The sequence below is a fragment of the Ranitomeya imitator genome, chromosome 8, assembly GCF_032444005.1.
Source record: "Ranitomeya imitator isolate aRanImi1 chromosome 8, aRanImi1.pri, whole genome shotgun sequence".
In the NCBI taxonomy this organism is placed as follows: Eukaryota; Metazoa; Chordata; class Amphibia; order Anura; family Dendrobatidae; genus Ranitomeya; species Ranitomeya imitator.
In genome coordinates this window covers 122,736,067-123,312,782 of record NC_091289.1, presented here as the reverse complement: position 1 = coordinate 123,312,782, position 576,716 = coordinate 122,736,067, and the positions used below count along the sequence as shown (strand labels likewise).

At 45.2% G+C, this 576,716-nt stretch overlaps 1 protein-coding gene across 2 annotated transcripts; it reads left to right on the top strand.

Annotated features, from left to right (window-relative positions):
• Nucleotides 1-109,367: 109,367 nt before the first annotated feature.
• NR5A2 (nuclear receptor subfamily 5 group A member 2) lies at nt 109,368-366,231 on the top strand. 2 transcript variants are annotated; one of them, XM_069737334.1, is made up of 7 exons: nt 109,368-109,627; nt 249,188-249,306; nt 249,897-250,038; nt 254,611-255,257; nt 306,356-306,475; nt 319,933-320,080; nt 364,743-366,231. In XM_069737334.1, exons 1-7 carry the CDS (start codon nt 109,564-109,566, stop codon nt 364,988-364,990), a joined length of 1,488 nt encoding a protein of 495 aa, XP_069593435.1. In that variant the 5' UTR covers nt 109,368-109,563; the 3' UTR covers nt 364,991-366,231. The 2 variants fall into 2 exon arrangements, with proteins under 2 accessions (XP_069593435.1, XP_069593434.1); XM_069737333.1 differs by lacking the exon at nt 109,368-109,627 and adding an exon at nt 245,991-246,235 and having other exon boundaries at nt 364,743-366,227.
• Nucleotides 366,232-576,716: the final 210,485 nt, after the last annotated feature.

Genomic DNA, 576,716 nt, shown 5'->3' with positions numbered 1-576,716 from the left:
AGTGGAATCGGCTACGGCGTTGTTCAATGCAAATTCCGCCCAAGGTAGCAAAGATGCCCAGTCATCCTGCCTAGCAGAGACAAAATGTTGCAAGTATGTCACCAGAGTCTGGTTGGTTCTCTCTACCAACCCATTCGTCTCGGGATGATATGCAGAGGAGAGATTCAGCTCTATGCTGAGTAAACGGCAGAGCTCTCTCCAAAACCGAGACGCAAACTGGGGACCCCGGTCGCTGACAATTTTATCAGGCATTCCATGTAAACGGAAAATATGTTTTATGAAAAACACCGCCAAGGCCCGGCCCGTGCAGAAGGTAACCGTGGAAGCGGCACCAAATGCACCATCTTAGAAAAATGATCGGTGACTACCCAGATAATGGTGCAGCTATGAGACTTGGGAAAGCCCACCACGAAGTCCATCCTGACCATCTCCCAGGGCCTGTCTGCCACCGGCATGGGGTAAAGTGAACCAGCAGGCCGTTGCTGAGGAGACCGATTCTGGGCGGAGGAGACACACGCTTGAAATATAGTCCCCGACGTCACGGGCCATATGCGGCCACCAGTACGTCCTCGCCAAAAGCTCAGATGTCCTCTTGGTCCCAAAATGTCCACCCACTGTGGACGAGTGAGCCCAAGAGAGAACCTCTGGTCGCAAATTCGCTGGTACGAAAGTCTTGCCCGGGGGCACGGACTCTAGCGAAACCGGAGCCACAGTTCTCAGGCTCTCAGAAGGGACAATAAGCCGAGGCTCCTCCTCCTCAGATGACACTACGGAGCGGGAGAGAGCGTCAGAACGAATGTTCTTCTCCCCGGAGAGAAAATGGAGAGTAACATGGAACCGGGAGAAGAACAGGGACCATCTAGCCTGGCGAGAATTCAGCCGCTGGGCCGTCTGTATACTGTATATACCAAGTTCTTGTGGTCAGTGAACACTTGGAAGGGAAAGCGAGCTCCCTCCAAGAGGTTTCTCCACTCAGAAAAAGCCAACTTCATGGCTAGCAACTCCCTGTCCCCGATGGAATAATTCCTCTCTGCTGGTGTGAAGGTCTTGGAGAAGAAGAAGCAAGGATGCTTCCGACCTTGAGCATCCTTTTGGAAAAGGACTGCTCCAGCACCAACGGATGAGGCATCCACCTCCATGATAAATGGTTTATCTACATCGGGGCGATGCAGGATGGGAGCGCTAGCGAAGTGTGACTTAATCGAGAGAAAGGCTTTGGAGACCTCCTCTGACCACAACTTGGAATTTGCTCCCTTCTTGGTGAGGGCAACCAAGGGAGCCACCAAAGTTGAGAAGTGTGGAATGAACTGGCGAGAGTAATTAATGAACCCCATAAAGCACTGCACTGCTTTAAGAGAATGGGGTTCCTGCCAGTCCATCACAGCCTGTAGCTTGGCAGGATCCATAGCCAAACCCTGGGCAGAGATGATATAACCAAGGAAAGGCAAGGACTCCTGCTCAAACACACACTTCTCCAACTTGGCGTAGAGGGAGTTTGCCCGTAAGAGGTCGAAGACTTTGTGAACATCTCTCCGATGGGAGTCAATATCTGGAGAGTAGATGAGAATATCATCCAGATAGACTACGACCGAGTTGGTGAGCATATCCCGGAAGATGTCGTTCACAAAGTCTTGGAAAACAGCTGGGGCATTACAGAGCCCGAATGGCATCACCAGATATTCATAGTGCCCTTCCCTGGTGTTAAAAGCCGTCTTCCATTTATCCCCCTCACGGATGCGAATCAGGTTGTAGGCACCCCGCAGATCTAATTTTGTAAATACCCTTGCTCCCCGTAGCCTATCAAAAAGTTCAGATATCAGGGGTAATGGGTACTTGTTCTTAACGGTGATGGCGTTAAGACCCCTGTAGTCTATGCATGGACGTAAGTCTCCAGTCTTCTTCTGTACGAAGAACGCAGCCCCTGCAGGTGACACTGACTTCCTAATGAATCCACTAGCCAGATTCTCTTGGATGTACTGAGACATTGCCTCCATCTCCGGGAGAGATAACGGATAGACTCGACCCCAGGGAGGCTCAGCACCAGGCAAGAGGTCAATAGGACAGTCATACGGGCGGTGAGGTGGAAGAGTCTCCGCAGCCCTTTTGGAGAACACGTCTGCATAGGGCCAATAGTGCTTGGGGAGAGAGGAAAGATCTGCGGGTACCTGTGTTGTAGCAACCTGAACGCACTCCCTCTGACATCTACCCTCGCAGGATTTACTCCATCCCAAAATTCTCCCTGAGGACGACTCTATATGAGGAAAATGATAGCGCAGCCATGGTATCCCTAACAGGACCTCATCAATTCCCTCAGGAATGACTAATAGGGAGATAATCTCCTGATGTGATGGAGACACAGAAAGCGTGATAGGAATGGTTTGGTGGGTAATCTGTGAGGGTAGTGTCGACCCATTTACCACTCGAACGGTTACTGGTTTGGTGAGCATCACCAGGGGTATTGCGTGACGCTGGGCGAAAGCGGATGACATAAAATTACCCTCCGCTCCTGAATCCGCGCATAGCTCTACCATAAGAGTGGATGGGCCTATGGTAATTGTCCCCTTGAAGGACAACTTTGAGGCAAACGTCGCCGTGTCTAGTGTACCTCCTCCTACTGCCACTAGACGCTGACGTTTCCCCGACTGCTGAGGACACTTGGAGGCAAGATGTCATGACTGCCGGCAAGCATGACAAACATTATGTGACTCAGATGCCTGGACTGGAGATTCCAAAGGTTTGGCGAAGGTGGGAGCCAGCCAAAACCTCTGCCTACACTGGGCTCGCTCCAACCTTCGCTCGTGAAAACGAAGGTCTATGCGAGTTGATACAGCTATGAGCTCCTCCTGTGTGGCGGGAATCTCCCTAGTAGCCAAAGCTTCCTTCACATGGTCAGCCAGCCCCCTCCAAAATACGGGAACGAGGGTTTTGTCTGGCCATTCCAACTCAGACGCTAAGGTCCGGAAGTGAACAGCAAAATGGCTGACAATGGTTGAACCCTGAGTCAAAGCCAGCAGTTGGAGCGCTGTATCATGGGTGACTTGAGGTCCTACAAAGACCTGTTTCAGAGTGTCCAGAAACCGAGGAACACTCCGCACCACATGATCGTTACGCTCCCACAGTGGCGTAGCCCACTCCAACGCCCTGTCCGACAAGAGAGATATTATGAATCCCACCTTTGTGGGAAAACGTGCAGCCAGGAGCTCGAGGTGTATACTACACTGGCTCACGAAACCCCTACAGGACTTACTGTTCCCAGAGTATTTCTCAGGCAAAGGGAGGTGAGATAGAGTCGGAACAGGGGTGGCAGTGGTTAAAGCTGCTGTAGCCATGCTAGCAGCCTGAACAGCAATTGCGGTAACATCCACCGCCAACTGCACCTCCATCAGCTGGATGTACCCTTGCAATCACTGTTCATCCGCCTTTACTTAGCCAGATCCTGGTGTTAGTATAATGTTAGGGTTGGCGGATCGCACCGAATATATTTATTAAGTAAGATTGGTGCGTTCGCCACCCGGGATCCACCGTGCAGGAAAGAACCTGCTGCTAAGTAAATGGCGGCACTATATGGTGGTACAATGTGAATACACACACGGGTTTACTTCACCCTGTGTGAAGGAAGCGAACCCTGTTGCGTCACAGGGCCGCAGTACCGCACCAAGAGCGCAAGCAAGGAGTCTCAGAACTCAATCCCAAGACACAGGATTTGAGTTCATATAGAGCTCATGCGCTCGACACCGCAACTGGGGTGTCAGAGTGACAGAAATAATAATAATAAAGATGCACGAGAGTGCGTGCGGTGTCGCACTGGCGGACGCCACTAACCACCCAGGCTTGGGTCAGGAAAGTGCTGTGAAAGCGCACGGCGCCGCACTGGCGGTCACAGCAATAAGACACTGTATTGTGTGTTACGTGCTGATGGCTAAGTCGGGCGTAGATAGCAATCATCCACCTTCCACGAGCAGTCATACAATAGGGAGGGGATTTTAAAGAACGACTTTCACTCACAACACACACACACACGTTTACAAAAGTATACTAGCACATGGCCGTGTGGTCATGCGAAGCTTATATAGCTGCAGCACGTTCAGGACCTTTCAAAGAAGGACCAATGGAGTTGCAGCAGTACCTGAGCATGTGACCCTAGATCTCCACTGAGAGATCTTGCCCAGGGCATGCTCAGTGTGTGCAAAGCAGAACTTAGTCCTAGCACCTATAAGACCTTCCAAGAAGGACCAATGGAAGTTGCTGCAGTACCTGAGCATGTGACCCTAGATCTCCACTGAGAGATCTTGCCCTGGGCATGCTCAGTGTGTGCAAAGCAGGACTTAGTCCCAGAAAAGCCCGTTCGCTGCAGATCAGTGCAGGGTACAATAGCAGAGCCTGGAGAGGCAGTAGTAACCCTTTGCACCGTATCAGTCTCAGCGAGATGCTGGGAGCGACGTCTCCGCTGAGCAGGCTCCACTGCGGCCGATGCAGAATGGGAGACCGCAGCAGACATGGATCAAGATTCCCCCTGTGCAGCAGAGGAAACTCGACTCCTAACAATACTCTTCTGGATAATCCAACTGCTCTCTAGTAATCTTCAGAAGGGCCCAGACATGTACTGACCTAAGCAGGGGGACATGCCTGGCCCTGCAGGATCTGAGTCCCTGGCAGCGTAGTGTGTTACTGATGGTAGCCTTTCTTACAGTGGTCCCAGCTCTATGCAGGTCATTCACTAGGCCCCCCAGTGTGGTTCTGGGATTTTTGCTTCTTGTGATCATTTTAACTCCTTGGGGTGAGATCTTGCATGGAGCCCCAGATCGAGGCAGATTATCAGTGATCTTGTATGTCTTCCATTTTATTACTATTGCTCCCACAGTTGAATTTCATCACACCAAGCTGCTTGCCTATGGCAGATTCAGTCTTCCCAGCATGGTACAGGGCTACAATTTTGTTTCTGGTGTCATTCGACAGCTCTTTGGTCTTCACTAGGGTTGAGCGACTTTTACTTTTTTAAGGTCGAGTCGGTTTTTGCGAAACCTGACTTTCTCAAAAGTCGAGTCGAGTGAAATCGGCCGATTATCGCGAAAAGTCGGGTCGGGGATCGACCGAAACACGAAACCCAATGCAAGTCAGTGGGAAATATGTAATCCGTATGGCATCCGTACTGCGAGATTTTCTCGCAGGCTTGCAAAACCGACATACGGACATACAATGGATCCATGTGCTCAAAAAATCATAAAAACATATGTACTTTCTATATATATATATATTCAATTGCCGGCTTTTCTTTTCTCCTTCCTAAACCCGACATGATATGAGACACGGTTTACATACAGTAAACCATGTAATATTCCCATTTTTTATGCATATTACACACTACTAATGTTAGTAATGTGTATGTGCAAAATTTGGGCGCTGTAGCTATTAAATTTTAGGGTTAAGCCGCTGAAAAAATTGGCGTGGGCTCCCGCGCAATTTTCTCCGCCAGAGTGGTAAAGCCAGTGACTGAGGGCAGATATTAATAGCCTAGAGAGGGTCCATGGTTATTGGCCCTCCCTGGCTAAAAACATCTGCCCCCAGCCACCCCAGAAAAGTTGGAAGATGCGCCTGGAAGTCTGGAAGATGCGCCTATTCTGGCACTTGGCCACGCTCTTCCCACTCCCATGTAGTGGTGGGATATGGGGTAATGAAGGGTTAATGTCACCTTGCTATTGTAAGGTGACATTAAGCCAGATTAATAATGGAGAGGCGTCAATTATGACACCTATCCATTATAAATCCAATAGTATGAAATGGTTAAAAAAACACACACAATATTGCAAAGTATTTTAATGAAATAAACACACAGGTTGTTGTAATATTTTATTCCACTCTCAATCTACCTGAAGACCCTCGACCTGCAACAAAGTAAAAATAATAAACCAACAATATCTCATACCTTCCATCGATCTGTCCCACGATGTAAATCCATCTGAAGGGGTTAAAATGTTTTACAGGTAGGAGCTCTGCTATAATGCAGCTGTGCTCGTGCCTGTAAAACCCCGGGGAATGAAGGTAATGTAGGTCAATGACCTGTAGTTACCTTCAGTCGCGGTGATGCGCCCTCTGCTGGATGTCCTCATATGACCTCGAGCGTGGGAACTTTTCTGAATATTTTCCCAGCCTCGAGGTCATATGAGGACATCCAGCAGAGGGCGCATCACCGCGAATGAAGGTAACTACAGGTCGTTGACCTACTTTCCATTCATTCGCTGGGGATTTACTGGCATGAGCACAGCTGCATTAGCAGAGCTCCTGCCTGTAAAATAATTTAACCCCTTCAGATGGATTTACAGCGTGGGACGTGACAGATCATCGGAAGGTATGGGATATTGTTGGTTTATTATTTTTAATTTGTTACAGGTCGAGGGTCTTCAGGTGGATTGAGAGTGGAATAAAATATTACAACAACCTGTGTGTTTATTTCATTAAAATACTTTGCAATATTGTGTGTGTGTTTTTTTAACCATTTCATACTATTGGATTAATAATGGATAGTGTTGTGAATTCCGCTCTTGAGCTCCCTCCGGTGGTTGTAAGTGGCACTTTTGTGAGTTCTGCTCTTGGGCTCCATCTTGTGGTTTCAATTGGTATGGCTGCTCCTTGGAGTTAGCTGTCATCAGCTGCCTCCACTTATCGTCTCTTCTGCTCAGCTATTTAGGCCTGGCTCTTTCTTCAGCCAGTGCCACTTGTAAATGGTTCCTGGTTGGATTCACATCTCTTTGGATTTCCCTTTTATCCTGACCAGTTCTGCAAAGCTAAGCTTTTGCTTGCGCTTTTCTGTTCACAGATTGTGGACTTATCCGTTCAGTGCTTTCTATGTTTGTCCAGCGTTATCAGTATGAATTAATTCTGTCTTGCTGGAAGCTCTGGGAAGCAGATTTACCCTCCACACCTTTAGTCAGGTGTGGAGATTTTTTTGTAAACTCTGCGTGGATTTTAGTGTTTTATACTGACCCCACAGTATTCCATCCTGTCCTATCTATCAAGCTAGACTGGCCTCCTGTGCTCATCCTGGTTTCATTCTGTGTATGTCTTTTCCCTCTCCACTCACAGTCATTATTTGTGGGGCTAATCTATTCTTTGGGGATTTTCTCTGAGGCAAGATAGTTTTCCTGCTTCTGTCTTTAGGGGTAGTTAGCTCTTAGGCTGTGACGAGATGCCTAGGGAGTGTTAGGAGCATTCCACGGCTACTTCTAGTGTTGTGTTGAGCTTAGGGACTGCGGTCAGTACAGTTACCACTTCCTTCAGAGCTCATTCCATGGTGCTCCTCGACTACCGCATCATAACAGGATAGGTGTCATAATTGACGCCTCTCTGTTATGACCTGGTGATCAGGACAATAATGGACCTGGTGGTTAAGAGCACACGGAATGACCTGATAGTTACTGATAATAAAGGACGAGCTCTGGGACGTGGGAACTCTGCTGACCGCAATCCCTAATCCTATCACACACACTAGAAATAGCCGTGGATTGCTCCTAACGCTCCCTATGCAACTCGGCACAGCTTAAGGAACTAGCTAGCCCTGAAGATAGAAAAATAAAGCCTACCTTGCCTCAGAGAAATTCCCCAAAGGAAAAGGCAGCCCCCCACATATAATGACTGTGAGTAAAGATGAAAATACAAACACAGAGATGAAATAGATTTAGCAAAGTGAGACCCGACTTACTGAACAGACTGAGGATAGGAAAGGTTGCTTTGCGGTCAGCACAAAAACCTACAAAAAGACCACGCAGAGGGCGCAAAAAGACCCTCCGCACCGACTCACGGTGCGGAGGCGCTCCCTCTGCGTCCCAGAGCTTCCAGCAAGCAAGACAACAATAAAAATAGCAAGCTGGACAGAAAAATAGCAAACCAAAGAAAATACAAGCAGGAACTTAGCTTCTGCTGGGAAGACAGGTCACAAAAACGATCCAGGAGAGAACTAGACCAATACTGGAACATTGACAGGTGGCATGGAGCAAAGATCAAAGTGGAGTTAAATAGAGCAGCCAGCTAACGAATTAACCTCGTCACCAGTGGAAGGAAACTCAGAAACACCCACCAGAGGAAGTCCATGGACAGAACCAGCCGAAGTACCATTCATGACCACAGGAGGGAGCCCGACAACAGAATTCACAACAGTACCCCCCCTTGAGGAGGGGTCACCAAACCCTCACCAGAGCCCCCAGGCCGACCAGGATGAGCCAAATGAAAGGCACAAACCAGATCGGCAGCATGAACATCAGAGGTAAAAACCCAGGAATTATCTTCCTGACCATAACCCTTCCACTTGACCAGGTACTGGAGTTTCCGTCTTGAAATACGAGAATCCAAAATCTTCTCCACCACATACTCCAACTCCCCCTCAACCAACACCGGGGCAGGAGGATCAACGGATGGAACCACAGGCGCCACGTATCTCCACAATAACGACCTATGGAACACATTATGGATGGCAAAAGAAGCAGGAAGGGCCAAACGAAATGACACAGGATTGATAACCTCAGAAATCTTATACGGACCAATGAAACGAGGCTTAAACTTAGGAGAGGAAACCTTCATAGGAACATAACGGGACGACAACCAAACCAAATCCCCAACACGAAGTTGGGGACCCACACAGCGCCGGCGGTTAGTGAAACGTTGAGCCTTCTCCTGGGACAATGTCAAATTGTCCACCACATGAGTCCAAATCTGCTGCAACCTATCCACCACAGTATCTACACCAGGACAGTCCGAAGACTCAACCTGCCCTGAAGAGAAACGAGGATGGAAACCAGAATTGCAGAAAAACGGCGAAACCAAAGTAGCCGAGCTGGCCCGATTATTAAGGGCGAACTCAGCCAACGGCAAAAAGGACACCCAATCATCCTGATCAGCAGAAACAAAGCATCTCAGATATGTTTCCAAAGTTTGATTAGTTCGTTCGGTTTGGCCATTTGTCTGAGGATGGAAAGCCGAGGAAAAAGACAAATCAATGCCCATCCTAGCACAAAAGGATCGCCAAAACCTCGAAACAAACTGGGAACCTCTGTCAGAAACGATGTTCTCCGGGATACCATGTAAACGAACCATATGCTGGAAAAATAATGGCACCAAATCAGAGGAGGAAGGCAATTTAGACAAAGGTACCAAATGGACCATCTTAGAAAAGCGATCACAAACCACCCAAATGACCGACATCTTTTGAGAGACGGGGAGATCTGAAATAAAATCCATAGAAATATGCGTCCAGGGCCTCTTCGGGACCGGCAAGGGCAAAAGCAACCCACTGGCACGAGAACAGCAGGGCTTAGCCCTAGCACAAGCCCCACAGGACTGCACAAAAGAACGCACATCCCGTGACAAAGAAGGCCACCAAAAGGATCTAGCCACCAAATCTCTGGTACCAAAGATTCCAGGATGCCCAGCCAACACTGAACAATGAATCTCAGAGATAACTCTACTAGTCCATCTATCAGGGACAAACAGTTTCTCCGCTGGGCAACGGTCAGGTCTATCAGCCTGAAATTTTTGCAGCACCCGCCGCAAATCAGGGGAGATGGCAGACAAAATTACCCCCTCTTTGAGAATAACCGCCGGCTCAGGAACACCCAGAGAGTTAGGCACAAAACTCCTTGACAGGGCATCAGCCTTCACATTCTTAGAGCCCGGAAGGTATGAAACCACAAAATCAAAACGGGAGAAAAATAGCGACCATCGAGCCTGTCTTCAACCGTTTGGCAGACTCAAGATAAGTCAAATTCTTGTGATCTGTCAAGACCACCACGCGATGCTTGGCTCCTTCAAGCCAATGACGCCACTCCTCGAATGCCCACTTCATGGCTAACAACTCTCGATTACCAACATCATAATTACTCTCAGCAGGCGAAAACTTTCTAGAAAAGAAAGCACATGGCTTCATCACCGAGCCATCAGAACTTCCTTGCGACAAAACAGCCCCTGCTCCAAACTCAGAAGCATCAACTTCAACCTGAAACGGGAGCGAAACATCTGGCTGGCACAACACAGGGGCACAAGAAAAACGACGCTTCAACTCCTGAAAAGCCTCTACAGCTGCAGAAGACCAATTGACCACATCAGCACCCTTTTTGGTCAAATCAGTCAATGGTTTAGCAACACTAGAAAAATTAGTGATGAAGCGCCGATAAAAATTAGCAAAGCCCAGGAACTTTTGCAGGCTCTTCACAGCTGTCGGCTGAGTCCAATCGTAAATGGCCTGGACTTTAACAGGGTCCATCTCGATAGTAGAAGGGGAAAAAATGAACCCCAAAAATGAAACCTTCTGAACTCCAAAGAGACACTTTGACCCCTTCACAAACAAGGAATTCGCAAGAAGGACCTGGAACACCATTCTGACCTGCTTCACATGAGACTCCCAATCATCCGAAAAGACCAAAATATCATCCAAGTATACAATCAGGAATTTATCCAGGTACTCTCGGAAGATGTCATGCATAAAGGACTGAAATACTGATGGAGCATTGGAAAGCCCGAATGGCATAACCAGGTTCTCAAAATGGCCCTCGGGCGTATTAAATGCTGTTTTCCATTCATCGCCTTGTTTAATACGCACAAGATTATATGCCCCTCGAAGATCTATCTTGGTGAACCAACTAGCCCCTTTAATAGGAGCAAACAAATCAGACAGCAACGGCGAAGGATACTGAAATTTGACTGTAATTTTATTAAGAAGGCGGTAATCAATACAAGGTCTCAAAGAACCATCCTTCTTGGCCACAAAAAAGAACCCTGCTCCTAACGGTGATGACGACGGGCGAATATGGCCTTTCTCCAAGGATTCCTTTACATAACTCCGCATAACGGCGTGTTCTGGCACAGATAAATTGAACAATCGGCCCTTAGGAAACTTACTACCAGGAATCAAATTAATTGCACAATCGCAATCCCTATGAGGAGGTAGGGCACTGGCTTTGGGCTCATCAAATACATCCCGATAATCCGACAAAAACTCTGGAACTTCAGAAGGAGTGGAAGACGAAATAGACAAAAATGGAACATCACCATGTACCCCCTGGCAACCCCAGCTGGACACAGACATAGATTTCCAGTCCAATACTGGATTATGAACCTGTAGCCATGGCAACCCCAAAACGACCACATCAAGCAGATTATGCAACACCAGAAAGCGTATATCCTCATGATGTGCGGGAGCCATGCACATGGTCAATTGGGTCCAGTACTGAGGCTTATTCTTGGCCAAAGGCGTAGCATCAATTCCTCTCAATGGAGTAGGATACTGCAAGGGCTCCAAGAAAAACCCACAGCACCTAGCATACTCCAAGTCCATGAAATTCAGGGCAGCGCCTGAATCCACAAATGCCATAACAGAATAGGATGACAAAGAGCAAATCAGAGTAACGGACAATAGAAATTTAGACTGTACCGTACCAATGGTGGCAGACCTAGCGAACCGCTCAGTGCGCTTAGGACAATCGGAGATAACATGAGTGGAATCACCACAGTAAAAACATAGCCCATTCCGACGTCTGTGTTCTTGCCGTTCAGCTCTGGTCAAAGTCCTATCACATTGCATAGGCTCAGGCCCATGCTCAGATAGTACCGCCAAATGGTGCACAGCTTTACGCTCATGCAAGCGTCGATCGATCTGAATGGCCAAAGACATAGACTCATTCAGACCAGCAGGCATGGGAAATCCCACCATGACATCCTTAAGGGCTTCAGAGAGACCCATTCTGAAGATTGCTGCCAGGGCACATTCATTCCACTGAGTGAGCACAGACCACTTTCTAAACTTCTGACAATATATCTCCGCTTCATCCTGACCCTGACACAGAGCCAGCAAGATTTTCTCTGCCTGATCCACTGAATTAGGTTCGTCATAAAGCAATCCAAGCGCCAGGAAAAACGCATCAACATCACGCAATGCCGGATCTCCTGGCGCAAGGGAAAATGCCCAGTCTTGAGGGTCACCACGTAACAAAGAAATAATGATCTTTACTTGTTGAACAGGGTCACCTGAGGAGCGAGGTTTCAAGGCAAGAAACAATTTACAATTATTTTTGAAATTCAAGAACTTAGATCTATCACCAAAAAACAAATCAGGAATTGGAATCCTAGGTTCTGACATCGGATTCTGAACCACAAAATCTTGAATGCTTTGTACCCTTGTAGTGAGATTATCCATCCAAGAGGACAGACCTTGAATGTCCATGTTTACACCTGTGTCCTGAACCACCCAGAGGTAAAGGGGAAAAGAGAGACAAAGCACACTGCAAAGAAAAAAAAATGGTCTCAGAACTTCTCTTATCCCTCTATTGAGATGCATTAGTACTTTGGGCCACATGTACTGTTATGACCTGGTGGTCAGGACAATAATGGACCTGGTGGTTAAGAGCACACGGAATGACCTGATAGTTACTGATAATAAATGACGAGCTCTGGGACGTGGGAACTCTGCTGACCGCAATCCCTAATCCTATCACACACACTAGAAATAGCCGTGGATTGCTCCTAACGCTCCCTATGCAACTCAGCACAGCCTAAGGAACTAGCTAGCCCTGAAGATAGAAAAATAAAGCCTACCTTGCCTCAGAGAAATTCCCCAAAGGAAAAGGCAGCCCCCCACATATAATGACTGTGAGTAAAGATGAAAATACAAACACAGAGATGAAATAGATTTAGCAAAGTGAGGCCCGACTTACTGAACAGACTGAGGATAGGAAAGGTTGCTTTGTGGTCAGCACAAAAACCTACAAAAAGACCACGCAGAGGGCGCAAAAAGACCCTCCACACCGACTCACGGTGTGGAGGCGCTCCCTCTGCGTCCCAGAGCTTCCAGCAAGCAACAATAAAAATAGCAAGCTGGACAGAAAAATAGCAAACCAAAGAAAATACAAGCAGGAACTTAGCTTCTGCTGGGAAGACAGGTCACAAGAACGATCCAGGAGAGAACAATACTGGAACATTGACAGGTGGCATGGAGCAAAGATCTAAGTGGAGTTAAATAGAGCAGCCAGCTAACGAATTAACCTCGTCACCTGTGGAAGGAAACTCAGAAACACCCACCAGAGGAAGTCCATGGACAGAACCAGCCGAAGTACCATTCATGACCACAGGAGGGAGCCCGACAACTGAATTCACAACACCTCTCCATTATTAATCTGGCTTAATTTCACCTTACAATAGCAAGGTGACATTAACCCTTCATTACCCCGTATCCCACCACTACACGGGAGTGGGAAGAGAGTGGCCAAGTGCCAGAATAGGCGCATCTTCCAGATGTAAACAAGGAGTACGCAAGGAGCATAAAGGAAATCAAAAAGGGTAACAATGCTTTATTAAATTACATATATAAGTGCAACATGCAAATAATAACAATGCAATAGTACAAAAGATATATAGTGCTCAAGGATGGTTAAAACAAAGCATAAGTGGACATCTGTTGTGAATTCTGTGGTCAAGCTCCCTCCTGTGGTCATGAGTGGTACTTCGGCTGGTTCTGTCTATGAGCTTCCTCTGGTGGATGTGAGTGGGGCTGCGGCTTCTGAGTTTCCTTCCTCAGGTGACGAGGTTAAGTCGTTAGGTGCTGCTCTATTTAACTCCACCTAGTTCTTTGTTCCTGGCCTCCAGTCAATGTTCCAGTATTGGTCTTGCTCTCTCCTGGATCGTTCTTGTGGCCTGTCTGCCCTGCATAAGCTAAGTTTTGCTTGTGTTACTTTTGTTTGCTATATTTTCTGTCCAGCTTGCTATATTGGTTTTTCTTGCTTGCTGGAAGCTCTGAGACGCAGAGGGAGCACCTCCGTACCGTTAGTCAGTGCGGAGGGTCTTTTTGCCCCGTCTGCGTGGTTGTTTGTAGGTTTTTGTGCTGACCGCAAAGCTATCTTTCCTATCCTCGGTCTATTCAGTAAGTCGGGCCTCACTTTGCTAAAATCTATTTCATCTCTGTGTTTGTATTTTCATCTTAACTCAAAGTCATTATATGTGGGGGGCTGCCTTTTTCCTTTGTTAAATTTCTCTGTTCCAGTGTGCAAGCATATAGTTAGAATGTACTGCTATAGGTGCACGTGAATAATTGCACCAATATATTAACAGTGCCCAGTGGCATAAGGAAGAAAGAGGAATTTTTAATATATAAAGTAGCAGCACTTACCAATGCAAGGCACCAAGGCAGAGCACACCGGGTGGGATCCACCAACCCAACTCACCTATCCTTAAAATGTTCCTCATTTTATTCAAAAACGGTTAAAACATCATGGCCAGGAGAGTGAGGATGGAAGTGTGCAATAGCAGGTGCTGATGATGGCCGTTTCGCGCTAAAAACAGCGCTTATATGGGTCAATCCGTCCTCACTCTCCTGGCCATGAAGTTTTAACCATTTTTTAATAAAACATGGAATGTTTTAAGGATCGGTGAGTGCTATCCATTTTCTTTCTTCAATGGAGTTCATCATCATGTTTCTTCTGGAGGAGGACCCGGAATCTTAAGGTATAGCTCGCAATTGTTTACCATACCTGTGACACATACATGTAGACTCAGCAGTATTAGCGGTGCTGTCTTCTTTTTTCCTTGGAATTGTGGATAATACATATATTGGTTTACTTGAGAGGACATATTGGGAAAATATATTCTTATGTCCCATAAAAGTTCACCAGAAAACTATGAGGTCTTAGGACTCCTTCACAAGTCCGATTTTCTATACGAGTGGTATCTCGGATAGCACTTGTACCTATTATATGCTATTAGGCTTTGCGAATGTCAGATTTTTTCTTCAGACCGAGTGGTCTACCAATAATATCAGGGACATATCTAATTTTGATCTGAGGGTCGGATCAAAATCAGCAATGTAAGTCAATGGGTCCATGAAAAAATTGGATCACACTTGGATGACATTGGACCTCACTCTGATCAAACTCTGCTCAAAGTCTGATCAGAAAAATTGGTCTATTTTCCTTGTTTGTAGAGAAATTGAACGAGTGAATGAGCACTTTGAAAGAAGTTGGTAGTACACAGGCCTTATATTTTGAGCAATACAGTGACAGGTGTGTGTACACACATAGCAGTAAAACTCATTCCAGGTGGATTATGAGGCCACTTGAAACCAGTCCCCCACACCTCTAAGTATGTCACTTCTTTTAGGAATCCTCTAGTCATGAAGAGAAGCATTATGTCATTGGGCTCTATATCCTACCCCATCTATAAAACGTGTAACTCTTAAGAGGGGGACTTTCTCCTACTTCCAAAAGCCTCAGTTATTAGGACTCTTAAGGGAGTAAATTTTCAAAATGAAAGGTAAACATTGTTTTTACAGAAAAGAAGAATTGCCAGACTAAAAGAAATCTTGTTAAACATCATTAGTAGGTTTTATTTTATTTGCTATGATAAGGTTTATTGCTTTGAAGCACTGCCCAAACTAACCTAACCTTTTCACCTCTTAGCACTACTATGCTCCAGCCATAGTGTTCGGGACAATCTCATATCCTTATGTATATGTTATTCACATTTTCACAAAGTACTAGTGAGTATATGTAATTTTTTTGGTCAGACAGAAATTGCAGTTTGGATTAGCAGTGGATTTTTATATTTTAATTATTTGATTTTTTTTTACTAAACTGTTTTATTTGTTCCATATACTGATATACTGTGTAGAAGTTAACCATTGAATCATATATTTTTCTATTGCTGATATCCTTCATAACTTTTGTTGACTTATATATAAGCCAAAGTTACAGAGTAATTGTAGCCTCCAGATCTGGGTATGCAAAGACCCTGAAGCACCTGCATCCTCCAGGCAATCCCATTATTGCTAGGGAGTGAGGAAGAAGATCTATAATTATGACTATTATTTCATGAACAGTACACACAGCACTCACAGAGCGATGCGTTTACAGCAATTAGGAAGGAAGAGATGCTAATAAACCATCTTTTCCTTCTTTGTGGGTAATTTGGCTGTGGGTCTCCATCTAAAAGCTTCTTGATCTTTACAAAGCAACTGAATCAGCATAGACATTTTAAAATGTTCTTGCAGGGTCATATGCTGACCACAAGAATGTTTTAAAATATTTAGCAGTCTGTATTTAAAGGTGGAGAAGATAGCTAACACCTCATGTATTGTATTGCATGTTTTTATCCTCATGGACACCGCAGTTCATGTTACTCAGGGGTCACAGGGTTAACTGTAGGGCCGGCCCATAGTTGGACAAGAGGTTCCTCATAGCAGGCAAGTTGAGGCTCATAATCTGGAAGAGCTAAAGAAGGTCACAGAGTTTGCCAGACCTGGAGATGAGAGCGAAGAATATAGGGTCAGCCAGGATGGGGTACATTAGTAACGTAGTATCTACTGAGAGCTCCCTTACATTGTCCACGAGAGTGCACAATACATGGTATTAAGAAATGGGGTATGTAAACTTTTCATCAGGGTCATTTGGATGTTTTGGGTTGTCATTATGATTTAAAAAGAGAAAACACAGTAGTTTGACAATAAATGGCTTCACCCAACAACTAAACATGAGTGGAGAAAAAGTTTTAGTGTAATCATTCATGTTCTCTGAAAAAAAAAGCCAAGAAAGCAAAAATTCTGAGAGGGTATGTAAAATTTTAAGGCCAACTGTATCTAATGGAGAGCTAAAGCATGTGTTCTCCCATCCTGATCCTTTTGTTTGTCTCTTTTCATAGTTGGCATCTTTCTATAACAGCCGCAGATGGAGCTAAGCTCTGATCACTGCTTTTAACCATTTAGATGCCACTGTCAATCCCTGACTGCAGCATTTAAATGAAGAAGTTACCGTTGCACACGCACCATTGGCTCTTTGCAACCTGTAAGTTACTATGGTAATCAGGGGCCTGCTGAAGACTCCCATTGCTGTTATATTGGTGCTCATGTGAACTTACTCATAGGCAGAGGTTCATAGGAGACCGTGATTTTCACAATATTCATCAATACTATGGTATTTTAAGATATTGTGTAGCTGATCATACGATCTCAGGTTTAAGTCCCTTAAAGGAACAAAACAAATAATTAACACATTAAATGAAAAGATTTAAAAAATGAAAAAATGTAAGAATTTGAATCTCCTCTTTTACTTCCATTGAAAATCAAGAAATGAAAAAATAAAATATATTTTGTATCATCACATCTGTAAAAGTTTGTAAGTCAAAATATCAAGTTAATTAACCCGCTCAGTAAATGCTGAAATGAGAAAAAAAGAATCATAACACAAGAATTATGAGATGTTTTTTCACTTCAACACCTACTTAATAAAAATGCAATAAAAAATGATTAAAATGTTTTTTGTAGTCTGAGTTGGTATCAATAAAATCACCAGCTCGCTGTGCAAAAAATCTATCCTTAACAAAGTTTTATTGAAGGAAACATTAAATGTTATGAGCCTTGCAAAAAATTTGACAAAAAAAAAAAAATCTTCTTTTTTCACCAGCTTCTGAATTTTTTTCATCACTTAAAAAAATGAAATATATACAAGTTTGATAGTGCCGGAATTGTTCTCTGTTTAGAAATCATGTTACCGGGTCATTTTTACGTACTTTGCAATGTACACTGTAAAAACAAAACCCAAAAAACAATGGTTTGATTGCAGTTTTTGCCATTTTCTCACATTTGGCTTTTTTCCATTTTTTCACACATTATATTTAAAAATGGACAACATGTCCTGCAAAAAACAAACCCACATATAGCTATGCTGGTAGAAAGATGAAAATGCTATGGCTCTAGAACGAAGGCGAGAGAGAAAATGCAACAAAAAAAAAAATGAAAAATAGCTGTGGAGACAAGATGTTAATATTAATAGAGCAAGGACCACGCAAGTGTAACTGAGACCACCCCTCAATAGACCATCAAAAGTAAAATATGCTGTTGTAGTTTGTTATGACATATATGCATATGATAAAAGATTTAAAAAAAGCAGCGTGTATGAGATTTAGGTTAGTACATGTTACTTATAATAGTTGATACACCAAAATATTACAGTGAAATGTCAGGTTATTGTGTTGTGCAATCCTCACTATTGACCATGTGTGTGAACATTTCCTCCGTCTCTAGTTTTTGGTCTTTTCATATAAGCAGCTGGCACATTTCAGATGTTATCAGTAGATGCTTGCTTTTCCACTTGAAATAGTGTAAGTTTCCCAGCTGTGGAGAATGGCTTTCTGTCACATTAGTCAACACACTGTTGGTGCAGCTGTGCTGTTGAAGTTTTGTGAAAATTTGGCAAGACATGGATGACTGCGCGGTTGTCGACAAATTCAAGGAGGCTAAAGAATAAAAATGCAAAAATTATATTACATCTCGTGAAAATTGCAAATCTAATTTCAATAACTGCTTATCATCCACACAGATGAGTTTTCTATCACAACTTTGGTGGCATCACTTTTTAACTATATTAGTCAAATTTTTTCAGAAATAATTTTCTATTATTAACATGTACACAGCTCTGTCCTCTCTTACCTTTCCTCTTGGCTAATAACTTCCCGAGGTGCCATTATGCCATATATACTGTAATGTACATCTACAAGGAGTTTGTATGTTCTCCCCGTGTTTGCGTGGGTTTCCTCCGGGTCTCCGGTTTCCTCCCACATTCCAAAGACAAATTGATGGGGAATTTAGATTGTGAGCCCCATCGGGGACAAAGATGATAATGTGTACAAACTGTAAAGCGCTGCAGAATAGGTTGGTGCTATATAAATAAAAGATTATTATTATAATTATTATTATTATTGATCTGAGGTTCTTCAAAATTTGTCTGGACTAAATACAATAATTGCAGGTAGTGATGACTGAATAAATTTGAGTGGAATAGAATTGTACTCGAATTTTGCAAAAAGTCATATTCATCAAAATGTCGATTTTTTTATATCATTTGTATCAACACAGAGTCACCAAAATGGTGGCTCCTGGCCACCATTTTTCTGAGCCATAATGTGCCATCAAAAGGTTACAAAATAAAAAAATAATTATTCTACTCAGCTTTCTGCTCACTTCTTTAGTCCCTCCGTTACTCACCGCCACCCTTCTAATCCTCACCACATGCTCTGATCTCCTCCAGTTGCAATGGAGTCTTCTGGCCTCCCATACTGTGCCAGACTTCCAGGTGTCATGGCACCCCAGGAAGGTTCTGCGCATGCATGCAGAAGGTCACGGCGCCTGTTGTGACATAATGACGATGATGACATCAACCTCACCAGTACAGGACCATGCCAGACACCCATGACACCTGGTAGTCCATTCATAGTGTGACGGGATGGCAGATTCCAATGTAAGTGGCAGGGGATCAGAAGATGTGGCGAGGACCTTACAGATAGGTGAGCGAAGGGTGAGTATAACAATTTTCATATTTTTAAATATTACATTAATTATGCTGTAGTATCTGTAGAGACCCCCAGTGTATAACATTATAATATTAACCTCTTCCCGACTTTGGACGTATAGGTACATCCAAGGTTGCCTCCCCTCGTTTACAGCGGGCTCCGGCGATGAGCCCACAACTTTTCCGGCACATGTCCACCCGCAGCTGTTAACAAGTTAAATGCTGCTGTCAATCTCTGACAGTGGCATTTAATATGATCGTGCCGGAAGTGCGTCACAAACCCTGGCTGCAGCCTGCACTCATAGCAGGTGACCATTTAAGCCACACACAGCAGGGCTGCAACGCTGCTATGTGTAGCACAGGCAATCAAATGGTCGCAGCTTCTAGTCTCCCATGGAGACTATTGATGCTAGTAAAAATGTAAAAAAAATGTTTTTTAAAAAATACATACTTGCAAAAGTTTAAGCCACTCCCATTCGCCCCATTCAAAATAAAATAATTTAAAAAATACACATATTTGGTATTGCCAGGTTCAGAATCGACTGATCTATCAATGCATAAAAAGAATTAATCCGATTATAAACGGTGTAATAAAAGAAAAATCAAAATGCCAGAATTCAGTTCTTTGCGATAAAATGATAAAAATTAAAATGCAATAACGGGAGATCAAAGATGGTATCTAACACTAAAATAGTATGAATAAAAATGTCAGCTCGGCACATAAAAAATAATCCCTCAACCAGCCCCAGATTACAAAAAAAATGGAGGAAAACGGTGATTTAGTATTTTTTTTGCAAACTTTGGATTGTTTTTTCACCACTTAAATAAAAAAGAACCTAGACATGTTTGGTGTCTGTGAACTGGTAATGACCTGGAGAATCATAATGGCATGTCAGTTTTATAATTTAGTGAACATGGTAAGAAAATATTGTGGAATTGCACTTTTTTTGCAATTTCACCGTACTTTTAATTTTATTCCCATTTTCCAGTGCACTATATGGCAAAACCAATGGTGACGTTCCAAATTAAAACTCAACCTGCAAAAAACAGTCTCTCACATCTCCATATTGACTGAAAAATTAAAAAGTCATGGCTCTGAGAAGAAGGGGAGCAAAAAAAGGACACTCAAAAATGGAAAAACCCAAGGAGGTGAAGGGTGAATTATCGGTATCGGATAGTATCGGCCTATACCCGAAAAATATCGGATATCGCCGATACCGATATCCGATACCAATACAAGTCAATGGGACATCAAGTATCGGAATGTATCCTGATGGTTCCCAGGGTCTGAAGGAGAGGAAACTCTCCTTCAGGCCCTGGGATCCATAGTGAGGTGTAAAATAAAGAATTAAAATAAAAAATATTGATATGCTCACCTCTCCGGCGGCCCCTGGACATCACGCTGGTAACCGGCCGGCTTCTTTGTTTAAAATGAGCGCGTTTAGGACCTGCGAATGACGTCGCGGCTTCTGATTGGTCGCGTGCCGCTCATGTGACCGCCACGCGACCAATCAGAAGCCGTAACGTCATTCGCAGGTCCTTAATTCCTAGAATTAGGAGTTTAGTGAATGAGAATGACGTCGCGGCTTCTGATTGGTCGCGTGGCGGTCACATGAGCGGCACGCGACCAATCAGAAGCCGCGACGTCATTTGCAGGTCGTAAACGCGCTCATTTTAAACAAAGAAGCCGGCCGGTTGCCAGCGTGATGTCCAGGGGCCGCCAGAGAGGTGAGCATATCAATATTTTTTATTTTAATTCTTTATTTTACACATCCCTATTGATCCGATACCGATACCCGATACCACAAAAGTATCGGATCTCGGTATCGGAATTCCGATACCGCAAGTATCGGCCGATACCCGATACTTGCGGTATCGGAATGCTCAACACTAGTTATAAGGTATGGGAAGGTTTTAAATCAGGATGATTTCATCAGACTAGAGAAACAAGGATATCTGTGGGATTAAAAGAGAAAAACTTGCAATGCCAGCAACATTGCACTGGTTTTGTTTTAATGCTTTTCACTGTAAGGCAAAAATAACAAATTTGTATGTTTCTTTTTCAGATTTTGGGGGTAGACAAAGTTATCAAAAAAGGGAAATCCTAACATTTTTTATATTTTTTGCAGCATTCCAAATATGTAAAGTCTTAACGTATCTGACTTCTCCAACTCTTTTTTATTTTGCTGATTTCATTTTAAAATTAATGATTAATGACATTGGGAAAGATCATTTCAGCCCTGTCTTTGGCAGGCTTGGGGACAACTGATTGCATTGCAGAGCACATGGAATGACAAAAGAGGGGCCTTCTGCCCTGTCTAGAAAGGTAGTTCTACAATTGCTTTTTCATTAAACTGTTTTGTTCAGATCTTTTCTTTTTCGCAGAAATAGGGGCCATGCAAAGTCCTTGATACGTATTGACAAAGCAAGAATACAGAGTTTGAACCTTCCCTGATTGATAATAAAATACCAATATATATCAAAGTGTGATATTATTATTGTAATATATAGAACCAGAAACATACATTAGTTAGGACTGCTCTATATGGGTATACCTTGACGATTGGTGGAGCAGCTTAGTATACATTTTTTTGCAAAAAAACGTATCAACTAAATACCCTGTTTTTTCCATCTTTTGACTAGCCCTTGCTTATTACTGTGATTTTTTTTTTACAACAGAGTATTTTTGACCTCACTGTGCTCTTTTGTGTCTTCAAGTTTCTTGGTGGTGTGAGCATGTTCCTACAGACTTGTTCAATGTGCAAGTAGCCCATGTGTTTCTGGTTCTATAATTGTTCTCTTGTTTCTACAAGACTGGGGAGTCCACCACTCCTTTCTGGGTCATTTGCACTAAAGTTGTTCCATCTAGCAGGTCCACATGGATATTCCCTCTTTGAACCCTGCTTATACAGGTACTATACAGATGATCAGGTTTTTAAATACATCAGATAGGGATTATATACATTAGTTAGGACTGCTCTATATGGGTATACCTTGACGTTTGGTGGAGCAGCTTAGTATACTTTTTTTGCAAAAAAAAGTATCAACTAAATACCCTGTTTTTTTCCATCTTTGGACTAGCACTTGCTTATTACTGTGATTTTTTTACAACAGAGTATTTTTGACCTCACTGTGCTCCTTTGTGTCTTATTGTAATATATGTAAAATAAGCAAGTCTCTTGGTTTCTATATGTAATGATCATCATCACCCTATTGATTTATAGGAAAAGTTAAGTTCTGTGACGGAATCATTTTCATAGATTTCTGTGACTTTCTGTCCTTCTGTATGAGCTGTACAAGTGTCACTGTGGGAATGTTACATCTGGTAAGAAAGATAATGGTTCACAGATCTCTATTAGAGGGAAGTATATATAACTTTGTCTTTATGCCACTAATAATTAAACAGAATGGTGACCTACCCCTCACTAGTTCTGATCCTCCAGTTGTTGATTTCTAGCTAAATTAAACACTTGAGATAATAAAGTGATAACGTGAATTAGCCCTTTCAGACTGAAAACCGTGTATTACACGTACAAGTATATGACCCTTTTTTGTCCAATTAGGCAAAAAATGGTGATTGTAAATGCCAATTTGATCTAACTGAAATCTGTTTCATCTGACGGAAAATTCATCTGACGGAAAATTCATCTGACAGAAAATTCATCTGACATGCTTAAAATCTGTCTGTTAAATGCAATGAGTGCAGTGTATAAACAGATATCTGTAAGGGCTTGCACAGACAACTATTTCCAGTACAAGTGAGATTTGACAAAACTTCGGCTAGCATTCAGACCAATGTTAGTCTATGGGGCCATGCACATGTCCGATTATTATCCGTGGACAGACAATGCTGCTGCATGCCCAAGTTTAATCTGACATTATGATCGCACTCGTCCATGCAAGTCAGTGAGTTCATGGAAAACATCAGACTGCACACAGATCGCAGCCACGAACTGGCAGAATGCAGAAGATGCAAACATTTTTTTTTCCGTCTTCTACTGATCAAAGAGAATCAGATGACACTGTGCTCACACTCTGATCAAACTCTGATCAGAGTGTGATTAGCATAATTGACCCAATTCTTTTGGATGAGAGACTACACGCTCGTGTGACCCTATTATTAGTCAACTCCATTACAAGTAATAGGAAGGTTTTATTTTAGGATAATTGCAACTGATGTTGGAAATGAGATTATCTGTTGGTGTAAATGGCAGACAGTAGTGTGAAATGTTGTAAATAATTTTCTATTATATATGACTAGCTATTGAACCCATTCTAAGCCCAGGTGGCGATAATTTTTATTGCTACATTACTAATTTTAAGCCATTTTCTTAAGACACTGTGTCTGCGAATTCGCATATACAGTGTCTTCAATAAAATGTTGGCATTTATTGAAGTAATGTACTACAACAGTAATGGTGAACCTGTTAGAGACCAAGTGCCAAAAAAGGCAATATAACTTGAATACTGAGTTTTTAATTTAATAAAAACAACTCATACAGAAAGCTGACGGGGCAGCAGAGAGAACACAGGGCAGCAGAGCAGGCAGAGGCAACAAAGTGCAGCCACAGATAAGAGCTGGATATCCGACTGCAGATATAAAGGAATATGCTCCTCCATCCTGGTATGCATCCCCCATTCTGGTATATGTCCCCCCATCCTGGCAAATGCTCCCCCATTCTAGTATATTACCCCCATCCTGGTATATGCTCCCCATCCTTCTATATGCCACCCCATCCTTGTATATGATTTCATATTCTACTCCCCATCCTGGTATATGCACCCCATCCTGGTATATGTCCCCTATCACTGTATATGTCCCCAACCTGGTACTGTATATGTCCCCCATCATCATATATGTTCCCCATCATGGTATATGCACCCCATCCTGGTATATGTCCCCTATCATTATATATGTTCCCCATCATGGTATATGCGCTCCATCCTTGTATATATGCTCCATCCTAGTTTATGTCCTTCTGCCTGGGCTGCTGTTGTTCAATGCATAAAAAATAAATAAATTAAATGCTCCTCTTCATCTTTTCCCCACTCCTCTGCAGCGTGTTATTATCTTCTGAAGTTGGCAGCTGACTTCAGTGTCCAAGTGATGGGGTGCCTGATGTCACTGTCATGCACCCAGTCATGTGCAAGCCGACGTCAGCTGCTAGCATGTGATTGGCCGACAGCGTATATTGTGGCACATAGACCCTGCAAATTCATGCGCTGCAATGCACTGTGATGACATTTTGTTGAAGACACCGTGTCTGTGAATTCACACAGTGTCTTCAATGAAATGTTGCGCTAGTGCAGTGTGCGCTTGCGCAGGTGCCGAGGCTTCGGATATAAGGACACATCTCCGATTATACTATAGATAATAAATTTTGGGTGTTTTAACCCTTACGGTGTATAATCCTTGAATAAAATATATACTAAGACAGTTCTTATGGAATGCTTGGCTGTTTTTGATAAATATTAAAGGGGTTGTCCAGTCAAAATTGAAAGAATTCTAAGTTTAGCTTTATAGTAAAGGGCCTTCCATAAACCTGTGAATCATTTACAATTGGAGGAAGGCAGTGACTACTAGAAGAGAAGGTTAAAGTTCGTTTACATGGACTGACCATCAGCAATAAACAACCGCTGATTGGTAAATATTTACTGATCAGCGGTCATTTAATAGCCTTTTTACAGTGCCTTGCAAAAGTATTCGCCCCCCTGGAACTTTTCAACCTTTTCCCACATATCATGCTTCAAACATAAAGATACCAAATGTAAATTTTTGGTGAAGAATCAACAACAAGTGGAACACAATTGTGAAGTTGAAAGAAATGTATTGGCTATTTTAAATTTTTGTGGAAATTCAAAAACTGAAATGTGTGGCGTGCAATATTATTCGGCCCCTTTACTTTCAGTGCAGCAAATTCACTCCAGAAGTTCATTGTGGATCTCTGAATGATCCAATGTTGTCCTAAATGCCTAATGATGATAAATATAATCCACCTGTGTGTAATCAAGTCTCCGTATAAATGCACCTCCTCTCTGATAGTCGCAGGGTTCTGTTTGAAGCACAGAGAGCATCGTGAAGACCAAGGAACACAACAGGCAGGTCCGTGATACTGCTGTGGAAAAGTTTAAAGCCGGATTTGGATACAAAATGATTTCCAAAACTTTAAACATCCCAAGGAGCACTGTGCAAGAGATCATATTGAAATGGAAGGAGTATCATACCACTGCAAATCTACCAAGACCGGCCGTCCCTCTAAACTTTCATCTCAAAAGAGGAGAAGACTGATCAGAGATGCAGCCAAGAGACCCATGATCACTCTGGATGAACTGTAGAGATCTACAGCTGAGGTGGGACAGTCTGTCCATAGGACAACAATCAGTCGTACACTGCACAAATCTGGCCTTTATGGAAGAGTGGCAAGAAGAAAGCCATTTCTCAAAGATATCTATAAAAAGTGGTGTTTAAAGTTTGCAAAAAGCCACCTGGGAGACACACCAAACATGTGGAAGAAGGTGCTCTGGTCAGATGAAACCAAAATCGAACTTTTTGGCAACAATGCCAAATGATATGTTTGGCGTAAAGGGAACACAGCTCATCACCCTGAACACACCTTCCACACTGTCAAACATTGTGGTGGCAGCATCATGGTTTGGGCCTGCTTTTCTTCAGCTGGGACAGGGAAGATGGTTAAATTGATGGGAAGATGGATGGAGCCAAATACAGGACCATTCTTGAAGAAAACCTTTTGGAGTCTGCAAAAGACCTGAGACTGGGACAGAGATTTGTCTTCCAACAAGATAATGATCCCAAACATAAAGCAAAATCTTCAATGGAATGGTTCACAAATAAACATATCAAGGTGTTAGAATGGCCAAGTCAAAGTCCAGACCTCAATCCAATGTAGAATCTGTGGAAAGAGCTGAAAACTGCTGTTCACAAATGATCTCCATCAAACGTCACTGAGCTCGAGCTGCTTGCCAAGGAAGAATGGGCAAGAATTTCAGTTTCTCAATGTGCAAAACTGATAGAGACATACCCCAAGCATCTGGCAGCTGTAATCGCAGCAAAAGGTGGGGCAACAAAGTATTAAGTTAAAGTGGCCAAATAATATTGCACGCCCCACTTTTCAGTTTTTGAATTTCCACAAAAATTTAAAATAACCAATAAATTTCGTTCAACTTCACAATTGTGTTCCACTTGTTGTTAATTCTTCAAAAAAAATTTCATTTGGTATCTTTATGTTTGAAGCATGATATGTGGGAAAAGGTTGAAATGTTCCAGGGGGCTGAATACTTTCACAAGGCACTGTACATAGTCAGCCCACAGTAAACAATGCACACTGAGCGATCTGTAATAAATCGTTCAGTGAGCATAGGCTGTCAGAGTTCTCATCAGGGTAAGTTCTGTTTACATTGTAGTGCAGTGGGGTTGGTGCAGTGCAGCAGATAGGCAGGGACCACATAAAAATTCAAAGCAAAATTTTCAATGTCCAAAGCAACTTACAAATAGAAAGCAAGTGGTATCGTCCATATCACAGCCGGGGTGTCAAGGCAGTCCGCATCCGAGACCTATCGACGTGGGCGACTGCACCGCCGTGTCACGCTGAGGGGCGCCAGGCGTTCACTTTTCTGGCTCTGTGTTACCTCACACAAGCCGGCTGTTGTAAAGCCACCTGCAGCTAGCAAACAAACACTGACACACCCAAACCTTTGCTGCAGGGTTTTTCAATGGAATCTGTGGCTATGGGCCACTTGTAAGACCTAGCTGGAGGGAGCGAACTGCACCACTACCATCCTGTAGTTCACTCCAAAAATAAAAGCCCATGCTGGGTTTTCTTAAAACTGCCTTGAACAAAAAGCTTGTCCAAGACCAAACTTACTTTTAGTCTGCACTGCAACCACAGCTATCTCCGTGACTGCAATGCACACCAGTGGCTTTTATATGCTTCCATTCACATCCTGCGGGATACATATCGACCCTCGCATATGATCCCCTCATTGTCTCACATATCCCCCGGTGTTCAAACTTGTGGGGTTGAACATTGGCCACCATACAGGGTGCCAGCAACAGGGCATCCATATTTCCTTGCCCGATGTTTACTGAAAAACTGAAGTTTTGTAGGGACAGGAACCATCTGGTGACCCAAGTATTCCTTTCCTTTGCATTTCTCATCAAGACCAGGGGTGAATGGTCCGTTACTAAATGAAACTGATGCCCGAGCAAATAATAGCGTAGGGATTCCAAGGCCCACTTAATCGAAAAGCACTCTTTCTCCACTATGTTATAATTTTTCTCGTCCGGGGTCAGTTTCCTGCTCAAGTAGGTGATCGGATGTTCATCCCCTGTCATTTCTTGTAACAGTAACTCTCCTAGGTCTAACTCTGAGGCATCTCTTTGCACGATAAACGTTTTTGTGAAGTTGGGGATGATGAGGACCAGCTGTTCACACAACTTTGACTTCAGGAACTGGAATGCTTCCTCTGCTTGAGTATTCCACCAGACCATAACCGACTTCTTACCCTTTAACAGGTTGGTTAGGGATGCCAATCTCTCAGCAACATTGGGTATAAACCGGTGGTAGTAGCCAATGTTGCCAAGGAATGCCCTCACCTGTTTTGTGCTTAAAGGTTTGGGCCAGTTTTGGATGACCTCAATCTTATTTATTTGGTGTTTGATAACCCCACAGCCAATCACGTATCCTAAGTACCAGGCATCCGTGAGTCCTATCACACATTTTCTTGGGTTCGCTGTTAACCCCGCGATTCTGAGAGAATCCAGCACTGCTTGTACCAGGGACAGGTGGGTTTTTCAGCTGGTACTAAAGATGACTATGAAATCTAAATATGCCGACGCGTAGTTCTGATGATGCTCTAACACTATGTCCATCAGCCTCTGGAATGTGGCCAGAGCCCCATGTAATCCAAACGGCATGACAACATATAAATGCGGTCTTTTATTTTGCTGATTCTGTGGGACCTGCCAGTAGCTTTTGGGTCGAGCGTGGTGAAGTACCAGGCCTCCTCCAATCTCTCAATTAGCTCATCCCCCTGGTGGACTGGACAGAGGTCAAACTTTGATACCACATTCAATTTCCTGAAGTCATTACTAAAGTGTAATGACTCATCAGGCTTCAGAATTAGGGCAATGGGGCTAGCCCACTCCGGCATTCCTCGATGACTCATAACTGGAGCATTTGCTTCACTTCAGCCACAATGGCTTGCCTCCGTGCCTGTGGCACTCGATACGGTTTCATCCATACCCTTACCCGAGGTTCAATGACAATGTCGTGCTGGACCACCGATATCCGACCTGGCAGTTCTGAGATTACGTCCATATTCTGTTGCACCAAAACTCGAGCCTCTCATCGCTGATGTTTTGTGAGAGCGTCATTTATCTTAACCTCACAGAGGGCTCACCTCACAGAGGGCTCCCTGTTGGTATGACTGGGGTCCCCTCTGTGACGAAACATTCCCGGTCCTTCCATGCTTTTATAAGGTTCAAATGGTATAGTTGTTCTGTTTTTTTCTTTCTAGGCTGGATCACTCTATGATTCACTTCTCCCTCCTTTCCCCGAATCTCATATGGCCCTAGCCACTTGGCCATGAGTTTACTCTCTGTGGTGGGTACTAGTACCAACTCCAGGTCCCCTTCTTTATTGGTCATGACTGTGGCTCTTTTATTACATGTGTGGCTCTGTGCAGCTTGGGGATCCATTAGATGCGCCTTCACTCTTGGCCTGACTGCTGTAATCCGGTCCTGCATGCTTGCTACATGCTCAATTACGTTCCGATGCGGAGTTGGCTCCTGTTCTCACGTCACCTTAGCTACGTCCAGCAACCCCCTTGGATGCCTGCCATACAATAGCTCAGAAGGAGAGAAACTCGTGGAAGCCTGTGGTACCTCGCGGATAGCGAACATCAGATAGGGCAATAACATGTCCCAATCCCTCCCGTCCTTGGAGACCTGTTATGATGAGGTAATTCAGTACCACAATGGACATAGAAGTCAGAGCACATACAGTGATCTGACAATAACCCAAAAACATAGAACGAGCTCTGAGACGTGGGAACTCTGCTGACCGCAATCCCTAATCCTCTCCAACCACACTAGAGGCAGCCGTGGATTGCGCCTAACGCTCCCTATGCAACTCGGCACAGCCTGAGAAACTAGCTAGCCTGAAGATAGAAAATAAGCCTACCTTGCCTCAGAGAAATACCCCAAAGGAAAAGGCAGCCCCCACATATAATGACTGTGAGTAAGATGAAAAGACAAACGTAGAGATGAAATAGATTTAGCAAAGTGAGGCCCGACTTACTAAACAGAGCGAGGATAGGAAAGGTAACTTTGCGGTCAACACAAAACCCTACAAACAACCACGCAAAGGGGGCAAAAAAACCCTCCGTACCGAACTAACGGCACGGAGGTACACGCTCTGCGTCCCAGAGCTTCCAGCAAGCAAGAAAAAACAAATAGACAAGCTGGACAGAAAAAAAACAGCAAACAAAATAGCAAAGCGGAATTTAGCTATGCAGAGCAGCAGGCCACAGGAACGATCCAGGAGGAAACAGGTCCAATACTAGAACATTGACTGGAGGCCAGGATCAAAGCACTAGGTGGAGTTAAATAGAGCAGCACCTAACGACTTCACCACATCACCTGAGGAAGGAAACTCAGAAGCCGCAGTACCACTTTCCTCCACCAACGGAAGCTCACAGAGAGAATCAGCCGAAGTACCACTTGTGACCACAGGAGGGAGCTCTGCCACAGAATTCACAACAGTACCCCCCCCTTGAGGAGGGGTCACCGAACCCTCACCAGAGCCCCCAGGACGACCAGGATGAGCCATATGAAAGGCACGAACAAGATCGGGAGCATGGACATCAGAGGCAAAGACCCAGGAATTATCTTCCTGAGCATAACCCTTCCACTTAACCAGATACTGGAGTTTCCGTCTTGAAAGACGAGAATCCAAAATCTTCTCCACAATATACTCCAACTCCCCCTCCACCAAAACCGGGGCAGGAGGATCAACAGATGGAACCATAGGTGCCACGTACCTCCGCAACAATGACCTATGGAATACGTTATGTATGGAAAAAGAATCTGGAAGGGTCAGACGAAAAGACACAGGATTAAGAACCTCAGAAATCCCATACGGACCAATGAAACGAGGTTTAAACTTAGGAGAGGAAACCTTCATAGGAATATGATGAGAAGATAACCAAACCAAATCCCCAACACGAAGTCGGGGACCCACACAGCGTCTGCGATTAGCGAAACGTTGAACCTTCTCCTGAGACAAGGTCAAATTGTCCACTACATGAGTCCAAATCTGCTGCAACCTGTCCACCACAGTATCCACACCAGGACAGTCCGAAGACTCAACCTGCCCTGAAGAGAAACGAGGATGGAACCCAGAGTTGCAGAAAAACGGCGAAACCAAGGTAGCCGAGCTGGCCCGATTATTAAGGGCGAACTCAGCCAAAGGCAAAAAGGACACCCAGTCATCCTGATCAGCAGAAACAAAGCATCTCAGATATGTTTCCAAGGTCTGATTGGTTCGTTCGGTCTGGCCATTAGTCTGAGGATGGAAAGCCGAGGAAAAAGACAAGTCAATGCCCATCCTACCACAAAAGGCTCACCAAAACCTCGAAACAAACTGGGAACCTCTGTCAGAAACGATATTCTCTGGAATGCCTCGTAAACGAACCACATGCTGGAAAAACAATGGCACCAAATCAGAGGAGGAAGGTAATTTAGACAAGGGTACCAAATGGACCATCTTAGAGAAGCGATCACAGACCACCCAAATGACTGACATCTTTTGAGAGATGGGAAGATCTGAAATAAAATCCATAGACATATGTGTCCAAGGCCTCTTCGGGACCAGCAAGGGCAAAAGCAACCCACTGGCACGAGAACAGCAGGGCTTAGCCCGAGCACAAATCCCACAGGACTGCACAAAAGAACGCACATCCCGCGACAGAGATGGCCACCAAAAGGATCTAGCCACCAACTCTCTGGTACCAAAGATTCCAGGATGACCAGCCAACACCGAACAATGAACCTCAGAGATAACTTTATTCGTCCACCTATCAGGGACAAACAGTTTCTCCGCTGGGCAACGATCAGGTTTGCTAGCCTGAAATTTTTGCAGCACCCGCCGCAAATCAGGGGAGATGGCAGACACAATTACTCCCTCTTTGAGGATACCCACCGGCTCAGATAAACCCGGAGAGTCGGGCACAAAACTCCTAGACAGAGCATCCGCCTTCACATTTTTAGAGCCCGGAAGGTACGAAATCACAAAGTCAAAACGGGCAAAAAACAGCGACCAACGAGCCTGTCTAGGATTCAACCGCTTGGCAGACTCGAGATAAGTCAAGTTCTTATGATCAGTCAAGACCACCACGCGATGCTTAGCTCCTTCAAGCCAATGACGCCACTCCTCGAATGCCCACTTCATGGCCAGCAAGTCTCGATTGCCCACATCATAATTTCGCTCAGCAGGCGAAAACTTCCTGGAAAAGAAGGCGCATGGTTTCATCACCGAGCAATCAGAACTTCTTTGTGACAAAACAGCCCCTGCTCCAATCTCAGAAGCATCAACCTCGACCTGGAATGGAAGCGAAACATCTGGTTGACACAACACAGGGGCAGAAGAAAAACGACGCTTCATCTCTTGAAAAGCTTCCACAGCAGCAGAAGACCAATTGACCACATCAGCACCCTTCTTGGTCAAATCGGTCAATGGTTTAGCAATACTAGAAAAATTGCAGATGAAGCGACGATAAAAATTAGCAAAGCCCAGGAACTTTTGCAGACTTTTCAGAGATGTCGGCTGAGTCCAATCATGGATGGCTTGGACCTTAACAGGGTCCATCTCGATAGTAGAAGGGGAAAAGATGAACCCCAAAAATGAAACCTTCTGAACACCAAAGAGACACTTTGATCCCTTCACAAACAAAGAATTAGCACGCAGGACCTGAAACACCGTTCTGACCTGCTTCACATGAGACTCCCAATCATCCGAGAAGATCAAAATGTCATCCAAGTACACAATCAGGAATTTATCCAGGTACTCTTGGAAGATGTCATGCATAAAGGACTGAAACACTGATGGAGCATTGGCAAGTCCGAATGGCATTACTAGATACTCAAAATGACCCTCGGGCGTATTAAATGCAGTTTTCCATTCATCGCCTCGCTTAATACGCACAAGATTATACGCACCACGAAGATCTATCTTGGTGAACCAACTGGCCCCCTTAATCCGAGCAAACAAATCAGATAACAACGGCAAGGGGAACTGAAATTTAACCGTGATCTTATTTAGAAGGCGGTAATCTATACAAGGTCTCAGCGAACCATCCTTCTTGGCTACAAAAAAGAACCCTGCTCCTAATGGCGATGATGATGGGCGAATATGCCCCTTCTCCAAGGACTCCTTCACATAACTCCGCATAGCGGCGTGCTCAGGCACAGACAAACTAAACAGTCGACCTTTTGGGAATTTACTACCATGAATCAAATCGATAGCACAATCACAATCCCTATGCGGAGGTAGGGCATCGGACTTGGGCTCATCAAATACATCCCGGTAATCAGACAAGAACTCTGGAACCTCAGAAGGGGTGGATGACAAAATAGTCAGAAATGGGACATCACCATGTACCCCCTTACAACCCCAGCTGGACACAGACATGGATTTCCAATCTAATACTGGATTATGGACTTGTAGCCATGGCAACCCCAACACGACCACATCATGCAGATTATGCAACACCAGAAAGCGAATAACCTCTTGATGTGCAGGAGCCATGCACATGGTCAGCTGGGTCCAGTACTGAGGCTTATTCTTGGCCAAAGGCGTAGCATCAATTCCTCTCAATGGAATAGGACACTGCAAGGGCTCCAAGAAAAACCCACAACGCCTAGCATACTCAAAGTCCATCAAATTCAGGGCAGCGCCTGAATCCACAAATGCCATGACAGAATACGATGACAAAGAGCAGATCAAGGTAACGGACAAAAGAAATTTTGACTGTACCGTACCAATGGTGGCAGACCTAGCGAACCGCTTAGTGCGCTTAGGACAATCAGAGATAGCATGAGTGGAATCACCACAGTAGAAACACAGCCCATTCAGACGTCTGTGTTCTTGCCGTTCAAGTCTGGTCAAAGTCCTATTGCACTGCATAGGCTCAGGTTTAAGCTCAGGTAATACCGCCAAATGGTGCACAGATTTACGCTCACGCAAGCATCGACCGATCTGAATAGCCAAAGACATAGACTCATTCAAACCAGCAGGCATAGGAAATCCCACCATGACATCCTTAAGGGCTTCAGAGAGACCCTTTCTGAAAATAGCTGCGAGCGCACCTTCATTCCATTGAGTGAGTACGGACCACTTTCTAAATTTCTGACAATATACCTCTATATCATCCTGAGCCTGACACAGAGCCAGCAAATTCTTCTCTGCCTGATCCACTGAATTAGGTTCATCGTACAGCAATCCGAGCGCCAGGAAAAACGCATCGATATTACTTAATGCAGGATCTCCTGGCGCAAGAGAAAATGCCCAGTCCTGAGGGTCGCCACGTAGAAAAGAAATAATGATCAAAACTTGTTGAACTGGGTCACCAGAGCAGCGAGGTTTCAAGGCCAGAAATAGTTTACAATTATTTTTGAAACTCAGAAATTTAGTTCTATCTCCAAAAAACAAATCAGGAATAGGAATTCTTGGTTCTAACATAGATTTCTGATCAATAGTTTCTTGAATCTTTTGTACTCTTGCCGAGACCTGATCCACACATGAAGACAGACCTTTAATGTCCATCGCTACACCTGTGTACTGAACCACCCAAATGTCTAGGGGGAAAAAAAAGGCAAAACACAGTGCAGAGAAAAAAAAATGGTCTCAGAACTTTTTTTTTCCCTCTATTGAGAATCATTAGTACTTTTGGCCTCCAGTACTGTTATGATGAGGTATTTCAGTACCACAATGGACATAGAAGTCAGAGCACATACAGTGATCTGACAATAACCCAAAAACATAGAACGAGCTCTGAGACGTGGGAACTCTGCTGACCGCAATCCCTAATCCTCTCCAACCACACTAGAGGCAGCCGTGGATTGCGCCTAACGCTCCCTATGCAACTCGGCACAGCCTGAGAAACTAGCTAGCCTGAAGATAGAAAATAAGCCTACCTTGCCTCAGAGAAATACCCCAAAGGAAAAGTCAGCCCCCATATATAATGACTGTGAGTAAGATGAAAAGACAAACGTAGAGATGAAATAGATTTAGCAAAGTGAGGCCCGACTTACTAAACAGAGCGAGGATAGGAAAGGTAACTTTGCGGTCAACACAAAACCCTACAAACAACCACGCAAAGGGGGCAAAAAGACCCTCCGTACCGAACTAACAGCACGGAGGTACACCCTCTGCGTCCCAGAGCTTCCAGCAAGCAAGAAAAAACAAATAGACAAGCTGGACAGAAAAAAAACAGCAAACAAAATAGCAAAGCGGAACTTAGCTATGCAGAGCAGCAGGCCACAGGAATGATCCAGGAGGAAACAGGTCCAATACTAGAACATTGACTGGAGGCCAGGATCAAAGCACTAGGTGGAGTTAAATAGAGCAGCACCTAACGACTTCACCACATCACTTGAGGAAGGAAACTCAGAAGCCGCAGTACCACTTTCCTCCACCAACGGAAGCTCACAGAGAGAATCAGCCGAAGTACCACTTGTGACCACAGGAGGGAGCTCTGCCACAGAATTCACAACAGAGACCACCTTTTTTTGAGCATGGACTTGAGGGTCTTATTAAACCTTTCTACCAACCCGTCGGTTTGTGGGTGGTACATCGACGTGTGTAGCTTACATAGCTCCCTGGTCACCATGGACATAAAAGGAGTCACCTGGTCTGTATGGATCTCCTTTGGTAGCCCAAGGCGACAAAACATTGCAAACAGCTTGCGGGCGATTAGCTTTGCCGAGGTGTGACAAAGGGGTATAGCCTCTGGGCAGCGCATGGTGTAGTCCACGATGACCAGAATATGTTGATAACCATGGGTGGATTTCAGTACAGGCCCCACCAGATCCATTGCTATCCGCTCAAAGGGTACCTCAATAATGGGAAGAGGCATCAATGGACAAAAGGACTTTGCAATGGCTGTGGTAAGTTGGCACTCAGGACATGACTAGCAATTCTTTTGTATTTCAGCATAAATCCCAGGCCAAAAGAACCGCTGCATAATGCTGTGTTTTGTTTTCTTTACCCCTAAGTGTCCACCCAGCATGTGTGTGTGCGTCATCTCTAACATGGCCTGACAGTACAACTAGGGCAGCACTAGCTGTTCAACCACTTAATCTCTGATTTTTTCAATTCTATATAACAATTCTTGGTTGACAGCCATAAGGGAAAAACCATTCCGGCACCTGGGTGCTGAGCCACCCCATTTATTTCCACGACCCTTTCTCATGCTGGGACCAGAGTAGGATCCTGTAGCTGAGCTGTCCAAAATGTTCCAGGGGACACTTCCAGCTCTGGGATCGACGGAGTCTCCTTGACCTCTCCTGCCAATATCTCTAGGGGAACCTATTGGGGTTACACTCCGTCCTTAGGTTGGTGACCCCTGCGGCAGGTATCCCAAACTCAGGTTCTTCGGGTTCCTAGCCTGGAATAACCTTTTCCCTGGGAGGGTTAACTATGTTCTCCCACAAAGAACAAAACAGGGGCAAGACTTTTCCCAACACAGTCCCATAAGGAAGGGTCCTCACCACTCCCACCACATGTTTTATCTCCCAACACGGAGGGGAAAAGTAACCTCCGCAGTCAGGTATTCTCAGAGGTCCCCATGTATACACATCACCGCCACCTTACGACCATTGGGGTTGTCCCCATCAACTAGTAACCCATGGACCAGAGTCACTAAGCTGCCTGAGTCCAAGAGAGACTCCAACTTGTACCTGTTGATGAGTACCTGACACAGTTGGGGTTCGCTGCATGCAGTGCCTGTAGATGCAATGCAGACTGGCTGGGCATATATAGAGACCCTGCGCATAAACCCGCAGTCCATAGGTTCAGCCATCTGGGGGCAGTTGTCAGCCATATGTCCAGGCCATAGGCATCGCCAGCACCTTTATTTGGGGGAAACTGGTCTCCTGCCATTCTCACTCCAGGGTGCCCCCTCAGTATGGATTTGGGGCTGAAAGTACCCAGCAAGGAAACGTGACTCTTTACCCGGCTCCTGGGCTTGTAGAGTCCGACGTGACAGCCACAATGGGGCAGAGTCCAGTATAAAGTCCTGAGTGGCTGTGTACTGCTCAATCAGCCCAATCACCTGGTCTAGAGTGCCCGGGTCCCCTTGCCTTACCCAATGCTGTATGGCTGCTGGCAGAACTCTAACCAGCCGGTCGACCACCACCTTCTCCACCAACTGGGCCGGTGTCAAGGTCTCAGGTTGGAGCCACCTTCTCAAAAGCTGCAGTAAATCATACACCTGAGACCGGGTGGGCTGGGCTCCACAAAAGTCCATGAAGTCCATGAAAACACCTGTTTGGCTCTCACATAGGTATTAACCCCATTTTAGCTTTGCGTAGTCCTGGGCGTCCTCTTGACCGAGGTCAAAGTAGGCCTTTAGTGCGTCACTCCTCAGGAATGGAGCCACTACTTTGATCCACTGGGAAGTTGGCAGGTTCTCCCGCTCTGCAGTGTGCTCATGGACAGTGGGGAAAGCTTACAAGTCATCTTCCGGACTCAGCCTCCAGGCCTCACGACGTTATGGTGTCAATGCTGGAGGTGCCTCATGCAGGGCTGCAATCTGCTGCAGAAGCAGGTTATTGGTCTGTTATTGTTGTTGCTGTGTGAGGACCAGCTGCCTCTGGATTTCTTCCATCTTGACTGCAGGCCTGGGTTGCAGTGTGGCAGGCCTAATGACAGACATGCAGCTGTCTCAGTTCACACTGCCCGCATTCTCCAGCCATGTGCAGTGCAGCGGGGTTGGGGCAGTGCAACATATTGTCAGGGACCACAAAAAAGTTCAAAGCTAAAGATTTTAATGTCCAAAGCAGCTCACAAATGGAAAGCAAATGGTATCATCTTGATCACAGCCAGATCAAGATATTTCATATCTGAGACCACTTGCGGTGGGCAACTGCATCGCTGTGAGGGGCGCCAGGCGTTTGCTTCCCTTGGCTCTGTGTTACCTCACACAAGCCGGCTGTTTACAAACAAGCACTGACACACCCAACCCTTTGCTGCAGGGTTTTTAAATGGAATTTGTGGCTATGGGCCACTTGTAAGACCCGGCTGGAGGGTCCACCCGCATCTGCTAACTAGTTAAATGCCGCTGTCAAACTCTAACAGCGGCATTGAATGCAAGCGTGCCGTAAACCCCGCCCATTGGTGCCCGTGTTACATGAATGCAGGTAGCCGATGGCATGGCATGACAACCAGAGGTCTCCAGCAGACCACTATAGTTGTCACTGCCGGATTGCTATGACCGCCATCCAGTCGTCAGCACTCATAGCAAGTGAGCAATTCTGCTACAACGGGGGAAATAAGTATTTGATCCCTTGCTGCTTTTGTTAGTTTGCCCACTGACATGAACAGTCTATTATTTTAAAGGTAGGTTAATTTTAACATTGAGAGATAGAATATCAAAAATAAAATCCAGAAAATCACAGTGTATAAATTATAGAAATGTATTTGCATTTTGCAGAGAGAAATAAGTATTTGATCACTCTGTAAAACAAGACAGCACAGCAGTCAAACATTTTTTGCAGTTGATAATGAGGTTTGCACACATGTCATTAGGAATTTTGGTCCACTCCTCTTTGTAGATAATCTCTAAATCATTAAGATTTTGAGGCTATCGCTTGGCAACTCGGCGCTTCAACTCCCTCCATAAGTTTTCTATGGTATTAAGATCTGGAGACTGGCTAGGACACTTCATGACCTTAATATGCTTATTTTTGAGCCACTCCTTTGTTGCCTTGGCTGTATGTTTTGGGTCATTGTCTTGCTGGAAGACCCAGCCACGACCCATTTTTAATGTCCTGGCGGAGGGTAGGAGGTTGTCACTCAGGATTTTATGGTGCATGGCTCCATCCATTTTCCCATTGATGTGGTGAAGTAGTCCTGTGCCCTTTCAGAAAAGCAACCCTAAAACATAATGTTTCCACCTCCATGATTGACAGTGGGGACGGTGTTCTTTGGGTCATAGGCAGCATATCTCTTCCTCCAAACACGGCAGGTTGAGTTAATGCCAAAGACCTCAATTTTTTTCTTGTCTGACCACAGCACTTTTTCCCAATCACTCACAGAATCATCCTGGTGTTAATTGGCAAACTTCATACGGGCCTGCACATGTGCCTTCTTGAGCAGAGGGACCTTGCGGCCACTGCAGGATTTGAAACCTTTACGGTATAATGTGTTAGCAATGGTTTTCTTGATGACTGTGGTCCCAGCTGCCTTGAGATCATTAACAAGTTTGCCCCGTGTAGTTTTAGGCTGTTCTATCACCTTCCTCATAATCAAGAATACCCCACAAGGTAAGATTTTGCATGGTACCCCAGACCGATGTCGATTGACAATCATTTTGTATGCCTTCCATTTTCTCACTATTGTACCAACAGTTGTCTCCTTCTCACCCAGCATCTTACTTATGGTTTTGTAGCCCATTCCAGCTTTGTGCAGGTCTATGATCTTGTCCCTGTCAATCTTGTAAAGCTCTTTGGTCTTGCCCATGCTGTAGACGTTGGAGTCTGTCTGATTAATTGAGTCTGTGGACAGGAGTCTTTTATAAAGGTGACTATGTAAGACAGCTGTCTTTAATGCAGGTAACAAATTGATTATTCAATCTTCATTTCGAGAGGAAAAAAGGGAAATATGCGGAATTACATGGACCCGTAGAAGCGCAGATCGCTCCACACTCCCCGCACCCTCACCGCTATCTGCCGAGCCTCATGTAATGTCTGTAACCGGATTGTTGGTACATTAAAGACATCAGTTTCACGCAAGCTGGCGATCAAAAGATTGTATGTGCATCAAAATTGTATAATTAAAAACATCAGCTCGGCGTGCAAAAAATAAGCCCTCACCCAACCCAAGTTCACGAAAAATGGAGACGTTATGGGTATCGGAAAATGGAGCAATTTTTTTTTTAACAAACTTTGGAATTTTGTTTCACCACTCAGATAAAAAAAGAACCTAGACATGTTTGATGTCTATGAACTCGTAATGACCTGAAGAATCATTATAACAGGTCAGTTTAGCATTTCGTGAACATAGTAAAAAGCAAAACAAAAAACAATGATGGAATTGCACTTTTTTGCAATTTCACCTCACTTGGAATTTTTTTCCTGTTTTACAGTACACGATATGTTAAAACCAATGAGGTCGTTCAAAAATAAAACTTGTCCTGCAAAAAACAAGTCCCCACATGGCCATATTGACAGAAAAATAAAAAAGTTATGGCTATGGGAATAAGGGGAGCAAAAAACGAAAATACCTCCAGGGTTAAGAGGTTAATCACCACAGTCCTCATTTAATTGCAATGTGAGACCTTGGCACATTGACTCAATAAGGTTGGTCTAGAAACAAAATAGTGCAATAGGATCTTAACTTGGAAAAAAAATCTAATTATTTGGAGAATTGCTCACCTGGCAGGGTTGTATGACTACAACCACATATTATAAGGATGAAATTGAACAAGCCATAACCCTAACAGGCTAATTAAGATCTGAAACCTCAGTCAAAGTTATCTGAGCACTCAAATCTCCAAGGGTGCCCAAATATTTGCATCGGCCCATTTTCCTTTTTGTAGTTTTAAAAATGTAAAAATTTACTATATACAGGTGCAGCTCACAAAATTTGAATATCATCAAAACAATAATTTATTTCAGTTCTTCTATACCAAAAGTGAAACTCATATATTATATAGAGTCATTGCAGAATGATCTTTTTCATGTGAATATTTTTGTTAATGTTGATAATTATGGCTTACAGCCAATGAAAACCCAAAAGTCATTATCTCAGTAAATTAGAATGCTTTATAACACCAGCTTGAAAAAATTATTTTAAAATCCGAATATTGGCCTACTGAAATGTATGTTCAGTAAATGCACTCAATACTTGGTCGGGGCTCCTTTGGCATCAATTACTGCATCAATGCGGCATGGCATGGAGGTGATCAGTCTCATTTTGTGAGATGCACCCGTTTATATATATATATATGTTTGTATATATATATATATATATATATATATACATACATATATATATATACAAGGTGGGCCATATATATGGATACACCTAAGTAAAATGGGAATGGTTGGTGATATCAACTTCCTGTTTGTGGCACATTAGTATTTGGCAGGGGGAAAACTTTTCAACATGAGTGGTGACCATGGTGGCAATTTTAAAGTCGGACATTTTGTATCCATCTTTATTTTTTCCAATGGAAAGAGGACACATCAAACTTATTGAGAATTTCACAAGAAAAACATTCTGCAAATTCAGCGAGCCGATCTGGGTCATCCTCGTTGAGATCCTGCAGCAGCTGGATTTTGTAAGGGTGCTATTTGTGAGTAGCTAATATCCCCCGAATGAATGTTCGACTGATGCCAGATCGGCATGCTGAATTTGCAGAATGGGCAAAACAAAAATTGGAACAGGACCCTCAGTTTACACAGAACATTATGTTCAATAACGAGGCAAACTTTTTTGGGTGGGCCATTTGTATAGATACACCTAAATCAAATGAGAATGGTGACAGTTTTTTTACGTAGGGTGTCTTGCATTGAAATTTGCTGCAATGACCCGGGTACCTCGTTCACCAGACATCAACACAATTTCTATCCGCTCCTCACGTATTAACCTCTGTGACATGTGAATGGCTGTAAACAGAGAGAAACTTGTAAATAACTCAAGGAAGAATAAAGTTACGTTAAAACTAAGCACACTGCTGTTTTTGTTGTGAAATTCTCAATAAGTTTGATGTGTCACTTGACCATCTTCCAGTTGGAAAAAATAAAGTTGGATCCAAAATGGCTGACTTCAAAATGACCACCTTGATCACCACCCATCTTGAAAAGTTTTCCAACTCCCATACACTAATGTGCCACAAACAGGGAGTTGATATCACCAATAATTTTCATTTTATTTAGGTGTATCCACATACATGGCCCATCGTGTATATATACCGTATATATATATATATATATATATATATATATATATATACAGTACACCCCAAAAGTTTGGTCACACCTTCTCATTTAAAGATTTATCTATCTTTTCATGACTATGAAAATTGTACATTCACACTAAATGCATCAAACTATGAATTAACACATGTGGAATTATATACTTAACAAAAAAGTGTGCAACAACTGAAAATATGTCTTATACTCTAGGTTCTTCAAAGTAGCCACCTTTTGCTTTGATGACTGCTTTGCACCCTCTTGGCATTCTCTTGATGAGCTTCAAGAGGTAGTCACCAGCAATGGTCTTGCAACAATCTTGAAGGAGTTCCCAGAGATGCTTAGAATTTGTTGGCCCTTTTGCCTTCACTCTGCGGTCCAGCTCACCCCAAACCATCTCGATTGGGTTCAGGTCTGGTGACTGTGGCGGCCAGGTCATCTGGCGTAGCACCCTATCACTCTCCTTCTTGGTCAAATAGCCCTAACACAGCCGGGAGGTATGTTTGGGGTCATTGTCCTGTTGAAAAATAAATGATGGTCCAACTAAACGCAAACCGGAAGGAATAGCATGCCGCTGCAAGATGCTGTGGTAGCCATGCTGATTCAGTATGCCTTCAATTTTGAATAAATCCCCAACAGTGTCACCAGCAAAGCACCACCACACCATCACACCTCCTCCTCCATGCTTCACGGTGGGAATCAGGCTTGTAGGGTCCATCCGTTCACCTGTTCTGCATCGTACAAAGACACGGTGGTTGGAACCAAAGATCTCAAATTTGGACTCATCAGACCAAAGCACAGATTTCCACTGGTCTAATGTCCATTTCTTGTGTTCTTTAGCCCAAACAAGTCTCTTCTGCTTGTTGCCTGTCCTTAGCAGTGGTTTCCTAGCAGCTTTTTTTACCATGAAGGCCTGCTGCACAAAGTCTCCTCTTAACAGTTGTTGTAGAGATGTGTCTGCTGCTAGAACTCAGTGTGGCATTGACCTGGTCTCTAATCTGAGCTGCTGTTAACCTGCAATTTCTGAGGCTGGTGACTCGGATAAACTTATCCTCAGAAGCATCGGTGGCTCTTGGTCCTCATGTGAGCCAGTTTCTTTGTAACGCTTGATGGTTTTTGTCACTGCACTTGGGGACACTTTCAAAGTTTTCCCAATTTTTCGGACTGACTGACCTTCATTTCTTAAAGTAATGATGGCCACTCATTTCTCTTTACTTAGCTGCTTTTTCTTGCTGTAATACAAATTCTAACAGTCTATTCAGTAGGACTATCAGCTGTGTATCCACCAGACTTCTGCACAACACAACTGATGGTCCCAACTCCATTTATAAGGCAAGAAATCCCACTTATTAAACCTGACAGGGCACATCTGTGAAGTGAAAACCATTCCTGGTGACTACCTCTTGAAGCTCATGAAGAGTATGCCAAGAGTGAGCAAAGCAGTCATCATACAGTATATATATAGTCTAAAATAGAAAGGAAATGTGCCATCTTTAACTTTCAGCATTTTAGAGATAATTTCATCTTCAACTTGCTTAGGCTAGTTTCACATTTGCGTTAGAATCCGCAGCGTTTAATCCGCAACCGCAAATGAAGGAAAAACCGCATGGAAACGCGTATAAACACAGCGTTTTTTAGACGCATACGGTAACACATGTGGTTTAAAAAACGCTGCGTTTTCATGCTTTTGCATGCGTTTTGCATGTGTTTGCATTTTTTTGGTCCGCATGGTGGAAAATTTTACAGGAGAAAAATCTAGATAACCAGACACCGCCAATGGGACTACAGAGGGCGTGTATTATGGGATAGCTACAGTATATATAGACCCTATGACTGCTGAAATGTTAACAGACTGCTACTGTATCCTGTGTCATGATGGATCTTCGCATGGAGAGCTTTTATTTCAACCTGGATTTAAGCATCGAGCTGTTTCTTGCCTGTGCGTTTGCTTGGGAGCAACAAAGAAATCGAGAAAACAGAGAAGGCACGGCGTCGGCGTTTTTGGAGACACCTCATTATCAAACTCCGGGAGAGCCGTGGAGCCTATCACACGCTATATGGTGAGCTTAATGCCAACCCGGACAAATTCCCGGAATATTCCAGGATGTCGCAAGACTCATTTCGGGATTTGCTTTGTCGTGTCCAAGGAGCCATCCGGAGACAGGACACCCAGCACCGTAGAGCGATTCCTGCAGAGGAACGTCTACTGGTTACATTAATGTACGTAATAATTCTAAACAAATGCCAATCATAATTATTGTTGGTCTGACATGTATTCTTTGTATTTTCCTTTTTGTCTTTAGAACAACACCATAAATAGAATTGATTGTAATTTATTTTTTATTTATTTTATTACAGATTTCTGGCAACTGGAGAGAGCTTATCATCCCTCCACTTCCAGTACCGGCTTAGAATTTCTACCCTATCTGGTACAGTTGCAGACACCTGCTGGGTTTTGTGGAATGTTCTCCGGGATGAATTTATACCCATACCCACTGAGGACATGTGAATGGGAATAGCAGAGAAATTCTGGAGTGTGTGTGATGGGTGCGGTGGATGGAAAGCACATACGCATTATCAAACTTGCCAGAATTGGATTGGAGTACTTCAACTACAAAAAATATTTTTCTGTCGTGCTCATGGCAATAGCAGATGCGGACCGTTGCTTCATCGCCGTGGACATTGGAGCTTTTGGCCATGGCAACGATTCCCAGACTTTCAAGAACTCAGATATGGGCCGACGTGTCTATGGCAAAAATTTTAATTTTCCACGGCCACGACCTCTCCCCAACACACAAGGCACAACGATGCCATTTGTTATGGTTGGGGATGAGGCCTTTCAGATGTATGAAAACCTACTGAAGCCATATTCCAGTCAGGACTTGAACCACACTAAAAGGATCTTTAACTACAGACTGACCAGGGCCCGAAGAACAGTAGAGTGTACCTTTGGGATTATAGTCTCAAAATGGTGCATTCTTGCAACAGCCATTAATCTAAAAATGGAGACAGTCGATGAGGTGGTCAAAGCCTGTGTGGTTCTCCACAATTACATTATGGCTAGGGAGCGACCCAACATTGAACTGGATGAACAAGTTGCAAACCCATGGCCCGATTACCAGCATCACCCGCTGCGGTCAACTGTTGAAGTTGGCCACATGCAGGACCAATTTGCTGCCTTTTTTATTCTGATATTGGACGTGTGGCATGGCAGGACAATATTGTATAAAATGTCTTGTTGGGTTTGGGTCTGTACCAGTTATATTTTAAATGTTACTAATATTTGTTGTCAATAAACTATGTGTTTTGTTATCTTGACCGTCTCCTATGTATTTCCTCTAAAAACCACTTAGGTTGTTAATGGTAAGGTTGTTTACGTCATTGCGTCCTGATTCTGTTCTGCAGTATCTATTGGACGCAGACTGAAGAGACGATAGCTGTTTACAAAACAGATCTATACTCATCAAGTCAGGTGTCAGAAATAATGAATTCATGATGCACATGACAGCCTCATGAATTCACTATTTCTGACACATGTCCAGGTGAGTATAGATATGCCTTGTATGACCTCTATCATCCCTTCACTTTGTGTGAAATAGATTACGTACACAGAAGAGAAAATGGAGCTTATACAAGGCAGTTCTCTAATCACCAGGTCAGGTGTCATAACTAATGAGTTTTTGGACACATGACCTGTTGAGTATAGTTCTGCATAGTATTACCGCCATTTTCTCTTCAGTCTGCAACACAAAGTCACAGAGTAAGCAGAAGGAAGCGATTATGGAGAAAATACAAGTATTATTTTTTGGGGCCACCTCATATCTCTATACCAAACACACACAAAGCTGCAGTGTTGTACTTACTAACTACTGGAGCTATGAGGTGGCAAAAAAATAAAGTGTGCGGTGCAGTGTTTAATTCGGCGCACGGTGTGTGTTACCGGCGGCGAAATACACAATTAACCAAACATTATTGGGGGCAAAAAACATTATTATTTATTTTTACACAAAAAAAATTAACTGCGCCTGCTTGGGGTAGAGTGCCGGAAATGGGGGGTATGTAGCTGTGAAGCTTGACTAACTGTGGACAACGCAGAGGTGGCAGGAGAAGGGGCAATTAAATTACTGGGGTCTGGCAGTTCGGGGATGGGACTTGATGCATGAGAGGCCAGAGACACATTAGAATGGTTAGACAAACCAGACATTACAGACACATTGGGAGGTGAGGGGGGAGGGATAGTGATAGTCCTCTGTTTCTTTTTTCCTTTCCCTTTTTGGGATCGGTGCTGCGGTACGGGGAGCATCGTTGGGCTCATTTCTAGTGGCCTGGCCGAGGTGGCCGACCTGTCAGGGTCCATGTGCCGCAGCATGGTTGCGATGGTGGGGAAGGCCATGCCAGGGTCCCTGTGCCGCTGCTGCTGCATGGTTGTGGTGGTGGGGAAGGCCATGCCAGGGTCCGGCTTCTGCTGCATGGTGGTGGTGGGGAAGGCCATGCCAGGGTCCGGTTGCTGCTGTTGCTGCTGCTGCATGGTGGTGTCAGTGGAGGAGGTCCAAGCAGGAGCAGCAGTTGTCATGGTGGTGGCGGTGGGCTGTCCAACAGCACTCGGCATGGTGGTGGTGCTGTAGTGGTGTCCGGCAGTGCTTGGAATGGAGGTGGCCATGCAGTGGTATGCAGCAGAGCTCAGCATTGAGGTCAAGCGTGACAGTGTAGGCACAAGTGGATATGCCGCCACTGTCTGCTGAAAATACCGACTAAGCAGCATTGCAGGCCTGCATGACACTAAGCTGGAGATCAGGAGTAAGGTGATCCGACATGCCATGTTCAATTTGATTAAAAAATGATGTGCTGGCCTCTGGAGGTCGGCTTTCACTTGGTCAAGGCTTTTGGTGACCTCCTGGATACGTGTATTCATATGGCTAATGGCAGTATCCAGTCGGTCACTCATCGCCTTGAGTCCATCACGAAAGACCGAGCTCAAGTGCAAAAACTCAGGCATGAGTGACCTGCCGAGACCCTCTGCTGCTGCCGGGAAGAGCCAAAAACAAAAGAGGTAGAGGCAGAGGACTGGGACAAGGGGACACCTGATGGACCAGCTTCCTGGTCTCCAGTCTGTGTTGCAGGCCCACTTGCTGCAGCGCTGCTGGAAGGCTTGAACAGCTCCGTGGCTGTTTAATTAAGGACCGCTCCAGAACCAGGGTCAAGAGTGCTGCTCCATGTGCTGTGAAAAAATAAGAAAATAACACATTACTACCAAACATTTACAAAAGTTAAGCGCCAACTCCTATGGAATAGAAACATACAGATTACGGCAATACAACACAACCTAATACACCAAATAAATACTTACATTCTCTGGGCAAGGACCGTTCTCAAAAATGCCAGAATGTGGTGTTATTTATATTTTCAGATCCTTGCTCCAGGACCACTATGAACCCGGCTCTCTTGACAAAGGTCCTTGTTGAAGCGATCCTTCATCAAACGCCAATGTGTTTTGACTTTGAGCACTGTTGAAAAAACAAAAAAGAATGGTTAGACAGTGGACCTTTGGCTTTGATCACACAACTGTGTGTGATGAGAGAAACTCCTGAGAGTTTCTCTCATCACACACAGTTGTGTGATCACGGCCAAGGTCACTGCTGCATCACACTGCATTGCAATACTTGCAAAATGCATTTTGGACCTGAGTCGGGGCATTGTCCCAGCCATCCCACATCGCTTTGGCCACCTCATTCCATAGCCGCCGGATTGTCATGTTGTCCGAGTGCTGCGGAACCTGGGTGTCCCACAACGGGACTCGCTCATGGACCAGGGAGATAAGGAGGTAATTTTCAATGAGGTCCTCATCCCGTTCTGGAACCTAACAAAATAAATAAACACATTAATGTTGGATACATTAACATAAGGAAAAGAAAGAAGACAGAGACAGAAAACTGCCACGAATATTGAAAGTCAAGAAACAAAAGGAGTCAAGAAGAAAAAGCGAAAGAAAGAGGAAAGTAAAGAAATGAACATCCAAGAGTAAAGTGAAGATACAATAAACAGTCAGCCACGTATACGTACACGCTGCCGCCTTGCCAACCGTGACCCCGCTGCTCCTGACCAGCCTCTGCCACAGTAGAAGAAGTGCTCTAAAAAAAGAAAAAAAAATTGTCATAAGTGTAGATGTGACAGTGAATACTTACCAATATGAGGAGGTGAGTACTCACTTCACTGACATGATTAGCTTCTGCAGGCCCAGGCCGTTGCTCCTCCTCAGAAGATGACATTCTGATGCACGCAAAAAGAAAAAAATGGCAGAAATTAGGACATGTAGAGACATAAAATAGAAAATAAAGACACTGGCTAGGATAAACTCACATTGTTCAGAGTGTAGATTCCTTCCTGTGTCTGGTCTGCTGCGTCTGCTCTTGTTCCCAGTCTGCTGAGTAGTGACCTGCAAATGTCCACTCCCATCCTTTATCAGTTTGTATGTGGGGGGTGGCTAATCAGTGTCTAGACATGTTTTCCTGTGGTGCAACGCATGCGTTCACAAACGCAAGCAAATGCATGTGCTTGCGGCCGCACGCGTTCACATAGACAGCAATGCGTTTTTTTGCCGCATTCCTTCCACTAGCAACCGCATACATTTCTAGGTGGCAAATTGACGCCTCTAAAATTACTACATGTAGCGTTTACCATGCCAAACCGCAGACGACGAAGCGACGCATGCGTCGTCGAACGCGGCAAAATGCAACCGATCGCAGACACATGTGTCCCTTATGTTAAATATAGAAATACACGACGCATGCGGATAATTGCGGAAGAAATGCTGCATACACAACCGCAAATGTGAAACCAGCCTGTTCACAATAACAGTAATTTTGACCAGAGCTGCCCAAACTTTTACATACTGTTGAACCAACTTTCTTGTATTTTGTTTTTTTTTTACAATTAAATCCAACCCTCATTTTTATGCAGCATAGTTTTCTTTATACATTTTTCTTTGTTATCAGAAAACTTTACAACTTTTTTTACATTTTTCCTTTAGATTTACCTCTTTATACCTGGTTGTGGAATAAAGAGTGGAATCGTTAAACATTTAGAACACCTGCAAAGAGTTTGTACGTTCTTCCTGTTTTTGCAGGGGTTTCTTCCTGGTGCTTCAGTTTCTTCATATACTCCAAAGACATGCAGATGGGGACTTTAGATTGTGAGCCTCAATAGGAACAGTGATGAGGATGTCTGTAAAGTGCTGTGGAATTAGTGGTGCTAAATAAGTGAGTAAAATAAATAAATTAAAATATGACCTGCTCTGCAGTACACGGCGGCAGCTGCTACACATTGAATAGAGCTGCACTTTATAGCTCCTTTCAAAGCTTTTAGATGTAGAAGCCATTGGAGCATATAACAGCTGATGAGTACAAGTGACAGATGTTAGTCCTCCACCCATTGCATATTCATATTCATATTCATATCTATCTTAATGCTAGGTCATCGATAGGATATGACTAGACAACCTCTTTAACTCATAACTATGAAAATATTGAATATAAACACTTATATTTATTATCACATGTTCATAATGTTAATAGTTTCCACTTACGATATATATTCCATATGTTCCAGAAAAAGATATTGAGAATGTACATCGAAAGCAAAAGTGAAATAAAAAAAATTATAAATTCTGTCAAATAAAATATAGATATACCAAAATAAAACAAAGATGTATCAAGAAAATGATGCTATAAATGTGTAGAAATTAACTTAAAATCCTATAAAAAAGTGAGCTCAAGAATTGTGTACAGATTTCCAGAAGTCAATGAATCACTATAACCCTCACTTCTAGTGGGTATCACATTCTGTCGTCTGTAACATTTTACAGGCTTGTTATAGAGTCAAATTGACATATCTTTCATTTTCTAAAAATTGTAGAGTATGTGTATTTTTTTCTCAATCTTTCAACATGTCAAAGAAAATAGAGTCAATGCGGTCAGGACACTGTGACATCCACTGATCACTAGAAATGAAAATACCATGGTTCCTTTCCAAGAACTTGGTCTTTTGGGCTATTATTTTGAAAATATTAGAAATTCAGAATTATGCTTTTGAGGGCAACATTAATGTCAATGCAGAGCCCAATAGTATGGTTTGGTGACAGAGAAATATCCAGATTATGAGCAGATGAGGCATAGTGGTAAAAAAAAAATGTTTCACATCAAAATAATTTTAAAAATCAATTTTGAATGTGGTCTGAAAAGTTTCATAAAAAATATTATACAAAGTTTATTTCAACTATATTTTATTTTAATATTATGTATTTAGATCAAATAAAAATGTATTATAATATTTTATTTAAATATTATATATCTAGCTAGGGTATCAATGTAATCTATTAATATGCGGTCTCACAGCAATCATTCGGACAACTGATGAATATATTATAGTTGAAACATGGAAAAAAAATAAAATTACAGTCAAAATAGAGTTTGTGAAAGACAAATACTTAGACATTATATTAATTCACTTTTGATATTTTTACACCTGAACATAAAACAGAGCTCTATAATTCAGAGTCATGAATGTAAAGTAGTTACTCTCAATATGCCCTTGGTTGACCAATTTTCAAATATATTAGCACATATTTTGGTATCAATGGGAATATTGCACAAGCAAAACCATTGGTTTAGAATTTCGCCTTTTTTTCTGGACAAAGGGACTGATAAGACATCTTTTATTTCAGTCATTAACTATTGACTCCTCTCCTCTACTTCAAAGAGTCAACATTCAGAACAAGAGAGAGGTCTCCTGGGTGCATTTGACTCTCTCGGGTTGCAGAACATTGTGTGGTCCCGCCAGGAGTGAAGTTACCAATCATCTTTCTTTTATAGTGTGTCCCCTGATTAAGGCTAAAGACGTTTCAATAGAAGATCTTTCATCACTTCTTCCAAAATGCTCCAGCTTAATAACCATACTACTATTCTTCCTCTCCTTTCAGTATGAGAGCTTGTGCTAGTATATTTGCTTTAATCAGTTTCCAATAAGAATTCCTTGAAAAGAAGTTCTGTTTATTCATTTCTATGAGATATTAGTGTTGGCTCATCAAAGCCAATTTTTGGTCACAGAGGTAGCAGTTACTCCACTGTTACAAGGACTGATCATAGGTCATGCAAAGCTTCTCCAGTTTTTCTAAATTTGGTGTTAAGAAAAAAGTAAAGAAAACTGTCAAAAAGGCAGATATGGTAGATAAGGAGCTTTCTTAATTCTATTACCATTCAATCATTGTATACAATCTGGCAAGAGCCAAGATTACCTACCGTAGTTACTTAACCTAAAGCGTGTTTGGACCCATATTTTCCCTTAAGACAAAAAAGGTGATTCCTAATGTGTTTGGTTTTGCGCTTGTTACATCTATCATCCTTCATTGTGTCTGATGTACAAGTTACCAAACAAATAAAATTCTTCCCAAAAACTGTGGAGAAGAAATATTTTATTAACTAAACAAGGGAAGGTTAGTCTTGACAAACAATACTATTCTTACATCTCGTCTAAACACTACTGCTCAATTATACAGCGCAAGTCTCAGAAAAATGTTACATAATTTTCATAGCCAAAAATATGTATGAGAAACCAAAGTAGATTTTAAAAACCTCACTTTTTCTAAAAATCCCCAAAACATTTCAAACATATGTTGACTACACAGAACACATCATAATAGAATAGAACATATAAGGTTAATACATATAATAATCTTTGATAATTAGAGTTGTTCTCAATGGTTAGAGGTTTTTAAAAAAAAGGTTCAGACACATTTCACCTGGGATGGGTTCCATCAAGGAACCACATTGAGCCAAAAATCCTACGATATAAATGTTATTATTTGTCTGATCGTGCAGTCATAATATACAATGGTACGTGAAAACATAAAAAATAATGCTGTATATATTAAGATCTATAAGACTAAAAAGAAATAGAACAAAAACAAACAGAATGATGTCATATGATGATTCAGTTCAGTAGGCCCCTATGCTACAGAAGATACTTCAGTACTTTTGCATACTCCTTAACAAATTGCCTAAACTGATTTACACTGGAGCCAAGATAAAAGGTGAGTATATAGACTCCATCTATTGCAACTAATCCATTTACTAGGTCACATGTTGATAAATGGTCAGGTGTTAAGGTACCGTCACACTGAACGATATCGCTAGCGATCCGTGACGTTGCAGCATCCTGGCTAGCAATATCGTTGAGTTTGACAGGCAACAGCGATCAGGATCCTGCTGTGCCATTGTTGGTTGGAGCAGAAAGTCCAGAACTTTATTTCGTCGCTGGATCTCCCGCAGACATCGCTGAATCGGCGTGTGTGACGCCGATTCAGCGATGTCTTCACTGGTAACCAGGATAAACATCGGATTACTAAGCGCAGGGCCGCGCTTAGTAACCCGATGTTTACCCTGGTTACCAGGGTAAACGTAAAAAAAAAACACTACATTCCGGTGTCTGTCCCCTGGCGCTGTGCTTCTCTGCAATGTGTAAGCGCCGGCCGGAAAGCAGAGCACAGCGGTGACATCACCGCTGTGCTTTCCGGCTGGCGCTCACAGTCAGTGCAGAGAAGCACACGACAGACACTGGAATGTAAGTATGTAGTGGTTTTTTTTTTTTTTTTTTACGTTTACTCTGGTAACCAGGGTAAACATTGGGTTACTAAGCGCGGCCCTGCGCTTAGTAACCCGATGTTTACCCTGGTTACTAGGGGACTTCGCATAGTTGGTCGCTGGAGAGCTGTCTGTGTGACAGCTCTCCAGCGACCACACAACGATGCTGCAGCGATCGGGATCGTTGTCTAGATCGCTGCAGCATCGCTAAATGTGATGGTACCTTTATGTAAAAGGTGGAAGCAACCAATATCTTACTAGTACAACGTTATAAAGGAAACACAGGAGTAAATACCAGGTATATATATATATATACTAATTATTACCAATAGCATGTATACCCTATGTATAATATCACTGCTATACCCAGTACCACCTGTGTCGAAAAATGTAATGAAACCACTACATAGACAGAAGAAACATATACCAAATATGGATAAGACCAAAAGATACAAAAGATAACAGGGAATATTAAAGGATATTATTTTATTATTGTGCAATAGCAGCCAAGACAAACAGTAAATAATAGATAAAGATTAAAATGCAGATATATATAACCATACATACATACATATATATGTATATAATATATGTGTATTCGTATTAATTTTATGGGCACATAAAAAACCTCAATATATGAATCAAATGGGTAGGTCACAAAAATAATAGTATAAAATTATGGATACCCAGAAATAAAATAGTAAGTAATATATATAAAAAATATATTAAAAGGTGTAGATGTTAAAAAAAAAAAAAATATATATATATATATATATATATATATATATATATATATATATATATATATATCCTTCTCTGGTCTAACTGGCTACAAAGTGTTAGGTGTAAACATATATAGAAAAAGTCATGTAAAAAGTGCAATGTGCTGGTAAACAATATAGTGTGACAGTTCACATAGGGCAAATGTTGTAAGGGAAAAGTGCAATGTGCTAGTTATAGTGTGCCAGTAATGAGGAGGTATGCCAGATACACCGAGCACTATCCAACCAGGATGAGGGGTGCACTTCCTCATACATTTGGCGGTCCTGGTGATATTCCCCCAGTCTTTGATAGTAAGTAGTAATTGTCCATTCATATATTTGTCACTATCCTGGTTGGATAGTGCTCGGTGTATCTGGCATACCTCCTCATTACTGGCACACTATAACTAGCACATTGCACTTTTCCCTTACAACATTTGCCCTATGTGAACTGTCACACTATATTGTTTACCAGCACATTGCACTTTTTACATGACTTTTTCTATATATGTTTACACCTAACACTGTGTAGCCAGTTAGACCAGAGAAGGATATATATATATATATATATTTTTTTTTTAACATCTACACCTTTTAATATATTTTTTATATATATTACTTACTATTTTATTTCTGGGTATCCATAATTTTATACTATTATTTTTGTGACCTACCCATTTGATTCATATATTGAGGTTTTTTATGTGCCCACAAAATTAATACGAATACACATATATTATATACATATATATATATGTATGTATGGTTATATATATCTACATTTTAATCTTTATCTATTATTTACTGTTTGTCTTGGCTGCTATTGCACAATAATAAAATAATATCCTTTAATATTCCCTGTTATCTTTTGTATCTTTTGGTCTTATCCATATTTGGTATATGTTTCTTCTTACTAGTACAAGTAAAAGCCACTCTTTCATAGATAGAGATTTTAGGCAGTAATCTTAAGCAGGCTAAGGCCAATTTCACACATCAGTTTTTTGCAGTCAGTCACAATCCTTTGCCTCGACGGATCGACGGATCCATCGCAGATTGTGAAAAACTGATGCGACAGATTTGTTTTTTCGATAGATCCGACTAGCGGATCTAGCTAATTGGATCCTAAATAAATTGGAGCATGCCCAGTTAAAAAAAAACTGAATCCATCACCAGATTCCATAATTTGACGAATCTTGCGCCCATAGGATTCCATTCGAGCAAATGACGGACGGCGATAGATCCGTCGCTGTCCGATTTTTCGATATGCACAAAAAAGTTACTTTGTCCATTGTCTCCAGCCGCCGGACAAATAATTTTTGATGGATCTGATGAACGACAGATAAAACGTGAGGCCATCCGTCTATAAGAAAAAAGACGGATTCGGCGGCATCAGTCACCGGATTCGTTATTTTTTTAATTCAACGGATTGCGACTGATAGCAAAAAAACGATGTGTGAAAGGGGCCTTACACGTTGACATCCACAAAGAAAAGTTTTTAGAATACGCCTAGTTTAGCCATGTAGGCGCAGTGTGGACACTTGTTTCTGACCACTGAGAACAACTCTTATTGATTGACAAACTTTATTGTGCATTTTTTTATTATAGATATAAAAAAAATCATTATATTGTGATATTTCCTGTGTAGACAGCAAATGTTTTGTAATACTCTTTGGGATATTAGAAACAATTTTTCCATTAAAAGTGAAGTTTTAAAATACACTTTGTTTTTGTTTGTTTTTTTTCCATGGATATATTTGGCTATGAACATTATGTAATATTTCGCAGGGACTTGCTCAGTAAATACGATATGTAATGGCTTGTTATTAGATTGTACCAGGCACAAAAAGATGGTTATTTGGTGATTAAATTAATTGCTCATAGTCAAGAGATTGTAGCACGATTCTTACATTTCATATAAGGTGATGCTAAGCCTGACACAACCCATCATCATTCACCTTCTACTCAAACTTTTCATCGTGCAACATCTTCTTAACTTTGAGAGGGTCGTGCAAAGATAAGAAGAACATTGCAAGCAAGGTCACGTGGCATAAGAAGGAAATGTGAATGCTTCCAGTACATCTCTAGACATTATCTTAGATGTCAGTCACAGATACAACATAGCTCTGAAGATGAAGCGTTTTCTCCTAGGGCGGTGTACAGTAGGAATAATATGGCCTTTGCTTGCTTTCAATGGAATCTAAAGAACTGATAAAGTTTCCATTGCAGGTGCGCTTTTAGGCTATGTTCGCATGTCCAGCAATCATGTGTTAGAACGAATCCAGCAGTAAACAGTTGACAAAAAAGGTTGTGACAGTCTATGGATAACGAATTGGTTTAATATCCTTCTGTTTTCATCTATTTGCAAGGATTAAAGATCCTTTTCAAATGAAAGAAAAACAGATGGCTTTTTAAAGAATCCGGTTTCCATAGATTTCAATGTTAAAAAAAACAGATCCAGCTGAAATCATTTTTTTTTAAAAAACGGACAAAAAAGTTGTAACTGCACATCTTTTTTGTCAACAGATTACTGCTGGATCTGTTCTAACAGAGGATTATTGGACATGGGAACACAGCTTTAGACTGTATATTTTCTTTTGAGTTAATTACTGGTCAGTTCTTTCTACATGACATTACAGCTGTGATGAGAATCACTGGATTACTTAAATGGGTGGAGGGTCTTTGTTGAAAGAAACGATTTCATCTAAATACATGAACAAACACAAATGAATAGTAAAACTTAAAAATGAAATGAATAGTAAAACTGTAAAATATATATATAAAGTGCACTATTCTTACAAAGTGACATCTATAAACGGCATTTTTCAGAACACATACGCGTAAATTTAGTAATATGACACATCCACTGTGAGGAGAGTTGACGATACATACAAAGGAAAGAATATACAGTATATACTTTCTGCATTCCTCCTTCACTTGTAATGTCTGGATTAAACACTTTTGGAAAAAGTAGGAGACATGAAGTGAATCCCTTACAAGGTTTCAAGGTGAAATATAGGAAAATGTCATCTGATCCAGCAATTCCAAAAATAAAATACAGTTTTTATTTAAAGTAGGATCCATTCAAGAGGATCTGTCACCGGTTTTCACATTACAAACTGCTTCCTTGAGTTAATTGAGCATTGCAATAAAATCTCATTTAGAGCTGAACTCTCACTTTACAACTTTCACAAAGGTTCATGCTGCCATTCCGGGATGGATTTTCAAATTAAAAACTCATCAGATCTATGAGATCTATTTATTAATGTATCAGTGTCGTCAGCTTGGCTTTATCACCAACAAATTTTCAACAAATTCTCCATGTAGAAAGGAGAAAAACCGAGGAGTACATAAGATAAAAAATGTCCAAAAATTGTTTTTATTAGAAAAATTCTCTTACAAAAATTGATTAACCAACGGGTTAAATCCATACAATGGGAAGCTCAATTAAAAACAAGCAACAACGGGCAAGAATAGAGACTGAACCCACTAAGTAGCATGCAAGGTATATAGATAGTATATAGGTATCCTCTCCCCTCTGTACCAGTCTGTCACTGTAAATTTGTTTACTGTAAATGATATCTATAACTGTATATGTAACCCCTTTCTCTTGTGCAGCACCATGGAATTAATGGCGCTATATAAATAAATAATAATAATAATAATATAGAAATATTATGATATAATTATGACATTCAATTTACCCTATGATAGATCACATAATTTATAATAATTGTAGTAAAATGCAAAACTTTGCTGCGGACATATATCAGTCCATGGACATGTGAAATATCAGCAAATACAATTATACAAGAAAAAAGGGGGAATGATCATAAACAATTTAGAACTGGAATCCAAGCTATGAAAAAATGTACAGAATCGCAAAAAAAAGTGCAAAGTGCTGAAGGTCAATAGTCTTCAATAGAACTATTGATCACTTTTTGAGGCAATAAGTGTCCATAGTTAAATGAACTTGAGACAAAAGTCATTAAATACATATGCAAACATTTCAAGACCTATTCCATAGCTCAGACCCAGTTAAATTTATATGAAATGAATATAACTTACATGTTATGTCAGAAAATGCACATATTGTGCCCGTGCCGCCACCCTGACAGCGCCGTTTCGCCTACCAGGCTTCTTCCATATCGGGGCCAAATGTGTGTCTGCTAAGAAAGCCTCACATTATATAGTCTCCAATTGCGTATAGACTAGGTCTCAGCTGTGTAATTACGCTGCATAATAGGATCCCGAAAGGCGCATGCATCACCCATATAACCACCCATGTGAAACAAAGTGACCTCCGGGCTACCGCATCTGGAACGCAAGCAAGGAATGCTCACGTCACCTTGTGAGCGGGATCGGAAGTCATCGGGAGGTTAAGGTGGAGGCATGCGCAGCATGGATCATTGAGAACAGCAAATATCGCTGACCGCGTGTAGCGATGTTGAGAAGTGGCGTGCCTATACTATTATGTGGTGGATGTGTAATATGCTAAGGTCATCGCATACAGCTACGATCAATATCAGTTCCAGCACAAATGTGTCGAATCGCCGGCACCGACCTGCCATATGTGGACAAAAAAGTCTATATCGTAGCATGGCTCATTGAAAACAACCAATATCGCTGACAGTGTATGGCGATGTTGAGAAGGGGCATGCCAATACTATTTAATAGTGGGTGTGTAATATGCTAAAATCAGCGTGTACCACTGTAATCAATGCAAGCCCCAGCACAAATCCAACTACTCGCCAACATTGATCAACCACATATAGACAAAGCATATGTCGCTAACAATATTTAATAATATTAAGGAAAGGGCGTGTATACAATAAATATATAAGATGCTAAACAGCTCATAATATCCATAATAGAAAAAACACAGATATAGATAGATCAAGTTTCCCACCCCATAGAACAGTGTGGAAAGGAAGAATATGAATGCCAGTCAGCCAACATACTATATGAACTAAATCAACTACCGAAAGACCACCTACAATCTAACGTGAAATTAATAAAAAAGGAAGTGAACAGCAGGTAAGTGCCACTGACCAAATGCAATGTGAGACAGGCCCTATCAAAAAGGCTCATTACTGGTGTTATAACCAGGATAAATTACAATACAAGTGATGTAATTATAAGCAATTCTGACAGTGTTAAAAAGAAACGCCAACAATGTGCCACCAGTGTAATATAAATTGCTGAAGAAAATTGACACTGATGAATGTCATAAAATTGCTAACACTGGGTCTACAGTGACCATATAAGTGACTATCACCAACAGACAATATTTTGTAGTACACATTGGAAAGCCATAATAAATCATTATGATTATAAGAGATACATGTCTACAGCCCATAATTCTGATAAGAAGCCACCGGCTGCATTCACTGGAAACTGTAAAATGATGATAATCAAAGTCAAAACAACCTGTAGAAGTGTCTTCAGCATTAAAAAGACATGGATGCTTTAACATTTTTTTAAGAGCAATTACCTATTTTTATGGAATGGCAACCTTGTGGTAGAACCCGTTGGCAGATCTGATTTAAAACATGATGCTGATTCCACTAATGATACTTATTAATATAACAGGCACGCCACTATGCACTTGTGGGTTCTAACTCATTACATGGTATGGTGTGCTCAAGAACACTATTTAACCTTTTTACCTTTTTGCACCAGAGCCTGTTTTCACCTTCGCGACAAGGCCAATTTTTACAACTCTGACCAGTATCAATTTATGTAGTAATAACTCTGGAACACTGCAATGTATTCCAGTAATTCTGAGAATGTTTTTTTCATGGAATATTGTACTTTATGATACTGGTAAAATTTGTTCAATATGACTTGCATTTATTTCTGAAAATATTGGAAATTTGGCATAAAATTAGAACATTTTGTAATTTTCAAACTTTTCATCTTTGCACCCTTATGCCAGAGAGCTATGTCATACACAATAGTTAATAAATAACATTTACCACATGCCAACGTTACATGAGTGCAATTTTGGAAACATCATTTTTTGCTAGCAAGTAAGAAGGGATAAAAGTTGACCAGTGATTTCTCATTTTTCCAACATTTTCAAAATGATTTTTTTTAGTGACCACATCACATTTGAAGTGACTTTGAGGGGTCTATATGACAGAAAATACCCAAAAGTGACACCATTCTAAAAACTGCACTCCTCAAACTGTTCAAAACCACATCCAAGAAGTTTATTAACCCTTCAGGTGCTTCAGAGGAGCTAAAGCACAGTGGAAGGAAAAAATTAAAGTTTTACTTTTACCCACAAAAATTTTACTTTAGCCCCAAATAGTTTATTTTCATAAGGGTAACAGGAGAGAATGCACCATAAAATTTGTTGTGCGATTTCTCCTGAGTACTCCAATATCCCATGTGTGGTGAAAAACTACTGTTTGGGTGCACAGGAGAACTCAGAATGGAAGGAGCGCCATTTGACTTTTAGAATGCAAATTCATCTAGGTGAGTAATGAGTATTTTTAACCCTCAAGTGAATCATACAATTGTACAACATTGGGCTGAGTAACTAAAATATGACCACTTTGCCACTAAAATGTTACTTTGACCCCAAGTTTTTAGTTTTCAAAAGGTGTAATAGGAGAAAACAAACAGAACAAATTATTATGCAATTTCTCTTGAGTACGTCAATATCAAAGGGAAGGAGCGCCACGTTACAGTACTGATTTTGCTGTTATGGTTTGCAGGTACCATGACCCACTGAGAGAGCCCCTGAGGTGCCAGAGCAGTAGAACCTCCCATAAATGACCCCCCTAGGACAAACTACACCTCTTAATTAATTAATCTATGGGTGCAGTGATCATATTGACACCACAGGTGTTTCACAAAATTTCATACCATTGGGCAGTGAAGAAAAAATAATTAAATTTTTGCCACAAAAAACTGTTTGAGCCCCAGATTTAACATTTTCCCAAGGATAAATGGGTAAAAATGACAACAAAATGTATCACACAATTTCTGCTGAATGTGGCAATACCCCACATGAGTATGTCCAGGTCTGCTTAGTCACACGGCGAGACTCAGAAGGGACAGAGGGCTATTTTATTCTTGTAGAAAAAATTATTGTAGTATAGATTGTTGACTCCATATACAGAACCCCTAAGTGCCAGAAGAGCAGAATCGCCCCTCAAGTGACCCCATTTTGGAAATGATACCTTTCTGTGAATTTATCTTCAGGTGTTAGTGACAATTTTGACTCTTTGGGTGTTTTACTGAAAAAAGCAGCAGCGGATGTTGCTAAGTGAAAACTGCTAATCTTCCAATGTAGTTCTCACTACATTGTAGTGCCCAGTAAATTATAGGGCCGATACATTGTGCCCAGCTCGTGCTTCTGGAGAGATGCACCCGTTAATTAGGCGGGCTCTCATCACTACAGAGACATGCCAAATATGTGAACGCTGGATGCTGTTTAGGCACACTGTGGGGCTCAGAAAGGAGGGGGTATTTGGATTTGGGTGGCTCAGAATTCATTAGATTACTTTTTTGGAGCGAGGAGCCATAGTGCTTTTCAAGAGACTTTGTGCTACTGGTAACGTGGAAGCCCCCTATATCTCCATTAACAGATGATGGACCTGAGTGGAGACTTGCTTTTTTTCGGGATTCAGTGGAAGCTTTTATTTGGAACATTTTACATAACATTTTGAAACACATTTATCCGGCGCTCTAATTTGAGCACTTACATTGGGGTTTCCACCTAAATCTCCAAGTTACATGATTCAGATGAAATCCCTGAGGGATCCATTCTCTGTAATGAGGGAGCAGAGTTACTCTGGACTCTGTCTGGCCTCTGTTCACTGGTGTGTTTCTTTTCAGAAGTGCACAAAAAGATGTCAGACTGCGCTTTTATGCAATCCTAAAAAGACGGACACCATCGGATCATAGGCCAGATGACGCCCTCAGTGCCTCCATCTGCCTCATTCTCCCAGTGGGGGTTCCATGTGAATCACATTTTTCAGCTACTTACATGGAAACCCCAGTGTAAGCACTCAGCGCAGAGCTCAGGATAAATGTGCACCGAGGCTTACTGCGATCTTTGGGAGGTATAATGAAAAAATGAACAGCGGGTGAAGAATTGGATTTATTTATTTTTTACGTTGATCCTCGTGCAGTATTAGTAACATGGCGACTTTATTCTTCGTGTCAGTTCAACTACAGCGATACCAGATTTATGTTTGTTTTATGTTTGGCTGCTGTCACACACAAAAAAACAAGTTTTTGCATTGCCATATTTTAAGAGCTATAATATCTTTTATATGTTTTGACACTTTTACTTAATAAAAACTAATTTTTAGAAAAAATTATTTTTACATCGCTTTATTCTGAGAGTTATAACTTTTTTATTTCTCTGCTGACGAAGCTGTATTGTGGTGTGTTTTTTCAATTAAAAGATGATGTTTTCAGCTATACCATTTTTAAGTACATTAGGTTTTTTTCACATTTTATTATACTTTTTTCCGATGGTATGATGAAAAATTTTTGCCACATTTTTTATTTTTACTTTTATTTTTACGGTGTTCATTGAAAGGGTTAACTATTGTGACAGTTTCATAGATCAGGTCATTCCAGATGTATTAATACCAAATATGTGCATTTTTTTGTTGTTTTTACATAAGTATACATGTTAATTAGTGTAATTTTTTTTATTTTTTTGTGATTATTTTTTTAAATACTTTTACTTAGCCCCTGTATGGATCTTCAACTTCATATGCCTGATTACTGGTCTCATGCATTGCAATACACATGTACTGCAATGCATGAGAACTGTCAGTTTTACTCAGCTGCTGGCTGAGTCTAATAGGACACCATACCTAGCTGACCCGCATGTCATCATGTGAACTACGGCTGCCATGAAAATGCTCAGCTCAACAGTGATCAGGTCAAGGGGGCACCAGAAAGGTAGGAGATGGAGCATTTATTTTCTAAAATAGGGACTTGTAGGATTGCTGCTTCCAACAGGTGGCGCTATAGAGTTCAAGTCCTCTTTCTTTGTAGGTAATTTACATATAAAAAGTGAAAGCTTGGTTCTAATATCAGATTTAAAAATTGATATGTGTCCTATATAAAAGCCAAATCTAGATCTTAAAAATATTATAAAAGCTATGTTGGAAAAATAAGACAATTTGTTGCAGCAATTTCTGTGACTGAAAATTTGTTTCATAAATCTTAATAGAGAGGTTGTTTCTGCACCATTCATGGAACAGGCACATATATTTGCAACATTTGAATATCTCTTTAGGTCCCTTTCTCTACTGTTTTTATAATTAGTGTCTACATTTATATACACATCACTGTATATTTTATACCACTTTTACATTATTGCATATTTTTTAAATTTTTATTTTTTTTATATTTTATATTTTTTGAATAGCAAAAAAAGATTAGTTCTTTCTAAATCATGTGTTTAATATTTTTAGCGCAAGATGAAATAAAATATATATCGGTCATGCTTTAAAAATTTATCAAGATCCCCAAATCTTAATAATCAACACCTGTTATTTGACATATCCGTAATTCGACTCATTTACCTTTTAGGGGAAAAAAAACTCTGTGATTTTTCACACACGGCAAAATAACATGTTTCAAGTCTCTAAACGAAATTAGCCATCCAGATAAACCTTCAAAGGAGCCGTACAACTCGTTAGTATAATATTTCTTTAAAATGTCAATAAGCAAGTCTGACTGGTGAATGGCAAATGGTAGGTGTTAGGAGGAGGGCAGGAGAATTCCCAGAGGTTCTCATCCAGCACGTTTCTGAATCAGAGCAACGTCTGTTATAAATTAATGAAACTGTGTCTGGCAACTCTCATTTTCATATTCTTTCAGGATGATGACAAGGGAATGCAAAACATAAATATCTGTTAAAAGTCAGACTTTAACAAGTGAGTTACATGGGATACGTTTTTATTGGACTCACTTAAAAAACAATAATGCATTTTTTTCAAACTGACATATGAAATTGCCTTCTTTATTTTTTTCTTTATTTCTTTGGTTGAAATCCTTCGGTAGTTTTGGAACGTCAAGTTGAACTCGTTTTAAGATTTATTTTATTTTTATGAGGAAAAGCCCAGCATGGTCTTAAAATAAAAATTCTTTGATTATTTAATCCTTATTCACTCTTATTTTGATCTCAGTTGATTGAAGAAAAATTTATACAGCTTTGTTTAGTATGCTCACATTGTAAAAATCAATGATATACTGAGCACGTGAGAATTTTAGTAAATTGGACATCTTGTCTTTTTGTTCACATCTTAGGTGCATTTGATTGTAATCTGCTGAAAGGTCCACAGTTTGCCATCAGTGCCTTAAACATTGATTGACAGCTATTACCCTCAACTGTCTAATTTGCATTTATGGTCAACTTGATGGATCACACAAGTTGTATCTTGTGAGATAATTCGCTACCAAACACTTGTGTTGCCTTGTAGCCTCAAAATGCCCAATATTATGGTTAATTGTTTTCAGCTTTGACTTTGTAGGAACGGCTGTACTAACTGATGTTAATTAATTGTAATTCATGGACAAATCCACAGCTGTAGATTAAATAATGTCTCAGAATTACTAACTACTGTTATTTGCAACCCTGCTGGCAAAACGAGCTTGGATAAGTTATATGCAGATAGGAAGGTCGGTATAAGGAGAGAATTTGACATTTATACTTAAAAAAAAAAAAATTTCCTAGAATTGGAAGATAAGTCTAAGCAATTGATAACACGGATAAAGCTGTTGGACCTTGAACAGATTCATAGAATAGAGGTTAGTGGAATCTCTATATGTGAGATGGTGGGAAATGTCGATTCCTAGGTATTTTGAAGGCAAGGTTAAAAATGTATATTGGTTCTGAAGTTCAGAGACTAAGAGTGATGAGGTATATTTTGGAAACCCTTCTTTGGATTACCAAGTTTAGAAAGCTTGTCCAGTGGTTAGCACTGTTGATTTGCTGGGGTCCTGGGTGCAAATCCCATTAGAACAACATTGGCAAGAAGTCTGTATCTTTTCCCCATGTTTACGTGGATTTCCTCCCACACTGCAGAGACATACTGATTGGGAACTTAGATGGGGAATAATGGGAACAGTGATGATCATGTCTTTAAGACATTGTGGAATATGATGGCGCTGTATAGGTAAAGCATAATAAATAAATAATAACTCCTGCTCCTCTGCCCTATTAGTAGAAGCAGTATAATCAGTTTGTTCTTGGCCAGCTTAAAACATCTTCAAGGTATATAGGATATATTGCCTTACATAAGTAAATAAAATCACTTTTATATAAAACATCTGAACTGCTTATCAGAATATACAATTTTAAGTTGCTGCAGAACCGAGAACTGTGCATTATTTTCCCAAGTCTCTTTGGAACACAGGGGATTTACGTAGATTGACACCCAATTCAAAGACTTGGATCAGCAAACGTATAAACTTCAGGTCTTGGACCACCCATTATCACTTGCTAAAACACAGTTCTGCATCACTTCATATCAACTCCTGCAGCTCACCACTTGCAAGGGGAAATAAGTTCAAGATGTGGGACTGACAATATCATGAGGGGCTCGCCCTCCTCCTCACCCTCACCTCTCATTCCTCTTCCACCTCAGAATCAAGTATGTTTACAACTACTTGGTAATTTTAAGTCTATGAAATCATTTGCCTGGTGTGAAAGGGGAAAGTATATAGAGCCAAAGTAAATGTGCACATTGCCAAGAAGGAAAAAAGAAAAGGATTTAGAATAGGAGAAGAGAATAAATTGGTGCATGCAGTGCATTATATATAAGACCCCAGTGATCTGGGCCTTTTAGTTGTGGTCTGGTGAACGTTGACTCCTGGGAGCTAAGCAATATTGTGCTGGTTTCCTAGAAAGGATTCCAAGGCAGCAATTTTATATAAAGACCTAAAGGAACTTCATGTACAGACAGGAAAAACGATAGACCAAGGCATCGCTGACAAAGCCCAACGTGAAATGGACTTATGTTGAAAACATTATGATGTTTCAAGTGTAATAGGAGGGAAAAATATTCACAACACAAACTGTAGAGGAGCAACAGATGTGGAAGACACATAGAAATCATGTCATATGTTAAGAAGATACAACATGAAATATAAAACGAAATCATAAATAATATATGTATAAATATAAGTAAAAATGGTTTAAATGTAAATCAGACATGTCAGGAACTTTTAATTTCCTGAATTTATATTGAAATTATCTATAGCTTTGAGGTTATATATAGTGTAAAATTGTTTTCCAAGACTGTTGAGAACTCTTAGAAAAGGCATTAATACACTATGCAAAAATAATAAAGCCAGACAAAATTCTTCTTTTTAGTGTCTTGATGTTTTCTCCCATTCCAGATAATGCAGACCTCTCCAACATTAGACTGGCATTTCAGCAGTCTGTGTAGTGTAAAAACCTGCCACCTTATTTTATTATTATACATTTTTATAGCGCCATTTATTCCATGGCGCTTTACATGTGAATACGGGGCAAATATAGACAAATACATTAAACATGAGCAGATAACAAGGCACACGAGTACATAAGGAGGGAAGACCCTGCCCGCGAGGGCTCACAGTCTGCAGGGGGTGGGTGAGGATACACTAGGAGAGGGAAGAGCTGGCTGTGCGGCTGTTCAGTAGGTTGAGGATCACTGCAGGCTGTAGGCTTGTCGGAAGAGATGAGTCTTCAGGTTCTTTTTGAAGGTTTCTATGGTAGGCGCGAGTCTGATGTGTTGGGGTAGAGAGTTCCAGAGTATGGGGGAAGCACGGGAGAAGTCTTGGATGCGGTTATGGGAAGAAGAGATGAGAGGGGAGTAGAGAAGGAGGTCTTGGGAGGATCGGAGGTTGCGTGTAGGTAGGTACCGGGAGACCATGTCACAGATGTATGGAGGAGACAGGTTGTGGATGGCTTTGTATGTCAGTGTGAGGGTTTTGAACTGGAGTCTCTGGGCGATAGGAAGCCAGTGAAGGGCTTGACACAGGAGAGAGGCTGGGGAATAGCGGGGGGACAGGTGGATTAGTCGGGCAGCAGAGTGTAGGATGGATTGGAGTGGTGCCAGAGTGCTAGAGGGGAGTCCAGAGAGTAGGAGGTTGCAGTAGTCGAGGCGGGAGATGATAAGGGCATGCACTAGCATTTTTGCAGTGTTGCGGTCAAGGAAAGCACGGATCCAGGAAATATTTTTTGAGTTTGAGATGACAGGAGGAGGCAAGGGCTTGGATATGTGGCTTGAAAGAGAGGGCAGAGTCGAGGATCACCCCGAGGCACCGGGCGTGTGGGACTGGGGATAGTGAGCAGCCACTGACATTGATGGATAGGTCTGGTGGAGGGGTAGAGTGAGATGGGGGAAAGATGATGAATTCTGTTTTGTCCATGTTCAGTTGTAGAAAGCGAGCAGAAAAGAAGGCTGAAATGGCAGACAGACAGTGCGGGATTTTGGTAAGCAAGGAGGAGAGGTCAGGTCCGGAGAGGTAGATCTGCGTGTCATCAGCGTAGAGATGGTACTGCAAACCGTGGGATTCTATGAGCTGTCCCAGGCCGAAAGTGTAGATGGAGAAGAGTAGGGGTCCTAGAACAGAGCCTTGAGGAACACCGACTAACAAGGGGCGAAGTGAGGAGGTGGTGTGGGGGAGGGAGACACTGAATGTTCGGTCTGTCAGATATGACGAGATCCAGGAAAGGGCCAAGTCTGTGATGCCAAGGGATGAGAGGATTTGTAGCAAAAGGGAGTGGTCTACAGTGTCAAAGGCAGAAGACAGGTCCAGGAGAAGGAGGACAGAGTAGTGTCACTTGCTCCTGGCAGTTAGTAGGTCATTGGTGACTTTAGTTAGGGCAGTTTCAGTTGAGTGATGGGAACGGAAGCCTGATTGTAACCGATCAAAGAGGGAGCAGGAGGAGAAGTGGGAGGACAGTTCAAGATGGACGTGTTGCTCCAGCAATTTGGAGGCATAAGGGAGAAGAGATATTGGGAGATAGCTAGACACAGAGGATGGGTCGAGGGAGGGCTTTTTGAGGATGGGTGTGATCTTGGCATGCTTGAAGGATGAGGGGAAGACACCTGTTGTGAGTGAGAGGTTGAAGAGGTGCGTTAGGGTTGGGATGAAGACCGTGGAAAGGTTAGGGATGAGGTGGGATGGGAGCGGGTCAAGCGTGCAGCTGGTGAGGTGTGAGCTTGACAGGAGGGTGGAGAGCTGATCTTCTGTCATGGTGGAGAAGCTGGTTTTTGAGGAGCAGGGTTGAGGAGCTAAGAGGGGTAGTGGGCGCTGTGGGCCAAAGCTTTCTCTGATCGTATCGATCTTCTGTTTAAAGAAAGAGGCGAAGTCATCAGCAGAAATGAGGGGGGAGGGAGGAGGTGCGGGGGGACGGAGAAGAGAATTGAAAGTGTTGAAAAGCTGTTTAGGGTTGTGGGACAGGGAGGATATGAGGGATGAGAAGTAAGTTTGTTTTGTGGCAGTGAGCGCAGACTTGAAGCTGGCGAGGGACTGCTTGTATGCAGTGAAGTGGTCGGCAGAGTGGGATCGCTTCCATCTCCGCTCAGCAATCCTGGAAGCCCGTCTCAATTCTTTGGTCAGGCTGGTCAGCCAGGGCTGCCTGTTAATTGTACGAGTTTTACTATGCATGAGTGGGGCGGCCGAATCGAGTGTTGCTGTTATTGTGGTGTTATAAAAAGTGGCAGCAGCATCTGTGTCATGAAGGGAAGCTATGTCTGTGAGAGGGAGAAGGGACTCAGAGAGTGATTGTAAGTTGAGATGTTTGAGATTTCTGCGAGGGTGAGTGAGTTTGTGGAGTGGGGGTTGCACACTAGGAGAGGAGAGGGACGAGAATGTCAGTAGGTTGTGGTCAGACAGGGGGAGGGGTGTGTTAGTGAGATTAGTAAGGGAGCAGAGGCGGGTGAAGATGAGGTCCAGCGTGTGGCCATCTTTGTGAGTGGCCTCAGAGGACCATTGAGTGAGGCCGAAGGAGGCAGTCAGTGATAAAAGTTTAGAGGCAGCTGAGGTGAAAGTGTCAATGGGGACATTGAAATCACCCATGATGATAGTGGGGATGTCAACAGAGAGGAAATGAAGTAGCCAGGTGGTGAAGTGGTCGAGAAAGGTGGAGATGGCTAGTTCTGGGGGGCGGTAGATGACAGCCAGCTGGAGGTTGGAGGGGGAATAGATGCGGACAGAGTGCACCTCAAACGAGGGAAGAGAAGCGGAGGGTGGTAGCGGGATTGGAGTGAAGGAGCAGGTGTCGGACAGGAGCAAGCCAACTCCTCCACTGCGTTTGTTGCTGGGGCGAGGGGTGTGAGAGAGGTGGAATCCGCCATAGGAGAGCGCAGCTGGAGAGGCCGAGTCAGAGGGGGTGAGCCAGGTTTCGGTGAGGCCGAGGAAGGAGAGTTTGTTGGTGATGAAGAGATCGTGGATAAATGGCAGTTTGTTGCAGATGGAGCGTGCGTTCCATAGTGCTCCAAGTAGGGGGAGCGGGGGAGTGGGGGCTGGATGAATGGGTATGAGGTTGTCGTGGTTGGGAAAACGTGCGGAGGATCGTGGCAGGGGGTTCGAAACGAGTGTGGGGATGAATTGGGGAGGGCCGGGATTTGGGGATATGTCACCAGCAATGAGGAGTAGCAGACAGATCATTAGAAGGTGGGAGCAGGATAGGACATGATGCGGCCGTGTGTGTATGGATAAAAAGTATTGTATGTGGAGGAACAGTTCTGAGGAGAAGGTGAGATGGCTGGGGAGTATTGAGGGAGAAATGACTATTTCCTTACTAGGTGGAGGGATTGCAGGAGATTGTAAGAAGGAAAGTAGTATGGGGGTGAAAGAGAAAAGAAACCGAAACATTGTAGTGGTTAGTAGTCTGTTACCTTCCAGTCAATTCCAGTCCAGACCTTCAATTCAGGGTGCCATTTCATATTCCACATCCTGCTCCCTTTTCTATTAAATCCTCCATTTTCAACTATTAACTCTTACTCACTTCTTCCAACCTTTCTCCTATCAAATCCACAATGTAGCTTTAGAGGCTATTAAGCATTTGTGAAACTGTAGACTGATGGCATCACACATGCTCATTATTAGTGAGACTAGTGCTGGCTATTGGAACTGAATTTTACTGGGTCATTGGCATATAAAGTCTGTAAAGAATGTCATCAGTGGGAGAAAAGGGCTCATTCAGACACAGCACTGGACTGTCATCTGGCAATTCAGGCAAATGCCGGAAGGGCCTGTCTGGTCATGGGCCACCTTGTCTGCTACATTGTTATCAGAATCTGCATCATCAAGATGCCGAGATCCACGGTGAGAATGGATAGAAGAGGAGCCAGATGCTGTGGATGAGGTGTATTGATTAAGTGAGCATAGGGATTTTTTTTTTTCATTTTTGGCAGGTTGTGGGGAACCATCACACTACATAGGGTGCTTTCAGTTGGACCATCATAGTATATAAGAGGCTATGGGTTAGACCACCATAATATATAGTGTACTGCTGGGTGTACAATCATGCTACATAGGGGGCTGTTGGGAGGACCATCATACTACACGAGAGACTGAGATGAACATCATACTAAATAGGGGACTGTTGAGGGTACCATCATGCTATATAGGAGCTGTGAGGTGTACCATCATATTATGCAAGGAACTGTGGGGTGTGCCATCATACTATATGGTGGGCTGTTAGGGTAACCATCATACTGCATTGGAGGATGTTGGATGGACCATCACACTATATGGGGGGCTGTGAGGTGGACCATATGGAGCTGTGGGAGGACCGTCATAAAGTTTTGGGGCAATGGGGATCTTCATAATGTACACCGGATCTATCATGCTGCGTGGGGTGGCTTTGGAGGACCATCTTACTGTGTAGGATGGTTGTGGTTGATATTATACTGTGTGGAATGGATTTGGTGGACATTACACTGTGTGGAGGCCTGTGGGGTTCATTAGACAATATTGAGGGCTGTGGTGATCATCATACTGTATGGGATGGTTATGGGGGATATCTGTTGTGAATTCTGTGGCTGAATTCACTCCTGTGGTCACAAGTGGTACTGCAGCTTCTGAGCTTCCTCCCTCAGGTGTTCTGGTGAGCTCGTTAACTGCTTCATTACTTAACTCCGCCTGATGCTGCTATCCTTGCTCCTTGTCAATGTTTCAGTGTTGGATCTGAGCTTCTCCTGATTGTTCCTGTGACCTGCTGCTCTATATAGCTAAGTGCTTTTTGCTTTTTTGTTGCTTTTTTTTTCTGTCCAGCTTGTCTTTTGTTTTGCTGGAAGCTCTGAGACGCAAAGGGTGTACCGCCGTGCCGTTAGTTCGGCACGGTGGGTTTTTTTTTGCCCCCTTTGCGTGGTTTTGCTTTAGGGTTTTTTGTAGACTGCAAAGTTCGCTTTACTGTCCTCGCTCTGTCCTAGAATATCGGGCCCCACTTTGCTGAATCTATTTCATCCCTACGTCTTGTCTTTTCATCTTACTCACAGTCATTATATGTGGCGGGCTGCCTTTTCCTTTGGGGAATTTCTCTGGGGCAAGTCAGGCCTATTTTTCTATCTTCAGGCTAGCTAGTTTCTTAGGCTGTGCCGAGTTGCCTAGGTAGTTGTTAGGCGCAATCCACAGCCGCTTTTAGTTGTGTTTAGGATAGGATCAGGTGTGCAGTCTACAGAGTTTCCACGTCTCAGAGCTCGTTCTTGTATTTTTGGGTATTTGTCAGATCACTGTGTGCGCTCTGATCGCTAAGCACACTGTGTTTCTGGATTGCCTTCATAACACCTGTCATTAGCAAACATAACAGTACAAAGAGCCAACTAATGATTCTCAATAGAAGGAAAGAAAAAGTTCTGATATCATTTTTTTTTTTTTCTGCTCTGTGTTCACTTTTTTTTTTTCCCCTAGACATTTGGGTGATTCTGGACACAGGTGTGGACATGGATATTCAGGGTCTGTGCTCTTCAATGGATAATCTCGTTATAAATGTACAAAAAATTCAAGATACTATTGATCAGAAATCTATGTTAGAACCAAGAATTCCTATTCCTGATTTGTTTTTTGGAGATAGAACTAAGTTTCTAAGTTTCAAAAATAATTGTAAGCTATTTCTGGCCTTGAAACCTCATTCTTCTGGTAATCCTATTCAACAGGTTTTGATTATTATTTCTTTTTTGCGCGGCGACCCTCAAGACTGGGCATTTTCTCTTGCGCCAGGAGACCCTGCATTGAGTAGTGTCGATGCGTTTTTCCTGGCGCTCGGATTGCTGTACGATGAGCCTAATTCAGTGGATCAGGCTGAGAAAAATTTGCTGGCTTTGTGCCAGGGTCAGGATGATATAGAAGTATATTGTCAGAAATTTAGGAAATGGTCAGTACTCACTCAGTGGAATGAATCTGCGCTGGCAGCTTTGTTCAGAAAGGGTCTCTCTGAGGCTCTTAAGGATGTCATGGTGGGATTTCCTATGCCTGCTGGTTTGAATGAGTCTTTGTCTTTGGCCATTCAGATCGGTCGACGCTTGCGCGAGCGTAAATCTGTGCACCATTTGGCGGTACTGCCTGAGGTTAAACCTGAGCCTATGCAGTGCGATAGGACTATGACTAGAGTTGAACGGCAGGAATACAGACGTCTGAATGGTCTGTGTTTCTACTGTGGTGATTCCACTCATGCTATTTCTGATTGTCCTAAGCGCACTAAGCGGTCCGCTAGGTCTGCCGTCATTGGTACTGTACAGTCCAAATTCCTTCTGTCCATTACCTTGATATGCTCTTTGTCGTCGTTTTCTGTCATGGCGTTTGTGGATTCGGGCGCTGCCCTGAATCTGATGGATTTGGATTATGCTAAACGTTGTGGGTTTTTCTTGGAGCCTTTGCGGTGTCCTATTCCATTGAGAGGAATTGATGCTACACCTTTGGCCAAGAATAAACCTCAATACTGGGCCCAGCTGACCATGTGCATGGCTCCTGCACATCAGGAAGTTATTCGCTTTCTGGTGTTGCATAATCTGCATGATGTGGTCGTGTTGGGGTTGCCATGGCTACAAACCCATAATCCAGTATTGGATTGGAATTCCATGTCGGTATCCAGCTGGGGTTGTCAGGGGGTACATGGTGATGTTCCATTTTTGTCGATTTCGTCATCCACCCCTTCTGAGGTCCCAGAGTTCTTGTCTGATTATCAGGATGTATTTGAAGAGCCCAAGTCCGATGCTCTACCTCCGCATAGGGATTGTGATTGTGCTATCAATTTGATTCCTGGTAGTAAATTCCCTAAAGGTCGATTATTTAATTTATCCGTGCCCGAACACGCCGCTATGCGCAGTTATGTGAAGGAATCCCTGGAGAAGGGACATATTCGCCCATCGTCATCACCACTGGGAGCAGGGTTCTTCTTTGTAGCCAAGAAGGATGGTTCGCTGAGACCGTGTATTGATTACCGCCTTCTTAATAAGATCACTGTTAAATTTCAGTATCCCTTGCCATTGTTATCTGACTTGTTTGCTCGGATTAAGGGGGCTAGTTGGTTCACTAAGATAGATCTTCGTGGTGCGTATAATCTGGTGAGAATCAGGCAAGGAGATGAATGGAAAACTGCATTCAATACGCCCGAGGGTCATTTTGAGTATCTAGTGATGCCGTTCGGACTTGCCAATGCTCCATCTGTGTTTCAGTCTTTTATGCATGACATCTTCCGTGAGTATCTGGATAAATTCCTGATTGTTTACTTGGATGACATTTTGATCTTCTCAGATGATTGGGAGTCTCATGTGAAGCAGGTCAGAATGGTTTTTCAGGTCCTGCTCTTTGTTTGTGAAGGGATCAAAGTGTCTCTTCGGTGTGCAGAAAGTTTCATTTTTGGGGTTCATCTTTACCCCTTCTACTATCGAGATGGATCCAGTTAAGGTCCAAGCCATCCAGGATTGGATTCAGCCGACATCTCTGAAAAGTCTGCAAAAATTCCTGGGCTTTGCTAATTTTTATCGTCGCTTCATCTGTAATTTTTCTAACAATGCCAAACCATTGACCGATTTGACCAAGAAGGGTGCTGATTTGGTTAATTGGTCTTCTGCTCCTGTGGAAGCTTTTCAGGAGTTGAAACGTCGTTTTTGTTCTGCCCCTGTGTTGTGTCAGCCAGATGTTTCTCTTCCGTTCCAGGTCGAGGTTGATGCTTCTGAGATTGGAGCAGGGGCGGTTTTGTCACAGAGAGGTTCTGATTGCTCAGTGATGAAACCATGTGCTTTCTTTTCCAGGAAGTTTTCGCCCGCTGAGCGTAATTATGATGTGGGCAATCGAGAGTTGCTGGCCATGAAGTGGGCATTCGAGGAGTGGCGTCATTGGCTTGAAGGAGCTAAGCATCGCGTGGTGGTATTGACTGATCATAAGAACTTGACTTATCTCGAGTCTGCCAAGCGCTTGAATCCTAGACAGGCCCGTTGGTCGTTATTTTTTGCCCGCTTCGACTTTGTGATTTCGTACCTTCCGGGCTCTAAAAATGTGAAGGCGGATGCTCTGTCTAGGAGTTTTGTGCCCGACTCTCCGGGTTTATCTGAGCCAGCGGGTATCCTCAAGGAAGGAGTCATTGTGTCTGCCATCTCCCCTGATTTGCGGCTGGTGCTGCAAAAATTTCAGGTGAATAAACCTGATCGTTGTCCAGCAGAGAAACTGTTCGTCCCTGATAGGTGGACTAATAAACTTATCTCTGAACTTCATTGTTCGGTGTTGGCTGGTCATCCTGGAATCTTTGGTACCAGAGAGTTAGTGGCTAGATCCTTCTGGTGGCCATCTCTGTCACGGGATGTACGTACTTTTGTGCAGTCCTGTGGGATTTGTGCTAGGGCTAAGCCCTGCTGTTCTCGTGCCAGTGGGTTGCTTTTGCCCTTGCCGGTCCCAAAGAGGCCTTGGACACATATTTCGATGGATTTCATTTCTGACCTTCCCGTTTCTCAAAAGATGTCAGTCATTTGGGTGGTCTGTGATCGCTTTTCTAAAATGGTCCATCTGGTGCCCTTGGCTAAATTGCCTTCCTCCTCTGATTTGGTACCTTTGTTCTTTCAGCATGTGGTTCGGTTGCATGGCATTCCTGAGAATATTGTTTCTGGCAGAGGTTCCCAGTTTGTTTCAAGGTTTTGGCGAGCCTTTTGTGGTAGGATGGGCATTGACCTATCCTTTTCCTCGGCTTTCCATCCTCAGACTAATGGCCAGACCGAACGAACCAATCAGACCTTGGAAACATATCTGAGATGTTTTGTTTCTGCAGACCAGGATGATTGGGTGTCCTTTTTGCCGTTGGCTGAGTTCGCCCTTAATAATCGGGCCAGCTCGGCTACCTTGGTTTCTCCATTTTTTTGCAATTCTGGGTTCCATCCTCGTTTCTCTTCAGGACAGGTTGAGTCTTCGGACTGTCCTGGTATGGATTCTGTGGTGGATAGGTTGCAGCAGATCTGGACTCAGGTAGTGGACAATTTGATCTTGTCCCAGGAGAAAGCTCAACTTTTCGCTAATCGCAGACGCCGTGTGGGTCCCCGACTTCGTGTTGGGGATCTGGTTTGGTTATCTTCTCGTCATATTCCTATGAAGGTTTCCTCTCCTAAATTTAAACCTCGTTTTATTGGTCCGTATAGGATTTCTGAGGTTCTCAATCCTGTGTCTTTTCGTTTGACCCTCCCAGACTCCTTTTCCATACATAATGTATTCCATAGGTCGTTGTTGCGGAGATACGTGGCACCTATGGTTCCATCTGTTGAGCCTCCTGCCCCAGTTTTGGTGGAGGGGGAATTGGAGTATATTGTGGAGAAGATTTTGGATTCTCGTGTTTCTAGACGGAAACTCCAGTATCTGGTTAAATGGAAGGGTTATGCTCAGGAAGATAATTCCTGGGTTTTTGCCTCTGATGTTCATGCTTCCGATCTTGTTCGTGCCTTTCATGCGGCTCATCCTGGTCGGCCTGGGGGCTCTGGTGAGGGTTCGGTGACACCTCCTCAAGGGGGGGGTACTGTTGTGAATTCTGTGGCTGAATTCACTCCTGTGGTCACAAGTGGTACTGCAGCTTCTGAGCTTCCTCCCTCAGGTGTTCTGGTGAGCTCGTTAACTGCTTCATTACTTAACTCCGCCTGATGCTGCTATCCTTGCTCCTTGTCAATGTTTCAGTGTTGGATCTGAGCTTCTCCTGATTGTTCCTGTGACCTGCTGCTCTGTATAGCTAAGTGCTTTTTGCTTTTTTGTTGCTTTTTTTTTCTGTCCAGCTTGTCTTTTGTTTTGCTGGAAGCTCTGAGACGCAAAGGGTGTACCGCCGTGCCGTTAGTTCGGCACGGTGGGTTTTTTTTGCCCCCTTTGCGTGGTTTTGCTTTAGGGTTTTTTGTAGACTGCAAAGTTCGCTTTACTGTCCTCGCTCTGTCCTAGAATATCGGGCCCCACTTTGCTGAATCTATTTCATCCCTACGTTTTGTCTTTTCATCTTACTCACAGTCATTATATGTGGGGGGCTGCCTTTTCCTTTGGGGAATTTCTCTGGGGCAAGTCAGGCCTATTTTTCTATCTTCAGGCTAGCTAGTTTCTTAGGCTGTGCCGAGTTGCCTAGGTAGTTGTTAGGCGCAATCCACAGCCGCTTTTAGTTGTGTTTAGGATAGGATCAGGTGTGCAGTCTACAGAGTTTCCACGTCTCAGAGCTCGTTCTTGTATTTTTGGGTATTTGTCAGATCACTGTGTGCGCTCTGATCGCTAAGCACACTGTGTTTCTGGATTGCCTTCATAACACCTGTCATTAGCAAACATAACAGATATCATACTGGATGGAGGCTGCGGCGTCCTCATACGGTATGGGGGCTTTAATGGACATCACACTTTATATAGGAGCCTGTCATGGATATCATACTGTGTGGGGGTCTGTGGTGCCTCTCATACTGTATATTAGGGGCTGTGGTGGATATCATACCTGTATGGGACGATGTGGTGACAATGCTACTGTGTGGGGTGCTGGAGGGCATCATACTTTGTGTAAGGTTTGTCGGGTAATCATACTGTGTTGGGTCACCATACTTTGTGGGGGTAAAATACTTTATGTAGGTCGCATAGTTCGTGAGACCACTTAGGGGCTTCAGTAAGGGCAAAATAACTGTCTAAGTGCTGCAATACATTTCCTTCTCCGTTTCTTAAAATGTTGGAAGATATGCTCTTCTTTGATTGTGACGTGAAATGACTTTTCCTATGAGGTTTCTGTTATTTCTATATGCGCCCCTGCTCAGGACCATTATTACAATAAAAAAGCATTGAGGGTCATTATTATAAGGAAGCACAATGGGGGGATTGTTATCATTATAGGGAAGCAAGGAATCATTACTATTATTAATAGAAAAAGCACAGGGGATATTTTTATTATTCTAAGAAGGCACATGGTCGTTATTATAAGAGGTCAAGGAGACCATTATTAAAGGAGGTACAGGGGAATTATAAGGTATCACAAGTAGTGGTTTGTGTAAAGGTGGTAGAATGTGATGAGGGTCCTGGAAAATCTGTAAAGTGAAGGTTGTCTGTGTGTTTCATTTTGCAGGAATAAGTTAAGGATGGAATAAAAGGTCATGGTAGTCTGTACCGAATGCAAAAGAAAAGGGAAAATTAATTACGACAATCAGCGTGAACGTCACAAGTGAGAATCTGCACAATATACAAGTGCTTCTCACTAAATTAGAATATCATCAAAAAGTTAATTTATTTCAGTTCTTCAATAAAAAAGTGAAACTCATATATTACAGTCATGGCCAAAAGTATTGACACCCCTGCAATTCTGTCAGATAATACTCAGTTTCTTCCTGAAAATGATTGCAAACACAAATTATTTGGTATTATTATCTTCATTTAATTTGTCTTAAATGAAAAAACACAAAAGAATTGTCCTAAAGCCAAATTGGATATAATTTCACAACAAACATAAAAAAGGGGGTGGACAAAAGTATTGGCACCCTTCAAAAAATCATGTGATGCTTCTCTAATTTGTGTAATTAAGAGCACCTGTAACTTACCTGTGGCACCTAACAGGTGTTGGCAATAACTAAATCACACTTGCAGCCAGTTGACATGGATTAAAGTTGACTCAACCTATGTTCTTGTGTGTACCACATTGAACATGGAGAAAAGAAAGAAGACCAAAGAACTGTCTGAGGACTTGAGAAACCAAATTGTGAGGAAGCATGAGCAATCTCAAGGCTACAAGTCCATCTCCAAAGACCTGAATGTTCCTGTGTCTACCGTGCGCAGTGTCATCAAGAAGTTTACAGCCCATGTCACTGTGGCTAACCTCCCTAGATGTGGATGGAAAAGAAAAATTGACAAGAGATTTCAATGCAACATTGTGCGGACGTTGGATAAAGAACCTCGACTAACATCCAAACAAGTTCAAGCTGCCCTGCAGTCCGAGGGTACAACAGTGTCAAACCGTACTATCCGTCTGCGTCTGAATGAAAAGGGTCTGTATGGTAGGAGACCCAGGAAGACCCCACTTCTTACCCCGAGACATAAAAAAGCCGGGCTGGAGTTTGCCAAAACTTACCTGAAAAAGCCTAAAACGTTTTGGAAGAATGTTCTCTGGTCAGATGAGACAAAAGTAGAGCTTTTTGGGCCAAGGCATAAACATAGAGTTTACAGGAGAAAAAAAGAGGCATTCAAAGAAAAGAACACGGTCCCTACCGTCAAACATGGCGGAGGTTCCCTGATATTTTGGGGTTGCTTTGCTGCCTCTGGCACTGGACTGCTTGACCGTGTGCATAGCATTATGAAATCTGAAGACTACCAACAAATTTTTCAGCATAATGTAGGGCCCAGTGTGAGAAAGCTGGGTCTCCCTCAGAGGTCATGGGTCTTCCAGCAGGACAATGACCCAAAACACACTTCAAAAAGCACTAGAAAATGGTTTGAGAGAAAGCACTGGAGACTTCCAAGGTGGCCAGCAATGAGTCCAGACATGAATCCCATAGAAAACCTGTGGAGAGATCTAAAATTGGCAGCTTGGAGAAGGCACCCTTCAAATATCAGGGACCTGGAGCAGTTTGCCAAAGAAGAATGGTCTAAAAGTCCAAAAGAGCATTGTAAGAAACTCATTGATGGTTACCGGAAGCGGTTGGTCGCAGTTATTTTGGCTAAAGGTTGTGCAACCAAGTATTAGGCTGAGGGTTCCAATACTTTTGTCTGGCCCACTTTTGGAGTTTTGTGTGAAATGATCAATGTATTGCTTTTTGCTTCATTCTCTTTTGTGTTTTTTCACTTAAGACAAATTAAATGAAGATAATAATACCAAATAATTTGTGTTGGCAAACATTTTCAGGAAGAAACTGAGTATTATCTGACAGAATTGCAGGGATGTCGATACTTTTGGCCATGACTGTACATAGAGTCATTACAAATAGAGTGATCTATTTCAAGCGTTTATTTCTATTAATGTTGATGATTATCGCTTACAGCCAATGTAAACCCAAAAGTCATTATCTCAGCAAATTAGAATAATTAACAAAACAACACTTGCAGAGGCTTCGTAAGCAATTAAAAAAGGTCCCTTTGTCTGTTTCTGTAGGCTCCACAATCATGGGGAAGACTGCTGACTTGACCGATGTCCAAAAGGCAGTCATTGACTAACTCCACAAGGAGGGTAAGCTACAAAAGGTCATTGCTAAAGAAGCTGGCTGTTCACAGAGTGCTGTATCCAAGCATATTAATGGAAAGTTGAGCGGAAGGAAAAAGTGTGGTAGAAAAGGTGCACAAGCAACCGGGATAACTGCAGCTTTGAAAGGATTGTTAATAGTGATGAGCGAATATACTCATTATTCGAGCTTTCCCGAGCATGCTCGGGTGTCCTCCAAGTATTTTTTAGTGCTCGGAGATTTAGTTTTCTTTGCCACAGCTGAATGTTTTACATCTGTTAGCCAGCTTAATTACATGTGGGGATTCCCTAGCAACCAGACAACCCCCACATGTACTTATGCTGGCTAACAGATGTAAATCATAGTAACGAGTATATTCGCTCATCACTAATTGTTAAGAAAAGGACATTCACAAACTTGGGGGAAATTCACGAGGAGTGGACTGCTGCTGGAGTCATTGCTTCAAGAGCCACCACACACAGATGTATCCAGGACATGGGCTACAAGTGTCGCATTCCTTGTGTCAAGCTACTTATGATCAATAGACAACGCCTGAAGCGTCTTACGTGGGCCAAGGAGAAAAAGAACTGGACTGTTGCTCAGTGGACCAAGATGTTGCTTTCAGATGAAAGTAAATTTTCAATTTAATTTGGAAATCAAGGTCCCAGAGTGTGGAAGAAGAGTGGAGAGGCCACAATCCAAGCTGCTTGAGGTCTAGTGTGAAGTTTCCACAATCAGTGATGGCTTGGGGAGCCATGTCATCTGCTTGTGTAGGTCCACTGTGTTTGATCGAGACCAGAGTCAATTCAGCCATCTTCCTGGAAATTTTAGTGGATGCTTTCCTGAAACGGAAAGTACTTGCAAGCAGCATAATACAAAGAATAGCAGGTTTACCCAGAATCCTTTGCAGTAGGTGGAGCTATGCAAATCATCTCTTTCCACCCCTGTCTAATCCACAGCGCTTGGAACCGCCAAGCGTGCAATGCTGCGGATTAGTTTCTAAATTTACACAGCCAACCAATTCCTACCTGTGGACACGTGTTTCGGGCTTTAGGCCCTCATCAGCACAGGGTTGGAATTGGTTGGCTGTATGGAGTGGGGCTCGGTGAGCAAGCGATACATACATGCTAGCCACCTTAGGGAGAGACCCAAGTTGGGCTAAATGTAGCGGGACAAAAGAGACCGAAAAGCCCTCTACTTAAAGGAAATACATAGTGGATGCTTTCCTGAAACGGAAAGTACTTGCAAGCAGCATAATACAAAGAATAGCAGGTTTACCCAGAATCTTTTGCAGTAGGCGGAGCTATGCAAATCATCTCTTTCCACCCCTGTCTAATCCACAGCGCTTGGAACCGCCAAGCGTGCAATGCTGCGGATTAGTTTCTAAATTTACACAGCCAACCAATTCCTACCTGTGGACACGTGTTTCGGGCTTTAGGCCCTCATCAGCACAGGGTTGGAATTGGTTGGCTGTATGGAGTGGGGCTCGGTGAGCAAGCGATACATACATGCTAGCCACCTTAGGGAGAGACCCAAGTTGGGCTAAATGTAGCGGGACAAAAGAGACCGAAAAGCCCTCTACTTAAAGGAAATACATAGTGGATGCTTTCCTGAAACGGAAAGTACTTGCAAGCAGCATAATACAAAGAATAGCAGGTTTACCCAGAATCCTTTGCAGTAGGCGGAGCTATGCAAATCCTACTATTGATTTATTTTGTTTGGGGCGAAAGGGGGGTGATTTAAACTTTTATATTTTTTTTTACTTTTGCCATGCTTCAATAGCCTCCATGGGAGGCTAGAAGCAGGCACAGCATGATCGGCTCTGCTACATAGCAGCGATCTGCTGATCGCTACTATGTAGCAGAAATGCAGGTGTGCTGTGAGCGCCGACCACAGGGTGGCGCTCACAGCCACCGGTCATCAGTAACCATAGAGGTCTCTAGGACCTCTATGGTTACCATCCTGACGCATCGCCGACCCCCGATCATGTGACGGGGGTCAGCGATGACGTCATTTCCGGCCGCCCGGCCGGAAGCGGTAGTTAGATGCCACTGTCTGCGTTTGACAGCGGCATTTAACTAGTTAATAGGTGCGGGCAGATCGCGATTCTGTCCGCGCCTATTACGGGCACATGTCAGCTGTTCAAAACAGCTGACATGTCCCGGCTTTGATGCGGGCTCACCGCGGAGCCCTGCATCAAAGCAGGGGATCTGACCTCGGACGTACTATCCCGTCCGAGGTCAGATAGGGGTTAAATAATTAAATTTTATTGCATGAAATAAGTATTTGACACAGTAGAAAAAGAGAACTGAATATTTGGTACAGAAACCTTGATTATGCGTTTTGATGATTCTCCGGTGCTGGCACAGAGAATTGGTGATCATGTGCAGTGGCATAACTTGAACAGCATGGGCCCTAAAGCAAAAGCTATAATAGGGCCCCAAATTATTGCAAGTCTTAAACAGCATTGGTCTTTTTCTATAGACAAAAAGGACTTTTGGGGCCCGTAGGCTTCAGTGCCCAGTTGCGATTGCAACCCTCATCTCCTGTAGTTACCCCCCAATCATGTTATCACAAGTGTGTGATTTGCATACATGTGGCCATGTGCTAACTAGATGTGCACGGCCTCGGTCAATACAAGTGAAATTAGCAAAGCCAAGTAGAATTAGTCGGAATATGGCTGGAGGTGTGAAAATCGCATTCTTGAGGTCACATGATGGCTGCTCCCAATGCCGGCACCGGAGAATCCTCACAGTGTGCTCTATGAGGATTCAGAAGTCTGAAGTTACATAGACTTTAACCACAACACCTTTAGCAATCAGTATGGTGGTATTATCAATATTGCATATGCTGGTAATATTTGGTTAAGGTTTGTTGGTTTTGTCTGTAATATTGCAACATTATTATTTTGATACTATAGATATTATAATTATGTAATCTCATATAGAAATATTATTGATATTATTGGAAATATTGGTCCTGTAGTAAATCTTGATTTCCTCTAGGCAGGGTCATATTAGTAATATATCCTCATCTGGTGCTTGGGGACGAAGACACCATGGGCCTGTGTGATTTCAATTGCAGGGCTGAATTTCATTCCCATTCCATCCCTGTTCAGACATCAGTTTTTCTCACACAAGTTAGATCCGTGCTTTTCACAGATAAAGCTCATACCTATGATTGTCTATGGGGCTGTTCACGTATCCATGTATTTTTGTTGACTGAGTCATCCACACAAGATCATAGAGACATGTCCGCTTTTAATCCAAGCCTCGGATCAGTCTGACCAATGCTATTCTATGGCTCTGTGAATAAATCAGACAGTACTGAGATGTCATTCATGTGCTGTCCATTTTTCATGGAATGTTACATATGAGAAAGTTGAAAATCCGGCATCATGTTTTTATTCATCTGAGAAAAACTGATGAAACTGTCATCAAACGATGATGGTAAACACTGATACAATGACCAAATGACAATGAAACTCTGATTACAAACACTGGTGAAACTGGGACAGCATTTTATAGATAAAAATCACTGACATCTGAACTAGGCCTAAAAGTAAGATAGTTTACAAATTAGTGATTGCTAGTTTTGTATCTCAAGGGAGAGGAGAAAAAAAGAGTTGGACAGCTATTAGAGAGTTTGATCAAAAATAAACCAGGTAATGCTGGAGAAATTTCTATTTTTTCTTCTGTTGCCTTCAATCTTTCTACAAAGCAAAGAGTTCTATTATTCGAATATTCTCATCTCAAACATTTAGGGCATATTTACAAGATATATCATAAATGTCTTAATGATGCAGGTCATACCTCTGTGGACATTCCATAATTGATGAGAATGCCCCTTTCGTTGCAACATGGGTTTTAATTGGAGCTGTTGACAAGAAATTTGTAGAGAATATACAAGTAGGAATTATATGCAACAACCATCATGCCATTACAGGTAATTACCGTACATGATATACTATGTAATTGGTTTAGAAGATGAATTAGAAGTCTCTCTAAATCTCAAATTTGTGAGCAGATTTGTTATTTGCATTTGATTTTTTTATATTTTCTTTGTTCTGTTTCACCTTTCAGAAGCTCTAAATTTTGATGCACTCTGGCAAGATGATTTTAACATGAACAGGTCCTATGTGTAGAAGATCTTAGCATCAAAATCCTTGCTGCTTACAAAGTATAATTGACATTGAAGTTCACAGCAGCTATTTATTACAGCAGGGAAAATGAAGATGCTTGCCTACTAGATTTGTTGGAATTTTTTCCAATTCAGAATCGACAGCATTCCTCCTGCACCTGTCTGTCCCATGAACTTTGTCCACAGACCTACTGTGGTTCAATAAAGGACTTCGTTTACACAGCTCATGGGTGAGTGCCGCATCTTTTTTGCTCTTATATTTTTTGCATTAAAAAAATGCATTCATGGAAAATCGATTTTCCCAAAATTTCAAGCATGTTTAAGACATAATTGCCCCTAAAAGATGTATCAGATTCTTGAGTCCCCGAGGACTGTTTTGAACCCCATTTTAGCTCTTTAATTCAAACACAGCTTTAGAAATGTCAAAGTGATTTAACCTATCAAGTTAGGCAAAAATGGATGGTAAGCGGTGGTAACCAGCAGCCTATTTAAAAACACATTTCACTAACAGAATTTATAGGCTGCTGAAATTGTAAAAATGATCCAAAAATTATCCCCTTTTTGGGCAAGTGCCTGCCTTGCTCATGTTTATACATACAGTGAGGAAAACAAGTATTTGACACACTGACAATTTTGCACGTTTTCCCACCTATAAAGAATGGAGAGGTCTGTAATTTTTATAGTAGGTAAACATCAACTGTGAGAGACAGAATCTAAAAATAAGAAACAGAAAATCACATTGTATGCTTTTTAAATAATTTAATTGCAATTTATTGCATGAAATTAGTTCTTCTTTACGAAGCCCTCCTACACTGTACTCATTACCTGTATTAACTGCACTTGTTTGAACATGTTAACTGCATAAAAGACACCTGTCCACACACTCAGTCAATCACGCTCCAACCTCTCCACCATAGCCAAGGCCAAAGAGCTCTCTAAGGACACCAGAGACAAAATTGTAGACCTGTACAAGGCTGGGATGGGCTACAGGACAATAGGTAAGCAGCTTGAGAAGGTAACAACTGTTGGCAAAAACCGACAATTGAATAATAGGCGGGGCCAAACTTAAGTTGCAAACCAGAGAAAAGTGAAAGAGTTAAAAACCTTATTAGACTCTCATTATCATCTAAATATTAGCGGGTGTACAGGTCCTTCTCAAAAAATTAGCATATAGTGTTAAATTTCATTATTTACCATAATGTAATGATTACAATTAAACTTTCATATATTATAGATTCATTATCCACCAACTGAAATTTGTCAGGTCTTTTATTGTTTTAATACTGATGATTTTGGCATACAACTCCTGATAACCCAAAAAACCTGTCTCAATAAATTAGCATATCAAGAAAAGGTTCTCTAAACGACCTATTACCCTAATCTTCTGAATCAACTAATTAACTCTAAACACATGCAAAAGATACCTGAGGCTTTTATAAACTCCCTGCCTGGTTCATTACTCAAAACCCCCATCATGGGTAAGACTAGCGACCTGACAGATGTCAAGAAGGCCATCATTGACACCCTCAAGCAAGAGGGTAAGACCCAGAAAGAAATTTCTCAACAAATAGGCTGTTCCCAGAGTGCTGTATCAAGGCACCTCAATGGTAAGTCTGTTGGAAGCAAACAATGTGGCAGAAAACGCAGTACAACGAGAAGAGGAGACCGGACCCTGAGGAAGATTGTGGAGAAGGACCGATTCCAGACCTTGGGGAACCTGAGGAAGCAGTGGACTGAGTCTGGTGTGGAAACATCCAGAGCCACCGTGCACAGGCGTGTGCAGGAAATGGGCTACAGGTGCCGCATTCCCCAGGTAAAGCCACTTTTGAACCATAAACAGCGGCAGAGGCGCCTGACCTGGGCTACAGAGAAGCAGCACTGGACTGTTGCTAAGTGGTCCCAAGTACTTTTTTCTGATGAAAGCAAATTTTGCATGTCATTTGGAAATCAAGGTGCCAGAGTCTGGAGGAAGACTGGGGAGAAGGAAATGCCAAAATGCCTGAAGTCCAGTGTCAAGTACCCACAGTCAGTGATGGTGTGGGGTGCCATGTCAGCTGCTGGTGTTGGTCCACTGTGTTTCATCAAGGGCAGGGTCAATGCAGCTAGCTATCAGGAGATTTTGGAGCACTTCATGCTTCCATCGGCTGAAATGCTTTATGGAGATGAAGATTTCATTTTTCAGCACGACCTGGCACCTGCTCACAGTGCCAAAACCACTGGTAAATGGTTTACTGACCATGGTATTACTGTGCTCAATTGGCCTGCCAACTCTCCTGACCTGAACCCCATAGAGAATCTGTGGGATATTGTGAAGAGAAAGTTGAGAGACGCAAGACCCAACACTCTGGATGAGCTTAAGGCCGCTATTGAAGCATCCTGGGCCTCCATAACATCTCAGCAGTGTCACAGGCTGATTGCCTCCATGCCACGCCGCATTGAAGCAGTCATTTCTGCCAAAGGATTCCCGACCAAGTATTGAGTGCATAACTGAACATTATTATTTGTTGGTTTTTTTGTTTGTTATTAAAAAACACTTTTATTTGATTGGATGGGTGAAATATGCTAATTTATTGAGACAGGTTTTTTGGGTTATCAGGAGTTGTATGCCAAAATCATCAGTATTAAAACAATAAAAGACCTGACAAATTTCAGTTGGTGGATAATGAATCTATAATATATGAAAGTTTAATTGTAATCATTACATTATGGTAAATAATGAAATTTAACACTATATGCTAATTTTTTGAGAAGGACCTGTATATCCAATATGCATTATCTAATGAAAAACAATCGTATTCCAATGAATACAATAAAAACTTAACCAGGAGATAAGTGCAGTCTATCACAGCCTACTGCTCCCTAAAGGAGTCCCTAACTTCCAGCGACAGTTGGCACCCTAATGTTAAACGCTATTTCACCCCTGCTCATTGTCAGCTATCCGTTATGTTGCTCAACCACCTCTACTATAAAGTGCAGAAAAAGGAAGTATTTATCTACAATAGATATTCACATTGCTCCCATCTGATAACTAGATTCCTAAATGGAGGTACTCTGATGCTCATAGATAAAACAGATATAAATCAGTGTGAGTAAGAGGAAATTATAGGGCAAGCAAAAAAACACTATCCTGTATATATACAATAATACTTAGCTTATGATCTTTTTCATGTGATTCATATCGACAATCCCTCATCAAGTTACACATCCCGACACATTCCCTCCCCCCCCCCGTAAATATGAGGTGGGATTCATGAGGGGAAATACTGGCGTTTCGTCAATGTGGTACCATTATCAGATGGGAGCAATGTGAATATCTGATTGTCTATTGAGATAAATACTACCTGTGCTGCACTTTATATTAGTGGTGGTTTAGGGATACATAGCCGATGACGATCAGGGCTGTCATACCGTTTATCATTAGGGTGCCAACCTCCGCTAGTAGGTAGGGACTCCTTAAGGGAGCAATAGGGTGTGATAGACTGTACTTGTTTCTTGGTTAAGGTTTTATTATATTTATTGGAATAAAATTGTTTTTCATTAGATAATGTGTATTGGATATACACCCGCTAATATTTAGACGATAATGACAGTCTATAAGGCTTTTAACTTAGTAATATTAAAAGTTATTTTTTAGAGGTCTATACTCTTCTCTGGTTTGCAAAACAACTGATGGCACAAATATTAGAAAATGGAAGAAACACAAGGTGACTGTCAATCTTCCTCGGTCTGGGGCTCCATGCAAGATCTCACCTCGTGGGGTAAGGATGATTCTGACAAAGGTCAGGAATCAGCCCAGAACTACATGGGAGGACCTGGTCAATGACCTGAAGAGAACTGGAACCAAAGTTTCAAACATTACCGTTAGTAACACACTACACCGTCATGGATTAAAATCCTACAGGGCACACAAGATTCCCCTGCTCAAAATAATAAACAATTTTTATCAAGCTGTTAAAAAATGATTCCATTATTTAGGGAGCAGAAAGAGGTTAGCTGTTTTAAAAGTGAAGACGCAAAAGCTTATTGACAAGCCTTGAAAAAATTATCTCTATTTTGGGAGCTGTTTCATGTTTGTGTATCCTCAAGAGAGTATGACTCCCATCAGCAGTACAATATAGCTATACAAACACTGAACAAGTGCAGAAGAAGTATGTGGGTGTCTATCACCAATGGCAGCAACAGCAGCATTGAATAGGATGGGACAGTCATGATCATGTCTGGTAGTGTAAGTCCAAGGAGGCAGCCCCTGCAGCAGAAGTACAGTATAGTACTATAACACACAAAGCGGGAAGATAGGAGATGTATGCCGGTGCTATTGCAGTGGCAAAAGTTGTATGGTATAAATGGTATGAAAATATGACAAGGCATGCAAAGAGATATCTAGCAATGTAAAGCTAATAAAAGCAGCCTCAGCAAGATCATAGTATAGATGACATGATGAAGAAAGAATATATGTCTGGTGGGCCATGGGCCACTGAACAGTGGTAGCAGGACAGTGTAGAAGACAATGGACATGTTGGCAGACAGATGGTACTGACGATCTAATCATTGGATTCAGCTGTAAGTGAATGTCAGTTGGCACTGATCCACGCCTGATTTATTATGACAAATGTAAGATTTTTCCATGTTTGGAGTGGATAACCTGGTCCGTGATGAATGTCTTTTCTTACACTACACTGGACATGAAAATATGTACATAACAAATGAAGCCAGTTATTGACATGTGTCCAATCTGCTGAGCCAGACGTCCATGAGAACAGAACTGAGGATATCTGCCAGAGAATGGACACAGTCTAGGTATGACTGAACCTGGTTGCTCAGTTGGTGAGTCTCTGTTGAAGTGCGTCAGATTGGAAATGAGGCAGATAAAACATCTGGTTCATCTTGCCCAATATACTATGTAGTAGCTGCTGCCTTGGCTACTTGTTATAGCTTTTGTTCTGGCAAGGGCTTGGCGGGAGCAAAGAGAGGTCTCTTTATTAGCCATGTCGTTAGTCATAAGCGCGTCGAATGCAAGGAACATAGCACTCCATAGGGAATTTGCACTCCATTTCGGAAACTAGAAAAAATTACCCCATTTTGCTTACTTTCAATATCTAATATATCATATGCTCAATAGTCATCCCTTAGCTTTAAGGCAACAATGAACAATGTTGTAGGAATTTTCGTGCATGACAATTCTCAGCTCTAGTTGACAGGGAGCTATCCGAGCTTCAGATTTGCCATTTGATTTACAGCAGTAATTCTGTCCCCGGTCCTTACAAACTGTAAAACCACTTGTCAGTGCTTTACCTGATATGAATGAAAATAATGAGGCCAGTGTGTAGAATTAAATATTTGTCCTGTTGCTGTTGGAGATGGAGTCAAGTAGGATATGGAGAAGATGTAGGAAACAAATATTTGTCACCTGGCAATGGAAACAAGCATAACCCCCAGTGAGAGACGCAGAGGATTCACTCTGTCCAAGTTGCAGTGGTGCATTGCTGCAGCTCAAAACTTTCACCCATTGGACTCTGAAACTCATGTATTGTCCCTGTCTATAGCTATTGTTCCATATGTTTACAGTGCAGCACACTTTGGAACTCAAAGTCAAATAAAAAGAGCTTCATATATTCTCCTGCACATGAGGACACAGAGTGGGCTTCTCTGTCTGTGAGAAATAATAGCAGCTGGGTAACTTTCAGACAGGGTGAGAACATGCCATCATTTACCAAAAAGCAGCCTACTCCACTAGTTAATATAGCAGCTACTGTACCATCTGCAGGCTGATTAGGTTAGAATTTAGGCTTCTTTCACACTTCTGTCATTTGGCCTCCGTCGCAATGCGTCGTTTTGGAAAAAAAACGCATCCTGCAAATGTGCCCGCAGGGTGCGTTTTTTCCCATAGACTTGTATTGCCGACGGATCGCGACATATGGCCATACGTTGCGTCCGTCGTGCACTGGATGCGTGGTGTTTTGGCTGACCGTCATCACGAACAAACGTTCAAGGGAACGTTTTTTCGTACGTCGGGTCCTGCATTTCCTACCGTGCATGCGCGGCCGGAACTCCGCCCCCTCCTCCCCGGGACTTTAGAATGGGCAGCGGATGCGTTGAAAAACTGCATCCACTGCCCACATTGTGCCGAATTTTCACAACGTCCATCGGTACGTCGCGCCGAAGCTTAGCGACGGCCGCGTACTGACGGAAATGTGAAAGAAGCCTTATTTGGCACAAAAGCAGATGACTGGGAGCTTACCTTTGTTTCCTCGACACACAATCAGGGGTAGGAGTATTTAAAGTACGACAAGCAGTTGGTGGATGACAATGATGGTGATGATAACACTGATCAAGTAGTACTGTTCTGAGGAGAAGAGGAAGAAGATCAACTTGAGGCTTCTCTCATTTTTGGTCTGCTTTTTTTTATCCCAAATAGCAGATAATGACACTTCATGTGCCATAGTTCCATTTCTATGTCAGCTGGGATATCCATGGCTTATTTTATGTGTAGAGTGACAAAATATTATCTGGTGGCAATGTGCAAAAGAACTCCTATACAGAAAATGCCTCCATGTATTCATAGATTGTAAGCTTGCGAGCAGGGCCCTCATTCCTCTTGGTATCTGTTTTGATCTATGTCTTTATTGTTATGTTATGTTTACTGTTTGTTATGCTGTAATGTCTATTGTCTGTACAAGTCCCCTCTAAAATGTAAAGTGCTGCAGATTATGTTGGTGCTTTAGAAATAAAATTATTATTATTATCATGTATGATTAGCCACTACCACAACCAGTGCTTCAGGCCTCGCTGAGTTTACTGCACCAACAGCACGTGTGGCATGGCATTGTAAGGAGGTGGCGGAGAACTCCATTGCTTCCCCTCTTTCCTATGTGCTGGTCCCGTGCACTTCACTGTGGTAATGTTATGTACCTGTATGTTATTCTATGTAATAGTGTGCTGTGTCTGCAATGTTCCTAAATGTGTTAGAGGCAAGAACAGCACAGGTTAACTTTGTGGGCTGGACTTGCAGCCTCAAGGGAGCAGGAAGCTCCTGCTTCCTGGTCAGAGCCCAGGCAGGACAGCTTAAGGCAGAGTGTGTGTCCCCATTTGGGGCACATGTGTATTCCCGTTTGAGACAGTAGGAGCCCACATCTGGGGCATAAGTGGATCCCCATCTGGGACAAAAGGAGCCCCTGTCTGGGGCATAAATGGATCCCCATCTGGGACCGAAGGAACCCCCAGCTGGGGGGAATACTGGCTGTCAGGACTGTCGGGCACCGAGATTGAATGTGTGCCTCGCCAGAGACTTTTAGCTCAAGACAGCTTACTGGGAACTTTGGACTCTGCTGCTGCAGCCGTTGCCATGATTAGGGACAGAACAGGAATTATACGTCTCTTGCTTATTTCTTAAAATACAAGTTGCCACTGTTGGGCCCTATACAGTGTGAAGTGTGGTTTATCCGGAAGACGTCGTCCCATTGTGGAGAACAGCTGCAGGACTGAGGTAACCCAGTGTGACTCAGGGCTGGGGTTAGGACTGACATTTTATGTGCAAGGTGCCAGGGTGTGGACTGACTCTGCTGTGGTGGACTCGACCGCGACTACCACCCCATGCCGCCTTGTTACAGCATCACCTGCTCCAAAACTGACTGCAGAAAAATCGGATTTTTCCCCAGACAACCATTAGCTACATATTGCCTCCATTGTGCATCACTGAAGCCAACAACATCATCCTCTGATGACATCACTCTCTTTGCACCCCTAGCTGTTTCGCAGGTCTTATCCACTGCAGAATCACCATCATCATGCTTACTTTGGCTGACAGTTGACGTGTGGAAAATGGGGTTAGTTCCTTGCACCTCAGTTGATTCCCATCAAGAGATTTGTCCTGGCTTAGAATGATGCTACTATCACTAGTGCCACTACCATCGTGGCTCGTAGGGCTAGCAACACAGTTTAGGTGTTTGAAATGTCACCTCCATCTCCTATGGCCTCTTGCCATCCAAGCATAAAGGCTGACTGTTCATGTCTTCCCATAAATCAAGAAAAGGAAGCAGTTATGTGGTAATATCTTCCTTAACCACTAGGGTGCAATGGGTTACGGGAATAAGGCTAGGTTCCCATTGCGTTAATGGGACCGCGCTAACGGACAGCGTTGCACGGTGAAATTAACGCCGTGCAACGCGTCCGTTAGCGCGCCCATTAACAACAATGGGGACGTGCATCACTAGCGCATGCCTATTTCGGCACGTGCTAGCGATGTGCCGGTGTTTTGTGGCGCGCCGCAGATGCTGCTTGCAGCGTCCGAGGTGCGCCCGCGGTCCGTTCCCCGCTCTCGCAGATCAGAGATCTGTGAGAGCGGGGACGTTTAACACGACCCCTTTACAACACATTGCGTGATATGATACATATTGCGTGATATGATATGATACATATTGCGTGATATGATACATATTCCATATTGACCTCAACTTTCTCTAATATGCTTGCCATTAATCAATTCACAGTCACACAGGCTCTGCAGCTCTTGCACCTGCCTATCACTTGAATCTGTGTATTATTATTCAATGACTGAGACTACCACAATCATTTTTTATGTCCTTCACTGTCCTTCACAGGCACGCTCTGGCATCCTTTTCTGAGGCTGTAAAATCTTAACCTGTCCCGTGCTTTCTCTGGACACATCTTTTGTAGTCCCTGTGATAACCCCCCTGATTTGCTATAATAGATCAGGTGATGTGATAGCTGCAGTGCATCATGGGATGATGGCACAACCATGCCTGACATCATGTGAGCCCACTTTCTGGCTGATGCAGTCTTCAGCAATGTGTAGAATTGAGCCACATATTTTTTCTTCTTTTTATCAAACTGTGTGGATCAAATCAAAATTTGTTAGAATTTAATAGAATGTGCAAAATTCAAAAAATTAAATTAGAGGTTGATTTGCAGCAGATTAATTCTATCATCTCTATTGTCTATCCATTCTTTTAATGCACAAATGCCCTCAATGTTACTCAGAACTTGTCTCCACTCAGACTCACACTAAGGTGTCCCAAGCAGAGGGTCCCTATCAGGGGCAGACACAGACAGCTTGAGGCCCTTGTGCAGGAAAAGTGTCTGGGCCCCCTCCTTTTAAGGTGACAATGAAGCTACATACACACACACATATATATATATATATATATATAAATATACATATATATATACAGCATGTATATGTATATATATATAGCCACACACACATACATGTATATATTACATAGTCTCCTTTATTATGTATATTGCCATCCCTTATTACACATTGCCCTCTCTTGTTATGTACAGCACCGTCCCTTACATGTTGGATCTTATAGAGCCCTGTTTTTTATGACATACCATTCTGTCATGTTAGATGTGTAATGCAGTGATGGCTGATGGAGCATGGGAAAGCTTCTTTTCTAAAGGATGAGCTGATGGATTGGTCGTCTGGTCACCGGCTCCTCCATCAGTAGTCAATTTATATCTAACAAGAGAGGGGACTATGTAATAAAAGAGGGCGCTGTGAATAACAAAAATAACAAGAATACACTATGTAAGAGACAGCACTATACATAACAGCAGAGGAAGCTATATAACAAGGGAGGGCATCATATATAGCTAGAGAGGATGGCATGTAATAAGGGACAGTGTTATACCTAACAAAATTATTGCCCATTCAGCACCTCCATCATTTCCTCCTCCCCCACCACCCCATCATTGTCTTCTCCCCCACCATCAATATCATTACCCATTCCACGACCTCCATCATTTCCTCCTCCCCTCATTCGCATCATTGACCTTTCCACCATCACCATCATTGTCTTTTCCCCACCACCCCATCATTACACATTCCACCACCTCCATCATTGCCTCTTCCCCACCACCCCATCATTGTCCTTTCCACTGCCATCATCATTGTCTTCCCCCCCCACCCCCATCATTACTCATTCCATGACCTCCATCATTTCCTCCTCCCTCACCATCCCCATCATTGCCCTTTTCACCACCACCATCATTGTCTTTCCCCCCACCACCCCATCATTGCCCATTACACCACCGCCCCATTATTGCCCATTCACCACCTCCATTATTTCTTCCTCCCGCACAACCCCCATTATTTCCCTTTCCACCACCCCATCATTGCTTTCTCCCCACCACCCCTATCATTGTCCTGTCCATCAACCCAATCATTGCCTTCTGCCCCATCACCCCCATCATTACCCTCTCTGTCAACCCAATCATTGCCTTCTGCCCCATCACCCCCATCATTGCCCTCTCCTCCACCTACACACACACAGATACCATTCACCTCTCTGCATACACACACAACTCATCTCTGCGCACGGTATCTTGAAGCCACACCATTGCTGACAGCTTCATGTCTCGCACAGCTGCGGCGCTGAATAATGATGTCATTCAGCTGCTGCTGTTTGAGATGGGAAGCGCGGGCAGGAAGCAGGATGGATCCATTATTCCCTGCAGCTCTGCTACGCTGCCATTTTCTCTTGCTCCCTGCCTGCCGCACATCAGGGTAATCTGGAAAGGGGCCCCCGAAGCCTCGAGGCCTGACAAACTGGCCAGATTGCCCTTATTATTAGCCTCCTTGCAAGGGTCCCCTGGAGCCTCCGGGCCCCGGGGCAGCCGCACTGGTTGAACAGGCGGTATGTCTGCCCATGGTCCCTATCTACCGATTCATTACCAATCTTTACAATCTATTGTTGTAATAAGAACAAGGGTTGCATTTATGAGACAATCGAATCAAGAAAAGCAACCTTCAGGAGATATTTCTTTGTCAAATATTCACTTTACTCTGAGGACCAGGAAACATTACTTGACTGAAGATATATTTTCCAGCATATTTCTAAATTTATATTTTGACGTTCTTTTATTCACCAGAAATTCTCCATGGTTTGTCATAGTAGGACAATTTCTTGGATCACAACATTGAACCATGTATGTGCTGCTTTATTCTCTGTGGTGTACCATGGTGCATATTCCACTGAGCCGTCAGATTCTCTAGGGCAATTAATGAGTGACTCAAGTCTTCCATGAACAATAAGTACTAATCTGAGAACAGTGGGCACAGAGATTTTTCATTACATATTTTTCATCACTGAAATTATCTCCATATACATAGATCCATTCACTCACTTATAATACATTTCTTACAGTATATTTAGCTCTTGCACTGTTGTCCATAGCAAATTCTGTGAGTGACCATTAGACAAGTAGAGGTAGATCCATCAGTTTTTGCTAGATTTCTGTTTTAAAACTACTTGAAATACCTTTTAGCCATTGACATAACTATAGTCCGATAGGCCACGATGCTAGATTTGGACGCCCCCCATCCAGGTATATACAGTATATTTAAATATAGATATATATATACAGTATGTGTGTGTGTCCTCCATTCTGGTATATATATATATATATATATATATATATATATATATGTCCCTCATCCTGGCCCCATCCTGATATATCTAATATATAAAGCTGAATGTGTGTGTGTGTGTGTGTGTGTGTGTGTGTGTGTGTGTGTGTGTGTGTGTGTGTGTGTGTGTGTGTGTGTGTGTGTGTGTATGTGTGTATGTCCGGGATTGGCATCTGCACCGTCGCAAAATTTTGCACAGTCACACGTCTGGACCCCGAGAGCGTCATAGGCTATGTTGTGAGGCGACATTTTAACCCCGCGCGTTCCAATTCACCAAACAATTTTGCCCCTATCTACATAATGGGGAAAAAAGTGAAAGGAAAAGTGTTGAAGGCGTCGCAGTTACAGCCACAACATTTTGCACAGTCACACGTCTGGACCCCGAGAGCATCATAGGCTATGTTGTGAGGTGAAAGTTTAACCCCGCGCTTTCCAATTCACCAAACAACTTTGCCCCTATCTACATAATGGGGAAAAGTGAAAGGAAAAGTGTTGGAGGCAAATTAACAGCTGCCAGATGTGAACAAAGGGGACTTAAAGAATGAGAGCGATGGCGCAAAAGAGTATATACCGTACAGTTGCTAAGGTGGGGCCCTGACATGGGATACTCACCACACACGGGAATATGAACACACACACAAAATGCGCCACACACTACCACGTGCTTGAACACATATTACCCTCAGCACACATTTCACCACACATACACCAACCTCGCCACATAAAAGTCGAAACACAAAAGTCGCCGCTCAAAACTCGCCACATGCAAAAACTAGGCTCATGCAAAACTCGCCACAAGTGCAAAACTCACCTCATGGAAAACTCGCCAAATGCAAAACTTGCACACGTGGAAAAATTGCCACATGCACAAAAGTTGCAACACATGCAAAAGTTGCCTCACACAAAACTTGCACATACTCAAAATGCACCACACATAAAACTCGCCACACGCAAAACTCACCATGCGCAAAACTTGCTGCACACAACTTACTACACTAACCTGTCACATGCAACTTGACACACAAAAAGTTGTTTTGGCGCAATAGTTGCACCCCCATTAGATATAATACGTAATTGTAGGTGGTGCCTGCTCGCTTTTTCTCTTTTGCACAAAAAGTTGCTACACGCATGTTGCCACACAAAACTCATCTCATAAAAGTCGCTATATGCATGTCAGCACACGCAACTCAACACACACAACTTGACAAACGAAACTCGCCCTAAAACACACACAAGTCTGTTATTATCCTTCAAAAATAAAAATCTGATTAATAAGCAGACAAACTACAAGAGCAACAAATGTACCATATAGGAAATACGGCAGCTGTCAGTCACATGACCTGTCTATTATGTGTATGTGTGAGCTAATATATACTGCCAGGGGGAGGGCTTCCTGTTGGCTGGGGATTTATCAGGCTGCCAATTTATCTTGCAAATACTGAGGTAAAAATACTGAGCAAATAACGTGTGAACGAGGTCTAATACAGGAGATGACACAGGTATATACTATATACAGGAGGAGATGACATACAGATATATACTATATACAGGAGAGATGACACACAGGTATATACTATATAGAGGAGGAGATGACATACAGGTACATACTATATACAGGAGGAGATGACATACAGGTATATACTATATACAGGAGGAGATGACACACAGGTATATACTATATACAGGAGCAGATGACCTACAGGTATATACTATATACAGGAGGAGATGACATACAGGTACATGCTATATATAGAAGATGACATGCAGGTATATACTATATACAGGAGGAGATGACACACAGATATATACTATATACAGGGGATATGACACACAGGTATATACTATATACAGGAGGAGATGACATACAGAGCAAAAAAAGGGGAGAAGCCAGCGCAGCCTAAGGTTAAGACGCAATACATAAAGTGCAAATGCACATATTAATTTCTAACTGTATTTTCAAAATGAGACATTTAGCAAACAATTGATCAATTCTTTGAGCCACCCCGCCTCTTCACGGCAATCTCATATTGGGGCAGTCCTACACTACGTTTTTTATATTCGCTGTGCCATAAAGGCCTCCTAAATTAACTAAATGCAAGACCACATTAAAAACATGCTGTACCTGGAGCATATACTGAGTCACCCCCATGGCGCCAGAGTAGGCAAGCGAGGATAAAGGTTGACCAGGTCCAGACAGACATTTTGGATCCAACCTCCACACTGCCCATCCAGAGCCACAGATGAAGAGTGAAACAGGCTGAGGCACAGGTGCATAATTAAACAAAGCCTGAGGCAGGGCAGGGCTGCTGTGTGTGAATAGCAGCCTATCAATCACTGAGACACAGAAAGAATGGCGCACATAACCAGGCGCGGCGCACGGCAACAGTGGTGGTCAGCCACTTACCAATAACAGAGCAAAAAAAGGGGAGAAGCCAGCGCAGACATACAGGTATATACTATATATAGGAGGAGATGACATGCAGGTATATACTATATACAGGGGAGATGACATACAGGTATATACTATATACAGGGGAGATGACACACAGCAGGTACATACTATATACAGGGGAGATGACATACAGGTATATACTATATACAGGAGATGACATACAGGTGTATATTATATATAAGGGAGATGACAAACATGTATATACTGAGGTGAAAATGAGAGGTGTGAGGTGAAAATGAAAAGGTGTGAGTGCAAAATGAGAGGAGTGAGGGAAAATAGTGGAGTGATCAGAAAATGACAGATGTGAGGTCGAAATGACAAGTGTTAGGGGGGAATGAGAGGAGTGAGGGAGAAAATGAGAGATGTGAGGGGGAAAATGAAAGATGTGATTGGGAAAATGAGAGGCGTGATGGGAAAATAAGAGAAGTGAGGTGCTCTAACTAACCACAGATATTTACTATGCCCAGGCAACGCCGAGCTCTTCAGCTAGTATATATATATTTCCTCTATCCTGGTCTGCTCCCCCATCATGCGGCATCCTCTTCTGAAGTTGGCAGCTGACTTATCGTGCAAGCAAAGGAGGCGCATGATGTCACTGCCATGCACCCCAGTCATGAGCGCACTGACGTCAGCTGCTGGCCTCTGATTGGTCAGCAGCGTGTATTGCCGCTCATGGACCCAACGGTTCTCTGTGCTGAAAAAACACTTCAGCTCAATGCACATCCAAAGATGCACATCCAGTTGAAATTTGTGCTAGCGTCAGTGGACCCCCACTGGCACGAGCCTGGTCGTGGTCACATCCTCTCCAACTGCAATTGTTACACCTCTGCTGTTAGCATTTTTAAGACTTTTTGAAAAGTGGGTGGAGCAAATTCATCATATTTTACTGTGCAAAGTATGACAAAGATGTATGCCAGCTGGTGGCTGTTGTACATTTCTGGAGGTGATGCACAGCAGATAAAATGTGTGTAAAATACATTGCGATGCACCATACTACTTAAAATTTGCTGTATCTCACTCCATTAAAGGATGGTCTTAATGATTTGAGGTCATAGTGTCATATTGAATAATAGTGTAAACTTAGACTAAAAGTAGATGGTCTTAACCCACTAACGGTCCAGATATATACATCATGAAGCTAGACAGGGTGAGCGGATTGGACTCAGAAGCTGAACCCACCTCCCCAAAATAAGGCAGGTGCTGACTGTGTTACGTAGTTAGCATCTACCTCCAATAGCAATGAGTGCCAATTACTGCTCTTGACTCCCTAAATGTCGCTGTCAACCACTGACAAGGGCATTTAAGAGCTGTGATCCGGCCTGTTCTGCTTGGGTGCCCATCGGCTCCTCCGCAACGTAATGACAGAGTTTTGATGAGTTTCTATGGCCGCAGGGGGCCTGGTGTTGACCCGATCCTGCCATCTTTGCCCTCTTGGAAAGCTCAGCCAAAGGTCATGCTTCACAAGAGACCATGATTTTTACTATACTGTACACTACAATAATATTGCCGCATTGTAGAATATAATAAAAATGATCAAATTATTGCAGATTCAAATCCTGTAAGGGGACAAGTTGAAAAAAACTACAAAAAATCTAAATTTAAATCACCCTGTTTTTCCAAATTAAAAATAATAAAATCTGAAAAATGTAAAAAATAATACATATTTGGCATTGCTACATCCATAAAAGTTCATTATATTCAAACATAAGATCGGTTAACCCATATGGTAAAAGTAATTAAATAAAAATCAAAATTCCAAAATTGCCAGGGTGGGAAAGATATTCATTAAAAAATGCAATAAAAAATTATCAAAACTTTTTATGCACCCCAAAAAGGTATCAATAAAAATGGCAGCTCGCCACACTAAAAACAAGCCCTCAAGCAACTTTTCTTTAATGAAAAAAAATAACAAGTTATGGGTCTTGGAAAATTGCAACACAAACAATTTTTTTTAACGAAGTTTAGAATTTATTTTAAGCCATTAAAATAGTAAAAAAATTGTATTTACAGGTTTGGTGTCGCCATCAACCACAGCCATAGTGAGCTGATGAATCATGTTCCCAAGACATTTTTACTGAACAGGTAACGTCACAAAAATAAAACTTAAAAAAAATGACAGAATTGCAATTTCTCCTTCGCCTCATTGGGGGACACAGGACTGTGGGTGTATGCTTCTGCCGCCAGGAGGCTGACACTAAGTAAACTTGAAAAAAAAGTTAGCTCCTCCTCCATCGTATACACCCTGACACTGGCTACCAGAGACTCCAGTTTATGCTTAGTGTCTCAAGGAGGCACATCTCTGGGTCCTGGATCTTTGGACCCGATTTTCAACATCTTTGGATTGAAGGGGCGACAGACCTTTTTGAGGGTCCGATCTCCCCAAACCATCAACGGGCAAGTACGTGCGATTTTTCTCCACGTATCCTTTCCCGCTACGTGGGATCCTTCACCGGACTTGGCCCTGACCAACCTGAGGTAGCTAGACTCCAGGCTGTACAGGTGCCCGTAGATGTTCCCCCCTGATTTCTACACCCCTGCTCGGCGGTATTAGCTGGGGTGGTGGACGGTCCCTCTCCTTATCCTGGGGATAATGGAGATAGGGTTCCTGCACCGTCATTTTTTTTCCCCTTCGCTGAGTGCAGTGTGACAAGGGGGGCTCCTGGCATTACCTGCTGCTGCGTCCTCCGGGAGTGCAGTGCCTTTTTGGCTTAGCTGAGGCCGGCGCCATTTCCTTCTCGGGCGGTGTGAGCTGGGCCGGCGCTGCAGCATGATCCGGCGCTGCGGCGTTAGGACAGCGGCACTGCAGTGTGATCCGGCGCTGCGGCGTTAGGACAGCGGCGCTGCAGCGTGATCTGGCGCTGCGGAGTTAGGACAGCAGCACCGCAGTGTTAGGAGCGGCGCTGCGGCAGTATGATGCGGCGCCGCTGTCCCCCCAGAGGCTTCGGCCCTGCCTGGCTTCCTGCGGGCATGGGGCAGCTTCCTGGAGCCCGGGACTTCCGTCCAGCAGACCGCGCTGTGAAGCCCCGCCCCCTCCGGCGCGTCACTTCCGGTTCCGGCTTCTCCTCTCTCTGAGGGGGAAAAATTGAGGCCCCGGCTTCGGGCCTGCTCCAGGCCGCAGCATTAATTGGCGGTCCCTCCCCCCTAAGGCCAGCTGTGCATATAAGACAGCGCATTTGGGCTCCGCATCGTGCTTTCATGATCCATCACTGTACTCGTGGGGACACAGGACTGGGGTAAGTGCTTCTCCCTCCATCTGGCTGAAGCATTCTTTTTGTCCCAGTCTCTGGCCCTGGGTATAGCTTTACGGATCATTATGTCTAGAAGGGTTAAGACTCACACTGTTCTTTTTACCAGTTGTGTAACTTGTCGTGCCCCTTTTCCGCACACCCAAAGTAATCGCCTCTGCGAGGCTTGTGACTCTGAACGCGCCCAGGAGCCCCCCCCCCCTGCCAGTTCTCCAGTAGTCTCTCCGGCTCCGGTCCCTCAAGCAGATGCTGGGGCAGCTCCGCCGGAATGGGTCGCGTCCTTGTCGCAATCCATGGCATCCCTTACTGAAGCGATCAAATCTCTGCAGACCCCGGCAGTCAGGGCCGGTAGTCCACCTGTCTCGGAGAGGGCCTCGGGGTCTCAGGAGTCTTCGGCCTGCAGGGGCCGCGCTCACACTAGGCAGACGCATGGAAAGCGGATTCGCAAAGCGTCGTACAGGCACTCAGGTGCTTCCGCATCCTGGAGTTCCGTATCTCGTTCTCCTTCCCCTACAGAAAGCGGGGAAGTTGAGACTGACTACGAGTCAGAAGGGTCTCTTAATTTTGAGAATCCTGGGTTTCAGGAGTCTGTAGATAGCCTAATTGAGGCTGTCAATCAGTCTTTGGGGATAGAGGACGAGCTCGCCTCATCCTCTGATCATAAGGTCTCATTTAAGCGGGCTAAATGGGCCCATAGGGTCTTTTCCTCTCACCCTGAGTTTGAGGACCTGATTCGACGCAACCGGGAGCACCCGGACAAGCGCTTTTCAGGGCAAAGAGCTCTGAAGGCTAGGTATCCCTTTGCTTCGGAACTTTGTAGTAAATGGGCAGAAAATCCTTCTGTAGATCCTCCAGTGTCCCGTTTAGCCTCTAACACGTTGCTATCTCTCCCTAATGGCTCATCGATTAAGGATCCTACGGATCGTCTTATAGAGAGCTTGGCTCGTTCCGTCTTTGAGGCCTCAAGTTCGGCACTTTTTCCTTCCTTTGCAGCAACTTGGGTTGCCAGGGCTATGATATCTTGGTCAGAGTCGTTATCAAAGGCTCTCCAAGAAGGTAATTTGTCAGCAGAATTGGCAGACATGTCATCTCAGGTAGCAATGGCTGGTAGCTATCTGATTAACGCATCCCTAGATGCAGCAGATTGTGCTTCTTCGGCTGCGTCTAATGCTATTGCCATCAGAAGGGCCCTTTGGTTAAGGTCCTGGCGGGCTGATTCTACCTCTAAAAAATCACTTACATCCCTACCGTATCAGGGTGGTCGTTTGTTCGGAGAGAAGCTGGATCAGCTCATTTCTGACTCCACAGGAGGGAAGAGTAAGTTTCTTCCTCAGCAGAGGTCTAGACAGCCTTTTCGTCGCCAATTTCAGGCCCGTTTTAGAACCTTTCGCAATGTTAGATGGGCCCCAGCATCAGGCTCTCTTGCGCAGGGTCGACCCAATCAGGACCGAGACGGTCGGATCCCTTATACGGCCAGCCAGGGGGGAAGAATGCGTCCCCAGTCTACTAGATCCAGAGGATCTAGGACTCAAAGATTTTCGGCTAAGTGACTGGAGGCTTCCTCTGGGTGTCTCCAACAGAGTAGGCGGACGTCTACTTTTATTTCAGGTAATCCACGACCGGTGGGTTGGAGAGCTCGTATCATCAGGGTACAAAATAGAGCTGGTTCAGCTGCCTCCTCCCCGGTTCTTTCCATCCCGTCTTCCCAGGTCCGAGTCTCTTCGCCAAAGCCTGTTCAATTCCGTAGAGTCCCTTCGTATCAGCGGTGTCATTTCTCCTGTTCCAAGGGAGGAAAGGTTTCAGGGCTTTTATTCCAATCTTTTTGTAGTGCCCAAAAAGGACAGAGCAGTGAGGCCTATCCTAGATCTCAAACTCTTAAACAGGTTTGTCCGCGTTCGTCACTTTCGAATGGAGTCTCTCCGGTCAGTCATCGCCTCTCTGGAAAAGGGAGAGTTTTTGGCCTCAGTAGACGTTCAGGATGCTTATCTACATATTCCCATCTTTCCGCCTCATCAAAGATTTCTCCGGTTTGCCGTAAACAGTCTACACTTCCAATTCACGGCATTACCCTTCGGGCTGGCCTCCGCTCCCAGGGTATTCACAAAAGTCATGTCCACTGTGGTGTCCATTCTGCACTCCCGAAGTATAGTTATCTTGCTATACCTAGACGATCTGCTGATCAAGGGACCGACTTTTCAATCTTGCAGGGAAAATGTCGGCATCACTCTGGACACCCTTTCTCGTCTAGGTTGGCTGGTAAATTTAAGGAAGTCATCCCTACAGCCGTCACGGAAGATCTCATTTTTAGGCATGATCTTCGACACCTCTCAGGCCCTATTAATCCTTCCCCAGGACAAGGTCCTAGCCCTTTGGCGGGAAGTGAGGAATCTTCAACAACCGTACCCTCATACGATTCGGTCTGGCATGAGGGTGTTATGAAAGATGGTTGCAACTATAGAGGCGGTTCCGTTTGCGCAGCTTCATCTTCGACCCCTCCAACAAGCAATCCTATCAGTATGGAACAGAAATCCTCTCTCTCTCAACCGCAGATTTCGGTTGTCTCTCCAGGTCAGGCAGGCCCTCTCTTGGTGGCTAAACAGCTCATCTCTACTCAGGCGGAAGCCCTTTCCCCCAACCAATTGGCTAGTGGTTTCCACAGATGCCAGTCTCCTGGGTTGGAGAGCGGTTTTTTTCCATCACACAGCTCAGGGACGCTGGTCTCCTCGGGAATCAGATCTCCCCATCAATATTTCAGAGATTCGAGCAGTTCGACTAGCCTTGTTACATTTCCACCATCTTCTGGCAGGTCGCCCTGTCCGAATTCAATCGGACAACGCCACAGCGGTAGCCTACATAAATCACCAGGGGGGCACCCGCAGCAAGGCAGCCATGCAGAAGGTAAAACAAATTCTTCTCTGGGCGGAGAGAAATCACTCTGTGATCTCAGCGGTCCACATTCCGGGCGAAGAAAACTGGGCGGCAGATTTCCTAAGCCGTCAGGGTCTAGCCTCCGGGGAATGGTTTCTCCATCCCGAGGTAGTTTTGCAGATATGCAATTTTTGGGGGACTCAGGACGTGGATCTAATGGCGTCCAAAACGAATGCCAAGGTGCCCAGTTTTGTCTCTCGGTACCGAGACCCCCAGGCAATCGCCGTGGATGCGCTGGTACTGTCTTGGAACCAGTTTCATCTCTCTTATCTGTTCCCTCCTCTGGCTCTGCTCCCGAGAGTAATCAAGAAGATCAAATCAGAGAGAGTACCGGCCATCCTGATCGCTCCGGATTGGCCATAACGGACCTGGTATGCAGACCTGGTACAACTTCTCGCCGGGGTTCCTTGGCGGCTCCCCGATCGGCCGGATCTTCAATCTCAAGGGCCGATCTACCACCAGAACTCAGAGGTCCTACGTTTGATGGCCTGGCCGTTGAATCTTGGGTTTTAACTCAGGCAGGATTTTCTCAAGAAGTGGCTGATACCATGATCAGTGCACGTAAGTCCGTCTCGGCCAGGATTTATTATCACACTTGGAAGGTGTTCCTTTCCTGGTGTAGAGAGCGCGGGCTGCCTCCTCCGCGTTTTTCCGTTCCAAACATTCTAGCCTTCCTTCAAGCAGGCCTGGATTCTGGGCTTGCTCCAAGTACCCTTAAAAGGCAGATTTCAGCTTTATCAGTCCTTTTTCAGCGCAAGATTGCTACTAGTGTCAGGTCAGGACCTTTTTCCAGGGAGTCGCTCATAAGGTCCCTCCTTATAAGACTCCTTTGGAAGCTTGGGACCTTAATCTGGTCTTAAGGGCTTTACAGGACGCTCCTTTTGAACCTCTTCAAGATGTTTCTTTGATGTTTCTTTCTTGGAAAGTCGTATTTTTATTGGCCATAACGTCCATAAGACGGGTATCAGAGCTGGCATCCCTTTCTTGTCGTCCCCCTTTTTTGCGTTTTCATCAGGACAAGGTAGTGCTCAGACCAGCACCGTCCTTTTTGCCGAAGGTTGTTTCATCATTTCACATCAATGAAGATATTGTTCTGCCCTCTTTTTGTCCGGCAGCTACGCACCGTGTAGAAAAAGCTCTCCATACGTTGGATCTGGTGAGGGCTCTGAGAAGGTACGTCTCCCGAACGGCTCCTTTTCGCCAGACAGATGCTCTGTTTGTCCTTCCGGAGGGTCGCAGGAAGGGATGCGCGGCTTCAAAATCTACCCTGGCCAGGTGGATAAGGGCGACCATTCTGGAGGCTTATCGCACCATGGGCATGACGGTTCCGGCCGGGATCAAGGCTCATTCGACTAGAGTGGTGGGGGCTTCCTGGGCCATTCGGCACCAGGCCTCAGCAGAACAGGTTTGCAAGGCTGTGACCTGGTCTAGTCTGCATACGTTTGTCAAACATTATAATGTCCACTCCCAGATCTCTGCGGATGCAAGTCTGGGTAGAAGGATTCTTCAAGCGGCAGTAGCGCATTTATAGACAACCATTATCTGGATGTCTTTTACTGGTGAGTTATTTTTCCCACCCAGGGACTGCTTTAGGACATCCCACAGTCCTGTGTCCCCCAATGAGGCGAAGGAGAAATAGGGATTTTTGTGTTACTCACCGTAAAATCCTTTTCTCTGAGACGCTCATTGGGGGACACAGCTCCCTCCCTGGTAGCCTTATGGCTGCTTTTATTATATCTGATTACTTTAGTCAGTAGGATCTTTTCTAGACATAAGTTTTCTGTATTTATGCTGTTATATTGCTTGTTGTGTTTTGTTCTCCTACTGCTTTTTGCACCAAACTGGAGTCTCTGGTAGCCAGTGTCAGGGTGTATACGATGGAGGAGGAGCTAACTTTTTTTTTCAAGTTTACTTAGTGTCAGCCTCCTGGCGGCAGAAGCATACACCCACAGTCCTGTGTCCCCCAATGAGCGTCTCGGAGAAAAGGATTTTACGGTAAGTAACACAAAAATCCCTATTTTTCTCCCATTGCACTTGGAATTTTTTTTTTCCATTTTACTGTATGCAATATGGAAAATTGAATTCTGTTTTTCAAAACTACAACCTTCAATAAACAAGCCTTCATACATTCATATCAACACTAAAATATAAAAATTGCTGCTTTGAAAAAAGGGAAGAAAAAACTTAAAGAGCAAAAATTAAAATGGGCTACAGGTTATTCTAAAGTAACAAACAGTACTCACCTTCCCCGGGTCCACCAGCAAGTCTTACTGCTACTCCTGTTGTCTGGCTTTGGCGCTGATATCACGTTGACAGCAATGACGGACACAGACTGGATAAGGACCCAGTGTAGGAATAGTATTTAAGCACTTTGCAGTCCAAAAGTGCATTGTAATGCACAATTCCACCTGCTTTGGAGGTACAAGTGGCCCCCTTACCTCTCGGGCCTCTGCGCATCTGCACAAGTTACGCAAATGATATGTCCGCCACTGGTTGACAGCACATCATCAAATCAGTGAGCTTAGCGGCTCAGAGCAGCGCTGCCTATGTCAATGGAACATCCTGCTCAGAGCCACTAAGCACTGCTGATATGACGTTAGCGCTACAGACAGACATCGGGAACAGTGGCAAGACTTGAGGAAGGTCAGTACAGCAATTTGTTTCTTTAGAATAACCTGCAACCAGAGATGAAAAGGGAGCAATTAGTAATGGGAACAATTCCTTTAAGGGGTTAAAATGCATCAAATTGTTGCCAGCATTATCAAGTCACAGAACTTTTCTCATTGATGTCCAATTGTTTAAACAGTTTTCTCTATGTTACAAAACAATGTATATTCACTAATGGTCTGATAGTGTTGTTAGCTGAGTCCTCATCATCAATGGACTGAATAGAGCAATACCGGTGATATCAGCAAACTAAGTTTTAAGGTGCCTAAACACATTGCATGGCTCTCAGCCAAGCCTTTCTCTGTTTTCAATGGAGATAGGAGTAAAAGGGCCTGCCACACACACCCCAGTCTGAGTTTCAGTTCAAACTGGGAGGATTGGGATGTTCCCATACACACTGGATAGTTGACAGGTCCACCCAAAGTGGGTTCAGCCTACTTTAATGTAATGTGCATAAATACATTAGAGGATTTAACAATTGATGATAAATCATAGAATAGGTAATCAAAATGAGATCGATTGGGATCCAAATCCACGAATCAGCTGAAATCTGCCCCTACAAGCGGTGCTGCTTATCTCACACTCACAAGAATGATTATAATAGATGAATGTGGATAAAATTTGCGCCGCTGCGACAAATGATGGATCCAGATATAGTTATAAGATGTTCGGGTGGTTTATTCAACGCGTTTCGAAGCTCATGGCTTCTTCTTCAGGAAGTTTCCACAGAAAGATATCTTATAACTATATCTGGATCCATCATTTGTCGCAGCAGCGCGGTTTTTATCCACATTCATCTAATATAACGGTTCTGAGAGGTCGCAGCGCCGACCTGTGGATCTGCAGCAGCTGACAACTACACGCTTTTACTGTGTACCACCAGGTGAGCAGTTCTCTCATAATTGATTGGAAACAATCCTGGGGATAAGACCCTATTTGCGCTTTTTTTTGTCTCCTACCTTTCTATACTCACTAGAATGAGAAATGGGAAATAACAATCAGTCCTCTGCCTGTACAGAATCCACAGGGCTGCTGTGTTGTGCCTTATACACGGCTTACTTCTGCCAGAGCAGATATCAGTGGGGTGCTCTGTTTCGGATATTGATAACCATGTGTCATTGATGCCCTATGCCCTTTGGATAAGTAATCCATTTTTAAGCACTGGACAAACTCTTTAAGGGCTCATGGCCATTGGTATGGAGCCTATATGGAAATAAACAGGGCCTGTACAACTGCTTTAGTACAATAGTACAAAGATATACAAAAACAACACACTCCTGAAAAAACCCAGTTGGACTCAATATGTTACAGATGACTTTGGAGGATACGATACAGTGATGCTAGTGAAAAGATATTAATATGCGATTTATATAAGATTAGAATTGTCCAAAAATTGGATATCAGAAGGCTCGGCACTGCCATCTGCAGGTTTTTAACATTGTGTATATAAACTACTGAATCAGGTCATTTCTTTCATGCCGTGAATGTCGTGAAGCGGGTAACAGAAGCTAAAAAAAGACAGAATATGTGCACAGCAAGTTGTTTTTACATTGTTGTGTATTTGTTTAGTTGTTTTGGTGATTTTTAGCACTTCCAGGCAAAATCTGTCTGAAAGGACGACATGTGTACATACGCTAAGGCTAGGGTCACATTGCGTTAGCTATGCGCTAAACGAACTGCTCTAACGCAATGTCCCAAAAGGGATCGCGTTTGCCGATCATGGTAGCGCTAGCGAGGAATGGACCGTGAACGCTGCAAGCAGCCTTCGCGGTCCGTCACTCAAATGACGGCACATCGCTAGTGCACGCCCAATGTGGGCGCTGCGCTAGCGATGCGTTCGCCATTACAATCAATGGCGGCGTTAACGGACTACATTACACCGCGTTATGCTGCGGTGTAACTTAGTCCGTTAAACGTACCACCATAACGCAGTGTGACCCTAGCCTAACAGAAGACTAAATGTCAGAACTTACCTTACATTAGACATATCATTGACTATTTTTGCAAGACTGACCAGATCTGTAAGAAGTGTATTTCTAAAAGTGCATTTAGACTTGCCGAATGTTAAAGGGGTTGCCCAGTAAAAGGCCTCCTTCACCCATCTAAGTGATTCCTGTACTGGAAAAAAAGGTTCTGGTGTAATCCATGGTCCATGTCCGTGTGCCATCCGTGTGTCATAAGTGTGCTGTCCGTGTGTCCGTATTCTGTCAGTGTCACATGTATGGAATAGAACGCAGCATAGAATTTGAATAGTTTTATGTATTAAAGATGTTAAAAATAGAGATGAGGATGATGATAGATATAAATAAGTAAATAAATAAAAATGGATTGGGTTCCCTCGTAATTTTCATAACCAGCAGAGGGAAAGCCCATGGCTGAGGGCTGATGTTTGTCGTGGCACAAATGGATTATCGGAGGACAGGTGAGGAATACTGTGATTTTTTATTTTTATTTTGAAAATAATAGATGGATAAAAGATAGTTGTGGAGTTTTTATTTCAAATAAAGGAGTCTGTATTTATTTCAATTAAAGGACTTTTTTCTGTGTGTATCTTTATTACATTTGACTATGGGGTTAGTAATGGTGGTGTCTTACAGAAACCTCTCCGTTACTAACCTGCGGGCTTGACGTGAGTGGGCATAAAACAGCTGACATCAACCACACAACTATTACCCCACTTGCCACCACACCAGGGCAAGTGGGAACAGCAAGGCAAAGCACCAGAATTGTCGCATCTTATGGATGTGCCATTTCTGAGGCGTCTGAGAGCTGATGTTCTTAGTATAGGAGGGAGACAATATCCATGGTCCCTTTCTAGGCTATTAATATCAGCCCACAGCTGCCTTGTTTAGCCTTTGCTGGTTAGTAATTATTATAGAAGGGAATCAACATAATTTTTTGGGGGGTCTCCACAATAATAACCAGTAATGTCTAAGCAAACAGCTGTGAGTTGATATTAATAGCCTAGGAACCTTAATGGTTATTGGCCCCTTCCCAAAATATTAACATTCGCTCCCAGCTGTGGGCTTTTCCTCTGCTGGTTATGAAAATTACGGGGGACTCCTGCTCTTTTTTTTCATTTATTTATTTATTTAATACACACTACACAGTGGCTGCTGACTTCAACTGTCACCAGACTCGCCTGGTCTCGCTGATGGCAGGGAGACCAGGAGACAATGATGACAATAGGATTCAGCACCCGGTGCCTGGGAGCAGTGAGAACTGTACTGCTTTATAAAAGGTGCTGGTATGTGTCATACTGATGACACACGGATGTGCGTACTACTATTGAACACAATGGGCATGCATATGTCTGTATTTGCTGTACTTAAATGTGTGAAGGGGGCCTCAGGTTGCAAGTCTGCAGTGACTCCAGACTTGTGAATCCTTGCATCCCACGCACTGTGTGCTGTGAGGATTCTCTGCTACTTGCACCAGGAGCTGCAGGTGTGTGACCACAAATAAACAATTTGTTTACATGCGATCGCGTGCCAACTAGACGTGCACAGCCTCGCTCAATGCATGCTGTGAGGATTCACCAATTTCCAGTCACATAGAGTGACTGAAAACTTGTCGTCTAAGGCTGGACAACCGCTTTAAAGGTCCAACAATCAGATAAATGTTTGTCATTTGGTGGTGATTTATTAGCCGATAATCAGCCAGTGTGAGTGCACCCTAAGACTCAACCTGCTTTGTAATGTTAGTGTCCATTGAGTAGACTGACGTATGTATCCACCTTTATAACTCGGCTGCCTCCCTTCTACCTTTCTGCTTGAAAGTTAATCATTTGTTTGCCTCTATCTACCAGAACTTCTTATCTTCTCTCCTGTCACTTTACAACCTGAGTTCTGTTATCACATTGCAGGTGGAACATGTGACCCGAATCAGCCAATAGAGTGCTATAATCTCACTCATTACATCCCATCTCCAAATGGGACGGATGGTTTACAACAGGTCAGTAATGCTCAGAAGAGTACAGAGTCCAGGCCGAGAAATACCTGTTACTTTCTGCACTAGGAATCAGATTCGGAAAGTCTATAGTAACTTTCGCTGGGATATGCCAGAGTCCATCTGATTCCAAGGCCACCACAATACAGTTTTACAAGCAGTTCATTAAGAAAATCGATGCAGTATTCAAGGAAGTGGACAATTTATGTTTGGAGTTGATCATGGCTGGAAGACATGAAAGAGTCATCATACAAGAGCCTATGAAACACGGATATAACGCGCCGGGTAAGTGAGCGCACTTTCTTATGCTGACCCACAGGGGGCAGGAGGCAGTCCTAGGTTTTTATGGTACAGCTGAGAGGCAGATGTCACTCAAGGCTTTGGGATCCTACATTAGTAGGACCATACTATAAGTAAATCTTAGCATGGAGTTTTTTAGGAAGGCATTGGGAAATATTTTGTTTTATTTCCACTGAATGCACTTATTGTGTAATGAGGGGGACCTGAAATTGGGGCGTAATTACTTATATAACTGGAAAATGCAAGCATAGAGGGAATTGATTCAGCTGCCTATGACTTACAGAGCCTGGTGTGCAACAACCAGGGATTACAAGATGTTTAACAGAATAGTTACAAAGGATTATGGAAGAATAAAGGAGGTCTCGGGGTGAAATCGTCTGGACCGGTGGGAGGAGTTGAGAAAAGCAATAGGAGGAGTATGAAAAATAGGTGATGTCATATGAGGTAATGAGAGAGCTTGAAATTGTTTCACAATTTTATTCAGATTCAAGACAGATGTTTTCTCAGTTCTCATTCTGTCACGTTCAATGAGGTAACAGAGGCATCAGCGACGTTACTGGAAGTGATCATCTACCCACCCCCATTACACAGCGGTACTCTCCTAACAGATGGAAATGGGGTGTACCGTAGAGGATGCAGATGACATGTATATATAAAGTCTGCTTCTACTGAGCTTCTTATATAGTCCCTGTACCCAGCGTAATTTACATTCCCAGCATAAAAGATATGTGCATGCATATAAAGCATTAAATATATATATATATATTCATACATATATATGTATGCTTTGGAGCGCTGGTACAGACTTGTGCAGTAAAGTAAATGTTTAGAAGTGTTAAGTGTTGCAGTCTGGACTGTGTCACTTTGGGTCACTTTAGGTGTTTCCATTCATTTGCGCTGTGTTAATTAAGTAATGACGCCAGACTTGTTTTATACTGCTCTGAAATGTCATTTAAGTGTGAATTTGAAAGCAAGGTCACACCTCAGAAATTGCTACCACCATGTGATTAAAGTGATGGCATTGTAGAGCAGACGCAGTCCAGAAGAGGAAGCTTATATGTTAACCCCATATAAATGGCATTTTCTGTTGATTTTCTGGTGAAAGAATGAATGAGCTGCCAGTCCGGCCTGCTGCTTTCTTACAGGGCCACTCTGGATTGTGCAATAGCACCCACTGAGCTCCGTCATTCCATCCAAACTAATTTGAGTTTAGCAAACGCTTTCCAAGAAATCTACCACTTAGATGGTAATGTGACATGTAGTGCATGCCTCCTGTTAGCCCCCTTACTCCTGTAGCTCATGGGCTTTAATGCAGGTGCTACTGCTCTTTCTAGAACAACATAATTAGAAGTTCTCGACAGATCTGACTGTTAAGTTGCCTGTCAGAAGACATCCGCTTCAATTTAAATGTTAACCCTGTGAAAACTCACCAAAAGACCACTAGACCATTTAACTCTATGGGTCCGTATAAAATACTGGACCACAGTCGGATGACATCAGAAGGTGGATAAGCTTTCTTTTTCTCCACTTTCCAAAAAAATCGGATCACATTCTGATCAAATTCGGATCAAACTCTGATCAGAGTGTGATTAGCATAATTGGACCGATTTTCTCGGATGAGAGTAAAACAGTTGTGTGACTCTAGCCTTAAGAAGATTATCCCTTTTATCCAGACCAGATTTCCTGCAACAGATACTGTTGTGTAACTAGAGTCCAATGGGCCCCGATGCAACATTTGGACCAGTCCCCTCCATCCTGGTGTAAAAATATACTGTATATTATTATTATTATTATTATTTATTTATTCAGCACAATTAATTCCATGGTGCTGTACATGAGAAAGGGGTTACGTACAGAGTTCTAGATATCATTTACAGTAAACAAATTTACAATGACAGACTGGTACAGAAGGGAGACGACCCTGTCTTTGCGGCCCTATATTCTACCTCTCCATCCTGGTAAATGTCCCCATTCTGGTGCTGTTCTTTAATGAATAGAAAAAAATAAACAATTATGCGCACCTTCCATCCACTCCCCCGATGCACTGCATCCTCTTCTAAAGCCGGCAGCTGACTTTAGCATGCAAGCAATGGGAGCTCATGATGTCACTGCCATGCACCCCCAGTCAAGTGCACGCCAACATCAGCTGTTGGGCCCTAATTAACTGGCAGCGTGTATTGCCAAGCACGGATCCAACAGGTATCTGCGCTGCAATACACTTCACCTGAATATGCGTCCGAGGTCACACATCCAGTTGAAGTTTGCACTAGCATTGGTGGGGCCTTCACTTGCATGGGCCCGGTCGTGGTCGCTACCCCTGCAACCACAGTTGTTACGCCCTTACACGCTGGTAATCTTCTATGAGCAGAAATGCTATTTCTACAAGTCAACTTTTCACTGCAATTTTGAATAGTCATTTCAAAGCGGTTTTGATGATTATTAAACTAAACCTCATCTCTAGCTATTCCCTCCATTATTGGTGTATAAATAGCTAACTTGTGAAACTTGATAAAATCACTAAATCATAGAAAGGGTAATACAGTGTTCTAGTAATCTCTCTCCAGACTTACTGGCAAAGTCCAGGAGAAAGAAAAAAGCATGGAATAGTAGCGGCAAGTTTGGAGCGACATTATTTACCGGGCAACTATGATGCTCGGAAGGTTTTCAGTATGAACTTTGCATCTACTAAGATACCAGCCAAAGCTTTGAGTCCATTTTTCACCTTTGGTGCCTGGTGGTAATGGATTTACTTCCATTCTTTATTAGAACTTGAAATTCTCTTGACTATAATGTCTTCTGTGTAAGCAATTTTGTACTTTTCTGGCTAAAGGTATCTATGGTGTTTTACTCATGTATTTCATTACTAGAATACTTGTATTTATGTATTATGCAAGCTCGTAAGTCCACCTCATATGACAAGGTTCTTGATCTCAGTGTACATAATAAAGTTCAGAACAGATGTGCAACTTCATGATTTAGGCCTCATTGCAAAATCTATACTAGCCCCCAGCAACCATTTCTTGCTGTATGTGTTCTTCATATTGGGTAGATGGAGTCTTCTGCCACCCTCAATCTCCAGAACCTCCAGAACCTCGGTATAATGATCACCTCTTCATTCCCTACTGTAAACCACCTGGTTACAAAGCAACATTTATAATTGGTTCCTTGAATAATTTGCTCTTTCATTCCTAGACTTAAGTGCCCCATACCCATAAAACTAAAATCAGCTGCATCTATCCATGCGGGTTCAGCCAACAATGTGTATGGGATCGCCGACTCACTGATTGTCTAGAGAGATATCAATTGGCATGTACAATTTCGGATTGCCAATCACTTTGTTCTCCTAGAGAAAAGCCGTGGATAGAAATGTCAGTCAGCAGCTTTTTCAAAAAGAACGCAGGAGTGCTCAGCCAAACAAGCGCTCCTGTGTATGGGAAAGTCAGTTGAGATAGCTGGCGGCCAAGCGATCTGCTGAAATATAGTTTAGCTAAGAGCTGTCTAATGTGTATTGGGACCTAAGGGGACCATGCACAATTGATAGCTGTCGACTGAACAATGGTCCAACCAATCATTGTCAGCAGCTATCTTTCCCAACTCTCACATAAACAGGAGACGGCTTATCTTGCAGAGAACAAAACAATCGACAGCCCAAAATTGGTCATGTTGGTTGCTTATCATCAGAGGAGTACCAGGAGGTCGCCATACATTGTCAGACTATGGCTACGTTCACATTTGCGCTGTGCTTTTCAGCATCGGCGACGCAACGCACAACGTAAATGTAAACGCATGCACAACGCAGTGTTTTGTGACGCATGCGTCCACTTTTGCATGATTTTTGGCGCAGAAAAAACTGCATCATGCAGCATCCTCTGCGCCCTGACGCATGCGCCACAGTGATGCATGCGTCACAAAACGTAAGTGCAACGCATGTCCATGCACCCCCCATGTTAAATATAGGGGCGCATGACGCATGCATCGCCGCGGCTGCCCCCGACGCAACGCTAATGTGAACATAGCCTAACTTGCCGATATCGTCAGGTTCACCCACCTTTAGTCAGGTTCACCCACCATGTATGGGGTATTCATGAAATGTCTTAATGAAAATAATGAATAAAGTCATGTGTGTCTGTATTCTCATAATATCCAGCCTGTTTCCATACAATACCAGGTCTCATCATCTGCAGCGTATCCCCAAATGCACCATCAGTCATTTCTAATACAAACTTGTGTCTTGAATATTCATCCTATAAACAATTTCCCTTTTCTACCTTCACGACATGTGTATGCATTTTATAGGGTGCTCATATATGGTTCTAAGTTGTAGTTTGTAAATCCAGTCATTCCACCTCTGCTTTATTCGTAATTTCAGTCTCTGTCCCTTTGCACGCATGCACTAGCTCACTAGATACTCCAAAATTGCTGACCACTTGAGAAATGTGACATCTGGAACGACACTGTAATTTTCCATTGGCAATCTATATCTGATAGAAAAAAGAAGTATGGAAATTATAAGCATTCTCTAGATTAATTGTTTTGTTTTTTTAACTAATTGGTTATACATTAATTCTATATATATTAAAGTAATTAACTAAAACACAAATTAATTAATTCTGAGATTTTCTGTACAAATTTTAGAAGAATGAGAGCTCAATATCTGGTACCAAAGGTTCAGACAGGATTAAAAATCCATGGTTCTTTTGGCACATCTGTCCATGGATGGTGTCTGGTATCTAAAATTAATCACAAAGCAACTTTATAAACCTCTAGGCTATGTGCACACGTTGTGGATTAGCCTCTGGAATTTTTTGTGTGGATTCTGCATCTCTTGGAAGAAAACGCAGGTGCGGATTTGATGTGTTTTTTATGCTGATTTTGTGCGGATTTTGTTCAGATTTCTTGCATTTTTATCACTGCGGATTTCTATAATAGAATGGGTACAAAAACGCTGCAGATCCGCACAAAAGAAGTGACATGCTACTTCTTTTAATCCGCAGTGAATTTTCCACACCATTAGAACAGTATTTTTTTTTTCATTGATTTACATTGTACTGTAAATTACTTGCGGATCTGCAGCGTTTCTGCACGGTAAAAAACGCTGCGGATCCGCAGGAAATCCGCAACGTGTGCACATAGCCTCAGGCTGTGTGCACACGTTGCGGTTTGTTCGCGGTTTTTTTTGCGGTTTTTCCCGATAAAAACGCTATAAAACCGCAAAAAAAAACGCATACAATAAGCATCCCATCATTTAGAATGAATTCCTCATGTTTTGTGCACATGATGCGTTTTTTTCCGCGAAAAAAATGCATCGCGGCAAAAAACGCAGCATGTTCATTAATTTTCCGTTTTTTTTGCGGATTTCCCACTCCAAAATGCATTGGGAAGTGTCCGGGAAAAACCGCGGCAAAAACGCATCAAAACCGCGGCAAAAACGCGTCAAAACCGCGGCAAAAACGCATGCGGTTTTCTTGCAGATTTCTTGCAGAAAATATTCGGAATTCTCAGGAATTTTCTGCAAGAAATCCTGAACGTGTGCACATAGCCTCACAGTTTTGTGTCTATAGCTCCTATGCAATAGCATAGCAGACTACACTATTTTCAGATATGGGATGCTGAAAAAAACTAATTTATTAAACCGGTGCTATATTAGCTTGTAGGTGGCATTCGCTTATGGCATACGTCATGAGTATACATTCAATGGATACATTATGATCTTTCAATAGCTTTTAATTATGTATCAGTAAAACAGATGCCATTTTATCCTATAGGGAACTGTGTCTGCAACAGATCTATCAGCTATAATGGAATCCTTTAAATGGATATATCATGAAAAAAATCACAATGTCTCCATTGTATGCATACTTCGGGAGCTCATGGCTACTGCTGAAGACCCCCATGACATTATGAAACTCAAGTATAGCCCCTAAAGGGGAGTAATAAAAATATATAAAAATGTGAAAATCAAAATTTTAGTCGAGTGTAGAAAAATGCTACTAAGTAAGAATGATGTTAAAAGAAAAGAAGTGTTAATAGTCTGCGTTGTTAATTAACAACATGCAAAGTGAATGGACAAGAAAAAACTAAATAAAATCAATATTCGGTGTGACCACCGTTTGCCTTCAAAACATCATCATCTAGGTACACTTGCACAAAGTTTTTGAAAGAACTCAGCAGAGAAATTGGTCAAAACATCATGGAGAACTAACCACAGCTCTTCTGTGGGTGTAGGCTGGAGTATATCCTTCTATCCCTTCATGCAATCCCAGACACAATTGATAATCTTTAGATCCAAGCTTTGCGAGGGCTATATCATCATTTTGAGGGTTCCTTGTCACTGAAGATTCTTTTTAATGACAGTGGCTGTATGTTTAGGGCCATTGTCCTGTTGCAAAATAAATGTGGAGCCTCCTCGAAACAGTAGATGTATATTGTTAGGTCCTACCTGTTGATAACAGTTCTGAGCTGATGGCACTGCTGGACGTATTCCAGTTTTCAAGGGAACAAAACATAAAATGTCCTTCATCTGCTGTACTAAGTTTCCTTGGCTGACCACTGGGATTATGGTTCTCAAAGTTGTTCATTTCTTGGTGCTTTTTCAGAGAGCTTGAATAGCACATCTTGAAACCTCAATTTGCTTTAAATATTTTGCCTGGGTAAGGCCTTGATCAGTGAGTGTAACTACCTTGTGTCTTGTTGATGTCCTCTGTCTTGCCATGGTATATGATCTGTGAAATGAATTTCCATTCCACAGCCTCACCTTTGTAGCAGAGTTTGGCAGTTCTTCACCCAGTTTTAACCGTCACACACAGCTGTTTCTATTTCATTTAAAAACTGTGTTTTAACTTACCGTATATACTTGAGTATAAGCCGACCCGAGCATAAGCCGAGGCACCTAATTTTGCCTTGAAAAACTGGTAAAACTTATTGACTCGAGTATAAGCCAGGTATGCTTTGTCCACTCATCCCTATCCTGGTATGCATGGCTCCTCATCCCTGTCTTTGTATGCATGGCTCCCCGTCCTTGTCCTTGTATGCATGGCTCCCCATCCCTGTATGCATTGCTCTTTATCCCTGTCCCTGTATGCATGGGTCCTTATCTCCTATCCTTGTATGCATGGCTCCTGATACAGTATCCTTGTATGCATGGTTCCCATAGAAAAACACATCCTACTTACCTTCACTGCGCGCTCTCGCTACATCTCGCTCCGGCGCTGGCAGCTCTTCCAGCCAAGCGATCACGTGTCCCCGCTCATTAAGGTAATGTACGGGACTGGAGAGGGGTGAATATTCATTACCTTAATGAGCGGGGAACACGTGATCGATCGTCCGGAAGACTGGCACCAGAAGGAGATGCAGTGTGGGCGCGCAGGGAAGGTATGTAAGATGTGTACTGGAAGCCAACGGCTGCAGCTGTAACTGTGCACGCTATAAGAGAAATTCACTGCCAGTGCAGTTAATATTAATTTCTCTTTAGCAGCAGGCACAGTTGCAGCCACAGTCGCTGGCTTCTGCCTCGTGTGATCCGCTACTCCGCCGCTCCCCCTCCCCCGCCGTCTTTCTGGAACAAAGCAGAGGGGGCGTTTTCAGCACAAAAAAATGTGTTGAAAAACTCGGCTTATACACAAGTATATACAGTATATATGAAAATGATTATTATCACCTGTGTGGTATAATTGACTACTCATACACCTAACTGCAACCCTTCAAAATCCCTGACTTTGTGCAATTGGAAATAGACCTAATTCTGTTTTGAAGGTATATATATACATATTTATATATGTATACATACATACTTTGTATTCACTTTGCGCGCTTTATCAATTAACAAGATATAATGTTAATAATGAACAATAGAAATATCAATCAAACCAATTTTTGTGTGAACACCTTTTGCTTAGAAAGTTTATTTACAAACTTTAAATCACCTCATCACCACTTTCCTGACACTTATTATTTTTATTCTTAGATTTAAGAACTAACATATTTTGTATGCTTGTGGGAATAATTGTCTAAGCTATTAAAATATCAAAACATCTATTCCATAAAAAAAATCAGAACAGCTGATATTTTAATCACTTCACCTCCCCAAAAAATGAGAATAAAAATAAATTAGACTGACATATGGACCTCAGAATTCAACCAATATACACTACAGCTCACTCCCCAGAAAGAAAAAGTCCTCATAAAATTCCATCAATAAAGAATCTCATAATATGATAACTGAAACAATTTTTTTTTTTTGCAAGTTTTATACTTTTTAAGAAATGAAACAATAAAACTATATAAATTTGGAATAACCCATAACCAAACTGACCAAAAGTTACCAGGTCACTTTTACCACAAAGTGAAGACAGAAGTGAGACACAAATAAAACAAGCAGGTGGGAAGGTGTATATAAATGATAGGCCCCACCATGAAGCACCATGCCGTGTGACTTAATTTGAATAGTCATTCTGTGCTGACAGAGTCCCTTTAAAACAGAAGCGAGTTATACTTCTGACTAATAGATTCTGCTTTTAGAAGCAATATTCTCTAGTCAGTTGAGAAAGGCATAAATTGGGGTTTTTTCCAACTGTCAGTCTGTGTCGGGACGTGGTTGTTACGTGTTACGGAACCACTCAGCACCCAGAATATGTTGTGCAGTTATATGTATGTATAATAGGTTCCATGTGAGATGCATGTCCCTAATGCATCAGCCCACAGGCTGCGCCCCTGGGCAGAGGGGACACGATATTCCCCTTTTGTCCGCCCCTCACCTTTGTAATTCCCACAGTAAATATCGTCAGGCTCCGGCCACCTGTGGCTATTGTAATGTATGTCTGGCCTGCCGCTTTTCTATTGGCCTGCCCTCTGTATCTGTGTGATATATTCTGTGTCTTATGAGTAAAGTGTTGTCAGACTGGAAATAGATGGAGGAGACAATAACGCTGGACTGTGGCCAGGTAAGGAGGAAGTGTTTTGGGTTTTTTATTGAAAGTGGCAAGCCACAATATGTACACAGATTTGGCAGCATTATGGGACACACAGGGCAGGAAGGAGACACATGGTGCATGATCATGGGGCAGGATGGAGACACATGGGGCAGGATAGAGACACAATGGCCAGGATCATGGGGCAGGATGGAAATGATGGAGACACATGGGGCAGGATCAAGGGACACATAGGGCAGAATCATGGGACTCATGGAGCAGGATCATGAGACAGATGAGGCAGAATCATGGGACAGATGGGGCAGGATCATAGGACAGATGGGGCATGATCATGGGAAGATAGGGCAGTATCATGGGACAGATGGGGCAGGATCATGGGATAGATGAGGCAGAATCATGGGACAAATCATTGGATAGATGAGGCAGAATCAAGGGACTCATGGGGCAGAATGGACGAGGGTAAGGCAGGTTCATGGGGCAGGACGGAGACACATGGGGCAGGATCATGGGACAGATGGGGCAGGATCATGGGACAGATAGGGCAGGATCATGGGACAGATGGGCAGGATCATGGGATTGATAGGGCAGGATCATGGGACAGATGGGGCAGGATCATGGGACAGATAGGGCAGGATCATGGGACAGATGGGCAGGATCATGGGATTGATAGGGCAGGATCATGGGACAGATAGGGCAGGATCATGGGATAGATGAGGCAGAATCATGGGACACACAAGGCAGAATGGAGAAAGGAAATGTATGGCTGGAGCCAGGAGTGAGACACAAGGGGGCCAGGATGTGGGACATTATTACTGCAGGGGCTAATTAAGAGATATTATTACTGAAGTGATGTATTTTATTTTTTAGGATACTGTTTTCATTGGGGAGGTTGCTGGTACTGTGCTGGGCGACATTACGTTGCCTTTTTTCTTCATTTGATGTAGTGTAGAAGTTGGGAAAAAATTAAGTATTGTGCTCTGCAAGCGGTGGTCTAGATAACTGTTTTATTTTCTGCAGAGATGAGCCCTGGTTGGAAGAAGTGATGGCGGTGTGTAGTGGATGAAAAAGAAAAGCAAAGATGAAGGACTTCAACTTGAGAGGTCGTCATTGGTGAGTGTATGGCCTGCACACTTACACTATGCACTGTATATTATATACAGCGCTCTTGTGTATAATGTCACCTCTGATGCCTGTATTACCTGTACACCATACATTATATGCAGAGCTCCTGTGTATAATGTCACTGATGATCGCCGTATTACCTGTACACTGACACTATATACAGAACTCCTATGTATAATGTCACTGGTGATCACTGTATTACCTGTACACTATACAATATATACAGAGCTCCAGTGTATAATGTCACTGGTGAGTCGCTGTATTACCTGTACACTGACACTATATACAGAGCCCCTGTGTATAATGTCACTAGTGATCACTGTATTACCTGTAAACTGACACTATATACAGAGATCCAGTGTATAATGTCACTAGTGATCACTGTATTACCTGTACACTGACACTGTATAGCATGTACCAAGCTACTGTGTATCATGGCACTTATGGTAATATTAGTTTTGTGTTCTTTTATTAATGATCAGTATTGTAGTATTCAGTCACTATGTGGTGGTAATATGTGGTCTGGTCATGGTGTGGCAGTATTTGTCCCTTGTATGTTGTATTATTCGGTCACTATGTGGTGGTAATATGTGGTCCAGCCATGGTGTGACGCTATTTGTCCCTTGTATGTGGTATAATTGGTCATTTTAAAAATTGAAAAATAAATAAAAATATACCTAAAAAAAGTACTGGATAATTTAACAAATGTTTAATAGGTTAAAGTAGAGTTGGGCCTTTCCAAAAGAGTCTGCCTTGTATGGTGGCGGGTTAAAAAATCTTTTGACCAAAACAAAAGCTGATGGCTATGTATGTGATCTGGTGATGGGAACTGTTAATACTGGTGATGAGCGAATGTGCTCGCCACTGATCGTTACTCGCCCGAGTATCACTATGCTCGGTGTGCTCGGCGAGCACCGAGCATTTCCGGGATTATTCGGTGGTAACTGGTGTCTCCACCCAGCGTTTTTGGTGGATTTTAGAGACCCAATCACGGTGCAGGGATTGTCTGCCAGGCCATCCTTGTTGTGGTCATGCAGTGATTGGCTTGGCTGTACAGCATCATCCCAAGTATAAGAGACCTGGTGCCACCCTGCTCGCCGCATTCTGTTCCTGTTTCAGCGAGAGTAGGGAGAGCTGGTGCAGAAATAGGGTCAGAATTATTGTTTTTAGAGGTAGTGTAGGTCTGCAACTCTTACATCCAGAACTCCACAGAAACCAACAGTCCTTTTTAGGGCTAATTCGAGGGTTCCGATATTGCAGCGCTAGGTAGGCAGGGCACAGCATATCCACATTAGTGCAAGGCCTGCAGGCACTTTATGTGCGTCCATTGCTCCCACTGCATCCCTCCCAAACCTCCATAACTGTCTGCTGCTGCAGCTTCTTCACTATACACCTAGTTGGATTTTTTCTTTTTTTCAAAAAATTTATCCTAAAAAAACAAAAATATACAGTCTGTTCTGTCAGACTGAGGCCTGTTGAGAAATCAAAGTTTGACAGGCATACGTACAGTAGTATAGTTGTGTGTGCTAGCCTTGTGACACTTTTTTTGTGTGTTTTAAATTCACCGAAAAAGACCTCATATATCTGCCTGCTCCAACTTTGTGCATTGTAGGCTGGTGGACCCCTTTTTTTGCTGTCTGATACTCTAATTCCATACAGCACTATTTTGCATATAAAAAAAGACCACATATTTGCCAGTGTGGTATTTCCGTGACAGCCCTCATATAGCTGCATGGTCCAAGTTTGGTCACTGTAGGCCGGTGTACCTCTTTTTTGCTGTCTGATGCTCTACTTCTAAACAGCACTATTTAGCATTAAAAAAGGCCGCATATTTGCCAGTGTGGTATTTCCGTGACAGCCCTCATAAATCTGGGTGGTCAAAGTTGGGTCATTGTAGGCCGGTGTACTTCTTTTTTTGCTGTCTGATACTCTAATTCTATACAGCACTATTTAGCATAAAAAAGGCAACATATTTGCCAGTGTGGTATTTCCGTGACAGCCCTCATATATCTGCGTGCTCCAAGTTTGCTCATTGTAGGCCGGTGTACCTCTTTTTTTGCTGTCTGATACTGTAATTCTATACAGCACAATTTAGCATATAAAAAAGGTCACATATTTGCCAGTGTGGTATTTCTGTGACAGCCCTCGTATATCTGCGTGCTCTAAGTATGGTCATTGTAGGCCAGTGTACCTCTTTTTTGCTGTCTGATACTGTAATACTATAAAGCACTATTTAGCATAAATTTACTTCACAAAAAAAGCCCTCAAAAATTGAATACAGTCTGTTCTATCAGGCTTAGGCCTGCCTGGTGTTTGGGTTGGAAAAATCGTAGATTTGCAGGCATACTGATCAGATATTATTTCGCTACTAATAAATATATTTGTGTTGAGGATTTGAAATAGTGCAGTAGTCCATTTAAAATGGGCAAGGCAAGGGGCAAGGGACGGGGAAGTGGACGTGATGATGATGGTGCATGCAGAGGATGAGGCCGTGGCCAAGGTGAAAGTGGGCAACAACAAAGACCCACATCTTCTCGTTCGACCTTCCTGTCCCAGTTTCTAGGGGACCACAGCACACGACTATTGAAGCCAGACCAGTGTGAAACGGTTGTTGGTTGGATAGCTGATAATGCTTCCAGTCACTTAGTCACCACCACCAACACCATGTCTTCCACATGGTCAAGTCTGAGTAGCCATGAGTGTGGCTCGGATATTCCTCACCCGGATCCTCCTTCCTCCCACCATGCCGAGTGCCCTGAGACAACTGATCCCACACTTGGACACACTGAAGAGCTGTTCAGTTTTCCATTTCAAGATTCCATGCCCTCTGCCGGTCAACTTCAAGTGAGGACAGATGATATCGCATGTAGAGCTGCCCAAAGCTTTGACCAGCCCCGGTCACATGAAGGTGATGGTGGGAAAGTGTCACAAGAGGTGGACGATGATGAGACACAATTGCCAGAAAGTCCGGAGGAGGAGCAAAGCAGGGTGCGGATGTGGAAGACGAGGTGTTGGATGAGATAGTGAGTGACCCAACCTGGCAGGAGGACATGCATAACGAGGACAGCAGCACACAGGGGGAAAAAGGCATATCCCCCCCAACAGGCAGGAAGAAGCAGTGTGGTGGCCACAGACAGAAGGTGTGCATCCGTTCCCCGTAACACCAACATGAGTGAAGTTGCCATTCCACCTGTGAGATCTTCCCGAGTCTGGTTATTTTTTAAAGACTCTGCCGATAACCCCAAACAGGCCATTTGCAGCACCTGTCATGCATACATCAGCAGGGGTAGTAAAACAACCAGCCTGACCACCACCAGCATGATCAGGCACATGGCAGCAAAGCACCCGACTTTGTGGGCCAAACCCAAGGCTCCAGGACCACTGCGTGCAGATCACACCACTGCTTCTTCCACTGCTTTGCGGAGAAGCGAATCCCCAGTACACCGTGCATGTGAAGATGCCTCTACCCCTGCACCTGTTGTGGCCCACACTCAAGCAGCACCATCATCAAGCCCGTCCACGTCCTTGTCCCAGCACAGCCTTCAATTGTCTATAACCCAGTCTTTGGAACACAAGCGGAAATACCCCGCCAACGCTCCACAGGCCACAGTCCTAAATTCTAATATTTCTCTTCTGCTTGCCCTAGAAATGCTGCGTTTTAGGCTAGTTGAGACGGAAGCTTTCTGCAACCTGATGGCGGCAGCCATCCCAACGTACTCGGTCTCCAGTCGCCACTATTTCTCCCGGTGTGCCATACCGGCATTACACCAGCATGTGTCCCACAACATTACCCGTGCCCTCAACAATGCTGTTACAGGGAAAGTCTACCTAACCACGGACACATGGACAAGTGCTTGTGGGCAGGGACGGTACATCTCACTGATGGCACACTGGGATAACATAGTGGAAGGCGGGTCCCAGTCGGACCTTGGGATGGAACACATCCTCCCCACGCCGAGGATTGTTGGCCCTACGTCAATCAGGGTTGCCCCCACAGTCTACATCTCCTGCACCTCCTCCTCTTTATCCTCCATCTCTGAAATCAACACATCAGTCCGAAGCTGGAAGCACTGCAGCACTGCCTCAGCCAAGCGGCAACAGGCTGCGCTGAAGCTAATCTGCATAGGTGACAAACCGCACAATGCAGAAGAGTTGTGGACAGTGCTGAAAAAGGAGTCAGATGTTTAGATGACACTGCTGAACCTGCAGCCAGGCATGGTCATGTGTGACAATGGCCGTAACATGGTAGCGACTCTGAGGCAAGGTGAGCTCACACACGTACCTTGATTTGCCCATGTGCTTAACCTCATGGTTCAATGTTTTCTGAAAAGCTACCCGGAGCAGCTGGATCTGCTAGTGAAAGTACTCTGTCTGTCTGCCCATTTTAGAAAGTCAGCTACAGTTTCAGCCGCCCTTGCCGTGCTTCAGCAGAGTTTGCAGTTTCCAGTTCACTGACTGGTGTATGATGTCCCCACGTGCTGGAACTCTACTCTGCTTATGTTGGAAAGGCTTTGTGAGCAGAAGAGGGCAGTTGTTGGCTACCAACATCAACAAGGCTGTCGATATTCAGTTCAGACTCCACACATAAGACCTCAGGAGTGGACATGGATGTCCGACATAGGAACCATCCTCCAAAACTTTGAGGACTGCACCAAGATGGTGAGCGGTCATGACGCCATAATTAGCGTCACCGTCCCGCTTCTCAGCATTCTGAAAACCAGCATGAGGACATGGAGCAAGGAACCATACAGGAGGATTACACTCAGCCCAGCCTCATGTGTTCTCATCGTGGATTGGTAGTCAATGAGGAGGAAGAGGAAGAACAGGAGCTACTTTTGCGCTATAGACGGTACAACAAACACAGCTGTCATACCGTCTGTTCAGTGGGGATGGCCTGAGGACAGGGAGGAGGAGGATGAGGATGAGGAGGACAGCATGGTCACTCGTCCTGTTGGTGTAGACACAGAACTCCTGCCTGTTGGCAGTCTGGCACGCATGGCTGACTTTATGTTGCACTGTGTTTCACGTGACTCTCGCATTATAAAAATTTTGCGTGACACTCATTACTGGTTGGTGACACTTCTAGACCCACGGTACAAGGAGAACTTTCAATCTCTTCTACCAGAGCCAGAGAGGTGTACTAAAATGTTGCAGTACCAGAGGGCCCTTGTAGTGGAATTACTTAGAAAATTCCCATGTGAGAACGTTGGCAGCAAACGTCAGAGTTTGTTGTACAAAAAAGGAGTCAAAGCAAGAAAGACAGAAGTACAATCCAAGTTCTGGGACAGTTTTCTCAGACCCTCCCATGGTGATGCCACAGAGGCAATGGGTGCTTTCACAAGAAGTGCAATGTTTGTGAAGATGGTGAGGGAGTACCTTGCAGATCGTACAAACGTCCTCAGTGATTCCTCTGTGCCTTTTAAATATTGGGTATCCAAGCTAGACACGTGGCATGAACTGGCTCTCTACACCTTGGAGGTCCTGGCCTGCCCTGCTGCTAGCGTTTTGTCAGAGAGGGTTTTATTGCCGCTGATGGAATTATCACAGATAAGCGCATCGCCTGTCAACTGAAAATGCTGACAGGCTGACTCTTATAAAAATGAGCAAGGGCTGGATTGGGAAAGACTTCTGTACACCACCAAGTGAAACCAGTGAAACATAACCTCAAATACATTCTCTCTTTTGGGGAGGTGTATTCTCATGCACTTCTTCACAACCACACATGGGTATAGGCTTCCACATTTGGTCTCTTTGTTGCTATCCTTCTCCTGATCCTCATCCTCATCATCCACAACCACTAGATGACCGGGGCGAACTTGCTCTGTACTGTTATAGGCCGGTGAATTTTTGGGCACGGGGCTGTGATGTCACTGGTTTATTTAGTAAAAAAAGGAACCCACATTGGGGAATTGGGCATTACATTACATTGGGCCTACTTCTTAACTCTGTCTCCTGCGGTGTGTCCTTCACCGGCCACTAGATCAACAGGGTGAACATGCTCTGTACGGTGCATTTTGGGCAAGGGGGCTGTGATGGCACTAATCTATTTTTAAAAAAGGTACCCCCATTGGGGAATTGTTTGGCTGCTCATGCACTGCATTACAAGTCTCAGTGACCCATACCACTGCATTGGGCTTACTTCTTAACTCTCCTGCAATGTCTCTTGTTTAACTGCCACTAGAGCACCAGGGTGAAAGTGCTATGTACTGTTATAGGCCAGTAAATTTTGGGCAAGGGGCCTGCGATGGCACTAGTCTATTTTTAAAAAAGGTACCCCTCATTGGTGAAACCACATGCTTGTGGGTAAGACTTGATAACATTTGTGTACCTTAAAGAGCTCCCTTAAAAAGCTCATATTTGTGTTGCCTTGTTGCTCACATTGGACACACTGCACTTCATATAAATTTGATAAAGCAATGCTGTTAGTTTGGCTCAGTAGTTCATTAAAAATAGAGCTTTGTCCACTATATTAGTTTCTCTCCTTGAGAGCCATAACTTTGGCTGCCTCAAATGTACAAATGGCAAATATACAAATGGTGGTTTGTAACCAAGATTAAAATACTGTATAACCAAAGCATTCAGACAATCACATAGCTGCATTTCTTGTAAAACATTTACAGATGTGAAAGACAATGCTCATAGTGACACAATCTTGATAAATGTTTGTTTATTCACTTCACAAACAGTTCTAAGCCTCTATTTGTTTGCTGTTTGTCATTGTAAAACATGAAGGTGTACTGAAACTATGCCTGTGGTGGTTTTATCTAAATCCTTGTGGCTTTTATTTTCTAGGGGTTTATGGCCCCTCGTCTGATGACTCCATGATATCTCAGTTTCATCCAACATTGAAAAGTGGCCACTTTAAGGTCTGGGTGAAACTAGAGTTACTACATAGTGTAAATCACTATATAAGACCATAGAAACATGACTAAGACAGGTGCCAAAACTGGGGTACCTGTACATGTACAGTGTGCTGATAACTGCATAATTGGGGATGCCCATGAAGTGTAGGTAGTCTCCCAGGGGTTCTCTGTCTTTGTGTTGCTTTTCTGATATTCCAGACGGATGATGTTTAAAAGCCTCTTGGTGATGATCTAAGTATACTGTATGTAGTTAATCTTCATATATACTTAATCACTATATTTATTTAATCCTTATATGTACTTATTAACCTGTGTATGTTAACATATACAAAAGTGTGCGCACTCACACAATTCAATCATACTATTCCTTGAATTTTGTAGTTTGCAATAAAATTGCCTTGTATTGCAAGTATTAGCCTTTGTTAAAGCCGTATCTAAACCTTAGTGCTAAAAACATGTCAAATAAAATTGCAAAATTCTCCTGTAAATAATTGTGCAAAGAGGGAACCATCATACTATTAAAAAATATGAGTGGATTTTCATGGGCCCATCCAGTATGTGGGTTCCAAGGCCTAATGGGGTGCATATGACTGACTATGCAGCAGGGCTGGCCTTGCTGCCAATGTGTAAAACAAAGGAGTACGGGAGTACAAAATGCATATTGTGAAGTGAATTTTCAGGGGCCCATCCAGTATGTGGGTTCCAAGACCTAATGGGGTGCATATGACTGACTATGCAGCAGGGCTGGCCTTGCTGCCAATGTGTAAAACAAAGGAGTACGGAAGTACAAAATGCATATTGTGAAGCGGATTTTCAGGGGCCCATCCAGTATGTGGGTTCAAAGGCTTATTGGGGTGCATATGAATTGGTAGCAGGGCAGGCCTTGAATTCAATGCAACACTTTTTCAGGAGTCCCCCTTGGACATCTTATGACAGGGGTATTGTGGTGCGTCGTAATTCTTGGCAGCCCATCCACTCACAGTATAGGCTACAACAGCTTAGGAGACCCACTGTTTCATAATGGCCCTTTAAGAAGATTAATGCACCAGTAAAAATAGGCTCTGTGACTTTAAGAGTCCCTCTTTCATAAATGAAACAAGATTGGTCTGCTTATGTGTCACACACCACATGGCCAGCTAGGGGTGTTAAATGTTACAAGACATTTCCCAGTGAATGCATTTGTAGTGGTTGAAAGCAATGTTAAAGTTGAAAAACGCTTCAAAAATGCTGCGTCTGAACTAAGTGGGGGAGGAAATTTTCGGTCTGGGGTTAAATATTTGGCCTTACAGGCAAGTCATTAACCTGCAAAGGATGTACCTTGACATATGTCCCAGCAAAACCCGTTTTGGTTTCGTTTTCATAAGTTTTTTGTGGCTCCGGGAAAAATTACATGAATCTCGGAAAAAATTGATTAAAGCTGTGAACTAGGAGTCAGGAATGCTTCCAGGGGAGATCCCCATGATGTACCTGTGTCATTTGAGCAGTGTTTCCATCATTTTCAGACGTTTTTATACCTTAAAAGGACCCCCGGGGGAGATCACGGTAAAAATACTCGAGTCTCCCATAGACATTACATTGGGCTTGTTGTTCTGGCCGAGTACCCGAGTATTCCAATCTGCTCGACCCGAGCAACGAGCACCTGAGCATTTTAGTGCTCGCTCATCACAAGTTAATACGTGATTGGTGAGGACGTGGTGCAGAAGTGGAGTTTTTCCAAGAGTGGGTGGTGTGATTGTGGAAGGTTCGAGGGATTGAGTCAGGGCTGTGTTCGATCCTGAGTGGAGTCTCATGGGGGCCCAAAATTGTTGCCAGTATGGGGCCCTGAATCTCCTGGTGACAGCCCTGATTGCAATCATCATATTATGTGGCACTGTGTACTTACAACTGCTCATTTTGCCTTTCTACCCAGTTAATGGGATTGTTCAGTCCACTCTGTTTGACTGCAGACTCGCTTCCATACACTTGAAATGAGTGAGTCCCTGCCTCGTCCAGTGACGCGGCTGGCAAGTGGATGTGACGGACTAGAGGGAACCATCTCGCTCCATAGAAGTGTATGGAAGCAAGGCTGTTCGCACTGGCTGGGAGTATGTATAACAAATACATAACCTCTGGTCCCGAGTCAGAAACCAAGTGCGTGTGCTGGGGGGAATCATAAGTCTGTGGTCAGTGACTGCAGACTTATCGATTTGGACCGGACAACCCCTTTAATTCTTCTTTTTTCTATTAGGTCTATGACATTGTATGGTTAAAAACAGACTAGCTGAATCCTTCAAAGCTCTATGTAGAAACAGGAAGTCAATTTTCCCTGCATGAGTCATGAGTCACTGCAAAAGTCTCTGTTTAGGGAAAAGAAAGAAGAGCAGCTGGGTGAGGAGTTAAAGAGGAGAATGATTTTTGCAGGGAAAAGAGACTTCCTGTTTCTACATACAGCAGAGAAAAAGAAAAGAATTAACTGAGTAGAAAGACAAAATTAGCAACTGTAAGTATGCAGTGTTATATAATATAATGACTGCAATATACAGTGCCTTACGAAAGTATTCGGCTCCCTGGAACTTTTCAACCTTTCCCCATATATCATGCTTCAAACATAAAGATACCAAACGTAAATTTTTGGTGAAGAATCAACAACAAGTGGAACACAATTGTGAAGTTGAACAAAATTTTTTGGTTATTTTAAATTTTTAGGGAAATTCAAAAAGTGGGGCATGGAATATTATTTGGCCCCTTTAGGACGGCGTCACCCTAGCGTATTGCATCCGATTCGATATGCTAATGACCCTCGGCTCCTGCTCTGCTGTGAGCGGAAGCCAAATGTCATGTGTCTGTGCACCGAGCCTCTCTCAGAGAGCGGATCGGAGCACAGCTGCAAAGGAGGCGGAGAAACTAATTTCTCCATCTCCTCCATTGCCGGGGTCCGCGTTAAGCGCACAGCACTTGGATGATTCCAAGTGATGTGCGCTGTCTCACTCGCACCCATAGGCTTATATGGGTGCGAGTGAGCCGAGAGTCGGCCGAGTGTCCGTGACAATCGCAGCATGCTGCGATTGTCTCGGACCGAGGAAAACGGCCGACAAAAAATCGGCAGCTGGGAGCTGCCCCATAGTGTAACATTGGTCCGAGTGCAATGCTATTTTTTATCGCATTACACTCGTCCATTAAAGCCACCAGTGTGACGCCGGCCTTTACTTTCAGTGCAGCAAACTCAGAATGCTGTAGATAAGTCCCTGATACCGGTGGCTGCAGCTTATAGGCGAATTTTGGGGTGACGGATTCCCTTTAAAATTGATGGGAAGATGGATGGAGCCAAATACAGGACCATTCTTGAAGAAAACCTGTTGGAGTCTGCAAAAAAGATTTGTCTTCCAACAAGACAATGATCCCAAACATAAAGCAAAATCTACAATGGAATGGTTCACAAATAAAGTATCCAGGTATTAGAATGGCCAAGTCAAAGTCCAGACCTCAATCCAATCGAGAGTCTGTGGAAAGAGCTGAAAACTGCTGTTCACAAACGATCTCCTTTAATATAATTGTTCTGTTTGTATTATTTTGAGCAGCACTTGTCCTGTTCACAAAATACGATGCCTTTTTAAGCCGGCTTCACACTCAGCGTATGAAAATACGGTCCGTATATTACGGAAAGTTCCCACGATCTATGAACATCCAGCAGAGGGCGCCTCACCGCAAATGAAGCTAAATATAGCTCATTGATCTATATTTAGACTCATTCCCCGGGGTTTTGCAGCGAGGAGTAGCATTGCATTAGCAAAGCTCTTTGCTGCAAAATGTTTTAACCCCTTCAGAAGGATTTACATCGTTGGACGTTACAGATCTGCGGAGGGTAAGTATATTGTTGGTTTATTATGTTTTTTCTTTCACAGAACGAGGGTCTTCAGTGACTGGATTGGGCGTAGAATAAAATACTCCAACAACCATTGTTTTTATTTCATTAAAATAATTTTAAATAATGTGTTTGTGTTTTATTTAACCCTTTACTACAATTGGATTAATAATGGATAGGTGTCATAATTGACGCCTCTCCATTATTAATTAGGCTTAATGTCACCTTACAATAGCAAGGTGGCATTAACCCTTCATTACCCCATATCCCACCGCTAGACGGGAATGGGAAGAGAGTGGCCAAGTGCCAGAATAGGCGCATCTTCCAGATGTGCCTTTTCTGGGGTGGCTGGGGGCAGATATTTTTAGCCAGGGGGGGCCAATAACCATGGACCCTCTCCAGGCTATTAATATCTGCCCTCAGTCACTGGCTTTACTACTCTGGCGGAGAAAATTGCGCGGGAGCCCACGCCAATTTTTTCCGCCATTTAACCCTTTATTTTAAGAGCTAGAACGGCCAAATTTTGCAGATACACACTACTGACATTAGTAGTGTGGAATCTGCAAAAAAAATGGAGAGAAGACATGGTTTACTGTATGTAAACCATGTCTCAAATCATGTCGGGTTTTAGGAAGGAGAAAGAAAAAGCCGGTAATTGAATTACCGGCTTTCAAGCTGTATAGCGCTGGAAAAAATATTAATATATATACATATATGTGTCTCACTGACATATATATACAGGTAGTCCTCGACTTACGCCGTTGATCCGTTCTTACGCAGCGTTGTAAACCAAATTTCGATGTAAGTCGGACCATACATTCATACAGTACTGTACCATAATAACAGTACATTATTGCAAACACAGCCTATCCAAACACCTATCCTAACACATAATTAGGGTGTTATGGCATGCAGGAGACTCGTTTTCCTCGTGTAACCGGGTACAGTGTACAGTACTGGACTCTATTCTTCCAATGCTGCACGTAGTTGCATGTAGTTCGACTTACGATGCAACCGTGTAAGTCGGAATGAGGTGTCGTATAAAGCGTTGTAACCACGAAACGATGTAACTCGAGACCGTTGTAACCCGAGGACTAACTGTATATATATACCTATTCTATGTGTACACATTTATTCTACCTATTCTACTGTAAGCTGTCAGTATGATTTTACTGTACACCGCACTGAATTGCCGGCTTTTCTCTCTAACAGCGCTGCGTATTTCTCGCAAGTCACACTGCTTGTCCGTGTGTAATCCGTATTTTTCACGCTTCCATAGACTTTCATTGGCGTATTTCTTGCGCAGTACGGTGACAAACGCAGCATGCTGCGATTTTGTACGGCCGTAGAAAGCGGTATAATACTGATCAGTAAAATACGGCAGATAGGAGCAGGGGCATAGAGAATAATTGTGCCGTATTTTTTGCGAGTTTTACGGACGTAGTTTCTGCGCTCTTACGTCCGTAAAACTCGCAAGTGTGAAGCCGGCCTTAAGCAGGCTTGCTTATTTGACAGGTGATTAGCCACAGATTTAGAAGGGCAGATAATCATGAAACAAGCTTTCCCAGGATCACTTGTAGTGTAAGGCTATGTTTCCATGATGAGCTTTTGGTGAGTTTTTGATGTTCCAAAATTTCTGCACCATTTAAGTAAATCAGGTTACTTGCATTTTTTCATTGCGTTTTTTTCCATGTGTTTTATCACGGTTTTGAATGAGCATTTTTACCTGTGGATTTTCCGCATCTAATGCAAATCTATGGGGAAAATCCAGACATAAAACTCAGGGTACCCGCTAGAGAAATTAACATGGTGCGGATGGGAAACACGCACTGCAGGTCAGTTTATGCTGAGTGAAAAAAAACACAGTGGGCAGGAGGTTTCTATAAATCTCACTCACTTTCAAGGAACACATTCAGTAAACACAATCAGTAAACGCTGCAGGTTGGACGCTACATGCTTCTGCAGCGTCCAACCCACAGCGTCCAGATGTTACAGCATAGTGGATGGGATTCATGCCCACTATGCATCCAGAGACGCTCGCTGCTCACCCGCGAAGACGGACATGCAGCGCATTTCTCCAGGCCGCAGCAGGTCTATTTATCTTGCAGAGATGCTAGTCACCCCAAGATAAATTTCCAGTCCAATGTATTGAACGCGGTGAATCTGCACGGTTCAGTGAACACATGCGAATTCACCTGTGTTTTATAGCCGACAGTGCTTCGGACACATCGAACATGTGCTGTGTCTAGAGCACTGCTACTTCCGGATCATGTGCACCTACCCTCGGGCGCCATGCTTTTAACACAGCCAAGATATGCTGCGTCAAAACTCATCGTGGGAACACAGCCTTACACTCCCAATTCCTCCATTGCATTAGCTGAACAATGTGTACAATGCCCTGATGTCAATTCCAACTGCAATGCTCGGATCCTTACATCTGACATCCTAGACTTCAGCAATATGCAGGAAGAAATTAATATATTCATGCTTCAGGGAGAAGAAGTCACAGTGCAACCATGGTAGTTGCATAATACATAGGACCTGCCACAAACAGGAAAGCTGGCTACAAGTCTCACAGGACTTCAAGGATTACAGTAAAATACATTTACACTTATAACCATGTTCTATCCCTTCCCATGCGTATACTCAAACTACAAACCTCTTTTGGTCTTGCCACGCTAGTTTACAGGATTTGGAGGCTTAATAATCATGAAACTGACAGTGACTATTATGCAATCATATCTATAAGGTGTCAATATTATGAAAAAGGTGGTGTGTTAAAAAGCATCTTTCAACTACAAAGTTATATAACTTACTAATACTTCTATTATGATAGATGATCACAGTCCCCTTCATATATTCTTCTGATGATATTCACGGAATGTCAAATAAATGCTGCAATGTGCCATGAACACTACAGATGTATAGTTAGTTTGCATATACCCTTAGAGAAAGAAAATAGAAAAAAAATTGAATCAAAAAATGGAGTCAAGACACACTGTTATGAGGGGGGGGGGGAGCTGCTGCTGACACTGATATAGGGGTAATATCCCCCATCCTGGTATACAGTACCGACCAAAAGTTTGGACACACCTTCTCATTTAAATGCATGAGAATGCCAAGAGTGTGCAAAGCAGCCATCAAAGCAAAAGGTGGCTACTTTGAAGAACCTAGAATATAAGATATATTTTCAGTTGTTTCACACTTTTTTGTTAAGTATATAATTCCACATGTGTTAATTCATAGTTTTGATGCCTTCAGTGTGAACGTACAATTTTCATAGTCATGAAAATACAGAAAAATCTTTAAACGAGAAGGTGTGTCCAAACTCTTGGTCTGTACTGTATATATGCCCCCCATCCTGATATATATGTCCCCATCTAAGTATACATGGCTCCCCATCCAGCTATATATGGCCCCTGTTTCTGGTATGCATGTCCCCCCATCCTCATCCTAGTATATATGGTCACCCATCCTGGTATATACGGTCCCTCATACAGGTATACATGGTCCTCATCCTCATACACATGGCCACCATCCCCATCCTGGTATACATAAACACGTTCCCTAGCCTGACCATTCCCGTCCTGATATACATGGCCATCATCCCCATCCTGGTATATATGGCCACCATCCCCATTCTGGTATCCATGGTCACCATCCCATCCTCATATACATAGCCCCCATCCACCATTCTAGTATACTTGGCCATCATCCACCATCCTGATATACATGGCCATCATCCCCATCTTGGTATACATGGCCCCCATCCTGGTACACATGGCCCCATCACACAGCACACATAAAAAAATAAACAATTCGACTTACCTTCCCTCTGTTCCCTTGCAGCGGTGTCCTGTTCTGATTTCAGAATGTAACTGCACATGACGTCACTGCCATGTGCCCTCACACACTGTGGGCAGCTGACCGGAATATTCACTGCTCTCCAAACCCGGGACTACAGGCTTGTGGAGCAGTGAATATTAATTTTTTTTAATAGCTGGCACAGTGTTAGCTGCAACTGCCAGCTTTCTGCAGCAACAAGGCTATCACGTGTGCCTGCTATTAAAGAGAATGATTATTCACTGCATTCCACTCCCATGGGCATCTTATAGTCTGAAAAATACGGTATGTCCCCACCGGGCCACTGAGCATACCCCTAAAGGCAATGTTAAAGCCCATTCATGCCCATTCTTCTGGCATTTTCTGCTATGAAGGTTCTCAATACTTTTCAACAGTAGTCAGTGGGAAGGCTATAAAGTTGAACCCACTGATTTTGACACACGCACACTGCAACTAAGGGCTCATTCAGATGTCCGTGAAACTCAGTCCGAACACGAACCACAATCCATGGACTCGCCACTAGTGTTGAGCGATACCTTCCGATATCGGAAAGTATCGGTATCGGTTTGGATCGGCCGATATTCAAAAAATATCGGATATCGCCGATACCGATACCCGATCCCAATGCAAGTCAATGGGACCAAAATATCGGAATTAAAATAAACCCTTTCTTTCCTTGTAGGTTCATTCTACCTGAAGGAAAACAACTAAGAATAATGTAGGATGTATGGGGGAGGTGGCGGAGACATTAAAGGCAATGAGGATTAGTCCAATCAAATAGAATAGCATGTTTTTTTTTTTTTTTTAAAGAAGTTCGGATTGAAAAAGATATTGAGTATGTAAATTTTTTTTATTTTGTCAGATATTGATGTTTCACTATTCCACGCCCTTCCCCTTCTTTTTTTTCTTTTTTTTTTTTTTCTTTTCCCACACTTTCATCTTCATCATCATCAGCATCCTTGACATCAACTTCTTCACCTTATTCATCTTCTTCTTCATCTTCTACCTATTTTTTTTTTTATTACATTCTTCATATTCATTTTCTTCAACTATTATTATTCTTCCTATTCTACATATTCTTTTTATTCCACTGTTATTATTCTTCCTATTCTACTTCTTCATCATATTCTCATTTGTGACAGGCATTCCCGTAGTTGTTATCTATAAAAGTTGGAAGATTACACCTTCCGTTCTGCCAGTCACAAAAGTTACATTTGTCCGCGTTCAGTTTGGCCTGCAGCATCAGGCTTTATCCAGGGGCACCACGAGGAGGAACGGACTCACCCCCATACACTGCTTAGTCTTCTTCTGCATATAATTTAGATAATATCTTTTGCTCTGATATTAAGTCTTATGCTTAATGTTCTTCTGCTCTTTGTTCTGCAGCCTCTTGTTCTTCTGCTTCTCGGTCTTCCATGTTGTCGTCTCCAGGGTCTTCGTCTCCAGTGTCGTCATCTCCGCCGTCGTCGTCTCAGCCGTCGTCGTCTCCGCCGTCGTCGTCGTCGTCGTCATCGGGGTGGTCTTCCGGGTCGTCGTCATCGGGGTGGTCTTCCGGGTTGTCGACGTTAGGGTCTTCAACTTGGAAATGTAGCAGAAGGTACAAGAAGGCTGAGAAAATGCCAAGAACCAGCTGATGGAACTGGAACTCGGATGGCTACCCGAAGGTTCAAGAGCCTATGGAACTACCGAGGACCAGCTGACGTTACTGGAACCCGGTTACTAAGCAGGAGGTACCCGTGCTAAAAAGCACTACCAAGGACCGCCTGACGTTGGCGGAACTCGGATACCCAGAAGGAGGCACCTAAGCCAAAGGCTCTGCCCGGAACCAGATGACGTTACTGGAACCAGGATGGGGAGCAGAAGGTACAAGAGCAAAAGACACTGCCGAGAACCAGCTGACGGTACTGGAACCCGGATGGGTAGCCGAATGTCCAAGAGCCAATGGAACTACCAAGGACCAGCTGACGTTACTGGAACCCGGTTACTAAGCAGGAGGTACCCGTGCCTGAAAGCACTACCAAGGACCACCTGACATTGGTGGAACTTGGATACCCAGAAGGAGGCACCTAAGCCAAAGGCTCTGCCCGGAACCAGCTGACGGTACTGGAACCAGGATGGGGAGCAGAAGGTACAAGAGCAAAAGACACTGCCGAGAACCAGCTGACGGTGCTGGAACCAGGTGGTGGACCCGAAGGCCCACAGGAGAGGAGAGAACAGCTAGGCCGCGAGGCAGCCGCAGTTACCGAACCCCAACAGTCCTACAGGGGGAGCTGGGCCTACTGGCACTACAGAACCAGCCTTGACTACCAGTTCACGCAGCCCACATAGGAAGCTCCTAAACTGGAGGCACCCTGGAGTTGGCTAACTCGACCGCCCCACGACGGGGCAAGCATAGGCGTCTCAGTGAAGTTGACACAACCCGGAAACAGCTGACGGTGCTGAAACCAGGCTTGGCACGAGGGAGTACCTGTGACAAGAACACTGCCGAGAACCAGCTGGCGGTGCTGGAACCCGGATGCGTTGCCCCAGTGTGCAAGAGCCAATGGCACGACCGAGGACCAGCTGACGGTGCTGGAACCCGGTTACTAAGCTGTAGGTGCCCGCGCTTAAAAGCACTACCAAGGACCGCCTGGCGTTGGCGGAACTCGGATACCCAGGAGGAGGCACCTTAGCCAAAGGCTCGGCCCGGAACCAGCTGACGGTGCTGGAACCAGGTGGTGGACCCGAAGGCCCACAGGAGAGGAGAGAACAGCTAGGCCGCGAGGCAGCCGCAGTTACCGAACCCCAACAGTCCTACAGGGGGAGCTGGGCCTACTGGCACTACAGAACCAGCCTTGACTACCAGTTCACGCAGCCCACATAGGAAGCTCCTAAACTGGAGGCACCCTGGAGTTGGCTAACTCGACCGCCCCACGACGGGGCAAGCATAGGCGTCTCAGTGAAGTTGACACAACCCGGAAACAGCTGACGGTGCTGAAACCAGGCTTGGCACGAGGGAGTACCTGTGACAAGAACACTGCCGAGAACCAGCTGGCGGTGCTGGAACCCGGATGCGTTGCCCCAGTGTGCAAGAGCCAATGGCACGACCGAGGACCAGCTGATGGTGCTGGAACCCGGTTACTAAGCTGTAGGTGCCCGCGCTTAAAAGCACTACCAAGGACCGCCTGGCGTTGGCGGAACTCGGATACCCAGGAGGAGGCACCTAAGCCAAAGGCTCGGCCCGGAACCAGCTGACGGTGCTGGAACCAGGTGGTGGACCCGAAGGCCCACAGGAGAGGAGAGAACAGCTAGGCCGCGAGGCAGCCGCAGTTACCGAACCCCAACAGTCGTACAGGGGGAGCTGGGCCTACTGGCACTACAGAACCAGCCTTGACTACCAGTTCACGCAGCCCACATAGGAAGCTCCTAAACTGGAGGCACCCTGGAGTTGGCTAACCCGACCGCAACACGACGGGGCAAGCATAGGCGTCTCAGTGAACTTGACACAACCCGGAAACAGCTGACGGTGCTGAAACCAGGCTTGGCACGAGGGAGTACCTGTGACAAGAACACTGCCGAGAACCAGCTGGCGGTGCTGGAACCCAGATGCGTTGCCCCAGTGTGCAAGAGCCAATGGCACCGAGGACCAGCTGTCAGTGCTGGAACCCGGTTACTAAGCTGTAGGTGCCCGCGCTTAAAAGCACTACCAAGGACCGCCTGGCGTTGGCGGAACTCGGATACCCAGGAGGAGGCACCTAAGCCAAAGGCTCGGCCCGGAACCAGCTGACGGTGCTGGAACCAGGTGGTGGACCCGAAGGCCCACAGGAGAGGAGAGAACAGCTAGGCCGCGAGGCAGCCGCAGTTACCGAACCCCAACAGTCCTACAGGGGGAGCTGGGCCTACTGGCACTACAGAACCAGCCTTGACTACCAGTTCACGCAGCCCACATAGGAAGCTCCTAAACTGGAGGCACCCTGGAGTTGGCTAACTCGACCGCCCCACGACGGGGCAAGCATAGGCGTCTCAGTGAAGTTGACACAACCCGGAAACAGCTGACGGTGCTGAAACCAGGCTTGGCACGAGGGAGTACCTGTGACAAGAACACTGCCGAGAACCAGCTGGCGGTGCTGGAACCCGGATGCGTTGCCCCAGTGTGCAAGAGCCAATGGCACGACCGAGGACCAGCTGACGGTGCTGGAACCCGGTTACTAAGCTGTAGGTGCCCGCGCTTAAAAGCACTACCAAGGACCGCCTGGCGTTGGCGGAACTCGGATACCCAGGAGGAGGCACCTTAGCCAAAGGCTCGGCCCGGAACCAGCTGACGGTGCTGGAACCAGGTGGTGGACCCGAAGGCCCACAGGAGAGGAGAGAACAGCTAGGCCGCGAGGCAGCCGCAGTTACCGAACCCCAACAGTCCTACAGGGGGAGCTGGGCCTACTGGCACTACAGAACCAGCCTTGACTACCAGTTCACGCAGCCCACATAGGAAGCTCCTAAACTGGAGGCACCCTGGAGTTGGCTAACTCGACCGCCCCACGACGGGGCAAGCATAGGCGTCTCAGTGAAGTTGACACAACCCGGAAACAGCTGACGGTGCTGAAACCAGGCTTGGCACGAGGGAGTACCTGTGACAAGAACACTGCCGAGAACCAGCTGGCGGTGCTGGAACCCGGATGCGTTGCCCCAGTGTGCAAGAGCCAATGGCACGACCGAGGACCAGCTGACGGTGCTGGAACCCGGTTACTAAGCTGTAGGTGCCCGCGCTTAAAAGCACTACCAAGGACCGCCTGGCGTTGGCGGAACTCGGATACCCAGGAGGAGGCACCTTAGCCAAAGGCTCGGCCCGGAACCAGCTGACGGTGCTGGAACCAGGTGGTGGACCCCAAGGCCCACAGGAGAGGAGAGAACAGCTAGGCCGCGAGGCAGCCGCAGTTACCGAACCCCAACAGTCCTACAGGGGGAGCTGGGCCTACTGGCACTACAGAACCAGCCTTGACTACCAGTTCACGCAGCCCACATAGGAAGCTCCTAAACTGGAGGCACCCTGGAGTTGGCTAACTCGACCGCCCCACGACGGGGCAAGCATAGGCGTCTCAGTGAAGTTGACACAACCCGGAAACAGCTGACGGTGCTGAAACCAGGCTTGGCACGAGGGAGTACCTGTGACAAGAACACTGCCGAGAACCAGCTGGCGGTGCTGGAACCCGGATGCGTTGCCCCAGTGTGCAAGAGCCAATGGCACGACCGAGGACCAGCTGACGGTGCTGGAACCCGGTTACTAAGCTGTAGGTGCCCGCGCTTAAAAGCACTACCAAGGACCGCCTGGCGTTGGCGGAACTCGGATACCCAGGAGGAGGCACCTTAGCCAAAGGCTCGGCCCGGAACCAGCTGACGGTGCTGGAACCAGGTGGTGGACCCGAAGGCCCACAGGAGAGGAGAGAACAGCTAGGCCGCGAGGCAGCCGCAGTTACCGAACCCCAACAGTCCTACAGGGGGAGCTGGGCCTACTGGCACTACAGAACCAGCCTTGACTACCAGTTCACGCAGCCCACATAGGAAGCTCCTAAACTGGAGGCACCCTGGAGTTGGCTAACTCGACCGCCCCACGACGGGGCAAGCATAGGCGTCTCAGTGAAGTTGACACAACCCGGAAACAGCTGACGGTGCTGAAACCAGGCTTGGCACGAGGGAGTACCTGTGACAAGAACACTGCCGAGAACCAGCTGGCGGTGCTGGAACCCGGATGCGTTGCCCCAGTGTGCAAGAGCCAATGGCACGACCGAGGACCAGCTGACGGTGCTGGAACCCGGTTACTAAGCTGTAGGTGCCCGCGCTTAAAAGCACTACCAAGGACCGCCTGGCGTTGGCGGAACTCGGATACCCAGGAGGAGGCACCTTAGCCAAAGGCTCGGCCCGGAACCAGCTGACGGTGCTGGAACCAGGTGGTGGACCCCAAGGCCCACAGGAGAGGAGAGAACAGCTAGGCCGCGAGGCAGCCGCAGTTACCGAACCCCAACAGTCCTACAGGGGGAGCTGGGCCTACTGGCACTACAGAACCAGCCTTGACTACCAGTTCACGCAGCCCACATAGGAAGCTCCTAAACTGGAGGCACCCTGGAGTTGGCTAACTCGACCGCCCCACGACGGGGCAAGCATAGGCGTCTCAGTGAAGTTGACACAACCCGGAAACAGCTGACGGTGCTGAAACCAGGCTTGGCACGAGGGAGTACCTGTGACAAGAACACTGCCGAGAACCAGCTGGCGGTGCTGGAACCCGGATGCGTTGCCCCAGTGTGCAAGAGCCAATGGCACGACCGAGGACCAGCTGACGGTGCTGGAACCCGGTTACTAAGCTGTAGGTGCCCGCGCTTAAAAGCACTACCAAGGACCGCCTGGCGTTGGCGGAACTCGGATACCCAGGAGGAGGCACCTTAGCCAAAGGCTCGGCCCGGAACCAGCTGACGGTGCTGGAACCAGGTGGTGGACCCGAAGGCCCACAGGAGAGGAGAGAACAGCTAGGCCGCGAGGCAGCCGCAGTTACCGAACCCCAACAGTCCTACAGGGGGAGCTGGGCCTACTGGCACTACAGAACCAGCCTTGACTACCAGTTCACGCAGCCCACATAGGAAGCTCCTAAACTGGAGGCACCCTGGAGTTGGCTAACTCGACCGCCCCACGACGGGGCAAGCATAGGCGTCTCAGTGAAGTTGACACAACCCGGAAACAGCTGACGGTGCTGAAACCAGGCTTGGCACGAGGGAGTACCTGTGACAAGAACACTGCCGAGAACCAGCTGGCGGTGCTGGAACCCGGATGCGTTGCCCCAGTGTGCAAGAGCCAATGGCACGACCGAGGACCAGCTGACGGTGCTGGAACCCGGTTACTAAGCTGTAGGTGCCCGCGCTTAAAAGCACTACCAAGGACCGCCTGGCGTTGGCGGAACTCGGATACCCAGGAGGAGGCACCTTAGCCAAAGGCTCGGCCCGGAACCAGCTGACGGTGCTGGAACCAGGTGGTGGACCCCAAGGCCCACAGGAGAGGAGAGAACAGCTAGGCCGCGAGGCAGCCGCAGTTACCGAACCCCAACAGTCCTACAGGGGGAGCTGGGCCTACTGGCACTACAGAACCAGCCTTGACTACCAGTTCACGCAGCCCACATAGGAAGCTCCTAAACTGGAGGCACCCTGGAGTTGGCTAACTCGACCGCCCCACGACGGGGCAAGCATAGGCGTCTCAGTGAAGTTGACACAACCCGGAAACAGCTGACGGTGCTGAAACCAGGCTTGGCACGAGGGAGTACCTGTGACAAGAACACTGCCGAGAACCAGCTGGCGGTGCTGGAACCCGGATGCGTTGCCTTGCCTATTAAAGATTGTCTTCCTAGAGCCCCAACTAGCGGTGTTGGAGCAAAGGGTAAGCAGGGGGAGATGAGTGTAGGCCGAAGCCTGCACTGGAGGCAGCTTTGTGTCTGCGTTGCGTTTGCAGGACACTTTGCCGGCTACACACTGGGGGAACAGCTGGCGTTGCTGAACCCCACTAACACAATGGCGTGTGTTTTTATCTGTGCAGCTAGCACTTGCGGGCAAAAACTTGCGATGTTAGAGCCCGTGTTGAAGCAGGAGGAGGAGGAGAGGAGCAGAGTGTAGGCCGAAGCCTAGTTGAACCAATTTCAAAGGAAACCTTTAACCCCCCCCTCAGGTGTTACAAAGTACAAGAGACACACCTTGTGCAGTATTAATGCTGCACAAGTGAAAGGTTGCTCTATTTCATTCTACTTGCACACGCTGAATGAAAGACATACACAATTTACCCCATTCTACAGTAAAACTGTAGTGGATGCGTGACTTGGTTTTTTGATGAGACGCAGCACAGGTGTCCAAAATAACGCCTTGGTGCTTGGCGCAGCTTCCTGAGCGTTGTTATTTGCTGTACAGGAGTCTGCGCTCTTGTGTTATCCCTTGGCAATGCCCTGTTAGCGCTGCCCATCTTATGACCTCATTTCATGTTGGCCGGTGCGGTTAACGATGGCCATAAATCCCAGACCCACAGTGGCTTTTCCTAAAGTCACACTGCGGTGCTGGGATTCGTGGCCTTGAGCAGTAAATATTTTGGCCGCTCACACACGTCCTTACACCTGCTTCAGACTGGGCGGCCTCTGCTGATCCCTTCTCGCATGCCGCGGCCATGAGGCTGCACAGTCTGAAGAAGGCGGAAGGAGATGAGTTAAGACAGGCGAAGATATGCACTGCTCGTGCCCATCAATCACACCCTCGCAGTCAAAATAATTAAGACAACGAGGAGCATTTTATTCAGGCAGGGCGGACGAACAGGCGCAAGTAGCCAACCAATGATGTCAGAAGACGGGAAGCGCTACCAAGGGGGGTGCTGCGTATCATTAGAAAGGAAAGTCACACCTCAGGGACAGTGGAATGGTCTCAAAGAGACACATTTTGTACGTGTTGAGTTCCACGTGGGCAAGGAGAAAACGTCAGCCACCTTGTACAAATGCAGCAGTACTGCTGTACAAGGTGGCTGTTATACATAGAAACACCTGGGGGGGTGGGGGGCAGGCTCCCTTCAATTTCAGTTCATGTTCCTGCGTGGCGTTTGCAGGTCACGTTGCAAGCTACACAGCAGGGGAACAGCTGGCGTTGCTGAACCCCACTGACACATTGACTGGTGTTTTTCTCTGTGCAGATTGCATGTCCGGGCAAAAACTAGCGGTGTTAGAGCCCAGGGTCAGCAGGAGGAGGAGGAGAGGAGCAAAGTGTAGGCCGAAGCCTGCACTGGTGGCAGCTTTTGGTCGGTTGTGCCAGCGTGGCTTGTGCTGGACACGATGCCGGCTACACAGCGGGGGAACAGCTGGCGGTGCTGAACCACACTAACACATTGGCTGGTGTTTTTCTCTGTGCAGCTAGCATGTCCGGGCAGAAACTGGCGTTGTTTGAGCCCAGGGTCAGCAGGAGGAGGAGAGGAGCAAAGTGTAGGCCGAAGCCTGCACTGGTGGCAGCTTTTGTTCTGTTGTGCCAGCGTGGCTTGTGCTGGACACGTTGCCGACTACACAGCAGGGGAACAGCTGGCGGTGCTGAACCCCACTAACACATTGGCTGGTGTTTTTCTCTGTGCAGCTAGCATTTCCGGGCAAAAACTAGCGGTGTTTGAGCCCAGGGTCAGCAGGAGGAGTAGAGGAGCAGAGTGTAGGCCGAAGCCTAGTTGAACCAATTTCAAAGGTTACCTTTAACCCCCCCCTCAGGTGTTGCAAGGTACAAGAGCCACACCTTGAACAGCATTAATGATGCACAAGTCAAAGGTTGCTCTATTTAATTTTGCTCCTTGCACACGCTGAATTAAACACGTACACTATTTAGCCCATTATACTGTCAAACAGTTGTGGAGGCGTGACTTGTCTTTTTAACGAGACGCAGCACAGGTGTCAAAATTTGCACCTAGGTACTGGGCGCAGATTCCTGAGCGTTGTTATTTGCTGTACAGGAGTCTGCGCTCTTGTGTTATCCCTTGGCAATACCCTGTTAGTGCAGGCCGTCTCATGACCTCATTTCATGTTGGCCGGTGCGGTTAACGATGGCCATAAATCCCAGACCCACAGTGGCTTTTCCTAAAGTCACACTGCGGTGCTGGGATTCGTGGCCTTGTGCAGTAAATATGTTCGCCGCTCACACATGTCCTTACACCTGCTTCAGACTGGGCGGCCTCAGCTGATCCCTTATCGCATGCCGCGGCCATGAGGCCGCACAGTCAGAAGAAGGCGGAAGGAGGGGAGTGAAAACAGGGGAACATATGCACTGCTCGTGCCCATCAATCACACCCTCGCAGTCAAAATATATGAGACAACGGGGGGCGTTGTGTCGGGCAGGGGGGACGCACAGGCACAGCCAGCCAACCAATGATGTCAGGAGACGGGCAGCGCTAACAATGGGGGTGCTGCGTGTCATTACAAAGGAAAGTCACACCTCAGGGACATTGTAATGGTCTCTAATGAGACACATTTTTTACGTGTTGAGTTCCACGTGGGCAAGGAGAAAAAGTCAGCCACCTCGTACAAATGCAGCAGTACTGCTGTACAAGGTGGCTGATATACATAGAAACACCTGTGGGTGGGGGGCAGGCTCCCTTCAATTTCAGTTCATGTGCCTGCGTGGCGTTTGCAGGTCACGTTGCAAGCTGCACAGCAGGGGAACAGCTGGCGGTGCTGAACCCCACTAACACATTGGCTGGTGTTTTTCTCTGTGCAGCTAGCATGTCCGGGCAGAAACTGGCGTTGTTTGAGCCCAGGGTCAGCAGGAGGAGGAGAGGAGCAAAGTGTAGGCCGAAGCCTGCACTGGTGGCAGCTTTTGTTCTGTTGTGCCAGCGTGGCTTGTGCTGGACACGTTGCCGACTACACAGCAGGGGAACAGCTGGCGGTGCTGAACCCCACTAACACATTGGCTGGTGTTTTTCTCTGTGCAGCTAGCATTTCCGGGCAAAAACTAGCGGTGTTTGAGCCCAGGGTCAGCAGGAGGAGTAGAGGAGCAGAGTGTTGGCCAAAGCCTAGTTGAACCAATTTCAAAGGTTACCTTTAACCCCCCCCTCAGGTGTTGCAAGGTACAAGAGCCACACCTTGAACAGCATTATTGATGCACAAGTCAAAGGTTGCTCTATTTAATTTTGCTCCTTGCACACGCTGAATTAAACACGTACACTATTTAGCCCATTATACTGTCAAACAGTAGTGGAGGCGTGACTACTAGTCTTTTTAAGGAGACGCAGCACAGGTGTACAAATTTACACCTAGGTGCTGTGCGCAGATTCCTTACCGTTGTTATTTCCAGTACAGGAAACTGCGCTCTTGTGTTATCCCTTGGCAATACCCTGTTAGTGCAGGCCGTCTCATGACCTCATTTCATGTTGGCCGGTGCGGTTAACGATGGCCATAAATCCCAGACCCACAGTGGCTTTTCCTAAAGTCACACTGCGGTGCTGGGATTCGTGGCCTTGTGCAGTAAATATGTTCGCCGCTCACACATGTCCTTACACCTGCTTCAGACTGGGCGGCCTCAGCTGATCCCTTATCGCATGCCGCGGCCATGAGGCCGCACAGTCAGAAGAAGGCGGAAGGAGGGGAGTGAAAACAGGGGAACATATGCACTGCTCGTGCCCATCAATCACACCCTCGCAGTCAAAATATATGAGACAACGGGGGGCGTTGTGTCGGGCAGGGGGGACGCACAGGCACAGCCAGCCAACCAATGATGTCAGGAGACGGGCAGCGCTAACAATGGGGGTGCTGCGTGTCATTAAAAAGGAAAGTCACACCTCAGGGACATTGTAATGGTCTGTAATGAGACACATTTTGTACTTGTTGAGTTCCACGTGTGCAAGGAGAAAAAGTCAGCCACCTTGTCCAAATGCAGCAGTACTGCTGTACAAGGTGGCTGTTATACATAGAAACACCTGGGGGGGTGGGGGGCAGGCTCCCTTCAATTTCAGTTCATGTGCCTGCGTGGCGTTTGCAGGTCACGTTGCAAGCTACACAGCAGGGGAACAGCTGGCGTTGCTGAACCCCACTGACACATTGACTGGTGTTTTTCTCTGTGCAGATTGCATGTCCGGGCAAAAACTAGCGGTGTTAGAGCCCAGGGTCAGCAGGAGGAGGAGGAGAGGAGCAAAGTGTAGGCCGAAGCCTGCACTGGTGGCAGCTTTTGGTCGGTTGTGCCAGCGTGGCTTGTGCTGGACACGATGCCGGCTACACAGCGGGGGAACAGCTGGCGGTGCTGAACCACACTAACACATTGGCTGGTGTTTTTCTCTGTGCAGCTAGCATGTCCGGGCAGAAACTGGCGTTGTTTGAGCCCAGGGTCAGCAGGAGGAGGAGAGGAGCAAAGTGTAGGCCGAAGCCTGCACTGGTGGCAGCTTTTGGTCGGTTGTGCCAGCGTGGCTTGTGCTGGACACGTTGCCGACTACACAGCAGGGGAACAGCTGGCGGTGCTGAACCCCACTAACACATTGGCTGGTGTTTTTCTCTGTGCAGCTAGCATTTCCGGGCAAAAACTAGCGGTGTTTGAGCCCAGGGTCAGCAGGAGGAGGAGAGGAGCAGAGTGTAGGCCGAAGCCTAGTTGAACCAATTTCAAAGGTTACCTTTAACCCCCCCTCAGGTGTTGCAAGGTACAAGAGCCACACCTTGAACAGCATTAATGATGCACAAGTCAAAGGTTGCTCTATTTAATTTTGCTCCTTGCACACGCTGAATTAAACACGTACACTATTTAGCCCATTATACTGTCAAACAGTTGTGGAGGCGTGACTTGTCTTTTTAACGAGACGCAGCACAGGTGTCAAAATTTGCACCTAGGTACTGGGCGCAGATTCCTGAGCGTTGTTATTTGCTGTACAGGAGTCTGCGCTATTGTGATCCCTTGGCCATGCGCTGTGAGCGCTTCCTGTCTTCTGACCTCATTTCATGTCGGCCGTTGCGGTTAGCGATGGACATGAATCCCAGACCCACAGTGTGTTTTTAAAAAATCACACTGCGGTGCTGGGATTCGTGCCCTGGTGCACTAAATAGGTTTGCCGCTCACACATGTCCTTACACCTGCTTCAGACTGGGCGGCCTCATCTGATCCCTTATCGCCTGCCGCGGCCATGAGGACACCCAGTCTGAAGAAGGCGGAAGGAGATGAGTGAACACAGGCAAACATATGCACTGCACATGCCCATCAATCACACCCTCGCTGTCCAAAAAAATAAGACACCGAGGGCCGTTGTTTCGAGCAGGGGAGATGCACAGGCGCAGCCAGCTAACCAATGATGTCAAAAGACGGGCAGCGCTAACAAGGGTGGTGCTGCGTGTCATTACAAAGGAAAGTCACACCTCAGGGACATTGTAATGGTCTCTAATGAGACACATTTTGTACGTGTTGAGTTCCACGTGGGCAAGGAGAAAAAGTCAGCCACCTCGTACAAATGCAGCAGTACTGCTGTACAAGGTGGCTGATATACATAGAAACACCTGTGGGTGGGGGGCAGGCTCCCTTCAATTTCAGTTCATGTGCCTGCGTGGCGTTTGCAGGTCACGTTGCAAGCTACACAGCAGGGGAACAGCTGGCGTTGCTGAACCCCACTGACACATTGACTGGTGTTTTTCTCTGTGCAGCTAGCATGTCCGGGCAGAAACTGGCGTTGTTTGAGCCCAGGGTCAGCAGGAGGAGGAGAGGAGCAAAGTGTAGGCCGAAGCCTGCACTGGTGGCAGCTTTTGGTCGGTTGTGCCAGCGTGGCTTGTGCTGGACACGTTGCCGACTACACAGCAGGGGAACAGCTGGCGGTGCTGAACCCCACTAACACATTGGCTGGTGTTTTTCTCTGTGCAGCTAGCATTTCCGGGCAAAAACTAGCGGTGTTTGAGCCCAGGGTCAGCAGGAGGAGGAGAGGAGCAGAGTGTAGGCCGAAGCCTAGTTGAACCAATTTCAAAGGTTACCTTTAACCCCCCCCTCAGGTGTTGCAAGGTACAAGAGCCACACCTTGAACAGCATTAATGATGCACAAGTCAAAGGTTGCTCTATTTAATTTTGCTCCTTGCACACGCTGAATTAAACACGTACACTATTTAGCCCATTATACTGTCAAACAGTTGTGGAGGCGTGACTTGTCTTTTTAACGAGACGCAGCACAGGTGTCAAAATTTGCACCTAGGTACTGGGCGCAGATTCCTGAGCGTTGTTATTTGCTGTACAGGAGTCTGCGCTATTGTGATCCCTTGGCCATGCGCTGTGAGCGCTTCCTGTCTTCTGACCTCATTTCATGTCGGCCGTTGCGGTTAGCGATGGACATGAATCCCAGACCCACAGTGTGTTTTTAAAAAATCACACTGCGGTGCTGGGATTCGTGCCCTGGTGCACTAAATAGGTTTGCCGCTCACACATGTCCTTACACCTGCTTCAGACTGGGCGGCCTCATCTGATCCCTTATCGCCTGCCGCGGCCATGAGGACACCCAGTCTGAAGAAGGCGGAAGGAGATGAGTGAACACAGGCAAACATATGCACTGCACATGCCCATCAATCACACCCTCGCTGTCCAAAAAAATAAGACACCGAGGGCCGTTGTTTCGAGCAGGGGAGATGCACAGGCGCAGCCAGCTAACCAATGATGTCAAAAGACGGGCAGCGCTAACAAGGGTGGTGCTGCGTGTCATTACAAAGGAAAGTCACACCTCAGGGACATTGTAATGGTCTCTAATGAGACACATTTTGTACGTGTTGAGTTCCACGTGGGCAAGGAGAAAAAGTCAGCCACCTCGTACAAATGCAGCAGTACTGCTGTACAAGGTGGCTGATATACATAGAAACACCTGTGGGTGGGGGGCAGGCTCCCTTCAATTTCAGTTCATGTGCCTGCGTGGCGTTTGCAGGTCACGTTGCAAGCTACACAGCAGGGGAACAGCTGGCGTTGCTGAACCCCACTGACACATTGACTGGTGTTTTTCTCTGTGCAGATTGCATGTCCGGGCAAAAACTAGCGGTGTTAGAGCCCAGGGTCAGCAGGAGGAGGAGGAGAGGAGCAAAGTGTAGGCCGAAGCCTGCACTGGTGGCAGCTTTTGGTCGGTTGTGCCAGCGTGGCTTGTGCTGGACACGATGCCGGCTACACAGCGGGGGAACAGCAGGCGGTGCTGAACCCCACTAACACATTGGCTGGTGTTTTTCTCTGTGCAGCTAGCATGTCCGGGCAGAAACTGGCGTTGTTTGAGCCCAGGGTCAGCAGGAGGAGGAGAGGAGCAAAGTGTAGGCCGAAGCCTGCACTGGTGGCAGCTTTTGGTCGGTTGTGCCAGCGTGACTTGTGCTGGACACGATGCCGGCTACACAGCGGGGGAACAGCAGGCGGTGCTGAACCCCACTAACACATTGGCTGGTGTTTTTCTCTGTGCAGCTAGCATGTCCGGGCAGAAACTGGCGTTGTTTGAGCCCAGGGTCAGCAGGAGGAGGAGAGGAGCAAAGTGTAGGCCGAAGCCTGCACTGGTGGCAGCTTTTGGTCGGTTGTGCCAGCGTGGCTTGTGCTGGACACGTTGCCGACTACACAGCAGGGGAACAGCTGGCGGTGCTGAACCCCACTAACACATTGGCTGGTGTTTTTCTCTGTGCAGCTAGCATTTCCGGGCAAAAACTAGCGGTGTTTGAGCCCAGGGTCAGCAGGAGGAGGAGAGGAGCAGAGTGTAGGCCGAAGCCTAGTTGAACCAATTTCAAAGGTTACCTTTAACCCCCCCCTCAGGTGTTGCAAGGTACAAGAGCCACACCTTGAACAGCATTAATGATGCACAAGTCAAAGGTTGCTCTATTTAATTTTGCTCCTTGCACACGCTGAATTAAACACGTACACTATTTAGCCCATTATACTGTCAAACAGTTGTGGAGGCGTGACTTGTCTTTTTAACGAGACGCAGCACAGGTGTCAAAATTTGCACCTAGGTACTGGGCGCAGATTCATGAGCGTTGTTATTTGCTGTACAGGAGTCTGCGCTATTGTGATCCCTTGGCCATGCGCTGTGAGCGCTTCCTGTCTTCTGACCTCATTTCATGTCGGCCGTTGCGGTTAGCGATGGACATGAATCCCAGACCCACAGTGTGTTTTCACAAAAATCACACTGCGTGGCTGGGATTTGTGGCCTTGTGCAGTAAATAGGTTTGCCGCTTACACATGTCCTTACACCTGCTCCAGACTGGGCGGCCTCAGCTGATCCCTTATCGCCTACCACGGCCAGGAGGCCGCACAGTCTGAAGAAGGCGGAAGGAGATGAGTTAAGACAGGCGAACATATGCACTGCTCGTGCCCATAAACCACACCCTCGCTGACAAAATAAATATGACAACGAGGGGCGTTGTTTCTAGCAGGGCGGATGCACAGGCGCAGCCAGCTAACCATGATGACAAAAGACGGGAAACGCTACCAAGGGGGGTGCTGCGTATCATTACAAAGGAAAGTCACACCTCAGGGACAGTGGAATGGTCTCAATGAGACACATTTTGTACGTGTTGAGTTCCACGTGGGCAAGGAGAAAAAGTCAGCCACCTTGTACAAATGCAGCAGTACTGCTGTACTAGGTGGCTGTTATACATAGAAACACCTGGGGGGGTGGGGCCAGGTTCCCTTTTAATTTCAGTTCCTGTGCCTGCATGGCGTTTGCAGGTCACGTTGCCGGCTACACAGCAGGGGAACAGCTGGCGTTGCTGAACCCCACTAACACATTGGCTGGTGTTTTTCTCTGTGCAGCTAGCACTTCCGGGCAAAAACTAGCGGTGTTTGAGCCCAGGGTCAGCAGGAGGAGGAGAGGAGCAGAGTGTAGGCCGAAGCCTGCACTGGTGGCAGCTTTTGTTCTGTTGTGCCAGCGTGGCTTGTGCTGGACACGTTGCCGACTACACAGCAGGGGAACAGCTGGCGGTGCTGAACCCCACTGACACATCACCTAGTGTTTTTTTCTGTGTAGACAACACTTCCAGGTGGCAACTGACAGTGTTGAAACCCAGGGAATCAAAGAGGAGCAGAGTGTAGGCCGAAGCCTGCAGTGGAGCAAGTTGAAAGGGAACCTTTAACCCCCCCCCCCAGGCATTTGTTGCTGAAAGAGCCATCTTGTACAGCAGTAATACTGCACATGGAAAATGGTGGCTCCGAAAATTATGCTCCTTGCAAACGCTGAAGTACACACTCATATAATGTGTCCCCTCACACCGTCAAACCATCCCGGAAGTGGGACTTTCCTTTGTAATGTGACACAGCACAGCCGTCATTCCAACCCCCTTGGTGCCGGGCACCACCTCCTCAACGTTGTTTGGTTCTGTCACGGAGCCCGCACTGTAATGTTATCCCTTGGCCATGCACAGTTAGCGGTGCCCGTCTTCTGACATCATGTAGGTGTCAGGCTGGCAGTGCCTGTGCGTCCAAGCTGCCCGAGATCCAACCTTGCAGTGTCATCTAATGTAGTCCCACTGCGGGCCAGGGATCCATGGGCATGCGCAGTGCATATCATCGCCTCTCACTCACCTCCTTCCTGCTTCTTCAGACTGTGCGGCGTTAGGGATCAGCTGACGCCGCCTAGTCTGAAGAAGCGTGAAGAAGGGGAGTGAGAGGCTAGTATATGCACTGCGCATGGCCATGGATACCAGGCCCACTGTGGGATCACATTAGACGACACTGCGAGGTGTGATTTCGGGCAGCGTGGACGCACAGGCGCAGCCAGGACGACAACAAATGATGTCAGAGGACGGGCAGCGCAAACTGTGCATGGCCAAGGGATAACATAACAGCGCAGGGTCCATGACGGAATCAAACAACGCTAAGGAGGCAGCGCACGGTGCCAAGGGGGTAGCAATGACGGCTGTGCTGCGTCACATTACAAAGGAAAGTCCCACCTCCAGGACGGTTGGACGGTGTGAGGGGACACATTACATGAGTGTGTAGTTCAGCGTTTGCAAGGAGCATAATTTCAAGAGCGACCTTTCCCTTGTGCAGTATTAGTGCTGCACATGGTGGCTCTTTCAGTAACAAACGCCTAGGGGGGGGGGGGGACAGGTCCCCTTACATTTTAGTTGTGCCAGCGTGGCGGTCGCATGACACGTTGCCGGATACACAGCTGGGGATCAGCTGACGTTACTGAACCCCAATAACAGAGGAGCGACTGTTGACTGTGCACACAGCACTTCCAGGCACCAACTGGCGGTGTTAGAGCCCAGGGACAGCAGGAGGAGCAGATTGGAGGTATTGCCGCACACACAGCTGGGGATCAGCTGACGTTACTGAACCCCAATAACAGAGGAGCGACTGTTGACTGTGCACACAGCACTTCCAGGCACCAACTGGCGGTGTTAGAGCCCAGGGACAGCAGGAGGAGCAGAGGAACAGAGTGTAGGCCGAAGCCTGATTGGAGCAAGTTGAAAGGAAACCTTTAACCCCCCCCCCCAAGACGTTTGTAGCTGAAAGAGCCATGTTGTGCAGCACTAAGGATGCAAAAGGAAAAGGTTGCTCTTTTAATTATGCTCCTTGCAAACACCGAAGTAAACACTAAAAATGTGTCCCTTTATACCGTTAAACCGTTCCGGAGGTGCGAATTTCCTTCGTAATGGGACACAGCACAGCTGTCATTCCTATCCCCTTGATGCCGTGCGCTGCCTCCTCAGCGTTGTTTTAAGCTGCCACGGAGCCTGCGCTGTTCTGTTAGCCCTTGGCCATGCCCAATTAGCGCTGCCTGTCTTCTGACATAATTTGGTGTCAGGCTGTCAGTGCCTGTGCGTCCACGCTGCTCCAGATCCCACCTCGCAGTCTCATCTAACGTAATCCCACTGCGGGCCTTGGAACCATGGGCATGCACAGTGCATAACCTCGACTCTCACTCCCCTCCTTCCCTCTTCTTCAGACTGTGCGGTGTCACGGCCGTGGCATGCTAGGGATCAGCTGACGGCGCACAGTCTAAAGAAGGCGGAGGGAAATGAGCGAGAGCCCGAGGGGAAGATATGCACTGCGCATGCCCATGGATCCCAGGCCCGCAGTGTGACTCAATCAGAAGACACTGCGAGGCGGGATCTCGGGCACCGCGGCCGCACAGGCGCAGCCAGCCTGACACCAAATTATGTCAGAAGACAGGCAGCGCAAATAGGGCATGCCCAAGGGATAACAGAACAGCGCAGGCTCCGTGACAGCTTAAAACAACGCTGAGGAGGCAGCGCATGGCACCAAGGGGGTAGGAATGACGGCTGTGCTGCGTCACATTACGAAGGAAAGTCCCAGCTCCGGGACGGTATAACGGTATCAGTGAACACATTTTATAAGTGTTAAGTTCTGCGTGTGCAAAGAGCTAAAAAAAAAGAGCTACCTTTTCCTTGTGCAGCATTACTGCTGCACAAGATGGCTCTTTCAGTAACAAACGACGGGGGGGGGGGGGGGGGGACAGGTTCCCTTACATTTAGGTTGTTGTGCCAGCGTGGCGGTCGCAGGACACATTGCCGGCTACACAGCTGGGGATCAGCTGACGTTACTGAAACCCAATAACACTGGGTCGTATGTTTTTACTGTGCAGCCTGCACTTCTGAGCCGCAACTGGCGGTGTTGGAGCCCAGGAATAGCAGTTCAGGTGGTAGAAAGATGAACACAGCAGGAGACCTGGATGACACCCAATTACTTAATCAGGCAGAGGAGTGGCAAATTCCTGCGAGATCCAGGCCTGGTTCATTTTCAGGAAAGTAAGCCGGTCAACGTTATCGGAGGATAGTCGCATGCGACGGTCTGTTAGTACACCACCTGCGGCACTAAAGACACGTTCCGATAAGACACTAGCCGCAGGGCAAGCCAGCACCTCCAATGCATACTGGCTTAGCTCTGGCCATGTATCCAGCTTAGAGACCCAAAACTTGAACGGGGAAGAGCCGTCTGGGAGTACAGTAAGAGGGCAAGCCATGTAGTCTGTCACCATCTGACGGAACCGTTGCCTCCTGCTGACTGGAGCCGCCGGTGATGGTGTAGACATTTGGGGCGGGCACACAAAAGTGTGCCAGAGTTGTGCCATACTGGGCTTGCCTTGGGCAGAGGCACTGCTTCTGCTCCCTCTTTGGGCAGAGCCTCCCCCACTGCCTCGACGCACTGAGCTGCTTTGTAAAGCACTAGCAGCACTCCTCTCAGTTGGACAGGAGAAGATGATGGAATTCACCAGTGTGTCGTGGTACTCCCGCAATTTACGCTCCCGGGTCAACGCAGGGATGAGGTTTTGGACGTTGTCCCGGTAGCGAGGATCGAGGAGGGTGAACACCCAATAATCAGGCATGTTGAGAATGTGGTCGATGCGGCGGTCGTTTCTCAGGCACTGCAGCATGAAATCCACCATGTGCTGCAGAGTGCCAACCGGCCCAGAAACGCTGTCCCCTGCTTGAGACATGATCTCTGCCCGCTCGTCATCACCCCACCCTCGCTGTACACACTGACCACTGGACAATTGTGTCGCTCCCTCCTCTGGACGGAGCTCTTCCTCCTCCATTGACTCCTCCTCATCCTCCTCACAAATTGGCCCCTGCGTACCCCTTTGTGAGGAACCACGTGGCGCTGACTCTCCAGAAGCTGATGGAAAAGGTGACTCCTCATCCTCCACCTCTTCCACCACATCATCCCTTAACCCTTGCAAAGTTTGCTGAAGCAGGCAGATAAGGGGGACAGTCATGCTGACTAGTGCATCATCTGCACTTGCCATCCGCGTGGAATAATCAAAAGGACGCAAAACCTGGCAGACGTCCTTCATAGTGGCCCACTCTGTGGTTGTGAAGTCTGATCGGCGCTGACTGCGACTTCTTTGCGCCTGATGCAGCTGGTACTCCATAACTGCTTGCTGCTGCTCACACAACCGCTCCAACATATGTAACGTGGAATTCCACCGGGTAGGTAGGTCACATATGATGCGGTGTTCCGGAAGGCGGAATCGGCGCTGCAGAGCAGCAATGCGGGATCTGGCCAAGCTGGAACGCCGCAAGTGAGCACACTCTAGGCGGACCTTGTGCAGCAGGGCATCAAGATCCGGATAGTCCCTCAGAAAACTCTGCACAACCAAATTGAGCACATGTGCCAGACATGGGATGTGAGTGAGGTTGCCAAGGGCCAAAGCTGCCACCAGATTTCGGCCATTGTCACACACTACCATGCCTGGCTGGAGATTCGCTGGCAGTAACCACACATCGCTCTCCTGCTTTATAGCATTCCAGAGCTCCTGCGCTGTGTGGCTTCGATGCCCCAATGAAACTAGTTTCAAGACGGCCTGCTGACGTTTGGCCACGGCTGTGCTCATGTCGGTCATAGGTAAACGTTCACGGGTCCATGTGGGGGTGGACTGTGACGGATCCTGCAGAGAGGAATCAGAGGAACTGGTGTAAGAGGAGGAGTCGATGCGTACAGACTGGATTCCTGCAATCCTTGGAGTGGGCAGGACACGTCCTGCGCCACTCGCACGATCTGTACCTGGCTCAACAACATTAACCCAATGGGCAGTGAGGGAAACATATCGCCCCTGTCCATGCTGACTGGTCCACGCATCGGTGGTGAGGTGGACCTTGCTACTGACGGCGTTCAGTAGCGCATGTTTTATGTTTGCCTCAACATGCCTGTGCAGGGCAGGGACAGCCTGCCTGCTGAAGTAAAAGCGGCTGGGCACCTTGTACTGTGGGACTGCCAATGCCATCAAGTCACGGAAGCTGTCAGTCTCCACCAGCCTGAACGAGAGCATTTCCAGGGACAACAGTTTGGCAATGCCTGCATTCAGAGCCTGTGCTCGGGGGTGGTTGGCCGAGAATGCCCGCCTTTTCTCCCATGCCTGTACTACCGATGGCTGTAGAGTAGACTGGGAGTGTGAGGATGATTGGGAAGGTGGTGCTGTGGGTGGAATTACACAAGGTCTCTGGGAGGAAGCCAAACCAGCTGTGCGTGAGCTGGAGGAAGAGGCAACACGAGCTGAAGAGGTGGTAGCTGCCGCTGTTGGTTGGCCTACATCTTCAGTGTGTTTCTGTAACTCCACCGCGTGCCTGGTCCGCACATGTTTCCACATATTTGTGGTATTGAGGTTGCTGACATTTTTCCCTCTTTTTACTTTATGATGACACAGCTTGCATTTGACAAAACAAATGTCATCTGCAACTGTGTCAAAAAAGGACCAGGCACTGCAAGTCTTGGGAGCGCCCTTTTTGGCTTTGGAAAGAGACAGGCTCCTAACGGGTGCCAAAGTGGAGGCTACAGGCTCCGCAGTCTTCCCCCTCCCTCTCCCTCTTTGGCCCGTAAGAGGAAGCTCTTCCTCTGAGCTGCTCCCACCACCTTCCTGTTCCTCACGCCACGATGGGTCAAGGACCTCATCATCTCCACTACCCTCTGCCACCAACTGCTCCTCCTGGGTAGTCTCAGCAGCACAGTACGCACGAGAAAGCGGCACCTGAGTTTCATCATCAGATGCGTACTGCGCTGTGGTCACCGGAGGCACTGGCCCACCTGCCTCTTCAGAGTCAGAGAGAAAAAGGTGTTGGGCATCACTGCACACTGCCTCTTCTTCCATTTCTCCAATGCTGCTTGGCTGGCCCCCTGTTTCCAAGCCAAGAGATTCAGAGAACAGAAGTAGAGACGGCTCCTGTCCTGGGCTCTCTGACTGCCTGGCCAATTTGGCAGGTGGTGAAGAGACAGATGGCTGCTCTCCAGTGCTCTGTGCCTGAGAGGATGTGGCACTAACTGAAGTCGATGCCGAGGCGTTAGCTGCCATCCACCCGACAACGGCTTCAATTTGGTCTTCACGCAGCAGCGGTGCACGGCGCTCTCCGACAAAGCTGCGCATGAAGGACTGTTCCCTGCTGAAACTGAGTGACGACGAGTCACCGGCGCCCGCAGCAGGCACAGAATCACCACGTCCTCTCCCTGCTCCTCTCCCTGCTCCGCGCCCACGCCCACGTGCCTTACTCCCTGCCCTCTTCATCTTGGTTGACAGATAAAGATAAGCAGAAAAGTACTAAGGCCTTAGTGTGCTTATTCCTGTAATGCTCCTCCTAACAGGTGTAAGAAACACTAATGTTGTAAATTGTGGACTAAACTTTATTATTTTGCAAATGTGGCCTACACAAGTGTAAGTTGTGTTTGGTGAACTTAACCTTTTTTTTGGTGCAGATCGGGCTACAGAGCTAGTTTAAATCACACGGAGACCGTGCAGACAGCCGTAAACGGCGCTGCAAGGCCAAGAAACCCTCCTCTCGGTTATCCTATATAGTGTTTTTCCACTATTTAGCTGGATACGAGTGGAAAGACACTAATAGGAATTTTTTTTTTCAAATTTTAAACTGGCTGCACTATTTGAAAAAAAGGAAATTGTTTTTCAAGGTATGAGGCAGTAACGCACCCTGAGCTGAATCCAACCGGCTATGGCTGCACACAGACTACAGGGCGAGCTGCGCTCACACAGAGACCGTGCAGACAGCCGTAAACGGCGCTGCAAGGCCAAAAAACCCTCCTCTAGGTTATCCTATATAGTGTTTTTCCACTATTTAGCTGGATACGAGTGGAAAGACACTAATAGGAATTTTTTTTTTCAAATTTTAAACAGGCTGCACTATTTGAAAAAAAGGAAAATTTTTCTCAAGGTATGAGCCAGTAACGAACCCTGAGCTGAATCCAACCGGCTATGGCTGCACACAGACTACAGGGCGAGCTGGGCTCACACGGAGACCGTGCAGACAGCCGTAAACGGCGCTGCAAGGCCAAAAAACCCTCCTCTCGGTTATCCTATATAGTGTTTTTCCACTATTTAGCTGGATACGAGTGGAAAGACACTAATAGGAATTTTTTTTTTCAGATTTTAAACAGGCTGCACTATTTGAAAAAAAATGGAAATTTTTCTCAAGGTATGAGCCAGTAACGAACCCTGAGCTGAATCCAACCGGCTATGGCTGCACACAGACTACAGGGCGAGCTGGGCTCACACGGAGACCGTGCAGACAGCCGTAAACGGCGCTGCAAGGCCAAAAAACCCTCCTCTAGGTTATCCTATATAGTGTTTTTCCACTATTTAGCTGGATACGAGTGGAAAGACACTAATAGGAATTTTTTTTTTCAAATTTTAAACAGGCTGCACTATTTGAAAAAAAGGAAAATTTTTCTCAAGGTATGAGCCAGTAACGAACCCTGAGCTGAATCCAACCGGCTATGGCTGCACACAGACTACAGGGCGAGCTGGGCTCACACGGAGACCGTGCAGACAGCCGTAAACGGCGCTGCAAGGCCAAAAAACCCTCCTCTAGGTTATCCTATATAGTGTTTTTCCACTATTTAGCTGGATACGAGTGGAAAGACACTAATAGGAATTTTTTTTTTCAAATTTTAAACAGGCTGCACTATTTGAAAAAAAGGAAAATTTTTCTCAAGGTATGAGCCAGTAACGAACCCTGAGCTGAATCCAACCGGCTATGACTGCACACAGACTACAGGGCGAGCTGGGCTCACACGGAGACCGTGCAGACAGCCGTAAACGGCGCTGCAAGGCCCAAAAACCCCCCTCTAGGTTATCCTATGTAGTGTTTTTCCACAATAGAGCTGGAGACTGGTGGAAAAACACTAATAGGAAATTTGAGAAAAAATGTGCAGCAGGCTGCACTAAGAGCAAAAAAGAACAACTGTGTGAGGCAGTGTGAACCCCCCCTGAGCTGAATACAACCGGGTATATGGCTGCACACAGACTACAGAGTGAGCTGCACACACACACACACACAGAGACCTTGCAGAACGCTGTTAAAACAGCGCTGCAAGGCAAGAGCAAGGTGAACAGTGAAGAACACACAGCGTTTTGCTAAATTAGCCTTTGGAAAGGAAAATAAAGCAATTAGCTAGCTCGACTGGCCCTCAGTTAGAACACAGCGTCCTGTCCCTAACTGAAATCACAGCAGAGTGAGCGCAAAATGGCGGCAGCGCTTTTTTATAGTGCAGAGTGACATCATTTCAGCAGCCAATCCCAGCCTTGCCAGTACTTACATGCCCACCATGCTAAACAGGATGTGCCCACACTTTCATTCATTCCTCATTGGCTGCTGCGTTCAATTTGAATTCTGGGAACTTCCGATTCCGGTATCCGATACGCGGGAAGTATCGGAATTCAGTATCGGAATTCCGATACCGCAAATATCGGCCGATACCCGATACTTGCGGTATCGGAATGCTCAACACTACTCGCCACAGATTTGCGAACTCAGCACGAGGCTTAAGGTACCGTCACATTAAGCGACGCTGCAGCTTAGTAACCCGATATTTACCCTGGTTACCAGTGAACACATCGCTGGATCGGCGTCACACACGCCGATTCAGCGATGACAGCGGGTGATCAGCAACCAAAAAAGGTCCTGATCATTCCCCAGCGACCAACAATCTCCCAGCAGGGGCCTGATCGTTGGTCGCTGTCACACATAAAGATTTCGTTAACGATATCGTTGCTACGTCACAAAAAGCGACGATATCGTTAAAGAAATCGTTATGTGTGATGGTACCTTAAGACTTTCCTGAAGGGGCTTCGTTAGTGGTCTTGTTGTTGTTCTAGTCATATTTTTTCTTACAGCTTAGAGCAGTGTACATGTTATTTCTTACTGCTTGGTTTCTGAACCCTGAAGTGATTAAAAATAGTTACAAAATTCTGAGCATGTGCACAGCAATGTGGCTTTTACATTGATGTGCACTATGTTCATTTTTTGCAGGTTTGTGGCACTTATTTAGGTAGGATCTAGGCGTAAGTTGCTTAAACACTGCGTGTATACTGTATATCCTTATTGTGGTCTCCAGACTTTTCCCCAAAGAGTAGATATCAGGGGGGGGGGGGGGGGGGGATTAAATGAAGTGCTGGACTTTAACATGCCTAAACTTTGTGCTCACAAGAGCTAAGCACAGTTCAGACCCTTATTTCGGGTCTTTCTTGGTGTGTTTTCTCATACACTATTTCTGGTCATAAACAAGCATGCTGTTTTTTTATTTTCCTGTACACATAATTCTTGTCAACACTACCCAGCACTGTCTAACAATCATCTCTGAAGCTCTTTCTTTTATATGTGTAGGCAACCTGGATGTATCAAAGGGCAACTGTGTATCTGTGTATTTAAAAGCCTCATTATCACTTGAGCTAATACATGTGATAGTGTTTACTACCAGTCATTCTATTATATTTGAAATGTTTAACACTGATTTTTATCTGTCTGGATTTAATAGACTTCTTAGATAAGCTTGGCTTGTGATAACCTTTTCTTATTCATGACTAGTTTAGACTGGACAATGCTATGGCAGAAACCAAAGCACTTTAGCAATACATCCCAAAACTCACACTTAAGGTACCGTCACACAGTGCAATTTTGATCGCTACGACGGTACGATTCGTGACGTTCGAGCGATATAGTTACGAGATCGCAGTGTCTGACACGCTCCTGCGATCAGGGACCCCGCTGAGAATCGTACGTCGTAGCAGATCGTTTGAAACTTTCTTTCGTCGTCTAGTGTCCCGCTGTGGCGGCATGATCGCATGGTGTAACATATATCGTATACGATGTGCGCATAGTAACCAACGGCTTCTACATCGCACATACGTCATGAAATTATCGCTCCAGCGTCGTAGATTGCAAAGTGTGACAGCAGTCTACGACGCTGGAGCGATATTGTTACGACGCTGGAGCGTCACGGATCGTACCGTCGTAGCGATGAAAATTGCAGTGTGTGACGGTACCCTTAGGCTACGTTCACATTAGCGTTACGCTAATGTGCGTCGCTGTTGCGTCGGCAACGCAGCGGCGACGCGCCCCTATGTTTAACATAGGGGACGCGTGCGTTGTTTTGGTGGCGTTTTTCGCCACGTGCGTCGTTTCCGACGCTAGCGTCGGACGCAAGAAAACGCTACATGTAGCATTTTCTGTGCGTCCGATTTTCGTCAAAAACGACGCACGCGTCGCAAAACGTGCGCGTTTTTGCGCACATTTGCGCGCATTTTTCCGTGCGTCGCCGACGCAACGGCGACGCGACGCTAATGTGAACGTAGACTTAAAGGGGCTTTCCCCTACTTATAGTCAGTTTACACTGGCTATCTTGTGGAATTAAATAACCTCAGATTGGATACATATTTGCTGATCAATAGCCATTTAACAGTTTGTTTAGACAGGCAGACATGATCTCCCATACACACTGGACGATCAGTAATAGATCGTTCCATACGCCCTAGACCATTGTTCTTGGAGCACATGTCCTGTTTACAGAAGACAAGGCGTTACGGAAAACTCCAATTTTTTTTAAGCTGACCAAAAGATCATTCATGTTGCAGGTTTACCGGGAAACAAGTGTTTCTAGGAAGGCTCATTCCTAAAAAACCATGCAGTGCAAATGCACCCGTTGCGGATTTTGATGCGGATCAGCAGCGTCTTTAGATGCGTGGAATTGCATCAAATCCGCAGTGTAGTGCACAACCAATGTTAGTCAATGGGAAATCCAGAATTGGTGTGCACATGCTGAGGAAAAATCCACGCGGATTTGCAGCATTTTGTTTCACACAACATGTCAATTCTTTTTGTGGATCTGCAGCGTTTCTGCACCCATTGACTTTCATTGAGTTAGTCAAATCTGCAACAAAACCGCAGGTGTAAAAAGATCTGTGGATTTGCAGCGGATGTGCGTGCGAAAAACGCTGCAGATAGGGAGGAGGAAGAGTGTGTGGGCAGAGACTATGTGTACGGAGAGGTGCGTGTCTGTCTGCGGGTGTCTGTGTGTATGTGTGTGTGTGTGTGTGTGTGTGTGTGTGTGTGTGTGTGTGTGTGTGTGTGTGTGTGTGTGTGTGTGTGCGGGTCTGTGTGTAGGCAGGCATCATCCCATCCGGCTATGTCTGCTGCCACATAGAACAGTGACAGCATTAGCCGATGATGGGACAGTAGTAGTCCCATCATCCGGCTACTGTGTTGAAAAATAAAAACACATATACAGTTATATGAAAAAGTTTGGGCACACCTATTAATCTTAAGCTTAATGTTTTATAAAAAATGTTTTTTTTTGCAACAGCTATTTCAGTTTCATATATCTAATAACTGTTGGACACAGTAATGTTTGTTCCTTGAAATGAGGTTTATTGTACTAACAGAAAATGTGCAATCTGCCTTCAAACAAAATTTGACAGGTGCATAAGTATGGGCACCCTTATCATTTTCTTGTTTTAAATACTCCTACCTACTTTTTACTGACTTACTAAAGCACTTTTTTTGGTTTTCTAACCTCATTGAGCTTTGAACTTCATAGCCAGGTGTATGCAATCATGAGAAAAGCTACTTAAAGTGGCCACTTGCAAGTTGTTCTCCTGTTTGAATCTCCTCTGAAGAGTGACATCATGGGCTCCTCAAAACAACTGTCTAATGATCTGAAAACAAAGATTATTCAACATAGTTGTTCAGGGGAAGGATACAAAAAGCTGTCTCAGAGATTTAACCTGTCAATTTCCACTGTGAGGAACATCGTAAGGAAATGGAAGAACACAGGTACAGTTCTTGTTAAGGCCAGAAGTGGCAGGCCAAGAAAAACATCAGAAAGGTAGAGAAGAAGAATGGTGAGATCAGTCAAGAACAATCCTCAGACCACCTCCAGAGAGCTGCAGCATCAACTTGCTGCAGATGGTGTCACTGTGCATCGGTCAACTATACAACACACTTTGCACAAGGAGAAGCTGTATGGGAGAGTGATGCGAAAGAAGCCGTTTCTGCAAGCACACAAACAGAGTTGGCTGAGGTATGCAAAAGCACATTTGGAGAAGCCAATTTCTTTTTGGAAGAAGGTCCTGTGGACTGATGAAACCAAGATTGAGTTGTTTGGTTCTACAAAAAGGCATTATGCATGGCGGCCAAAAAACACAGCATTCCAAGAAAAACACTTGCTACCCACAGTAAAATTTGGTGGAGGTTCCATCATGCTTTGGGGCTGTGTGGCCAATGCCGGCATCGGGAATCTTGTTAAAGTTGAGGGACGCATGGATTCCTCTCAGTATCAGCAGATTCTTGACAATAATGTTCATGAATCAGTGACAAAGTTGAAGTTACGCAGGGGATGGATCTTTCATCAAGACAATGATCCAAAACACCGCTCCAAATCTACTCAGGCATTCATGCAGAGGAACAATTACACTGGCCATCCCAGTCCCCAGACCTGAATATCATTGAACATCTGTTTGATCATTTGAAGAGGGCTGTCCATGCTCAGCGACCATCAAACTTAACTGAACTGGAATTGTTTTGTAAAGAGGAATGGTCAAAAATACCTTCATCCAGGATCCAGGAACTCATTAAAAGCTACAGGAAGCGACTAGAGGCTGTTATTTTTGCAAAAGGAGGATCTACTAAATATTAATGTCATTTTTCTCATGGGGTGCCCATACTTATGCACCTGTCAAATTTTGTTTGAATGCAGATTGCACATTTTCTGTTAGTACAATAAACCTAATTTCAAGGCAGAAACATTACTGTGTCCAACAGTTATTAGATATATGAAACTGAAATAGCTGTTGCAAAAAAAACAATTTTTATAAAACATTAAGCTTAAGATTAATAGGGGTGACAAAACTTTTTCATATAACTGTACACATACAGTACAGATACTTACCAAACAGCTAATCCCCAATGCCCTTGATCTCCTGCAAAAAAAAAAAAAATCAATCAACAGTATACTCCCTGTTCCGGTGTAATGCATTTAATAACAAATGCTCCACGATGTCCCGTGTAGAGCTGTCACATCGGGAGATGTGACCATTCTACAGGGGCTCCAGTGATATATTGACCGGAGGTTATCCTCCCACAGTGTACCACTCCACTGCCTAGAGGTCACCGGAGTTCATACTGTCACTTGCAGCACCGCTGCGTAAGAAAATTCTCGCGCAGAGGTAGTGTTGTAAAGTGAGAGCACAAACTCCGGTGAAGTACACTACGGGAGTATTATATCCGGTCAGTGTGTCACCGGAGGCCCTGTGGAGAGGTCACATCTCTCTACACGGGAGATCGTCATGGAACACACATTATTAAATGGATTACATAGGAACAGGGAGTATTTGTGTTGGTTTATTGTTTTAATTCTATTACAGGAGATCGAGGGCGTCGCATGGATTAGCTGGATAATACATATGGGAAACTGTGTTTAGCGTTTTATTTCAATAAAAGACTTTATTTTGGCTGTGTCTTTATTTAACGTATAACAACTATAGGATTAGTACTGAATAGGCGTTTTATTGACACCTCTCCATTACTAAGCCAGCTTGATGTCACCTTAAAATACAAAGGTGACATCAACCCACAGGCTATGTGCACACGTTGAGGATTAGCCTCTGAAATTTTTTGTGGGGTTTCTGCATCTCTTGGCAGAAATTGCAGGTGCATATTTGATGCGTTTTTTTTGCCGATTTTGTGCTGATTTGCTGTGGATTTACTGCAGATTTTGTGCGAATTTCATGTGCTTAACCCCTGCGGATTTCTATAATGGAATGGGTAAAAAAACACTGCATATCCGCACAAAAGAAGTGACATGCTCCTTCTTTTAATCCGCAGCGTTTCCGTGCAGAATTTTCCGCACCATTAGCACAGCATTTTTTTTCATTGATTTACATTGTACTGTAAGTCACTTGCGGCTCTGCAGCGTTTCTGTACGGTATAAAACGCTGTGGATCCGCAGTAAATCCGCAACGTGTGCACATACCCTTACCCCACTTGCCACCACTACACGGCAAGTCAGAAGAGAGAGGTTAAGTGCCAGAAATTTAGAATCTTAGAGATGCACCATTTCTGGGGCGGCTGATAGCTGGTGTTTGTAGCCGGGGGGGGCGGGGGGGGGCAATATCCATGGCCCCTTCCTACGCTATTAATATCAGCCCACAGGTGTCTGCATAGCCTTTTCTGGTTACTAATTATAAGGGGAGTCCAAGTCATTTTGGGGGGGCTCCCTTATTTTAATAGCCAGTAAAGGCTAAATATACGGCTGTGAGCTGACATTAACAGCCTGGGAAGCGCCATGGGTATTACCCCATTCCCAGGCAGTAAACATCTGCCACCAGTCGCTGGCTTTCCCTCTCTGGTTTTGAAAATTGTGCTGGAGCCCACATCATTTTTTTTTAAATTAAACATATATTGTGTTTAAGGCCGAGGTCACACTGGCGAGAAACTCGCACGTGTCTCACACCTCAGTACCCTATTATTTTATTTTGTTCCGTAAGTCTGTTTTTCATATCTGTATGCATCGGTATGTCCATTTTATTAAGTCCTTCTACTATCCCTATGTTTGTTTTGTATATGTATATGGCATCCAATTTACACATGAACAATTAATTAATTTAATCATTAATAAATGACAAATACAGTGTTAGGACTGGCGGAACGCACCAAGTATAAAATGAAATAATATTGGTGTGTTCGCAGTCCGGGGTCCACCGTGTAGGTGAAAAACCTGCTGCTAGTAAATTGCAGCACTATATGGCGGTGGAAGCGAACCCTGTAAAGCCACAGGTCCGCAATACCGCACTAATGAGTGCAAGCAAGGAGTCAGCGAACTCAATTCCAAGACTCAGGGTCGAAGTCCGTACAGACTACTTGCGCACCACACCGCAACTGGGTGTGTTAGGTATAGTAAGAGCACCGAAGTGCGAACTGTGCCGTGCTGGCAGACACCACTAAGTACCCGGACGTGGGTTAGGAAGCGCAGAACTGGCGCATGGCGCCGCACTGGCGGTCACAGCAATAGACACTGATTCGTGTGTAACACATTGAGTGATTAGTCGGGCGCTAGGTAGCAGCCATACTCCTTACGCGAACAGTCATACAATAGGGTAGGGGTATTTAATGAACGACTTGCACTCACAACAAACACACGTATACAAATGTACACTAGCGCATGGCCGTGCTTATATAGCTGCAATACGTTCAGGACCTTCCAATAAAGGACCAATGTGCAGCTGCCACAGCAGTTAGCCCTTTCAGGACCCTCCAGGAGGACCAATGGGAACCACTGCAGCATATGAGCATGTGACCCTCGATCTCCAACGGGAGATCTCACCCTGGGCATGCTCAGAAGGGAAAAAGCAGGACTTAGTCCCAAAAGCGTCTGCTCGCTGCTGCCCAGCACTGGCTTTAATGGCAAAAGCTGGAAAAGCAACAGCAAGCCTAAGCACAGAGTGAGACTGAGCCAGACGCAAGGACCGACGTCTCCGCTGAGCAGGTTCCACTGCAGCAGGAGAAGAATGGGAGACCGCAGCAGAAACGGCCCGAGATTCCCCCTGTGCAGAAGCAGGAACTCGACCCCTAACATTACCCCCCCTCCTAGGGCCCCCCTCCTTGGACCTCGCTACACTCGAAGGCAGCAATGAGCTGCGGAGCCCAAATGTGCTCAGCAGGCTTCCAAGACCTGTCCTCAGGACCACAGCCCTTCCAGTCTACCAGATACAATTTTTTGCCACATACCACCTTGTACCCCAGAATGGCATTCACCTCGTAATCGTCCGTAGACGAACCCGATGTCCCAGCAGATGACTCGGAAAACCGGGACATGTATACGGGCTTCAAAAGGGACACATGAAAGATGTCGGTGATACCTAAGCGAGGTGGAAGGGCTAAACAGTAGACCACAGGATTAACCTGTTCGAGGACCTTAAAAGGACCCAAGTAGCGAGGTGCAAACTTAGTGGACTCAACTCGCAGCCTGATGTTACGGGCGGAGAGCCACACTAAGTTGCCAGGAGCAAAGGTCGGAGCGGGGCGCCGATGTGCATCGGCGGAGGGCCTCATTCTCTCCTTGGAAGCCCGAATGGCATCCTGAGTGCGATCCCAAATGTCCTGTGCCTCCACAGCCCAGTCTGACACCCTGGAATCGGCGGAAGACACGGGCATGGGCACAGGTACCCGCGGATGCTGACCATAGTTAAGGAGGAATGGAGTCTGTCCAGTGGAGTTGGCTACAGCATTGTTCAGAGCAAACTCCGCCCACGATAGCAAAGATGCCCAGTCATCTTTCCTAGCAGAGATAAAATGTTGCAGATATGTGACCAAGGTCTGGTTGGCTCTCTCTACCAACCCACTCGTCTCGGGATGATAGGCAGAAGAGAGATTTAACTCAATACTGAGAAGATGACAAAGCTCTCTCCAGAACCGAGACGCAAACTGGGGACCCCGATCACTGTCAATTTTGTCCGGCATACCGTGAAGGCGGAAGATATGTTTAATAAACAACACTGCCAAGGCCCATGCAGAAGGTAGCCGAGGAAGCGGCACCAAATGCACCATTTTAGAAAAATGGTCGGTGATCACCCAAATGGCGGTACAGCCACGTGACTTGGGCAAACCCACCACAAAGTCCAGCCCGACCATCTCCCAGGGCCTGTCTGCCACCGGTAGAGGATATAACAATCCAGCTGGCTGTTGTCGGAGAGACTAATTTTTGGCACAGGAGACGCATGCCCGAACATAGTCTCCGACGTCACAAACCATATGTGGCCACCAGTACATTCTCGCCAGCAACTCAGATGTCCTCTTTTCCCCAAAGTGTCCACCCACTCTGGACAAATGAGCCCAGGAGAGAACCTCCAGTCGCAAATTGATGGGAACTAAAGTCTTACCCGGAGGCACAGACTCTAGCGAAACTGGGGCTACGGTTCTCAGACTCTCTGAAGGGACAATAAGCCGAGGCTCCTCTTCCTCCTCCTCAGTTGACACAAGGGAGTGAGAGAGAGCGTCCTCCTGGACCAGACCATCTCCCAGTGGCTTATTATAAATCCTTCTCCTCTGTTCTCCTCCCACATTTATTAAAAATGTGTAATGATATACAGAGTGGTGACTGTTTCCCCACTCAAGCGCTAGAAGCAAGAATTTCACTAATATATAAAGAAGGTAAAGACCAAATATTATGCAGTAGCTACAGGCCGATCTCGCTATTAAACGTTGACCTGAAGCTGCTAGCCAGTATGTGGGCTCACAGAATAGGCGAGTTTTTGCCGACACTAATCTCCTTGAGCCAAACAGGCTTTGTGGGGGGAAGGGAGGGGAAGGACAACACACATAAAATATTGCATCTTATGCACTATGCAAAAATGAATAAACTCCCTTTAGTTCTCCTGGGGACAGATGCAGAGAAGGCCTTCGACAGAGTGGACTGGACCTACCTTGAGGAGACGAGAGGCTTTGGCTTCCCGATCCAAATGATCTCTGCTATCATGAGGATGTATAGAGACCCAACAGCACGTATAAGAATTAATGGCTCGGTAACAGATAGGTTCTTCATTAAAAATGGGACACGACAGGGGTGCCCACTGTCTCCCTTGTTGTTCGTGCTAACAATGGAACCATTACTATCTGCTATACAACAGTGCCAAGAAAAAGAAGGCATCAAAATTGGGGAAACACATCACAAAACAGCGGCCTTTGCTGATGACCTATTGATCACGATGACCAGGCCTCTCAGAAGCTTCCCAGCTCTTTTGAAGATATTAGATATCTTCGGAGATATGTCAAATTTCAAAGTAAACATGTCTAAGTCGGAGGCATTAGATCTAAATATCCCCCAAAATATCCTTAAAAAAGCGAAAAACCTTTACCCATTTGCATGGCCCAAACATTATATTACCTATTTGGGAATCAAAATAGGTAGAACAGATAAAGAGCTTTTGGAGTCCAACTACTTTTCACTGCTTAAACAAACAACTGCAACCATTCGATCCTGGAGAGACCGTGTCCTCTCTTGGACAGGAAGGAAAAACCTAATAAAAAGTCTGATACTACCCAAATTCACGTATATATTTCAAACACTACCCATACACGCCCCAACCACCTACCTAACTAAAGTTAACTCCTTATTCTCTAAATACATCTGGAAGAGTACAAAACCCCGCATAGCTTTCCGCACGCTGACATTACCTAGAGGTATGGGGGGCATGGGGGCCCCTGATGTAATATTATGAAATATTATTATGCAGCAATGCTGTCAAGATCAGTAAACCTAATCAGACAAACACAGGGAAGCCTAGCAATAGCCATAGAGAAAGAGACCTCACCTTTCCCTCTCAGACCATACTTGCTTACTCGCGGGGGTGCCCACATCTCCCCTCTCACCCTAATCCACTCACCCGTACACTAATAAAAATATGGTCAAAAATGCATAATATTTTTACACCCCCTTTGTCACCGCTATTAACCCTCTCTGATATTGTAACCCCTACAATTGGGAACCAAGCTAAAAATATCCCAATAGACCAGTTAATGGCTGAGGGATCGCTACTATCTCTGGCAGAACTACGTGAAAAACCAGGTTTGGCAAATTTCAACTTTTTACAATACTCATCTCTTAAAGATACATTGAAAAGAACACAATACTACTCAGACATTGCACGTAATCCTACCCCATTCGAAACTTTATGCGCCAAAACTTCTAGACTCAACAAGGTTCTCTCCACAATCTATCAAACACTATTGACAGATGATCTAAGCCCCAAGAGATCCTACGTTTTAAGGTGGGAAAAAGATCTAGGGTATACTTTCACGCAAGCACAAGTGTCCCACATCTGCAAATACTCTCATGGTCCTACAAGCTGTGTTAAAACCCAGGAAAACTCTTATAAGATAATGTCCAGATGGTATATCACTCAAACGCAGCTCCGGGCCTGGCGAGTGAGCCCACACGCTAATTGCTGGAGATGCGAATCAGGGGAAGGCAACTACTTACACCTTTGGTGGTCATGCCCGGGAATTCGTGGTTTCTTGATAATGACAGAACAATTGATAAAAGACGTTACAGGTAAAAAGATACAATTAACGCCAGAATTGGCGCTTCTGAACTTCCCTGCGTGGCCCAAATATGTGTGGCTCTCCATCTTAGCCCAAAACATTCTGGCTGCAGCTAAATTGTTAATTCCCACATACTGGAAATCCACGAACATCCCGACATATCATCAAATGCTGAAGAAAATAGACCAACTATATTGCATGGCTGAATTGGTGGCCTTGGTAAACCATTCACAAACTAAATTTAAAGTAATTTGGCTCCCTTGGATCTCGTTTAGGTCGTCCGCCAAACTAGACGCTGTTGAAGATTAATCAATTTGGAAAATATACCCATGATGCCATCCCCCACCCCCACCCCCTCCCCCACTCAACTCCCCTCTTCAACCTCCCGCCTTTGCCTTCTCCCTTCGTCCCTCCTCCTACCTCCTACTTTCCTCTATCTCTCTATCTTTCTTATTTCTTTGTTATATTAAACTTTAAGGAGTTTCTGTATTCTCCGTGTTACTTGACAGACTTTATTATGTTTTTTCTCACCATTTTTATCCAGTTAATGGCTCTATTGGAGAAGGAGTCCTATTTCCTATTTAAGCGTTAAAAAGAGTCTATGTTATTTTAGTCACTCGTTGTACTACAATTGTTTTTGACTCCTTGTCTGTCCATATTACTTTTCAATAAAAAGATCATTGAAAAGAAAAAAGAAAAGAGAGAGAGCGTCAGCATGAATGTTCTTCTCCCCGGCGAGATAATGGAGGGTGAAGTGGAACCGGGAGAAGAACAAGGACCATCTGGCCTGATGAGAATTCAGCCGCTGGGCTGTACGCAAAAAGACCAAATTTTTGTGGTCCGTGAAGACTTGGAAGGGAAACCGAGCACCTTCCAAAAGATGTCTCTACTCCGAAAAGGCCAACTTCATTGCTAGCAACTCCCTATCCCCGATGGAGTAATTTCTCTCCGCTGGTGTGAAGGTCTTTGAGAAGAAGAAGCATGGATGCTTCCGATCTTGAGCATCCTTTTGATAGAGGACTGCTCCAGCACCAACGGATGAGGCATCCACCTCCATTAGGAATGGCTTATCCACATCGGGATGATGTAAGATGGGAGCGCTAGCAAAATGAGACTTTATAGAAGTGAAGGCCTTGGAGACCTCTTCCGACCACAATTTGGGATTCGATCCCTTCTTGGGGAGGGATACCAAGGGAGCTACCAAAGTTGTGAAGTGGGGAATGAACTGGCGATAGTAATTTATGAACCCCATAAAGCACTGCACCGCTTTAAGAGAATGGGGTTCTTGCCAGTCCATCACAGCCTGTAGTTTGGCAGGATCCATAGCCAATCCCTGGGCGGAGATGATATAACCCAGGAAAGGTAAAGACTCCTGCTCAAACACACACTTCTCCAACTTTGCATAAAGGGAATTCGCCCGTAAGAGTTCAAAGAATCTGCCAACATCTCTCCGGTGGGAGTCAATATCTGGAGAGAAGATGAGAATATCATCCAGATAGACTACGACCAAGGTGGAAAGCATATCCCGGAAGATATCGTTGACAAAGTCCTGAAAAATGGCTGGGGCATTACAGAGCCCGAAGGGCATCACCAGATACTCATAGTGCCCATTCCTGGTATTAAAAGCTGGTTTCCATTCGTCCCCCTCACGGATGCAAATCAGGTTGTAGGCACCCCGCAGATCTATTTTGGTGAATACCTTTGCTCCCCTTAGCCTGTCAAAGAGCTCAGAAATCAAGGGCAATGGGTACTTATTTTTAATGGTGATGGCATTAAGACCCCTGTAATCAATGCAAGGATGTAATTCCCCGTTCTTCTTCTGTACGAAGAAGAATCCCGCCCCTGCAGGAGACACTGACTTCCTAATGAACTCTCTTGCCAAATTCTCCTGAATGTATTGAGACATAGCCTCCGTCTCAGGGAGAGAGAGGGGATATACCCTTCCCCGAGGAGGTTCCGCTCCAGGCAAGAGATCAATAGGACAGTCATAGGGGCGATGAAGCGGTAGAGTCTCTGCTGCCTTTTTAGAGAATACGTTTGCATAACCCCAGTAGCACTTGGGAAGAGAAGAAAGGTCTGCGGGTATCTCGGTAGTAGAAACCTGTACACACTCACTCACACACCTGCCCATACAAGACTCACTCCAACCCAATATTCTCTCTGAGGACCACTCAATATGTGGGGAGTGGAAACAGAGCCAAGGTATTCCCAGTAAAATCTCATCCATTCCCTCGGGAAGGACAAGAAGGGAAATAATGTCCTGGTGGGAAGGGGACATAAACAACGAGAATGGAACAGTCTGGTGTGTGATTTGCTGTGGAACTGTCGACCCATTCACAACTCTAACAGTTACAGGTTTAGCGAGCATAACAAGTGGTATAGCGTGGCGCAGAGCAAAAGCAGAGGACATGAAATTTCCCTCTGCTCCTGAATCCACACAAAGCTCGACTGTTAGAGTGGATGAGTCAAACAGGATTGTCCCTTTAAAGGACAGTTTGGAGGAAAATGCCGCTGTGTCTAGTGAACCTCCCCCTATGGTTACTAGACGCGATCGTTTTCCTGACCGCCGTGGGCATTTATTGGTGTAATGTCCTAGTTGGTGACAATTTTTACAAACCATGGGTACTCGAGCGACCTGAGACTTAGGTCCCGCTCGAGAAACCTCCATGGCCTCATGGGAGTCGGACGCCTGAACGAAAGATTCAAGAGGTCTGGCGAAGGTGGGAGCCAGTCTAAACCTCTGCCTACACTGGGTCCGCTCTAACCTCCGTTCGTGAAAATGGAGGTCGATGCGGGTAGATAGAGAAATAAGCTCCTCCAGTGTGGCGGGTATCTCCCTGGTGGCCAAGGCGTCCTTCACGTGGTCTGCTAGTCCCTTCCAGAACACCAGAATTAGAACTTTATCCGACCACTCTAACTCTGAAGCTAGAGTCCGGAACTGGACGGCAAACTGGCTGACCACGGACGAGCCCTGAGTAATTGTCAATAACTGGAGCGTGGTATCGTGGGTAATACGGGGTCCCAAAAAGACCTGCTTCAGAGCGTACAGAAAGAGAGGAGCACTCTGTACCACACGATCATCACGCTCCCAAAGTGGCGTTGCCCCTTCCAACGCCCTGTCCGACAAGAGAGATAAAATAAATCCCACTTTCCCTGTTCCGTAGGGAAACGCGCCACCAGGAGCTCGAGGTGTATGGAGCACTGGCTTACGAATCCGCGACATTGTTTACTGTCACCAGCAAACTTGTCAGGAAGCGGGAGACGGGATATAGTCGGAGCAGGGGAGGCAGCGGACAAACTGCCTGCGGCTACACTTGCAGCCTGAACAGCGACAGCAGTGACATTCACAGCTGAGGTTGAACGCTCTAGAGCCGCCAACCTTCCCTCCAGCTGCTGGATGTACCACTGTAAACGCTAATCGTCCGCCATTTACTAGCCAGACCCTGGCGCTAGTGTTCTGTTAGGACTGGCGGAACGCACCAAGTATAAGATGAAATAATATTGGTGTGTTCGCAGTCCGGGGTCCACCGTGCAGGTGAAAAACCTGCTGCTAGTAAATGGCAGTGCTATATGGCGGTGGAAGCAAACCCTGTAAAGCCGCAGGTCCGCAATACCGCACTAATGAGTGCAAGCAAGGAGTCAGCGAACTCAATCCCAAGACTCAGGATTGAAGTCCGTACAGACTACTTGCGCACCACACCGCAACTGGGTGTGTTAGGTATATTAAGAGCACCGAAGTGCAAAGAATGCCGTGCTGGCAGACACCACTAAGTACCCGGACGTGGGTTAGGAAGCGCACTACTGGCACATGGCGCCGCACTGGCGGTCACAGCAATAGACGCTGATTCGTGTGTAGCACGTTGAGTGATTAGTCGGGCGCTAGGTAGCAGCCATACTCCTTACGCGAACAGTCATACAATAGGGTAGGGGTATTTAATGAACGACTTGCACTCACAACAAACACACGTATACAAATGTACACTAGCGCATGGCCGTGCGGTCATGCAAAGCTTATATAGCTGCAGTACATTCAGGACCTTCCAATAAAGGACCAGTGGGCAGCTGCCACAGCAGTTAGCCCTTTCAGGACCCTCCAGGAGGACCAATGGGAACCACTGCAGCATCTAAGCATGTGACCCTCGATCTCCAATGGGAGATCTCACCCTGGGCATGCTCAGAAGGGAAAAAGCAGGACTTAGTCCCAAAAGCGTCCGCTCGCTGCTGCCCAGCACTTGCTTTAATGGCAAAAGCTGGAAAAGCAACAGCAAGCCTAAGCACAGAGTGAGACTGAGCCAGACGCAAGGACCGACGTCTCCGCTGAGCTGGTTCCGCTGCGGGAGAAATGACCCGAGATTCCCCCTGTGCAGAAGCGGGAACTCGACCCCTAACATACAGATTCTTATCTTAATGTATTGCATCTGTGAAAAACATATTACATATGGATAGTAAACCATATCTGATGCGCTTTTTGCCCACCCATCTATTTGTATAATTACCGTGTAATGTTTTAGTTTCCTGTTCTGTTCAGATGTCGCTGTATCTCAGAATTCCAAGCGGAGGAAGTTCACCGACCGCCATATTGGGACACCCAACTGATGGGTGTCTCAATATGGAAACTGCTGCTAGTACCAACCTATTGCACGGTACCACCAGCGGAAAACGGTCGCACCACACACACACTGTATATGCTGTACGCACCCCACACACACTCACAGACTCATACTCACACACACACTCACACACACATTCACACTCACACACTCACATACTCACACACACACACTCACACACTCACATATTCACACTCATACTCACACACACATTCACACACACACTCACACACTCACATACTCACACACACACTCACACTCACACACTTACACTCACACACACACTCATACACTCACGCACTCACACACTCATGCACTCACATACTCACACACACACTCACTCATACACACACTCACACACACACACACACTCACACACACACTCACACTCACACACTCACTCACACATTCACACTTACATTCACAGTCTCACACTCACAATGACACACTCACACTCACATTCACACTCACACTCATACTCTCACATTCACACTCACACACATTCATGTTCACACACTCACTCACACACTCTCACACTCACACTCTCATTCACACACTCACACACTCGCTCACACACTCACACTCACACTCACACTCACACACTCACACTCACACACTCACACTCACACACTCGCAATCACACAGCCTTTTGCGCGGTACCAGCAGCGGAACACTGTCATGAACACGCCGCTGCCGGGATCAGCTGAATGATTCACTGACTGCCGCTATCTTTGTACAGGTGGAGCACATGCACAGTTTTAATGTGACTGCTGCTATCTGTCTGCACAAAGATGGCGGCAGTTTGATTTACTGCCCCTGCGTGAATTACGCGCAGGTGCAGTGAATCATTCGGCTGATCCCGGCTGCAGAGGCGCGACGAGTCTACAGGCAGAGGAAGCCGGTCACAAAATGTATCCTCTGCTATCTGCTGCTGTAATGTCAGCATTGTATTTTGCTTTCTCCCCTGCCCATGAGCTGTGGTATGTTCGGTACATGGTCAGACACAGACAATTTTTAAAATGAACTTTTGTTCATGGGAAAACCCCTTTAAAAAGCAAATATCAACGTCAACATGGCTCCTCCTAAAAAGTACGCCAATGACAATGAATGAAAGGAAAGCAGCAAAGGCACAACATCAAAGACAACAAAGGGCAAATGAGACTCTTGAACAGCAACAGCATCACTGAGACAAAAACAATGCATATAAGCATGGGCGTCAAGCACATGAGTCTCCTGATGCAAAAGTCATTAGATTATCACAGGATGACATTAATCAACAACAGCGCTGCATGCCTGCCCCCATCGTGACATTACTGCCCTCCCGATGCAATAGCATTGGGCCTCCATCTAGTAAGATTATAATTGGCAAGTGTGATCCGGAACATGAATTAAGCAAGTGTGGAGCGCCCCCAGACACAGGGCCACGGGTTACTCGGTACTGGTCCTCTCTGTCTCAGTTCTAGGATTGTCACGGTGGCTGGACCCGGTCCGTGACCCTGCTAAGGGGTGTCCAATAAAAGGGGTGATGAAGGTCGGCTAAGGTTTCGTGACGCCACCAGTGGTATTCGGTCAGGGTGACCGATGCTGCTTGGGGTCCACTGGGGTGATGTGATGGCAGCTAGATGGTATACCTTCCCACAGGTGAAGTGTGTCCCCAGGGCTTCCCAGTAGTGTAGGTGGTGATGGTGTGAGGCGCAGTTAATAACGAGGACACAGGGTTGCAGTCTCTTTACCTTTTACTGAAGACTCCGGGATCCTCAATCCAGAGCACTGCTAACTGGGCTGTCTGAGACCGGCCGGTCCAAAGGCACATCCAGAGTTCCCTTTGCAGGTGGAAATCAGTGCCTACCACTAGCGCCTGTGTGTTGTAGTTCTTCCCTGCTGAGCATTCGGGATATTCCTCACAACTCTCGTGTTCGTTCTTTCTCTCTCTCTCTCTCTCCGTCCCCCAAGTTTATTTGGATAGGACGCACCCGTTTAATGGGAAGGCTCGGAGCTATTCTGGGACCCTAGAGATGCCCCTCTCCACGCTTGCCCCCTATGTCTTCTTAGGTGATGTATGATAGACAGCCAACCTATAATCAACTGTCCTGCGGTATTTGAAGTATTGCTTGGAGTCAGTTACTTCCTTGGTGTTCCGGTCACTGGCTACGCGCCTCAGTAGGATGTTGCCGTTCTCGGGGCACGACTCCTACTGGCTCTCCTTTGCGCTTTGATCTCGTTTCTCACTTTTCCACAATATCCTTCTCTTCGTGTCCTTTCTTAGGATGCCGCCGCAAGGTACTGCAGGCGCGGTTCCATCACTTTCTACTCTTTCTGCTAGGCCCCTGTCAGGAACCCACCCCTGACAGGTCCTCCCTGGAGCTCTCCCAGGCTGCGTTCTGTTCTAACTTCCTATCCGACCCCTAGTTTTACCAGTGTGAGGAGTGGCCTAATACATAGTGCCTTTTGCTCCCCCTAGTGGCCAGAGTGTGAAGTGTAATGTGTGCTTGTGATACCTGGTCAGGTGAACTCCTTTAGTGCAATCAGACATAACATCACTCCCCTTAGTGGCAGAGCGACATTACTGCAACGACCAGGACTCTGGGGCGCTGCAAGTGCATGATGCAATTATTTACACGCAGATTATCAGTTCGTATGTAAAAAAGCATTCATGTGAACTACTACAGTGACTTGCATTTGTCCTTGCGCTGTCCATATGCTACCCAATTTGCACATGGATGTTTACTACGCTCATATGAACGAGCCCTTGCTGAGTTCAGATGCTCGATGGATCGAGGGTGATTTAAGGAAACAAAGATCTGTAGTCAACTCCCATACCAGTGCTTATCCTGTACTCACTACTCATTCTTTTTCACAGAAATTGTGAGATTTTTACACAGTAGATAAAAACTGGCTGTCTTATCTGACTTGAGATATAGAAATAATACATTATTAACCCTGCTGTTTTGTTCGCATTTACTATACACTTGTAGTGCTCCGGGTCACTATGACCCGGCTTATTAAACCTTGATTTTAGACACTCTAACTCCATTTTTTTAATACTTTTTGCTTACTAGACTGTTTGTGAACATGTTTGGAAGTAAAAAAAAAAAAAGAAAAATGAACTAGAAATCTTTTTTTTTGTTTTTATTCTGAAAAAACAGATCAATGAGCAAAACGAAAATAGAAAACTACACATATTTTGTAATAAAAAAAAACCTTTGTAAGTAAACAATAATAATAAAGTCTGAGAAAAAAAACAGCTTCAAAAACAATAAGAGCTTCTATACTACATGAAAGCATACCAGTGCTCAATATCCAGCAATCTATCATGCTAAGTGTAGAGCAGTGTATCACACAGTAATAACACTAATTACATGTAATAAAATAAAATAAAAGTATTCCTTTACAATATACAATCTATCAATAGAATTGATTAGTAAAAGCATAACAAGCAACATACCTGTAGAAAACAAAGATACTGCCTGGAACAGAGATATCCTGGAACAGAGGTATGTACACAGCTGCTCTCCAAAGAAACTGAAAGGTAACATGTCTGGGCTAGCATATGTGTACTGAAAAGAGCAGAGAAGATAAGAACCCTTCTGAAAACAAGCAGATAAGCCAGCAAGACAGACTTACTTAGCAAAAAAAAATTATTTGCAAGACATTATAGCTCAGCTTTACAAAAAAAAAGTCTTAGACAGCACGTTCTGAGCAGTCCGTTCTGCGCATAATATACACGTGTAGTGCACACCTAGTGATCTCTCTGGATGCACTCTACATTTTAGAATAGACTGCGCACCAAAAATAATCAATATAAAGCCATTTTTATAGTGCGCAGATCTCAATGCATACCCCCGGTAGAGCGCGTGTACGACCCCATTGAAATAATTTAGGAAATAAATCAATTGATATACAATAGTAGATGCAATAAATAGACCCAACTGAGGTTATAACTCCTTTATTTCACTGAAAATATGGCCTCACAGCTGTAAAAAACGATGTCGGGTCACTATGACCTGAACACAACAATGTAACTTTTTGCGTGTAGCAAAAAGTAAACAAAAAAAAAAAAAATACTCATAGGTAGGTCCCCCCAAATGAGGAAAAGTCAAGGAGTCTCAAGTTTTATAGACTTACAGAAAAAAATCTACAGTGCCGCAAAAAGTCTGTTCGGGTCACTATGACCCGAACAGAACATAAGGGTTAAACCAGCACTTAATGCTTTAAAGTAAAGCTAGGTTCACATCTTATGCTTCTCTTCACTGTCTACTCCTGTACAGTACCCTACCTGATAATTTTTTCTTCTGCTGTCTAGATCAATATAGCCGATTGTGTGGTTTTACATCATAAGCTAGATCTAGCAGAGCTCAACTCTCCTCCACAACTATAGTGCAGAGCTGTTTTTGTTACCTGCTGCTTACAGATTAGTTTTGTGAAACTGCAAATGCTGTTTTATTGATGCATATGGCAGAAGATTATCTTCTTTCAAGTGCATCAACAGAGCAGTATTTACACTTTCACATCACTGGACTTTTAGTACCAGGAAACAAATATAGCTCAACTAACCTCAACCCCTGTATGCCGCCCCCTCCATCAGTATATCCTCTCAGTCCCTGTATGTAAAGCCCCATTTTACAGTATATCCTCTCAACCCATCTAGATAGGTCCGAATCCTGCAGTACGTAGCTTCTTTCTGCCCCTTCTTGCAGTATATCCCTTATCAGCCCCTGTATACAGTAGAAGCTTGTTCTACACACAGTACAGCTATGCTGCCAGAATGCCAGCTGAGAGAGACTGCCCTGCACGATTGATCATAACCTGGACCTACTATAGCTTTAACTTCTTTAACTTGGAGAAGTGCCTTGGCATTACAAATTCCTCTATAATCATTATTAGGAGGGGGTTCAGTGAAAGACATTTGGGATGCTCCAAAATCACTGGTTTTAAAAAATTGTTCAATAAAAAATTACTTTTATATACTACCCTATTTAGGTTTCACTTCTTTTGTTACTGGTAACACCATAGCCTGGTCTATAGTTACCTGTATATTCTATTTAGCTGGAAGTGTTGACCATATATATGGTTTTTGTATCAATTTTAGGACTTCGTTTTGTGATAAATGAAGAGTAAATAGAGCTTGGAGGGGCATCCTTAAGTGGGGTGACGTGCAAAATGGGGTAGCTTTAAAAATATGTGTACATTATTATAAGACTGTATTATGATTTTGGGAATAATCCTTAATGAGGGCTGTATTCACTAATATTGTCTTCCCATGTTAAAGAATATAACGTATAAATTACAGTGCCTTGCGAAAGTATTCGGCTTCCTCGAACTTTTCAACCTTCTCCCACATATCAAGCTTCAAACATAAAGATACCAAATGCAAATTTTTGGTGCAGAATCAACAAGTGGAACACAATTGTGAAGTTGAACGAAATTTATTGGTTACTTTACATTTTTGTGGAAATTGAAAAACTGAAAAGTGGGGCGTGCAAAATTATTCGGCCCCTTTAACTTACTTTGTTGCGCCACCTTTTGCTGCGATTACAGCTGCAAGTCGCTTGGGGTATGTCTCTATCAGTTTCGTACATCGAGAGACTGAAATTCTTGCCCATTCTTCCTTGGCAAACAGCTCGAGTTCAGTGAGGTTTGATGGAGATAAACAGCAGTTTTCAGCTCTTTCCACAGATTCTCGATTGGATTGAGATCTGGACTTTGACTTGGCCATTCTAACACCTGGATATGTTTATTTGTGAACCATTCCATTGTAGATTTTGCTTTATGTTTGGGATCATTGTCTTGTTGGAAGATAAATCTCCATCCCAGTGTCAGGTCTTTTGCAGACTCAAACAGGTTTTCTTCAAGAATGGTCCTGTATTTGGCTGCATCCATATTCCCATCTTCCCATGCTGAAGAAAAGCAGGCCCAAACCATGATGCTGCCGCCACCATGTTTGACAGTGGGGATGGTGTGTTCAGGGTGATGAGCTGTGTTGCCTTTACGCCAAACATATTGTTTGGCATTGTTGCCAAAAAGTTCAATTTTGGTTTCATCTGACCAGAGCACCTTCTTCCACATGTTTGTTGTGTCTCCCAGGTGGCTTCTTTCAAACTTTAAATGACACTTCTTATGGATATCTTTGAGAAATGGCTTTCTTCTTGTAACTCTTCCATAAAGGCCTGATTTGTGCAGTGTACGACTGATTGTTGTCCTATGGACAGACTGTCCCACCTCTGCTGTAGATCTCTGCAGTTCATCCAGAGTGATCATGGGCCTCTTGGCTGCATCTCTGATCAGTCTTCTCCTTGTTTGAGATGAAAGTTTAGAGGGACGGCCGGGTCTTGGTAGATTTGCAGTGGTATGATACTCCTTCCATTTCAATATGATCGCTTGCACAGTACTCCTTGGGATGTTTAAAGTTTTGGAAATCATTTTGCATCCAAATCCAGCTTTAAACTTCTCCACAACAGTATCATGGACCTCCCTGTTGTGTCTTCCTTGGTTTTCATGATGATCTCTGTGCTTCAAACAGAACCCTGAGACTATCACATAGCAGGTGCATTTATGCGGAGACTTGATTACACACAGGTGGATTATAGTTATCATCATTAGGCATTTAGAACAACATTGGATCATTCAGAGATCCACAATGAACTTCTGGAGTGAGTATGCAGCATTGAAAGTAAAGGGGCCGAATAATATTGCACGCCCCACTTTTCAGGTTTTGAATTTCCACCAAAAATTAAAATAACCAATAAATGTCATTCAACTTTACAATTGTGTTCCACTTGTTGTTGATTCTTCACCAAAAATTTGCATTTGGTATATTTATGTTTGAAGCATGATATGTGGGAAACAGTTGAAAAGTTCCAGGGAGCCGTATACTTTTTCAAGGCACTGTAGTTGATCACTTTGGTCAATGTCTTTTCCACTTTTCCAGTAGTCGCATACATACTATTTAATTGTACAGTATGACCTGTGCAGTAAAATAAGTAGCATGAGTTTCCATCAGTTAAGAAGAGAAATAATAAATCACTCGCACTATCCTACCAGGTTTCTACATTTCTTAAGAAGCCTTTGCAAATGGGTATTGTTTGGTTATTTTTCTAACATTCATGTCTAGGTTTACATACTGATTCACCAACTAATCTATGCCGTTTCTGGCTAACACTGCTTGAAAAATTGCACATTTTTTACGTAAACCATAGATATGCAAACAATTAGTTACTTTTACCAGCTATAAGTCAGTCTCATTCAGCTTTGCCAACTAATGGAGCTAAGACCAGACGGGACATGGCAGAATGCTACCAAAAAAATTATTTACACCACAGAAGTCCGCCCCTGCTGCATTTATGCAAAACTAACAAAGGCCATATTGTCTTTGTAAACAGTATGGGTCCATAGACAAGGAATGAATGCACAGAAGCTATATTCACACTTCTGGTTTATGCATGCAATTCATTTCATAACTTTAAAGGGGCTGACCAGAGAAAACTAGATATCACTAGTGCTGGGTGAGCATGCTTGAATACTATGTCCAAGACTTCTCTCATGATGCGCCAGCTCTCTGGAATGCACTTCCCCAGACTATCAAACTGATACCTAGCCCCGACCTATTCAAGCGCGCTTTAAAAACCTATCTCTTCAAACAACCCTACCACATCAACTACTCAGTAAACTAACTTTGTCCTGTTCCCTCCTTCCAAATATTATCTGCATGTGAATCTGCACCCTACTATTCATCTGTCTCCACACCCTCCATGCACACGATAACTGCACTTGATACTTGACTATTGCACTTAAACACACGGGCTGATGATCGGATCATGCAGCTTCAAATGAAAATCCCTATTTATTATAATTGCCAGACCTGAAATAACAAGCACTTTTCACCTATTGTGTCCCCCCCATTTCCTCGTAGATTGTAAGCTTGCAAGCAGGGACCTCACCGCTAATGTCACTGTTTAAATTGTCTTAACTTTTACTGAATTTATTGTCTGTACATGTCCCCGCTTAATTATAAAGTGCTGCGAAATATGTTGGCGCTATATAAATAAAAATTATTATTATTATTATATGTTCAAGTCATCTTGACTGAATGTCTCATGGCTGTTTGACAGCTGCAACACATGTAAGAAATGCCTGTTTGTTAGCCAGTCCCTGCATGTGTTACGGAGTCGTAAAGCCACAAGACATTCAGCCACTGCGAATTGACATAGTATTCAAGCACGCTGAAGATACTTTATTAGCATTCGAGCATGTTCGCTCATCACTAGTTATCACCTATCCAGGTTAGGTGATAGCTTGTTGATCTATGAAGGTTGAATGGCTGTGAGCCGCACAGGTCTGCAGAACAGTGCACTTTTATTTCCCTTAGGATATGTTCCCATCATGAGCTTTTGGTGAGTTTTTGATGTTGCAGCATTTCTGTGCCAGTATGTAAATTAGGTTATTTTTTATTTTTCCATCAACATAGTCGTTTGAGGGAGAGATTTTTGGGGGGATAAGTTGTACTTTTGAATGACACCATTCATTCTACCACATAATGTACTGGAAAACATGAAAAAAAAATTGTGCGTTGAAATTGCAAAAAAATTCAATTTTACAATTTTTTTTCACATACGATGTTTACTTAGGGCGAGACATACGGCCGTGTCTCGCAGGTTAAAACCCTCCTCTGGCACCGGCACTAGGTATATACTCACCCTTGGACGCGCCCTGCTTCTTTCCGGCAGCATTCCTTCCTAAGAATCAGCGCTTGCAGGACCTTGCGGTGACGTCGCAGCTTGTAATTGGTCGCGCGAGCGGTCACATGGGCGGTCGCGTGACCAATCACAAGCCGCGACGTCACCGCAAGGTCCTGCAAGCACTGATTCGAAGGAAGAAAGGCTGCCGGTTAGTACCAGGGCGCGTCAGAGGGTAAGTATAGCGATATTTTTTATTTTAATTCTTTATTTTACACTTAAATATGGATTCCGATACCGATTTCCGATATTGCAAACATATCGGAACTCGGGATCGGAATTCCGATACCAGATTCAGAAGATCGCCGACTTCATGGCCAACCCCACACAGGGGTCGGGTCGGGTTTGATGAAACCCGACTTTGCCAAAAGTCGGCGACTTCTGAAAATGGCCGACCCGTTTCGCTCAACCCTAATAAAGACACATGCTGATGGTGTATGGTGCAATTCATCTGCAGAAGCACACTAAAAAATGCATGTGCATTTTTTACCTGCAGATTTTCTGCATCTTATGTAAGTCTATAGAAAAATGTTCACAGAAAACTCAGTGCACCTGCAAGAGAAATTGATATATTGCGTATTTGAAGCAGGTAAGTTTGTACTGAGTAAAAAAGAAGCACAGTGGGTGTGAGATTTCTACAAATCCCATCCACTTTGCTGGAACTGTAAGGCTACCTTCCCGCAATGAACTTGAAGGGGGGCACAGGGCTAGTTTGCTGTGGGCCGGACCTGAGTTCTGGTTGCCCTGAAACCCTTCTTATAAACAGAAATCTGTGTGGAGTGTGTTCCTTAGGCCAGGATCACACATGCGCAAATACGGCTGAGTCTTGCATGTTAATACCCGGCACTGCAGCCTGCACTCCGGAGCAGAGCATGCAGCTCCATGTATTGCTATGCGGCCAAACGCTCTGCTCCTGAGTGCAGGCGGCAGTGCCGGGTATTAACATACGAGACTCGGACGTATTTCTCGCATGTGTGATCCCGGTCTTACTCACTTTTGCTTCAAGAGCCCTTATTACCTCCCCGTCCATAGGACCGGATCCAGCTACAAAAAAGACAGAAGACCTTGGGTCCGTGTTAACAGGTCAGACTTTACTGTGCAATTCATTTATACATGGCTGCAGTGTACAGATTAAGAAAAGTCTCTTTTTAGTGATGTTTCCTTGGTTTTGTACTCCATCAGTCTTTGTCCTCGTCCTGAGACCCACCATCCTCACCCCACTCCGCCACCTGGGTGACATCTTCCTCATCAGGGAGACAGAGGCATGACTCTCTATGCCTCTTCTGAACCTTAGGCCCAAGAGTGTCCCAGCATCCAGACATGGCAGGAGATGTGCCCTCATTCTTCTAGGAAGATTGCACTGACTGAACTCTTTCTTCTCTGCTTCACCTTCACTGCATTAGAACCTACTAACTCTGCTATGTTTTTCCTTGCTCTTTACTCTACTCAGAACTTGCACTTACTGAGTCTTTGACTTTAACTAACTGAAACCTGGAAAACACTTTCTACAAAAAACTGGTCCAACCGCTTCCAAATTGTGGGCTAATCCCAACCCTATTAAGTATCTAATACCTAGTGTATTAGAAACTGTATCCCTATCTACTGTATGGTTCCCATAGTGGACCGACCTACCGCATTCCAAGGGATGACCTCAGGCATAGCCTATAGGAGAACCAAACACACAACACCGCCCGTAGAGATAACATGACTTTTATCACACACATAACATTAATATATAAAACTTCACACAACATCCTAACAACCTCATTATTGCCGTCTTCATCATCCCAGCCTTTCCCGTAGAAACTTTTGGTGAGAATCTGATGCTGCATATTTTTACTGCAACAAAATTGTAGCATCTTACAGTTCTAAAAAAAAATGGATGATATTCATAGAAATCCCATGCTCACTTTGCTTCTTTTTTACCCTAAGTAAACTGACCTGCGGAGCCTGACTCAAATCCGCAACATGTTAGTGTCTCTTGCGATAACACTGAGTATTCTGTGCATGTATGCTTTTAGTGGGTTTCTATTGTGGATTTGAATCAAAAACATATACAACCCCTGGCAAAAATTATGGAATCACCGGCCTTGGAGGATGTTCATTCAGTTGTTTAATTTTGTAGAAAAAAAGCAGATCACCGACATGGCACAAAACTAAAGTCATTTCAAATGGCAACTTTCTGGCTTTAAGAAACACTAAAAGAAATCAAGAACAAAAAATGTGGTAGTCAGTAATGATTACCTTTTTTAACCAAGCATAGGGAAAACATTATGGAATCATTCAATTCTGAGATAAAAATCACGCAATGTTGCAAAAGATGTTGGTTGTTCACAGTCAGCTGTGTCTAAAATCTGGACCAAATACAAACAACATGGGAAGGTTGTTAAAGGCAAACATACTGGTAGACCAAGGAAGAAATCAAAGCGTCAAGACCGGAAACTTAAAGCAATATGTCTCCAAAACAAGAAATGCACAACAAAACAAATGAGGAACAAATGGGTGGAAACTGAAGTCAACGTCTGTGACTGAAATTGAAGAAACCGCCTAAAGGAAATGGGATTTACATACAGAAAAGCTAAACGAAAGCCATCATTAACACCTAGACAGAAAAAACAAGGTTACAATGGGCTAAGAAAAAGCAATCGTGGACTATGGATGACTGGATGAAAGTCATATTCAGTGATGAATCGCGAATCTGCATTGAGCAAGGTGATGATGCTGGAACTTTTGTTTGGTGCCGTTCCAATGAGATTTATAATGATGACTGCCTGAAGAGAACATGCAAATTTCCAGTCATTGATGATATGGGGCTGCATGTCAGGTAAAGGCACTGGGAGATGGCTGTCATTACATCTTCAATATATGCACAAGTTTATGTTGATATTTTGGACACTTTTCTTATCCCATCTATTAAAAGGATGTTTGGGGATGAAATCATTTTTCAATATGATAATGCATCATGCCATAGAGCAAAAACTGTGCAAACATTCCTTGAAAAAAGACCCATAAGGTCAATGCCATGGCCTGCAAATAGTCCAGATCTCAATTCAATTGAAAATCTTTGGTGGAAGTTGAAGAAAATGGTCCATGACAAGGCTCCAACCTGCAAAGCTGATCTGGCAACAGCAATCAGAGAAAGTTGGAGCCAGATTGATGAAGAGTACTGTTTGACACTCATTAAGTCCATGCCTCAGAGACTGCAAGCTGTTATAAAAGCCAGAGGTGGTGCAACAAAATACTAGTTATGTTTGGAGTGTTTTTTTGTTTGTTTTTCATGATTCCAATATTTTTTTTCCTCAGAATTGAGTGATTCCGTAATTTTTCCCCTATGCTTGGTTAAAAAAAAGTAACCATTACTGATTACCACATTATTTGTTCTTGATTTCTTTTAGTGTTCCTTAAAGCCAGAAAGTTGCCATTTGAAATGACTTTAGTTTTGTGCCAAGTCTGTGATTTGCTTTTTTTCTATAAAATTAAACAACTGAGTGAACATCCTCCAAGGCCGGTGATTCCATAATTTTTGCCAGGGGCTGTATAATCTGTACCTAAGAATATCGATAAAATTTTGTCAAAGCCAAATACCAAGAAGTATCAAATACAAAGCATATTTATTTAAAGCATGACACACCAAAAAGAGACAATAATTTGAGTAAAAAATGCAATAAAAATGCATGTAAAAAAGCGCACTCAAAAACGGTATGAAAAAATGAAAGTAACATAATTTACTTAAATTCTGCAACACCAAAAACTCACCAAAAGCTCATTGTGGGAACATAGCATAAGGCGCTGCTTTTCTGACACAGTAAAAATACGCAGTGCCAAAAACTCACAAAAATCTCATCATGGGCACACAGCCTTAGATTGGAGAGGCAGTGCACATCCTTGACCATTGCTTCAATAATTCTTTATGGGGCTCAAGAGTAGGGATGAGAGGACCCAGGTTTTGGTACTCGAACCGAACTTTATTCCAAAGATCGGTTTGTGTACCAGAGTTGAACCAGAACCTGAACCCCATAGAACAGAGGTCCCCAACTCCAGTCCTCAAGGCCCACCAACAGGTCATGTTTTCAGGATTTCCTTTGCATTGCACAGGTGATGCAATTATTACCTGGGCAAAACTAAGGAAATCCTGAAAACATGACATGTTGGTGGGCCTTGAGGACTGGAGTTGGGGACCTCTGCCATAGAAGACGATCAGGACTCGAACTTTTGAGCAGTAAAATTCTCTCTCTCTCTTTTTCTCCTCTTCCCCCTGAACTCCAAACACTGCAAAGGCCTCCCAGGAAAAGCACCGGACGCTAACTCTCTGGTATGAGCCTCCACCTTTTAAGTTTGGGTTCGCTCATCTCTACTCAAAAGAGCTACACTCGGCTTTTTCCTGCAGCTAATAGAGTAAGAATTGAGCAGTGGTCGGGTATCTGACCTGCCACTCCATTATGTACCGGGGATAAAAATTCCAAACCCCCACCGATCAACCCACCTATTCTGTGGATAAGCAAACACTGGACAACCCTTAGAAAATGATTAAGGGCATTCATTCCATTGATGTTCCCAACTTTCTTTACAGCATCTGCTATATAATTGTCTAAGGGTCACTTCCATCTCTCTGTCTGTCCTTCTGTCTGTCACGGAAATCCCAAGTCGCTGATTGGTCGCGGCAAAACGGCCACGACCAATCAGCGAGGGGCACAGTCCGGCGGCAAAATGGCCGCTCCTTACTCCCCGCTGTCAGTGCCCGCTCCATAATCCCCTCCAGTCAGCGCTCACAAAGGGTTAATGGCAGCGTTAACAGACCGCGTTATGCCGCAGTGTAAAGCACTCTGTTAACGCTGCTATTAACCCTGTGTGACCAACTTTTTACTATTGATGCTGCTTATGCAGCATCAATAGTAAAAAGATCTAATGTTAAAAAAAATATAAAAATTAAAAAATCATCATATACTCACCTTCCGACGCTTTTCCTGCTCCTCGCGACGCTCCGGTGACCGATCCATGCATTGCGGTCTCGCGAGATGATGACATAGCGGTCTCGCGAGACCGCTACGTCATCATCTCGCGAGACCGCAATGCACTCTTGGGACCCGAGCGTCGTGAGAAGCATCAGTAAACACCTCGGCTGGATCCGGGGGCCGACAGAGGGTGAGTATATAACTATTTTTTATTTTAATTCTATTTTTAACAGGAATATGGTGCCCAGATTGCTATATACTACGTGGGCTGTGTTAGATACTGCGTGGGCTGTGCTATATACTACATCGCTGTGCTGTATACTATGTGGGCTGTGCTATATGCTACGTGGCTGGGCAGTATATTATGTGGCTGGGCAATATACGACATCGCTGTGCTCTATACTACGTGGCCTGGTTTATATACTGCATGGGCAGTGTTATATACTACGTGGCTGTGTTATATACTACGTAGCTGTGGAATATACTACGTGGCTGTGCAATATATTACGTGGCTGGGCAATATACTACATGTCTATGCTATATACTACGTGTCTGTGCTATAAACTACGTGTCTGTGCTATATACTACGTGTCTGTGCTATATACTACATCGCTGTGCTACATACTATGTGGCCTGTGTTATATACTGCATGAGTTGTGTTATATACTACGTCTCTGTGCTATATACTACGTGGCTGTGCAATATACTACATGGCTGTGCAATATATTACGTGGCTGTGCTATATACTATGTGGCTGTGGTGTATATTATGTGGCTGGGCAATATACTACATCGCTGTGCGATATACTACGTGGCTGTGCTATATATACTATGTGGCTGTGCAATATATTACGTGGCTGGGCAATATACTACGTGTCTGTGCTATATACTACGTGTCTGTGCTATATATTACATGGCTAGGCAATATACTACGTGGCTGAGCAATGCACTACGTGGCTTGGCAATATACTACATGTCTGAGCAATATATTACGTGGCTGGGCAATATACTATGTGTCTGTAATATATACTACGTGTCTTTGCTATATACTACGTGGCTGGACAATATGCTACGTGGATGTGCAATATACTACATGGCTGAGCAATATACTACGTGGTTGAGCAATATACTACGTGGTTGAGCAATATACTACGTGGCTGTACAATATACTGCGTGTCTGTGCTATATACTATGTGGCTGGGCAATATACTACGTGGCTGTGCAATATACTACGTGGCTGAGCATTATACTACGTGGCTGAGCACTATACTACGTGGCTGGGCAATATACTACATGGCTGTGCAATATACTACGTGGCTGAGCAATATACTATGTGGCTGAGCAATATACTACGTGGCTGAGCAATATACTACGTGTCTGTGCCATATACTAGGTGGCTGGGCAAAATACTTTGTGGCTGTGCAATATACTATGTGGCTGAGCAATATACTACGTGGCTGAGCAATATACTACGTGGCTGTGCAATATACTACGTGGCTGTGCAATATACTACGTGTCTGTGCTATATGCTACGTGGCTGAGCAATATACTACGTGGCTGAGCAAAATACTATGTGGCTGGGCAATATGCTACGTGGCAATTTGAACCACGCTTCGCTAATTGCTCGCGGCCGGCCGAATCCTGTGTGTAATTTGTATTATTCTGAAAACTTTGTAAATAAACTACACACAGATTCTAGAATACCCGATGCGTTAGAATTGGGCCACCATCTAGTACAGTATAAATGATAAGTAGATTTATGAAAATGGTCTAAATGATGAACAGTTTCTGTTGCCAATAGCAACCAATCACAGCACAACTAACAATATGTCTAAGGCGTCTGGAAATGAAAGCTGGGCTCTGATAGGTTGCTATGGACAACACAAACTTTTCTTCTTTTTTAGTTTAAACAATTTTAACCCCTTCCCGATCCATGACGCCACGTAGGCGTCATGAAAGTCGGTGCCAATCCGACCCATGACGCCTATGCGGCGTCATGGAAAGATCGCGTCCCTGCAGGCCGGGTGAAAGGGTTAACTCCCATTTCACCCGATCTGCAGGGATAGGGGGAGTGGTAGTTTAGCCCAGGGGGGGTGGCTTCACCCCCTCGTGGCAACGATCGCTTTGATTGGCTGTTGAAAGTGAAACTGCCAATCAGAGCGATTTGTAATATTTCACCTATTATAACGGGTGAAATATTACAATCCAGCCATGGCCGATGCTGAAATATCATCGGCCATGGCTGGAAATACTAATGTGCCCCCACCCCACCCCACCGATCGCCCCCGCAGCCCCCCGATCTGGCCGGTACACTGCTCCGGCTCCCCTCCGTCCAGTGCTCCGCTCCCCCCCGTGCTCTTGTCCGCTCCCCCCGTGCTCCAATCACCCCCCCGTGCTCCAATCACCCCCCCTGCACTCCGATCCACCCCCCCGGTGCTCCGTTCCACCCCCCCGTGCTCCATTCCAGCCCCCCCGTGCTCCATTCCAGCCCCCCCGTGCTCCGTTCCACCCCTCCCGCGCTCCGATTCCCCCCCCCGTGCTCCGATCCCCCCCCCCCCCCCGTGGTCCCCCCCTACCCCATCATACTTACCGATCCAGCCGGGGTCCCGTCCGTCTTCTCCCTGGGCGCCGCCATCTTCCAAAATGGCGGGCGCATGCGCAGTGCGCCCGCCGAATCTGCCGGCCGGCAGATTCGTTCCAAAGTGCATTTTGATCACTGAGATATAATCTATCTCAGTGATCAAAATAAAAAAAATAATAAATGACCCCCCCACTTTGTCACCCCCATAGGTAGGGACAATAAAAAAATAAAGACATTTTTTTTTTCCACTAATGTTAGAATAGGGTTAGGGTTAGGGGTAGGGTTAGGGGTAGGGTTAGGGGTAGGGTTAGGGGTAGGGTTAGGGCTAGGGGTAGGGTTAGGGGTAGGGTTAGGGGTAGGGTTAGGGTTAGGGCTAGGGGTAGGGTTAGGGTTAGGGCTAGGGTTAGGGTTTCGGTATGTGCACACGTATTCTGGTCCTCTGCGGATTTTTCCGCTGCAGATTTATGGCGGATTTACCGCGTTTTTTTCTGCGCATTTCACTGCGGTTTTACAACTGCGATTTTCTATTGGAGCAGTTGTAAAACCGCTGCGGAATCCGCACAAAAGAAGTGACATGCTGCGGAATGTAAACCGCTGCGTTTCCGTGCAGTTTTTCCGCAGCATGTGTACAGCGATTTTTGTTTCCCATAGGTTTACATTGAACTGTAAACTCATGGGAAACTGCTGCGGATCCGCAGCGTTTTCCGCAGCGTGTGCACATACCTTTAGAATTAGGCTATGTGCACACGGTGCGGATTTGGCTGCGGATTCGCAGCAGTGTTCCATCAGGTTTACAGTACCATGTAAACATATGAAAAACCAAATCCGCTGTGCCCATGGTGCGGAAAATACCGCGCGGAAACGCTGTGTTGTATTTTCCGCAGCATGTCAATTCTTTGTGCGGATTCCGCAGCGTTTTACACCTGTTCCTCAATAGGAATCCGCAGGTGAAATCCGCACAAAAAACACTGGAAATCCGCGGAAAATCCGCAGGTAAAACGCAGTGCCTTTTACCCGCGGATTTTTCAAAAATGGTGCGGAAATATCTCACACGAATCCGCAACGTGGGCACATAGCCTTAGGGTTAGGGTTGGAATTAGGGTTGTGGTTAGGGTTAGGGGTGTGTTGGGGTTAGGGTTGTGGTTAGGGGTGTGTTGCGGTTAGGGTTGTGATTAGGGTTATGGCTACAGTTGGGATTAGAGTTAGGGGTGTGTGGGGGTTAGTGTTGGAGGTAGAATTGAGGGGTTACCACTGTTTAGGCACATCAGGGGTCTCCAAACGCAACATGGCGCCACCATTGATTCCAGCCAATCTCGTATTCAAAAAGCCAAATGGTGCTCCCTCACTTCCGAGCCCCGACGTGTGCCCAAACAGTGGTTTACCCCCACATATGGGGTACCAGCATACTCAGGACAAACTGCGCAACAATTACTGGGGTCCAATTTCTCCTGTTACCCTTGTGAATCTAAAAAAATGCTTGCTAAAACATAATTTTTGAGGAAAGAAAAATGATTTTTTATTTTCACGGCTCTGCGTTGTAAACGTCTGTGAAGCACTTGGGGGTTCAAAGTGCTCACCACATATCTAGATAAGTTCCTTGGGGGGTCTAGTTTCTAAAATGGGGTCACTTGTGGGGGTTTCTACTGTTTAGGCACACCAGGGGCTCTGCAAACGCAACGTGACACCCGTAGACCATTCCATCAAAGTCTGCATTTCAAAAGTCACTACTTCCCTTCTGAGCCCCGACGTGTGCCCAAACAGTGGTTTACCCCCACTCATGGGGTATCAGCGTATTCAGGAGAAACTGGACAACAACTTTTGGGGTCCAATTTCTCCTGTAACCCTTGGGAAAAAAAAAAATTCTATGCTAAATAATTATTTTTGAGGAAAGAAAACGTATTTATTATTTTCACGGCTCTGCATTATAAACTTCTATGAAGCGCTTGGGGGTTCAAAGTGCTCACCACACATCTAGATAAGTTCCTTTCGGGGTCTAGTTTCCAAAATGGGGTCACTTGTGGGGGGTTTCTACTGTTAAGCCACATCAGGGGCTCTGCAAACGCAACGTGACGCCCACAGAGCATTCCATCAAAGTCTGCATTTCAAAACGTCACTACTTCACTTCCGAGCCTCGGCATGTGCCCAAACAGTGGTTTACCCCCACATATGGGGTATCAGCGTACTCAGGAGAAACTGGACAACAACTTTTGGGGTCCAATTTCTTCTGTAACCCTTGGGAAAATAAAAAATTCTGGGCTAAATAATTATTTTTGAGGAAAGAAAACGTATTTATTATTTTCACGGCTCTGCATTATAAACTTCTATGAAGCACTTGGGGGTTCAAAGTGCTCACCACACATCTAGATAAGTTCCTTTGGGGGTCTAGTTTCCAAAATGGGGTCACTTGTGGGGGGTTTCTACTGTTAAGCCACATCAGAGGCTCTGCAAACGCAACGTGACGCCCACACAGCATTCCATCAAAGTCTGCATTTCAAAACGTCACTACTTCACTTCCGAGCCCCGGCATGTGCCCAAACAGTGATTTACCCCCACATATGGGGTATCACCGTACTCAGGAGAAACTGGACAACAACTTTTGAGGTCAAATTTCTCCTGTTACCCTTGGGAAAATAAAAAATTGCAGGCTAAAAGATCATTTTTGAGAAAATAATTTTTTTTTATAATTTTCATGGCTCTGCGTTATAAACTTCTGTGAAGCACTTGGGGGTTCAAAGTCCTCACCACACATCTAGATTAGTTCCTTTGGGGGTCTAGTTTCCAAAATGGTGTCATTTCTGGGGGATCTCCAATGTTTAGGCACACAGGGGCTCTCCAAACGTGACATGGTGTCCGCTAATGATTGGAGCTAATTTTCCATTTAAAAAGCCAAATGGCGTGCCATCCCTTCCGAGCCCTGCCGTGCGCCCAAACAGTGGTTTACCCCCACATATGGGGTATCAGCATACTCAGGACAAACTGGACAACAATATTTGGGGTCCAATTTCTCCTATTATCCTTGGCAAAATAGGAAATTCCAGGCTAAAAAATCATTTTTGAGGAAAGAAAAATTATTTTTTATTTTCATGGCTCTGCGTTATAAACTTCTGTGAAGCACCTGGGGGTTTAAAGTGCTCAATATGCATCTAGATAAGTTCCTTGGGGGGTCTAGTTTCCAAAATGGGGTCACTTGTGGGGGAGCTCCAATGTTTAGGCACACAGGGGCTCTCCAAACGCGACATGGTGTCCGCTAACAATTGGAGCTAATTTTCCATTCAAAAAGTCAAATGGCGCGCCTTCCCTTCCGAGCCCTGCCGAGTGCCCAAACAGTGGTTTACCCCCACATATGAGGTATCGGCGTACTCGGGAGAAATTGCCCAACAAATTTTAGGATCCATTTTATCCTACTGCCCATGTAAAAATGAAAAAATTGAGGCGAAAATAATTTTTTTGTGAAACAAAAGTACTTTTTCATTTTTACAGATCAATTTGTGAAGCACCTGAGGGTTTAAAGTGCTCACTAGGCATCTAAATAAGTTCCTTGGGGGGGTCTAGTTTCCAAAATGGGGTCACTTGTGGGGGAGCGCCAATGTTTAGGCACACAGGAGCTATCCAAACGCGACATGGTGTCCGCTAACGATGGAAATAATTTTTCATTCAAAAAGTCAAATGGCGCTCCTTCCCTTCCGAGCCTTACCATGTGCCCAAACAGTGGTTTACCCCCACATGTGAGGTATTGGTGTACTCAGGAGAAATTGCCCAACACATTTTAGGATCCATTTTATCCTGTTGCCCATGTGAAAATGAAAAAATTGAGGCTAAAAGAATTTTTTTGTGAAAAAAAAGTACTTTTTCATTTTTACGGATCAATTTGTGAAGCACCTGGGGGTTCAAAGTGCTCACTATGCATCTAGATAAGTTCCTTGGGATGTCTAGTTTCCAAAATGGGGTCACTTGTGGGGGAGCTCCAATTTTTAGGCACACGGGGGCTTTCCAAACGTGACATGGTGTCCGCTAAAGAGTGGAGCCAATTTTTGATTCAAAAAGTCAAATGGCGCTCCTTCCCTTCCAAGCCCTGCCGTGCACCCAAACAGTGGTTTACCCCCACATATGAGGTATCAGCGTACTCAGGACAAATTGGACAACAACTTTCGTGGTTCAGTTTCTCCTTTTACCATTGGGAAAATAAAAAAATTGTTGCTAAAAGATAATTTTTGTGACTAAAACGTTAAATGTAAATTTTTTCCTTCCATGTTGCTTCTGCTGCTGTGAAGCACCTGAAGGGTTAATAAACTTCTTGAATGTGGTTTTGAGTACCTTGAGGGGTGCAGTTTTTAGAATGGTGTCACTTTTGGGTATTTTCAGCCATATAGACCCCTCAAACTGACTTCAAATGTGAGGTGGTCCCTAAAAAAATGGTTTTGTAAATTTCGTTGTAAAAATGACAAATCGCTGGTCAAATTTTAACCCTTATAACTTCCTAACAAAAAAAAATTTTGTTTACAAAAATGTGCTGATGTAAAGTATACATGTGGGAAATGTTATTTATTAACTATTTTGTGTCACATATCTCTCTGGTTTAACAGAATAAAAATTCAAAATGTGAAAATTGCAAAATTTTCAAAATTTTCGCCAAATTTCCGTTTTTATCACAAATAAACGCAGAATTTATTGACCTAAATTTACCACTAACATGAAGCCCAATATGTCACGAAAAAACAATCTCAGAACCGCTAGGATCCGTTGAAGCGTTCCTGAGTTATTACCTCATAAAGGGACACTGGTCAGAATTGCAAAAAACGGCAAGGTCTTTAAGGTCAAAATAGGCTGGGTCATGAAGAGGTTAATAGCTGAGTCCTAAAATGTTAAAAGCAGAAAACAAAAAGTGGACTTAAAAAGACTCTTTTCCCAATAATGCAGCAGGTGCCAATCATCCGACAAAAGAGCAAAATACTCGTTTGTCAGGTGAAATCACTTTTAAAATTGCTTAAAAATGATCATTCTCGGCAGCACATCATCCCATGTAAATAATATGTGCTGCTGAGAATAATGACAACCTATGGACATGCGTTTGCTTTGTGCACATATGGAGCGCAGTTAGTCGGTCTATTTAAGCAACTGGCGATCTGCAAACATGTAGCTGATCGCCAGTTATTTTCGGCCACAGGTCATGAAGGATAAACCAAGCTATACTAGTCTATCTGCAAACATGCAAAGTCATTTTAATAAGTTTTATATGATCCGTGATCCCCTTCACATAAATGCATGGAAAAAAGACTATTGAAATAATTGGGATAATAAAGGTTTCAATCGATCACTTTAATACTTGAAATGAAAAGGAATCTGCCATCAAATTCATTCTGCCCAAACCACAGGCAGCATGAGACTATGTGCACACGTTGCGGATTGGTATGCGGATTTGTTCGCACTGTTTTTGCAAAATCCGCAGGTAAACCGCACTGCGGATTACCTGCGGTTTTGCCACGGATTTACCACGTTTTCTGTGCGGATTCCATCTGCGGTTTTACACCTGCAGATTCCTATTGAGGAGCAGGTGTAAACCGCTGCGGAATCCGCACAAAGAATTGACATGCTACGGAAAAAACACCTCTGCGTTTCTGCGCGTTTTTTTCCGCAGGATGTGCATTGCGGATTTTGTTTTCCATAGGTTTACATTGTACTGTACAACGCATGGAAAACAGCAGCAGATCCGCAACGTCAAATCCGCTGCGAATCCGCGGCAAAATCCGCAACGTGTGCACATAGCCTGAATCTGACACTGACGACTAGTGTTGAGCGATACCTTCCGATATCGGAAAGTATCGGTATCGGATAGGATCGGCCGATATTCAAAAAATATCGGATATCGCCGATACCGATACCCGATCCCAATGCAAGTCAATGGGACCAAAATATCGGAATTAAAATAAACTCTTGCCTTGTAGGTTCATTCTACATGAAGGAAAACAACTAAGAATAATGCCGGATGTATTTGGGGAGGTGGCGGAGACATTAAAGTCATAGAGGTTTATCCCAATCAAATAGAATAGCATGTTTTTTTTTTTTTTTAAGACGTTCGGAGTGACAAAGATATTGACTATGTAAATTTTTTTTCTATTTTGTCAGATATTGATGTTTCACTATTCCACGCCCTTCCCCTTCTTTTTTTTCTTTTTTTTTTTCTTTTCCCACACTTTCATCTTCATCATCATCAGCATCTTTGACATCAACTTCTTCTTCACCTTATTCATCTTCTTCTTCATCCTTTACCTTTTTTTTTTTTTTTTGATTACATTCTTCATATTCATTTTATTCAACTATTATTATTCTTCCTATTCTACATATTCTTTTTATTCCACTGTTATTATTCTTCCTATTCTACTTCTTCATCATATTCTCATTTGTGACAGGCATTCCCGTAGTTGTTATCTATAAAAGTTGGAAGATTACACCTTCCGTTCTGCCAGTCACAAAAGTTACATTTGTCCGCGTTCAGTTTGGCCTGCAGCATCAGGCTTTATCCAGGGGCACCACGAGGAGGAACGGACTCACCCCCATACACTGCTTAGTCTTCTTCTGCATATAATTTAGATAATATCTTTTGCTCTGATATTAAGTCTTATGCTTAATGTTCTTCTGCTCTTTGTTCTGCAGCCTCTTGTTCTTCTGCTTCTCGGTCTTCCATGTCGTCGTCTCCAGGGTCGTCGTCTCCAGGGTCGTCGTCTCCAGTGTCGTCATCTCCGCCGTCGTCGTCTCAGCCGTCGTCGTCTCCGCCGTCGTCGTCTCCGCCGTCGTCATCGGGGTGGTCTTCCGGGTCGTCGTCGTCGTCATCGGGGTGGTCTTCCGGGTCGTCGACTTTAGGGTCTTCAACTTGGAAATGTAGCAGAAGGTACAAGAAGGCTGAGAAAATGCCAAGAACCTGATGATGGAACTGGAACTCGGATGGCTACCCGAAGGTTCAAGAGCCTATGGAACTACCGAGAACCAGCTGACGTTACTGGAACCCGGTTACTAAGCAGGAGGTACCCGTGCTAAAAAGCACTACCAAGGACCGCCTGACGTTGGCGGAACTCGGATACCCAGAAGGAGGCACCTAAGCCAAAGGCTCTGCCCGGAACCAGCTGACGGTACTGGAACCAGGATGGGGAGCAGAAGGTACAAGAGCAAAAGACACTGCCGAGAACCAGCTGACGGTACTGGAACCCGGATGGGTAGCCGAAGGTCCAAGAGCCAATGGAACTACCGAGGACCAGCTGACGTTACTGGAACCCGGTTACTAAGCAGGAGGTACCCGTGCCCGAAAGCACTACCAAGGACCACCTGACGTTGGTGGAACTTGGATACCCAGAAGGAGGCACCTAAGCCAAAGGCTCTGCCCGGAACCAGCTGACGGTACTGGAACCAGGATGGGGAGCAGAAGGTACAAGAGCAAAAGACACTGCCGAGAACCAGCTGACGGTGCTGGAACCAGGTGGTGGACCTGAAGGTCCACAGGAGAGGAGAGAAAAGCTAGGCCACGAGGCAGCCGCAGTTACCGAACCCCAACAGTCTTACAGGGGGAGCTGGGCCTACTGGCACTACAGAACCAGCCTTGACTACCAGTTCATGCAGCCCACATAGGAAGCTCCTAAACTGGAGGCACCCTGGAGTTGGCTAACCCGACCGCAACACGACGGGGCAAGCATAGGCGTCTCAGCGAGTTTGACACAACCCGGAAACAGCTGACGGTGCTGAAACCAGGTTTGGCACGAGGGAGTACCTGTGACAAAAACACTGCGAGAACCAGCTGGCGGTGCTGGAACCCAGATGCGTTGCCCCAGTGTGCAAGAGCCAATGGCACGACCGAGGACCAGCTGGCGGTGCTGGAACCTGGTTACTAAGCTGTAGGTGCCCGCGCTTAAAAGCACTACCAAGGACCGCCTGACGTTGGCGGAACTCGGATACCCAGGAGGAGGCACCTAAGCCAAAGGCTCGGCCCGGAACCAGCTGACGGTGCTGGAACCAGGTGGTGGACCCCAAGGCCCACAGGAGAGGAGAGAACAGCTAGGCCGCGAGGCAGCCGCAGTTACCGAACGCCAACAGTCCTACAGGGGGAGCTGGGCCTACTGGCACTACAGAACCAGCCTTGACTACCAGTTCACGCAGCCCACATAGGAAGCTCCTAAACTGGAGGCACCCTGGAGTTGGCTAACCCGACCGCACCACAACGGGGCAAGCATAGGCGTCTCAGCGAGTTTGACACAACCCGGAAACAGCTGACGGTGCTGAAACCAGGCTTGGCACGAGGGAGTACCTGTGTCAAGAACACTGCCGAAAACCAGCTGGCGGTGCTGGAACCCAGATGCGTTGCCCCAGTGTGCAAGAGCCAATGGCACGACCGAGGACCAGCTGGCGGTGCTGGAACCCGGTTACTAAGCTGTAGGTGCCCGCGCTTAAAAGCACTACCAAGGACCGCCTGACGTTGGCGGAACTCGGATACCCAGGAGGAGGCACCTAAGCCAAAGGCTCGGCCCGGAACCAGCTGACGGTGCTGGAACCAGGTGGTGGAGCCCAAGGCCCACAGGAGAGGAGAGAACAGCTAGGCCGCGAGGCAGCCGCAGTTACCGAACCCCAACAGTCCTACAGGGGGAGCTGGGCCTACTGGCACTACAGAACCAGCCTTGACTACCAGTTCACGCAGCCCACATAGGAAGCTCCTAAACTGGAGGCACCCTGGAGTTGGCTAACCCGACCGCACCACAACGGGGCAAGCATAGGCGTCTCAGCGAGTTTGACACAACCCGGAAACAGCTGACGGTGCTGAAACCAGGCTTGGCACGAGGGAGTACCTGTGTCAAGAACACTGCCGAGAACCAGCTGGCGGGGCTGGAACCCAGATGCGTTGCCCCAGTGTGCAAGAGCCAATGGCACGACCGAGGACCAGCTGGCGGTGCTGGAACCCGGTTACTAAGCTGTAGGTGCCCGCGCTTAAAAGCACTACCAAGGACCGCCTGACGTTGGCGGAACTCGGATACCCAGGAGGAGGTACCTAAGCCAAAGGCTCGGCCTGGAACCAGCTGACGGTGCTGGAACCAGGTGGTGGACCCCAAGGCCCACAGGAGAGGAGAGAACAGCTAGGCCGCGAGGCAGCCGCAGTTACCGAACCCCAACAGTCCTACAGGGGGAGCTGGGCCTACTGGCACTACAGAACCAGCCTTGACTACCAGTTCATGCAGCCCACATAGGAAGCTCCTAAACTGGAGGCACCCTGGAGTTGGCTAACCCGACCGCACCACGACGGGGCAAGCATAGGCGTCTCAGCGAGTTTGACACAACCCGGAAACAGCTGACGGTGCTGAAACCAGGTTTGGCACGAGGGAGTACCTGTGACAAAAACACTACCGAGAACCAGCTGGCGGTGCTGGAACCCAGATGCGTTGCCTATTAAAGATTGTCTTCCTAGAGCCCCAACTAGCGGTGCTGGAGCAAAGGGTAAGCAGGGGGAGCAGAGTGTAGGCCGAAGCCTGCACTGGAGGCAGCGTTGTGTCAGCGTTGCGTTTGCAGGACACTTTGCTGGCTACACAGTGTGGGAACAGCTGGCGTTGCTGAACCCCACTAACACAATGGCGGGTGTTTTTCTCTGTGCAGCTAGCACTTGCGGGCAAAAACTTGCGATGTTAGAGCCCGTGGTGAAGCAGGAGGAGGAGGAGAGGAGCAGAGTGTAGGCCGAAGCCTAGTTGAACCAATTTCAAAGGAAACCTTTAACCCCCCCTCAGGTGTTACAAACTACAAGAGACACACCTTGTGCAGTATTAATGCTGCACAAGTGAAAGGTTGCTCTATTAATTTGTCTACTTGCACACGCTGAATGAAAGACGTACACAATTTAGCCCATTCTACAGTCAAACTGTAGTGGATGCGTGACTTGGCTTTTTAAGGAGACGCAGCACAGGTGTCCCAAATAACGCCTTGGTACTTGGCGCAGCTTCCTGAGCGTTGTTATTTGCTGTACAGGAGTCTGCGCTCTTGTGTTATCCCTTGGCAATGCCCTGTTAGAGCTGCCCGTCTTATGACCTCATTTCATGTTGGCCGGTGCCGTTAACGATGGCCATAAATCCCAGACCCACAGTGCCTTTTCATAAAGTCACACTGCGGTGCTGGGATTCGTGGCCTTGAGCAGTAAATATTTTGGCCGCTCACACACGTCCTTACACCTGCTTCAGACTGGGCGGCCTCTGCTGATCCCTTCTCGCATGCCGCGGCCATGAGGCTGCACAGTCTGAAGAAGGCGGAAGGAGATGAGTTAAGACAGGCGAAGATATGCACTGCTCGTGCCCATCAATCACACCCTCGCAGTCAAAATATATGAGACAACGAGGGGCGTTGTGTCGGGCAGGGCGGACGCACAGGCACAGCCAGCCAACCAATGATGTCAGAAGACGGGCAGCGCTAACAATGGGGGTGCTGCGTGTCATTAGAAAGGAAAGTCACACCTCAGGGACAGTGGAATGGTCTCTAATGAGACACATTTTGTACGTGTTGAGTTCCACGTGGGCAAGGAGAAAAAGTCAGCCACCTTGTACAAATGCAGCAGTACTGCTGTACAAGGTGGCTGTTATACATAGAAACACCTGGGGGGGTGGGGCCAGGTTCCCTTTAATTTCAGTTCATGTGCCTGCGTGGCGTTTGCAGGTCACGTTGCCGGCTACACAGCAGGGGAACAGCTGGCGGTGCTGAACCCCACTGACACATTGGCTGGTGTTTTTCTCTGTGCAGCTAGCACTTCCGGGCAGAAACTGGAGGTGTTTGAGCCCAGGGTCAGCAGGAGGAGGAGAGGAGCAGAGTGTAGGCCGAAGCCTGCACTGGTGGCAGCTTTTGGTCAGTTGTGCCAGCGTGGCTTGTGCTGGACACGATGCCGGCTACACAGCGGGGGAACAGCTGGCGGTGCTGAACCCCACTGACACAATGGTGGGTGTTTTTCTCTGTGCAGCTAGCATGTCCGGGCAGAAACTGGCGGTGTTTGAGCCCAGGGTCAGCAGGAGGAGGAGAGGAGCAGAGTGTAGGCCGAAGCCTGCACTGGTGGCAGCTTTTGGTCGGTTGTGCCAGCGTGGCTTGTGCTGGACACGATGTCGGCTACACAGCAGGGGAACAGCTGGCGGTGCTGAACCCCACTAACACATTGGCTGGTGTTTTTCTCTGTGCAGCTAGCACTTCCAGGCTACAACTGGCGGTGTTATAGCCCAGGGTCAGCAGGAGGAGGAGAGGAGCAGAGTGTAGGCCGAAGCCTAGTTGAACCGATTTCAAAGGTAACCTTTAACCCCCCTCAGGTATTGCAAGGCACAAGAGCCACACCTTGAACTGCATTAATGATGCACAAGTCAAAGGTTGCTCTCTTAATTTTGCTCCTTGCACACGCTGAATAAAACACGTACACTATTTAGCCCATTATACTGTCAAACAGTAGTGGAGGCGTGACTTGTCTTTTTAAGGAGACGCAGCACAGGTGTACAAATTTACACCTAGGTGCTGGGCGCAGATTCCTTACCGTTGTTATTTGCAGTACAGGAAACTGCGCTCTTGTGTTATCCCTTGGCAATACCCTGTTAGTGCAGGCCGTCTCATGACCTCATTTCATGTTGGCCGGTGCGGTTAACGATGGCCATAAATCCCAGACCCACAGTGCCTTTTCCTAAAGTCACACTGCGGTGCTGGGATTCGTGGCCTTGTGCAGTAAATATGTCCGCCGCTCACACATGTCCTTACACCTGCTTCAGACTGGGCGGCATCAGCTGATCCCTTATCGCATGCCGCGGCCATGAGGCCGCACAGTCAGAAGAAGGCGGAAGGAGGGGAGTGAAGACAGGGGAACATATGCACTGCTCGTGCCCATCAATCACACCCTCGCAGTCAAAATATATGAGACAACGAGGGGCGTTGTGTTGGGCAGGGCGGACGCACAGGCACAGCCAGCCAACCAATGATGTCAGAAGACGGGCAGCGCTAACAATGGGGGTGCTGCGTGTCATTAGAAAGGAAAGTCACACCTCAGGGACAGTGGAATGGTCTCTAATGAGACACATTTTGTACGTGTTGAGTTCCACGTGGGCAAGGAGAAAAAGTCAGCCACCTTGTACAAATTCAGCAGTACTGCTGTGCAAGGTGGCTGTTATACATAGAAACACCTGGGGGGGTGGGGCCAGGTTCCCTTTAATTTCAGTTCATGTGCCTGCGTGACGTTTGCAGGTCACGTTGCCGGCTACACAGCAGGGGAACAGCTGGCGGTGCTGAACCCCACTGACACATTGGCTGGTGTTTTTCTCTGTGCAGCTAGCACTTCCGGGCAGAAACTGAAGGTGTTTGAGCCCAGGGTCAGCAGGAGGAGGAGAGGAGCAGAGTGTAGGCCGAAGCCTGCACTGGTGGCAGCTTTTGGTCAGTTGTGCCAGCGTGGCTTGTGCTGGACACGATGCCGGCTACACAGCGGGGGAACAGCTGGCGGTACTGAACCCCACTGACACAATGGTGGGTGTTTTTCTCTGTGCAGCTAGCATGTCCGGGCAGAAACTGGCGGTGTTTGAGCCCAGGGTCAGCAGGAGGAGGAGAGGAGCAGAGTGTAGGCCGAAGCCTGCACTGGTGGCAGCGTTTGGTCAGTTGTGCCAGCGTGGCTTGTGCTGGACACGATGTCGGCTACACAGCAGGGGAACAGCTGGCGGTGCTGAACCCCACTAACACATTGGCTGGTGTTTTTCTCTGTGCAGCTAGCACTTCCAGGCTACTACTGGCGGTGTTATAGCCCAGGGTCAGCAGGAGGAGGAGAGGAGCAGAGTGTAGGCCGAAGCCTAGTTGAACCAATTTCAAAGGTAACCTTTAACCCCCCCTCAGGTGTTGCAAGGTACAAGAGCCACACCTTGAACTGCATTAATGATGCACAAGTCAAAGGTTGCTCTCTTAATTTTGCTCCTTGCACACGCTGAATAAAACACGTACACTATTTAGCCCATTATACTGTCAAACAGTAGTGGAGGCGTGACTTGTCTTTTTAAGGAGACGCAGCACAGGTGTACAAATTTACACCTAGGTGCTGGGCGCAGATTCCTTACCGTTGTTATTTGCAGTACAGGAAACTGCGCTCTTGTGTTATCCCTTGGCAATACCCTGTTAGTGCAGGCCGTCTCATGATCTCATTTCATGTTGGCCGGTGCGGTTAACGATGGCCATAAATCCCAGACCCACAGTGACTTTTCCTAAAGTCACACTGCGGTGCTGGGATTCGTGGTCTTGTGCAGTAAATATGTCCGCCGCTCACACATGTCCTTACACCTGCTTCAGACTGGGCGGCCTCAGCTGAGCCCTTATCGCATGCCGCGTCCATGAGGCCGCACAGTCAGAAGAAGGCGGAAGGAGGGGAGTGAAGACAGGGGAACATATGCACTGCTCGTGCCCATCAATCACACCCTCGCAGTCAAAATATATGAGACAACGAGGGGCGTTGTGTCGGGCAGGGCGGACGCACAGGCACAGCCAGCCAACCAATGATGTCAGAAGACGGGCAGCGCTAACAATGAGGGTGCTGCGTGTCATTAGAAAGGAAAGTCACACCTCAGGGACAGTGGAATGGTCTCTAATGAGACACATTTTGTAATTGTTGAGTTCCACGTGGGCAAGGAGAAAAAGTCAGCCACCTTGTACAAATGCAGCAGTACTGCTGTACAAGGTGGCTGTTATACATAGAAACACCTGGGGGGGTGGGGCCAGGTTCCCTTTAATTTCAGTTCATGTGCCTGCGTGGCGTTTGCAGGTCACGTTGCCGGCTACACAGCAGGGGAACAGCTGGCGTTGCTGAACCCCACTAACACATTGGCTGGTGTTTTTCTCTGTGCAGCTAGCACTTCCAGGAAGAAACTGGAGGTGTTTGAGCCCAGGGTCAGCAGGAGGAGGACAGGAGCAGAGTGTAGGCCGAAGCCTGCACTGGTGGCAGCTTTTGTTCTGTTGTGCCAGCGTGGCTTGTGCTGGACACGTTGCCGACTACACAGCAGGGGAACAGCTGGCGGTGCTGAACCCCACTGACACATTGACTGGTGTTTTTCTCTGTGCAGATCGCATGTCAGGGCAAAAACTGGCGGTGTTAGAGCCCAGGGTCAGCAGGAGTAGGAGAGGAGCAGAGTGTAGGCCGATGCCTAGTTGAACCAATTTCAAAGGTTACCTTTAACCCCCCCTCAGGTGTTGCAAGGTACAAGAGCCACACCTTGTGCAGCATTAATGCTGCACAAGTAAAAGGTTGCTCTATTTAATTTGCTCCTTGCACACGCTGAATAAAACACGTACACTATTTAGCCCACTATACTGTCAAACAGTAGTGGAGGTGTGACTTGTCTTTTTAAGGAGATGCAGCACAGGTGTCAAAATTTACACCTAGCTGCTGGGCGCAGATTCCTGAGCGTTGTTATTTGCTGTACAGGAGTCTGCGCTATTGTGATCCCTTGGTCATGCGCTGTGAGCGCTTCCTGTCTTCTGACCTCATTTCATGTCGGCCGTTGCGGTTAGCGATGGACATGAATCCCAGACCCACAGTGTGTTTTCAAAAAATCACACTGCGTGGCTGGGATTCGTGGCCTTGTGCAGTAAATATGTTTGACACTCACACATGTCCTTACACCAGCTTCAGACTGGGCGACCTCATCTGATCCCTTATCGCCTGCCGCGGCCATGAGGACACCCAGTCTGAAGAAGGCGGAAGGAGATGAGTGAACATAGGCAAACATATGCACTGCACATGCCCATCAATCACACCCTCGCTGTCCAAAAAAATAAGACACCGAGGGGCGTTGTTTCGAGCAGGGCAGACGCACAGGCGCAGCCAGCTAACCAATGATGTCAAAAGACGGGCAGCGCTAACAAGGGTGGTGCTGCGTATCATTAGAAAGGAAAGTCACACCTCAGGGACAGTGGAATGGTCTCAATGAGACACATTTTGTACGTGTTGAGTTCCACGTGGGCAAGGAGAAAAAGTCAGCCACCTTGTACAAATGCAGCAGTACTGCTGTACAAGGTGGCTGTTATACATAGAAACACCTGGGGGTGGGGGGCAGGCTCCCTTCAATTTCAGTTCATGTGCCTGCGTGGCGTTTGCAGGTCACGTTGCAAGCTACACAGCAGGGGAACAGCTGGCGTTGCTGAACCCCACTGACACATTGACTGGTGTTTTTCTCTGTGCAGCTCGCATGTCCGGGCAAAAACTGGCGGTGTTAGAGCCCAGGGTCAGCAGGAGGAGGAGAGGAGCAATATGTAGGCCGAAGCCTGCACTGGTGGCAGCTTTTGGTCGGTTGTGCCAGCGTGGCTTGTGCTGGACACGATGCAAGCTACACAGCAGGGGAACAGCTGGCGTTGCTGAACCCCACTGACACATTGACTGGTGTTTTTCTCTGTGCAGCTCGCATGTCCGGGCAAAAACTGGCGGTGTTAGAGCCCAGGGTCAGCAGGAGGAGGAGAGGAGCAATGTGTAGGCCGAAGCCTGCACTGTTGGCAGCTTTTGGTCGGTTGTGCCAGCGTGGCTTGTGCTGGACACGATGCAAGCTACACAGCAGGGGAACAGCTGGCGTTGCTGAACCCCACTGACACATTGACTGGTGTTTTTCTCTGTGCAGATCGCATGTCCGGGCAAAAACTGGCGGTGTTAGAGCCCAGGGTCAGCAGGAGGAGGAGAGGAGCAGAGTGTAGGCCGAAGCCTAGTTGAACCAATTTCAAAGGTAACCTTTAACCCCCCCTCAGGTGTTGCAAGGTACAAGAGCCACACCTTGTGCAGCATTAATGCTGCACAAGTAAAAGGTTGCTCTACTTAGTTTGCTCCTTGCACACGCTGAATAAAACACGTACACTATTTAGCCCATTATACTGTCAAACAGTTGTGGAGGCGTGACTTGTCTTTTTAAGGAGACGCAGCACAGGTGTCAAAATTTGCACCTAGGTACTGGGCGCAGATTCCTGAGCGTTGTTATTTGCTGTACAGGAGTCTGCGCTATTGTGATCCCTTGGCCATGCGCTGTGAGCGCTTCCTGTCTTCTGACCTCATTTCATGTCGGCCGTTGCGGTTAGCGATGGACATGAATCCCAGACCCACAGTGTGTTTTCAAAAAATCACACTGCGTGGCTGGGATTCGTGGCCTTGTGCAGTAAATATGTTTGACACTCACACATGTCCTTACACCAGCTTCAGACTGGGCGACCTCATCTGATCCCTTATCGCCTGCCGCGGCCATGAGGACACCCAGTCTGAAGAAGGCGGAAGGAGATGAGTGAACACAGGCAAACATATGCACTGCACATGCCCATCAATCACACCCTCGCTGTCCAAAAAAATAAGACACCGAGGGGCGTTGTTTCGAGCAGGGCAGACGCACAGGCGCAGCCAGCTAACCAATGATGTCAAAAGACGGGCAGCGCTAACAAGGGTGGTGCTGCGTATCATTAGAAAGGAAAGTCACACCTCAGGGACAGTGGAATGGTCTCAATGAGACACATTTTGTACGTGTTGAGTTCCACGTGGGCAAGGAGAAAAAGTCAGCCACCTTGTACAAATGCAGCAGTACTGCTGTACTAGGTGGCTGTTATACATAGAAACACCTGGGGGGGTGGGGCCAGGTTCCCTTTAATTTCAGTTCATGTGCCTGCGTGGCGTTTGCAGGTCACGTTGCCGGCTACACAGCAGGGGAACAGCTGGCGGTGCTGAACCCCACTAACACATTGGCTGGTGTTTTTCTCTGTGCAGCTCGCATGTCCGGGCAAAAACTGGCGGTGTTAGAGCCCAGGGTCAGCAGGAGGAGGAGAGGAGCAGAGTGTAGGCCGAAGCCTGCACTGGTGGCAGCTTTTGTTCTGTTGTGCCAGCGTGGCTTGTGCTGGACACGTTGCCGACTACACAGCAGGGGAACAGCTGGCGGTGCTGAACCCCACTGACACATCACCTAGTGTTTTTTCTGTGTAGACAACATTTCCAGGTGGCAACTGACAGTGTTGAAACCCAGGGAATCAAAGAGGAGCAGAGTGTAGGCCGAAGCCTGCAGTGGAGCAAGTTGAAAGGGAACCTTTAACCCCCCCCCCCCCCAGGCATTTGTTGCTGAAAGAGCCATCTTGTACAGCAGTAATACTGCACATGGAAAATGGTGGCTCCGAAAATTATGCTCCTTGCAAACGCTGAAGTACACACTCATATAATGTGTCCCCTCACACCGTCAAACCATCCCGGAAGTGGGACTTTCCTTTGTAATGTGACACAGCACAGCCATCATTCCAACCCCCTTGGTGCCGGGCGCCACCTCCTCAACGTTGTTTGGTTCTGTCACGGAGCCCGCGCTGTAATGTTATCCCTTGGCCATGCACAGTTAGCGGTGCCCGTCTTCTGACATCATGTAGGTGTCAGGCTGGCAGTGCCTGTGCGTCCAAGCTGCCCTAGATCCAACCTTGCAGTGTCATCTAATGTAGTCCCACTGCGGGCCAGGGATCCATGGGCATGCGCAGTGCATATCATCGCCTCTCACTCACCTCCTTCCTGCTTCTTCAGACTGTGCGGCGTCACGGCCGTGGCATGCTATTAGGGATCAGCTGACGCCGCCTAGTCTGAAGAAGCGTAAAGAAGGGGAGTGAGAGGCTGGTATATGCACTGCGCATGGCCATGGATACCAGGCCCACTGTGGGATCACATTAGACGACACTGCGAGGTGTGATTTCGGGCAGCGTGGACGCACAGGCGCAGCCAGGACGACAACAAATGATGTCAGAGGACGGGCAGCACAAACTGTGCATGGCCAAGGGATAACATAACAGCGCAGGGTCCATGACGGAATCAAACAACGCTAAGGAGGCAGCGCACGGTGCCAAGGGGGTAGCAATGACGGCTGTGCTGCGTCACATTACAAAGGAAAGTCCCACCTCCGGGACGGTTGGACGGTGTGAGGGGACACATTACATGAGTGTGTAGTTCAGCGTTTGCAAGGAGCATAATTTCAAGAGCGACCTTTCCCTTGTGCAGTATTAGTGCTGCACATGGTGGCTCTTTCAGTAACAAACGCCTTGGGGGGGGGGGGACAGGTCCCCTTACATTTTAGTTGTGCCAGCGTGGCGGTCGCATGACACGTTGCCGGATACACAGCTGGGGATCAGCTGACGTTACTGAACCCCAATAACAGAGGAGCGACTGTTGACTGTGCACACAGCACTTCCAGGCACCAACTGGCGGTGTTAGAGCCCAGGGACAGCAGGAGGAGCAGATTGGAGGTATTGCCGCACACACAGCTGGGGATCAGCTGACGTTACTGAACCCCAATAACAGAGGAGCGACTGTTGACTGTGCACACAGCACTTCCAGGCACCAACTGGCGGTGTTAGAGCCCAGGGACAGCAGGAGGAGCAGAGGAACAGAGTGTAGGCCGAAGCCTGATTGGAGCAAGTTGAAAGGGAACCTTTAACCCCCCCCAAGACGTTTGTAGCTGAAAGAGCCATCTTGTACAGCACTAACGATGCAAAAGGAAAAGGTGGTTCTTTTAATTATGCTCCTTGCAAACACCGAAGTAAACACTAAAAATGTGTCCCCTTATACCGTTAAACCGTCCCGGAGGTGCGAATTTCCTTCGTAATGGGACACAGCACAGCTGACATTCCTATCCCCTTGGTGCCGTGCGCTGCCTCCTCAGCGTTGTTTTAAGCTGTCACGGAGCCTGCGCTGTTCTGTTAGCCCTTGGCCATGCCCAATTAGCGCTGCCTGTCTTCTGACATAATTTGGTGTCAGGCTGTTACTGCCTGTGCGTCCACGCTGCTCCAGATCCCACCTCGCAGTCTCGTCCAACGTAATCCCACTGCGGGCCTTGGAACCATGGACATGCACAGTGCATATCCTCGACTCTCACTCCCCTCCTTCCCTCTTCTTCAGACTGTGCGGTGTCACGGCCGTGGCATGCTATTAGGGATCAGCTGACGGCGCACAGTCTAAAGAAGGCGGAGGGAAATGAGCGAGAGCCCGAGGGGAAGATATGCACTGCGCATGGCCATGGATCCCAGGCCCGCAGTGTGACTCAATCAGAAGACACAGCGAGGCGGGATCTCGGGCAGCGCGGCCGCACAGGCGCAGCCAGCCTGACACCAAATTATGTCAGAAGACAGGCAGCGCAAATAGGGCATGCCCAAGGGATAACAGAACAGCGCAGGCTCCGTGACAGCTTAAAACAACGCTGAGGAGGCAGCGCATGGCACCAAGGGGGTAGGAATGACGGCTGTGCTGCGTCACATTGCGAAGGAAAGTCCCAGCTCCGGGACAGTATAACGGTATCAGTGAACACATTTTATAAGTGTTAAGTTCTGCGTGTGCAAGGAGCTAAAAAAAAAGAGCTACCTTTTCCTTGTGCAGCATTACTGCTGCACAAGATGGCTCTTTCAGTAACAAACGACGGGGGGGGGGACAGGTTCCCTTACATTTAGGTTGTTGTGCCAGCGTGGCGGTCGCAGGACACATTGCCGGCTACACAGCTGGGAATCAGCTGACGTTACTGAAACCCAATAACACTGGGTCGTATGTTTTTACTGTGCAGCCTGCACTTCTGAGCCGCAACTGGCGGTGTTGGAGCCCAGGAATAGCAGTTCAGGTGGTAGAAAGATGAACACAGCAGGAGACCTGGATGACACCCAATTACTTAATCAGGCAGAGGAGTGGCAAATTCCTGCGAGATCCAGGCCTGGTTCATTTTCAGGAAAGTAAGCCGGTCAACGTTATCGGAGGATAGTCGCATGCGACGGTCTGTTAGTACACCACCTGCGGCACTAAAGACACGTTCCGATAAGACACTAGCCGCAGGGCAAGCCAGCACCTCCACTGCATACTGGCTTAGCTCTGGCCATGTATCCAGCTTAGAGACCCAAAACTTGAACGGGGAAGAGCCGTCTGGGAGTACAGTAAGAGGGCAAGCCATGTAGTCTGTCACCATCTGACGGAACCGTTGCCTCCTGCTGACTGGAGCCGCCGGTGATGGTGTAGACATTTGGGGCGGGCACACAAAAGTGTGCCAGAGTTGTGCCATACTGGGCTTGCCTTGGGCAGAGGCACTGCTTCTGCTTCCTCTTTGGGCAGAGCCTCCCCCGCTGCCTCGACGCACTGAGCTGCTTTGTAAAGCACTAGCAGCACTCCTCTCAGTTGGACAGGAGAAGATGATGGAATTCACCAGTGTGTCGTGGTACTCCCGCAATTTACGCTCCCGGGTCAACGCAGGGATGAGGTTTTGGACGTTGTCCCGGTAGCGAGGATCGAGGAGGGTGAACACCCAATAATCAGGCATGTTGAGAATGTGGTCGATGCGGCGGTCGTTTCTCAGGCACTGCAGCATGAAATCCACCATGTGCTGCAGAGTGCCAACTGGCCCAGAAACGCTGTCCCCTGCTTGAGACATGATCTCTGCCCGCTCGTCATCACCCCACCCTCGCTGTACACACTGACCACTGGACAATTGTGTCGCTCCCTCCTCTGGACGGAGCTCTTCCTTCTCCATTGACTCCTCCTCATCCTCCTCACAAATTGGCCCCTGCGTACCCCTTTGTGAGGAACCACGTGGCGCTGACTCTCCAGAAGCTGATGGAAAAGGTGACTCCTCATCCTCCACCTCTTCCACAACATCATCCCTTAACCCTTGCAAAGTTTGCTGAAGCAGGCAGATAAGGGGGACAGTCATGCTGACTAGTGCATCATCTGCACTTGCCATCCGCGTGGAATAATCAAAAGGACGCAAAACCTGGCAGACGTCCTTCATAGTGGCCCACTCTGTGGTTGTGAAGTCTGATCGGCGCTGACTGCGACTTCTTTGCGCCTGATGCAGCTGGTACTCCATAACTGCTTGCTGCTGCTCACACAACCGCTCCAACATATGTAACGTGGAATTCCACCGGGTAGGTAGGTCACATATGATACGGTGTTCCGGAAGGCGGAATCGGCGCTGCAGAGCAGCAATGCGGGATCTGGCCAAGCTGGAACGCCGCAAGTGAGCACACTCTAGGCGGACCTTGTGCAGCAGGGCATCAAGATCCGGATAGTCCCTCAGAAAACTCTGCACAACCAAATTGAGCACATGTGCCAGACATGGGATGTGAGTGAGGTTGCCAAGGGCCAAAGCTGCCACCAGATTTCGGCCATTGTCACACACTACCATGCCTGGCTGGAGATTCGCTGGCAGTAACCACACATCGCTCTCCTGCTTGATGGCATTCCAGAGCTCCTGCGCTGTGTGGCTTCGATGCCCCAATGAAACTAGTTTCAAGACGGCCTGCTGACGTTTGGCCACGGCTGTGCTCATGTCGGTCATAGGTAAACGTTCACGGGTCCATGTGGAGGTGGACTGTGACGGATCCTGCAGAGAGGAATCTGAGGAACTGGTGTAAGAGGAGGAGTCGATGCGTACAGACTGGATTCCTGCAATCCTTGGAGTGGGCAGGACACGTCCTGCGCCACTCGCACGATCTGTACCTGGCTCAACAACATTAACCCAATGGGCAGTGAGGGAAACATATCGCCCCTGTCCATGCTGACTGGTCCACGCATCGGTGGTGAGGTGGACCTTGCTACTGACGGCGTTCAGTAGCGCATGTTTTATGTTTGCCTCAACATGCCTGTGCAGGGCAGGGACAGCCTGCCTGCTGAAGTAAAAGCGGCTGGGCACCTTGTACTGTGGGACTGCCAATGCCATCAAGTCACGGAAGCTGTCAGTCTCCACCAGCCTGGATGAGAGCATTTCCAGGGACAACAGTTTGGCAATGCCTGCATTCAGAGCCTGTGCTCGGGGGTGGTTGGCCGAGAATGCCCGCCTTTTCTCCCATGCCTGTACTACCGATGGCTGTAGAGTAGACTGGGAGTGTGAGGATGACAACAGTGGAGGAAGAGGCAACACGAGATGAAGAGGTGGTAGCTGCCGCTGTTGGTTGGCCTACGTCTTCACTGTGTTTCTGTAACTCCACCGCGTGCCTGGTCCGCACATGTTTCCACATATTTGTGGTATTGAGGTTGCTGACACTTTTACCTCTTTTTACTTTCTGATGACACAGCTTGCATTTGACAAAACAAATGTCATCTGCAACTGGGTCAAAAAAGGACCAGGCACTGCAAGTCTTGGGAGCGCCCTTTTTGGCTTTGGAAAGAGACAGGCTCCTAACGGGTGCCAAAGTGGAGGCTACAGGCTCCGCAGTCTTCCCCCTCCCTCTCCCTCTTTGGCCCGTAAGGGGAAGCTCTTCCTCAGAGCTGCTCCCACCACCTTCCTGTTCCTCACGCCACGATGGGTCAAGGACCTCATCATCTCCACTACCCTCTGCCACCAACTGCTCCTCCTGGGTAGTCTCGGCAGCACAGTACGCATCAGAAAGCGGCACCTGAGTTTCATCATCAGATGCGTACTGCGCTGTGGTCACCGGAGGCACTGGCCCACCTGCCTCTTCAGAGTCAGAGAGAAAAAGCTGTTGGGCATCACTGCACACTGCCTCTTCTTCCATTTCTCCAATGCTGCTTGGCTGGCCCCCTGTTTCCAAGCCAAGAGATTCAGAGAACAGAAGTAGAGACGGCTCCTGTCCTGGGCTCTCTGACTGCCTGGCCAATTTGGCAGGTGGTGAAGAGACAGATGGCTGCTCTCCAGTGCTCTGTGCCTGAGAGGATGTGGCACTAACTGAAGTCGATGCCGAGGCGTTAGCTGCCATCCACCCGACAACGGCTTCAATTTGGTCTTCCCGCAGCAGCGGTGCACGGCGCTCTCCGACAAAGCTGCGCATGAAGGACTGTTCCCTGCTGAAACTGAGTGACGACGAGTCACCGGCGCCCGCAGCAGGCACAGAATCACCACGTCCTCTCCCTGCTCCTCTCCCTGCTCCACGCCCACGCCCACGTGCCTTACTCCCTGCCCTCTTCATCTTGGTTGACAGATAAAGATAAGCAGAAAAGTACTAAGGCCTTAGCGTGCTTATTCCTGAAATGCTCCTTCTAACAGGTGTAAGAAACACTAATGTTGTAAAGTGTGGACTAAACTTTATTATTTTTCAAATGTGGCCTACACAAGTGTTAAGTTGTGTTTGGTGAACTTTACTTTTTTTTTTGTGCAGATCGGGCTACAGAGCTAGTTTAAATCACACGGAGACCGTGCAGACAGCCGTAAACGGCGCTGCAAGGCCAAAAAACCCTCCTCTAGGTTATCCTATGTAGTGTTTTTCCACTATTTAGCTGGAGACGGGTGGAAAGACACTAATAGGAATTTTTTTTTTTAAATTTTAAACAGGCTGCACTATTTGAAAAAAAGGAAATTGTTTTTCAAGGTATGAGGCAGTAACGCACCCTGAGCTGAATCCAACCGGCTATGGCTGCACACAGACTACAGGGCGAGCTGCGCTCACACAGAGACCGTGCAGACAGCCGTAAACGGCGCTGCAAGGCCAAAAAACCCTCCTCTAGGTTATCCTATGTAGTGTTTTTCCACTATTTAGCTGGAGACGGGTGGAAAGGCACTAATAGGAATTTTTTTTTTAAAATTTTAAACAGGCTGCACTATTTGAAAAAAAGGAAATTGTTTTTCAAGGTATGAGGCAGTAACGCACCCTGAGCTGAATCCAACCGGCTATAGCTGCACACAGACTACAGGGCGAGCTGCGCTCACACAGAGACCGTGCAGACAGCCGTAAACGGCGCTGCAAGGCCCAAAAACCCCCCTCTAGGTTATCCTATGTAGTGTTTTTCCACAATTTAGCTGGAGACGGGTGGAAAAACACTAATAGGGAATTTTTTAAAAAATTTTTAAACAGGCTGCACTATTTGAAAGAAAGGAAAATTTTTCTCAAGGTATGAGCCAGTAACGAACCCTGAGCTGAATCCAACCGGCTATGGCTGCACACAGACTACAGGGCGAGCTGGGCTCACACGGAGACCGTGCAGACAGCCGTCAACGGCGCTGCAAGGCCCAAAAAACCCCCTCTAGGTTATCCTATGTAGTGTTTTTCCACAATTTAGCTGGAGACGGGTGGAAAAACACTAATAGGAAATTTGAGAAAAAATGTGCAGCAGGCTGCACTATGAGCAAAAAAGGACAACTGTGTGAGGCAGTGTGAACCCCCCCTGAGCTGAATACAACCGGGTATATGGCTGCACACAGACTACAGAGTGAGCTGCACACACACACACACACAGAGACCTTGCAGAACGCTGTTAAAACAGCGCTGCAAGGCAAGAGCAAGGTGAACAGTGAAGAACACACAGCGTTTTGCTAAATTAGCCTTTGGAAAGGAAAATAAAGCAATTAGCTAGCTCAACTGGCCCTCAGTTAGAACACAGCGTCCTGTCCCTAACTGAAATCACAGCAGAGTGAGCGCAAAATGGCGGCAGCGTTTTTTATAGTGCAGAGTGACATCATTTCAGCAGCCAATCACAGCCTTGCCAGTACTTACATGCCCACCATGCTAAACAGGATGTGCCCACACTTTCATTCATTCCTCATTGGCTGCTGCGTTCTGTTTGAATTCTGGGAACTTCCGATTCCGGTATCCGATACGCGGGAAGTATCGGAATTCGGTATCGGAATTCCGATACCGCAAATATCGGCCGATACCCGATACTTGCGGTATCGGAATGCTCAACACTACTGACGACGTGATTGCATCCAGGAATGTTTTACTCTGTAACACTGCAGTGTTTTACAGTAGACACACTTTATAAAACTGGCCAGGACTACAGCCCCAATTCATCAAAGTGTATACGCTAGAAATTTGGAAGAAAACACTTTGGAAAGGCGGTACATTTTTAAGCAACGCAATGTTTTCTTATTGCTTTCAGTTTGCCAAAATTTGGGGCTGGACAGGGCATGGTGACACACTCAACTAATTTATGGCAAGTTGTGGCTTACCTTATGCCACAAATATTACTCCAATGATGTTAGTAAAATTTGTGGCGAGGCGTATGGAGGCACACACCACTTTTAAGATGCTCCCGATTAATGAACAGGTGTGTGCCTCCTAATGATCTCCTAAAATGCTTCAGACTGAACCACGCTCCCTCATCAAGACTGGGGAAAACAATGCCTGCCTTATTAACCCCTTCCCGACCTTTGACGCATACGCTGCGTCATGAAAGTCGGTGCCATTCCGACCCATGACGCAGCGTATGCGTCATGGCGGAATCGCGTTCCTGCAGGCCGGGAGAAAGGGTTAACTGTAATTTCACCCGGCGTGCAGGGAGTTGTACTTTAGCCCAGGGGGGTGGCTTCACCCCCCCCCCCCCTGTGGCTACGATCGCTCTGATTGGCTGTTGAAAGTGAAATCAGAGCGATTTGTAATATTTCACCTAAAAAACTCGTGAAATATTACAATCCAGCCATGGCCAATGCTGCGATATCATCGGCCATGGCTGGAAACACTAATGTGCCCCCACCCCACCCTACCGATCGCCCCCCCAGCACCCCGTTCTGTGGTCCGCTCCCCTGCGTCCTGTGCTCTGCTCCCCCGTCCTCCTGTCCGCTCCCCCCGTGCTCCAATCCCACCCCCCTGCACTCCGATTCACCCCCCCGCACTGCGATCCACCCCCCCGCACACCGATCCACCCCCCGCACACCGATCCGCCCGCACACCGATCCACCCCCCCATGCTCCGATCCCTCCCCCGCCGTGCTCCGACGCCCCCCCCGTGCCCTGATCTCCCCCCCTTATACTTACCTAGCCTCCCGGGGAACGTCCGTCTTCTTTCCTGGGCGCCGCCATCTTCCAAAATGGCGGGTGCATGCGCAGTGCGCCCGCCGAATCTGCCGGCCGGCAGATTCGTTCCAGAGTGAATTTTGATCACTGTGATAAAACCTCACAGTGATCAAAATAAAAAAAAGTAAATGACCCCCCCCCTTTGTCACCCCCATAGGTAGGGACAATAATAAAATAAAGATTTTTTTTTTTTCCCCACTAAGGTTGGAGTTAGAACTAGGGTTAGGGGTAGGGTTAGGGTTAGGGGTAGGGTTAGGGTTAGGGGTAGGGTTAGGGGTAGGGGTAGGGTTAGGGGTAGGGTTAGGGTAGGGTTAGGGTAGGGTTAGGGGTAGGGGTAGGGGTAGGGTTAGGGTTAGGAATGTGCACACGTATTCTGGTCCTCTGCGGATTTTTCCGCAGTGGATTTCATAAATCCGCAGTGCTAAACCGCTGCGGATTTATGGTGGATTTACCGCGGTTTTTCTGCGCATTTCACTGCGGTTTTACAACTGCGATTTTCTATTGGAGCAGTTGTAAAACCGCTGCGGAATCCGCAGAAAGAAGTGACATGCTGCGGAATGTAAACCGCTGCGTTTCCGTGCAGTTTTTCTGCAGCATATGTACAGCGATTTTTGTTTCCCATAGGTTTACATTGAACTGTAAACTCATGGGAAACTGCTGCGGATCCGCAGCGTTTTCCGCAGCGTGTGCACATACCTTTAGAATTAGGCTATGTGCACACGGTGCGGATTTGGCTGCGGATCCGCAGTGGATTGGCCGCTGCGGATCCGCAGCAGAGTTCCATCAGGTTTACAGTACCATGTAAACATATGGAAAACCAAATCCGCTGTGCCCATGGTGCGGAAAATATCACGCGGAAACGCTGCGCTGTATTTTCCACAGCATGTCAATTCTTTGTGCGGATTCTGCAGCGTTTAACACCTGTTCCTCAATAGGAATCCGCAGGTGAAATCCGCACAAAAAACACTGGCAATCCGCGGTAAATCCGCAGGTAAAACGCAGTGCCTTTTACCCACAGATTTTTCAAAAATGATGCTGAAAAATCTCACACGAATCCGCAACGTGGGCACATAGCCTTAGGGTTAGGGTTGGGTTGGAATTAGGGTTGTGGTTAGGGTTAGGGGTGTGTTGGGGTTAGGGTTGTGATTAGGGTTACGGCTACAGTTGGGATAAGGGTTAGGGGTGTGTTGGAGTTAGAATTGAGGGGTTTCCACTGTTTAGGCACATCAGGGGGTCTCCAAACGCAACATGGCGCCACCATTGATTCTAGCCAATCTTGTATTCAAAAAGTCAAATGGTGCTCCCTCACTTCCGAGCCCCGACGTGTGCCCAAACAGTGGTTTCCAATTTCTCCTGTTACCCTTGAGAAAAAATTGCTTGCTAAAACATCATTTTTGAGGAATGAAAAATGATTTTTTATTTTCACGGCTCTGCGTTGTAAACGTCTGTGAAGCATTTGGGGGTTCAAAGTGCTCACCACATATCTAGATAAGTTCCTTGGGGGGTCTAGTTTACAAAATGGGGTCACTTGTGGGGGGTTTCTACTGTTTAGGCACACCAGGGGCTCTGCAAACGCAACGTGATGTCCGCAGACCATTCCATCAAAGTCTGCATTTCAAAAGTCACTACTTCCCTTCTGAGCCCCGACGTGTGCCTAAACAGTGGTGTACCCCCACACATCGGGTATCAGCGTACTCAGGAGAAACTGGACAACAACTTTTGGGGTCCAATTTCTCCTGTAACCCTTGGGAAAATAAAAATTTCTGGGCTAAAAAATTATTTTTGAGGAAAGAAAACATATTTATTATTTTCACGGCTCTACGTTATAAACTTCTGTGAAGCACTTGGGGGTTGAAAGTGCTCACCACATATCTAGATTAGTTCCTTTCGGGGTCTAGTTTCCAAAATAGGGTCACTTGTGGGGGGTTTCTACTGTTTAGCCACATCAGGGGCTCTGCAAACGCAACGTGACGCCCGCAGAGCATTCCATCAAAGTCTGCATTTCAAAACGTCACTACTTCACTTCCGAGCCCCGGCATGTGCCCAAACAGTAGTTTACCCCCACATATGGGGTATCACCGTACTCAGGAGAAACTGGACAACAACTTTTGGGGTCAAATTTCTCCTGTTACCCTTGGGAAAATTTAAAAATTCTGGGCTAAAAAATTATTTTTGAGGAAAGAAAACGTATTTATTATTTTCACTGCTCTGTGTTATAAACTTCTGTGAAGCACTTGGGGGTTCAAAGTGCTCACCTCACATCTAGATAAGTTCCTTTCGGGGTCTAGTTTCCAAAATGGGGTCACTTGTGGGGGGTTTCTACTGTTTAGCCACATCAGGGGCTCTGCAAACGCAACGTGACGCCCGCAGAGCATTCCATCAAAGTCTGCATTTCAAAACGTCACTACTTCACTTCCGAGCCCCAGCATGTGCCCAAACAGTGCTTTACCCCCACATATGGGGTATCTGTGTACTCAGAACAAACTGGACAACAAAATTTGTGGTCCAATTTCTCCTATTACCGTAGGCAAAATAGGAAATTCCAGGCTAAAAAATCATTTTTGAGGAAAGAAAAATTATTTTTTATTTTCATGGCTCTGCGTTATAAACTTCTGTGAAGCACCTGGGGGTTTAAAGTGCTCAGTATGTATCTAGATAAGTTCCTTGGGGGGTCTAGTTTCCAAAATGGGGTCATTTGTGGGGGAGCTCCAATGCATAGGCACACAGGGGCTCTCCAAACGCGACATAGTGTCCGCTAACAATTGGAGCTAATTTTCCATTCAAAAAGTCAAAAGGCGCGCCTTCCCTTCCGAGCTCTGCCGTGTGCCTAAACAGTGGTTTACCCCCACATATGAGGTATCGGCGTACTCGGGAGAAATTGCCCAACAAATTTTAGGATCTATTTAATCCTATTGCCCATGAAAAAATGAAAAAATTGAGGCGAAAAGAAATTTTTTGTGAAAAAAAAGTACTTTTTCATTTTTACGGATCAATTTGTGAAGCACCTGAGGGTTTAAAGGGACTCTGTCACCTGAGCAGGGCAGGGACAAGCCAGTCAATCAGAGCAGGGCAGGGAGAAGCCAGTCAATCGGAGCTGGGCAAGGAGAAGCCAGTCAATCGGAGCAGGGCAGGGAGAAGCCAGTCAATCGGAGCAGGGCAATGAGAAGCCTGTCAATCGGAGCAGGGCAAGGAGAAGCCAGTCAATTGGAGCTGGGCAAGGAGAAGTGTTGTGAATTCTGTTGTCGAACTCCCTCCTGTGGTCGTGAATGGTACTTCGGTGAGTTCGGTCTATGGGCTCCCTCTGGTGGCTATGAGTGAAGCTGCTGCTTTTGAGGTTCCTTACACAGGTGACGTGGTTTATCCTTTGGTTGGCTGCTCTATTTAATTCCTCACAGATCGTTACTCCATGCCAGCTGTCAATGTTTTTGCATTAGTTCAGTTTGCTCCTGGATCTCTCTGGTGACCTGCCTTCTCTTGCAGAAGCTAAGTTCCTTATAGTCTTTATTTGTTCACTGTTTTCTTGTCCAGCTGGTTTTCATGATTTTGTCTTGCTAGCTGGAAGCTCTGGGATGCAGAGTGGCCCCTCCGCACCGTGAGTCGGTGAGGAGGTCTTTTTTGCACACTCTGCGTGGTCTTTTGTAGGGTTTTTGTTGTGAATTCTGTGGCAGAGCTCCCTCCTGTGGTCACAAGTGGTACTTTGGCTGATTCTCTCTGTGAGCTTCAGTTGGTGGAGGAAAGTGGTACTGCGGCTTCTGAGTTTCCTTCCTCAGGTGATGTGGTGAAGTCGTTAGGTGCTGCTCTATTTAACTCCACCTAGTGCTTTGATCCTGGCATCCAGTCAATGTTCTAGTATTGGACCTGTTTCCTCCTGGATCGTTCCTGTGGCCTGCTGCTCTGCATAGCTAAGTTCCGCTTTGCTATTTTGTTTGCTGTTTTTTTCTGTCCAGCTTGTCTATTTGTTTTTTCCTGCTTGCTGGAAGCTCTGGGACGCAGAGGGTGTACCTCCGTGCCGTTAGTTCGGTACGGAGGGTCTTTTTGCCCCCTTTGCGTGGTCTTTGTAGGGTTTTGTGTTGACCGCAAAGTTACCTTTCCTATCCTCGCTCTGTTCAGAAAGTCGGGCCTCACTTTGCTAAATCTATTTCATCTCTACGCTTGTCTTTTCATCTTAACTCACAGTCATTATATGTGGGGGCTGCCTTTTCCTTTGGGGTATTTCTCTGAGGCAAGGTAGGCTTATTTTCTATCTTCAGGCTAGCTAGTTTCTCAGGCTGTGCCGAGTTGCATAGGGAGTGTTAGGCGCAATCCACGGCTGCCTCTAGTGTGGTTGGAGAGGATTAGGGATTGCGGTCAGCAGAGTTCCCACGTCTCAGAGCTCGTTCTATGTTTTTGGGTTATTGTCAGATCACTGTATGTGCTCTGACCTCTATGTCCATTGTGCTACTGAATTACCTTATCATAACAGTACTGGAGGACCAAAGTACTAATGATTCTCAATAGAGGGAAAAAAGAAGTTCTGAGACCATTTTTTTTTTCTCTGCACTGTGTTTTGCCTTTTTTTTCCCCTAGACATTTGGGTGGTTCAGGACACAGGTGTAGCGATGGACATTAAAGGTCTGTCTTCATGTGTGGATCAGCTCACGGCAAGAGTACAAAATATTCAAGACTTTGTGGTTCAGAATTCTATGTTAGAACCGAGAATTCCTATTCCTGATTTGTTTTTTGGAGATAGAACTAAATTTCTGAGTTTCAAAAATAATTGTAAACTATTTCTGGCTTTGAAACCTCGCTCCTCTGGTGACCCAGTTCAACAAGTTAGGATCATTATTTCTTTTTTATGTGGCGACCCTCAGGACTGGGCATTTTCTCTTGCATCAGGAGATCCTGCATTAAGTAATATCGATGCGTTTTTCCTGGCGCTCGGATTGCTGTACGATGAACCTAATTCAGTGGATCAGGCAGAGAAAAATTTGCTGGCTCTGTGTCAGGGTCAGGATGAGATAGAGGTATATTGTCAGAAATTTAGAAAGTGGTCCGTACTCACTCAATGGAATGAAGGTGCGCTCGCAGCTATTTTCAGAAAGGGTCTCTCTGAAGCCCTTAAGGATGTCATGGTGGGATTTCCTATGCCTGCTGGTCTGAATGAGTCTATGTCTTTGGCCATTCAGATCGGTCGACGCTTGCGTGAGCGTAAATCTGTGCACCATTTGGCGGTATTATCTGAGCTTAAACCTGAGCCTATGCAGTGCGATAGGACTTTGACCAGACTTGAACGGCAAGAACACAGACGTCTGAATGGGCTGTGTTTCTACTGTGGTGATTCCACTCATGCTATCTCTGATTGTCCTAAACGCACTAAGCGGTTCGCTAGGTCTGCCACCATTGGTACGGTACAGTCAAAATTTCTTCTGTCCGTTACCTTGATCTGCTCTTTGTCATCGTATTCTGTCATGGCATTTGTGGATTCAGGCGCTGCCCTGAATTTGATGGACTTGGAGTATGCTAGGTGTTGTGGGTTTTTCTTGGAGCCCTTGCAGTGTCCTATTCCATTGAGAGGAATAGATGCTACGCCTTTGGCCAAGAATAAGCCTCAGTACTGGACCCAGCTGACCATGTGCATGGCTCCTGCACATCAGGAGGTTATTCGCTTTCTGGTGTTGCATAATCTGCATGATGTGGTCGTGTTGGGGTTGCCATGGCTACAAGTCCATAATCCAGTATTAGATTGGAAATCCATGTCTGTGTCCAGCTGGGGTTGTCAGGGGGTACATGGTGATGTCCCATTCCTGACTATTTCGTCATCCACCCCTTCTGAGGTTCCAGAGTTCTTGTCTGATTACCGGGATGTATTTGATGACCCAAGTCCGATACCCTACCTCCGCATAGGGATTGTGATTGTGCTATCGATTTGATTCCTGGTAGTAAATTCCCAAAAGGTCGACTGTTTAATTTATCTGTGCCTGAGCACGCCGCTATGCGGAGTTATGTGAAGGAGTCCTTGGAGAAGGGGCATATTCGCCCGTCATCGTCACCATTAGGAGCAGGGTTCTTTTTTGTAGCCAAGAAGGATGGTTCGCTGAGACCTTGTATAGATTACCGCCTTCTAAATAAGATCACGGTTAAATTTCAGTACCCCTTGCCATTGTTATCTGATTTGTTTGCTCGGATTAAGGGGGCTAGTTGGTTCACCAAGATAGATCTTCGTGGTGCGTATAATCTTGTGCGTATTAAGCGAGGCGATGAATGGAAAACTGCATTTAATACGCCCGAGGGCCATTTTGAGTATCTAGTAATGCCATTCGGACTTGCCAATGCTCCATCAGTGTTTCAGTCCTTTATGCATGACTTCTTCCGAGAGTACCTGGATAAATTCCTGATTGTGTACTTGGATGACATTTTGATCTTCTCGGATGATTGGGAGTCTCATGTGAAGCAGGTCAGAACGGTGTTTCAGGTCCTGCGTGCTAATTCTTTGTTTGTGAAGGGATCAAAGTGTCTCTTTGGTGTTCAGAAGGTTTCATTTTTGGGGTTCATCTTTTCCCCTTCTACTATCGAGATGGACCCTGTTAAGGTCCAAGCCATCCATGATTGGACTCAGCCGACATCTCTGAAAAGTCTGCAAAAGTTCCTGGGCTTTGCTAATTTTTATCGTTGCTTCATCTGCAATTTTTCTAGTATTGCTAAACCATTGACCGATTTGACCAAGAAGGGTGCTGATGTGGTCAATTGGTCTTCTGCTGCTGTGGAAGCTTTTCAAGAGTTGAAGCGTCGTTTTTCTTCTGCCCCTGTGTTGTGTCAACCAGATGTTTCGCTTCCATTCCAGGTCGAGGTTGATGCTTCTGAGATTGGAGCAGGGGCTGTTTTGTCGCAGAGAAGTTCTGATTGCTCGGTGATGAAACCATGCGCCTTCTTTTCCAGGAAGTTTTCGCCTGCTGCGCGAAATTATGATGTGGGCAATCGAGAGTTGCTGGCCATGAAGTGGGCATTCGAGGAGTGGCGTCATTGGCTTGAAGGAGCTAAGCATCGCATGGTGGTATTGACTGATCATAAGAACTTGACTTATCTCGAGTCTGCCAAGCGGTTGAATCCTAGACAGGCTCGTTGGTCGCTGTTTTTTGCCCGTTTTGACTTTGTGATTTCGTACCTTCCGGGCTCTAAAAATGTGAAGGCGGATGCTCTGTCTAGGAATTTTGTGCCCGACTCTCCGGGTTTATCTGAGCCGGCGGGTATCCTCAAAGAGGGAGTAATTGTGTCTGCCATCTCCCCTGATTTGCGGCGGGTGCTGCAAAAATTTCAGGCTAATAAACCTGATCGTTGCCCAGCGGAGAAATTGTTTGTCCCTGATAGGTGGACGAATAAAGTTATCTCTGAGGTTCATTGTTCGGTGTTGGCTGGTCATCCTGGAATCTTTGGTACCAGAGAGTTAGTGGCTAGATCCTTTTGGTGGCCATCTCTGTCGCGGGATGTGCGTTCTTTTGTGCAGTCCTGTGGGATTTGTGCTCGGGCTAAGCCCTGCTGTTCTCGTGCCAGTGGGTTGCTTTTGCCCTTGCCGGTCCCGAAGAGGCCTTGGACACATATCTCTATGGATTTTATTTCGGATCTCCCCGTCTCTCAAAAGATGTCAGTCATTTGGGTGGTCTGTGATCGCTTCTCTAAGATGGTCCATTTGGTACCCTTGTCTAAATTACCTTCCTCCTCTGATTTGGTGCCATTGTTCTTCCAGCATGTGGTTCGTTTACATGGCATTCCAGAGAATATCGTTTCTGACAGAGGTTCCCAGTTTGTTTCGAGGTTTTGGTGAGCCTTTTGTGGTAGGATGGGCATTGACTTGTCTTTTTCCTCGGCTTTCCATCCTCAGACTAATGGCCAGACCGAACGAACCAATCAGACCTTGGAAACATATCTGAGATGCTTTGTTTCTGCTGATCAGGATGACTGGGTGTCCTTTTTGCCTTTGGCTGAGTTCGCCCTTAATAATCGGGCCAGCTCGGCTACTTTGGTTTCGCCGTTTTTCTGCAACTCTGGGTTCCATCCTCGTTTCTCTTCAGGGCAGGTTGAGTCTTCGGACTGTCCTGGTGTGGATACTGTGGTGGACAGGTTGCAGCAGATTTGGACTCATGTAGTGGACAATTTGACCTTGTCCCAGGAGAAGGCTCAACGTTTCGCTAATCGCAGACGCTGTGTGGGTCCCCGACTTCGTGTTGGGGATTTGGTTTGGTTATCTTCTCGTCATATTCCTATGAAGGTTTCCTCTCCTAAGTTTAAACCTCGTTTCATCGGTCCGTATAGGATTTCTGAGGTTTTTAATCCTGTGTCTTTTCGTCTGACCCTTCCAGATCCTTTTTCCATACATAACGTATTCCATAGGTCATTGTTGCGGAGATACGTGGCACCTATGGTTCCATCTGTTGATCCTCCTGCCCCGGTTTTGGTGGAGGGGGAGTTGGAGTATATTGTGGAGAAGATTTTGGATTCTCGTGTTTCAAGACGGAAACTCCAGTATCTGGTTAAGTGGAAGGGCTATGCTCAGGAAGATAATTCCTGGGTCTTTGCCTCTGATGTCCATGCTCCCAATCTTGTTCGTGCCTTTCATATGGCTCATCCTGGTCGTCCTGGGGGCTCTGGTGAGGGTTCGGTGACCCCTCCTCAAGGTGGGGGTACTGTTGTGAATTCTGTGGCAGAGCTCCCTCCTGTGGTCACAAGTGGTACTTTGGCTGATTCTCTCTGTGAGCTTCAGTTGGTGGAGGAAAGTGGTACTGCGGCTTCTGAGTTTCCTTCCTCAGGTGATGTGGTGAAGTCGTTAGGTGCTGCTCTATTTAACTCCACCTAGTGCTTTGATCCTGGCCTCCAGTCAATGTTCTAGTATTAGACCTGTTTCCTCCTGGATCGTTCCTGTGGCCTGCTGCTCTGCATAGCTAAGTTCCGCTTTGCTATTTTGTTTGCTGTTTTTTTCTGTCCACCTTGTCTATTTGTTTTTTCCTGCTTGCTGGAAGCTTCTGGGACGCAGAGGGTGTACCTCCGTGCCGTTAGTTCGGTACGGAGGGTCTTTTTGCCCCCTTTGCGTGGTTTTTGTAGGGTTTTGTGTTGACCGCAAAGTTACCTTTCCTATCCTCGCTCTGTTCAGAAAGTCGGGCCTCACTTTGCTAAATCTATTTCATCTCTACGTTTGTCTTTTCATCTTAACTCACAGTCATTATATGTGGGGGCTGCCTTTTCCTTTGGGGTATTTCTCTGAGGCAAGGTAGGCTTATTTTCTATCTTCAGGCTAGCTAGTTTCTCAGGCTGTGCCGAGTTGCATAGGGAGTGTTAGGCGCAATCCACGGCTGCCTCTAGTGTGGTTGGAGAGGATTAGGGATTGCGGTCAGCAGAGTTCCCACGTCTCAGAGCTCGTTCTATGTTTTTGGGTTATTGTCAGGTCACTGTATGTGCTCTGACCTCTATGTCCATTGTGGTACTGAATTACCTTATCATAACAGGTTTTGTGCTGATCGCAAAGTTACCTTTCCTATCCTCTGTCTATTTAGTAAGTCTGGCCTCCCTTTGCTGAAACCTGTTTCATTTCTGCGTTTGTGACTTTCATCTTTACTCACAGTCAATATATGTGGGGGGCTTCCTTTACCTTTGGGGAATTTCTCTGAGGCAAGGTAGGCTTTATTTTCTATCTCTAGGGCTAGATAGCTCTTAGGCTGTGACGAGGCGCCTAGGTCTGGTCAGGAGCGCTCCACGGCTATTTCTAGTGTGTGTCATAGGATTAGGGCTTGCGGTCAGCAGAGCTCCCACATCCCAGAGCTCGTCCTGTATGAGGTTTAACTATCAGGTCATTCCGGGTGCTCCTAACCACCAGGTCATAACAGAGAAGCCAGTCAATCGGAGCAGGGCAGGGAGAAGCTAGTCAACTGGTGCAGGTAGGGAGAAGCCAGTCAATCAGAGCAGGGCAGGAAGAAGCCAGTTAACTGGAGCAGGACAAGGAGAAGCCAATCAACCAGAGCAAGACAGGGAGAAGCCAGTCAACTGAACAGGGCAGGGAGAAGCTAGTCAACTGGAGCAGGGCAGGGAGAAAGCCAGTCAACTGGAGCAGGGCAAGGAGAAGCCAGTCAACTGGAGCAGGGTAGGGAGAAGCCAGTCAACTGGAGCAGGGTAGGGAGAAGCCAGTTAACTGGATCAGGACAGGGAGAAAACAGTCAACTGGAGCAGGGTATGGAGAAGCCATTCAACTGGAGCAGGACAGGGAGAAGCCACTCAACTGGAGCAGGGTAGGGAGAAGCCAGTCAACTGGAGCAGGGTATGGAGAAGCCATTCAACTGGAGCAGGACAGGGAGAAACCAGTCGACAGGAGCAGGGCAGGGAGAAGCCAGTCAACTGAAGCAGCGTATGGAGAAGCCAGTAAACTGGAGCAGGGCAGAGAGAAGCCAGTCAACCAGAGAAGGGCAGGGAGACGCTAATCAGTGACTGCATCAAAATAGTCAGCTCTGTGGTTCAGGCAGCGTGAATCTGATGACAGGTTTCCTTTAAAGACATTTTTCCATTTGACATTCCATTAAATTAGTTTTTCTGCTTCAACTTTTTTTTTTTTTATCTAATGAATGGTGGCCTCACCAAAAATAACAAAATCATCTGTTACTTATCCTCCTCATGTAGACGGCAGAAGCCAATGAACCAAGTGATTGGTTGCAGCGCTGAAGTCTTGACGACACCACTATAGCCTATACGCAATTATGGGAACAGCAGCAGAGATATGTTGATCCTTCCACTTTGAAGTAAAGTCAGACCACATTTGCACAGAAAAAATGTAACATATTCCAATCCATGAGAGCTGCTACAATGCATCACTACCACTGATGTAATTTTTTATTATTATCATATATTTTGATTTATATTTATTATTCTGGAGTGACACATAGCATTTAGGTCTAGATTATTTTTCTTTCATACGCTGATGATTAAAACCACAATAGCCAGATGTTTGCTTGTAGATAATATGCATTTTATGTTGTGTTTCCAGAACACAACATGCCCTGAGTCAGGTATTTTTTTAGATGTTTTGCACCAAAAGAAACCTTAACTTTAGCAAACTCTGCTTCCAAAAACTGCAGTGTGACCTTTGCTGCAGTTTTCATGACTTTTGCAGTGTGTTTTTCAAGCAGACCAAACAATCTGCGAGCACAGAGGGCCTTAATGAACTTCTCCTGACCACAGTGTAAATATCACGCATCAGCTATTTTCACACAAGGCAAATTTGTTGCAAAAAATTCGACACCAGAAAATGTCAATGTTGTTTTCTGCAGTACGGATTTTGTGTACACATATTTTGCCAAACCCCATTCAGATGTATAGAATGTCCGCAAACGGTTCCATTCAGGGCTCATTCAGGTCAGATAATTACGGTATATGTAAATGTGCTGTCCTGGTGAAAATCGGAAATCTCACATTGATCCTGTATCAATAGGAAAAGAATCACAGCATACACATTTCTATTTCAGATTTAGGATGAGACTCATCTATTCAAATCTATGGTGACGGCAAAAATAGGATTCTTTACAGATCATACCTTTTGCATCCAAATGTTTCGGATACATTGCAATTATTAACTTAAGAACTGTCTTTGGCCATGTAAATAGTATTTACTGCTGATATGTAAAAACGGATGTAATAAACAGACATACTGATGACATACAGATGGGCACAGAAATTAGAATTCCACATCTGCGCTTTCTACGAAATGTGTTTGCAGAAAAATGTACAAAGATTTGCCTCGCAGTTATTAATATTTCCATGATTTTTGTGGAACTTCCTAGTATTCTTTAAAAAAAAATATTCTGGATAATGCATTTATTTGCACTTATTTTTCTCATAGTGCTTTTTATAAGCACTACAAAAGTGCATGAAAGTGTATGTACTGTGCAATATAACAATAAACTACATCAAAAGTGCCAAGAAAAATACTTACAAACACCTATAATACTTTTCAAATCTGGCATTTTATTCTAAGTTTCCACTATGAGCATTCAGTGTGTTTTTGATGTTGCAGACTTTCTGCACCAATTCGCTGAATGAATTGCATTTCTAATATGCATTTTTATCTTGCTTTTATTATGCTGCTTTTTTCTCAGTTTTGACATTTTGCTCCTGTTTAAAATAAATCTGCCTCATTCTGGATACCTCCTGCTACTTGGCTGTGACAAAACTTTCTTGGTAAAGTCAAATGTGGGTTTCATGTGTTTTTAGTACGTTTTATGTGCAGAAACATACTGAAAACCTATATACGTTTTTTACCTGTGAATTTTCCACATCTTTTTCAAGTCTAATGGGGACAGTCCACAAATAAAACATATATTTACCACAAAAAGTATTGATCTGTATAGATTTCATATGCGCACCATCGGTCAGTTTACGCTGTGTAAATAAAAAGCACAGTTGGCATGAGATTACTAAAAATCCTATACGCTTTGCTGAAACTGTAAGATGCCGGGTTTTTTTAAATAAAGCCCCAAATATTTATATGGGGAACTTACCCTTAAAATATATATTTTTTTATTGTATTTTAAAAAGCCTGAAAAGAGGACATTGTGAACAACTACAATACATTGTGTGGGTTTTTATTATTCATTCATTTTAATTCTTTCATTCATTCTGTGTGGCTGTATGTGTTGGATCCTGAAAATCAGCTAATGCAAATATAATTATCTATTACAGCACCATGTGAAAGGGTGAAAGGGGTATAATATATACACATATGTATGTATCATATATATATATATATATGTATATATATATATATATAGAGATATATATATATATATATATATATATATATATATATATATAACCCTTTCTCAAGTAAAGCTTCATGGAATAAGTGATGCTATAATAACTAATAATATATATTTGCATTAGCTGATTTTCGTGTGTGTGATATGTGTGTGTGTATGTATACCTGTATGTGTGTGTGTATATATATATGTATATATATATATATTCATATATTCATAAATTCTACTTTTTGTGCTGTTCTTCTTTTTTAATATATATATATATATATATATATATATATATATATATATATATATATATTATCATATCATATCATATATATATATATGATTCTGATAATAAAAATATTTATTGGACATAATATCCTACTACAGGCCAGTGTTGGGCAGGAATAGTATTCTGAGTTTAGTGTATACAATTATATATATACACTTGACATATGTTTGCATACTCCTATAAACCTGTCCATGAAACAGTAAAATGAAATACTTTATGATCTGTGTCCACGTTTGCAGTGGGCAAAATGTCATTTGAAATTCTTGCAGTATAGTAAAGTGGGCTTGGCTGCCTGTAAAGTAGAAGAATGGAGCTGGCTGCTTTGCAATGTGAAGTCAGTCCACCCAGGTTCTCTTGGGATTTTTAAATAAACTTACACATAGGTATTTCCATACAGCCCCTTCCTACAGCTTACCTAAACACAATGCACAACTATAAAACTAGAAGCTCCTTAGTGAAAAAAAATATATATATAATAATTTAAAAAAAAAATGTAAATTTACCTTGGGATTCTGAAACTGTGGATTTTGTAAAGATCTGTGGGTTTCTTTGTTTTGTTCTAACGAAATATATATTTATCAGTTCGAGTTGAAACGATGTGTAAGCTGTAAGCGCACAGAGATAGTCGAAAGATACAACTGGTGTGAAAACTCAGACTGGCTGACTCTTCAGCAAAGTAAATGTTAAGGGATTTGCAAACGAAATCCTTTTACGATAAGTGACAGAAGACGCAGCCTTTCCAGGACTCAACACAATGGAACGAGCTGATACTTTCTGCTTAATGAGGCTATTGTAGAAGATTCTGCTGATTTGCTGATTCCAAGTTGTCCAAAATCAGATCCAGTAAAACACATTCAACTAATATCCTTCCATCAATAGATCCATATGACTAACATCGAAAATGTACATTTTTTCTTATTAAATTGCATTATTTTGTATTAAAATGCATTGGATTTGTAACTAAACATTACCCAGAATTATAACTTTTTGGCAGTGCAGAAAAATCCATATTATAATATTGACAGATCGATCATTTGTATGAACACGCTACTGAGTCATTAGAACATTTGTCATTCACGTATCATTTATTTTTCATTTACATATAAAAGCTGAAATAATTATCCCAAGTAATAACGTATTTGATATAAAACCTAATCATAATTTGTGGGGTGGAGGTTTCGTTTGTCTTTTTTTGTCTTTGGAATGCTGCTGGATATAAATTGTGTGTTTGCACAACCTCTTGACTCCAGCAGTTACATGGCGATAAGGTTAATTTTTAATTCAGCTGCGATGTCGCATTGTGTAAAGAGAAGCTTTATTTACATAGAGGGGAATAAAAAACGCAGGAAAACTCCGAACTTGTACTTTTCGGATTGTGCAGAGATAGAAGAGCAGAGAAAGGGTGAAACTGCTACCGGGAGCTGGGAGGATCCGCACACAACACCCGGCACAGGGCTGACATGGCTGCACTCAACGTGCTATCATCATTACCTGTTCCTTCATGGGATCCACAGTTATGGATGTCATTCCTTATTATTTCTATAGTAGACAAACAGATAGCTAGATAGATAAACTATAGATAGATAGATAGATAGATAGACTATAGATAGATAGATGATAGATAGATAGATAGATAGATAGATAGATAGATAGATAGATAGATAGATAGATAGATAGATAAACTATAGATAGATAGATGATAGATAGATAGATAGATAGATAGATAGATAGATAGATAGATAGATAGATAGATAGATAATAGATAGATAATAGATAGATAGATAGATAATAGATAGATAGATAATAGATAGATAGATAGATAATAGATAGATAATAGATAGATAGATAGATAATAGATAGATAGATCGATAGATAAGAAGATTAAGCCACACAAGCTAAAAAAAAATAGTTGTGATCCCAGCCCAAAGTTTGCAACCCACCAAACTATAAAATACAGAATTAAAAAAAAAATCTGTCAGCACTCAATACCTGATTTCAGTAAATTAGATATTTTATTGACCAGTGTGCCAAGCTAGTCAAAGGCTTAGTTCAGCCAAAATGTTGTCACCTGTTCACATGGGCCCATAAAATATGTACTTTACTTTTTGGAATCAGGGATATGCTGCCAGATATTTTATGATTTGATAGCTAGCTAGATAGATGAATGAATAAAAGGAGGCTGCACTCCATAGAATAGAGCAAACAAGTTGAGTTGTATTAGCCCATCTGGCTGTGGCAACGTTTTGGTCCTATCACTGAACCTCTTTTTATTCTTATATTGGAATGGACAAATTGGGTAAATGTCCATGAATCTTTGTACTTATCACGTTGATTAGCACTTTTGTGCTGTTCTACTGCGTTGCTATTAGATAGTTAGATGATAGATTATAGATAGATAGATAGATAGATAGATGATAGATAGATAAAAGGACATATAGATGGATGATAGATAGGAGATATATATATATATATATATATATATATATATATATATATATATATATATATATATATAATACTCCATAGTTTTGGTGGTTGGTGTTTTCTATGTCTAGGAGATAGATAGATAGATAGATAGATACATAGATAGATAGATAGATAGATAGATAGATAGATAGATAGATAGATAGATAGATAGATAGATAGATAAATAGATAGATAGACAGATCGATCGATCTGGGGTCAGTAGTGACCCGGGTGCTGTATACAGGGTGGTGCTGCAGTCCTGCTCCTGGGGTCAGCTCTGGGGTATAGTGACCCGGGTGCTGTACACAGGGCGGTGCTGCAGTCCTGCTCCTGGGGTCAGCGCTGGGGTGTAGTGACCCGGGGTGCTGTACACAGGGCGGTGCTGCGGTCCTGCTCCTGGGGTCAGCGCTGGGGTGTAGTGACCCGGGTGCTGTACACAGGGCGGTGCTGCAGTCCTGCTCCTGGGGTCAGCGCTGGGGTGTAGTGACCCGGGGGCTGTAAACAGGGCGGTGCTGCACTCCTGCTCCTGGGGTCAGCGCTGGGGTGTAGTGACCTGGGGGCTGTAAACAGGGCGGTGCTGCACTCCTGCTCCTGGGGTCAGCGCTGGGGTGTAGTGACCCGGGGGCTGTACACAGGGCGGTGCTGCACTCCTGCTCCTGGGGTCAGCGCTGGGGTGTAGTGACCCGGGGGCTGTACACAGGGCGGTTCAGCACTCCTGCTCCTGGGGTCCGCGCTGGGGTGTAGTGACCCGAGTGCTGTATACAGGGCGGTGCTGCACTCCTGCTCCTGGGGTCAGCGCTGGGGTGTAGTGACCCGGGGGCTGTACACAGGGCGGTGCTGCACTCCTGCTCCTGGGGTCAGCGCTGGGGTGTAGTGACCCGGGGGCTGTACACAGGGCGGTGCTGCACTCCTGCTCCTGGGGTCAGCGCTGGGGTGTAGTGACCCGGGTGCTGTATACAGGTCGGTGCTGCGGTCCTGCTCCTGGGGTCAGCGCTGGGGTGTAGTGACCCGGGTGCTGTATACAGGGGGGTGCTGCACTCCTGCTCCTGGGGTCAGGGCTGGGGTGTAGTGACCCGGGTGCTGTATACAGGGCGGTGCTGCGGTCCTGCTCCTGGGGTCAGTGCTGCGGTGTAGTGACCCGGGGGCTGTATACAGGGAGGTGCTGCACTCCTGCTCCTGGGGTCAGCGCTGGGGTGTAGTGACCCGGGTGCTGTATACAGGGCGGTGCTGCACTCCTGCTCCTGGGGTCAGCGCTGGGGTGTAGTGACCCGGGGGCTGTACACAGGGCAGTGCTGCACTCCTGCTCCTGGGGTCAGCGCTGGGGTGTAGTGACCGGGGGGCTGTACACAGGGCGGTGCTGCAGTCCTGCTCCTGGGGTCAGCGCTGGGGTGTAGTGACCCGGGTGCTGTATACAGGGCGGTGCTGCGGTCCTGCTCCTGGGGTCAGCGCTGGGGTGTAGTGACCCGGGGGCTGTACACAGGGCGGTGCTGCAGTCCTGCTCCTGGGGTCAGCGCTGGGGTGTAGTGACCCGGGTGCTGTATACAGGGCGGTGCTGCGGTCCTGCTCCTGGGGTCAGCGCTGGGGTGTAGTGACCTGGGTGCTGTATACAGGGCGGTGCTGCACTCCTGCTCCTGGGGTCAGCGCTGGGGTGTAGTGACCCGGGGGCTGTACACAGGGCGGTGCTGCACTCCTGCTCCTGGGGTCAGCGCTGGGGTGTAGTGACCCGGGTGCTGTACACAGGGCGGTGTTGCAGTCCTGCTCCTGGGGTCAGCGCTGGGGTGTAGTGACCCGGGGGCTGTACACAGGGCGGTGCTGCACTCCTGCTCCTGGGGTCAGCGCTGGGGTGTAGTGACCCGGGGGCTGTACACAGGGCGGTGCTGCAGTCCTGCTCCTGGGGTCAGCGCTGGGGTGTAGTGACCCGGGTGCTGTATACAGGGCGGTGCTGCAGTCCTGCTCCTGGGGTCAGCGCTGGGGTGTAGTGACCCGGGTGCTGTATACAGGGCGGTGCTGCACTCCTGCTCCTGGGGTCAGCGCTGGGGTGTAGTGACCCGGGGGCTGTACACAGGGCGGTGCTGCAGTCCTGCTCCTGGGGTCAGTGCTGGGGTGCAGTGACCCGGGGGCTGTATACAGGTCGGTGCTGCACTCCTGCTCCTGGGGTCACTGCTGGGGTGTAGTGACCCGGGTGCTGTACACAGGGCGGTGCTGCAGTCCTGCTCCTGGGGTCAGCGCTGGGGAGTAGTGACCCGGGGGCTGTACACAGGACGGTGCTGAAGTCCTGCTCCTGGGGTCAGCGCTGGGGTGTAGTGACCCGGGGGCTGTACACAGGGCGGTGCTGCACTCCTGCTCCTGGGGTCAGCGCTGGGGTGTAGTGACCTGGGTGCTGTACACAGGGCGGTGCTGCAGTCCTGCTCCTGGGGTCAGCGCTGGGGTGTAGTGACCCGGGGGCTGTACACAGGGCGGTGCTGCACTCCTGCTCCTGGGGTCAGCGCTGGGGTGTAGTGACCCGGGGGCTGTACACAGGGCGGTGCTGCAGTCCTGCTCCTGAGGTCAGTGCTGGGGTGCAGTGACCCGGGGGCTGTATACAGGTCGGTGCTGCACTCCTGCTCCTGGGGTCACTGCTGGGGTGTAGTGACCCGGGTGCTGTACACAGGGCGGTGCTGCAGTCCTGCTCCTGGGGTCAGCGCTGGGGAGTAGTGACCCGGGGGCTGTACACAGGACGGTGCTGAAGTCCTGCTCCTGGGGTCAGCGCTGGGGTGTAGTGACCTGGGGGCTGTACACAGGGCGGTGCTGCAGTCCTGTGCAGCGCCCCAGAGTCCTGGTCGTTGCAGTAATGTTGCTCTGCCACTAAGGGGAGTGATGTTATGTCTGATTGCACTAAAGGAGTTCACCTGACTAGGTATCACAGTCACACATTACACTTCACACTCCGGCCACCAGGGGGAGCAAAAGGCACTATGTATTAGGCCACTCCTCACACTCTGTTAAACTGGGGGTTGGATAGGAAGTTAGAGAGAACGCAGCCTGGGAGAGCTCCAGGGAGGACCTGTCAGGGGTGGGTTCCTGGCAGGTACCTAGCAGAAAGGACAGAACATGACGGAGCAGCGCCTGCGCTACCCTGCGGCGGCATCCTAAGAAAGGACACGAAGCGAAGGATATTGTGGAGAAGTGAGAAACGAGATCACAGCACAAAGGAGAACCAGTAGGAGTCGTGCCCCGAGATCGGCAACATCCTACTGAGGCGTGTAGCCGGTGGCCGGAACGCCGAGGAAGTAACTGACTCCAAGCATTACTTCAAACAGCGGCAGGACAGTTGATTATAGGTTGGCTGTCTACCTTACATCACCTAAGCAGACATAGGGGGAAAACGTGGAGAGGGGCGTCTCTAGGGTCCCAGAATAGCTCCGAGCCTTCCCGTCAAACAGGTGCGTCCTAGCCAGATATACTTGGGGGACGGAGAGAGAAAGAACGAAAACGAAAGTTGTGAGGACTATCCCGAATGCTCAGCAGGGAAGAACTACAACACACAGGCGCTAGTTGGTAGGCACTGATTTCCACCTGCAAAGGGAACTCTGGATGTGACTTCGGACCGGCCGGTCTCAGCCAGCCCTGTTAACAGTGCTCTGGATTGCGGATCCCGAAGTCTTCAGTAAAAAGGTAAAGAGACTGCAACCCTGTGTCCTCGTTATTAACGGCACCTCACATCATCGCCACCTACACTACTGGGAAGACCTGGGGAAACACTTCACCTGTGTGAAGGTATTCCATCTGGCTGCCATTACATCACCCCAGTGGACCCCAAGCAGCGTCGGTCACCCTGACCGAACACCACAGGTGGCGTCACGAAACCTTGACAAACTTGCATCACCTTTCATTGGACGCCCCTTAGCAGGGTCACGGACCGGGTCCAGCCACCGTGACAGCCCCAGGACCGAGACAGAGAGGACCGGTACCGAGTACCCCACGGCCCTGCATCTGGAGGCGCTTCAACTTGGCGTCACGAACAGGATGTAGTTAAGCCTGAAGAATCAGGTCATGTGTGCCTTGGAACTGTGTTGGAATTGTGCTTGAACTGTGATTTATTGCAAAGACTGTGTATTTCTATTTGCCGCGAAGATTCCCGCCAAAACTGCCGCCAGTACAGCGCCACGAGGATTGCAGGAGAAGAAGAAGGGCGTAGAGTTGTGGACGTGAATGAACTGAGAAGCGCAAAGAGCAATGGCCGCCCAGTCTAAATATTTCTGTACCTTGAGGACGTGTCCGTCAGCAGCCGAGATCCACCTCCTGATCCTCAATGGCGTGCGGAGACAAAGAAAACGAAACCGCCCACGGAGGAGAGAGCAGGAAAAGGACGAGGGAGAAGTGAGCCACGTGGGAGACGTCATGGCCAGCCGACCGGGATTGGAGCGTGGGGTCGGAGCAGAGGACTCCCCCAGCTACCCAGAGAGATACCTCGGCCAGGCGACACCTGTGGGCCCCGACTTCCTGCAGGCCGGAGTGGACGAGCTCAGCGATCAACTCTGGCGGACGCAGCTGAGCACTGAGGCCGGGCGGAAGGAGACCATCATCGGGGGCCTCACCCGATGTCTGTCGGCGGCCTCGTCTGGTCCGGAGCAAGAAACAAGTTCCAGCGCTCCGAAGCCAGAAAGCAAGGCCCTGCCAGAAAGCGAGATACTGCAAACAGAGATAACAACGCCACAGTGCAAGGCCCCGCAGTCAGCGTTCCAAAGCCCGCCGTCGGCAGAGTCGGCTGACCCCGAGGACACCGTGGTGGCAGGTAAGGACGCCGACCCTGCCCCAGTGACAGAAGACCTTTTGGTAGGCCCCGTAGCAGCGCCACCTGCTGCCGTGACTAAGACTAACTCTGAACTGACAAATCCTAATACTACTACCACAATGGGCATTATTGCCGCTACTGAACCTACTACCAAAATTGACATTCGAACCCAGATTATACCTGAAAAACCAATTAGTGACGTTGATACCACATCGGATGAGAAGTCGAACACAGATCTTTCCAGGCCAGGAAGTGTTCGCTACCAACTGATGCCTTGCAACCTACCGTCGCGAGAATAAACCTCGAAACCCCCGACAAATGTAAATAGTTAACTGTTTGTTTCCTGCCTTTTGCTGCTTAAACCCGTAGGGGTTAGTGAGTCCGAGAACCATAGAGAGATGGTTTCTGTGAACTGAGAAGAAGAGAGGCAGTAGGCCCGGATGAGTAGCCAGGCGGTCCTGCATGTGTGTGAAGTCAGAAGAAATACAGAAAAAGTTAGATTTGTACTATAGCGTTTTATAGTCAGTCTTTAGTGGGTTCAGCTTATACGCCCTTAAAGGAGAAGTTAAATTATTGTTCAAAGATTTGCACTTAGTAGAATACCCGGCTGGGTAATAGAAACTATTTATAGTCAGTAGATTAGAATGCTATTTAACATATTTAAACATGCTTCTGTTTGCAACGTTCAAGTGACCTCACCTCCCATAAAGGGAAGCATTGTTATATTTACTTGTTTAAAGCATTCAAAATTTTGTATGTCTTTTTCTAACATGTATTGTTGTTCTTCTTTTCCCAGTACGGGAGTACTGGATTTAAACGGGGGGGAGTGCAGTGCCCCAGAGTCCTGGTCGTTGCAGTAATGTTGCTCTGCCACTAAGGGGAGTGATGTTTTGTCTGATTGCACTAAAGGAGTTCACCTGACCAGGTGTCACAGTCACACATTACACTTCACACTCCGGCCACCAGGGGGAGCAAAAGGCACTATGTATTAGGCCACTCCTCACACTCTAGTAAAACTGGGGGTTGGATAGGAAGTTAGAGAGAACGCAGCCTGGGAGAGCTCCAGGGAGGACCTGTCAGGGGTGGGTTCCTCGCAGGTACCTAGCAGAAAGGACAGAACGTGACGGAGCCGCGCCTGCACTACCTTGCGGCGGCATCCTAAGAAAGTACACGAAGCGAAGGATATTGTGGAGAAGTGAGAAACGAGATCACAGCACAAAGGAGAACCAGTAGGAGTCGTGCCCTGAGATCGGCAACGAGGAAGTAACTGACTCCAAGCATTACTTCAAACAGTGGCAAAACAGTTGATTATAGGTTGGCTGTCTACCTTACATCACCTAAGCAGACATAGGGGGAAAACGTGGAGAGGGGCGTCTCTAGGGTCCCAGAATAGCTCCGAGCCTTCCCGTCAAATGTGTGCGCCCTAGCCAGATATACTTGGGGGACGGAGAGAGAAAGAACGAATATGAAAGTTGTGAGGACTATCCCGAATGCTCAGCAGGGAAGAACTACAACACACAGGCGCTAGTGGTAGGCACTGATTTCCACCTGCAAAGGGAACTGTGGATGTGACTTCGGACCGGCCGGTCTCAGCCAGCCCTGTTGACAGTGCTCTGGATTGCGGAACCCGAAGTCTTCAGTAAAAAGGTAAAAAGACTGCAACCCTGCGTCCTCGTTATTAACGGCGCCTCACATCATCGCCACCTACACTACTGGAAAGACCTGGGGAAACACTTCACCTGTGTGACGGTATTCCATCTGGCTGCCATTACATCACCCCAGTGGACCCCAAGCAGCGTCGGTCACCCTGACCGAACAACATAGGTGGCGTCACGAAACCTTGACAAACTTGCATCACCTTTCATTGGACGCCCCTTAGCAGGGTCACGGACCGGGTCCAACCACCGTGACAACCCCAGGACCGAGACAGAGAGGGCCGGTACCGAGTACCCTGCGTCTGGGGGCGCTCCACCTGCTCCTGGGGTCAGCGCTGGGGTGTAGTGACCTGGGTGCTGTATACAGGGCGGTGCTGCACTCCTGCTCCTGGGGTCAGCGCTGGGGTGTAGTGACCCGGGGGCTGTACACAGGGTGGTGCTGCAGTCCTGCTCCTGGGGTCAGCGCTGGGGTGTAGTGACCCGGGTTCTGTACACAGGGCGGTGCTGCAGTCCTGCTCGTGGGGTCAGCGCTGGGGTGTAGTGACCCGGGTGCTGTACACAGGGCGGTGCTACGGTCCTGCTCCTGGGGTGTAGTGACCTGGGTGCTGTACACAGGGCGGTGCTGCGGTCCTGCTCCTGGGGTCAGTGCTGGGGTGTAGTGACCTGGGTGCTGTATTCAGGGCGGTGCTGCAGTCCTGCTCCTGGGGTCAGCGCTGGGGTGTAGAGACTCGGGTGCTGTACACAGGGTGGTGCTGCACTCCTGCTCCTGGGGTCAGCGCTGGGGTGTAGTGACCCGGGTGCTGTACACAGGGCGGTGCTGCGGTCCTGCTCCTGGGGTCAGCGCTGGGGTATAGTGACCCGGGTGCTGTACACAGGGCGGTGCTGCAGTCCTGCTCCTGGGGTCAGCGCTGGGGTGTAGTGACCCGGGGTGCTGTACACAGGGCGGTGCTGCAGTCCTGCTCCTGGGGTCAGCCCTGGGGTGTAGTGACCCGGGTGCTGTACACAGGGTGGTGCTGCAGTCCTGCTCCTGGGGTCAGCCCTGGGGTGTAGTGACCCGGGTGCTGTACACAGGGCGGTGCTGCGGTCCTGCTCCTGGGGTCAGTGCTGCGGTGTAGTGACCCGGGTGCTGTATACAGGGCGTTGCTGCAGTCCTGCTCCTGGGGTCAGCGCTGGGGTGTAGTGACCCGGGTGCTGTACACAGGGCGGTGGTGCACTCCTGCTCCTGGGGTCAGCGCTGGGGTATAGTGACCCGGGTGCTGTACACAGGGGGCGGTGCTGCAGTCCTGCTCCTGGGGTCAGCGCTGGGGTATAGTGACCCGGGTGCTGTACACAGGGCGGTGCTGCAGTCCTGCTCCTGGGGTCAGCGCTGGGGTGTAGTGACCTGGGTGCTGTACACAGGGCGGTTCTGCAGTCCTGCTCCTGGGGTCAGCGCTGGGGTGTAGTGACCCGGGGGCTGTACACAGGGCGGTGCTGCGGTCCTGCTCCTGGGGTCAGTGCTGCGGTGTAGTGACCCGGGTGCTGTACACAGGGCGGTGCTGCAGTCCTGCTCCTGGGGTCAGCGCTGGGGTGTAGTGACCCGGGGGCTGTACACAGGGCGGTGCTGCGGTCCTGCTCCTGGGGTCAGTGCTGCGGTGTAGTGACCCGGGTGCTGTACACAGGGCGGTGCTGCAGTCCTGCTCCTGGGGTCAGCGCTGGGGTATAGTGAGCCGGGTGCTGTACACAGGGCGGTGCTGCAGTCCTGCTCCTGGGGTCAGCGCTGGGGTATAGTGAGCCGGGTGCTGTACACAGGGCGGTGCTGCAGTCCTGCTCCTGGGGTGTAGTGACCCGGGGGCTGTATACAGGGCGGTGCTGCAGTCCTGCTCCTGGGGTCAGCGCTGGGGTGTAGTGACCCGGGGGCTGTATACAGGGAGGTGCTGCAGTCCTGCTCCTGGGGTCAGCGCTGGGGTATAGTGACCCGGGGGCTGTATACAGGGCGGTGCTGCAGTCCTGCTCCTGGGGTCAGCGCTGGGGTGTAGTGACCCGGGGGCTGTATACAGGGAGGTGCTGCAGTCCTGCTCCTGGGGTCAGCGCTGGGGTATAGTGACCCGGGGGCTGTATACAGGGCGGTGCTGCAGTCCTGCTCCTGGGGTCAGCGCTGGGGTATAGTGACCCGGGGGCTGTATACAGGGCGGTGCTGCAGTCCTGCTCCTGGGGTCAGCGCTGGGGTGTAGTGACCCGGGGGCTGTATACAGGGCGGTGCTGCAGTCCTGCTCCTGGGGTCAGCGCTGGGGTATAGTGACCCGGGGGCTGTATACAGGGCGGTGCTGCAGTCCTGCTCCTGGGGTCAGCGCTGGGGTGTAGTGACCCGGGTGCTGTACACAGGGCGGTGCTGCAGTCCTGCTCCTGGGGTCAGCGCTGGGGTGTAGTGACCCGGGGGCTGTATACAGGGCGGTGCTGCAGTCCTGCTCCTGGGGTCAGCGCTGGGGTATAGTGACCCGGGTGCTGTACACAGGGCGGTGCTGCAGTCCTGCTCCTGGGGTCAGCGCTGGGGTGTAGTGACCCGGGGGCTGTATACAGGGCGGTGCTGCAGTCCTGCTCCTGGGGTGTAGTGACCCGGGGGCTGTATACAGGGCGGTGCTGCAGTCCTGCTCCTGGGGTCAGCGCTGGGGTATAGTGACCGGGGTGCTGTACACAGGGCGGTGCTGCAGTCCTGCTCCTGGGGTCAGCGCTGGGGTGTAGTGACCCGGGGGCTGTATACAGGGCGGTGCTGCAGTCCTGCTCCTGGGGTCAGCGCTGGGGTGTAGTGACCCGGGTGCTGTATACAGGGAGGTGCTGCAGTCCTGCTCCTGGGGTCAGCGCTGGGGTGTAGTGACCCGGGGGCTGTACACAGGGCGGTGCTGCGGTCCTGCTCCTGGGGTCAGTGCTGCGGTGTAGTGACCCGGATGCTGTACACAGGGCGGTGCTGCAGTCCTGCTCCTGGGGTCAGCGCTGGGGTGTAGTGACCCGGGGGCTGTACACAGGGCGGTGCTGCGGTCCTGCTCCTGGGGTCAGTGCTGCGGTGTAGTGACCCGGGTGCTGTACACAGGGCGGTGCTGCAGTCCTGCTCCTGGGGTCAGCGCTGGGGTGTAGTGACCTGGGTGCTGTACACAGGGCGGTTCTGCAGTCCTGCTCCTGGGGTCAGCGCTGGGGTGTAGTGACCCGGGGGCTGTACACAGGGCGGTGCTGCGGTCCTGCTCCTGGGGTCAGTGCTGCGGTGTAGTGACCCGGGTGCTGTACACAGGGCGGTGCTGCAGTCCTGCTCCTGGGGTCAGCGCTGGGGTGTAGTGACCCGGGGGCTGTACACAGGGCGGTGCTGCGGTCCTGCTCCTGGGGTCAGTGCTGCGGTGTAGTGACCCGGGTGCTGTACACAGGGCGGTGCTGCAGTCCTGCTCCTGGGGTCAGCGCTGGGGTATAGTGAGCCGGGTGCTGTACACAGGGCGGTGCTGCAGTCCTGCTCCTGGGGTCAGCGCTGGGGTATAGTGAGCCGGGTGCTGTATACAGGGCGGTGCTGCAGTCCTGCTCCTGGGGTCAGCGCTGGGGTATAGTGAGCCGGGTGCTGTACACAGGGCGGTGCTGCAGTCCTGCTCCTGGGGTGTAGTGACCCGGGGGCTGTATACAGGGCGGTGCTGCAGTCCTGCTCCTGGGGTCAGCGCTGGGGTGTAGTGACCCGGGGGCTGTACACAGGGCGGTGCTGCACTCCTGCTCCTGGGGTCAGCGCTGCGGTGTAGTGACCTGGGTGCTGTACACAGGGCGGTTCTGCAGTCCTGCTCCTGGGGTCAGCGCTGGGGTGTAGTGACCCGGGTGCTGTATACAGGGCGGTGCTGCGGTCCTGCTCCTGGGGTCAGTGCTGCGGTGTAGTGACCCGGGTGCTGTACACAGGGCGGTGCTGCAGTCCTGCTCCTGGGGTCAGCGCTGGGGTGTAGTGACCCGGGGGCTGTACACAGAGCGGTGCTGCGGTCCTGCTCCTGGGGTCAGTGCTGCGGTGTAGTGACCCAGGTGCTGTACACAGGGCGGTGCTGCAGTCCTGCTCCTGGGGTCAGCGCTGGGGTATAGTGAGCCGGGTGCTGTACACAGGGCGGTGCTGCAGTCCTGCTCCTGGGGTCAGCGCTGGGGTATAGTGAGCCGGGTGCTGTATACAGGGCGGTGCTGCAGTCCTGCTCCTGGGGTCAGCGCTGGGGTATAGTGAGCCGGGTGCTGTACACAGGGCGGTGCTGCAGTCCTGCTCCTGGGGTGTAGTGACCCGGGGGCTGTATACAGGGCGGTGCTGCAGTCCTGCTCCTGGGGTCAGCGCTGGGGTGTAGTGACCCGGGGGCTGTATACAGGGAGGTGCTGCAGTCCTGCTCCTGGGGTCAGCGCTGGGGTATAGTGACCCGGGGGCTGTATACAGGGCGGTGCTGCAGTCCTGCTCCTGGGGTCAGCGCTGGGGTATAGTGACCCGGGGGCTGTATACAGGGCGGTGCTGCAGTCCTGCTCCTGGGGTCAGCGCTGGGGTATAGTGACCCGGGGGCTGTATACAGGGCGGTGCTGCAGTCCTGCTCCTGGGGTCAGCGCTGGGGTATAGTGACCCGGGTGCTGTACACAGGGCGGTGCTGCAGTCCTGCTCCTGGGGTCAGCGCTGGGGTGTAGTGACCCGGGGGCTGTATACAGGGCGGTGCTGCAGTCCTGCTCCTGGGGTCAGCGCTGGGGTGTAGTGACCCGGGGGCTGTATACAGGGCGGTGCTGCGGTCCTGCTCCTGGGGTCAGCGCTGGGGTATAGTGAGCCGGGTGCTGTATACAGGGCGGTGCTGCAGTCCTGCTCCTGGGGTGTAGTGACCCGGGGGCTGTATACAGGGCGGTGCTGCAGTCCTGCTCCTGGGGTGTAGTGACCCGGGTGCTGTATACAGGGCGGTGCTGCAGTCCTGCTCCTGGGGTCAGCGCTGGGGTATAGTGACCCGGGTGCTGTATACAGGGCGGTGCTGCGGTCCTGCTCCTGGGGTGTAGTGACCCGGGTGCTGTATACAGGGCGGTGCTGCAGTCCTGCTCCTGGGGTCAGCTCTGGGGTATAGTGACCCGGGTGCTGTATACAGGGCGGTGCTGCAGTCCTGCTCCTGGGGTCAGCGCTGCGGTGTAGTGACCCGGGTGCTGTATACAGGGCGGTGCTGCAGTCCTGCTCCTGGGGTCAGTGCTGGGGTGTAGTGACCCGGGTGCTGTATACAGGGCGGTGCTACAGTCCTGCTCCTGGGGTCAGCGCTGGGGTGTAGTGACCCGGGTGCTGTATACAGGGCGGTGCTGCGGTCCTGCTCCTGGGGTCAGCGCTGGGGTGTAGTGACCCCGGTGCTGTATACAGGGCGGTGCTGCGGTCCTGCTCCTGGGGTCAGGGCTGCGGTGTAGTGACCCGGGTGCTGTACACAGGGCGGTGCTGCAGTCCTGCTCCTGGGGTCAGCGCTGGGGTGTAGTGACCCGGGGGCTGTACACAGAGCGGTGCTGCGGTCCTGCTCCTGGGGTCAGTGCTGCGGTGTAGTGACCCGGGTGCTGTACACAGGGCGGTGCTGCAGTCCTGCTCCTGGGGTCAGCGCTGGGGTATAGTGAGCCGGGTGCTGTACACAGGGCGGTGCTGCAGTCCTGCTCCTGGGGTGTAGTGACCCGGGGGCTGTATACAGGGCGGTGCTGCAGTCCTGCTCCTGGGGTCAGCGCTGGGGTGTAGTGACCCGGGGGCTGTATACAGGGAGGTGCTGCAGTCCTGCTCCTGGGGTCAGCGCTGGGGTATAGTGACCCGGGGGCTGTATACAGGGCGGTGCTGCAGTCCTGCTCCTGGGGTCAGCGCTGGGGTGTAGTGACCCGGGGGCTGTATACAGGGAGGTGCTGCAGTCCTGCTCCTGGGGTCAGCGCTGGGGTATAGTGACCCGGGGGCTGTATACAGGGCGGTGCTGCAGTCCTGCTCCTGGGGTCAGCGCTGGGGTATAGTGACCCGGGTGCTGTACACAGGGCGGTGCTGCAGTCCTGCTCCTGGGGTCAGCGCTGGGGTGTAGTGACCCGGGGGCTGTATACAGGGCGGTGCTGCAGTCCTGCTCCTGGGGTCAGCGCTGGGGTGTAGTGACCCGGGGGCTGTATACAGGGCGGTGCTGCGGTCCTGCTCCTGGGGTCAGCGCTGGGGTATAGTGAGCCGGGTGCTGTATACAGGGCGGTGCTGCAGTCCTGCTCCTGGGGTGTAGTGACCCGGGGGCTGTATACAGGGCGGTGCTGCAGTCCTGCTCCTGGGGTGTAGTGACCCGGGTGCTGTATACAGGGCGGTGCTGCAGTCCTGCTCCTGGGGTCAGCGCTGGGGTATAGTGACCCGGGTGCTGTATACAGGGCGGTGCTGCGGTCCTGCTCCTGGGGTCAGCGCTGGGGTGTAGTGACCCGGGTGCTGTATACAGGGCGGTGCTGCGGTCCTGCTCCTGGGGTGTAGTGACCCGGGTGCTGTATACAGGGCGGTGCTGCGGTCCTGCTCCTGGGGTCAGCGCTGGGGTGTAGTGACCGGGGGGCTGTACACAGGGCGGTGCTGCGGTCCTGCTCCTGGGGTCAGCGCTGGGGTGTAGTGACCCGGGGGCTGTACACAGGGCGGTGCTGCAGTCCTGCTCCTGGGGTCAGCGCTGGGGTGTAGTGACCCGGGGGCTGTATACAGGGCGGTGCTGCAGTCCTGCTCCTGGGGTGTAGTGACCGGGGGGCTGTACACAGGGCGGTGCTGCGGTCCTGCTCCTGGGGTGTAGTGACCGGGGGGCTGTACACAGGGCGGTGCTGCACTCCTGCTCCTGGGGTCAGCGCTGGGGTGTAGTGACCCGGGGGCTGTACACAGGGCGGTGCTGCAGTCCTGCTCCTGGGGTCAGCGCTGGGGTGTAGTGACCCGGGGGCTGTACACAGGGCGGTGCTGCAGTCCTGCTCCTGGGGTCAGCGCTGGGGTGTAGTGACCCGGGTGCTGTATACAGGGCGGTGCTGCGGTCCTGCTCCTGGGGTGTAGTGACCCGGGTGCTGTATACAGGGCGGTGCTACAGTCCTGCTCATGGGGTCAGCGCTGGGGTGTAGTGACCCGGGTGCTGTATACAGGGCGGTGCTGCAGTCCTGCTCCTGGGGTCAGCGCTGGGGTGTAGTGACCCGGGTGCTGGATACAGGGCGGTGCTGCAGTCCTGCTCATGGGGTCAGCGCTGGGGTGTAGTGACCCGGGGGCTGTATACAGGGCGGTGCTGCGGTCCTGCTCCTGGGGTCAGCGCTGGGGTGTAGTGACCCGGGGGCTGTATACAGGGCGCAGCTCTGTGCATTAACCCTATGGATGATACAGAGGCCGTGGATCTCTCACGGACGGCGCTGATACCTGCAGACCCCTCTCTGTGGATCGTCCTTCTCTGGGAGTTATCGGGCGATCGTCCCCCCGGCACCATCTGCACTGATAGATCAGGCTGTTACCCCAATGTTCAGCTGTTTCGTTGTCGTTCCTGTTTCTGGTAGATGTGAGGGGCCCTGTTGCTCCCGGGGAATTGGTCCCCAGCTTTACCGTTCTCATCACACAGCATCCGTGCCCGGGACCATGAGCACTGCCCTGCTACATAACCGGGGAAAATCACGAGTCTGGCGGAGGCCGATCTCAGGTGATTCCAGATAGTAGCGCACTATATCTTTCTGTGAGTCTCAGGTGAATGCTCTGCATTGTTCTCTGTTATCAGCCACTTCAGATTAGCAGAAGAGAGCAGCGGCTCTCTGTGACCAGTATGTAGCCCGTATCCCCAGCGCTGGCCGCCTGCAGGGGGGCACATGTCTGCGGACGGACGCCATGGGGCTGACCGGCAGCGGGGTCTGGCAGTGCCGAGCGCAGCTCTTAGAGGAGCACGAATGTGCGGCTGCAGACAGATCCCCGGCAGCGGGAGCAGGGGGCGGGGCCGCGGTGACAGACGCCCCGCCCCCCGCGCCTCACACGGGTGACAGCACAGGCACAGCGCACAGTGGCCGGCGGCGCTGGAGGTGCGGGGAGGTCCGCACAGGTGACGGCGCCGGAGACCCGCACACATGGAGCAGCTGTAGACCCGCACATGTGCAGCCCCGGAGCTCACACCCTGACTGCGCCGCTCACCAGCACCGACCGCGGGACGGCCGCACTCTGCCATGCTGCCCAAAGTGGAGTCCGAAGCTCTGGGACTGTCCCGGGCACACGGAGAGCAGGGGCAGATGCCGGACAGCATGCAGGGTAAGTGCCGGGAGAAGCACCGTGCAAGTGTATATATGTGCAGTGCTGGTATATAGCACCGGGCGCATCCTGCTGCCCGTGTGTCTCCCTATATATACACATGTGCGGCGGATACCTGCGGGCACATAGTGTGTGTGCAGGGAGCTATGCCACGGTGTATGGGCACGTGTAATGGGGGGCATACAGATATTGGCGTGTATATGGGCATCACACCTGTGTGCGGGTATATAGGGGTATACAAGAAGATATGGCTGGGAATGTGCTCCAGGAAACATCTGTTGCGTTTCTGTAGATGTGTGTGATGTATGTGTATATCTCTAGAGAGAGAGTGTTTGCTTTTATATATATGTGTGTTGTGTGTAATTGTGTATGTGTGTATATATATATATATATAAATACATATTTGTGTACATATATATGTTCATTTCCATATATACATACAGTATATCTGAGTGTGTGTGTGTATATATATTTATATATATATATATGTGTATATATATATATATATATATATATATATATATACAGTGTATGTTATATGTGTATGCACTTGGGTGTATTACATATGTATGTATATATATATATATATATATATATATATATATATATATTATACACTATATATACACACACACACTGGTATATGTGTATTTCTATGTCTATGTACATGTGAGTGTCTCCTACAATGGCCACATGCCGCCAGTCCCCGCTGAGTATATAGGATATCCTACTATAGGATGGTGCTGACAGTATATAGCAGATATGAGCTCTCGGGTTACTTGGCAGACTACCCGCAATGTGCACATGGAGGGGAGGCAGGTTATGTAATAATCCTGCACATATATTATCCACAAGGCTTCAGGCTGTGACTGTGTATTAATAGTAGACTTTAATTTATTGATTTTTCTTTTCTGCCTTTTATGTGATAACACTTTAGCGCATTACTTTCTCCTGCTGTTAGCTATTCTTTTGATAAAAACTAATTGCAATGCAATCATATCATACACAATGTGGACTGTATGTACAAACACAGGTAGAACAATGATTAGATATTGAAAGATAGTAAGACATTGTAAGAGAACTTTGAATTGGCTATAAAGGTATTTCCATTTTGCTGTGTTGTGTAGTTTGTTTCTAATTGTGCTTTTGTTTTATTGTGTTGTTAATACGCTGATTAGCATTATCTCAGTGTAATCTGGAGTGTAGATCTGGTTGAGTTTTGGATTGTGAGATTTTTTATTGAGTTTGGGAAGGTTGGTACACCAGTTCTCATGATTTCTGTACTCTATATTTAGAATTTGTTACAATGCAGATAACCAGAAATGAAGGCAAAATAATAAATTGTTATTTCAGAATGTCCTAGTTATGCACAATACTGTTTTCATTTATTTTGCCAGCTATAAGATTTGCAATTCATGAAGTATAGATATATTGTGTGTACATATATTATTTACTCTGTATAAATGTATATGTATCCAATAAATATTTTCAAATCGCTTTCATTCACATTTCTTTACAAGTTATATTTATCACACAATTCATTACAATAATTAACATGTAGCACAATAGTAGCTTGTTGATGTGTTTTTAAAATTGCCTGCCTCCATATGAGATGATGAAAAGTTATCCAACTGGAGACAAGAAATACAGTATATATATATATATATATATATATATATATATATATATATATATATATATAGTATATATTCTGCACGTGCAAGAGCCATTGGTTGCTTTGATTGCTAAAATCCACTGATTCTCATTCTACAAATTTGTAATTATTTTGACTATGCATAAAGCTGCAAGGCATATGATGAAGGAACTTTTTTATATTAATTTCTCTTAATATACAAAAAAAAAATATGTGACACTGTCTGAGCTCCCAATTCTGAATGATTGCATAACTTTTCCAGTTTTCGGTCACATTTCAGAGCAGACATCAGTTTCTTTTCAGTGAATTTCTCAGCAGACATCTCTGAGGAATATACTAATAAGTCTATACTGAACAGAGATCAGGGCTTTTAAATGATTTTTTGTTACATCCAGCTCTGCTGAAAGTAAATGGACTATTAACATAGAACCCTTCAATGACATATTCTTTTCTTTTTAGAGAAGCTACAAATGGTTCGAAATTCTTTCCAACAAATGTAAAATGTTTGTCGTTAATGTAGCTTTAAAAGGTAGATCGTATTATGGATGTTAATTATAGATACTTAAATGGTGGGTATGTATATGTTTTTGACAAGTCATCCAAAGACATTGAATTAATTATTGTATTTTATCTGTTTAATGTTTTAGATCTGTTTATTCTTCTTATAATTATATGTGTATAAATATATATATAATTATATATTTGAACTATAAATACAGATAGTAGTTTATTAGAGCATACGTGGTAACAGTTGCAGATTCTCTGCTTATTTATTGATAGCTTGCAGACAATCTTCATACTTTTAAGAAGAAAAATCCACAATGAACAAACAATGGTGTATGTAGTATTTTGCAAAAATTTTAGTTGAATCAGAAATATTATCTGTACCTTTGGCCACGTGTGGAGTTAGATATAGCACAGAAACAGATAAGTATATTAGATATGGGAGGGCAGTAGGTAATAAGATGGAATATGTGAAAGATTTGGAGTTGGCTTTTGCAGGGTTATATCTGACTGCATGATTTTCTGATCATCACTTAGTACAGCATATCAAAGAGCAAGCCTAATGGGTGTGGTGTAACCTTCATGTCTCAGCCATCAGTAACATTTCAGTGGCCATCACTTACTGTATCTTACAAACTACTACAGACATGTCTGTGCCAGACAGAGCCACCATCTGAAGTCTGTCTGTACAGTAGCTTTAATGTAGTGATACAGTGTATACATTGTATGGACTGGGCTTGGATGTCATAATTAATGTTGTACAAGTACTGAGTTTGTGCCTCCTCTTCATTCAGTGTCGCAGTTTAAAATGATGGGCTACTCATACGACGACGACTTGGAGGAGCTGTGTCCAGTCTGCGGGGACAAGGTTTCTGGATATCATTATGGACTGCTAACCTGTGAAAGTTGTAAGGTGCGGAGTTGCTATTATTTTTCTATTTTATCAGTTATTACCAAATTAATTCTCTCTTTTCCGGTGACAGATTGCAATCCATTTATATATATATATATATATATATATATATATATGAGAAAGATGGATAGATAGATATGTGATAGATATGTAATAGATAGACAGATATAGATGCTAGATAACACGTATAGATGTATGATCTGGAATGTTTTAGGACATGTGGACTTTAGGTTCCTATAATGTGGAGAAAGGGTAAAAAACACTAAATTCTACATATATGTTGTGAATGCATAAAATCTGTTACAATTTATATAGAAATTCCCTGTTACAGAACTTTCTAAAAAAATGTATCAGATATTTTGAGTTTTACAAATACTTCTAGATACTTTATGACTATTTTTATCATGGGCTCATTGGGGGATGCTCGTAAGTTCTAAAATAACCTATGTAATGAAAGAAAGGCAGCTTGTTGAAATCTTCCATATTAACCCAAGGTGTACTGTTCTTTAGGAAATAATAGAAAAGGATCCGTCAGCCTTCATGTACCGTATATGTTTACTGATTATTCTGCCTTTCTCCATATTCTCTAGGGTTTTTTCAAGCGGACAGTTCAGAACAATAAAAGATACACGTGTATTGAAAATCAGACCTGTCAGATTGATAAGACCCAGAGGAAGCGATGTCCTTACTGCAGGTTTCAGAAGTGTTTGAGCGTAGGGATGAAATTAGAAGGTAAGATAATAATGGACGAGAACTGAAGAGGTATGTGCTGATGGAAAAAAAAATGATAACAAATATGTACATTGATAGAGAATGGATAGATTATTATTTAGTTTATCCATTTTTTTCTTAATTACAGAATACATATTTGTATGTATATATATATATATATATATATATATATCACATTATTAGGCGTCTCAATTGCAATCTTTGCAATTTATACTTTGACGTTAATTGCATCAATTGTATTTGTGATAATACTTTTCTCCAATATTTTACTTAAGCTTGCTGATTTTATCTGTGTGCAATAGTATATCAGATATTTCATGAGTTATCTTGAGTTAGACATAAACAACCTTATTTTGATCACACAAAATGACTAACTATATTCTCAATACTGAGAGACATCATAGAAATATTCCCATAAGAATTTTCCCAAATCACTAGAATGGCTGTGATCCCACAGCAAATCCTTGGCGAATAATTGTAACAAAAGTAAAGTCAATGGCATAAGTGATTGCATTACTTTTTTAAAACAATGGGACAAATTCAGATACTTATTAACTACAAGGCTCTGATGATGGTTGGATGATCACAATTTCTATGGCCATTCATGTAACTGTGCTTGTAGTGAAAGATACATATTAATGTATGGAATTGTTCTCACCAGCGTTACAATAGATAACGAGTTATATGTTCTTGTTATAAAAAGTCAATGATGTGGTTTATCTATGAAGATGGTGCAAATACAATCTTACCATGTCCGTCCAGCTCCAGTCTTGAGGTTTACAGCTACACTTGTGGATTATTGTAAAAACCAGACCCCGATCATTGTTTATAATGAAGTCGCATTCATTTAGCAGAATAACATGTTCTTCAATGATTCAGTAAATATTCTAAAAAGCAAATCTAAACAAAAGTTAAAATGTATCGAAAGAGAAGGGCAGAAAGCGTTTTGCCTTTTCTCATTTCCCTTTATCTTTCTATTTTTTGGATGCCGACAAACTGCTTGTTCTGTCTATTGTATCCCTTAAAACACATAAATTGGACCCAGCGATCATTTGTGAAGCATATGGAACACATTTAAGAATGGACGATGTTCACTATGAGATAATACACATATGTATTTCATAACGCAACACTATAGAAAAAGTCTAGGCGGCTGTGTGCAGTTGAATTTTTTTTTATAAGTGCCAAAAAAAATTTATATATCAATTAGAACTGCTGCAAAGGGACATTACAATATACACAATAGTAATAGGACTCATTTCATATTTTGTGCTTTCATTTGAGGAGCTGAAATTAGTAAAACCTCAATTTATTTTTAAGTATATCATTCCTAACAGTAAGTACACTTCTTAATATGTTATTTCACAAGTTTGTACATACAGTAAGTGCCATCTTTGATGACATACATTTATGTTATCAACTGGAGGTATTGCCCAAAAATCGTATGCTTGTATACCAGAGCGAATCGGCAGGTATAGAAGCTGTGCCCACAATTATCAGAAGGATGGAGGCTCTAAATGAAAAAGCTCCGACCTTGGCCATTTAACCCTTAATGCAAGGGTTAAAGATGTTTTACAAGTTTTAAATAAATCACTTTAGATAATTAAAAGCATATAAAGGCAAGATTACTTTTCTTTCTTTATTTTTCCAATTCTAAAAAAACAAATTACCCAAATTAATCATTGTTTACCTGTACTCTAAATTATGAAAAAATGCATGACGTGTTCCAGAATTAAAAAGTTTAGATCTTGTGCCGGAATGTAATCTGGTAATGTTTGATAGATTTCAGAGAAGAAAAATGAAAAATGTTTTATCTTGTCCTTAAAGCCCAAACTAGCTTTACCACCAAAGGGTTAAAGTGAAGCTCTGTGATTGAATAACATTGATTGTATAGATAACGGATGCACAGTGAGGTATATTTCTAGTAGATCATGGGATTTTATTTCGTAATTCTTAATCACGTCTGAAAAAAACAACATGATCAATAGGAAAGAGTCAATAAACAGTTTAGTTGATATTGACAAATCTCATCAGTCTTAGGCCTAATTCACATTATTGTATTTAAACTATATTTTACTTCTCTTTTTAGGCTTCTTTTACAAAATATTTTTTTCTGCCATCTTAAACTTTGCTAAACAAAAACGTAAAAACGCCAGTGACGCACATTGTATATGCTGTTTATATGCATTGATCTCATTTTTTTTGATTGGTTTCATTTTTTACATTCCTTTAATTTTACTTTTTCAAATCCTTTGGCAATGCTTTGTGTCACAACACAATACCACTTACACCAAAAAAACACTAAGAATGCTGCAAAAAACAACAACATGATATGTGTGAATTTAGCGAAAAGTCAAAACCAAGAGTAGTTATTAAAAGAAGCTAAAAATGGAAATATTTCTACTTTTCTTGTTTTATATTGAGATCTAATTCTAAATTAAAACAAGGCTGATTTAATAGGAAAATGTGAATGAGGCCTAAGTATGTGTGACTATTTAGTACTGAAAGCTGACATTTTGGATACTCATTTGTTAATGATCCAACTGCTGTAACTTAATCTTGCTGCCCTGGGTGTTCATAATGAATCAGGTCCCATGGGGTATCGAGGTGCTAATGTGACAAACAGAACCGCAGCTCAATTAGCACACTTGTGTACATTCAGAGGACAAACCATACAAAAAAATAGGCTACCCTACTTGCTTACAGTTTCCACGCAGCATTGGAAATATGAAAGAAACGTAAAGAGAAGAATCTGCAAATATTTGAAAACAGAGAAACAAAATATGTAAGATCTCTTTAATAATATAGCAATATTAGCCCAAGGTGATTTATTAGTACAATCAACGCTCGCGCATAAAGCAATTAGTTTTTTAATACACTGCAAAACATTAATATAAAAAAACGACCTAAAAAGTTAAGATATTCTACCTGTTAAAGTAGAAAGGGATGTAATACCACATCGCAGTCAATTTTCTTTAAAAGAAGTCCATTTACAATGCGTTCAGTGCACCTTGGCTGCCATTGTTCTCGGCAGCACGAGTCCTGTTTGTATAGGATGATGTGCTGCCGAGAATGATGATGTCTTATGCATCATTTCACCTTTCTTGCATATACGTTACCTGTTTACACTGTACGATTATCGAAACGGGGGTTCTTAGGAATACTTGTTCCGGACAATCATGCAGCATAAATGCACATTTATGAAGATTTCCTGCATTAAGCACACATCCTTATATCTCTGCCAGCCAACCACCATTAAACCCCCCTCATTATGTACTTTATCTCTTAATATTGGAGCCTGATAGCCTATAATAAATGTAGAAATTACACTCCAAATTGTGTAATCAACACGCAGACAAATGCAGTATATAATGAACGAAATTGAAAGAGGAATATTGTTTTTTCCAGTCCTAAACCTTTATACCATTGATGACGGCAGTTCATTTGGCAAGAGCAGGTTTAGAGAGAAAGGTCACTCGGGTCAACCAAACCACAAATACGTTTTCTGATTATCACTCTGCAACCGATCTGTTCATTTGGGACGTCAATTTTTTTTTCACTTAAAAATAAAAAAAGGACACTTTTATAGGTTTCCAGATGTGGAAAGTATAGTATATAGAAAGGCTGAAAAGAAAAATAAACGTAGCAGACAGGGAAATGTGAGAGCGTACTGCTTTTTCCTCTGGAACTTTTTCCAAAAAAAATAAAAAATCTTCTCTGTGTCTAATTATTGAAGGAATTTCGGAATTGTTTAAAAAAATAATATAAATTAAAAGAATACATTTCTCAATCATACACATATATATGGGTATGCGTGTCATAATAATACATATTCATATATTATCTGACTGTTTTTAAGCTTCTGTCTTCTGTAACTTCTTCTCCTTGTAATGGCACCACAGTGTGTACTTTACTAATAGCCCTATTAAACTTAAATTGCAGCCTATAAATTACTGAGATTCATTAATTGCAGAAGTCTTTATACAAGATGTGTATGTGAGATCTCCATGCATTTTTAATGGGGTTGTAATCACTCCTTTGCATAAGAGCCACTGGCCAAGGTAGACGCAGTCAGTGTCACTTGCTATCCCATTAAACTTGCACCACAATGAAACTTACCGCTGTGACAAACCCCATTAAAATCCCCCCCCTGGCTGCAGCTGAACCACATTTCTTCTTAATTATTCCTAAAACTGAAGACGTTGCTATTCAGAAGCTTTAGTGAAAATAAAATCAAATTTTCTTTTCTGCAAGCTGACATCATTAGGATTCCTGAAATAAGACAAGTGATCAACACAAAGGAGAACGTTATAGAAAATGCATGGATGCATGGATGGGGGGAAACTATTTAGTAACTATGTATCTATAGAGAATATACAAGTGACTCCTTTTACATAGGGAGTCATTATACCATGGGCAAGCAGCATTAATATTTTTTACTTTTTATGAATTGATCCTTTTGTTAGTCATTGCTTCTCTTGTTTTTGTTACCGATAAATTAAATATAATGCAAGTTTTAGGAAATTAGAACTTTCTGTTCAGCTTTGATGTTTGCCTTTCTTTATCCTACAGCAGTGAGAGCCGACCGAATGCGCGGAGGGAGAAATAAATTCGGGCCAATGTACAAACGGGACCGAGCTCTCAAACAACAGAAAAAAGCTTTAATCCGAGCCAATGGACTTAAACTGGAAGCTATGAGTCAGGTCATCCAAGCCATTCCCACAGATTTAACTATTTCTTCGGCTATCCAAAATATCCACTCGGCATCCAAGGGTCTACCTCTAAACCATGCCGCCCTTCCTCCTACAGACTATGACAGAAGCCCCTTTGTGACGTCACCTATCAGCATGGCCATGCCACCTCACGGCAGCCTGCAAGGTTACCAAGCCTATGGCCACTTCCCCAGCCGTGCTATCAAATCGGAGTACCCGGACCCTTATACGAGTTCTCCAGAGTCTATAATGGGATACTCTTATATGGACACTTATCAGTCCAGCTCCCCTTCCAATATCCCACATCTTATAGTCGAACTCTTGAAATGTGAGCCTGACGAGCCTCAAGTCCAAAGCAAGATCATGTCATACTTACAGCAGGAGCAGGCCAACAGGAGCAAACATGATAAACTCAACACATTTGGACTCATGTGCAAAATGGCCGATCAGACATTATTTTCCATTGTTGAGTGGGCGAGGAGTAGCATATTCTTCAGAGAATTAAAGGTAAGACTGGCTGATCTGGCCAGTAATCATCTACTCATCTAATAATTACTATTTGTAAATGGGAATAAAGAGTAAATGAACTATTGGAATTATCACTTAGTAACCAGCTGAGCAGTAACTTTCTATAGAGTTGACTTTGTATCTTTTACTTCAGTTAGCGGTTGAGTTTTCTTTAGTTATGGGGGTGACAGAAAGGGCGTATGCCGACATAAAATACATCAAAGAATTCAATTGAATCACATTCAGTAATTGCTATATTTGTGCATAGTACAGTCTTAAAAACTCGTCGGAGTTATTGAAAATACTCATGGCTGACCCAAAGGGTCAGGATTTTCCACGGTGGTGCTGAAAGGATGTTTAATTATTTAGGCTAACAAGTCATATATAATTAGGGATCTCAAAGTGTCTTAGAATTTTTTTTAAGGTATAAAAGCAGGAAATGTCTCTAACTGGCTTGATGAAAGCAATGTTCAGGTCTGTTCTTTCAATTACTCATCGCATACAGCAGACACAGCGGTGGGCCTATTGTAAAGGCAACTGAATGGTGCAACTTCCCAGCAGTTGTTAAAAAGCAGTAATCACTTTCCAGCTCCTGGTCATGTGCATTAAATGACTAAAGACTGTGAAAGGCACATCAACTTACGGTAGTTCAACTGGTGCTTAACCTGAAGTCCGCAGGATCATACATTGTGCCCCTCGGTCATCCGTACAGTGTCAGCTCCCTGCCGTCTCCCTTTCCCTACTGACCCCTGTACTGTTAATGGTTAATAATGAACATAGAGCTCTTCCAAGTTCCCGTCTAGAGGTAGATCCACACCGGAGAAAGAGCTAGGGGGCTATAATAATGGGAGCGCACAGATGCCGTGTCTGATCTCATTGGGAACATGATAGGAAGGGCATGTATTCATATGAGCCTTTTTGAGAAATTTTTAAATGTGTTTGATCATGTGCTTTATTAGTCATATCTGTCACTTACTATTCTTAATTGCTGTAAGTGAAAACGCCAAATGATAAAATGATACAATGTTACAAATATGATTATTGGAAACTAATATGGAGATATATAAATTTAAAGAAGGCCTCTATCATTATGGCCACGACTTCTGCACTACATATATTATCTTTTATCCTCAGAGTTATTCTAGCCTCGATAACACAATCTAGGGCTCTGTTCACACTCTGTTCACAGCATAGCCTCATTCTTCCCTATTTATCCAGTAAAAAATGGACACCTAACAAAAACCTGATAAACCCATTCTAAATCAAGATCTTTAAGTTGTGTTACAAAAAAGCACAGAAACTTAAATTGTAGTTAAAGAAACATTCTGGCAGAACTGATTCACTAGGTAAGACCGGGGTCAAACTTGCGTGTACAATAGAAACTCGCGCGAGTCTCTCGCATCACTACCCGACACTGCCGCTGGCACTCGGGACCGGAGTGTGCGGCTGCATGTATTTCTATGCACCATGTATTTCTATGCATCATGTATTTCTATGCACCATGTATTTCTATGCATCATGTATTTCTATGCATCATGTATTTCTATGCATCATGTATTTCTATGCATCATGTATTTCTATGCAGCCGCACACTCCGGTCCCGAGTACCGGCGGCAGTGCCCGGTATTGATGCGAGAGACTCACGCAAGTCTCTCACATTGCACACGCAAGTGTGACCCCGGCCTTATGCCCAGAATATGGTAGTGGTGTATAACAGTGACGTGCGCTGCCCCATGAGGCCATCAGTGGACAATGCATCAGGTTTACCTGGAGTATTCCTTTCAGATTAGTTTCATTTACAGTAAGGTCAAGTACATACAGACATATTTTCTATCAAAGTTCTGTCCGTGAAAAAAACAGACAGCACATGGACAGCACTTACACCAATGTTATTCAATGGGGTAGTGCAGATAAGTCAAGTTTTTCATGGACCGAATGTGAAAAAAAAATTGCAGCAAGGTTTCTCCCTAGTGTTGGACGAACTGAGGTCATTCAAGTTTATGGAAGAGCAAAAAAAAAAATAACAGATTCCATACAAAGCCACCTTATAGGGTCTGATTTTTACAGTTACCGTACATTGTTATTCTTTAACGCAGGAAACTATTTAGTCTCGTAAGTTTTTATTAACTGCTGCTGTGTAAAAACGGATCATAGACAGGTGAGAAATGAGAAAAAAGTCATCCAAGTTTTATTTAATGAAAATCAGATGATTTTTTTATATGCTTGTGTGAGCTTTGCCATTTAACTTTGCATATATAGAAAGGTTAGGCTATTGTGTATCAAGCAGGCCTCTGTCTTTTATATATTTGTCTACACATACGGTAGTGGTGTTGTGACTCACAAGCCTCTACGTTTCCTCCACAGAATATCAATAAAGGCACAGTTCACATAACCATTTTACCATTGACTAAACATTTGCTAAAACACAAAGAGTGATCATCACATAATATGATCGGAGGCATTTTTAAAGTAATTTTTTCAAGTAAAAGATACGTTCAAAATCATTGGGTGAGGTACCAGTTCAAAATGTCACTTAAATTTTTACAACATTTTGCCATGATTAAGCCATTATTTGTATTTTTTTTATTACAAAAGTTACAATTAATAAATGAAGCTAAAACTGTCTATGTGCTAAACATGCTCACTTTGGCTTAAAAAAAAATCTGTCAGAAATGGCAAAAAAAATGAAAATTTGATGCAAGTCCATCATAATTTTGGCACATACCAATAAAAAAAAACCTATTGCAAAACCTTGCATTATATCCCAAATAAATGAAGTAAAATCAATAACCCCCGATATCTATCAATGTGTAAAATAAACCCAATCTATCAAATAAAGCGGTCACCGATATGGACCTACATTCAGTTTTAGAATTACAACTATACATTATGAACACTTTGACGTCCAAAAGTTCATTCCTCTGCAGTCCATTCTTGTCGCTTTCAGAGACAGAAAAAGAAAATAGTTAAATTTATAAACCACAGAGAAGAATTTTTTGGGGGTGAAGAATAACTTGTGGACTGATATTCACTTGTTAAATGCTATTGGAACTATTGGGTTATTACTTTATTTATTTTGATGTTTTTCTTATTTTAATTAATATAGAAATAAATTTGGTGTTTTTTTTTAATCGTCCACCATCAGATTGTGACCCAGACAGACGTACATCCCCTATGACCCCTTTTGCGAGACATTCGTGTATGAAATGGGCGTTGTTTATTTGTCAATGGTACTGATGACAAAACAAGTGCGATATTGGTATACTGAGTATTGCTGAATATATTGCATGTTAGTTTATGGTGACAGGTTCACTTTAAGAATGGTAATCTGCTCCTAATTGCTTTATGAAAGTGCAATTGGATTGTAAACGGATTATGAGAAGCACATACTGTACCTTCAAGCCCTGGGAGTAAACCGTTCAACACTATTTAAAACCATTTTTTACTCTAAATACAGCCCAAATAGTGCGCAGATCTGGATTTGCCTCATAAACAGAGGAAATATAATGAATAAAGTGTTCTGCCCTGAGCTTGATTTTATATTTAGCACTTCCAGTAATATGAGCCAAGTAGGAACAAAAGGAGGGATAAATATAGAAGTGGGATAATAGATAGCCGTGAATATTCTTCAGATAGTGTTTCCATATCACAGGGAACGTTCAAAGGGGCAAGGGTTATTTTTAAGGATTTGTCAATTTAACAATGAGGCTTCAGTTTACGTTGCTGACTGCAAACATGACAGCGATGTATCCCTTCCATCGTCTGTGCACACAGGTATTGATATCACATGTAACAGGTCTGGAGGGGTGGACACGTTTTGTGGGTCACCAAAGTCATTCAGTCTTGGGCTTCTGGCCACCAGTTGCTCACCACGCAGTGCCCATTTGTAACACCTTATTTTTACTATTATAATATGTAATTTAACAATGAAAACATCTGATCTGTTATGTGCTTGTAAATTATGGATGACTAGGGATAACTGTTGGGCAGTTACACAGTAAGGCCACATCACATATAGACAATCTTACTACACTATAAGGTCCCATCACACATGGACAATCTTACTACACTATAAGGTCTCATCAACACATGGACAATCTTACCACACTATAAGGTCCCATCACACATGGACAATCTTACCACACTATAAGGTCTCATCAACACATGGACAATCTTACTACACTATAAGGTCCCATCACACATGGACAATCTTACTACACTATAAGGTCCCATCACACATGGACAATCTTACTACACTATAAGGCCCCATCACACATGGACAATCTTACTACACTATAAGGTCCCATCACACATGGACAATCTTACTACACTATAAGGTCCCATCACACATGGACAATCTTACTATACTATAAGGCCCCATCACACATGGACAATCGTACCACACTATAAGGTCTCATCAACACATGGACAATCTTACTACACTATAAGGTCCCATCACACATGGACAATCTTACTACACTATAAGGTCCCATCACACATGGACAATCTTACTACACTATAAGGTCCCATCACACATGGACAATCTTACTACACTATAAGGTCCCATCACACATGGACAATCTTACTATACTATAAGGCCCCATCACACATGGACAATCTTACTACACTATAAGGTCCCATCACACATGGACAATCTTACTACACTATAAGGTCCCATCACACATGGACAATCTTACTATACTATAAGGCCCCATCACACATGGACAATCTTACTACACTATAAGATCCCATCACATATGGACAATCTTACTACACTATAAGGTCCCATCACACATGGACAATCTTACTACACTATAAGGTCCCATCACACATGGACAATCTTACTACACTATAAGGTCCCATCACACATGGACAATCTTACTACACTATAAGGTCCCATCACACATTGACAATCTTACTACACTATAAGGTCCCATCACACATGGACAATCTTACTATACTATAAGGCCCCATCACACATGGACAATCTTACCACTCTATAAGATCCCATCACACATGGACAATCTTAGTACTCTATAAGGACCAATCACACATAGACAATCTTACACACAGATTTTTTTTTACCAAATTTAGGAGAATCTGTAACAAAAAAAATCATGATATACTGTACTCCATTACATGAGACGTCACTGAGTCACAATATCGAGTGTCAACAGGTCCATAGTGTGGACAGTTAGTGAAACCCATGAGTCCTGGCACAGAGCATTGCCCTATACCTTATCTCTAAGACTAGGTTCACAAGTCAAGTATTTGATGTTTATTTTATGTATAGATTTCCCATATAAAATTTGCAGTACTTTATAATATGATGTCAATAAGTTTTGACATAAGAGTAACTGAACTTTCATTATTTTTTTTTAACTATTTTGTCCAGAATGGAAAGTTATGTAACTCTGAAAATCACTATCAGGGGATTTCTCTTCATTCCTGTAAAAAAACATAAATGTAAGTTGCTTCCACACTCCTGCTTATCCCCAGTCTATATAACTGCCTACAGAAGAAGAAGTGAGTGACCCATTCCCCAGGCGTTTTGTGCCCTGAAAACACTCTATACTTTATAATAGAAGTCAATGGAAAAGCTCAAAAGAGGCTTCTTTTTGATTATTTTCTTAGCGTTCTTGCTTGTAAAAGCAGTTAGCAGTTTCTTTATTATAGAATTAAGTTAAAAAAAGTGTGGGAAACATCATAAAAAAGATGCGACACAAATTCTGGAAAGATACTAAAAACAAAGAAACATAAACACATTGTCTACAAAAAAAATGCCAGTGCAACAGGCCATAAAATACCCAGAATCCAACCTGTAACAGGGGTTAAAGCAAACTAGGCTTCATTATACCCCAGGTTTGTTATGACCTAGGCCAATTTATACTCCAGGGTAAAAATTAACCTAGGCCATTTCATACCCCCTCATGCCAGATTATACACCCCTTGATATCAGCAGCGTTGAGTGATTTACACAAGATTTGCTTAATTTTTCAACATCTTATTTGGGGGTTCAGGTTTGTCAGGTAAGTTATGTGAGACAATAACTGACTTAAATCTTAAAGTTCCAAACACATAATCTTTTATTGAACCAGAAAAACTTAAATCAGTAAAAATATTAGATTTCCATAAAGCTATAATGAGGCAAAGAATCCTGCCGCACTTCTCAGTAGTTATACAGAAAAAGCAGCTGTGTGTTCGAGTATGACAGAAAGAGATCTGCAGACTTTTCAACCAATCAGAGACAGGATGAGAAAATCAGTGAAGTGATAAGATCATGTTGCAATTGCTTTTTAAGGTAAAATCACTTATGTTATTGGACACCAGTGTAATCTCAGATGTAATGACTGTTATCCGTTACCAGTCACATTGTATTGTAAGATCAATCTTCATCATGTGACTAACAATACAAATACCTTCCCAACACGGGTAAGTCAGTTTTTAATAAATGGCAACTAAAATCTCTCATTTACAAGGGCTCATAAAGTAGAGGAGTATATTGTAGCCTGGAAGGATATAGTTTGGCTAGGCTATTTTACACCCCCAAGTATAGTTTGGCCTAGGATAGTTTATCCTTAGGGGTATACTCTGGCCTGGACCAAACTATACCCGGGTTTAATTTGGCCTGTTACATTGGCATTTCCTGAAGTGTCTTCCGTTGACAAACTCAGCTGGTTTGCCCAAGATGATATTTGTGCATATCCTTAGTGAGACACAAGTGCTGACCCATCACTGCCAGCATCTGTACTCCAAATGACCATACTGATCTCAATGAGGCTAAAGGCAGACATAGAGACTGGGGATAACGGAGGCTATGTAGCCACTTACATGCAATTTTTGTTTTTACACCGTTCTCCTGATAAAATGAATTGCAAAGTTTCATAGCTCTCCTTCCTGGACAAAACTATTTTAAAAAAGTTTATTTACTATGTATCCTCCAATTGCTTCCTGTTTTTACCAATGCAGTCAGGTTTTAGCAATGAGTTTAGTATTATGGACTGTAGACTGCACTGCAGTTATTTTGCAAAATATTGATGACTGTTAGGGTATGTATCCACGGTCAGGAAGTTCTGCGCTTTGGATGCAGCAGATACCCCGGTCCGCCCAAAGTGCAGCCCTCTGCTGTATGCGCGGTGATTCCGGATGTATTCATTGAACACTTGTGGAATCACCGCATCGTATTCATAGACCGTGTTATTTATCTTGCAGAGACAGAGCGTCTCCGACAGATAAATAGACATGCTGCGGTCGGTAAAGACGCGCCGCATGTCCGGATACGCAGGGTCGCCGGATGCGGCCCTGCACGCATAGTGGAGACGGGATTTCATAAAATCCCCTCCACTATGCTGTATCATCTGGACGCTGCAGATTGGACGCTGCGGCTGTACGCAGCATCCAATCCGCAGCAAATCCTGATGTAATCTGGACAGTGGAAACATACCCTTGGGTTATATTCACACAATGCATTTGTTCTACATTTTTTGCTGCAATTTTACCAAAGTCATGGAGAATTTGCTTCATTTTGGCAGGAAAGCATTGTTAGCACAATTTTGGAAAATTTTGCCAAAAAGTGCAACGTGATTTGCTTTCTATGAACATACCCTCTAACTTCCTTGACACAGAATCTTTTTTAGGAGCATTTTTTTCTGGCTTGTAAAAAGTATTATTATTATTTATTGTTACAGCGCCATTTATTCCATGGCGCTTTACATGTAATGAGGGGTATACATAAGTACCTAGGTATACATAAGTACCATGATTTTCTGTTTTGTTTTGTTGTTTTTTTAAATACACAAACGCATTTTATTCTTACAATGAAACCTACTGTAATTAAGCATAAAAGTAACGCCACGACTGGAACAGACTGCATTTGAAAAAATAAGAAGCCATGGACCCAGAAAATGTAAAAAATTCAACATAAAATGCCATGTTTGTGTTGCATTTCATATTCTTATATTGACTCACATCTAAAATTTAGTTGAAGCATTTTTGCCAGAAGAAACACAGAAAAAATGTAAGAAAACACAGCAAAAAATAATGTGACATTTTTCAAAAACAAAACAAAAAACACTGTGTGAAACCAAACTTAGTGCGCGCACATGGGTTATACACAGAATATTTGCTGCATATTAGACTATTGTACAGTAATACAGTATTACAAAATCGTGATTTTCAGAGATAAGATGAAATATATGGCAAATCATGTCAATAGGACTGAAAACAGATGAATGGATGAGTTCCAAGACTCTCCAGCTCAAAATCCGCTGCAAGTAAGCAAAATATGGAGCACACCAAGGCCAGGTTCTCACGTTGCATATTTGTTGGGGGATTTTGCGTGTGTCTGCAACAGCGTTTCTGCAACTAAAATCCACATGTATTTTCTGCACATCTAAATGCTCTTTAGGTGAATTTTGCTGTGGAATCACATCAAATATACCAGGCCAGAGGTTTAGCCTGCAGTTTTAAGTGATCCCATTATATAAATGGTTAAAATCCAAACCAAAAAGGTGCATTTCCACAACAGAAATTGACATGCTGCAGATTACAAAAATGCAGCAAAAGCCAATTTTCATTCGGATTCTGCAACAAAAAGAACACAGATGGCGATGAGATGGAGTTAAAACTCACCTATTTTGCTGGAACTATAGAAAATCCACAAGTAAAATTTGCACCAAATACGCAAACTAAACCACAGAAAAAACAAAACTCTGATCAGAGTTTGATCAAAGTGTGATCCGATTTTCTCGGATGTGGAGAATTAAAAAAAATTCTTCAAATTCACCATTCTGCTAGTCCGTGTCATCTGTGTGTAGATTTTTTTCCATGGACCCACTGACTTGAATGGAGGAGTGCGATTAGATAATCGGCTGCAATTCAGGTATGTTGCAATTTTTTTCCTCGGACTGACTCAGTCTGAGGAAAAAGTTGGATATATTCACTACCTCAGACAATAACATGGGGACGAGTGTTACCCGTCAAAATGTCCTATTTTTATGGTAGTGTGTACGAGCCTTTCGACCTGCAGACACTGAGCTACTTTATCACACATGTCCTGATAGAGCAGTGGGTTTTACCTCATGTTCAGTATTTGGCCAATATTTTACCTCAGTATGTGTAAGCCAAAGTCAGAAGAGGAACAATCAGAGTAAAAGTATAATAGAAACACGTCACCACTACTGTATTTATCAAGAAAAATGAACATTTTTAGTCCGCTCACCATCCTCGTCTCACTCCAGGAGTCCGTCCTGAAGGTGCAGTGGATTCTTCATCGCCGGGTCATATACATTTTTCTGGATTTTGTTACTGTATTTATCACCCACTCCTGGTTTTGGCTTACAAATACTGAGGTAAAATACTGACCAAATACTGAATGTGTGAATGTGACTTTAATTAGACATACTATTATTTTTATACATAATTAGTAGATTTACAAAAAAAAAATTATTCACTCATTTTGTTAATTGTCTTACATAAAGTAGTTGGCAGTATGGTGTATTAGAATCCAGGCTTAGAAACCAGAGCTGAAGTGTTTTCACATAGATGACATTGATTTTATGCATTAATAATTCATTAAACAATGGAAGCAATCTTAACAATTGTTGAAGCAAAAGCTTTGAACATGTGGTGCTTCCATTTTCCTGTGACATCTATTATTACATTGTAACACTGCTTGCCAGCACATAACACATTGTGTGCTGTATCCTGGTCCCATTTCTCAATGTAATAGTCTTAGGCCACGGTCACATGTTCAGTATTTGGTGAGTTTTTTACCTCAGCATTTGTAAGCCAACACCTCGAGTGGGTGATAAACACAGAAGTGGTGATTTGTTCCTATTATACTTTTCCTCGGATTGTTCCACTCCTGCTTTTGGCTTACAAATACTGAGGTAAAAAACTCACCAAATACTGCTAGTGTGCACGTGGCTTTAATGTCTGCAGTAGTGTCACTACAGGGTAACGCTGGACATTCTCACAAACGTGTCACGTAGACTGTATACCTGCTTATCATCCTCGCTCTTCCTGTGTATCAGCCTTTGTTATTGTCTTTTTTCTTTCTGCGCTGATGTACAGAAAGCTTTTCAGGAGCTTAAACTAGGGGACTGGAATGTACGACACATACTCACACATGCCATATTCACATTGGTCAGCCCATTGTGACTGTACATTAGCTTAAGTTGAATGATCCTGGGTTATATTTGTGTAAGGACTTGTTATACTTTTTATACATTGCATTTTTCCATGGCTTAAGTTGGGTCTGTTCATGCAATTTTTATTTTATTTATTGTATCTAGTGATAAGCGAATATACTCGTTGCTCGGGTTTTCCCGAGCACGCTCTGGTGATCTCCGAGTATTTGTTAGTGTTCGAAGATATAGTTGTCATCGCCTCAGCTGAATGATTTACAGCTATTAGCCAGCCTGATTACATGTGGGGATTCCCTAGCAACCAGGAAACCCCCACATGTACTCAGCCTGGCGAATAGCTGTAAATCATTCAGCTGCGGCGATGAAAACTAGATCCTCGAATAGTAGCAAATACTCGGAGATCACCCGAGAGTGCTCGGGAAAACCCGAGCAACAAGTATACTCGCTCATCACTAATTGTATCCCAAAACTGGTTGTGAATGGAAATAGCAACAGTCAAAGTTTTAGTTCATTTTGGTGATGACCTGATCACTGTGGGCATTATAAGTCTAGGGTTAAACCACTGTACAATTAGAGTTAGATCAGAGTGGGATCTGATTTTTCTCAAGAAAAATAGTTTCTCCCACTTTTCCATTATGTCTGTCCATGACAATTTGACCGCACTCGGATATAATCCGATTTTTTTCACAGACCCATAGACAAGAATGTGCGAGTACGTTCCGACTCTTGGAGGCAAATCACACTGACCAAAAATATGGCCATGTACATGAGCCCTAACCGTTGATAAGGATCATCCCATCATGTAACAGCCTACACAGTTCACATGTCTATTTTCTACATTTGCTGAGATATTGTGTCCACACCTGCTCGTACTAAGGCTTTTATTCTTTTCTTTTCTTGGTTAATGATGACTATTCATTTGGATAAGATTCTTTAAATAGCAAAATGTCACAAATAAGGGGCAAAAACTATAAAAACGCAATATTCTAATGTCAGCTAAGGCTATGCTTACTAGGCTATGCTTACTATTATGCTATGTGTTATTTTTGGTATTAACAGCAAGTAAAGTATAATCTACAGTATTATTATAGCTGTCAGAAAATCCACAATCAAAGCAGAAACCATATATACACCCTGTTATAAATCAGGATGATTGTCGGGATTCTTTATGATCTGTTAGAAAATGGATCACTCACTTCTGTCATGACTTCATTAAGACCTAATGGCAATGTCTACAGGCTCCAGTACTAAGAATCCTGCAGTTTGGCTTGAAAGTGAATTTAGTATTGATATTTTCAGGTTATTGAAGCCATTTCCCCTTATAAAAAATGGAATCCTATACAGTTGTCTTAGTTTTTTTTTTTTACTAATTATACCATATTCTGTTGAATGGAGACTGGTGTGAACAAAGCTTTTGGTTATTTTCTTAACCTTTTCTTCTCATTTTTTACTTCTTTCCGTGAAGTTAAAAAAGAAAATGTAAATATGAAGACTGCGGTGAACGTGTGCAGAATTTGTAGACACTGGGGCAGCTTCCTCCGTAACCTCACGCTGTGCTTCTTACTGTCTCCAGTCGTGCTCCTGAACTTTACATGCACAGGGATCACTTCCAGTTGTCCTTCGAAGTTTTTAGAGCTGTTTACTTTAATGAAGTGCTCCTTTATGTCACATGGCCAACAAAAACATACCTTTTTATAATCTGTCAGTTGCAGCCAGTGACAAATGACTTTTGCCCTTCATTTTACAATGCCTTAAGGTAGAACAGTGGATTATTCTCAGATACTTAATGCAGAATTGTATTGATCTTTTATGTTTTTTAGATTAATTTTAATAATTCTATACATCTTAAAGACAGTATATCCCAAGATACCTACAGCAAAGGTGTTATTTCAGACAAAATCAATAAGGATCTCTTCATATCCCTTTGCGCCATGCTGTTAATGTGTGTTTTATATTTTGATATGCTTCACAGATTTTGTTTTGTTTTGTTTTTTTTGTCTGCTGTTGCAGATGGATCTAAATATTCACTGTGGAAAATATGACAAAATATATATAGTCAATTTCTTTCCATTTAACCATTTATTTTGTAAAATAAAACATCCCATCCGTATGCATCGATATACAGAGCAGCAGATTGAGATGGATGCTTAATTAATCAGTATTAAGACATAAAGCTACATGAATGCTACAAGGATGCACGGGAATTCAGACATGAGAACCTTTTTGTATACTAAAGTAATTGCAAATATGAATGTACAGAAACAGACTTGTTTTTACTATATAAACCACCACAATAGTCCACCAACTCGATTAATTATGGCACTTCCAACACTATTTCTACCAATTGCGAACTTATATCAAAACTGCCGCATGAAGAGATCAACATTCATGTATTAAAACAAAGGTTTACTTTATTGACACACAATATTTTAAAATATCCACTGGCAGATAAGACATAAATAAGCAAAAAGTGTCCAAAGGAATGGAAAGAGTGGAGCTCAACTCAATGTATTTATATATCAATTGCTATTAATTACCATATATCACTATAACAGCCTAATAAGGGATGATATACCGTGAACTTGCTATTTATAGTCCTAATGGTGATAAATCACCTATCAGAAATTAACCATGCATATCAATCCACTTGTCCAAGAACCTATGAATGCGTGAACTGCCTATATAACAAGAGTATTCCCAGACTATAATAGTCCTGTACTAACACCGCTACTAAAATATAGCTATATCACATATGGCACTTACTCGCAGACCAACGTGTTCCCGGGAGACTGTGACCAAGAGCTATGAGCCCACCGAACCCTCCAGGTGCGCCCCGACGCGCGTTTCGCCCGTAAGCTTCTTCAAAGGTTTTCAAAGTAGCCACCTTTTGCTTTGATGACTGCTTTGCACACTCTTGGCATTTTCTTGATGAGCTTCAAGAGGTAGTCACCGGAAATGGTTTTCCAACAATCTAGATGGAGTTCCCAGAGATACTTAGCACTTGTTGGCCCTTTTGCCTTCACTCTGCGGTCCAGCTCACCCCAAACCATCTCGATTGGATTCAGATCTGGTGACTGTGGAGGCCAGGTCATCTGGCGTAGCACCCAATCACTCTCCTTCTTGGTCAAATAGCCCTTACACAGCCTGGAGGTGTGTTTGGGGTCATTGTCCTGTTGAAAAATAAATGATGGTCCAACTAAACGCAAACCAGATGGAATAGCATGCCGCTGCAAGATTCTGTGGTAGCCATGCTGGTTCAGTATGCCTTCCATTTTGAATAAATCCCCAACAGTGTCACCAGCAAAGCACCCCCACTCCATCACACCTCCTCCTCCATGCTTCACGGTGGGAACCAGGCATATAGAGTCCATCCGTTCACCTTTTCTGCGTCGCACAAAGACACGGTGGTTGGAACCAAAGATCTCAAATTTGGACTTATCCGACCAAAGCACAGATTTCCACTGGTCTAATGTCCATTCCTTGTGGAAACAATTCTCCTTGTCCTTGTCCAAACAAGTCTCTTCTGCTTGTTGCCTGTCCTTAGCAGTGGTTTCCTAGCAGCTATTTTACCACGAAGGCCTGCTGCGCAAAGTCTCCTCTTAACAGTTGTTGTAGTGATGTGTTTGCTGCTAGAACTCTGTGTGGCATTTACCTGGTCTCTAATCTGAGCTGCTGTAAACCTGCGATTTCTGAGGCTGGTGACTCAGATAAACTTATCCTCAGAAGCAGAGGTGACTCTTGGTCTTCCTTTCCTGGCGCGGTCCTCATGTGAGCCAGTTTCTTTGTAGTGCTTGATGGTTTTTGCAACTGCACTTGAGGACACTTTCAAAGTTTTCCCATTTTTTTCGGACTGACTGACCTTCATTTCTTTAAAGTAATGATGGCCACTCGTTTTTCTTTACTTAGCTGCTTTTTTCTTCCCATAACCCAAATTTTAACAGTCTATTCAGTAGGACTATCAGCTGTGTATCCACCAGTCTTCTGCTCAAAACAACTGATGGTCCCAACCCCTTTTATAAGGCAAGAAATCCCACTTATTAAACCTGACAGGGCACACCTGTGAAGTGAAAACCATTCCCGGTGACTACCTCTTGAAGCGCATCAAGAGAATGCCAAGAGTGTGCAAAGCAGTCATCAAAGCAAAAGGTGGCTACTTTGAAGAACCTAGAATATAAGACATATTTTCAGTTGTTTCACACTTTTTTTATTAAGTATATAATTCCACATGTGTTAATTCATAGTTTTGATGCCTTCAGTGTGAATGTACAATTTTCATAGTCATGAAAATACAGAAAAATCTTTAAATGAGAAGGTGTGTCCAAACTTTTGGTCTGTACTGTGCATTAAACTAGATTACATACAGCACATTTCTGTAATATCACACTGTTCATGGTAGTGTATCTAAAAAATATTACAGTATGAACTCCAGAAATGTATAGTATACATCAAATGTGAACATAGACTCTGTCCATGCTGTCTTAAGGCTGCAGTCACACTATCAGTATTTGGTCAGTATTTTACATCAGTATTTGTAAGCCAAAACCAGGAGTGGAACAAATAGAGGAAAAGTATAGTAGAAACATATGCACCACTTCTGCATTTATCACCCACTCCTGGTTTTGGCTTATAAATACTGATGTAAAATACTGACCAAATACTGCTAGTGTGACGGCAGCCTTACAAAGCTAGGACCCCATTACAGCAGTTTTTCACTGACTATGGTATATATTGATAAAACTGTACAAGTGCCCCATTACAGCTCTGTATCTATATGGATAACTCGCTTGTTTTAACCAAATCCTCATTAAATGTAGTTTTCGTGTTATTACTGTAAATGATTATACCAGGAGTATGTTAACATAGTCAATATTGAAAGTAGGATTTCCATTTATGCAGGAATACTGCTAGGATCAGCAACTATTGTCTTGTTTCAGCTGTACTAAGTACATCCTTATATTGACTTAATTTCACTCGCAGTGACATGTTTAAGTGGCCGGCCCCCCTAAGACTAAAGTGTATTAATGGGAGTGAAATGTCTAATGGCTCTGTCTTCCTTAACCAGAATGCTTGCTGAGAACAACCATTATGTGACATCATGTCCTGTTAATATAATGTGTTTGCCATATACTTTGTCTCAGTTTGTTGGAACACATAGACAGAAGCAGACAGATGGTAGCTAGATAGAGAGATAGAGAGAGAGATAGAAAGATAGATATGAGAGACAGACAGAGGGATAGATAGATAGATAGATAGATAGATAGATAGATAGATAGATAGATATGGGATAGATAGATAGATAGATAGATAGATAGATAGATAGATATGAGATAGATAGATAGATAGATAGATAGATATGAGATAGATAAAGATACTGTATATGAGAGAAAGGATAGATATGAGAGATTAGATAGATAGATGTCAGTGTGTTTTCTAGTCAGTGCTTGTGTGCTTATTTTTCTGTACTTGCATTTATTTTTGAAATAAATAAAAAATGGTGTGGAGTCCCCCTATAATTTTCATAACCAGCAGAGGGAAAACCCACAGCTGGGGGCTGATGTTAATATTCTGGGAAGGGGCCAATAGCCATAAAGGTTCCCAGGCTATTACTAGCTCACAGCTGTTTACTTAGCCTTTACTGGCTATCATACCCAAAAAATGACATGGGATCACCCCTATTATTACTAACCAGCAAAAAGTAAACTAGATAGATAGATAGATAGATAGATAGATAGATAGATAGATAGATAGATAGATAGAAAAAAGTAGGTGCAGCACCAGCAATAGAAAAAAAGTCCTCACAGGCACAACCAGTAATGGTAAATGAGAACATCGTCCAATCCAGGTGTAGAAATTTCAACTTTATTCTTCCATATGCTTTACATAGAATAGACTGCTACTGTTTTTGCAAGTGGGTTCCTTGGATCGACAGCAGACGTCCATACTTACTGAGTGCTGTCAGCCGTTTCTATTATGTCTCACAGGCACAACCAGTCCTCTAATATATACAAAAAATTGAGGCAGCTCTCTAACATAGAAAGATAGAAATATATTTAATAATCCATTGTGGCAATGGCGACGTTTTGGTCCAAATGAGGACCTTTCTCCTGCACTATGAGTTATTACATATTTTTCTGCATTGGAGTGCTGCCTCTAGTTTTTGAATAGATACAGTAAATAGATGAATTTAGATAGAACATTGGGACGATTTTCCTTGCTGGAATATAAAAAGACTATAATAAATGTTGGCAAATGCTGAAAAGGTGGTTACTTTAAAAGGAACAGTTTATTCTGACGATTATGTCACATGCTATTAATACAGATCTTGGCACTAGGTACAAGTCGTCTTTCAACCCTTGTAATTCAACAAAAACTTTGCAGCATTCATATCACTCTTCAAATCTTATCAGACCTCAAGATCAAAATAAACCTACCAATGCCTGTAATACACCAGTTGTCTAAAACATGCTTGAAGATGTCACATCTGTACGAAACATGCCTGACTACTTTTTTTTATCTTTTGGTGGGGTTAGAGATACATTGAGGTCTCATAGTTGCCAAATAACTCCCTACTTTTTCTACTCCTATTGAAATCTCGGCACTCAGAACATATGAAAGCTTATTGATTTCATGTATGTCATGCATTTTTCATTTCATTACAATTTAATGTAAAATGAGAGAATCGGCCCACTTAGATTAGGGACAGTAATTATTAACTCCTGCTTTTCTGCAATTAAATCTACACTGATGTAGTAGCACTGCTTGAGTCTATTCACATGTACTCGCCCAATCTTATTCTTGTCCTCTGTTCCTCATATCTTCTCACGTCTGTACCCCCTTTCAGTGGTCCCACTCATAACCCCTTATTCTACTCCTGTTTTTTTTTAACAATTAGTCAAAATGTGTTTATTAATTAATAATAATTGCATGGGTACTGTATATCATGTGCTTGTAGTCTCTTTCTTAAATAACATTGCGTACTTATACCCCTGATAATCACCAGCACTTAACACAGGAGACCTTTGTACTGTTTTAAAAACGTTCTTTTATCCTTGTGGAAGCCACGGTGTGAAGCCGTTTCCACGCCGGCTGCCGGTGCTGGAGCTGTCTTCTGCTATTAGAGGTTATCCTTCTGCATAGTCACAGCTCTGGAAGCTTAAAGCTGTCACAGGTTTCCCTGCTTCATTGCCTTTGAATTATCTCTGAGCCCTCCCCATGTTCTACATCCTCACTAGATGAACGGCAAGTAAGAGGACAAGGGCAGGGTCGTCCTCTGAAGGACTAGGGGATACCAGGTGAAGTGTTAATGGACCTGGAGCGTATCCACTCTCGTGATATATGGGGCCACATCTTAAAGCCGGCATTGCTTTTCAAAGATATATTATTTCATTTGAGCAGAGCCGTCCGAAAGTGGCTTGCGCTGCTGTCCTGATAGATGAGCCTGTGTCCGCAATCTGTTATGGAGTGTGAGTTTTTCTCTACTGCCCCTTCCTGCAACTCATAAAAATTGTGCTGAGTTCTCTAAGTTTTCACCGCCTTCCCTTTAACCCCTTGGGTCACAGGTGCGGAGAACAATATGTTTATATATTATCACAGCCTGATAATGTACAAGGCAGACTAAAAGCTCTCGCTGATGACCCTTTTATTGTATTGGAACTAGTGGTAGGCTGTGAACATGGAGGGAAGAGGGTTCTTTGCCTCTGATATCAGTTTATGTCAGATTTCTAAAATGCATGAGCACATTCTGATCCATTAATGTTCTATTCATACTAGCATTTGATACCATTGCCTTATAATCAGTGGACATAGATATTTGGGAGCAGTAATACTTCTGCTTGATTCGATTACTTTTAACGCCCTTAATTTATTATGTATTTTTCATGGAGCCAAGAAGTTCCTCAGCACTCTTTATGGAGTCTATACTGGCCAGTCCCAGCACCGAGTGGGCACACAATCTTAGGCACACAGATAATTACGCTATTCAGTGAGGAGTCATGAAGGCACATGGAGAAAAGTTTCACCTGTAAATGGAGTTGGTGGGAATCGATTCACATGACCTGGAGCATCAGCCACGTCGGTAATCTGTGGCTGATGGATGGGAGTCCTAAGAAATCTCCTTTTACCAAGTCGGCCTGGCACAACATTAGAGTTGTGGTATGACGCACTTGTGACGTCGCACTGGGCCGGCTAACCAAAAGAAAAAAAGTGGTCCAAAGCACTGTGTCCTGCTAATTGATTTGCACTAGCTCTAGTCATAAGTGTTTTAACCTATAGTGACTTTTTACTGTTGACTTTTACAGACCTATGGTGCCGGTGCCGTTCCCACTGTGTTGGCACTCACTCTCCCAGGGCTCGCGTCATATTGTTATGTCTTGTGAGTGCTGTGCCCAGGCTGCCCTGGCTTCACTCTCCCCATCCTTGGACTAACCAGTTATTAAGAGGAAGTGAGAGCTGCGGCTGGCCACTCACTTCTTCTTGATGTTTGATTTGTCTGAAGGTGGACAGAGTGAGGCCAGCGATGACTTGACACAGGGCTCACCATACATAGCAATTTGACGCGAGTCCCAGGAGAGTGAGTGCCGACACAGTGGGAACGGCGCTGGTACCATAGATGTGTAAGTGTTGCTATTTTACTGGTGCAAATGTGCTGATTGAGATGGGGCTGTCCAAGTAATGGACAACCCCTTTAAAGGAGTCTTTTACAATTTAGAAAAATCTAGGCAAGAGCAGATAAAAGGTTAATTAAAAAAATAATCTACTCTCATCTCTTCAATTTCTCATCACTCCCGCACCTTTACTCCGTTGATTCTTGAAGGTCTATGCTTACTTTCATTAGTGATCGCTTGCCATACACTCATGTGACTGCAGGAGCCAATCACAGGCCTCAGCGGTCATGTGCTGTACATGGCATCATGAGGTCAGTAATTGGCTGCAGCGGTAATGGGTAGCATGTGCAGCAGGTGATCATTGCAGGGAGTAAGCAGATAGAGCTGTTAGGATAGGTTTTTTTTTTTCATTTAACCATTTCTTACTTTTGATTACAATTTCCTAAATCCTGGAAAACGCTTAATTTCTTACATTGGACTTAGCATGTACAGTGCTAAAGTCTGTTAACACAAAATTCATCAGAAAATCGAAGTGAGTGTTGTAAGATATTAAATGTGGCAGCGACAGCTACATCAATATGTGTAATACTGCGGCACGTGAGATCTTTGTGTGTGTGAACGGTCATTTACGGCTCCTCTGGAAGCAGCTCGATACAGAGAGGTGTGGGGTTTGCTTTGGTATTTGACAGTCTGTGTGATGCAGAGTTGAGTTACTAGTGTTTCATGACTGGGATTCTTTCCTAGATGTGTTTGACGTTACTGGTGTAATGTCCTGTGGTCACACAATATGGGCATCAACATTAGAGGTATCACATTAAAGCTGCTGCCCACAAATATAGGTGGAATTTGGCCAACGTCGTGCACATCTCAGTTTCTTCTTGCAAGTTACAATAGTTATCTATCACTGAATATATTATTATCTTATGGATCCTGATGCACAAATTCACATCTTCCATTATTTCTGCTGTTTACTTCTATGTTAAACGGAAGCGGAATTCTCACATTTATGTCAAGCTTGGATTTTTGGGGGGCAGTGTTGGAAAGTGTCTGGCTTTCAGGCAACACTGAGCTTATGAAGTTCTCCAAGAGCACACAAACGTGGTTGGTTAGACAATAGACTATTCTGAATCACCCAAACTAATGGGGTCATATATCAACATAGTGCAGCTGTCACCTCATGGAGAATCGACTATGACAGATGAAATCAGGCTCATGTCCTATGTCTTTGTTGTATAACATGAGAGATAAGTGGCCATGTTCTAAGTATCACACGGGAGCAAATATTTGCTAAGCATTAATGAATGAATGATGTAAAGTAGCGGCTCATAACTTTCTTGTAATCCAAGTAACAAATTGTCTCATTAACCTTAACTACTTTATAAGGAGCTGTAATAAAACAACAATTGCATTTTGATGATAATTGCTGTGAGTGTCTTCTGGAGTTTGTAGCATGTCTAGAGTTCTATGAAAGGTTCTCCATCACACAGGAACGTCACAACAAGAGGTACTCAGTGTCAGGGTTTGAGTCACATGTGTCTACAAACAGTTAAAGGGAACTTGTCATGTAAAGTAACACTATAAGCTAAAGGTACCTTCACACATAACGATATTGTTAACGATATCGTTGCTTTTTGTGACGTAGCAACGATATCGTTAAGGAAATCGCTATGTGTGACAGCGACCAACGATCAGGCCCCTGCTGGGAGATCGTTGGTCGCTGAAGAAAGTCCAGAACTTTATTTCGTCGCTGGACTCCCTGCTGACATCGCTGGATCGGCGTGTGTGACACCGATCCAGCGATGTCTTCACTGGTAACCAGGGTAAACATCGGGTAACTAAGCGCAGGGACGCGCTTAGTAACCCGATGTTTACCCTGGTTACCATCCTAAAAGTAAAAAAAACAAACAGTACATACTTACCTACCGCTGTCTGTCCCCGGCGCTGTGCTCTGCACTCCTCCTGTACTGGCTGTGAGCGTCGGTCAGCCGGAAAGCAGAGCGGTGATGTCCCCGCTCTGCTTTCCGGCCGCTGTGCTCACACAGACAGTACAGGAGGAGTGCAGAGCACAGCGCTGGAGGACAGACAGCGGTAGGTAAGTATGTACTGTTTGTTTTTTTTACTTTTAGGATGGTAACCAGGGTAAACATCAGGTTACTAAGCGCGGCCCTGCGCTTAGTTACCCGATGTTTACCCTGGTTACCGGCACCGTTGGTCGCTGGAGAGCGGTCTGTGTGACAGCTCTCCAGCGACCAAACAGCGACGCTGCAGCGATCCGGATCGTTGTCGGTATCGCTGCAGCGTCGCTTAATGTGAAGGGGCCTTAAGTCTCTTTCCTGCTTAGAGTTAAAGGGGTTATCTAGGACTCTCATTTCTTTTTACTACAGGCTTATGAATTAGCAGGCAGGCAGTTACTAACAGCCTACCTGTTGTGCCCGGCACCGTTCTTCACTAGCACAGATTGTCACAGACCACTCCTCCGGCAATTCAACAGTTGTCGCTGATGTCGCATGGACAGAGCTGCGGCCTCTCCTCCTCTCTGTTGAAGAGGTATCACTGCCGACATCATGCTGCCTGACAGCCGGCTCCCCACTGCCTATCTGCGGAGGAGCCAGCTGGCAACAGAACAAACCGGAAGAAGAGCTGCTCTGTTGCCATTGAACAGCTGTATTGGCAGCAGGAGCGGTCAGGGATCGCTCTGAGCCGGCACCGTGTAGAGCAGGAAGGTAGTTGCCTGTATTAGCAATTACCTGCATGTTAGGTTTTAGGACCATAGTAAAAAAAATATATACTGTAATAGTCATCGATAACCCCCTTAAGTGGTAAAACAAGACAGACACAGTGGGCAAATTTATCAACATGTATCAGTTGTAAAGAAAAAAAATTGCGTCAGGAGTAGTGATGAGCGAATATACTCGTTACTCGAGATTTCCCGAGCATGCTCAGGTGTCCTCCGAGTATTTTTTAGTGCTTGGAGATTTAGTTTTTCTTGCAGCAGCTGAATGATTTACATCTGTTAGCCAGCTTGATTACATGTGGGGATTCCCTAGTAACCAGACAACCCCCACATGTACTCAGCCTGGCTAGTAGCTGTAAATCATTCAGCTGAGGCGATGAAAACTAAATCTCTGAGCAGTCATAAATACTCAGAGGACACCCGAGCATGCTCGGGAAAACCCGAGCAACGAGTATATTCGCTCATCACTAGTCAGGAGAGTTATTCATGTTTATAATAGATAGTAAACCCTTTTGGAGACTCTTAGGCTGTTTGTCTAAGCTTATTATGTTGAAAACTTCTCATTGGGATAGGTTATCAAGACCAAATCATTGGGGCCCAACACCCAACACTTCACCTATCAGCTGTTTTCTGCTTTGGAGGTGACCGGATATAAACTGTGAATAAGGCAGGATCAGCACGGCTCCTTTCATTATATAGTGGCCCAAGATGAGATCTGCCGAGCTGCTTCTATTTCCTAACAATATTTCCTGGGGGCAGAGTCATACAGTGGCATGTAAAAATGCTGGCACCCCTGGTCAAATTTACTGTTATTGTGAATAGTTAAGTAAGTTGAAGGTGAAATGATCTCTAAAAGGCTTAAAGTTAAAGCTGACACATTGCCTTTGTATTTTAGGCAAAATATATTGTCAATTTTTACATTTTACAAATTACAAAAAGGAAAATTAACCAATGCAAAAGTTTGGGCACGCTGCTTGGTTAGTACCTAGTAGCACCCTCTTTTGCAAGTATCACAGCTTGTAAACTCTTTTTGAAGCTGACCAGAGAATTTCAATTATTGTTTGTGGGATTTTCATCCATTCTTCCTTGTAAATGCTTCCAGTTCTGTGAGATTCCTGTGTCGTCTTGCATGCACTGCTAGTTTGAGGTCTAGTCACAGATTTTCAATAATGTTCAGAACAGGGGACTGTGAGGGCCATTGTAAAACCTTCAGCTTGCACCTTTTGAGGTAGTCTATTGTGGATTTTGACATGTGTTTGGGATCATTATTAATTTGTAGAAAACATCCTCTTTTCAACGTCAGCTTTTTTACAGATGGTGTTATGTTTGCATAAAGAATTTATTGAAATTTTATTGAATCCATTCTTCCCTCTACCCTTGAAATGTTCCCCTTGCCATTGGCTGCAACACAACCCCAAAGCATGGTTGATCCACCACCATGCTTAATGGTTGGCGTGATGTTCTTTTCCTGAAATTCTGTGCCCTTATTTCTCCACACCAAAAAAGAAAAAAGACTAAAGTAATAATGGTATGCACATCCTCATGGCAAAAATGTGAAAGACCTTTATTTCACCTTGAACACAATTAATTTAAAAACATTTAAAATGCAAGACGCAATCCAATAACCATCACCCCCATGAAGGCGAATTAAATGGACCTGTGAATAAGACCCATACATGCAAAGAAAACACAATTATGATAAACCATGCCCATGACAAATGTAATTTACACCATAACCATCATAAGTTATACCACGTCAATCATGGAATATTAATAAAGCAGAATGATATGTGGAGACAGAATATATATATATATATATATATATATATATTTATATATATATATATATATATATATATATATATGCACACACATGTATATCCCTAAACAGAACCAGACCTATATGGATCCATAGGATGACCAATATCTACCAAAAAGGGATATGTAATCCCAGGAACTAAACCTAAAAGTAGGCAAGATATGATGATAAAGATAAAACCTATATATCTAATTCTCCCAATGGAACCCAGGGAAGAAGGGGAGAAAAAGTTCCAAATAATAAAGCCTGGTATCTGAAGTAGGGTCCTATAAGGGTATGTGCACACGTCAGGATTTCTTGCAGAAATTTTCCTGGAAAAAAACGGACATTTCTGCCAGAAATCCGCATGCGTTTTTACCGCGATTTTACCGCGACTTTGATGCGTTTTTGACGCATTTTTGGTGCGTTTTTTGTGCGTTTTTTTCCCAAATGCATAGAATTGCGGGAAAAACGCAGAAAATCCGCAAAAATAATGAACATGCTCATTTTTTTACCGCGATGCATTTTTTTCGCGGAAAAAAACACATCCATGTGCACAAAACATGCAGAATGCATTCTAAATGATAGAATGCATAATGTATGCATTTTTAATGAGTTTTTATAGCGTTTCAGCACGAAAAAACGTGAAAAAAACGCGAAAAAACCTGTACATGTGCACATAGCCTAACAGGTGGGCACTATAAAAGCTTAGATAGCCATAAGGTCCCAAATAGTCACTACATAGTCACCATATCACCAGCTCTGCTCAGGCACAAGAAAAGGCCATGATTGAAACCACATGAATGAGATGTCCTGATGGGTTCTCTCCTCACCCCCCTTTTCTTCCATCAGGACATCTCATTCATGTGGTGCCCTTCTGTGGGTGTATATTACATTTGGTTATGGTATATATTACATTTGTCATGGGCATGTGTTCAATGTGAAATAAAGGTTTTTCAAATTTTACCATGAGGATGTGCATACCATTATTAGTTTACCCTTTTTTCTTTTACTTTTTTGGATCATTGTTGTATAGACTAGGTTCTAATGTTTCTGACAGTAGTGCGCTTTCTCATTATTTCACTTGTTTCTCCACACATGCCTTTGATCATTGTTTGCCAAAGATTTCTATTTTAACCTCATCGGTCCACAGGACTTGTTTCCAAAATGCATCGGGCTTGTTGAGTTGTTCTTTTGCATAGATCTGACATTGAATTTTATGTGTATTTATGAATGTTTAATTTCAGACTTATATCCTATTTAAGAGGAACACAGTTGGAGGGGTTTTCCAGGCACGCAGCTTATGAAAGCATCAAGGGTATCATAAATGGAAAAAACTTCAACTTCATAATTTACTTGTAGTTAAAATTATGATTTGTTCCTGAGCTGATGTGTCTCTGTTCTATATCTATTTGTTCCTGAGCTGTGAAATGTGAGGATGTGCCCTCCAGCTCATTATTTCCTGCTACAATCTGTTCAAAGCACAGAGTACAGAGATTTCCTGCCTGTGCTTTGAATGGTTCAGCCAGTAGCTTTGCAGTGAGCTCTGAACAGAGAAGTCATGAAGATCCTGGCTCGTGATCCTCTGCATGTTCCACAAGGAGAGAGATGATGGAGACTGTAACAGAACAAGTATTGAGATTAGCTTGTGGCTTTAGCCAGACGGGGCCCTGCTGGGTCTTCCAGACTGTTAGGTTCCGTTACAATAAATGACGACATTATATTACTGATTGTTCTCCTGCAGTACCCTGATCCTGTGTGGTACGGTACCAGTGTTGGCACATGTAACATTACTGATTGCAGGAGAGCACATACTAGGTGAAATGGGAGGAATGTTAGGAATGAGAAACTGCATGAAGCTATTATCCATCTTGAGACAGAACAGCAGTCTCAGGATGGTGCTTTAGAGGTGGAGTGAGCAGGCACTGAGGGTGGGAGTGTGAACTGTGGGACAGATACAGCTCTGCCTCTTGGAAAATATAGTTAGTGATACAGAGAGAGCTAGCTGGAAGCTCGGGATATAAACAATAACAAACCACAAGGATGGCTGCAGGAGGCTAATGAAATGCAAAAAAAATTAAAATGGTAACGGGATTCATTACAGGGTCAGATAGATTGTTTTCATTTTTGGGGGGCACAAAAAACCCTTTAAGCAAGGTCACGGCAGGTCACCTTGGGGGATAGAAATCTCCTCTCTTATGTGTAATGTTTGTTTATTTCCAAGATGTCATAGGCTGTAGCTGTGGCTATATACCTGTTGTTTACAGGACAAAATGGGTATCTCCCCATCCAAATGAAAGTACATGCTATCCATCTTGTACTGTATGCTTTCTGGGGAAGTCATGTATAAGAATGAAAAACATGAATGTCTTTACCCTCTGAATCAGTGATTATGCTCCTCCAATAACTTCTGCTAAACTCTCATATATAATGAATCAGTCACTAGTACTACACATAACTAAAGTACTGTAGGTCATAGCATCATCCCCGTTCATTTGCTTTTCAAGAAGTATGTTTATAGGACAAATGACTGTGCCATGATGTAAACACTGGCATAATCAAATCTGCTCCTAATACTTTAAATCTGGTTACCTTGAAGAATACTACCGTTGTTTCTCGCTTAAAGGTAATCTGGTAATGCTTTTGCTACCCTATCTGAGAGCAGTACAATGTAGGGGCAGAGGCCCTGTTTCCAGCAATGTATCACTTAGGCTAGTTTCACACTAGCATTCGGCAGGGCTGCGGACATCCTCCGTGAAGCCCCGCCCACTGTTGCGCCTCTTCATTCAGCTCCGCCTACTGCTGCATGCGTTCTGCGTAGCCTATCTTTAACATTGGGTATGCAGGCCAGGCGGATGTATGCGGATGCCTCCGCATGCGTCGTCTTGATGCTGCGCTGACCTGCATCAAAAGCAACATGTTAGGATTGTGTTCTGGTCGGCGCAGCTTCAAAACCACGCATTAGGAGGCATCCACATACATCCGCATGACCTGTGTACCCAATGTTAAAGATGGGCTACGCAGGACCCATGCAGCTATAGGTGGAGGTGAATGAAGAGGCGCAGCAGTGGGTGGGGCTTCACGGAGGAAATCCGCAGCTCTGCTGAACGCTAGTGTGAAACTAGCTTTACTTGGGCTGTTTGATGGCATTTTGATAAAATCAGTTTACTCTGCGGCAGATCTAGTAGTTCTCTGAATGCTGAGCATTGTAAACCCCACCCACAACTGTCAGCTTTCTGTGAACACTGTGCGTAGGCAGAAAGCTGCCAATCAGTGGTGGGGGTGAGGTTATACAAAGCAGGGCTGGCTCCAAGTTTTCATGGATCCCAAGCAAAATAGTCTCAGTGGGCCCCTTTAACACATGCCACAATTCATGATGCCCAGATGCAACAGAGAAATATAGGTATAGTACAATGCCAAAGATTTCACTTACTTCTTACATTGCATGAGTGATATCTATTGTAAATTCTACAATAGCTCAGACAGTATAGTGCTCCATACATTATTATGGACATCACATAGTGCTTCGTACAGAAAATGAGTCCCATATATTGCTTCATACAGAATAATGGACCCCATATAATGCTACATACAGTATAAGGAGACCCATATATTGCTCCATACAGTATTATGAGCACCACATAGTGCACCATACAGAATAATGAGCCCCATACATTGCACCATGCAGAATAATGGACTCCATATATTACTCCATGCAGAATAATGAGCCCCATATATTGCTCCATACAGTAGAATGAGCCACATATAATGCTCCATACAGTATAATGAGCCACATACAATGCTCCATACAGTATAATGGGCCCCATACAATGCTCTGTACAGTATAATGGGCCCCATACAATGCTCTATACAGTATAATGAGTCCCATATAATTCTCCATAGATAATAATGAGCCCCATATATTGCTCCATACAGTATAATGAGCCCCATATAATGCTCCAAACAGTATAATAAGCTCCAGATAATGATCCATACAGCATAATGAGCCCCATATATTGCTCCATACATAATTGGCCCCATATAATGCTCCATACAGTATATGATAGGCCCCATATATTGTTCCATACAGTATAATGGGCCCAATATAATGCTCCATACAGTATATAATGGGCCCCATATAATGCTCCATACAATATAATGGGTACCATATAATGCCCCATACAGTAATGGGCCTCATATAATGCTCCATACAGTATATGATGGTCCCCATATATTGCTCCACACATAATGGGCCCCATATAATGCTCCATGCATGGCTCTGTGCACTGTGACTAGTCCTCTAATGATCTCTCCGGATGATAAAACAGTGATTTTATCAAAACTACATCAAGCAGCCCTGTCAGTGACACATTGCTGGAATCAGGGTCACACCACTGCTCTGCTCTGGGATTAGGTGTTAAAAACCTGGTGATAACATAAAGAAAATGATGTCTGCTTTCTTCCATAAACAATGCCACGTCTGTCAGCAGGTTGTGTGTGGTACTGCGGCTCAAGCCCATTCTCTTCAATGGAGCAGACATGAATGGGGCAGAGCTGCTATACCGCATAACACTGGACACATGTGGCCTTGCTTCTCTAGTGTACAAGCACTGCCATTTGTTGCCTATAGATACTGTAGGATAATCCAAACACTAGGACCTAATTTGTAGCCACAATGGATCCTGTGGCCTAATTCTTTATGTTACCCCGATGGAGAATGCCTGGACATGAACAATCTATAGTATAATCTTCTCCTCTGCTTTTCTCTTGCTTTGTATATTCCTTATACTGATGCACAGAAACTAAAATATGCGCAAAAATTCAGTAAATGGTGTACACTTCTTACTAAAAATTTGGTACACTTGACTACCGCTGACTCTTCATCAAGACTGGCATGTAATCGTCTTGATAAATTCACCCGGTTTTGGCTTATAATTCATTACACAAACCCCCTCCCAATAAAATCAATGGACATTGTAAAAAGGAATATATATATGGGAAAAAAAAGTGTCTATCATCTCTATGTGTGATGTGTGTTTCGGGTTACAAGTGCTGCCACAGCAGCTTGTTATTGGCCCGGGTGGCCCGCGGTGTATACAGTGCTGTTCTCCGCTCCGTCCTGAGTTAATATTAATCATTCATTCTCGCTTCTGTGGTTGGGTGTAATTAGCTCTGTAAAAACACCCATTAGTTTCTTCATGGCTGTTCTTAATAAGAACCCTTAATTAAATTCTGACTTAGTGGGGGTCAGGTCAGTGTCACTGGGTGGCAGCAGGGGACTTCTCCATCTTCTCATTTCCGGTTGGGATATCCGAGATTTATTTGTAATATATTCTAGGGGATATTGCTTTATGGAAGCTGAGGTTAGTCACATATAACCAATTTATTTGTCTTGGTGGTCTCTTTTCGCTGTCCAACTAATCTGTCACAGGGTGCTTGCTGGTGAGTTAGTATATATATATTTCTTGTATTGATGTGGTCTCTGAAGGTTTGACAACAAGCTATGGATATAATTCACTCTATTTTAAATGGGTGTTATTATTTCATTAATGTATGCTAAAGCAGGTAAGCAAAAGGGAAGAAGGAAGGAAGACGTTCTCAGTATCGGCTCGAATTTCCTGCGGCTAGAAAAATTGCAAAAATTTGTACAGAATGAATCATCAATGGGTCATAGCTTCAGAAGAGGTGACTAATTAACGGAGATGTTTACATGAGGCCAGGACTTTTCCTAATTTATTAACAATGTTAAATGTGATCTTACACAATGTGGGACACTTAAAATGTGACTTTCACTAAAAGTAAAGGGGGAAATAGCTGCAAACTTCGGCATATATCTGTTTTGTGCAAACACTTGTACCTTTATGATTTGGCAACACTTTTTTTTAGCGGGAGATCTGATAAATCTATTATAATTTACACCAGAAATTAGGGTCTATTGTACCACAAATAAAGCCCAGCCCATAGCTGTCATGGATTTACAGGCAAACATGCAAGAAATGTATTAACAAGTCTGTGCCTCTTAGTGCATTTGTAGTATTTTGCTACAGTGCATTTTTCATTAAGGTTAGTGTAGAAATACAAATCTTATTTAAATGCATCCAATCCCAAAAGTTGACCAACTCGCTGTTAGGGCTAGCGGAACGCAACAAATAATAAGATAGGTAGAATAAGGTGCGTTCGCAGCCCGGGGTCCACCGTGCAGAGATGGAACCTGCTGGCAAGTAATGATGGACTATATGGCGGTACAGTGTGAATACACACGGGTTAACTTCACCCTCTGTGAAGGAAGCGAACCCTGTTAAGTCACAGGGCCGCGGTACCGCACACAAGAGCACAAGCAAGGAGTCTCCGAGCTCAGTCCAAAGACTTGGGATCTGAGTCTGTGTAGACTACTTGCGGTCGACACCGCAACTGGGGTGTCAGCGTAACCAAAATAATAACAAAGGAATGCACGAGAGTGCGTGCGGTGCTGCACTGGCGGACACCACTAACCACCCAGGCTTGGGTCAGGAAAGCGCTGTGAAAGCGCACGGCGCCGCACTGGCGGACACAGCAACTAGACGCTGTATTAGTGTGTAAAGTGCTGTTGGATAAGTAGGGCGCTAGATAGCATACATACAGCTTCCGCGAACAGTCATCCAATAGGGAGGGTTATTTAAAGAGCGACTTTCACTCACAACACACACACGTTTACAAATGTACACTAGCGCATGGCCGTGCGGCCATGCGAGCCTTAAATAGCTGCAGCACGTACAGGACCTTCCAATAAAGGACCAATGGAATTGATGCAGTACCAGAGCATGTGACCCTAGATCTCCACTGAGAGATCTTGCCCTGGGCATGCTCAGTGTGCAAAGCAAAACTTAGTCCTAATACCTGCAGGACCTTCCGTGAGAAGGACCAATGGAAGTCGCTGCAGTACCTGAGCATGTGACCCTAGATCTCCACTGAGAGATCTTGCCCTGGGCATGCTCAGTGTGTGCAAAGTAGGACTTAGCCCCAGAAGCGTCTGCTCGCCGCTGCCCAGCACTGGCTTTAATGGCAGAAGCTGGAAAAGCAGCAGTAACCCTATGCACAGAGTGAGACTGAGCAAGATGCTGGGACCGATGTCTGCGCTGAGCAGACTCCACTGTGGCTGGAGAAGAATGGGAGACTGCAGCAGAGATGGTTCGAGATTCCCCCTGTGCAGAGGTGGGAACTCGACACCTGACACTCGCTGGCGGTGCAACTGTTGCATTTGCATCCCTTCTTATACGAGTCTGTTGACAACATTTTCCCATATCATACTGTTCTGTGGTACATAAGATAAATGTATCCTAGATGTTTACTGATTATTCTGCTTTTATCCATATTGTTAGATCGATAGATAAACAAAACAATAAGCAGAATTTGAAAGGTTTAAATTAATCAAAATTGGTGCTTTTGAAAATAAAAACTGGGCTACTGTCACAAGATGTATGCTAATACGTGTCCATGTTTGGCCACCCGTGGATTGCAGCCTGTCAAGGGTTCTGCCCATACTGTATGTCACAATATCAAGTCCCTAACCAAACTCAAGAAAAAGTAAAGGTGTACACATGTTTAAAAAATTGCAAAAACAGCATCCAAAAAAACATTTATTGACCCTTGTATACTGTATATGTATACTGCAGTACAGTGCAAAAATAAAGTAAGTGAACCCTAATGTTTGCATAGCGCAGCATTTCCTCATCAGTATATGTTTTCCTAAAATCTGCATGTTCTAGACACCTCTAATCTGCTGTTTATATACCTAATAGACACCTAATATTTATCTGAATAATTGATTGAACAATGAGCCACGTATAATTAGTTCCTAGTCAGGCTGTTGGAGCCGTCTTCCAGCCTCCAAGCTGTTTTAATTTATTAGTAATATATATAAGGATAATGCATCTAGAGGTTAACGGCAAAGCTTTTTTAATTTATTCCATGGGGAAAATTAGGGATTTCAGTGGTGTGAACAAGGCAATCTCCATGTTCTCAAAGCATCTGATCATCTTAAATCCTCCATCTCATATCAACATTGTGTCCTGAGGGGCAAGATATCTTTATATTAACTGCTTTCATTTTAAGCAAGTTTTTGATCCATTTTAGTTAACACCATTACCACCAAATCTATACCTCAACATAACAGCAAGCTGAGGGGCTAATGTCATCCTTCTCTTTTGCTCTGACATTTTATAACATGAGCAGATAAGTCTTAAGGTGATATAGGTAATAGACAATTGTACTTACAGTAAAATCACATATTTTAGTCATGATTACTCAAGACCAGTGATTTATTTTCAACAGTCTTGATGAGGGAGTATTTTGGAGTCAAACAGTCCTGATTCACTAAGAGGTGCAGTCTCTTAAAGGAAACCTGTTAGCAGGTTTTTGCACTGTAAGGCTTCTTTTACACTTACCGTGTTTTTTGCGGCCCATTATTGTGGGCCGTATTGCCGCAATTTTCACAGTCTGCTGCAATAACGGGCCACAAAAAACTAGCAGATCGCTGTTTTTCTGGTTTCCAATAATAGGGAAATAATATTGGGAAAAAAAACTGCGTTCTGCAAAACCAGAAGTCACCGCATGTTCACCGATGTTCACGCATGTTCACCGATGTTCTTGCGGCCCCATTGATTTTCAATGGGGCCGTGTCCATAAGCCATGAAAAATATCGAGCAGGCTCAATATTTTTTCACAGCCGTAATTACGGCCCTCACAGCTATACGGCGTACGGTGCTCTGTGGAATTATTGCGGCACGTTTTTGCGGCCCCATAGAAATCTTTGGGGCCGCAAAAATGGGATGCGAAACCATGGTAAGTGTAAAAGAAGCCTTCGCTGAAGACAGGAGGAGACGGAGGTTGAAACACAGAATTCAGGGATGTGTCACCTGTCAAAGTGCTTAATGTTGTTTACTAACTGTGAAGGATTCATAACGAAGAGATTAACGTTGCAGCACACGTCCAGCAAATAAAGCCCCTCACTGTCTATGGAGTCAACACTCCCTGACAGAAGTTATGTCGCTTATCCATGTTATGTAAATAAAAGCTTATAACCTGACGGTAAATTCATCCATTGGTTATATAAATTATTCTTTTGAAATCTGAAACCCTCCAAAATGTGGTTTAGGTTAAGAACATAAATTGGCATCAATGCAGAAATATTGATCAGTTAATGAACACAGAATGGTCAGATTTTGGCAAGACAAATGTTTTGTCGCCTGGTCATATAATGCACCCAATCATAGTTTACATCCTCACCTGTGCTCAGTAAGTGATCGATTAATTAGTGTGTGTATAAAAAAAAAATCCAGCACCCCAGATTTTCACTTGAACTGCAACTTGAGCTCTGACAACATGCCAAAAATCCACCCTGTGACCAAAGCCTGGATTATCAAGTAGCTGAAGACCAGATCCACTGCAGAGGTGGCTGGTACCTTTAATGTGTCTCAACGTCAAGTACAAAGAATGAAAAGAAGATTTGAAGAGACTTGAGATTTGTTTGACAAGCCCAGGTCCGGCAGACCCCGCAAGACAACTGCTCAGGAGGAACGTTTGTTGGTTAGAAAATCCAAAGCAAGCCCCTCTTCCACTGCAGCAGAGCTCCAACAGACCTGGTCACCTCAAGTCCCTGTGTTAACTAGAACAGTTTGTAGGATCGTGTCTCGAAATGGCCTCCATGGTGGAATCAGTGCCCAGAAGCTAGCACTAAACAAAAGACAGATAAAAAAACGTTTGGCATTTGCAAAGTCCCACAGCTTGCTAAACAAATGGACGATGGAAAAGTGGCAGAAGGTGGATTTCTCTGAATCTTCAGTAGAATCACACCACAGCCACCACAAATACTGCAGGAGACCTACTGGAGCCCGTATGGATCCAAAATACACCAAGAAAACAGTTAAATTTTGTGGTGGAAAGATCATGGTCTAGGGTTAAATTCAGTATGGGGGTGTGCAAAGCATTTGCAAGGAGGAAGGCAATATCAATAGCCTAAAATATCAAGAAGTATTAGCTACCTCTAAATTCTGCAGCAGGATGGTGCTCCATCTCATACATCCATCTCTACAACAAAGTTCCTCCAGGCAAAAAAGATCAAGGTGCTCAAGGACTGGCCAGCCCAGTCACCAGACATGAACATCATTGAGCATATTTGGGGTAGGATGCAAGACGAAGCTTGGAAGACAAAACCAAAGAATCTAGATAAACTCTGGGAGGCACGTAAGACTCAATTCTTTGCTATTCCTGATGACTTTATTAATAAATTGTATGAATCATTGTTGAACCGCATGGATGCAGTCATTCAAGCTCATGGAAGTCACACAAAATATTAAATATGACTCTAATACCACCACAACTTCATTCATCAATGTTGTGCAAAATATATTTTTATTTTAAGTTAATTATTTGTTTGACTATCACATTACTTTCTATGGACGACAAAACTTTTGTCTTGCCAAAATCTGACCATTCTGTGTCCATTAACTGATCAATATTTCTGCATTGATGCCAATTTATTTTCTTAACCTAAACCACATTTCGGAAGGGTTTCAGCTTTCAAAATACATAACATGGATAAGCTACATAACTTCTGTCAGGGAGTGTAGTGTGGGTGGGATTAGCTGTTATGTGGGTGGGATTAGCTGTTATATGGGCGTGGTTAGCTGTGATGTGGGTGGGGTTAGCTTTCTCAGCTCTGCTTAATTCTAAATTGAAAAGATCTGATTGTGTCAAAACTGCTGCATCCAGTAATCTAAGTGATACATTGTTTTATTCAGCTTCTCTTTGCCTATCTCATGCTGCTCTCAGATGAGGTAGCAAAAGCTTGCTGACAGGTTCCCTTTAATGAATCAGGAGCATCTGGCAAGTGGTGTGTATCCACAAATCTTGCTCCAATTTTAAGCTGGTGTATAATTTATGGCATTAGAAATGCCACAACTAATCATTAATTAAACAAGCTGTGATATCTTGGCCTCATCCCACCCCAGATTTGTCCATTTTGATGGATCTGGGAGAAACTGGTGTGAAAATCCCAAAAGTTGCAACAATATGAATCAGGGACGTTGTATCTAAGGGGTAAAGTTTTACTTGTAGAGAGCACTAATTTGGAGAATGATGAAAACTATAAATTCTGGGCTGTTTCCCAAACTTGTTTCCCCCTCTCCTTGCCACGGCTGGGTCTATAGTCAACATCATCTTTCTTTGCCATCCTTGAAACTGGGTTCTACTATTCCATTTACCAACGCGCTATGCTGCTAAACCCCAATAGTGCCAAATCATCACTGACAGTATCAGACTTTGTAGGACACATACTATTGCCAGGTGAGTAGTAACACCCTGTTGCCTATTAAAGCTGGACTACACGTTGACTTTTTGTATACTTTTACAAAGTACATGTCTTGGCAAGAGAGGCACCAGCTCCTCTTGTTGACATTCTCTTTTCTTCTCCATCCAGCCTAGACTTCCTTGACAACTTCTAGTTGATGATGGCAGTCTGCTGCAAATGACATCTTTGAGCTCTTATTTCTGCAGCCTGCTAAATAAATCTAGACCCATGATAAGACCCCTAAAAAAATCAGACTTTCAAACAAGCCCCTGAATTTAAATCCTAAACTACAACCCTAAGTAAATTCAGATGCCTTCTTTACTTCAGACTTCAGATTACATTTCAGAACAAATATAGTGCCAGAATAAAATAGACATCAGAAGGATCCAACTTAAGTGATAAATACCTCCAGCTAGAGCCCCTAACGACAGACCCTAGACAGAACTCCCTTAACTGATACACATCCCTGACTATTACCAATAAATACAGCCCACTGACCTCTTAAACTAATACAGTCTCTAGACCATAAACTCTAAACTAATACAAATTCTTGAGCAGACCCATGTAGACCCCAGACCAGATCCTCTACACTTAGGCAGTAGTTCATACTCCTTTTCTTTGGAGCCTTCTAGCTGTTCTGTCCTCTTCTTCTAGGGCCTACAAAGAAGTAGTCATGTAATCAGGTCCTTTAACAATGACAAGACTCACACATAAGATCTTGTGTTGTGGACCATTGCACATACCAGATTTCTTCTGTTGCTTATGCTGAGAGCATGCACTAGTATGCATTATACTATGAATAATAGTTATTAAAAATAATAAGTAAATGTAAAATAGATCTTCAGGACGATTCTTTGGCAAAAGTGCAAGTTCTTTTTAAAGCTACTTCAATAACTTCCACCTTTTCTTCAATTACCAGGCTGCATAAGAAATGAATGCAAAAGTACATATCTTAATATTTATAATCGTTAATCACAATTCTATTCAGCAATTATAATATGTCCTGTAGCAATGCCTGAGGATATATGGTAAAAAAAAATCCATATGTGTCATAATTTAAAAAAAAAAAAGTCTTATAACTGTAAGATATGGAAGTGCTGTCGGTGGGGAGAACATGGGGTCAAAGGTCACAGTAATGAAGTTCTTCTTGCGGTTCTTATATAGGGACAGATCAATCTCCTTGCTTTAGGTTATTGATCTCACATTCATTGGTCTATCTTCTTTTAGATTGATTGGCGTGTGCAATATGGGGTGGATGAATTTCTGACCCCGAACATCATAAAAGAGAGAGTGGGTGACACGGTGTCCTGATCTATTGCCAGTCTATTATTGGCGCTTACTGCGATTCAGTTCGCTAGGCATGAAATAGGAAGCAGGAACGTATGGCCGAGGAATGGTGGGTCAGAAGACGTCCAGTGCAGATCTGACACTTCAGATGGGCAATTCCTCTCAGCTTGCTAATAGATCAATAATATAAACAAAGTAGCAGTGCCATTTCCCTTCTCAATTAGTTGTAATTAGGGGTAATGTGCTGATTTTTTTCTGTATCTTTAGTACACATGAAAAGTTTGCTGGCGAGTTCAAGGTGATGCTATGTTCCCTTTAAGAATATTTGGATTTTATTTCAGACGGATTTCCTTTGAGAGTTTATCATTTTCATCCTATGAGAAACAAATAAACATTTAATAGTCATCTACCTGAAAATAGAACAAAGTACGGAATAACATGTTTATAATATCAATGTAGTGGCAGACCCTGGGGGGCAGCAGCGGTCTCAAGTAGTCATTGAGCTGAAAATAAAGCCACTGTCAGGAGAAGACCCAGGCTGGCACTGGCCCACTGGGGAACAGGTAAATTCCCTGGTGGGCCCTCCACCCCTTATATGAGCAGTAGTTGGCACAATTGACAAAAGCATCATCTCTTCATTCATTTATCAAGCTACCCAGTTCAATATCATTTACATGCATACTTACATTTGTGAATGGGGTGATGTAATATTTGCTTGTAATAAGAGAGTGTGCCCCAACAGTCTATGTTACTGGTGGGCCCTTGGCATTCCAGTCGTACACTGCACAGACCTCATAGAAAGCTAAATGCCTGTAGTCTAGGTAGAGTCCTGCACCCATGTGCCTACACAGACTCACGGCGGTGGTCGCACACCTGCTAATACAGTCACTCAGATATCACAATACACACATATACGGCCACACTCTCCTGGGCTTTGCTAGAAGCAGCCGCTTCCTCCATCTTCTTCCCATTGTTACGCATGAACAAGTGTGTGATCTGAGGCAGAAAATGTGTTAGGATAAAAATTCTTTCGCCTCTGATCCCATAACACAGGAAGGAAATTTTGCTGTATACAGGAAGATTCTGCTACATCCCTTCAACACCAGAGCTGTAAACTGGTTACATCACTTGTGTGTTCTTACAGTGCTCCTGCTATATACTCATGTCGGCCACGGTCCCCAATGCCCAATGGGAACAACTATTATATTCAGCAAGCAATAGAAATATCTCAAATTCTATGAGTGCATCTTAGTAAGCAAGCATTCTCAACATTTTACATATTCTCCTCTTCCTCAGATTTCCACCGCTAAAGCTTAGTAACAAAACAGTACGTTCTTTTCAGATGTAGCTGTGCTTCCCAAAAAATAATAGGCAACTTGTGTCCCCAATATAGTACCACCCAGGGCCCTAAACCCTGTCCACCTCCCGTAATAAAGCTAGCCAAACTACGGTAGTTCCAAGATAAAGGTGAGTGCAAACAGTAGCCCCTCTAAACCCAAAACTTACCTTATGGTAGTGGCTCTTAAAGAGAACCTGTCACATGAAGAAGACATATCAACCTGCAGATATGGGGTAAATCTGCAGGCTAATAGCTTTGTGAACCTGCCCAGTATCGGACACTGAGACCACCGCTGCCATGAGGAAATGAACTTTATTCCCCCGTCAGTGTTTCGGTTCCAGTCATGGGGGCCGCGCCAGCTCGGGATCAGTCACCGATCTGTAGCTGCACTCCCGGCACGGACTGATAGCCGGCCCTAATGATGAGCTGTTGTATTATTGCAATATTGTGTCATCAGTGTTTTGAAACCGAGTTTCATCACAGTTTGGTCAGTTGTCAGATTTTACCATCAGTGATTTCCACGTATGGATAAATAAATAGAATGAATTGTAACGTTTTTTCTATCAATGTAAATCACAGATAGCACACGGATGACATTGAACGTACTATCCATGATTCTCAAGGACCCATAGATTTTTCAACCATGACGCCAGTAAAAAAAGAATATCATTGAATCATAGAATCATGTGAATGTGTATAATATCATAGGATGTGTCTCTGTGCATGCACACACAAGCTGCAGAAAAACCTGGTGATGTAAACAGCCCCAGAGATTATCATTGTTAGGCTGCAGTCACACTATCAGTATTTGGTCAGTATTTCTCATCAGTATTTGTAAGCCAAAACCAGGAGTGGATGATAAATACAGAAGTGGTGCATATGTTTCTATTATACTTTTCCTCTGTTTGTTCCACTCCTGGTTTTGGCTTACAAATACTGATATAAAATACTGACCAAATACTAATAGTGTGACTGCAGCCTTACTTGTTAAAATCACAGATACAATATGACCCGGTGATTAATTCTCATGCACCATTGGTAATCCTGTGCCTTCTCTGTGCGACCTCCCACCTGGTCCAGAAAACAGCAGAAAATATTTTCTGAATATTATGGGGTCTTAGGCAGATTCACATGTCTGATTGTCATGTACGTGTGTTATCCGCTTTGTTAACAAAGAGCACACAACACATTACAGCCTATTTTTTTTTTGGACAGTCTTTTTTTGGAACAATTTTACCCATTCAAGGTCTATAGGAAAAAACAGACACCAGGATTTTATTCATGTTTCATCTGCATTTGGTCCGTTCTTCACAGATTTGTTACTTGCAAAAGCTTGGGAAACATCTATCAGTTTTATTTTTTCAATTGAAAAAAATAGATGACACACGGATTATAATAATCGATATACACAACAAAAACAGATATAAATCAGATCCAGTACACTGATGAGAAATCATAATTGTACGCATTAACAGGCTGTACAAATCATACAAAAATTAGAAAAATGCTTCCTCATCAGGTTACATAATTTTAAAGAGAATCTGTAATAAAGATTTTATACCTCAATCTATTTCTTTGTGCATGGGGCTATTTTAAAGACATTTCCAGCAATATCTTTAGATTGACAGTCCATTGCTCCATTTTTGAGAAATCAGCATTTGAATTGATATGGAAGCGAGACTGAAGAGCATTTGATGTGTGGGAGCTCTTCAAGCCTCTGCCACTCCGGCTCTATTCCCTACAATGTTCTGCCTTTTCTTACTTGACTAACAACTCCTTTCCTTGAAGTAACAATTCTTTCAATTCTCTACTCCGTCCCCCCGCACCTCCTCCTTCCCCCCTCATTTCTGCTGATGACTTCGCCTCTTTCTTTAAACAGAAGATCGATACGATCAGAGAAAGCTTTGGCCCACAGCGCCCACTGCCCCTCTTAGCTGCTCCACCTTGCTCCTCCAAAACCAGCTTCTCCACCATGACAGAAGATCAGCTCTCCACCCTCCTGTCAAGATCACACCTCACCACCTGCACGCTTGACCCGCTCCCATCCCACCTCATCCCTAACCTTTCCACGGTCTTCATCCCAACCCTAACGCACCTCTTCAACCTCTCACTCACAACAGGTGTCTTTCCCTCATCCTTCAAGCATGCCAAGATCACACCCATCCTCAAAAAGCCCTCCCTCGACCCATCCTCTGTGTCTAGCTATCGCCCGATATCTCTTCTCCCTTATGCCTCCAAATTGCTGGAGCAACACGTCCATCTTGAACTGTCCTCCCACTTCTCCTCCTGCTCCCTCTTTGATCGGTTACAATCAGGCTTCCGTTCCCATCACTCAACTGAAACTGCCCTAACTAAAGTCACCAATGACCTACTAACTGCCAGGAGCAAGCGACACTACTCTGTCCTCCTTCTCCTGGACTTGTCTTCTGCCTTTGACACTGTAGACCACTCCCTTTTGCTACAAATCCTCTCATCCCTTGGCATCACAGACTTGGCCCTTTCCTGGATCTCGTCATATCTGACAGACCGAACATTCAGTGTCTCCCTCCCCCACACCACCTCCTCACTTCGCCCCTTGTCAGTCGGTGTTCCTCAAGGCTCTGTTCTAGGACCCCTACTCTTCTCCATCTACACTTTCGGCCTGGGACAGCTCATAGAATCCCACGGTATGCAGTACCATCTCTACGCTGACGACACGCAGATCTACCTCTCCGGACCTGACCTCTCCTCCTTGCTTACCAAAATCCCGCACTGTCTGTCTGCCATTTCAGCCTTCTTTTCTGCTCGCTTTCTACAACTGAACATGGACAAAACAGAATTCATCATCTTTCCCCCATCTCACTCTACCCCTCCACCAGACCTATCCATCAATGTCAATGGCTGCTCACTATCCCCAGTCCCACACGCCCGGTGCCTCGGGGTGATCCTCGACTCTGCCCTCTCTTTCAAGCCACATATCCAAGCCCTTGCCTCCTCCTGTCGTCTCAAACTCAAAAATATTTCCCGGATCCGTGCTTTCCTTGACCGCAACACTGCAAAAACGCTAGTGCATGCCCTTATCATCTCCCGCCTCGACTACTGCAACCTCCTACTCTCTGGACTCCCCTCTAGCACTCTGGCACCACTCCAATCCATCCTACACTCTGCTGCCCGACTAATCCACCTGTCCCCCCGCTATTCCCCAGCCTCTCCCCTGTGTCAAGCCCTTCACTGGCTTCCTATCGCCCAGAGACTCCAGTTCAAAACCCTCACACTGACATACAAAGCCATCCACAACCTGTCTCCTCCATACATCTGTGACATGGTCTCCCGGTACCTACCTACACGCGACCTCCGGTCCTCCCAAGACCTCCTTCTCTACTCCCCTCTCATCTCTTCTTCCCATAACCGCATCCAAGACTTCTCCCGTGCTTCCCCCATACTCTGGAACTCTCTACCCCAACACATCAGACTTGCGCCTACCATAGAAACCTTCAAAAAGAACCTGAAGACTCATCTCTTCCGACAAGCCTACAGCCTGCAGTGATCCTCAACCTACTGAACAGCCGCACAGCCAGCTCTTCCCTCTCCTAGTGTATCCTCACCCACCCCCTGCAGACTGTGAGCCCTCGCGGGCAGGGTCCTCCCTCCTTATGTACTCGTGTGCCTTGTTATCTGCTCATGTTTAATGTATTTGTCTATATTTGCCCCGTATTCACATGTAAAGCGCCATGGAATAAATGGCGCTATAAAAATGTATAATAATAAATAATAATAAAAGTAACAGAGCAAAAAGAACTATCAGCCAAGCAGGAGCAGGTGTTCATAAGTGGGAAATAGAGAGTGAAAGAGACTTGGGTAGTGCTTCTATAGTGTCTGCCAGCACCTCCGCATAGCTTCCCTCATCCCACCATGCGGGGATGCCGGCTTACTCACTGCCTTGGCTCCATCGTGGTCCTCGGCGTGCTGCTGCATCCTGGCCTGTGTGCATGCCACAGTTTTCAATAGCTGGGAGGCATTTTGTATCAAAGGCACCCTCCTCAATAGGGAAGTGCCTGAGAAACCCCTATAGTAAGTATTAGTGGTGTTGGTGTATGCAACTGTATGTAGCAGTCTCCCCCATCCCTAGTATATTCTAGGAAAGAGGAAAACAGAGCAGCTCAACAAGCAAAAATAAAGAGTCTGGGTGCAAAGAGCTCCCAAAGGCAAAGGCCAAACCTTGTATGTAGAAATCCAAAAAACAGGAGCAGCACACCGTGATCAGTGGAAAGAAGGAGCCTTTATTTAGCTCATGACAGTTCATTTGTCTGAACTGAAACATCGCTGTCATGAGCTAAATAAAGGCTCCTTTTTTCCACGATCACGGTGTGCTGCTCCTGTTTTTTTTATTTCTAGTATATTCTAAAGTTATTCCCGTCTCCCATTACTCCAGTATAGTTTGCCTGCATTCCTGTCACTGCTTCGGTGACATCCTATTCCTGAAACCACAACTGTGGTATCTATACCCGAACTTTGGTCACGGTGCGGCCAGTCCTGTGTTCTTTGTCCCTGGTCTTAGTGCGGCCAGCTCCAGAACTGTTCCTGTTATCTACAGGTCTGGACAAGAACCTATCTTCTACATCCACGTTGGCCGTACAGTCCGTCCGTCTCTGGTTCTGGCTACTCAGTGACCTTGATCACTTCTCTCCGCATCAGCGAACCCGACCCGTGGCATTGGCAGCTGCAGTACTGGCCCCTACCTAGGAATGGTACCTAGCTGCTACCTGCAGCCTAGTCTGTCTCCACCATCAGGAGCTCCAGTGAACAACAGGCAGCAGCTTAGCTACAGTCCTTTCTAGGCAGGTCCAGCCTTGTAACACAGTGGGTCCAAGAACCATGTACACCACCTGAGGTTGTGACAGCTTCCACATGCCTTATTTGCATTCCAACAAATGATTTCTCAGTAATAGAGGAATAGTTTGTGTCACGCTCGCCGGAGGCTCACATGGTTTATGGACCCACTGTGTTACGGGTCAGGCTTGCCAAGTGGGGGCGTAGCGTAGCTAAGCAGCTATCTGATTTTCACTGGAGCTCCTTATGGTGGAGTCAGGCTTGAGCTGCAGGTAGCCACCAGGTACCACTCATAGACTATAGGATTCAGGTACCGCCAGAACGGCTTCAGGGTCATGAATAAACTACACAGGACTACAGGGATAGTACAGGATAGGGAAATAACTAGAATAGACTAAGGATGGGGAACCTGGCAAGATACAGTTGTACACAAACCACCACTAATAACCTATAGGGGTTGCTCAGGCACCTCCCTATTGGGGAGGATACATTTTATACAAGATGCCTCTAAGTACTGGCTAGAGGCATCTTTGTAGGCACGCGCACTGCCCTTTTAAGAGAAGGGTAGCACGTGCACTAGGCGTGCATCGGAAGACACTGCTGTATGCAAGGGAGAAGGGAACGAAAGGCAAGGAAGCTGCCATGGCTAGGGTGTAGAGTATGTTGGTATCCCTGCATGGACAGAGCAGGGGAACCGTGCAGGGGATGCCCGACAATGGATGTTACAGACTGTATAGGTTAGCACTAGTGATGAGCGTGTATACTCGTTGCTCGAGTTTTCCCGAGCACGCTCGGGTGGTCTCCAAGTATTTCTAACTGCTTGGAGATTTAGTTTTCATCACCGCAGCTGAATGATTTACAGCTACTAGACAGTTTGAATACATGTGGGGATTCCCTAGCAACCAGGCAACCCCCACATGTACTCAGGCTTGCTAGCAGTCGTAGATCATGCAGCTGCATCAACAAAAACTAAATCTCTGAGCAGTTACAAATGCTCTGAGACCACCCGAACGTGTTCATGAAAACCCAAGCAACAAGTATACTTGCTCATCACTAGTTAGGACTCATACTCATCTGCGTTTAAAACAGACGATTGCAATCCGATAAAAAAATCGGATTGCACTCTGACTAATGTTAGTCATTAATTCTGTGTTCATCTGTGATTTTGTCTTCGCAACATGCTGCGAGTGACCGCGTATATTGGACGAGACTCACCAATGCAAATCAATGGGTGCGAGAGAAAAATCTTTTTTACGCACCTATCTCATAGGAAACCCAACATTTCTTCAGCCATTTACAGTAAAATCACTTTGTGAACCGTCAGAATAGAATAGATAGAATAGATGGATAGAATAAATGGATAGAGTAGCTAGATGGATAGAAAGATGTCATTGAGATATATAATTAGTGTGGTGCCTGTGTATCTCACTGTACATGTAGTTAGTTAATAATTAAATAAATTAGGGCAAAAATCTATCTATCTCTGTATAAAAGATTGTTTTCTTAGTTAGAAAACTTGCTTGAAATTACCAAGAATTACTGTATGTAAAAGCTGAGGTTAAAATCTCATTGCATACGCATGTCATCCAGATGCTAGGTGAGAAAAATCACATTGTACTTGCATAACACTCGTCCTACATTTTAGGAACAACATTGCATCGATTTTATTTACGCTGTTGAGTGTGAGATCAAAAGGTGTTGCTGGACTTGTCTTTGAAAGAGCTACATGTGTATGTAAATAATTTGAGGCAGATAAATTGCCTTTAAGCTGCTTATAAATCATTGTTTTCAGCTGCACATTATCCTGTGTAAACTGGATGTGTTGTCAAGAACAATCTGTTACTGATTGTTCTGTGCACATTGGAAGCACGGTCAGCCTGTGTAAACAGGCTACTAAGGGTAGTTTCACACTAGCGTTCAGCAGGGCTGCAGTAGGCAGCCTTTCTCCATTAAGCCGCGCCCACTGCCTCGCCTCTTCCTTCAGCTCCGCCTACGTCTGCATGCCCTATTTTTAACATTGGGTATGCAGGCCACGTTTGATGCAGGTCAGCGCAGCGTCAAAACGACGCATGCGGAGGCATCCGTATACATCCGCATGGCCTGCTTACCCAATATTAAAGATAGGGTACGCAGAACGCATGCAGATGTAGGGGGAGCAGAAAGAAGAGGCGTGGCAGTGGGCGGGGCTTAACGGAGAAAGAATGCTTTCATCCGCTGCCCTGCCGAACGCAAGTCTGAAACCAGCTTAAATGCCTGCTGATTGGCAAACATGTAGGATAGGGGACTTAGCAACATAATTTTTCACACAAACTACCACTAACAAACTATAGGGGTTGCTCAGGCACCTCCCTATTGGGGAGGGTGCCTTTTATATAAGATGCCTCCCAGCTATTTACTCCTATCTGGAGCTCTACTTATTCTGTGACTTGAACAACTCCTGATAGGTCCTTTCCTTCAATGGATGATACTCAGCGGATTTGGCAGCGTCAGACTGGAATCTGATACGATCCACCACGGCTTGCTGAAGGTAATTTCCTACCGAACAGGAGTAAAGATAAGCTGTCTCGATGATGCAGATACTTCCACAGGACACAGACACATTCAAAGTCAGTGTCGAAGTATCTCCACTCTCACCTCTATGGGCCCTAGGTTTTGGAGTTTTTCAGACCCCTCCGGACAACAACAATTGAAATGTTCCATGCTACCGCAGCCATAGCACACTACCTTGGCATGATCACGTTCCGGCTGCTGCATCGCCAGCCTATCACGATCGACCTGCATGGGTTTAGAATAGATACGTGTCTCTTGAAACTGGGAAACAAGTAGTCTCTAGACAGAGCCAAACGTGACATCTTTGCAGGTGTGTCAATGCTGCCCCTTTAAGAGCAGTGAAGCACGTGCACCAGGCTGGATGTCAGTACATTTTGGGCAGGAAAAGGAGGGGAAGGAGCACAAGGACGCGGCCAGGGCGTGGTGAGTATGTTGACACCCCCACATGGACAGAGCAAGGGAACCATGCAGGGGCGCCGACAATCGACGTTACAGACTGTCTAGGTAAAGGCATTGCTGCACTTGTCTTTGAAAGAGCTAGGTGTATATATAAATAGTCTGAGGTTGATAGATTGCCTTTAAGCCTGCTTATAAATAGAAATGAGTGAATATGTTTGGAAAATGATTGATGAATCCAAATTTGCCATATTCGTGCCGAATTTATCTTTGACGATCGTTTCAGAAAATATTCGCTCATCTGTATTCCCATTGGCTCCAAAGGCGTTCGGCTGTGTTCGGTGAATATCGCAAATACGGCGATTGTAATCCGAAACAAATATTGAAATATTCGCTCATCTCTACTTATAAATCATTGCTTTGTACAGCACATTGTCCTGTGTAAACTGGATGTGTTGTCAAGAACATTCTATTACTGATTGTTCTGTGCACATTCGAAGCACCGTCAGCCTTTGTAATCAGGCTACTAAATGACCACATATTGGCAAACACGTAGCTGATCGTTAAACACCTAAAGTCATACACGTTATCATGGAAAGAATTCTTCATATAGACTCCTTCATTCATTTGCAAATATCGCAACAAAATTCGACCATGTCCTATATTTCAACTAAATAAGAACACATTTGAAGCTAGATCATAGGCAGAAAATAAAGTGTTTGTTTCTGATTGGTAAGTGGAACAGGATGTTAAAACTATTACTTTATACCATCAGCCTGTAATTTCCCATTAGTTATTCATCCTGTAAAAATCTGAGTGTGTTTCCTAAGGTATTATTTTTCGCAGCTAAGGAACAAGTACGGTAGATAAAATGTAAAGAACGCATCTGTCAAATAATTTGGGACACACATGCTTACATTGCGCTAGGATGCAAACTGCTCATTTGGGGTTTCCTATGAAATACAACAAAGTCACATTATTCCAGTGTTGTGGGAGTTGTCCCAGTAGCAGGAGAGACCATCTACCAGGAACACCATGTGCAGACTGTTGCTTAAAGATGGATGAGCCTTATCTTATTTATTCACATTTTACATATTGGACTATTGCAGGGTGAAACCATAGCTGTCACAACGCATTTTAGGCCTTCGTTCGGACATTTTTCATGGATAGAACATATACCCATTATAATCTGTGAAGCTCTTCACATGTCCTTGTTGTTTTGAAAACTATTCGCAAAAAAATCACGGAGATGTGTCCAATTTTGATCTTAGTCATAGATCATATTCACACATTCAACTCTGTGGGTCCTTGAAAATCACGAAACAACAGATAGATGTTAATTATGCAATCTGTGTGCTGTCCATGATTGATACTTTGCAACCTAATTATTTTGCGTGCAAGATATATTTACACTTAAAGCACCACTCCAGCGTTTTTTTTTTATTTCAGCGCTAAGCATTCCTAGTGTCCCCACATAGTTAAGAGGCCTCTTAGTGTCCATCACTTGTGCCCTTAAGTGGCCCCACACAGAAATGATGCCTGCTCAGTGTCTTCTTCAAAGTAATGATGCCCCCCTAAGTTGCCAAGAAGTTATGTATAGTACATAGCAGGGCCAGTTTTAGACAAAGTGGGGCCCTGGGTAAAAGTTTAAAGTAGGCCCCCAAATGCTAACATATTGCACCATCACACAAAAACATTTGGTTGTATTTACATGTGACGAGCTCAGGCCGCTAAGCTCGCGTGATCAACATTATTGAAGTCGTACGACGCTTGTTCCCGGGCTTCTTTACAACTGGCTGAGGAACAATGATGGGGATAGAACAATCACTAATAAATCAATCTAATACACCCATTAGTCTTCCACATAGTATAATGCACCTCATAGTCCTCCATATAGTATAATGTGCCCCATAGTCCTCCCTATATAGTATAATACACTCCCCATAGTCCTCCATATCAGGGGTGTCAAACTGCATTCCTCGAGGGCCTCAAACCATGCGTGTTTTCAAGATTTCCTTAGCATTGCACAAGGTGCTGGAATCATTCTCTGCAGGTGATTAAATTATCACCTGTGCAATGCAAGGAAATCCTGAAAACATGACCTGTTTGCAGCCCTCGAGGAATGCAGTTTGACACCCCTGCTCCATATAATATAATACACTCACCATAGTCCTCCGTATAGTATAATACACTCCCCATAGTACTCCATATAATATAAAACACTTCCCATAGTCCTCCATATACTATAATACACTCCTCATAGTCCTCCAAATAGTATCATACACTCCCAATAGTCCTCCATATAGTATCATACACTCCTCTTTGTTCTTCATATACTATAATACACTCCTCAGTCCTCCATATAGTATAATACACTCCTCATAGTCTTCCATACTGTATAATGCACTCCCCATAGGATAATGCCCCCTTAGTTCTTCTTATAGTATAATGCATTCTCCATAGTCCTCAATACGGCATAATGCAGGTCCCATATAGTACACATAATATAATGCACTCTCCATAGTCCAATTAGAGTATAATGCAGCTACCTTATAGTACAATGCACTCCATAGACCTCGATATGGTATAATACAGACCCTCTCAGAGTATAATGCAGCCACCTCATAGAGTATAATGCAACCCCCTCGTAGAGTATAAAGCAGCCAACCATAGTATATAATGCAACCACCCCATAGAATATGATGCAGCCACCCCATAGAATTTTATGCAGCCCCCACCCATAGAGTATAATGCAGCCCCATAGTCCTGCAGTATTATGGCCACCATGTACTCAGTGATGTAAAAAAAAGTACAATACTCACCTCTCCTCCTCGTTCTCCCACTATTCTTTTCTTTCCAGATCATCTCAGCAGCTCCACTGCCCAGCACAGCATGGTGCGCGATGACGTGACATCATTGCACACCATGCTGTGTCAGATTCAGAGGGGAATGATGGGGGAGGGAACGTCATCTGACACTCTCTCCTTCATTATTGCTTTCAACTGTATCTGCATCTATGATTGAGTCCCTCTAATTGATGAGCCCCTCTAATAGCAGCTGCGTGATGTGCCACTATAAGTGGCACCCCACTGGCTGGGTTCCCCTGGTGGACCGGGGGCCCTAGGCAGATGCCTAGTCTGCCTGCCCCTAATGCCAGCCCTTGTATATAGTAATTCTCAGGGATGTGGCTGCTCTTTCATCAGCTGAATGAACCTGTTTGATTTTAGTCCTGGCTTTAATCTGAATCATGTATATTTAATATTCTGTATTTTATTTTTATTTTGTGTCATTAGAAGTGTAAATTCAGAGTTATTTTCTGTTAAATGATGAATCTGATTAATACCTGGCATTTGATGAGTGGAGCTGATATTTGACACGGCATTTTTCTTGCATGTTTACAGAAGTTTTGCTCTTTCATGAAAACAGGACGTCTTTAATCATTAACGATGCTGCCCCTGAGAACACTCACCCCTCTAACAATACCACTCCTGTAGGACTCTCATTCCTGCGCACGGCATCAATATTGGGAAGTCTCATGTCTCTGCGAGCCAAGATAATTCTGCCTCCCTCCCGTAATTAATGGGATAAATATATAAGTATATTCCTGGATTCGGAGGGGGACAGACCAGGTTCCCAGAGAAGAAAGCACCTGGCTGTACAAATCTTTAATTCTTCTGCTGCCACTGAAAAAAACCCCTTCTAGGAAAAGAGAGATAATATTTTAATATGAAGATAAGAATTAGTGTTTCCAGGGTTTTGTCATACTCGCAGGTTATTGTGGGAGCGAACAGATGGTTCACATTCATTCTCACACCACACTGTTTTGCATCTGCTTGACGTATACTTTTCTTCATTTTGTTAAAATGTCTATCCAACTAAAAGCTGTAAAATAATAAACGTGGCCACCACATCAGCTTCAACAGAGCTGGTCACCCGGCAGTCCTATGAAAGATCTGCCTGAGTGATACATCTGTGTTCCTAGTAGGATATTTAAGAAGGTTTCTAATCATGACAACACCTTTTTATATGAAGCCCGGTGTCGCTCCAGAAGTTCCATTTGGCCATATATTTCACCTTCTGCAACCAGGGATGACATGTAGTTCATGGGAAGTCTGTCCATTTAGGGGCAAAATATTCTTTTCAATATGTGAACAGTCTATTCTTGAAATTGATGTGGGAAGCATGAAAAATAAGCAAGCGTTAGGCTAAGTTTACGCTAGTCATTTTTGCAGTGTTTTTTAATGCAAATTTTCAGCTGCGTTTTACAGTACCAACAAAGTATGAGATTTCAGAAATTTCCTGCACACACATTGTTTTTTGTTATCAGTATTTTGTGCTTTGATTGTTTTTTTTGCAGAATAGACAGACCTCCCAACCATCCTGAATCCTGCGGGACAGTTCTGATTTTGAGACTCTGTCCCGCTGTCCTGGCCGGGATCTTACTTTTCCCGCACTGTACTGAGGTTTTTCCAGCCTCAGGAGAAACTATAGAAGCAGCGCACAGACATGTGGGCCTCATGGCAGCGATAAGTCAGAACTTGTCTAGTCGGGAACCTGAACCCTGCCTCCTCTAGTGATGTCACTCACCTATTTCCGCCGCATCCAGAAGCTGCAGGAGCTCGGAGCCACTGATGAGGAGTCTTCATTCTCCTCACATGGTGCTCAGTCTGCCCGTCCTGTGGCGTCTGTCTCTGTTACCGGGAATGCTGTGTAGTTACCGGAGCCACTCCTGACACGCTCCCTCCTGAAATGAAGAAGCTTACAACCTGGAGTGAGGTGTGTGGGCGTGTCCGGGGTCACGTGGTGTAAACATCTGTGTCGTTTTACCATAGACTACTAGCACAGCATGCAGTGTCAGTAATCTGTAGTAAAACTACCACTCCTAAAATGCGGTGTCAGTAATCTGTGGTAAAACTACTACTGGTACCATGCAGTGTTAGTAATCTGTGGTAAATCTACTACTCCCAGCATGCAGTGTCAGTAATCTCTGATAAATCTACTACTCCCACCATGCAGTGTCAGTAATCTGTGGAAAAACTACTATTCCCAGCATGCAGTGTCAATAATCCATGGTAAAACTACTATTCCCAGCATGCAGTGTCAGTAATCCATGGTAAAACTACTATTCCCAGCATGCAGTGTCAGTAATCCATGGTAAAACTACCACTCCCAGCATGCTGTGCTTGTAATCCATGATAAAACTGATACTCCCAGCATGATAAAACTACTACTCAGTAGTTGTACCTATGGGAGGTGGAGCCGCATATTCATCACTGTAATGTGCGGCACCACGTGACCGCTCATACAGGAAGAGCTGCGACGCTGAGAGGATGGAAACGCCGAGGGAGCTGGGTAAGTATTTTAATGCCAGCGGGAGGGTGCACAATGGTGGGAGGGGGTAGACTACCGTGAACTTTATTTTAAAAACAAAAAAAAATTTTTTTAAATGATTTTTCATTCCTTCTCTCCAGCGAACGCTGCTGGAGAGAAGAAATGAATGGGGCTTCAGCACCACAAGCTGGGTGGACAGCGCTTACAGTAGCGCTGTCTCCTGCATGGCACGCGGACTGCACACGGACAGCATCCTTGTGCGGTACGTGTTTTACACGGACCCATTGACTTTAATGGGACGTGTGATCCGTGCGTTCCCACAAACACTGACATGTCTCCATGTTTTTCAAACGGACACACGGTCCGTGAAAACACGCTGACATGTGCAGAGACACATTGATTTTAATGTGTCTGCGTGAGTCAGTGCTCCGGTAAGTGAGGAAACTGTCACCTCACGTACTGGAGCCACTGACGTGTGAAACCGGCCTTACAGATACTGACGTGAAAACTAAAAAAATACACAAAGTGTTCACGTGATTTCAAGGTCTCACAATTTGTGCAAAAAATGTTACAACTTTTTAAGGCCATTTAAACAAGAATTCTTGTGGAATCACATTGAAAAATCGGGGATTAAATGCTTGCTTAATAAACTGATTGATTGATTTTCATTTTTTTTGTATCATGAGTGTGGGTACAATTTTGTGGTAGATTACTGGTACTCTAACTTTAATCTAATTTTAATTAACAAATAAATATATTTATTATTTATTACTACAGGTAGATGACCAGATGAAGCTTTTGCAAAATTGTTGGAGTGAGTTGCTAATTCTGGATCATATATTTCGGCAAGTTCTACATGGGAAAGAAGGCTCAATACTCCTGGTTACAGGCCAGCAGGTGGGTTCTGGCTTTTGTGATTGTGACTCAGTTATCAATATCGAATGACAGAATTTTAGACAAGGTCTTGTATCAGAACAGTTGTCATTAGTAGACATACAGTATATACTTCTTTTAAACATCAGTGTGTCCCGTACATGAGATGGCAGTTTTCACACATACCGGAGACACACGTAGACATATTGAAATCTATGTTGCTGTGCATGTCAGTGTGTTTCCACAGACCGTGTGTCCTTGTGACCCACACGTAGACATGTCCATTTTTACCGACAAGGAGCCGCAAAACACGTGGAAACAGATGACACACATGTCATCATGTGACATGTCCCGACGCCTGAGAAGCAGCGCTACAGTAAGCGCTGTTCTCCGGCACCAGGTGCTGAAGACGGCTCTCATCATTCTTCCCTGCTGCTGGTAATCAGCGCGAGCAGGGGAGAATGATGAGAGTTATATTCAAGTGATAACAATGAGAGCTGATGGTACTATTACTCCGCTAATAAGGCTTGCAGTATTTGGTCAGTATTTTACATCAGTATTTGTAAGCCAAAACGATAAATGCATAAGTAATAAATGCAGAAGTGGTGCATATGTTTCTATTATACTTTTCGTCTAATTGTTCAACTCCTGGTTTTGGCTTACAAATACTGATGTAAAATACTGACCAAATACTGCAAGTGTGACGGCAGCCTAACAGTGAGAGCAGGAGCAGCTGATGGGAATATTCTTCACCCACCGCCTGCACCATAAAGAAATTAAAGAAAACAGTATAGATTCCCCCGTATTTTTGATAACCAGCCAGGAAAAACTCACAGCTGGGGGCTGCAACCCTCAGCTGTCAGTTTCAGCAACGTTGGTTATCAAGAATAGAGGGGTCCTCAAGCTGTTTTTTTATTATTAAATAATTTTTTTTTTTAAATGGCATGGCAAATGGGTTTATATTTGTGGGCTTGATGTCACTTTGTATAGGTGATATCAAGCCCACGGCTTAGTAATGGAGAGGCATCTAAAAGACACCTTACTAATCCTATAGTTATATGGTAAATGAAGACACAGCCAGAAAAAAGTCCTGGACGGTGCCAAGAGAATTTCTCACCGTGACAGTGAAGTCACTGAGCTTGAACTGCAGTGAACCTCATCAGCGACTTTTTCCCCACGCAGCCTCACTGACCGGCAGTATCCTTAATGATGTCACCGCTGGTCAATGATGCTGAGCTCATTCCCCAGTGATTCTCAGCCTTGACGGTTGCATCTTGACACCATCCAGGTTGAAAACTATTTATCCCCCAAACATGGATTACAGTGGACAGGTGGAGATATTGTTGTTTTTTATTTTTTATTTATTACAGGAGACAAGGGATTCAGTGGAATTAGGTGTTAGGTGCGTTTGTTATTATTAAATAAAAATGAAACAGTGCGTTTTGTTTTATTTCTAATAAAGGACTTTATACTGGCTGTGTCTTTATTTACCATATAATTATAGGATTAGTAATGGATATGTGTATTATAGATGCCTCTCCATTACTGGGGACTTGATGTCACCTGACAATATAAAGGTGATATCAACCCCACAAATAGGAACCCCATTTGCCACCGCTACAGGGCAAGTGGGAAGAGCCAGGCAAAGTTCCAGAATTGGTGCATCTAATTGATGTGTCTTTTCTGGGAGGTTGTGGGCTGCTATTTTTAGGCTGGAGGGGGTCAATATCCATGGCCCCTTACCAGTCTGAGAATACCAGACCCCAGCTGTCAAATTTAGCTGGTTGTCAAAAATGGGGGGATCCAATGCCGTTTTTTTTTTCAATTATTTAAATAATTGAAAATAAAACAATGTGAGGACCCCTCTATTCTTGATAACCAGCCTTGCTAACGCTGGCAGCTGAGGGTTGCAGCCCCCAGCTGTGAGTTTTGCCTAGCTGGTGATCAAAAATACAGAGGAACCCACGCTGTTTTTTTTTTCTTTTAGTTATTTATGGGAGTAATAGTCCCATCAGCCGCCGCCTGCTCTCATTGTTATCACTTGAATATACAGTACAGACCAAAAGTTTGGCCACACCTTCTCTTAAAGATTTTTCTGTATTTTCATGACTATGAAAATTGTCCATTCACACTGAAGGCATCAAAACTATGAATTAACACATGTGGAATAATATACTTAGCAAAAAATTGCAAAACAACTGAAATTATGTCTTATATTCTAGGTTCTTCAAAGTAGCCACCTTTTGCTTTGATGACTGCTTTTGCACATTCTTTGCATTCTCTTGATGAGCTTCAAGAGGTATATAGCAGGGTAAACCATCAGCACTCAGACAACGGATGCACGCTCCAAGGTCCAAGGATCCAATCGGACACAAACGTATAAGAAAAGAAGAAAAGCAGCATCCATACCAGGTGATGAAAATCCAAAACGTATCTTTATTCTGCCATGGTAAAATACAACGTTTCGGCCAGGTTGGCCTTTGTCAAGTGTCACTTGACAAAGGCCAACCTGGCCGAAACGTTGTATTTTACCATGGCAGAATAAAGATACGTTTTTGAGCTTCAAGAGGTAGTCACCGGGAATGTTCTTCCAACAATATTGAAGGAGTTCCCAGAGATGCTTAGCACTTGTTGGCCCTTTTGCCTTCACTCTGCGGTCCAGCTCACCCCAAACCATCTCGATTGGGTTCAGGTCTGGTGACTGTATCTGGCGTAGCACCCCATCACTCTCCTTCTTGGTCAAATAGCCCTTGCACAGCCTGGAGGTGTATTTGGGGTCATTGTCCTGTTGAATAATAAATGATGGTCCAACTAAACGCAAACCGGATGGAATAGCATGCCGCTGCAAGATGCTGTGGTAGCCATGCTGGTTGAGTATGCCTTCAATTTTGAATAAATCCCCAACAGTGTCACCAGCAAAGCACCCCCACACCATCACACCTCCTCCTCCATGCTTCACAGTGGGAACCAAGCATCTAGAGTCCATCCGTTCACCTTTTCTGCGTCGCACAAAGACACAGTGGTTGGAACCAAAGATCTCAAATTTGGACTCATCAGACCAAAGCACAGATTTCCACTGGTCTCATTTCCATTCCTTGTGTTCTTTAGCCCAAATAAGTCTCTTCTGCTTGTTGCCTGTCCTTAGCAGTGGTTACCTAGCAGCTATTTTACCATGAAAGCCTGCTGCACAAAGTCTCCTCTTAACAGTTGTAGAGATGTGTCTGCTGCTAGAACTCTGTGTGGCATTGACCTGGTCTCTAATCTGAGCTGCTGTTAACCTGCGATTTCTGAGGCTGGTGACTCGGATAAACTTATCCTCAGAAGCAGAGGTGACTCTTGGTCTTCCTTTCCTGGGGCGGTCCTCATGTGAACCAGTTTCTTTGTAGCACTTGATGGTTTTTGCCACTGCACTTGGGGACACTTTCAAAGTTTTCCCAATTTTTCAGACTGACTGGCCTTCATTTCTTAAAGTAATGATGGCCATTAGTTTTTCTTTACTTGGCTGCTTTTTTCTTGCAAAAATGCAAATTCTAACAATCTATTCATTAGGACTATCAGCTGTGTATCCACCAGACTTCTGCAAAACACAACTGATGATCCCAACCCCATTTATAAGGCAGAAATCCCACTTATTAAACCTGACAGGGCACACCTATGAAGTGAAAACCATTCCCGGTGACTACCTCTTGAAGCTCATCAAGAGAATGCCAAGAGTGTGCAAAGCAGTCATCAAAGCAAAAGGTGGCTACTTTGAAGAACTTAGAATATAAGACATAATTTCAGTTGTTTCACAATTTTTTGTCAAGTATATAATTCCACATTTGTTAATTCATAGTTTTGATGCCTTCAGTGTGAATGTACAATTTTCATAGTCATGAAAATACAGAAAAATCTTTAAATGAGAAGGTGTGTCCAAACTTTGGTCTATTCTGTAATTCTCATCATTCTTCCCTGCTTGTGCTGATCGCCAGCAGAGCAGGGGAGAATGATGAGAGCCGCCTTCAGGACCCGGCGCTTGGGAACAGCGCTTACTGTACCGCCGCTTGTCGGGCGCCGGTGCGTGTGGTACTAATGTGGCACACGGTTGCCACCCATGTGCCGCAAGTATTACACACAGAGACATCTCCTTTACCATTTTTTCTGGTACCGGAAATATCAGGACATATGAAACCGGCCTTTTTAAGAGTTGCTCTGTATTTAAATGCATGCATAGCATCGTCATGAGAATTTTGAACCGTTTCCCGCCGCGACAAATTTTCATTTTTATTTTTTCCTCTCCTTTTTCCAAGAGATCTATCTAAAGACATCTTAAAAACGAAAGCACGTCCAATTTTTCAGATGAAAAAGAATGTTTAAAATGAATTAAAATTTGCCACATGCATTAAACCACCTCAAAAAGTCACATTTTACTCCAAATACTTGGCGCAAAAGCAATAATAGTTGAGCCCCATAGTATTGAACTTGCACCAGTAACAAATCAGCCCCAGTGTGGTGAAATGGAGAGACGCAATGGTGTGCACACTCGCTGACAAACACCGGAGCCAATATAAGATAAGAACTGACCTACAATGTCTATTTCTGGACCCATATACAGCACGAGAGCAGGTGCACATTGTCACAGCTGTCACCAGCTCTGAACTTGTCACCTGCTTCCATGCTTACATTTCACAGGCAGAACTTTGGGCGACCTTATTGACTTTGAGGTGTTTATAGGGTGAAAGGGCGGTCCAACTCCAAAGTAATTTAATGACAGAGGCATGTATAATGAGACAAAGAGTTAACCCCCAATAGGTTCATGGCATACTTCATGGGTTAGAGGTCAATCCTATGTGGAAGCAAACTGTACTAATGTTTTGTTTGCTAAAAAAAACCCGGCTGCGGCTCACTCTTGGTAGAATACATTCAATATATTACAAGCCACTAGCCCTGTGTAGTAAAAGATGGACATACATGTCCTTCTTCTTCTACACGAACAGTTGATCAGACGGATAGTTACACAATTGATACAAATACTATTAGTTTGTGATCAGCGTTAGGCCGGGGTCACACTTGCGAGTATGATGCAAGAATGGTTGGGAAGTCCAAGGGTGGGCAAATACCTCTCTCCTAGCTGGTTTTAACAAAGCTTTCTATGACAAGCGCTGCCATCATCAGCTGGGCATGGACTAACTAGTGTTTTATTAGAGGAATAAGATCCAGAGAAATGTCCGCCCCAGGTTTACTGCTTTGACTCAAGTATATCATGTTCTGAGAAACGGCTCCATAAATATTTTACATACATATTCTTTTATGATAGGAACTTCTATTTTTATAAGTTTTACTTTTAAATCACCTTTTATAGGAATGTGACTTTTCAGGATAAAAAAAATGCAATGATTTCCCAGTAGCATGATCAGACGACTATGTTTTCGGATATGTGCACTCAGCATCATTTTCAGTGGGATTATGCTTGCAAAAATGATAAGTGAGCGTTAAAAACAATGAACTTGTGCACAGCAATATCAAAACGACTTGCTGTGCACATGTTCCGCCTTTTTTAACTTATTTTAACTGTTTCAGGCTTTGAAAGCCATGAATTGGCTAAAAAAAAAAGTGACCGATTCATTCTTCTGGCGTTTTCCGCTTGAATTTAAAAAAAAAAAAAATAGATTTAAAAAAAGACTCTCAAAAATGATGACAAGAAAAGATTATTTTGGAAAAACGTTACCAGCATTTTCTTGAAGTGTCATCTGCTTCAAAAACAGTGCGCAGGTTTGGCGACCATTTAAAAATTCCCGGACAGTCTGTAAAAATAAGAACATTTTTTGCCTTGTCTGTAAAAAAAATATTTAAAGTATATGTGATTTTCTTGATGCTTAAAACAGATTATTTTGACTGTAAGTATCATCACTTTACAGTTTATACATGATTGGGCGGTATAGATGTCTCACTCAATCATATTGATTTATTATGGCTTTTCAATGTGTCCATAAAAATATATTTTTTGAGTGTTATTTTTTGACAAGCTGTCCAGAAAAAAAAGTTGGCATCAGTGCATGTGCATGTATGCTAAAAGGAACGACTCTTATAATCTTGTTTTTTTCTGCTGTTTTGTCCATATAGAAACAGATTTGGCTGAGGAGACAACCATTTTGCCTACTAAAGCTTGCATGCATACCCAAAAACATTGCTTTATTCTCCTACCGTTTACAGAGTAAATTTACAAGAAATATGTATTTGGTCACTAATTGAGATGTTGTTTAGGTCACATTTATTAACTTTAATACGTAAAAAATACTTATGACATTTTCAGTTTACTGTCTGGGCCGGCCTCCACCGAGTCGGGTTATAATGGCAGCCAATGTCAACAGTAGTCTCACTGGCCGGTGGGCTGTCCTCAGCAGAATAAAAAAGGGGAAAGTTGTGGAAGGGATGCAGGATTAGCCTGTGTCAGTAAGCAATGCCCAGACCTCAGGTGCAACAGGAAAAAACTCGCTTTTAGGCTGCCGTCACACTATCAGTATTTGGTCAGTATTTTTCATCAGTATTTGTAAGCCAAAACCAGGAGTGGGTGATAAATGTAGAAGTGGTGCATATGTTTCTATTATACTTTTCCTCTGATTGTTCCACTCCTGGTTTTGGCTTACAAATACTGATGTAAAATACTGACCAAATACTGATAGTGTGACGGCAGCCTTACTGGAGCAGTTGTTGATGATGATGATGATTACAGCTCTCCACAGTTATTCAGTACACTCAGCCAACAGCCCTTTACGGTGTGATGAGCTCAACTCTTTTCCGGCGATGTGTAGTAGCTCTCCTTACTCCTTTTGCATATACCACTATACGTGCATTATGGGTACAGTAATTGGCAGTGTTTTGGATGCAGCACATGTCCGCTGTGTCCAAAGCGCTACCGGCTATTGAACGCAGGGGAATCTGCATGTGTTCATTGAATCGTGCGGATTGTACAGGTGAAATTTATCTTGCAGAGACGCGGTCTGGAAAGACACACCGCATGTCCGTCTCCGTAGGTAAGCCGCAGGTATCGGTGCACGCATAATGGACAAATGGACATGGGATTTCTTGAAATCCCATCCACTATGCTTAATATTAGAAAGGGTGGAGGGCACCACAAATCAAGACAAGAGGATTCGCCACGGGCCTTTGGGGATAGACATAACAAAGAACAAGAAAAAGATAATTGCCCACATATACGGGAACACCTCAATGTATAAAAAATATAATACTTTATTGGTAGGTATCAAAAAAATTCCGACGCACACGTACAGCTCATTGGGCTCCTATGAGCTGTACGCTGTACGCGTGCGTTGGAATTTTCCTTAGCGCATGCACAGTGCTACTCTCACACAACTTTATTGTAAAACCATGGCTATGGACATGGGCAAGATGGCCGCGGCTTTACAGCGTTCCATGTGCTTGATCACCAGAGGTCTCCTACACAGGTGAATACCTTTGAATTGTCACAAATATGTATATATACTTGTGGGACATACAACACAGCATGCTATTCTTTCCCTGTGGAAGCCGCAACTTGTGCGGCGATACGTGTGGGAACCTATCCCACATCTCTTCCCCCACTGCTTACATGGCTCCAATCTGAACCCTTGGACTGTTGGTATTATTATTATTATACATTTTTATAGCGCCATTTATTCCATGGCGCTTTACATGTGAATACGGGGCAAATATACACAAATACATTAAACATGAGCAAAAAACAAGGCACACAGGTACATAAGGAGGAAGGACCCTGCCCGTGAAGGCTCACAGTCTGCAGGGTATGAGGGTATATTGGTTTGAAGATTAGGCTTTTTTATATTAGTCCCCTTTCCTCTTATTACTCTCCACATGTCCAATTGACTTTTCTCTTTTAGTGCCCTGGACTAGGCACACACTTTGTGCCAGTGTGATATATCTTTTTCTGGGCCCATATGGTACTGTGATAGTGACATAGTTATGTATATTAATTGATTGCATACTGTGGTTCAGATTGATTTCATTTTGCGAGCAATATTGCACTCATTGCTTTTGGGGGATATTCTTGTGGGTTATGATTGCCCCCATATCAGTGCATGATATTTGTATAGGTTTATGTTGCATGCTTGCAATTTTTAAGTGTTTTTAATTCTTCCTGTGTTTTGTCTTTCATGTATTTTTTGATACCCTAAGGGTAGGTGCACACGTTGTTGAAAGGTGTGCTGATTTTTCCTCACTGATTTTGGTAAATCCGCAGGAAATCCGCACTGCGGATTTACTGCGGGATTGCCACGGTTTTTCTGCGGGTTTTGTCTGGATTTCACCTGCAGTTTTACACCTGCAGATTCCTATTATGGAGCACGTGTAAACCGCTGCGGAATCCGCACAAAGAATTGACATGCTGCAGAATAAACATATCAGTGTTTCCGCGCGCTTTTTTCTGCAGCATGTGCACTGTGGATTTTGTTTTCCATAGGTTTACATGGCACTGTAAACTCATGGAAAACTGCTGCGAATCCGCAGCTGCCAATCCGCTGCAGATTCGCAGCAAAATCCGCAACATGTGCACATACCCGAAAACTTCTCTCAGCCTGGACATTGGTATCCATGGCACCTCAGGCTTACGGGAAAGTACCTCAGCTCTCTTCCCACAGCTGACAATTAAGGATCGTATTAAGACATCTCATCTCTGATCCCAGACTGATGTCGTCTGGCATTTTGACACTTTTTGAACCGCTCATGACATTACGTCCCACGCAGCTGCAGAAATTTTATTGGAGTCCCAACAGCAACCACAGCGAAGGCACTGGCTGGCCTCCTTCATTGCCAGCACCTCCCAATCCCAGGGGTAATTGTCCTGCGGGAGCTGCTACCCTTTAGACTTCACAATGTCTGTCTGTCTGTCTGTAAGAATGGCTGAAGAGCTGACTTCTCACACCATCAGAGTTCACACACATTTGTGACGGCTGACTTTGCAGGGCACCAGACTATAGTCACAGGACTGTATTTACTCTCTGTCGGATTATGCTAATCATACTCTGATCAGAGTTTGATCAGCGTGTGATCCGATTTTCTTAGATGAGAATGGATCGCCCCCACGTAAGGGCAATGGGGTACTCGGTACCGGGTCCTTCAGTTCCCTCAGCGGGGATGTCACGGTGGCCCGACCCAGACTGGGGCCCTATGAGGGGCGCCCAATAAAAGGCAGAGTTCGTAGATAACGGTAGTGTTCGTGACGCCACCTGTGGTATTCGGTCAGGATGACCGACGCTGCTTAGGGGTCCGCTGGGGTGATGGAATGGCAGCTAGATGGTGTACCTTCCCACAGGTGAAGTATATCCCCAGGGCTTCCCAGAAGTGTAGATGGTGATGGTGTATGATGTAAGGCGCGGCAAATAACGAGGACACAATGGGTGCAGTCTCTTTACCTTTACTGAAGGCTTCAGCATCCACAGTCGTGAGTGCCGGATGACAGGGTAGGCAGAGTCTGGCCGGTCTGATGGCAATTCCAGAGTCACCTTATCCAGGTGAAAATCAGTAGCCTTCCCCTTGCGCACAGTAACGTAGTAGGTCCCTATTTGCATTAGCTACCATAGGGTCCTCACTCTTGTTACTTCTCTCTCTCTCTGTCCCCCAGATGGATAGGACATCACACATATGACGATGGTGGCCTGAGGCTATTTTATAGGGACCCTAGAGACGCCCCTCCTCCGCGTTGCCACCTTGTCTGCTTAGGTGTTTAGGTCGGACAGCCAACTTGGAATCGACTGCCCTGCCGGTCTCTGAAGCAAAGCGTAGAGTCTATTACTCCCTCGGTTTTCCGGCCTCCGGATCTGCGCTCAGAGGGAGGCAGCCTGCTTCTAGCTGGTCTCCCGCTGTTGTTTCACTCCTGTTGCTCTGACTTCTGTGCTCACTCGCTACAGCACACTTCCTCTCGTGTCCTTTCTTAGGAGGCTGCCGCGTGGGTTGCAGGCGCAGCTCCGTGCCCTTCTTTCCTTTCTCCTCAGACTACTGTCTGCATCTGACCAGGGATCACCCCAGCCAGCTCGACCTGGAGACCTTTCCTCGTCGGTCCCCAGCCAGGAGCTCTCCTCTCCTCTTCTCTCCTCCTACTCCACTCAACTGACACCCTAACTTCCTAACCAACCACCAGTTTTACCCAAATGTGAGGAGTGGCCTAATAGATAGAACCTTTTGCTCCCCCTGGTGGCCGGCGTGTGAAGTGTGTGTGTGGCTGTGATACCTGGCAGGGTGAACTCCTTTGGTGCCATCGGACGTAACATCGCTCCCCCTAGTGGAAGAACGACATTACTGCAACGACCAGGACTCTGGGGCGCTGCAAGAAGATGGAAAATTAAATCTCCCTCTTCTCCATTCTGTCTGTGAAAATAAGACCACACTCCGATGTCATCCGAGTGCAGTCTGCTTTTATTCCCACTTTCTCATTGACTTACATTGCTGAATGCGATCTGCATGTCGGGTGCAAATAGTGCATGCTGCAATTTTTTTCTAGGACAGACTCTTTCTGAGACAAAAATCATGTACATGGCCTTATAGAATAACATTGAGTGCATTCATATATTTCTTCAGATCACACTCGGACCAAAAATACGGGATGCTGCACGAGCCCTTATACACATGTATTAAAGAATACTTAGCTGGCATTATCAACAACTATTTTCTGGTGTCATGTTAATGGCACATAAGTAAGAATACACCTTTCATCTCTCCGATATTGAATGCTGCATGTGTCTTTCATGGTGATCGTCATTGTCACCAGTGACATTTGGGCATTAGTAACTGGCATTAGTGTTAAGTGCAGTTGTACAGGAAGTCCAGACCATGGGCAAAAGGCAGCGAGACATACCTCTAATGCATTATACCAGAGCGTGGCTATTCATTCTTTACTCGGCTGCTGTATTTACTTTCCCAAAGAGGATAGCAAAGCAAACATACAAAGGGAATGGTTGAGTACCACCGACATGGACACCACAACATATAGAAAAGGGCAACAGCATGATACTGGGTACCAACTAATGCTGCGATCTAGATTTATTCCATGCTACAGTTCAAAACAGGTAAATCTGATATATTTGTGGGAACACTGCCTGAAACTATGCATTCTGCGATAGGATAGATTATGGATGCGATTTAGTCCGGGCTGGCCAGGAAGTTCTACAACTCCAAGCCTCAGATTTTCCACCATCTAAAAATAAAACTATTAATAAGATTGCTCACTGTTTTTAATTGCAAATCCTTGCAATACAGTCTCTAGATATCCCCATTGAAGCTGAGGGGGAGGATGGCGCACATAATTATGGAAATTAGCCATCAATACATATAAAAAATTCATCTAACTTGGTCTGGCTGACTGACAGGTGAGAGAGGAAGGGAGATACAAAAAATGATATTGCTGCGGCTGCAGATATTCAGTGTACTCGTTGTTTATGGTTATTTGCTACTTGCATGGCGTCTCCGGAGTATATTAGGATTGGGGTAATTAATGAGACAAAATGTTGTGGTGTAAAATGATATGGGTTTCTAGAACAAATGAAAAAGTACTGTACTGTGCATTGTCAACCCTTGGAGTGCGTCATACATATGCTGTGTGTGTATATATATATGTATACATATTGTAGAGATCGTACTCGGGTGCGGCAGGAGGAAGACAGGAGGCACGTTTCTTTAAAACGTCCGTGTGGATTTATTTGCTCCATAAATCCCTAAGCAACAACAAAAGGTTAACGGCCTTTAGAGCCGGCAAAACAACACAAAATGTCCTTAGCCGGGTTCTGCTCATCCAGGCCTGTGGGCACACAGGCTGGGGCAATGTCTAGCACGCAGGCTCTGTCTGGAGCCACACACACAGGAGGGCTTCTCCCTCCCAAGACACAGACAATGTGCCAAACAACAGCCTCCATTATGTAGGCTGTAGCCACACCCACAGGTGAGGTATGTGGGTAGCCAGACCCGCCCATATCTCCTAGCTACCCGCAACCCAGACCCAGGTGCACTAAACAACATCCTAGTGCTTACGTGCACTGAAGAAAAATACTCCAGGTTACATCACAAGGAGCAGCCATCCCTGTGCACATACCTCCCATTGATTACGTGGCCATTAGCCTCCTTACTATATATATATATATATATATATATATACTGTATATGTATGTATCTTTTAGGCTTGTGTGGAAAAAAAATGGTGCAAAGAATGCCTTCAGAAATGGGAGTGTTACCAGTTTAGTGAAGTGATAGAACAAAAGTAAAATCTAATTTAAATCTATTTTTGGTGCGATCATCCTTTCCCTTTAAAATGTCATCAAAGCATCAACTCTTTTAGATATGCTTAAACAAAGTCAGGTATTTGGTAGTATTATACCACCACCACCATCATGAAATGGTTTGGTCAAAACTTTTTATTGATGGCCTACTCTTGGAATAAGCCATCAATATCTGATCAGTGAAGGTGAGACACTCGGCACCTTGCAGATCAGTTGTTCCCAGTGCCGGCGGTGGTTGGAAGCTCTTGGATGCTTTTGAAGCATAGCATCTCTGAGAACAGAGAACATTACAGCTGATCAATTGGGGTGCTGGTTTTCACACTACCACCGGTCGGATAGGCCATCAATAAAAAACTAGTGACTAAAACCTTTCACTCAAACATCTTTGAGGGCTTAAAACTAGTTGAGAAACAGACAAATTATGTTATAAAGATGAGTTTGTGGAAAACAGAGTCTTGTCACAGGTCATACACCATACTAAAATTGAACAGAGCAATAACACACAAGGTAGTTATACTGCATCAGCAAGTTCTCACCCAAGCAAAGATTTAAAAGTAAATGGGGGTTTCAATATGTGCAGCTCAAGCTCTTCTAAATAAGCACCAAGACATTGGAAACATTGAGCTTTATAAACACAACTGTTGGCCAAGGAAACTTAGTGCAGCAGATAAAAGACACGTCATGCCTAATTCCCTTTAAAATTGGCTTAATACTGGCAGGAACCAGTGATACCCAGAAACACTTCTCTACTGTTCGGAGAAGTCTAGCCAGAAGCAGTCTTCAATGAAAAATTGCAATCAAAAAGCAAAATCTTTGACACGTAAATAAGGCCATGTGACTCAGCTATGCCGGAAAACATTGGAACTTGGGTGCATACAAATGTCATCAGGTGCTAAAGTCAGTAAGAACTATTGTATATTCAGCATAAGAAAACCCAAAGAGTCCTGGATGTGAAGATATGGCCCCCAATACAATAAACAATACAAAACAATCAGATACCAGATTTACAGTTTTTTCTAGCCTTTATGCGGTTGTCAGCTTGTATTCCACACACTGGTAAATAATAACTATCATCAAAAATGACATCACAATCTTTCACAGATTATTTCCATTTTGCACATCTCAGTACTAGGTTTTTATTGGTGCGATGTAGTTGGAATCGATGCAGATTTCTGAAACGTCTGCTATATTATGGCTATATGATGTTCTAATCTCTTTCAGGTGGATTACTCTGTTATTGTCACACAGGCTGGTACCACATTAAACAACCTCATGAGCCATGCACAAGATCTGGTGGCCAAGCTTCGATCACTGCAGTTTGACTTAAGAGAGTTTGTTTGTCTGAAATTCCTGGTGCTCTTCAGCCTTGGTAAGTAGATGACCATTCAGGGTTGTTTTAATAGATGAATTCTAACCAGCAGTTATTTGTGAACATGACACTAAAACCATCATAAGAAGGCAGAAGCTGACCTATGATGGATGTGATGTATGATGGAGCCATTCTTCTGGTTTTCTTACCAATCAAATAATGTAGCTGACCATTCTATTCTGCACATTAACAAACAAAGATTTTTAACCTAAGGGAACGTAACCCAACAGTAGTCTGAATATAATCTAATGCACAAACGGTGATTCTAGCAGAAGTAGAAAGAGAGGAGGACACTGGAAAAGCAGAAGGAGAATATTGTCATTTTGGTAGGGTTCAGAGTAAATATAGTGAAATAAGTCTTAGGCTTTAGACCTCTTTCCAAATGACATTTTTTCCATGGTTGTGACAGACACATGTTCAGCAAATTCAACAGTGGTGGCCTATGTGTTTGTGCCCATGAGCAATTTTCTACTAAAAAATTAGGTGAAAAAAATGCAACAAGCACTATTTTGATCTGTTTACAGATGAGAATAGTGTAAGTACCGTAATGGCAGGCAGCTTCTGGAGCTATCACTGATGCACATGAGCCCATGGAGCACTTGGACCCAGTCATCTGCGCAAGTTGCTGACATGAATAACATTTCCCTGGCCATTGAAACTTGGGATCAAGATGAGTTGTGCCACTAATGTGATGTCGGGGGGAGGCTAACTGGAAAAGGAAATTGTCTTTTGTATGTCATGATCAATGAAAATGCTTATAATGCATTATACAGAGACTATGAAAATCAGGGAGCACATTATGATGTCCATGTAAAGTCACAGTGCTTAGGGTGCAATATACTATATTTCTCCCGACTCCTCCATAAACAATAAAAGTTGGTGTTGGCAGAGTGTTTGTGTTTTCAATTGGCAAAGTGGAGTAAGTTGCTGAGAGACACCTCTCTATTCTTCTCTCAATACACATTAACCAAAACCGAAGAAATGAGCTGGAGCACATGTTAGTATAAGTGTAATGTGCAGGTGCATAGTCAAACTGTGACCACTAACAGACTAAATCTAAAATAAAAGCAAAATGAGTAAATGCCCCACGGTAAGTAAATAAGTGATAATAGTACATGTAAAGAACATGGAGTAATTAGTTGACACTATTTTGATCAAAACAGCATAAAAGCGATCCCACCGCGACAAGGTGTACCCATCAGTGTGGACACTATCTCCTGTAATTCCCCTCGCTATGTGTTAGTAGGCCTCAAAATAGAGAGGGGCAGAGAGGGCCCAGACATTTAGTTACAGCAGGATAGTGCTCATTTTGTTTTTTATCCTAGGTTTTGTCTAAATACACATTTGTTGGTTATTTGGTCACTCCAAAATCATTGAAACAAGTCTGTTTATTATTCCCAAATTGTGACCACGTAAAGTCCCAAATATGGTACGGCTAGGCTGTCTCAATTTGTTTATTTTATTTTGAAGGGTTATCCAGGACTATTTTATTTTTTAAAATATGGGCCTAAGAACTAACAGGTGGGTAGTTGCTATCTGCCTATTCTACCTGGCGGTGGCTTGGAGCACTCGCAAACTGCTCCTGACGGCGATTCTACTGCTTCACTTCAACAGAGCAGCTCATCCTTTTCCCGGAGGCTTTGTCAACAGGACATGACTGCCGATGTCATGCAGATTGGCTGCTTGGAGTCGGCTGTCAATCAGCATGACATCGGCAGTCACAACAGAGTAGAGCGAAAGAGAAGCATCTGCCTTGTTCTTGTGACGTTACCGGAAGCCACAGAATCGCTCGAGTGTCCTGTGACTTCTCTGAGTCAGCAGTGAATGATACTGGGCAAAACTGGCTAAGGACAGGTTAGTTCTTAGCCCATAGTAAAAAAATAAACCTTTTTAAATGTTACTTTTGCTTTTATACTTCACTTCAGACACTCTGGTACTAACATCCTTATGTTCATTTTGCACTTTGTACTCATGCCAGTAGCATAATGCAGCAAGAACATCCTTAGAACAAAATATTGTTTCAACTAAAGTGCTGCTGAGATTTCTGGGAAATTAAAAGAACATTTGCAGTTGTTTGATCCGACTGGAGATTCCTTTCGATGCTTGTTGTTCCTCAGAACCAGACACTCAATTATGACTTTTGTGATTTCATGTGATGATTATTGTGATGGGTCCTTCCATGTTGGTTCACATTCAGATATACGGTATGCTTAGAGTATGGAAACTTGTTTTTTTTTTTTGCTGTTTGCACAATGATTTTGATAGAAGACGATGCAGATATCCTTATACAACTGTAGAATGTAATGTCAAATCCTTTAATGCTTAAGTCATTGTCTTTTACAATCTCATCTTGGTAATTTTCCTAATCAATATGTATATATGAATGAATGTTCATGACTTCCCTCAGTAGTATACACCCTGTCCTGTAGAATTGTTTTTTTTTTTTTTTTATAGAATCCCGTCCTATTGATTTACCTGGGAGCCAGTAAGTCCCCATAGAGAGTAGACTAGTGAGACAGGTACAGGGATGCTTTTCAATTTATATAGTGTCTGGGTTGGAAATAAAAGCATATAAAGGCCACATATACATTAAAGTAAGCCAGAAACTTGCAGCCAACCATCCGATCTGTACAAGGTCCTCCCAACTCTCCCACAGATGATTTTGAGAGAAAGAACCGTCAATTCAAATTACAGAGTCCTTTTACCGTATTTTTAAGGGTGATAAGCCGCTGCCAGATGTGTCTGGCGGTTGCAATCTCCCCTCTCCCCATTAACAACACATGAATGCTCAACTGAATGCTGTTATGCATGGGTAAGTTTCCAGACATGACTGTTATGAAAGGCAATTCAGTATCACAATGGACATGGAGGTCAGAGCACATACAGTGATCTGACAATAACCCAAAATCATAGAACAAGCTCTGAGACGTGGGAACTCTGCAGACCGCAATCCCTAATCCTCTCCAAACAACACTAGAGGCAGCCGTGGATTGCGCCTAACTCTGCCTATGCAACTCGGCACAGCCTGAGAAACTAACTAGCCTGAAGATAGAAAATAAGCCTACCTTGCCTCAGAGAAATACCCCAAAGGAAAAGGCAGCCCCCCACATATAATGACTGTGAGTAAAGATGAAAAGACAAACGTAGGAATGAAATAGATTCAGCAAAGTGAGGCCCGACTTTCTTAACAGAGCGAGGATAGGAAAGATAACTTTGCGGTCTACACAAAACCCTAAAGAAAACCACGCAAAGGGGGCAAAAAGACCCTCCGTACCGAACTAACGGCACGGAGGTGCACCCTTTGCGTCCCAGAGCTTCCAGCAAAACAATTAGACAAGCTGGACAGAAAAAATAGCAAACAAATGGCAAAGAAGAACTTAGCTATGCAGAGCAGCAGGCCACAGGAATGATCCAGGGAAAAACAAGTCCAACACTGGAACATTGACAGGAAGCCAGGAACAAAGCATTAGGTGGAGTTAAGTAGAGAAGCACCTAACGACCTCACCAGATCACCTGAGGGAGGAAACTCAGAAGCCGCAGTACCACTTTCCTCCACAAATGGAAGCTCCCAGAGAGAATCAGCCGAAGTACCACTTGTGACCACAGGAGGGAGCTCTGCCACAGAATTCACAACAGTACCCCCCCCTTGAGGAGGGATCACCGAACCCTCACCAGAGCCCCCAGGCCGACCAGGATGAGCCACATGAAAGGCACGAACAAGATCGGGAGCATGGACATCAGAGGCAAAAACCCAGGAATTATCTTCCTGAGCATAACCCTTCCATTTAACCAGATACTAGAGTTTCCATCTTGAAACACGAGAATCCAAAATCTTCTCCACAATATACTCCAATTCCCCCTCCACCAAAACCGGGGCAGGAGGGTCAACAGATGGAACCATAGGTGCCACGTATCTCCGCAACAATGACCTATGGAATACGTTATGTATGGAAAAAGAATCTGGGAGGGTCAGACGAAAAGACACAGGATTAAGAACCTCAGAAATCCTATACGGACCAATGAAACGAGGTTTAAACTTAGGAGAGGAAACCTTCATAGGAATATGACGAGAAGATAACCAAACCAGATCCCCAACACGAAGTCGGGGACCCACACGGCGTCTGCGATTAGCGAAACGTTGAGCCTTCTCCTGGGACAAGGTCAAATTGTCCACTACATGAGTCCAAATCTGCTGCAACCTGTCCACCACAGTGTCCACACCAGGACAGTCCGAAGACTCAACCTATCCTGAAGAGAAACGAGGATGGAACCCAGAATTGCAGAAAAATGGTGAAACCAAGGTAGCCGAGCTGGCCCGATTATTAAGGGCGAACTCAGCCAACGGCAAAAAGGACACCCAGTCATCCTGATCGGCAGAAACAAAGCATCTCAGATAAGTTTCCAAGGTCTGATTGGTTTGTTCGGTCTGGCCATTAGTCTGAGGATGGAAAGCCGAGGAAAAAGACAAGTCAATGCCCATCCTACCACATAAGGCTCCCCAAAACCTCGAAACAAACTGGGAACCTCTGTCAGAAACGATATTCTCTGGAATGCCATGTAAACGAACCACATGCTGGAAGAACAATGGCACCAAATCAGAGGAGGAAGGCAATTTAGACAAGGGTACCAGATGGACCATCTTAGAAAAGCGATCACAGACAACCCAAATGACTGACATCTTTTGAGAAACGGGAAGATCTGAAATAAAATCCATAGAGATATGTGTCCAAGGCCTCTTCGGGACCGGCAAGGGCAAAAGCAACCCACTGGCACGAGAACAGCAGGGCTTAGCCCGAGCACAAATCCCACAGGACTGCACAAAAGTACGCACATCCTGCGACAGAGATGGCCACCAAAAGGATCTAGCCACTAACTCTCTGGTACCAAAGATTCCAGGATGACCAGCCAACACCGAACAATGAACCTCAGAGATAACTTTATTCGTCCACCTATCAGGGACAAACAGTTTCTCCGCTGGACAACGATCAGGTTTATTAGCCTGAAATTTTTGCAGCACCCGCCGCAAATCAGGGGAGATGGCAGACACAATTACTCCTTCCTTGAGGATACCCGCCGGCTCAGACAAACCCGGAGAGTCGGGCACAAAACTCCTAGACAGAGCATCCGCCTTCACATTTTTAGAGCCCGGAAGGTACGAAATCACAAAGTCAAAACGGGCAAAAAACAGCGACCAACGAGCCTGTCTAGGATTCAAACACTTAGCAGACTCGAGATAAGTCAAGTTCTTATGATCAGTCAATACCACCACGCGATGCTTAGCTCCTTCAAGCCAATGACGCCACTTCATGGCCAGCAACTCTCGGTTGCCCACATCATAATTTCGCTCAGGAGGCGAAAACTTCCTGGAAAAAAAAGCGCATGGTTTCATCACTGAGCAATCAGAACCTCTCTGCGACAAAACAGCCCCTGCTCCAATCTCAGAAGCATCAACCTCGACCTGGAACGGAAGAGAAACATCTGGCTGACACAACACAGGGGCAGAAGAAAAACGACGCTTCAACTCCTGAAAAGCCTCCACAGCAGCAGAAGACCAATTGACCACATCAGCACCCTTCTTGGTCAAATCGGTCAATGGTTTGGCAATACTAGAAAAATTGCAGATGAAGCGACGATAAAAATTAGCAAAGCCCAGGAACTTTTGCAGACTTTTCAGAGATGTCGGCTGAGTCCAATCATGGATGGCTTGGACCTTAACAGGATCCATCTCGATAGTAGAAGGGGAAAAGATGAACCCCAAAAATGAAACCTTCTGCACACCAAAGAGACACTTTGATCCCTTCACAAACAAAGAATTAGCACGCAGGACCTGAAAAACCGTTCTGACCTGCTTCACATGAGACTCCCAATCATCCGAGAAGATCAAAATGTCATCCAAGTACACAATCAGGAATTTATCCAGGTACTCTCGGAAGATGTCATGCATAAAGGACTGAAACACTGATGGAGCATTGGCAAGTCCGAATGGCATCACTAGATACTCAAAATGACCCTCGGGCGTATTAAATGCAGTTTTCCATTCATCGCCTCGCCTGATTCACACCAGATTATACGCACCACGAAGATCTATCTTGGTGAACCAACTAGCCCCCTTAATCCGAGCAAACAAATCAGATAACAATGGCAAGGGGTACTGAAATTTAACCGTGATCTTATTTAGAAGGCGGTAATCTTTACAAGGTCTTAGCGAACCATCCTTCTTGGCTACAAAAAAGAACCCTGCTCCTAATGGCGACGATGACGGGCGAATATGCCCCTTCTCCAGGGTTTCCTTCACATAACTGCGCATAGCGGCGTGCTCAGGCACGGATAAATTAAACAGTCGACCTTTTGGGAATTTACTACCAGGAATCAAATTGATAGCACAATCACAATCCCTATGCGGAGGTAGGGTATCGAACTTGGGCTCATCAAATACATCCCGGTAATCAGACAAGAACTCTGGAACCTCAGAAGGGGTGGATGACGAAATTGACAGAAATGGAACATCACCATGTACCCCCTGACAACCCCAGCTGGACAACGACATGGATTTCCAATCCAATACTGGATTATGGGCTTGTAGCCATGGCAACCCCAACACGACCACATCATGCAGATTATGCAATACCAGAAAGCGAATAACCTCCTGATGTGCAGGAGCCATGCTCATGGTCAGCTGGGTCCAGTATTGAGGCTTATTCTTGGCCAAAGGCGTAGCATCAATTCCTCTCAAGGGAATAGGACACTGCAAGAGCTCCAAGAAAAACCCACAACACTTAGCATATTCCAAGTCCATCAAATTCAGGGCAGCGCCTGAATCCACAAATGCCATGACAGAATACGATGACAAAGAGCAGATCAAGGTAACGGACAGAAGAAATTTTGACTGTACTGTACCAATGGTGGCAGACCTAGTGAACCGCTTAGTGCGCTTAGGACAATCAGAGATAGCATGAGTGGAATCACCACAGTAGAAACACAGACCATTCAGACGTCTGTGTTCTTGCCGTTCAACTCTGGTCAAAGTCCTATCACACTGCATAGACTCAGGTTAAAGCTCAGGTAATACCGCCAAATGGTGCACAGATTTACGCTCACGCAAGCGTCGACCGATCTGAATGGCCAAAGACATAGACTCACTCAAAACAGCAGGCATAGGAAATCCCACCATGACATCCTTAAGGGCTTCAGAGAGACCCTTTCTGAATATAGCTGCAAGCGCAGATTCATTCCATTGAGTGAGTACAGACCACTTTCTAAATTTCTGACAATATACCTCTATCTCATCCTGAGCCTGACAAAGAGCCAGCAAATTTTTTTCTGCCTGATCCACTGAATTAGGCTCATCGTACAGCAACCCAAGCGCTAGGAAAAACGCATCAATATTACTCAATGCAGGATCTCCTGACGCAAGAGAAAACGCCCAGTCCTGAGGGTCGCCACGCAAAAAAGAAATGACGATCCTAACCTGTTGAACTGGGTCACCAGAGGAGCGAGGTTTCAAAGCCAGAAATAGTTTACAATTATTTTTGAAACTCAGAAATTTAGTTCTATCTCCAAAAAACAAATCTGGAATAGGAATTCTCGGTTCTAGCAAGGAGTTCTGAACCACAAAATCTTGAATATTTTGAACTCTTGCCGTGAGCTGATCCACACATGAAGACAGACCTTTAATATCCATTGCTACACCTGTGTCCTGAACCACCCAAATGTCTAGGGGAAAAAAAAGGCAAAACACAGTGCAAAGAAAAAAAAATGGTCTCAGAACTTCCTTTTTCCCTCTATTGAGAATCATTAGCACTTTTGGCTTCCTGTACTGTTATGAAAGGCAATTCAGTATCACAATGGACATGGAGGTCAGAGCACATACAGTGATCTGACAATAACCCATAAATCATAGAACGAGCTCTGAGACGTGGGAACTCTGCAGACCGCAATCCCTAATCCTCTCCAAACAACACTAGAGGCAGCCGTGGATTGCGCCTAACTCTGCCTATGCAACTCGGCACAGCCTGAGAAACTAACTAGCCTGAAGATAGAAAATAAGCCTACCTTGCCTCAGAGAAATACCCCAAAGGAAAAGGCAGCCCCAAGTCCAACACTGGAACATTGACAGGAAGCCAGGAACAAAGCATTAGGTGGAGTTAAGTAGAGAAGCACCTAACGACCTCACCAGATCACCTGAGGGAGGAAACTCAAAAGCCGCAGTACCACTTTCCTCCACAAACGGAAGCTCCCAGAGAGAATCAGCCGAAGTACCACTTGTGACCACAGGAGGGAGCTCTGCCACAGAATTCACAACACATGACTATCAGCTAAACAAGAATAGCTGTCTCATTTGTATGGGAACCTTAAAGGGAATCTGTCAGCAGGATCAACCCTCCTATATGGGCATGTAGGTCATAGGAAGCTGAATAAAATTATACTTTGATATCTGTGATCCAATGCCTTATTGCAGAGAAATCAACAGTTCTCTTATATGTAAATGAGTTGTTAGGATCTATGGGTCAGACACTGATCTGCATGACAATCTGCTGCCAGAACTTATTTTTAAGTAAAAGGAGGAGTCACCAGTGTGAGACAAGTAACTAACACAGAACAAAAAACCTGACCTTTGTTTCCTTACAAACACATTTTTTGCTTCTTTCTGAGTGCTGCTGAATGTAACAATATTGCATCCCTGTCTGCCTGTGAGCTGGAAGCTGAAGCCGAGAGGAACCTGCAGCGTGTCAGGTATAATCACACACAGCTCTGCAGCGAGATCAGGAGAGCAGAGAGCGGCCATTGCTCATCTCACTGGAAACAACTCCTTTCATGTAAAATAATCTCTGGAGGCAGATTCTCATACAGATCAGTATGCGGCCAATAGCCTGGAACAGCTCATAGATGGTGGCTTGCCACTATTTGATTGAAATCTTAATGGCTTAGAAGAGTTAAAAAAAAAAAAAAACATAAGGCTAGACAGCATAGTTGTGTGATGCTGTAATGACACAGTAGATTCGGATGATCGCAAATCCATGTGGAGTTGACTGCATGCATGAACAAACATGTTTAGATAAGTTTCTAGCAGGATCATTATCACAGATGTCCCAAAATGTTTAACCGACTACATTGAAGAGGTTGTCCAGGCTTGGGGTTCAAGTCTGCAGTCACACTATGTGATTGTGTAAAGTGCTGCAGAGTGGTAGTCGTGACCGATTTGCTGTCTGGTTGCGCTCAGGCGCTTTACAGAAAAGGGGGGTCCCAGTCCCAACGTGCTGTAGGTTGTGGGGTGCATCACACTCACTTGTAAGCTACAGGCATCCACTGCCTTCTGGATTACATCCTCAGGAGCCTGGAGGACCATGGGGAGTGCTTTATAATGTATGGAGGACCATGGGGACAGCATTTTATTATATGGAGGACCGTGGAGAATGCATTATATTGTATGGAGCACCGTGGAGAGTGCATTTTATCGCATGAAGGACCATGGGGAGTGCATTATAATGTATGGAGGACCATGGGGAGAGCATTTTATTATATGGAGGACCATGGGGAGTGCATTATAATGTATGGAGGACCATGGGGAGTGCATTATATTGTATGGAGGACCATTGAGAGTGCATTATATTGTATGGAGGACCATGGAGAATGCATTATATTGTATGGAGGACCATTGAGAGTGCATTATAATGTATGTACGACCATGGGGAGAGCATTTTATTATATGGAGGACCATGGAGAATGCATTATATTATATGTGGGACCGCGGAGAGTGCATTATATCGCATGGAGAACCATGGAAAGTGTATTATATTGTATGGAGGACCATGGGGAGTGCATTATATTGTATGTAGGACTATGCAGAGTGCATTATACTATATGTAGGGCTATGGGGGTGCATTATACTATATGGAGGACTATATAAGGCCTATTATAGTATATGGAAGGCTGTGTGAGGCCATTATAATATTTGGAGGGCTATGTGGGGGCCATTATACTGTATGCAAGCCATTATACAGTGTGAAAGTTTGTGTGGGGCCCATCATACTGTGTGGAGGGCTGTGTGGGGGCCATTATACTGTTTGGAGAGGTGTGGGGCCATTATACTGTATGTTGGCCCATTATACTGCATGGAGGACTGTGTGTTTCTGATGTTTCTGATCTAATATGACACGGCAGCTGGTGATGTCCCCACATGCTACTGTGTGGGGGTCACGGTTGAGGGATCATACTATGTTGGGGGTCACCATACTTTGCCTTACGAGTTGAGGTAGGGTACAGTTGGGCCATTATACTGTGCATGTGGAGACTAATGTGGAGGAACTCACCATGGGGGGTATCATACTGTTTTTTGGGGGGCACTTTCTTTGTCATCATATTCTGTGGTTCTGTGGGGGCAAGGAAAGAGGAATCTAGGACCTCCGCAGGAGAAGAATTACTATGTAAAGGCCGGAAAGATATATATCTTGGTACCGTGTTAACCAGTGGATAGAAAAATATGTAGAATTGATAGTCCTCAGTGGTTGATACCTTTTAATGACTAACTGAACAGATGGTAACAAATTGCAAGCTTTCGAGACTACTCAGGTCTTTTCATCAGGGTCTATGCCTGAGGAAGAGACCTGTGTAGTCTCGAAAGCTTGCAATTTGTTACCATCTTTTCAGCTAGCCATTAAAAAGTATCAACCACTGAGGACTCTCAATTCTATATTTTTATGTAAAGGCAGGAAGACATGCTCTTCTGTGACCTCAACAATTATTTATTTATTTATTTATTTTTTTTTGGGGGGGTGCCCGGTTAGAACTTCTGCTACGGGGCCACGTGATTTCTATGTACGCCCCTGATTGAACACAGATTATTATTTCATATAATAACGGTTTTCACATAGTACGTCTGTTGTCTTCAGGTGCCGGAGCAGGGTAAGACAGTCCACATCCCTACATTTGCATGCTTCTAAATCCGCACAGCGAGCAATGATTCTCCGCTAAACCTGCACAATTAATTAAATTTGGGTTCTGTTGTCAAAATATGCACTTTCTAAACCATGATTGCCTATGCAAAAAAACACTTCATGTATTTTTTTGTTTATTTGACCACATTGACTGTGCCATGTCACATGCTGTCTTAACTTACTTTTATACACAACTCACCTGTCCGTTCGAGCATCTTCCAGCCACATTTTTGGTGAGAGGATTGAGAAAAATAAGATTCCAAATACTGTATCAATGAACTAATAATTACCTGGACGGTATAGATTTGCGCCTTGTGTCCCTCGTCAGGAAATAGTACAAGAGTCATCACTTGAGTCATCATAAAAGTGGTTCAGCGTCTGGATGTCATTCTGACTCCATTATCTGCAACCTCATAATCCTACTCAGTGCTGATAGCTACTGTCCTATTTATTAAGAAGAATCTCTCATTGTATCATATATCACCCTCCCGCATGCATATTAAAGCAAATTAAATCACGCTGGAATCTTCCCTAGTAGTTAATTGAATCGGATTGGATTTTCATTATGTGGTTGTCTGATGTGACAAAAGGCTAATAAGACTGAACAGCGTCTTGTTAAAGATGCCGTAAGTGTCTGAGCTAATGAAATAGCAGAAGAATGAATTTGGGAAGTTCTTCGTAGTAGATAAATGTTTCTGATCTAATATGACACGGCAGCTGGTGATGTCCTGGGTAACGATGTTGCAGCCTTCATTGGATGAGCGCAAACATTTATCTGTGCTTGCATCGATCAATTGGCAGTGACTGCGAGGGGTTAAATTTCTCTTGCCTGAGTTGCATCTTTATTAAACCCAATGTAATAAGTATTTTTTTTTTTCATTTTGTGACTAAAGCAGATCATTGATCATAAGTCACGGTGAGATTTTATGTTCGATCAATAGTTATTTGTTCAGCAAGATGGAAAAATAATGTAAAATATATGGAGAGTGCTGAGTATTTTTAAATAGCTTAATAAAATGTTTATATTGCATCTTATTTATTTACTCACCATTGGGGTGGTGGAGAGGAGGGGTAGGATATTTTGGGAGCATCACAGAATGCAAACACCCAAGTGTAAGATTTAGACCTCGTTTCTGCACAGGTCCTTTCCTTCTCCACAGATTCATCCTTTTTCTACAGGTCCATCACTTCTCCACAGATTCATCCTTTCTCTAGAGTTCCATCCCTTCTCCACAGGTCCATCCCTACTCCACAGGTCCATCACTTCTCCACAGATTCATCCTTTCTCTAGAGTTCCATATGTTCTCCGCAGGTCCATCCCTACTCCACAGGTCCTTTCCTTCTTCACAGGTCCTTCTCCACAGATTAATTCCTTCCCTACAGGTCCATTCCTTTTCCATAGGTCCATTCCTTCTCTACAGGTCCATCTCTTCTGCACAGGTCCATCACTCTTTCACAGATTCATCCTTACTCCACAGGTCCATCCCTACTCCACAGGTACATTCCTTCTCCACGGTTCCATCCCATTGTAAAGTGGCTTCCATGCCCGGCATGCTACATGAAAATAGGGGTCCTGACTGCGTGTGTGGACCTTGTCTACTGGGGTTCTACGTTCTTGCAGGCCGTGTAACATGGATGAGGGACAGCCACAGGATGTCAGCAGACATGCACGAAGATAGGATAATATAATATAAATATTTAATAACCAGTTTATAAAAACAAAGGAAGGATAGTAGTTAAACAGTGTACAAGTAACAAATACAGTGACAGCAGAATTAACAGTTATATGCAAACAAAACACACGTGATTAACCCTTTATGCATAAATCTCTAAAATGACAGTACTCTAGTAATCCCCTACTCGGAGCAGTTTTTGAAGTGTTTCTTACAGAAGAGGCCTTTTCGCCTAACTAACTAGACCTCTGCAAAGTTATTTATATATGCGGATTTCTATTCAGATGTGAGATGGTACCGGTATGTCCTGAGACTGAAGTAGAAGGGTCCTTGCTGGGCTGAGTTCCGAAAAATCAGAAACGTTCAATTGAAGCTTTTAGAGAATGACGATCTCTCCGATGCAGGGCTTCTCTAAGTCCTTAGAAATAAGGCCTCACGTAGCCTAGCCCAAGATGCTGTGTCCTCGGTTGTCCTCACTGAGTTGGCTCATGTCAAATCGAACAACAAATCCCAGAGTCACCAAAAACAGATCCAGAGTCACACCGCTCTATCCAGACCTTTTCCCAATGATTTACAGCTCCACTAAATGCCCACCCACCCCCGCTGTAACTTTGGTTGTCTTCTACTGGCCAGATCATATATTACATCAAAAATCTCCAACAATACAGTAAACTGTGACTGACCCTTAAAGCCACATGATGCCGATGACTTCGGATGGCCAGGACCAAATGTTGTACAGTTCACTGAGGGAGATCACCAATCAAAAATAAACTCTTTTACTGAACAATAACATAGGGAAGAGTAAGTGCACTGGATAGCAGGTGCAAACCTTCATGGACGTTTCTCTTAACACATAGAACATCTGTATACACAGTCTTTCTTTCCCTCTTAAACTAACTCAGTCCTGCTTCATATAGTTCCTCTTCCGTCACCACAACCCAGCACAGTTGTTCTGGAGCTTCCCTTGTCCCCAATAATGGCACTATAGTTGAGTAAGTGAGAGTCCTATTTCTCAACCCACAGTTCCACGTCTTTTTTCCTCTTAGGGGAGCTACTTATGCCATTATGGCTGTTACTTAGCTTCTATGCTTTCTGTTACCTTGGAACTATCACACAGGGGCTCTCTTCATCTCACGTTCCCTGCTCTGATTCTTCCCGTTACCTTCTTGGCTTGGGAACTCTGGACTGTCCCGCTAGGCCTCCTACCCCAGATCCCATCTCTGGAGAATCACTCATGGCTTCTGTCACTTTTCCTTATATCTACTGTGGATCATGCTATACATTGTCTCGATCGTCTCTTACTTCAGGGACTCCCACTTCATGCAGCTCTGCTCGATGGTCAGACCATAGACCACATGATCCCAGAGTCTGTATGGATGCTCTCTATCCTATTTTGTGCAATATACTCGGGTAAAACTCCTTTCCTCTTATTGAGTATTTTGTGATGTTATTTATGATATTTTTATTAATTATACTTCTAATAAAATGTGTTACTTCTTCAACACTCCTTTCATGAGTGGTGTGTTTGGATACTTTGTATCCGTGTGTGAGGTTATTATAGGTCTGGTTTTGCAGCATGCTAGGCCCTGACTTCCTCACAGGCAACTCCCTCTGTCCCTTCACTTTAGCCTCCCCCCCCATTCTGGGTTAGTCCCAACTATTAACTCTACGTGTCCCTAACATCTAACTGTGGCTGGGCAGAATACATTTCTACTGCTAATAACACGTCACTAAACACTTCATGCATTTAAATATAATACAACCACACACGTGTCTTCATCAGGGAACGTGGGCAAATCCTCCCTCTTTTTACAACATCTCAATTGTTTCATTCTTTCTCCCTGCGTCCAACCTTTTTCCACAGGTTCATCTGTTCTCCATTGGTCCATGACTTCTCCATGGGACCATTTCTTCTCCACAGGTCCTAGAGAGCATGAATTTATTCTCCACAGTTGCAACAAATAAGACTGTTTAGAAATTGCACAAGGATTATTCCCCGAGTGGTTAAAGTTTGTGCTGTTACTAGAAGGGGCTGCCATCTATATTATGCAGTGCCCTCCCTTATATGAAAATTATTGCTCCTAGCACATTCTATGCTATTGCAGTATGTGATCTTCCATTTTCTACACTTTGCATTATCTTATTATTCACTTCCCAAAAATTCTCTTGTTTCCCTATCAATATCTTTTCTCTCTTCTACCCCCATCCTCCCCTCCTACTGTTTGTGTGCTGTACCTATCGTCTATCACTTTCCGTAACTTACTGTCGGAAGCACCAAATAATGCAGCGTCTCTCGTCCTCAGCGTGAAACATTTTGCTTTCTTTTTCTATTGATGTAACACTTACAGGCAGCCATGGAAAAATCAATAGAGACTTTTCATTTAGCGTCCGCATGTGGACCCAGCCAGGACTTGCGATGGCCACACGATTAATCGCTGTTATTTCACTTTCGGTAAAAAATGTCTGTGTGGGTCCCCTTATTTAGACATAGGAGAGTCATATGTCATGATGCTTCAAAAGAAATTCTGTGCTTGCTGAACATAGAGTTCTCTCTATTTACATACTATATGACTGTGAGGAGTTCATAGGAATGAGGAAATAAAGCCGCACACAGCCATGTTTAATATAAATATATATATATATATATATATATATATATATATATATATATATATATATACTGTGGCAACCAAAAGTTTTGTATTTTTTTAAAAACTGCAGTTACTTCTGTCCGGTTGTTGTGATGCCACTTTCCTGGTGATTAATTTAAATTGTATGAAGTTGTCATCATGCAAGACCTTAATTTTAACCAACATGCTTTAGAATATAGGCATGGTCATGTAATTACAGAAAACTGACAGACAAAAAGTTTTGCACAGAACATAGAGAGTAATTTATTAATTACAATGCCATAACTTAGTATTTTGTAGCTTAACCTCCTGCTTTAATTACTGCACCGCACTGATGGGGCACTGAAGCCATTCGGGTATTCAGGACATCTTGATGGATCTTTCTCCTTTCCATTTGCAAATCTGCAAACAATTAATCTTTATTGCTCTGGGTACGGGCCCCAACTCGTCGCCCTAACTCATCCAAAAGGTGCACTATAGGGGTTAAATCAGGTGATTGTCTGGGCCATTGCAATGGGTGAACATTTTTCTTTGCTAACCAATTTTTTACTAAATTGGATGTGTGCTTAAGGTCATTGTCTTGCAGGAATTTCCAACCCCTGCCTACTTCAGTTTTACCATGTGGCAGCATTACATTCTCCATTATATATCTTTGTACATGGTAGCATTCATATTTATATCAATTCTATTCAGAGGGACAATGTCAGATGCAGAAAAGCAGACCCAAACGATGACATTGCTTCCACCATGTTTCACTGTAGGTGTTTAGTACCTTAGTTCATTATGTTTTATAATTGAGCAGTATTTATAGTGCTTGCCATCACTGCCGGACAGATTGAACTTGGATTCATCCGACCACAACACCTTAGACCATCCTGTCTCTTTCCATTGGCTCTGTTCTTCGGCAAATTCAAGTCGGACCTTCCGGTTCTTTGCAGAGGTGAAAGGCTTCTTGACTGGAACTCGTGTATTCAACCCTATTGCTCTTAGCCATCACACCCTATAGTCTTCATTCATTTCATGTGAAATCCATACAGCACTTTTATGGACATCAGATACAGACTTTTTCTTAATAATGTGATCACCTTTGGAGGAAGTTTTCCATGGTCATCCACTTGTAGGTTTGTGAGCTGTTCCATAACCTTCTTTTTCTTTCTTATACTTGACACTTGACTCTTTTTGGCTTTTGCCTGACTTCACTCTTAGAATAATAAGTTTCCTGACATCTGGTGATAAATTTGGCTTTGTTATTGCCACGATTTAACTGAAAAACACACACAGAAAAAAAAGTAGGCAAAATTCGACCACTGCTAATGATGAAAACAAACACAAAGAGATAAAGCAATGTCAAATACAATTTTCATCCTTCTAAGTAACAACCAGTTGCTTCCGGTTTACTAAAATCACCAGGAAAATGGCATCACAACAACCAGACAGAAGTAATCAGACTTTAAAAAAATGCAACACTTTTGGATGCTACTGTAGATAGGTGATAGATATAATATAGACAGATAAATATGAGCTAGATTTAACAGAGTTAGGTGCATAGATGGGATAGATAGAAAGATAGATAGAAAGATGGATAGGATAGGAAAGATGGATGGATAGCATAGATAGCTAGATATTGATCTTACATTTGAGTGGACAAATTGGGTAAATCTATTCAAAGCTTTGCCCCTATCACTTTAGCATTTTTGTGCTGTTCCACTGCAACGTTGTTTTGATTGATATATTCTCACTTAGAACTGAAACGTCGCCAATGTGGGCTATTAAATAGCACTTTTTTCACTTTTTCGGTTAGTGTGCTGCCTCCATTTTTTCTAATTTTAGATAGATAGTTAGATAGATAGATAGATATGATGTAGGTGGGTATTAAAAAGATAGAAGAAAGCTAGGTAAATGATTATTAGATAGAAGGGGATAGACAGATGCTTGATAAATGTGACAAAGTTACATGGCAATAACACTTATTTTACGATGTTTGTGGGGTGAGATTATCTAGTACCATTTATCGGCACACACTAATTGCAGGTGCAGCAAAATGGAAAATCAGAATAAAAATGCAAGCTTTTGCCTTAAAGGCTGTAGAGGGCATGGATAGCAGTCACAACCCGGCCCTCATGCCTAAGGGGCCCAAATGCACTCTTGCCACCTAAGAAGACACTGATTTATAAATGCCACCTGGTAATTGGGGGTCCTCTTAATGATTTTGTCCTAGAAACCTTATATTTCCCCTCTTATAAGATGTACCCAAATGCATGCCCCTGCAGTTCTCTCCCTGAGTGGAAGACATGTAGAACCTGTTAATTGCTGCCAATCATCGTCCTGGCATGGCGTCTTCCCGCAGAGTCTGTGGCACATTATCATGTGACGGTGAAGTGGTGGCTCTCATTACTTACATCTGCATGTATGGTATATCCTATACGTTGCCTTTATATTTCACATCCAGACACTGAATTTCATGTTGTTGCCTTGGGACACAGCAATCAAAGTGAGTTAAAAGCCGAGCAGAAAGTCTTCAGTCAGCACTGTGTCTCCACGTGCCTGAGATCCGAAGCCTCCCCGGCTGCACTATGGATTTGCTGTCTATCAAATGCAGAATACACTACTCAGGTTAATGGATGGATTATTCAGTGTAATGATATTAGGGCATTATTGATACAGACGGCAAGGAGGTGACCTTGTTAGACCAAGACAACTATATTAATTGATCATTTGGTTTCTACAAGTTGAATCCCCTGGTACTTATTAACCCTTTCTAGAGGTTTCCTACATTTTCCAAAACATTGCAGGATATCTGTGAAAGTCAGCTGTTTTTCTTCCGGATAATGTCCCGTATGTCTGTTTTCCGCTTTCATCTGCCAGCCATATGCAAATTTTGACCTCTGTATAACATCTGGGTTTGACTTCCATAATTAAAAAAAATAATAATAATAGTAATGGTACTCAAAGGTCTGGGATAGTTTCCTATGTAATCTTATCAATTATTATAATATTGTAATCGCACTGACAGTCAATTATCAGATCATTAACCCCTTCACAACCTTTGACACATAGGTATGTTAAGGTTGTGTACCTGCCTTTGATGTGGGCGCCAACACTGAACCTATATCTTTCCATGCACATGACAGCTGATCTGATCAGCCATCATGTGCCTCTAACAGCCATGGGTGCCTCCGAGATCCAACTGCAGCTGTTAACCAGATAAGTGCCACTGTCAATCACTGACAGCGGCATTTAACATACTACAGCTGGACGCGCGTCACAAGTCCCACCCATCCGCACCACCGCCATGTGATTGCGGGGCGCCGAGGGGTTGTCACGACAGCCAGTGGTGTGCAGAAGACCCCGTGCCTGTCATTCTGAATCTTCTGTGAACGCCGGCTCATAGCCATCATTCAAAAAAGATTGTCATTTCTGCTACACATAGCAGGGCTGTAGCCCTGCTATGTGTAGTACGGGCTATCGGATGATTGTAGCTTCAAGACTCCTAAAGAGACTATTGAAGCCAGTAAAAAAAAATGTAAAAAAAGTTTTAAAACCTTAAAAAAATAAAAAAAACACAAAAGTTCAAATCACCCCCCTTTTGCCCCATTGAAAAAAAAAAAAAAAAAAAAAGAATGATAATCTTTATTTTTATATAGCGCTAACATATTCCGCAGCACTTTACAGTTTGCACACATTATCATCACTGTCCCCGATGGGGCTCACAATCTAAATTCCCTATCAGTATGTCTTTGGATTGTGGGAGGAAACCGGAGAACCTGGAGGAAACCCACACAGGGAGAACATACAAACTCCTTGCAGATGTTGTCCTGGGTGGGATTAGAACCCAGGACTCCAGCGCTGCAAGGCTGCAGTGCTAACCACTGAGTCACCATGCTGCCCGTGAATATATACATATTTGCTATCACTGCCTTCAGAAATCTCCGATCTATCAAAATATGCACAAAATATACAATAAATAAATCCAATTGGTAATGGTGTAACAAGAAAAATAAATTGAAACACCAGAATTACATTTTTTTTGTCCACTGCAAAATTGCAATAAAATGCAATATCAGACGATCAAAACATCATATCTACCCCAAAATATTATCATTAAAAACATCAGCACAGGACCCAGTAAATAAGCCAGCACTCAGCCCCAAATCTTGAAAAATGCAGACACTTCAGGTCTTGGAAAATGCCGACAGAAGCTAATTTTTTTATTACACAATTTCAGATTTTTTTTCACCACTTAACTAAAAAAAGAACCTATACATGTTTGGTGTCTATGAACTCGTAATGACCTAGAGAATCGTATTGCCAGGTCAGTTTTAGCATTCAGTGAGCATGGTAAATAAAAAAAATAAAAAACAATTGTGAAATTGTACTTTTTTTGCAATTTCAACACACTTTGATTTTTTTTTACCGCTTTCCAGTACACGATATGATAAAAATTAATGGTGCCATTCAAAAGTTCAACTTGTTTCACGAAAACATCATATGGTTATACTGATGGAAAAATAAAAAAGTTATGGCTTTGGGAAGAAGGGGAGCAAAAAACGAAGGTGCAAAAACTGAAAATCGCACGGTCATGAAGGGTTAATGCTTGTGTAAATGCACCATTAGTACATAGTATAGCTTTTATGAATGAGAGATAAAACTTAAAAAGTTTCAGCGTTTGTGCTTTCAATAATTTAGTACCTTAATTAAAATGCAATTACCATACAAAATAAAGATAAATATGCTACAAAAATAACCTTACATGTATATATATGAGGATGCCTAGAAAGCCAAGATTAATTTATATATTACCCAAATCCCGACAGAACTGAGACGCATGAGCTTGTATTGCTTTGGAAATGTAGGCATCTCAGTCTTTCTGTTGGGGAACTTCTGTGTTATTTAACATCTCCATAAAAGATATTTGGAAAGTCCTTCATATTTCAGTGTAATGTTGCTTTTTTTCTGAGCACTGTCCATTTTAATGTTTTAAACAGCAAGATAACAGCACACTATAGAGAAAAAGTGGGGAGAATGATTTATGAGAAACAATTCTGTGGATCAATGCAGTTATATAGAGCAATGAGAGCGATCTCCGTGAGCTGTAGATATCAGTAGATGGTGCAATACTATAAGATATATGGAGCCGCAAGAATCCTTGTAAATACAGCAGTATTAAAGTTTACAAGGAAAGCTTTGATTAGTAGCTGAGAACAGTGAGGCTCATGATTCCATCCGGGTACATCTGCTTATGTATAGTCACATTACAGAACAATTTCATAAACTGAAGGGTCTAAAGGTAGGGCAACTCTACTTCCACATTTTCCAGGTAGGGCAACTCTACCTCTACATTTTCCAGGTAGGGCAACTCTACTTCCACATTTTTCAAGTAGGATAACTCTATTTCTGTGTTTTTGAGGTAGAGCAACTCTACTTCCACATTTCTCAGGTAGAGCAACTCTACTTCTACATTTTCCAGGTTGGGTTAACTTTACTTCTACATTTCCAAGGTAGGCCAACTCTACTTCCACATTTCTCAGGTAGGGCAACTCTACTTCCACATTTTCCAGGTAGGGCAACTCTACTTCCACATTTTCCAGGTAGAGCAACTCTACTTCCACATTTTCCAGCTAGGGCAACTCTACTTCCACATTTTCCAGGAAGGTCAACTCTGCTTCCACATTTTCCTTGACATATAAGAGAGCTTCCTCTTCTACCCTGCCACCGTGACATGTACAGAGAGGACAGATGATTGGGTCATTGTAATAGTTAAAATAAATTGTTTTCCACCTCTGGGCAAATATTCGACAATTAGTCCAGCTTGCTGAATGCTGATAGCTTGCTAAAATTACAGAGGAGTTGATGGATCCCCTTTATTGATCACATTAAATGTTCACTCAGATGAGCATTTTTCTGGTCCGTATTCTGTCAGTGTGCCAAATGCACTGCACACAGATCAATTCAAGAGAATGGGGTAGTTATATGTACTTGGGGTAATGGGGTAGTTATATGTACTAAAAAAAGCACAGAATGTGTTACTTCGATCCATTTTCCAGACTGGACTCAATGGGTGTATAAATACCAGATATCATAGATGATGATATGAATGACAATTTATCCGATTTCCATTTTTTTTGTGGATGAAGAATACCAAGTCACCATAATTTTCTTTCTATAGTTAGTGTCCGATGAGGCTCTTCCCACGTCCATCTTTGTAGACGATGAAGCCATCTTTATTACACAGTGCCATCTTTATTAGGCTACTAATTGTAAAAGGGTTAATGATGTATTTGATTAGTGGATATCAATTGGTGACCTTCACAGCTAAATAACGCTGTTAGTTTTACTCCATTAAGAAAGCTAAGCAGTGCCCTGATACTGATATTCGCTTTAATTAGCAGACTGAATGCTTGATTACAATAATGTATGCAGGATAGTCTGGGTGTGTACACGGGGAATCGCTCTGCTGTCTGCCTACGTGTAATATATTCAAAAGGACCTTAGGGTCTACTGTTCAATAAAGATGGAAGAATATACATGGCCCCTTCTCATGCTCATTCTGAGCTTGTTTTATGAAGAAAAAAAAAGTAATTAGTCCCAGAGTGAATAAACCGGATTAGATTAGATAGGGCTTGTAAAATGGAACCAAAAGGATGTTCTGCTTAAGATATTATTATGTAAACTTTGCATTTACAAGCAAATATTTTAGTTTGAAGACTGTTTGACATAGAAGTACAACATCATCTCTCTTCAGGATCCTTTGCCTTTTGCTCATACCTGTGCATAGCCTTATGTTTAGTATATCTATAGGGACGATCACCATTATGGTATATGTAATATATGAGTCTAAAGGCTTTCTGCCCATAAATGAGCACCAGTTCAGTAAATGCAAGTTGAACTGTATGGTCACAGCACGATTGTTAATATGATCGTTCTGTCCCCATACAGATGCATTGTATGGCAGAATATTGCATATCTATACTGGGCAATGAACTGCTGATAACATAGAGTTTTATATGATATGAATGATTAGCTAGAGCAAAATGCTTGCTTATTCGCTTTTGGCATTTGATTGGTGGCATATTTGAACGCTTGCAATTATTGGCCCCTTTAAATGGGCCTTAAGTTCACCCAGACACTAAATGTTGCCACCAATCTCCGCACCATATTCCTAGATTAGTTTTTTTAATATAACTCTCTCTTGCTTCCTGAAATATACATTACCAAAATTAAAGACTTCTTCATGCACAATTGGATGGCCACCTGGTCCAGCCAGGGCTGCCACTAGGAATTTCAGGGCCCCATACTGGCAAAATTTTCAGGGCCCCTTAAGACTCCGCCCAGGCTCCACCCCAGCCCCGCCTCCACCCCTCGAACTGTCAACAGCCCCACCGCTGTCTCTTGCCAAAACTCCACTTCTCACAAATCACACATTAACAGTTCCCATTACCAGATCAAACACATAGCCAGCAGCTTTTGTTTTGGCCAAAAGGTTTTTTTAAATTTGAGACGACAACAAGGTAGACTCTTTTGGCCGAGCCCTACTCTACTCTAATCTATTAAACATTTGTTAAAATATGCAATACAATTTAGGTGTATTTTTATTTATTTTTCAATTGACCAATAATACCACATACAAGGGACAAATACCACAACACCATGACCAGACACCATATTATCACCACATAGTGACCTATAATACTATCTACAAGGAACAAATACCGCCACACCATGTGCAGACCACATATTACCACCACAGTGACTGAACAATATCACATACAAGGGACAAATACCACCGCAGCATGTCCAGACCACATATTACCATCACATGGTGACCAACTACATACAAGGAACAAATACCAACACAACATGAACAGACCACATATTACCACCACACAGTGACCGAATAATAGCACATACAAGGAACAAATACCGCTACACCATGGCCGGACAACATATTACCACCACATTGTGACTGAATAGTACAATACTGATCATTAATAAAAAAAAAAATACTATCACCATAAGTGCCATTATACACAGGAGATCTGTACTTAGTATGCAGTGTGTGTACAGGTAATACAGTGGTCGCCGATGCCATTATACACATGAGCTCTTCATATAGTGTCAGTGTACATGTAATACAGCGATCACTAGTGACATTATACACAGGAGATCTGTATATAGTGTATAGTGTACATGTAATACAGCGATCACTAGTGACATTATACACAGGAGCTCTGTATATAGTGTATAGTGTGCAGATAATATAGTGATCACTAGTGACATTATACACAGGAGCTCTGTATATAGGGTACAGTGTACATGTAATACAGCAATCACTAGTGACATTATACAAAGGAGCTCTGTATATAGTGTATAGTGTACAGATAGTATAGTGATCACCAGTGACATTATACACAGGAGCACTGTATACAGTATACAGTGTATGGTGTCAGTGTACAGGTAACATACTCACCAGTGACGTCTCTAGCTAAAGTCCTTCATCTTTGCGTTTCTTTTTAATCCAGCGCAGACCGCTATCACTTCTTTCTGCCAGGACTCGTCTCATCTGCATAAAATAACACAGTTATCTAGAGCACCGCTTCCAGAGCACATTCCCCATTTTTTCCCTTTCTTCTACACTACACATCTGACTACAGACGTTCACCCACCATTAATATATAATTGGTTATTATGCAACCCACCATTCCAAATATAAATTATAATCCGCCACTGTGCCCCCACTATCTGTATATAGCCACTTTCCTCATTTAATATATAAATTAATTAGCACCTGTATTCTTCCAATTTATTACCAGTTACTTTATACTCAACAAACCCACTATGTACCTCCCGCTCTAACCCTTACCCCAATTCATTATAGTTACATGCCCCTTCTGCCTCAATTCATTGCCACGTCTTCTCTCTCTCCCACCCTCTATTCATTATCAATTGATCTTCCCCACCCTCAAAATTCATTATTTGCTCTCCCCACCTTCAATACATCATTTGCTCTTCCCACCCCCAAGTTCAATTCAATTGCTGTCCACGTCCCTCACACTCACTTCATGTGCAGTCCCCATCACCCCCACTTCATCATTTAGTCCCCTATCATCATTTAGTCCCCTATCCCCCCCGTCACTTCATCTGCAGTCCCCCTTACTTCATCATTTGCAGCCCCCTATCATTTCATCATGTGCAGAACCCCCTCAAACACACTTCATCATCTGCAGTCCCTATCACTCCCACATCATTACCTATCCCCATCCCCCCCACATCATTTGCAATTCCCATCACCCCCACATCATTTGCAGTCCCCATCTCCCACATCATCATTTGCAGTCCCCATCACCCCCACATCATTTGCAGTCCCCATCACCCCCACATCATCATTTGCAGTCCCCCCACATCATTTGCAGTCCCCATCACCCCCCATCATCATCTGCAGTCCCCATCACCCCCACATCGTTTGCAGTCCCCCAACATCATTTGCAGTCCCCATCACCCCCACATCATCATTTGCAGTCTCCATCACCCCCACATCATTTGCAGTTCCCATCACCCCCACATCATTTGCAGTCCCCATCACCCCCACATCATTTGCAGTCCCCATCACCCCCACATCATCATTTGCAGTCCCCCAACATCATTTGCAGTCCCCATCACCCCCACATCATCATTTGCAGTCTCCATCACCCCCACATCATTTGCAGTCTCCATCACCCCCACATCATTTGCAGTTCCCATCACCCCCACATCATTTGCAGTCCCCATCACCCCCACATCATCATTTGCAGTCCCCCCACATCATTTGCAGTTGCCATCACCCCCACATCATCATTTGCAGTCCCCATCACCCCCACATCATCATTTGCAGTCCCCCAACATCATTTGCAGTCCCCATCACCCCCACATCATCATTTGCAGTCCCCCAACATCATTTGCAGTCCCCATCACCCCCACATCATCATTTGCAGTCTCCATCACCCCCACATCATTTGCAGTCCCCATCACCCCCACATCATTTGCAGTCCCCATTACCCCCACATCATCATTTGCAGTCCCCCAACATCATTTGCAGTCCCCATCACCCCCACATCATCATTTGCAGTCCCCCAACATCATTTGCAGTCCCCATCACCCCCACATCATCATTTGCAGTCTCCATCACCCCACATCATTTGCAGTCTCCATCACCCCCACATCATTTGCAGTTCCCATCACCCCCACATCATTTGCAGTCCCCATCACCCCCACATCATTTGCAGTCCCCCTCACCCCCACATCATCATTTGCAGTCCCCCAACATCATTTGCAGTCCCCATCACCCCCACATCATCATTTGCAGTCTCCATCACCCCCACATCATTTGCAGTCCCCATCACCCCCACATCATTTGCAGTCCCCATCACCCCCACATCATCATTTGCAGTCCCCCAACATCATTTGCAGTCCCCATCACCCCCACATCATCATTTGCAGTCCCCCAACATCATTTGCAGTCCCCATCACCCCCACATCATCATTTGCAGTCTCCATCACCCCCACATCATTTGCAGTCTCCATCACCCCCACATCATTTGCAGTTCCCATCACCCCCACATCATTTGCAGTTCCCATCACCCCCACATCATTTGCAGTCCCCATCACCCCACATCATCATTTGCAGTCCCCCAACATCATTTGCAGGCCCCATCCCCCACACATCATCATTTGCAGTCCCCATAACCCCCACATCATTTGCAGTCCCCATCACCCCCACATCATTTGCAGTCCCCCAACATCATTTGCAGTCCCCATCACCCCCACATCATTTGCAGTCCCCATCACCCCCACATCATCATTTGCAGTCCCCATCACCCCCACATCATCATTTGCAGTCCCCATCATCCCCACATCATTTGCAGTTCCCATCACCCCCACATCATCATTTGCAGTCCCCCCACATCATTTGCAGTCCCCCCACATCATTTGCAGTCCCCATCACCCCCACATCATCATTTGCAGTCCCCTATCCCCCCTTCACTTCATCTGCAGTCCCCCTTACTTCATTTGCAGCCCCAATCATTTCATGTGTAGTACCCCCTCAAATACACTTTATCATTTGCAGCCCCCTATTATTTCATCATGTACAGTACTCCCTAAAACACACCCCATCATCTGCAGTCTCACTCCCCCCCACCTCACCTCACCTATTAAAAAAACAAAAATGTTTTTTATACTTACCTCAGTCGTTCCCGGGGCGTCTAGTGTTTCCAGCAGTGAAGCAGCAGCTAGAATGTATGGGCTGCTGAGAGGACCTGACAGGAGCCCCTACATTCTAGCACATTCACTACTGAGATTGCTAGAATGTATGGGCTGTAGTCAGGACCTGCAGGGAGCCCATACATTGTAGCCACAGCCGAGCAGGAGCTGTGCAGCCGACTAGGTGAGACGGCCGTGCACAGCTCCAAAAAGGCTCCCGGGCCCCAGCGCCGCAGTGCACAGTATTTTACTGCATGATGGGGCCCGATCAGTAGAAGCACAACAGTGGGGCCCCGGATCTGCGGGCCCCTCTGTGTACTGCTGCTGACCGGGCCCCATACAGCAGTAATGGCTGTAATGCCCTGATGGCGGCCCTGGGTCCAGCTAAGATCAGAAGGTTTGACAGGATGTTAATTTAATGCATACAGCACCTTATCATCTATGGATCATTTAAAATCTAGTACATATCCCTTAAAGAGACTCTGTCAGCACAGAATGGCTGTACAAACCAAATAGTGGAGCTCAGTTCTTCATGGCGGGACCAAACATTTAAATGCACCTTCCCATCTGCTTGTTTTCCCTCAATATCCATATCCATCTTCTTGGATTGACAGATTAGACTTTACGGAGCCAGAGTATGGTGGAAATAGATGGAAAACAAGCAGGTGGGAAGGTGTATTCAAATGATTGGCCCCGCCGTGAAGCACCAAGTGCCTGTACTTGGTTTTAACAGTCATTCTATTGTGACAGAGGCCCTTTAAGCCTACATCTCTGTACCCTGCACTAGCATATTTTCAGCAATATACCACCAGGGTATACTAGGTTTTGGGAGCCCATGGCAAGCTGAGTAAATCTACAGGCAGGTGCATAACTATAATAGCTGTAAGAGTTGCAGTCACACCTGGGCCCTGGAGCACACAAGATTCCTTTACCCCAATGTTCCCCAACTGTGGTCCTTATGAGCCACCAACAGGTCATGTTTTCAGGATTTCCTTAGTAATGCAATTATCACCTGGGCAATACTATGGAAATCCTAAAAACATGAGCCGTTGGTGGCTCTTGAGGACCGGGGTTGGGGAACACTGCTTTAGCCCATAAGAGAACACCAAGACTATTATAGATCTACGATAGATTAGGGCCTTTTGGATGTTTTGTATTGGGGCCCACAGGTTTTAAGTTACACTACTGCCTGCAGGTGCACAGTAAAACCCGTGATTGCACCTGGAAACCTTCCATATGTTAATTATGACATTATTGGAACTTTATCCATTTCCCCATCCACTAAACCTTTTACTTGACAATCTGACAGATTTGTTCTGGATAATTTTATTTGAATCTAATATATTTGCTCTATACACATCAAATTGTTGTTAAAACCATTTATTATTATTTGATGTCTTTCCAGAACCCAGAGCATAATATCTGGAGAGGTTCAGAAATGTTGTATCCACCTGATCCCACCTTTCACCTATCCTGGCTTTTCACCCAGGGCTTCCACAAAGAATTTCATGGCCCCATACTGGCTACATTTTTGGGTGCCCTTGAGACTATGCCTAGGAACCACCCTAGCTCCTTTTCCACCCCTCGAGCCTTCCACAGTCCCACCACCCACTCTTGTAAGAACTCACTTCTGCACCACGTCCTCACAAATCACATATTAACAGTTCCCATCCTATATCACATACATAGCAATCAGCTTTTGTTTTATACGAAAGATTTTTTAATCCTGCCAGCACGACAAGGTAGACTCTTTTGACAGGGCCCTACTCTACTCTAACCTATTAAACATTTCTTAAAATATCCAATACTCTTTAGGTATATTTTTGTTTATTTTGCTTTAATGGAATATGTCGCATATATATCTCTTTTAAAATGACCAATAATGCCATATACAGAGGAGAAATACCGCCACACCATGACCAGACCACATATTACCACCACATAGTGACCAAATAAGTCAACATACAAGGAACAAATACCACCACATTGTGACCAGACCACATATTACCACCACATTGTAACCAAATAATACCACATATAATCAACAAATACCATCACATCATGACCAGCCTACATATTACCACCACAACATAGTGACTGAATACTACAATACTGATCATTAATTACTGTACAATACTAATATTACACTTCTATTACCATAAGTGCCATGATACAAAGGAGTTCTGTGTATAGTGTTTAGTGTTCAGGTACTACAGGGATCACCAGTGACATTATACACAGGAGCTCTGTATATAGTGTCAGTGTACAGGAAATTGTTATGTAGGCAATCCAGTGACACAGTGTGCCAGCAATCAGAGCACATACAGTGATCTGACAATAACCCAAAAACAATAGAACGAGCTCTGAGACGTGGAATCTCTGTAGACCGCAATATCTGAACCTAACCTTAACACAACTAAAGGCAGCTGTGGATTGCGCCTAACACTACCTATGCAACTCGGCACAGCCTGAGGAGCTGACTAGCCTGAAGATAGAAAAACAAGCCTGACTTGCCTCAGAGAAATACCCCAAAGGAAAAGGCAGCCCCCCACATATAATGACTGTTAGCAAGATGAAAAGACAAACGTAGGGATGAAATAGATTCAGCAAAGTGAGGCCCGATATTCTAGATAGAGCGAGGATAGCAAAGAGAACTTTGCAGTCTACAAAAAAAACCCTAAAGCAAAAAACCACGCAAAGGGGGCAAAAAGACCCACCGTGCCGAACTAACGGCACGGCGGTACACCCTTGCGTCTCAGAGCTTCCAGCAAAACGAAATGACAAGCTGGACAGAAAAAGTAGCAACAAAAGCAAAAAGCACTTATCTAAGCAGAGCAGCAGGCCACAGGAAGATCCAGAAGCTCAGATCCAACACTGGAACATTGACAAGGAGCAAGGAAGACAGAATCAGGTGGAGTTAAATAACAAAGCAGCCAACGAGCTCACCAGAACACCTGAGGGAGGAAGCTCAGAAGCTGCAGTACCACTTGTGACCACAGGAGTGAATTCAGCCACAGAATTCACAACAGTACCCCCCCCTTGAGGAGGGGTCACCGAACCCTCACCAGAGCCCCCAGGCCGACCAGGATGAGCCACATGAAAGGCACGAACAAGATCTGGAGCATGGACATCAGAGGCAAAAACCCAGGAATTATCTTCCTGAGCATAACCCTTCCATTTAACCAGATACTGGAGTTTCCGTCTAGAAACACGAGAATCCAAAATTTTCTCCACCATATACTCCAATTCCCCCTCCACCAAAACCGGGGCAGGAGGCTCAACAGATGGAACCATAGGTGCCACGTATCTCCGCAACAACGACCTATGGAATACATTATGTATGGAAAAGGAGTCTGGGAGGGTCAGACGAAAAGACACAGGATTGAGAATCTCAGAAATCCTATACGGACCAATAAAACGAGGTTTAAATTTAGGAGAGGAAACCTTCATAGGAATATGACGAGAAGATAACCAAACCAGATCCCCAACACGAAGTCGGGGACCCACACGGCGTCTGCGATTAGCGAAAAGTTTAGCCTTCTCCTGGGACAAGGTCAAATTGTCCACTACCTGAGTCCAGATCTGCTGCAACCTGTCCACCACAGAATCCACACCAGGACAGTCCGAAGACTCAACCTGTCCTGAAGAGAAACGAGGATGGAACCCAGAATTGCAGAAAAATGTCGAGACCAAGGTAGCCGAGCTGGCCCGATTATTAAGGGCGAACTCAGCCAACGGCAAAAAGGACACCCAATCATCCTGGTCTGCAGAAACAAAACATCTCAGATATGTTTCCAAGGTCTGATTGGTTCGTTCGGTCTGGCCATTAGTCTGAGGATGGAAAGCCGAGGAAAAAGATAGGTCAATGCCCATCCTACCACAAAAGGCTCGCCAAAACCTTGAAACAAACTGGGAACCTCTGTCAGAAACAATATTCTCAGGAATGCCATGCAAACGAACCACATGCTGGAAGAACAAAGGCACCAAATCAGAGGAGGAAGGCAATTTAACCAAGGGCACCAGATGGACCATTTTAGAAAAGCGATCACAGACCACCCAAATGACTGACATCTTTTGAGAAACGGGAAGGTCAGAAATGAAATCCATCGAAATATGTGTCCAAGGCCTCTTTGGGACTGGCAAGGGCAAAAGCAACCCACTGGCACATGAACAGCAGGGCTTAGCCCTAGCACAAATCCCACAGGACTGCACAAAAGTACGTACATCCCGTGACAGAGATGGCCACCAGAAGGATCTAGCCACTAACTCTCTGGTACCAAAGATTCCAGGATGACCAGCCAACACCGAACAATGAAGTTCAGAGATAACTTTACTAGTCCACCTATCAGGGACGAACAGTTTCTCCGCCGGACAACGATCAGGTTTATTCGCCTGAAATTTTTGCAACACTCGCCGCAAATCAGGGGAGATGGCAGACACAATGACTCCTTCCTTGAGGATACTCGCCGGCTCAGATGAACCCGGAGAGTCGGGCACAAAACTCCTAGACAGAGCATCCGCCTTCACATTTTTAGAGCCCGGAAGGTACGAAATCACAAAATCGAAGCGGGCAAAAAATAACGACCAACGGGCCTGTCTAGGATTCAAGCGCTTGGCAGACTCGAGATAAGTAAGGTTCTTATGATCAGTCAATACCACCACGCGATGCTTAGCTCCTTCAAGCCAATGACGCCATTCCTCGAATGCCCACTTCATGGCCAGCAACTCTCGGTTGCCCACATCATAATTACGCTCAGCAGCCGAAAACTTCCTGGAAAAGAAAGCACATGGTTTCAACACTGAGCAACCAGAACCTCTCTGTGACAAAACCGCCCCTGCTCCAATCTCAGAAGCATCAACCTCGACCTGGAACGGAAGAGAAACATCTGGTTGACACAACACAGGGGCAGAACAAAAACGATGCTTCAACTCCTGAAAAGCTTCCACAGCAGCAGAAGACCAATTAACCAAATCAGCACCCTTCTTGGTCAAATCAGTCAATGGTTTGGCAATGCTAGAAAAATTACAGATGAAGCGACGATAAAAATTAGCAAAGCCCAGGAATATTTGCAGACTTTTCAGAGATGTCGGCTGAGTCCAATCCTGGATGGCTTGGACCATAACCGGATCCATCTCGATAGTAGAAGGGGAAAAGATGAACCCCAAAAATGAAACTTTCTGCACACCGAAGAGACACTTTGATCCCTTCACAAACAAAGAATTAGCACGCAGGACCTGGAAAACCATTCTGACCTGCTTCACATGAGAGTCCCAATCATTTGAGAAGATCAAAATGTCATCCAAGTAAACAATCAGGAATTTATCCAGATACTCACGGAAGATGTCATGCATAAAAGACTGAAACACAGATGGAGCATTGGCAAGTCCGAACGGCATCACTAGATACTCAAAATGACCCTCGGGCGTATTAAATGCCGTTTTCCATTCATCTCCTTGCCTGATTCTCACCAGATTATACGCACCACGAAGATCTATCTTAGTGAACCAACTAGCCCCCTTAATCCGAGCAAACAAGTCAGATAACAATGGCAAGGGATACTGAAATTTCACAGTGATCTTATTAAGAAGGCGGTAATCAATACACGGTCTCAGCGAACCATCCTTCTTGGCTACAAAAAAGAACCCTGCTCCCAGTGGTGATGACGATGGGCGAATATGTCCCTTCTCCAGGGATTCCTTCACATAACTGCGCATAGCGGCGTGTTCAGGCACGGATAAATTAAATAATCGACCTTTAGGGAATTTACTACCAGGAATCAAATTGATGGCACAATCACAATCCCTATGCGGAGGTAGGGCATCGGACTTGGGCTCTTCAAATACATCCTGATAATCAGACAAGAACTCTGGGACCTCAGAAGGAGTGGATGACGAAATAGACAAAAATGGAACATCACCATGTACCCCCTGACAACCCCAGCTGGATACCGACATAGAGTTCCAATCCAATACTGGATTATGGGTTTGCAGCCATGGCAACCCCAACACGACCACATCATGCAGATTATATAGCACCAGAAAGCGAATAACTTCCTGATGTGCAGGAGCCATGCACATGGTCAGCTGGGTCCAGTACTGAGGTTTATTCTTGGCCAAAGGTGTAGCATCAATTCCTCTCAACGGAATAGGACACCGCAAAGGCTCCAAGAAAAACCCACAACGTTTAGCATAATCCAAATCCATCAGATTCAGGGCAGCGCCTGAATCCACAAACGCCATGACAGAATACGATGACAAAGAGCATATCAAGGTAATGGACAGAAGGAATTTGGATTGTACAGTACCAATGACGGCAGACCTATCGAACCGCTTAGTGCGCTTAGGACAATCAGAAATAGCATGAGTGGAATCACCACAGTAGAAACACAGACCATTCAGACGTCTGTGTTCTTGCCGTTCAACTCTGGTCATAGTCCTATCGCACTGCATAGGCTCAGATTTAATCTTAGACAATACCGCCAAATGGTGCACAGATTTACGCTCGCGCAAGCGTCGACCGATCTGAATAGCCAAAGACATAGACTCATTCAAACCAGCAGGCATAGGAAAACCCACCATGACATCCTTAAGAGCCTCAGAGAGACCCTTTCTGAACAAAGCTGCCAGCGCAGATTCATTCCACAGAGTGAGTACTGACCACTTCCTAAATTTCTGACAATATACTTCTATATCATCCTGACCCTGGCACAAAGCCAGCAAATTTTTCTCAGCCTGATCCACTGAATTAGGCTCATCGTAAAGTAATCCGAGCGCCAGGAAAAACGCATTGACATTACTCAATGCAGGGTCTCCTGGCGCAAGAGAAAATGCCCAGTCCTGAGGATCGCCGCGCAAAAAAGAAATAATAATCAAAACCTGTTGAATAGGATTACCAGAAGAATGAGGTTTCAAGGCCAGAAATAGCTTACAATTATTTTTGAAATTAAGAAACTTAGTTCTATCACCAAAAAACAAATCAGGAATAGGAATTCTTGGTTCTAACATAGATTTCTGATCAATAGTATCTTGAATCCTTTGTACATGTGTAACGAGATTATCCATTGAAGAGCACAGACCCTGAATATCCATGTCCACACCTGTGTCCTGAAACACCCAAATGTCTAGGGGAAAAAAAGACTGAACACAGAGCTGAGAAAAAAAAATGATGTCAGAACTTCTTTTTTCCCTCTATTGAGAATCATTAGGTTGGCTCCTTGTACTGTTATGTAGGCAATCCAGTGACACAGTGTGCCAGCAATCAGAGCACATACAGTGATCTGACAATAACCCAAAAACAATAGAACGAGCTCTGAGACGTGGAATCTCTGTAGACCGCAATACCTGAACCTAACCTTAACACAACTAAAGGCAGCTGTGGATTGCGCCTCACACTACCTATGCAACTCGGCACAGCCTGAGGAGCTGACTAGCCTGAAGATAGAAAAACAAGCCTGACTTGCCTCAGAGAAATACCCCAAAGGAAAAGGCAGCCCCCCACATATAATGACTGTTAGCAAGATGAAAAGACAAACGTAGGGATGAAATAGATTCAGCAAAGTGAGGCCCGATATTCTAGATAGAGCGAGGATAGCAAAGAGAACTTTGCAGTCTACAAAAAAAACCCTAAAGCAAAAAACCACGCAAAGGGGGCAAAAAGACCCACCGTGCCGAACTAACGGCACGGCGGTACACCCTTGCGTCTCAGAGCTTCCAGCAAAACGAAATGACAAGCTGGACAGAAAAAGTAGCAACAAAAGCAAAAAGCACTTATCTAAGCAGAGCAGCAGGCCACAGGAAGATCCAGAAGCTCAGATCCAACACTGGAACATTGACAAGGAGCAAGGAAGACAGAATCAGGTGGAGTTAAATAACAAAGCAGCCAACGAGCTCACCAGAACACCTGAGGGAGGAAGCTCAGAAGCTGCAGTACCACTTGTGACCACAGGAGTGAATTCAGCCACAGAATTCACAACAGGAAATACAGTGATCACCAGTGACATTATACACAGGAGCTCTGTATATAGTGTCAGTGTACAGGAAATACAGTGCTAACCAGTGACATTATACGTAGGAGCTCTATATATAGTGTCAATGTACAGGTTATACAGTGATCACCGGTGACATTATACACAGGAGCTCTGTATATAGTATAAAGTGTATAGTGTAAGTAACATAGTAACATAGTAACATAGTTAGTAAGGCTGAAAAAAGACATTTGTCCATCCAGTTCAGCCTATATTCCATCATAATAAATCCCCAGATCTACGTCCTTCTACAGAACCTAATAATTGTATGATACAATATTGTTCTGCTCCAGGAAGACATCCAGGCCTCTCTTGAACCCCTCGACTGAGTTCGCCATCACCACCTCCTCAGGCAAGCAATTCCAGATTCTCACCGCCCTAACAGTAAAGAATCCTCTTGTACGTTGGTGGAAAAACCTTCTATCCTCCAGACGCAAAGAATGCCCCCTTGTGCCCGTCACCTTCCTTGGTATAAACAGATCCTCAGTGAGATATTTGTATTGTCCCCTTATATACTTATACATGGTTATTAGATCGCCCCTCAGTCGTCTTTTTTTCTAGACTAAATAATCCTAATTTCGCTAATCTATCTGGGTGTTGTAGTTCTCCCATCCCCTTTATTAATTTTGTTGCCCTCCTTTGTACTCTCTCTAGTTCCATTATATCCTGTTGTGAATTCTGCTCTTGGGTTCCCTCCAGTGGTTGTTGGTGGGAATGCATTGTCTCTGACTCGAAGTCCTGGCCAGGTGTATCGGATAATTACAATTCTGACTGGGATATTTAGGTGTGCAGGATCCTTTAGCCCTTGCCAGTTGTCAATGTTCCTTGTGAAGTGTTGGATCTCTTTCTGGCTTCTCCTGCTTGCTGCCAAATTCAGCAAAGATAAGTGTTTTGTTTTTGTATCTGTGGCACACTGCTGTGTGCTTGTTTCAGTTTTATTCCTGCTCTGTTTGTAGGATTCACTGGAGTTGCAGATATACGCTCCTACAATCTTTAGTTAGATGTAGGAAGTTTTTTATATATTCTGCTGTGGATTTTTTGAATGGTTTTAATACTGACCGCACAGAACTCTGTCCTATCCTGTCCTATCTAGCTAGAGTGGCCTCCTGTGCTAAATCCTGTTTTTTCTGCCTGTGTATGTTTTTTCCTCTCCGACTCACCGCCAATATTTTTGGGGGCTGTCTATCCTTTGGGGATTTTCTCTGAGGCAAGATAGTATTCCGATTTCCATCTTTAGGGGTATTTAGTCCTCTGGCTGTGACGAGGTGTCTAGGTGTGTTAGGTACACTCCACGGCTACTTCTAGTTGCGGTGTTAAGTTCAGGTTTGCGATCAGTATAGTGGCCACTTTCTCCAGTGAAAGTTCTCATGCAGCTCCAAGGTCACCGGATCATAACAATATCCTTCCTGAGCACCGGTGCCCAAAACTGGACACAGTACTCCATGTGCGGTCTAACTAGGGATTTGTGCAGAGGCAGTATAATGCTCTCATCATGTGTATCCAGACCTCTATTAATGCACCCCATGATCCTGTTTGCCTTGGCAGCTGCTGCCTGGCACTGGCTGCTCCAGGTAAGTTTATCATTAACTAGGATCCCCAAGTCCTTCTCCCTGTCAGATTTACCCAGTGGTTTCCCGTTCAGTGTGTAATGGTGATATTGATTCCTTCTTCCCATGTGTATAACCTTACATTTATCATTGTTAAACCTCATCTGCCACCTTTCAGCCCAAGTTTCCAACTTATCCAGATCCATCTGTAGCAGAATACTATCTTCTCTTGTATTAACTGCTTTACATAGTTTTGTATCATCTGCAAATATTTTGTATCATCTGCAAATGTGTACAGGTAATTTACACTGACTCACCGGTGATGTCTTTAGTTGAACTTCTTCATCTTCGCTTTTCTTCATCTTGCATAGAACACCATCACTTCTTCCAGCCAGGACTTATCTCAGCAAAAAAGAGCACACAGTTATCTAGAGAACCGTTTCCAGAGCACATTCCCCACTTTTTCCCCAACTTCAATACTATGCAGCTGAAAACAGATGTGCACCCACAATTAAAATATAATTAGTTATTATGCAACCCACCATTCCAAATATAAATTGTAATCCACCACTGTACTGCCACTAACTATAAATAGCCACTTTCCCACCCAATAAATATATAAATGAATTAGAACCCGTATTCTTTCCCCAATTCACTATCAGTAAGTCTCCTGCATCCTCAACTCCCTCAACTCTGTACCTTCCGCTTTCCCAATCCATTATACTTACATGCCCCCTATGCCCCTATTCTGTATGTCATGTTCTTTCTTTGTCTCCCACCCCACCCTTAATTCATCATTTTGTCTCCCCCACCCTCAGTTCATTTACTGTCCCCCTTCCCCAGTCTCAATTCAAGATAATTTGCTCTCCCACCCTCAATTCATTATCATTTGCTCTCCCCACCCTCAATTCATTATCATTTGCTGTACCTCACTTTAAATTTATTATTTGCTCTCCCCCATCCCCCACCCTCAATTCCTCATTTGCTGTCCCCACCCCAATTCATCATTATTTGCACTCCACCACCTCAATACATCATCATTCACAGTCCCCTGCCTAACACCCTCAAATTTTAATAATTTGCTCCCCTCAAGCCCATTTAATAAATTTTATTAAAACAAAAAATTCATCCTTACCTCTTATATGATCCCCTGCAGGCCCAGCACTCCTTCTGCTGTTCCGGCATGTACGCGCCATCACCGACACGTCACAGAAGAGGCAGAGTGACTCCTTCGGTTGTTCCGTGGAACTCTAGGAAGGCTCCTTGCTCAGAATGTGTGCCGCCACACAATATTTTATTATACTCTGGGGCCCAGTGAGCAGAAGCACAAGAGGGGGGGGCCTGGACACAGTCTCTTTACTTCTGCGAACGAATGCCATAATAGCGAACTTGACTTCACCTCTCCATCTGGTCCTCAGCTGGCCCGCTTTCTTTCTCCAGCTTCTCTTCTGGTGGTCACTAGGCCTCATGACACACGTCATCTGACCAGAGGCACTGAAGTTTTAAGATGGAAGAGAAGACTGGAGTGGAAGGGAGTTAGTGAGGACTGGGTGATTAGCTGCAGTGCGAGAACATGTGAGAGGTGATTATCATGTTTTTTATTTTTTTAAGCTCTTTTCAAACCTACAAAGAATCGGGCAAAATTTCAGCCAGCTATTTTTCTTGATTCAAATAAATCAAATCACAAAAAAATGCTGGTTCTGGTAGATCTGACTTTTTTGTGAACTACGAAGCAAATTTAAATGACCTTAAATCAATTCACTCATCTCTATTAATTACCTCTTTCAGCTAAAACCAGAAAATTCAGAACCAGTATTTTCCTTATTGATTTATACTTTGTCCCAAGCTACAATTCTTTAGAAGCTATTTCACCTCCCATCATTGAGTCCTCAATAATATATGTATCTGTCATACAAATTTTTATAATAAATGAGGCCGAAAAGCTATTTAAACTTCCATGAAAATTGTATCTTTCAATACTCTCACATTTTTAGAGATTAGCTGTGTGACTTTATTGTCAAGGATACCAGAATACGCTATATACACTGAAATTATATGGTCGTAGACAGAAAAAAAAAACACTTAGAAGTTAGATTTTAAGCGCTGTGCCTGGACAAATATGTTTACAAATGCAAATGTCTTGTTTTGGATGCGGTGGCACTTGACTGTACTTAACCAATGAAACATGACAATGTCCTTGATTCACGATCATCCTATAAGAGGTGACACTTTAACCTTCCACTCTGCTCACCTCGGATGAGGATATATTGTCTATTCGATATAAAAATAAAAATTCATGAGAATCTTCTGCAAGGTTAAAGGCCAGCAGTCCATCTATTTTCCACCGATGATCAGTCACAGAGATATATATTTTAGGAGGAGGTGCCTTGTGAAGATCATTTTGCTCTCCAGCTGAGTGTAGCAGATGGTTCATTAGCATAATCTTGGCCTGTCCCAGGATTTCGCTATCATTTAGAAAAATGTCTCATGGAAACAGGACTTCTTGTCTTATTTTATTAGAATTAACGGTGTGGCGGGCTGGTTTCTAAATTCACCTTGGGTCAGAAAAATTAATCCGGAATGATATGAATTGTTCAGTACTCTGGTTTAAAGATAGGAAGGACTCTGGAGACTCATTAGGCGACCATATATTATATTCTGGCTCTGAAAATCTACAACCTTTGTGTCACTAAAGGGTTTGACCTTGTTCTATTTAAGCTATCCTTGATTCTACTTGATTGAAGTTTTATAAAGAGTTTCTAATGGAAACATACCTAAGCTATTTTGTGTTTCATTATAACTCTCAGTATCCCATAAGATAAGCACTATCAACAATTAATACAAACCACTTCATTATTGTGAACCGCACTTTGCTTGGAGCAAAAATTAGAGGATTTTCATACATTTAGTTATGAGTTACGTTTCTCATAGGTATGTAATTATTCACAGAAAATGAGTCAAAAGTGAAGAAATATGGACAGTGATCACTTATTAGCATTGAAAGGTTGTTGCTTGTTACTTACTACTATATATAATGCCTAATATATAAATATTGCAAATAGATACAGAAAAGACAGGCTAACGGAGCGCCAGGCTGGCGGTCAGGGGAGATGTTGATTGAGAAAGGTCCGAAGCAGCTCCTGCCGGGTGCCTCAGGAGAGGAATAAACAGTGAGTTGCAAAATACTCCGGTCACATGGAAGCGCACAGGACACAGATGAAATGATTAAAAGTTTCTTTGTTTATTGAAATCTACAACGCGTTTCGACGGAACAGCTCTTCATCAGGTGGCAGTATACAGAGAGTGGGCCAGAGTGAGTATATAAAGGAGAACCAACCAATGAGATTTAAGGAGCAATTGTTCAGAACACATGATTAGATGGGATCACTTGATTAATTAAGATACAAGTCGCAAACGCAGTTTAAAAACATATATATCAAAAAAGATTAAAAAAAACGGATATAGCATAATAATATAAAATCAACTAAAATAAAACCAAAAAAATGCATAAAAATAATAATAGAACAGGGCAAAAATGCAGCCATTATGTGACCTTTTCAATGATGAGATTTAACCCCCTCAGGTGCCAGTGTGCCAAGTTTAAAAATCCAATAACTTTCTCTTCTTACTAAATTGGTAAAGCGGTCAGGCATATCATTTGGTATCTGATCTATGATAGTAAGCTTTAGTGAACTTAGGTTCCTATTATGTACTGCGAGAAAGTGTTTTGACAGACTAAGCATTAAATACCCATTCCGGATGTTCTGACGGTGTTTATTCATCCTTGCATGCATAGCCTGTATCGTCCGCCCGACATATTGCAGCCCACAACCACATTCGATCAGATAAACTACATAACTAGAGCGGCAATTTACATGGCAGTTAATATTAAAACTGGTGCCCAAAGTGTATGACCGAAATTCTTTCGCTCCATTACTGATGGAACCACAACATAAACACTTAGCTGCCCTGCAAGCAAAGCAGCCCGGATTATGGTGTGTCCGGCAAGTGGATTTGGATGAACATTCACGAGTTACGTTGCTGGGAGCAATGATGTTACAAAGGGTGCGATTTTTTTCTGAAGATGGTTCTAGATCCCGCAGGAATATGTGTTAATAAAACTGGATCCCCTTTCAAGATGAACCAATATTTTTTCAAAAGGTTTCGTACGACCACATGCAATTGGTTAAAGGTAGTTAAAAAACTCCATTTAGTGAAATCAGAGGGTTTAACAGGCCTATTATTCTTATTTTTAATCTGCTCAATGCATGTTTCAGGATATCGGCTTCTTTGAAGAAATTACTGTCTTTAGTGCAGTTCTTCCTGATCCTCCAGTACTGCCCATAAGGGATATCTAAAATCCAATTATGGAGGTGACCACTGCTAAAATTTAGATAGCTATTTACGTCTACCCTTTTGAAATGTGTGGATGTTGAAAAGTGACCATGCGGGTCAACATGTACCAATAAATCTAGAAATTGGATTGCTGTACTAGATAAGTTGGCTGTGAATTTCGGTCCCCAAGAATTCATATTCAGCAATCCAATTTCTAGACGTAAATAGCTATCTAAATTTTAGCATTGGTCACCTCCCTAATTGGATTTTAAATATCCCTTATGGGCAGTACTGGAGGATCAGGAAGAACTGCACTAAAGTCAGTGATTTCTTCAAAGAAGCCGATATACTGAAACATCGTTTTAAGAGTAAAGGGTACCCTAAAAAATTGGTTTCTGATGCATTCACAAGAGCCAGAGCCTTCACACAAAAAGAATGCATTGAGCAGATTAAAAATAAGAATAATAGGCCTGTTAAACCCTCTGATTTCACTAAATGGAATTTTATAACTACCTTTAACCAATCACATGGGGTCGTATGAAACCTTTTGAAAAAATATTGGTTCATTTTGAAAAGGGATCCAGTTTTATCAACACATATTCCTGCGCAACCTAGAACCATCTTCAGGAAAAATCGCACCCATTGTAACATCGTTGCTCCCAGCAACGTAACTCGTGAGTGTTCATCCACATCTACTTGCCGGACACACCATAATCCGGGTTGCTTTACTTGCAGGGCAGCTAAGTGTTTATGTTGTGGTTCCATCAGTAATGGAGCGAAAGAATTTCGGTCATACACTTCGGGCATCAGTTTTAATATTAACTGCCATGTAAATTGCCGCTCCAGTTATGTAGTTTATCTGATCGAATGTGGTTGTGGGCTGCAATATGTCGGGCGGACGATACAGGCTATGCATGCAAGGATGAATAAACACTGTCAGAACATCCGGAATGGGTATTTAATGCATAGTCTGTCAAAACACTTCCTCGCAGTACATAATAGGAACTTAAGTTCACTAAAGCTTACCATCATAGATCAGATACCAAATGATATGCCTGATCGCTTTACCAATTTAGTAAGAAGAGAAAGTTATTGGATTTTTAAATTCGGCACACTGGCACCTGAGGGGTTAAATCTCATCATTGAAAAAGTCGCATTATGGCTGCATTTTTGCCCCGTTCTTTTATTATTTTTATGCATTTTTGTTGTTTTATTTTAGTTGATTTTATATTATTATGCTATATCCGTTTTTTAATCTTTTTTGATATATATGTATTTAAACTGCGTTTGCGACTTGTATCTTAATTAATCATGTGATCCCATCTAATCATGTGTTCTGAACAATTGCTCCTTAAATCTCATTGGTTGGTGCTCCTTTATATACTCACTCTGGCCCACTCTCTGTATACTGCCACCTGATAAAGACGGAGCTGTTTCGTCGAAACGCGTTGTGGATTTCAATAAACAAAGAAACTTTTAATCCTTTCATCTGTGTCCTGTGCACTTCCATGTGACCGGAGTATTTTGCAACTCACTAATATATAAATATGTATTTTCTTAGCACCTAAAGGGGCCAACTGATTATAAGCCTATTACTGGATATTAACAAAATAGTGGGAGACACCCATATTCTATGCAGGGTACAGAGACACCAATAAGAAGTACCTTCTGCTCTGCTGGACAATATGTATCAGTGTATTGTATGGATACCCTTTCATTTGTTGGGCTGCATGTAATACATACTGTATTTCCCATATGGCAAAATGAACAATTAAAACAAAAATGTTATTACTCTCTGAAGAAGCTATGTAGCGAAACATGCCTTGTAGTAGCGGTGAGTTGGGCTATATCATGCAGTCGGGTGAGAATAATCACTGTAGCATTATTGTTGTTTATAAATATTCATTTTTATTGACATAACTTCTGTTTTACTATAATATGGTTGATTTATACATCTCCAATGATTATTATATTATGGTATATTTAAATGGTGAAATAAATGTTTATTTCTCTGATCATCTTGAACAATTATTTCTTCAAAATCGCATATTTCTATTTTTGTCTGGTCCCCCTCCAACTATTATTACCGTAATCATGTCCGAGCAAGTTACATGTTTTTATTGTGTGGCCAATGTTTAGCTAAACGAAAAATAAATATTGCAAATGTGTTGTTTCTAAATGTAAAACATTTCATCTGATGCTATCTTGAGTATGTCTCCAAGCTTTATTCATTCAATAGTTTTCCACTACATGAGATATTTTTTATATTTTATTCCTAATTGAGTTTTGATTTAAAATCTTCTGACTGTTGGGGAGCTCTGGAGCCTTATTCTCAAATTGTTCCAGTTGTCTATGATGAGACAACCCCCAGTTTCAAAATAGTGCCTACAATATATGAAATATTACTATTGTATGTCTTGACTGAAAATCTAAAACTGGATTAAAGATGGTGTCCATAAAAGTATAGTCCGGGTGATGATTATGTGTGGTATGTTGCGTGTTTTCTAATGGTGGAGTCTCCATCTGATGGCCGTTTACCACATACAGGTGCTTCTCACAAAATTAGAATATCATCAAAAAGTTAATTTATTTCAGTTCTTCAATACAAAAAGTGAAATTCATATGTTATATAGAGTCATTACACAAAGTGATCTATTCCAGTGTTTATTTCCGTTAATGTTGATGATTATGTCTTACAGCCAATGAAAGCCCAAAAACTCATTATCTCACTAAATTAAAATACTTTATAACACTGGTTGGAAAAATTTATTTTAATATCCAGAATATTGGCCTACTGAAATTTATGTTCAGTAAATGCACTCAATACTTGGTCAGGGCTTCTTTTGCATTAATTACTGCATCATTGCGGCGTGGCATCGAGGAGATCAGTCTCTGGCACTGCTGAAGTGTTATGGAGGCCCTGGATGCTTTGATAGCAGCCTTCAGCTCGTCTACATTGTTGGGTCTGGTGTCTCATCTTCCTCCTGACAATACACCATAGATTCTCTATGGGGTTAAGGTCACGTGAGTTTGCTGCCAATCAAGCACAGTGATACTGTTGTTTTTAAACCAGGTATTGGTACTTTTGGCAGTGTGGACAGGTGACAAGTCCTGCTGGAGAATGAAATTTCCATCGCCAAAAGGCTTGTCTGCAGAGGGAAGCATGAAGTGCTCTAAAATTTCATGGTAGACGGCTGCGCTGATTTTGGTCTTGATCAAACACAGTAGACCTACACCAGCAGATGACATTGCCCCCAAAACCATCACTGATTGTGGAAACTTCACACTAGACCTCAAGCAGCTTGGATTGTGGCCTCTCCACTCTTCCTCCTGACTCTGGGACCTTGATTTCCAAATGAAATGCAAAATTTACTTTCATCTCAAAACAACACCTTGGACCACTGAACAACAGTCCAGTTCTTTCTCTCCTTGGCCCAGGTAAGATGCTTCTGGCGTTGTCTATTGGTCATGAGTGGCTTGACACAAGAAATGCGACACTTGTAGTCCATGTCCTGGATATGTCGGTGTGTGGCGGCTCTTGAAACAATGACTCCAGCATCAGTCCACTCCTTGTGAATCTCCCCCAAATTATTGAATGGTCTTTTTCTTAACAATCCTTTCAAGACTGTTGTTATCCTGGTTCCTTGTGCACCTTTTTCTACCACACTTTTTTCTTCCACTCAGGTTTCCATTAATATGCTTGGATACAGCACTCTGTGACCAGCCAGCTTCTTTAGCAATGACCTTATGTGGCTTACCCTTCTTGTGGAGTGTATTAATGACTGCCTTCTGGACATCTGTCACGTCAGCAGTCTTCCCCATGATTGTGGCGCCTACTGAAATAGAATAAGTGACCTTTATAAACGCTTAGGAAGCCTTTGCAGGTGTTTTTTTTTTGCTAATTATTCTAATTTACTGAGATAATGACTTTTGGGTTTTCATTGGCTGTAAGCCATAATCATCAACATTAACGGAAGTAAACACTGGAAATAGATCACTCTGTTTGTAATGACTCTATATAATATAAGTTTCACTTTTTGTATTGAAGAACTGAAATAACTTAACATATTGATGATATTCTAATTTTGTGAGAAGCACGTGTATTTTCATAGATTTTAAGCTCTTACAATTAAGGTTCTCACATCACTGTTGTCTGTACATGGGCCCTGTAAGTTGTAAATTGTTGCAGAATATGTTAGCGCTATATATAAATGATTATTATTAATCATCTATGACTATAATAATGAAGTGTGCTAATTAGTGTCTTTCCTATTTGTTCTCCAGATGTGAAGAACTTGGAGAACTTTCAGTTGGTAGAGGGAGTTCAGGAACAAGTAAATGCTGCTCTTCTGGACTATACCCTGTGCAACTACCCACAGCAAACAGACAAATTTGGGCAGCTCCTGCTACGACTACCAGAAATCCGTGCAATAAGTTTGCAGGCAGAAGAATATCTATATTATAAACATCTCAATGGTGACGTGCCATGTAACAATCTTCTCATTGAAATGCTTCATGCGAAAAGGGCCTGACCCCTCCCAAATTCACCTTGGATTTCAGCACAAACCTTGACAAAGACTATTTAATTTTAAGGACATTTTAAAAGTCAAAAAGGTATAATAATCACATTTCTTAATAGTAAATACGTGATGCATCAGGGTATTTGTATTTCAAACTGTGAATGACATTACATATTCCCAAAGGACTCTGCACGGGACACTGCCTGAACTCAACATAGCCAATTGGGAGGATTCCAAAATGGTCGGTCCATTGCTACTAAAGAAAGATTGAAGAGATGGTTGGAAAGACAGAAAAAAAAACAAGAACAGAACAATTCCTCAAAAAGCTACTTAAACCCTTGAAGTCATTATATAGTTACACCGAGTATGTCTATGCATTTCCATTTTGGAGTGTTTTCTTTAAAGGCTGGCCAAAAACAGAATTCAAACCAAAAAATGTTCATATATATATACATATATATATAGAAATATATGGATCTAAATATCTGCATGTGGAAGACTCTTTACCTTTGTTTCATGGTGGTCTTGCTGGAGAAGGGGCAAAATGCACAGAGATGCTCAGTATAACTGTAGAAAATAGGGAATCTGTCCTTATAGGCTGCCTAAAGTCAACCTCTATGGTTAACCCTAAAACACAATGTTTTTTTTAATGAATCAGAAGTTGTGCATTCAGTGGGAGAGATGCTACTGTGTTGCTCATACGTACTTTGCACTGTGTTCACTGTATTACTTATTGTTACAGGCTGTTTGTTAACAGTTATGGAGATGGCAGTGCTCGCTCTTTTTCTTTCTTTAAAGCCATCCAGCCATCAGAAATCAAACTCTTCATTGTAAAACAAAGAACAAAGTTGTGTGTATATCATGTTGTGCTAGCAAATGTTCAATACCTGTATTGAAAATATTACCATTGTGTCACTGCTACATTGTGACAAGACTTTCCCTTTGTTGTTTTACCTTAGTGACAACATTCTTCACATTTAGATTTCTTTTATTAATATATTAGTAAGTTTACTTTAATCTAAATGGTACTAGTGGAACCGGGCAGCACTATTTGTGTATTTCCAAACAAACCCCCAAATTGTACTGCACATTTACATAATTAAGTTAATGCTCTCTGCTTTTTGGTTCAATTCACCATTAATTTGTCTATATTTTGTAATCGTTTTTCTGCATTTTGTCATTTTCTGTTCAACTTTTCGAAAATCTCCTGTACAACCTGTGGTCATGCAAATGAAGAAAACTCATTTACATTTAAGGTGTCCGTTCATGTATCGTAGCTCATTCAGCCAATAGCTGTCTCTCCCGCCTTCCCCTTTCTCATGGCCTGGCTGAGCATTCAAGTGTTTGCTACAGGGAGAGTGAAATCGAATGGTTGGCCGGTCCCACTGAGACGGGTTTGGCTGACTTTAAGGCCTCACTCAGACGTCCGTGTTGCATGTACGTGTTCTATCCGTGTTTTTTTTTTTTTTCACAGATACAACACATACACATTACAATCTATAGTGCTATTTTCATGTCCGTTTTTTTTCCGGTAGTACGGATGAAGAGAGCCAATATACCGTGAGTCTACGGAGCGTATAGATGGCGTCAGTGTGCAATCTGGGTGCTGTCCCGTGTTTAACATTGCAAAGTATAGGAAAAGCTTTGTAAGTTATTTCTATATCCATCCGTGAAAAACACGGATGCCACACTGATGGTAAATACGGGCACACGGATGCCACACTAGAAGTAAGAATGGACACACTGATGCCACATTGATGATAAAAACCGGTCACACGGTCCATACACTGATGTAAAACAACAATGACACAGGTTACATTTTTTCAAGTGCATGTTTACATGCAGTCGTGTGAATGAGGCCTTATGTGTACAGGACGCTCTCCTTGGAGGACTCACAAAAGCAATATACGGTAACAAATATCCATTACAGCATATAATAGATGTTAAAAGATTTGTCACCATCTTATTTCTGTTCATTTATTAAATTAAATGCCCAATGACTGCCACAAGTCTGCTCTGGAATAAAACTTTTAATGCCTTCCCTTCGCCCGTCCGTAAAAAAAATCCCCAAAAAACAGATATTCATTTTGGACTAATTCTTTGTTCTTTAAGGAAAGATCACTTTAGGTATACAGTATAGGTGTTTTCTTGCAGACGGTTCTCACTTTCTTGAACTGTGCAAATTGTCCCTATTGCAGGCATATGTCGCTTCTTCCAAAGAAGACGTGTAGATGGTCAACATCACTGTCCTCTCTAAACTGTGTGTTCTAGAAAAGAAGTAATATAACAGATTAATGAGGATAGACTGGCACAATAAAAGCTCCACCTGTGGGCAAAGTCTGGAGCTTTAAAAACTCATCACAACTCAAAGCTCAGATGGAACATCCAGACATACCTAAAGTGAAAGAACCCGAGGAAACAGTTCTGGTGGCTTCACACTTGTCAGATATTCAGTAATGCATTTTATTGAAAACCACACAAAACTATTTTAATTCATTCTGCTGAAAAACTGTTAAAAGAAGTTCAGTGAATTTTGGCATTTGTAGGACGCCTCTGGCAGCTGTGATAAGTTTTTGAAAAGTGGTGGTGTCAGAGTGTGGCCCCACACTATCGTTTTTGCCTTAGAAAGGTCATAAATGACACATAAATTGACTCTAGTTCTGATGAATCAAAATCAGATTCTACTGATCTATTGATATTATCTCAGTGAATTACACAATTATTTCTCCGAAATAATCCAAATATTCTAATAAGAAAATATCAGTAGAACAATTCAAACAAGAAAAGATGCAACACATTGATATCTGAAAACTGAAGGAATAGGTGGAAATAGATAAATGGGAAAACAACTATATAAGTAAATCTACACGACTTGCTCATAATAAATATATTGTATCCTATTGTTATTGTCCACAATAGCTTAACATCTGTTTTGTAGCTTGTCTAGGTCAGTTGTGTGATATCTCTTGGTCTGTAAGAAAGGGCCAGTCCAGGTCCCAAATGCAGCCTCTGAGGCCGTCAGTAGCGTGTTTGCAATACCCTAGTCCAATAGTTGGTGCCACCTGCATGGGGTAAATGGTACAATAGCATTTCATTCTATAGACATAATGTCACATTCCTATTTTTGCACTAAAGAAGATTATCGGAGATTTGTGAATTCCATAAATAATTTTCAACAGAACCAGGAAAAGTAATTAAAAGAAAGAAAAGCACTTTCAGTATTAAAATGAAAAGGAACCTGTCAAGCAATTTATGCTGCCCACACGGCGGCCTGACTGCACGATGGATGTTACTTTGGATCGCCCTGACGTTTCAGAGAAAGTACAGTTTGGAGATCCGGCTGGGCACCATAGCAGACCCCTGGCCGGCTCCTGCCAGCAGCACTACAGGTGATTGATGGGTCTATCCCTCGTGTGTGTACATAGAGCGAGACCAGTCAGTCACCTCTAGCAGCGCAGGAAAGAGTCTCCCGGGACAGTGCCAGACTAGTCTCATCTGCAGTTATGGTTCCCAGCCCATTCTTCAAAGTACCGAATATTTTCTCTGAAATGCTCAGTATGTCGTGGAGCCAGGCTGAGATTTATGCTGCCCGAGGTCTGGGGTCTCATGAGACTTCTGACAGGTTTCCTCTAATCCAGTCCCATTTATATATGACCACCAAGCTGTTTATTGAAAATGAAAAATTAACCCATCGAATCTGGTAAATATCTGAATGTATAAAGTGGTATAATAACAAATTCACTTATGATCAGTGTTTGTATCAGAGATGAACCAACAGTGAGACCAGGGGGCAGATATTGACAATGGAGACCACTGCAGAAGAACAATAAATAGGGCCATTTTCCTGCTTATTTGATGTCATCAGGGTGCCAGCCAAAGACCACCTCAATCATGGCTGAAGGCAAAATGCCTCACTGGCATGCCACTCCACTGGTATATAAGCGGAAACAGATATTTCTTTTAAGATGGCAGTGCGCCCCCTGTCTGCTCCGCTGCACTTGTGGCATATCCGCTCTCCCTGGAGTGTCATTGTATGGAGGTGAAGTATGTGGTTTAACAGCTTTATAGTAAATGACCTCCCTCTACAATATGGTATGTGCTGAGGAACAGCGTCATCTCCAGGGGTCTCTGATGGCTCATCTCTAGTTTGCTTAAAAAAATCAAAAGCTATGGTTGCTTCAGGGGGTTTTCAGTCTGCCCCAATTCAGCAGTTAAATATGAATACGCAGTGTTTAATTGATGTCATGAGACATTAAAATTCCAAAATCTTATTCTTTGTTTGCCTTTTTACTCACCTCCTTACTGTTTCCAAATGGCAAGTTACGTCTCAGGAACCTACAGAGCACTTTGTACGGGGCTTAGACAAATGGCCATCAAATCAAATGAGTAGATAAATGTAGCACTGCAGAGCGATTCATCTGTGTGCAGAGCAATTCATCTGTGTGCTGAATGATTCATCTGTGTGTAGAGCAATGCATCTGTGTGCAGAACGATTCATCTGTGTGCTGAGTGATTCATCTGTGTGCAGAGCGATTTGTCAGTGTGCAGAGCGATTAATCTGTGTGCAGAGCGATTCGTCAGTGTGCAGAGCGATTAATCTGTGTGCAGAGCGATTCATCTGTGTGCAGAGCAATTCATCTGTGTGCTGAATGATTCATCTGTGTGCAGATCCGATTCATCAGTGTGCAGAGCGACTCATCTGTGTGCAGAGCAATGCATCTCTGTGCAGAACGATTCATCTGTGTGCTGAGTGATTCATCTGTGCAGAGCGATTTGTCAGTGTGCAGAGCGATTAATCTGTGCAGAGCGATTGGTCAGTGTGCTGAGAGATTCATCTGTGTGCAGAGTGATTCATCTGTGTGCTAAGCAATGCATCTGTGTGCAGAACGATTCACATGTGTGCATGGCGATTCATCTGTGTGCAGAACGATTCATCATTGTGCTGAGTGATTCATCTGTGCAGAACGACTCATCTGTGAGCAGAGCCATTCATCTGTGAGCAGAGCCATTCATCTGTGTGCAGAACGACCCATCTGTGTGCAGAGCGATTCATCTGTGTGCAGAGCGATTCATCTGTGAGCAGAGCCATTCATCTGTGTGCAGAACGACCCATCTGTGTGCAGAGCGATTCATCTGTGTGCAGAGCAACTCGTGTCTGCAGAGCGACCCATCTGTGTGCAGAGCGACCCATCTGTGTGCAGAGCGATTCATCTGTGTGCAGAGCAATCTGTGTAAAGTTCCTGACTATTAATGTGTATCTGACCCAGGTACGGACTGGGGCTGAAATTCAGTCTTGCCATTTGAAATCACACAGGCCCATGTGGTCCCCGTCCCCATGGGATATATTACTAATAATACCTTGGATGGAGGAAAGGAAGATTTTCTACAAGACCAATATTTCTAATGATATCGGAGGCCTGCTGGGGTAAGTGATGGAGTCATCGACATTGTGCTCCATCACAACTCTTAACAGTATGGGTGTCTTGAGAACACAGATTCTGTTAACAATGTAGCAGACAAGGCAGCCCATGACCAGACAGGCCCTTGTGGCATTTGCCAGAATTGCCAGATGGCCAGTCCGGCCCTGATTTGAACCATATTGTATCTGATGTAGCTGAGTACTGGACCTGCAGAAGGCGGCATTCTGAGTCTCGCATGGAGCAAAATATCCTGTGTACAGTAATACCAGCAATGGCCTCCTCCCACCAGCTGCACAATCATTCCGACAGAACTGTCAGTCTCTGTGTTACTCGCTTTATAAATAGTTTATTTTTATGGATCAGCTGTTCCCACTGTAGACAATTCCAATTTTAATTTATTGTCCTCATGGTTTCATCATTCTGTAAAATATATCCATAATAAAGGAGCCAAATATGCCATTTACATGTGGTGCTAATGTTATTTGGGCTTACGATGCGCATTGATTTATACCGCTGACAGATCACGGAAATGAAAATATTGCGATTATTCTACACAACACCTCATTTATTCCAACACCAGGTTTGCACATGATGATACAGTCGCTGCTTTAAAAGGGGTTAACTGGGACTTAAGCCTCCATATAAAGAAGATTAACTGAAACCCACCGATAACGGGTTAGACCGACGGTTGAATGTGTATCGTATCGGGCCTTAGACAGATGATTGTCGGGGAGTTAAACAGTAACCGTTGTTTTAATTTTTATTCATAGATAAAAAGTAAACGTGAAAATAGGAACGTTTCTTATATTTCTTATCACAGAAATCGTCTTCTTTCTCCACCAGGACTGATCTCGCATTCTCAATATTCTCAATGCACAGGTAAAATCTGTCTTCACTGAATATTTATTTCCCATTGTTAAGATAGGAAATGATATTTAGTGCTCATTAACCCCTTTACCCACAAGGGAGGTTTGCACATTAATGACCAGGCCAATTTTTACAATTCTGACCACTGTCCCTTTATGAGGTTATAACTCTGGAACGCTTCAACGGATCCCGATGATTGTGACATTGTTTTCTCGTGACATATTGTACTTTATAATAGTGGTAAATTTCTTTGATATTACCTGCGTTTATTTGTGAAAAAAACTGAAATTTGGCAAAAATTTTGAAAATTTTGCAATTTTCCAAATTTGAATTTTTATGCAATTAAATCACAGAGATATGTGCAGCGCCCCAGAGATCTGGTCGTTGCAGTAACGTCGCTCTGCCACTAAGGGGAGTGATGGTACGTCTGACTGCACTAAAGGAGTTCTTTGACCAGGTATCACCAGCACACATTACACTTCACACTCCGGCCACTTGGGGGAGTAAAAGGCTTATTTATTGGGCCACTCCTCAAATTGGTAAAACTAGGGGTTGGACAGGAAGTTAGGAGAACGAAGCCTGGGGGAGCTTCTAAGAGGACCTGTCAGAACTGGGAAATCTGGCAGGTACCTAGCGAAAGGACAGATTGTTACGGAACCGCGCCTGCACTACCTTGCGGTGGTATTCTAAGAAAGAGACACGAAGCGAAGGATATTGTGGAACAGTGAGAAACGAGATCAGCACAAAAGAGATCCAGTAGGAGTCGTGCCCCGAGAACGGCAACATCTTACTGAGGCGCATAGTTGGTGGCCGGAGCACCGAAGAAGTAACAGTCTCCACGCATTACTTCAAACAGCGGCAGGACAGTTAATTACAGGTTGGCTGTCTACCATACAACACCTAAGAAGGACATAGGAGGCAATCGTGGGAGAGGGGCGACACTAGGGTTCCAGAATAACTCCAGGCCTACCTGTCATAAAGGTGTGTCCTAGCCATAACATACCTGGGGGACGGAGAAGAGAAAGATCTAGAAAGAGCGAGAACAGAAGTTGTGAGGACTATCCTGAATGCTCAGCAGGGTAGCACTACAACACACAGGCGCTAGTGGGTAGACACTGATTTCCACCTGCAAAGGGAACTCTGGATGTGCCTTCGGACCGGCCGGTCTCAGACAGCCCTGTTGACAGTGCCCTGGATTGAGGATCCTGAAACCTTCAGTAAAAGGTAAAGAAACTGAACCCTGTGTCCTCGTTATTCCTCGCACTACGCACCATCACCCTTTATTGGACGCCCCTTAGCAGGGTCATGACCGGGTCCAGCCACCGTGACAACACCAGAACTGAGACAGAAAGGACCAGTACCGAGTAACCTGTGGCCCTGTGTCTGGGGGCGATCACACAAAATACTTAATAAGTAACATTTCCCACATGTCTACTTTATATCAGCACAATTTTGGAACCAACATTTTTTTTTGTTAGGGAGTTATAAGGGTTAAACGTTAACCAGCAATTTCTCATTTTTACAATACCATTTTTTTTAGGGACCACATCTCATTTGAAGTCATTTTGAGGTGTCTATATGATAGAAAATAACCAAGTGTGACACCATTCTAAAAACTGAACCCCTCAAGGTGCTCAAAACCACATTCAAGAAGTTTATTAACCCTTCAGGTGTTTCACAGGAATTTTGGAATGTTTAAATAAAAATGAACATTTAACTTTTTTTCACAAAAAATTTATTTCAGCTCCAATTTGTTTTATTTTACCAATGGTAAGAGAAGAAAATGGACCCCAAAAGTTGTTGTACAATTTGTCCCGAGTATGCTGATACCCCATATGTGGGAGTAAACCACTGTTTGGGCGCATGGCAGAGCTGGGAAAAGAAGGAGCGACGTTTGACTTTTAAATGCAAAATTGACTGGAATTGAGATGGGACGCCATGTTGCGTTTAGAGAGCCACTGATGTGCCTAAACATTGAAACCCCCCACAAGTGACACCATTTTGGAAAGTAGACCCCCTAAGGAACGCATCTAGATGTGTTGTGAGAGCTTTCAACCCCCAAGTGTTTCACTACAGTTTATAACGCAGAGCTGTGAAAATAAAAATTATTTTTTTCCCACAAAATTTATTTTTTAGCCCCCAGTTTTGTATTTTCCCAAGGGTAACAGCAGAAATTGGACCCAAAAGTTGTTGTCCAATTTGCCCTGAGTACGCTGATACCCCATGTGTGGGGAGAACCACTGTTTGGGCGCATGGGAGGGCTCGGAAGGGAAGGAGCGCCATTTGGAATGCAGACTTAGATGGAATGGTCTGCGGGCGTCATGCTGCATTTGCAGAGCCCCAACACGGAACTTATCTAGATGTGTTGTGAGAACTTTGAACCCCCAAGTGTTTCACTACAGTTTATAACGTAGAGCTGTGAAAATAAAAATTTATTTTTTTCCCAACAAAAATTATTTTTTAGCTCCCAGTTTTGTATTTTTCCAAGGACAACAGTTGAAATTGTTGGGGTAAACCCCTGTTTGGGCGCACGGGAGAACTCGGAAGGGAAGGAGCACTGTTTTACTTTTTCAATGCAGAATTGGCTGGAATTGAAATTGGACGCCATGTCACGTTTGGAGAACCCCTGATTTGCCTAAACAGTGGAAACCCCCCAATTATAACTGAAACCCTAATCCAAACACACCCCTAACCCTAATCCCAATGGTAACCCTAACCACACCCCTAACCTTATCACACCCCTAACCCTAATCCCAACCTTATTCCCAACCGTAAATGTAATCCAAACCCTAACCCTAACTTTAGCCCCAACCCTAACTGTAGCCTTAACCCTAACCCCAACCCTAGCCCCAACCCTAGCCCTAACCCTAGACCTAACCCTAGCCGTAACCCTAGCCCTAGCCCTAACCTTAGCCCTAACCCTAACTCTAACTCTAACCCTAATGGGAAAATGAAAATAAATACATTTTTTAAAATTTTTCCCTAACTAAGGGGGTGATGAAGGGGGGTTTGACTTACATTTATAGCGGGTTTTTAGCGGATTTTTATGATGGCAGCTGTCACACACTAAAAGACGCTTTTTATTGCAAAAAATATTTTTTGCGTTACCACATTTTGAGAGCTATAATTTTTCCATATTTGGGTCCACAGAATCATGTGAGGTCTTGTTTTTTGTGGGACGAGTTATCTTTTTTATTGTCAACATTTTCGGGCACGTGACATTTTTTGATCGCTTTTTATTATGATTTTTGTGAGGCAGAATGACCAAAAACCAGCTATTCATGAATTTCTTTTGGGGGAGGCGTTTATACCGTTCCACGTTTGGTAAAATGGATAAAGCAGTTTTATTCTTCGGGTCAGTACGATTACAGCGATACCTCATTTATATAATATTTTTATGTTTTTTCGCTTTTATACGATAAAAACTATTTTATAGAAAAAATAATTTTTGCATTGCTTTATTCTGAGGACTATAACTTTTCTTTTTTTTCTTTGATGATGATGTACGGCGGCTCGTTTTGGGCGGGACAAGATGACGTTTTCAGTGGTATCATGGTTTTTTAAATCCATCTTTTTCATCGCGCGCTACTCCACTTTTTGTTTGGCGTTATGATAATAAAGCGTTGCTTTTTGCCGGTATTCACTAAAGGGGTTAACTAGTGGGACAGTTTTATAGGTCGGGTCGTTACGGGTGCGGCGATACTAAATATGTGTACTTTTATTGTTTTTTTTTAATTTAAGTAAAGAAATGTATTTATAGGAACAATATATATTTTTTTTAGGAATTTAAAAAAAAAAACAATTTCCACATGTGAATTTTTTTTTTACACTATAACATTGCCCCAGGGGGGGGGGGGCATCATGTTATAGTGTAAGTTCGCTGATCTGACACGTTGCTGTGCACTGTGTCAGATCAGCGATCTGACGTGCACTCCTGCAGGCTTACCAGCGCTTGCTCTGAGCAGGCGCTGGTAAGCCACCTCCCTGCAGGACCCGGATACAGCCCTGCGGCCATTTTGGATCCGGGCCTGCTGCAGGGAGGAGGTAAGAGACCCTCGCAGCAACACGATCACATCGCGTTGCTCTGGGGGTCTCGGGGAAGCACGCAGGGAGCCCCCTCCCTGCGCGATGCTTCCCTATGCCGCCAGAACACTGCAATCATCTTTGATCCCAGTGTGCCGGGGGTTAATATGCCAGGGGCGGTCCGTGACCACTCCTGGCACAGAGTGCCGGATGTCAGCTGCGATAGTCAGCTGATACCCATCCGCGATCGGCCGCGCCCCCATGAGCGCGGCCGATTGCTATGACGTACTATCCCGCCGAGGGTCAGAGAGGCCCAGGTCACCTCGATGGGATATTACGTTTAAGGTCAGAGAGGGGTTAAAGGGGATGTCCGCCCTTTGGCTACAAGTCTACTGTTACTCTGTGTCACTCTATGTGAGAGCAGACTTGTGAATTCTTTGGTGCGAGCAAGTATGTAATTTACATTCTTCCGGTCACATGCCAACTAGACGGGCGCAATCTCCCTCAATGCAAGTGTATTGAGCAAGGCTGGACAAGTCTAGTTGGAATGTGGCTGGAAGTATGCAAAGTTTATATTTGCGGTCACATGACCACCTGCTCCAGACATCTGAGAATCCTCACAGGGCTGCAGTCACTCTTTGTGACTGCAGACTTGCAGCCAAAGGCAAGTGAACCCCATTATGTTCTGTAGAGTATATACCAGGATGCAGGACATATACAGTACAGACCAAAAGTTTGGACACACGTTCTCATTTAAAGATTTTTCTGCATTTTCATGACTGAAAATTGTACATTCACACTGAAGGCATCAAAACTATGAATTAACACATGTGGAGTTATATACTTAACAAAAAAGTGTGAAACAATTGAAATTATGTCTTAAATTCTAGGTTCTTCAAAGTAGCCACCTTTTGCTTTGATAACTGCTTTGCACACTCTCAGCATTCTCTTGATGAGCTTCAAGAGGTAGTCACTGGGAATGGTTTTCACTTCACAGCTGTGCCCTGTCAGGTTTGATAAGTGGGATTTCTTGGCTTGTAAATGGTGTTGGGACCATCAGTTGTGTTGTGCAGAAGTCTGGTGGATATACAGCTGATAGTCCTACTGAGTAGACTGTTAGAATTTGTGTTATGGCAAGAAAAAAGCAGCTAAGTAAAGAAAAACGAGTGGCCATCATTACTTTAAGAAATGAAGGTCAGTCAGTCCAAAAAATTGGGAAAACTTTCAAAGTGTCTCCAAGTGCAGTGGCAAAAACCTTCAAGCGCTACAAAGAAACTGGCTCACATGAGGACCGCCCCAGGAAAGGAAGACCAAGAGTCACCTCTGCTTCTGAGGATATGTTTATCTGAGTCACCAGCCTCAGAAATTGCAGGTCAACAGCAGCTCAAATTAGAGACCAGGTTAATGACACAGAGTTCTAGCAGCGGATACATCTCTACAACAACTGTTAAGAGGAGACTTTGTGCAGCAGGTCTTCATGGTAAAATAACCGTCTGCCATACAAGACTGAGTTCTGTTTGCAGGAATACCTTCTGGTACAGGATACCATCCTGCAACTGGATCCTCTCCCACTGGCATAGCATCTTCAGTACTTCAGGTGACATGGGCCTCATCTCGTGCCGATTGGGCATTTGTTCAGACACGACCCACCTCAACTGAGCTAGCTCCGGATCCTCCTGCTGCATTCGGATCCTCCTGCTGCATTCGGACCCACTCATCGAGGGGCTGCTCCAGCAAATTCACACAGGCTTCTTCCTGTTCAGTTTCCCGCGTCGCTGCCACCGTCCTGGCAGTCTCTCCAAAACTTGGAACCTCCACATCTTCCAGTTCTTCATCCTGGCTTGGTGCTGGTTTGCAATAGTTTTCTCGGGAGAGGGCATCCGCATGAACATTCTTAGCTCCTCTTTTATATGAAATTCTGTATCTGAACTTGGCCATTCGGGCTACCCAACATTGTTCTAGGGCCCCTAACTTGGCATTCTCAAGATGGGCCAACGGATTGTTATCGGTGTGTACATGAACTTCTGAGCCAGCCAGATATTCCGCAAACTTCTCAGTCATTGCCCCCACCAGTGCCAACAATTCCAGCTTAAACGAACTGTAGTTTTCTGGATTCTTTTCCGAGTCATGCAAAGACCGACTGGCGTATGCGATGACACACTTTTTCCCGTCCTGCATCTGCAATAGTACGGTCCCGAGGCCCTGTAGGCTCCCATCAGTGTGCAAGATGAACGGTTGTATGACGTCAGCATAGGCCAGCATGGGGGTCTCCGTTAAAGCCGTCTTCAAAGCCAAGAATGCCTCCTCCTGACGCTTCCCCCCGTATGTTCCTGTTTTTGGCGCAGGAGGGCACTCCCCTCAACAACTCCTGGAGTGGATTAGCAAGGCGGGTAATGTCTTTTACGAACCGTCGGAAGTATCTTGTGAGTCCCAGGAACGCACGCACATTTTTCACAGTTTTTGGAGTTGGCCACTCTTGTACCACAGCGATCTTCTCCTGGGAAGGCCTCACCCCCTCAGCAGAGACAACGTGTCCCAAATATTCAATCTCGGTATGGAAGAGGTGATATTTCTGGGGTTTCACTTTCAAGCCATACTTCTGTAGCTGACTCAGAACTTGCTTTAGTCTCTGCAGATGCTTCTCAAAGGTGGGGGCAAAGACGATGATATCATCCAAGTAAATCAAGGTGGCTTCAAAGTTCAGGTCTCCCAGACATCTCTCCATGAGTCGCTGAAATGTTCCTGGGGCGTTTGCTAGGCCGAAGGGCATCCGGTCGAACTCATACAGTCCCATCGGAAGGATGAAAGCCGTCTTGGCTTGGTCTTGCTCAGACATGGGCACCTGCCAGTAGCCGCTGGCCAAGTCTAACGTGGAGAAATATCTGGCATTCCCTAGTGCCGTCAGGGGCTCCTCTATCCTGGGCCGTGGGTACGAGTCCTGCAAAATTAAAAAATTAAAAGCCCAAATCACCTGTTTTGATCGGTGTGCATGTCAAGAGGCGTCTCAAAACCACGGAAAAACAGTTATCATATGCAAATTTGAGGGCAAGATGACCATCGAAATGTTGCATATTTCACATATTCAACACATACAGCAAACCCTATAAGAATTTATAATAACAGAAATTTATTTTGTTAATAATACAGAGGGTCAAATACATATTGACATGTGGTATCAAAAAGATAAAACTCTTCTTTATATAAAGAAAGACATGGTAATCATAAACTGACCCTTTATGGTCAATGAATTACAGGTAAACTCATATTAAGGCATATCAATTCATAGGGCAGAGGGGTAGACAAGTAGGGGCATCAAATGTAACGATCAAAATTCTTCTGATCATTTAAACCACTGGTGGAGGCTATATTGAGCCAATGAATCCATCTAAGTTATTTTTGAAGAATTATTTTGTTCAAGTTGCCTCCCCTTATAGAGGGGGCAATCACTTCAACAGCACAAAAGAAAAGGAATCAAGATCACCCTGGTGCACCTCCCGAATGTGTCTTGAAATTGGAGTTTCTCTTGCATGTATAATGTCACCTATGTGGTCCCCAATCCATCTCCTAAATTCTCTTTTCGTTTAACTGACGTAATTTAGGGGACAGGTACATTTAAAAAGATAAATTACACCACTGGTATTGATGATAATGTACAATAACAAATTGTATTGTGGTAATGTGTTAGCCAGAAAAATCGATGTGAATACTTTTCTGCCCAATGATGGCAGAAGTATTCTAGGAGTGATACCTTTATTGGCTAACCAGAAAATAATATGTTTGCAAGCTTTCAGAGCACAGTGGCTCCTTCTTCAGGCAAGATTTGGTAATCCCGCCTGAAGAAGAAGCCACTGTGCTCTGAAAGCTTGCAAACATATTATTTTCTGGTTAGCCAATAAAGGTATCACTCCTAGAATACTTCTGTCATCATTGGGCAGAAAAGTATTCACACCACTGGTATTGCAATTTGCAAAATTCCTACTGTTAAAGGTTTTACCAGTGCTTATGCTTGTAAATTGATCCCCAACTTCTATACACCTACAGAAGGAACATCCACCACATCTAAAAGTACCAAATTACCTCCTATCCTATATTTTTAAAAGCAACTTAAAAAGGGAGAAGGTAAGCAACAGTTGTGTCACGTCTCTGTAGTTGGATATCCCGGGGCCAAGGGCTCCTGCCCTCTCCCTAGCACTAAGGGGCACCACAGCTATCCCTGCTCCCCGGACTACTTTTCATGGTTAAGATGCTGGGGCCACATAGCTTACTGAGCTCCTGAAACCGCCTTAAGTTTGTTACCTCCCCCACCCAAGGAAGAGGGAAGAAATAGTGTATGGAAATACAGCAACCAGACTAACAAGGGAATACGTATAGGGATAAAAGAATATACCAATCATACAATTATACTCTCACAAACAACAGAGGGAAACACCGGAAAGTGATAGAAGGGAAAAATCAAAGCAGAAAAAGAAGAGGATTTGCATACAACCAAAACCAAGCAGCATAGAATCATAGAATAATAGAATGTTAAAGTTGGAAGGGACCTCCAGGGTCATTGTGTCCAACCCCCTGCTCAATGCAGGATTCACTAAACCATCTCAGTTGTCTGTCCAGCCTCAGTTTGGAGACTTCCATTGAAGGAGAAATCTCCGCCTCTCATGGCAGCCTATTCCACTCATTGATCACCCTCACTGTCAAAAAGTTTTTTCTAATAGCTAATCTGTATCTTCTCCCTTTCAGATTAATTCCATTGCTTGTCCTGTTTCCATGTGCAAATGAGATTAATGATGATCCCTCTACACTGTGACATCCCTTCAGATATTTGTAGACAGGTATTAAGTGTCCTCGTAGTCTTTTTAGCAAGCTAAACATTCCCAGATTCTTTAACAGTTCCTCGTAGAACATACTTTGCAGTCCACTTACCATCCCGGTAGCTCTTCTCTGAACTTGCTCCAGTTTTTCACTGTCTTTTTAAAAAAGTGGCGATCGAAACTGGACACAGTATTCCAGATGAGGCCTGACCAAGGAGTAGAGGGTGATAATTACTAGACTCTATGCTTCTCTCAATACATCTTAGAACTGTATTTGCCTTTTTTGCTGCTGTATCTGGAGCACCCCCAGACACAGGGCCACGTGTTCTCGGTACCGGGCCTCTCTGGTTCGGTTCTGAGGCTGTCACGGTGGCTAGACCCGGTCCATGACCCTGCTAAGGGGCGTCCAATAAAAGGTGATAGGAGTTTGTCAAGGTTTCGTGACGCCACCTGTGGTGTTCGGTCAGGGTGACCGACGCTGCTGTGGAGTCCGCTGGGGTGATGGAATAGCAGCTGGATGGTATACCTTCCCACAGGTGAAGTATGTCCCCAGGGCTTCCCAGTAAGGTGGATGGTGATGGGGTGAGATGCAGTCAATAGCGAGGACACAAGGTTGCAGTCTCTTTACCTCTTTACTGAAGACTTCAGGATCCGCAATCCAGAGCACGTTTAACAGGGCTATCTGAGACCGGCCGGTCCGATGGGCACTTCCAGAATTCCCTTTGCAGGTGGAAATCGTTGCCTACCAATAGCGCCTGTGTGTTGTAGTGCTACCCTGCTGAGCATTCGGAATAGTCCTCACAACTTCTGTTCTCGTTCGTTCGTTCTTTCTAATGTGTTCCAGATGTTTCTAGTTCAACGTCCCCCAGGTATGTTATGGCTAGGACGCACCCGTATGACGGGAAGGCCTGGAGGTCTTCCGGGACCCTAGAGATGCTCCTCTCCCACTGTTGCCCTCTATGTCTTCGTAGGTGTTTAGGTGAGACAGCCAACCTATAATTAACTGTCCTGTGGAGTTTAAAGTAAGGCGTAGAGTCAGTTACTCCCTCGGTGTTCCGGCCACCGGCTACGCGCCTCAGTAGGATGTTGCCTCGGTTTCACGGCACGACTCCTACTGGCTCTCCTTTGTGCTTGATCTCGTTTCTCACTGTCTCACAATATCCTTCATTTCGTGTCTCTTTCTTAGGATACCGCCGCGGGGTGTGCAGGCGCGGTTCCGTAACGTTCTATTCTGGTCGCTAGGCACCTGCCTGGTTCCCACGCCTGACAGGGACCCCCCTGTTTCTTCTCCCTGCAACACCCCCTGCCACGGGATGTTGCCTGAATCCAACCCAGTCAGCTTCTGCCTAACTTTCTATCCAACCCCTAGTTTTACCAGTGTGAGGAGTGGCCCAATAAATAAAGCCTTTGGCTCCCCCTAGTGGCCGGAGTGTGAAGTGTAATGTGTGCTGGTGATACCTGGTCAGTAGAATTCCTTCAGTACCATCAGACGTACCATCACTCCCATTAGTGGCAGAGTGTCATACTGCAACAACCAGATCTCTGGGGCGCTGCTTATCACACTGTTGACTCATGTGCAGTCTGTGATCTATTAGTATACCCAAGTCTTTTTCACATGTGCTATTGCTTAGTTTTATTCCTCACATTCTTTAGATATAATTTTAATTTTTCTTGCCCAGATGTAGAGTCTTGCATTTCTCCCTGTTAAATACCATTCTATTAGTCGCTGCCCATTGTTCAACCTTATTTAGATCCTTCTGAATCCTTTCTCTGTCTTCTCTAGTGTTCGCTATCCCTCCTAGTTTTGCATTGTCTGTAAATTTGACTAGTTTATGTTCAGTTCCCTTATCTAGATCATTTACAAAAATGTTGAACAACACTGGGGCCAGGACAGAGCCTTGTGGTACCCCACTTGAAACACTTTTCCAATTGGATGTGCAACCATTTGTTACCACTCTTTGAGTATGATCACTGAGACAGTTATGAATCCACCTAACCGTAGCCTTAAAAACAAAAAAAAACAACAAAAAAGGGGTACAGGTTTAATGGTAGATTTAAAGTAGGAGGACAAAAAAATAGTAAGTATTGTAAAATAGCCTTTAAGACAAGTATCAGGGCAAATGGTGGCCCAAAGGCGCACACATGTGGAAGCTAGCTCAGGCAATGCCTGCTTGCCAGAGACCAGTATATATAGGAGAAGGGAGTGGTCAACACTGAATAGCTAAGAGCATCAATGCAGGTAAGCACCCAAGAGCTCTCAACTGAACAGATTAACCCCTGCACTGCTAGAAGAAACATGCACTGTTTGTTTAATATGAAGGTGAAGTGCTTCTAATCAGTGCAGAAGTAGGCGAAATCAGACAGCGCAGTATTCTTGCTCCTCTCTGTCACGGTAAACCCGCGACAAGTTGTTTTACTACTCCCTTTCGTCATTTTATAAAAGAGCTGACTCATAGCTGTATATAGATCAAGTAGAAACCCCTCTAACCTTATTGTAACAACTCTGGTGGCATCACAGCATGGCCTCACATCTCTCACACAATCTTACCCACTGCTCCAGGCCATGATGTGCTTTCTCTTTAATGCCAGCTCCATGTTCTATGTCTCTGCTCTCTGCATGCCTCATGGCTATGTGTATAGGGGGCCGGCGCCTGATCTCTCTGGTTCTTATAGGAATCAAGTGCACCTGTCCAATCAGTTCCTGACCAATTATCAAGAGGCCTCCTGTATATAGTGCAGCTCCACCCTGTGGTCTGGGCCTGTGCAATGTGTTAGCTCAGTTAGTGTTTAGCTGCTGAGTTTGCCTGGCCTTGCTCTGAGTTACTCCCTCTGAGCTTTTCTCTGTGCTTTTGCCTTGTTCTTGTAGTTCGCCCTCCAGGAGGCAGAATATCCTGGTCCCTGTGTCTTTGTCCCTGTGTCTTGTTCTATTGCCTTGTCTGTACTTTGTCTTTTCTCGGTCTCCTTTTCTGTGGGTTCCTTCCCTGCTTTCTTTCCTTGTGTTTTCTGTCTGCTTACACTCCGCACTCTTGCGGCTCTGCACTCAGACCTTGCTTCGCACTCTCTGGCTTTGCTCTGTGGCTCCGCTCTTTGCGGTTCTATCTGGCTCCGCTCTTTGCGGTACTATCTGGCTCCGCCTCCTGTGTTTCTGCACTTGGCTCCATCTCTGCTCTTGGCTCCGCCTCCAGCGTCTCCGCTCTTGGCATTACCTCCAGCGTCTCCGCTCTTGGCTCCGCCTCCAGCGTCTCCGCTCTTGGCTCCGCCTCCAGCGTCTTCGCTCTTGGCTCCGCCTCCAGCGTCTCCGCTCTTGGCTCCGCCTCCAGCGTCTCCGCTCTTGGCTTCGCCTCTAGCATCTCCGCTCTTGGCTCCGCCTCTAGCATCTCCGCTCTTGGCTCCGCCTCTAGCGTCTCCGCTCTTGGCTCCGCCTCCAGCGTCTCCGCTCTTGGCTCCACCTCCAGCGTCTCTGCCCTTGGCTCTGCCTTCTCCTTCTCTTTTCTTAGTTCCACCTTCTACTTGTTACTTGGTCCTCCTGTGTGAACAGGTCCCTACCTGTTTCTTCATACCTCATTCCTTTCTGCTTGTTTCCTTTCCTGCACCTCCTGTGTGAACAGGTCCCTACCTGTTTCTTCATACCTCATTCCTTTCTGCTTGTTTCCTTTCCTGCACCTCCTGTGTGAACAGGTCCCTACCTGTTCCTTCATTCTCCTTTCCTTCTGGCTAGTTTCCGTACCTGCATCTTCTGTGTGTACAGGTCCCTGCCTGTTCCTTCATCACACTCACAATAGGACTGCACTCGGGTGTCATCTGAGTGCAGCCTGATTTATACACCACATCAACCAGTCCTGTGTATCCTGTGTTCCTGCCTGTCCTGCCGTTCCTGCCCTGCCTTCCAGTCCTGTGTTCTCTGCAGTGCTTCCCAATCCTGTGTTCCTGCCAGTCCTGCCGTTCCTGCCCTGCCTTCCAGTCCTGTGTTCCTGCTGTCCTAGCCAGTCCTGTTTCCTGCCGTGTCTCTGCCAGCCCTGAGTTCTCTGCCGTGTCTCTGCCAGCCCTGTCTCAGCCGTGCCAGCCTCCTCGTCTGTGTTCCAGCCGTGCTCTTCTGCCAGTCCTGCCTAATGCCCGCACCAATCCTGGTGTTCCTGTCTCCCAAGTGAGATCAGCAGCCACAGCCAGACACCACCCTGGAGTAGCACCTGGCAGCTGCCTGCTGCACAAGCCTGTCCTCACCATCAGAGGCTCCAGTGAAAACCCAGGCAGCTGTCATAGTCACGCCCCTTCCAGGGTAGTCTGGTTTGTGGCACAGTGGGGCCACAAACCCCCCGAGCTCACGCCCACCAGTCAGGGCGTGAGCGTGACAGTTTGCACAGGCCATGGCCTCCGCTGTATCCCATGTCCTACCGCTCTCAGAGCATGATGAACTTTCTGTCTACCAGTATGAGCAAGCTGGAGAATTTGTTCCGCCCTGTGTCGTTCCAATTGTGGAGACCTCGGGCCCAATCATAATTTCAAACGCTCTCTACGATCAACTCCGGGCCTATGAGGAAGAGCACAACCCAGCAGACCCACCTAGGTTCTATGGGAATCCAGAGGAATGCCAAAGCTTCCTGGAACAGTGCTTGCGCTACATCCTGCAGAATGCAGCTTGTTTTCCCTCTGACCGGATTAAGGTGGCCTACATCATTTCCTACCTATCAGGAGATGCTTTATTATGAATTTGTCCCCTCTGGGAAGCAGGGGATCCTATCGTCATGAGTCTTGGGGCCTTCCTGGTGGCCTTCCGTAAAGTCTTTGACAAGCCTCGTCCTGCTGCTCCTGTGAAGTCTTCCCCATCTAGATCCGAGAGGCTCTCCAGACGGGCAAAACCTGTGAAGAAACCTCCATGTCAAGCCATGACCGTCTGTGATCCTCCAGTTCCTCTACCCGTTAAAGCAGCTACTCTAATAGAACACAAAAAGACTGTCAAGAGTGGACTGGCAAAGCATCAGTCTAAGACCAGTCGTAAGAAGGGCTTACTATGTCGCTGCTGTTGTGAGGAACACCTGGAAGACCTCTGTCCAGGGGATCTAAAGCTCCAAAACCTCGGGCCAGTAGGAGAGACTGCCCTTGGTGAGAATAACTCCCTTCCACTAAAGTCTGAGTCTGTTCCAGTGCCTTGTGGGAGCTTCGGTCCTGCAGATGTGTTAAAGCTGCTAACCAGATGGAGTCTAAGTGTGATTCCTGTTCCACTGCTCCAGAATCCTGTGAAGGTGTTTGGTGATTGCCGAGTCCTACTTATGAACAGTCCAGTGTTGAAGGGACAACTACAGCTCCAAATCGGAGCATTGTATGCGGAGAGATTTGTTTTCCACTTGTTGACCAGTCCGCCCGTCGGTCGTTCTGAACCGGATACTCTGCTGCCCGTTCCGGTCCAAAGACCCAGCGTGGTTCTGCGTTTGAAACTATCAAGTCTCCAGAAGTTTCTTGTTCCTAAACTGCTAGGTCAACCTACAGTGTTGATATCTTCTCCACCCAATCAGCTGGCTATTGAGTCACGGTGTGCTGACCTCACTGAAGTAAAGCAAACAGTGGCGTCCTCTCCGCACACCTCCAGTGTCAATACCTGTGACCAGTTCCCAGGAACATCCCTGTCACTTAAAAAATTTTCTATGAACTTTGGGAAGAAGATGCTTCCTGTAATGATGCCTTCGGATTCCATGTGGCAGGTGGATGAAGAAATTGAAGCTGAAGCTCTTGCATCTCTGTTCTTCACCAATCCGGAGGAAGATATGGTCCAGTCTTGTCAGAGCAACTGGCTGATGGGGCTTGCTAAATGTATGTCTTCTGCTTCCAAGTGGCTACTTGCTGATAATACTAAGACAGAGACTTACTCATCCTCTAATCTTGAAGAGGAGGTCCAGTTTTTTCAGGGTACCAGGCTGAAGATGTTTCCTGTATGTATGCCACCAGTTTCCATCTGGCTATCGGGCGAAGATCCCAAGACTGAAGTGTTCTCATCTCTGCTTCCCACCGGTCTAAAGGAGAAGGTCCAATTTTCTTGTGATGATGGACTTAAGTTGGATCCAGTGAAGGTGTCTTCAGTGTCCAAAGAATCAGACTATGTTGTGGTCAAATCACAAGCTTCCAAGTCCCTGCTTTCTGTTGACCAGGTGAAAGAAGTCCTGTCCCTTGTGTCTTCTGAGTGGGAGGCTGATCTTACTGGACTTAAAGAGACTGAGCATCCTGAGATCTTTAATGTCTCAAATACCTCATTCTATGAGAGGAATGTTGTGATGGCTATGACTATGTGTCCTCCTATCCTTCTTCTACAGGTTGTTCTGGCGGGCTTGAAGAGGAGGGGCCGTAAAGGGGGGGGGAACTGTAACAACTCTGCTGGCCTCACAGCATGGCCTCACATCTCTCACACAATCTTACCCACTGCTCCAGGCCATGATGTGCTTTCTCTTTAATGCCAGCTCCATGTTCTATGTCTCTGCTCTCTGCATGCCTCATGGCTATGTGTATAGGGGGCCGGCGCCTGAACTCTCTGGTTCTTATAGGAATCAGGTGCACCTGTCCAATCAGTTCCTGACCAATTACCAAGAGGCCTCCTGTATATAGTGCAGCTCCACCCTGTGGTCTGGGCCTGTGCAATGTGTTAGCTCAGTTAGTGTTTAGCTGCTGAGTTTGCCTGGCCTTGCTCTGAGTTACTCCCTATGAGCTTTTCTCTGTGCTTTTGCCTTGTTTTTGTAGTCCGCCCTCCAGGAGGCAGAATATCCTGGTCCCTGTGTCTTTGTCCCTGTGTCTTGTTCTATTGCCTTGTCTGTACTTTGTCTTTTCTCGGTCTCCTTTTCTGTGGCTTCCTTCCCTGCTTTCTTTCCTTGTGTTTTCTGTCCGCTTACACTCCGCACTCTTGCGGCTCTGCACTCAGACCTTGCTTCGCACTCTCTGGCTCCGCTCTTTGCTGTTCTATCTGGCTCCGCTCTTTGCGGTACTATCTGGCTCCGCCTCCTGTGTTTCTGCACTTGGCTCCGTCTCTGCTCTTGGCTCCGCTTCCAGCGTCTCTGCTCTTGGCGTTACCTCCAGCGTCTCCGCTCTTGGCTCTGCCTCCGCTCTTGGCTCCGCCTCCAGCGTCTCCGCTCTTGGCTCCACCTCCAGCGTCTCCGCTCTTGGCTCCACCTCCAGCGTCTCCGCTCTTGGCTCCGCCTCCAGCGTCTCCGCAACTTGGCTCCGCCTCTAGCGTCTCCGCTCTTGGCTCCGCCTCTAGCATCTCCGCTCTTGGCTCCGCCTCCAGCGTCTCTGCTCTTGGCTCCGCCTCCAGCATCTCCGCTCTTGGCTCCGCCTCCAGCGTCTCCGCCCTTGGCTCTGCCTTCTCCTTCTCTTTTCTTAGTTCCACCTTCTACTTGTTACTTGGTCCTCCTGTGTGAACAGGTCCCTACCTGTTTCTTCATACCTCATTCCTTTCTGCTTGTTTCCTTTCCTGCACCTCCTGTGTGAACAGGTCCCTACCTGTTCCTTCATTCTCCTTTCCTTCTGGCTTGTTTCCGTACCTGCATCTTCTGTGTGTACAGGTCCCTACCTGTTCCTTCATCACACTCACAATAGGACTGCACTCGGGTGTCATCTGAGTGCAGCCTGATTCATACACCACATCAACCAGTCCTGTGTATCCTGTGTTCCTGCCTGTCCTGCCGTTCCTGCCCTGCCTTCCAGTCCTGTGTTCTCTGCAGTGCCTCCCAATCCTGTGTTCCTGCCAGTCCTGCCGTTCCTGCCCTGCCTTCCAGTCCTGTGTTCCTGCTGTCCTAGCCAGTCCTGTTTCCTGCCGTGTCTCTGCCAGCCCTGAGTTCTCTGCCGTGTCTCTGCCAGCCCTGTCTCAGCCATGCCAGCCTCCTCGTCTGTGTTCCAGCCGTGCTCTTCTGCAAGTCCTGCCTAATGCCCGCACCAATCCTGGTGTTCCTGTCTCCCAAGTGGGATCAGCAGCCACAGCTAGACACCACCCTGGAGTAGCACCTGGCAGCTGCCTGCTGCACAAGCCTGTCCTCACCATCAGAGGCTCCAGTGAAAACCCAGGCAGATGTCATAGTCACGCCCCTTCCAGGGTAGTCTGGTTTGTGGCACAGTGGGGCCACAAACCCCCCGAGCTCACGCCCACCAGTCAGGGCGTGAGTGTGACACTTATTAATATTCCATGCATGCCTTCTGTCTTTTTCAATTGTGCCCTTTGGAATTCTCGCTCTGTGTGTAATAAACTCTCCTTCATCCATGACTTCTTCCTTTCTAATTCTCTTAATCTCCTGACCCTTACTGAAACCTGGATCCAGCAGTCAGACACCACCGCTTCTGCTGCTCTTTTATATGGTGGACTAGATTTCTCTCATACCCCAAGATCGGACAACAGAGCAGGTGGAGGCGTTGGTCTGCTCCTTTCACCCAAATGTACCTTCCAAGTTATCCCCCAAGTACCCTCACTTATCTTCCCTTCCTTTGAAGTCCATGCTGTCAGACTCTACATCCCCTTCTCCATGTGAGTGGTGGTGGTGCATCGTCCTCCCAGCCCCTCTCATCAGTTCCTGGATCACTTTGCCACCTGGCTTCCAAACTTTCTCTCCTGTGACACCCCCACCCTCATCATGGGTGATTTCAACATCCCCATTGCTTCTCCCCTCTCCCCATCTGCTTCTCACCTTTTATCTCTAACCTCCTCTTTCGGCCTCTCGCAGCATACTAACTCTCCAACGCATGAAGATGGAAAATGCCTCGACTTGGTCTTCTCCCGGCTTTGCTCAGTGGATGATTTCACAAACTCCCCCCTCCCGCTCTCTGACCACAACCTTCTTTCATTCTCTATCAAGAACTGCCATCCTGCTCAGGTCACCCCCACTTTCCACACTTATAGAAACATACAGGCCATTAACACCCAGAAACTTATGAAGAACTTGCAGTCCTCATTGGCCCCAATCTCCTCCATCTCATGTCCTGATTCTGCTCTGAAGCATTACAATGAAACCCTGCAAAGTGCCCTGGATGAAGCTGCTCCTCCTATAAATAAAACAACTCAGCACAGACGGCGACAACCGTGGCACACACTGCAAACACGTTTCCTGCAGCGATGCTCCAGGTGCGCCGAACGTCTGTGGAGAAAATCTAATCTACCCGAAGATTTCATCCATTATAAGTTCATGCTAAAAACATACAACTCTGCCCTTCACCTCTCCAAACAAACCTATTTCAACACCCTCATCACCTCGCTGTCCAATAACCCTAAACGTCTCTTTGACACTTTCCAGTCCCTACTCAACCCAAGAGTGCAGGCCCCAACCACAGATATCCGCGCTGACGATCTGGCCAATTACTTCAAAGAAAAAATTGACCACATTGGACAGCAAATCATCTCCCAGTTCTCCCTCCTCCACTGCATCTAGTTCACTCTCTGACTTTGAACCAGTAACAGAAGAAGAAGTAATCAGGCTCCTTGCATCTTCTCGCCCAACCACTTGCACCAGTGACCCCATTCCGTCACATCTCCTCCAGTCCCTTTCCCCGGCTGTCACCTCTCACCTAACAAAAATATTCAACCTTTCTTTCACTTCCGGTATTTTTCCATTCTCATTTAAGCATGCCATCATACATCCATTACTTAAAAAACCATCCCTTGATCAAAACTGTGCCGCTAATTATAGACCTGTTTCTAATCTTCCCTTCATCTCTAAACTCCTCGAGCGCCTGGTCGACTCCTGTCTTACCCGCTATCTCTCAGATAACTCTCTCCTAGACCCTCTTCAATCTGGTTTCAGCTCTTTACACTCTACTGAAACTGCCCTCACTAAAGTCTCTAATGACCTACTAACAGCTAAATCAAATGGTCACTGCTCCATGTTAATTCTCTTGGATCTCTCCGCAGCATTCAACACTGGATCATCAGCTCCTCCTCCCTATGCTCCGTTCCATCGGCCTCAAGGACATCGTTCTCTCCTGGTTCTCCTCCTATCTCTCTGACTGCTCCTTCACTGTATCTTTTGCTGGTTCCTTCACCTCTCACCTTCCCCTTACTGTTGGGGTTCCTCAAGGATCAGTCCTAGGCCCCCTCCTCTTCTCTTTGTATACTGGCCCTATTGGACAAACAATCAGTGGATTTGGTTTCCAGTACCATCTCTATGCTGACGACACCCAATTATACACTTCTTCTCCTGTTATCACGCCGACCTTTTTTGTAAACACCAGTGATTGTCTTACCGCTGTCTCTAACACCATGTCCTCCCTCTATCTGAAACTGAACCTGTCAAAAACTGAACTCCTCGTGTTTTCTCCCTCTATTAACCTACCTTTGCCTGACATTGCCATCTCTGTGTGCGGTTCCACCATTACTCCAAAGCAACATGCCTGCTGCCTTGGGGTCATACTTGATTCCCAGCCTTCATTCACCCCCACATCCGATCACTGGCTCGCTCTTCTTATCTGCATCTCAAAAACATTTCTAGAATTCGCCCTTTTCTTACTTTCGACTCTGCAAAAACTCTGTTTCACTTATTCATTCTCGTCTGGTCTATTGTAACTCTCCACTAATCGGCCTCCCTCTTACCAAACTCTCCCCGCTCCAATCTGTCCTGAATGCTGCAGGCAGGATCATATTCCTCACCAACCGTTACACCGATACCTCTACCTTGTGCCAGTCATTACACTGGTTACCCATCCACTTAAGAATCCAGTACAAAACTACTACCCTCATCCACAAAGCACTCCATGGCTCAGCACCACCCTACATCTCCTCTCTGGTCTCAGTCTACCACCCTACCCATGCCCTCCGCTCCGCTAATGACCTCAGGTTAGCATCATCAATAATCAGAACCTCCCACTCCCGTTTCCAAGACTTTACACGTGCTGCGCCGAATCTTTGGAATGCACTACCTAGGTTAATACGATTAATCCCCAATCCCCACAGTTTTAAGCATGCCCTAAAAACTCATTTGTTCAGATTCCTCTCCAGGACAGCACCTGCAGCAGGGCGCGGGAGCGCCGCTGACCTCGCATTACATGACAGGACACACAGGCCACTCCTAAGTGTGACGGCCCCTGCAACCAGCCTTCCTCCACCCAGGACACAGAGGCCAAATACTGGCCCTATAACAAGGTTATGCTTTAAAGGAATCGGTCGCCAACCTTCTACCATTGCCACTTTTTTCCATTTGTAACAAAGGATCAGAGTAACCCCATGAATAAGACCCAGGAGGGTCGAAACGTTGGGTTTCTGTCTACATTTATATTTCTGTCTGCAAAAATTTGTGGCAACCTTTTCGTTTCTTTTTTTGAATAAACCTGGCATATACCTTTTTCTGCATCATACCAGTATTGTGTGCGGTTTTTCTCTATTGGAATGACCTCAGGTTAGCATCATCAATAATCAGAACCTTCCACTCCCGTCTCCAAGACTTTATACGTGCTGCGCCGATTCTTTGGAATGCACTACCTAGGTTAATACGATTAATCCCCAATCCCCACAGTTTTAAGCGTGCCCTAAAAACTCATTTGTTCAGATTGGCCTACCGCCTCAACGCATTAACCTAACTATCCTTGTGTGGCCTATTAAAAAACAAAACATAATTGGGTTCCTCGCATCATGTACTCATACACTTTATGCAGTTAATAGCCCTCTGTGTCTGTACTGCTACATACTTAGGCAGTTAACTGGTTCATGCAGCTTTACATGAACACCTGAGCCTTACACTATGGCCGGTCCGAATAACTAAAGCATTTGTTACCATCCACCTCTCGTGTCTCCCCTTTTCCTCATAGATTGTAAGCTTGCGAGCAGGGCCCTCACTCCTCCTGGTATCTGTTTTGAACTGTGATTTATGTTATGCTGTAATGTCTATTGTCTGTACAAGTCCCCTCTATAATTTGTAAAGCGCTGCGGAATATGTTGGCGCTATATAAATAAAATTGTTATTATTATTTTTATTATTTAGTTAATGATAGATAGGCTTGTCTTGCAAATATCTCCTTTGTGGCAATAAAGCATATATTTAAATCTTAAAAATATGGCAAGCTGTGTAAATTGCTTAAATTGTGGTGTAGTCCTAATAATGCTAATTGTGTCAAAAATTACTTTTGAAAGGTGAGAATAATGTCTGTACCTCACCTTCAGCTGGAAGTTTGTTGTGCCGGCTGGTCACTACATTCCTCATTCTCCACCTTTCTTGGTAATGAGACATCCTCTGTTAGGAGTGCTTGAGGTTGATATTTGCAGTTGGAAATGGTAACGTTTTTAGAAGCGGTAGGGTACAATCTCTACTTCTCTCTTCTACCTGCCCCTGCTGAGGCCCATATGAGGCCAAGGACAAAGAGTGCAGTGTAACATAGTAACATAGTTAGTAAGGCCGAAAAAAGACATTTGTCCATCCAGTTCAGCCTATATTCCATCATAATAAATACCCAGATCTACGTCCTTCTACAGAACCTAATAATTGTATGATACAATATTGTTCTGCTCCAGGAAGACATCCAGGCCTCTCTTGAACCCCTCGACTGAGTTCGCCATCACCACCTCCTCAGGCAAGCAATTCCAGATTCTCACTGCCCTAACAGTAAAGAATCCTCTTCTATGTTGGTGGAAAAACCTTCTCTCCTCCAGACGCAAAGAATGCCCCCTTGTGCCCGTCACCTTCCTTGGTATAAACAGATCCTCAGCGAGATATTTGTATTGTCCCCTTATATACTTATACATGGTTATTAGATCGCCCCTCAGTCGTCTTTTTTCTAGACTAAATAATCCTAATTTCGCTAATCTATCTGGGTATTGTAGTTCTCCCATCCCCTTTATTAATTTTGTTGCCCTCCTTTGTACTCTCTCTAGTTCCATTATATCCTTCCTGAGCACCGGTGCCCAAAACTGGACACAGTACTCCATGTGCGGTCTAACTAGGGATTTGTACAGAGGCAGTATAATGCTCTCATCATGTGTATCCAGACCTCTTTTAATGCACCCCATGATCCTGTTTGCCTTGGCAGCTGCTGCCTGGCACTGGCTGCTCCAGGTAAGTTTATCATTAACTAGGATCCCCAAGTCCTTCTCCCTGTCAGATTTACCCAGTGGTTTCCCGTTCAGTGTGTAATGGTGATATTGATTCCCTCTTCCCATGTGTATAACCTTACATTTATCATTGTTAAACCTCATCTGCCACCTTTCAGCCCAAGTTTCCAACTTATCCAGATCCATCTGTAGCAGAATACTATCTTCTCTTGTATTAACTGCTTTACATAGTTTTGTATCATCTGCAAATATCGATATTTTACTGTGTAAACCTTCTACCAGATCATTAATGAATATGTTGAAGAGAACAGGTCCCAATACTGACCCCTGCGGTACCCCACTGGTCACAGCGACCCAGTTAGAGACTATACCATTTATAACCACCCTCTGCTTTCTATCACTAAGCCAGTTACTAACCCATTTACACACATTTTCCCCCAGACCAAGCATTCTCATTTTGTGTACCAACCTCTTGTGCGGCACGGTATCAAACGCTTTGGAAAAATCGAGATATACCACGTCCAATGACTCACCGTGGTCCAGTCTATAGCTTACCTCTTCATAAAAACTGATTAGATTGGTTTGACAGGAGCGATTTCTCATAAACCCATGCTGATATGGAGTTAAACAGTTATTCTCATTGAGATAATCCAGAATAACATCCCTCAGAAACCCTTCAAATATTTTACCAACAATAGAGGTTAGACTTACTGGCCTATAATTTCCAGGTTCACTTTTAGAGCCCTTTTTGAATATTGGCACCACATTTGCTATGCGCCAGTCCTGCGGAACAGACCCTGTCGCTATAGAGTCACTAAAAATAAGAAATAATGGTTTATCTATTACATTACTTAGTTCTCTTAGTACTCGTGGGTGTATGCCATCCGGACCCAGAGATTTATCTATTTTAATCTTATTTAGCCGGTTTCGCACCTCTTCTTGGGTTAGATTGGTGACCCTTAATATAGGGTTTTCATTGTTTCTTGGGATTTCACCTAGCATTTCATTTTCCACCGTGAATACCGTGGAGAAGAAGGTGTTTAATATGTTAGCTTTTTCCTCGTCATCTACAACCATTCTTTCCTCACTATTTTTTAAGGGGCCTACATTTTCAGTTTTTATTCTTTTACTATTGATATAGTTGAAGAACAGTTTGGGATTAGTTTTACTCTCCTTAGCAATGTGCTTCTCTGTTTCCTTTTTGGCAGCTTTAATTAGTTTTTTAGATAAAGTATTTTTCTCCCTATAGTTTTTTAGAGCTTCAATGGTGCCATCCTGCTTTAGTAGTGCAAATGCTTTCTTTTTACTGTTAATTGCCTGTCTTACTTCTTTGTTTAGCCACATTGGGTTTTTCCTATTTCTAGTCCTTTTATTCCCACAAGGTATAAACCGCTTACACTGCCTGTTTAGGATGTTCTTAAACATTTCCCATTTATTATCTGTATTCTCATTTCTGAGGATATTGTCCCAGTCTACCAGATTAAGGGCATCTCTAAGCTGTTCAAACTTTGCCTTCCTAAAGTTCAATGTTTTTGTGACTCCCTGACAAGTCCCCCTAGTGAAAGACAGGTGAAACTGCACAATATTGTGGTCGCTATTTCCTAAATGCCCAACCACCTGCAGATTTGTTATTCTGTCAGGTCTATTAGATAGTATTAGGTCTAAAAGTGCTGCTCCTCTGGTTGGATTCTGCACCAATTGTGAAAGATAATTTTTCTTGGTTATTAGCAGAAACCTGTTGCCTTTATGGGTTTCACAGGTTTCTGTTTCCCAGTTAATATCCGGGTAGTTAAAGTCCCCCATAACCAGGACCTCATTATGGGTTGCAGTTTCATCTATCTGCTTTAGAAGTAGACTTTCCATGCTTTCTGTTATATTTGGGGGTTTGTAACAGACCCCAATGAGAATTTTGTTACCATTTTTCCCTCCATGAATTTCAACCCATATGGACTCGACATCCTCATTCCCTTCGCTAATATCCTCCCTTAAAGTGGACTTTAGACAAGACTTTACATAGAGACAAACCCCTCCTCCTCTCCGATTTTTACGATCCTTTCTAAACAGACTGTAACCCTGTAAGTTAACTGCCCAGTCATAGCTTTCATCTAACCATGTCTCGGTTATTCCCACTATGTCAAAGTTACCTGTAGATATTTCTGCTTCTAGTTCTTCCATCTTGTTTGTCAGGCTTCTGGCGTTTGCGAGCATGCAGTTTAGAGGATTTTGTTTTGTTCCAATCTCCTCACTGTGGATTGTTTTAGAAATGTTCTTACCTCTGCAATTCTTAGACTGCAATTGAATGGAGCTTCTTCAGACTGTGGTCAAGAGGATCAGTGCAATCTAAGGAACATGTTTCTTTTGGTTATGATTAGCAGGGGAGTGACCCAGAAACTAAGGGGTTAGCACAGATCTTTGAGAATTTTGCTCTCTCTTCCTGGTACACCCATTTCCTTTTCTGTTGGTCAACAGTAGGTTTGTTCAGTATATTTATATATATAAATCAATATATACAGTAGACGTCATTGGGTCATTTCACGATGCATCACTGGGAACCGGAGCTGCCGGCAGCATCGCGAGCATCGGAGAGGCTGCGGGGCTGCACGGGATGCCAGAAGGTAAGAATATCACGATTTTTTAAATTTTTTTAAATTATTTTTAGCATTATATCTTTTTACTCTTGATGCTGCATAGGCAGTGATGGTCCAGTGATGGAAGCCTGACCTTGTTTTCTCAGCAGATCTACTGCTGAGGGTTTACTATACATTGGGAAGGCTTCTAGGTGACTTGGAGAGATGGGTGGGTCCAGTCACCTACATACCCCATCCAAAGGGATGTGTCCAAACACCCAAGATGGAGTCTGTGCGTTTGTGCATGGGCAGTGCTGGCTAGGCTGAACCAGAGAGAGGAGGCCCGCTGTTTACCTTCGGAGAGGACGCGTCTGAGGATATAAGAGGTATCCAGGAACCTGTGCAGTCATCACAAACAGTTAACAGACACTGATCTGTGTGAGGCACACCAAGGCTCAGTGAGGACCATGGATACTGCAGAGTCAAACGGTTGCCAGACGGTGCACGGGGAGCTGCATGTTATCAAGTACCTAAGACTCGGTTTATGGTGTGTATTAATAAACCGAATGGACTGTTTAACCCTGAGGGTCCCAGTATATATATATATATATATATATATACCAAACAGAAAAGGAAGGCAGCACTCCAATAGTTTGTAAAGGTGAAAAAGCTGTGAAGTTTATTTCAGACCCACATCTCGCGACATTTCGGCTCACACTGAGCCTTTCTCAAGCCTTGAGAAAGGCTCAGTGTGAGCCGAAACGTCGCGAGATGTGGGTCTGAAATAAACTTCACAGCTGTTCGGCATATTATTTGGGTGGACATGTGGATGGTCTTACCCAGGAGGCTTGGCACCCACCGGTGAGCATTGTGCTGCTCTCATTTTCTCCTATATATATATATACATATATATATATATATATATATATATATATATATATATATATATATATATATACTACAGTATAGACCAAAAGTTTGGACACACCTTCTCATTTAATGATTTCTCTGTATTTTCATGACTATGAAAATTGTAAATTCACACTGAAGGCATCGAAACTATGAATTAACACATGTGGAATTATATACTTAACAAAAAAGTATGAAACAACTTAAAATATGTCCTATATTCTAGGTTCTTCAAAGTAGCCACCTTTTGCTTTGATGACTGCTTTGCACACTTTTGGCATTCTCTTGATGAACTTCAAGATGTAGTCCCCGGGAATGGTCTTTCAACAATCTTGAAGGAGCTCCCAGAGATGCTTAGCACTTGTTGGCCTTTTTGCCTTCACTCTGCGGTCCAGCTCACCCCAAACCATCTCGATTGGGTTCATGTCTGGTGACTGTGGAGGCCAGGTCATCTGGCGTAGCACCCCATCACTCACCTTCTTGGTCAAATAGCCCTTACACAGCCTGGAGGTGTGTTTGGGGTCATTGTCCTGTTGAAAAATAAATGATGGGCCAACTAAACGCAAACCGGATGGGATAGCATGCCACTGCAAGATGCTGTGGTAGCCATGCTGGTTCAGTATGCCTTCAATTTTGAATAAATCCCAACAGTGTCACCAGCAAAGCACCCCCACACCATCACACCTCCTCCTCCATGCTTCACGGTGGGAACCAGGCATGTAGAGTCCATCCGTTCCCCTTTTCTGCATCGCACAAAGACACGGTGGTTAGAACGAAAGATCTCAAATTTGGACTTATCAGACCAAAGCACAGATTTCCACTGGTCTAATGTCCATTCCTTGTGTTCTTTAGCCCAAACTAGTCTCTTCTGCTTGTTGCCTGTCCTTAGCAGTTGTTTACTAGCAGCTATTTTACCATGAAGGTCTGCTGCACAAATTCTCCCCTTAACAGTTGTTGTAGAGATGTGTCTGCTGCTAGAACTCTGTGGCATTGACCTGGTCTCTAATCTGAGCTGCTGTTAACCTGCGATTTCTAAGGCTGATGACTCGGATAAACTTATCCTCAGAAGCAGAGGTGACTCTTGGTCTTCCTTTCCTGGGGCAGTCCTCATGTGAGCCAGGTTCTTTGTAGCGCTTGATGGTTTTTGCCACTGCACTTGGGGACACTTTCAAAGTTTTCCCAATTTTTCAGACTGACTGACCTTCATTTCTTAAAGTAATGATTGCGACTCATTTTTCTTTACTTAGAATTCGTATTATGGTAAGAAAAAAGCAGCTAACAGTCTATTCAGTAGGACTATCAGCTGTGTATCTACCAGACTTCTGCACAATACAACTGATTGTCCCAACCCCATTTATAAGGCTGTTGTGAGTTCTGTTTTTGGGCTCCCTCTGGTGGTTACTGATGGTACTGGGTGACTTGTCTTTCCTGGGTTTCTGGGTTCCACCTGTTCCATCAGCATATGGGAGTTTCCTATTTAACCTGGCTTTGCTGGCATTTCCTCGCCGGTTATCAATGTATCCAGTGTGTCTTGTTACCTCTGCTCCCTGCTCCTAGAACCTTCTGGTCAAGCTAAGTTTGGATTTTCCTGTTTTGGTGTTTTGCTTTATTTGGTTTTTAGTCCAGCCTGCAGATATGTGATTCTTGCTGCTGGTTGCTCTAGTGGGCTGAAATTGCTCCTCATGTACCATGAGTTGGCACATGAGTTCAAGTAATTTCACGATGGTTTTTTGAAGGGTTTTTCGCTGACCGCGCAGTTCACTTTTGTATCCCCTGCTATCTAGCTTTAGCGGGCCTCATTTTGCTGAAACTGTTTTCATACTGCGTATGTGCTTTCCTCTCATTTCACCGTCATTATATGTGGGGGGCTGCTATTTCTGTGGGGGATTTCTCTGGAGGCAAGAGAGGTCTGTGTTTCTTCTAATAGGGGAAGTTAGATCTTCGGCTGGCGCGAGACGTCTAGGATCATCGTAGGCACATTCCCCGGCTACTTTTATTTGTGTGTTAGGTTCAGGGTCGCGGTCAGCTCAGGTTCCATCGCCCTAGAGCTTGTTTGTATCTGTGCTTGTCCTTTAGTGATCCCCTGCCATTGGGATCATGACAGTATAACCGGCCCACAAAGTGTTAATTGTATTGGCTGAAGTAGGAGGATAAGTAGTCTGAGGAAGTTTTTTTTTTTCTTTCTCTTTCCCTCAGAGTTTGCTGCCTAGCCTTATTGCAGCCTGGCTACTTCCTCCTCCTCTTAATCTTTGAATGGTCTGATCCCAGCTGTTTATCATGGACGTCCAGAGTTTGGCTTCCAGCCTGAATAATCTTGCCACTAAGGTTCAAAATATACAGGATTTTGTTGTACATGCTCCTATGTCTGAACCTAGAATTCCTGTCCCAGAGTTTTTTTCTGGAGATAGATCTCGTTTTCTGAATTTTAGGAACAATTGCAAGTTGTTTCTTTCTTTGAAATCTCGCTCCTCTGGAGACCCTGCTCAGCAAGTCAAGATAATTATATCTTTCCTGCGGGGTGACCCTCAGGATTGGGCATTTGCATTGGCACCAGGGGACCCTGCGTTGCTTAATGCGGATGCGTTTTTTCTGGCATTGGGTTTGCTCTATGAGGAACCTAACCAAGAGATTCAGGCTGAAAAAGCTTTGTTGGCCCTCTCTCAGGGGCAAGATGAAGCAGAAATTTATTGTCAAAAATTTCGGAAGTGGTCGGTGCTTACTCAGTGGAATGAGTGCGCTCTGGCTGCAAAGTTCAGAGATGGCCTTTCTGAGGCCATTAAAGATGTTATGGTGGGGTTCCCTGCGCCTGCTGGTCTGAATGAGTCTATGACTATGGCTGTTCAGATTGATCGGCGTTTACGGGAGCGCAAACCTGTGCATCATTTGGCGGTGTCGTCTGAACCGTCACCTGAGATAATGCAATGTGATAGAATTCAGTCCAGAAGTGAACGGCAAAAGTATAGGCGGAAAAAAGGGTTGTGCTTTTATTGTGGTGATTCAGCTCATGTTATATCAGCATGCTCTAAACGCACAAAAAAGGTTGATAAGTCTGTTGCCATTAGTACTTTACAGTCTAAATTCATTCTGTCTGTGACTCTGATTTGTTCATTATCATCCATTTCCGTCGATGCCTATGTGGATTCAGGCGCTGCCCTGAGTCTTATGGATTGGTCATTTGCCAATCGCTGTGGGTTTAGTCTGGAGCCTCTGGAAGTCCCTATTCCTTTGAAGGGAATTGACTCTACACCTTTGGCTATGAATAAACCTCAGTACTGGACACAAGTGACCATGCGTATGACTCCCGTTCATCAGGAGGTGATTCGCTTCCTGGTACTGTATAATTTGCATGATGTTCTAGTATTGGTCTGCCATGGTTACAAACTCATAATCCAGTCCTTGACTGGAAATCAATGTCTGTGTTAAGCTGGGGTTGTCAGGGGGTTCATGATGATGCACCTCCGATTTCTATCGCTTCATCTACTCCTTCTGAGATTCCTGTGTTTTTGTCTGACTATCGGGATGTTTTTGAGGAGCCTAAGCTCAGTTCGCTTCCTCCTCACAGGGATTGCGATTGTGCTATAAATTTAATTCCAGGCAGTAAATTTCCTAAAGGTCGTTTGTTCAATCTGTCAGTGCCAGAGCATACTGCTATGCGGGATTATGTTAAGGAGTCCTTGGAAAAGGGACATATCCGTCCATCTTTGTCCCCTTTGGGAGCAGGTTTTTTTTTCGTGGCCAAAAAAGATGGTTCCTTGAGGCCTTGTATAGATTATCGTCTTTTGAATAAGATTACCGTAAAATATCAGTATCCTTTGCCATTGTTGACTGATTTGTTTGCTCGCATTAAGGGGGCTAAATGGTTCACTAAGATTGATCTTCGGGGTGCGTATAATCTTATACGAATAAAGCAAGGTGATGAGTGGAAAACCGCATTTAATATGCCTGAGGGCCATTTTGAGTATTTGGTAATGCCTTTTGGACTTTCTAATGCTCCTTCAGTCTTCCAGTCCTTTATGCACGATATTTTCCGTGAATATCTGGATAAATTTATGATTGTGTATTTGGATGATATTTTGGTTTTTTCTGATGACTGGGAGTCTCATGTTCAGCAGGTCAGGAAGGTGTTTCAGGTCCTGCGGGCCAATTCCTTGTTTGTAAAAGGCTCAAAATGTCTCTTTGGAGTCCAGAAGATTTCTTTCTTGGGGTATATTTTTTCCCCTTCTACTATTGAGATGGATCCCGTCAAGGTTCAGGCTATTTGTGACTGGACGCAGCCTACATCTCTTAAGAGTCTACAGAAGTTCTTGGGCTTTGCTAATTTCTATCGTTGTTTTATAACTAATTTTTCTAGTGTTGTTAAGCCTTTGACGGATTTGACTAAGAAGGGTGCTGATGTTGCTAATTGGTCTCCTGCGGCTGTGGAGGCCTTTCAGGAACTTAAGCGCCGGTTTTCTTCTGCTCCTGTGTTGCGTCAGCCAGATGTTTCGCTCCCTTTTCAGGTTGAGGTTGATGCTTCCGAGATTGGAGCGGGGGCGGTTTTGTCACAGAGAAGCTCCGATGGCTCAGTGATGAAGCCATGCGCGTTTTTTTCTAGAAAGTTTTCGCCGGCTGAGCGGAATTATGATGTTGGTAATCGGGAACTTTTGGCCATGAAGTGGGCATTTGAGGAGTGGCGTCATTGGCTAGAGGGTGCTAGACATCGTGTGGTGGTCTTGACTGATCACAAAAATTTGATTTACCTTGAGTCTGCCAGGCGTCTGAATCCTAGACAGGCTCGTTGGTCACTGTTTTTCTCTCGTTTCAATTTTGTGGTTTCATACCTGCCAGGTTCAAAGAATGTGAAGGCGGATGCTCTTTCTAGGAGTTTTGTGCCTGACTCCCTTGGAAATTCTGAGCCCTCTGGTATCCTTAGGGATGGGGTGATTTTGTCTGCTGTCTCCCCAGACTTGCGACGTGCTTTGCAGGAGTTTCAGGCGGGTAAACCTGATCGTTGTCCGCCTGAGAGACTGTTTGTTCCGGATAATTGGACCAGTAGAGTCATCTCCGAGGTCCATTCTTCTGCGTTGGCAGGTCATCCTGGAATATTTGGTACTAGAGACTTGGTGGCCAGGTCTTTTTGGTGGCCTTCCTTGTCGAGGGATGTGCGTTCTTTTGTGCAGTCTTGTGAGGTTTGTGCTCGGGCTAAGCCTTGCTGTTCTCGGGCCAGTGGATTGTTGTCACCTTTGCCTATCCCGAAGAGGCCTTGGACGCACATTTCCATGGACTTTATTTCGGATCTCCCTGTCTCTCAAAAAATGTCCGTCATCTGGGTTGTGTGTGATCGCTTTTCTAAAATGGTTCATCTGGTACCCTTGCCTAAGTTGCCTTCCTCCTCTGAGTTGGTCCCTCTGTTTTTTCAGAATGTGGTTCGTTTGCATGGGATTCCTGAGAACATCGTTTCTGACAGGGGATCCCAGTTTGTGTCTAGATTTTGGCGGACGTTCTGTGCTAAGATGGGCATTGATTTGTCCTTTTCGTCTGCATTCCATCCTCAGACGAATGGCCAGACTGAACGAACTAATCAGACCTTGGAAACTTATTTAAGGTGTTTTGTTTCTGCTGATCAGGATGACTGGGTTACCTTTTTGCCGCTGGCCGAGTTTGCCCTTAATAATCGGGCTAGTTCTGCTACCTTGGTTTCTCCTTTCTTTTGTAATTCGGGGTTTCATCCTCGTTTTTCCTCTGGTCAGGTGGAACCTTCTGATTGTCCTGGAGTGGACATGGTGGTGGATAGGTTGCATCGGATTTGATGTCATGTGGTGGACAATTTGAAGTTGTCCCAGGAGAAGGCTCAGCAGTTTGCTAATCGCCGTCGCCGCGTGGGTCCTCGACTTCTTGTTGGTGACTTGGTGTGGTTGTCTTCTCGTTTTGTTCCTATGAAGGTCTCTTCTCCTAAGTTCAAGCCTCGGTTCATCGGTCCCTATAGGATCTTGGAAATTCTTAACCCTGTGTCGTTTCGTTTGGATCTCCCGGCATCGTTTGCTATTCATAATGTGTTCCATCGGTCATTGTTGCGGAAGTATGAGGTACCTGTTGTTCCTTCGCTTGAGCCTCCTGCTCCAGTGCTGGTGGAGGGAGAATTGGAGTATGTTGTGGAGAAGATCTTGGATTCTCGTGTTTCCAGACGGAAACTCCAGTATTTGGTCAAGTGGAAGGGTTATGGTCAGGAGGATAATTCTTGGGTGGTTGCCTCCGATGTTCATGCTGATGATTTGGTTCGCGCGTTTCATAGGGCTCATCCTGGTCGCCCTGGTGGTTCTCGTGAGGGTTCGGTGACCCCTCCTCAAGGGGGGGGTACTGTTGTGAGTTCTGTTTTTGGGCTCCCTCTGGTGGTTACTGATGGTACTGGGTGACTTGTCTTTCCTGGGTTTCTGGGTTCCACCTGTTCCATCAGCATATGGGAGTTTCCTATTTAACATGGCTTTGCTGGCATTTCCTCGCCGGTTATCAATGTATCCAGTGTGTCTTGTTACCTCTGCTCCCTGCTCCTAGAACCTTCTGGTCAAGCTAAGTTTGGATTTTCCTGTTTTGGTGTTTTGCTTTATTTGGTTTTTAGTCCAGCCTGCAGATATGTGATTCTTGCTGCTGGTTGCTCTAGTGGGCTGAAATTGCTCCTCATGTACCATGAGTTGGCACATGAGTTCAAGTAATTTCAGGATGGTTTTTTGAAGGGTTTTTCGCTGACCGCGCAGTTCACTTTTGTACCCTCTGCTATCTAGCTTTAGCGGGCCTCATTTTGCTGAAACTGTTTTCATACTGCGTATGTGCTTTCCTCTCATTTCACCTTCATTATATGTGGGGGGCTGCTATTTCTGTGGGGGATTTCTCTGGAGGCAAGAGAGGTCTGTGTTTCTTCTAATAGGGGAAGTTAGATCTTCGGCTGGAGCGAGACGTCTAGGATCATCGTAGGCACGTTCCCCGGCTACTTTTATTTGTGTGTTAGGTTCAGGGTCGCGGTCAGCTCAGGTTCCATCGCCCTAGAGCTTGTTTGTATCTGTGCTTGTCCTTTAGTGATCCCCTGCCATTGGGATCATGACATAAGGCAAGACATCCCACTTATTAAACCTGACAGGGCACACCTGTGAAGTGAAAACCATTCCAGGTGACTACCTTTTGAAGCTCATCAAGAGAATGCCAAGAGTGTGCAAAGCAATCATCAAAGCAAAAGGTGGCTACTTTGAAGAACCTAGAATTTAAGACATAATTTCAATTGTTTCACACTTTTTTGTTAAGTATATAACTCCACATGTGTTAATTCATAGTTTTGATGCCTTCAGTGTGAATGTACAATTTTCATAGTCAGGAAAATACAGAAAAATCTTTAAATGAGAAGGTGTGTCCAAACTTTTGGTCTGTACTGTATATATATATATATATATATATATAATCAACAGGCTTAAAAAGGATCATTCGCAGGGTTTTTGCTACCTCATCTGAGAGCATCATAATGTAGGAAAAGAGACCCTTATTCCAGCTATGTATCACTTAATTTACTGGATGCAGTAGTTTAGATGCAATCAGAATATGTAGACGTAGCATGAAGCAGAGTTCGCCTCGCTAACTATGTGCATTATCTATTGACAGCGAGCTGCTTATCAGAAATAGGGGCATGGTTGGACCAGGGCTTGAATGCCCTGTAGTCCAAGCAGTGATAATCTCCTGATGATAAAACTTTCATTGTATGGAAACAACAGCACACAAACTAATAAGTGACACAACCCTGAAATCTGTGTCTCAACTACTGCATTATGCTGTCCCCAGATTACATAGCAAAAACCTGCTGATAGAGTCCATTTAATTACACAGTTCTTTACAGACATCTTCATCACTGTTCCCATTGGGGCTCAGAATCTAAATGACCTATCTTTGGAGTGTGGGAGGAAATCAGAGTACCTAGAGGAAACCCAAGCAAACACGAGGAGAACATGCAAACTTTTAGCAGATGTCACCCTTGGTGGGATGTGGACACGTGACCCAGTTCTCTAAGGCTACAGTGCTAACATCTGAATCACTGTGCTGCCTGGTGGCGTTATCATCCACAACATTGGAGGAGGCAACAAAAGCAGCGGTGGAGTTGTGAACAATAGCTCCAGCCTCCACGCATCTATTTTTCACTAGCAGTCTATGGAGTACAATGTAGATGCAAAGAAATCAGATTATAAATCGCTTTATAGCATGGATAAGTGCCTCGTGAATAAGGGATAATAATATTTATTGTAATCCATGCTACAGGAGGCAAACCATATTGCATTTTGAATCACATTTCATGAAAGGACAATCTTTGAGGCTAACAGCTTTGCGGAAGGAGCAAAGGTCTCCGTGTGTGTCCCTCATAGAGCACTTAATCACGGCCTGATATATTTATGGGGTGAGCTCTCCATGAAGATTCTCCAGTTCAAGGCTACCGTCCTTAACAACTGATATAAATTTCGGATACTTAAACCGTGGTCTCTGCTGTAGGATTGCTGCGGACACGTATTAAAGGCGAGGCATAAGAAGACTAATGTTGACAATTATTTCATACCAAGCTGTCTACGCAACTGCTATTAAAAATACTAATAATTGGTACTAATTAGCATTATTTGTAAAATCTTAGAGTGACTCCCCTATGTGGACAGAATGATCTCGGTGTGACCTGCACGCAGCTCGGCTGTCCTCTGGAAGTGAAAGTGTTCGCTATTAAAAACTAGAGAGAAGACAAAAAATACATCATCCCATGTTGTCTTCTCATAAATGTGACCACCATTTCTTCTTTTCTCCCGCTCTTCAAAAAGGCATCCATCACAAAACTTCATTATCCCTAAAGCCTCACCCGTCCATCTCACCTCAAATAAAAAAGATTCATTTAATTCTATGTCCGAAGAGGTGGAGACGTGAAATGAGCGGACATCTCAAACACTTATCAAACAATAACCAGCATAGTAATGCCGAATCGGCTGTATATTTATGCCATCTCTCTGAATCTCCAGCTATCCCTCTTCCCAATGCGACAAGCAGATGACAGGAAGACATTTCCTGAAAGCCTTTCAGATGGGGTCTCTTGCGCTGCTAGATGACAGCCTTCAGTTATATGTTCTTGCCAGATTTTTTCCCCTAAATGGATGTTTGGAGTTGTTCATGCAGAGAGCAATTGCAATTTTTTTCTACTGGATTTTGCTTGGCTTATTCAAAAGTAATTTTATTCAATTTAAGTTTTGAAAACATGTTATATTTATATCAAATATGACAATAAAATTAGCAATACTTTTATTGGCTGTCAGTTCATCCAAGCACATAATCCATACAGAAAATCTAATGAAGAACTATAAATTAAATTTGAAGTTTAATGATAAACAGGGTTATTGCATGTACGGTAAGTGGTATATTTTGGAATTTACATATGTAAAACAATCGTGCTAATATCAAGACTTCGGGTGTGTGGCAGGGTCATGCATGGAAATCAGGGGACCTAATTGCAGAAATGAAATTTAGCCCCCCTTATCGTATAAAAAATATACTAGGTGGAGTGGGCAAAATCTTAATACATAGACATAGTGATAGAAGGCATATCTCCCAACTTCTAAACATAGAGGTAAGATCATTTATTGCTGCATTTACAAATTAATTTTGATTCTATTAAAGCCCTTTATTGTCCTCACCCACTACGATAATCTTTTCATGACCACCATAAAGTATGATGCCAACAAAAATGCTCACCAAACACGGTAAGTAATCCTCACAGTGAATTCCTCCACAGTACCCTCCACATGCACAGTATGATGACCCCACAGTGTCTCCCACAAAGAATGATGACTCCACAGTGCCCCCAACATTGTAAAAGCTCCCATAGTGCCTCTAACACAGTGATGTCCCCAAAGCTCACACACACATTATGAGGCCCCCAGTTAACCCCAACCCAGTGTGATAGCGCTCACATTACCAGAACATGATATAAATGTCCCCTCAGTCCCAAAATAGAGTTTGAAACACCCAACAATCCCACAGCATAGTAAAACTGCCCCAACATTTTTAAAAAATAGTATGATCCTCAAAGTCCCACAACACAGATTTTCGCCCATAGTTCCACAGCACAGTATTATGGTCCCCACAATCCAACAACACAGTATGACTGTTCCAACAGTCCCAAAACATAACATGATGGCCCACACAGTCCCACAACACAGTATGATGGTCTTTATTGTTCCACAACACAGTATAAAAGCCAGCACAGTCCCACAACAGTTTAATAACCCCCCACAGTCCCACCTCCCGGCTTAATGGCTATTTAAGTCCCTCAACTTAGTATAAGGTCCCTACATAGCCATCCCACAGTATAATGCCCTCCAGACAATATGAGGCTTCTACACAGTATAATGGCCCACACATAGCCCTTCACACAGTAAAATGACCCCCATTGTGAATTCCTCCACAGTACCCTCCACATGCACAGTATGATGACCCCACAGTGTCCTCCAACATAGTAGAGGCTTCCAAAAGGCCTCTAACACAGTGATGTCTCCACAGCTAGCCAACACACATTATGAGTCCCCCAGTGACCCCCAGCACAGTGTGATAGCCTCCAGATTACCAAAACACAGTATCAATATCCCCTCAGTCACAAAATAGAATTTTATACCCCACAGTCTCACAACACAATGTGACTGCCTCTACAGTTCCAAAGCACAGTATAGCAGCCATGTGGTTTGCCACTATTAGTAGTACACCACTGGGTTTGAGTTTACATTGTGTTTATGTATACCATTGCAACAATATATCCTATACAGATGCAGGACATGCAATAACCTAGAATACAGCAAACAGGGCTGATAGTGAGATATAATAGCCAAGTCATGCTGAAACATTCGCAAATCAAAATCAAATTATCTGGCATCATTAGTGTAAATTATAACACACCCTTGAATCAAAATAGTTAAAACATATGTGAAAAATACCAAATAACACACTGTTACATACTGTACACACGTTGCAGATTTGTCTAGTTTTTGGTGCCTTTTTTCTGCGCAGATTTGTCACAAAATCTGAAGGTAAATATAGGTCATTGACCTACTTTACCTTCATTCCCCGGGGTTTTGCAGTCACGAGCACCGCTGCATTAGCAGAGCTCCTGGCTGTAAAATATTTTAACCCCTTCAGATGGATTTACATCGTGGGACGTTACAGATCTCCGGAAGGTATGTATATTGTTGGTTTATTATTTTTTCTTTGTTACAGAGCGAGGGTCTTCAGATGGATTGAGCGTAGAATAAAATATTACAACAACCTTTGTTTTTATTTCATTAAAATACTTTTAAGTAATGTGTCTGTGTTTTTTTTTAACCCTTTACTACTATTGGATTAATAATGGATAGGTGTCATAATTGATGCCTCTCCATTATTAATCTGGCTTAATGTCACCTTACAATAGCAAGGTGGCATTAACCCTTCATTACCCCATATCCCACCGCTACACGAGAATGGGAAGAGAGTGGCCAAGTGCCAGAATAGGCGCATCTTAAAGATGTGCCTTTTCTGGGGTGGCTGGGGGCAGATGTTTTTAGCCGGGGGGGGGGGGGGCAATAACCGTGGACCCTTTCCAGGATATTAATATCTGCCCTCAGTCACTGGCTTTACTTCTCTGGCGGAGAAAATTGCGTGGGAGCCCACGCCAATTTTTTTCGCCATCTAACCCTTTAATTTAATAGCTAGAACGGCCAAATTTTGCATATACACACTACTAACATTAGTAGTGTGGAATATCCAAAAAAGAATGGGGATATGAGATGGTTTACTGTATGTAAACCATGTCTCATATCATGTCGGGTTTAGGAAGGAGATAGCAAAAGCCGGCAATTGAATTACCGGCTTTAAAGCTATCTCGCGCTGTATGAAATATTAATATATATACATATATGTGTCTACTGACATATATATATATATATATATATATATATATATATATATATGACAGTATATATGTTTGTTTGTTTTTTACACATGGATCCCTTGTATAGCTGTATGTCGGTTTTGCAAGCCTGCGAGAAAAACACGCAGTACGGATGCCATACAGATTACATACGGAGGATGCCATGCGCAAAATACGCTGACACACCCTGCCTACGGAGGAGCTACGGACCACTATTTTGGGGACTTTTCAGCGTATTACGGCCGTAATATACGGACCGTATTGTCTTACGCCGAGTGTGACGCCGGCCTTAGGGTACCGTCACACAGTGCCATTTTGATCGCTACGACGGTATGATTCGTGACTTTCCAGCGATATCGTTACGATATCGCTGTGTCTGACACGCAGCAGCGATCAGGGATCCTGCTGAGAATCGTACGTCGTAGCAGATCGTTTGGAACATTCTTTCGTCGCTGGATCTCCCGCTGTCATCGCTAGATTGGTGTGTGTGACACCGATCTAGCGATGCGTTCGCTTGTAACCAGGGTAAACATCGGGTTACTAAGCGCAGGGCCGCGCTTAGTAACCCGATGTTTACCCTGGTTACCAGCGTAAATGTAAAAAAAAAAAACAGTACATACTTACATTCCGGTGTCCATCAGGTCCTTTGCCGTCTGCTTCCCGCACTCACTGACTGCCGGCCGTAAAGTGAAAGCAGAGCACAGCGGTGACGTCACCGCTGTGCTGTGCTTTCACTTTACGGCCGGCAGTCAGTGAGTGCGGGAAGCAGACGGCAAGGGACAGACACCGGAATGTAAGTATGTACTGTTTAGTTTTTTTTACGCTGGTAACCAGGATAAACATCGGGTTACTAAGCGCGGTCCTGCGCTTAGTAACCCGATGTTTACCCTGGTTACCCGGGGACCTCGGCATCGTGGGTCGCTGGAGAGCTGTCTGTGTGACAGCTCTCCAGCGACCTCACTACGACTTACCAACGATCACGGCCAGGTCGTATCGCTGGTCGTGATCGTTGGTAAATCGTATAGTGTGACGGTACCCTAAGAAGTTCACGTGCATCAGAGTGCCACCTTTTTTGTTTTCATCGCTTGAATGCAGGGCACGCTTCCTTCAGGTTGAGCACTTGTCTGTCACGGCGTTGGCCAGTTGCAAGCAAGTCTCCACTGATCACAGTTAAAGATATACGGTCTGAATAGTGACGGTCTTTCTTTTTCTTATTGCGTACATATATTTTGTCATTTTGTCGACAGAAAATAAGAGATTATTTTTTCCAGCTTGTTAAAAAAAAAAGCCTTTGTAATTGCCTAATCAGTTTGTGATTAGCAAATCAGTTGTGTTCCCCAAAAAAGGGATACATTTTCAATCCTAGTTGAGAAGCAATACCTTATTCATGTTCAAAACAGTACACGTTGCCTCCCTAATTAAGGGATAATTTTTAGGCCGGCGTCACACTCTGCGTATGAAAATACGGTCCGCTTTTTACGGCCGTAACACGCAGAAATGTCCCCAAAATAGTGATCCGTATGTCATCCGTAGGCAGGGTGTGTCAGCGTATTTTGCACATGTCATCCTCCATATGTAATCCGTATGGCATCCGTACTGCGAGATTTTCTCGCAGGCTTGCAAAACGGACATACAATGGATCCATGGGCTCAAATAATCGTAAAAACATATATACTGTCTATATATATATATATATATATATATAATATGTCAGTGAGACACATACATATATATTAACCCCTTCATGACCCAGCCTATTTTGACCTTAAAGACCGTGCCGTTTTTTGCAATTCTGACCAGTGTCCCTTTATGAGGTAATAACTCAGGAACGCTTCAACGGATCCTAGCGGTTCTGAGATTGTTTTTTCATGACATATTGGGCTTCATGTTAGTGGTAAATTTAGGTCAATAAATTTTGCGTTTATTTGTGATAAAAACGGAAATTTGGCGAAAATTTTGAAAATTTCGCAATTTTCACATTTTGAATTTTTATTCTGTTAAACCAGAGAGTTATGTGACACAAAGTAGTTAATAAATAACATTTCCCACATGTATACTTTACATCAGCACAATTTTGGAAACAAATTTTTTTTTTGCTAGGAAGTTATAAGGGTTAAAATTTGACCAGCGATTTCTCATTTTTACAACGAAATTTACAAAACCATTTTTTTTAGGGACCACCTCACATTTGAAGTCAGTTTGAGGGGTCTATATGGCTGAAAATACCCAAAAGTGACACCATTCTAAAAAATGCACTCCTCAAGGTACTCAAAACCACATTCAAGAAGTTTATTAACCCTTCAGGTACTTCACAGCAGCAGAAGCAACATGGAAGGAAAAAATGAACATTTAACTTTTTAGTCACAAAAATTATCTTTTAGCAACAATTTTTTTATTTTCCCAATGGTAAAAAGAGAAACTGAACCACGAAAGTTGTTGTCCAATTTGTTCTGTGTACGCTGATACCTCATATGTGGGGGTAAACCACTGTTTGGGCGCACGGCAGGGCTTGGAAGGGAAGGAGCGCCATTTGACTTTTTGAATGAAAAATTGGCTCCACTCTTTAGCGGACACCATGTCACGTTTGGAGAGCCCCCGTGTGCCTAAAAATTGGAGCTCCCCCACAAGTGACCCCATTTGGAAACTAGACGCCCCAAGGAACTTATCTAGATGCATAGTGAGCACTTTGAACCCCCAGGTGCTTCACAAATTGATCCGTAAAAATGAAAAAGTACTTTTTTTTCACAAAACAATTCTTTTAGCCTCAATTTTTTCATTTTCACATGGGCAACAGGATAAAATGGATCCTAAAATTTGTTGGGCAATTTCTCCTGAGTACACCGATACCTCACATGTGGGGGTAAACCACTGTTTAGGCACATGGTAAGGCTCGGAAGGGAAGGAGCGCCATTTGACTTTTTGAATGAAAAATTATCTCCATCGTTAGCAGACACCATGTCGCGTTTGGAGAGCCCCTGTGTGCCTAAACATTGGAGCTCCCCCACAAGTGACCCCATTTTGGAAACTAGACCCCCCAAGGAACTTATCTAGATGCCTAGTGAGCACTTTAAACCCTCAGGTGCTTCACAAATTGATCTGTAAAAATGAAAAAGTACTTTTTTTTTCACAAAATAATTTTTTCGCCTCAATTTTTTCATTTTCACATGGGCAATAGGATAAAATTGATCCTAAAATTTGTTGGGCAATTTCTCCTGAGTACGCCGATACCTCATATGTGGGGGTAAACCACTGTTTGGGCACACGGCAGGGCTCGGAAGGGAAGGCGCGCCATTTGACTTTTTGAATGGAAAATTAGCTCCAATTGTTAGCGGACACCATGTCGCATTTGGAGAGCCCCTGTGTGCCTAAACATTGGAGCTCCCCTACAAGTGACCCCATTTTGGAAACTAGACCCCCCAAGGAACTTATATAGATGCATATTGAGCACTTTAAACCCCCAGGTGCTTCACAGAAGTTTATAACGCAGAGCCATGAAAATAAAAAATAATTTTTCTTTCCTCAAAAATGATTTTTTAGCCTGGAATTTCCTATTTTGCCAAGGGTAATAGGAGAAATTGGACCCCAAATGTTTTTGTCCAGTTTGTCCTGAGTACGCCTATACCTCATATGTGGGGGTAAACCACTGTTTGGGCGCACAGCAGGGCTCGGAAGGGAAGGCACGCCATTTGGCTTTTTAAATGGAAAATTAGCTCCAATCATTAGCGGACACCATGTCACGTTTGGAGAGCCCCTGTGTGCCTAAACATTGGAGATCCCCCACAAATGACCCAATTTTGGAAACTAGACCCCCAAAGGAACTAATCTAGATGTGTGGTGAGGACTTTGAACCCCCAAGTGCTTCACAGAAGTTTATAACGCAGAGCCATGAAAATAAAAAAAAAAATTATTTTCTCAAAAATGATTTTTTGGCCTGCAATTTTTTATTTTCCCAAGGGTAACAGGAGAAATTTGACTGCAAAAGTTGTTGTCGAGTTTCTCCTGAGTACGCTGATACCCCATATGTGGGGGTAAACCACTGTTTGGGCACATGCCGGGGCTCGGAAGTGAAGTAGTGACGTTTTGAAATGCAGACTTTGATGGAATGCTCTGCGGGCGTCACGTTGCGTTTGCAGAGCCCCTGATGTGGCTAAACAGTAGAAACCCCCCACAAGTGACCCCATTTTGGAAACTATACCCCAAAAGGAACTAATCTAGATGTGTGGTGAGGACTTTGAACCCCCAAGTGCTTCACAGAAGTTTATAACGCAGAGCCGTGAAAAAAAAAAATTATTTTCTCAAAAATGATATTTTAGCCTGCAATTTTTTATTTTCCCAAGGGTAACAGGAGACATTTGACCACAAAAGTTGTTGCCGGGTTTCTCCTGAGTATGCTGATACCCCATATGTGGGGGTAAACCACTGTTTGGGCACATGCCGGAGCTCGGAAGTGAAGTAGTGACAATTTGAAATGCAGACTTTGATGGAATGCTCTGCGGGCGTTATGTTGCGTTTGCAGAGCCCCTGATGTGGCTAAACAGTAGAAACCCCCCACAAGTGACCCCATTTTGGAAACTAGACCCCGAAAGGAACTTATCTAGATGTGTGGTGAGCACTTTGAACCCCCAAGTGCTTCACAGAAGTTTATAATGCAGAGCCGTGAAAATAATAAATACGTTTTCTTTCCTCAAAAATAATTATTTAGCCCAGAATTTTTTATTTTCCCAAGGGGTACAGGAGAAATTGGACTGCAAAAGTTGTTGTCCAGTTTATCCTGAATACGCTGATACCCCATGTGTGGGGGTAAACCACTGTTTGGGCACACGTCGGGGCTCAGAAGGGAAGTAGTGACTTTTGAAATGCAGACTTTGATGGAATGGTCTGCGGGCGTCACGTTGCGTTTGCAGAGCCCCTGGTGCGCCTAAACAGTAGAAACCCCCCACAAGTGACCCCATTTTAGAAACTAGACCCCCCAAGGAACTTATCTAGATATGTGGTGAGCACTTTGAACCCCCAAGTGCTTCACAGACGTTTACAACGCGGAGCCGTGAAAATAAAAAATCATTTTTCTTTCCTCAAAAATGATGTTTTAGCAAGCATTTTTTTATTTTCACAAGGGTAACAGGAGAAATTGGACTCCAGAAATTGTTGCGCAGTTTGTCCTGAGTACACTGATACCCCATATGAGGGGGTAAACCACTGTTTGGGCTCACGTCGGGGCTCGGAAGTGAGGGAGCACCATTTGACTTTTTGAATACAAGATTGGCTGGAATCAATGGTGGCGCCATGTTGCGTTTGGAGACCCCTGATGTGCCTAAACAGTGGAAACCCCTCAATTCTACCTCCAACACTAACCCCAACACACCCCTAACCCTAATCCCAACTGTAGCCATAACCCTAATCACAACCCTAACCACAACCTTAATTCCAACCCTAACCCTAAGGCTATGTGCCCACGTTGCGGATTCGTGTGAGATTTTTCAGCATCATTTTTGAAAAATCCGCGGGTAAAAGGCACTGCGTTTTACCTGTGGATTTACCGCGGCTTTCCAGTGTTTTTTGTGCGGATTTCACCTGTGGATTCCTATTGAGGAACAGGTGTAAAACGCTGCGGAATCCGCACAAAGAATTGACATGCTGCACAGCGGATTTAGTTTTCCATAGGTTTACATGGTACTGTAAACCTGATGGAACACTGCTGCGGATCCGCAGCCAAATCCGCACCGTGTGCACATAGCCTAATTCTAACGGTATGTGCACACACTGCGGAAAACGCTGCGGATCCGCAGCAGTTTCCCATGAGTTTACAGTTCAATGTAAACCTATGGGAAACAAAAATCGCTGTACACATGCTGCAGAAAAACTGCTCGGAAACGCAGCGGTTTACATTCTGCAGCATGTCACTTGTTTCTGCGGATTCCGCAGCGGTTTTACAACTGCTCCAACAGAAAATCGCAGTTGTAAAACTGCAGTGAAATGCAAAGAAAAACCGCGGTAAATCCGCCATAAATCCGCAGCGGTTTAGCACTGCGGATTTATCAAATCCGCAGCGGAAAAATCCGCAGAGGAACAGAATACGTGTGCACATACCGAAACCCTAACCCTAACCCTAGCCCTAACCCTAGCCCTAACCCTAACCCTAGCCCTAACCCTATCCCTAGCCCTAACCCTAACCCTAACCCTAACTCTAACCCTAGCCCTAACCCTAGCCCTAACCCTAACCCTAGCCCTATTCTAACCTTAGTGGAAAAAAAAAATTCTTTATTTTTTTATTGTCCCTACCTATGGGGGTGACAAAGGGGGGGGGGGTCATTTGTTATTTTTTTTATTTTGATCACTGTGATAGATTATATCTCAGTGATCAAAATGCACTTTGGAACGAATCTGCCGGCCGGCAGATTCGACGGGCGCACTGCGCATGCGCCCACCATTTTGGAAGATGGCGGCGCCCAGGGAGAAGACGGACGGACCCCGGCAGGATCGGTAAGTGTGATGGGATGGGGGGGGGGAGCACGTGGGGGGGATCGGAGCACGGGGGGGTAATCGGAGTGCGGGGGGTGGAACAGAGCACGGGGGGTGGAACGGAGCACGGGGGGTGGATCGGAGCATGGGGGGGTGGATGATGCACGGGGGGTGGATCGGAGTGCAGGGGGGTTGGATCGGAGCACGGGGGGGTGATTGGAGCATGGGGGGAGCGGACAAGAGCACAGGGGAGCGGAGCACAGGACGGAGGGGAGCCGGAGCAGTGTACCGGATAGATCGGTGGCTTGGGGGGTCGATCGGTGGGGTGGGGTGGGGGCACATTAGTGTTTCCAGCCATGGCCGATGATATTGCAGCATCGGCCATGGCTGGATTGTAATATTTCACCAGTTTTAATAGGTAAAATATTACAAATCGCTCTGATTGGCAGTTTCACTTTCAACAGCCAATCAGAGCGATCGTAGCCACGGGGGGGTGAAGCCACCCCCCCTGGGCTAAACTACCACTCCCCCTGTCCCTGCAGATCGGGTGAAATTACAGTTAACCCTTTCACCCGATCTGCAGGGACGCAATCTTTCCATGACGCCACATAGGCGTCATGGGTCGGATTGGCACCGACTTTCATGACGCCTATGTGGCGTCATGGGTCGGGAAGGGGTTAATATTTCATACAGCGTTAGATAGCAGAAAAGCCGGTAATTCAATTGCCGGCTTTTACTATCTCCTTCTCAAACCCGACATGATATGAGACATGGTTTACACACAGTAAACCATCTCATATCCCTTCTTTTATTACATATTCCTCTTTAGTAATGTAAGAAGTGTATGTGTGTCAAATTTGGTGGCTCTAGCTATTAAATTAAACGGTTAAATCGCAGAAAAAATTGTCGTGGGCTCCCGTGCAATTTTCTCCGCCAGAGTGGGAAAGCCAGTGACTGAAGGCAGATATTAATAGCCTGGAGAGGGTCCATGGTTATTGACCCCCCCTGGCTAAAAACATCTGCCCCCAGCCACCCCAGAAAAGGCACATCTGGAAGATGCGCCTATTCTGGCACTTGGCCTCTCTCTTACAACTCCAGTGTAGCGGTGGGATATGGGGTAATGAAGGGTTAATGTCACCTTGCTATTGTAAGGTGACATTAAGCCAGATTAATAATGGAGAGGCGTCAATTATAACACCTATCCATTATTAATCCAATAGTATGAAATGGTTATTAAAACACACACACATTATTACAAAGTATTTTAATGAAATAAAGACACAGGCTGTGGGATTTCTTGCCTTATAAATGGGGTTGGGACCATCAGTTGTGTTATGCAGAAGTCTGGTGGATACACAGCTGATAGTCCTACTGAATAGACTGTTAGAATTTGTATTATGGCAAGAAAAAAGCAGCTAAGTTAAAAAAACGAGTGGCCAGCATTACTTTAAGAAATGAAGGTCCGAAAAATTGGGAAAACTTTGAAAGAGACCCCAAGTGCAGTTGCAAAAACCATCAAGCGCTACAAAGAAACTGTCTCACATGAGGACCGCCCAAGGAAAGGAAGACCAAGAGTCACCTCTGCTTCTGAGGATAAGTTTATCCGAGTCAACAGTCTCAGAAATCGCAGGTTAACAGCAGCTCAGATTAGAGACCAGGTCAATGCCACACAGAGTTCTAGCAGCAGACACATCTCTACAAAAACTGTTAAGAGGAGACTTTGTGCAGGAGGCCTTCATGGTAAAATAGCTGCTAGGAAACCACTGCTAAGGATAGGCAACAAGCAGAAGACTTGTTTGGGCTAAAGAACACAAGGAATGGACATTAGACCAGTGGAAATCTGTGCATTGGTCTGATGAGTCCAAATTTGAGATCTTTGGTTCCAACCACCGTGTCTTTGTGCGATGCAGAAAAGGTGAACGGATGGACTCTACATGCCTGGTTCCCACCGTGAAGCATGGAGGAGGAGGTGTGATGGTGTGGGGGTGCTTTGCTGATGACACTGTTGAGGATTTATTCAAAATTGAAGGCATACTGAACCAGCATGGCCACCACAGCATCTTGCAGCGGCATTCTATTCCATCCGGTTTGCGTTTAGTTGCACCATCATTTATTTTTCAACAGGACAATGACCCCAAACACACCTCCAGGTTGTGTAAGGGCTATTTGACCAAGAAGGAGAGTGATGGGGTGCTACGCCAGATGACCTGGCCTCCACAATCATCAGACCTGAACCCAATTGAGATGGTTTGGGGTGAGCTGGACCGCAGAGTGAAGGCAAAAGGGCCAACAAGTGCTAAGCATCTCTGGGAATGCCTTCAAGATTGTTGGAAGACCATTCCCGGTGACTACCTCTTGAAGCCCATCAAGAGAATGCCAAGAGTGTGCAAAGCCGTAATCAAAGCAAAAGGTGGCTACTTTGAATAACCTAGAATATAAGACATATTTTTAGTTGTTTCACACTTTTTTGTTAAGTACATAATTCCACATGTGTTAATTCATAGTTTTGATGCCTTCAGTGTGAATGTACAATTTTCATAGTCATGAAAATATAGAAAAATCTTTGAATGAGAAGGTGTGTACAAACTTTCGGTCTGTACTGTATATACCCCTATACTATGTGTAGACATTTATTTTACCTATTCTATTGTAACCTGTCAGTGTGATTTTACTGTACGCCGCACTGAATTACCGGCTTTTCTCTAGAACACCGCTGCATATTTCTCGCAAGTCACACTGTTGGTCCGTGTGTAATCCGTATTTTTCTCGCCCCCATAGACTTTCATTGGCGATTTTTTGCGCAATACAGTGACAAATGCAGCATGTTGCGATTTTCTACGGGCGTAGAAGACCGTATAATACGGATCAGTAAAATTCAGCAGATAGGAGCTGGGCCATAGAGAATCATTGTACTGTATGCAATCCGTATTTTCAGCACCTCTCATACGTCCGTCCGTAAAACTCGCTAGTGTGACGCGGCCTTAAACTGTTTGTGAAAAAAAAACTTTTTTTTGCACTACTTGTGTATAAACAATAGCAAGGCATGCAGTTTTGATTGTTTATCTATATATATAATTGTCTAAGGGTTTTTCCGTCTGTCTGTCTGTCTGTCCTGGAAATCCCGCATCTCTGATTGGTCGAGGCCACCAGGCCTCGACCAATCAGCGACGGGCACAGCGACGATGATGTCATAAAGGACGTAGACATCCCGCGTCTGATTGATCGAGGCTGCCAGGCCTCGACCAATCAGCGACGGGCACAGCGACGATGATGTCATAAAGGACGTAGAAATCCCGCGTTTCTGATTCAGCTACAGGCACAGTATCGACGTAGATGTCATAATGGTTGCCATGGCGACGATGATGTCATAAAGGTTGCCTCAACCAATCAGCGACCGGCACAGTCTGCCGCAAATTCTGGAATCATCATTGTCCATATACTACGGAGACATGCATATTCTAGAATACCCGATGCGTTAGAATCGGGCCACAATCTAGTACAATATAAGAAGCCTAAAATGTGATTAAAAGTGCTGTGAGTGGTTAATATTAGATGTTGATTACCACCAGTTAGCATCCGTTTTACAATAGTCAGAGAGGTCAAGGTTAGAGTTGAGAGGTTTTTTTCAAAATTCGTTTCTGATTGTGATCGGCGGCAAATATTGTTTTTTCAATGTACGCCAAACGCAGCCGAATGTCATTGGAGACAATGGGAGTAGAAATTACTGAACATGTTCGGAACCGAACATCAAACATAAATTTGGCACGAATAGAGTAACAATAAGATACGAATATGACAAATTTGGATTCAGCAACTGATTCTGAACATATTCGCTCAACTCTAGTCAAGGTCACTTGGGCATTAGAAGGCTGTGTTTTCTTTACAAAGCTTAAAACGGGTTCAATGGATTTAAAGGACAATTCAGAGTGTAATACACATATTTTTCAGGCAATTAGAGGTTTTTAATTATACAATTCACATGAAAATATTAGCCACAAATGGCATTTTTGAGGAATTTTTGGCAATTTTGAATTTCAAACGATTCACCCATCTCTAGTTTAAACTCTAAGGCTGGGGTCACACTGCGTTATGGCAGTCTGTTAGACGGACTGCATTACACCGCGGCATAACGCGGTGTAACGCAGTCAGTTAATGCTGCCATTAACCTACCTATTATCGGGCGCATCGCCAACGCATGCCATAATCGGCATGCGCTAGCGATGAGCTGTCATTCAGTGACGGAGCCTCGGATGCAGGCTGCAGCGTCTGGGGCTCCATCACCGCTAGCACAGATGAATCATCTGCGCTAGCGGTATAGCATAACATGATGGCGTGTATGCTACCGTTGAACGGGCTGCTTTAACGCAGTATGAACCTCGCCTTACCGACATCTACCGTACATTTACAGCACAAGTTGGGAGCAGGCATATGGAGCAGGCTCACGGGGTGTTAGCGTCAGGTTCTGGTTGTGTGTCACAGCCATTATCTGTCTGGTATGGTGCGGGCTCATTCTTAGGGTATGCTTCCACGTTCAGGATATGGCAGCACTTTGGATGCAGCACATGTCCGCTCCGTCCAAAGGGCTGCCAGCTTTTGTACGTGTGTATTCGTTGAATCATGCGAAATCACCACATCCTATACATTAGACTGTGATATTCATCTTGCGGAGACGGAGCGTCTCCTCAAGATAAATTGACATGCTGCGGTCTAGAAAGACGTGCTGCATGTATGTATACACAGGGAAGCCTGAGGCGTCCCTGCACGCTTAGTGGAGTTGGGATTTCATAAAATCCCATCCACTATGCTGTAACATCTGGCCACTGCTGATTGGATGCTGTGGCTGTATGCAGCATCCAATCCACAGTGTTTACTGACCGTGGAAACACACCCTAACAGTTGCAGATGGAAGAGAGTTCTCTCCACGACTGCTAAACCCGGCATGGGGGTGCATCATTCTAAGCATCTGCAATGTGATTGATGGATGCAATGTGATTGATGGATTCTGATGGGCTGCTATGGGTTGCAATGGTAGCTAGGTGTCTGTTTGCTGGGTTTCAAGGAAGATGGTGATTTTTATGATACACAGCAATACTGTGTATAGTAAAGGGGACTAACAAATGCAGTAAAAAAATATATATTAACTTGAAATCACCCTACTTTTCCACCATTAAAAATAAAGATATTAAAATTTAGATCTATCAAAATATAAAATGTATTAACTCGATCAGTAAACACCGGAAAAAAAATCAAAACACCAAAACTGAGTTGTTTTGGTCGCTGCAACACTGCAAAAAAAAGCAACCTGTGAATAAAGTGATAGAAATGTCACACTTATTACAATGGTATCAATAAAAAAAAGTCTCACCCCGAAAAGAAGAAAAGCCCTCATACAGAGTCATTGACTAAACAAACAAAGAAAATTTTCTCTAATTTTTTTTCACCATTTCAATAATTTAAAAAATTGAGTTTTGGTATCGCCATAGTCGTACTGACATGAAGAATCATCTTGTCAGGTCATTTTTACCACACAATGTATGCAGTTAAAACAATTCTCAAAAACAGTGTCAGTGTTGCTTTTTCTGCAATTTCACTGCACTTGGATATTTTTCCCATTTTCCAGTACACTATTGGGTAAAATGATTGATGTCATTCAAAAGTACAACTCATCCCACAAAAAGCAATCCCTCATATGTTTATGTGGACAGAACAATAAAAAAAGTTATGGCTCTTGGAAGATGGGGAGGAAAAAATGAAACGTAAAAACGGAAATTGGCCATGTCGGGATGGGGTTCTTATTATATAAATACAAACCCTTCCAAAAAAATATTGTACCTCTCTAAAACTTTTTACATTTTTTTCCAAGGCTCTATTTTATACGTATAGCACTGAAAGATTAGACTATCAGAAAATTTGTGCAGATGGGACCATGGTTCATGGCTGTGCCGTAAAGTATTATCATGTACCCCAAAAGTTAAGTGGGACAGAATGCATTTTTCATTCTGCAGAAAAATTCCCTAATTTTTTTGTCTGTCCTCCAGCGCTGTGCTCTGCACTCCTCCTGTACTGGCTGTGAGCGTCGGTCAGCCGGAAAGCAGAGCGGTGACGTCACCGCTCTGCTTTCCGGCCGCTGTGCTCACAGCCAGTACAGGAGGAGTGCAGAGCACAGCGCTGGAGGACAGACAGCTGTAGGTAATTATGTAGCGTTTGTTTTTTTTTACTTTTAGGATGGTAACCAGGGTAAACATCGGGTTACTAAGCGCGGCCCTGCGCTTAGTTACCCGAGGTTTACCCTGGTTACCGGCATCGTTGGTCGCTGGAGAGCTGTCTGTGTGACAGCTCTCCAGCGACCAAACAGCGACGCTGCAGCGATCCGGATAGTTGTCGGTATCGCTGCAGCGTCGCTTAATGTGAAGGGGCCTTAGGACAATGTCACCTCTTGAGGTTCTCTGACTTTTCTCTCCTGTCCAACTGCTCTCTAAATTGAAAACCACTATACATCTGTAAAGTTCCAGAGGTCAGTAGTTTTGGACCATCCATAATATGGTACACCTGGTGGGATGGATTTTACACTTTTTAAAAAAAAAAAAACAGTGTTTACTAAGTACCCATTGTTATTTTTTATGAACTACTGGTTTTACTTATTTACTTTACTTACAGTAGTGTGTTTATGTATTTTGTTTCTGTCTTGGGTTTTGAGCTTTATACGGCTATGTTTCCACGGTCAGTATTGGCAGTGCTTTGGACGCAGCACATGTCTGCTCCGTCCAAAGCGCTGCTGGCTTTTGTACATGTGGTGATTCCGCATGTGTTCATTGAACCATTCAGAATCACCGCATCCTATACATTGGACTGTATATTTATCTTGCAGAGGCGGAACATCTCCACAAGGTAAATTGACATGTTGCGGTCTAGAAAGACGGGCCTCATGTCCGTTCAGCATGGATGTCAGAGGCATCCCTGCATGCATAGTGGAGAATAGATTTTATAAAATCCCATCCACTATGCTGTAACATCTGGCCGCTGTGGATTGGACGCTGCGGCTGTACGCAGCATCCAATCCGCAACGTTTACTGACCGTAAAAACATACCCTAAGGGTTATGTACAAGTTATAATGGGTACACAGCGGACCAGAGACGCCCATCCGACCTGACCAGCAGCGAGACCGCCCCTGGGTGAGTATAATATAACGTCTTTTTCTCCTCTTTCAGGTAACATCGGGGGCTTATCTACAGCATTACAGAATGCTGCAGATAAGCCCCTGATGCCGGTGGGCTTACCTCACCCACGATTTTCGGGGTGACAGGTTCCCTTTAAGAACATTTCCTTCACAGTAAGGCTGGAGTCACGCTAGCATATAAAAAAATTAGTCCAATGTTGATCCAGAAAAAATAGGACGAGTGTCATGCATGTTATGGTTTAGAGGGGACTTGTACAGACAATAAGACATTACACAATAACAATAATCACATAAATCAACAGATACGAAGCTAATAATCTGAGGACATAAGGTACCGTCACACATAGCGACGCTGCAGCGATACCGACAACGATCCGGATCGCTGCAGCGTCGCTGTTTGGTCGCTGGAGAGCTGTCACACAGACAGCTCTCCAGCGACCAACGATCCCGAGGTCCCCGGTAACCAGGGTAAACATCGGGTAACTAAGCGCAGGGCCGCGCTTAGTAACCCGATGTTTACCCTGGTTACCATCCTAAAAAGTAAAAAAAACAAACGCTACATACTTACCTTCCGCTGTCTGTCCTCGGCGCTCTGCTTCTCTGGTCTGGCTGTGAGCGCCGGGCAGCCAGAAAGCAGAGCGGTGACGTCACCGCTCTGCTTTCCGGCTGACCGACGCTCACAGCCAGTACAGGAGGAGTGCAGAGCACAGCGCTGGAGGACAGAGAGCGGTAGGTAAGTATGTAGTGTTTGTTTTTTTACTTTTAGGATGGTAACCAGGGTAAACATCGGGTTACTAAGCGCGGCCCTGCGCTTAGTTACCCGATGTTTACCCTGGTTACCAGCAAAGACATCGCTGAATCGGTGTCACACACGCCGATTCAGCGATGTCTACGGGGAGTCCAGCGACGAAATAAAGTTCTGGACTTTCTTCCCCGACCAGCGATCTCCCAGCAGGGGCCTGATCGCTGCTGCCTGTCACACTGGACGATATCGCTAGCGAGGACGCTGCAACGTCACGGATCGCTAGCGATATCGTCTAGTGTGACAGTACCTATAGGGTAGTCACAAAAGGTGGATGGTAACAATTACTTGTATTGTATGGTTCAGCCATCAATGTAATAAATAGGGTGTTCACGTAATGCTGCCTTAACGGGTAACCAACCAGTATGTGTAAAAGTATAGACACAGAGGGCTATTAAATGCATTAAGGGTGTGAGACCAGATGATACGAGGGTCCTGGTTTTCAAGAAATATTTATATGGGCAAAACAGGGACAGTTAGATAAATATGTTGAGGCGGTGGGCCAGTCTGAAGAAAAGCATTTTTAGGGCACGCTTAAAACTGTGGGTATTGGGGATTAATCAAATTGTCATGCTTAGGCTACGTTCACATTAGCGTTTCCCGACGCAGCGTCGGGAAACGCAGCGGCGACGCACGCGTCATGCGCCCCTATGTTTAACATGGGGGACGCATGCGTTTTTCGCGTTGCGTTTTCCGACATGTGCGTCGTTTTTGACGCTAGCGTCGGACGCAAGAAAATGCAACAAGTTGCATTTTTCTTGCGTCCGATTTTCGTCAAAAAACGACGCACGCGTCGCAAAACGCAGCGTTTTTGCGTGCGTTTGCACGCGTTTTTGCGTGCGTCGTGCGTTGCGTCGCCGACGCAGCGGCGCGGAACGCTAATGTGAACGTAGCCTTAATGCATTCTAAAGAATTGGTGCAGCACGCGAGAAGTCCTGGAGATGGGAGGTTCAGATTATTGAGGATGTTAATCTTAGGTCATTAGTAGAACAGAGGGCACGGGAAGGGCAGTAGCGATCAGGCCCCTGCTGTGATATCGCTGGTCGGGGAAGAAAGGCCAGAACTTTATTTCGTCGCTGGATCTCCTGCAGACATCGCTGAATCGGCGTGTGTGACACCGATTCAGCGATGTCTTCGCTGGTAACCAGGGTAAACATCGGGTTACTAAGTGCAGGGCCGCGCTTAGTAACCCGATGTTTACCCTGGTTACCATCGTTAAAGTGAAAAAAACAAACACTACATACTTACCTACCGCTGTCTGTCCCCGGCGCTGTGCTTCTCTGCTCTGGCTGTGAGCACAGCGGCCGGAAAGCAGAGCGGTGACGTCACCGCTCTGCTTTCCGGCTTCCTGGCGCTCACAGCCAGAGCAGAGAAGCACAGCGCCAGGGACAGACAACGGAAGGTAAGTATGTAGTGGTTGTTTTTTTTACTTTAACGATGGTAACCAGGGTAAACATCGGGTTACTAAGCACGGCCCTGCGCTCAGTAACCCGATGTTTACCCTGGTTACCGGCATCGTTGGTCGCTGGAGAGCTGTCTGTGTGACAGCTCTCCAGCGACCAAACAGCGACGCTGCAGCGATCCGGATCGTTGTCGGTATCGCTGCAGCGTCGCTAAGTGTGACGGTACCTTAAGAGTTGGTGAGGAATATGATCGTGGCTGCTGCATTCAGGACAGATTAGAGAAGGGAGAGTTTAGTAAGAGGGAGATTGATTAGTAGAGAGTTACAATAGTCCACACGAGAATGAGTAAGAGCTACAGTAAGAGTTTTTGCAGAGTCAAAAGTAAGAAAAGGTTAAATTCTAGAAATGTTTTTGAGGTGTAGATGACAAGAGCGAGTGAGAGATCGGATGTAGGGAGTGAATGAAAGACCTGAATCGAGTATGACCCCAAGACAGCGAGCATGTTGCTGGGGAATAATGGTAGAACCACACACGGAAAAGGTAATGTTTGGCATAGCTATGTTAGTGGAGGGACAAAACATAAGGAATTTAGTTTTTGACAGGTTCCGTTTCAGATATATTGAGGTCATGATATTACAGTGTTTTGACAATTACTGGTGTTTTGTAATAATGCAGGCGGGATGTCAGGAGTAGAGGTGTATAATTGGGTGTCATCAGCATAAAGATGGTACTGAAAATCAAATCTACTGATTTTCCAATAGCGGCAGTAAACAAGGAGAACAGGACGGGGCCTAGGACTGATCTTTGAGTAACTCCAACAGTAATGGGAAAAGGAGAGGAGGACAAGCCAGCAAAAGATACAGTGAAGGAGCAGCCAGAGACATAGGAGAAGAACCAGGAGAGAACTGTGTACCTGAGGCCGATAGAGCGGAGCATAGTGAGGAAGAGCAGGTGCTCCACAATGTCGAATGCTACAGAGAGATCCAGCAGAATTGGCATGGAGTAGTGACCATTAGATTTATCTGTTCGTAGATCATTAGAGACTTTAGTGAGGGCAGTTTTAGTAGAGTGTAAAGAGTGGAAACTGGATTGTAGAGGGTCATGAAGAGAGTGATCTGCCACATAGCGGATTAGAGTGGAAGTGAACCAAGCGTTCGAGGAGTTTAGAGATGAAGGGAAGATTACAGACAGATCTATAGTTATCAGCACAGTTTTAGTCAAGGGATGTTTTTTAAGTAATGAATGTATGCTGGTATGATTGAATGAGGAGAGAAAGATACTCTAAGAGAGAGAGAGAGGTTGAATATTTTTATTAGGAGAGTGGTGACAGCAGGGGAAATTGACTGGAGAAAATGTGAGGGAATAGGTTCACTGGTGCTAGTAGTAGGGAGAGAAGAGGAAGGAGCCTGATTACTTCTTCTTCCATGACTGGTTCAATTACAGAGCATGAGTTAGATGCAGTGGGGGAGGGAGGACAGTGCATGGTATGAAGGGATGGGGAGAAAATTTCCTGTTGGATATGGTCAATTTTTTCTTTGAAATAATTGGTGAGATCGTCAGTACTGAGATTGGTGGTCGGGCCCTGCACTCTTGGATTGAGGAGGGAATGAAAAGTGTCAAAGAGACGTTTAGGATTCTTGGACAGTGAGGTAATGAGGGTGTTAAAATAGGTTGGTTTGGAGAGGTGAAGGGCAGAGTTGTATGTTTTAGGCATAAACTTATAATGGATGAAATCTTCAGTGAGATTGGATATTTTCCACAGATGTTCCGCGCACCTGAAGCACCCCTATGATGAAGGTGGGGATGTCATAGGATATAAAATGTGGAAACCATGTGACAAAGTGATCAAGAAACTTACAGGAGAGGCCCGTAGGAGGATGTACAACCACCACTGAAAGGGAGTAGTAGATGTAGAGTTTGACATCGTGGACCTCAAAAGAATGGAAGGTAAATACATTTGGTTGATAGCAGCAGACCAACACCTCAACCAGATCTTTTGTCTGATCTCAGGGTATGAGAGAAATGTAGTCAGTCATATAAGAGCAGCTGTGGCTGTGGTGTCTGCTGATCCAAGTTTCAGTAAGAGCCAGAAGGTAAAGAGATTCCAAAAGGAAGAATTCATGAATGCAGGAGAGTTTTTTAGAGGCTGAGCGTGAATTCCAGAGGGCACAGTTAAAAGAGACAGAAGGCATGCAGGATATATTAATGGGATTTGAGAGGTTTCTGATTGTAGTAGGTGAGAGGTTCGACTTACTAACACAAAAAGGTTCGGGTTTGAAAAGATATCTCCTGTGACTAGGAGGAGGATAGAAAGAGTGAGCACATAGTGATTTGTGAGAGCGTCTCTTGTGTTGCATGGTGGGACTGAATGGATCTGTGCAGTTTGGGACTATGAAAAAAGCATGCGTGCTGTACATAGTAGGAGAGACGAGAGGATAGGAGAGGAGAGAGCGGCTGATTTGGATGGAGTGCAAAGAATTTCTGCAAGGACGGTAATTGTGAGTGAATGCAGCAGCCAGAATTTAATTAGCAGCAAACAAAGTGGATTTCTTCCTACAAGGTATCAATTAAATTTGTATTACAGTGCAGCACCATTACAGCCATGTCCAAAATTGGGCTGAATGGTTCCATTAAGGCTGAAAAAAATCTTTATTTTTTCATAAGAGAAAAACTGATGAAACTGATAGGAAGAAATGACGCACTGACCAAACTCAGATGAAAATCTGATCCAAAACTCTGATGACTGTTTTTTACAAACAAGAAAAATCATTGAAATCTGAATGAGACCATGAAAAGCTGATATGAATGTGAAAACTATTTCATGCAAAAACTACAAAGAAATTGTTATTTTCAGATCTGTTCCTGTTACAGTAGGAGGAAATGCTATTTAATGTAAAATGAACAGACGTTCCGCCTTCCTGGAGTCCCCTGAGTGAATCAGTGAAACTGTTAGTTCCTATATGAGGGTGATTACATATCCCATGGACTGTGTGTTCAGGACTGTAGACATTGTCCTATGAAAATATTTGTGAATCATCTCCAACTCATTTCTTATTGCTGCCAGTGTGGCTATCCTGTCTTTACCTTACATCCACCTGGCACAAAATGGGTTACTGAGATGCGGGAAAAATCTGCAGGAAACCGAGGATATGTTACTCAGACCCGCAAGTAAACAGGAAGCTCAAGTGAAGTGTCTCTGACTGCCTGGCACACAAAACCTCATCTCCGCCAAGAACAGAGTTCAATCTCCATGTCAGGTAATAAACACAATATGTATTTGTTCTGCCATTGACAGGGGAGCAAGGATGTGGTGAAACTGCAGAGCCACGGTCAAGTGCAGGCACCATATGTGGACCACATTATGGTTATTACCATAAGGTAACACAATTATTTAAGCCCCAGGACTGCCAGTAGGAATTTCGGGGCCCCATACTGGAAATGCTTTAGGGGCCCCCTCGAGGCTCCAACCCAGCTTCATCTCCATCCTGCAAATTTTCCACAGTCCTATCGCCCTTTCTTGGAAAAGCTCCACTTCTGCACCACTAGCTCACCATCACACATTAACAGTTCCCATCACCAGATCACATACATAGCCAGCAGCTTTTGTATATGCTGCGCCCCCACGTAAGGGCAATGGGGTACTCGGTACTGGGTCCTTCGGTTCCCTCGGCAGGGATGTCACGGTGGCCCGACCCGGACCGTGGCCCTATGAGGGGCGCCCAATAAAAGGGTAAAGTTTGTAGATAATGGTAGTGTCCGTGACACCACCTGTGGTATTCGGTCAGAGTGACCGACGCTGCTTAGGGGTCCGCTGGGGTGATGGAATGGCAGCTAGATGGTAAACCTTCCCTCAAGTGAAGTATATCCCCAGGGCTTCCCAGAAGTGTAGATGTTGATGGTGGATGGTGCAAGGCACGGTGACACAATGGGTGCAGTCTCTTTACCTTTACTGAAGGCTTCAGTATCCACAGTCCAGGGTGCCGGATGACAGGGTAGGCCGGGTCCGGCCGGTCTTATGGCAATTCCAGAGTCCCCTTATCCAGGTGGAAATCAGTAGCCTACCCCTTGCGCTCCCCCTGGTGGCCGGCGTGTGAAGTGTGTGTGTGGCTGTGATACCTGGCAGGGTGAACTCCTTTGGTGCCATCAGACGTAACATCGCTCCCCCTGGTGGAAGAACGACATCACTGCAACGACCAGGACTCTGGGGCGCTGCATATACTCTTTTGGCCGGGCTCTACTCTTCTGTAACTTATTAAACATTTGTTTAAAATATCCAATACAATTTAGGTATATTTTTATTTATTTTTCAATTTTTAAAATAACCAATAATATCACCTACAAGGGACAACCACCTACCATGACCAGACCACATGTTACCACCACGGTGACCAAATAATAACACATACAAGGAACAAATACAGTCACACCATGACTAGACCACATATTACCACCACAGTGACTGAATAATATCACATAAAAGGAACAAATACCACCACATCATGTCCAGACCACATATTACCACCACATTGTGACCAAATAATTGCACATACAAAGAACAAATACCACCACACCATGACCAGACCACATATAACCCCACACAGTGACTTATTACTACAATACTGATCATCAATAAAAAAAACACAATACTAATATCACCATAAGTGCCATTATGCATAAGAGATCTGTACTTAGTATACAGTGTCCGTGTACACGTAATCCAGTGATCAGTGGTGACATTATACATAGGAGCTCTGTCTATAGTGTCAGGGTACTAGCAATACAGGGATCACCGGTGACATTATACACAGGAGCTCTGTCTATAGTGTCAGTGTACTAGTAATACAGGGATCACCGGTGGACAGTGTACAGATTATACAGTGATCACCAGTGACATTATACACAGGAGTTCTGTATATAATATACAGTGCGCAGGTAATACAGTGATCACTGGTGACATTGTACAGGAGCTCTGTATATTGTGTCAGTGTACAGGTAATACAGGGATCACTGGTGACATTGTTCACAATAGCTCAGTATATAATATATAGTGTATACTGTGTGTGTACATGTAATACACTGACTTACCAGTGACGTCTCGAGATGAAGTCCTCCATCTTTACTTTTCATCTTCATCCAGCACAGACCACCATCACTTCTTCCAGCCAAGGCTCATATCTGCAGGAAATAACACAGTTATCTAGAGCACCGCTTGCAGAGCACGACTTAATTTTTCCAGACTTCTAGACTACACCGGGTGAAGACAAAAAGGCAACACAGTGTCGCTCAGTAGAGTAACAGGACTCTCTTCATTGAAAACAGTATCCTCCAAAAATAAAATACATCACTGCAGTAATAATATCCCTTAATTGGCCTCTACAGTAATGATATTTCACATCCTGGCCCCCTTGTGTCTCATTCTTGGCTCCAGCCATGTTCTCCCATCCTGCTCCCATATGAGCTCCCATCCTGTCCCCATATGAGCTCCCATCCTGCCCCCATATGAGCTCCCATCCTGTGCCCATATGAGCTGCCACACTGCCCCCATATGAGCTCCCATCCTGCCCCATATGAGCTCCCATCCTGCTCACATAAGAGCGCCCATCCTGCCCCATATGAGCTCCCATTCTGCCCCATATGAGCTCACATTCTGCCCCATATGAGTTCCCATCCTGCCCCCATATGAGTTCCCATCCTGTCCCCATATGAGCTGCCACACTGCCCCCATATGAGCTCCCATCCTGCCCCCATATGAGCTCCCATCCTGTCCCCATATGAGCTGCCACACTGCCCCCATATGAGCTCCCATCCTGCCCTATATGAGCGCCCATCCTGCCCCATATGAGCTCCCATTCTGCCCCATATGAGCTCCCATCCTGTCCCCATATGAGCTGCCACACTGCCCCCATATGAGCTCCCATCCTGCCCCCATATGAGCTCCCATCCTGTCCCCATATGAGCTGCCACACTGCCCCATATGAGCTCCCATCCTGCCCTATATGAGCGCCCATCCTGCCCCATATGAGCGCCCATCCTGCCCCATATGAGCTCCCATTCTGCCCCATATGAGCTCCCAGTCTGCCCCATATGAGCTCCCTTCCTGCCCCATATGAGCTCCCATCCTGCTCACATATGAGCTCCCATCCTGCTCTATATGAGCGCCCATCCTGCCCCATATAAGCTCCCATTATGCCCATATGAGCTCCCATCCAGCCCCCATGTGAGCTCCCATCCTGCCCCATGTGAGCTCCCATCCTGCCCCATATGAGCTCCCATTCTGCCCTATATGAGCTCCCATTCTGCCCCATATGAGCTCCCATCCTGCCCCCATATAAGCTCCCATCCTGCCCCGTATGAGCTCCCATCCTGCCCCATATGAGCTCCCATCCTGCCCCATATGAGCTCCCATCCTGCCCCATATGAGCTCCCATCCTGCCCCATATGAGCTCCCATTCTGCCCTATATGAGCTCCCATTCTGCCCCATATGAGCTCCCATCCTGCCCCCATATGAGCTCCCATCCTGTGGCTTTCAGTACAAATAGAAAGTAAAAAAAAAAATTCTCCTTACCTGGCCACGGCCCAGCTGTGCCCTCTCCCTCATTTATTCGAGGTGCGGACACACTGACACATGACAGTGACGTCATACGCCAGTAACATGTGCGCTGATGTCAGCTGCCAGCCTGTGATTGGTAACTATTGCTGTGCAGAAAGCCAGTGGCTTTTTGTACCACAATATATTGCAACTGAACGTGCGTCCTCAGATGCAGATTTAGTTGAAAATTGCGGACCAGGAAACGGATTGTGGCACCTCTTCTTGATGGTTCAGGCAACTGCCTACTATTTTAACAAGCAGTGTCATTGAACCGGTGAGAGCCCCTGAATACCACCACTGCAGCCAGTGTCTTAGGGTATGTTCCCACGGTCAGTAAACGCTGCGGGTTGGAAGCTGCATGTATCCGCAACGTCCAACCCGCAGAGTCCAGATGTTGCAGCCTGGTGGATGGGATTTCAAGAAATACTATCTCCACTATGCGTGCATCGGCACCAGCGGCTTCCTTGCAGAGATGGACATGCGGTGCATCTTTCCAGACCGCAGCATGTCTACTTATCTTGCGTAGATGCTCAGTCTCCGCAAGATAAATATCACTGTCCAATGTATTGGGAAAGGTGATTCCGCATGGTTCAAAGAACACTAAGAGGTGTGACGTTGCCGGAGGGGAGGGATCCGATGCTCTGCTCCTGGCTCTTCTGCTGACTGCAGGTGCGGGGGAGTGAGTAGTGTGACAGCCAGCACGCCAGCTTGGTACCTGTCGAGCAGAAGTGAGGGGCCCGCTTGGGGCCCCTATCTGCTCACGGGGCCCCATACACCAGTAAGGGCAGTAATGCTTTGATGGCTGCTCTGCCCTTACCACTGTGGGCAACTTTCATCTTCTACTTTCCATTTCTTTCACTTCTTCCAAGAGCCATTACTTTTATATTTCCGACCTATTCATATGAGGACTTGTTTTTTGCCTGTCAAGTTGTCGTTTTGACTGACACTATTGACCTTGCTAAATAATATATTGAAAACATATATTCAAGTGTCGTGTAATGTTTAAAAGAGCCACAATCTTGCCATTTTTTTTGTTTTGTTTTTGTTTTGTTCATTGTGCAGAAAAAAAGTGACGTGGCAATATGATTCTTCAGGTCAGTAATACTGTGATTATACCAAATTTGTGTCGTTTTTTTAGTGGTGAAATTTTCTTTTTAGAAATCTGCAAAAATCTGTTTTCTCCATTTATTGAGACCCATAATGTCTTATAATACCCATAATTTCAATAGAGCTGACCGAGGCTTGGTTTTTGCATTGCTTGCTGGTGATTTTATATTTTATGAATCCCATCCTGCAATGCACATGACATTTTGATGGCATATATTTCATTTTTTATAGAGAGGTGTGGCAATAAAAGTGGGGTGTTTCGAATTTTCATGTTTTTAATATTTTTTAATATATATAAATATAAACCTTATAACCTTTTTTTTTATTTTTTAGAGCAATGTTCCCTATCTTCAGTCCTCAAGGGCCAAAAACTATAGGTACAGTGCCTTGCAAAAGTACTTGGCCCCCTGGAACTTTTTAAAGGGCCACTGTCACCCCCTCCAGCCGTTATAAACTAAAAGAGCCACCTTGTGCAGCAGTAATACTGCATCCTACCAAGGTGGCTCTTTTAGTTTTTGGTGCATTTATTCCCAAAATAAAGCGTTTTATAACTTCTCCAAAATACCTGTCTTTAGCCAGGGAGGCAGGTCCTCACCCCCCTGCTTAAAACGCCACACTGCCGTCACTCAAATCTTCAGGGGCTCCGGCCGCGCCGCCCCCTCCGCGCTGTATTCGCATGAAATCCGGTGCCTGCGCTGTGTACTACTGTGTGGTGCAGGCGCAGTGAGCTCTGGCCGTCTGACGTCATAGCCAGGCTTGCAGACTGCGCCTGTGCGGCCACCCACCTTGGGAATCCCAGCCCCGCAGTGTGTTATGCATTATGCACAGTGCGGGGCTGGGATTCATAGGCAGGGCAGCCGCACAGGCGCGGTCTGCAAGCCAGAGCTCACTGCGCCTGCACCAGACAGTACTACACAGCGCAGGTGCCGGATTTCATGTGAAAACAGAGCGGAGGGGGCGGCGCCCCTGAAGATTTGAGTGACGGCAGTGTGGCGTTTCAAGCAGGGGGGTGAGGACCTGGCTCCCTGGCTAAAGACAGGTATTTTGGAGAAGTTATAAAATGCTTTATTTTGGGAATAAATGCACCAAAAACTAAAAGAGCCACCTTGTTAGAATGCAGCATTACTGCTGCGCAAGGTGGCTCTTTTAGTTTATAACGGCTGGAGGGGGTGACAGAGTCGCTTTAACCTTTTCCCACATATTATGCTTCAAACATAAAGAAGCCAAATGTAAATTTTAGGTGAAGAATCAACAACAAGTGGAACACAATTGTGAAGTTGAACAAAATTTATTGGTTATTTTAAATTTTTGTGGAAATTCAAAAACTGAAAAGGGCAATATTATTCGGCCCCTTTACTTTCAGTGCAGCAAACTCACTACAGAAGTTTATTGTGGATCTCTGAATGATCCAATATTGTCTTAAATGCCTAATGATGATAAATATAATCCACCTGTGTGTAATCAAGTTTCCGTATAAATGCACCTGCTCTGTGATAGTCTCAGGGTTCTGTTTGAAGCACAGAGAGCATCATGAAGACCAAGGAACACTACAGGCAGGTCCGTGATACTGTTGTAGAGAAGTTTAAAGCCGGGTTTGGATACAAAATGATTTCCAAAACTTTAAACATCCCAAGGAGCACTGTGCAAGCGATCATATTGAAATGGAAGGAGAATCATACCACTGCAAATCTACCAAGACCCGGCCGTCCCTCTAAACTTTCATCTCAAACAAAAAGAAGACTGATCAGAGATGCAGCCAAGAGGCCCTTGATCACTCTGGATGAACTGCAGAGATCTACAGCTGAGATGGGACGGTCTGTCCATAGGACAACAATCAGTCGTACACTGCACAAATCTGGCTTTTATGGAAGAGTGGCAAGAAGAAAGCTATTTCTCAAAGATATCTATAAAAAGTGTTGTTTAAAGTTTGCTACAAGCCACCTGGGAGACACACCAAACATGTGGAAGAAGGTGCTCTGGTCAGATGAAACCAAAATCAAAAGTTTTAGCAACAATGCCAAACGATATGTTTGGCGTAAAGGCTACACAGCTCATCACCCTGAACACACCATCCCCACTGTCAAACATGGTGGTGCAGAATCATGGTTTGGGCCTGCTTTTCTTCAGCAGGGACAGGGAACATGGTTAAAATTGATGGGAAGATGGATGGAGCCAAATACAGGACCATTCTTGAAGAAAACCTGTTGGAGTCTGCAAAAGACTTGAGACTGGGACGGAGATTTGTCTTCCAACAAGACAATGATCCCAAACATAAAGCAAAATTTACAATGGAATGGTTCACAAATAAACGTATCCGGGTGTTAGAACGGCCAAGTCAAAATCCAGACCTCAATCCAATGGAGAATCTGTGGAAAGAGCTGAAAACTGCTGTTCACAAGCGATCTCCATCAAACCTCACTGAGCTCGAGCTGTTTGCCAAGGAACAATGGGCAAGAATTCCAGTCTCTTAATGTACAAAACTGATAGAGACATACCCCAAACGCCTTGCAGCTGTAATCGCAGCAAAAGGTGGCACAACAAAGTATTAAGTTAAAGGGGCCGAATAATATTGCACGCCCAACTTTTCAGTTTTTGAATTTCCACAAAAATTTAAAATAGCCAATACATTTCGTTCAACTTTACAATTGTGTTCCACTTGCTCTTGATTCTTCACTCAAAAATTTACATTTGGTATCTTTATATTTGAAGCATGATATGTGGGAAAAGGTTGAAAAGTTCCAGGGGGCTGAATACTTTCGCAAGGCACTGTATCTTCAGCACACTGTTTATGTCATTATCACCCTTCGGCACCCTGTGATTGTGCCATTTGAAGGGCCACTGTCATTGATTGACAATAGCATTTAAGAGGTTAAACAGAAACAAATGCAGCAAGGTATTTTGTGGACACAACTCTTGAAGCCACCGCACACAAAATATCTTTGGGGACAATTTTTTCTCTCACACAAATGCATGTATTTTTTGGCTAAAAATGATTTTTTTGTAAGTAGGTTTCATAAAAAATGTGCACTCTTTTTCTTCTATAGCCTTTGTGTTGCACTGTCTAGTGCTGGTTGCACAATAGATTAATTGATAATCTGTCTGTGAGCTCATCCTGATGGTCCAATGAGTGAGTTTCTAATTTGTATCTACAGTATCTTTTTAAAAAATCTTTTTTTGCTTCTCTCAACTGATTTATAACTAGAGATGAATGAGCCTTTCAAGGTTCGGTTCAGTTTGGATTGGCGAACGTCCCAATGTTTGCCGAACAGTTCGATGAACATACCCGAACCCCATTGACTTCAATGGAAGGCAAAATCAAGTGCATAGACAACACCTTCTGGGAGTGGCAAAAAGCTGCCAAAACAGCTAAACAGCTAAAATTATGGGCAGACACCTGGAAAAGTAACACCAATTGACCCATCAATTATGCTATAAATAAATAATAATAAAAAATTGATGTGGGTTCCCCTGTATTTTTTATAACCAGTCAGGCAAAACTGACAGCTGCAGGCTGCAACCCTCTGCTGTCAGCATTATTAAGGCTCGTTATCAAGAATAGAGGAGTCTCCATGCTGTTTTTAAAATTGTTTAAATAAATAATTTAAAAAGCATCGTGGGGTTCGACCCAGCTGGGAGCTGGTACTTTCAGGCCCCCCCCCCCCCTCCTTCTAAAAATAGCAGCCACCTTGAGACGCTTTCTCAATGTGCTAGCAGTGATCAGGGGCCGGCTGGGAACGCAGCCTCAGTGACTGTCAGAAACCTCGATGATGTCACCACTGGTCACTAGAGTTGAGCGACCTTGACCTTTTTAGAGTCGAGCCGGGTTTTGCGAAACCCGACTATGTCCAAAGTCGGGTCGAGTGAAATCGGCCGATTATGACGTAAAGTCGGGATCGACCGAAACACGAAACCCAATGCAAGTCAATGGGGCAGCATAGTCGGCAGTGAGTGGGGGCCAGGAAAACACCTAGAGTGCCCATTTTAATGTCAAAACCATCCATTCTTCTTAATGAAGCTTGTCAAGCGTAATTTACCTTATAATAATTGGAAGGCATTTGAAATTGGGGGTCATTTGGCTAAAGTTGTGGGGGGTAGGGCTGGTTCAAGTAATTAGTGGGCCCAGGAAATCTGGACCACGTCACGGCAGTGGAGCAGGGAGAGGTAAGTATTTCAACTTTGCAAGTGCTGTGAACCTGAGCAAGCAGGGGGGGCCCACTCGTTGGCATTGGCACTGGCACAGGGCCCCTCAAAGTACAGCGGTGTGTTTGCACGGCGGGGGCGCCTCCCACCGGCAGCAACACTTTTGCGTACTATGAGAGGCCCTGTGCCAGTGACGTCGCCAACTAGTATTCCTCCCCCCACCTGATGAAGGAACCTGCACTTTCATCTGCACCTTCCTCTTTGTCCCCGTGTAAGGTGGTATGGTATGCGGGAAGAGCAACCTGACTTTCAGCAGGGTCACAATGTTGTTGTGTAGCGTGCACGGGGAATGTTGCGTTATGGGTCAATGTACCAGCAGACTCATCTATCACTGGCTGGGCAATGGGCACGATGAAGTGGAAACACAGATATAGGCCCAAAGAAGAAAGTGGGCTAAATGCAGTTCAAAATTGGTAACACAGGAATAACCAGGGGGCATTGCAGTGGAGGACAACTGGAATGAGAGGCTGACACAGAGAGTAGGGCCAAATCAGTAAGTAGTCGAAATGCAGTTCAAAATTGGCAACCGTAGTAAACAGGCGGCACAGCTTTGTTCAGTGGAGGAGAACAGCAAGGAGTGGCAGACACCGATAGTAGGCCCCAACCCAACTAGTAGGCCAAATGCAGTCTAACATTAACAACTACTTAACGAGAGGCTGAAAATGGTATTTCAGGACAGGAAACCAGGAGAACAGCAAGGAGTGGCAGACACCGATAGTAGGCCCCAAACCAACTAGTACGCCAAATGCAGTTGTTCCATTTAACCACAATTTAATGAGAGCCTGAAGATAGAAGCTCAGGAAAGGCAACCTGGGGAACACCTTGGAGTGTAACACACCATCTCTCTCCACCCCATACCCATTTTGTAGGCCTAATGCTGTGTACTTTTCTACAACTACTAAACGAGAGTCGGAAGACCGAAGCAATGGCAAGGAAACCTGGGGAACACCTTGGAGTGTAACACACCATCTCTCTCCACCCCATACCCAATTTGTAGGCCTAATGCAGCCTACTTTCCGACACCTACTAAACGAGAGCATGAAGATCGAAGCTCAGGAAAGGCAACCTGGGGAACACCTTGGAGTGTAACACACCATCTCTCTCCACCCCATACCCATTTTTTAGGCCTAATGCAGTGTACTTTTCTACAACTACTAAACGAGAGTCGGAAGACCGAAGCAATGGCAAGGAAACCTGGGGAACACCTTGGAGTGTAACACACCATCTCTCTCCACCCCATTCCCCATTTTTTAGGCCTAATGCAGCCTACTTTCCGACACCTACTAAACGAGAGCATGAAGATCGAAGCTCAGGAAAGGCAACCTGGGGAACACCTTGGAGTGTAACACACCATCTCTCTCCACCCCATACCCATTTTGTAGGCCTAATGCTGTGTACTTTTCTACAACTACTAAACGAGAGTCGGAAGACCGAAGCAATGGCAAGGAAACCTGGGGAACACCTTGGAGTGTAACACACCATCTCTCTCCACCCCATACCCAATTTGTAGGCCTAATGCAGCCTACTTTCCGACACCTACTAAACGAGAGCATGAAGATCGAAGCTCAGGAAAGGCAACCTGGGGAACACCTTGGAGTGTAACACACCATCTCTCTCCACCCCATACCCATTTTGTAGGCCTAATGCTGTGTACTTTTCTACAACTACTAAACGAGAGTCGGAAGACCGAAGCAATGGCAAGGAAACCTGGGGAACACCTTGGAGTGTAACACACCATCTCTCTCCACCCCATACCCAATTTGTAGGCCTAATGCAGCCTACTTTCCGACACCTACTAAACGAGAGCATGAAGATCGAAGCTCAGGAAAGGCAACCTGGTGAAAACCTTGGAGTGTAACACAACCTGTCTCTACACCCCATACCAAATTTGTAGGCCTAATGCAGCGTAGTTTCCACCAACTACTAAACGAGAGCCGGAAGATCGAAGCTCATGAAAGGCAACCCGGGGAACACCTTGGAGTGTAACACAACCTCTCTCTACACCACGAAAGGGCTGATTCTTAGGAAGGAAGGCTGTTGTAAATAAGCATTGCGCATCCGAGGGTGATTATATTCTTATTCGGTATCTACTCACCCTCGGACGCGCCATGCTTCTTGATTTGTAATTAATGTTTATTTGCAATGTGCTTTTGACTTACTCAATTATTTTTTTAATTATTGATTTTATTAAATTAATAGTTTAACATCTTATTGGAAATAATTTAAAGGAGACGCGACAGGACAACACTCGGTGGATGCCATATCTGTGTTAACAACTCCAAAAAACTTTCAGTTAACTTCTTGCAGGAGAAAGAAATTGTAGCTGTTGGACCTTTGTAGTACAGTTCCAGATATTTGTTGTGTGTTTGTTTTGATTGTTAAAATGTCTGCATTTGAGATCTCAACACGATCTTATTTTTTATAATCAAATTAATTTTTTAAATATTTTATTAGGTTGGTTCAAGGGGTACACGGGCCGCAGTAGACAGGTCAGTGGAGGCCTAGTGGAAGGAGGGACCGCAGATGCGCCACTGTTTCACCCATACACAATTAGTAGGCCTAATGCAGCGTAGTTTCCAACAGCTACTAAACGAGAGCCGGAAGATCGAAGCTCAGGAAAGGCAACCTGGGGAACACCTTGGAGTGTAACACAACCTCTCTCTACACCACGGAAGGGCTGATTCTTAGGAAGGAAGGCTGTTGTAAATAAGCATTGCGCGTCCGAGGGTGATTATATTCTTATTCGGTATCTACTCACCCTCGGACGCGCCATGCTTCTTGATTTGTAATTAATGTTTATTTGCAATGTGCTTTTGACTTACTCAATTATTTTTTTAATTATTGATTTTATTAAATTAATAGTTTAACATCTTATTGGAAATAATTTAAAGGAGACGCGACAGGACAACACTCGGTGGATGCCATATCTGTGTTAACAACTCCAAAAAACTTTCAGTTAACTTCTTGCAGGAGAAAGAAATTGTAGCTGTTGGACCTTTGTAGTACAGTTCCAGATATTTGTTGTGTGTTTGTTTTGATTGTTAAAATGTCTGCATTTGAGATCTCAACACGATCTTATTTTTTATAATCAAATTAATTTTTTAAATATTTTATTAGGTTGGTTCAAGGGGTACACGGGCCGCAGTAGACAGGTCAGTGGAGGCCTAGTGGAAGGAGGGACCGCAGATGCGCCACTGTTTCACCCATACACAATTAGTAGGCCTAATGCAGCGTAGTTTCCAACAGCTACTAAACGAGAGCCGGAAGATCGAAGCTCAGGAAAGGCAACCTGGGGAACACCTTGGAGTGTAACACAACCTCTCTCTACACCACGGAAGGGCTGATTCTTAGGAAGGAAGGCTGTTGTAAATAAGCATTGCGCGTCCGAGGGTGATTATATTCTTATTCGGTATCTACTCACCCTCGGACGCGCCATGCTTCTTGATTTGTAATTAATGTTTATTTGCAATGTGCTTTTGACTTACTCAATTATTTTTTTAATTATTGATTTTATTAAATTAATAGTTTAACATCTTATTGGAAATAATTTAAAGGAGACGCGACAGGACAACACTCGGTGGATGCCATATCTGTGTTAACAACTCCAAAAAACTTTCAGTTAACTTCTTGCAGGAGAAAGAAATTGTAGCTGTTGGACCTTTGTAGTACAGTTCCAGATATTTGTTGTGTGTTTGTTTTGATTGTTAAAATGTCTGCATTTGAGATCTCAACACGATCTTATTTTTTATAATCAAATTAATTTTTTAAATATTTTATTAGGTTGGTTCAAGGGGTACACGGGCCGCAGTAGACAGGTCAGTGGAGGCCTAGTGGAAGGAGGGACCGCAGATGCGCCACTGTTTCACCCATACACAATTAGTAGGCCTAATGCAGCGTAGTTTCCAACAGCTACTAAACGAGAGCTGGAAGATCGAAGCTCAGGAAAGGCAACCTGGGGAACACCTTGGAGTGTAACACAACCTCTCTCTACACCACGGAAGGGCTGATTCTTAGGAAGGAAGGCTGTTGTAAATAAGCATTGCGCGTCCGAGGGTGATTATATTCTTATTCGGTATCTACTCACCCTCGGACGCGCCATGCTTCTTGATTTGTAATTAATGTTTATTTGCAATGTGCTTTTGACTTACTCAATTATTTTTTTAATTATTGATTTTATTAAATTAATAGTTTAACATCTTATTGGAAATAATTTAAAGGAGACGCGACAGGACAACACTCGGTGGATGCCATATCTGTGTTAACAACTCCAAAAAACTTTCAGTTAACTTCTTGCAGGAGAAAGAAATTGTAGCTGTTGGACCTTTGTAGTACAGTTCCAGATATTTGTTGTGTGTTTGTTTTGATTGTTAAAATGTCTGCATTTGAGATCTCAACACGATCTTATTTTTTATAATCAAATTAATTTTTTTTATATTTAATGATGTTGGTTCAAGGGGTACACGGGCAGCAATAGACAGGTCAGTGGAGGCCTAGTGGAAGGAGTGACGGCAGACAGGCATCAAAGGCCTAACATTGGGCTGGCTGTAGGCAAGTTAAAATTGGTTCCAGGGGAACACGGCCATCAGTGGCCTGGTCAGTGTAGTTGTAGTTGAAAGAACGGGACGCAGACAGGCTTCGAAGGCCTAACATAATAACATAGGGCTGGCTGTAGGCAAGTTAAAATTGGTTCCAAGGGAACACGGCCATCAGTGGCCTGGTCAGTGTAGTTGTAGTTGAAAGAACGGGACGCAGACAGGCTTCGAAGGCCTAACATAACAAACTTGGGCTGGCTGTAGGCACTTTTAAATTTGTTCCAGGGGTACATGGGCAGCAGTGTATGGTCAGTGGAAGTCTAGTGGAAGGAGTGACCGCAGACAGGCTTCCAAGGCCTAACATAACAAACTTGGGCTGGCTGTAGGCACTTTTAAATTGGTTCCAGGGGTACACGGGCAGCAGTGGTCTGGTCAGTGGAAGTCTAGTGGAAGGAGTGACCGCAGACAGGCTTCCAAGGCCTAACATAACAAACTTGGGCTGGCTGTAGGCACTTTTAAATTGGTTCCAGGGGTACACGGGCAGCAGTGGTCTGGTCTGTGGAAGTCTAGTGGAAGGAGTGACCGCAGACAGGCTTCGAAGGCCTAACATAATAACATAGGGCTGGCTGTAGGCAAGTTAAAATTGGTTCCAAGGGAACACGGCCATCAGTGGCCTGGTCAGTGTAGTTGTAGTTGAAAGAACGGGACGCAGACAGGCTTCGAAGGCCTAACATAACAAACTTGGGCTGGCTGTAGGCACTTTTAAATTTGTTCCAGGGGTACATGGGCAGCAGTGTATGGTCAGTGGAAGTCTAGTGGAAGGAGTGACCGCAGACAGGCTTCCAAGGCCTAACATAACAAACTTGGGCTGGCTGTAGGCACTTTTAAATTGGTTCCAGGGGTACACGGGCAGCAGTGGTCTGGTCAGTGGAAGTCTAGTGGAAGGAGTGACCGCAGACAGGCTTCCAAGGCCTAACATAACAAACTTGGGCTGGCTGTAGGCACTTTTAAATTGGTTCCAGGGGTACACGGGCAGCAGTGGTCTGGTCTGTGGAAGTCTAGTGGAAGGAGTGACCGCAGACAGGCTTCGAAGGCCTAACATAACAAACTTGGGCTGGCTGTAGGCACTTTTAAATTGGTTCCAGGGGTACACGGGCAGCAGTGGTCTGGTCAGTGGAAGTCTAGTGGAAGGAGTGACCGCAGACAGGCTTCCAAGGCCTAACATAACAAACTTGGGCTGGCTGTAGGCACTTTTAAATTGGTTCCAGGGGTACACGGGCAGCAGTGGTCTGGTCAGTGGAAGTCTAGTGGAAGGAGTGACCGCAGACAGGCTTCCAAGGCCTAACATAACAAACTTGGGCTGGCTGTAGGCACTTTTACATTGGTTCCAGGGGTACACGGGCAGCAGTGGTCTGGTCAGTGGAAGTCTAGTGGAAGGAGTGACCGCAGACAGGCTTCCAAGGCCTAACATAACAAACTTGGGCTGGCTGTAGGCACTTTTAAATTGGTTCCAGGGGTACACGGGCAGCAGTGGTCTGGTCTGTGGAAGTCTAGTGGAAGGAGTGACCGCAGACAGGCTTCGAAGGCCTAACATAACAAACTTGGGCTGGCTGTAGGCACTTTTAAATTGGTTCCAGGGGTACACGGGCAGCAGTGGTCTGGTCAGTGGAAGTCTAGTGGAAGGAGTGACCGCAGACAGGCTTCCAAGGCCTAACATAACAAACTTGGGCTGGCTGTAGGCACTTTTAAATTGGTTCCAGGGGTACACGGGCAGCAGTGGTCTGGTCTGTGGAAGTCTAGTGGAAGGAGTGACCGCAGACAGGCTTCGAAGGCCTAACATAACAAACTTGGGCTGGCTGTAGGCACTTTTAAATTGGTTCCAGGGGTACACGGGCAGCAGTGGTCTGGTCAGTGGAAGTCTAGTGGAAGGAGTGACCGCAGACAGGCTTCGAAGGCCTAACATAACAAAATTGGGCTGGCTGTAGGCACTTTAAATTGGTTCCAGGGGTACATGGGCAGCAGTGTATGGTCAGTGGAAGTCTAGTGGAAGGAGTGACGGCAGACAGTCTTCGAAGGCCTAACATAACAAAATTGGGCTGACTGTAGGCACTTTTAAATTGGTTCCAGGGTAACACGGCCAGCAGTGGCCTGGTCAGTGTAGTAGTTGTAGAAAGAAGGGACCGCAGACAGGCTTCGAAGGCCTAACATAACAAAAATGTCAAAACAATGGTATTGTCAGTGCCAGGCATTGAAGGATGTCAGCGCCTAGACTACACATTGGTGAAGCTGTGAGAGATAATTTTGCTAGTGGTAGAGCACTGTTTGAGCTGGGGGGGGGAACAGTCTTGTGGCCGGCGGTACAGGCACAGGGCCCCTCATATTACAACGGTGTGTCTGACGTTGGGTGCGCACCACCACCGCCAGAGACACTTTATTGTACTATGAGGGACCCAGTGGCAGTGCCGTCGACCAAAAGCGGCCACACCCACCTCTTCAGACAAACAGCACTCTCAAGGGTCCAAGCGCAAAGTGGCGATAGCACGGCCCCGTGTGGGGAGTTTGGCCATTTCGTGAGGTGGAAACATGTCGTATGCTGGACAATCAGGTGAAGAAAATTACGAGATTGGAAAAGTCATTCAGAATAGTCCACAGGCAAGACCTTTTCATAGGAAAGCTAGGTGTCAGCCGGGCAGGGTGGGGCAAAAGATTTTGAAATCCAGTTGTGGTTCATTTTAATGAAGGTTAGATCATCTACATTTTGGGTAGCCAGACGAGTCCTTTTTTCTGTTAGTATTGAACCTGCAGCACTGAATACTCTTTCTGATAGGACACTAGCTGCCGGGCAAGCAAGCTCCTGCAATGCATATTCTGCCAATTCTGGCCAGGTGTCTAATTTGGATGCCCAGTAATCAAATGGGAATGACGGTTGAGGGAGAACGTCGATAAGGGATGAAAAATAGTTTGTAACCATACTGGACAAATGTTGTCTCCTGTCACTTTGAATTGATGCTGCAGTACCTGTCCTGTCTGCGGTCATAGAAAAATCACTCCACAACCTGGTCAGAAAACCCCTCTGGCCAACGCCACTTCTGATTTCTGCCCCTCTAACACCTCTGGTCTGCTGGCCCCTGGAGCTCGTGTGAGAACGATCACGGGCGCTGTGTGCAGGGAATGCCAGAAGCAAACGGTCAACAAGAGTTGATTGTTTTGTTGCTAATATTAGTTCCAAGTTCTCATGTGGCATAATATTTTGCAATTTGCCTTTATAGCGAGGATCAAGGAGGCAGGCCAACCAGTAATCGTCATCGTTCATCATTTTTGTAATGCGTGTGTCCCTTTTGAGGATACGCAAGGCATAATCCGCCATGTGGGCCAAAGTTCCCGTTGTCAAATCTGCGGTTGTGCTTGGTTGAGGGGCAGTTGCAGGCAAATCTACGTCACTTGTGTCCCTCAAAAAACCAGAACCCGGCCTTGCCACGCCACCAATTTCCCGTGCCCCCGGGAAAGCTTCCTCATTAAAAATATACTCATCCCCATCATCCTCCTCATCCTCCACCTCCTCTTCGCCCGGTACCTCGTCATGTACACTGCCCTGACCAGACAATCGCTGACTGTCATCAAGGCTTTCCTCTTCCTCTGGTGCAGACGCCTGATCCTTTATGTGCGTCAAACTTTGCATCAGCAGACGCATTAGGGGGATGCTCATGCTTATTATGGCGTTGTCTGCACTAACCAGCCGTGTGCATTCCTCAAAACACTGAAGGACTTGACACATGTCTTGAATCTTCGACCACTGCACACCTGACAACTCCATGTCTGCCATCCTACTGCCTGCCCGTGTATGTGTATCCTCCCACAAAAACATAACAGCCCGCCTCTGTTCGCACAGTCTCTGAAGCATGTGCAGTGTTGAGTTCCACCTTGTTGCAACGTCTATGATTAGGCGATGCTGGGGAAGGTTCAAAGAACGCTGATAGGTCTGCATACGGCTGGAGTGTACAGGCGAACGGCGGATATGTGCGCAAAGTCCACGCACTTTGAGGAGCAGGTCGGATAACCCCGGATAACTTTTCAGGAAGCACTGCACCACCAGGTTTAAGGTGTGAGCCAGGCAAGGAATGTGTTTCAGTTGGGAAAGGGAGATGGCAGCCATGAAATTCCTTCCGTTATCACTCACTACCTTGCCTGCCTCAAGATCTACAGTGCCCAGCCACGACTGCGTTTCTTGCTGCAAGAACTCGGACAGAACTTCCGCGGTGTGTCTATTGTCGCCCAAACACTTCATAGCCAATACAGCCTGCTGACGTATGCCAGTAGCTGCCCCATAATGGGAGACCTGGTGTGCAACAGTGGCAGGTGCGGATGGAGTGTTTGTGCGACTGCGGTCTGTGGACGAGCTCTTGCTTCTGCAGGAGGACGAGGAGGAGGAGGAGGAGGAGGGGGTGCGAACGGCTACAGACAACTGTTTACTAGACCGTGGGCTAGGCAGAACTGTCCCAAACTTGCTGTCCCCTGTGGACCCTGAATCCACCACATTTACCCAGTGTGCCGTGATGGACACGTAACGTCCCTGGCCATGCCTACTGGTCCATGCATCTGTTGTCAGGTGCACCTTTGTGCTCACAGATTGCCTGAGTGCATGGACGATGCGCTCTTTAACATGCTGGTGGAGGGCTGGGATGGCTTTTCTGGAAAAAAAGTGTCGACTGGGTAGCTCGTAGCGTGGTACAGCGTAGTCCATCAGGTCTTTGAAAGCTTCGCTTTCAACTAACCGGTAGGGCATCATCTCTAACGAGATTAGTCTAGCTATGTGGGCGTTCAAACCCTGTGTACGCGGATGCGAGGCTAAGTATTTCCTTTTTCTAACCATAGTCTCATGTAGGGTGAGCTGGACTGGAGAGCTGGAGATCGTGGAACTAGCGGGGGTGCCGGTGGACATGGCAGACTGAGAGACGGTGGGAGATGGTATTGTTGCCGCCGGTGCCCTAGATGCAGTGTTTCCTACTACGAAACTGGTGATTCCCTGACCCTGACTGCTTTGGCCTGGCAAAGATACCTGCACAGATACAGCAGGTGGTGCGCTAAATGGTGGTCCTACACTGCCGGAAGGGATGTTGCGTTGATGACTAGCTTCATTGGCCGAGGGTGCAACAACCTTAAGGGACGTTTGGTAGTTAATCCAAGCTTTCAAATGCATGGTGGTTAAATGTCTATGCATGCAACTAGTATTGAGACTTTTCAGATTCTGACCTCTGCTTAAGGAAGTAGAACATTTTTGACAGATGACTTTGCGCTGATCAATTGGATGTTGTTTAAAAAAATGCCAGACTGCACTCTTTCTAGCATCGGATACCTTTTCAGGCATTGCAGACTGAGCTTTAACCGGATGGCCACGCTGTCCTCCACCAGGTTTTGGCTTTGCCACGCGTTTTGGGCAAGATACGGGCCCGGCAGATGGAACCTGTGGCGATGTTGATGCCTGCTGCGGCCCCTCCTCCTCCTCTGCTTCAGAACTGCTGCCGCCTGCACCCTGTTCCCCCAATGGCTGCCAATCGGGGTCAAGAACTGGGTCATCTAATAACTCTTCTTGTACCTCCTGCGCAACTTCGTCTGTGTCACCGTGTCGTTCGGTGGTATAGCGTTCGTGATGGGGCAACATAGTCTCATCAGGGTCTGATTCTTGATCAGCACCCTGCGAGGGCAATGTTGTGGTCTGAGTCAAAGGACCAGCATAGTAGTCTGGCTGTGGCTGTGCGTCAGTGCACTCCATGTCAGATTCAATTTGTAATGGGCATGGACTGTTAACTGCTTCACTTTCTAAGCCAGGGACGGTATGTGTAAAGAGCTCCATGGAGTAACCCGTTGTGTCGCCTGCTGCATTCTTCTCTGTTGTTGTTTTTGCTGAAGAGGACAAGGAAGTGACTTGTCCCTGACCGTGAACATCCACTAACGACGCGCTGCTTTTACTTTTACCAGTTTCACGAGAGGAGGCAAAAGAGCTAGAGGCTGAGTCAGCAAGATAAGCCAAAACTTGCTCTTGCTGCTCCGGCTTTAAAAGCGGTTTTCCTAATCCCAGAAAAGGGAGCGTTCGAGGCCTTGTGTAGCCGGACGACGAACCTGGCTCCACAGCTCCAGACTTAGGTGCAATATTTTTTTCCCCACGACCACCTGATGCTCCACCACTACCACTACCCTCATTACCAGCTGACAATGAACGCCCCCGGCCACGACCTCTTCCACTAGACTTCCTCATTGTTTTAAAAACGTAACCAAACTAACGTTATTTGTTGCAGTCACACAACTTACACGGTGAGCTATAACTTCAGTATGATTTAGCTACCCCTTTACAGGTTGGTGAGACCACAGCGAAAATCAGGCCCAATGTTACACACTCTTTTTTTGGTGGCTGCAAATTAGAGAGATGCCCCACACGCAGGACTGTCACTGAAGCACAAATGTTAATATTAATGTCACACTATTATTTTTTTTTTATTTTTATTTTTTTCAGGAAAACTTTAGAAACCCCCCAAAAAAAAAAAAATAGATTTTTGCAGGGAGAATTTAGAAAACAAATGTAACAAACTATATGCTTTCTATGGGCCACTGAGTGAGAGATGACGCACACAGGAATCAGGAGTGGCACACAAGCCCAGAGGCCAATATTTTTCTACCAATGATTGATGGAGTTATTTTCTCTGGTAGATTTTGGAACCCAAATCAAGGAAAAAAAATATAGGCTTTCTATGGACCACAATTGGAGAGAGAGAGAGAGAGAGAGAGATGGCACACCCAGGAGTCAAGACTGGCACACAAGCAGAAAGGCCAATATTAATCTCCCATTTTTTGGGGGGGTTTGTTTTTTTTTTTTTTTTTTTTTTTTTTTTTCAGGGAGACTTTAGAAAAAAAAATAATAAAAAAAATATGATTTTATCAGGAAGAATTTAGAAACCAAATAAAATAAAATTATTTTTTCAGGGAGAATTTATAAAACAAATAAAAACAAAAATAGGCGTTCTATGGCCCACTGACTGAGAGATGACGCACACAGGAGTCAGGAGTGGCACACAAGCCCAGAGGCCAATATTTTTCTACCAATGATTGATGTAGTTATTTTCTCTGGTAGATTTTGGAACCCAAATCAAGGAAAAAAAATATAGGCTTTCTATGGACCACAATTGGAGAGAGAGAGAGAGAGAGAGAGAGAGGGCACACCCAGGAGTCAAGACTGGCACACAAGCAGAAAGGCCAATATTAATCTCCCACTGTTTTTTTTGTTTGTTTTTTTTTTTTTTTTTTCAGGGAGACTTTAGAAAAAAAAATAATAAAAAAAATATGATTTTATCAGGAAGAATTTAGAAACCAAATAAAATAAAATGATTTTTTCAGGGAGAATTTATAAAAAAAATAAAAACAAAAATAGGCGTTCTATGGCTCACTGACTGAGAGATGACGCACACAGGAGTCAGGAGTGGCACACAAGCCCAGAGGCCAATATTTTTCTACCAATGATTGATGTAGTTATTTTCTCTGGTAGATTTTGGAACCCAAATCAAGGAAAAAAAATATAGGCTTTCTATGGACCACAATTGGAGAGAGAGAGAGAGAGAGAGAGAGAGAGAGAGAGAGAGAGATGGCACACCCAGGAGTCAAGACTGGCACACAAGCAGAAAGGCCAATATTAATCTCCCACTGTTTTTTTTGTTTGTTTGTTTTTTTTTTTTTCAGGGAGACTTTAGAAAAAAAAATAATAAAAAAAATATGATTTTATCAGGAAGAATTTAGAAACCAAATAAAATAAAATGATTTTTTCAGGGAGAATTTATAAAAAAAATAAAAACAAAAATAGGCGTTCTATGGCTCACTGACTGAGAGATGACGCACACAGGAGTCAGGAGTGGCACACAAGCCCAGAGGCCAATATTTTTCTACCAATGATTGATGTAGTTATTTTCTCTGGTAGATTTTGGAACCCAAATCAAGGAAAAAAAATATAGGCTTTCTATGGACCACAATTGGAGAGAGAGAGAGAGAGAGAGAGAGAGAGAGATGGCACACCCAGGAGTCAAGACTGGCACACAAGCAGAAAGGCCAATATTAATCTCCCACTGTTTTTTTTGGTTGTTTTTTTTTTTTTTTTTTCAGGGAGACTTTAGAAAAAAAAATAATAAAAAAAATATGATTTTATCAGGAAGAATTTAGAAACCAAATAAAATAAAATGATTTTTTCAGGGAGAATTTATAAAACAAATAAAAACAAAAATAGGCGTTCTATGGCCCACTGACTGAGAGATGACGCACACAGGAGTCAGGAGTGGCACACAAGCCCAGAGGCCAATATTTTTCTACCAATGATTGATGTAGTTATTTTCTCTGGTAGATTTTGGAACCCAAATCAAGGAAAAAAAATATAGGCTTTCTATGGACCACAATTGGAGAGAGAGAGAGAGAGAGAGAGAGATGGCACACCCAGGAGTCAAGACTGGCACACAAGCAGAAAGGCCAATATTAATCTCCCACTGTTTTTTTTGGTTGTTTTTTTTTTTTTTTTTCAGGGAGACTTTAGAAAAAAAAATAATAAAAAAAATATGATTTTATCAGGAAGAATTTAGAAACCAAATAAAATAAAATGATTTTTTCAGGGAGAATTTATAAAACAAATAAAACCAAAAATAGGCGTTCTATGGCCCACTGACTGAGAGATGACGCACCCAGGAGTCAAGACTGGCACACAAGCAGAAAGGCCAATATTAATCTCCCACTGTTTTTTTTTTTTTTTTTTTTTTTTCAGGGAGACTTTAGAAAAAAAAATAATAAAAAAAATATGATTTTATCAGGAAGAATTTAGAAACCAAATAAAATAAAATGATTTTTTCAGGGAGAATTTAGAAAACAAATAAAACCAAAAATAGGCGTTCTATGGCCCACTGACTGAGAGAGAGAGAGAGATGGAACGCTTAGTACTGGCACACAAGCCCAAAGGGCAATATTAATCTCCCTTTTTTTTTCCAGGGAGAATTTCTAAAACCCAAAAAAAAAAAAAAATAGGCTTTCTATGGCCCACTATTTGTGAGAGAGATGGGACGCTCAGGACTGGCACAGATGGCACGCTCAGGACTGGCACAGAAGCCCAGAGGCCAATATTAATCTCCCTTTTTTTCTGGGAGAATTTATAAAACCAAAAAAATATTTAAATAGGCTTTCTATGGCCCACTATTTGTGAGAGAGATGGCACGCTCAGGACTGGCACAGATGGCACGCTCACAACTGGCACACAAGCCCAGAGGCCAATATTAATCTCCCTTTTTTCAGGGAAAATTTATAAAACCAAAAAAAAAATTAAATAGGCTTTCTATGGCCCACTATTTGTGAGAGAGATGGCACGCTCAGGACTGGCACAGATGGCACGCTCACAACTGGCACACAAGCCCAGAGGCCAATATTAATCTCCCTTTTTTCAGGGAAAATTTATAAAACAAAAAAAAAATTAAATAGGCTTTCTATGGCCCACTATTTGTGAGAGAGATGGCACGCTCAGGACTGGCACAGATGGCACGCTCACAACTGGCACACAAGCCCAGAGGCCAATATTAATCTCCCTTTTTTTCAGGGAGAATTTATAAAACCAAAAAAAAAATTAAATAGGCTTTCTATGGCCCACTATTTGTGAGAGAGATGGCACGCTCAGGGCTGGCACAGATGGCACGCTCAGGACTGGCACACAAGCCCAGAGGCCAATATTAATCTCCCTTTTTTTCAGGGAGAATTTATAAAACCCAAAAAAAAATAAAATAGGCTTTCTATGGCCCACTATTTGTGAGAGAGATGGCACACTCAGGACTGGCACACAAGCCCAAAGGCCAATATTAATCTCCCACTGTATTTTTATCAGGGAGAATTTATACACCCCACAAAAAAAAATACAGAAAAATGAAAAGGCTTTCTATGGCCCACTATGTGAGAGAGATGGCACACACAGGGATGGCACTCTAGCAGAAATGCCAAATTGCCAATCTTAATCTCCCACCAAAAAAAAAAAAAAAAAAAAAACAGGGAATGTCCTACAATTACTATCTCCCTGCCTGCAGTAATCTCAGCCAGGTATGGCAGGCAGCTACTATCTCCCTGCCTGCAGTAATCTCAGCCAGGTATGGCAGGCAGCAATAAGGAGTGGACTGATGCACAAATGAAATAAAAAGTGTGGACAAACAAAAAAGATAGCTGTGCAGAAAGGAAGGAACAAGAGGATTTGTGCTTTGAAAAAAGCAGTTGGTTTGCACAGCGGCGTACACACAGCAATGCAGCTATCAGGGAGCCTTCTAGGGCAGCCCAATGAGCTACAGCGCTGAGGGGAAAAAAAAAAAAAAAAAAACTTCCACTGTCCCTGCACACCGAGGGTGGTGTTGGACAGTGCAAATCGCTGCAGCACAAGCGGTTTTGTGGTTAATGGACCCTGCCTAACGCTATCCCTGCTTCTGACAAAGCGGCAGCAACCTCTCCCTAAGCTCAGATCAGCAGCAGTAAGATGGCGGTCGGCGGGAACGCCTCTTTATAGCCCCTGTGACGTCGCAGACAGCAAGCCAATCACTGCAATGCCCTTCTCTAAGATGGTGGGGACCAGGACCTATGTCATCACGCTGCCCACACTCTGCGTTTACCTTCATTGGCTGAGAAATGGCGCTTTTCGCGTCATTGAAACGCGACTTTGGCGCGAAAGTCGCGTACCGCATGGCCGACCCCGCACAGGGGTCGGATCGGGTTTCATGAAACCCCGACTTAGCCAAAAGTCGGCGACTTTTGAAAATGTTCGACCCGTTTCGCTCAACCCTACTGGTCACTGAAGCTGCGCTCGCAGTAGCTCATTCCTCAGTGGTTCTCAGCCTGGTCGGTCGCATCTTGGCACTGTCCAGGTTGAAAACTGTTTATCCCCAGACATGGATTACGCCATTGGACAGAACAACAGATAGATGAGGGATATAGTTGTTTTTATTACTGGATACCATGGCTTCAGTTGAATGGGGGAAGACATAAGTATGGTTTAATTTAGATTCATTAAAGGAGTCTGTGTCATTTTTTCAATTAAAGAACTATATTCTGGCTGTGTATTTATTTACCACATAATTATAGGATTAGTAATGGATAGCTGTATTATAAATGCCTCTCCATTACTAAGCCATGAGCTTGATGTCACTGGAAAATACAAAAGTGACACCAACCCCACAAATATGAACCCCACTTGTCACCGCCACAGGGCAAATGGGAAGAGCCAGGCAAAGCAACGGAATTGGTGCATCTAATAGATGCGCCATTTCTGGGCCGCTTTGGGCCGCTATTTTTAGACTCGGGGGGCAAATATCCAAGTGCACTTACTAGCCTGCGAATACCAGACCCCCGCTGTCAGCTTTAGCTTGGCTGGTTGTCAAAAATGGGAGGACCTCATGCCGTTTTTTTAAAATTATTTATCTAAATAATTTAAAAATACAGCATGGGAACTCCTCTATTCTTGATAACCAGCCTTGCTGAAGCTGACATCTGAGGGTTGCAGCCCGCAGCTGTCAGTTTTGCCTGGCTGGCTGTCAAAAATACCCCATGTCATTTTTTTAACTATTACTTATTTAATTATAGCGCAGCACGAGCAGGGGACAGTGATGTTAGTGGTCTTCACTTCAGCACCCATACCTTTCTTGGATGGTTGGAGGAGACTTACATCTACCCTTTTACATTGATCACTTCACACAAAACTCCAAAAATGGGCCAGACAAAAGTATTGGCACCCTCAGCCTAATACTTGGTTGCACAACCTTTAGCCAAAATAACTGCGACCAACCGCTTCCGGTAACCATCAATGAGTTTCTTACAAGGCTCTGCTGGAATTTTAGACCATTCTTCTTTGGCAAACTGCTCCAGGTCCCTGATATTTGAAGGGTGCCTTCTCCAAACTGCCATTTTTAGATCTCTCCACAGGTGTTCTATGGGATTCAGGTCTGGACTCATTGCTGGCCACCTTAGAAGTCTTCAGTGCTTTCTCTCAAACCATTTTCTAGCGCTTTTTGAAGTGTGTTTTGGGTCATTGTCCTGCTGGAAGACCCATGACCTCTGAGGGAGACCCAGCTTTCTCACACTGGGCCCTACATTATGCTGCAAAATTTGTTGGTAGTCTTCAGACTTCATAATGCCATGCACACGGTCAAGCAGTCCAGTGCCAGAGGCAGCAAAGCAACCCCAAAACATCAGGGAACCTCCTCTATGTTTGACTGTAGGGACCGTGTTCTTTTCTTTGAATGCCTCTTTTTTTCTCCTGTAAACTCTATGTTGATGCCTTTGCCCAAAAAGCTCTACTTTTGTCTCATCTGACCAGAGAACATTCTTCCAAAACGTTTTAGGCTTTTTCAGGTAAGTTTTGGCAAACTCCAGCCTGGCTTTTTTATGTCTCGGGGTAAGAAGTGGGGTCCTCCTGGGTCTCCTACAATACAGTCCCTTTTCATTCAGATGCCGACGGATAGTACGGGTTGACACTGTTATACCCTCGGACTGCAGGGCAGCTTGAACTTGTTTAGATGTTAGTCGAGGTTCTTTATCCAACATCCGCACAATCTTGCGTTGAAATCTCTTGTCAATTTTTCTTTTCCGTCCACATCTAGGGAGGTTAGCCACAGTGCCATGGGCTTTAAACTTCTTGATGACACTGCGCACGGTAGACACAGGAACATTCAGGTCTTTGGAGATGGACTTGTAGCCTTGAGATTGCTCATGCTTCCTCACAATTTGGTTTCTCAAGTCCTCAGACAGTTCTTTGGTCTTCTTTCTTTTCTCCATGCTCAATATGGTACACACAAGGACACAGGACAGAGGTTGAGTCAACTTTAATCCATGTCAACTGGCTGCAAGTGTGATTTAGTTATTGCCAACAACTGTTAGGTGCCACAGATAAGTTACAGGTGCTGTTAATTACACAAATTAGATAAGCATCACATGATTTTTCGAACAGTGCCAATACTTTTGTCCACCCCCTTTTTTATGTTTGGTGTGAAATTATCTCCAATTTGGCTTTAGAACAATTCTTTTTGTGTTTTTTTCATTTATGACAATTAAATGAAGATAATAATACCAAACAATTTGTGTTTGCAATCATTTTCAGGAAGAAAATGAGTATTATTATTATTATTATTATTATACATTTTTATAGCGCCATTTATTCCATGGCGCTTTACATGTGAATAAGGGGCAAATATAGACAAATACATTAAACATGAGCAGATAACAAGGCACACGAGTACATAAGGAGGGAGGACCCTGCCCGCGAGGGCTCACAGTCTGCAGGAGAATTGCAGGGGTGTCAATACTTTTGGCCATGACTGTATGCTTAGATTTTGCAGACTTCATTAATATACTTTTGGCTTTCTCTTTAGCTCTATATTCATATATACAGTTCTGACAAAAATTTAGAGACCACTGCAAAATGTTCAGGTTGTTTGATTTTTATCTTTATAGGTACAGTATATTTTTGAGTAAAATGTAAATTGTTCTTTTAGTCTACAAACTTCTGACAACATGTCTCCGAATTTCCAAGCAATAAATTTTGTGGTTTTCTTTCTGAAAAGGAGAAATGGTCCAAATTGAAAAAAAAACAGTGCTTTCAGACGACAAATAATGCAAAGAAAACAAGTTCATAATCATTAAGAAACAATACTAATGTTTTAACTCAGGAAGAATTCAGAAATCAATATTTTGTGGACTTACCATGATGTTTTTTTAATCACAGCTTTATGCGTGTTTCACACTGCTTCTGGACCAATAATGTAAGCAGCCCTTCTTTGTTTGATGGCTTGTGACTAGTGTTGAGCGATACAGTCCGAAACTTGAAAGTATCGGTATCGGATAGTATCGGCCGATACCCGAAAAGTATCGGATATCGCCGATACCGATATCCGATACCAATACAAGTCAATGGGACACCAAGTATCGGAAGGTATCCTGATGGTTCCCAGGGTCTGAAGGAGAGGAAACTCTCTTTCAGGCCCTGGGATCCATATTAATGTGTAAAATAAAGAATTAAAATAAAAAATATTGATATATTCACCTCTCCGGCGGCCCCTGGACATCACCGCGGGTAACCGGCAGGCTTCTTTGTTTAAAATGAGCGCGTTTAGGACCTGAAAATGACGTCGCGGCTTCTGATTGGTCGCGTGCCACTCATGTGACCGCCACGCGACCAATCAGAAGCCGCGACGTCATTCGCAGGTCCTAAATTCCTAGAATGAGGAGTTTAGTGCCTGAGAATGACGTCGCGGCTTGTGATTGGTCGCGTGGCGGTCACATGAGCGGCACGCGACCAATCAGAAGCCGCGATGTCATTCTCAGGTCCTAAACGCGCTCATTTTAAACAAAGAAGCCTGCCGGTTACCAGCGGTGATGTCCAGGGGCCGCCGGAGAGGTGAATATATCAATATTTTTTATTTTAATTCTTTATTTTACACATCACTATGGATCCGATACCGATTCCCGATACCACAAAAGTATCAGATTTCCGATACCGCAAGTATCGGCCGATACCCGATACTTGCGGTATCGGAATGCTCAACACTACTTGTGACTAGTGTTGAGCATTCCGATACCGCAAGTATCGGGTATCAGCCGATATTTGCGGTATCGGAATTCCGATACCGAATTCCGATACTTCCCGCGTATCGGATACCGGAATCGGAAGTTCCCAGAATTCAAACAGAACGCAGCAGCCAATGAGGAATGATTGGAAGTGTGGGCACATCCTGTTTAGCATGGTGGGCATGTAAGTACTGGCAAGGCTGTGATTGGCTGCTGAAATGATGTCACTCTGCACTATAAAAAACGCTGCCGCCATTTTGCGCTCACTCTGCTGTGATTTCAGTTAGGGACAGGACGCTGTGTTCTAACTGAGGGCCAGTTGAGCTAGCTAATTGCTTTATTTTCCTTTCCAAAGGCTAATTTAGCAAAACGCTGTGTGTTCTTCACTGTTCACCTTGCTCTTGCCTTGCAGCGCTGTTTTAACAGCGTTCTGCAAGGTCTCTGTGTGTGTGTGTGTGTGTGCAGCTCACTCTGTAGTCTGTGTGCAGCCATATACCCGGTTGTATTCAGCTCAGGGGGGGTTCACACTGCCTCACACAGTTGTCCTTTTTTGCTCATAGTGCAGCCTGCTGCACATTTTTTCTCAAATTTCCTATTAGTGTTTTTCCACCCGTCTCCAGCTAAATTGTGGAAAAACACTACATAGGATAACCTAGAGGGGGGTTTTTGGGCCTTGCAGCGCCGTTTACGGCTGTCTGCACGGTCTCCGTGTGAGCCCAGCTCGCCCTGTAGTCTGTGTGCAGCCATAGCCGGTTGGATTCAGCTCAGGGTTCGTTACTGGCTCATACCTTGAGAAAAATTTTCCTTTTTTTCAAATAGTGCAGCCTGTTTAAAAATTTTAAAAAAAATTCCCTATTAGTGTTTTTCCACCCGTCTCCAGCTAAATTGTGGAAAAACACTACATAGGATAACCTAGAGGGTTTTTTTTGGGCCTTGCAGCGACGTTTACGGCTGTCTGCACGGTCTCTGTGTGAGCGCAGCTCGCCCTGTAGTCTGTATGCAGCCATAGCCGGTTGGATTCAACTCAGGGTTCGTTACTGCCTCATACCTTGAGAAAAATTTTCCTTTTTTTCAAATAGTGCAGCCTGTTTAAAATTTAAAAAAAAAAATTCCTATTAGTGTTTTTCCACCCGTCTCCAGTTAAATAGTGGAAAAACACTACATAGGATAACCTAGAGGGGGTTTATTAGGCCTTGCAGCGCCGTTTACGGCTGTCTGCACGGTCTCTGTGTGAGCGCAGCTCGCCCTGTAGTCTGTATGCATCCATAGCCGGTTGGATTCAGCTCAGGGTGCGTTACTGCCTCATACCTTGAAAAACAATTTACTTTTTTTCAAATAGTGCAGCCTGTTTAAAATTTAAAAAAAAAAATTCCTATTAGTGTCTTTCCACCCGTCTCCAGCTAAATAGTGGAAAAACACTACATAGGATAACCTAGAGGAGGGTTTTTTGGCCTTGCAGCGCCGTTTACGGCTGTCTGCACGGTCTCCGTGTGATTTAAACTAGCTCTGTAGCCCGATCTGCACAAAAAAAAAAGTAAAGTTCACCAAACACAACTTAACACTTGTGTAGGCCACATTTGAAAAATAATAAAGTTTAGTCCACACTTTACAACATTAGTGTTTCTTACACCTGTTAGGAGGAGCATTTCAGGAATAAGCACACTAAGGCCTTAGTACTTTTCTGCTTATCTTTATCTGTCAACCAAGATGAAGAGGGCAGGGAGTAAGGCACGTGGGCGTGGGCGCGGAGCAGGGAGAGGAGCAGGGAGAGGACGTGGTGATTCTGTGCCTGCTGCGGGCGTCGGTGACTCGTCGTCACTCAGTTTCAGCAGGGAACAGTCCTTCATGCGCAGCTTTGTCGGAGAGCGCCGTGCACCGCTGCTGCGTGAAGACCAAATTGAAGCCGTTGGATGGCAGCTAACGCCTCGGCATCGACTTCAGTTAGTGCCACATCCTCTCAGGCACAGAGCACTGGAGAGCAGCCATCTGTCTCTTCACCATCTGCCAAATTGGCCAGGCAGTCAGAGAGCCCAGGACAGGAGCCGTCTCTACTTCTGTTCTCTGAATCTCTTGGCTTGGAAACAGGGGGCCAGCCAAGCAGCATTGGAGAAATGGAAGAAGAGGCAGTGTGCAGTGATGCCCAACAGCTTTTTCTCTCTGACTCTGAAGAGGCAGGTGGGCCAGTGCCTCCGGTGACCACAGCGCAGTACGCATCTGATGATGAAACTCAGGTGCCGCTTTCTGGTGCGTACTGTGCTGCCGAGACTACCCAGGAGGAGCAGTTGGTGGCAGAGGGTAGTGGAGATGATGAGGTCCTTGACCCATCGTGGCGTGAGGAACAGGAAGGTGGTGGGAGCAGCTCTGATGAAGAGCTTCCCCTTACGGGCCAAAGAGGGAGAGGGAGGGGGAAGACTGCGGAGCCTGTAGCCTCCACTTTGGCACCCGTTAGGAGCCTGTCTCTTTCCAAAGCCAAAAAGGGCGCTCCCAAGACTTGCAGTGCCTGGTCCTTTTTTGACACAGTTGCAGATGACATTTGTTTTGTCAAATGCAAGCTGTGTCATCAGAAAGTAAAAAGAGGGAAAAATGTCAGCAACCTCAATACCACAAATATGTGGAAACATGTGCGGACCAGGCACGCGGTGGAGTTACAGAAACAGACTGAAGATGTAGGCCAACCAACAGCGGCAGCTACCACCTCTTCAGCTCGTGTTGCCTCTTCCTCCAGCTCACGCACAGCTGGTTTGGCTTCCTCCCAGGATCGCCATGGAAGAACCTCTGGCACTGTTGTCCAGAGACCTTGTGTAATTCCACCCACAGCACCACCTTCCCAGTCATCCTCACACTCCCAGTCTACTCTACAGCCATCGGTAGTACAGGCATGGGAGAAAAGGCAGGCATTCTCGGCCAACCACCCCCGAGCACAGGCTCTGAATGCAGGCATTGCCAAACTGTTGTCCCTGGAAATGCTCTCGTTCAGGCTGGTGGAGACTGACAGCTTCCGTGACTTGATGGCATTGGCAGTCCCACAGTACAAGGTGCCCAGCCGCTTTTACTTCAGCAGGCTGTCCCTGCCCTGCACAGGCATGTTGAGGCAAACATAAAACATGCGCTACTGAACGCCGTCAGTAGCAAGGTCCACCTCACCACCGATGCGTGGACCAGTCAGCATGGACAGGGGCGATATGTTTCCCTCACTGCCCATTGGGTTAATGTTGTTGAGCCAGGTACAGATCGTGCGAGTGGCGCAGGACGTGTCCTGCCCACTCCAAGGATTGCAGGAATCCAGTCTGTACGCATCGACTCCTCCTCTTACACCAGTTCCTCAGATTCCTCTCTGCAGGATCCGTCACAGTCCACCTCCACATGGACCCGTGAACGTTTACCTATGACCGACATGAGCACAGCCGTGGCCAAACGTCAGCAGGCCGTCTTGAAACTAGTTTCATTGGGGCATCGAAGCCACACAGCGCAGGAGCTCTGGAATGCCATCAAGCAGGAGAGCGATGTGTGGTTACTGCCAGCGAATCTCCAGCCAGGCATGGTAGTGTGTGACAATGGCCGAAATCTGGTGGCAGCTTTGGCCTTTGGCAACCTCACTCACATCCCATGTCTGGCACATGTGCTCAATTTGGTTGTGCAGAGTTTTCTGAGGGACTATCCGGATCTTGATGCCCTGCTGCACAAGGTCCGCCTAGAGTGTGCTCACTTGCAGCGTTCCAGCTTGGCCAGATCCCGCATTGCTGCTCTGCAGCGCCGATTCCGCCTTCCGGAACACCGCATCATATGTGACCTACCTACCCGGTGGAATTCCACGTTACATATGTTGGAGCGGTTGTGTGAGCAGCAGCAAGCAGTTATGGAGTACCAGCTGCATCAGGCGCAAAGAAGTCGCAGTCAGCGCCGATCAGACTTCACAACCACAGAGTGGGCCACTATGAAGGACGTCTGCCAGGTTTTGCGTCCTTTTGATTATTCCACGCGGATGGCAAGTGCAGATGATGCACTAGTCAGCATGACTGTCCCCCTTATCTGCCTGCTTCAGCAAACTTTGCAAGGGTTAAGGGATGATGTTGTGGAAGAGGTGGAGGATGAGGAGTCACCTTTTCCATCAGCTTCTGGAGAGTCAGCGCCACGTGGTTCCTCACAAAGGGGTACGCAGGGGCCAATTTGTGAGGAGGATGAGGAGGAGTCAATGGAGGAGGAAGAGCTCCATCCAGAGGAGGGAGCGACACAATTGTCCAGTGGTCAGTGTGTACAGCGAGGGTGGGGTGATGACGAGCGGGCAGAGATCATGTCTCAAGCAGGGGACAGCGTTTCTGGGCCAGTTGGCACTCTGCAGCACATGGTGGATTTCATGCTGCAGTGCCTGAGAAACGACCGCCGCATCGACCACATTCTCAACATGCCTGATTATTGGGTGTTCACCCTCCTCGATCCTCGCTACCGGGACAACGTCCAAAACCTCATCCCTGCGTTGACCCGGGAGCGTAAATTGTGGGAGTACCACGACACACTGGTGAATTCCATCATCTTCTCCTGTCCAACTGAGAGGAGTGCTGCTAGTGCTTTACAAAGCAGCTCAGTGCGTCTAGGCAGTGGGGGAGGCTCTGCCCAAAGAGGGAGCAGAAGCAGTGCCTCTGCCCAAGGCAAGCCCAGTATGGCACAACTCTGGCACACTTTTGTGTGCCCGCCCCAAATGTCTACACCATCACCGGCGGCTCCAGTCAGCAGGAGGCAACGGTTCCGTCAGATGGTGACAGACTACATGGCTTGCCCTCTTACTGTACTCCCAGACGGCTCTTCCCCGTTCAAGTTTTGGGTCTCTAAGCTGGATACATGGCCAGAGCTAAGCCAGTATGCATTGGAGGTGCTGGCTTGCCCTGCGGCTAGTGTCTTATCGGAACGTGTCTTTAGTGCCGCAGGTGGTGTACTAACAGACCGTCGCATGCGACTATCCTCCGATAACGTTGACCGGCTTACTTTCCTGAAAATGAACCAGGCCTGGATCTCGCAGGAATTTGCCACTCCTCTGCCTGATTAAGTAATTGGGTGTCATCCAGGTCTCCTGCTGTGTTCATCTTTCTACCACCTGAACTGCTATTCCTGGGCTCCAACACCGCCAGTTGCGGCTCAGAAGTGCAGGCTGCACAGTAAAAACATACGACCCAGTGTTATTGGGTTTCAGTAACGTCAGCTGATCCCCAGCTGTGTAGCCGGCAATGTGTCCTGCGACCGCCACGCTGGCACAACAACCTAAATGTAAGGGAACCTGTCCCCCCCCCCCCCATCATTTGTTACTGAAAGAGCCATCTTGTGCAGCAGTAATGCTGCACAAGGAAAAGGTAGCTCTTTTTTTTTAGCTCCTTGCACACGCAGAACTTAACACTTATAAAATGTGTTCACTGATACCGTTATACTGTCCCGGAGCTGGGACTTTCCTTCGTAATGTGACGCAGCACAGCCGTCATTCCTACCCCCTTGGTGCCATGCGCTGCCTCCTCAGCGTTGTTTTAAGCTGTCACGGAGCCTGCGCTGTTCTGTTATCCCTTGGGCATGCCCTATTTGCGCTGCCTGTCTTCTGACATAATTTGGTGTCAGGCTGGCTGCGCCTGTGCAGCCGCGCTGCCCGAGATCCCGCCTCGCAGTGTCTTCTGATTGAGTCACACTGCGGGCCTGGGATCCATGGGCATGCGCAGTGCATATCTTCCCCTCGGGCTCTCGCTCATTTCCCTCCGCCTTCTTTAGACTGTGCGCCGTCAGCTGATTCCTAATAGCATGCCACGGCCGTGACACCGCACAGTCTGAAGAAGAGGGAAGGAGGGGAGTGAGAGTCGAGGATATGCACTGTGCATGCCCATGGTTCCAAGGCCCGCAGTGGGATTACGTTAGACGAGACTGCGAGGTGGGATCTGGAGCAGCGTGGACGCACAGGCACTGACAGCCTGACACCAAATTATGTCAGAAGACAGGCAGCGCTAATTGGGCATGGCCAAGGGCTAACAGAACAGCGCAGGCTCCGTGACAGCTTAAAACAACGCTGAGGAGGCAGCGCACGGCACCAAGGGGATAGGAATGACAGCTGTGCTGTGTCCCATTACGAAGGAAATTTGCACCTCCGGGACGGTTTAACGGTATAAGGGGACACATTTTTAGTGTTTACTTCGGTGTTTGCAAGGAGCATAATTAAAAGAACCACCTTTTCCTTTTGCATCGTTAGTGCTGCACAAGATGGCTCTTTCAGCTACAAACGTCTTGGGGGGGGGTTAAAGGTTCCCTTTCAACTTGCTCCAATCAGGCTTCGGCCTACACTCTGTTCCTCTGCTCCTCCTGCTGTCCCTGGGCTCTAACACCGCCAGTTGGTGCCTGGAAGTGCTGTGTGCACAGTCAACAGTCGCTCCTCTGTTATTGGGGTTCAGTAACGTCAGCTGATCCCCAGCTGTGTGTGCGGCAATACCTCCAATCTGCTCCTCCTGCTGTCCCTGGGCTCTAACACCGCCAGTTGGTGCCTGGAAGTGCTGTGTGCACAGTGAACAGTCGCTCCTCTGTTATTGGGTTTCAGTAACGTCAGCTGATCCCCAGCTGTGTGTGTGGCAATACCTCCAATCTGCTCCTCCTGCTGTCCCTGGGCTCTAACACCGCCAGTTGGTGCCTGGAAGTGCTGTGTGCACAGTCAACAGTCGCTCCTCTGTTATTGGGGTTCAGTAACGTCAGCTGATCCCCAGCTGTGTATCCGGCAACGTGTCATGCGACCGCCACGCTGGCACAACTAAAATGTAAGGTGACCTGTCCCCCCCCCCCCCAGGCGTTTGTTACTGAAAGAGCCACCATGTGCAGCACTAATACTGCACAAGGGAAAGGTCGCTCTTGAAATTATGCTCCTTGCAAACGCTGAACTACACACTCATGTAATGTGTCCCCTCACACCGTCCAACCGTCCCGGAGGTGGGACTTTCCTTTGTAATGTGACGCAGCACAGCCGTCATTGCTACCCCCTTGGCACCATGCGCTGCCTCCTTAGCGTTGTTTGATTCCGTCATGGACCCTGCGTTGTTATGTTATCCCTTGGCCATGCACAGTTTGCGCTGCCCGTCCTCTGACATCATTTGTTGTCGTCCTGGCTGCGCCTGTGCGTCCACGCTGCCCGAAATCACACCTCGCAGTGTCGTTTAATGTGATCCCACAGTGGGCCTGGTATCCATGGCCATGCGCAGTGCATATACTAGCCTCTCACTCCCCTTCTTCACGCTTCTTCAGACTAGGCGGCGTCAGCTGATCCCTAATAGCATGCCACGGCCGTGACGCCGCACAGTCTGAAGAAGCAGGAAGGAGGTGAGTGAGAGGCGATGATATGCACTGCGCATGCCCATGGATCCCTGGCCCGCAGTGGGACTACATTAGATTACACTGCAAGGTTGGATCTCGGGCAGCTTGGACGCACAGGCACTGCCAGCCTGACACCTACATGATGTCAGAAGACGGGCACCGCTAACTGTGCATGGCCAAGGGATAACATTACAGCGCGGGCTCCGTGACAGAACCAAACAACGTTGAGGAGGTGGCGCATGGCACCAAGGGGGTTGGAATGACGGCTGTGCTGTGTCACATTGCAAAGGAAAGTCCCACTTCCGGGATGGTTTGACGGTGTGAGGGGACACATTATATGAGTGTGTACTTCAGCGTTTGCAAGGAGCATAATTTTCGGAGCCACCATTTTCCATGTGCAGTATTACTGCTGTACAAGATGGCTCTTTCAGCAACAAATGCCTGGGGGGGGGGGGGTGTTAAAGGTTCCCTTTCAACTTGCTCCACTGCAGGCTTCGGCCTACACTCTGCTCCTCTTTGATTCCCTGGGTTTCAACACTGTCAGTTGCCACCTGGAAGTGTTGTCTACACAGAAAAAACACTAGGTGATGTGTCAGTGGGGTTCAGCACCGCCAGCTGTTCCCCTGCTGTGTAGTCGGCAACGTGTCCAGCACAAGCCACGCTGGCACAACAGAACAAAAGCTGCCACCAGTGCAGGCTTCGGCCTACACTCTGCTCCTCTCCTCCTCCTGCTGACCCTGGGCTCAAGCACCGCTAGTTTTTGCCCGGAAGTGCTAGCTGCACAGAGAAAAACACCAGCCAATGTGTTAGTGGGGTTCAGCAACGCCAGCTGTTCCCCTGCTGTGTAGCCGGCAACGTGACCTGCAAATGCCACGCAGGCACATGAACTGAAATTAAAGGGAACCTGGCCCCACCCCCCCAGGTGTTTCTATGTATAACAGCCACCTAGTACAGCAGTACTGCTGCATTTGTATAAGGTGGCTGTTTTTTTATCCTTGCCCACGTAGAATTAAACACGTAAAATATGCGTCTCATTACAGACCATTACAATGTCCCTGAGGTGTGACTTTCCTTTTTAATGACACGCACCACCCCCCTTGGTAGCGCTGTCCGTCTTCTGACATCATTGGTTGGCTGCCTGTGCCTGTGCGTCCGCCCTGCCCGACACAACCCCCCTCGTTTCATATATTTTGGCTGCGAGGGTGTGATTGATGGGCATGTGCAGTGCATATGTTCGCCTGTCTTAACTCATCTCCTTCCGCCTTCTTCAGACTGTGCGGCCTCCTGGCCGTGGTAGGCGATAAGGGATCAGCTGAGGCCGCCCAGTCTGAAGCAGGTGTAAGGACATGTGTGAGCGGCAAACATATTTACTGCACAAGGCCACGAATCCCAGCCACGCAGTGTGATTTTTTGAAAACACACTGTGGGCCTGGGATTCATATCCATTGCTAAACGCAACGGCCAACATGAAATGAGGTGAGAAGACAGGCAGCGCTCACAGCGCATGGCCAAGGGATCACAATAGCGCAGACTCCTGTACAGCTAATACAACGCTCAGGAATCTGCGCCCACCACCTAGGTGTAAATTTTGACACCTGTGCTGCGTCTCCTTAAAAAGACAAGTCACGCCTCCACTACTGTTTGACAGTATAATGGGCTAAATAGTGTACGTGTTTTATTCAGCGTGTGCAAGGAGCAAACTAAATAGAGCAACCTTTTACTTGTGCAGCATTAATGCTGCACATGGTGTGGCTCTTGTACCTTGCAACACCTGAGGGGGGGTTAAAGGTTACCTTTGAAATTGGTTCAACTAGGCTTCGGCCTACACTCTGCTCCTCTCCTCCTCCTGCTGACCCTGGGCTCTAACACCGCTAGTTTTTGCCCGGAAATGCGAGCTTCGCAGAGAAAAACAACAGCCAATGTGTTAGTGGGGTTCAGCACCGCCAGCTGTTCCCCTGCTGTGTAGCCGGCATCGTGTCCAGCACAAGCCACGCTGGCACAACCGACCAAAAGCTGCCACCAGTGCAGGCTTCGGCCTACACTTTGCTCCTCTCCTTCTCCTGCTGACTCTGGGCTCTAACACCGCCAGTTTTTGCCCGGACATGCGAGCTGCACAGAGAAAAACACCAGTCAATGTGTCAGTGGGGTTCAGCAACGCCAGCTGTTCCCCTGCTGTGTAGCTGGCAACGTGTCCTGCAAACGCCACGCAGGCACATGAACTGAAATTGAAGGAAGCCTGCCCCCCACCCCCAGGTGTTTCTATGTATAACAGCCTCCTTGTACAGCAGTACTGCTGCATTTGTACAAGGTGGCAGACTTTTTCTCCTTGCCCACGTTTAATTAAACACGTACTAAATGTGTCTCATTGAGACCATTCCACTGTCCCTGAGGTGTGACTTTCCTTTCTAATGATACTCAGCACCACCCTTGTTAGCGCTGCCTGTCTTTTGGCATCATTGGTTAGCTGGCTGCGCCTGTGCGTCTGCCCTGCTCGAAACAACGCCCCTCGGTGTCTTATTTTTTTGGACAACGAGGATGTGATTGATGGGCATGTGCAGTGCATATGTTTGCCTGTGTTCACTCATCTCCTTCCGCCTTCTTCAGACTGGGTGGCCTCATGACCGCGGCATGCGATAAGGGATCAAATGAGGCCGCCCAGTCTGAAGCAGGTGTAAGGACATGTGTGAGCGGCAAACATATTTACTGCACAAGGCCACGAATCCCAGCCACGCAGTGTGATTTTTAGAAAACACACTGTGGGTCTGGGATTCATGTCCATCGCTAACCGCAACGGCCGACATGAAATGAGGTCAGAAGACAGGAAGCGCTCACAGCGCATGGCCAAGGGATAACAAGAGCGCAGACTCCTGTACAGCAAATAACAACGCTCAGGAAGCTGCGCCCATGCACCAAGGTGTTATTTTCGACACCTGTGCTGCTTTTCTTTAAAAAGACAAGTCACGCCTCCACTACTGTTCTACAGTAGAATGGGCTAAATAGTGTACGTGTTTTATTCAGCGTGTGCAAGGAGCAAAATTAAGAGAGCAACCTTTTACTTGTGCAGCATTAATGCTGCACAAGGTGTGGCTCTTGTACCTTGCAACACCTGAGGGGGGGTTAAAGGTTACCTTTGAAATTGGTTCAGCTTGGCTTCTGCCTACACTCTGCTCCTCTCCTCCTCCTGCTGACCCTGGGCTATAACACCCGCCAATGTGATAGTGGGGTTCAGCACCGCCAGCTGTTCCCCTGCTGTGTAGCCTGCATCGTGTCCAGCACAAGCCACGCTGGCACAACTGACCAAAAGCTGCCACCAGTGCTGGCTTCGGCCTACACTCTGCTCCTCTCCTCCTCCTGCTGACCCTGGGCTCTAACAACGCTAGTTTTTGCCCGGAATTGCTAGCTGCACAGAGAAAAACACCAGCCAATGTGTTAGTGGGGTTCAGCACCGCCAGCTGTTCCCCTGCTGTGTAGCCGGCAACGTGACCTGCAAACGCCACGCAGGCACATGAACTGAAATTGAAGTGAGCCTGCCCCCCACCCCCAGGTGTTTCTATGTATAACAGCCACCTTGTACAGCAGTACTGCTGCATTTGTACAAGGTGGCTGACTTTTTCTCCTTGCCCACGTGGAACTCAACACGTACAAAATGTGTCTCATTAGAGACCATTACAATGTCCCTGAGGTGTGACTTTCCTTTTTAATGACACGCAGCACCCCCATTGTTAGCGCTGCCCGTCATCAGACATCATTGGTTGGCTGGCTGTGCCTGTGCGTCCGCCCTGCCCGACACAACGCCCCTCCTTGTCTCATATATTTTGACTGCGAGGGTGTGATTGATGAGCACGAGCAGTGCATATGTTCGCCTGTCTTCACTCCCCTCCTTCCGCCTTCTTCAGACTGTGCGGCCTCATGGCCGTGGCAGGCAATAAGGGATCAGCTGAGGCCGCCCAGTCTGAAGCAGGTGTAAGGACATGTGTGAGCGGCGAACATATTTACTGCACAAGGCCACGAATCCCAGCACCGCAGTGTGACTTTATGGAAAGGCACTGTGGGTCTGGGATTTATGGCCATCGTTAACCGCACCGGCCAACATGAAATGAGGTCATAAGACGGCCTGCACTAACAGGGTATTGCCAAGGGATAACACAAGAGCGCACTCTCCTGTACTGCAAATAACAACGGTAAGGAGTCTGCGCCCAGCACCTAGGTGTAAATTTTGACACCTGTGCTGCGTCTTCTTCAAAAGAAAAGTCATGCCTCCACTACTGTTTGACAGTATAATGGGCTAAATAGTGTACGTGTTTTATTCAGCGTGTGCAAGGAGCAAAATGAAGAGAGCAACCTTAGACTTGTGCAGCATTAATGCTGTTCAAGGTGTTGCTCTTGTACCTTGAAACACCTGAGGGGGGGTTAAAGGTTTCCTTTGAAATTGGTTCAACTAGGCTTCGGCCTACACTCTGCTCCTCTCCTCCTCCTGCTGACCCTGGGCTCTAACACCGCCAGTTTTTGCCCGGACGTGCTAGCTGCACAGAGAAAAACACCAGCCAATGTGTTAGTGGGGTTCAGCACCGCCAGCTGTTCCCCAGCTGTGTAGCCGGCAACGTGACCTGCAAACGCAACGCAGGCACAACAGAACAAAAGCTGCCACCAGTGCAGGCTTCGGCCTACACTTTGCTCCTCTCCTCCTCCTGCTGACCCTGGGCTCTAACCCCGCTAGTTTTTGCCCGGAAATGCGAGCTTCACAGAGAAAAACACCAGCCAATGTGTTAGTGGGGTTCAGCACCGCCAGCTGTTCCCCTGCTGTGTAGCCGGCATCGTGTCCAGCACAAGCCACGCTGGCACAACCGACCAAAAGCTGCCACCAGTGCAGGCTTCGGCCTACACTTTGCTCCTCTCCTCCTCCTGCTGACCCTGGGCTCTAACACCGCCAGTTTTTGCCCGGACATGCGATCTGCACAGAGAAAAACAACAGCCAATGTGTTAGTGGGGTTCAGCACCGCCAGCTGTTCCCCTGCTGTGTAGCTGGCAACGTGTCCTGCAAACGCCACGCAGGCACATGAACTGAAATTGAAGGAAGCCTGCCCCCCACCCCCAGGTGTTTCTATGTATAACAGCCACCTTGTACTGCAGTACTGCTGCATTTGTACAAGGTGGCTGACTTTTTCTCCTTGCCCACGTGGAACTCAACACGTACAAAATGTGTCTCATTGAGACCATTCAACTGTCCCTGAGGTGTGACTTTCCTTTCTAATGATACGCAGCACCACCCTTGGTAGCGCTGCCCGTCTTCTTACATCATTGGTTGGCTGCCTGTGCCTGTGTGTCCGCCCTGCCCAACACAACGCCCCTCGTTGTCTCATATATTTTGGCAGCGAGGGTGTTATTGATGGGCATGTGCAGTGCATATGTTCGCCTGTCTTAACTCATCTCCTTCCGCCTTCTTCAGACTGTGCGGCTTCATGGCCGCGGCATGCGATAAGGGATCAGATGAGGCCGCCCAGTCTGAAGTAGGTGTAAGGACATGTGTGAGCGGCAAACATATTAACTGCACAAGGGCACGAATCCCAGCCACGCAGTGTGATTTTTTCCAAACACACTGTGGGTCTGGGATTCATGTCCACCGCTAACCGCATCGGCCAACATGAAATGAGGTCAGAAGACAGGAAGCGCTCACAGCGCATGGCCAAGGGAAAACAAGAGCGCAGACTCCTGTACAGCAAATAACAACGCTCAGGAAGCTGCGCCCATGCACCAAGGTGTTATTTTCGACACCTGTGCTGCTTTTCTTTAAAAAGACAAGTCACGCCTCCACTACTGTTTTACAGTAGAATGAGCTAAATAGTGTACGTGTTTTATTCAGCGTGTGCAAGGAGCAAAATTAATAGAGCAACCTTTTATTTGTGCAGCATTAATGCTGCACGAGGTGTGGCTCTTGTACCTTGCAACACCTGAGGGGGGTTAAAGGTTACCTTTGAAATTGGTTCAACTAGGCTTCGGCCTACACTCTGCTCCTCTCCTCCTCCTGCTGACCCTAGGCTCTAACACCGCCAGTTTTTGCCCGGACGTGCTAGCTGCACAGAGAAAAACACCAGCCAATGTGTTAGTGGGGTTCAGCACCGCCAGCTGTTCCCCAGCTGTGTAGCCGGCAACGTGACCTGCAAACGCCACGCAGGCACAACAGAACAAAAGCTGCCACCAGTGCAGGCTTCGGCCTACACTCTGCTCCTCTCCTCCTCCTGCTGACCCTGGGCTCTAACACCGCCAGTTTTTGCCCGGACGTGCTAGCTGCACAGAGAAAAACACCAGCCAATGTGTTAGTGGGGTTCAGCACCGCCAGCTGTTCCCCAGCTGTGTAGCCGGCAACGTGACCTGCAAACGCCACGCAGGCACAACAGAACAAAAGCTGCCACCAGTGCAGGCTTCGGCCTACACTCTGCTCCTCTCCTCCTCCTGCTGACCCTGGGCTCTAACACCGCCAGTTTTTGCCCGGACGTGCTAGCTGCACAGAGAAAAACACCAGCCAATGTGTTAGTGGGGTTCAGCACCGCCAGCTGTTCCCCAGCTGTGTAGCCGGCAACGTGACCTGCAAACGCCACGCAGGCACATGAACTGAAATTAAAGGGACCCTGCCACCCACCCCAAGGTGTTTCTATGTATAACAGCCACCTTGTACAGCAGTACTGCTGCATTTGTACAAGGTGGCTGACTTTGTCTACTTGCCCACGTTTAATTAAACACGGAAAAAATGTGTCTCATTACAGACCATTACAATGTCCCTGAGGTGTGACTTTCCTTTTTAATGACACGCAGCACCCCCCTTGTTAGCGCTGCCCGTCTTCTGACATCTTTGGTTGGCTGGCTGCGGCTGTGCTTCCGCCCTGCCTGAAACCACGCTCCTCGTTGTCTTGCTTATTTTGACTGCGAGGGTGTGATTAATGGGCACGAGCAGTGGATATCTTCGCCTGTCTTTACTCATCTCCTTCCGCCTTCTTCAGAATGTGCGGCCTCATGGCCGCGGCATGCGAGAAGGGATCAGATGAGGCCGCCCAGTCTGATGCAGGTGTAAGGACATGAGGGACAGGCGACAAAATTTACTGCGCAAGGTCACGAATCCCAGCTCTGCAGTGTGACTTTATTAAAAGTCACTGCGGGTCTGGGTTTCATGGCCATCGCTAACCGCACCGGCCAACATGAAATGAGGTGAGAAGACAGGCATCGCTCACAGCGCATGGCCAAGGGATAACAAGAGCGCAGACTCCTGTACAGCAAATAACTACGCTCAGGAATCTTCGCCCAGCACCTAGGTGTAAATTTTGACACCTGTGCTGCATCTCCTTAAAAAGACAAGTCACGCCTCCACTACTGTTTGACAGTATAATGGGCTAAATAGTGTACGTGTTTTATTCAGCGTGTGCAAGGAGCAAACTAAATAGAGCAACCTTTTACTTGTGCAGCATTAATGCTGCACAAGGTGTGGCTCTTGTACCTTGCAACACCTGAGGGGGGGTTAAAGGTTACCTTTGAAATTGGTTCAACTAGGCTTCGGCCTACACTCTGCTCCTCTCCTCCTCCTGCTGACCCTGGGCTCTAACACCGCCAGTTTGTGCCCGGACGTGAAGAGAAAAACACCAGCCAATGTGTTAGTGGGGTTCAGCACCGCCAGCTGTTCCCCAGCTGTGTAGCCGGCAACGTGACCTGCAAACGCCACGCAGGCACAACAGAACAAAAGCTGCCACCAGTGCAGGCTTCGGCCTACACTCTGCTCCTCTCCTCCTCCTGCTGACCCTGGGCTCATAACACCGCCAGTTTTAGCCTGGAAGTGCTAGCTGCACAGAGAAAAACACCAGCCAATGTGTTAGTGGGGTTCAGCACCGCCTGCTGTTCCCCCACTGTGTAGCCGGCAAAGTGTCCTGCAAACGCAACGCAGACACAAAGCTGACTCCAGTGCAGGCTTCGGCCTACACTCTGCTCCCCCTGCTTACCCTTTGCTCCAACACCGCTAGTTGGGGCTGTAGGAAGACAATGTTTGATAGGTAAAGCATCCGGGTTCCAGCACCGCCAGCTGGTTCTCGGCAGTGTTTTTGTCACAGGTACTCCCTCGTGCCAAACCTGGTTTCAGCACCGTCAGCTGTTTCCGGGTTGTGTCAAACTCGCTGAGACGCCTATGCTTGCCCCGTCGTGTTGCAGTCGGGTTAGTCAACTCCAGGGTGCCTCCAGTTTAGGAGCTTCCTATGTGGGTTGCGTGAACTGGTAGTCAAGGCTGGTTCTGTAGTGCCAGTAGGCCCAGCTCCCCCTGTAGGACTGTTGGGGTTCGGTAACTGCGGCTGCCTCGCGGCCTAGCTGTTCTCTCCTCTCCTGTGGGCCTTCGGGTCCACCACCTGGTTCCAGCACCGTCAGCTGGTTCCGGGCCGAGCCTTTGGCTTAGGTGCCTCCTCCTGGGTATCTGAGTTCCGCCAACGCCAGGCGGTCCTTGGTAGTGCTTTTAAGCGCGGGCACCTACAGCTTAGTAACCGGGTTCCAGCACCGCCAGCTGGTCCTCAGTGCCAGTGGCTCTTGCACACTGGGGCAAGGCATCTGGGTTCCAGCACCGCCAGCTGGTTCTCGGCAGTGTTCTTGTCACAGGTACTCCCTCGTGCCAAGCCTGGTTTCAGCACCATCAGCTGTTTCCGGGTTGTGTCAAGTTCACTGAGACGCCTATGCTTGCCCCGTCGTGTTGCGGTCGGGTTAGCCAACTCCAGGGTGCCTCCAGTTTAGGAGCTTCCTATGTGGGCTGCATGAACTGGTAGTCAAGGCTGGTTCTGTAGTGCCAGTAGGCCCAGCTCCCCCTGTAGGACTGTTGGGGTTCGGTAACTGCGGCTGCCTCGCGGCCTAGCTGTTCTCTCCTCTCCTGTGGACCTTCGGGTCCACCACCTGGTTCCAGCACCGTCAGCTGGTTCCAGGCCGAGCCTTTGGCTTAGGTGCCTCCTCCTGGGTATCCGAGTTCCGCCAACGTCAGGCGGTCCTTGGTAGTGCTTTTAAGCGCGGGCACCTACAGCTTAGTAACCGGGTTCCAGCACCGCCAGCTGGTCCTCGGTGCCATTGGCTCTTGCACACTGGGGCAACGCATCTGGGTTCCAGCGCCGCCAGCTGGTTCTCGGCAGTGTTCTTGTCACAGGTACTCCCTCGTGCCAAGCCTGGTTTCAGCACCGTCAGCTGTTTCCGGGTTGTGTCAAGCTCACTGAGACGCCTATGCTTGCCCCGTCGTGTTGCGGTCGGGTTAGCCAACTCCAGGGTGCCTCCAGTTTAAGAGCTTCCTATGTGGGCTGCGTGAACTGGTAATCAAGGCTGGTTCTGTAGTGCCAGTAGGCCCAGCTCCCCCTGTAGGACTGTTGGGGTTCGGTAACTGCGGCTGCCTCGCGGCCTAGCTGTTCTCTCCTCTCCTGTGGACCTTCGGGTCCACCACCTGGTTCCAGCACCGTCAGCTGGTTCCGGGCCGAGCCTTTGGCTTAGGTGCCTCCTCCTGGGTATCCGAGTTCCGCCAACGTCAGGCGGTCCTTGGTAGTGCTTTTAAGCGCGGGCACCTACAGCTTAGTAACCGGGTTCCAGCACCGCCAGCTGGTCCTCGGTGTCATTGGCTCTTGCACACTGGGGCAACGCATCTGGGTTCCAGCACCGCCAGCTGGTTCTCGGCAGTGTTCTTGTCACAGGTACTCCCTCGTGCCAAGCCTGGTTTCAGCACCGTCAGCTGTTTCCGGGTTGTGTCAAGTTCACTGAGACGCCTATGCTTGCCCCGTCGTGTTGCGGTCGGGTTAGCCAACTCCAGGGTGCCTCCAGTTTAGGAGCTTCCTATGTGGGCTGCGTGAACTGGTAGTCAAGGCTGGTTCTGTAGTGTCAGTAGGCCCAGCTCCCCCTGTAGGACTGTTGGGGTTCGGTAACTGCGGCTGCCTCGCGGCCTAGCTGTTCTCTCCTCTCCTGTGGGCCTTCGGGTCCACCACCTGGTTCCAGCACCGTCAGCTGGTTCCGGGCCGAGCCTTTGGCTTAGGTGCCTCCTCCTGGGTATCCGAGTTCCGCCAACGCCAGGCGGTCCTTGGTAGTGCTTTTAAGCGCGGGCACCTACAGCTTAGTAACCGGGTTCCAGCACCGCCAGCTGGTCCTCGGTGCCATTGGCTCTTGCACACTGGGGCAACGCATCTGGGTTCCAGCACCGCCAGCTGGTTCTCGGCAGTGTTCTTGTCACAGGTACTCCCTCGTGCCAAGCCTGGTTTCAGCACCGTCAGCTGTTTCCAGGTTGTGTCAAGTTCACTGAGACGCCTATGCTTGCCCCGTCGTGTTGCGGTCGGGTTAGCCAACTCCAGGGTGCCTCCAGTTTAGGAGCTTCCTATGTGGGCTGCGTGAACTGGTAGTCAATGCTGGTTCTGTAGTGTCAGTAGGCCCAGCTCCCCCTGTAGGACTGTTGGGGTTCGGTAACTGCGGCTGCCTCGCGGCCTAGCTGTTCTCTCCTCTCCTGTGGACCTTCGGGTCCACCACCTGGTTCCAGCACCGTCAGCTGGTTCCGGGCCGAGCCTTTGGCTTAGGTGCCTCCTCCTGGGTATCCGAGTTCCGCCAACGTCAGGCGGTCCTTGGTAGTGCTTTTAAGCGCGGGCACCTACAGCTTAGTAACCGGGTTCCAGCACCGTCAGCTGGTCCTCGGTCGTGCCATTGGCTCTTGCACACTGGGGCAACGCATCTGGGTTCCAGCAACGCCAGCTGGTTCTCGGCAGTGTTTTTGACACAGGTACTCCCTCGTGCCAAGCCTGGTTTCAGCACCGTCAGCTGTTTCCGGGTTGTGTCAAGCTCACTGAGACACCTATGCTTGCCTCGTCGTGTTGCGGTCGGGTTAGCCAACTCCAGGGTGCCTCCAGTTTAGGAGCTTCCTATGTGGGCTGCGTGAACTGGTAGTCAAGGCTGGTTCTGTAGTGTCAGTAGGCCCAGCTCCCCCTGTAGGACTGTTGGGGTTCGGTAACTGCGGCTGCCTCGCGGCCTAGCTGTTCTCTCCTCTCCTGTGGGCCTTCGGGTCCACCACCTGGTTCCAGCACCGTCAGCTGGTTCCGGGCCGAGCCTTTGGCTTAGGTGCCTCCTCCTGGGTATCCGAGTTCCGCCAACGCCAGGCGGTCCTTGGTAGTGCTTTTAAGCGCGGGCACCTACAGCTTAGTAACCGGGTTCCAGCACCACCAGCTGGTCCTCGGTGCCATTGGCTCTTGCACACTGGGGCAACGCATCTGGGTTCCAGCACCGCCAGCTGGTTCTCGGCAGTGTTCTTGTCACAGGTACTCCCTCGTGCCAAGCCTGGTTTCAGCACCGTCAGCTGTTTCCGGGTTGTGTCAAGTTCACTGAGACGCCTATGCTTGCCCCGTCGTGTTGCGGTCGGGTTAGCCAACTCCAGGGTGCCTCCAGTTTAGGAGCTTCCTATGTGGGCTGCGTGAACTGGTAGTCAAGGCTGGTTCTGTAGTGTCAGTAGGCCCAGCTCCCCCTGTAGGACTGTTGGGGTTCGGTAACTGCGGCTGCCTCGCGGCCTAGCTGTTCTCTCCTCTCCTGTGGGCCTTCGGGTCCACCACCTGGTTCCAGCACCGTCAGCTGGTTCTGGGCCGAGCCTTTGGCTTAGGTGCCTCCTCCTGGGTATCCGAGTTCCGCCAACGTCAGGCGGTCCTTGGTAGTGCTTTTAAGCGCTGGCACCTACAGCTTAGTAACCGGGTTCCAGCACCGTCAGCTGGTCCTCGGTCGTGCCATTGGCTCTTGCACACTGGGGCAACGCATCTGGGTTCCAGCAACGCCAGCTGGTTCTCGGCAGTGTTTTTGACACAGGTACTCCCTCGTGCCAAGCCTGGTTTCAGCACCGTCAGCTGTTTCCGGGTTGTGTCAAGCTCACTGAGACGCCTATGCTTGCCCCGTCGTGGTGCTGTCGGGTTAGCCAACTCCAGGGTGCCTCCAATTTAGGAGCTTCCTATGTGGGCTGCGTGAACTGGTAGTCAAGGCTGGTTCTGTAGTGCCAGTAGGCCCAGCTCCCCCTGTAGGACTGTTGGGGTTCGGTAACTGCGGCTGCCTCGCGGCCTAGCTGTTCTCTCCTCTCCTGTGGGCCTTCAGGTCCACCACCTGGTTCCAGCACCGTCAGCTGGTTCTCGGCAGTGTCTTTTGCTCTTGTACCTTCTGCTCCCCATCCTGGTTCCAGTAACGTCAGCTGGTCCTCGGTAGTTCCATTGGCTCTTGGACCTTCGGCTACCCATCCGGGTTCCAGTACCGTCAGCTGGTTCTCGGCAGTGTCTTTTGCTCTTGTACCTTCTGCTCCCCATCCTGGTTCCAGTACCGTCAGCTGGTTCCGGGCAGAGCCTTTGGCTTAGGTGCCTCCTTCTGGGTATCCGAGTTCCGCCAACGTCAGGCGGTCCTTGGTAGTGCTTTTTAGCACGGGTACCTCCTGCTTAGTAACCGGGTTCCAGTAACGTCAGCTGGTCCTCGGTAGTTCCATAGGCTCTTGAACCTTCGGGTAGCCATCCGAGTTCCAGTTCCATCAGCTGGTTCTTGGCATTTTCTCAGCCTTCTTGTACCTTCTGCTACATTTCCAAGTTGAAGACTGTTATGTATGCTAATGACAGGTGTTATGAAGGCAATCCAGAAACACAGTGTGCTTAGCGATCAGAGCGCACACAGTGATCTGACAAATACCCAAAAATACAAGAACAAGCTCTGAGACGTGGAAACTCTGTAGACTGCACACCTGATCCTATCCTAAACACAACTAAAAGCGGCTGTGGATTGCGCCTAACAACTACCTAGGCAACTCGGCACAGCCTAAGAAACTAGCTAGCCTGAAGATAGAAAAATAGGCCTGACTTGCCCCCAGAGAAATTCCCCAAAGGAAAAGGCAGCCCCCCACATATAATGACTGTGAGTAAGATGAAAAGACAAAACGTAGGGATGAAATAGATTCAGCAAAGTGGGGCCCGATATTCTAGGACAGAGCGAGGACAGTAAAGCGAACTTTGCAGTCTACAAAAAACCCTAAAGCAAAACCACGCAAAGGGGGCAAAAAAAACCCACCGTGCCGAACTAACGGCACGGCGGTACACCCTTTGCGTCTCAGAGCTTCCAGCAAAACAAAAGACAAGCTGGACAGAAAAAAAGCAACAAAAAAAAACAAAAAGCACTTAGCTATACAGAGCAGCAGGTCACAGGAACAATCAGGAGAAGCTCAGATCCAACACTGAAACATTGACAAGGAGCAAGGATAGCAGCATCAGGCGGAGTTAAGTAATGAAGCAGTTAACGAGCTCACCAGAACACCTGAGGGAGGAAGCTCAGAAGCTGCAGTACCACTTGTGACCACAGGAGTGAATTCAGCCACAGAATTCACAACAGTACCCCCCCCCTTGAGGAGGGGTCACCGAACCCTCACCAGAGCCCCCAGGCCGACCAGGATGAGCCGCATGAAAGGCACGAACAAGATCGGAAGCATGAACATCAGAGGCAAAAACCCAGGAATTATCTTCCTGAGCATAACCCTTCCATTTAACCAGATACTGGAGTTTCCGTCTAGAAACACGAGAATCCAAAATCTTCTCCACAATATACTCCAATTCCCCCTCCACCAAAAGCGGGGCAGGAGGCTCAACAGATGGAACCATAGGTGCCACGTATCTCCGCAACAACGACCTATGGAATACATTATGTATGGAAAAGGAGTCTGGGAGGGTCAAACGAAAAGACACAGGATTGAGAACCTCAGAAATCCTATACGGACCAATAAAACGAGGTTTAAATTTAGGAGAGGAAACCTTCATAGGAATATGACGAGAAGATAACCAAACCAGATCCCCAACACGAAGTCGGGGACCCACACGGCGTCTGCGATTAGCGAAAAGTTGAGCTTTCTCCTGGGACAAGATCAAATTGTCCACTACCTGAGTCCAGATCTGCAGCAACCTATCCACCACAGAATCCACACCAGGACAGTCCGAAGACTCAACCTGTCCTGAAGAGAAACGAGGATGGAACCCAGAATTGCAAAAAAAAGGAGAAACCAAGGTAGCCGAGCTGGCCCGATTATTAAGGGCGAACTCAGCCAACGGCAAAAAGGACACCCAATCATCCTGGTCTGCAGAAACAAAACATCTCAGATATGTTTCCAAGGTCTGATTGGTTCGTTCGGTCTGGCCATTAGTCTGAGGATGGAAAGCCGAGGAAAAGGATAGGTCAATGCCTATCCTACCACAAAAGGCTCGCCAAAACCTTGAAACAAACTGGGAACCTCTGTCAGAAACAATATTCTCAGGAATGCCATGCAACCGAACCACATGCTGAAAGAACAAAGGTACCAAATCAGAGGAGGAAGGCAATTTAGCCAAGGGCACCAGATGGACCATTTTAGAAAAGCGATCACAGACCACCCAAATGACTGACATCTTTTGAGAAACGGGAAGGTCAGAAATGAAATCCATCGAAATATGTGTCCAAGGCCTCTTTGGGACCGGCAAGGGCAAAAGCAACCCACTGGCACGAGAACAGCAGGGCTTAGCCCTAGCACAAATCCCACAGGACTGCACAAAAGTACGTACATCCCGTGACAGAGATGGCCACCAGAAAGATCTAGCCACTAACTCTCTGGTACCAAAGATTCCAGGATGACCAGCCAACACCGAACAATAAAGTTCAGAGATAAGTTTATTAGTCCACCTATCAGGGACGAACAGTTTCTCCGCTGGACAACGATCAGGTTTATTCGCCTGAAATTTTTGCAGCACCCGCCGCAAATCAGGGGAGATGGCAGACACAATGACTCCTTCCTTGAGGATACCCGCTGGCTCAGATAAACCCGGAGAGTCGGGCACAAAAGTCCTAGACAGAGCATCCGCCTTCACATTTTTAGAGCCCGGAAGGTACGAAATCACAAAGTCGAAGCGGGCAAAAAATAACGACCAACGGGCCTGTCTAGGATTCAAGCGCTTGGCAGACTCGAGATAAGTCAAGTTCTTATGATCAGTCAATACCACCACGCGATGCTTAGCTCCTTCAAGCCAATGACGCCACTCCTCGAATGCCCACTTCATGGCCAGCAACTTTCGATTGCCCACATCATAATTACGCTCAGCGGGCGAAAACTTCCTGGAAAAGAAAGCACATGGTTTCATCACTGAGCAATCAGAACCTCTCTGTGACAAAACCGCCCCTGCTCCAATCTCAGAAGCATCAACCTCGACCTGGAACGGAAGAGAAACATCTGGCTGACACAACACAGGGGCAGAACAAAAACGACGCTTCAACTCCTGAAAAGCTTCCACAGCAGCAGAAGACCAATTAACCAAATCAGCACCCTTCTTGGTCAAATCGGTCAATGGTTTGGCAATGCTAGAAAAATTACAGATGAAGCGACGATAAAAATTAGCAAAGCCCAGGAACTTTTGCAGACTTTTCAGAGATGTCGGCTGAATCCAATCCTGGATGGCTTGGACCTTAACTGGATCCATCTCGATAGTAGAAGGGGTAAAGATGAACCCCAAAAATGAAACTTTCTGCACACCGAAGAGACACTTTGATCCCTTCACAAACAAAGAGTTAGCACGCAGGACCTGAAAAACCGTTCTGACCTGCTTCACATGAGACTCCCAATCATCTGAGAAGATCAAAATGTCATCCAAGTAAACAATCAGGAATTTATCCAGATACTCACGGAAGATGTCATGCATAAAAGACTGAAACACAGATGGAGCATTGGCAAGTCCGAACGGCATCACTAGATACTCAAAATGACCCTCGGGCGTATTGAATGCAGTTTTCCATTCATCTCCTTGCCTGATTCTCACCAGATTATACGCACCACGAAGATCTATCTTAGTGAACCAACTAGCCCCCTTAATCCGAGCAAACAAGTCAGATAACAATGGCAAGGGATACTGAAATTTAACAGTGATCTTATTAAGAAGGCGGTAATCAATACACGGTCTCAGCGAACCATCCTTCTTGGCTACAAAGAAGAACCCTGCTCCCAGTGGTGATGACGATGGGCGAATATGTCCCTTCTCCAGGGATTCCTTCACATAACTGCGCATAGCGGCGTGTTCGGGCACGGATAAATTAAATAATCGACCTTTAGGGAATTTACTACCAGGAATCAAATTGATAGCACAATCACAATCCCTATGCGGAGGTAGAGCATCGGACTTGGGCTCTTCAAATACATCCTGATAATCAGACAAGAACTCTGGGACCTCAGAAGGGGTGGATAATGAAATCGACAAAAATGGAACATCACCATGTACCCCCTGACAACCCCAGCTGGACACCGACATGGAATTCCAATCCAATACTGGATTATGGGTTTGTAGCCATGGCAACCCCAACACGACCACATCATGCAGATTATGCAACACCAGAAAGCGAATAACTTCCTGATGTGCAGGAGCCATGCACATGGTCAGCTGGGCCCAGTATTGAGGTTTATTCTTGGCCAAAGGTGTAGCATCAATTCCTCTCAATGGAATAGGACACCGCAAAGGCTCCAAGAAAAACCCACAACGTTTAGCATAATCCAAATCCATCAGATTCAGGGCAGCGCCCGAATCCACAAACGCCATGACAGAAAACGACGACAAAGAGCATATCAAGGTAATGGACAGAAGGAATTTGGACTGTACAGTACCAATGACGGCAGACCTAGCGGACCGCTTAGTGCGCTTAGGACAATCAGAAATAGCATGAGTGGAATCACCACAGTAGAAACACAGACCATTCAGACGTCTGTATTCCTGCCGTTCAACTCTAGTCATAGTCCTATCGCACTGCATAGGCTCAGGTTTAACCTCAGGCAGTACCGCCAAATGGTGCACAGATTTACGCTCGCGCAAGCGTCGACCGATCTGAATGGCCAAAGACAAAGACTCATTCAAACCAGCAGGCATAGGAAATCCCACCATGACATCCTTAAGAGCCTCAGAGAGACCCTTTCTGAACAAAGCTGCCAGCGCAGATTCATTCCACTGAGTGAGTACTGACCATTTCCTAAATTTCTGACAATATACTTCTATATCACCCTGACCCTGGCACAAAGCCAGCAAATTTTTCTCAGCCTGATCCACTGAATTAGGCTCATCGTACAGCAATCCGAGCGCCAGGAAAAACGCATCGACACTACTCAATGCAGGGTCTCCTGGCGCAAGAGAAAATGCCCAGTCTTGAGGGTCGCCGCGCAAAAAAGAAATAATAATCAAAACCTGTTGAATAGGATTACCAGAAGAATGAGGTTTCAAGGCCAGAAATAGCTTACAATTATTTTTGAAACTTAGAAACTTAGTTCTATCTCCAAAAAACAAATCAGGAATAGGAATTCTCGGTTCTAACATAGATTTCTGATCAATAGTATCTTGAATTTTTTGTACATTTATAACGAGATTATCCATTGAAGAGCACAGACCCTGAATATCCATGTCCACACCTGTGTCCAGAATCACCCAAATGTCTAGGGGAAAAAAAAAAAATGAACACAGAGCTGAGAAAAAAAAAAAAAATGATGTCAGAACTTTTTCTTTCCCTCTATTGAGAATCATTAGTTTGGCTCCTTGTACTGTTATGTATGCTAATGACAGGTGTTATGAAGGCAATCCAGAAACACAGTGTGCTTAGCGATCAGAGCGCACACAGTGATCTGACAAATACCCAAAAATACAAGAACGAGCTCTGAGACGTGGAAACTCTGTAGACTGCACACCTGATCCTATCCTAAACACAACTAAAAGCGGCTGTGGATTGCGCCTAACAACTACCTAGGCAACTCGGCACAGCCTAAGAAACTAGCTAGCCTGAAGATAGAAAAATAGGCCTGACTTGCCCCCAGAGAAATTCCCCAAAGGAAAAGGCAGCCCCCCACATATAATGACTGTGAGTAAGATGAAAAGACAAAACGTAGGGATGAAATAGATTCAGCAAAGTGGGGCCCGATATTCTAGGACAGAGCGAGGACAGTAAAGCGAACTTTGCAGTCTACAAAAAACCCTAAAGCAAAACCACGCAAAGGGGGCAAAAAAAACCCACCGTGCCGGACTAACGGCACGGCGGTACACCCTTTGCGTCTCAGAGCTTCCAGCAAAACAAAAGACAAGCTGGACAGAAAAAAAGCAACAAAAAAAAACAAAAAGCACTTAGCTATACAGAGCAGCAGGTCACAGGAACAATCAGGAGAAGCTCAGATCCAACACTGAAACATTGACAAGGAGCAAGGATAGCAGCATCAGGCGGAGTTAAGTAATGAAGCAGTTAACGAGCTCACCAGAACACCTGAGGGAGGAAGCTCAGAAGCTGCAGTACCACTTGTGACCACAGGAGTGAATTCAGCCACAGAATTCACAACAGAAGACCCTAAAGTCGACGACCCGGAAGACCACCCCGATGACGACGACGACGACCCGGAAGACCACCCCGATGACGACGACGGCGGAGACGACGACGGCTGAGACGACGACGGCGGAGATGACGACACTGGAGACGACGACCCTGGAGACGACGACATGGAAGACCGAGAAGCAGAAGAACAAGAGGCTGCAGAACAAAGAGCAGAAGAACATTAAGCATAAGACTTAATATCAGAGCAAAAGATATTATCTAAATTATATGCAGAAAAAGACTAAGCAGTGTATGGGGGTGAGTCCGTTCCTCCTCGTGGTGCCCCTGGATAAAGCCTGATGCTGCAGGCCAAACTGAACGCGGACAAATGTAACTTTTGTAACTGGCAGAACGGAAGGTGTAATCTTCCAACTTTTATAGATAACAACTACGGGAATGCCTGTCACAAATGAGAATATGATGAAGAAGTAGAATAGGAAGAATAATAACAGTGGAATAAAAAGAATATGTAGAATAGGAAGAATAATAATAGTTGAATAAAATGAATATGAAGAATGTAATAAAAAAAAAAAAAAAGGTAAAGGATGAAGAAGAAGATGAATAAGGTGAAGAAGAAGTTGATGTCAAAGATGCTGATGATGATGAAGATGAAAGTGTGGGAAAAGAAAAAAAAAAAAAGAAAAAAAAGAAGGGGAAGGGCGTGGAATAGTGAAACATCAATATCTGACAAAATAAAAAAAAAATTTACATAGTCAATATCTTTGTCACTCCCAACGTCTTAAAAAAAAACAAAAAACATGCTATTCTATTTGATTGGGATAAACCTCTATGACTTTAATGTCTCCGCCACCTCCCCAAATACATCCGGCATTATTCTTAGTTGTTTTCCTTCATGTAGAATGAACCTACAAGGCAAGAAAGGGTTTATTTTAATTCCGATATTTTGGTCCCATTGACTTGCATTGGGATCGGGTATCGGTATCGGCGATATCCGATATTTTTTGAATATCGGCCGATCCTATCCGATACCGATACTTTCCGATATCGGAAGGTATCGCTCAACACTACTTGTGACTATCCATCATCCTCTTGATTACATTCCAGAGGTTTTCAATGGGGTTCAGGTATGGAGAATGTGCTGCCCATAACAGGGTTTTGATATGGTGGTCTCTTAATTTATGCCAGAGCTGTATATATTTTAATTTTTGGGTACTTGTAACAAGGGTGACCGGGGGGGATGGGGTAGTTATGGCCGAGTCATTTAAAGGCACAGTTCACAGACAGAGTCCACTTTGCATATGGTCAGTGAGCACCCCGGCCCCTAGTACATAAATAGATGGGACCGACACAGCTTTTCCCGCAGTTTACCTTGATCTCTCTCCGGCCACAGTAGTCCAGGCAAATTAGAGTCCTAGAAGGAAATTGCTGTCCAACAGGGAATAACTTTTAATGAACAGGGATGGAATATAAGGAGAAGAGTACAACACTGGATTCCTGATCTCTCCCTGACAATCTCCACAGCTGCACCCACAGCAGCTGCAGCAGCCAAAGATTCACAGTAGTCCACTCACTGGGATTTGGGTGCTTAAAACCCCTTCAGTGAGGACCCTTCCAGAGCCCTGGGGCCCGTGTTGCGGTCTTTAGTCCTTTTTAGTCTTTGGGACCCCTCTTGAGTCCTCTTGTGTCCTTTCAAGCTCCTCTGACTCCCTTGAGCCTGGGGCAACAGGTCTCTCCCCATCTGTGAGTCTGGCAATGCCCTGGCTGCTAATAGATATCTGCTCAGGGCTAACGTACCCGAGCTTCTGACTGGGGACAGCGGCTTCCTGTTGCCTTTTCTGCTGCTGGCCCAGCCCATAATTTAACTATCAACTGTCCCAAACTTAGTGCAACACATAGATACTTAAAGGGAACTCCCCACATTACACAATATGAACACAGTGCAGTGTAATACACAAGGGAATAACATTAAATGGTACATAGCATTACACATGGCAATACACAGACATTTTACAATAAGGTATGCAACATATTTATATAGGATGCACGGGGCCACATTGAGAAGGAGAGGGTGCAACTGAGGGGACCTGACACCTCCTTACACAGACAGGACAGTCTGATGGAGAGATGAGCACTGGTGGGTGCAGCTGGCTCGGCTGCCATTGAGGTGAGCACTGGGGGGTGCAGTTGGCTCGGCTGCTTTTGAGGTGAGCACTGGCGGGTGCAGCTGGCTCGGCTCCCGTTGATGTGAGCACTGGCAGGTGCAGCAGACTCGGATACAAGTACCGGGACCTGAGAACTGACAAGTGTGTTAGGAACAAACTCTCAACATTGCACAGGCACCTCCTTATTGGAGGAGGCATTTTAAATAGTAAGTGATCTCCAGCTATTCGCTGGGGACACTTTAGAGGAATGAGCATGGCCCCTTTAAGAAAGAGAAAGTATGCACACGCATGCCCTAAGCATAGGGCCTGGAGACCTGCTAGTGCACACACCCCAGGCAGCAGCAGACCCGGAAGGAGCAGGAAGGGAGCCTCCGCCGTGAGTACGCTGGTATCTGTGCAGTGAGAGAGAGGGACTGCAGTCAGAGATACGCTGGCGCTACAATGTGTCAATCTTTCAATTATAGATTTAATCTCTTAGTTCAACTCCTGGTTACAAATACTGATGAAGAATGCTGACTGTGAAAACACAGCATTTAACTGTAAATTCAGTAATCCAGTAGGCATAGACGGTTATCTAAATGTTGACTTTTGAATTTGTGTTTGTTCTTCAGTTGGTCAAGAGCCATACATTGTCGACATATGAGTCTTAAAGGTTGATTTTTTTGATATTTTTGAATAGCTGATGTTTGCCTTTTATATCAGCTCCTACAGCTTATTGTCTGCTATCTTTGCAAGACAGTGATGCAGGGTCATTTAACAATGGATGTTTGCTTAATATGTTGATTGACCATTGCGTTGGTCATGTGGCTTGTTGACTTGCAAAACAGAGGAAAAAACTATGCAAATTGATTAAATACTCAAACAGTGTGAATTAATTTCATCACACCTTCCTCTTCACCTTTGGGATGATGCCTTGAAGGACAACAGTTGTGAACTATATAAGGTGGATATGCCTCTGAAGCAAGACATCCAGAGATCCAAAGAACCAGATACTCTTTACAAAACCACAGTCAGGATCATCCTACAAGACAGTAGCCAGGCTATCATCGCATTTGACACTCTACAGGATGTCAGTTTAGGGGACCACGAACCCAGATAAATAGAGATCTGCTCCATTGATCATAACTGAACACATGGATACAATTAAGGAAATTAGGATTAGGATCCACCAGTCATCTGATTCCCATGGATACCTTTTGGAAAGCCACGATTATGACCCACCAGTCACCTGGCTTCATGAAAATGTTCACAGAAGCCAGGATGTGACCCTCCAGTCACCTGGCCTTGTACTTTAATGGACTCTCAGCTTCTTAAGCTTGTCATTACCTTCTTTTTGTGCGTGTCACAGGTGGAGGTAGTCGACCCTGGATGTTCTGAAGTCACAGCTGCTTTTATCCTGTTGAGTCAGTGGAAAAGTGAGACTGTAATTTGCACCATCTTGGGTATTTTTCTGTAACTGTTCTATGTGTTATTTGCCTGTTTTGTGGTTCAATAAAGTATTGCCACACTGATTAACCCTCAACCTGTGTTGTCTGAGTAGTATTATGCCCACGGTAAAAGGAAAGCGGGCATTCAGCGGGATGATCCCTGGTCCATGTGATATCGAGCCAGCAGACTAAAGGACCTGCTGACTCCTGTGTCTCCACACTGACCAAATACTGATGTGTGAATGAGCCCTAAGGGTATGTGCCTACGCTTGGACACAGAGTATTGCTATATTCAATCACGCAGTTAAATCTGCATTTATTCACTGAATCATGCCGATATACCACATCCATTACATTTTATTGTGGAAATTTATGTTGCGAAGACAGGCTGCATCTCATAATACCCGCACCACAGGTGAGTTTACGCAGTGTCAAAGAGAAGCATGGTGGGCATGGGATTTCTATAAATCCCATCCACTATGCTTGTATCGTAGAATGCAGCATTTTGGATGCAGCGCAGTTGAGCTCCGTCCAAAACGTTGCTATTCCTGATCATGGACACGTTCCCTTAGATAGTGTAAAGTTGTTACTAAAGACATATTTTCATTGATACCATGATTTCATAACACAATTCCATTTTCTAGAAACCTTTTGACAGTTACAACAACTTTCTTTGAGGAATGTGTTGTGACACAACAGCTTTCAGAAAAATCTAATTTCTTGGTTAGACGACAGTGATACATTTCCCCTGTTCTGTGGTTAAAAAGAAGTCTATAAATGAAAGTCACAAAGGTCAGATTTGTGTTAACATGATACACGTGACAATGGACGCTGTAGACATTGTGTACCAGCTATCTCATTGCAATGCTGTGATCTGCATTCCAGAGGAAACCGTTGTGGAGGAAGCGGGGAGGAAGCTTGGATCTGCAGCTGTACCGACACACCGAATTATACATGCCACGCAAGGGAGCAGTAAAGTAGCCGAGAGGAACACAGAAGGGTTAATAAGGATTCCCATGACATCACTGACAGATGGTAGCGCAGATAATGACTGAAAAAAAAGACACCGACACCACAACTTGCTGCTCCTATGTGAAAAACATTAGTATTTATTTTCCTAATTCCTAATTTATTTACTTAATCTCCCCTCTGTGGCTTCTAGTCATTTGCTTTGGAAGGGCGAGTAAATGATTGTCTATGTTGTCTTGTTGTTAAACTGTATCCTTTTTTACTTCCTCTTTGGTCAGAGATAATTCATCCCATCATTGGTTTGGACAGCACTCCATTATCCATATCCCACACATGTGACACTGTGTAAACTTCTCAGCATGACCCCATCTGTTGATACACACAGGTTTTCCTTGTGTTGGCTGCTTCGGTGGCATGTCATGCTCAGCTGGATGTCCTATTGTGTTGCACTGCTGACTGCTGATGCAAACAATGAACACACGCAGTGATTACTAAACTCTAGGGACCAGGCACAGTTTATAGGACATGTATCCTTTGTGGCCTGCAGCCAAGTGCCTGTGGTACTTTGTATATTTGCAAGATTGAGAACTGAGACATTTTTTTTGCACTGTCCATAAGGATATTAGGGGACATGTTTTCCCAACTGATAAAGCAAACAATAGAAAAATAAACTTATTATATCGTGTTTTACACATTCACACAAAAGGAATTTGTATATACAGCCCTGGCAAAAATTAAGAGACCACTGCAAAATTTTCAGTTTGTCTGATTTTTCTCTTTATAGGTATATTTTTTGAGTAAAATGTATATTGTTCTTTTACTCTATAAACTACTGACAACATGTCTCCAAAGTTCCAAGCAATACATTTTGTATTTATTTTCTGAAAATGAGAAATGATCAAAATAGCAAAAAAATGCATTGCTTGCAGGCCTCAAATAATGCAAAAAAAAAAAAAACAAGTTCATAATCATTTAGAAACAACAATAATAATGGTTTAACTCAGGAAGAGTTCAGAAATCAATATTTTGTGGAATAACCATGATTTTTAATCACAGCTTTCATGCGTCTTGGCATGCTTTCCACCAGTCTTTCACACTGCTTTTGGGTGACCTTAAGCCACTCCTGGTGGTTCTTTGTTTGATGGCTTGTGACTAGTGTTGAGCGATACCTTCTGATATTTGAAAGTATCGGTATCGGATGGTATCGGCCGATACCGGCAAAATATCGGATCTCGCCGATACCGATACCCGATACCAATACAAGTCAATGGGACACAAATATCGGAATGTATCCTCGATGTTCCCAGGGTCTGAAGGAGAGGAAACTCTCCTTCAGGCCCTGGGATCCATATTAATGTTAAAAATAAAGAATAAAAATAAAAAATATGGCTATACTCACCCCTCCGAAGGACCATGGCTGTCACCGCTGCAAGCGTCCGCCTCCGTTCCTGAGAATTGCAGAGAGTGAAGGACCTTCGATGACGTCGCGGCGCTCACGTGACCGCTCCCCTGACCGCGACGTCATCAAAGGTCCTTCACTCACTACATTCTCAGGAACGGAGGCGGACGCTTGCAGCGGTGACAGCCAGGGTTCTTCGGAGGGGTGAGTATAACCATATTTTTTATTTTTATTCTTTATTTTTTACATTAATATGGATCCCAGGGCCTGAAGGAGAGTTTCCTCTCCTCCAGACCCTTGGAACCGTATGCACCGCACACCCCGATACCGATTTCCGATATTACAAAAATATCGGAACTCGGTATCGGAATTCCGATACAGCAAGTATCGGCCGATACCCGATACTTGCAGTATAGGAATGCTCAACACTACTTGTGACTATCCATCTTCCTCCTGATTACATTCCAGAGGATTTCTATGGGGTTCAGGTCTGGAGATTGGGCTGGTCATGACAGGGATATGATTTGGTAGTCCTTCATCCACACCTTGATTGACCTAGCTTAGTGGCATGGCGCATTGTCCTGCTGGAAAAACCAATCCTCAGAGTTGGGAAACATTGCCTGAGCAGAAGGAATCAACTGTTTTTCCAAGATAAACTTGTATGTGGCTTGATTCATATGTCCTTTGCAAAGATTAACCTGCCCAATTCCAGCCTTGCTGAAGCATCCCCAGATCATCACCGATTCTCCACCAAATTTCACAGCGGGTGGAAGACACTGCGGCTTGTATGCCTCTCCAGGTCTCTGTGTAACCATTAGATGACCAGGTTTTGGGCAAAGCTGAAAATTAGACTCATCAGAGAAGATTACCTTACTCCAGTCCTCTATGATCCTATGATCCAATCCTTAGGGTGTTTGGAAAAGTTCAGCCTGGCTCTCCTTTGCTTCTCATTGATGAAAGGCTTTTTTCTAGCCTGTTATGAATTGTTCTTGCTGTGCACTTCACCTCAGCTGCCATTTGCCATTTCTTTTGTAGGTCACTTGATGTCATCCTGCGGTTGCTGCATGACATTCGAATAAGATGATGGTCATCCCGGTCAGTGGAGAGTCGTTTTCGCCCTCTGCCAGTCTGTAGCTTTGTTGTCCCCAATGTCTGCTGCTTCACCTTGTTGTAATGGACTGCCGTCTTAGAAATTTTTAGGATGGAGGCAACATGACGCTCACTGTGTCCCTCTGCTAATAAAGCCAGAATTGAACCATTCTTTTCCTCACTCAAGACTTTTCTATTCTACTCCTTTGGCATGGTTAAAAGTTATTTTTTCATTCCTATTACTTTTGGGATATTAATAGCACTTGTTTTGCCATCCAGCTTGTCCTATTGCAAGAGGATTGTGAACACCACAGCAGTGTTTTTTATACTTTCCTTCATTAAATAAGATTTGGTTCAGGTGATCACCTAATCAGAAGCTCATTAAGTAGAATGAGGTGTACTCTGGTTGGAATTCAACTGACACTGGCTGTCAGACATGTAGAGAACCTGATTGTTATAAAACTGTGCAGTGGTCTCTTAATTTTTGCCAAAGCTGTAGTATCTCCACACATGCCATCATGGAGCCCCAAAAGTATTTCTTAACTTTATGCAGTTTAGTTTTCTGAGGTTTTTAGCCAGCTCAAATTTTGGCCACTTCTTATCAAGTATTTTTAACAGCAGGATGATTTAACGAAGAATGGAATTCCAAAATTTTAAAAAAGCCCTTTCCCAGCTCAGATTTCCAGGATAACTAGAATGTTGGATTAATCACACTACACTTCTGATAGTAAAATGAACACAAGTCAACTGTCATGCAGGCACTGTGTGAGGAAGCCTGGCAGGTGGAATGGTCAAGGAGCCCCGTCAATACTTGAAAGTTTGGAACAAGATCAGAAATGTCAAGCAAACGGGTAGCCAAACTATGAACAGAAGTCAAATAACAGGTATCCATTCAAGCTAGGCAGGAGCAGGGATCAGGAGTATGAACCATTGATGGAGCTGGCTAGTAAGGGATGGTAGGAAAGAGAGGCGTAACTTAACGTTCATGGGCCCTGATGCAAAAGCAAAAGGGACATTTTAGTTGTTTATTTATTTTACTCACGTATATAGCGCCATTAATTTCCACAGTGTTTCTAAGACATTATTCTCACTGGTCCCATTAATATGGCTTTGGAATGTGCTAGGAAACCATGCAACACCAATGGTCAAAAATCAGGGAATTAAATAGTGAAAGAACTACCCAGGTTTCACAGAATGGAGACACAGACTAAGGCTGGGTTCACATTGCGTTAATGGTGTCCGTTAGATGGACTACGTTACACCGCGACATAAACGCGGTGTAACGTAGTCCGTTATGGCCGCCATTGACTGCAATGTCGGATGCATCGCTAGCACACGCCCACAATGGGCGTGCGCCTGGGATGTGCCGTCATTGAGTGACGGACCCTCAGACGCAGGCTGCAGCATTTCCGGGTCCGTCACTGCTAGCGCAGATAGAGCTAGCAGATGCTCTATCTGCGCTAGCGCGATGTAACGTCGGTGCTTGCATTAACAGCAGCGTATGTGCTGAATGGGCTGCTGCTAACACAGTGTGAACCCGGCCTAACGGAGACTAAATAACACAGTTAGGAGTTAATCTCCAAGCTCACTTTCTGGATGACACCACTAGTCTCAGAACACTAAACTGCTACATTGTCGCCTCAAAATCAGGAACAAACATAGAAGTGAAACAGCAACTTTTTTTAACCCTAAAAATGACAAATCAAAAACGTGTGCATTAAAATGTCAATGCTAATACAATAAAAATCAAAATACTAAAGTAAATCTATATATATACACAAATAGAACAAAGATGCCGCTCAGGCTGAGTTAATCCTCCAGACCCTTGAAGGGGAGGCCCAGCAGTCGGTTATGTACTTCCCAACTAAGGACTGTGACACTGTAGATAAGGTGAAAAAAATCCTGGAGGACAAGTATGTTTACAACACAGACCTAAAGTGCCTCTGCATGCATTTGTTCCAGAGGGTCCAAGGGGAAATTGAGACCATAGCTCAGTATGTAAATACATTGCATGAGGTGACGGCCCATATCACCAAGAAAACCCAAGATGGGCACCAAGGACTGGGTCCATTGGACGAAGTGCTGCGGGAAAAATTAGTTGCTGAACTGAGAGATTCCTCCCTGAGGTAGATCTTAAAGGAACAATTATGCTTGAATCCTAATCTGGGCTTCCTTGAGGTCAGGGCTGAAACTAGAGTCCTGGAAAGAGAGGCCCCTGTCCTTATCGGCAGAGTTCAGAGTCATGGAGTCCTTAGTCCTGAGTCAACCCATGCTGTACTGGAAAATACGGCAAGAGATCCAGGACATTTAAGCTGAGCTGTGCAATATCAAGGGGACCCCTTCCACCATCCTTCCAGCTGATCACATGGCCCCATGTGAAAGGAGGTCAGAGCGGGAAAGTCTTTTCTCCTGGGCACCGCCACGCCGTGCACGTAGCCCATCAGCAGAATGCGAGTGTTAGACCTGTGATGGAAAGGGGCACATCTCAAGAGACTGTCTGAGTTGAGAAAGGAGGAGACAGTGACACCCATTAAACTAATGCACCCCACAGTTGTGGAGCACACCATGGGTTTTTGAGCCTCAGAGGGTGGAGAACTCTGATGATATTGTCTTTGAGGGACCCAATATCTGGGCTGAATTCAAGGGGCAGTGCATCCGATGTTTAACCCCTTAATCCCATATGACGTACTATCCCGCCCAGGTGACCTGGGACTTAATTCCCAGTGATGGGATAGTACGTCATATGCGATCGGCCGCGCTCACGGGGGGAGCGCGGCCGATCGCGGCCGGGTGTCAGCTGACTATCGCAGCTGACATCCAGCACTATGTGTCAGGAGCGGTCACGGACCGCTCCCGGCACATTAACCCCGGGCACACCGCGCTCAAACATGATCACGATGTGCCGGCGGTACAGGGAAGCATCGCGCAGGGAGGGGGCTCCCTGCGTGCTTCCCTGAGACGATTGGTACACGGTGATGTACTCACCGTGTACCGAGCGTCTTCTCCCTGCAGTCCCCAGATCCAAAATGGCAGCGGGGCTGCCGCCGGGTCCTGCAGGGAGTACTTCCAGGTCGCCTGCAGGTGCTGGTAAGCCTGCAGCGATGTCAGTGAGATCGCCGATCTTACAGAGTGCTGTGCAAACTGTAAGATCGGCAATCTGTGATGTCCCCCCCTGGGACAATGTAAAAAAGTAAAAAAAAAAATTTCCACATGTGTAAAAAAAAAAAAAAAAAGTTACTAAATAAATAAATAAATAAAAATATTATTCCCATAAATACATTTCTTTATCTAAAAAAAAACAAAACAATAAATTTACACATATTTAGTATCGCTGCGTCCGTAACGACCTGACCTATAAAACTGTCCCACTAGTTAACCCCTTCAGTGAACACCGTAAGAAAAAAAAAAAAACGAGCCAAAAAACAACGTTTTATTATCATACCGCCGAACAAAAAGTGGAATAACACGCGATCAAAAAGACAGTTATAAATATCCATGATACCGCTAAAAACTTCATCTTGTCCCGCAAAAAACGAGCCGCCACAAAGCATAATAAGCAAAAAAATAAAAAAGTTATAGTCCTGAGAATAAAGCGATGCCAAAATAATTATTTTTTCTATAAAATAGCTTTTATCGTATAAAAGCGCCAAAACATAAAAAAATTATATAAATGAGGTATCGCTGTAATCGTACTGACCCAACAAATAAAACTGCTTCATCCACTTTACCAAATGCGGAACGGTATAAACGCCTCCCCCAAAAGAAATTCATGAATAGCTGGTTTTTGGTCATTCTGCCTCACAAAAATCGGAATAAAAAGTGATCAAAAACTGTCACGTGTCCAAAGATGTTACCAATAAAAACGTCAACTCGTCCCGCAAAAAACAAGACCTCACAAAATATGGAAAAATTATAGGTCTCAAAATGTGGAGACGCAAAAACTTTTTTGCTATAAAAAAACGTATTTTAGTGTGTGACGGCTGCCAATCATAAAAATCCGATATAAAAAACGCTATAAAAGTAAATCAAACCCCCCTTCATCACCCCCTTAGTTAGGGAAAAATAATAAAATTAAAAAAATGTATTTATTTCCATTTTTCCATCAGGGCTAGGGTTAGGGTTAGGGCTAGGGTTAGGGCTAGGGTTAGGGTTAGGGTTGGGGCTAGGGTTAGGGCTAGGGTTAGGGTTGGGGCTAGGGTTAGGGCTAGGGTTAGGGCTAGGGTTAGGGCTAGGGTTGGGGCTAGGGTTGGGGCTAGGGTTGGGGTTAGGGTTGGGGTTAGGGTTGGGGCTAGGGTTAGGGCTAGGGCTAGGGTTAGGGTTAGGGTTGGGGCTAGGGTTAGGGTTGGGGTTACGGTTGAAGCTAAAGTTAGGGTTAGGGTTGGGGCTAAAGTTAGGGTTAGGGTTGGGGCTAAAGTTAGGGTTAGGGCTAAAGTTAGGGTTAGGGTTTGGATTATATTTACGGTTGGGATTAGGGTTGGGATTAGAATTAGGGGTGTGTCAGGGTTAGGGGTGTGATTAGGGTTACCGTTGGGATTAGGGTTAGGGGTGTGTGAGGGTTAGGGTTTCAGGTAGAATAGGGGAGTTTCCACTGTTCAGGCACATCAGGGGCTCTCCAAACGCGACATGGCGTCCGATCTCAATTCCAGCCAATTCTGCGTTGAAAAAGTAAAACAGTGCTCCTTCCCTTCCAAGCTCTCCGGTGCGCCCAAACAGGGGTTTACCCCAACATATGGGGTATCAGCGTACTCAGGACAAATTGGACAACAACTTTTGGGGTCCAAGTTCTCTTGTTATCCTTGGGAAAATAAAAATGTGGGGGGCTAAAAATCATTTTTGTGGGAAAAATAAGATTTTTTTTTATTTTTGCGGCTCTGCGTTGTAAACTGCAGTGAAAAGTTCTCACAACACATCTAGATAGGTTCCTTGGGAGGTCTAGTTTCCAATATGGGGTCACTTGTGGGGGGCTTGTACTGTTTGGGTACATCAGGGGCTCTGCAAATGCAACGTGACGCCTGCAGACCAATCCATCTAAGTCTGTATTCCAAATGGCGCTCCTCCCCTTTCCGAGCTCTGCCATGCGCCCAAACAGTGGTTCCCCCCCACATATGGGGTATCAGCGTACTCAGGGCAAATTGGACAACAACTTTTGTGGTCCAATTTATCCTGTTACCCTTGTGAAAATACATAACTGGGGGCTAAAAAATCATTTTTGTGAAAAAAAAAAGAATTTTTATTTTCACGGCTCTGCGTTATAAACTGTAGTGAAACACTTGGGGGCTCAAAGCTCTCAAAACACATCTAGATAAGTTCCTTAGGGGGTCTACTTTCCAAAATGGTGTCACTTTTGGGTGGTTTCAATGTTTAGGCACATCAGGGGCTCTCCAAACACAACATGGCGTCCCATCTCAATTCCAGTCAATTTTGCATTGAAAAGTCAAATGGCACTCCTTCCCTTCCGAGCTCTGCCATGCGCCCAAACAATGGTTTACACCCACATATGCTGTATCAGCGTACTCAGGACAAATTGCACAACAACTTTTGTGGTCTAATTTCTTCTCTTACCCTTGGAAAAATAAAAAATTGGGGGGCAAAAAGATCATTTTTGTGAAAAAATATGATTTTTTTTTTACGGCTCTGCATTATAAACTTCTATGAAGCACTTGGTGGGTCAAAGTGCTCACCACACATCTAGATAAGTTCCTTAAGGGGTCTACTTTCCAAAATGGTGTCACTTGTGGGGGGTTTCAATGTTTAGGCACATCAGGGGCTCTCCAAACGCAACATGGCGTCCCATCTCAATTCCAGTCAATTTTGCATTGAAAAGTCAAATGGCGCTCCTTCCCTTCCGAGCTCTGCCATGCGCCCAAACAATGGTTTACACCCACATATGGGGTATCAGCGTACTCAGGACAAATTGCACAACAACTTTTGTGGTCTAATTTCTTCTCTTACCCTTGGGAAAATAAAAAAATGGGGGCAAAAAGATAATTTTTGTGAAAAAATATGATTTTTTATTTTTACGGCTCTGCATTATAAACTTCTATGAAGCACGTGGTGGGTCAAAGTCCTGACCACACATCTAGATAAGTTCCTTAAGGGGTCTACTTTCCAAAATGGTGTCACTTGTGGGGGGTTTCAATGTTTAGGCACATCAGGGGCTCTCCAAACGCAACTTGGCGTCCCATCTCAATTCCAGTCAATTTTGCATTGAAAAGTCAAATGGCGCTCCTTTCCTTCCGAGCTCTGCCATGCGCCCAAACAGTGGTTTATCCCCACATATGGGGTATCAACGTACTCAGGACAAATTGTACAACAACTTTTGGGGTCCATTTTCTCCTGTTACCCTTGGTAAAATAAAACAAATTGGAGCTGAAATAAATTTTGTGTGAAAAAAAGTTAAATGTTCATTTTTATTTAAACATTCCAATAATTCCTGTAAAACACCTGAAGGGTTAATAAACTTCTTGAATGTGGTTTTGAGCACCTTGAGGGGTGCAGTTATTAGAATGGTGTCACACTTGGGTATTTTCTATCATATAGACCCCTCAAAATGACTTCAAATGAGATGTGGTCCCTAAAAAAAAAATGGTGTTGCAAAAATGAGAAATTGCGGGTCAAGTTTTAACCCTTATAACTCCCTAAAAAAAAAATTTTGGTTCCAAAATTGTGCTGATGTAAAGTAGACATGTGGGAAATGTTACTTATTAAGTATTTTGCATGACAAATCTCTGTGATTTAAGGGTATAAAAATTCAAAGTTGGAAAATTGCAAAATTTTCAAAATTTTCGCCAAATTTCCGTTTTTTTCACAAATAAACGCAAGTTAAATCGAATAAATTTTACCACTATCATGAAGTACAATACGTCACGAGAAAAAAATGTCAGAATCGCCAAGATCCGTTGAAGCGTTCCAGAGTTATAACCTCATAAAGGGACAGTGGTCAGAATTGTAAAAATTGGCCCGGTCATTAACGTGCAAACCACCCTCGGGGCTTAAGGGGTTAATGTACACAGGGTCCCAGGTGACCACTATGCCAGAAAGGTATTTCCAGAATTACTTTCCCGAGATAGTTAGCTCTAGAAAAGAACCCACAATTTGATTGATGGTGGCAAATCAACCACCCATCCCAGTAGTGTGGATGTTTGTCCGGGTGTGTGGAAAAGACGTGTGTGGAAAGGGAATATTGTTGACCGAGGGATCTAGAGGAGGAGAACCCATTGTAACCTTGGGCATGAACTTGTTAAAAGAAGTGGGACAATTCTTGGCTGGGGGCCTAGATAAAAACAACTGGACAGTCTCCACTCATGATCCGGCAAGTAAGGAGGTGTATCAGCAACTCATGCGAGTCAGTCAAATTGAGAAGTAATCACCATCTTGACAAAATGTTGATACCTTCCTAAACAACTGTGATGTTGCCGGTTGGACAGACTGTACTCACTATGATGGTATTGGCCCATGTGTCCTTGGAGGGTGTGGACATACAGATCGAGCTCATAGATGGAGAGGAAACAATTTCGGGATTATTGATTGCTCACACCCTAGCCACTGTGCACAAGGATGAGTGCCTGTGCATTGTTTTAATTTGAGTGAAGCAAGTTTACAGTTGATGCCCAACAAGAAGTGACCCGTGTTTGCATAATGCCGGAAGATCTCACTGAAGCTGACACTATAGGACTAACACCTGTGGGAGGGGATTGTGAACCTTGCAGCTGTTGTTCGATAGTCAGGAAGGCAGAAGTGAAACCCTGGCAGGGCATCATTTCTTAGAACAGATGAAGGCCAACATCATGGAGTTCTCATCATGGCAAGTTGGTCAGATTGAACAGTTATTGCTGCGATATCGAGGAGATTCTGCACTGCATGCACCCAGGCTATTCAACATGAGATCCCTACCGGAGCTACGGCTCCCATTCAAGAGAGGTATTGGTAGATCCCACCTCAGACGTATCATGAGGTGAAAGAACTGCTGGCCCACATGCTGCCCAACTGTCTGATGCGCAAGAGCCAGAGTCCCTGGGCAGCCCCTATCATGTTAGAACAGAAAAGGGATGGCACCCTGAGGTTCTGTGTAGACTACATTGGCTGAAAGCGTGCACGAGTTCAACCGGATACTTTTCGCTCCAGGAACATTCCAGCATTTGACAGAAAGATGCTTGGGAGATCTAAATTTTGAAGCTACTTTGATATAGCTAGATGACCAAATCATTTATTCCGCCACATTTGAAGATTTTGGAGATCCCCTTAAACAGCTGGACCAAGTATTGGAGCAGCTTCAAAGACATGTATAAAAAGTTAAGCCCTGAAAGTGTCACCTATTCAAGTGGGAAACTGAGTACCTGGGACACACTGTGTCTAGTGGAGGAGTTTACTCCACCGCAGAGAAGGTGGCTACAATATAAAAGTGGCCCACGCCAACCAACTAGAGAGAACTGAGAGCATTCCTAGGGCTAGCTGGACGCTACCGCAGATTTATAAAAGACTTCACCAAGATTGCAGTACCACTCAATGAGCTGTTGCGGGGGACAGCTGGAGGAGCCAAGCATCAACCAATCCAGTGGGACCCGCAACAAGAGGAATCATTTCAGGCACTGAAGATGGCACTGACCAATATCCCAATCTTGGCTTAAGATGACTTCTCACAGTCCTTCATACTGTACACCGACAGGAGCCTGTACTGACTGGGGGCAGTATTGGCTCAGGAGCAAGAAGGAAGAAAGAGAGTGATCGCGTATGTTAGATCACTGAGAGACACAGAAAAGAATCCAGACAATTACAGTTCATTCAGAGTTGCTGGTGCTGGTATGGGCTATGAAGGAGAAATTTGTGAAGTTCTTGTCGTGGTCAGAAATACATGTCTGGACCGACAACAAACCCCTGGCTCACTTTGAGAATGCAAAGCATGGAGTGCTAGAACATTGGTGGTTTGCAAGGATGTCCAAATATCAGTAAATGATCTTCTATCGGGCTAAGGCCCCAATCACTCGTGCGGATGACCTGTCCTGAGTCACCCAGACCAAAGAAAGACAAAGATGAAGAGCTTGAAGGTGACAAGATCCCAGTTTTTAGGAAGTTAGTTGCGGCTTTAGTAACTGCCCAGGTGTCCAGAGAAGAGTCCAATCTCACCCAGATCCTGGGTCATTCCAAGGACAAATGGATCCACCTGCAACAGTCTGACCCGGAGGTGTTGAAGCTGAGGAAATGGGTCATTCTGGGGCAAATGCTGGATCAGGAGGCTAGGACCGCTTTGCCCCAAGTACAAAAAACAAGTCTTGGGCCAGTGGGAAAGGCTTTTTCTGCAGAACAGAGAGCTCCTATTCTGGCTAACTGAACCTCTGCACCCTTGGAGGTTCTGATGATAAATTATCTGATGATTGGAACTTCACACAACAGGTATGAGTACTGCTTGGTCGTGACTGATCACTTCACCAAGTTTGTAGTGGTGACCCCCACTCGGGATCAGACAGCCGAAGCCGCAGCTAGAGCCATCTGTTGGTATTTCATCCGCATATAAGGGTGACCATTGGAAGGTGGTACCTTAGTGAGTAGTGAGGAAGATAACTCAGTTTATGAGGTTACATCTGAGGGAGATGACGCCTCAGTACCTCAGGTGCTACACCGGAATATGCTGTGACCCTGCTCTTCCGAAGCAGAAGACCCTGCCGAAGCCGGGATCCCAACTGACGTGGCAGAGGTCTTGCAAAGGCGGATTGTTGGAGGAGGAAGAATGGATGGCAGGGCCAATGAGTTCACTGGAGATGCCGCTTCCATTCTGAAACGGGACAGAAAATGATCCAGGAGTCGACATACAATCTCCAGTAGCCAAGTCTCCACGAACCCGAGAAGGCAATCTATGTACAGGACTGAGCAGGTCAAAGCTGGAATTCCTCCCTAATTGATATGCTCAGAATGAATTTGTCTGGTCCCAGATATGGCAGAAAACCCAGGAGTGCTTCCAACTGTTGGCTGAATTTTGGCTGTGGGAAAACTTCGAAAGAATTCCTCTCACCCGAGGACTGGCATGCAAAAAGGGGGAAGAAGTAAAATAAGAAGCAGTGATTTTGTAATAAGACTCAGTGATACCCCTGAAGAGCCCTTGGAGGATGTACCATTAATGAGAAGAGACTTCCATCTGTTGGCGAGGTGGAATCAAGCGGAACCAAATAGTGCTGGAAGCTTTGCAGGGGTAATGACTTAGTGTGCTGGACCTGATCAGGTGATCCACAGGGAGAACTTCCTTGATATAAAAGACCTGCTCTCCAATCCGCAGAGAGATTTGGTGCCAATCAAGAGAGTAAAGTAGACACGCTCCAGGGATGTTGCTGAGGCCAGCGTAATAGACCTCATAGTAACATAGTAACATAGTAACATAGTTAGTAAGGCCGAAAAAAGACATTTGTCCATCCAGTTCAGCCTATATTCCATCATAATAAATCCCCAGATCTACGTCCTTCTACAGAACCTAATAATTGTATGATACAATATTGTTCTGCTCCAGGAAGACATCCAGGCCTCTCTTGAACCCCTCGACTGAGTTCGCCATCACCACCTCCTCAGGCAAGCAATTCCAGATTCTCACTGCCCTAACAGTAAAGAATCCTCTTCTATGTTGGTGGAAAAACCTTCTCTCCTCCAGACGCAAAGAATGCCCCCTTGTGCCCGTCACCTTCCTTGGTATAAACAGATCCTCAGCGAGATATTTGTATTGTCCCCTTATATCTCAGCAGAGTCAATGCCATCAAAGTGTTGGTAATCGCCTGCCAAGGCCCGTATTCCACTCAGGAGGACTCAAGGTTCCGTCTGTACCAGTTAGGACCAGGATCCACGCCCCCCACCAGAAAAGCTCAAGAAACTATACTTCGCCTGTCAAGAGCCGAGGCCCAGTTCGCTTTGCTCCAATCCTAAGAGACTTCCGTTGGCGGTCAAATCGAGTAGTTCTGGCAACTCAGAGGCTCTGACAAATGTGACATGGCACCCTCAAATCATTCCAGAAAAATCTGAGCTCCATTATTACGCTTCTTCCCTTCCGAGCTTTGTACTGTGCCTCAAAAGTAGTGTTCAACCACATATGGGGCATAGGTTTACTCAGGAGAAATTGCATTACACATTGTATGGTGCAATTTATCCTGTTATCCTTGTTAAAATAAAAAAAAAATTAGGCTAAAAGAACATTTTTGTGGAAAAAATGTGATTTTTTTTATTTTCACAGCTCATGGTTATAAACTTTTCTGAAGCACCTGGGAGTTGAAGGTTTTCATCACACATTCAGATATTTTCCATAATGGGTCTACTTTCCAAAATGGCATCACTTGTGAAGGGTTTCCACTGTTTCAAGGGCTCTCCAATCGCAACATAGTGTGCTAGTGCTAATGATTCCTGCCAATTTTGAGTTAAAAAAAATCAAATGGTGCTCCTTCCCTTTCAAACACTGCAGTTTTCCTTCAGGTTTACAATCCACTGTGCCCATAGTGCGGAAAATACAGCGCGGAAACGCTGCATTGTATTTTCCTCAGCATATCAATTCTTTGTGCAGATTCCACAGCGTTATAAACCTGCTCCTCAATAGGAATCCGCAGGTGTAAAACTGCAGGTAATATCCGCACAAAAAATGCAGGAAATCCGAGGTAAATCCGCCAGAAAACGCAGTGCATTTTTCCTGTGGATTTTTCAAAAACGGTGCGGAAAAATCTGCACATGAATCCGCAATGTGGGCACATAGCCTAAATATGGTTTTAAGGACTTTGAAGGGTACAATTTTAGAATGGTTTCACTTGTTATGGATTTTCTGTCATATAGACCCCTCAAGGTCACTTTAAATGTGCTGCGGTGCCTAAAACAAAGGTTTTGTAAATTTTGCTTGAAAAATGAGAAACCGCTGATCAACTTTCAACCCTTCTAACTTCCTAACAAAACAAAATTATGTACTGATGTAAAGTAGACAAGGGGGAAATGTTATTTATTTGCTATTTTGTGTGACATAATGCTGATCTAAGGGCAGAAAAATTAAAAGTTTGAAAATTGCAAACTTTTTAAAATTTTCACCAAATTTCTGATTTTTTTCAAAAATAAACACAAGTCAAATTGAACAAATTTTATCACTATCATGAAGTACAATATATCATTAAAAAAATGTCAGAATCAGTGGGAAGCGTTCCAGAGTTATTACTACATAAAATTACACTGCACAGAATTGTAAAATTTGGCTGGGGCATGAAGGCTTGGGGGGAGTTAAAGAAACCATTGCCCACTCTGCTGCAAAAAAAAATGGAAAACAACTATAAAAGGCACATGATAGGTGGGGCCCTATTACAGATTTTGCATTGGGGTTCTGTAGTTGTCATGGGTTGATAATTGGGTCAATTACTATTACCTAAACCCAAGAACAATAATAAGTTTAGTTCCACTTTCCGATTCTCCGTCAATGTTGAAATTATAGCAAAAGGGGGTTACATTAGTACTAACTCTATATCATTTCAGCATATAGCTTGCAGAGCCTCTATCCTGAGTTCAAATCCCACAAAGGACAACATCTGTAAAGAGCTTGTATGTTCTCCCAGTGTTTGGGTGAGTTTCCTCCGGTTCTCCGGTTTCCTCCCACACTCCAAAGACATACTGATAGGAAATTTAGATTGTTTGTGAACCCCAATAAAGACAGTGATGGTGAAGTCTGTAAAGTGCTGCCGAACATGATGATGCTATAAAAGTAAGTAAAATATATAATACTAGATGGTACCCCAATTCTAACGCATCGGGTATTGTAGAATATGCATGTCCACGTAGTATATTGCCCAGCCACGTAGTATATTGCTCAGCCACGTAGTATATTGCCCAGCCACGTAGTATATTGCCCAGTGACGTAGTATATTGCCCAGTGACGTAGTATATTGCCCAGTCACGTAGTATATTGCCCAGCCACGTAGTATATTGCCCAGCTACGTAGTATATTGCCCAGTGACGTAGTATATTGCACAGCAGCGTAGTATACAGCACAGAGCCACGAAGTATATTGCCCAGCCACGTAATATATTGCCCAGTGACGTAGTATATTGCCCAGCCACGTAGTATATTGCCCAGCTACGTAGTATATTGCCCAGTGACGTAGTATATTGCACAGCGACGTAGTATACAGCACAGAGCCACGTAGTATATTGCCCAACCACATAGTATATTGCCCAGTGACATAGTATATTGCACAGCCACATAGTATATTGCCGAGCCACGTAATATATTGCCCAGTGACATAGTATATTGCCCAGTGACGTAGTATACTGTACAGCACAGAGCCACGTAGTATATTGCCCAGCCACGTAGTATATTGTCCAGCTACGTAGTATATTGCCCAGCTACGTAGTATATTGCCCAGCTACATAGTATATTGCCCAGTCACGTAGTATATTGCCCAGCTATGTAGTATATTGCCCAGCCACGTATGTCACAGGTTAAAAAATAAAAAATAAACATACTCACCTTCCGATCCGAGGGCCCCTTGTAGTTCTAACATACTAACATTCCGATCCGAGGGCCCCTCGTAGCGCGCGGCTGCCGCCATCTTCCGCTCCCAGGATGCATTGCAAAATTACCCAGATGACTTAGCGGTCTCGCGAGGCTGCTAAGTCTTCTGGGTAATTTCGCAATGCATCGCCGGGAACAGAAGAAGGCGGCCGGCTCGGCGGACAACGGAGGGTGAGTATAGCAGGTTTTTTGTTTTTTTTTATTATTTTTAACATTACATTTTTTACTATTGATGCCGCATAGGCAGCATCAATAGTAAAAAGTTGGGGACACACAGGGTTAATAGCGGCGGTAATGGAGTGCGTTACCCGCGGCATAACGCGGTCCGTTACTGCCGGCATTAACCCTGTGTTAGCAGTGGCTGGAGGGGAGTATGCAGGCGCCGGGCAGTGACTGCGGGAGTAAGGAGCGGCCATTTTCTTCCGGACTGTGCCCGTCGCTGATTGGTCATGGCTGTTTTGCCGCGACCAATCAGCGACTTGAATTTCATTGACAGACAGAGGCCGTGACCAATGAATATCCGTGACAGAAAGACAGAAGGACAGAAAGACGGAAGTGACCCTTAGACAATTATATTGTAGATACTAGATGGTGGCCTGATTCTAACACATCGGGTATTCTAGAATATGTATGTATGTAAGTATATAGCAGCCACATGGTATATAGCACAGGCCACGTAGTATATAGGAGCCACGTAGTATATAGGAGCCACGTAGTATATAGCAGACACACAGTATATAACACAGCCACCTAGTATATAACACAGCCCACGTAATATATAGCACAGCCCATGCAGTATATAACACAGCCCATGCAATATTTAGCAGTCCACACAGTATATAACACAGCCCACGCAGTATATGCACAGGCCACGCAGTATATAATACAGGCCACGCAGTATATAACAGTAGCCACGCAGTATATAACACAGCCCACGCAGTATATAACACAGCCCATGCAGTATATAACACAGGCCATGCAGTATATAATACAGGCCACGCAGGATATAACACAGCCCATGCAGTATATAACACAGTCCACGCAGTATATTACACAGGCCACGCAGTATATAACACAGGCCACACAGTATATAATACAGGCCACGCAGTATATAATACAGCCCACGCAGTATATAACACAGCCCACGCAATATATAACACTGCCCATGTAGTATATAACACAGCCCATGTAGTATATAACAGCGGCCATGCAGTATATAACACTGCCCACGTAGTATATATATATTAAACAGGAGAAAAAAAGGAGCATACAGTCTAAATATAATGAAATAGACACGTCTTTATTAGTATACAAAAAGATAAAATACAAACATGATTCTGTATAAGGTGCAATCCAGTCAAGCACAGGGGGGGAGGAGCCAACCCCTGCACATCCCATATAGCGTATGACAATGGAAAAATAAGGGGCAGAGAGAAAAGCCCAAAATAGTAGATAGATACTGAAGGGCCTAACCACACGTAGTGGGCCTAACCACGTAGTATATAGCAGCCACGCAGTATATAACACATCCCACGTAATATATAGCACAGCCCACGCAGTATATAACACAGCCCACATAGTATATAACACGGCCCACGCAGTATATAACACTAGCCACATAGTATATAGCAGCCACGTAGTATATAACACAGCCCACATAGTATATAGCAGTGTGGGCACCATATCCCTGATAAAAAAAAATTATTAAAGTAAAAAATAGTTATATACTCACCTGCCAGCGTCCAGCGAAACTGTCGCGAGACCGCTAAGTGTTCTGGGTAATTTCGCAATGCATCTCTGAGAACGGAAGCTGGAAGCAGGTGAGAATAGCAGGTTTTTTGTTTTCTTATTATTTTTAACATTAGATCTTTTTACTATTGATGCTGCATAGGCAGCATAGTAAAGAGTTGGTCACACAGGGTTAATAACACCTGGCGGCCGCGACCAATCAGCGATGCGGGATTTCCGTTACAGACAGACAGAAGTACCCCTTAGACAATTATATATATAGATATCTGTCTACAGATATAGTCAAATTATTAATTTTCAATCTTGGCTTCTTCACTCTGTATTCTTTCTATTTGATGAAGACTTTCCTCCAAAATCTGTTGGATCACTAAATAGTTGAAATAATAAATTGAATTCTGTCATTTTATAGACCTTAAGGAAATGAGGTCCAAGAAGAACAAGTTGTTCAGATAAAATGTCAGATTGATTCTATGCAGCTTGGTAAGTACAATGCATTTTTGTAAGAAATCAATGGCCAAGATTCAAGCTGTTCTATTAAGGTATTGCACATGAACATATTTTGCTCTGCAACTTTAAATGAGAAAGGTATTCCCAATGTCAAGAGGGCAGTGACATAGAGAAATGTACATAATCCAGAGGAATGAATTGTAAACTAACCAAGAGCGATAGTCATGACATAGCTGCTGACTGGTTACGCTCTGACACTTTACAGGAAAACAGTGTCCCAGTCCCAGTGTGCTATCAGGTGTGGGTGCATCACACTCACTTGTAGGACATAGCCCTCCACTGTCTCCAGGCTTTCATCCTCAGGAGCCGCTGTACATAATTCAGGGGGCACCATGTTCATTACAACAAGCAAAATTCTCTGGTCAGTTCAAGTTAATCAGATTGTAACATTTGGGATAGCACATAACAATTTGTATTTCGTACTTTCTTAATGCAACGCATCTTCAGCACTTCCATTCATTCGTCCTGGACTATCCCCAAGCCCACTGACTGTCAGTCTCAGAGATTTCTTTTCTACTTCCGCTGTGCACCTGGGATCCACAACCTTCCATCTACATGGTCCTTGCCCATCTTCCACTGCATCACAGAAGACACAATGTACCCATCAGTAGTGTTGAGCGATACCTTCCGATATCGGAAAGTATCGGTATCGGTTTGGATCGGCCGATATTCAAAAAATATCGGATATCGCCGATACCGATACCCGATCCCAATGCAAGTCAATGGGACCAAAATATCGGAATTAAAATAAACCCTTTCTTTCCTTGTAGGTTCATTCTACATGAAGGAAAACAACTAAGAATAATGCCGGATGTATTTGGGGAGGTGGCGGAGACATTAAAGTCATAGAGGTTTATCCCAATCAAATAGAATAGCATGTTTTTTGTTTTTTTTTAAGACGTTCGGAGTGACAAAGATATTGACTATGTAAATTTTTTTTTTATTTTGTCAGATATTGATGTTTCACTATTCCACGCCCTTCCCCTTCTTTTTTTTCTTTTTTTTTTTCTTTTCCCACACTTTCATCTTCATCATCATCAGCATCTTTGACATCAACTTCTTCACCTTATTCATCTTCTTCTTCATCTTCTACCTATTTTTTTTTTTTTATTACATTCTTCATATTCATTTTATTCAACTATTATTATTCTTCTTATTCTACATATTCTTTTTATTCCACTGTTATTATTCTTCCTATTCTACTTCTTCATCATATTCTCATTTGTGACAGGCATTCCCGTAGTTGTTATCTATAAAAGTTTGAAGATTACACCTTCCGTTCTGCCAGTCACAAAAGTTACATTTGTCCGCGTTCAGTTTGGCCTGCAGCATCAGGCTTTATCCAGGGGCACCACGAGGAGGAACGGACTCACCCCCATACACTGCTTAGTCTTCTTCTGCATATAATTTAGATAATATCTTTTGCTCTGATATTAAGTCTTATGCTTAATGTTCTTCTGCTCTTTGTTCTGCAGCCTCTTGTTCTTCTGCTTCTCGGTCTTCCATGTTGTCGTCTCCAGGGTCGTCGTCTCCAGTGTCGTCATCTCCGCCGTCGTCGTCTCCGCCGTCGTCGTCGTCGTCATCGGGGTGGTCTTCCGTGTCGTCGTCATCGTGGTGGTCTTCCGGGTCGTCGACGTTAGGGTCTTCAACTTGGAAATGTAGCAGAAGGTACAAGAAGGCTGAGAAAATGCCAAGAACCAGCTGATGGAACTGGAACTCGGATGGCTACCCGAAGGTTCAAGAGCCTATGGAACTACCGAGGACCAGCTGACGTTACTGGAACCCGGTTACTAAGCAGGAGGTACCCGTGCTAAAAAGCACTACCAAGGACCGCCTGACGTTGACGGAACTCGGATACCCAGAAGGAGGCACCTAAGCCAAAGGCTCTGCCCGGAACCAGCTGACGTTACTGGAACCAGGATGGGGAGCAGAAGGTACAAGAGCAAAAGACACTGCCGAGAACCAGCTGACGGTACTGGAACCCGGATGGGTAGCCGAAGGTCCAAGAGCCAATGGAACTACCGAGGACCAGCTGACGTTACTGGAACCCGGTTACTAAGCAGGAGGTACCCGTGCCTGAAAGCACTACCAAGGACCACCTGACGTTGGTGGAACTTGGATACCCAGAAGGAGGCACCTAAGCCAAAGGCTCTGCCCGGAACCAGCTGACGGTACTGGAACCAGGATGGGGAGCAGAAGGTACAAGAGCAAAAGACACTGCCGAGAACCAGCTGACGGTGCTGGAACCAGGTGGTGGACCCGAAGGCCCACAGGAGAGGAGAGAACAGCTAGGCCGCGAGGCAGCCGCAGTTACCGAACCCCAACAGTCCTACAGGGGGAGCTGGGCCTACTGGCACTACATAACCAGCCTTGACTACCAGTTCACGCAGCCCACATAGGAAGCTCCTAAACTGGAGGCACCCTGGAGTTGGCTAACTCGACCGCACCACGACGGGGCAAGCATAGGCGTCTCAGTGAAGTTGACACAACCCGGAAACAGCTGACGGTGCTGAAACCAGGCTTGGCACGAGGGAGTACCTGTGACAAGAACACTGCCGAGAACCAGCTGGCGGTGCTGGAACCCGGATGCGTTGCCCCAGTGTGCAAGAGCCAATGGCACGACCGAGGACCAGCTGACGGTGCTGGAACCCGGTTACTAAGCTGTAGGTGCCCGCGCTTAAAAGCACTACCAAGGACCGCCTGGCGTTGGCGGAACTCGGATACCCAGGAGGAGGCACCTAAGCCAAAGGCTCGGCCCGGAACCAGCTGACGGTGCTGGAACCAGGTGGTGGACCCGAAGGTCCACAGGAGAGGAGAGAACAGCTAGGCCGCGAGGCAGCCGCAGTTACCGAACCCCAACAGTCCTACAGGGGGAGCTGGGCCTACTGGCACTACAGAACCAGCCTTGACTACCAGTTCACGCAGCCCACATAGGAAGCTCCTAAACTGGAGGCACCCTGGAGTTGGCTAACCCGACCGCACCACGACGAGGCAAGCATAGGTGTCTCAGTGAGCTTGACACAACCCGGAAACAGCTGACGGTGCTGAAACCAGGCTTGGCACGAGGGAGTACCTGTGACAAAAACACTGCCGAGAACCAGCTGGCGGTGCTGGAACCCGGATGCGTTGCCCCAGTGTGCAAGAGCCAATGGCACGACCGAGGACCAGCTGACGGTGCTGGAACCCGGTTACTAAGCTGTAGGTGCCCGCGCTTAAAAGCACTACCAAGGACCGCCTGGCGTTGGCGGAACTCGGATACCCAGGAGGAGGCACCTAAGCCAAAGGCTCGGCCCGGAACCAGCTGACGGTGCTGGAACCAGGTGGTGGACCCGAAGGTCCACAGGAGAGGAGAGAACAGCTAGGCCGCGAGGCAGCCGCAGTTACCGAACCCCAACAGTCCTACAGGGGGAGCTGGGCCTACTGGCACTACAGAACCAGCCTTGACTACCAGTTCACGCAGCCCACATAGGAAGCTCCTAAACTGGAGGCACCCTGGAGTTGGCTAACCCGACCGCACCACGACGAGGCAAGCATAGGTGTCTCAGTGAGCTTGACACAACCCGGAAACAGCTGACGGTGCTGAAACCAGGCTTGGCACGAGGGAGTACCTGTGACAAAAACACTGCCGAGAACCAGCTGGCGGTGCTGGAACCCGGATGCGTTGCCCCAGTGTGCAAGAGCCAATGGCACGACCGAGGACCAGCTGACGGTGCTGGAACCCGGTTACTAAGCTGTAGGTGCCCGCGCTTAAAAGCACTACCAAGGACCGCCTGGCGTTGGCGGAACTCGGATACCCAGGAGGAGGCACCTAAGCCAAAGGCTCGGCCCGGAACCAGCTGACGGTGCTGGAACCAGGTGGTGGACCCGAAGGTCCACAGGAGAGGAGAGAACAGCTAGGCCGCGAGGCAGCCGCAGTTACCGAACCCCAACAGTCCTACAGGGGGAGCTGGGCCTACTGGCACTACAGAACCAGCCTTGACTACCAGTTCACGCAGCCCACATAGGAAGCTCCTAAACTGGAGGCACCCTGGAGTTGGCTAACCCGACCGCACCACGACGAGGCAAGCATAGGTGTCTCAGTGAGCTTGACACAACCCGGAAACAGCTGACGGTGCTGAAACCAGGCTTGGCACGAGGGAGTACCTGTGACAAAAACACTGCCGAGAACCAGCTGGCGGTGCTGGAACCCGGATGCGTTGCCCCAGTGTGCAAGAGCCAATGGCACGACCGAGGACCAGCTGACGGTGCTGGAACCCGGTTACTAAGCTGTAGGTGCCCGCGCTTAAAAGCACTACCAAGGACCGCCTGGCGTTGGCGGAACTCGGATACCCAGGAGGAGGCACCTAAGCCAAAGGCTCGGCCCGGAACCAGCTGACGGTGCTGGAACCAGGTGGTGGACCCGAAGGTCCACAGGAGAGGAGAGAACAGCTAGGCCGCGAGGCAGCCGCAGTTACCGAACCCCAACAGTCCTACAGGGGGAGCTGGGCCTACTGGCACTACATAACCAGCCTTGACTACCAGTTCACGCAGCCCACATAGGAAGCTCCTAAACTGGAGGCACCCTGGAGTTGGCTAACTCGACCGCACCACGACGGGGCAAGCATAGGCGTCTCAGTGAAGTTGACACAACCCGGAAACAGCTGACGGTGCTGAAACCAGGCTTGGCACGAGGGAGTACCTGTGACAAGAACACTGCCGAGAACCAGCTGGCGGTGCTGGAACCCGGATGCGTTGCCCCAGTGTGCAAGAGCCAATGGCACGACCGAGGACCAGCTGACGGTGCTGGAACCCGGTTACTAAGCTGTAGGTGCCCGCGCTTAAAAGCACTACCAAGGACCGCCTGGCGTTGGCGGAACTCGGATACCCAGGAGGAGGCACCTAAGCCAAAGGCTCGGCCCGGAACCAGCTGACGGTGTTGGAACCAGGTGGTGGACCCGAAGGTCCACAGGAGAGGAGAGAACAGCTAGGCCGCGAGGCAGCCGCAGTTACCGAACCCCAACAGTCCTACAGGGGGAGCTGGGCCTACTGGCACTACATAACCAGCCTTGACTACCAGTTCACGCAGCCCACATAGGAAGCTCCTAAACTGGAGGCACCCTGGAGTTGGCTAACTCGACCGCACCACGACGGGGCAAGCATAGGCGTCTCAGTGAAGTTGACACAACCCGGAAACAGCTGACGGTGCTGAAACCAGGCTTGGCACGAGGGAGTACCTGTGACAAGAACACTGCCGAGAACCAGCTGGCGGTGCTGGAACACGGATGCGTTGCCTTGCCTATTAAAGATTGTCTTCCTAGAGCCCCAACTAGCGGTGTTGGAGCAAAGGGTAAGCAGGGGGAGATGAGTGTAGGCCGAAGCCTGCACTGGAGGCAGCTTTGTGTCTGCGTTGCGTTTGCAGGACACTTTGCCGGCTACACACTGGGGGAACAGCTGGCGTTGCTGAACCCCACTAACACAATGGCGTGTGTTTTTCTCTGTGCAGCTAGCACTTGCGGGCAAAAACTAGCGATGTTAGAGCCCGTGTTGAAGCAGGAGGAGGAGGAGAGGAGCAGAGTGTAGGCCGAAGCTTAGTTGAACCAATTTCAAAGGAAACCTTTAACCCCCCCCTCAGGTGTTACAAAGTACAAGAGACACACCTTGTGCAGTATTAATGCTGCACAAGTGAAAGGTTGCTCTATTAATTTGTCTACTTGCACACGCTGAATGAAAGACATACACAATTTACCCCATTCTACAGTCAAACTGTAGTGGATGCGTGACTTGGTTTTTTGATGAGACGCAGCACAGGTGTCCAAAATAACGCCTTGGTGCTTGGAGCAGCTTCCTGAGCGTTGTTATTTGCTGTACAGGAGTCTGCGCTCTTGTGTTATCCCTTGGCAATGCCCTGTTAGCGCTGCCCATCTTATGACATCATTTCATGTTGGCCGGTGCGGTTAACGATGGCCATAAATCCCAGACCCACAGTGTCTTTTCATAAAGCCACACTGCGGTGCTGGGATTCGTGGCCTTGAGCAGTAAATATTTTGGCCGCTCACACACGTCCTTACACCTGCTTCAGACTGGGCGGCCTCTGCTGATCCCTTCTCGCATGCCGCGGCCATGAGGCTGCACAGTCTGAAGAAGGCTGAAGGAGATGAGTTAAGACAGGCGAAGATATGCACTGCTCGTGCCCATCAATCACACCCTCGCAGTCAAAATAATTAAGACAACGAGGAGCATTTTATTCAGGCAGGGCGGACGAACAGGCGCAAGTAGCCAACCAATGATGTCAGAAGACGGGAAGCGCTACCAAGGGGGGTGCTGCGTATCATTAGAAAGGAAAGTCACACCTCAGGGACAGTGGAATGGTCTCAAAGAGACACATTTTGTACGTGTTGAGTTCCACGTGGGCAAGGAGAAAACATCAGCCACCTTGTACAAATGCAGCAGTACTGCTGTACAAGGTGGCTGTTATACATAGAAACACCTGGGGGTGGGGGCCAGGCTCCCTTCAATTTCAGTTCATGTGCCTGCGTGGCGTTTGCAGGTCACGTTGCAAGCTGCACAGCAGGGGAACAGCTGGCGGTGCTGAACCCCACTAACACATCGGCTGGTGTTTTTCTCTGTGCAGCTAGCATTTCCGGGCAAAAACTAGCGGTGTTTGAGCCCAGGGTCAGCAGGAGGAGGAGGAGAGGAGCAAAGTGTAGGCCGAAGCCTGCACTGGTGGCAGCTTTTGGTCGGTTGTGCCAGCGTGGCTTGTGCTGGACACGATGCCGGCTACACAGCGGGGGAACAGCTGGCGTTGCTGAACCCCACTAACACATTGGCTGGTGTTTTTCTCTGTGCAGCTAGCATTTCCGGGCAAAAACTAGCGGTGTTTGAGCCCAGGGTCAGCAGGAGGAGGAGGAGAGGAGCAAAGTGTAGGCCGAAGCCTGCACTGGTGGCAGCTTTTGGTCGGTTGTGCCAGCGTGGCTTGTGCTGGACACGATGCCGGCTACACAGCGGGGGAACAGCTGGCGTTGCTGAACCCCACTAACACATTGGCTGGTGTTTTTCTCTGTGCAGCTAGCATTTCCGGGCAAAAACTAGCGTTGTTAGAGCCCAGGGTCAGCAGGAGGAGGAGAGGAGCAGAGTGTAGGCCGAAGCCTAGTTGAACCAATTTCAAAGGTTACCTTTAACCCCCCCTCAGGTGTTACAAAGAACAAGAGCCACTCCTTCTGCAGCATTAATGCTGCACAAGTAAAAGGTTGCTCTATTAATTTGTCTACTTGCACAAGCTGAATGCAACACGTAGACTATTTAGCCCATTATACTGTTTAACAGTAGTGGAGGCGTGACTTGTCTTTTTAAAGAAAAGCAGCACAGGTGTCGAAAACAACACCTTTTTGCATGGGCGCAGCTTCCTGAGCGTTGTTAGTTGCTGTACAGGAGTCTGCGCTCTTGTGATCCTTTGGCCATGCGCTGTGAGCGCTTCCTGTCTTATGACCTCATTTCATGTTGGCCGTTGCGGTTAGCGATGGACATGAATCCCAGACCCACAGTGTGTTTTTAAAAAATCACACTGCGGTGCTGGGATTCGTGCCCTGGTGCAGTAAATATGTTTGCCGCTCACACATGTCCTTACACCTGCTTCAGACTGGACGGCCTCATCTGATCCCTTATCGCCTGCCGAGGCCATGAGGACACCCAGTCTGAAGAAGGCGGAAGGAGATGAGTGAACACAGGCAAACATATGCACTGCACATGCCCATCAATCACACCCTCGCTGTCCAAAAAAATAAGACACCGAGGGGCGTTGTTTCGAGCAGGGGAGATGCACAGGCGCAGCCAGCTAACCAATGATGTCAAAAGACGGGCAGCGCTAACAAGGGTGGTGCTGCGTGTCATTACAAAGGAAAGTCACACCTCAGGGACATTGTAATGGTCTCTAATGAGACACATTTTCTACGTGTTGAGTTCCACGTGGGCAAGGAGAAAAAGTCAGCCACCTCGTACAAATGCAGCAGTACTGCTGTACAAGGTGGCTGTTATACATAGAAACACCTGTGGGTGGGGGGCAGGCTCCCTTCAATTTCAGTTCATGTGCCTGCGTGGCGTTTGCAGGTCACGTTGCAAGCTACACAGCAGGGGAACAGCTGGCGTTGCTGAACCCCACTGACACATTGACTGGTGTTTTTCTCTGTGCAGATTGCATGTCCGGGCAAAAACTAGCGGTGTTAGAGCCCAGGGTCAGCAGGAGGAGGAGGAGAGGAGCAAAGTGTAGGCCGAAGCCTGCACTGGTGGCAGCTTTTGGTCGGTTGTGCCAGCGTGGCTTGTGCTGGACACGATGCCGGCTACACAGCGGGGGAACAGCTGGCGGTGCTGAACCCCACTAACACATTGGCTGGTGTTTTTCTCTGTGCAGCTAGCATTTCTGGGCAAAAACTAGCGGTGTTTGAGCCCAGGGTCAGCAGGAGGAGTAGAGGAGCAGAGTGTAGGCCGAAGCCTAGTTGAACCAATTTCAAAGGTTACCTTTAACCCCCCCCCTCAGGTGTTGCAAGGTACAAGAGCCACACCTTGAACAGCATTAATGATGCACAAGTCAAAGGTTGCTCTATTTAATTTTGCTCCTTGCACACGCTGAATTAAACACGTACACTATTTAGCCCATTATACTGTCAAACAGTAGTGGAGGCGTGACTACTAGTCTTTTTAAGGAGACGCAGCACAGGTGTACAAATTTACACCTAGGTGCTGTGCGCAGATTCCTTACCGTTGTTATTTGCAGTACAGGAAACTGCGCTCTTGTGTTATCCCTTGGCAATACCCTGTTAGTGCAGGCCGTCTCATGACCTCATTTCATGTTGGCCGGTGCGGTTAACGATGGCCATAAATCCCAGACCCACAGTGGCTTTTCCTAAAGTCACACTGCGGTGCTGGGATTCGTGGCCTTGTGCAGTAAATATGTTCGCCGCTCACACATGTCCTTACACCTGCTTCAGACTGGGCGGCCTCAGCTGATCCCTTATCGCATGCCGCGGCCATGAGGCCGCACAGTCAGAAGAAGGCGGAAGGAGGGGAGTGAAAACAGGGGAACATATGCACTGCTCGTGCCCATCAATCACACCCTCGCAGTCAAAATATATGAGACAACGGGGGGCGTTGTGTCGGGCAGGGGGGACGCACAGGCACAGCCAGCCAACCAATGATGTCAGGAGACGGGCAGCGCTAACAATGGGGGTGCTGCGTGTCATTAAAAAGGAAAGTCACACCTCAGGGACATTGTAATGGTCTGTAATGAGACACATTTTGTACTTGTTGAGTTCCACGTGTGCAAGGAGAAAAAGTCAGCCACCTTGTACAAATGCAGCAGTACTGCTGTACAAGGTGGCTGTTATACATAGAAACACCTGGGGGGGTGGGGGGCAGGCTCCCTTCAATTTCAGTTCATGTGCCTGCGTGGCGTTTGCAGGTCACGTTGCAAGCTACACAGCAGGGGAACAGCTGGCGTTGCTGAACCCCACTGACACATTGACTGGTGTTTTTCTCTGTGCAGATTGCATGTCCGGGCAAAAACTAGCGGTGTTAGAGCCCAGGGTCAGCAGGAGGAGGAGGAGAGGAGCAAAGTGTAGGCCGCAGCCTGCACTGGTGGCAGCTTTTGGTCGGTTGTGCCAGCGTGGCTTGTGCTGGACACGATGCCGGCTACACAGCGGGGGAACAGCTGGCGGTGCTGAACCACACTAACACATTGGCTGGTGTTTTTCTCTGTGCAGCTAGCATGTCCGGGCAGAAACTGGCGTTGTTTGAGCCCAGGGTCAGCAGGAGGAGGAGAGGAGCAAAGTGTAGGCCGAAGCCTGCACTGGTGGCAGCTTTTGTTCTGTTGTGCCAGCGTGGCTTGTGCTGGACACGTTGCCGACTACACAGCAGGGGAACAGCTGGCGGTGCTGAACCCCACTAACACATTGGCTGGTGTTTTTCTCTGTGCAGCTAGCATTTCCGGGCAAAAACTAGCGGTGTTTGAGCCCAGGGTCAGCAGGAGGAGTAGAGGAGCAGAGTGTAGGCCGAAGCCTAGTTGAACCAATTTCAAAGGTTACCTTTAACCCCCCCCTCAGGTGTTGCAAGGTACAAGAGCCACACCTTGAACAGCATTAATGATGCACAAGTCAAAGGTTGCTCTATTTAATTTTGCTCCTTGCACACGCTGAATTAAACACGTACACTATTTAGCCCATTATACTGTCAAACAGTTGTGGAGGCGTGACTTGTCTTTTTAACGAGACGCAGCACAGGTGTCAAAATTTGCACCTAGGTACTGGGCGCAGATTCCTGAGCGTTGTTATTTGCTGTACAGGAGTCTGCGCTCTTGTGTTATCCCTTGGCAATACCCTGTTAGTGCAGGCCGTCTCATGACCTCATTTCATGTTGGCCGGTGCGGTTAACGATGGCCATAAATCCCAGACCCACAGTGGCTTTTCCTAAAGTCACACTGCGGTGCTGGGATTCGTGGCCTTGTGCAGTAAATATGTTCGCCGCTCACACATGTCCTTACACCTGCTTCAGACTGGGCGGCCTCAGCTGATCCCTTATCGCATGCCGCGGCCATGAGGCCGCACAGTCAGAAGAAGGCGGAAGGAGGGGAGTGAAAACAGGGGAACATATGCACTGCTCGTGCCCATCAATCACACCCTCGCAGTCAAAATATATGAGACAACGGGGGGCGTTGTGTCGGGCAGGGGGGACGCACAGGCACAGCCAGCCAACCAATGATGTCAGGAGACGGGCAGCGCTAACAATGGGGGTGCTGCGTGTCATTACAAAGGAAAGTCACACCTCAGGGACATTGTAATGGTCTCTAATGAGACACATTTTGTACGTGTTGAGTTCCACGTGGGCAAGGAGAAAAAGTCAGCCACCTCGTACAAATGCAGCAGTACTGCTGTACAAGGTGGCTGATATACATAGAAACACCTGTGGGTGGGGGGCAGGCTCCCTTCAATTTCAGTTCATGTGCCTGCGTGGCGTTTGCAGGTCACGTTGCAAGCTACACAGCAGGGGAACAGCTGGCGTTGCTGAACCCCACTAACACATTGGCTGGTGTTTTTCTCTGTGCAGCTAGCATGTCCGGGCAGAAACTGGCGTTGTTTGAGCCCAGGGTCAGCAGGAGGAGGAGAGGAGCAAAGTGTAGGCCGAAGCCTGCACTGGTGGCAGCTTTTGGTCGGTTGTGCCAGCGTGGCTTGTGCTGGACACGATGCCGGCTACACAGCGGGGGAACAGCAGGCGGTGCTGAACCCCACTAACACATTGGCTGGTGTTTTTCTCTGTGCAGCTAGCATGTCCGGGCAGAAACTGGCGTTGTTTGAGCCCAGGGTCAGCAGGAGGAGGAGAGGAGCAAAGTGTAGGCCGAAGCCTGCACTGGTGGCAGCTTTTGGTCGGTTGTGCCAGCGTGGCTTGTGCTGGACACGTTGCCGACTACACAGCAGGGGAACAGCTGGCGGTGCTGAACCCCACTAACACATTGGCTGGTGTTTTTCTCTGTGCAGCTAGCATTTCCGGGCAAAAACTAGCGGTGTTTGAGCCCAGGGTCAGCAGGAGGAGTAGAGGAGCAGAGTGTAGGCCGAAGCCTAGTTGAACCAATTTCAAAGGTTACCTTTAACCCCCCCCTCAGGTGTTGCAAGGTACAAGAGCCACACCTTGTGCAGCATTAATGCTGCACAAGTAAAAGGTTGCTCTATTTGTTTTGCTCCTTGCACACGCTGACTAAAACACGTACACTATTTAGCCCATTATACTGTCAAACAGTTGTGGAGGCGTGACTTGTCTTTTTAACGAGACGCAGCACAGGTGTCAAAATTTGCACCTAGGTACTGGGCGCAGATTCCTGAGCGTTGTTATTTGCTGTACAGGAGTCTGCGCTATTGTGATCCCTTGGCCATGCGCTGTGAGCGCTTCCTGTCTTCTGACCTCATTTCATGTCGGCCGTTGCGGTTAGCGATGGACATGAATCCCAGACCCACAGTGTGTTTTTAAAAAATCACACTGCGGTGCTGGGATTCGTGCCCTGGTGCACTAAATATGTTTGCCGCTCACACATGTCCTTACACCTGCTTCAGACTGGGCGGCCTCATCTGATCCCTTATCGCCTGCCGCGGCCATGAGGACACCCAGTCTGAAGAAGGCGGAAGGAGATGAGTGAACACAGGCAAACATATGCACTGCACATGCCCATCAATCACACCCTCGCTGTCCAAAAAAATAAGACACCGAGGGCCGTTGTTTCGAGCAGGGGAGATGCACAGGCGCAGCCAGCTAACCAATGATGTCAAAAGACGGGCAGCGCTAACAAGGGTGGTGCTGCGTGTCATTACAAAGGAAAGTCACACCTCAGGGACATTGTAATGGTCTCTAATGAGACACATTTTGTACGTGTTGAGTTCCACGTGGGCAAGGAGAAAAAGTCAGCCACCTCGTACAAATGCAGCAGTACTGCTGTACAAGGTGGCTGATATACATAGAAACACCTGTGGGTGGGGGGCAGGCTCCCTTCAATTTCAGTTCATGTGCCTGCGTGGCGTTTGCAGGTCACGTTGCAAGCTACACAGCAGGGGAACAGCTGGCGTTGCTGAACCCCACTGACACATTGACTGGTGTTTTTCTCTGTGCAGATTGCATGTCCGGGCAAAAACTAGCGGTGTTAGAGCCCAGGGTCAGCAGGAGGAGGAGGAGAGGAGCAAAGTGTAGGCCGAAGCCTGCACTGGTGGCAGCTTTTGGTCGGTTGTGCCAGCGTGGCTTGTGCTGGACACGATGCCGGCTACACAGCGGGGGAACAGCAGGCGGTGCTGAACCCCACTAACACATTGGCTGGTGTTTTTCTCTGTGCAGCTAGCATGTCCGGGCAGAAACTGGCGTTGTTTGAGCCCAGGGTCAGCAGGAGGAGGAGAGGAGCAAAGTGTAGGCCGAAGCCTGCACTGGTGGCAGCTTTTGGTCGGTTGTGCCAGCGTGGCTTGTGCTGGACACGTTGCCGACTACACAGCAGGGGAACAGCTGGCGGTGCTGAACCCCACTAACACATTGGCTGGTGTTTTTCTCTGTGCAGCTAGCATTTCCGGGCAAAAACTAGCGGTGTTTGAGCCCAGGGTCAGCAGGAGGAGTAGAGGAGCAGAGTGTAGGCCGAAGCCTAGTTGAACCAATTTCAAAGGTTACCTTTAACCCCCCCCTCAGGTGTTGCAAGGTACAAGAGCCACACCTTGTGCAGCATTAATGCTGCACAAGTAAAAGGTTGCTCTATTTGTTTTGCTCCTTGCACACGCTGACTAAAACACGTACACTATTTAGCCCATTATACTGTCAAACAGTTGTGGAGGCGTGACTTGTCTTTTTAACGAGACGCAGCACAGGTGTCAAAATTTGCACCTAGGCACTGGGCGCAGATTCCTGAGCGTTGTTATTTGCTGTACAGGAGTCTGCGCTATTGTGATCCCTTGGCCATGCGCTGTGAGCGCTTCCTGTCTTCTGACCTCATTTCATGTCGGCCGTTGCGGTTAGCGATGGACATGAATCCCAGACCCACAGTGTGTTTTTAAAAAATCACACTGCGGTGCTGGGATTCGTGCCCTGGTGCACTAAATATGTTTGCCGCTCACACATGTCCTTACACCTGCTTCAGACTGGGCGGCCTCATCTGATCCCTTATCGCCTGCCGCGGCCATGAGGACACCCAGTCTGAAGAAGGCGGAAGGAGATGAGTGAACACAGGCAAACATATGCACTGCACATGCCCATCAATCACACCCTCGCTGTCCAAAAAAATAAGACACCGAGGGCCGTTGTTTCGAGCAGGGGAGATGCACAGGCGCAGCCAGCTAACCAATGATGTCAAAAGACGGGCAGCGCTAACAAGGGTGGTGCTGCGTGTCATTACAAAGGAAAGTCACACCTCAGGGACATTGTAATGGTCTCTAATGAGACACATTTTGTACGTGTTGAGTTCCACGTGGGCAAGGAGAAAAAGTCAGCCACCTCGTACAAATGCAGCAGTACTGCTGTACAAGGTGGCTGATATACATAGAAACACCTGTGGGTGGGGGGCAGGCTCCCTTCAATTTCAGTTCATGTGCCTGCGTGGCGTTTGCAGGTCACGTTGCAAGCTACACAGCAGGGGAACAGCTGGCGTTGCTGAACCCCACTGACACATTGACTGGTGTTTTTCTCTGTGCAGATTGCATGTCCGGGCAAAAACTAGCGGTGTTAGAGCCCAGGGTCAGCAGGAGGAGGAGGAGAGGAGCAAAGTGTAGGCCGAAGCCTGCACTGGTGGCAGCTTTTGGTCGGTTGTGCCAGCGTGGCTTGTGCTGGACACGATGCCGGCTACACAGCGGGGGAACAGCAGGCGGTGCTGAACCCCACTAACACATTGGCTGGTGTTTTTCTCTGTGCAGCTAGCATGTCCGGGCAGAAACTGGCGTTGTTTGAGCCCAGGGTCAGCAGGAGGAGGAGAGGAGCAAAGTGTAGGCCGAAGCCTGCACTGGTGGCAGCTTTTGGTCGGTTGTGCCAGCGTGGCTTGTGCTGGACACGTTGCCGACTACACAGCAGGGGAACAGCTGGCGGTGCTGAACCCCACTAACACATTGGCTGGTGTTTTTCTCTGTGCAGCTAGCATTTCCGGGCAAAAACTAGCGGTGTTTGAGCCCAGGGTCAGCAGGAGGAGTAGAGGAGCAGAGTGTAGGCCGAAGCCTAGTTGAACCAATTTCAAAGGTTACCTTTAACCCCCCCCTCAGGTGTTGCAAGGTACAAGAGCCACACCTTGTGCAGCATTAATGCTGCACAAGTAAAAGGTTGCTCTATTTGTTTTGCTCCTTGCACACGCTGACTAAAACACGTACACTATTTAGCCCATTATACTGTCAAACAGTTGTGGAGGCGTGACTTGTCTTTTTAACGAGACGCAGCACAGGTGTCAAAATTTGCACCTAGGTACTGGGCGCAGATTCCTGAGCGTTGTTATTTGCTGTACAGGAGTCTGCGCTATTGTGATCCCTTGGCCATGCGCTGTGAGCGCTTCCTGTCTTCTGACCTCATTTCATGTCGGCCGTTGCGGTTAGCGATGGACATGAATCCCAGACCCACAGTGTGTTTTCAAAAAATCACACTGCGTGGCTGGGATTCGTGGCCTTGTGCAGTAAATAGGTTTGCCGCTTACACATGTCCTTACACCTGCTCCAGACTGGGCGGCCTCAGCTGATCCCTTATCGCCTACCACGGCCAGGAGGCCGCACAGTCTGAAGAAGGCGGAAGGAGATGAGTTAAGACAGGCGAACATATGCACTGCTCGTGCCCATAAACCACACCCTCGCTGACAAAATAAATATGACAACGAGGGGCGTTGTTTCTAGCAGGGCGGATGCACAGGCGCAGCCAGCTAACCATGATGACAAAAGACGGGAAACGCTACCAAGGGGGGTGCTGCGTATCATTACAAAGGAAAGTCACACCTCAGGGACAGTGGAATGGTCTCAATGAGACACATTTTGTACGTGTTGAGTTCCACGTGGGCAAGGAGAAAAAGTCAGCCACCTTGTACAAATGCAGCAGTACTGCTGTACTAGGTGGCTGTTATACATAGAAACACCTGGGGGGGTGGGGCCAGGTTCCCTTTTAATTTCAGTTCCTGTGCCTGCATGGCGTTTGCAGGTCACGTTGCCGGCTACACAGCAGGGGAACAGCTGGCGTTGCTGAACCCCACTAACACATTGGCTGGTGTTTTTCTCTGTGCAGCTAGCACTTCCGGGCAAAAACTAGCGGTGTTTGAGCCCAGGGTCAGCAGGAGGAGGAGAGGAGCAGAGTGTAGGCCGAAGCCTGCACTGGTGGCAGCTTTTGTTCTGTTGTGCCAGCGTGGCTTGTGCTGGACACGTTGCCGACTACACAGCAGGGGAACAGCTGGCGGTGCTGAACCCCACTGACACATCACCTAGTGTTTTTTTCTGTGTAGACAACACTTCCAGGTGGCAACTGACAGTGTTGAAACCCAGGGAATCAAAGAGGAGCAGAGTGTAGGCCGAAGCCTGCAGTGGAGCAAGTTGAAAGGGAACCTTTAACCCCCCCCCCCAGGCATTTGTTGCTGAAAGAGCCATCTTGTACAGCAGTAATACTGCACATGGAAAATGGTGGCTCCGAAAATTATGCTCCTTGCAAACGCTGAAGTACACACTCATATAATGTGTCCCCTCACACCGTCAAACCATCCCGGAAGTGGGACTTTCCTTTGTAATGTGACACAGCACAGCCGTCATTCCAACCCCCTTGGTGCCGGGCACCACCTCCTCAACGTTGTTTGGTTCTGTCACGGAGCCCGCACTGTAATGTTATCCCTTGGCCATGCACAGTTAGCGGTGCCCGTCTTCTGACATCATGTAGGTGTCAGGCTGGCAGTGCCTGTGCGTCCAAGCTGCCCGAGATCCAACCTTGCAGTGTCATCTAATGTAGTCCCACTGCGGGCCAGGGATCCATGGGCATGCGCAGTGCATATCATCGCCTCTCACTCACCTCCTTCCTGCTTCTTCAGACTGTGCGGCGTCACGGCCGTGGCATGCTATTAGGGATCAGCTGACGCCGCCTAGTCTGAAGAAGCGTGAAGAAGGGGAGTGAGAGGCTAGTATATGCACTGCGCATGGCCATGGATACCAGGCCCACTGTGGGATCACATTAGACGACACTGCGAGGTGTGATTTCGGGCAGCGTGGACGCACAGGCGCAGCCAGGACGACAACAAATGATGTCAGAGGACGGGCAGCGCAAACTGTGCATGGCCAAGGGATAACATAACAGCGCAGGGTCCATGACGGAATCAAACAACGCTAAGGAGGCAGCGCACGGTGCCAAGGGGGTAGCAATGACGGCTGTGCTGTGTCACATTACAAAGGAAAGTCCCACCTCCGGGACGGTTGGACGGTGTGAGGGGACACATTACATGAGTGTGTAGTTCAGCGTTTGCAAGGAGCATAATTTCAAGAGCGACCTTTCCCTTGTGCAGTATTAGTGCTGCACATGGTGGCTCTTTCAGTAACAAACGCCTAGGGGGGGGGGGGACAGGTCCCCTTACATTTTAGTTGTGCCAGCGTGGCGGTCGCATGACACGTTGCCGGATACACAGCTGGGGATCAGCTGACGTTACTGAACCCCAATAACAGAGGAGCGACTGTTGACTGTGCACACAGCACTTCCAGGCACCAACTGGCGGTGTTAGAGCCCAGGGACAGCAGGAGGAGCAGATTGGAGGTATTGCCGCACACACAGCTGGGGATCAGCTGACGTTACTGAACCCCAATAACAGAGGAGCGACTGTTGACTGTGCACACAGCACTTCCAGGCACCAACTGGCGGTGTTAGAGCCCAGGGACAGCAGGAGGAGCAGAGGAACAGAGTGTAGGCCGAAGCCTGATTGGAGCAAGTTGAAAGGAAACCTTTAACCCCCCCCCCCAAGACGTTTGTAGCTGAAAGAGCCATGTTGTGCAGCACTAAGGATGCAAAAGGAAAAGGTTGCTCTTTTAATTATGCTCCTTGCAAACACCGAAGTAAACACTAAAAATGTGTCCCTTTATACCGTTAAACCGTTCCGGAGGTGCGAATTTCCTTCGTAATGGGACACAGCACAGCTGTCATTCCTATCCCCTTGATGCCGTGCGCTGCCTCCTCAGCGTTGTTTTAAGCTGCCACGGAGCCTGCGCTGTTCTGTTAGCCCTTGGCCATGCCCAATTAGCGCTGCCTGTCTTCTGACATAATTTGGTGTCAGGCTGTCAGTGCCTGTGCGTCCACGCTGCTCCAGATCCCACCTCGCAGTCTCATCTAACGTAATCCCACTGCGGGCCTTGGAACCATGGGCATGCACAGTGCATAACCTCGACTCTCACTCCCCTCCTTCCCTCTTCTTCAGACTGTGCGGTGTCACGGCCGTGGCATGCTAGGGATCAGCTGACGGCGCACAGTCTAAAGAAGGCGGAGGGAAATGAGCGAGAGCCCGAGGGGAAGATATGCACTGCGCATGCCCATGGATCCCAGGCCCGCAGTGTGACTCAATCAGAAGACACTGCGAGGCGGGATCTCGGGCACCGCGGCCGCACAGGCGCAGCCAGCCTGACACCAAATTATGTCAGAAGACAGGCAGCGCAAATAGGGCATGCCCAAGGGATAACAGAACAGCGCAGGCTCCGTGACAGCTTAAAACAACGCTGAGGAGGCAGCGCATGGCACCAAGGGGGTAGGAATGACGGCTGTGCTGCGTCACATTACGAAGGAAAGTCCCAGCTCCGGGACGGTATAACGGTATCAGTGAACACATTTTATAAGTGTTAAGTTCTGCGTGTGCAAAGAGCTAAAAAAAAAGAGCTACCTTTTCCTTGTGCAGCATTACTGCTGCACAAGATGGCTCTTTCAGTAACAAACGACGGGGGGGGGGGGGGGGGGGACAGGTTCCCTTACATTTAGGTTGTTGTGCCAGCGTGGCGGTCGCAGGACACATTGCCGGCTACACAGCTGGGGATCAGCTGACGTTACTGAAACCCAATAACACTGGGTCGTATGTTTTTACTGTGCAGCCTGCACTTCTGAGCCGCAACTGGCGGTGTTGGAGCCCAGGAATAGCAGTTCAGGTGGTAGAAAGATGAACACAGCAGGAGACCTGGATGACACCCAATTACTTAATCAGGCAGAGGAGTGGCAAATTCCTGCGAGATCCAGGCCTGGTTCATTTTCAGGAAAGTAAGCCGGTCAACGTTATCGGAGGATAGTCGCATGCGACGGTCTGTTAGTACACCACCTGCGGCACTAAAGACACGTTCCGATAAGACACTAGCCGCAGGGCAAGCCAGCACCTCCAATGCATACTGGCTTAGCTCTGGCCATGTATCCAGCTTAGAGACCCAAAACTTGAACGGGGAAGAGCCGTCTGGGAGTACAGTAAGAGGGCAAGCCATGTAGTCTGTCACCATCTGACGGAACCGTTGCCTCCTGCTGACTGGAGCCGCCGGTGATGGTGTAGACATTTGGGGCGGGCACACAAAAGTGTGCCAGAGTTGTGCCATACTGGGCTTGCCTTGGGCAGAGGCACTGCTTCTGCTCCCTCTTTGGGCAGAGCCTCCCCCACTGCCTCGACGCACTGAGCTGCTTTGTAAAGCACTAGCAGCACTCCTCTTAGTTGGACAGGAGAAGATGATGGAATTCACCAGTGTGTCGTGGTACTCCCGCAATTTACGCTCCCGGGTCAACGCAGGGATGAGGTTTTGGACGTTGTCCCGGTAGCGAGGATCGAGGAGGGTGAACACCCAATAATCAGGCATGTTGAGAATGTGGTCGATGCGGCGGTCGTTTCTCAGGCACTGCAGCATGAAATCCACCATGTGCTGCAGAGTGCCAACCGGCCCAGAAACGCTGTCCCCTGCTTGAGACATGATCTCTGCCCGCTCGTCATCACCCCACCCTCGCTGTACACACTGACCACTGGACAATTGTGTCGCTCCCTCCTCTGGACGGAGCTCTTCCTCCTCCATTGACTCCTCCTCATCCTCCTCACAAATTGGCCCCTGCGTACCCCTTTGTGAGGAACCACGTGGCGCTGACTCTCCAGAAGCTGATGGAAAAGGTGACTCCTCATCCTCCACCTCTTCCACCACATCATCCCTTAACCCTTGCAAAGTTTGCTGAAGCAGGCAGATAAGGGGGACAGTCATGCTGACTAGTGCATCATCTGCACTTGCCATCCGCGTGGAATAATCAAAAGGACGCAAAACCTGGCAGACGTCCTTCATAGTGGCCCACTCTGTGGTTGTGAAGTCTGATCGGCGCTGACTGCGACTTCTTTGCGCCTGATGCAGCTGGTACTCCATAACTGCTTGCTGCTGCTCACACAACCGCTCCAACATATGTAACGTGGAATTCCACCGGGTAGGTAGGTCACATATGATGCGGTGTTCCGGAAGGCGGAATCGGCGCTGCAGAGCAGCAATGCGGGATCTGGCCAAGCTGGAACGCCGCAAGTGAGCACACTCTAGGCGGACCTTGTGCAGCAGGGCATCAAGATCCGGATAGTCCCTCAGAAAACTCTGCACAACCAAATTGAGCACATGTGCCAGACATGGGATGTGAGTGAGGTTGCCAAGGGCCAAAGCTGCCACCAGATTTCGGCCATTGTCACACACTACCATGCCTGGCTGGAGATTCGCTGGCAGTAACCACACATCGCTCTCCTGCTTTATGGCATTCCAGAGCTCCTGCGCTGTGTGGCTTCGATGCCCCAATGAAACTAGTTTCAAGACGGCCTGCTGACGTTTGGCCACGGCTGTGCTCATGTCGGTCATAGGTAAACGTTCACGGGTCCATGTGGGGGTGGACTGTGACGGATCCTGCAGAGAGGAATCAGAGGAACTGGTGTAAGAGGAGGAGTCGATGCGTACAGACTGGATTCCTGCAATCCTTGGAGTGGGCAGGACACGTCCTGCGCCACTCGCACGATCTGTACCTGGCTCAACAACATTAACCCAATGGGCAGTGAGGGAAACATATCGCCCCTGTCCATGCTGACTGGTCCACGCATCGGTGGTGAGGTGGACCTTGCTACTGACGGCGTTCAGTAGCGCATGTTTTATGTTTGCCTCAACATGCCTGTGCAGGGCAGGGACAGCCTGCCTGCTGAAGTAAAAGCGGCTGGGCACCTTGTACTGTGGGACTGCCAATGCCATCAAGTCACGGAAGCTGTCAGTCTCCACCAGCCTGAACGAGAGCATTTCCAGGGACAACAGTTTGGCAATGCCTGCATTCAGAGCCTGTGCTCGGGGGTGGTTGGCCGAGAATGCCCGCCTTTTCTCCCATGCCTGTACTACCGATGGCTGTAGAGTAGACTGGGAGTGTGAGGATGACTGGGAAGGTGGTGCTGTGGGTGGAATTACACAAGGTCTCTGGGAGGAAGCCAAACCAGCTGTGCGTGAGCTGGAGGAAGAGGCAACACGAGCTGAAGAGGTGGTAGCTGCCGCTGTTGGTTGGCCTACATCTTCAGTGTGTTTCTGTAACTCCACCGCGTGCCTGGTCCGCACATGTTTCCACATATTTGTGGTATTGAGGTTGCTGACATTTTTCCCTCTTTTTACTTTATGATGACACAGCTTGCATTTGACAAAACAAATGTCATCTGCAACTGTGTCAAAAAAGGACCAGGCACTGCAAGTCTTGGGAGCGCCCTTTTTGGCTTTGGAAAGAGACAGGCTCCTAACGGGTGCCAAAGTGGAGGCTACAGGCTCCGCAGTCTTCCCCCTCCCTCTCCCTCTTTGGCCCGTAAGAGGAAGCTCTTCCTCTGAGCTGCTCCCACCACCTTCCTGTTCCTCACGCCACGATGGGTCAAGGACCTCATCATCTCCACTACCCTCTGCCACCAACTGCTCCTCCTGGGTAGTCTCAGCAGCACAGTACGCACGAGAAAGCGGCACCTGAGTTTCATCATCAGATGCGTACTGCGCTGTGGTCACCGGAGGCACTGGCCCACCTGCCTCTTCAGAGTCAGAGAGAAAAAGGTGTTGGGCATCACTGCACACTGCCTCTTCTTCCATTTCTCCAATGCTGCTTGGCTGGCCCCCTGTTTCCAAGCCAAGAGATTCAGAGAACAGAAGTAGAGACGGCTCCTGTCCTGGGCTCTCTGACTGCCTGGCCAATTTGGCAGGTGGTGAAGAGACAGATGGCTGCTCTCCAGTGCTCTGTGCCTGAGAGGATGTGGCACTAACTGAAGTCGATGCCGAGGCGTTAGCTGCCATCCACCCGACAACGGCTTCAATTTGGTCTTCACGCAGCAGCGGTGCACGGCGCTCTCCGACAAAGCTGCGCATGAAGGACTGTTCCCTGCTGAAACTGAGTGACGACGAGTCACCGGCGCCCGCAGCAGGCACAGAATCACCACGTCCTCTCCCTGCTCCTCTCCCTGCTCCGCGCCCACGCCCACGTGCCTTACTCCCTGCCCTCTTCATCTTGGTTGACAGATAAAGATAAGCAGAAAAGTACTAAGGCCTTAGTGTGCTTATTCCTGTAATGCTCCTCCTAACAGGTGTAAGAAACACTAATGTTGTAAATTGTGGACTAAACTTTATTATTTTTCAAATGTGGCCTACACAAGTGTAAGTTGTGTTTGGTGAACTTAACCTTTTTTTTGGTGCAGATCGGGCTACAGAGCTAGTTTAAATCACACGGAGACCGTGCAGACAGCCGTAAACGGCGCTGCAAGGCCAAGAAACCCTCCTCTAGGTTATCCTATATAGTGTTTTTCCACTATTTAGCTGGATACAAGTGGAAAGACACTAATAGGAATTTTTTTTTTCAAATTTTAAACTGGCTGCACTATTTGAAAAAAAGGAAATTGTTTTTCAAGGTATGAGGCAGTAACGCACCCTGAGCTGAATCCAACCGGCTATGGCTGCACACAGACTACAGGGCGAGCTGGGCTCACACGGAGACCGTGCAGACAGCCGTAAACGGCGCTGCAAGGCCAAAAAACCCTCCTCTAGGTTATCCTATATAGTGTTTTTCCACTATTTAGCTGGATACGAGTGGAAAGACACTAATAGGAATTTTTTTTTTAAAATTTTAAACAGGCTGCACTATTTGAAAAAAAGGAAAATTTTTCTCAAGGTATGAGCCAGTAACGAACCCTGAGCTGAATCCAACCGGCTATGGCTGCACACAGACTACAGGGCGAGCTGGGCTCACACGGAGACCGTGCAGACAGCCGTAAACGGCGCTGCAAGGCCAAGAAACCCTCCTCTAGGTTATCCTATATAGTGTTTTTCCACTATTTAGCTGGATACGAGTGGAAAGACACTAATAGGAATTTTTTTTTTCAAATTTTAAACAGGCTGCACTATTTGAAAAAAAGGAAAATTTTTCTCAAGGTATGAGCCAGTAACGAACCCTGAGCTGAATCCAACCGGCTATGGCTGCACACAGACTACAGGGCGAGCTGGGCTCACACGGAGACCGTGCAGACAGCCGTAAACGGCGCTGCAAGGCCCAAAAACCCCCCTCTAGGTTATCCTATGTAGTGTTTTTCCACAATAGAGCTGGAGACTGGTGGAAAAACACTAATAGGAAATTTGAGAAAAAATGTGCAGCAGGCTGCACTAAGAGCAAAAAAGAACAACTGTGTGAGGCAGTGTGAACCCCCCCTGAGCTGAATACAACCGGGTATATGGCTGCACACAGACTACAGAGTGAGCTGCACACACACACACACAGAGACCTTGCAGAACGCTGTTAAAACAGCGCTGCAAGGCAAGAGCAAGGTGAACAGTGAAGAACACACAGCGTTTTGCTAAATTAGCCTTTGGAAAGGAAAATAAAGCAATTAGCTAGCTCAACTGGCCCTCAGTTAGAACACAGCGTCCTGTCCCTAACTGAAATCACAGCAGAGTGAGCGCAAAATGGCGGCAGCGCTTTTTTATAGTGCAGAGTGACATCATTTCAGCAGCCAATCCAAGCCTTGCCAGTACTTACATGCCCACCATGCTAAACAGGATGTGCCCACACTTTCATTCATTCCTCATTGGCTGCTGCGTTCAATTTGAATTCTGGGAACTTCCGATTCCGGTATCCGATACGCGGGAAGTATCGGAATTCAGTATCGGAATTCCGATACCGCAAATATCGGCCGATACCCGATACTTGCGGTATCGGAATGCTCAACACTACCCATCAGCCCTTATGCCAGACCTTGGGCTACGCACATGACAGAAGCATCCACTCCAGATTCCGGTATGGTTTCCCACTGCATAGAATGACTGGTACATGCTGGCCCTAGCAGCCCACTGTTCTTGACCTCGTCACATTACTTCCCTATCTCATCCACTTCCAGGAAGTGCCCCCTTTTTACTAACACTAGTCCTCACCCACTGGGCTAGTTCTATTCGTTAATGATATTCTATCCTATACTGTAGACTAAACCTGTTATCTTATGTCCCATACAGTTGTTAAAAAAATCAACTACATTAACAGTACTCATACTATCCCAAGTCTAACCCTGCGCTTACACTGCACTATGCACTATTTACATTGTACATTAACACTTTATCTTACTTATACACTGTACATTACCATCACACAATATAAAAGACACACATCACTATTCTAATTACATGTTAAACCACATGACACTGTACACATAGCGTGATTGTTGTCTTCAGGGGCAGGAACGCAACAGAACAGTCCACATTTCAAGTGCACAGGCTTGTTCTGTTAAAAAATAATACAATCAGCTTTACTGATCCCCCGATCACTTCAGCACTGCCTTTCTGCACTTGATCTAGGTTTTTTTTGAGCCGCAGTGGAGTCTTCACAACTACAGCACATAATGCTGCAGATAATCTGTGGGCTCAATGGTCATACCAAAATGGTCAGCACAAGATATCTCGGCTGTCATGCAAGTGAGCAGTGTAGAGGCAACATTGGAGTGACAAGGGGTTAAGAGAAGGCTGATTTTATGATTTGCAATAGCGCAAGCCTCTGCAAAAGAAAAAAAATACACATGGAAAACCCCTTTAAGAAGTTCAGTCCTTAAGTCCTTGTAGAATATGGTTGCAGCGCCCCAGGGTCCAGGTCATTGCAGTAGTATCATTCTCCTCTAGGAGGGAGTGATGTTATGTCTGAAGGCAATAAAGGAAATCACTTTACCAGGTATCACAAACATGCAACACACTTCACACTCCAGTCCACCAGGGGGAGCCATGCTCCTATTTATTAGGCCACTCTTCACAATTAAGTAAAACTGGTGGTCTGGATAGGAAGTTAGTCAGAAGCTGGCTGGGCTTCACCCAGTGAGCTGCTATCTGAGCTCCACTCAGGTAGTTGGTTCCTGACAGGGGTGGGATCCTATCAGAGGCCTAGACAGAAGGCCACAGAGCTGCAACTGCCTACCGATGCGGCAGCATCCTAAGAAAGAGACACGAACTGTGAATTGTATTTTAGAGGGTGAGAAACAAAGTCATAGCGGATCGCCCCCAGACACAGGGCCATGCGTTCTCGGTACCGGGCCTCTCTGGTTCGGTTCTGAGGCTGTCACGGTGGCTAGACCCGGTCCGCGACCCTGCTAAGGGGCGTCCAATAAAGGTGATGCAGTCTGTCAGGGGTTCGTGACGCCACCTGTGGTGTTCGGTCAGGGTGACCGACGCTGCTGTGGGGTCCGCTGGGGTGATGGAATGGCAGCTGGATGGTATACCTTCCCACAGGTGAAGTATGTCCCCAGGGCTTCCCAGTAAGGTGGATTGTGATGGTGTGAGGTGCAGGCAATAACGAAGACACAAGGTTGCAGTCTCTTTACCTCTTTACTGAAGACTTCAGGATCCTCAATCCAGAGCACGTTTAACAGGGCTATCCGAGACAGGCCGGCCTGATGGGCACTTCAAGAGTTTCCCTCGCAGATGGAAATCGTTGCCCACCACTAGCGCCTGTGTGTTGTAGTCCTACCCTGCTGAGCATTCGGAATAGTCCTCACAACTGCTGTTCTCGTTCGTCGTTCTCTACAGCTCTCTCTCTCTTTAGTTCCAGATGTTGCTAGTTTCTCGTCCCCCAGTATGTTTTGGCTAGGACGCACCCGTATGATGGGAAGGCCTGGAGGTCTTCCGGGACCCTAGAGATGCCCCTCTCCCACTGTTGCCCCCTATGTCTTCTTAGGAAATTTAAGGTAGACAGCCAACCTATAATTAACTGTCCTGCGGAGTTTGAAGTAAGGCCTAAAGTCAGTTACTCCCGCGGTGTTCCGGCCACTGGCTACGTGCCTCAGTAGGATGTTGCCTCGGTCTCACGGCACGACTCCTACTGGTACTCCTTTGTGCTGATCTCGTTTACACTGTTCCACAATATCCTTCCCTTCGTGTCACTTTCTTAGGATGCTGCCGCATGGAGGTGCAGGCGCGGCTCCGTTATGTTCTGCTCTGTTCGCTAGGCACCTGCCAGGTTCCCACGCCTGACAGGGACCCCCCTGTGTCTTCTCCCTGCAACACCCCCTGCCACGGGATGTTGCCTGAATTCAAACCAGTCAGCTTCTGACTAATTTCCTCCCCAACCCCTAGTTTTACCAGTGTGAGGAGTGGCCCAATAAATAAAGCCTTTTTCTCCCCCTAGTGGCCGGAGTGTGAAGTGTAATGTGTGCTGGTGATACCTGGTCAGGAGAATTCCTTCAGTGCCATCAGACGTTCCATCACTCCCCTTAGTGGCAGAGTGTCATACTGCAACGACCAGGTCTCTGGGGTGCTGCAATAGCAAAAGTAGAGGAAACCAGAAGGAGTTCTGCCCTACACAGGCTGCCTCCTTCTGAGGCGCAGGATCTGGTAGCCGGAACACCGAGGGAGCAATCGTCTCCATGCCTTGCTCCAGAGACCGGCAGGACAGCTAATTGCACATTACTGATCTGCACCTATACCCAGGAGGCACGGTGGCAACTTGTGGGGGCCGGGGCTTGCTAGAGTCCCCCAGGCGACCAGTCATACGGGTTTGTTCCTATCCATCTGGGGGACAGAGAGAGAAACATAACATCTATAACATCTACAACAGTTGTGAGGACCTTACCGAGTAGCTTAGCAGGAAGGCACTACAACACTCAGGCGCTAGAGGAAGGCTACTGATTTCCACCTGGATAAGGGGACTCTGGATTTGCCTTCAGACTGGCCGGACTCTGCCTGCCCTGTGATCTGTGCTCTGGACTGTGGATGCTGAAGCCTTCAGTAAAGGTAAAGAGACTGCATCCTTGTGTCCTCGTTCTTCTCGGCGCCTCACACCATCCACCATCTATACACTGGGAAGCCCTGGGGACATACTTCACCTGTGGGAAGGTATACCATCTAGCTGCTATAATATCACCCCAGCGGACCCCTAAGCAGCGTCGGTCATCCTGACCGAATACCACAGGTGGCGTCACGAACATTATCCCTTTAAAGACCTTTCCCTTTTATTAACGGACCTCCCGAGGGCCACAAACCGGGTCAGCCACCGTGACATCCCCCTTGAGAACCGAAAGACCCGGTACCGAGTACCCCACTGCCCTATGGGGGCGATCCATGGTCACGTCTATCTTTATTTAGATGGAAAAGAAGGTGTTAATTGGGTAAGGATTATGTGTACCAACTTCTTATCCATGGATGCAGAAAGACATTTTTTTAACTTCTGTTCTCAGAACTAAACTACCACTTCATTAAATACAGTGCATTGCAAAGTTTGAGCTCTTGTGTGTTCACTACTATAAATTATATTTAAAGTAAACCTGACAGTAGGATCAGCCTTCATGTTTATCATAGGAAGCTGAATAAAATGATACCTTGATATCTGTGATCCAATTTCTCATTACAGAGAAATCCACATTTTCTTATATTTAACCCCTATCTGACCTCGGACGGGATAGTACGTCCGAGGTCAGATCCCCTGCTTTGATGCAGGGCTCCGCGGTGAGCCCGCACCAAAGCCGGGACATGTCAGCTGTTTTGAACAGCTGACATGTGCCCGTAATAGGCGCGGGCAGAATCGCGATCTGCCCGCACCTATTAACTAGTTAAATGCCGCTGTCAAACGCAGACAGCGGCATTTAACTACCGCATCCGGCCGGGCGGCCGGAAATGACGTCAATCGCCGACCCCCGTCACATGATCGGGGGTCGGCGATGCGTTTACATTGTAACCATAGAGGTCCTTGAGACCTCTATGGTTACTGATCGCCGGCGGCTGTGAGCGCCACCCTGTGGTCGGCGCTCACAGCACACCTGCATTTCTGCTACATAGCAGCGATCAGCATATCGCTGCTATGTAGCAGAGGCGATCGTGCTGTGCCTGCTTCTAGCCTCCCATGGAGGCTATTGAAGCATGGCAAAAGTAAAAAAAAAAGTTGAAAAAAATGTGAAAAAAATAAAAAAATATAAAAGTTTAAGGGTATGTTCACATGTTCCTGATTTCCCTCCTTTTTTTTCAGGACTAAAAACCGCAGCTCTTGGCAGAAAACGCAGGTCCTTTTTTTGGTGCTTTTTTGGTGCGTTTTTTGATGCGTTTTTTGATGCGTTTTTTTATGCAGTTTTCTATGCAGAGTCTGTGTGTTTTCTAGGAAGTTTTTTAGGGTTAAAATGGCTGAAAATACCCTAACCCTACCACTACCCCTAACCCTACCCCTAACCCTAACCCTAACCCTACCCCTAAGGCCGGGGTCACACTAGACCGTAATACGGACGAGTGCAATGCGATAAAAAAATCGCATAGCACTCGTCCCAATGTTAATCAATGGGGCAGCTCCCATCATCCGATATTTTCTCGGCCATATTCAGGATCCGAGTGAAATCGCAGCATGCTGCGATTGTCAGCGTTTCTCGGCCGAGAATTGCCAATGAAAGTCTATGGAAGCCCCAAAAATACGGATTACACACGGACCAGCAGTGTGACTTGCGAGAAATACGCAGCGCTGTTACAGAGAAAAGCTGTCAGTGAGACACATATATTTATATATATTCTTACTTCATACAGCCGCGATATAGCAAAAAGCCGGTAATTCAATTACCGGCTTTTGCTTTCTCCTTCCTAAAACCCGACATGATATGAGACCTGGTTTACAAGCCTGGGAAGGTAAGTATATTGTTGGTTTATTATGTTTTTTCTTTTACAGAAAGAGGGTCTTCAGTGATTGGATTGGGCGTTAAATAAAATACTCCAACAACCTTTGTTTTTATTTCATTAAAATAATTTTTAATAATGTGTGTGTGGTATTTTTTTTAACTCTTTCATTCAATTGGATTAATAATGGATAGGTGTCATAATTGACGCCTCTCCATTATTAATTTGGCTTAATGTCACCTTACAATAGCAAGGTGGCATTAACCCTTCATTACCCCATATCCCACCGCTACACGGGAATGGGAAGAGAGTGGCCAAGTGCCAGAATAGGCGCATCTTCCAGATGTGCCTTTTCTGGGGTGGCTGGGGGCAGATATTTTTAGCCAGGGGGGGGGCAATAACCATGGACCCTCTACAGGCTATTAATATCTGCCCTCAGTCACTGGCTTTACTACTCTGGCGGAGAAAATTGCGCGGGAGCCCACACCAATTTTTTCCGCAATTTAACCCTTTATTTTAAGAGCTAGAACGGCCAAATTTTGCAGATACACACTACTGACATTAGTAGTGTGGAATCTGCAAAAAAAATGGTGATATGAGATGGTTTACTGTATGTAAACCAGGTCTCATATCATGTCGGGTTTAGGAAGGAGAAAGCAAAAGCCGGTAATTGAATTACCGGCTTTTTGCTATCTCGCGCTGGATGAAATATTAATATATATACATATATGTGTCTACTGACATATATATATATATATATTGACAGTATATATGTTTTTTTTTTTTTGGTCACATGGATCCCTTGTATTGCCGTATGTCGGTTTTGCAAGCCTGCGATAAAAACACGCAGTAGGGATGCCATACGGATGTCACACGGATGTCACACGGATCATTTGATGCGAGAAAATCGCATCCTCGCACTGCACACGGATCAATGTTTTGGTAACATTTGTGCGATTCTCGTCCATCAAAAACGGTCCGTTTTTTTATACGTTGTGTGTGTCCCCGGCCTAACCCTAACCCTACCCTTAACCCTACCGCTAACTCTAACCCTATTCTAACCTTAGTGGGAAAAAAAAAAATTCTTAATTTTTTTAGGGCAGCACGGTGGTGCAGTGGTTAGCACTACAGCCTTGCAGCGCTGGGGTCCTGGGTTCTAATCCCACCCAGGACAACATCTGCAAAGAGTTTGTATGTTCTCTCCGTGTTTGTGTGGGTTTCCTCTGGGCACTCCGGTTTCCTCCCACATTCCAAAGACATACTGATAGGAATTCTAGATTGTGAGCTCAATCGGGGACAGTGATGATAATGTGTGCAAAACTGTAAAGCGCTGCGGAATATGTTAGCGCTATATAAAAATAAAGATTATTATTTATATAAAGATTATTATTATTATTATTATTATTATTGTCCCTACCTATGGGGGTGACAAAGGGGGGGTGTCATTTACTATTTTTTTTATTTTGATCACTGAGATAGGTTATATCTCAGTGATCAAAATGCACTTTGGAACGAATCTGCCGGCTGGCAGATTCGGCGGGCGCACTGCGCATGCGCCCGCCATTTTGCAAGATGGCGGCGCCCAGGGAGAAGACGGCCGGACGGACACCGGGAGGCCGGGTAAGTATAAGGGGGGGAGATGAGGGCACGGGGGGGGGCGTCGGAGCACGGTGGGTGGCATCGGAGCATGGGGGGGTGGGATTGGGGCACCGGGGGCAGCCACACTGCAGCGGTTCTGCACCACAAACCGCAGTAAAACCCGCAGATATATTTTTCATCTGCGGGTTTTACTGCGGGTTTGACCTCACAATGGAGGTCAATGGGTGCAGAACCGCTGCAGTTTTGCAAAAAGAAGTGACATGGTACTTCTTTTTTACCGCGGCTATTCAGCACGGCTTTTTTTCCCGATTCCCGCATCATGTGCACAGTGGTTCCTGTTTTCCATAGGGTACAGTGTACTGTACCCTGCATGGAAAACAGATGCGGAGCCGCAGCGGCAAAATAGCGGTGGTTCCGCAGTAAAAAACGCACTGTGTGAACATGGCCTAAATCACCCCCCTTTCGCCCCAATCAAAATAAATCAATAAAAAAAAATATAAAATCTACGCATATTTGGTATCGCCGCGCTCAGAATCGCCTGATCTATCAACTAAAAAAAAGCATTAACCTGATCGCTAAACAGTGTAGCGGGAAAAAAATTCAAAACGCCAGAATTACGTTTTTTTGGTCGCCGCGACTTTGCATTAAAATGCAATAACGGGCGATCAAAAGAACGTATCTGCACCGAAATGCTATCATTAAAAACGACATCTCGGCACGCAAAAAATAAGCCCTCAACCGACCCCAGATCACGAAAAATAGAGACGCTACGGGTATCGGAAAATGGCGCAATATTTTTTTTTTTAGCAAAGTTTGGAATTTTTTTTCACCACTTAGATAAAAAATAACCTAGTCATGTTAGGTGTCTATGAACTCGTACTGACCTGGAGAATCATAATGTCAAGTCAGTTTTAGCATTTAGTGAACCTAGCAAAAAAGCCAAACAAAAAACAAGTGTGGGATTGCACTTTTTTTGCAATTTCACCACACTTGGAATTTTTTTCCCGTTTTCTAGTACACGACATGCTAAAACCAATGATGTCGTTCAAAAGTACAACTCGTCCCGCAAAAAATAAGCCCTCACATGGCCAAATTGACGGAAAAATAAAAAAGTTATCGCTCTGGGAAGGAGGGGAGTGAAAAACGAACACGGAAAAACGAAAAATCCCAAGGTCATGAAGGGGTTAAAGGAGCTGTTAAGATCTATGGGTCGGACACAAATCTTCCTGAGAATCTGCCTCCAGAACTTTCTTTAAATGAAAGGGGAAGTTACCAATGCGAGACATGTAGATCAAGAGAGCAGACTGTCAGTCATTACATGTCTCACACTGGTAATGCCTCCTTTCATTTAAAATAAGCTGTGCAGGCAGATTCTCAGGGACACTTGTGCCCGGCCCATAGATCTTAATAGCTCATTTACATATTAATAAAAACGTGAATATTTCTAGAATAAGATGTCGAAACACAGATGTCAAAGTATCACTTTCTTCAGCTTCCTACATGCCCATATAGACGGCTTAGGAGGGTGGATTCTACTGATAAATTCCCTTTATTATCCTTAGAGTATTCACAACTGTGACTCATGAATCTCACAGAGTGTTTTATAGTGTAAATACAATGTGAAAAATTAAAAAATCCATAGAGTAGCACGTATCTTTGCGAAGGATGCACAGTATTCACTTGTCTATATACTGTATATATTCACCTTCAGTTATATGGGATCTCCCTCTAGTGGCAGAAGATAGATTTTTGGATCAGTTTCTCCACACAGAAGTAACAAAAGATGTTTCTTACACAATTTGTGAGAAAAGAGGCAGAAATCTATAGAAATTAGAAATAAGCTGCCTACTACACTTACTACTGAAATTCTGCATGTGTTACTGGAATAATGTTTGATGCAAAATGTGATGAAAAGTCACGTGAAATGTCACGTTAAGGCTAGGTCCACACCGCAACATGTGTCGCGCGACAATGAAATTGCGGTGACACATTGCTGCATTGGTTGTATTGATTTACTATGTTGTCACATTGCGACCTGCGACATTCTGTGCCTGTGAGTTATTAGCAGATGTTATTATCAGAAAAATAAAGTTTTAGTACCTTCCTCAACATATGAAAATGTGCCTAAAAAGTCCAGGGTGAGAAGGGTGTCAGCGTTTCTCCACTCTAAGGTCATACGACCATATCAAACAAGTCGGTCCAATTTTCAAAAAGAAAAGTGGGATGATGTTTTTGTCACTTGTAATCCATATATAATTGATTTTTTTACTCAGCAGTTATTTATCATTTACAGTTTCTCATGTTGCACAACTTCAATGTTTCCGAAAAAAATCAGCTTTGGCAACCTATTTTTTTCTCACACCCATATACTGGAATGGGTGAGTTTTAAATGATTTTCAGAGGAATTTCGTGCAACCTGCAATTTGTTTCACATACTGGTTTAGTCAGGGAAAAAAATCATTCATCAGCACTGCCCCATTGAATAACATTCATCTGAATGTTATTAGTTTTTTACACCGAGAATACGGTTGTGCGCACAAGCACTTATATGCTGTAATCATGCCTTTTGGGTGTGATTGATATCCTTACCAACACCAGGTCAAATTACCAATGGAGGATGCAGGATGAAGTAGACCTTAATGATAAAGGCGGCAGTCTACTAGTGCAAAATACTGAGGGAGTAGTCAATCACAAACGTACCAAATCATGGAGGCGCTGGTCGCCTAGCATTAAAAATGCACCCAGATGAGGCTTGCAGATGGCGCAGGTCACACAGATACTTGTTATGCACAGTAGCTGGCTTACAGCCTTTTGATGACACCCATAAAATTGGATCAGGCAGGCTGACCAACACTATATAAGTGCACCCCCCACAAGGACAGACTCAATTAACCCAACCAACAATAAATAGTCTAACTGAATCCTGCATAAAAAGGGAAAAATGTGCTGGTTTTTGGTATGGAAGGGGGGTCTCAAACCGTCCCTGAAACTGGGACCCTAACTATTCCTGTCCCGGGCGTATTCTTGAAGGTAGAGAGGCCTGAGTCTCTGACCTTACTATGCGCCTGTAAAGGTACTGTCACACTAGACGATATCGCTAGCGATCCGTGACGTTGCAGCGTCCTCGCTAGCGATATCGTCCAGTGTGACAGGCAGCAGCGATCAGGCCCCTGCTGGGAGATCGCTGGTCGGGGAAGAAAGTCCAGAACTTTATTTCGTCGCTGGACTCCCCGTAGACATCGCTGAATCGGCGTGTGTGACACCGATTCAGCGATGTCTTCACTGGTAACCAGGGTAAACATCGGGTAACTAAGCGCAGGGCCGCGCTTAGTAACCCGATGTTTACCCTGGTTACCAGCGTAAAAAAACAAACAGTACATACTTACATTCAGCTGTCTGTCCCTTGCCGTCTGGTTCCTGCACTGACTGCTGGCCGTAAAGTGAAAGCAGAGCACAGCCACAGCGGTGAGTCACCGCTGTGTGACTCACTGCTGTGCTGTGCTTTCACTTTCACTTTACGGCCAGCAGTCAGTGCAGGAACCAGACGGCAAGGGACAGACAGCTGAATGTAAGTATGTACTGTTTCATGTGTAAAATAAAGAATAAAAATAAAAAATATTAATATACTTACCCTCTGACGCGCCCTGGTCGTCACCACTGCAACCGCCTTGCTTTCATTCTGAAGAATGAGCGCGTAAAGGGCCTTCGATGACGTCGCGGCTTGTGATTGGTCTTTATTTTACACATTAATCTTAATCCCGATACCAAACTGCCGAAGACCGACTGGAGTGGCGGCAATAGAAAGTGACGACGGAGGCAGGTGAATATAAGTTTAGGGTCAATGACCTTAGATTAGAAGCACCACTATATAAAAAACGGCGGCACTGACTTTGGAAACTGATTGTGGAAACTTCACACTAGACCCCAAGCAGCTTGGATTGTGGCCTCTCCACTCTTCCTCCAGACTCTGGGACCTTGATTTCCAAGGTCTAGTGTGAACTATCCTCGGGAACCACACAATCATGATCTCAGGCAGGGCTGGTTTTATGCAAAGTGGGGCCCTGGGCAAAAGATTAACCCCTTCCCGATGTGCTCTGTACATATACTGCTCTGTGGGAGCTGCGTTCCCTCAATATATACGTACAGCGGCACGATTGCATGGCCTCATGCTGAGCGCAGCAGCGATCGGGTGCGGGTGTCAGCTCTGTGTGAGAGCTGACACCCTGCAGCAATGTAGTGACCAGAAAAACCATTACTAATGTATGTTATATGTCATATAGTAAGTGTGTTCTCTATTCCTTACATGATTACACTTGTGACACCAGCTCCCCGTCTTGCCTTGGGAGGAGGTAAATTTTTTAACCCCTTCATGACTCAGCCTATTTTGACCTTAATGACCTGGCCATTTTTTGCAATTCTGACCAGTGTCCCTTTATGAGGTAATAACTCAGGAACGCTTCAACGGATCCTAGCGATTCTGAGACTGTTTCTTCGTGACATATTGGGCTTCATGTTAGTGGTAAATTTAGGTCGATAATTTTTGCGTTTATTTGTGAAAAAAATGGAAATTTGGCGAAAATTTTGAAAATTTTGCAATTTTCACATTTTGAATTTTTATTCTGTTAAACCAGAAAGTTATGTGACACAAAATAGTTAATAAATAACATTTTCCACATGTCTACTTTACATCAGCACAATCTTGGAAACAAAATTTTTTTCTGCTAGGAAGTTATAAGGGTTAAAATTTGACCAATGATTTCTCATTTTTACAACAAAATTTACAAAACCATTTTTTTTAGGGACCACCTCACATTTGAAGTCAGTTTGAGGGTTCTATATGGCTGAAAATACCCAAAAGTGACACAATTCTAAAAACTGCACCCCTCAAGGTGCTCAAAACCAAATTCAAGAAGTTTATTAACCCTTCAGGTGTTTCACAGCAGCAGAAGCAACATGGAAGGAAAAAATGAACATTTAACTTTTTAGTCACAAAAATGATTTTTAGCAACAATTTTTTTATTTTCCCAAGGGTAAAAGGAGAAACTGGATGACGAAAGTTGTTGTCCAATTTGTCCTGAGTACGCTGATACCTCATATGTGGGGGTAAACCACTGTTTGGGTGCACGGCAGGGCTCGGAAGGGAAGGCATGCCATTTGGCTTATTGAATGGAAAATTAGCTCCAATCATTAGCGGACACCATGTCAGGTTTGGAGAGCCCCTGTGTGCCTAAACATTGGAGCTCCCCCACAAGTGACCCCATTTTGGAAACTAGACCTCCCAAGGAACTAATCTAGATATGTGGTGAGCACTTCGAACCCCCAAGTGCTTCACAGAAGTTTATAACGCAGAGGCATGAAAATAAAAAATAATTTTTCTTTTCTCAAAAATGATTTTTTAGCCCGCAATTTTTTATTTTCCCAAGGGTAACAGGAGAAATTTGACCCCAAGAGTTGTTGTCCAGTTTCTCCTGAGTACACTGATACCCCATATGTGGTTGTAAACCACTGTTTGGGCACATGCTGGGACTCAAAAGTGAAGTAGTGACGTTTTGAAATGCAGACTTTGATGGAATGCTCTGCGGGCATCACGTTGCGTTTGCAGAGCCCCTGATGTGCCCCACAAGTGACTCCATTTTGGAAACTAGACCCCCAAAGGAACTTATATAGATGTGTGGTGAGCACTTTGAACCCCTAAGTGCTTCACAGAAGTTTATAACGCAGAGCCGTGAAAATAAAAAAATAATTTTTCTTTCCTCAAAAATAACTTTTCAGCCCGCAATTTTTTATTTTCCCAAACTTTCCTAGCCCTAAGTGCAACCTTAGCCCTAAGTGCAACCCTAGCCCTAAGTGCAACCCTAACCCTAAGTGCAACCCTAACCCTAAGTGCAACCTTAACCCTAAGTGCAACCTTAACCCTAAGTGCAACCTTAACCCTAAGTGCAACCCTACCCCTACCCCTAACCCTAACGGAAAAACAAAAATAAATATATTTTCTGTATTTTATTATTTTTCCTACCTATGGGGGGGATAAAGCGGGGGGTTTATTTACTATTTTTTTTAATTTGATCGCTGTGATAGAACCTATCACAGCGATCAAAATGTACAGGGAACGAATCTGCCGGCCGGCAGATTTGGCAAGCGCACTGCGCATGCGCCCGCCATTTTCCAAGATGGCGGCACCCATGCGAGAAGACCGAGGACATCGGGAGGGACATCGGGACTAGGATCGGACAGCGGGGGGAGCAGAGGGGAGGACGGGGGAGGGTCGGAGGGGAGATGAAGGCGATTAGGACAGGACGGAGTGGTACGGAACTCTAACGGTGGCTGCAGATCGCCGCTGTCAGTCGGTGGGGGGGCCAGATCAGGGTCTCCAGCCATGGCCGATGCTATTGCAGCATCGGCCATGGCTGGATTGTAATATTTCACCAATTTTCATAGGTGAAATATTACAGATTGCTCTGATTGGCTGTTTCACTTTCAACAGCCAATCAGAGCGATCGTAGCCACGGGGGGGGGGGGTGAAGCCACCCCCCCTTGGCTCAAGTACAACTCCCCCTGTCCCTGCAGGCCAGGTGAAATTACAGTTAACCCTTTCACCCGGCCTGCAGGAGCGCAATCCGACCATGACGCATATGCTGCATCACAGGTCGGAGTAGCACAGGTTTTCATGACGCATACGCTGCGTCAAAGGTCGGGAAGGGGTTAATACTATGCTGCCCTCTCCTGCATTGTTTTGGTATTCCAACTTGTAGTACTATGCTGCCCTCTTCTGCCTTAGTTTGGCATTGCAACTTGTTTTTCTGATTTAAAAATAAGTGGCAGTTGGAGGTGGTGTGTGGTGGATGAAAAAGGTTGCTTCACGGGCGGTTTTGGTGAGGAGAGGAGGTAGAAAATTGGGGCTCCTGGATTGGGACAAGTGGGGAGTACAAATAGCACCCTACTCGGAGTGCCCCGCTTGTACAGCAACAGAGTGCTGAGACAAGAGAAGGAACTGCAGAACTGCGCAGAACATTCCCTGGATTCTCCGATCTGATTAAGGTCCGCTGATCCTCCCCCATCACGCAGCACAGTTAGTCAAATGGAAGCATACTGCCATCCTCCCAAGGCCGGGACCGAGAAAAGGCTTTGACCGTCACAATGTGTAAGAAAAATGTTATCGGCTACCCATGACTGTTATATTGAAATAATATAAGAATTGTTACCAGTCTTCAGTAAAGTTCATCTTTCAAGTTTGCTCGGGACCCCCGGTGTATGCTTCTTTCGTCCGCGGCATCAACATAACTCTGATTCTCACATATCTGTCGTCTCCCCTTTATAATTGCCACCGAACCTATGGATTGTTAGAGCCATCTCAGTCACCATGACAGAACCATCCTCCGAGATAGTATGCCCTGCATCTCACAAGGCGGTGCGTCAGCAACATCCATGATTGGTCCTAGCACCGATCGCGAGCATTTACCCCTCTCATACTGCTGTCAATAGTGACAGTGACATCGAGGAGATTAAGATGTTCTGATGGCCCCAAGATAGCCGAAGGGGGCCTTCAGGGTCCTGCATGGAGGCTAGCTTGTAAGCACATGCTCAGAGCAGGCACTGACATGCCTCCTTCCCTGCCTCTCAGACACTGATCTGATGTTCTGCAGTGCAGAAGCATTTCAGAGTATCGGATCAGCGATCTGGTACTGTAAAGTGATGTCCCATCCTGGGACAATGTAAAACAGTTTTAAAAAAATATTAAAAAGTGTAAAAATCCCCAAATAAAGAACAAAAAAAAGAAACAAATATGTTTCCAACAAATACATCTGTTTACGTAAAACAGCCAAAGCACGCTTATTTGGTATCTGAGTCTATAACAACCCCCTCTATAAAACTGTCCCACTAGTTAACCCCTTCAGCGAACACCATAAAAAAACAGGCAAAAATCAATGCTTTGTCATAATACTGCTGAAAAAAAAGTGCAATAAAATGCGATAAAAAAGACAAATGTAAATAAAAATGGTACAGCTGAAAACATCTTCTTCTCCTGCAAAAAGCAAGATGCCATACAGCTATAGCAGCAGAAAAATAAAAAAGTTATAGCTCTCAGAATAAAGCGATTCATAAAATAAAATAGTTTTTATTGTGTAAAAGTGCCAAAACATAAAAATATAAATAAGGTGTTGCTGTAATCGTACTGACCTGAAGGATAAAACTGCCTTATCAATTTTACCACATGTGGAATGGTATAAAAAAAACTATTCCTGAATTGCTGTTTATGTTCATTCTGCCTCCCAAAACTCAGAATATAAAATAATCAAAAAAGTCATGTGCCCGAAAATGGTACCAATGAAAACGTCAACTCGTCCCACAAAAAAACAAGCCATAACATGACTCTGTTAGCCTAAATATGGAAAATATATAGCTCTCAAAATATGGGGATGCGAAAACTAGATTTTGCAATAAAAGGCGTCTTTTAGTGTGTGACCGCTGTAATCGCACCGACCCGAAGAATAAGGTCGCCTAATCACTTATACTGCATGAGGAGCGGCATAAAAAATACATAAAACCAATTCTTCACCTGCTGTTGATTTTTTCATTCTGCCTCCCAAATATCGCAGTGAGGCTCGGTGCACATTTATCCTGTGCTCTGCAATGAGCGCTTGCACCAGGTTTCTGTGTAAATCTCTGAAAAAAAGTGATTCAGACGGAACCCTCGGCTGAAAATTCCCTATAATAAGGCAGATGGAGGCACTGTGGGCGTTATAGGACCTGTGATCTGGCAATGTCGGTCTTTTTAGGATTGCATAAAAGTGCACAATTTTGTGCACTTCTGAAAAGAAGGACAATGCTGAACAGAGGCTAGACGGAGTCCAGAGTAACTCTGCTGCCTCATAGTGCTTGGATCCCTTGGTGGTTTCATTTGAATCATGTTACATGGAGCTTTAGACGGAAACCCCAAAGTAAGTGGTCAGCGTAGCGGATAAATGTGATTCCAGACGCTATGTAAAATGTTTCCAATAAAAGGTTCAACACAATCCACAAAAAAAGCAAGTCCCCATTCAGGTCTATCATCTGTTAAAGAAAATATAGGGGGCTTCCATGTTACTGGTAGTACAAAGGCTCTGGAAAAAATGAAATTACTCCTCGCCCCTCAAAATAAATTCAGCAAATTCTGAGCTCTCAAATCCAAATGCCATCCTCCCTTCTGAGCCCTACTGTGTCTAAACCACATATAGCATCCAATGTTTAGCATTTCTGTAGTGATGTCACAAAAAACTGAGAACCAATGGAATCCATTGAAGCGTTCCAAAGTTATGATCTCATAAAGTGGTCAGAATTTTAAAAAAATGGTCTGGTCACGAAGGTGTAAGCAGGCATCGGAGTGAAGGATTTCAAATGGGGCCCCCTAACATATTGCACATCACACAGAAGCATTTTGGTTGTATTTACAGTTGAAGCCAGAAGTTTACATACATTATATAAAAAAACAAATATTCACGTTTTTCTCAATATCTGGCATGAAATCAGAATAAACCTTTCCCAATTTAGGTCAATTAGAATTACCATAATTATTAATATTTGCCAAATGCCAGAATAATGTTTTAAAGCATTTTTATCACTTACTGCAAAGTCAAAAGTTTACATATACTAAGATTACTATTACCTACAATTCTGGACTGCCCATGCCCATATGATGATGTCATGTGTTTGGAAGCTTCTGATAGTTTTTTGACATTTGAGTTAATTAGAGACATACCTGTGGATGTATTTTAATGCACATCTGAAACACACTGCTTTTTGTGTAGCATCATGGGAAACTCTCAAGAAATCAGCCAAAATATCAGGAAGAGAATTGTGAACTTGAACAAGTCTGGCCCATCTTTGGGTACAATTTCAAGGTACCTGAAGGTGCCTCGTTCATCTGTGCAAACAATTATATGCAAGTACAAGCAAGATGGGAATGTCCAGCCATCATGCAGCTCAGGAAGGAGATGGGTTCTGTGTCCCAGAGATGAACGTGCTTTGGTCCAACATGTGCATATCAACCCAAGGACAAAAGCAAAACACCTTGTGAAGTTGATGAAAGCTGGTAAGTCTGTGTCAATATCGACAGTGAAACGAGTACTGTATCGACATGGGCTGAAAGGCCACACTGCCAGGGAGAAGCCATTACACCGAAAGAAGCATAAAAAAGCCAGATTAATGTTTGCAGATGCACGCAGGAACAAAGACCTTAATTTTTGGAGACATGTCCTGTGGTTTGATGAAACTACAAATTTGACTTTTTGGGCATAATGACCATCCTTACATTTGGAGGAAAAAGGGAGAAGCTTAGAAGCCTTGGAACACCATCTCAACTGTGAAATACGGGGGTTGCAGCATCATGTTATGGGGTAGTAGTTTTGCTGCAGGTGGGACTGGTGCACCTCACAAAATAGATGGCATCGTGATAAAAGAAGATTATGTGGCAATACTGAAACATCTCAAGATTTCAGCCTAGGAAGTTAAAGATTGGGCGGAAATGGTCTTCCAAGTGGACAATGACCTGAAGCATACTGCCAAAATGGTAACAAAGTGGCTTAAGGATAACAAAGTCAATGTTTTGGAGTGACCATCACAAATCACTGATCTCAATCCTATTGAAAACTTATTGGCATAGCTGAAATGGTAGGTGCGAGCAAGGCGGCCTACAAACCTGGATTAGTTACACCAGTTTTGTCAACAGGAATGGGCCCAAATTCCCACCAACTATTCTGAGAAGTTTGTGGAAGGATATCCCAAACCCAAGTCATTCAGTTTAAGGGCAATGGTACCAAATGCTAATGAAATGTATGTAAACTATTAAGTTTGCATTTAGCAATAAAAATGCCTTAAAGGGACTCTGTCACCTGAATTTGGAGGGAACAATTTTCAGCCATAGAGGCGGGGTTTTCGGGTGTTTGATTCACCCTTTCCTTACTCGCTGGCTGCATGCTGGCTGCAATATTGGATTGAAGTTCATTCTCTGTCCTCCGTAGTACATGCCTGCACAAGGCAGTCTTGCCTTGCGCAGGCGTGTACTATGGAGGACAGAGAATGAACTTCAATCCAATATTGCATGCAGCCAGCGGGTAAGGAAAGGGTGAATCAAACACCCGAAAACCCCGACCCTATGGCTGAAAATTGTTCCCTCCAAATTCAGGTGACAGAGTCCCTTTAAAACATTTTTTCTCTCTCTCTCATTATTCTGGCATTTGGCAAATATTAATAATTATGGTAATCCTAATTGACCTAAAACGGGAAAGATTTATTCTGATTTTGTGTCAGATATTCTGAAAAACATGCAGATGTGTCTTTTTATATGGTTTATGTAAATTTCTGGTTTCAACTGTAGATGCCATAGATACTTCTGATAGCAGTATGTAAGAGGTTAATCGGCCAAGGTAAATGCCAACAATAATCATGATGATTGATGCAACAAAGTGTCAGCTATAGTGTAATGGAATCAGCTGCTGCATTCTCACCCAACGGTTGGATGCTATTTTCTTATATTTCAGGTCAGTATAAAAACTTATTGGTGGTCACTAAGGGGTTTGGTCGGGATCCAGCCACGTTCCACTACTCTTCTGAGTGACTTTACCACTCTTCAGACTCTTCAGATCATTCTCTGCTCTATGCGAGGGCCAGAAGTCTCTTTTACAATGTAGTTCTATGAGTCTCATTCTGTGAAAGCCACTTCCGGGTCACACAGAGTACAATGCAACCGTACAGTCTGAAGAGCCATGATGTCATTCAAAAGAAATCTTCATAGAAATACTTCTTTAAAAATCATAAAATGTAAGTCTTGCAATGTTCACATTGGCCACTTCCCTTTGTTTCAGACAAATCCATATGTACAGTTGTGGTGAAAAGTTTAGAAACTGACAATTTTTGTTTTTCTCAAAGTTTGCTGCTTCAATGTTTTTAGATAGTTTAGTCAGATGTTTCAATAGTTACTGAAGTAAAATTATCAGCTGTTCATTATATTTTAAAGCTTTATTGGAAATTACATCAACTACGTGTAAAAGCTCAATATTTACAGTGCTACTATTATCTTATTTTTCATGACTTCTGCCCTTCATCCTGGCAGGATATCAGCTTCTGGGCCAAATCCTGACCGATGGAACCAATTCTTGTCTAATCAGTTCTTGGACTTTATCACAATTCCTTTGATTTTGTTTGTCCAGCAGGACTGACCAGAGGTTCTAGCATTGAGGTCTGGGAAATTTCCTGGCCATGGACCTAAAATGTCATTGTTTTCTTCACCGAGCTTGTCATCATTTTTGCCTTGTGACATGGTGTCCATCATGCTGGAAAAATAATTGTGCATCACCAAGATGCACCTCGCTTAGTAGAAGTTGATCTTGAAAGATATTTTAATCCCATTAATTTGTTCTAAAGGTCCCTTCACATTAAGCGACGCTGCAGCGATACCGACAACGATCCGGATCGCTGCAGCATCGCTGTTTGGTCGCTGGAGAGCTGTCACACAGACAGCTCTCCAGCGACCAACGATCCCGAGGTCCCCGGGTAACCAGGGTAAACATCGGGTTACTAAGCGCAGGGCCGCGCTTAGTAACCCGATATTTACCCTGGTTACCAGCGTAACAGTAAAAAAAAAAAAACACTACATACTTACCTACCGCTGTCTGTCCCCGGCGCTCTGCTTCTCTGCACTCCTCCTGTACTGGCTGTGAGCACAGCGGCCGGAAAGCAGAGCGGTGACGTCACTGCTCTGCTTTCCGGCTGACCGACGCTCACAGCCAGTACAGGAGGAGTGCAGAGCACAGCGCCGGGGACAGACAGCGGTAGGTAAGTATGTAGTGTTTGTTTTTTTTACTTTTACGCTGGTAACCAGGGTACACATCGGGTTACTAAGCGCGGCCCTGCACTTAGTTACCCGATGTTTACCCTGGTTACCAGTGAAGACATCGCTGGATCGGTGTCACACACGCCGATCCAGCGATGTCCACGGGAGATCCAGCGACGAAATAAAGTTCTGGACTTTGTTCAGCAACCAACGATCTCCCAGCAGGGGCCTGATCGTTGGTCGCTGTCACACATAAGGATTTCCTTAACGATATCGTTGCTACGTCACAAAAAGCAACGATATCGTTAACGATATCGTTATGTGTGAAGGTACCTTTAGACAAAATTGTGAGTGAGCCCCCACCGTGAATGAAAAGCACGTTAATGTTCTCAGGATATTTCACGGTTGGTATGATAGAGGACTTATGGTAGGGCAATTTTTTTCTTCTCCAGACAATAATTCCTCCAGATGTCTCAAGCAGTTTGAAGGGGGCTTCATCAAAGAAAATAACTTTGCTAGAATTACAGGGATTGAACTGGAGAGGACTAGGGTAAAGTTATTTTTGTTGATGAAGCCCCGTTAAGACCATTTGAGATATCTGGACAAATATTGTTTGGAGAAAAAAAGCTGAGCCTCGGAAGTCCAAGGTAAAGTTACCACTTTTACGTCGCACTGAAAAGGAAGGCTCACTGCTTTGACCAACCTGCAGAGCAAACACTAGGGGCGCCACACTCCATCTGATGTGTTGCTTACATATATAATGCCTGTATTTTCTGTATAATACAACATGGGATGTCTGCTTTTTGGCAGTTGATGAACAAGAGTCAATAGAATTAGAAATGTCATAGACTATTACAGTCTCCAGAAAGTGACAAAAACTATAACTCCCCCAGAGACCAAAGAATGACAGGAGAGCTGCATACAGAACCTCATTGCGACCCTGAATTATCTAGGCTTCCAGCAGTACAATAGAGCTTCCATTCACTCACTGTCCTCTAAAGATAATGCAATGATTCTGCTAAGCTTATACCAATTTATACAGCAAATATGACAAGCGGGCTGCAAAATGCTGAAAGCACCACCCTATAATTACTGCTCGAAGCAACAAGTGTAGAAATTGCAATATTTCAAGAATTGTTTTCAATAGAAAAAAGCACCTCCATTTGGGGTGAGATGGATCAATATACAGTATTCCATTATATGTTATTTTCTTTTTAAACATTCTCTTTATTTTTTATTTTATTTTCATTTTTTAGTACATATTATTTTAATAGCAATACAACTTATTGTAAACATACAGCCTAATTTGCTAGCCTCATGTTATAGAGCTGGACACACTGAGCAGGTTGATGTGCTGTTTTATTCACTAGAACTTTTGTGTTCATTTAATCCTTTTAAACAAATCGTCTAAAAATGAATTATTATTTTGCTAACCTCTTATTGATCACAAGGTAAACCTGCTTTTGGTGCACATATAATAATGATAGACTGCTCTGCTGCATTCCTACCACTGAAGTCAACAATCACGCTATGTGTATAGTGTCATGCAGTTTTACATGTAAAGTGAATAGTGATGTGTGTCTTATATACCGTAATGTGTTTTGGTGAGGTACAGCATGTAGGTAATGTAAAGTGTTAATGTATAATGTGAGTAGTGCGTAGGGCAGAGTTAAGGTACCGTCACATTAAGCGACGCTGCAGCGATATAGACAACGATGCCGATCGCTGCAGCGTCGCTGTTTAGTCATTGTGTGGTCGCTGGAGAGCTGTCACACAGACAGCTCTCCAGCGACCAACGATGCCGAAGTCCCCGGGTAACCAGGGTAAACATCGGGTTACTAAGCGCAGGGCCGCGCTTAGTAACCAATGTTTACCCTGGTTACCATTGTAAATGTAAAAAAAAAAACACTACATACTTACATTCTGGTGTCTGTCGCGTCCCCCGGCCTCAGCTTCCCTGCACTGTGTAAGCGCCGGCGCTGACGTCACCGCTGTGCTCTGCTTTACGGCTGGCCGGCGCTGACACAGTGCAGGGAAGCTGACGCCGGGGGACGTGACAGACACCGGAATGTAAGTATGTAGTGTTTTTTTTTACATTTACAATGGTAACCAGGGTAAATATCGGGTTACTAAGCACGGCCCTGCGCTTAGTAACCAGATGTTTACCCTGGTTACCCGGGGACTTCGGCATCGTTGGTCGCTGGAGAGCTGTCTGTGTGACAGCTCTCCAGCAACCACACAACGACTAAACAGCGATGCTGCAGCGATCGGCATAGGATAAAAATAATAGGTTCAGCCTATATAATAGTAAATAATTAATAATAGAACTAGCCCAGTGGGTGGGAACTAGTGTTAATAAAAGGTGGCACTTCCTGATAGTGAGAGAGATAGAGAAGTGCAGTGACAAATCCAAGTTCACGTCCAGTGGGCTGCTAGTGTCAGCATGTGTCTACCATTTGAGGCAGTGGGACGTCATGCTGAAATCCCTAGTGTATTCTTCTGTCACTCCCTGAGACCAAGGTCTGGCATAGGGGCTGCTGGGCACATTGTGTCCTTAGGTATACAAGAGAAAATGGAAAGGGGCCCTCCAAGACGGAAGGTAATGCATCCCGGTGCACTACCGAATGCGAAGAGAGATCCCTGGGGCTAACAGAGCCAGTGGGCGAAAAGATGCTCATGGAGGAACGAATGGTAGGGCTGAAGATGTGCTGTGCTAAGAAAGTGAGGAATATGAATTGCTGTGCCCTATCCTCATGTACTACCATTTGATGAACTTGAACTGACTAGTAAACATTTGCTTGTTGCAATGAACTAGGTGTCCCCTGAATTGTGTATGATGGCTCCTGAGGATGGAGGCCTGGAGACAGCGGAGGCCTGCAGCCTACAAGTGAGTGTGATGCATCCCATAACTGACAGCACAATAGGACTGGGACACCGTTTATCTGTAAAGTGCTAGAGCGTAATCGGACAGCAGCTTGGCCGCTCATGCGCACTTTACACACATACCAATCTAATAAGTCCAGGAAGAGCCTGATTCTGGTGCTCTTGCCATCTACTTATTTAGAGAGGGTTAGTTCTTCTTCAACCTTCTACCAGTACTTATCTTCCATGAAGCACTTTGCAGCTATCTCTCTATGTACACTCATTCTAATCTGTCAATCACTGAGTAGAATCACTGCTAAAAACACAGGTGTAACATGGAGTGGGTGGTAGCCGTGGGCGACATATTTGTCTCTCACACCCCGGCATGCTACATGAAGGTGAGGGTCCTGGCTGGGTGTAAAACCTTACTTTACCTTTAACTTAGCATATCCCACTCTGGGATAGTCCCAAATATTAACTCTCACTATCCCTACTGTAAAACTACACACATTCTCACCATCATTGACACAAGTCACAATTAAAATTATACATCACAGTTCACATTACATATTACAACAATTTACATATTCTTCAAGGGGGAATGTGGGCAATCTGTCCATGTCCTTACATTTCCCTCTTTTTTAACAATGACCATCCTCATCCATTCGGAACCTGTAAGACACCAACACAGTCCTGCACATAACTTATATCATCAAATGTCGTGGGAGACTGAATCACTCTCCTGCACATTAATAGGTCACATAGCTTTTCTTTTCTTTCACTAGATTCGGAGCTGGTCCTCTTGGTTAGGACCCTTGAATCACAACCACACAAGTGCCCTGCCTTACTAACCTGGCACTAGTCCCTCGGGTTATCTTTGGCCTTTTTCATAAGGGCCCTCAAGCCAACAACACAGTCCATCTCTTTAAGGGTAGCCCTTTTTCACTGTGGACATAGTCTATTGCCCCCATCAGTCTGTAGGACAGGGACACAGTTCTTTAGCTTCACTCCTGCCCACAAGACAGTAACACACACAGTCTTTTATGAATGTCGTCGTTACTGGATCAGACTCAGTCCTCATCTGAGGGTGTAAGACCCTTCAGTGGCTGCAGTCTCTCTTAATCCAGCAGGGGGATGAGTGCAACAAAACTGGGGAAAATAACTTCGGCCATCCATGGACATGCTGAAACTCTGGCCTTCAAAATGAGGGTGCAATCAGCACAACTTTGCCTGTTTCAGCTTCTGACACTGTTTCTTTGTCTCTTGATTAGCATGACTTCAGCCTGATTTATTTATCCTGGGGTGGAATTTTCTACTCTTCTGCTTCTTGGGACTGTGGGGATGAGCTCTCTTTCTCTTATACTTTATGCTTGTTCTGAGTGCATCACAGCCTCTCCCAGCAATGGAACCCTGGACATATGGACATTGGCAACTGCCCTGGCCATGACCTGGATGGCGATTGACCAGGTTACCGGTGAGGGTATTCTCCATTGCTCCGTCGGTAAACCTTGGGGCTGAAAGGCCTCCATGGTCCTCTCCCAGTCTCTCTCCACTCTTCAAACCCATTCAGTAAAATCCCCCATCACGAATCATACAGATGGCATACCATCCACGGCAACTATCTATCTTCAGAAATCTGACCTGCGTGCCGTTCATGAGGTCATGCAGTCTTCAAGGCAGGTGTTCAGTCTTCACTATCCACCTGTCCAAAAAGATGTTATGATTAATCCAGAATTGTTGATGCAACCCATGCCCCCTTGCGGATCTATTTAACGACTTCTCCTCTGTAATAAAGCTTTCAGTAATGTTCAGAACTCTGCTCCTCTTTCCATCCCATGGGATGAACTGTCTGATTCTGCCTTTACTACTCTTGTTTCACTCTTCATCACACTAGTCTTTCTCAAACTTACAACCCACAAATGGCGCCGTCTCTCTCATCACCTGGTGCCCTTCACGGCTCCGCATTTTGCTGGGTGGGGTTTTCTCTGTCTCATTATCCCATTTCTCTAATGGCCTGCCTGTCCCCTTGAGTCATACCTTACTTGGTGGGCCTTTTTCTTTCATTTAATTCTCCAATTGTCACTCCTCGCTGTAGGCTGGCACTTTCAGTTCCAATGCTCCCTTCTGTAGGCATAAGCTCTAAAGGGCTGGGCACCACTTTGAATCCTTTTTCTTTTTCTACAGCCATGATGACCAGGACCTTCTCATTGTTTTGCGCCACAAATGGACATTACAGAGTCCACGTTCGGCACCATCTTAGACTGCATAACGGTCACCATCTCCCTGGCAACTCAAGTCTTCGCCAAGCATCACTCTACTTTTCCGACTGTAAAACTCAATCCTGCTGACAACGCCAAGTGTAATGTTGTATGGGGCAGTAGCCATGGCAAAGTACTTGTATCTCACACCCCGACATGCTACATGAAGGTGGGTCCTAGTTGGTGTATGAACTTGTGCTGTTAGGGCACTACGCCCGTACAGGCCACATGTAACCGATGAAGCTGGATTGTCAAGACCAGATGTTGGGCAGATCAAGGAGAGAGACCACCAGTTGAAAATAAACTTTTTACTCAATAATAACTGGAAGACACAAAAGAGCACAGTGAGGTCAAAAATACTCTGTTGTAAAAAAAATCACAGTAATAAGCAAGTGCTAGTCAAAAGATGGAAAAAAGGGTATTTAGTTGATACGGTTTTTTTGCAAAAAAATGTATACTAAGCTGCTCCACCAATTGTCAAGATATACCCATATAGAGCAGTCCTACCTAATGTATATAATCCCTATCTGATGTATTTAAAAACCTGATCATCTATATAGTACCTGTATAAGCAGGATTCAGAGAGGGAGTTTTCATGTGGACATGCTGGATGGAACTGGTTCAATAATAGCTGGGTAGAGATTATATACGGGAGATAGCAGACACAGATCTTTATGAACGTTTCTATCACAGTATGCAACCTACACAATTTTAACCCGTCTATCTTCACTTTTTCTCTCTCTTCTCTGCTCCTCACTTATTCACCATAACCCAGCTGAGTACTACATTCCAGCTAGCCAAAAGGTTACCATCGGTCACAGATATTGGCTGATGAGAGTACTACTCTCATCGTATGCCTGGTCTCGCTGGTAGCAGCAACAGCAGGCGTACAATGATGAAAGTATTCACCAGCCTAGCCTTTGAAATAAATAAATAAATTTTTAAAACATGACATGGGGTTCCCTCTATTCTTGCTAACCAGCACAGGTAAAGCTAACACCTGCAGGATGCAGCCCTCAGCTGTTAGTGTTATCTTGGCTGGTTATCAAAAATAATTTAAAAAAATGGAGTGGGGTTCCCTTCCATTTTTGATAACCAGCCAAGCTAAAGTACATAGCTGGCGGGCTGGTATTCTCAGACTGGCAAGGGGCTATGGATATTGCCCCCAGCCTAAAAATAGCAGCCCGCAGCTGCCCCAGACAAAGCACTTTTATTGAATGCTCTAATTCTGGTGCTTTTCCTACTTTTCCTGTGGTGGTGCCAAGTGGTGTAATAGTCGTGGGGTTGATGTCAGCTATTCCATGGCAGCTGACATCAAGCACATAGGTTAGAATTGGAGAGGCACCTATAAGGCCCCTTTCACATACCAGTTTTTTGCCATCAGTCACAATCCGTTGGCTCAATGGATCAACAGATCTGTCACAGATTGTGAAAAACTGATGCGACGGATTTGTTTTTTCGACGGATCCGACTAGAGGATCAGGAGAAAAAACGGATCCGTCGCATCAGTTTTTTTCATCTGTGTCTTCCATTTTTCGACGGATCCGTTTTTTAAAAATGCGCAATGGGAGGTTCCCAAACATTATTGGCTACTGAAAACCTATACATACAGTGTTTCTACACCCCATCTTTGAGAGGTTGTAGAGCAAGTGGCAAAAAAGGAAGGTGTGATTGCGAACATTGTGAAGATCTATGTGGATTTTACTTTTGAGGCAAACCGTTTGAAAGCGATCGTTCTTGAAAAGGAGCAAGAAAGACAGCACATAATGAATTTGAGCCGGCATCATTTTTGGATCCACCCAATCACTGCACTGAGAAGGACACGTGGGGTATATTCTACGTTATATATGGAGTTGAGAGGAAACCACGAGAATTAATTTTAACTATGTTGGGATGAAAGCAGAAAACTTTGATATTTTCGTTGCACGTGTTGGAGACACCTCATCCGTAGAAATGACACCTATTGCCGCTTCTCAATTTCACCAGCGGAGCGTTTGATGGTTACTCTTCGGTAAGCCATTTTTATTGTATCTCCTCCTGTTAAGCAGACTTATAACTGTTATGTTGTTGCTGGTAGTTTGTAGTAATTATTGCCTTGCCTTTTTTAACAGATTCCTTGCAACTGCAGTTTAACAGATTCCTCACTTCATTTCCAATTCCAACTCGGGATTTCCACCATATCGGGGATTGTAAAACACACCTGCCGTGCGTTGTGGGACTGTTTACTTGAGGAATATATCCCACATCCCACAATGGAGAGTTGGCTGGACATTGCTGAAAACTTTCAAAAGATTTGTCAGTTTCCCAAATGCTTGGGTGCAGTGGACGGTAAACATATTGGGATCGTCAAACCAGCCACATCTGGTTCTGAATAATTTAATTATAAGAAATATTTCTCCATCGTGCTTATGGCCATTGCAGACGCACAAGACAAGTTCATAGCGGTCAATATTTGGGCTTATGACATACATCTGTTGGTCAGTAGATAGCTTGTCTATGCGCTCGACTACTGCCTGGAAAAGGAATGATTGGGCGATTTACTTGCATCTAAATGCATCCTATCCAGATGCGTGCTCAATTCAAGCATACTGTTGTGCATGATGTTGAATCCAGCACTGATTTGCTCTGACAACAGTTTCATCGAGTTCTGGAAGGATGCATTTAGATGCAAGAACTCGGGCGCATAGTTCTTTTCCTGACCCCTCTGCCGCTGCCGCCCAGAACCCAAAGGTGTTCTATTTGTGGCAACAGTGTCAGAGGGGTGGGGTAAAGGAAAAGCTTCATGTAACGAAGTCTGCCAAGATGCTCCAGCACTGGTGGATGGGACCGAGGGACCAGGTTTGAGGAAAGGCAGGGAAGGTTCAGATGGGTCGGGTCTGTCGAAGTGGTCCCCGGTGGCAGACTCATGTGGGATCGCTCCAGAAGGGTTCAACAAAACAACAAAACTAACAAAAAATTTAATTAACATATTGCTATTGCTTAACCCTGGCTGAAACAAAAAAGGTTACACATGTAAACATTTTTACTTAGTAAATGGGGTGGGGAATATTTACTTTCTGCTCACCATAGTCGATCGGAGGAACAACAGGGCTCTAGCATACTTATACTTCGAACTCCCGTATCCTCCTGATCCACTCGGGGCCTGCATCTCTTTGTTGAACTCCTTCTTGAAGAGATCCCTGAGTGACCACCACCGCTTGATAACTCTGTCCCCTGTAAAGTGAAAGCAGAAATTGGTTAGTATTACCAACAACAACAACATAACTTACTGAACTGTGAATACTTACGCGCTTGATTCTGGGCCTGAGCATCAAGGTCCTCCCAATCTTCAATAACTTTTGTGGCACAATTCCTCCCAGAGCCGACAAGTCACAACAAAATCAGTGTGGCGGCGGTCCCCCATGTTCCACAGCGACTAGATCGATAAGGAGACCTGCCTCCTCAACGTCAGAGTCTGGATGACGCTGTGAAGCCTGTTAAAAACACACAAAAAAATTACACTCAAATCATCCAAATGAGCTTGAAAAACACAAAAAAAAAATGTTACTTACTCAGGCTGATAACCCAGGGAGGCGCTTTGAGGACCTCTACATTGAGCCCCAGAATCGGAAGACTATAGAAACATTATGTGATTGGACGTAGGCTTATGTGTTCTGTGTACTGTGATGACTTTGATGATCTGTTTTTTATGTGTTTAGGTGTACTGTGATGTTTGTGATTATCTGTTTTTTATGTGTTGGGTGTACTGTGATGTCTGTGATGATGTTTCTGCGATGCATGTAAGAAGCTTACACTCTGCAAGCCCACTTCGGGTCTTTCTCCACCCCATCCGTCTCCTTCTGGAAGTACCTCTGATGCTGCAGCTTTCTGTTAAGCAAGAATAAATGCATATAGGGTTATGTGTACAAAAAATGTTAACATCACAAGAAAGAAAAAATATATTTACCTCAGTTTGCTGACGATGTGAGGGAGGGCTCCCAGAAGAAGACATGTTTACTGAGACTGGCTGGCCTGGCTGTGTGGCTGGTATGCCTGGCTGTCTCGCTGGTTGGCCTGGGTGGGTTGCTGGACCCTGCAACTCCTGCTGGTTGAACTCCCACTGGCTGGACTCCCTGTGGCTCGACTTCCGCTGGCTGGACTTCTGCTGGCTGGACTTCTGCTGGCTGGACTCACGCTGTCTGGATTCACCCTGGCTGGACTTCCGCTGGCTGGACTCCCGCTGGCTTGCTTGCTGGGACATGAATGAGTGAAGCCCTACCTGGCAGGTTTATGTACCTTTCTTAATTGGGGGCTGGCTAATTGGATCCTAAATAAATTGGAGCATGCTCAGTTAAAAAAATGAAATCCGTCACCTGATTCCGTCATTTGACAGATCCGGTGCCCATAGGCTTCCATTTGAGCAAACGACGGAAGGTGACGGATCCGTCGCTGTTTGATTTTTTGACATACACAAAAAAAGTTACTTTGTATGTCACCTCCAGCCGCCGGACAAACAATTTTCAATAGATCCGGCAAATGACGGATGAAATGTGAGGCCATCCATCGCAATTCGTCGCTAATACAAGTCAATGAAAAAAAAAACGAATACGGTGGCATCAGTCTTCGGATTCGTTTTTTTCAAAATTCGACGGATTGCGACTGACGGAAAGAAACTGATGTGTGAAAAGGGCCTAAAACGCCACCATTACTAACGCTATAGTCAACTATAATAAAGACAGAGACAGAGTAAAGTCCTATAATTGAAATATACACAGAGACTCCTTTATTTGAAATAAAAACTCCCGGACCCTCTTTTACCCATTTATTCACAAAAACGTAAAATAAAAAAGCAAAGTTATACTCATCTTTCTGCCCATAATCCATTAATGGCCATGTCACCTGACGATCAGGATAGATTGAAGAGCAGTTACATCAGTGATGCGACCCCTCTCCATGACAGCCAGAACACACTGAGCAGAGCGTTAGAAACTCTGCCTGTGACCGGTGGTAAACTTAATGATGTCACCGAAGGTCACAGGTAGTTTCTCACTCTCTGCACAGTGTGACCTGGCTGGGGGGAGAGTGATCTGCAGGATGCCAAAGCGAGTGAGGACAGAAGCTCGCCCATGACTACCTCCCTTTGGCATCTTACAGTCTTACAATTCATATTAATGCATAATTACTTTCAAGGACAGGCTCTTCATACACGAGGTCCTAAAATGGGCACGGCGTGTGAGCCATCGTACACAAACCTCTTTCACTGGTATTGGGAGAGGGAGGTTTTTGAGGATGGAGCGCACGCCACCTCCCAGGCGCAGTGCTGGTGCCGGTATATTGATGACCTGTTCATCATTTGGCAGGGAACTGCAAGCGCCATTGATTTACAGGAATTCATGGTTCAGCTCAACAAAATCGGTACAATATTAAACTTACTCATAAGTTTCATAAAAGACTAACTGACTTTCTTGATTACCAGATCTTTGTTCAATGTGATGATTGGATTCACCCTGACTTTTTTTTTTCCAAAAGGAGACATCTATGAATGCTCTCCTCCACACCACATATTATCAGCACACACGTCTTCAACCATACGGGCTATCTCCATAGGACAGTTCATGAGGATGAGACATGTGTGCTCCACTAATGATTCATTTGTAAAACAGGCAAAGTACCTCTGGGAAAGATTTATAGTGAGAGACTATAGCAACAGGAGCATAAAGAGCTTAAAATAGAAATCGAGCACTGTCGCACTCTAGGGAGAGATCAGATGTATTTCCTCCAATCATATTTGCCTCTGCATTCAATAATCAATGGGAAAACATCTGCCAAATGTTGTACAAACACTGGCCAATCTTAAAAACAAACTGTGAGAGGTCCCTACTCACGGCCAGAAGAAGTAAGAATATAAAGGATTTGTTGGTAAGAAGCCACTACGTGGTTAAACCATCACTTCCTTTTTACATGGGTAAACAGAAGTGGTGATGTTACCCCTGTGGCTCTTGCATGGCCTGCCGAAATATTGTGCAGACCACAACATTTCATTTGGCAGATGGAAAACCTGAATATGAAATTTTGAAATGCATCTCATGTAGCACTATCCATGTACAGTACAGAGCAAAAGTTTGGACACACCTTCTCATTTAAAGATTTTTCTGTATTTTCATGACTATGAAAATTGTACATTCACACTGAAGGCATCAAAACTATGAATTAACACGTGTGGAGTTATATACTTAACAAAAAAGTGTGAAACAACTGAAATTATGTCTTATATTCTATGTTCTTCAAAGTAGCCACCTTTTGCTTTGATGACTGCTTTGCACACTCTTGGCATTCTCTTGATGAGCTTCAAGAGGTAGTCACCGGGAATGGTTTTCACTTCACAGGTGTGCCCTATCAGGTTTAATAAGTGGGATTTCTTGCCACATAAATGGGGTTGGGACCATCAATTATGTTGTGCAGAAGTCTGGTGGATACACAGCTGATAGTCCTACTGAACAGACTGTTAGAATTTGTATAATGCCAAGAAAAAAGCAGCTAAGTAACGAAAAACGAGTGGCCATCATTACTTTGCAGCAGCAGGCTATTCCATCCGGTTTGCATTTAGTTGGACCATCATTTATTTTTCAACAGGACAATGACCCCAAACACACCTCCAGGCTGTGTAAGGGCTATTTGACCAAGAAGGAGAGTGATGGGGTGCTACGCCAAATTACCTGGCCTCCACGGTCACCAGACCTGAACCCAATCGAGATGGTTTGGGGTGAGCTGGACCCCAGAGTGAAGGCAAAAGGGCCAACAAGTGCTAAGCATCTCTGGGAATGCCTTGAAGTTTGTTGGAAGACCATTTCCGGTGACTACCTTTTGAAGATCATCAAGAGAATGCCAAGAGTGTGCAAAGCAGTCATCAAATCAAAAGGTGGCTACTTTGAAGAACCTAGAACATAAGACATATTTTCAGTTGTTTCACACTTTTTTGTTAAGTACATAATTCCACATGTGTTAATTCATAGTTTTGATGCCTTCAGCGTGAATGTACAATTTTCATAGTGATGAAAAGACAGAAAAATCTTTCAATGAGAAGGTGTGTCCAAACTTTTGGTCTGTACTGTAGTATATCATGCCCCATGCCCCTGTAACATGATATATGTGTCTGTACTAGAGAGCATATTAGGGCCATATCTCATGATGATCCAGATGGTTTGGAGAGTGGTCACATCAGCTATGAAAACGCTCTCCACACAAGCTGGGCTGACACTGATCAGAGCGTGAGAAGCTTTGCCTGTGACCGGTGGGCCATGCATATTGGGGATTGCCTTTGGCCCATTTCCAGTCCCTTTTTTTAAATTATTTATTTAAGTAAGTTTAAAAACAGCAAGGGGACCCCTCTTTTTTTGATAACCAGCCAAGATAAAGCTCCCATCTGCGCCCATCTGTACCTATTAAATTTCTGTGGCTGCCTAATTTGTTTAAGAAAATGGTAGGCAGTTAAGGACAGATGATTTTACTAAATAATATCAATAAGAAAAAAGACCCAAAAGTTCCCCAAGTGAGACCCCATAGGACCTGATTTTCTAGCAAAAGTTGGGTCTGAACTTTGATTGACAATTACCAATCAGTAACCGCTGCTTTGCCTGTGAGGGGGGCCACTGGAGTTTGTGGGATACAATTCTTCATGCTAGGATCTCAAACCCGGAGGTTTGGACCCAACTTGATAGAAGCTCAGGTCCTTAATGGTGGCCACATCTGGACACTTTTTCCAATTCATTTTCTTTAGTAATATCACCTGTCTGCAGCTGCTAACTATTATCTTTAAAAAAATGCTGCCACAGATGGGCGAAAGCTACTTTTTAAAGGGAATCTGTCAGCACATTTTTGCTATCTAATCTGAGGGCAGCATTAAGTAGGGGCTGAGACACTGATTTCAGCTATGTACTTATTAGGCTGTGTACTGTTCTTTCAATACAATGAATGTTTTATCATCAGGAGATTAACACTGCCAGACTAGCTCCCTCCTGTCAAGTGATCTGAACATGTCCCTTCCTCTGTTAAGCAGCTCAATGTCAATAAAAACAGGAAGCTGTGGAGTGGTCTGGGGCAGCTTTTGAGGTCTGCTACCTCTAAGAACTCTGATTGTGTCACAACTGATGCACCCAGTAGAGAGATAGCAATCAGGGTCTCTTTTCCTATGTGATGATGATCTCAGATGAGGGAGCAAAAACCTTTTGACAGAAACCCTTTAAAAATTACAAATTAAGTTTTGTTGAATATTTTCTTACATTGGTCTGTTCATCTTCTCCTGTCCTATAATAAAATACTTGTAGATTTAACAGCATTTTAAGGGAGATCGATTGACCAGATATTGTACCCACAATACAGTCAGGATGATTTTATTCAAATGAGATGGATAGTCTGCATAAAATTAGCCCCAAATTCACCAAAACAAAAAGAGATGTATCAAGACTTTTGCGATATTTGTTTGGGGTCAAAAAGTCGCAAATCTTGCTGCTCACCAGTTTTGAGCAAAAATATTAGACTTTTTTGCCATTTTACACCACCCTTGCCATTAAAAAGTGAGTGTAATCTGTAGGTGGCTAACTTTACAAACAGGGTCAAACCAGATTTGTAAATTGCACCTTTTTAAAAATCTGCAAAAAAAAGTTCCAATCTCACTCCAGTAAAGAAATGGAGCAAAATGGAAAATCAACTCTGGACAGAAGTGTTATATCTAATGATACAGCAAATTTGATAGATATCATGCAACACTTTGAAAATGTATCGCAAATAAAGTCACCAAAGCTACAAGCAAAGCTGACTTCAACAATTCCTCTCATTATGATAAATTCCCACCAAAAAGTTTTATATGATGGAAGCAATAATCAGAGTCTAGCATGAACTGTATGTTCCCCTTTAAATGATTTCTATACGTTGCATTGCAATTTGTTATTTCCTTTGAATAACATCATTTTTTATGTATTTATAAGCCCTTGCAGAGTGACCATAAATCTGTTAATATTCCCAGGGGATCGTAAAATCATTGTGTATGGAAGAAGATATTAAAACAAACTTCAATGTTAATTTTGCTGATAAAGATATTGCTCTGCGCGCGTCTCTCCCGGACCCTTGTTCATTATGCAAGACAGCAAAATATGAAGCGAGTGAACGTGGACTGAGAGATGTAATGATTTCCCACACCTGCTCATCTGCGGCCAATTTAATTAACACTCTAAGGAGGTTTGTCAAGAGTAATCAAAAACAGTGTCACTTATAAAATCGTGGCAAGAAATCAATAGTTTTCATCAGAAGAAGGTATGGCCTGTCCTTACCCAACCATTTAATTACTTCATTCCAATAAACAAAAACTGCACATTTTAATGGCTTGATTCCGTTCATTGATTTGTGAGCGTGGACAAAGGGGGCTGTTAACCCTCCAGAGGCAGCCGGTATCAGAGAAGCAGATAGAGGATAGGTGTGGTGTTGCAGGAGCAGTTAGATGAGGCGCCACCGGGAGCAATTATAGTAACACCAAATACGCTCCTTCAAGAGAATAAGCTGAAGAGACGGGATGAGTAGAGTCCTGGGGATACAACTTTAAACATCTCCTGTGTTATCTCAATGAGACCATAGGTGGCAGTCTGTTAGCTGGGACCAATGCATTGACTTCAGGGGCCAATAAGCTTGGTAATGCACTCAAACTCCATCTCAATTTGCAGAGATTTTCAGCTCTCCATACTTATTTTATTTCTATGGTTTGGACAACGTACTGGGTTTATGGAAATTATTTACAACAAATATTTAAAGCATGGCAATAGAAATCCCAAATACATATTTATAGACCAGGATGGTGACGAATAGTAGCGTCAACCCCCAGACAAACTGCACCAGCTCCAATACACATCAGAGAACAATAGGAGAACTAGGAGCAAAATGATGACATCTAATAAGAACAAAAGTCAATTTTATTAGTCACTATCTAACGATAAAAAATAACATATTACACCACATCTTTACAAAAAGTGCCAATCCCATGCAGAGTGGTTAAACCCCCCACCCCCTCTGATCACCTCACAAAAAAGCCCCATATAACAATATAAGTCAAGTGACTGTTAAGGGGGTAATGAAAGACTCCAAGTAAGCTCATGAAGATCAATATAGATTAGTCACATGGCCATGGAGACTCCTCAAAGGGGACTCATATCAATAGACCTCATAGTCATAATGGCATAGTAGGCAGTATAAACAAACAGAGCTTATTGGAGACTAAATGAGGGAGAGTGGGGTCGGATAGTGCACCCCGTCGCGCGTTTCGTGGCAACACTGGGCCACTTTCTCAAGGGAATGTGTGTGTTCCCTATGTCTATGATGTCTATTGATATGAGTCCCCTTTGAGGACTCATATCAAAGCCATGTGGCTTTTTAAAACACTGAAGTCATCATTCATTGGCCAATTCATGTCACATGGGCACCGACAATTAACCACAGTTGATTCTCATTTGTGATTTACCACAGGTGAGTCAAAATGTGTTTCCATACTAATTTAATGTAAAGGTTGCCAATGCCAGTGTTACAGCAAGCTTTAGGTTTTTCTACATTTCCATTCAATTGTTTTTTGTATTAAATTATTGTTTATCATTTGCTCTTTTGTATTTAACCCGAGTGCTCTACACAAAAAAACTGTTTCACTTGATTCTTTTTTTATTACATTACATTATGTACTTAAACTTCATAGGTGCCATTAACGATGAGCAGGACTGTATAAGATTGTCTTAACACAGGAAAATTTTTCTTAACACATCCAATTTTGGAGCGTATTTTTGTTATAAGCTCTATTGATTAAAATGTACTTTGTTCTGTGGGAAACCAGTTTAAGTTTATTTTTATCAATCAACAAAATGCAAAGTGAATGAAAAAAAGACAAATCTAAGGTAAATCAAATCAATATTCGGTGTGACAATCCTTTGCTTCAAAACAGCATAAATTCTTCTAGGTACACTTGCAAAAATTCAGGGATTTTTTCATGCTATGTGCACACGTTGCTGATTTTGCTGCGGAAAAAACTGCGCGGAAACGCTGCGGGTTACATTCCCCAGCAGGTCAATTCTTTGTGCGGATTCCGTAGCGGTTTATATCTGCTCCATAATAGGAATCCGCAGGTGTAAAACCGCAGGTGGAATCTACGCGGTAAATCCACAGGTAAAACGCAGTGCCTTTTACCTGCAGATTTATCAAATCCACTGCGGAAAAATCTGCAGAGCTCAAAACTACGTGTGCACATACCCATAGGCTTATAGTCAGATGTATGGGTGACTAATTATACCAAACAGGTGATAATAATCATCCTTTTCATATCTAGATTGAAACACTGTCAATAACTAAAATGGAAAAAGCAAAGAAAACGCAAGGTTGCACCATACTTTACCAAGAATGATTACTCTAGAACATTGAAACTGCATTACTGCCATAGAAAATGGAAAAAGCGCTATATAATGTATATATAAAATATTCATCTGCAAAAATTGCTAAGAAACCAAGAATAATAATCATCATTTTCATATGTACGCTACAACACAGTTTTTAACTAAAAGAGAAACAGCTGTGTGGGAGGCTTAAAATTGGAGGGGGAAGAACCAAACTCTGCTGTGGAAGAGAGTTTCATTTTACATGTCATACACAATGGATACTTCAACAAGACACAAGGTAGTTATACTGCATCAGTTAGGTTTCTCCCAGGTAAAGATTTCAACGCCGACTGGGGTTTTAAGATTTGTTGTTTAAACTCTTTTGAAGAAGCACAAAGAAATGGGCTACGTTGAGAACCGTAGACAAAGTGGTTAGCCATAGAAACTTAGTACAGCATGGAAGATAAATCACGCTTACTTACTTCTAAGCTGTGTGTAAGAGTACCTAGAAGAATTGATGTTTTCATACTGATTTGCGGGCAAATATTAATATGCTCTAGATTCCTTTATCAATTACGTTCCATTTTGTAAATTCTTAAAGCTATACCATATAATACTTAGATTTTTGAAAGGTTTCTTACGTTGAAGCATTTTTTTCATATCTGCCTAAAACTTCAAGCACAGTCAGTATTGTGTATATATGTACAGTAGGGGCAATAAGTATTTGATCCCTTGCTGATTTTGTAAGTTTGCCCACTGACAAAGACATGAATAGAACAGTCTATAATTTTAAGGGTAGGTTAATTTTAACATTGAGAGATAGAATATCAAACATAAAATCCAGAAATCAGACTGTATAAATTATATAAGTTTATTTGCATTTTGCAGTGAGAAATAAGTTTTTGATCTCCTACCAACCATTAAGAGTTCTGGCTCCTACAGACCAGTTAGACTCTCCTAATCAACTCGTTACCTGCATTAAAGACAGCTGTCTTACATAGTCATCTTTATAAAAGACTCCTGTCCACAGACTCAGTTAATCAGCCAGACTCTAACCTCTACAACATGGGCAAGACCAAAGCTTTATAAGGATGTCAGGGACAAGATCACAGACCTTCACAAAGCTTGAATGGGCTACAAAACCACAAGTAAGATGCTAGGTGAGAATAAGACAACTGTTGGTGCAATAGTAAGAAAATGGAAGAAATACAAAATGATTGTCAATCGACATTGATCTGGGGCACCATACAAAATCTCACATCGTGGGGTATTCTTGATATTCTGCCTCTCAATGTTATAATTAACCTACCCTTACAATTTATAGACTGATCATGTCTTTGTCAGTGGGCAAACTAACAAAATCAGCAAGGGATCAAATACTTATTTCCTCCGCTGTGTGTATATATATATTTTTTTTTGAGCAATGTATAATATACACCAAAATCGCATTACAAAGAAATCTCCTGTGGAATGGTGCTCTCAAAGAAGATGTCTAAGTATGGTGGTCTTCGTAAAGAAGCAGTCTTATTGAGAAATATCATTGTATATATATATATATATATACAGTGGGGCAAAAAAGTATTTAGTCAGTCAGCAATAGTGCAAGTTCCACCACTTAAAAAGATGAGAGGCGTCTGTAATTTACATCATAGGTAGACCTCAACTATGGGAGACAAACTGAGAACAAAAAATCCAGAAAATCACATTGTCTGTTTTTTTAACAATTTATTTGCATATTATGGTGGAAAATAAGTATTTGGTCAGAAACAAACAATCAAGATTTCTGGCTCTCACAGACCTGTAACTTCTTCTTTAAGAGTCTCCTCTTTCCTCCACTCATTACCTGTAGTAATGGCACCTGTTTAAACTTGTTATCAGTATAAAAAGACACCTGTGCACACCCTCAAACAGTCTGACTCCAAACTCCACTATGGTGAAGACCAAAGAGCTGTCAAAGACACCAGAAACAAAATTGTAGCCCTGCACCAGGCTGGGAAGACTGAATCTGCAATAGCCAACCAGCTTGGAGTGAAGAAATCAACAGTGGGAGCAATAATTAGAAAATGGAAGACATACAAGACCACTGATAATCTCCCTCGATCTGGGGCTCCACGCAAAATCCCACCCCGTGGGGTCAGAATGATCACAAGAACGGTGAGCAAAAATCCCAGAACCACGCGGGGGGACCTAGTGAATGAACTGCAGAGAGCTGGGACCAATGTAACAAGGCCTACCATAAGTAACACACTACGCCACCATGGACGCAGATCCTGCAGTGCCAGACGTGTCCCACTGCTTAAGCCAGTACATGTCCGGGCCCGTCTGAAGTTTGCTAGAGAGCATTTGGATGATCCAGAGGAGTTTTGGGAGAATGTCCTATGGTCTGATGAAACCAAACTGGAACTGTTTGGTAGAAACACAACTTGTCGTGTTTGGAGGAAAAAGAATACTGAGTTGCATCCATCAAACCCCATACCTACTGTAAAGCATGGTGGGGGAAACATCATGCTTTGGGGCTGTTTCTCTGCAAAGGGGCCAGGACGACTGATCCGGGTACATGAAAGAATGAATGGGGCCATGTATCGTGAGATTTTGAGTGCAAACCTCCTTCCATCAGCAAGGGCATTAAAGATGAAAGGTGGCTGGGTCTTTCAACATGACAATGATCCAAAGCACACCGCCAGGGCAACGAAGGAGTGGCTTCGTAAGAAGCATTTCAAGGTCCTGGAGTGGCCTAGCCAGTCTCCAGATCTCAACCCTATAGAAAACCTTTGGAGGGAGTTGAAAGTCCGTGTTGCCAAGCGAAAAGCCAAAATCATCACTGCTCTAGAGGAGATCTGCATGGAGGAATGGGCCAACATACCAACAGTGTGTGGCAACCTTGTGAAGACTTACAGAAAACGTTTGACCTCTGTCATTGCCAACAAAGGATATATTACAAAGTATTGAGATGAAATTTTGTTTCTGACCAAATACTTATTTTCCACCATAATATGCAAATAAATTGTTAAAAAAACAGACAATGTGATTTTCTGGATTTTTTTTTCTCAGTTTGTCTCCCATAGTTGAGGTCTACCTATGATGTAAATTACAGACGCCCCTCATCTTTTTAAGTGGTGGAACTTGCACTATTGCTGACTGACTAAATACTTTTTTGCCCCACTGTATATATATATATACTAGCTATTGAACCCGTTCTATGCCCGGGTGGCGAGCATTTATATTGGTATATGGTCTCCATCCTGGTATGTGCTGCTCCATCCTGCGTCCCCATCCTGTCATGTGCTGCACCCATCCTGCGCCCCCATCCTGTCATGTGTTGCACCCATCCTGCGCCCCCATCCTGTCATGTGCTGCACCCATCCTGCGCCCCCATCCTGTCATGTGCTGCACCCATCCTACGTCCCCATCCTGTCATGTGCTGCACCCATCCTGCGTCACCATCCTGTCATGTGCTGCACCCATCCTGCGTCCCCATCCTGGTATGTGCTGCACCCATCCTGTGTCCCCATCCTGTCATGTGCTGCACCCATCCTGCGTCCCCATCCTGGTATGTGCTGCACCCATCCTGTGTCCCCATCCTGTCATGTGCTGCACCCATCCTGCGTCCCCATCCTGTCATGTGCTGCACCCATCCTGCGTCCCCATCCTGGTATGTGCTGCACCCATCCTGCGTCCCCATCCTGGTATGTGCTGCACCCATCCTGTGTCCCCATCCTGTCATGTGCTGCACCCATCCTGCGTCCCCATCCTGGTATGTGCTGCACCCATCCTGCGTCCCCATCCTGGTATGTGCTGCAAGCATCCTGTGTCCCCATCCTGCGTCCCCATCCTGGTATGTGCTGCAACCATCCTGCGTCCCCATCCTGGTATGTGCTGCAATCATCCTGCGTCCCCATCCTGCGTCCCCATCCTGGTATGTGCTGCAACCATCCTGCGTCCCCATCCTGGTATGTGCTGCACCCATCCTGTGTCCCCATCCTGGTATGTGCTGCACCCATCCTGTGTCCCCATCCTGGTATGTGCTGCAATCATCCTGCGTCCCCATCCTGGTATGTGCTGCAACCATCCTGCGTCCCCATCCTGGTATGTGCTGCACCCATCCTGCGTCCCCATCCTGGTATGTGCTGCACCCATCCTGCGTCCCCATCCTGGTATGTGCTGCAATCATCCTGCGTCCCCATCCTGGTATGTGCTGCAATCATCCTGCGTCCCCATCCTGGTATGTGCTGCAATCATCCTGCGTCCCCATCCTGGTGTGTGCTGCAATCATCCTGAGTCCCCATCCTGCGTCCCCATCCTGGTATGTGCTGCAATCATCCTGCGTCCCCATCCTGGTATGTGCTGCAATCATCCTGCGTCCCCTTCCTGGTATGTGCTGCAATCATCCTGCGTCCCCATCCTGGTATGTGCTGCACCCATCCTGTGTCCCCATCCTGTCATGTGCTGCACCCATCCTGCGTCCCCATCCTGGTATGTGCTGCACCCATCCTGTGTCCCCATCCTGTCATGTGCTGCACCCATCCTGCGTCCCCATCCTGTCATGTGCTGCACCCATCCTGCGTCCCCATCCTGGTATGTGCTGCACCCATCCTGCGTCCCCATCCTGGTATGTGCTGCACCCATCCTGCGTCCCCATCCTGTCATGTGCTGCACCCGTCCTGCGTCCCCATCCTGGTATGTGCTGCACCCATCCTGCGTCCCCATCCTGGTATGTGCTGCAATCATCCTGTGTCCCCATCCTGCGTCCCCATCCTGGTATGTGCTGCAACCATCCTGCGTCCCCATCCTGGTATGTGCTGCAATCATCCTGCGTCCCCATCCTGCGTCCCCATCCTGGTATGTGCTGCAACCATCCTGCGTCCCCATCCTGGTATGTGCTGCACCCATCCTGTGTCCCCATCCTGGTATGTGCTGCAATCATCCTGCGTCCCCATCCTTGTATGTGCTGCAATCATCCTGCGTCACCATCCTGGTATGTGCTGCAACCATCCTGCGTCCCCATCCTGGTATGTGCTGCACCCATCCTGCGTCCCCATCCTGGTATGTGCTGCACCCATCCTGCGTCCCCATCCTGGTATGTGCTGCAATCATCCTGCGTCCCCATCCTGGGATGTGCTGCAATCATCCTGCGTCCCCATCCTGGTATGTGCTGCAATCATCCTGCATCCCCATCCTGCGTCCCCATCCTGGTATGTGCTGCAATCATCCTGCGTCCCCATCCTGGTATGTGCTGCAATCATCCTGCATCCCCATCCTGGTATGTGCTGCAATCATCCTGCGTCCCCATCCTGGTATGTGCTGCAATCATCCTGCGTCCCCTTCCTGGTATGTGCTGCAATCATCCTGCGTCCCCATCCTGGTATGTGCTGCACCCATCCTCCGTCCCCATCCTGGTATGTGCTGCAATCATCCTGCGTCCCCATCCTGCGTCCCCATCCTGGTATGTGCTGCAATCATCCTGCGTCCCCATCCTGCGTCCCCATCCTGGTATGTGCTGCACCCATCCGGGGGCCTGAGTAGGCGGGGACACCGGCGCGCTGTGGGGGTCAGGTGCCGGTATCGCCGCCAGCTCAGGCCCCCCAGCACTTCCTATACTCACCTGTCTGTCCCGTTCCACCGCTGCGCGCCGCCATCTTCCCGGTCTCCTGGCTGTGACTGTTCAGTCAGAGGGCGGCGCCGGCGCTCATTAAGCGCGTCATCGCGCCCTCTGAACTGAAGGTCACAGGCCGAAGACCGGGAAGATGGCGGCGCTCAGCGGTGGAACGGAGGACAGGTGAATATGGCCGATACTCACCCTCCTGGCGGTCCCTGCTTCTCTGTTGGAGATCGCGGTGTGCGTTCAATGTGAACGCATACCGCGATCTCCTGGGAGCGTCACTCTGTGAGGCCCAGACTGCGCTGGCGCTTGCGCCTGCGCAGTCTATAAAGGCTTCGGACAGAGTGACGCTCCCAGCGTTATATTATAGATATATATTTATATACAGTTAGGGCCAGAAATATTTGGACAGTGACACAATTTTCGCGAGTTGGGCTCTGCATGCCACCACATTGGATTTGAAATGAAACCTCTACAACAGAATTCAAGTGCAGATTGTAACGTTTAATTTGAAGGGTTGAACAAAAATATCTGATAGAAAATGTAGGAATTGTACACATTTCTTTACAAACACTCCACATTTTAGGAGGTCAAAAGTAATTGGACAAAAAAAACATAACCCAAACAAAATATTTTTATTTTCAATATTTTGTTGCAAATCCTTTGGAGGCAATCACTGCCTTAAGTCTCGAACCCATGGACATCACCAAACGCTGGGTTTCCTCCTTCTTAATGCTTTGCCAGGCCTTTACAGCCGCAGCCTTCAGGTCTTGCTTGTTTGTGGGTCTTTCCGTCTTAAGTCTGGATTTGAGCAAGTGAAATGCATGCTCAATTGGGTTTAGATCTGGAGATTGACTTGGCCATTGCAGAATGTTCCACTTTTTGGCACTCATGAACTCCTGGGTAGCTTTGGATGTATGATTGGGGTCATTGTCCATCTGTACTATGAAGCGCCGTCCAATCAACTTTGCAGCATTTGGCTGAATCTGGGCTGAAAGTATATCCCGGTACACTTCAGAATTCATCCGGCTACTCTTGTCTGCTCTTATGTCATCAATAAACACAAGTGACCCAGTGCCATTGAAAGCCATGCATGTCCATGCCATCACGTTGCCTCCACCATGTTTTACAGAGGATGTGGTGTGCCTTGGATCATGTGCCGTTCCCTTTCTTCTCCAAACTTTTTTCTTCCCATCATTCTGGTATAGGTTGATCTTTGTCTCATCTGTCCATAGAATACTTTTCCAGAACTGAGCTGGCTTCTTGAGGTGTTTTTCTGCTAATTTAACTCTGGCCTGTCTATTTTTGGTATTGATGAATGGTTTGCATCTAGATGTGAACCCTTTGTATTTACTGTCATGGAGTCTTCTCTTTACTGTTGACTTAGAGACAGATACACCTACTTCACTGAGAGTGTTCTGGACTTCAGTTGATGTTGTGAATGGGTTCTTCTTCACCAAATTAAGTATGCGGCGATCATCCACCACTGTTGTCATCCGTGGACGCCCAGGCCTTTTTGAGTTCCCAAGCTCACCAGTCAATTCCTTTTTTCTCAGAATGTACCCAACTGTTGATTTTGCTACTCCAAGCATGTCTGCTATCTCTCTGATGGATTTTTTCTTTTTTTTCAGCCTCAGGATGTTCTGCTTCACCTCAATTGAGAGTTTCTTTGACCGCATGTTGTCTGCTCACAGCAACAGCTTCCAAATGCAAAACCACACACCTGGAATCCACCCCTGACCTTTTAACTACTTCATTGATTACAGGTTAACGAGGGAGACGCCTTCAGAGTTAATTGCAGCCCTTAGAGTCCATTGTCCAATTACTTTTGGTCCCTTGAAAAAGAGGACGCTATGCATTACAGAGCTATGATTCCTAAACCCTTTCTCCGATTTGGATGTGGAAACTATCATATTGCAGCTGGGAGTGTGCACTTTCAGCCCATATTATATATATAATTGTATTTCTGAACATGTTTTTGTAAACAGCTAAAATAACAAAACTTGTGTCACTGCCCAAATATTTCTGGCCCTAACTGTATATAAATATATATATATACAATGATATTTCTCAATAAGACTGCTTCTTTACGAAGACCACCATACTTAGCCATCTACTTTGAGAGCACCATTCCACAGGAGATTTCTTTGTAATGCAATTTTGGTGTTGAAACTTAAGAAGTGCACTGTATATTATACATTGCTCAAAAAAAATAAAATAAAGGGAACACTTAAACAACAGAATGTAACTCCAAGTAAATAAAACTTCTGTGAAATCAAACTGTCCACTTAGGAAGCAACACTGTTTGACAATCAATTTCACATGCTGTTGTGCAAATAGAATAGACAACAGATGTAACTTATTGGCAATTATCAAGACACACTCAATAGAGTGGTTCTGCAGGTGGAGACTACAGACCACATCTCAGTACCAATGCTTTCTAGCTGATGTCTTGGTCACTTTTGAATGTTGTTTGTGCTTTCACACTCGTGGTAGCATGAGATGGACTCTACAACCCACACAAGTGGCTCAGGTAGTGCAGCTCATCCAGGATGGCACATCAATGCAAGTTGTGGCAAGAAGGTTAAGGGTGTCTGTCAGTGTAGTGTCCAGAGGCTGGAGGTGCTACCAGGAGAAAGGCCAGTACACCAGGAGACGTGGAGAGGGCTGTAGGAGGGCAACAACTCAGCAGCAGGACTGCTACCTCGGCCTTTGTGCAAGGAGGAACAGGAGAAGCACTGCCAGAGCCCTGCAAAAAGACCTCCAGCAGGCCACAAATGTGCATATGTCTGCACCAACAGTTAGATATCGACTCCATGAGGATGGTCTGTGTGCCTGACATCCACAGATGGGGGGTTGAACTCACAGCCCAACACCATGCAGGATGCTTGGCATTTTATCGCTTATTGGCATTTGCCACAGAACACCAGGATTGGCAAATTTGCCACTGGTGCCCTGTGCTCTTCACAGATAAAAGCAGATTCACACTGAGCACATGTGACAGATGCTTTCAACATCCTTCAGATGACTGTTTTGGATGTGGGTCAGTAATGGTGTGGGGTGGCATTTCCTTTGGCGGGTCGCACAGCCCTTAATGTGCTCGCCAGAGGTAGCCTGACTGCCATTAGGTACCGAGATGAGATCCTCAGACCCCTTGTGAGACCATATGCCGGTGTGGTTGGCCCTGGGTTCCTCCTAATGCAGAACAATGCCAGACCTCATGAGGCTGGAGTGTGTCAGCAGTTCCTGCAAGATGAAGCCATTGAAGCTGTGGACTGGCCTGCCCGTTCCACCGGGCCTGAATCAGATTGAACACATCTGGGACATTCTGTCTCGCACCATCCACCAATGCCATGTTGCACCACAGACTGTCCCCGAGTTGGGGGAAACTTTAGTCCACATTCGGGAGCAGATTCCTCAGGAGACCATCCGACGCCTCATCAGGAGCATGCCCAGGCATTGTAGGGAGATCATACAGGCATGTGGAGGCCACACACACTACTGAGCATCATTTCCTTGTCTTGAGGCATTTCCACTGGAGTTGGATCAGCCTTTAACTTCATTTTCCACTTTGATTTTGAGCATCATTCCAACTCCAGACCTCCGTGGGATACTAGTTGCGATTTACGTTGATCATTTTTAAGTTTTATTGTTCTCAACACATTCCACTATGTAATGAATATAGATTTACAACTGGAATATTTCATTCAGTGATATCTAGGATGTGGGATTTTAGTGTTCCATTTTTTTTGAGCAGTGTATATACAGTTCTCAGCATAAATGAGCACATCATCTTTAAAAAGATAGATTTTAATCAATATCCCACTGAATACAAGAACAATTTGTTACAAGACTGAGAACATTTTTTTTAACATTTTTTTTAACTTGTAGCCTGAAAGTAAGGTTAATAATACAACTTGCATTACAGAATTTTCAGTTTTACTTAAGTTAGTTAATGCAAAAGGGAATTCACCACACATCAAAAACAACTACATCTAGCATTTTTGTATGACCTACATGATATTTAAAGACATCACCAAGTCTTCTAGGTATGGAATGAACAAGTTGACGATATACTGAAACATCTATATTTTTCCATTCCTCAAGAACAACCTTTTGTAGAGACTGGATGCTGGATGGAGAGTGATGCTCAATTTGTCTCTTCAGAATCCCCCATAGGTGTTCAATTGAGTTCAGATGAGGAGACATTTGACCACTGAATCACTTTCATCAAGTTCCTCTTCAGCAATGCAGAAGTTGCCTTAGATGTTTTTTGGAACATTGTCATGTTGGAAAAGTGCACGTCTACCAAGGGCACTGAGTAATGGCAGCATCTTCCTTTTCAATATAGAGCAGTATGTCTGTGAATTCATGATACCATCAATGAAATGTAGCTCTCTGACATCCAGGAGCACTCATGCAGCTCCACATAAGGACACTGACACCACCATGTTTCACTGCCGGCACCCTGCATTTAGGAAAATTAATTAAGAAAAATGCATGGTGTCTACAGTCAAAAATGGTGCTGGCAGTATCCTTATGTGAGTCCACATGACTGCTCCTAGGGTCAGGGAGCTACATTTCTTTGATGTCATGAAGACACAGATCTACTGCTCTATATTGTTAGGGAAGATGCTGACATCACTCAGAGGTATTGGTAAACATGCACTTTTCTAAATGCATGGTGTTTAGAGTGAAACATGGTGGAGGAAGTGCCCTTATCTGAGTCTATATAACTACTCCTAGGGTCAGGGAGCTACATCTCTTTGATGTGTCATGATTTCCCAGATTCACTGCTCTATGTTGGAAGGGAAGGTTCTGCCATCACTCAGTGGCCTTGGTAAACATGCACTTTTCTAAATGCATGCTATCTACAGTGAAACATGGTGGAGGCAGTGTCCTTATGCAGGGCTGCATGAGTGCTGATGGTGTCAGAGAGCTGCATTCCATTGATGTTATCAGGAATTCATAGAATTGCAATTAAAAGACATACACATCATCACCAACATGTTTCATCATTGCGGTGGCATCAAACAAGGGGCTATAGGGTTTTGGCTTGGAACACCAGTGAAAAGAGGCTTTTCTCTACTTTCTAGACACTCCCAGGTGAAAGTGCATCCTCTTAGATTAATTGACTATTATCACTAAGATCATTGGTTACAGATAGAAGTTAATTATTCAAAGATGATATACAGGTCCTTCTCAAAAAATTAGCATATAGTGTTAAATTTCATTATTTACCATAATGTAATGATTACAATTAAACTTTCATATATTATAGATTCATTATCCACCAACTGAAATTTGTCAGGTCTTTTATTGTTTTAATACTGATGATTTTGGCATACAACTCCTGATAACCCAAAAAACTTGTCTCAATAAATTAGCATATCAAGAAAAGGTTCTCTAAACGACCTATTACCCTAATCTTCTGAATCAACTAATTAACTCTAAACACATGCAAAAGATACCTGAGGCTTTTATAAACTCCCTGCCTGGTTCATTACTCAAAACCCCCATCATGGGTAAGACTAGCGACCTGACAGATGTCAAGAAGGCCATCATTGACACCCTCAAGCAAGAGGGTAAGACCCAGAAAGAAATTTCTCAACAAATAGGCTGTTCCCAGAGTGCTGTATCAAGGCACCTCAATGGTAAGTCTGTTGGAAGGAAACAATGTGGCAGAAAACGCTGTACAACGAGAAGAGGAGACCGGACCCAGAGGAAGATTGTGGAGAAGGACCGATTCCAGACCTTGGGGAACCTGAGGAAGCAGTGGACTGAGTCTGGTGTGGAAACATCCAGAGCCACCGTGCACAGGCGTGTGCAGGAAATGGGCTACAGGTGCCGCATTCCCCAGGTAAAGCCACTTTTGAACCATAAACAGCGGCAGAGGCGCCTGACTTGGGCTACAGAGAAGCAGCACTGGACTGTTGCTAAGTGGTCCCAAGTACTTTTTTCTGATGAAAGCAAATTTTGCATGTCATTCGGAAATCAAGGTGCCAGAGTCTGGAGGAAGACTGGGGAGAAGGAAATGCCAAAATGCCTGAAGTCCAGTGTCAAGTACCCACAGTCAGTGATGGTGTGGGGTGCCATGTCAGCTGCTGGTGTTGGTCCACTGTGTTTCATCAAGGGCAGGGTCAATGCAGCTAGCTATCAGGAGATTTTGGAGCACTTCATGCTTCCATCGGCTGAAATGCTTTATGGAGATGAAGATTTCATTTTTCAGCACGACCTGGCACCTGCTCACAGTGCCAAAACCACTGGTAAATGGTTTACTGACCATGGTATTACTGTGCTCAATTGGCCTGCCAACTCTCCTGACCTGAACCCCATAGAGAATCTGTGGGATATTGTGAAGAGAAAGTTGAGAGACGCAAGACCCAACACTCTGGATGAGCTTAAGGCCGCTATTGAAGCATCCTGGGCCTCCATAACATCTCAGCAGTGTCACAGGCTGATTGCCTCCATGCCACGCCGCATTGAAGCAGTCATTTCTGCCAAAGGATTCCCGACCAAGTATTGAGTGCATAACTGAACATTATTATTTGTTGGTTTTTTTGTTTGTTATTAAAAAACACTTTTATTTGATTGGATGGGTGAAATATGCTAATTTATTGAGACAGGTTTTTTGGGTTATCAGGAGTTGTATGCCAAAATCATCAGTATTAAAACAATAAAAGACCTGACAAATTTCAGTTGGTGGATAATGAATCTATAATATATGAAAGTTTAATTGTAATCATTACATTATGGTAAATAATGAAATTTAACACTATATGCTAATTTTTTAGACGGACCTGTATGTTCAGAAATAGTGCTATTGGTACAATGAACATGGGAAGGTCTAGGAAGCCGATAGAAGCCTCCAGTCACTGATGTTCCAAGCCATAGCTTCTTAATAACGCCATAGGAGTTGTGAAACTAGGGTTGAGCGAAACGGGTCGTTCATTTTCAAAAGTCGCCGACTTTTGGCAAAGTCGGGTTTCATGAAACCCGATCCGACCCCTGTGCGTGGTCGGCCATGCGGTACGCGACTTTCGCGCCAAAGTCGCGTTTCAATGACGCGAAAAGCGCCATTTCTCAGCCAATGAAGGTGAACGCAGAGTGTGGGCAGCGTGATGACATAGGTCCTGGTCCCCACCATCTTAGAGAAGGGCATTGCAGTGATTGGCTTGCTGTCTGCGGCGTCACAGGGGCTATAAAGGGGCGTTCTCGCCGACCGCCATCTTACTGCTGCTGATCTGAGCTTAGGGAGAGGTTGCTGCCGCTTCGTCAGAAGCAGGTATAGTGTTAGGCAGGGTCCATTAACCACCAAACCGCTTGTGCTGTAGCGATTTCCACTGTCCAACACCACCTTCGGTGTGCAGGGACAGTGGAAGCTACATTTTTTTTTTCTCAGCGCTGTAGCTCATTGGGCTGCCCTAGAAGGCTCCCTGACAGCTGCATTGCTGTGTGTACGCTGCTGTGCAAACCAACTGCTTTTTTCAAAGCACAAATCCTGTTGTTCCTTCCGTTCTGCACAGCTATCTTGTTTGTTTGTCCACACTTTTTATTTAATTTGTGCAGCAGTCCACTCCTTATTGCTGCCTGCCATACCTGGCTGAGATTACTGCAGGGAGATAGTAATTGTAGGACAGTCCCTGTTTTTTTTTTTTTTTGTGGGAGATTAAGATTGGCATTTCTGCTACAGTGCTATCCCTGTGTGTGCCATCTCTCACTCAGTGGGCCATAGAAAGCCTATTTATTTTTTTGCTTGATTTGGGTTCTAAAATCTACCTGAAAAAATCACTACATC

What these genes read in the sequence shown, in the direction of transcription:
- NR5A2 (XM_069737333.1), top strand. Translation starts at nt 246,154, where the DNA reads ATGCTGCCCAAAGTGGAGTCCGAAGCTCTGGGACTGTCCCGGGCACAC. An exon ending in TAACCTGTGAAAGTTGTAAG is followed by an intron (nt 249,307 to 249,896) that starts GTGCGGAGTTGC and finishes CATATTCTCTAG; the next exon opens with GGTTTTTTCAAGCGGACAGT. An exon ending in TATTCTTCAGAGAATTAAAG is followed by an intron (nt 255,258 to 306,355) that starts GTAAGACTGGCT and finishes TTATTACTACAG; the next exon opens with GTAGATGACCAGATGAAGCT.